Below are 561,522 nucleotides of genomic sequence, written 5' to 3'. Positions count from 1 at the left end.
GGAAGGTGCGAACACCAGCTCTTTCACACTGCCGCAGGATATGGTAAAGATAAAGGAAATGACGTAAATCAATAGGATCTGCTCTTTCCAAGATACGTAGCTATATGAATAGGCCGGTGTGCATCAAAGAAACAAGATACACCTCAACCAAAAGTTTTGCCAGCACAAAGATGACTGCATCAGCCAAGAGTCCAGTGGCTTGATATGGGGGCATAGATGGTACAAGCCACTATATTCTCAAGATTTTGGTTTTCTTTGAGATCAGAATGCGGTTGCCTTCCAAATCCTGCCAGCCACCCTCTGAGGGAGGGCCCCAGCTTGGTCACCCTGGTGGGGGGTAGGAGAAAGGGCAGGGCCATACTGCACTGACTGGCAGCCCAAGGGGCAAGCTTAAATTCTAAAGCCTACCCTCTAGCCAACGTTTCCCACAAAGACCACCCTACCCCCATTTAATTAAAAAACACCCTACTCTCTGCAGAGTCCCAGAGGCACCTCTTTTTGTGAAATCCCTGACATTCCTGTAGGCTCTGGGGCAGGGAGTGACCCCTCACCCCTGGGTAGAATCTAATAAGAACTTCCCAGTAGAGGTACTGGGCACCCAGGTGGCAGAAGAGGGGTCTAAAATATATGTACTTCTTCCTGCTCTCTGACCAATCACCTGTACCCTTTGCTCTTTAAACTCAGGCAGCAGGAAATTCTACTGATAGATTTGTAAATGATTAGTGGAATAGAAAATGAGAAGGTGGCATCCTGCGTTATAATCCCCACATCACCACTTACTACATGTGTAATTTAGGACAAGTAACTCATTTCTTTGAGGCTCGGTTTACCCATCTGTTAAATGGGATAATAGCAGTACTTGCCTCGTAGGGTCATTGTGAGGATTACCTGAGATGATGCCTGTAGGAACTCCAGCATACCATCTGTGTTTCCTATGGTTATTATATTACTTCTAAAGTCAGAATTAAGGACCTCAAGGCTAGGCATGGTGGCTTATGCCTGTAATCCCAGCACTTTGGGAAGCCGAGGTGGGGGTGGATCACCTGAGGTCAGGAGTTCGAGACCAGCCTGGCCAATATGGCAAAATCCTGTCTCTACTAAAAATACAAAAATTAGCTAGGTGTGGTGGTGGGTGCCTGTAATCCCAGCTACTTAGGAGGCTGAGGCAGGAGAATCATTTGAACCTGGGAGGCAGAGGTTGCATTGAGCCAAGATCTCACCATTGTACTCCAAGCTGGGTGACCGAGCAAGACTCTGTCTCAAAAAAAAAAAAGAAAGAAAAAGAGAATTAAGGACCCCAAGTAATCCATCCATTCTCCCTAATCTATTTAGGAAGACTCATTTTCTGTTGGCCAATTAATTGGATGCACTTAAGCACCTAGTATGTATTAGCTACCACATACTAGCGGGCTCGGGAATGAAACTTAATTTTCCTCCAAGAATGGAGAATTCAAGCTGTGAGAGAAACTAAGATACGTGAAGTTCTTAAGGAACATGTAAACAGTAAACTGCAATCCTGACAGTCAATGCCGTTCTAATTCAGAGAATGGGGACAGCAGGACAGTCTGGAAGGGCCAGATAAGGCCTCAGAGGGGAGGCAGCACCAAGGCGGGCCCTCACAAGGCAAGATGAGTTCACAGCAGAAGAGGAGAGGGAGACAGAACTGGGGGCAAGGGTGGGTGAGAGGGAAGGGAGACCCATGTGAGCATGGGCAATTTGGGAGCCCAGGTGGGTCTGGACCTGGTGCATGGTCTGGGGGCTAAGCCACAGACCACCCTTCTTGTATCTTTCCTACTCTCAGGGATCTCTAGGAGTAACATGCCATGGAGTCTTTTAGTCACTTGTTCCACTAATAATTATCCTTCCTATGAGAACTTTTGTCACTAATACATTTTTATGGCATGTAAGAGGGAGGAGCTGCTATCAGATAAGCTTTGAGTCAATCTAGACCATTGCAAAAAAAGCGACATAGAGTGGCAACCATTGACTTCAGCCACCCTGCATCTAGCCCCCTTTGTCCTGCGACGAGAACTCTGATCATTTCTGGGGAAACACCCCTTCATTGCTTTCAGTCCATGAAGTTTTGGGGATGCGAATGACTCCACACCCACGGCAAGGATGGGCACAATACCCACATTGGTTCTATGAGATTGAGCCTGAGATTCTAGCTAGAACTAGAAAGGGAAGCACCTGTTCTTGTACGGCGCTGTGCTAGTAGGATGTCAGCTGGGAGCTGCTGCAGCCCTCTGGCCATTGCAATGGGCAGGTCTTCCTGGAAACATAAGGACACAGGGGAGGCAAAGCCAAGCATCATCTAGGCCCCTGGATCTTACTATACCAAAACCTTGCTTTTTCAGGCACATGAGTTAAAAAAAAAAAAATCCTCTTTTTGCCTAAGTCTCTTCAAACTGGGTTTCAGTCCATGGTTACTAAATGAATTCTGACTTATTCAAGCAATTACTTTGTTCCTACCAGAATTTTGTTGGTTGCTTCTTAGCATGGGTATTTGTAGTCCATAGCCCAGGGGCAGATTGCCTCCAGGATAACAGTTTGTGTGTGGAAGTGATAGTGGCATCTATCCATATCCCTAAATGGATATAGGTACATGTGATATGCGGAGGCATTAGAGGGGAGACCGAGGCTGCAAAATCTGTTTCTCCTCTTTGTCTCTGAAGTCTGCGTACAGAGCAATTTCCCCCAAACCCCTGATTTTATTCCTCTTGTTTTCAACCAGAGAAAGGAGTTCCTGGATCTGTTACGTATATTTTACAGGGCTCTAAGCAATCAGGAAGAGATGGGAAAGGGAGGTGTTGGGGAAAAAGAGGCTCTGCATGTCCCATTTTTGTTTTTTTCCTTTTTGCCAACAACAAAGAATCAGCTGGCATCCTTTTATTTTCTATTTCATGCAGTGCTTTTTAAAATGAAGCATTAAGTCTACTGTAATGGGATTTGTCTAATGATTTCCTGGTAAACGTCTTCTTGGATCTCAGCAAAGATAATTCACTTAGTAGGAACCACTTCCTGCTTCCCCACTGAGAACTAGACCTACCCCGTTCTTGCTGGGAGTAAATTGACTTTGAATGAGAGAAGGCAGTACAGGAATATTTCACTCTAGCATTCATCACATAGACTCAAGCTTGCCACAGACCCAGATCAGGGAGGAGAAAAGGAAGGGGTGGGTGAGGGAGAACGTTCATGCTGAGCACAAGCATGAAGTCAAGCAGAAAGTCTGTAGCAATCTGAGCCCTTTGCAGAAACAGATGCACTCACCTCTTTGCCTTGGCTCTGGGGTGCTTTCTTTCTGGGGCAGTGACAGCTTCTGCAATGTCCACACTGTTCTACCAGGACGGCTGCAGGCAGGCTGCTGCAGGAGGAAGGGAGTTCCCATTCACCATCAGAAGGGAGTGTCCTCCCAGAAAAGGAGGCGATGCCCTGATTCCCCTGGAGCGAAGGCTGTTGGATCCACTTGTCCTCTCTCTCCCGCTCCCTTTCTGGTATGAATGGAGCTCAGAGGAACCCCATGAGAAGAGCTGAGTGAAACCACACACCATACCCACCCTGCTAGTAGGTTGGCCTCCCAGCCTTGGGGATCCTAGAGAGGAAGGTAGCGGAGTGGGTCATGAGGCACTTGGGTCCCTACAAGTGCAGCTGACACTGGTATGCCCACAGAAAGGCCAAGGACAAGCACTGTGTATTTATTTCTCCCCCTCTCATGTGATCTTATTTTTGGACTGGACACAAAAGCTATTTGGGGGCTGGACAGCTGCCAGGTGAAAGGACAATGATCTCATCCGAGTTCTCTCCATTCCTCTCTGTGCACTAGTCCCTGTTACCTTTCCCAATATGAGGCAGAAGGGAGTGGGTTTTGCTCCGAGCCTTACTTTCAGTACATCCAAGCAATGTGTCCAACTTAACATTTTTCTTCAATTCTGCTACCCTTTGAGGTTTCTCAGAGGATCAGTGTAATGAAGGAAGTCCTTACTTTTATGTCTGATGCAGGTGTTTCTGAGTCTGGTGGTCGTGTTGTACAGTCATCATACACACTATTTTAGATGCAAAGATCTTCTAATCAACACCAGGATGGGAGCCCCCACACTGGAAGGCAGGTGTGGGCAACGCCACAGAGCTAGGCTCTCAATGTGTTGATTCTGCCTTCTGCCCTGGCTGTTTCTGCCTGTGGCTCCTAGGCTTGTAAAACTTGCGACATTGAAACAGCTCGATTTTTCGCCTCTGATCCTTCCTCTTCAGACATGAATGGAAAGTTTTGAAAATGTCATGCCTGGCAAGATGCCAATTCAATATCATCCTCTTCACCATTATCACTGTTATTTGCTAGGATCTTTCTTGCTGAATGTCCTTAATTTGCAGAGTACTTCTGCATTCTCGCATTTAATCCTTACAACACCCCTGCCAGGTGGGTAAGATCGCTCCTATTTGATATCCAGGGAAGCTGAGGTTTGGAAAGGCTCCTCACCTAACCTTTGGAGAGGGTAGAGTGGGATGGGAACTCCCCACTGTCTGAGCTCTTGGCCACTTTGCCCTACTGTCTCCTGAAGATGTGAATTGTTGACATTTCACTGTTGTTTTCACTTCATAGGAGGGAAAACAAAACCCTTGGGCTTGATTCAGACCCACAACTTCAATCCTTGATTTCTGTCCCAAATCCAGTTATTGAAGGGGTGAGAAAATGAGGTTTTCATCTGTTTACAGTCCCAGGCCCTGATTCTAGGTACAGGACGGAGTCTCTGGCCACCATGCTCGTTGGAGCCATTTTCCTGTGAATAATTCACCACGCAAACACACACACCAGAGAGGACTGGGCTGGGTGGCCCAGGCTGGGTTCCCACCGTATCCAAGCTGGACTGCACTTTCCACTACCCTGAGAAAGAGACAGAGAGATTGAGCCAACAGCTTGTCCAACACTGCCCTCTGCAGGTCACTAGGTTGCATTACCCCAGATGGAGGTCTTCAAGGCTTTCCAAAGAGGCGGGCCACACCAAGGATTATTTTTAGAGAATCAGTTTCCAGGTTCTTCATTTCTGCAGCTACTCTTTCCTAAACCTGGTTTGCACGTGTGTGTGTTCATAATCCTTCCCCAACTGTATGAAAGGAAACCATACCTGTCACTTTTCACAAATCTTACTAAGGTGACATTGCCCCAAGTATAAAAATCTCAAAGTCCCCAAACTAGGAACTTCCTTTAATACTTTAATTCAGCCTCTTTTAATGATTAATTAGGTATTTTTTAATTTAACCACTTTGCTTTTCCTCCCTTGAATATTGAGGGACAGAACTGTGGAAGCAAATCAAAGAGAATATTAGAAATAATAACAGATTAAGGCCGGGCGTGGTGGCTCACACCTGTAATCCCAGCACTTTGGGAGGCCGAGGCGGGTGGATCACGAGGTCATGAGATCGAGACCATCCTGGCTAACACGATAAAACCCCATCTCTACTAAAAAAAAAATACAAAAAATTAGCTGGGCGTGGTGGCGGGTGCCTGTAGTCCCAGCTTCTTGGGAGGCTGAGGCAGGAGAATGGCATGAACCCAGGAGACAGAGCTTGCAATGAGCTGAGATCATGCCACTGCACTCCAGCCTGGGTGACAGAGCAAAACTCAGTCTAAAAAAAAAAAAAAAAGAAATAACAGATTAATAGGTACACTTAAAGAATGATGTCACAGTTTAAATTTTTTTTTTTTTTTTTTTTTTTTTAGACAGAGTCTTGCTCTGTTGCCCAGGCTGGAGTGCAATAGTGCAATCTTGGCTCACTGCAGCCTCTGCCTCCCAGGTTCAAGAGATTCTCCTGCCTCAGCCTCCCGGGTAGCTGGGATTACAGGCACCTGCCACCATGCCCAGCTAATTTTTGTATTTTTAGTAGAGATGGGGTTTCTACTAAATCATGTTGGCCAGGCTGGTCTCAAACTCCTGACCTCAGGTGATCCACCCACCTTGGCCTCCCAAAGTGCTGGGATTACAGGCATGAGCCACCGCACCCAGCCCACAGTTAATTTTTGAATTCCAACTTTACAATATATTAGAAATTTAGCTCTTGAAACCATATAAACTTAATGATGAAAATTAACATAAATGTTTAAATGTGGGTATTTGTAACATTGTTTTTCAAAATTGTTTTAGAAGGTACAAGAACAATTTGTGAAGTCTGCTGTACCGTTGGGCTGGCTATTGCTGACTGATAATAGGATGCCATCTATCCATCCATTCATCCAGCCATTCCTCAGATACCCATTGAGCACCTACTGTGTGCGAGGCCTTGTTTTAGGTGCTAGAAATAAAAATAGTGAGCAAAAAATGGCATGTTCCATGGCAAATTCTTAGTGATGTCCTCCTCTAGGAAGATGAGAGAGGGAAACAGATTATGGATACACTTTTAATAATTAATCCAACAAATGTAAGAATTCAACACTGATAAGCACTAAGTGTTCTGTGCAGGAAACGTGTGAGGGGAAAGAAAAGGCACACACAGTACTTTTGGATCCCATGTAAATAGCAATGCAGATATAATAAGCAAATGATAGAATAAGTAAATTGCAGTGGGAAGGGAAGAAGGATATATATATATATATTTATACTCACCAGACTATGGAGGATTCATCACCAGGCCAGGAGGCAATAGCCTGGGCTCCAGAGTCAGCCACTTGTCTGTGCACAGACGAGGAGAGGCCTGTGAAGCTTCGCACAGTCTGGGACCCTAGCTCTTGTGTAACGAGTTGTTTGGCATGAGGCCCAGTCACGAGGGCCCTTCGCAACTGGGCTCAAGCAACACAAAAACGTCAACTTGTTTTTGTGATCGCGTGTTGTTTTTCAATAACTAACGTATAGGAGTAGATGGAAATGGAGATTTCTCCGAAACAGTGCTGGATGAACGCCGCAAGGGACTCACACAACCTGTTCCGGGACTTAGTGACCATTGTTTGTGTCCACGTTCAGTTGAATTCAAATTTAGTATTTTTTTTCCTCCACACCAAGGAGGGATATTCGGTAATTAGAGAATGAATAATGGAGATTAACAATGTATAATGAGGATTGACCTAGTTGATGGGGGAGGCATCAGGGAAGATAGCCCTGGAGGAAAGAAATCCAAACCAAAAATAAGGTATCCAAGAATCTCTATGAAAAAACTGTGAAGACCCAGGGAAAAAAGGTCACCATAACATGAGAGGATCAGGGAGAAGTAGGATCAACCTTTTTAGAGTTAGTTGGGGTTTTGTTTGTTTGTTTTGTTTGAGATGGAGTCTTACTCTGTCACCCAGGCTGGAGTGCAGTGGTGCGATCTCGGCTCACTGCAACCTCTGCCTCCTGGGTTCAAGCAATTCTCCTGCCTCAGCCTCCCCGGTAGCTGGGATTACAGGCCTGGCACACAGTAGGTGCTCAATAGGCATTTGAGGAATTGGTGGATAAATGGATGGATAGATGACTGGGTTTACAGGTGCCACCATGCCCAGCTCATTTTTTTGTATTTTTAATAGAGACGGGGTTTCTCTATGTTGGTCAGGCTGGCCTCGAACTCCTGACCTCAAATGATCCGCTGGCCTCAGCCTCCTAAAGTGCTGGGATTACAGGCATTAGCCACCGTGCCCAGCCTAGAGTTAGTTGTTTTCATAAAGGGCCTTTGCCCTTAGTCAACTTCAACCCGTATTATAAATCAGTGGTTCTCAATCAGGAGTGTTTTTTCTCCCCGGGGATATTTAGCAGTTTCTGCAGACATTGTTAGTTGTTGCATCTGGGGTTGTTCTAGTGGCATCTAGTGAGTAGAGGTCAGGGATGTTGGTAAACTTTCTACAATGCTCAGGACAGCTCCCCATAACAAAGAATTATCTGGCCCCAACAGTCCATAGTGCTGAGGTTGAAAAATCCTATTATAAATGGGGGCGGGGCAGGCCTGACAAGCGTCTATAGTGGATGTGGATTCAGTTGTTGATTCATTCACGCATTCAGCAAATACTTACTGAGTGCCCACTATGTTTGAAACACCATTCTGGGCATAGTTGAAGCCCAGCAGTCACCCATTAACCAAAAATTAGTACCTCAAATAGCTGGCCTGGTTGTGTTTCTTTGTTACCCAGCTTAAAATTTTTACCATTAGAATGGTGGCAAAGCTGGTCTTATTGCCTGCAGAAAGAAGATGTTGAAATGCTTGGATAGTATTTGCAAGGTTGGTCACTGAAGAATTGTTTGCAATTGTGGAAACAACCTAAGTGTCAACAGAACGGTTGCCTAACTGTGATACAGTGGTACTATGGCATACTAAGCTGCCAATAAAAAACAAAGTCAACTCTCTTTTTTTTTTTTTTTTTTGAGATGGAGTCTCTCTCTGTCACCCAGGCTGGAGTGCAGTGGCACGATCTTGGCTCACTGCAAGCTCCACCTCCCGGGTTCAATTGATTCTCCTGCCTCAGCCTCCGGAGTAGCTGGGACTACAGGTGCCTGCCACCACGCCTGGCTAATTTTTTTTTTTATTTTTAGTGGAGACGGGGTTTCACCGTGTTAGCCAGGATGGTCTTGATCTCCTGACCTTGTGATCTGCCTGCCTCGGCCTCCCAAAGTGCTGGGATTCCAGGCATGAGCCACCACGCCTGGCCAAGAAAGGCAAATCTCTTTGTAGTAACATGGAAAACAACCATGGATATATTATCAACTGGAATTTTTTTCAGAATTGCAGGTAGAATATGATTGATGCAATGTGTGTTTTTTTAAATTAGTGTGTGTGTGTGTGTGTATGTGTGTGTGTGTTTGCATGTGCATGCAGTTGCTGGAGAAATTCTCACCAAATTCTTTTTAAAAAAAAAAACAAAAACACAAGGAAACAAACAAAAAACGGAGTCTCGCTCTGTCGCCCAGGCTGGAGTGCTGTGGCGTGATCTCGGCTCACTGCAAGCTCCGCCTCCCAGGTTCACGCCATTCTCCTGCGTCAGCCTCCTGAGTAGCTGGGATTACAGGCACCCGCCACCACGCCCGGCTAATTTTTTGTATTTTTAGTAGAGATGGGGTTTCACCGTGTTAGCCAGGATGGTCTTGATCTCCTGACCTTGTGATCCACCTGCCTTGGCCTCCTAAAGTGCTAGGATTACAGGTGTGAGCCACCATGCCTGGCCCTCACCAAATTCTTAATAATGTCTACCTCTAGAGAGTGAGAAACAAAAACAAAACCTGTAATGTGTTCATTGGTAGTAGCTCTCTACCTAATTCCACCCTTTCACACTGATCAGCTTCTTCCTGGTTCATCTCCGTTCTTATCAGTAGTCAAGTCAGTCACCAACTTCTGGAGATCCTTCAACTTGTAGGATATATCCAGTAAATATCCAATATTTACTGTGAAATCCATGTCCCTTTAAAACTTGCCTCTAGCCAATCTTCATAAGCTCTTCTTGGGAGCTGCTTTCTCTGCCTCAGCCACAATTCCTATGCCCATCTCCCTGGGACATAAGCCAGTGAACTCACCAGGACTGTATTATACCATATTCTTTCAAAACAGGCTCACCTCTGTGCCTGGAAAACAGCCCATCTTTTTTTCTATGTGTATTAATAGAAAAAAGGGTGACACGACTGTGATCATAAATAATCCCCACATCTCAGTGGCTTAAAATAACAAAGGCTCATTTCTCACTCACAGATGGGCATGTCTGTCCATTTGCAGGTGGGTTGGGAAGCTCCATTCTGTATCATCCTCACTCAAGGAACTGGACTGAAGGATTTCTGCTTTTGAGAAGAAAAAAAAAAAAGAAGATATGTTTACTAATACACTAGTAATTATTTCTATTCATATTTTATTGGCCAAAGCGAGTCATATGGGTATACAACATAAAATGAGGTGCAGAATTTCAATCCTATTATTTGCTTGGAAAGTAGAGAGTCATATTTGGAGAACATGAGTTCTATAATTGTTGGATGTAGTAGTCCATGTCCACTAAGTCGAGTTTGCTAATCATGTTTAAATAATCTATATTCTTACTCATGTATCTGTTCACATCTTTCAGTTTTGTCAATCTTAGTTTTATATTTTTGAAGCTATATTATGTGTACAAGTTTTATAATCATTGTACTTTCTCATGAATTAAACTTTTTATCATTATGATAATGCTTTTTGCCTTAAAGTCTACTTTGTCTAATATTAATATAGATAACATTAATATATTTTTGTTAATATTTATATTTTTCCACTCTTTAATTTCAACATTATAATACAAATGTCTTAGGTATGTTTCTTATAAACAGTATGCAGATTTTTATCCAATTCAATCTTTGATTTTAATTGAACTATTTTATTTACATTTAGTGTAATTACTGATATATTTGAATTTAAATATAGCGTGTTATTGTTTTCAATTGTCCCACGTGCTCTCTGTTCTCTTTATCCTCACTTTTTGCCTGCTTTTGGAAAATATTGTTTTTGCTTCCATTGTTTTGGAAGTTGCATATCTTTTTAGTAGTCTTTTAGAGGTTCTCCTATAGATCACAGTATGCGTCTCTAAGTTAGCAAAGGCTAATAGTGTTAATTGGTACTTTCATTTCTTCCTCTAAATACAAGGACCTCAGAACGTTGCAATTCATTTACTTCTTCTCCTGATTTGTATGCACTTTTAATATATTTTAATTTTTTAAATCTTCAGCAGTGTGTTATATTGTTTCATACGGTATAATTTATTTAGATTTCCTCAAATAGACCTTCATGCTGGACCTCATTTCTTTCTGCATCTGTATAACCTATTATTCTTAATCATCTTCCTTCTGCTTAAAGAACATCCTTTAGTATTTGATGCTAGCAAAGAATCCCGAAAATGTCTTAATTGCACTTTTATTAATGAAGGCTATTTTCACTGGACATAGAATTCTAAAGTTGACAGTTACTTTATTTCAGCACTTCAAAGACATTTAAATTCCACTAATTTCTAGTTTCCATTGTTTCTATCAAGAGGTAAGCTAACAGTCTCTTACATTTTTTCAAGTAATGACAGCCGCTTGTAACTTGTTTTTTCCTTTGTCTTCATCTATCTTATTGTGATACACCTAGGTGGGGCTTTTAAAAATTTCTCCTGCTTGCAGCTCCCAGGGTTTCTGAGATTTGTGGCTTGTTGTCTTTAATCAATTTTGGGAATTTTTCAACTATTTTCTCTTCAAATATTGGTGCTGCACCATCTCTTTCTCTTCTCCTTCTGAAATTTTAATTCTCATTTTATCTCCATATCTCTTCCTCTCTGTAGCATTGCTATCCTTTTGTCTCTCCATGTTTCATCCTGATGTTTTCTTCTAATCTACTTTCCAGTTCATCAATTTTCCCTACAGCTGTGTATAATTTTTTTGTTAAACCAAGTAAAGAGCATCCACTGAGCTCTTCGCTTTCGTTAGTACATTTTTAAATTCTAAATTTCTCATTGGTTATTTTTTAAATCTTTTTCACCTTGTTTTAAAGTTTTCAGTCCTCTGCCAAATTTGTTGATATTGTCTTTTATCTCCTTATGTAGTAAGGATAATATGTAGTAAACATAATTAATTTAAAGTATGTATCTGATAAATCCATTAACTGGAGTTCTGTGGGATTGTTTCTACTGTAGTTGTTTCTACTGGATCTCGTGTTTTCTTATTTCTTTATGTGCCTGGTTATTCTCTTGTGTGCTAAAATTATATATGAAAAGTTGTTGGTTGAAGTAATGTAAAACTTATTGTGTTATATTCCTCCTGAGAGTACAGTCATCCCTCAGTATCCACAGCAGGATTTGTTCCAGGACCTACTGCAGATAACAAAATCCATGTAGCTTTCATTCCCACAGTCAGCCCTGTGGAATCCATGGATATAAAATGTTGGCCCTCCATATATAAGTGAATTTGGCATCCTGCAACTACTGTCTTCTATATTTATGTTTGGTTGCAGATGCAGAATTCACCAAAGCCTAATCCAGAGCAAGGCCCTAACTCTCTTCAATTCTATGAAGGCTAAGAGAGCCAAGGAAGCTGTAGAAGAAAAATTGCAGACCAGCAGGGGTTGGTTTATGAAGTTCAAGGAAATAAACCATTTCCATAACATAAAAGTATAAGATGAAGCAGCAAGTGCTGATGTAGAAGCTGCAGCAAGTTATCCAGAAGATCGAGCTGAGATCATGGATGGCGGTGGTTACACTAAACAACAGAGTTCCAGTGTAGACAAAACAGCCTTCTATTGGAATAAGATGCCATCTAGGACTTTCATAGCTAGAGAAGAGTGGGCTGACTATATTTATTTTTAAAATCCATGTATGGGCCGGGTGCGGTGGCTCATGCCTGTAATCCCAGCACTTTGGGAGGCTGAGGCAGGCGGGTCACCTGAGGTCAGGGGTTCGGGACCAGCCTGATCAACATGGTGAAACCCTGTCTCTACTAAAACTACAAAAATTAGCCAGTGTGGTGGCAGGCACCTGTAATCCCAGCTACTCAGGAGGCTGAGTCAGGAGAATTGCTTGGACCTGGGAGGCGGAGGTTGCAGTAAGCCAAGATCGTGCCATTGCACTCCAGCCTGGGTGATAAGAGTGAAATTCTGTCAAAAAACAAACAAACAGGCCAGGAGCAGTGGCTCAAGCCTGTAATCCCAGCACTTTGGGAGGCCGAGACGGGCGGATCACGAGGTCAGGAGATCGAGACCATCCTGGCTAACACGGTGAAAACCTGTCTCTACTAAAAAATACAAAAAACTAGCAGGGCGAGGTGGCGGGCGCCTGTAGTCCCAGCTACTCGGGAGGCTGAGGCAGGAGAATGGCGTAAACCTGGGAGGCGGAGCTTGCAGTGAGCTGAGATCCGGCCACTGCACTCCAGCCTGGGCAACAGAGCGAGACTCCGTCTCCAAAAACAAACAAACAAACAAACAAACAAAAAAACCATGTAAGAATGAGCCATACAGTTCAAACCCATGTTGTTCAAAGGTCGACTGTATTTATATTTGCTTTTGCAAGGTACCTGGGGAGGCAAAGACCTGGGATCACCTTTATCCAATTTGAAGAATTAAGCTAATTGGATCTCAGCTGAGGCCCTACAAAATCTCATCTACTTCTATCCAAGTCATCCAGTCTTTTCTCTTTTTAAAATTTTTTTGGAGATGGGGTCTCACTTTGCTGCCCAAGGCTTGACAACATAGGTCCAGTGGCACAAACATAGGTCACTGCAGCCTTGAACTCTTGGGCTTAAGGGATCTTCCCAAGTAGGTGGGGCTACAAGCACATGCCACCATGCTACCACATTGGGCTAATTTTTTCATTCAGTCTCAAGATGAAGACTTTCAGGGTCCTAGCCTGCCATGGGGGGTTGTATGTCTGCCCTCTCCTTTGGTGAGCACTGGATTCCAACTTGTGTTCATGTGGCCACGCAAAGCTGCCCAGGTTCTGCTTAGTCTCTTCAGTTCTTCTTTTTTTTTTTAATCGAGAGGGAGTCTCGCTCTGCACTCTGTCGCCCAGGCTGGAGTGCAGTGGCATGATCTCGCCTCACTGCAACCTCTGCCTCCTGGGATCCTGGGCGATTCTCCTGCCTCAGCCTACCGAGTAGTTGAGATTATGGGCACCGACCACCACACCTGGCTAATTTTTTTTTTTTTTTTTTTTTTTTTTTTGTATTTTAGTAGAGATGGGGTTTCACCATGTTGGTCAGGCTGGTCAGGCTGGTCTCAAACTCCTAACCTCAAATGATCCGCCTGCCTTGGTCTCCCAATGTGCTGGGATTACAGGTGTGAGCCGCCATGCCTGACCATCTCTCCAGTTCTTAGTTGTCATTCCCAGAAGCAGCAAATGTCCCAAGGGGAAAAGAGGCCCACTTATTGGGCTTGCCTCCTTGAATACCCATCTTTCTCCAGATCTTCGTTGGTGATTCTTCATTATCTTTTTAACTCTGATGTTTTCAAGCAGATCTTATTTTTATTTTTTCCCACTTTTCTAATTGTCTTCAGCAGGACAGTAGGTCTGAATTTAGTCTGCCATTACCAGATGGTAGAAAATAGACAGGTATGCTTCATTTTATTGCAGTTTGCTTTACTACACTTTGCAGATATTATCTTTTTTTACAAATTGGAGGTTCGTGGTAGCCCCGCATTGAGGAAGTCTTTAGGTGCCATTTTTCCAACATCATATACTCACTTTTTGTTTCTGGATCATATTTTGGTAATTCTCACAATATCTCGAACTTTTTCATTATTATTATATTTGTTACAGTAAACTGTGATCAGTGATCTTTGACATTACTCTTATAATCATTCTGGGGTGCCATATACTGTGCTCATATAAGATGGCGAAGTTAATTGCTAAATGTTGTGTGTTCTGACTTCTCCACCAATCAGCCATTCCCCATCTTTCACATTCTTTTCAGGCCTCCTTATTCCCTGAGACACAGCAATATTGAAATTAGGCTAATCAATAACCCTACAATGTCCTCTAAGTGTTCAAGTGAAAGCAAGGGTGGCACATCCCACACTTTAAATCGAAAGTTAGAAATGATTAAGCTCAGTGAGGAATGCATGAGGAAAAGCCAAGACAGGCCAAAATAGAGGCCTCTTGTGCCAAACAGGTAGCCAAGTTGTGAATGGAAAGGAAAAGTTCTTGAAGGAAATTAAAAGCGCTACTCCAGTGAACGAGCAAATGATATGAGAGTAAAACAGCCTTATTGCTGATATGCAGAAAGTTGGAGTGGTCTGGATAAAAGATCAAAGCAGTAACAACCTTCCCTTAAGTTAAAGCCTAATCCAGAGCAAGGCCCTAACTCTCTTCAATTCTATGAAGGCTGAGAGAGGTAAGGAAGCTACAGAAGAAAAATTAGAAGCTAGCAGAGGTTGGTTCATGAAATTTAAGGACATAAGCCATTTCCACAACATAAAGTGCAAGGTGAAGCAGCAAGCACTCATGTAGAAGCTGCAGCAAGTTGTCCAGAAGATCTAGCTAAGATTATGGATGGTGGTGGCTACACTAAACAACAGAATTTCAATGTTCAATCTATCGGAGTAAGATGCCATCTAACACTTTTATAGCTCAAGAGGAGAAAGCAATGCCTGACTTCAATGCTTCAAAGGATAGGCTGACTGTTTTATTAGGGGCTAATGCAACTGGTGGCTTTAAGTTGAAGCCAATTGCTCATTTTCCATACAGAAAATTTAAGGACGCTTACAAATTATGCTAAACCCAGGCCAGGCACAGTGGCTCATGCCTGTAATCCCAGCACTTTGGGAGGTCGAGGCAGGCAGATCACTTGAGCTCAGGAATTTGAGACCGGCCTGGGCAACAGGGTGAAACCCCATCTCTACAAAAAAATACAAAAACTAGCCAGGTGTGGTGAAGTGTGCCTGTAGTCCCAGCTACTCAGGAGGCTGAGGCAGGAGAATTGCCTGAGCCTGGGAGGCCGAGGTTGCAGTGAGTCAAGATCACACCATTGCACTCCAGCCTGGGTGACAGGAGTGAAACCCTGTCTCAAAACAAAGAATTGTGCTAAATCTATTCTGCCTGTGCTCTGTAAATGAAATAACAAAGCCTGAATGACAGCACATCTGTTTGTGGCATGTTTACTGAATATTTTAAGCCCACTGTTGAGACTTACTCCTCCAGGAAAAAAAAGGGATTCCTTTCAAAATATTACTTCTTATTGGCAAATGCATCTAGTCACTCAAAAGCTCTGACAGAGATGTATAAGGAGAGTAATATTTTCATGCTTGTTAACACAGCATCCATTCTGTAGTCCATGGATCAAGAAGTCATTTCCTTTGGGAGGCCGAGACAGGCGGATCACGAGGTCAGGAGATCGAGACCATCCTGGCTAACACGGTGAAACCCCGTCTCTACTAAAAAAAAAAAGACAAAAAACTAGCCGGGCGAGGTGGTGGGCGCCTGTAGTCCCAGCTACTCGGGAGGCGGAGCTTGCAGTGAGCTGAGATCCGGCCACTGCACTCCAGCCTGGGCGACAGAGCGAGACTCCGTCTCAAAAAAAAAAAAAAAAAAAAAAAAAAAAAAAAAGTCGTCATTTCAACTTTCAAGTCCTATTACTTAAGAAATGCATTTTTGAAGGCTATATAGTTGTTACGGATAGTGATTTCTCTGATAGATCTGGGCAAAATCCATTGAAAACCCTCTGGAAAGAATTTACCATTTTAGATGCCCTTAAGAACATTCATGATTCATGGGAGGAGGTCAGAATATCAACATTAGTGGGAGTTTGGAAGAAGTTGATTCTAACCCTCACGGATGACTTAGAGGAGTTCAAGACTTCACTAGAGGAAGTCACTGCAAATGTGCTGGAAACAGAAAGAAAACTAGAATTAGAAGTGGAGCCTGAAGATGTGCCTGAATTGTTTCAATCTTGTAATGGCTAATATTGAGTGTTCACTGACTGGATTGAAGGATGCAAAGTATTGTTCCTGGGTGTGTCTGTGTGAGCTTCCCTAGTTTTGAGGTTTGGGGACTTGGACTGGTTTCCTTGCTCCTCAGCTTGCAGATGGCCTATTGTGGCACTTCACCTTGTGATCGCATGATCAATACTCCTTAGCAAACTCCCTTTCATTTATACATTTATCCTATAAGTTCTGCCTCTCTAGAGAACGCTAATACAAATTTCATGATAAAACTTGAATGAAAGAGGGGCTGCTTCTTACGGATGAGCAAAGAAAGTGATTTCTTGAGATGGACTCTACTCCTGGTAAAGATGCTGTGAACATTGTTGAAATGACAACAAAGGATTTAGAATATTCCATAAACTTAGTTAATAAAGAAGAAGCAGCATTTGAGAGGATTGACTCCACTTTTGAAAGAAGTTCTGCTGTCATTAAATGCTATCAAAAATGGCACAGAGAAAAATTTTGTGAAAGGAAGAGTCCATTGACATGGCAAGCTTCATTACTGTCATTTTTTAATAACTTGCCACAGCTATCTCAAACTTCAGCAACCACCAGTCTGATCAGTCAGTAACCATCAACATCAAGGCAAGTCCTTCCACCAGGAAAAAGATTATAACTCACTGAAGGCTCAGATAATTAGCATTATTTTAGCAGTACTTTTAATTGAGGTATGTACATTTTTAGACATAATGCTGTTGCAGTCTTACTAGACTACAGTATAGTGTCAACAAAACTTTCATATGCACTGGGAACCAAAAATTTGTATGATTCACTTTGTTGCAATACTTGCGTTACCATGGCAGTCTGGAACTAAACTCACAATATCTCCAAGGTACACCTGCAAATGGAGGCAGTGGGCCGGGTATACATGCATATACATGCCTTATGTGAGGGGTGGGCACTGAGGTTAAATAGAAAGCATGAGCCCATTTTTGCCTTGTGGTAATAAGGGCCTCATGTTGCTAAATTTTTCCATTTTTTTCAAAAGAAGTAGGAAAGGAAATGCAGGCTTTTAAAATGTGAAATCCCAATTTTCAATTGTTGGTTCAAAAAAAATTTAACTCTCAACTAGCCAAATAAAATGCCTCAACTAGCCAAATAAAATGCCTCTGGGGTCCATACCCAGCTACCCTATAGGATACTAGTTTAAAATATCTGGACTATAGTCTATGTTGATGGGAGAAGGGGGGTGAAAGTTGGCATTCCCTTGCCATTAACTTCTAGCCTCCCAGTAGTCCAGGCTGCTTTGAATAAACACCAGATCATCATACAAAACATATTTATTTATTTATGAGTTGGGGGTCTTGCTGTATTGCTCAGGCTGGAGTGCAATGGCACAATCATGCACTTAGCAGTTCACTAAGGCCATGAACTGCTGTGCTTAAGTGATCCTCTCACCTCAGCCTCCTGAGTAGCTGGGACTACAGGTGTATGCCACCACACAAGGCTAATTTTAATTTGTTTTTGAGAGACAGAGTCTTGCTGTGTTGCCCAGGCTGGTCTTAAACTCCTGGCCTCAAGCAATCTTCCCACCTTGGCCTCTTCAAAGTACTAGGATTATAGGAGTGAGCCACTATGCTTGATCAAAACACAGTTTTTTTTTTTTTTTTTTTTTTTTTTTTTTTATTATTAACTTTAAGTTGTAGGGTACATGTGCATAACGTTTTTGTTACATATGTATACTTGTGCCATGTTGCTGTGCTGCACCCATCAACTCGTCAATAGGTGGGAACTGAACAAAACACAGTTTTTAAACCAATTTATGTCTTTACTGAAATCTCTTAAAAACGCCAAAGGGTGGAGTTTGGGTTCCATCCATAACACCAACATTTCTGAAGAATCCTCTTCTCTTGTCTCTTTCTCAAGTCCTCCTCATGACCTCTGTATTAGTCCATTCTCACACTGCTATGAAGAACTGACTGAGACTGTGTAATTTATAAAGGAAAGAGGTTTTGATTGACTCACAGTTCCACAGGGGTGGGAAGCCCTCAGGAAACTTTACAGTCATGGAGGAAGGGGAAGCAACCACATCCTTCTTTACATGGTGGCAGGAAGGAGAAGTGCCAAGCAAAGGGGAAAAGATTTTCATAAACCCATCAGGTCTCATGACAACTCACTCGCTATCACAAGAACAGCATGGGGGTGTGTGGAGGAAAAGTTAAATCTTAAATTTGAACTCAATTGAACGTGGACACAAACAATGGTCACCAAGTCCTGGAACAGGTTGCATGAGCCCCTTGAGACATTCTTCCAGAAGGTTTCGGAGAAATCTGTTCCTGTACGTTAGTTATTGAAAAACAACAAACAATTACAAAAACAAGTTGACCTTTTTGTGTTCCTTGAGTCCAGTCATGAAGGGACCTCGTGACTGGGCCTCATGCCAAGTAACTCATTACAAAAAGAGCTAGGGTCCCAGACCATGCCGAAGCTTCATGAGACCTCTCCTCATCTGTTCATGGATGAGTGGCCGACTCCGGAGCCCAGGCTGTTGCTTCTGATCTGGTGATGAATCCTCCATCGTCTGGTGAGTGTGTGTGTATATATATAGTCTATGTTGATGGGAGAAGTGGGGCGAAAGTTGGCATCCCCTTGCCATTAACTTCTAGCCTCCCAGTAGTCCAGGCTCTCTCTTTCTCTCTCTCTCTCTCTCTCTTTCTATGTATATCTTCTCCCTTCTCCCCTTCTCATTGCAATTTGATTATATCATTTGCTTATTATATCTGCATTGCCATTTACATGGAATAAAGGTTGCTTACCCTTAAAGGTATTGTGTGTGTGTCTTTTCTTTTCCCTTTGCGCATCTCCCTCACAGAACAGGGTAACTGCCCCCATGATTCAATTGCCTACCACTACGTCCTTTCCACAACACGTGGGGATTATGAGAACTACAATTCAAGATGAGATTTGGGTGGGGACACAGCCAAACCATATCAACAGCCCAGCTGCTACTTCAGTCCTCCTTAATTTATCTCTTGAATTCTCCCAAACCCAGCTCATCCCTGGCTCATTTCTCTTATTCTCTCTCTTGCCCTCTGATCCATTCTGCTTTCCTTAGTAGGTAACTCCCTGCCTTCTCTTAGGTAGACCCATCAACCTATCCTACCCATGGTACAATTCAGAATTCTTTCTCACATTTTCCCTTATTATGCACAAGAAATACTCCAGGGCCAGGTGCAATGGCTCACGCCTGTAATCCCAGCATTTTGAAGGCTAAGGCAGGAGGATCACTTGAGCCCAAGAATTCAAGGCTGTAGTTAGTTATGATGGCGCCACTGCACTCCAGCCTAGGCGACACAACAAGACACTATCTCAATTAAAAAAAAAAGAAAGAAATAAAAAAGAAAGAAAAGAAAAAAAAGAAAAAGGAAAAAGAAATACTCCAGAACTTGGCTAGTGAAGACTAATTCCTCCTTCACAGGAAGGAAGTCGGGGCAGGGGAAAAAGATGCTGTAAATACTCTAAAATATGTATTTTTTCCTGTTCCATCAGCTATGCCATCTGGGATGGGGTGACGTCTGGATGAGATGTCATTTTAAAGGACATTTCTGGGACACGCTGGCATCAAGGCAAGTTTTCAAGGTGGCTGCCATTTCCTTGTCACTTACCTTCTATGGACAGGACAGAGTCTCCACCCAAACCACCACCCTCCCACAAAAGCGGGAAGGAGAAGGCAGAAGGGAGAGAAATCAGACTTTTCCTGATTTGTCTAATAATAGAAAGTTGGCAGAGCACGTCACAGAATAGAAAGTATTTGATAAAAATAGCATCTGTTCAGCTTGGGACTCGAGCCGGAGCTGCATGGAAATGTAATTTATTCCTTCCTCGAGTATTCCCATTCGAGTATCACAATTCTGGCTTTCTCATTAATGAGAGAAGTTGAAAACGTTGCTTCCTGTGACCAAAATGGCTTTCTTTCCCAAGGGCTGATGGCGGAGGCGGCGACGGCGCAGCTGAGCGGGCGGCCAGCAGGGGGCGCGGCCCCGCCATCCTCACACCCATCCGGGACACGGAGGGGCGGGGCCCCCCCTTACACAGACTGCGAGGGGCGACCCGGGAGAAGGTTTTCCAAACAAGCGGTTTTGCTGACTCTCGGGGCCTAAGAATAACCACTGTATAGTATCATGACGCCGGCGGCTTCAGTAAAAGTCCGGGTAGACAGAGGCTTCCCTGTCGCTCAAGGAGCTCCCAGGGCTTTCTAGGCTTCCCGTTCTCCTCCTGTTTCCCAGGACTCAACGGAGTGCCCCCTGCAGGTCAGGACGGGAACCGACACCTGGCCTTTGTCAAAACGCATTCCAGCGCCCTGTGAATTACTGTCCTCATGCCTGTCACCTCTCCATCTCCAGCTCCTCCCAGCCCTGGCTCCTTAGAGTCCTGCTCTGGGCAAAGTGGCCTTAACAGGAAAGCTGAGCCAAACTAATAATAGTTTGGGTATTGATCAGGCAGCCCCTTTAAATCACCCAGTGTTTTGTTTAATTGCAGAAAAATACACATAACATAAACCTCTCCATTTTAAATGTACGGTTAGTTTAGTGGTGTTAAGTTCATTCACATTCTTGTGCAACTATCCCCACCATCCGTTTCCGGTTCTCTTTTCATCCTCCTAGGTTTAAACTCCACACTTAACTATACAGTAACTTCCCATTCCCCTTCCCCCAGACCTGGCAGCCACCACTCTGCTTTCTGCCTCTGAATTTGACTAGGTACCTCCTATATATGGGATCATACTGTATTTGTCCTTCTGTGGTGGCTCGCTTCACTTAGCATAGTGTCCTCAAGGTTCACCCATGTTGTAGTGTGTGTCAGAATTGCCTTCCTTTTAGGGGTGAATAATACTGTACGTATATGCCACATTTTATTTGTCCATTCATCTGTCAATGGACACCAGGATTGCTTTCACCTTTTTGGCCATTGTGAATAACGCTGCAATGAGCATGGGTGTCCTTTTCGAGATCGTTTTGACCTGTTTGTATTTTAACAGGACACTTTAGGAAGGTAATCCCAACAGAATAGTTCAAGGTCTGAGGAAAGCTGATGGGAACTATTTTAGGAAGAAGCAGATTAATGTCCTTTGCATCAAACCATATCACCTACATAGGGGGCTGCCCCAGGATATATGTTCTGATATCATGCATTTTGTATTTCCTCACTTAAAAGGATAAGAAGTGGTGCCCAGTGGAGGGAAAATGTTTCTGACTGTAAACAGCTTCCAAGCCACTTGGCTCTGGGAATCTTTGATAGCCGTAGATTGTCAGGCAGTGATAGTGGGAAGCCAGAGAGTGATGCAGATATGAGCAGGCTTTGTTGTCAGACCCAGCAAACATGTCTCCCGACATGAGCTTCAAATGTCTTCGTGAGCAGACTCTTCAGGGTCCTTGCTGATTCAGCTTCTATCCGCCCCCCTATGCTTTCCTGTGCCTTCAGCTCTTAATTTTTCCCCCATCACCATTGCAATATGCTCAAGTAGTTAACAAAGCAAATTAATACAGAGAAAGCACAACCCTCCCTTAAGCCCTGCCTCCCTTCAGTTCCCATCCTTCCTCTCTCTCTCCTGCTGTAGCCTATCTTCTTGAAGGAATCATCTTCACTTGCCACTTCCACATCCATACTCCCATTCACTCTTGAACCCGGTGCTCTCCTGGCACTGGATTCTGAAGGTTTCTGATGTGACATCTTGGTTCAAGCTTCTGATGGGAACTCAGCCCCCTGTTCAAGTCAAAAGCACTGCATCCTAAGAAGTCTTCGCACCTTGCTTCAGAGGCAGTTCCTAGAATACCAGGAGATATATGTATATATATATTCTTCCTCATCAAGAGAAGGCCTAACAAGAACTTTTGTAAATCATCTTTCCTGGCAATGGAGTATAGAGGTTAGAGGACCAACTATATCATCATCCACAGTTTGATATGAGCCCCAGCCCTGCCAGTTGCTAGCTGGGTGACTTTGGGCAAGTTACTTAAGTTCTCTGTGCCTTCTTACCCTGCCTCTAACATGGCGATCATCCCAGCACCTACCTCATAGGCCTATTAGGATAAGTAAACAATGCATGTTAAGAGCTGAGCACAGGGCATGGCTCACAGGAAACATTTCATTAGGGTTAACTCGTGACTACTTTTTATTGGCATAATACTTAAAGGTTTTAAAGGTTGACCTTAGTAATTAAGTCTATCTTGATTTTCTTGCCTGTAAAATTTGAATGAACAAATGTGGTAAGACTAAAGGGTTCACTGCAAATTTTCTAGAGAATAATTGGTTCCGTAAGTGATCAGAAACATTTACTAAGGATAACATGAGGAATGACAGGGAGAAACATCACATAGGACTAATGAAAAGGCAGAATCTCTGAATGGAGAAGAACACTCCTGGATATTGTGAGATAAACCAAAAAATGGGAGAGTGTGATTGAACTTGTGCATCAGTGATTAGCATTGGATAGGATTAGCATGCATAAACACAGACTGTTTTTGGAAAACAGCCCCTTGAAAAGCTCTCAGAACTAAAATATGATAATAGTCAACACAGTCTGGCCACCAGATGAGGTATTCTGCTGTTTGATAAATTTTATAAAACTGCAGACCTTATTTTAAACTATGTGGAACTATTCCAAGGACTGATTGCAAAGTACATGAATAGGTATGTGAGTCTGATAAAATAGCTGAAGTAAGGACAGGAATGGAAGGACATTGAAGTAAAATTGGCACGTGTTGTTTCACATCTAAAGGCTGGAAGCCATTTGGGCAGAGGCAGAATCTGGGCTCAGAGTCTAGCCCTGCAGGATCCAGTGTGGCAGCTGCATGTCTCTGGAGCACTGGAAAGGAGGCTACTGCAAATTAGGATCTGCTGTAAAGGTAAGATACACACTAAGTACAAAAACAAGAATGTAAAATATATCAGAGATTTAAAAAATATTGATTACATACCAAAAAGTGTTAGCACAGTAACTCACACATACTAAGCACTCAAGATAGGTAGTCTATTTTTTTCTGTTGTTTAAACACAAACAACTGAGAGCTTATTATATGTCAGTATCCTAGGTAAGGCAATGCTTGAAGATACCCTCACAGTCTGTCAAATGGAAGAGGAAAATAGTCCCACTTTTTAGACAGGTGGTTCTCAAATGGGAGAATTTTGCCTCCCAGGGCCATCTGGTGATGTCTGAGACATATTTAATTATCAAAACCTGGGGGAAGTGGCTACTACTGGCATCAAGTAGGTAGAGGCCAGAGATGCTGCTAAAGTCCTATAATGTGCAGGACAAGCTACCCCCACAACAAAGAATTGCCAGGTCAAAATATCAATCGGGCCCAGGTTGAGACATCCTGCATTAGTGGCTCTTGATCACTTACAGATGTGACTGATTAATAATCAAGCTCAGCAAGTGTGTGGTAGGAGAATTACAAATGTTATCCAAAGAGGCATCTTCTGGCCAGCAACATTGGTGTCACCCAGAATTTACTAGAAGAGCAAATTCTCAGGTCTACCCCAATTCTACTGAGTCAAATCTCTGGGGGTAAAGCCCCTATATCTACAGTTTAACAAGCCTTCAAGGTGATTCTAATACAAGCCAAACTCTGAGAAGTGCCGCTCCACTGCCCCTGTGTCCTGGTTACCAAATCCTGCTCATTCCGGGCCTGAGCGGTAGGTGGCAGTGAATCACAGAACGGTGTTGGAACGGCTGCTAAATCCTGAGAAGGGACTGGCTTGCACCAGATTGGTTGGTGACGGAGCTGGTGACAATTGCTCCAGTGTTCTTACACTAGCCCACAGTTCATGATGCCAGCTTTCTCGTTTCAGGAAAGTTCAGGGAACAAATCCAAACATGGTTCAAAGCCATTCTAAGGTCCCTTCTTAGTCACATGGTGTTTCCAAGGCTTTGAGATTGTTTACTTCTAACTCATGTGTCAAAGGTGTATCCTTCAATAGAGAATTTTGTGAGTATCTGGGTTTAGACTATTCTTCTAAGACACCTTCCCAACCTACAAAATCCCAAAGTCATGAGAACAAATAATTTCTGCGGTCCTTGGACACCTTTTGGGCCAAGTATTTGACGCATCTCACTCTGAGCAGACCCTTGGCCCTTCCTCTACAGTGGACCAGATCGGGCGAATGGTGAACATCCCGTTTCCCTGGATCTTTTGTCAGGCAGATAAAATTCAATGTTTGGCAAACTGTTAAGGCTGAGAGTGAGGTCACTGCAGTTCAGGTAATTTTCTATTTGGGCCACAAGAGGACACCCTCCACTCAGCCATGAGCATCTACAATCTCCATAAAGCTCTGAGGCCGGTTGAATGAGTGCTGGATTATGAAGAGAGAACAGTCGCTAGAAAGGGAGGGGATGTCACTTTCCTTCTAGTAGAGTGGCAGGATGATGTGGCTTTGGATCAGACCTCAGCCCTGAAGTCTAGAGCTAGGTTTCTCAAAAGAGTGGCTGCCCGACCAGCTGTATCCTCATCACCTGGGAAGTTGTTAGAAAAGCACATTCTGGGGTTCCAGCCCAGACCTGCTGAATCTGGAGCTCTGGGCGTGGAGCCCAGCAATCTCTGGTTTAACGAGACCCCTCCCCTCTCAGGTGATTGCCATGTTTACTCCCTCTCGATAACTGCTGCTCTCTCCTCCAGAGCATCTTCCTGGTTGTTCTCTGGGACTTAAAACCATGGTGGTATCTGATCTCATCACACTTCTGCCAGGAGGTGAAATCGAAGAGCCTACAGGTCATTTGCCTGACGACACCTGGGGATTCTGAGGTCAGTCATTCTGCATGAATGTGTGCAGTCCCTGGGCTCAGCCCTGGGCCGAAGGCTCTGAGGGATGTAAGGAGCACTAAATAGTATAAATTTGTCAGCCCTCACAGAGCTTCCAGTCCTCTGTAAAAGGCAGGGTTGCTGCCTAGAAACAGACTAAAGAGGGCCCACACGACATGGTTCTGACAGCATGGGTAAATACAAGGAAGCTGGGAGCCACGCAATGCTGCACACGTCCCCTCCCCAGCTTCCTCTCCCATTCCCTCCCACCCAGCTGCTGTTGCAGGGCCTCCTGCCTTCTTTTTCACTCTCAACAGCACACCCTCAGTTTGCCCTCGTTTTCATTTCCTTTTCCCCTTGTCTCCCATACCTCTTGTCCAATTTCTCCCCATCCCATTCTGGTTTTGTTGTAAATCACAAAATTTCAGGAACAGGCCCAGCAAGGACAGAAGCCCCAAGGGGCAGAGAAAAAGGAGAGAAACTGCATAGATAAGAACAGGCTTCTTTTCAGAGTAAAGACTAAGAAGACACAGCCATACTGTAATAGTAGTTACCCTTGTCCGAAGGGCAGTGCAAGCCTGGAAAAGGGAGACCACCTGTGGGCTAGGGAGTGGGGAAGAAGCTCATTAGGGTGTCTGGACACGAGCTAAACCTTCACAGGGCAGGGGGACTTGGGAAAGCAGAGGGGAGGGAGAGGCCATGCCAGCCCCATAGCGGGGAGGAGCTGGGGTGGGAGGGGGGCAGGGGGCAGCCTGGTGGGGAGGGAGGATGGATGGGGAGTCATAGAAAATGAGGCGAGATGGGTTCCCAGATGGAGGAGGGAGCAGTTAAAGTTTGGTTTTTATGATAGACACACCAAAGAGGTATGAGGAGGTTCTGAGCAGAGGAAAACTGTGTATATTATTATTGTGAAGACTTCATCTCTTGCTGAGGTCATAAACTCAAATGCCTATAGCATGAAGCAGGCCAGGTAAGAAGCAAGAGGGCCTGGAGGGGTCGCGTGAGCTGGAGAGCACATGTACACTCTGAAGTGGGCGGTGATGCACAAATCCCGACAATTATTACCACGGGAAGTAGAAGCTCAGAGTTGCCAAGTCATCCAGTTTTTCAACAGAAGTCGGATCTCTGGATTTCTTTCTCATGATGTAAAGTTTCTTCATTTTTAAATAGGCAGCTCATTGAAAATTAAAAAAATCTGTACACCTTTGGGTGGTAACTTCTGACCTGCGTTTAAAAAAATTGGACCTGGTGGTTTGCACCTCAATATAAAATATTATGACCGTTGTTTCTTCTCAGTTTCCTCCCTCACCCCTTTCTAGCAAATCCATTTATTGTGAACAAAAAATAAGATAACATCCAAGCATGAACAATGTACTGTTTTCAACACTGCACACGAATTATCTCATCCTCACACAACCCTGTAAGATTAGCTACTCCCACTCTATGGATGAGAGAATTGGGTTCAGAGAGGTAAAACAACTTGCTCCAAATCTCACTAGTTTCAAGTGAGGGAGCCAAGACTCAAGCCCAGGTGGTCAGACTACAGGGTCATGCGTTAAGCCTGTGTGTTATATCCTTCCCTGTATTCTTTGGTGACCATATTTCAGTTGTCTTTTTCCCTCTTCCAACTATGACATTTTGAGGTTGTATTTTCCTTCTTGTGTTAAAATATTAGGTTCCCTGTCTTTATTGCCCATGCCCTGGTGCCTGAGGCCTGTGAGTCAGCTGTGCTGGGTCTGGCAAGCATCCATGGAGGACCCGCCATGCGCCGTGCATCGTGGTGGCGCCAGCTGTCCAATTTCATGAAACTCCATTTTAATGAAGGATACTGACAGATAGAAACCAAAATTCCAACCTAATATGGGATATCATGTTGAGACAAAGGCATCTTTGGTATGCACTGCGATCATACAATGGAGTCATAAATGTGGAGGAGGTGTGGGTCAGGGAAGACTTCCTGGGAGAAACGTCCTGAGGGCTAAGTCTCAAAGAACTCTGAGGAACACCAGGTTCAAGAGGCCAGGCATTAGAAGTCAGAGGGGTGCAGAGAAGGTCAGCAGAGTGGTGATAAGGCAGCAAGAAGGAGCCCTGGATGGTAGGGTTGAGCCTACCTGAGACAGCTGATGGATAGGAGGAAGGGACCAGTCAGAGGGGCTGGGGAGTCACAACCTGACATTGTGTATACTGATTCAGTGTCTACACGCTCAGTGCCAGGTCATGGGGAAGACCCCACAGAGAGGGTAAGGCTTGTTGTTCAAGTGGATGGATGAGAGGCTTTACCCCTCATTAGTTGTGGGGCCTTAGGCAGGCTGCTTTGCTTCCGGGAAGCTGGGTTTCCTCACCTGTAAAATGAACTTGAACTTATTCGGCTTAGTGAGTACTGAATAAGAAGATGCTGGTGCCAAGTCTAGCACAATGCCTGACCCCAGCAATCATTCAGACAATGTTTGTGATTACTATCATTTCTGACACTTAGTAAATGTTTGTTGAAGGAGTGAAAGGGAGCAATGGCTTAGGTGACCCCAGCGGCACCCAATGCAGTTGGGAGATCAGATCATCAGCTAAGCTTAAGCCTGGCCCATGATTTCCACTTGTCTTACAAGGACTGGGAAATAGGGGTTACATTAGTTTGAGGGAGACTTCAACTTTAACATAAACTCCAAGTGACGCCATCCAGTCCACCGGAGAAGCAGCGTGCTTCAACAGGCAAGTCTGACCACAGAGATTGCAGCTGAATCAGCTGTAACTCGGAGCTGAGGCTGATAATTTTCTGAGGCTTGTCTGCACGCCTGTGAATCTTGCGTTCCTGTAGGTTACATCATTCTATCCAGGTGCAGACAGTCCTACCGACGGACTACTCCCCGGCAGCTGCAGCAACCTGGCACCTGGCACGGAGGAGCCCATCTGGTGGCAATATGCAGCCACTCAGGACTCGTGCCAGCCACGCCGGCTCCTGGGTGACGGGCAGATACGGCTGCGGCTGCCTTGCTTACTAACCCAAATAGCACAGAGCGGGACAGTCTTCCAGCCAGGTGGGTAGCTCCAGGAGGCCACATTGACCTTGCAGATTCCTACCATACCCAGGAAAAGAAAGAAAAGCTGCGTACAATTCTTACAATCATGCTTGTCATTTCTGTAGTCCTTTTTGTTTAAGGATCTCAGCTGCTGGGGCACGTGCAAGTTTTCCTTCAGTTTCTGTGCCAGCAATAATGTGCCTTGATTTTCAGGCAGTTATAAGTGGCCAGAGAGAAAGAGGACCTTAAAAGTATAAGCCTGGCTTATTTTTTCTGAAATGAGATAATTTCTGCAGCAGTGGGTCCCAAACTCAGCTGTGTGCCGGGTTTTTCTGGGGGATATGACACACACGGGGCTGCCAGTTCTGAATCAGTAGGTGTGTGGCCAGCCCCAAACACCTGCGTTATTAACCAGCTCACAGGGTGGTCCCCTAACTGGCTGCCTCCAATCCCCTGAGGACTTGTTAAAAATGCAGGTCCCTTGGCCATACCCCAGACCCACTATATAGACAGCTCTATCTAGGGTGTGGATGGACGGAGTTTCACTCTTGCCACCCAGGCTGGAGTGCAATGGCATGTTCTCGGCTCACCACAACCTCCACCTCCTGGGTTCAGGCGATTCTTCTGCCTCAGCCTCCAGTGTAGCTGGGATTTCAGGCGCCTGCCACCACGCCTGGCTAATTTTTTTGTATTTTTAGTACAGACGGCGTTTCACGGTGTTGGCCAGGCTGGTATTGAACTCCTGACCTCGTGATCCACCCGCCTCGGCCTCCCAAAGTTTTGGGATTACAGGCGTGAGCCACTGTGCCCGGCCAACGGCTTCCTTTTTAACAGGTGACTTTTGCCACAGGTCCCTCAGCGGCTCTTGAACACAGTCAAGCTTTAGAGCTGCTGCCATTTGTGATTCTGACGCACTGTATTTGACCACTACTCCAGAACAATTATGCTTGAATTTCTGTCCTGCAGACCCTAGATTTTTTTTCCCTGACTCAACTAGACTGTCCTCAGCAGCCAAGAGAAGTGTTGTTGGCCAACATAACACAAAAGAGGCAAAGAAAGTAGAAAAGTGATGTAATCTGAAGCCACATGGAGTCTGAGGCGAAGGAATTGTGATGGAAAACACCAGGGATCCTCACCTTGACTATGACCCAGCTTTGAGAGTTGAAATGGAGTGTGTGAAAAGACACTGGGCAGCTCTTTGGTGAACGGGCTAGTTGGAATTAGTAACCTTCTCCTTGGAGAAGCTTCTGCCACTGCTTGTAGGTTTGCTTGGCTTTCGTTTTTTTTTTTTTTTTTTTTTGAGACAGAGTCTTGCTCTGTCACACAGGCTGGAGTGCAGTGGTGCCATCTCAGCTCACTGCAACCTCTGCCTCCCAGGTTCCAGCGTCCTCCCGCCTCAGCCTCCCAAGTAGCTATGACTACGGGTATGTACCACCATGCCCAGCTAATTTTTGTATTTTTAGTAGAGACAGGATTTTGCCATGTTGGCCAGGCTGGTCTCGAATTCCTGGCTTTAAGTGATCTGCCTGCCTTGACCTCCCAAAGTGCTGGGATTACAGGCATGACGCACTGTGCCTGGCTGGCTTTTGCACTCTTCTGGGCAGTCTTGGGGCAGGGACTGTGTAAGCAGGGAGTTTGGAAACTTGGATCCCAAAGGTCAGAGGCAGAGTCTGACCTCCAAGGGAGAGGAGAGGTGCAGTCTGCGGATCTGGGAAGTGTTTCAGGACAGGCTTTGCTGCCAGCCCCCAGGAGCCTTCCTCCCCTGCGGGAAGCCAGTACAGAGGCATTCTCCAGGAACCCAGCTGGCCAGACAATGCCACTCTGTTCCTGAGGTTGCTGGCACCCAGGCGGTTAACCCAGAAGCCGCCTCTGTGCCCTTTAGGGCAGGCAAGTTTTAAAGCTCTCCTTTCAACTTGGGCCCAACAACATCTTATAGGGTAAGAAGATGCACTTTCCTCCCCCAGGGCGCTGTTTTTCAGTATTCTTTGACACAAGGTCCTCAAGAGGGTATCTTTTCTTCTTCTGCAGCTGATGATCCCTGGGAGAATTTTTTCGTTTCTTTTCTTTTTTCTTTCTTTCTTTTTTTTAGAGATAGGGTCTTTCTCTGTCACCCAGACTGGAGTGCAGTGGCTCAGGCATAGCTTACTGCAGCCTTAAATTCCTGGGTTCAAACCATCCTCCCATCTCAGTCCCCTAAGTAGCTGGGATTACAAGCAAAAGCCACCATACTCGGCCCCTGGGAGAATTTTTACATCTTTAGAAGAATTCTCCTGGGAACTCTTGAGATGAAAATAACACATGTCCACTCAGCACTATAAGCCAGGAACATGCAAAGTGTCTTTCTCCCACCCCATGGTGGCCAGAGATCAAACAGCCATCCCGGAAGGCCAGACACTGGAGACATTTAAAAAAAATTGTTTTAAAATTTATTTTATTATATTTCATATCACGTCAAAATTTAAGACAGCTTTAGGCTGGAGGGCTCACGCCTGTGATCCCAGCACTTTGGGAGGCTAAGATGGGTGGATTGCTTGAGCCTAGGAGTTTGAGACCAGCCTGGACAACATGGCAAAACCTCGCCTCTACAAAAAGCAAAAAAAATTAGCTGGGCGTTGTGGCACATGCCTATAGACCCAGCTACCTGAGAAGCTGAGGTGGAGTGGAAGGATCGCTTGAGCCCAGGAGGTCAAGGCTGCAGTGAGCTGTGTTCATGCCACTGCACTCCAGTCTGGGTGACACAGTGAGACCGTCTCAAAAGACAGCTTTAAAATTGCATACAGTATATCTCAAGAAGAGGAATAACAATAAAGAGAAATAAAGGAAGGGGAACCAATGAAATTAGGTAGAGGTTGATACATGAACTCCTGGCACACTTACTAAAGACAGCACACAGATTTTTTTTTTTTTTTTTTTTTTGAGACGGAGTCTCACTCTGTCATTGAGGCTGGAGTGCAGTGGCATGATCTCGGTTCACTGCAACCTCTGCCTCCTTGGTTCAAGCGATTCTCCTGCCTCAGTCTCCCATGTAGCTGGGACTAGAGGAACGTGGCACCACGCCCAGCTGACTTTTTGTATTTTTGGTAGAGACAGGGTTTTGCCATGTTGCCTAGGCTGGCCTTGAACTCTTGACCTCAGGTGATCTGCCCGCCTCAGCCTCCCAAAGTGCTAGGATTATAGGCGTGAACTACCACACCCAGCCGGTTCTAAGCTTTTTAGCAAGGGAAGAAGTGGTCAGGCTTAAAGATAACCCAAGTGACATCAATTCCTTTACCCTTTCCTTTATTATTTTTTAAATCTATCATTTATTGAGCTTCTACTATGTGCCAGGTACTGTCCGAGGCATGGAGGATACAGCCACAATAAAAATGAAGCCCTTATCTCCATGTAGCTCACTCTCCAGGTGGGAGAGGGAAACAATGTGCAAGTAAACAAGGCCACACATGATAATCATATGTCAGGTGGTGCTAAGTGCTAAATGAAAATGACCACAGCATGCCCAGGGATGGAAAGTGACTGGGGAGAGGTGTGGCCATTTTAGACAGGGGCACTAGGGAAGCCCCCCAGTGACTGGCATTTGGGCAGCAACCTAAAGATGGAGGCGGGGAGCTGCACCAATGTGTGGGAGAAGAGTGTCAGACAGAGGACAGTGTCTGCAAAAACCACAGAGCATGAGAGTCATAGATGTCTGTGGAACTTGCAAAAAGACAGCGTGGCCCAAGCACAGTGAAAGGGGAGGCCCGGAATGGGTAGGAAGTTCACGGCACCCTGGGGATTTGTGCAACATAGCAACCCTGGGGAGGAGATGAGGTCAGGAGGAGAATGAGACTCTTCAGGCCATGGCTATAGGGCAGGAGGCAGTATGATTTCAAGAGACCACTCTGGCCACTGTGTAGAAAACAGGGTGTCAGCAGGGGCGGGGCATTAGTTTGCTGGGGCTGCCATAATAAAATGCCACAGGCTGAGTAGTTTCAACAACAAAGTTATTTTCTTACAGTTGTGGAGGCCAGTCGTTCAAGTAAGATCAAGAGGTTGGCAGGTTACTTTCTGCTGAAGTCTCTTTCCTTGGCTGGCTGCCACCACCTTCTCACTGTGTCCTCACAGAGTCTCTCTGCGTGCACACATCCCTGGTGTCTGGGTGTCCAAATTTCCTCGTCTTATAAGGACACCAGTCAGATTGGATTAAGACTCACCCTAATGACCTCATTTTAACTTAATCACATCTTCAAAACCCTTGTCCCCAAATACAGTCCCATTCTGAGCTACTGAGGGTTAAAGCTTCAAACATGAATTGGAGGGCACACAGTTCGACCTGTAACAGGGCAATGACAGAAGCAGGGAGACCAGTTGCCAGGCTAATGCCATGATCCAGGCAAGAGTGATGGTGGCTTGGACCAGAGTGACAGGTGTGAAAGTGTGAGAAGTGGTCCGATTCTGCAAATATCTTACAGGTGGGATAGGATTCATTGATAGAGTGGATGTAGAATGTAAAGAAAGAGGGAAGACAAGGATGGCTCCAGTTTTTTTTTTGTTTTATTTTGTCATAAGCAACTGGAAACATGGAGTTGACATTTAATGAGATGGAAAAACTATGGGAGGAGCAAATTTAGGGGGGATGCTGAGATCAAGGAGTTCAGTTTGGGACATGCTAAGTTTGAGGTGCCTGTTAGGCATCCGGATGGAAATACCAAGTAGCCAGGAGGAGATAACAAACATTCAGTTTAGGAGAGAGGTCAGGGTTGACTGACATAATCATTTTTTTCTCATTCCTATGGTTTCTTTTTTAATATAAAAATTTTGTTGAGAAATAATTCACATACCATAAATTTTTCTTTCTAAAATGTACAGAGTGGTAGGTTTCAGTATAGTCACGGGATGGATGGTGCAACAATCACCACTATCTAATTTCAGAACATTTCATCACCCCCAAAAGGAATCCCACACCCATTAGTCATTCCCCAGTCCTCTCTCCCCTCAAGCCCTCGATACCATGAAATTGCTTTCTCCCTTACTGATTTGCCTATTATGAACATTTTATAAAAATTGAATCATAAAATACATGGTCTTTCATTTTTGGTTTATTTCACTGAGCATAATGTTTTTGAGGTACACTTATGAGTATCAGTGCTTCATTCATTTTTATGGCTAAATAATATTCTATTGTACAGATTAGCCATGTTTCGTTTGTCCATTCATCAGTCAATGGGCATTTGGGTTGTTCCCACTTTGGGCTGTTATGAATAATGTTGCTATGCACATTCATGTATAAATTTTTGTGTGAACATGTGTTTTCAGTTCTCTCGGGTATACTTAGAAGTGGAATGCTGAGTCATAGGATAACTTTATTTTTAACATTTTCAGGAACTGCCAAACTGTTTTCTAAAACAGCTGTACATTTTACATTCTCACCAGCAATGTATGAAATTTCCAATTTCTCCAGATATTCAGTCATCCTTGTTATTGTCTGTCTTTTTTTTATTATAGCCATCCTAGTGAGGGTGAAGTGGTATCTCATTGTGATTTTGATTTGCATTTCTCTGATGACTAATGATATTGAATATTTTTCGTGTGCTTATTGGCCACTTTTATATCTGCTTTGGAAAAAATGTCTATTCAAATTTGTTGCCTATTTTTTTCACTGGGCTGTTTATCTTTTTATTGTTGAACTGAGAGGTTCTTTATATACTCTGGGTATAAGTCCATGTCTGATATATGACTCACAAATATTTTGTCCTATTCTGTGGATTTTCTTTTCCCTTTCTTAATCATCTTTGGAAGCATAAGAATTTTTCATTTTGATGACCCGACATACAAATTTGAGAGTCATCAGCATATAAATGTTATTTTAAGCCACAAGGCTCCACAAGATCCAATAGAAAGTTAGCTTAATAAGGAATAGAAGTGGGCCAGGAGCTCACGCCAGTAATCCTAGCCTTTGGGAGGCTGAGGTGGGTGGATCATCTGAGGTCAGGAGTTCGAGACCAGCCTGGCCAAAATGGTGAAACCACACCTTTACTAAAAATACAAAAATTAGCCAGACATGGTTGTGGATGCCTGTAGTCCCAGCTACTTGGGAGGCTGAGGCAGGAGAATCGCTTGAACCTGGGAGGTGGAAGTTGCAGTGAGCCAAGATTGCACCACTGCACTCCAGCCTGGGCAACAGAGCGAGACTCTGTCTCAGGGAAAAAAAAAAAAAAAAGAAAGGAATAGAAGTGTCCAAGGACTGAATCCAAGAATGCCCACCATCCAGAGATCCAAGATATGAAAAGAAACCAACTAAGAGGACTGAGGACTCCACTCTCACTTCCTCTTTTCTCTGAGTTTTGGAGTGCCTGTTCCTTTCCAGAGTAGCAACAGAAAATTAAAAACTCGTGTTTGCTTTTTAGGAATTGCAATTCCAACCCTCTCTTTCAATTCTCACCTTCAAGGCCATGCAGGTTCCAAGGGTTTTGCCTGTTCTGATGAGGAGTGCTAGCATGTCAATTCGGGCCCCAAGATGGCATTAAAACCACCAGAGATTGGCTGGGCGCGGTGGCTCATGCCTGTAATCCCAGCACTTTGGGAGGCCGAGGTGGGTGGATCACGAGGTCAGGAGATCGAGACCATCCTGGCTAACACGGTGAAACCCCATCTCTACTAAAAATACAAAAAAAATAATTAGCTGGCCGTGGCGGCAGGTACCTGTGGTCCCAGCTGCTGGGAAGGCTGAGGCAGCAGAATGGTGTGAACCCGGGAGACGGAGCTTGCAGTGAGCCGAGATCGCACTACTGTACTCCAGCCTGGGTGACATAGCAAGACTGTCTCCAAAAAGAAACCACCAGAGATTTATTGGATTTCCTGGCCTTGGAAGATAAGGGGGAAAGGGAGCAGCAGTGGTCAGGGAGAGCCTTCAGACTGCATTATAGCTTTGATGCCTTTGAAAGGAGAGGGAGAAGAAAGGAGGACTGGGTAGGAAGAGCTTCAGGCTGTAGAGCGGTTCTGAGAACATCTTGTCAAGCCCAACTGGGGCCTCAGCACAAAGCTTGCCCACAAAGTTGTCCATGCTGGCCAGAAATGGCTTGGCTCTAGTACTTCTGCCAAACTATCATTGGCTGGGAACAGCTTGGGGAGAATGCTGCTCTAGCATGAACACTGAGGACTGTCTCAAAGATACTGAATCTGGAGACCGTCTGCTAGCTGCAGTCCTTCCAACAGGTTCTTTCTTGAAGCAAGACCTGAGTGCTGCATTCTTATGGCTTCCACAGTCCATCCCTAGTCCTCACAGACCGCTTCTCCATATACACTCAGAAAGCAGCTCCTCCAGAGTTTTCATGAGTTTCTCTTCCTGGTAGGGAAGTTAGAAGGAGATGAAAACTGACTACAGCTTCTATAGCTTCAGTAGATGCAGCGTCTCAGTGCTGCAGGTGATGCCGATCCCCTCCCTGTTCCTAGCCATTTAAAATTCCCCTCACCCTATTATCACCCCTGCAGGTCTTTATAGCTTACCTGGTGATGTGATGTAAACCCTCATTCTTGAGGGGCCTGAGTCTCAGCCTTCTCAACTGGGGTTGCTGTACCTGTCTACATGTCCCCTGGGTTCCACATGCATGCCCTCATGCTTCCATTGTGTACCAGCAGCCCTATATCCTTTTGCTGATCAGGATCAATTACCTCTGCCAAGATGGCAACTCCTTGCCTGCTGTCTCCTAGACACACAGAGTCCAAAGTTCCCTGGCAGCAGTCATAGCTTGTAGTTCAGTGGGACCCTTGCTGTGCCATCTGGCAAGAGTGCACCCTCTCTGAGAAACATGACCTCCAACCCTGCAGAGCCTAGAGTTGTGGGGACAGGAAATACCAAGTCTCTCAATGGGTCATTAGGAATAGTGGTAAGTGGGGACACTCCTGCGTCCATTCCTTGGTTTCCTGATCAATGTATTCATCCTACTGGGGACACAGTGACATTGAGACCTCTGATTTAATGCCTATGACAGATCCTGATGCATGGCACCCATCCTTCAGCTGTGCCTGTAGAAAGCCATTTCCACACACTGCAAGGCCCACTGCATCTAGATGGTGTGCTTCTGAGTGATATGATCAGTGGATCCCATGTTAATGGGCCCATATCTGCACTTCTTTTGCTGTGAAGGGACCCCTGGTTAGATGCTATGTTGGGTAGGACAACAACTGTGGATCATTTATTCCTTAAGCCCCTGAATAATGGTGCTGACTAAGGCTTCATCAGAGGGAAAGGCAAATCCATATCCTGAACAATTCCCTCTATGAGGTTGAACTGATAGCCCTTCTGAGACAGAAAGAGCTCAATGTTGCCAATTTGTCACCAAGTAGCCAGTTGGTTTCCTTCAGGAACAATGCAACATTGGGGGCTATATTAATTTCCTGGGGCTGCCATAACAAAGCAGCACAGACTGGCTGGCTTACACAACAGAAGCGTATTGTCTCACAGTTCTGGAGTCTAGAAGTCCAAGATGAAGGTGTGGCAAGTTTCACAGGGACATGGAGGGAGTATCTGTTCTAGGCTTCTCTCCTTGGCTTGTAGATGGGTATCTTCTCCTTGTGTCTTCACATTGTCTTCTCTTTGTATGTGTCTGTGTCCAATTCTTCTTATAAGGACTCTAGTCATATTGGATTAGAGTCAACCCTAATGAGCTGATTTTAACTTAATGCCCTTTACAGACCCCATCTCCAAATGTGGTCACATTCTGAAGTACTAGAGGTTAGGACTTCAACATATGAATTTTGTGGGGGAACTATACAGCCTAGCAGAGATAGATCCAATACATAGGCAGTTTCAGATACATGATCACTTTGTACCCAATAGCCAAGTGATCTATCAGATCATATATCTGAAACTGCCTATTTATTGGATCAAGTAATAAGCTGGGTGAGCCCAGCAGCACCACATTGTAAGATGGAAATGATACATTTGGAATCAAGTTGCATGAACAGATAGTCCAGCCCCCAGGTCACCTGTCACACTTGCACAAGTGTTTCTACCCCACCTGGTACCTATGCCATGGATCTCAGGGCTGGTCTATGTTGCTTCCAAGTTGAACATTCAAAGGTAGTAGTAGCTAGATCAGCCATGGTAGGTGGGGATCCATGTTGTTTGGCCCATACATGTGTGGGCACCCTCTCTGCTACCAAGGCCACTCCATGCCTGTGCCCACCATGCACATGACATCAGTCTGCTGAATTATTTGTCTTCTTGGTTGTTGAGTACCTCTTCCATGGTGGATGCTTTCTGACAGGCATTAAAATGTGATACAAAAATCCTCACTTTGTACCCATTCCCATATGTGTCTGCCCCAGATCTCCTCATCTCCCAGACCCTAATCTGATGAGCAGGCCACTGGCCTCTGCTCATAAATCTCTATAGTCTCACCTCAAATCACGCAAAGTAGGTGAGAACATGCACCACTTTCCACTCCATCCATTGGGAAGATTTTCCATCTCCATCCATTGTGTTTCAAGATGACTCCTGGGATGTAGCTGGAGTGCAGCTGCCATGCTCTTTTGCGTTTCACCTAACAACCCAAGCCATTCATAAACCAAGCTAGGGCTTCTTTCTCCTCCTCCGGCCCGTGGCACACATTTACCTATGTAACAAACTTGAACATCCTGCACAAGTGCCCTTGAACTTAAAAGTTGGGGAATAAAAAGAACTCCCAGCATGGCATAGGTACCAGTTGGAGTAGAAACACTTGTGCAACTGTGACAGGTGACCTGGGGTCTGGACTACCTGTTCATGCACCTTGACTCCAAATATATCATTTCCATCTTACAATGTGGTGCTGCTTCACTCACCCAGCTGATGACTTGATCCAACAAAACCAGCTCATAATAGGCAGTTTCAGATACATGATCACTTTGTACCCAATGGCCAAGTGATCTATCTCTGCTAGGGCCCAGGAACACATTATGGGTTGTTTCTCCAGTGGCAGAGGCTTGTCTGCTGTGGATAACATGGCCTTGCTCTGGAATCCCGGGACTTCAACATGAGTCTTTCTCTGGGGCTTACAGCAATGTTTCTTTTATCTTGGAGGGGATATTCTGTCAAACCTCTGAACACTGGACCCCTACAAACTTCCCTAAAGTGGCAGGTCCCTGAATCTTCATGGCATCCATCTCGCATGCTGAGGGTACACTTGTCTCACCTAGGCTTCCAGTGTTTAGCCACCTCTTGCTCATCCTGTTGGATCAGCATGACACCATCAATCAGCGTAATGCATTGGTGTGATGTTCTGTGGGACGTCTGGTGAGTTCAGGTCTTTAGGACTGTATCATGACAGAGGGCAGAGAGTTAAGAGAGCACAGAGGCAAAATTATAAATAAATGTTGCCAGTTTCATGATAAAGTGACTTGTTTCTGATCCTCTTTTCTAATTAGAATAGAAAATAACACATTTACTGAATTGATGGCCACATACCTTATATGTACTTTAGAGCTTATTAATCCCCTCTAGCAGAAATCCCACCTCCAGCACAGCAGCTGTGATCAGGGCCATGACTCAGTTGAGCTTGTAGTAGTCTGCAGTCATTCTCCAGGATCCATCTGTTCCCTGCAGGGGCCTGACTGACAAATTAAATAAAGATATGAGAGGGACCATCAGCAATGCATCCCTTAGGTTTTTAATGGTGATGCTAATTGTCTCCATCCTTTTAGGACAAAGTATTTTTTATTTACTGTCTTAGCCAGGAAGGAGCAGGTAGCTTCAGAGGATTCCACTTGACCCTCTCTACTACCATCATTCTTACTTCATAGGCCGAGGAGCCAATGTGGATGCCATACCAACTGCTAAGCTTTTCTATCCCAGTTTTACACTCAGGGACTGGGGAAATGATCATATGGTGGTTTAACAGGTCCAGGAGACCTTCCGTGAACTAGATTTTAGCCATGAGTCCATTCGTATCCTAACATTTGTAAGCCCCCTCTTTAATAAGGGGACTGTGCTCATCCTTTGGGTCTCTGGGCATCAATGTCACTTCACATCTATCTACAAGTGTTTTAAATATCCGGGTATCCCCTTTTCTTAGTGTATAATAAACTGAGTAAATATTCTAGTATATACCTCCCATAGCCTTTCCAGGTCCTTTCTTTTAAGGACTAATTCACTCCTTCAGTCGACTAGTTCTGGATCTGAAAACTGACACTGGTTCAGGAACTGAGTGAGAGTCTGAACTTCATTTATTTATTTATTTATTTATTTATTGAGATAGAGTGTTGCTCTGTCACCCAGGCTGGAGTGCAGTCGCAGGATCTTGGCTCACTACAACCTCTGCCTCCTGGGTTCAAGTGATTCTCCTGCCTCAGCCTCCCGAGTGGCTGGGATTACAGGTGCATGCCACCACGCCCGGCTAATTTTTTATATTTTTGGTAGAGATAGGATTTAGCCATGTTGGCCAGGCCAGTCTTGAACTCCTGACCTTAGGTGATCTGCCCACCTCGGTCTCCCAAAGTGCTGGGTCTCCCAAAGTGGCGTGAGGCACTGCACCCGGCCCCATGATTTCATATTGGGGTAATTTCCCTCAGTCTCCTCCTCCTTCACTCTTGCTTTTTTAGGGGATTGGGGGAGTTATAGATGTTAAGCATCATCTTGTAGGTTGCCCATCTATCTTGCTCCTAGGAGTGCCACGCTCTATCAGTCATTGCCACAACTCCATGAAGCTCTCTTAGCTGCCCCTTCAAACTTGCCAGTCATTATGGTAAAAGCTACCAGAGCTGGCTTCTGATGCTTAATGTACCTGGCCTCTGTTACTTGAGCATGAGGAGACATCCCTGTGGATACTAACCAGCCAAGCCCTGTGACCAGCTCTCTGGCCTGGAGAGGAGAACTACCACTGGACTTCTCCATGGTGATGGTAGCCCTTATAGCCTTGGTTGGTGATGTGTGCTCAGGGGCCTCTCATAGAGCATGATCCTCTGGCCTCACAGAATGTATCCATTCCAGCTTTCTCCCTTCCTTCAACTTCTTTATTTCTTTCTCTACTATCTTTTGGGGTGAATTAGGCATTTCTGTGTTGTTCAGCATGGACCATTACTTTCTCTGAGCTTCTAGGAGCTATTGGGTTTGTCGTTGATTGCTGTGCTAAGTTATTGTTTCCCATAACTTAGTGACTTAAAACAACAGACATACATTATCTCACAGTTTCTGTGGGTCAGATTGGGAATGGTTTAGCTGGATGGTTCTGGCTCAGGGACTCATGAGGTTGTAGTCAAGGTGTCAGTCAAGGCATCATCTGAAGCTTTGATTGGGGCTGTAGGGTCTACTTCCAAAAAGGCGCACTTATATGGCTGGCAGTTGGTGCTGGCTGTCAACTAGGATGCCTCAGTTCTCCATCTGGCCTCCCAACCTCCAGGACCTCTCTTCTCCATGTGGCTTCTCCAGAAAGGTAGCCTGGACTTCTTTATCTGGTGGTTGGGCTGAATAAAGAGGCTAAAGACAAAGGGAGCATACACCTAAAATTTCAATCAATGTAATCATGGAAATGACATCCTGTCACTTCTGCTGTATTCTAGCTATTAGAAGTGGATCCATAAGTTCAGCCTACATTCAGTGGGAAGGGATTAAACAAGGGCATGAATATTAGGAGGCGAGGTCATTGGGACCATTATATTTGAGGCTGCCTACCATAGCTACCTAGCAGTAAGTTTGCCCCCAACTCCGGGGATCTTTAACCAGATGTTAAATCCCATGGCCCAAGAAAGTACCCCCAAGTCAATGAATTATTGCATATTCAGTCCTATGTTATTACTCCTTGATCAAGAACTTTCAAATCTAACCCTTGAAATCCTTCCCTTTCTCCTCTTGATTCATGCTAGCTCATTCTTATTAATCATTGTATAGTCTCTTCTCTCCCTTATCAGGCTCGGCACATCCCGAAATGTAATCCTAGGTATTGGAAAGTGAAGGAAGTTTCTGAGGGGCCAGAGAACCTGTGCTTTGCAGGGAAGAGGTCTCTTTAGCATCAGTCAGCATGGGGAAGTACTCACTTGGGTTACCTCTGCAATCTCTAAGGTGCAGAACCACCTCATGGGGATGTGGATGAAGAGGTTCATCCCCTTGGATATTACTAATAAGAAGCCCAGAGCATCCATCTAGATGTCCCCGTATGTCAGGCGCCAGGTTTTCCAGTTAGGATCTTGCCTTTAGTAAAAATAGGCTAGTCTAGCCTGAGCATTTGAATGTCTTTAGAACTCTACACCTCTAACAATCAAGTCCTGCAGCTGTTCCTCAGCTCTGTTAGCCCTTCCACTGCAGGAAATAAGGGCCTCTTGGCAAATTTCCAAATAAGCCCTCTGGTTTTCACACTTAGCCTTTAACTGTTTGTATAACTGTTTGTTAACCTCAATTTCAGCTGGTAGAGGTGGCTCACACCTGTAATCCCAGCACTTTAGGAGGCCAAGGCAGGCAGATCACGAGGTCAGGAGCTCGAGACTATCCTGGCTAACACGGTGAAACCCTGTCTTTACTAAAAATACAAAAATTAGCTGGGCATGGTGGTGTGCGCCTATAGTCCCAGCTACTCAGGAGGCTGAGGCAGAAGAATTACTTGAACCCGGGAGGCGGAGCTTACAGTGAGCCGAGATCGTGCCACTGCACTCCAGCCTGGCGACAGAGTGAGATTCCGTCCCAAAAAAACAAAGCAAAACAAAACAAAAACAAAAACCTCAGTTTCTTCTCACTCTGGTGGGCTTCAAGAATATTTAGCAAAAAACAGTTAACTCTTCTGTCCCTGTGGACACTGCCTCCCTGTATATCTTTCAGGTGCCTGATTTGTCCCACCTGCAAGGCTCTGCCCTTCCACCAGTAAGCGTCCCCAAGCCACCACCAGTACAGCTTCAGCAATTAGGCTGCCTCCTTGTGCCAGGGACTCTCTGTCTCCCACAGTCTACTTAGGATGGTGTCCTCTTTGCCTCCCTGGCAGTGAGTGAGGCAGTTCCCAAGCCCTATCATTCTGCCTGTTTTCTCCAACCATTCCTGTACTAGTTGGGGTCCTCTAAGAAACAGATGCCAAGGGTGATGACGTGCAAGAGATTTACCTGCAGAAAGGAGAAAGAGCAAGATTAGACAGGGAGAGCCTTCAGACTGTTCTGTAGAACTGCATCTGGTTAAGGAGGCTGAGAATAGGATTCATTAGGAAGAGTTTCAGACTCTGGTGCAGTTCTAAGAACGTTTCAGCCAAACTAATGGAGAGTGCTGAAGCCATGGTTAGAGGGGTCCTGCACTAGAACCCCACCATGTTCAGTCATTGGCTGGAAGCAGCTCTAGGAAGCAGAGCCTGGGCATAAACAATGTGGCAGATCCAGCATGGCTATCAGTCAACTACACACCCCACCCGTCCCCAGCTCCTTAGGGGAGGATATTTGAAAAGACTTTTCTTGGTCTTCCAGTGTGCAAGTGACTGATTGCTGAGAACTCCAACTTCCCTGCTGACTGAGCCTGGTGAGAATGTGCAAATATCCTGAGTCACCAATTGTGTGAGTTTGAGGCCCCCTCTGTCCTGGAAGTTCAACCAAATACCCCTTCTGGGCCTCCCTTTACATGCCCCACACTGGCCCTGGGCACAGGCCTGGTCTCAGGAATGAAAACTGATAGGGCATGGAATTGCGGCAAGGCAGGCAGAGAGAGGGTGGGGCATATATTGCACTTTTAGTGAGCCTCATCTAAGATTTACTGGTCAGGCTTGAAAAATCTGAGACACTGAAGGTCCCAGCAGCCAAATGGGTTCCTCAGGGTTAAGTCCCAAGCCAGAGACTTACATTGTAATTTGAGGGGATCACAGCTGTGTTCCTGCCCTAACTTTGTAGCCTCAACTTCCACCCTTGGAGTCATTGCTTTATCTAGAACACAGTCTCCTCTAGACTCCTATTTTTAAACGATATTCCTCCTCACCCCCCTCCTAATCCTGCCCTCACTTCTCAAGAATGAGATGATGAAATTGCAAATCCTCCCATATGAACTCATTTTCCTGGTCCTTTCCTCAATCCCAGGAATAACCCTGGGTAGGAGGAATGCACCAGGGGGTGCTTACAAGGGGAAGAGCAGATGGGAAGGCAAGCGATCTACTGCAAAATAGGCTGCTTTTCCCCACCAGGAGGGAACAGTTGATTACACATTTTCTGTGTGTGTGGTATTTGGCCATGTTACCTGTTAGTACTCTAGGAAGAGATCTTTGTGTCTTTGGGGTAGGAAAACAACACTCAATGTCTTGCAATGGGTAGGCCAACAAATGGATAAAATCAGGCAATGTCTGTCTCCCTTGCTGCCTCCAGCAGGTGCTGGGGAGAGGGGAGGACATCAGAGTCGGCTTAGCCTACCTACACGCTTTTGTCTTGAAGCTCTTGAGGGTGAAAATGATCCCAGTCCTAAACTGGAGGGAAGCAATACAGTCTTCTCTCACCCTGCAGCTTTGTGGGACAGAACACTGCGCTCAGCCTGGAGAGCAGACGGCTGTGATTGTTCTCTTTGCAGGCAGGCAGTCCTTGCTTGTTTCCAGCTGCAGGACAAAGCTGATGCAGAAAGAGCTAGTCTGGGGATTGGCTTTTGACCAGGAGTTCTTCACAAACCTTCTAGGCAGAGTGGGGAAGAATAGAGGTACGGGTCTCAAGGGGATTGGCCTCCAAAGTGGAGCCCCCCACTACTGCCTCTCACCCTGGATGGACCTGGAGATCTAGCAGTCAAGCATCTCTGGGCCTCAGTTGCCAACTCTGATAGATGATTGATTGATAGATAGATAGATAGATAGATAGATAGATAGATAGATAGATAGATAGATTAGATAGATGATAGATAGTGTCTCTGTCATAGCATTGTTTTAAGATTTAAGGGGGTAAGTTGTGGAGTGCCCAGTCCAGGCCTGGCATTCTAAGTTCTTATCAATGAAAGCTGCCATAAGTGTAGTATTCCTGGGCTGGCTATTGGGCAGCAGATGTGGACTCTTTCCCAAACTCAAAGGTGTCTGAAATGTCCCATGACTTCATTACTTTTAAAAAATGATATGAAGTCCAACTCCCAGCCCCTGTTCTATCAGGCTTCAGGAAACTCCATCTCAGTTATTATTCCAAACCTTCCACCCTCCAGGTTTCGCAGGCTGCCAGACACTGGGAGCTCCATTATTGTTGACTCAGGGGACTAGTGCATGGGCCTTGTCCGGGCTCACCTTGTCGGGTGAGCACCTGAAACCTGAACCTCTGTGCCTCTCAGGGTGCCGGACTCTCATACCTGGCTCTCATGCTTGGTGTCTGCCTTCCTTAGCCCACCTTGAAGCTCTCTGTTCCTCCTCCATTTGCAACTCCCCAGAACCCACATGACTTCAGGGATCTACAAGGAGGTATCTCTAGGACCCATCCTTCACCAACCTGCAGATCTCCCACTGCTTAAAGAAATCCTGTTCCTCCTATTCTCAACCAACCACAGTAAGGCCCCGCATGCTCCAGCCCCTGGGGCCCCAAGCATCTGCTCCTTAGCTTGGTAAGATCTTCACTAAAGAGCGAACGACAGGCTGGCTTCAGACAACTTCTGCTTTTAGCTCTGAATCACAAACTCCCCCAAGGCAGGAAGGTGCTGGGGTGGGAGTAGTAAGAGAGTGAAATATACATTTATTTATTTACTTATTTATTCAAACATCTCTTCTACGTGGCAGGTACCATTCTAGTTCCTGAGGTTCATGACTGAATAAGTTCCCTCTCTAGAGGCTCACTTCCTAGCAGGGGGAGTCAGGTGATAAGTGCATAAACATACAAGGCAATTTTGCCTAAAGTGCTATAAAGAGAAGTTTTAAAATGTAATCCAGGAGAGAATGGGTTGGGAGAATTAACATTTGGTTGGGTGGTGGAGGGCGGTCTCTTTAAGGAGGTGATGTCTGACTGGAGACTCCGCTGCTAGGAAACCAGCCATGCAGATATCTGGGCAGGAACATCCAGGCGGAGGGATCAGCCCCCTCAGTGGGAATGAGCTTGGCCTGTTCTGGAGTCATGAGCAAGGTGGTGGTGCAAGATGAGGCCAGAGAAGTCGCTGGAGGCCAAACCACCCTTTAAGTTGTTTGGATTTTATTTTAAATCCACTAGGAAGCCCACAGGATTTGAAGCAGAATGGTAGCATAATCTGATACTTTTTTTTTGAGACTGCCTCACTCTGTCACCCAGGCTGGAGTGCAGTGGTATGATCTTGGCTCACTGCAGCCTCGATCTCAAGGCTTAAGCCATCCTCCCACCTCGGCCTCCTGAGTAGCTGGGACTAGAAGCATGCACTACCATGCTCTGCTAATTTTTGTATTTTTGTAGAGACGGGGTTTAGCCATGTTTCCCAGGCTGGTCTTGAACTCCTGGGCTCAAGTTAGCCTCGGCCTCTTACAGTGCTAGGATTAGAGGCATGAGCCACTGTGCCCCAACCAATATATATATATATTTTTAATATCAATAGGTTTTTGGGGAACAGGTGGTGTTTGGTTATATAAGTCAGTTCTTTAGTGGTGATTTGTGAGATTTTGGTGCACCCATCACCCGAGCAGTACACACTGAACCCAATTTGTAGTCTTTTACCCCTCACCCCTCTCCCACCCTTTCCCTGGAGTCCCCAAAGTCCACTGAATCATTCTTATGCCTTTGCATCCTCATAGCTTAGCTCCCACTTATGAGTAAGAACATATGATGTTTGGTTTCCCATTCCTGAGTTACTTCACCTAGAATAATGGTCTCCAATTCCATCCAGGTTGCTGTGAATGCCATTATTTTGTTCCTTTTTATGGCTGAGTAGTATTTGATGGTGTAGAGATACCACAATTTCTTTATCCACTCGTTGATTGATGGGCATTTGGGCTGGTTCCATATTTTTGCAACTGCAAATTGTGCTGCCATAAACATGTGTGTACAAGTATCTTTTCTGTATAATGACTACTTTTCCTCTGGGTAGATACCCAGTAGTGGGATTGCTGGATCAAATGGTAGCTCTACTTTGAGTTCTTTAAGGAATCTCCACACTGTTTTCCATAGTGGTTGTACTAATTTACATTCCCACCAGCAGTGTAAAAGTGTTCCCTGTTCACTGTATCCATGCCAACATCTATTATTTTTTGAGTTTTTGATTATGGCCATTCTTGCAGAGATAAGGTGCTGATATGTATTTTTTTTAAAAGGTAACTTTGGCTGATAGGCAGAGAATGGTTTGTGCAGGGGCAAAAGTGGAAGCAGGAGACCTTTGAGAAGCCTCATCATAGCACAGGGGAGACTGTGGTGCCCGTACTACAGTGGGAACAATGCCATTATCCCACCACAGTATATACCACCATGGGTGATATTATTTTAATATTCACACTACTAGATTACCAGAAAAAACAATATGACCTCCTTTATCACTTCTAGTGGGCATTTTAATTACATTCTTTCTTATTTCTCTTTTTATTTAGGAATGAACATATGCAGTTTCCTACTAAGTTATTTTAAATCTTATGCTCTGTCACCATAAAATTAAATTGTATTTCTGAGAAGTGTATTCTTATGATGAGTTCTTTATTTTTCACATTTTCCATTCCCATTTAGTATTTCTGAACCTCATGGTTAGTTCTTCTCCTTATGATGGATAATTTTACAGGTGCACTTAACTAGGCTAAGGGATGCCCAAATCGCTTCTGTGTGTCTGTGAAGGTGTTTCTGGAAGAGACAAGCATTTGAATCTGAGTAAAACAAACTGCCCTCCCCAATATGGGCAGGAACCACCCAGTCTGTTGAGGGCATGAATAGAACAAAAAGTCAGGGGAAGGGCTAATTTTCTCTCTCTCCTCTTGAACTGGGATATCCATCATCTCCTGTCCTCAGACATCAGAGCTCCTGGTTCTTGAGCCTTCAAAATCCAGGATTTATACCAGCAGCACCCATACCTCCCTACCTCCCTTCCTATGCCCTAACCCTGATGTAGACCTTTGGCCTTGGACAGGGAGTTACACTATGAGCTCCCGTGCTTCTCAGGCCTGCGGACCAGACTGAATTACACCACCAGCTTTCCTGGTCCTGCAGTTTACAGACTGCTTATCATAGGACCTGTCACCCTCCATAATCCCCATCATGAGCCAATTCCCAACATCAATTTACTTTATATCTATATGGATCCTTTTTATTCTGTTTCTCTGGAGAACCCTGACTAATATCCCCTTCCTCTTTCTTCTTTTATCTTCTAGTGAGGATTGGATTTGATCGACTTCTGTCTTCATTTTTGAGCCAATTCCTCTTCATAACCTTTGCTGTTTGTCACAAAGAAGGTCATCAAAGGCTAAATAAAGATTTCTACCATAAAAATCAGTCATATTTAGTCATAATCATGTATATCTTAAGCACTTACCATGTGTTAGGCACGAAGCTAAAAGTTTGCCTCATTTACTCCTCAAAATGAAATGGATACTTCTATTGTCCCATTTTACAGAAGAAGAAAAGCTCTGGGAAACTAAGCAAATTTCCTAAGGTCTTATGCTAGAGTGAGTGGCATAGCCAGCTTTCAGGGCCAAGTGTCTGATTCCCAGGTATACTCTTGATTAGCTACCTCATCTATCATTGGCCCAGTGGATGGTTTTTCCAGGCTTGACTAACCCAGTTTGAAAACAGAAGGACATGGAGCTATGTGAGCATAGACCACAGTTGTATTCTTTGCACCTACAGGAAGTAAACAACACACCAATCCAAGTTCTAATGCAAATAAAAGCCTATTTGTTTTCTGAGTCAATCCTTCAGGCATTATCTGTAACAGGTCTGTGGCTCCTCTGCGAAGACTGGGCCTTGATTGAATGTGATGTTGCTGTCAGTCTAGATTTGTGCTTACATATGTGACTGGTCCCCAGACACCATACAACACTTAAATGCAGCCCAGTAATGGTTCCTGACCACCGCACCTCCACTCCAAGAGCACATAGCTGATGCAGCTGCCAAGCTATTTCCTAGGCTAATTACTTTCTTTATTTTCATGCCTGGCCATTGTTAATGACATTTGGCCATCATGCACACAGTAAATAGAATTAGGATGTATTGGAAAAAATATGACTTCTGTATAGAAAGTTGAGAATCCAGAAACTGCCATCTGGATTTTATGTCTTCTTGCACAATAAGACAGCCTCTCAAGGCAGCACATTTTGGGAGTAGCTTGGCAACATTCAGCAGCAGCTTGCTTCCTCTTTCTTTATCCTGCTTGCTCCCAGATGCTGAGTCCTGCTCTGTAGGTTGAGTGGAGCAGGAGATAGGTCTATGGAAGAAAACCCTAAGGCTGTGTCTTTCTTATTCTCTGACTCTGACCACTGCCAGTTCGGTACAGTTCTGTCTATGGGTTTGCTGCCATACTGCTGCTTTTCCCTCTGAAGTTTTAATGAAATTGTCCTAGTAAGTCTGACCCTCTTATTCTGCATAGAGCACCCTTTATTGTTTCATGTATTTTTTGAAGGCTAGTAGAGCTTCCTAAGAAAGGCAGGTCAGGAGATGGTAAACCAAAGCTCTCGTTAAATGCTGGCCATTACTACTACTGCTACTGGTAAAAACCCCAATGTGGAGTTCATCCTTTCTCTGTCTCTTACATCCTTCTTGATGCCTAGAAGAGTGCTGGGTATGCAATAGATATTCCTTATAGATTCTTGGTGGCCTGGCTCTATGCTTCCATTTTACTACCTATAAAATATCCATCAGTGTTTTCCAAGCTTCAGTCATTTCCCCATTATCTTTGCATATTGATTACTATCTGTACAATTATTTTTTTAGTATACTTTTTATTTTATTTTACTTTTTTTAGACAGAGTCTGACTTTGTCACCCAGGCTGGAGTGCAGTGGCATCATCTCAGCTCACTGTAACCTCTGCCTCCCAGGTTCAAGTGATCCTCCTGCCTCTGCCTCCCGAGTAGCTGGGATTACAGGCACACGCCACCACACCCAGCTAATTTTTGTATTTTTAGTAGAGGCGAGGTTTCACTATGTTGGCCAGGCTGGTCTTGAACTCCTGATCTCAAGTGATCCGCCCACCTTGGCCTCCCAAAGCACTAGGATTACAGGCGTGAGCTACCGTGCCTGGCCTTTCTTCAATATACTTTAAATCAACTGATGCTCTTTTAAAAAATTGATTACTTTTGCAATCTATATATTTCATCACTACCACAAACTGGAAACCAGCACCTTGTGCATTAGGTGGAAGGGAATGTTGAAACTTAATTTGTAACTATTAAAAAATAAATGTGTCCTTGTATTATCTAAAAATGTCTATGTCCCCTGTGAAATAGGACACTGAAGTCTGAGCTTTGCTTGAAGGGGGCGGTGGTCAGGGCTGTCAGCATGCATCAGACCTTACGGCTTCATTGTGCTCTGGACACGTCTAACTGCCAGTATCTGCATCTCTGTGCATGAGAGATTTTCTGGGAACCATTGAAGGCCCCTCTGCCTTGGCCTGTAGGCTGCCAGGGAATTAACACCCTAGAAGTAGCTGATGGCTGATGGGAATTGGTGGATAAGTATCCCAGCTCCCCATGCCTCTTGTGGGATACTACTCCCCAGAGTGTCCCTGTGGGGTTAGACTCTCGTCACTTACTATAGTAGCTGGCTGAATAATACATCCTTTTTTGGCTGTCTTCCTTTCTTCTATCACCTCCCAACCCTTAAGCAGTGTCCCTACACTTCCCAAATGAAGGGCTTGCACTTGAATCATTGTTTCCAGGTCTGCTTCTGGGAGAGTCCAAACCAAGTCCGAGGCTGCTTGCAAATCAGGGGTCAGTGGTCATTTTTATACTTACCAGCTAAGGTTTGCATGATGTGTACTTTGGACAACTGTGCATTGACTATGCCAATTTATCAAATGATAAGTGGGAACAGGTGCAACCACACTTTGACAAATATTTCATCCAGGTGACATTTTCCCCACAAAAGAAATGATTTGAAAATATTTTCCAGAAAAAAATTTTAAAACAAAATATAAATAGTTTCCAATAGTAATAGCTCTTTCCAACACACACAAGTAAATATGAGCTATTTTTTATTTGGATAATGTTTTGTTTGGATAATGTCCTCCAGTGAAAGAAAGTCAATATGCTGCAAGCCTGGTAGATATTAGGCTGAAAGCTTGGTTATAAATGCAAATAAAGCTGGGTGCAGTGGCTCATGCCTATAATCCCAACACTTTAGGAGGCCAAGGTAGGCAGATCACCTGAGCCCAGGTGTTCAAGACCAGCTTGGACAACGTGGCAAAACCCCATCTCTACAAAATAATAATAATAATAATAATAATAATAATTTTTAAAAATTAGCTGAGCATGGTGGCACATGCTTGTAGTCCCAGACACTTAGGAAGCTGAGGTGGGAGGATTCCTTGAGTCCAGGAGTTCGAGGCTACAGTGAGCTATGATTGCACCACTACACTCCAGCCTGGGTCACAGAGTGAGACTCTGTCTTTAAAAAAAAAAGAAGAAAAGAAAGAGAGGAGAATGGGTCCTGGATAGGCAGCTAACAACTCTGTCACAGAATAAGGGTCAAGGAAAATTCTTTTGAGGAAGTGACATCTAAGCTAAGACTTAAAAATAAAGAAGAGTTACCTACGCTAACAGTGGGAGACGCATTCTAGGAAGAGGGAAGAGCAATATACGAAGGAGGGAAAGGAGGGGAGGGGAAGAAAGTGCAGCTTCCCAGTTGTGCATCCCATAATAAGCAGCATGAGATGATTCTGGCCCCTTCCTGGCTTTCCATAGAGAGGCACAAGGACTGCTGTCAAATAATAAAAGAATGCCGAGCAGGAATATTAAGTGACTGTTCTCAGAAAGAGAAGATTTTGTATCACCGTTTCTCCATGACTCATCCCTTCCCACATATCTTCAATTTTGAGCATTTAGTCCTTTTTCCACTGGAAGTATGAAATGGTGGTCCCTCTTCCTGCCAAACTCCTCATCAGCTTTGTTTTGGACATTGGCAAGAAGAAATCCTGTTTCCTGTCTTTTGTTTCCTGGCTGTAGCCTCTGGTTCCACCCCCTTCTTGGTCTCACAGTGTCTATTTCCGCCTCAGGCCCCAGAGTTTCTAACAAACCCATAGATCAGTTTTCTCTTCCACAGTTACTAGTTACACAGAATTATCAAAGAGGAAAATAACTTTTCTTCATCCCAGGGGTTTTTTTCCTCCTTGGATCACTTCGTTTTGTTTTTTACTTAGGTTAAGTTCCCAGGCTCTCCTCTGCAAATGCAGGAAGAAATTAGCAGGTGTTGGGGCCTGATTCTTCCCGGGAACATACTGGAGCTGTCCTGGTGTCAGACCAGAAATGATGTAATCAAGTCACTGGCAACAGAATGAAGACAAGGAAAACTCCAGGGTTTATATCTTGGGTGTGGAGCTTGAGATATAATACTATGGCCAGGAGGGGGAGTAAAGTGGGCCTCCTTGCAAAGAACAGCTTTTGAGTTTGCATAATTTTTCCCGTTTCTAGGCTGGTTGACCTTAAGCAAGTTACTTGACCACTTTAAGGTTTGGTTTTTTGATCTGTAAAAAAGGAAATGACAGTACCTACTGATGATGTATCTATCCACTTGACTGGGCTAAGGCATGCCCAACAGCTGGCAGAACATTATTTCTGGGTGTGTCTGTGAGGATATTTCTGGAAGAGATCAGCATTTACATCAGTAGACTGAGGAAAGAAGATTCACCCTCATCGATGTGGGTAGGCATCGTCCAATCTGAATAGAATGACAGGGCAGAGGAAAGGTGAATTTGCTCTATGCTGAAACTGGGACATCCATCTTCTCCTGCTCTTGGACATTAATGCTCTTGGTTCTCAGGCTTTTGGTCTCTGAGACTGACACCAGCAAGCCTCTTCACCCTCCAGCTTCTCTGGCCTTGGGCCTCAGATTCTGAGTTACACTATGAGCTCCTGCTCCTGTTTCTCAGGCCTTTAAACTCAGACTGAATTATAGCACCAGCTTTCCTGGTTCTCCAGCTTGCAGACATCATACTGTAGAACTTCTCATCCTCCGTAATTGCATGAGCCAATTCTATAATAAATCTCCTCATATATCTCTCTATATATCCTATTGGGTCTGTTTCTCTGGAGAACTCTAATAATATATTACCTAATCAAATTGTTGTGAGGATTAAATAAAATGGTATGTGTCATAGTGCCAAATAGCAAGCCCTCAACAAATGGCCATTATCTTTATTACTAGTGGGATTTAGATCATGTGTTTCTTACTAAAATAATAAATAATATTTATTGTTCATTTCAGCTATGAAAAGAAAATATTTGGAAGATCACTGATTCCTTCATGGAAAGGCTGGCTTGGGAATAGATGACATGTCAAAGATTGGCATCAACCTTGAACGCTTCTTCTAGGCTTGAGATACAGATTAAAAAAAAAAAAAAAAAAAAAAACACCTCCCTAGAGTGAGAGCTACTTGGGATTCATGCTATGTCCCAAGGAGTTCTCAGTTTGAGGTCAGCCCCAGCTCTACAACTCACCAGGAGAGTGTGCGAGGATGAGGGAGAGAGAGCCTGCTCTGGTTCTCTTCAGGGTGACAATGACACCTGTTGACAGATGAGAATTCCAGCCAGGAATACAGATTTAGGAATCATGCTTCTCACTCTCATGATGACATAGAAAAGATGCCTCTGAATGTTTCTGCCAGTGTGTTAAAGCTATTCTGATATTGACTAGTTCAGAGCTTTGTCTCTATTCCACTAAACCACTAACTTCTGGAAATTAATTGTAGACCAAGATGAGAGGACTCTGTGTGTGGCTCCATGCGTATGTCTGTTATACATGTCAACTGCATTTATATCTATTCTATATCTGTTAGGAAAGGCTATGCTATGCTGCAAGAAACAGCCCTAAAACCTCAGTGGCTTACAATGACATAAAGTTATTTTGCTCACACTGCATGTCCAGATCAATACCAGCTGTCCCTGGCAAAGAGAAGGGGGACACAGAAAATTGTATTCTAATTCTTATAAGCTACTCCATATTCCGATAGCTTAAACAGATCCTTAGCCACACCTAACATTAGGAAAGAGTTCTCTCGTCAGTGTTAGAATTTTTCTAATTCAGATAGATCTACCTATAGTCAGTGGGATCTAACTGATGTCTTGAACCTTTGAAATTATCTAGCTTGAAACTGTGGCATACTGACCAGTGATCTAGTGAAAACAAGACAGGATAGGGATTTTAAAATGCCTGCTAAGAATCTCTTTTAAGAAAGGAGTGATGTTTCATCTGTTTGCTATGTTTAAAATCAAACCTATTTCATGCTTTATATTTAAGTCTTAAAATGTTTTCAAGGCAGAGATCAGGACAGATGTTTCATTTGTACGTCTGTATCACTTCATTGCCTGGTTCAGATTAATTTTGCTTACAATTTGGAAGTTGATAAAGTAATCCACTTAGTTGAAGGATGACTTCAGGTCACACCTGCCAGTTAAAACACCAGGAACACACTGGACTTTTCAACTGTTTTGAATGAAATGTGCAAGTGAAGCCAGCAGAAATATCACTGTAAGTCACTATTTACTGACTGCCTTGCATGTGCCTGGCACTGGTTTAAGCACATTAAACACATTATCATTTACCATCTTCCCAGCAAGAGACAAGGCTGCTAAGGCTTTGAGAGCTACCATGTTCTGCTCAAGGTCACATAGCTGATACATGTCAAAGTCAAAGTCTAATCTCAGGTTTATCTGAATCCAAAGGTCAAATTCTGAACTAAATAGCAGTGAATGAATGAGACTGACTCCACTGAAGGAACCTCACAGATTTGGACGGAGATTTTGACTATATATGTGCTTATTTGACTGTTTTCCATTTGAGGAACTGAGACAGGAAAAGAGTTCACCCAAGGATATGTTGTGAGTCTTATGTCAACCAAAAATTATCTCTGATTATTATCTCTGAAAATGATAAAATAACATTATGTTCCCAGTCCTTGATGGAGACCTTGATACCTGGATTTGAGCTCTCTGAAAGCTTACTGGCCCTGGAAAAAGTATGACTGGTGCTTGAACCTTTTAGCTTATATTTCCCAATCAGATTTTTTGAAACTTCTGATCCTCATAAACTCAAGCCAAAGCATGACTATGCATAGAAGGTGCAACAGCTCTTCAGGAAGGGAAATCGCTGCCCAGGATTCCACGTTTGAAATCATCCAATGCTATTTAAAGGCTTGGCCAAACTTCAAAGTTGGTTGAATTCACTAGGGGTAACCTGGAATTTCTATTTCCCAAAAAGGGATTTCTTGACACTTTCTCCTAAACTTGTGATGGTCCCTTATTCTGAGGACCCTACAGGATATTCATTGATTCTATAAGCATTTCTTGAGAACTTCCTCTGTGCTAGGCATGTACTGGTAATATTGTGGTGGACAAAACATAGTGTTTGCTCTCAAAGAGCTTATAGTCTAGTCAGGAATATAGAATGTGACATGGGCAATGAGTCCAGTTGTCATTTTTTTTTTTTGAGATGCAATGCCACATTTAATATTCTTTCCAGTGATGCCTTGGACTAAGCAGGTACTTTCAATTTCAGGCAATGGGTCACAGTATAAGGAAGACTTGGGGACAGATAGGGACACACAGGTAATAAGTGATTGGTCATGTTGCACATTAGCCCTATTACTTAACCTCACGGAGCTTCAAGCTTCCCCTCTGTAGAATGAGGATAATAATACTGGCTTTGAAGGGCGCTGTAAGGATTAAATGAGGTCATATGTGTTAAACATCTATCATCGTGCCTGCTTCACAGGAAGTGCCCATAACTGTCAACAGCCAATAAAGATGAGAAATAGTGAGGATTCCAGCAACAATAAGAAAGGGTAAAAACTGTAACAATCAGATGGGTGTAGAAATAAAATAGAGGCTGATGAGAGAAAAGGGTTCAATCACTAAAGCTATTTTCTCTGCAATAGTCACCCCTTAAAATGTGTATTTGGATGCAATTTCCAGCCTTTAAAAAATTCATAAAGAGTCAACTTTTTATTAAATTTGTATGTAAAGGGCAGATATAGCTGAATGCGAGCTGGTTTAAACTGAGCCCAAACTTTTTTCCTTTTTCTTTTTTCTCTTGTCCTTTCCTTCCCTGGGTCCAGAACAATAAGCTTTGTTTAGAGGAAGAGTATTTACCCAAGGCCTGTTTCTACTTAAGATATTTCAGCAGGACAGTGAATAACCTCTTATCCTATTGAGAAATTTTCACTGTCTGGAATTACTGGAACAAAGATGTCATTATTAAAACAAACTTTTGACCTTCTATAGAATGGTCACTTTAGCTACAAGAGAATCATTCACAATGGCTTTATAAGAATGGAAGCTATGACATCATTATTATATACAACACTCTATCAAAGATTTTGATTGTGAGAATCAGTTAGAATTCTTTGGTGGTAAGCAACAGAACTAACTCTGGCTCACTTAAGCAAAAGAAACAATTTATTACAAGGTTATCAGGGTTGCTTACAGATCTGAGGGAAAGGCTGCAAAACCAGGTTTCTGAAAGCACAGGAACCAGGGCAACAGCTTAGGAAGCAGAAACTAACAGATTTTTGGGGTCACCCACACCAGATGAATCAACTTCATTTATTTTGTCTCTGCTTCAGCTCTCTCAGTATTTAATTTCCTGGGAGAGAAAATCTGGTTGGCCAAACTGGGTCTTGGGCCCAGGGGGCAGCCAGGGGGCAGCAGAGCACCTTGACTGACAGTCCTACAAAGCCTTCTTACGGTGGGAGAGGGGCAGGTAGTTCCTCAAGGAAACTGAGGCACGGCCACCCGAAGTGGGATTAGATCATGGGAAGGTATCAGTACTTTCATACTACAGCAAGCTTCTAGGGCAGAGATGTCATGGAGGAATCATCACTTTACTTAAAGGGACAACTGAGGAACTGAATTAAAGTGGTTTGCCCAGGAGCCACAGGTAGTGGCAGAAAGGAAATGTTCTGACCCCCACCAGCCAAATGGGAATTTTCCTTATTCCGTCCAGTCTGCTAAAGCAGTGGTTCAGAGGCTTGGCAGTGCATCAGAATTACCTGTGGAGCTTGTTAAAAATAGAGAAGCTAGGTTTGGCATAGGGCTGCGGCATCTGTATTTTTAATAAGCCTCTCGTCTGATTCTGCTTACAACCAACTTGGAGGCCCACTACGTCATCAAATTTCCATAGGATCTGATATAGGAAAAGAACATTGCAGAATTAAAAATGGGATAAGATATGATACAGTTTGAATATTTGTCCCCTCCAAATCTCATGTTGAAATGTGATCCCCCAATGTTGGAGGTAGGGCCTAGTGGGAAGTGTTTGGGTCACGGAGGCAAATCCCTCATGAATGGCTTGGTGCCCTCCTCGCCGTAATGAGTGAGTTCTCACTCCATAAGTTCATGTGAGAGCTGGTTGTTTAAAAAGCCTGGCACCTCTCCTCCATCTCGCCTGCTTCCTCTCTCACCATATGACTCATCTTCTCTCCTTTCACCTTCCTCCATGAGTAAAATCTTCCTAAAGTCCTGACCAGAAACAAATGCTGATGCCATGCTTTTTGTACAGCCTGCAGAACCATGAGCCAAATAAACTTTTCTTTATAAAGTACACAGTCTTGGGTATTCCTTTATAGCAATGCAAAATGGATGAATGCAATAATTTTAGGGGAAAGGTTTGGGTTTGTTGATAACATTTTTTGAGGTCCAATTTGTGTTAGCTGATTTCATGGTTTGGGGTTTGAGGGAATGTGAGGACAGGGAGAGGTCTTTCCCTGTTTATGACAAGCCTGCACCAAGTGGATCATGCAGGTTAGGCTGTTTCCTAGAAAGCATCTGCCGTTGAGCATATTGAGCCTTGAGCATATTAAGCATTGAGCAAGGAGCAAGGCTGGGACCCCTCTAGGGTGGTCCTGACTATCTACAGTATTAAAGGGGGAGGATCAGATTATATGGGTAGGGTACTCAAGTACCAAGATCTGGAATACAAAAAAGGGTTGGGAAATAGGCCTGAGCTGGCACAAACAGGAAAAGGATCTGTTACCTTTGTCTTGTTTCATCACAGCTGATAAAGACAGGCTAATGCTAAGTCTCTTAACCAACCTGGAGGATGGAGAAGAAGGGAGAGTGCTGTTCTTCTAGGAAGCTACATTCCTCCACTCTTTACCTGGGTATTCCTATCCACCCTTCAGGTCCTTGCCTAAATATTACCTCCGCAGAGAGGCCTTCCTAACACCCTCTTCCCCCAACTCAATCTAAACTAGGGCCCTTCCTGTTCTCTCTGTGGTCATCTGGTCTTTCCCAGAGCCAGATTCACGGACATACAACCTGTAGAGTCATTCTGTACTTAGAAGGACTCTATGCTTGGTTTAATGCTCTGCTGTCACCATCCTGAAATTCTTAATGCTTTTTGAACCAGGGGTCCTCCATTTTCATTTTTCAATGGGTTCTGCAGATTATATAGCTGGTCCTGTTCTTTCCCTTTCTTGAACTTAGCACCTTTAATTGCTATTAAATTAGGTGTTAATAGTCCTAACATCTAGCTCCATACCTCCCACTGTCATACAGGCTTGATAAACATTGCTTAACCTTTTGAAATTATGGTTATTTGACTACTTTTGAGTTACAAAAAGCATATTCATATGATTAAATGTAAACTATTCTGGATGAATGAATAGATGAATTAATGAATGATGGCGGAAAGAAAGATACTTTGGACAAGTGCATTGTTGACCCAATATCCTCTCACCTACTTCCTTTCTAATAGAACCTAAATTATAATCAGGTGTCCATCCCTTCCCCAGTGACTCAGGGGAGGTGACCCAATTCCCAATTCCAAGGTAGATCTTGATTAGCCTACATTTTCTCTTTCTTAAAAATAGTCTTCTCTCTCTGGACATTGTCAGGTTTGAATGTGACTCCCAGGACTACTAAAGTCATCTTGCTATCGGTCTAACAATTAAAACAACCGCGAAAAGTAGCGCCAAGGACATTATATAAAAGCAGTAGCAATATGCATAAATAAAAGCAGTATTCTAGATGGCCCTTGCTATACTCTGAGTTTCTTATTATGTGAGATAATAGGATTTCTGTGTTGTTTCTTCTGGTTTTCTATTGCTATAAAACAGTTACCACAACATGGAGTGGCTTAAAACAGCATCCATATTATTAAATTTCACAATTTTGTAGGGCAGGAAGCCAGGAAGGACTTATTTAGGTAATTCTTCTATTCCATGTATCATTGACTGAGGTTCCTTAGTGGTATTCAGTTGGCTGATGGGCTGGTCTTTAGAGTTCACATATTTGGCACCTTGGCAGTGCTGGCTGGAAGTGTAGGCTCAGCTAGGACCTTTAACACACACACATGACCTCTTCAACATGGCCATCTCAAGGTACTCAGACTTCCTCCCCAGGGTGAGGGGCTTCCAGAGAGAGCATTCCAAGAGACAGGAAGTACAAGCCTCCAGTCTCTTAAGGCCAGAGCCTGGACTGGCACAGCATCACTTCTGTCATATTCTATGGGTCAAAGCAGTCACAAAGTCCATTGAGATTCAAGGGGAGAGGACATCGTTTACCTCTTGATGGGAAAATTATCACTTTATGGCTATTTTAATCCTTCACACTATTTAAGTCAACTGGACACTGATTTTCTGTTATTTATAGGCAAAAGAATTCAAGAATTCCTGAGGAATTCAAGGAACTTAGGGTTCTTTCAAGCTTGGGAAGATATTTCTTCCTGTTCCCCTAACACAGGAGTCTGTACACTTTTTCTGCAAAGGGCTAGATAGTAAATATTTCAGGCTTTACAGGCCACATGGTCTCTTTTGCAACCACTCAACTCTGCCAATGAGGCATGAAAACCAGCCATGGAAAATAAACAAATGAATGAGTATGGTTATATTCCAATAAAAATATTCTTTATGGTCACTGAAATTTGAATTTCACATAATTTTCACACGTCACAAATTGTTTTGTTTTTCATCCATTTAGAAGTGTAAAAATCATTCTTAGCTGTGGGCTGTCCAAAAAAAGAAAAAAAGAAAAAGAAAAGGAAAAAAAAAGCGCAGGCCAGGTCCCTCTGTTATTTCTTGAGCTATATTTTACCAATTCCTACTCTAACATATCAAGCCAGCTTCAGGCTCAGGACCTTTGCATGTGCTGCCTCCCGGAATGTTCTTCTGGGCGGGTCTCCATGTGGTTTGTATATTCTCTTCATTGGGTTTTATCTCAAATATTACCTCTTCAGAATAGTCTTCTCTGATCACTGTATCTAAAATAGTACCCTTACTCAGAAACACATTATCTCCTTGTATTTTCTTTTCTTTTCCTTTTTTTTTTTTTTTTTTTTGAGACAGAGTCTCACCCTGTTGTCCAGGCTGGAGTGCAGAGGCATGATCACAGTTCACCACAACCTCCGCCTCCCGGGTTCAAGTGATTCTCCTGCCTCAGCCTCCTGATTAGCTGGAATTACAGGCACCCACCACTATGCCTGGTTAATTTTTGTATTTTTAGTAGAGATGGGGTTTCACCATGTTGGCCAGGCTGGTCTTGAACTCCTCACCTCAGGTCATCCACCCACCTCAGCCTCCCAAAGTGCTGGGATTACAGGCGTGAGCCACTGTGCCCGGCCTCTCCTTGTATTTTCTTGATAGCATATCTAACTGTCAGAAATTTTGCTCATTTATTTATTTACATATTTGCTGCTTTTTCTCCACCCTCACTAGATTCTAATCTAAATGAAGCAGGGATCATGTCTGTCTTATTTACTTCTGTGAACCCATTATCTAGCACAGTGCCTAGCATGTAATAGATGATCAAGTAAATATTGGTTGAATCAATAATGGTTACAATTCAATTCAGGGCTTGAGAAGAACATAAAAGTCTACTCCATTTATACTGATTGAATGAGAGAAAGATAATGAAAGCAGAGGAAGGAGATCAAGTCATCACCTTTACTCAGAGAAGCTTCTGTCCCTCTGTTATTTCTGTGTGTTTCAGGGAAAGCTGAAGGAAAAATTCTTCTCCTCTTATATAATTTTGAAGATAGCTATTTTTCTCTCTTGGCAGATATGAATGACTTATCATGCCTGTCCAGAGGCAGGGAAAGGAGAAACAATCTTATTTGAGAAGGGAGGATATCACTGCGGTGGTTGTGAAATCGTGTTTGGAAGCTAGATTGCTCTAGACCACTAAGGTATGATTTCACAGAAATTCCCAAGATCCCTGCAGGGGAAATAACAAAGGTCCTGGGTGGCATGGCAACAATAGAGATGACAGAATTGGGAATAACATCAGGCTAAACCTGTCCTGGGAGGCAGGGAGGAAAAGCAGCAGCAAGTACAACATTCGGGACCGAGAGCTTGAGCTTGAACAGAATGTACTGGTGCTGCTGGGTGGCAGCCAGGCCCAACAATTTAGCACTGGGCTTTCTAAGCCTGGGGACAGAAGTGGCTTCCAGCCAGTCCTGCCTCTACTTACTAAAACAAACAGATTGGCAAAGGAGAAAGAGCCTGTTCTAGGTGAATATAATAAACAGGAAGTGTCCATGGGAAGCAGTGAGGTCCACAGTTTAGGCTGTGAGTTCAGTGAATTGAGCTTAGGAACCGAGCACTGACACAGATCACAAAGTAGTGGAGAGTGGGCCTGATACAGAAAGTAACAAGGGGCTGACCTGAAAATGTTGAGCACAGTGTGGAAGGCACAATAGGCTAGCTGGGAAGAAGCATGAACTTGGACACTTGAGTCCCTGTTGGTAGATGAGGCAGAGAAAACAGAGATCAAATGATGTCTATCACCTGGACTTACTGGTTGCAAGTAGTGGAAAAGCTATATATAAAAAAAAAAAATGGACCAAACCTTAAAAAGGGTATTTATAGTATGGCTCACATATTTGAGGAGTATGGCAATATGCTAGCTTTAGAGATGGTCAGAGACAGGATCTCAAAGAATGTCTTCAGTACTTGGTCTCTTTTTCTTCATCTCTCAGTTCATCTTTCCTCTGTGTTCGCTTCATTCTGAGTCTTTCCCCATGATGCCCAGTGGTCCACATCAGCTCCAGGTGTATATCCATGCAGCTTCAAGTTCAACTAAGAGTACTTTTGGCCTGGTTGTTCTAACAAGTCCAAGAATTCTATCTCATTTCTTCTGAGTGGGTCCTAAGCTCATTCCTGAGCCAGTCGCTGGGCCCACGGGTTTGTAGTGTTTCGTTGGTCATCTCTGGGCTGCATGCCCTCGCCTGAAGCCCAGTGGACTCAGCTTTACCAAACTCACTTGGACTAGGAATCAGAGACAAGTGGTTCTTCAAGAAAAACTTGGTACTGTTTATATCAGAATTGGGTATGGTAAGCAAAAACAAATCAAATTAAAACAAATGAAAAATAGATGTTTGCAGCCAGTAATCATCACACTCACATAGAATTGACCAGAAGCCACAATCTCTCTCATCAGTACATGAATGTAATTCTAAATGTTATAACCCAATCTTAGACATTCAGTTGTTTTTACACTGACAAAGCTGCATGCTCTGATTTAAATTAGCTTTAGGGAGTTAACACCAAGAATAGAAAATAATCATCATAAATGAGGAAAAAAAGTATCCAAAATTATTTTAAACAAAAATGCATAACAGCATAAACTTGGAATTAAAATTGGTAACTAGAAATGCAGCTATTGCTCAAATAACCCTTGAATTAGAAGATTAAAAAGCTCTAGAAAAAAGAAATGTTTATATTTTCCATCTAGAGACCTACTTAACTCTTATTTATTTATGTATTTATGACAGAGTCTTGCTCTGTTGCCCAGGCTGGAGTGCAGTGGCATGATCTTGGCTCACTGCAACCTCGGCCTCCTGGGTTCAAGCGATTCTCCTGCCTCAGCCTCCTGAGCAGCTGGGACTACAGGTGTGTGCCACCACGCCTGGCTAATTTTTGTATTTTTAGTAGAGATGGGGTTTCACCATATTGGCTAGGCTAGTCTCCAACTCCTGACCTCGTGATTCACCCGCCTCAGCCTCCCAAAGTGCTGGGATTACAGGCATGAGCCACCGCACCTGGCCTCTTTTTTTATTTTTTATTTTTATTTTGAGATAGGGTCTCACTGTGTCACCCAGGCTGAGAGAAGTAATGTAATCATGGCTCATGCAGCCTTGACCTCCCTGGGCTCAGGTGATCTTCCCACCTCAGTCTCCTGAGTAGCTGGTACTACAGGCACATTCCACCATGCCTGGCTAATTTTTGTATTTTTTTGTAGAGACAGGGCTTCACCATGTTGCCCAGGCTGGTCTCAAACTCCTGGGTTTAAGTAATCTGCTTGCCCTGGCCCTCCAAAGTGCTGGGATTACAGGTATGAGCTACCGCACCTGGCCTTAACTTTCAATTTAGGATTAATTCATGAAGAAATGTTAACATGGGAGAAGGCTCAGAATTTTACAAGCCCTTATGATACCTGACGAAGTGTGGTGGTGTCCTTGGCTCCTATGCCTATCTCACTTTATCCCCATGACACCACCTTTCTGACCACTTCCTTTCTGCCTCCCTTACCCACCCCTGAAGCATTGTGTTTCTGGAGTTTCATCTTTGGTTTCCAGCTCTTCTCTTTTTATATACTCTTGCAGAGTAACTCTTCCTTTACTCTTTTCAACAGGCACCCACTGAGAGCCTCCTTTGTCCCAGGTACTGGGCCAACCATCCTCATAGGTTAACTCCTGAATGTCTGTGTGCCAATGATACCCAACTCTCTGAAGTCTAGATTCTCCCTCCAAATTCACACTTGGAAATTCATGTAGAGTTCCTTTATAGGTAGTTCTTGAATGTTCTTGAATGGATAAATAGAATGCTTCTCCCTAGTGATTCAAGTTTAACATACCTAAAAATGAAATCCTTTTCCTTCCTGATTCTATCTGTACTTGTATTAATACTTGGTAATACCCTCCAGGTTCAAAACTTCAGGATTGTCCTTGCCTCCTCCCTCTAGTCTCCCTAACATCAAATCCCGCTGATTTTTGACTCAGTATTTCTAAGTCTGTCCTCTTATCCCCCATCTTCACTCCTCCTTCCCTAATTCAGACCTGTGTCACCTTTTATTTAAACGCTGGTCTCATTCCCTCCAAGCATATCCATGTATCAATCACATTCCCCTGCTTCAGTGGCTCTCCATTGCCTATTACACTCTTTAATATGCTAAATAAAGTTCCCTGTATCCTGCCCTCTGCTCCACTTCCAGCTTTACCTCTAGAGTGACCTGCCTCGAATGTCTGTAGTTTTCTGCACACCTTACACAGATTCATACCACTGTGGCTTTGTGCATGCTCTACCCTCTGTCTGGAATATACTTCACTCCAAGCTTTAGTTGAGGTGCAGTTCCTCTAGGAGGCCTTGTTGGCACTCTTCAGGCTGAGCTGAGTGCCCTTGCATTGGCTCCCATAGCACACTGGGCATCCTCTCTCATTGCACTCTGAAGTTCAGGTCCTCTGGCTGTCACTCAGACTCCCTTGTGAGTTCCTTGAAGGTGTGGGCATGTCTCGTTCATCCTTGGTTCCCCAGTGCCTAGTCCAGCACCTGAAGCATAGTAAGATTTCAGTAAATGTCTGGGGAGTGAAAGAATAGTTATCATTGTAGATCTATGTTTCTTCTTAAGTGCTTATGATTCTTCTCATAATTATAGGTCTGTCTCTCCTCTTGGTCTTCATAGCTCTCTTCATGTGACAAAGAAACTCCCTAAAATACTAAAAGCTAAAGGAGATTGTTATCTAAGCTTGAGATGGAAGGTGGCCAGCAGAAACTTGGAGGTAATCTAATTTGCATTTTCTGGGCCACAGGATTAATTCTAGAGGCCAAAACCAAATACTACAGAACCTAAAATACATGCTAGTTTGACACAATGGATCAGAAGAATGAATAACAAAAAAATAAGATCCTATTTCTCTAGTTTAAACCATTTATTATAGTCAGTTTTTCTAAGCCTTATCTGGAATTGTCAAACTAATATTTTCTAAATTAATTTTAAATCCATATGGAATGTCAACTAGTCTTTGTACTGCATTTTGAGTATGAAATGAACAAGCACAGTATTCACCCTGCAGAAAGCATTCAGCAAATGGTTATTGACTTTACATTTTCCTATTGGAATACACAGAATATTTCACCAAAACAAAATTATTCATTAATTCATTCAATAAATTTTTTGAGTACTTGTTATGTGTGAGGCACTGTTCTAGGCCCAGGGGATATAGCACTGAACAAAGGACTTTTCTGTCTAAAAAAGCACACTCCCACTCTCTTACCCTGCTGTCATGGGGTTTTCATTCTATTGCGAAGAAAATAACCATAAATCACGCAAAAAGTATACATCACCAACAACCATGATAAGGATTGTGGTGAAAAATAAAACAGGGTAATGGTGTGTGTGTGTGTGTGTGTGTGTGCTATTTTGGATGGGGAAGGTAGGGGAAGCCTATCTGAAAAGATGATATTGCAATAGAGACTTGAAGGAAGAAAAAGAATGTCATGTTAATATCTATGAAAAAAGAATTATAGGCAGAGAAAACAGCAAGTGTAAAGGCTTGAGGGAAGAGAATAGGTATGCCTTATTTGAAGAGTATCAAGAAGGCCAGGTAGCTGGGGCAGAGTGGGCAGAAGGAGAAGGGCAGGACACGAGCTGAGAAGAGTATCTGTGGGTCAGATCATGGTTTTGTTTTTACTCTGGTAAGATGGAAACCACTGGAGGGTTGTGATCAGAGGAGTGATATGCTATCTTCTATGTTCACTCTAAAGGATCACAGCCAGTTGCCTGGACTTGACCACAGGGAGTGGCGGGGGCAGAAATCTAAAGATCAGTTGCAATTATCCAGGTAAAAGATGGAGGCTGTCGCAATAATCCAGGTAAAGAATGTTTGGTGGCTTGAACCAGGGTGGTAGCAGAATAGGTGGAAAAGTAGTCAGGCAATAGGTGTCTGTCGGAGACTCAGTCAAAAAGATTTGCTGATGACTGGGTATGAATTGTGAGGGGGGAAAAGGGTGGCTCTAAGATTTTGTCTTGAACAACTACAAGGATGGATTTAGTGGGGTTTGGGGAGAAAAATCCAGATTTCAGAGGTGAGAGGGAGAGATGTTAATTCTGGTCTCTCTTTAAATTTGAGATGCCTATTCAGATATACAAGTAGAGTGTTGAGCAGTCAATTGTGTACACCTGTTTGAGTTCGGGAGCGAGGTCAAAGCTGGGCTAGATGTTGGAAGTTATTAGTGTGCTGACGGTGTTCAAAGCTATGGAGTATTGAAAGTTGGGGTCACCTAGGAGGTGTGTTTGGATAGAGATTTGAGAACTGGCCTGGAGTATTCTAACATTTAGAGATTGGGAAAATGAGGAAGAATCAGAAAAGGAAACTGAGCAAGAGGGATCAGTGAGATAGAAGGAGACCCAAGAGAAAGTGAGTGGGTGGAGACCTAGAGGCCAAGTGAAGAAAGATTGTTATGCCTGAAGTAAGAAACAACCCACCAAGTTCCCATTTACCCCAGGTCTCAGTGGATGGTGTACTTCCACATCTATGTGTCTGTAAAGATGTTTTTTCTTTATTCTTTTTGGCCTGGGGTTACCCAACTGCCATATATTCCCTTTGTTCCTTCCCCTAGAAACTCTGAGTCCATGTGGTCCAAGACTTCAGTACTGGGCCTGTGTGGTTATGAGTTCATATTTCTCTTTTCCTCTTATGACCGCTATAAGATCAGTTCACCTTTTGTTTACAGTTCTAAGGAGAATTTGAAGCACTGAGCATATACCAGCGTTGTCCATTCATAAAATCACTCATTTATTCATTTGCTGTGTAGTTGCTGGGAATTTGCAACGTGCAGGCACTGTTCTAGAAGCTGATGATATAGCCATGAAGCAGATAGACCCAACATGAGCTTTGCCAACAGGGAACTTATATTTTAGTGAAGTAAGAGGGAATTACTTTCAATTGGGAGGGCAGGGAAGTATCTCTGAAGGGCTAGATTCTGCTGTCTCCAAAGTAACCAGCTCATCTGTTCCTTTTTTAGAATCCTGAATTAAGCCTGTGTTCCCAGTTCCTAGAAACCCTCAAGGTTATTGGTTTCCTCCTCGCTTAATAGAACAATGGAAGAAATCTGCCTCCAATTCTATCTTCACATGAGCAACTATTTATAATTTATAATATTACTCTGAAAATCAGTTCTTTTCAAGTTTTATCTAACACCCACCAGAAGAAACAAAAGATTGTGAAAATGGAATTTGTCAAAGTTCCTTTCCCAACAATATGATGTTATTTAATTTTGCTAACATTTTTTTTGAATACTTACTATATTGCAGACACTGGTCTAAGTAAAGCATTTTATGTGCATCCTATCCTCTCCTCATCACACAGCCCCATGAGGTAGATACTATTATTATTAACCACATTTCACACTCAAAAAAACTGAGGCTTAGAGAGACTAAGTAAATTGTCCAAGGTCACACAGCCATGAAGTGGCAGAGCTGTTGTTAAAACCTATGTCTGTGATGTTTAAGATTTTGCTCTTAGCATTACTTTGAAAGTAACAATATGAGGGCATTTAATGTATTTTTTTGGCCCAATATGATCTGCAGAAACTATGTATTTTAAGTACTACATTTATTTTATTTACTAAATTATTGTCAGATAAGAAACCGAAATAAAAGATTACAGGGTCTAGGATTCCTCCACAATGAACGAGCTTTGGGGTATTTCAGTGACAAATCAGCTTTAATGCAATCAAATTTCATCCTGCAATGAAAGTGTGTTAGTTTGTGGTTTCCAGTTTAAAAACAGCACTATATTGTCTTCTAGAAATATATAAATAGAAATTCAAGAAGTATTTCAATGAATACAGATAAAATTAGTTTTGTAAGAACATCAAATATGTGGGTTTCATTTCTTAGCTCAGTTTAGAAACTATAATTTCAATTTTTTTTAGCAGCTGTGGTAAATTTTGAGATTTGAAAAGTTCATGTAATATAAATCCTCATTCATTAAGCATTTAAATTGTATGCCTAATAATTTACTGTGTACATTACTTCACTTGTTCTTAACTATAACTCTGTAAAATATTATTGTCCTTGATTTACAGATGAAGATATTGAGACTCAATTAAGTAACTTGCTTGAAATTCAAAAACATTAACTGTAGAAGGCAGTAGTTGAACCCAGGGTTCAAAGCCCCATGATCTTTTTATTACATGACTTTATTTCCTATTCAGTCTTCAGAAGATGTTTATCTTATTAGATTATTCTCATTCTCTAAATAAGTGACCTTGGGGAACTATCTTTTTTCCCTGGTATTTTCCCCTGCCTTTAAAACAATGTGATCAAACTGGAAGTTTTTCATGATCTCTCTTAGCCCTAAAGCTCCTTGGTTCTGTAATTCCATGAATAGCCCATTTCAAAGATAATTCTACAGTAATCAGTGGGACTCCTGTTTTTCTCTTTTTTTTTTTTTGAAACAGAAAAGTGAAACTTTTAAATTAGTTTAGTAAGTACATCTACTAGTTTTTTTTCTTTTATAGTCATGGTTATATTATTTGGTCCTTCTTAGTTGCAACATGTTTCCTCACCGTCATTTATAATACCTCTCATCAACAATAACCTGAAGAAATAGATTTGAATTGCTTTCCCTAATTTATAGCTGGAAAACCAGGCTATGCTGGTACCTTAAATTGGCTTTCCTGAGGTCACGGGCACTCAGTACCAAGAAGAATTGGTACCTACGCGTTTGAAATTTCTGGATTTCTGGTCTTTCTCTGTACTTGCTCACTCCTTTCTTTCATTTGGCCCAGTGATGGGCAAACTACAGCCTACAGGCCAATTCCAGCCTACCATCTGTTTTTGTATGGTCCATGAACTAAGAATGATTATCACATTTTAAAATGGTGGGGAAAAAAAGACTATTCTGTGACATAAGAATTATATGAAATCCAAATTTCAGCGTCTATAAATTTTGCTGGAATATAGCTACCACACTGATTCCTTTATGCACTGTTTTTGGCTGGTTTTCTGCCTCAATAGCAGAGTTGAGTAGGTGCAATCAAGACTGTATGGCCTACAAAGCCTAAAAGTTTGTTATAGAAAAAGTTTGCTGACCAACTATACTGATTGCTTACTATTGCTAGGCACTCTGCAAGTCACAGGGAACACGGCAAACTAGACACAGGACTGCCTTGGGCTTAAGAAGCGGTTTCTAAACTTTGGAATAAAAAATAAACAACAAACAAAGTTGGAGGGACATAGAACTTCCAAATATTAATTTTGCCAGTGGGGTTTGTTTGTTTTTTTTGTTTGAGATGGAGTCTTGCTCCATCACCCAGGCTGGAGTGCAATGGCACGATCTTGGCTCACTGCAACCTCTGCTTCCCGGGTTTAAGCAATATTCCGGTCTCAGCTTCCAGAGTAGCTGGGATTACAGGCACCTGCGACCACGCACTAATTTTTTTTTTTGTATTTTTAGTAGACACGGGTCTGGTCTCGAACTCCTGACCTCAGGTGATCTGCCCACCTCAGTTTCCCAAAGTGCTGGGATTACAGGCGTGAGCCACCTGCCTGGCCCCAATGGGTATTTTTTTAAAACACAGCTACTATTTTCACTCATCATTTTATTTATAAAAGGAGTATGTTAATACAAAAAAGTATGTTAATGCCGAATTTGTAGGAAGAATATAATCTCAAAAAGCACTCTTTAAAATGGAATATGTTAAACTTCATGAAAAACTTTACATGGTCATTGCTTTTCTCATTTCATTATGGATCAAAGAAGACATTATAGACCGGCCTGTATCATCAGACCAGCTTTGGGAAGCACAGGAGTAGTTGAGTAGTTCACATTGTTACTTTTCAGGCAAAACAATCTTTAAAAATGTTTAGTTTTTATAGTGATAGAATACTTTAGTTTGAGAATGTAACAGCTAGTAGCTTTTTTTTGAGACTGAATCTCACTCTGTCGCCCAGGCTGGAGCGCAGTGGCACGATCTTGGCTCACTGTAAGCTCTGCCTCCCAGGTTCACGCCATTCTCCTGCCTCAGCCTCCCAAGTAGCTGGGACTACAGGTGCCCACCACCATGCCCAGCTAATTTTTTTGTATGTTTAGTAGAGATGGTGTTTCACCGTGTTAGGCAGGATGGTCTCGATCTGCTGACCTCGTGATCCGCCCGCCTCGGCCTCCCAAAGTGCTGGGATTACAGGCGTGAGCCACTGCGCCCAGTCCACAGCTACTAGCTTTTTAAAGTCAAAAATAGAAATACAGTGATGGGAAATTCAAGGAAAGAAATACGAAGGAAAACAGGGAAGTAAAGAAATCTGCCAATATTCACTCTCCCTCAACAGACATTGCATCCCATTTGCCCTGTGTTTAGATGGAGGATAATCTGTTTTAGCATTGATTTTTCATCCTGGCTTCTCCATAGAAGAAAAGAAGATCAGAATACTTTATCTATTGAAATATTGCCCTCTTCACTGGCACTAAGCCACCTTCAACAAACATATGCACTCACTAAAAACCATAGCATCATCTCAAAACCAGAGCCATCTAAAGAAATGTGAATTCCCATGGATGAAAAGCTCATCCATCAATAAGGATTTGAAGTTGGGAAGTGACAGTTCCCACTTGCTTTAGAAAGTTTGCTAATGCTTCATGACAGACTACCTATTTTGCAATAACTAAAATGACAAAAGACTAGAAATTATTGCTTTATCTTGTATGTCCTTATTCCTGTAGTCTATGTTAGTGTTTATTTCCTGAACGCATTTTTTTTTTTTTTTTTTTTTTTTTTTTTTTTTTTTTTTTTTTTTTTGGAGACAGAGTCTCATTCTGTCACCCAGACTGGAGTGCAGTGGCGTGATTCCAGCTCACTGCAACCTCCGCCTCCCAGGTTCAAGCGATTCTCCTGCCTCAGCCTCCTGAGTAGCTGGGATTACAGGCACGCACCACCACACCCAGCTAATTTTATATTTTTAATAGAGCCGGGATTTCACTATGTTAGCCAGGCTGATCTTGAACTCCTGACCTCAAGTGATCCGCCTGCTGCAGCCTCCCAAAGTGCTGGGATTACAGGTGTGAGCTACCACGCCCTCCTTAATGTATTTTATAGAACACTATGCATGGGATGCAATGTTTGGGGGAAAAACAGGATTCTGTGCTCAAAGAAATACGAGAAATACTTGGTTAAGCAAAATCTCACAGGATTACTTAACACAGGATTTCTCAGGATCTATAATATGCTATTGTCGATTTAAAGCATATACTCATGTATAAGATTTGGAGGCAAGAAAGACAGCAAGGTACATAGGAATGTTTTAGTTTAGGTTATTGAAGTGAACTAATTTATTTGGTCATTTTAGCACGAACAATTATAGAAGAATAGGCCAATTATTTTTATTGACCCAGATAATTCTGGGTCTCAGTTGAAATTGTCTTTGATAGTTTTCTGGTTTTATATTAGCTTTTGAACAGTTTATTTTTATCAATACATTGTCCTTTTTCTTAAATACTTTTCCTCATTTAATACATATTCCTACCCTGTAAATGCAGATATCATCTTTAAATGTTTAAGAAATCATCCTTAAAACTATGGTTTTCTAAAACCTAAGGACCATGGATTAATGCGGCTCCTCAAAATCCAAGAGGAGGTGAAGCAATAGGTTTTATAATTAATGTATTATATCAACTAGAGTAGTGTTTGGCTTTGAGTAACAGGAAACCCCATTAATGTAGCTTAAAGAAATAGGTTGCTTTTTCCTTCTCTATGTGATGAGTAGTCAGGAGGTAGGTACTCTGGAGATGGGTGTTGTGGCTCGTGGGTGTCACCAAGGTACCTGGCTCCCTCTATTTTCCCATCCAGCCATCCTTAGCATGTGGTATTCATCCTCATGACTGTAAGATGGCTGCTGCTGCTCCGTGCATTGCATCCACATTCAAGGCAAAAAGAATAGGGAAGGGAAGTAAGCAGAAGGTGTGTGTCAGCAGTTGTCTCTTTATTAAAAAACAACAACAACACACAAACCTTTCCAAAGCCCCAGCCAATAGACTTCCAAGTGTATCTCAGTGGTCAGAAAAGTGGCACATAGCCACCACCAGCTGTGTGAAAACCTAAGAAATTAAATTCTTTTTTTTTTTGAGACGGAGTCTCGCTCTGTCGCTCAGGCTGGAGTGCAGTGGCCGGATCTCAGCTCACTGCAAGCTCCGCCTCCCGGGTTTACGCCATTCTCCTGCCTCAGCCTCCCGAGTAGCTGGGACTACAGGCGCGCGCCACCTCGCCCGGCTAGTTTTTTGTATTTTTTTTAGTAGAGACGGTGTTTCACCGTGTTAGCCAGGATGGTCTCGATCTCCTGACCTCGTGATCCGCCCATCTCGGCCTCCCAAAGTGCTGGGATTACAGGCTTGAGCCACTGCGCCCGGCCTGAAATTAAATTCTTTAGTTGGGCACATTGGGGTTCTGCTAGAAACGTAACCTAAGTCTGGAGCTAGACTACCTTTTGAGAATCTCAGCTCTGCCACTGGTTAGTTACAGGTGATTCATTTCACTTTCCTCCCCTATAAAGAGAGATAAGATAACAATAGGGTTGCTAAGTATTAATTGAGTTAATACTTTCAAAGTGATTAGAACTGCATCCGGTATATAGTAAATGTTATATAAGCACTTTCAATAAATGAGTAAGGAAAAGAGTAAATATTAGGTAGAAAAGTGGCAAGCATGAAATAAATCATGAAAAGTGAAAATAAAAGTGTTGCTAACATGTAAAACTTGTGTAGAACAAACGTTAGGAATTTCACTAATTTCTTGAGCCAAAGAAAGTTAAATAGGTGCTGCTACCTCCCTTAAGGAACTATGAGCCAGTGACTTTCTGAGGATAGATTTTTCTTTTTTCTTTAAGGAAATTGAGGATTTTATGTCTGTTTCAATCAATTGCTTCTACAGAAATTGTAGGGCCTGTGATTTAAAGCTAAAGCAGATTAGAGGCTTGTATAATTATTGACATATTTGGGACATACCAGCAAAAAAACCTGGAAAATCACATACAGCTCATAATGAGATCGCTCCTCCGTCATTCATATGTGATCTCATCCAATTTTTAGGTGTTTGACTATTATTATTTAACAATGTTTTTAGACATATAAAATGTATTTCTATAGACATTTTATATGGATGTAGTTATTTAAGCCAGATAGATTTGAATTCTAAGCCGAGCTCTATCAGTAACTACATTAGGCATCTTACTTCTCTAAGCTTTAGTTTCCTTATCTGTAAAATGGGGATGGTAGCAGCATCTAATTCTCAGGATTGTAGTAAACATTAAATAAGGAAATGTAATAGAGTGCTTAGCACAGATCCTGTTACACAACAAAAGTTTAATAAATATCAGCATCACTGCCATCATTATTTTATTATTATTATTTTTGAGACAGAGTCTCACTTTGTCACCCAGGCTGGAGTGCAGTGGTGCGATCTTGGCTCACTGCAACCTCCGCCTCCCAGGTTCAAGCGATTCTCCTGCCTCAGCCTCCCGAGTAGCTGGGATTACAGGTGCGTGTCACCAAGCCTGGCTAATTTTTTGTGTTTTTAGTAGAGACCGGTTTTCACCGTGTTAGCCAGGATAGTTTCGATCTCCTGACCTCGTGATCCACCTGCCTTGGCATCCCAAAGTGCTGGGATTATAAGCATGGGATAGGCCACGCCCGGCCCATCATCATTATTTTTTAAAATCAACCTTTAATGAGGTATAATTTACACACAATAAAATGCACCCATGAGTTTTGACAAATGCAATGCCTGTGTAACCACCACCATAACTGAGATATAGAATATTTACATCAACCCTAAATTGTTATTTTAAAATAGGAAAACTGGTATTTCATCTAGTAATAATAAAAAGGAGAAGTCACTGTGCAGCACAAAATATGGTATCAACCATAAAAAAGCATGAGTAAGTGCTAACTAGAATTATGGGACCATGGGAAATGCGGCAGGAGGCGCATTCACTGTGAGGGAGTTGGGGACAGGTCAAATGTACTATACATTATTGCTTCTGCCTCTGCAGCAGCGATCTCTGTTTTTCCTGTTAAATGCACTGTGCTTGTCCTTTGGTGGAACAACTTCTCCCCAATACGTTATGTTTTTGGAGTGGGGCTGTTTCATCCTTGACTCCAGTCTTGTCATTTCTATTGGAATTCTTAGAAAACTCTCTTCCTGCTGATATTGCTGGGTGTAATTTGGAGAAGCTGAGAGAGTCACTGAGACTGAAGCCACCACAGACAAAGGTCAGCTTGAGGGATGGAGAGAGAAACCTGTGCTGTTATCATCTTCTAGATCCCCAGAGGCTTCCTTGAAGCTGGATCTATCCCTGAACTTTTCAGTTACATAAGGACCCATGAATGCTTCATCATGGATCAGATCTGTTCTCAAACTGGTGTTCAGGAACCAATGTGTGACTGGTCCATGCCCACTTCTGATTATATGGGCTCAGAGACAATGTACATGGGAGTGCTTTGCCAGTGGTAAAGTTTCTACAAACGGGAGGTAATTGCATGACAGGTATAAAGTTATTTGGACCATTGGACCATTGAGGTTTAAAGTATACTGATACTGAAAGCAGAATTGTTTGAACTAATTGCTAATTTTAAGGAATTCAGACATTCTTCCAAAGGATTTAGGCCAAATGTTGCCTAAATTGTTTCTCTATTTCATATGAAAGTGATTTCTGCAGCTTAACTGTTCTCTTCTATTTATGTGCATGGTCATAACTGATGTTGTCACATGAGTCCTGTTTCTTTCTTATTAAACATGTGTCCCTCCCATTGATGTTCAGCACCTTTGAAATTCCAGTTGCTGTTCTAAGCTGGGGTTGCTGCATTGAATAACACAAAATCTCTACCCTCATGAGCTGATTTTCTGGGAGGAGAAAGACAACTGTGCCCTCCATGTGCCAGTTTCTGTACTGTTGCATTCTTCTTCTTTTTTTTTTTTTTTTTTTGAGACAGAGTCTCACTCTGTCGCCCAGGCTGGAGTGCAGTGGCGCGATCTCGGCTGACAGCAACCTCAGCCTCCCAAGTTCAAGTGATTCTCCAGTCTCGGCCTCCCAAGTAGCTGGGACTACAGGCATTCACCACCAAGCCCGGCTAATTTTTTTTTGTATTTTTAGTAGAGATGGGGTTTCACCATGTTGGCCAGGCTGGTCTCGAACTCCTGACCTCAAGTAATTTGCCTGCCTCGGCCTCCCAAAAGTGCTGGGATTACAGGCTTGGGCCACCACACCCAGCCTGTACTGCTGTTTCTGATTCTCTCTTTGTAGTAATACTGCTGAAAGTGTGGGAGGTCTTATGTGGAAATTCCAGATTAAATTTATGAGAAATTTACACATTATTCACATATTTACATATTTGTCTGTGAATGGGCATATTAAGTTACATGTTTGTGCCACACAGAATTATTAATATTATCTGGGTAAGCTGGTTCAGGTTACAACTCTAGGCCTCAATTTCTTATCTGAAAAAATGGGAACTATCATAGTGCCAGTCTCACCCTGTAGGGATTACATGCATGTAAATAATTTTTTTTGTCTGTTTTTTGAGACGGAGTCTTGCTCTGTCACCCAGGCTGGAGTGCAGTGGCACGACCTCAGCTCACTGCAAACTCTGCCTCCCAGGCTCAAGCAATTCTTGTGTCTCAGCTTCCTGAGTAGCTGGGATTAAAGGCGTGTACCACTACGACAGCTATAAATGCATGTAAATAATTTACCATAGTGCCTGGCATAAACTGAGAGCTTAACAAATGATAGCTGATATATTATTGTTGTTATTATTATACATATATATTATTTTATACACATTCACCTACTATTCCTCAATGGGATAAAACAAATAATTGTGGATCACATTTTATTTCATTCATTTAACATGTATTGAATGTTACTATTTATGCTAGACCCACTGTGGCAGATTATATTTTTCAGAAATAGCTACGATAATATCTCCCATTCTTATCATTCCCCCATCTAGAGGTACAGTCTAATCTCCTTCCCTTTGAATCTGGGTGGGCTTATGAGTTGCTTGTAGCTAATGAAAGTGGTAGAAGTATGTGACTTCCAAGTGATTCAGGGCAGGCAAGCCCCCAAATTGCAGCTTAGCCCAGGAGGCTTCTTGACTTTGCCCAGAAAAGAATGTAAGGGCAAGCCAGTGGTAAGAGAAAGCAACTTTCATTGAATCAGTGCTGCTTCTTGTGGAACAGGGCTATCCCATAGGGAGTATGCTCAGGGTGGGCAGTGTACAGGGCTGTTGGCAGCTGTACCTATACCTACTTTTAATTATATGCTAATTAAGAGGTGAGTTACTTAGAACTTTCTAGAAAGGAGGCAGCGAGTTTCCAGAACCATATAAGGTAACTTCCAGGCCATTGCCATGGCCCGTTGCAATGGCATTTGTAAACTGTCATGGCAATGGTGGGAGTGTCTCCATGCTAATGAGCAGTGAGGGCAACTAAAAGTGTCTTTCTTCCTTGCCTGCTGGTTTCTGCTGGCTGCTTCAGTGAATCCTGTTTTGACTGAATCCTGGTCTGATCAGTGGGGTTGTGATTGGAAAACAAGTCCTGCAGGCCTCCCACCTCACAAGGCTAGGTCATAAAAGGTGATGCAGCTTTCCCCTTGTGAGCTGTATATGTTCACACACATATGAGGAAGCCTAAACTGGGCCACAGAGAAAGGCCATATGGAGAAACCCTGAGTCTACCTGAAAAGTGGGAGATGCCCAGCTAACCATCCACTCCTCCAGCTCCTGTCACCATCCAACTGCAATCACATGAGAGACCTCAAGCCAAAACCACCCAGTGGTTTCAGCTTCCCCAAATTCCTAACCCACAGAGATTGTGAGAGAAAATAAAATGATTACTGTTGTCTTAAACCATTAACTTTTGGTGTTATTTGTTCTGTATTAATAGATAACCAGAACACCTACCTTTAGGGGCTCAAGATAAAGCCTTAAACAGATTTAGTTTCATAGGGTTTCCATTCTAGATCTTTCTGATCGTTGGCAAGTGAAGAACAATGATTTTTGGTTGTAATTATCTATCAGATAGCTGTCTGGACCTGCTATCAAGTCTAAATTTGTAGATATACTTATTAAACAGATCACATTCATTCATTTATACATTTATTTATTTTATAATATTTTTATAGAGATGGTCGGGGGGGACGGGTCTTGCTATGTTGCCCAAGCTGGTCTTGAACTCTTGACCCCAAGCAACCCTCTCACCTGGCCTCCAAAAACGATGAATTACAGGTGTGAACCACCATGCTCCATTTATGAATTTAATACATCAATTGCTTTCTTAATATAGATGGGACACCTCTGACCCCTCCTGAGTGAAAAATCCATGTTCCCAAGCACCCAGGCCTTCCATTCTATCACAAGGCATGGTTATCGCTTGTTCGCTTCCATCTCTCCTAATACCACCACCAGCTAAATTCATTCTGTTATTCATCTTTGTATTGTTATCATCTAGGCTAGTGCCTGCACATAGCAGACCTATTTAAAAAACCAACCAACCCAAACAAACATGAAGCCCCCACGTAGCTGAAGGAGGGCTGCTGATTCCAAGACATAGAGATAATTTATTCAAGGATAGTCCCTATCCTCCAGGAGTTCACAATTCAGCACTAGACACCCTGTGGGACCCAGCCTGACAAGTGCAACGAGTGAGATGCCAGAATTGAGTCCTGCGGTCGAACAGAGGGACTACAGGGCAATGCACTGGGCGTGGGAGGTGGAGATGGCTCTGGGAAAGGATCATTCATTTATTCCACAAACACTTATCAATCACCATAGCACACATAGCACATAGGAAGCACTCAATATCTGTTATTAAATGCCAGCCACTGTGCTAGGTGCCAGGATGCAACAGCGGACAATAAAATTGCAGGGGCACGTGCCCTCGTGGGGCTTACCGTGTAGCGAAGGATGACAGGCAGTGGACGGAATTATGTAAAATTGTGCTAGATGCAGAGCAGGAAAATAACAGGCGGCTGAAATTCTAGTAAGGATGTGAGCCCCTTCGGCTGAGGGGAGCCGTGGGCGGGTTCTGAGCAGGAGTGGCCGTGAGGGAGACGGACCGTGGGGAGCGGGAAGACTGCAGGCAAGAGCTGGTAATTTTAAGATGCAAATAACATTTTTTTCTGCCTGACTGGAAGAGGAGCGTTTGGTCGCTCGGGATTCTCCCGGGGCAGGGGGCTGCATTTTTAGTGTAAAATCGGTTGCCCAGCAGTGCAGGGCATGTTGTGGTGAACTGCAGCCCTAGTTCCCAGGTTTTTCATGCTTGGCACATCGAGGCTCCTCGGCCCCCAGGACCAGCAGACTCCCCATGCGCGGCTCGGATTCGGGCCGGAGCAGGCGGGCAAGGGTGCTGGAGCGGGTGCACAGCAACGCTCACCCCTGGGTTTCGGGGTCTGCAACGCCGGGCGGGCAATAGGAGGCGGAGTTTGCGCTGCGGACCTAGGCGTTGGCGAGGGCCACGCCCCCAGCCGCAGACCCTGCCTCCAGGCCCCTTTGATTGGATCAAGACCGCGGAAGGGCCGGGCGTCCCCGGGCGGCCCGAGGGTCGGGCAGGGGAGGGTGCGCTGATTGGCCCGGCGGGGATTAAGTCATCGCTAGCAGGTTCGAGCGGCCCAGACGCCGGCGGGGCGGCCGAGGCTGCTGTGAGAGGGCGCTCGAGGCTGCCGAGAGCTAGCTAGCGAAGGAGGCGGGGAGGCGGCGTCTGCACTCGCTGGCCCGCTCGCTCGCTTCCAGGCGCCGCTGCGGGTCGGCGCTGCGTTTCCTGCTCGCGAACCACTCCGTTGCCCGCGCCGGGAGCAGCAGCCCCTCGGCCGGCTCCGGGCTCGGTTCGGGAGTCTTGCGTGCCGGCGGTCACCGCGCGGGGAGCGAGCTAGCGCCACACCTGTGGAGCCGGCGGCCGTCGGAGGAGCCGGTCGGGGTCCTGCCGCGTGCGTGCTCTGGGGAGCGGGCGGCCCGGGTCCCGGGGGAGGCGCGCCCCCGCGGCTGGGCGCCGCGGGCACTATGGGGCTCCCAGCTCTCGAGTTCAGCGACTGCTGCCTCGATAGCCCGCACTTCCGAGAGACGCTCAAGTCGCACGAAGCAGAGCTGGACAAGACCAACAAATTCATCAAGGAGCTCATCAAGGACGGGAAGTCACTCATAACAGCGCTCAAGAGTGAGTGTCCCGAGCCCTGCGGGGACGCGGCCCCGGGGCGGGAGGGACTGGGAGGTGGCGCTCAGCCCGGGTTGCCCGCGCATCCGCCGGGTTTCTGCTCCCGGTACACTGGGGGACCGGTGTCGACGCCTCCGAGGCAGGAAGGATACGTAAAGCGGGCGAACCCGCAACCATCAGATGAAGAGAGAGACCCGTCGCTCCGCCTTTTTGCGTTCGGGGATGGTCGGGAGGTGACCGAGCGCGGGTGGTGCTCTGGGGCACCGCGGGTGGGCGTGCGCGGCACGCAGGTGTCCCCAGGAGTGGGGCCAGAGTGCCCAGCGCGCCGCAGCCTGCGGGCAGATCCCATCGTGTCCACAGCTCCAGCTCCCTTAGGGGCAGAGTTGCTCAGCCTTGGGTGCCCAACCGTGAGAATGGAGCGTGCCCTGCCGAGGGGGCGCTGCCTCCCCTTGGGAAAAGGCGGGTTGTGACTGCTTCGCTCCCTGTACGCAGCTCCAGCCCAGTCAGGCCGCCGGGTTCCCTGGGTGGAATGCTTGGTTTTAGCTTGCGACTCCTTGGAGTATTGGCAGCCAGTAATCTCTAAATCTAGAATCAGTACGTGCGCAGCTTCTGATTCTTGTGTTTAGCAGAAGGTGATAGGGGTGGGAGTAGAGAATCAGAGTGTTCCTTTACTCTAAACTGTGGGCGAGGGTTTAAAAATAGAATGTGCATATCCCAACTCTCTCCCTCTCCTGCTCCCAAGCTCTCCCTTTTACCTCTCCCATTATCCTTGAAAACGTAAAGGTCTGAGAAGGAATGTCCATAGTCCTCAGAAAGAAGTTTAAACGTATTTCAAACATTCTTGGACCTTTTGTAAAACCATTTTTGCGTTTTTTCCTTTTGGTACAAGGGGAGAGATGCAATTTTGCATTCTGCTTCACTTTTGCAGAGCCAAAGAGTTTCTTTTTCTGGCCAAATAAGCGTGCTCTAGGGATGAGTGCTTTGGATTGTGAGAACGTTTTTGGTGCCTTTTCAGTCTCCCCATTTAAAAATAACTCAGTTCATCTTTTAGTTTTAAGAATCAGGAACCACATGAAGGCAGATAGTGGAATTGTCTCTGACTCTCTTACTTTATCTTTTTCTGTGATGGATTTGTTAGTAGGTGATACCTTTCAGCTAAGAAAGGTTGCCTTAGCAGAGTAGAGTCCTAGCTATGAGAATTGTTCCCAAGCCTCTTTAAAGGGCACTTACAAAAGTCAGGTGCCTGAGATGTCATTTTGTCAGCTTGTTGCTTCTAAAAATGAAGAGAGAGACAATGGAATGCCAGGGCAGCTCAGAGTGCCTATCTTTTGGGATGAAATGAACACAGGACTGTGATGTGATGAGGCTTCTTAGAGGCGGATTCTCAGGCTGTGCCTTACCTGAAACATATGAACAGACTCTTCCTTTGTCAATGATCAAGGCCATTCTTGGTTTAGGGGACGTGGGTCCCTGGTTTGGAGTAAGTTGGGGGCCCACTCACAGGTTGGGCCCAGGAATTTTGATTGAACCTCAGGCTGGCTTTATTGGGTTCTCTGCTTCACTCAGCAAACTTTTGGTGTGCTTGTGGTGTATTGGGTACTGCAGTGGGCACTGCAGTGGGCACTGCACTGGGCACTAAGGGTGTAGCAGTGAATATTTTGCTACCCCTGTGCTTACAGAGGTGTACTTCATTCCAGGCACTCTTCACCTATAATTATCTCATGTGCTTAGATTCATTTTGCAAATGAGAAAACAGAGACTGGGGAAAACACTTCCTCTGAGTCACACAGCTCTAGCAGCAGGACTAGAGCTTTTGAATCCACCTGGTTTGAGCCAGTGATGGAGTCCCTGCCAATGCAGAGCTCTTATTTCTGCCCCATCTCACTTGCCCGGAATGGAACCTTTTGCACCAAGCCCTAGGATTTGGACTTGTGTTTTCTATTTTGGCATTGAATCTGAGGAGGGTGCCTTTGGGTGACTGGCAGTTTTCCTACTACTATTTTTTTGAGGGCAAGAATTCTTTGGTAGGAAGGAACATTGCAGTGATAGAGTTGAAGGGTTATTTAAGCTGTCTAATGGAATGGATCAGCCCTGTAATCTGGGGGAAAGACTGATGGGGAACTAGGTGTTCTGTTCTCTCTACATCCAGCTCTATTAATGTATTCTACCACTACTAACTACTTGATCAGGTCAGGTGACCTCTTGAAATAGAGGGTGGAGTCAACCATTGTGTCCTGGATTTCAGACATTCTGGTATCATGAGATGCTTGCTATATTGTGTACTACTATATTAATGTTTGTGTATTATTTTTCTTCAGTCATGTTTATTATGTTTATAAACAGAAGTGTTTTTCCAGTACAACTTAAACATAAATACATAATTATATAAACACTGGGTTTAGATAATCTGTGTTCTCTTATAGCTCTAAACTTTTGTGGCTTTATTTTATAGCCATATTTATTTTATTTTACAGTTATTTTATAACTAGTATTTGCAGCTCTTTGGATTTAGCTTGCTTTTGAGTGTTAATCACAGGCAGTAAAACTGTCCTCTAGGGATTGCCAAAGTTCAGGTAGATCATTGTTACTATTACTTCCACTTTATGAATGAGATGCTGGCAATGGGGATGCAAATTCTTTATAGATCTAGATCCCGTAAAGGAGAAACATGCAGCAGGTGCTTGATTAAGTGAAAATATTGCGAGTTGTTTTTTAGACTCCGAGCCCTGGGTAGCAAAGGCCAGCTAAGATGTTGTATTATCCTCTGAAGTTTTGTAATTCTTTCTCCGTCACAGGCTTTGAAGAACCCATGTGGGCTAGAGGGACAGATAAGGGTGACTGAATATGTCTTGACTTTGTAAAGCAGCAAAGTTTCTTTTGGGGGTAGCCCTGAATGATTATCAGTGATTGTCTTTTCACTGAGTAATACAGCATTGAACAGAGAGGCCAAAAACCTGTTCTTGGTGTGATTCAGTAAGGTAAGTAAGTGGTTCATCCTCTTTGCCTTTTAAAGCAAGAGTAAAAAGGTCAGCATTGAGTTACATGGTTGAAAGCCTGTCACCCTTTTGTACTTGTTAGAATTAAGGATAGGCATTTTGCAATACATAAGCGCTGCTTGAATGGCATAAACTCTCAAAGGATGTTTGATGCCAACCTGCTTTGTTTAGGAGTAATTATGTTACTCAGAAAATCCCAGTGGAACAAATGGATGTGGAGTTGGGTAGCAAAATATTTTCCCCAGATCTTTTGCTTTGTTTCAGTACCTTGTGAATAAAGAAAATCAAAGGCATTTCCTAATTATTTGTAAATGGTGGTAATTGACAGTTTGAATATTACTCATACAAGCATAAATGGCAGTAAATTAAATTCAAACAAAGTTTTGTAGTTTTTATATAACATTGGCTGAAAAAAATCCCTTCATTTTACTCCATTCTGTGTTCTTAGTTGGACTGAATAAATTTGCATCCAGTCTGTAGTTCTCAACTCATTGACTTTGGCTTAAACCCTCCTTCCCTGCACTTAAAATCATTAGTGGATTTTTTTTTTTTTTTTTTTTGTTAGAGCAGTTTTAAATTCACAGAAAAATTGAGTGGAAAGTGTAGAAAGTTCCCACAGAGCGCCTCATACCTGTTCCTTCCAGTTACCCCTATTTCTAACATCCTGCATTAGCATGGTACAGTTGTTACAGTTGATGAACCAATATCAATATAACATTATTAACTAAAGTCCGTAATTTACATTAGGGCTCACTATTCGTGTTGTACATTCTGTGGATTTTGACAAATGTATAATGACATATAACCACTATCATAGTATCATACGGAATAGTTTCACCACCCTAAAAATCCTATGTGCTCCACCTGTTCGTCCCTCCCTCCCCACTAACCCCTGGCAACCACGAATCTTTTTACTGTCTCTCTAGTTTTACCTTTTCCAGAATGTTATACAGTTGGAATTAAACAGTATGTGGCCTTTGTAGATTGGCTTTTTTTTCACTTAGCAGTGTGTACTCAAGGTTATTCATGTCTTCTTATGTCTGGGTAACTCATTTCTTTTTATTGCTGAATAATATTCTGTTGTCTAGATGTGCCATAGTTTATCCTTTCATCTATTGAAGGACATTTTGATCATTTCCAAGTTTTATCAATTATGAATAAAGCTGATATAAACATTTGCATGCAGTTTATATGTGGAAATAAGTTTTTAGCTCATTTGGGTAAATACCAAGTAGTATAATTGCTAGATTATATAGTAATATTAATAGTATGTTTAGTTTTTTTAAGAAACTGTCAAACTGGCTTCCACTGATTGTATTGTTTTACATTATCACCACCAATGAATGAGAGTTCCTGTTGCTCTACATTCTGCTCAGCACTTGGTTTTGTCTGTGTTTTGGATTTTGCCATTCTACTAGATGTGTAGTGGTATCTCATTTAAAACAATTTAGCTATTTCCTTATGACATATGATGTTTGGCATCTTTCCATGTTGCTTACTTGCCATCTGCATATCTTCTTTGGTGAGATGTCTTCAGATCTTTTGCCCATTTTTATTTGGGTTATTTCTTATTGTTGAGGTTTGTTTGTTGTAAAATATACATAACACAACATTTACCACTTTAGTCATTTTTAAGTATATAATTCAGTGGTTTTCGGCATGTTCACCATGTTGTATAATTACTGTCTCTTTCGAGAACATTTTCATAATCACAAACTGGAACTCTGTTCCTATTAAACAATAACTCCCCCCTTTCCCCTCCCCCAACCCTGGTAAACTCTATTCTCCTGTCTCTATGAATTTGCGTATTCTATGTACTTCTTATAAGTGGAATTATACAATATTTGTCATAAATATCTGGCTTATTTCACTTAGCAAAATATTTCCAAGGTTCATCCATGTTAATAGCATGTGTTAGGATTTCATTTCTTTTCATGGCTGAATATCTTGTTGAGTTTTAATTATCAACAGCTATCATTAACAAAGACTATTCTTTCTCTTTTAAAGTCATAAAAATGTATTTTTTGCTTTCCATTTTGTTTCCCTTCAGCGTGATCACTAACACTTGGAATTGACACACCAATTTATCATGGTTGTCTCTCACAAGAACACTGTATTTATATTTATTCCTTTCAAAGCAGTAACTTGCTTCAGGTCAGCATGTTTTTGGGGGAGGTTTTTCATAAAAGCTTTATTGAATTATAATTTACATTCCATAAAATTCACCTTTTAAAATTTTATTTTTTATTGTTTTTATTATTTGTAGAGATGGAGGTTTCACTTTGTTGTTGCCCAGGCTGGTCTCGAACTCCTGGCCTCTGGCGATCCTCCCCTCTTGGCCTCCCAAAGTGCTGGGATTACAGGCATGAACCACGGCTCCTAACCACTCACTTTTCTTAAGTGTATAATTCAGTGGTTTGTAGTTACAGAGTTATGCAACCATCATCCTAGTCCTGTTTTAAAACATTTTTAGCACCCCAAAAAGCTTTCTCATGCTCATTTGCAGGCACTGCATTTTTGCCTGAAGCCTCATACAAGCACTGATCTACTATTTTCTGTCTCTAAAGATTTATCTTCTCTGAAAAATTAAGCTAAATGGAATCATATAATATGTAGTCTTATGCATCTGGCTTCTTTCACTTAGCATGCTGTGTTTGAGGCTCATCGTGTTGTAGCATGTATCAGTAGTTTGTTCCTTTTTATTGCTAGAAAATATTCCATTTTGTAAACCATAAGTTGTTTATCCATTCACCAGCTGATGATTTGGGTAGTTTCCAGTTTTTTGCTCTTATGAATAATGCTGCTATGAATGTTTGCATACGTGTCTTTATGTGTATATATGTTTTCACTTCTAATTTCATTTCTTACCTAGGAGTAGAATTTTGCTGGGTTGTATTGTAAATTTATGTTTAAGTTTAATTTAAACTTATGTTTATTTAAAAAACCTACTATACTGTTTTCCATAACAGAAGCACCGTTTCACATTCCCACCAACAATGAATGAGGATTCTGACTTCTCCACATCCTCGAGAATACTGATTGTTGTCTTTCTTTTTGATTGTAGCCACTCTAGTGGGTGTGAAGTGATACCTCATTGTGTTTTTAATTTGCATTATCCTGATGACCAATGAGGATGAGCACCTTTTCATGAGTTTGTTGATCATTGGTGTATCATCTTTGCTGAAATGTCTATTCAGATTTTTTTTTCCTTTACTTTGTCCCATGAAACTTTTGATGATTAAGTGAACAGCACTTAGTATATTTTCTCCATTTGCCCTCTTTTGGGGACTATTTGTTTCCATGTGCTTCCGTCTTAGATGTATTTAACTGATCAGTTTTCAGGATCTCAGGAGTGAGGAAAGTGGTTCTTATGAGGCTGTGGTTCAGGTTTCTGCTCTTGTTAGGCCAGTGGGCATCACTCTGGGCAGATGCCACAGGCTGGACTTCCTAATTCTGGCCTGCATAAGCTAATGATCCAAGCCCTCTCAATGGACAAAATGAGAACCGGCCAAGGAAGAACCGTTATCACCATTGAGCTACTGGGGAAAGCAAGTTGTGAAGGGGACTTTGTTATCCTGTCAAGGCCATTGCGTTTCTAAAAATTAGCCAGTGGAGTAATACTACCCTAGCAGTCAAAGTAGTTTTTCTAGATTTAAGTTTCTGAGTGAGCCTCGTTTTAACTTTTAAAATTATATATATTTTTTGCCATCAGAGGAAGTTTTGTTCAGCAAATATGGAAACCCTGCTCAACCTTTACCATGTCCTCCAAAGCCCTAGACTATAGAGTAATGGCTTTTTGGATGGAGGTAACCAATGCAGGAGTCATTACTGGGGAGATTGAGTGGGACGTTTGGGGGCCAGTGGTGCGGCCAGTTGTGACTGTAGCAGAATGAAGGCAAATGCACGAAGAGATAGGCCAGGGCCAGGTCATAGGGATCTTGAATTCTAGAAAGGACTTAGGCTTTATTCTAAGTGTGATGGGCAGCCACAGAAGGCTGTGCCATGATCGTACTCATGCTTTAAAAAGATTATGTAGGCAGCTGTGTAGAGACCAAGTGTAGTGGAGCAAGAATGGAGGCAAGATGACCAGTAAGGAAACTGCTGTGATAGGTGAGGTGAGAGAAGATGGCACCGTGGGCTAGGGTGGCAGCATCACAGATGGTGGTCAGAGGCTGGGTATTTTTGGAAGTAGAGCCCACAGGATTTGCTGCACAGCATATGGGCTATGAGAGAAAAGAAAGAAGTCTAGAATGATTCAGATATTTTTGGTCTGAGCAATTATGTGAATGATGGTACTATTTTCTAAACTAGTTTGCTTGGGAAGGATTAGGTTTAGGGGTAAAATTAACAATATGAATGAGTGACCTAATCTTATAGTGCAAGGACAAAATAATATGACATGGGTAGTTGCTGAATACATTCTCATGCAAGCATCAAAGAGTATAGACGTTTACAGTGTAAAAGCACCCCCTTTTCCTAGTTAACAATCGTCGTCAGCAGTTTGGTATGCATTTTTTTGTTGTCCTTTTTCTGTATGTTTTTTTCATAAATGGGATTGTACTGTAAGGATTATTTTGTGTTTTGCTTTTCCAGTTGATCATTTGTCTTGAAGACCTTCCATGTCAGTACATGCATGTAGTGCATTCTTTTTAATGACTACAGAGAGCTTTATGTGGATATGCCATAGGTGGTATTTACTCAGTTTCCTGTTGAAGGATATTTGGATTGTCTCCGTTATTCACTATTAGAAAGCATGCTGCAGTGATTATTTGCACACCTGCTTTTGCATGTGGATTCCAGCATTTCCCTGAGATGGATTCCTTCAAGTGGAATGGTTGCTGACTCCAGTTTTTACAAGCCCTTTGACATCTATTGTTTAGGTCCTTTGCATCCTTGTAGCCGGTTGATAATTTGGTGCTCCTTTGAGTAGTTAGATTGTTTCTGAAGCTTAACCTTTTGGTTAAATCAGAAACATCCTTAACAGACCCTTCTGTTATACACTGACACTGATTCTAAAACAACCAGGGGATGGGGAAAAACAAACAAACAATAAAACGAGTGTGTGTGTATATGTGCCAGGGAGAGAGAGATGACAATTAATTGGATGTGTCCCTACTATGTATAGACGTTTACAGTGTAAAAGCACCCCCTTTTAGTTGGGTGTGTCCAATTAATTGGATGTGTCCCTATTATCAGAAAGCCCGATATGCTTTCTGAGCTGCATGTTCTTACAGGTCAGATGGGAGATGGGATGGGGCTTTGCCCATATCTAACAGTCTATTCTAACCTCCAAGCTCAGGGACCAAGAAAGAAATCGTGTTTATTTACGGTGAGAACAACAGCATTAGCAGCCAGAGGAATTTTTACAAATTATAGTGACTGGGGTTTACACAAACAACTCAGAATGGAGAGAGAAGAAATGATAAGTAAAACAGCTTGGCAGCGTGGGCCACGAGCTGTCATGGCATGTTTGTGTCTGGCTCATTTCACCTTGGTTGGAAGGCACAGAATGCTGCCCTGGGTAAGCTGGAGACTGGGCAGTTTCCTGCTATATTTAGAAAGAGGAGATTCCTGGGGTTAGGGTGAGGGTGTGTGTGTGTGTGTGTGTGTGTGTGTGTGTGTGTGTGTGTGTGTGTGTGTGTGTTTCTTTGCCAGATAGACAAAGGTTTGAGGGGTTTGTGAATTCCGGACCAAACTGTTAACTAGCTGGTTTCTGTGGGCCAAGCCAGTAGCTACTCTTTGACTCTTGCTGCTGCCACACAGCAAAAGCTCAAAAAACTCCTGTTTTATATGGTTTGAAAAGATACCACCGGTAAGTTTCAAAACTCATCTGATCTTGCTGTCAGAGCTGCTTTTAAGTTTACTGCAGTCTAATTTGAACACTTTGAAAATATGAACTGCCTCCTCCTCTGAGACTTCAGACAGATCTCCAAGCTGACTGAGTTGAACTTTGGCTGTTTGTGTGCCAAGGAGACTGTCAAACAGATAGGACCAAAGCCTTAGCAAATTCTTGACTGCGTATCTCATTTTCACACTTGTGGGTTAGGGGTAGACAATGAATGTTAGTTGAACAAGTAAAATAAGGCATTTTTACTTTAACTCATAGCTATGTTTCTTTTTAAAAGGGTTGTCTAAATAGGTAATACCTATAAGTGGTTCACATTTCAAAAGAGAATGTGAGTATCCCTGCAATGCTTCCTGTCTCCTGATCCCCACTTCTTCCTCTGGAGGCATCATTTTATCAGTTTCTTTGGTATTTTTCAGGTGTAATTGATGCATGTGCCAACAAATACACATACACATTATGTGGTAGCATGCCATATGTGCTGTTTTACCCTTTGCTTTTAATATATTAGATATCATTCTACATTGGTACATAGAAAGCTCACTCATTGTTAGATTGCATTGTATTCTATTGTATGAATTAAATATGGTTTATGTAACCATTCCCCTCATAATAAACATTTAGATTATTTCCAACCTTTCACCATTGCAAGTAATGGTGTTGTGAACATCCTGGCACCTCTGGCGTGAGGCACACGGGTGACAAATTGCTAGAAATGAAACTGCTGGACCAAAGGGTGTGTACATTTTTCATTTTAAGAAGTATTTCATAGCAGTGTTTCTGAAAAGTTCTAAGTGAACTGAATTTGATAAACCATGATTTTAGAGTAGGAAGGAAACTCACCATTTTAGACAGTTTATTACAGAATTGTCTCTGTAAATAAAATGATACTTAGAATTTTCTCCATTTTCCCCTTTCCAGTTTGTGTGTATTATTAATTCTGGGATTAAAAGCCACAGCAAAAATCATTCCCCAAACTGAGACAGCTGTACCTAGAAATCAGTTGAATGTAGGATCCGAGAGACCTTGTTTGTGTTCCTAGTGATGGTGCTGTTGAGTTTTTATCTTTGTGCGGCGTGTGCAACATTCAGGAGATTCGGCAGGTGTCGAAGGAGGGCAGTCTTCTGCCTTCTGTGACCGGAGACCATGACTCTGGTCTAGGGGACACCTTGCCTATCATAGAAGCTTCCCTGTGGGCGCTGGAATTCCTGGGAACTGGTGAGGGAGTGGGGAGTTTTGCATGACATCTCTCTCTGGCAGCTTCTCCTGCAGAGCTTAGCACTTTTCCCTGATGGAGGATAGGATCATGCCACGTGTCCTCTGCCATCTCTGTTCCAGCTCCTGTTGATGTAGAAGGCCACTTTGGCCAGGTTCCTGGCATGAAGCAGGCACAGTCCTTGTCTCCTAGATGCTCAGTGTTTTGAGAGGAGGCAGGAAAACGGGCAGCCCACAGCACAAGGGGGTGATTGCTAACAGTTTCAAAGGATCTCTGGGGGAGGGAGCAGAGGCCTGTGGGAAAGGCAACTGAAGGCTTATTAAGCCCAATGGGGCAGTGTGGTCACTAATGATCAGTCACGTAAAGAGTACCTCTGTTATTTTTACCCCACTCTTGCCACCATTTATTTACTTTGAAAAAAGTCTACTCATTACAAAATACATTTATTTCAAAAAGGAGCTTTTGAACCTGCATTCAGAAATGGCAAGTTCGGGCCGGGCGCGGTGGCTCAAGCCTGTAATCCCAGCACTTTGGGAGGCCGAGACGGGTGGATCACGAGGTCAGGAGATAGAGACCATCCTGGCTAACACGGTGAAACCCCGTCTCTACTAAAAAAAAAAATACAAAAAACTAGCTGGGCGAGGTGGCGGGCGCCTGTAGTCCCAGCTACTCGGGAGGCTGAGGCAGGAGAATGGCGTGAACCCTGGAGGCGGAGCTTGCAGTGAGCTGAGATCCGGCCACTGCACTCCAGCCTGGGCGACAGAGCGAGACTCCGTCTCAAAAAAAAAAAAAAAAAAAAAAAAAGAAATGGCAAGTTTGATATGTTTAACTTTTTTTCTAAATATCTTCAAATAGTTATTAAATCATAATCATTACATTGGAAAGTATTTGTCATTGTATTGCCTAAAATAATCCCATATTTCACCGGTGGTATGAGAGTCATTCTCTGCTTAACACTGTCCCAAGGCAGAAGTATGTGAGAGAATGGACACCATCTGTCTATCACGCCCCGGGGGGAGAGGGAGGGGAGTGACGCATTCCTTAGACTTGGTTGCAGGTGTCTGGGGCAGGAGGCTGCATGCTAGGGAATAGAGTCTGCTGAAAATCTGTTTTACTCAGTGGAATCACAATTTGAATATTCAAGTAAACACTGATAAGTTATAGAGTGGAATGCAGAATTCGTGGCTTTTCTTTTTTTTCTTGAGATGGAGTCTTGCTCTGTTGCCCAGGCTGGAGTGCAGTGGTGCGATCTTGGCTCACTGCAACCTCTGCCTCCTGGGTTCAAGCGATTCTCCTGCCCCAGGCTCCTGAGTAGCTGGGACTACAGGCATGTACCGCCACACCCAGCTAATTTTTTGTGTTTTTTTTTTTTTTTTTTAGTAGAGACGGGGTTTCACCGTGTTAGGATGGGCTCAATCTCCTGACCTCGTGATCTGCCCTCCTTGGCCTCCCACAGTGCTGGGATTACAGGCATGAGCCGCTGTGCCTGGCCGATTCATGGCATTTTTGAGAGTAGATGATCAGGTGTGGATGAAGAGAACACATAGTCAGCAGCATAATGCCTGAGGAAGGGGTGACAGAGGAGTTAGGCGTGTCTCCAGCGTTTCCTTCTTAGGCCTTAGGAGGATGGCTGAACTGCATACAGGAGAGGAATCGTGGTGTGTGATGGGGGATAGAGAGTAAAGTAAGGTTTGTCCTTGCTGAGTTCCTACAGGGCATACAGGTGGAGACACTCACGAGGCTGTGGGAAGCACAAGTCTGGAGCTCTGGAGGAAGATGAGGGCTACGGTATAGGTTTGGCTCTCCCCAGGTGGTATTTGAGTCCCTGGGAGTGACTGAATCTGTAAGAGTGAGACCCCTGCAGGGGTTCTCAGCCTCTACTCTCCATTGGAATCACCATGGGGAGCTCAGGACTCACCTTCAGAGATTCTGATATAATTTGATTGGGTGCAATCTGGGTATGGGGTGTTTTAAAAACTCCCCAGGTGATTCTAATGTGCAACAAGGGTGACAAACACCTGGCATGGAGTGAGAGACGAGAGTGGATGCTGAAACCATGGGGAGTGTCCACATTTAGCAGGTGGGTAGCAGGGAGTTGGAGAGGCTTTGATGACTTGATGTTTCTTCCTGGCCAGTTTGGGTGAGGACTTGTTTAGAAGCCTTTGGATTTGACCTTTGGAGCTGAAACTGGAGAAAGCAGCACAGGTGCAAGGGAGGATAATAAGTATCTATTATACCTTACAATATTATTGTGAGGAACAGCTGAGATAATTGTAGATATGGTGCTTAGCAGTGTAAGCAGGCCCGTGGTAAGTGACCTGTTATTGGAATCTGCCATTAAAGTGTCCTTGTTGCAAGATAGTGGTTCTTAAAAGTGAAGGTGTGTAAGAATTCCCCTAATTGCAGATTCCCAGGCTTTACCCAAGAAAATGCTGATGCATGAGCTCTAGGCGGGCCTAGAAATCTGAATTTCCTACACCCGTGCCCCCACTCCCTTCCATCTCACCCCAAGTGATTTGCATGGTGGGAGTCCTTGGACCACACATTAAGTCTAAATAGGTCAGAAGAGATTCTCCATAAATCTAGTCCCCAAATCCTGTTCTCTCTTAATGTGCACAGCTGTGCTCTCCAGCCTCATGTGGGCACATCTCAGATATCTGGAGGATGTTTGCATTACTGCAGGCCTAGGAATGATGCAGGAGTGTTTCAGAAGTGTAAAAGTTCTAGCAGCTTGAGAACATGTCAGCCAGTGTGGCTTCACGCCTGGGATCCAGTTGTTCCGTGAGCTTGGCCTGTGAGCTGGAACCCTTCTGCAGCATTGCCAGCGGATGTGGGGGAACTCCTGAAAGGAAACTTTTGCTCCTGGCAATCACAGGGAAACTGTATTCCCACAGTGAGTCTTGGGTGCTCTTGTCAGGGTTAAAGTCATTTGAGGTCAGAGCCTGTAATTATGTTTCACATTTTTTTTTTCTTTAAAAACATTCAGGAAGCATAATGAGCTAGTTGAGCTGTTGCACAGCTAGGGGAACTCAGGATCTGGGGAGAGGAAGAGAGAGACTGGCTGATGGCTCTGGAGCTGAGGTGCTCTAAACCCAGAGAGGGCTGATCTCCCCCTTCTACCTGGAGGTGCCCCTGGGCAACTCATTTCTGGCAAATACTGCTGGCTCTGTTCTGATCTCAGCTGGTTCTCACCCTGTTAAAGGAGGGCTGGATGACTATGCAGACCACAGTTGCTGCTGGTGTGACCCCAGGGTGTCACCACCAGGAAATTAGTGCTGCTTTCGCTCTGCTGTTTGCTTCTTAAGAAAATCTGTGGGTTGCTTTTCCAAAAATAAGGGTTTCTTGCATTTGTATCTGACTAGTGCACTGAAATGTTTGACACAGACTACCCTGGGCGACTTATCTAGCAGATCATCAGCCACACAACCCCTGCTGTGGACAATATGTCATTGTGGAGGCCAGGGCAGGCACTGGAGATGAGTGCCTTAGCATCTGGAGGCGAGTGCCTCAGCATCTGGAGGCTTCGGCCTCCTGCTGCATCTGTGTCTGCTGGCCAGGCCTTGCTGCAATCTCCCGGCCTTCTGACTGAAGTGCCCTGAGTTCAGTGTGAAAGGTCAGCAGACTACCATGTTGCCAGCTCTGTTTAGAGCAGCAAGGATGGGTCTCTCTCTGGAAAGAAAGCCTGTTTCCTCTTATGTAGCCAGCATGCTTGTAATCGGTTCCCCAGCAGGGAAGCTCTGCTCCATTGCATGGGAAATTAGAGTGGAACTGATAGCTTTTGGCCTCCGTGTCTTTTGGGATATAACTTTGGCTTGCTTCTCATCTCCTCCACCTCTCCTGGCCAGTGCAACCTCATACCATACTGCAAGGAAAAGACACAGCCCAATGGGGCTTGCTTGGGATTTTGTGCTCGAAACTGTACATAATTTGTACATGAAGATGATCACGAGTTGAAGAACTTAAAATTTGCTTGTTTTCCTAAGGAATCTGATCCTTACTGCCCTTAAACTGTCTTTAAGAAAGACAATTTAAGTGTTTTTTGATGGTTAAGCAAGAAACTTGTAAAATGTCAAACTGGAGAAGGATGACTCATATCTCTTAATGTGCCGTCTCAATCAGTCATATTACTGAGCTCCCCAAATGGGCAGCCTGGGGGTAGGCGATGGTAGGCAGAGACCATGGACAATTTTTTCTAAAAACAGCTTTTTTGAGATACAATTCACACCACACAATTTACCCATTTGCAGCGTACAATTCAATGGCTTTTAGTATATGCAGAGGATTTTGCATTCATCTTCACGATTAATATTAGCACGTTTTCATCATTCCCCCAAAGCAATCCTGTACTCCTTAGCTAATATCTGCCATTCTTTCCATCCCTACCTCCAGTCCCTAGGCAACCACTTCCTTAGGATTTTTAACTCATGTCTCCAAGCGTGGGACTCTCCTGTCTGCTTCGTCTCCTGATCTTGTGAAGTCGTATACCCTTTTCCTTCAGTGCATCCAAACAATTTGCAACTCCTCGGAATGCTGCAGTTCTAACACCAGGATGTTCCGACCTGGCACTGTTCTTGCTCTTCACACATTCTTGTCCTCTGACAGATTTACTAGTGCAACCTGACTAATGCACACGCACTGCCAAGGGGGCCTGTAGGCCTCTGGTTTCACACTTCTTTTTTCTTGTCTCTCCCTTGGTGTTGATCTTGCTTTAGAGAGAGTAATTGGAATGAGAGCATGTTATTTCTGCTTGAGAATGGGTACCCCAAATCCAGTAGGTAGATGCATTCCTTTATTTCTACAGAGGAAAAAAATTTCCAGTACTATCCTGATTTGGCTGTTGGCATTTGAGGGTTTCAGCTTTAACCATTTTAGGAACTATTGACAAAAGTAAGTTTTTTATGTGCTGCAATGGTGATGGTTTGGGGGTGTCTCAGGTCTTAACAGGAAAGCCCTTCTTCCTCACTAGCAACCTTGCATTGTTCTAGGAAATTCTAGTCCAAATGTAGAGAATATGTTTTCTACCATCTGTATGTTTTTTTTCTCTCTCTCACATTTGCTTTCCTCCCTTCTTTTTCTTTCCCTTCATCTTTCCCCACCCACCCCCCTCATTTATTCACTGTCTGGCCTTCTTCATCTCTCTCTTGCCTTGCCAAAGGACCAGAGAGGTGACTGATCCCTGGTATCTTTTTTTTTTTTTTTAATAGAGTCTTGTGCTGTCACCCAGTGTAGTAGTACAATCATAGCTCACTGTACCCTCAGACTTCTGGGTGCAAGCAATCCTCCCACCTCAGCCTCCCAAGTAGGTGGAACTGCAAGCTGGTGCCACTATGCCTGGCTAATTAAAAAATATATATTTTTTTTTGGTAGAGTTGGGGGTCTCAGTATGCTGCCCAGGCTTATCTAGAACTCTTGGCCTCAAGTGATCCTCCTGCCTTGGCCTCCCAAAGTGCTGGGATTACAGGTGTAAGCCACTGTGTCTGGCCCTCATACATTTTTTAAAAAGTCAATTTCAAGAGTTGGGGTCTTCCTCTACCACCCAGGCTGGAACGCAGTGGTGTGATCATAGCTAACTGCAGCCTCGGACTCCTGGGCTCAAGTGTTCCTCCCACCTCATTTTCCTGAGTAGCTGGGACTACAGGAGCTTGCTGCCATGCTCAGCTAAGTTTAAAAAAGTGTTTTTAGACATAGGATCTTGCTGTGTTGCTCAGGCTGGTTTCAAATTCCTGGCCTCAAATGATCTTCCTGCCTCAGCCTCCTGAGTAGCTGGGATTCATCCCTGATATCTCAGTTATGGAGAAAACAAAGCCTTTGGTAAATGGAAGTGACCTGAAACAGATTTCTGGAGGTCTATAATTTTTTTTTTTTTTTTGTGAGACGGAGTCTTGTTTTGTTGCCTAGGCTGGAATGCAGTGGCATGATCTTTGCTCACTGCAACCTCCGCCTCCCAGGTTCAAGCAATTCTCCTGCCTCAGCCTCCTGGATAGTTGGGATTACAGGCACATGCCACCACACCCAGCTAATTTTTGTATTTTTAGTGGAGACAGGGTTTCACCATGTTGGCCAGGCTGGTCTCGAACTCTTGACCTCGTGATCTGCCCGCCTTGGCCTCCCAAAGTTCTGGGATTACAGGAGTGAGCCACTGCATCCGGCTCGGAGTTCTATAATTATAGCTAAAATGACTGTCAGATTTGAGGTGTCTAAGATGTTCTGGTTCTACAGAACTCTTAGTTGGACTGTGAGTGGTCTCATCTGGTTAAAAAGCACTGTCTAGGGCTCCCTTTCCTGTTATACTTCCTGTGTTACATTTCAGAGTGAGAGGATGTGCTCAGAACCAGGGTGGGCACAGAACGTCTGGCTCACTGGTTAGCCGCTGTGATGGGTAACATTTAGTGGCTATTTTCTACCTCTCTGATGGGACCTCATGATAGTGTCAAGTGTCCCATTTTTATCGTTGGGGTGGGAGAGCGCCATTAAAATGGTCTTTAACAAAGTAGGTCAATGATTTGTATTTCAAGGAGAGAAATTTGGGGACATGGAATGAGAGCATGTTATTTGGGTTAGTTGAACGGTTCCAGAAATAATTATGTATTTTTAATGCCAATTAGGGACCTAGAAACCTATTTGGGGAGGTCAGGAAACTGGGTATGAGATCTGAGTCTTTGCAGGTGCTCCGTCTAGAATCTCCATGGAGAATGTATTTTGGACATATACAATGAGACCTGGATAAGATAGATGGCTTACATCTCCCTCCCTTGGACAGCCAAGCCTACAGCTGACAAAGCCACTGACAAAGCCACCAACACCTAAGGAGCAGCTTGACCCTTCTGCCTTCCCCTGACTTTCTGTCTGCATAGGTTAGTCATTAAAAGGAAAAAAAGCAATCCAAAAACATGTATTTTTTCTTATATAACATGATTATACAGATAATACATGTTCATTAGAGAAAGTTTAGAAATTATAGATGGATAAAAGAAAATGCAAATTATGCCTATAGTACTGATTAGAGATTGTCATTTTGGTTTTATAGTCTTTTCAACAGTTCATGATCATCCCTATGTATCATTACTCTCTAAGATGGTTTTTAGTGGCTACATAATACTCCAGGTATATTGTGTGAAGACTTTTTGAACTGATGACCTATTTTTGGATGCTTAGGTTGCATCTCTCTCTCTTTTGTCCATGATTATTAACCAATTCTTTTTTTTTTTTTTTTTTTTTTTTTTTTTTAAGATGGAGTGTTACTCTGTTGCCCAGGCTGGAGTACAGTGGCATGATCTCGGCTCACTGCAACCTCTGCCTCCCAGGTTCAAGTGATTCTAGTGCCTCAGCCTCCCCAGTGGCTAGGATTACAGGCGCGTGTCACCATGCCAAGCTAATTTTTGTATTTTTAGTAGAGATGGGGTTTCACCATGTTGGCCAGGCTGGTCTCAGACTCCTTGGCCTTCCAAAGTGCTGGGATTACAGGCACGAGACACCGTGCCTGGCCAATTAATCAGTTCTTTTAAAGCCAGCTCCCATTTCTCTGCTTGCTCCCCCACTCCCACCCCATTTTTTTTGTTGCTGGTTTAGCAGAACCTTGGGGACGAAGAGAAGATACCTTACCAGAGTGTCACAGTATAAAAAATTTCATATGTTGAAAGCATGATTTAAATTTATTTGAACCATACTAATAGTACAGTTGACCCTCGGTATCTGTGGGTTCCTCATCTGGGGATTCAGCCAACCACAAATTGAGAATATTGGGTTGGGAAAAGAGCATCGTTATTGAACATGTTCAGATGTTTTTCCTTGTCATTATTCCCTAAACAATACAGTATGACAACTATTACAGAGCATTTACCTTGTATTAGGAATTATAAGTAATCTTGAGATGATTTAAAGTATATGAGAGGATGTGCTTAGGTTATATGCAAATACTATGCCATTTTATATCAGGGACTTGAGCATCCATAGATACTGGTATCTGTTGGGAGTCCGGACCCAGTGCCCCACAGATACTGAGGGACAACTGCAGTAGAATATCCCCACCACTTAAGTGTTTTCTGTGAGTCAGATGCTTTCGTTAAGTGTTTTACAAACTTTATTTCATTGAACCTTCACAACAGTTTTAATGAGGTATGTACTGCTGTGTTCATTTATAAACTAGCAAACGGAGGCATAGAGAGATTAAGTGTCTCAGACAACTAAAAAGTGCTATTGTCAGAATTTGAACCTTGGTCTAATGCCAACCCTTTTGCTTGGAACTATTGTTAAACTGCTGACTATAAATTGTTAGCCCAGCCCTTAAATCTTCTGTTTTCTTATTTACAAAATGGGGACATGAGTGCTTACTTGGGAACATTGGAAGGGTTAAATGGAGTAGCATGTGCAAAGCAGCAGATACAAAAATGTAGCAGCTATTGCTACTCTAATCATTATTTTCACCTTTTGTGAGATAGTAATAGTATAGACATTTAAAAAAATTGTCTCTCTGCTGTCTCTACATCTGAATCTCTGGCTTGCTCAGTGGAGATAAATCCTCATAATTATATCTAGAAATTAGACTAGACCTCATACTCTGGCCAGTATTATATTGAATTTAATCCAGATGTCTTGGTTGTAAATCTGTCTAGTCACAAGATTCTGCTATCTTTTCTGGACTGTTTGGGATGCTGAGTTATCAAAAATCATTATAAAAACAACGTATCACATGAGTGCCCCTCCCATCCCAACCCATCTCACTACCCAGAGGTGATTACTTAAGAATACTTCTTCGAGTCTAATGTAAGTGTCGTGGTACTTAACAAAAAGTTGCCTTATTTATATAATTGTTTGTGTTAAGGACTGATCTCCATTCTTTCGTCATGAATTATTTCTGTTCTCAGTACTAGAAGTTTACATTTCCTCGCACCCCCACCCATACACGCTCCTGCCACTCAGCAGACTCGAACACTTGGGCAGTTCTGGGGTAAACAACAGCACAAGACACTCTAAAACATATCTAGACTGGGTTATTATGGGATCTAGGACAAGGGAACCCTTCTTTCCTTAGGTATCCAGGACCAGGGTACTCTTTCCTAATCTCTGCTGAATTTCTGAAGTCATTTTAATTATAACAACCCACATAAGAAGCTGATTGCCCTAGAAAGGAATCTAGAACTGGGGACTGGTAGAATTTTGTTTTGAATACAAATAAAGATAAGGTCTTTATTAATCCAGTCAACAAATGTTTATTGTACTCTAGCTGTATGGTAGACATTGTTGTAGTGTTGGGGGGATAGTTTGAACAAGATTAAATTCCAACCTTATGGAGCTTTTATTTCTGTGGGCAGACAAACAAGTAAACAAGTGAACAGGATGCTACTGGATAGTATAAAGTACCATGATGGAAATAAGATAACACTGAGTGATGGATGGTAGAGGGTAGAGGCAACTTTAGATTACATAGTCAGAGAATACTTCTCTGAGTGGCTGAATGACCTTCCATTCTGGGCATATAGTTGGTGACCAGAGTGTTGAAAATTGTGAGGCATCCCTTTATTAAAGCAAAGACTCTGCTGAATAGTATTTTTTCCCATTGTATTTCTCCTTCTATTTTTGTAAGCAGAATGATACTCTTACTCATTGGAATCATGACCACCTAGAACCTTAGTGATCTTGGTAAGACAGAATCCATTTCTTACATGGCAGGCAGACCAATATTTTAGAAGTCATGAACCTTATTCCACTCTTTCTCGTGCAGAATTTCCCAGTGGCTTCCCATGCCATTTGTAATACAATTCTGATACCTGATCATGGTTCGTGTGACCTTGTATGATCAGGCTTCTGCCTACTTTACCTAATGCCTCTCTGACCTTCTGCTTTCTACCTCACTGTGCTTATACTTGGCTGACCTCAGATTCCTCTGATGCTCTGAGCACTTTCCCGCCACCTTCCCTTGCTGTTTTTCTGGAATGCCTTTGCTACAGATTTTTATGTCATCATCTTTTCATCCTTCAACTGTCAGCCAAAGGTCCTCTCAAAGAGTCCTCCTCTGTCCATCTGACCTAAAGTCTCAGGTTGCTGCCCCATCCTTCCCCTTCTATCTCGTTACCCCATTTAATAGTCTTTATGGTACTTCTCATCCTCTAAACTCCCCGCTGCTTGCTGAATAAATGATGTCAAATGTTCCTTCAAAGGGCCCTTCTCAACCACTTGACTTTTTTTCTAGAAGCAACTCTAAGTGTTGATGGCCTCAAGCATCTCTTGGTTCTCCTTAGGTTTTATTTTGCTTTAAAGATTTTTTTTTTTTTTTTTTTTTTTTTTTGAGACAGAATCTCACTTTGTCGCCAGGCTGGAGTGCAGTGGCACGATCTTGGCTCACTGCAACCTCCGCCTCCCGTGTTTAAGCAATTCTCCTGCCTCAGCCTTTTGTCTTGGATAGACCAGGTGTGACTGCTCTGATAGGATGCCATCTGGCTTCCTTTGGGGTAGCCCAAGAAATGATGAGTTAAAAGAAGCAAGAATCAGAACTAAGTGTAGAATAATGCTGTCACCAGCCTCCATCTCCTATCTCGTTCTTTTGCCAGTGTGCTCATTCTTTTTCTCTCTTAGTTCTCTGTTGCTTTACTTTTCTCAAGTAGGGAAAAGGGGAGAGAAATGGAATGTTTCTAAATCTGTGTCAAAAGTAGCACCATGCAGGAGGGCCAGGTCTGCTTGACTGGGCCAGTTGACTTTCGGTGAATTGATGGCTTTCCTAATCTTCACACCTAGAAGAAATGGACTTTTAGCTAACTCTTAAATTGACAAAGCTGTTTGTGAATATGAAACTGCTTTAAAAATAGATATTTTGAATATTAGAGTATATATTCTCCTCCCTACCCCTCGCGTTTAAAGGTGTTAAGTTGACCGGGCATGTTAGCTCATACCTGTAATCCCAGCACTTTGGGAGGCCAAGGCTGGTGGATCACCTGAGGTCAGGAGTTTGTAACCAGCCTAGCCTGACCAATGTGGTGAAACCCCATCTCTACTAAAAACACAAAAATTAGCCAGGCATGGTGTCACACGCCTGTAGTCCTATCTGGGAGACTGAGGGATGAGAATTGCTTGAACCCGGGAGGCGGAGGTTGCAGTGAGCCAAGATCACGCCATTGCACTCCAGCCTTGGCAACAAGAGCAAAACTCCATCTCAAAAAAAAAAAAAAAAAAAAAAAGGTGTTAAGTTTTGACAAATCATTTTAGTTATAGTAGCACAAATGGGAAGGTACACTTTATAAGCCTCCTGATCAATTACAAAAGAGTCATTTTTCACTTTCCTTTAAAATTAAAAAGAAATTTCTCTTGTCTTTGTCCATATTTCAGGCCTCTCGTTGGTCCATATTTCAGGCCTCTCGTACGTTGTTTGCTGACAGCGTTTCTGTGTTGGAACCACATCTCTTGTTCTTCCAGTAGATACCCTCAGGGCATAGTTTCTGCACAGAATTTATCTGAAATCTTTAGTAGTGACCTTTTGCGGGATTTAATATAATATCAGTTCATTTGGATAGTTCCATGTGCATAAATGGGTCTTAACAGGAATTTAGCAAACAAAAGACAGTGCCTCCCATGCAGCTTCTTATTTTTTAGGCTTGCTAAGTAGAATTTAAGCAGAAGAGACTGTCTCTGTCTCTCTCTTGGGCTTTGGTTTCTGTGCTTTTTTGTGGAACACTACCATTCTTAGGTATTTAGAGTGGGTAGGGAGAGAGAAGGAACAGCATCACCTCTTCTCTATTTTTGCTCACACAGATGCCCTGTTTGGCGACATCTAAGCACTAGAGACTTATTGACCCACATTTTTTTTCCTCCTTCTCCTCCAGGGTACTGACTGTGCAGACATCTAGTACCACAGTTACTTCTAAAGTGTGTTGCCAAATGCAGAAATCTCTATCCCCATTGACTTCTCAGTTGGAAATTAGTTCATGACCTAGAGACTGAGAGCACCCTGGCTGTGCTTTCAGAGCGGGAATCCTTGGATGTAGCTGTGGAATGAGCAGCGTTGGAGGATTTGAGAAAATCCTGGACCTGAAATGCAAGCTGGCCTGTGTTTTCCTGATGTGCACGGTGCCTTTTATTGTGCTGATTTCTACTATCTTGATAAATAATAACATTAAAGTTCTTTCTGTGTTCAAAACCTTTTCCTTGTTTTCCTATCAAGCTGTTTTTGAAAGCCTATTTCGTCTGTTTTCAGCAACACTGAGAACTGATGTTCATCGAAAGCAGAAAGGTTGGAGGAACTTTGGCCAGTGTAGGGCAGACAGAAACCCACATGTGTTCCCCTCAGACATCAGGGGCTTTGTCAGCTGCATTCTGCCAGCTTTGTAGAACAGCATGAATCCACTCCTGCCCTCGAGTAGTGGGACCACAAACAGGACATGGTGCATGACCTGGAGGCCTGACATTCGTTCCTCTGCCTGTCCACTGGAATGACCAGGCCGAGGCTGGTTGCCAAGCAACCCTGGACCGAAAAGCAGCAGGATAATTTGCCCACTGATTGTTATATCCCTTTGCTTTTTTTTGGTCTTTCTTTAGAGGCTTGAGGGGTCATAGCTTTGGGTGGGAGGAGATGAAGCATGCTAATTCGAAACATTGATGGTGAGCCTTAGTGTTTTAGTCTCACTGGTCCCAGCTCTAATCCGATCACTTAGTGTTAAATTAGGAGGCCTTAATGTCTCTCTGAGAGCCCTAGAGAGATGGAATAGATGGGGAAAAGAGAGTGGAACCCCTTCAGGTCTCAGTATGGACATAGAGTATTGGTGAGGAGCTTTGCTGACAGTGAAGGCAGTGCTTGTTATCACCATTCTCTCAGTTGGTTTTATTTATTTATTTTTTCTTTTTCTTTTTCTTGTTTTTGAGACAGAGTCTCACTCTATCACCCAAGCTGGAGTGCAGTGGCGTGATCTTGGCTCACTGCAACCTCCACTTCCCGGGTTCAAGTGATTCTTGTGCCTCAGCCTCCCAAGTAGCGGGATTACAGACATGTGTCACCATGCCTAGCTAAGTTTTGTATTTTAAGTAGAGATGGGGTTTCTCCATATTGGCCAGGCTGATCTTGAACTCCTGACCTCAAGTGATCCACCTGCCTCGGCCTCTCAGAATGTTGGGATTACAGGCATGGGCCACCATGCCCAGCCTCAGTTGGTTTTAATAAGTTACATTTGTAGATGTGGTGCTTCTCTTCTGGCCACACCAAACAGGGTGTTTTCCATGGTGAATGAGAGAAGAACCAATCCAAGTGGCTTAAACAGAGAGGGAATTTGTTGTGGTATGTTGCTGGAAAGCCCAGTGATGTTCTAACTGAAGACCTGCCAGACTCTCATGACTCCAGAGGATATCAGCAGGCTCTGGTCTCTGCATCTGTCAACTCCACTCTTCTCTAGGCTGGCGCCATTCTCAGGCAGCCTTTTCCTTCAATTGGTGGGATGACTTGGCTACGATTTTAAATGGAAGCCCTCAGCATGGTTCTCATTGGCTCTTTGTTGAAGCCTGTGCTCATCCTTGAGATAATCCCTGAAGCCAACCTGACTGAACCCCAGAGTAGAGTTGACAGTGGGTGAAATAAGTGTTCTGAGAGTCAGGGAGGGATGATTTCCCAGAGGAATACTGGGGTGCTATAAATACAGAAGGAGGGGGGATAGAGGCCAAGGCAATGCAGTTACTCCACACTGGCATAAGTAAATTGAACACGGTCATCTGTGGAAGAGAAAAGGCCCTGCCTTCCAGATATAGCATGGTTGTTACCCACATTTGAAAATTACTTTGGGCGATCAGGCTGTGGTTTAATAAAGTAACCCTGGAAATTCAAATTTGTAGGGGGAAAAAATCAGATAGTTTCAGAATTTTAGTATTAGGCACCACCAGGATTGGGCAGACGGTGAACACCCTAAGAATAGTGTTTGGGAGTTAAGTGCCTAGAGAGTAGGGGACAGGGATGTCAGGCAGATAGGAGGGAGAGAGGGGACTGCCCCTGTTGGGACAGATGATAAGAAATGAAAACAAAATGATGTATGAGAACTATTAAGTAATGCCACAGAGTTCTGTAATACCTCAGTCAACGATTGATTGTCTTATAGCCCAGCCAGTATGAGAGCTAGTTCTTTATCTTCCAGAGTCTCTTTTTCTTTATGCTATTTACATTTTGGGAAATAAACTACAATTAATAGAACTTGTTGTGAATCTGTTGATGTCTCGTATAATGGATTAGACTACAAAGGTAGGCAAGCTTTTTCTGTAAAGGGCCGGTTAGTAAATTTTTTAGGCTTTGTGCACCACATAGTGTCTCTGTCGTATCATCTTTTTTTTAAAAAAAAAAATTTACAGCCCTTTAATAATGTAAAAACCATTCCTGACTCACAGGTCATACAAACACAAAAGAGCCACATTTTGCCTACCCCCAGAATGGATTTTGGAGTCAGATAGACCTAGGTTCCAGTCTGGCTGTTGCCCATTGACTGTGTGGGCATTTTAATCTCTCAGAAACTCAGTTGCCTCAGTTTTCTCATCTGTAAAGTGAGGCTGATGAAAGTAACCACCTCATAGGGTTATTGTGAGGATTACTCAAAAAGTATTGGCTCTCTGGAATGATATTGTTGACTCTTTACCACCGCACAGCATGCTCTGGGGAAGAAGAGGCCAAGCTGTAATGGTCTTTGTAATCTCAGTTGTTCTTCCTCTTTTGGTGCCTCCTTTTTCTCTGTTCTGGGCAACTCTTCATCAGGTTTTGGGAACTTGGTGCCAATCTCAGTTTCATTTCTGGTGTGTTCAGGAAGTGACCCACATTTTAATCCATATTTGGCAGTAACCAAAATAAATTGGCTTGGTTCATTACCCAAGTGTAGAATATGTACTTGTTTTGCTTCCAGCCCCAAATTCCCTCCTTATCCACTTCTTCATTACATTCCAATTTATCAGCCTATCAAGGCCTCTTATTAAAGCCAGGAGGAGAATTTTTTCCAGTTTGAAAAGAGAGAATGTTAGAATTGTGGAGTTTTGTTTGTTGAACTTGGTAGATGGATGTCAGCAGGTTTGGAAAAGGGGCTGAATTTATCCCCCGAATCTCAGCCCTATTACCTACCACTTTGTACAGGTAAGTTATGATGGAATGGATAGAAATCATGTGACCTCTCAAATCCCCAGGATCCTGAAAGTATCTGCCGTTCTAAAGACTTTCTCAAATGTCACCTCAGCAAGTTCTACCCTGACAGCCTCCCCCATCCCAATTCTCTGCTCTACTTTTTTCTGTAGCACTTACCTTGTTTTAACATGCTGTATAATTTACTTTGTTTACTAAGGTAAGTTTTTCAGTGTGTGTGTGTGTGTGTGTGTGTGTGTGTTTTGATCCGTCTCTGCTACTAGAATGAAAACCCCACAAGGGCAAAGATGTTTGTCATTGTTCATTTCTGTATAACCAGTGCTTATGATGGCATCTGCTGTATAGATAAATATTTGTGGAATTAATGAATAAATGCTTTGATTCTTATATCGGAATGTTTACTACATCCTATTCTCTCTGGCCAAAGAAGACATAAGACTTGGGTTTAAATATTGACTCTGCCACAAATTGCCTCTGTCTTTGAGCAAATTATTTAATCTCTTAGGACCATAGTTCTCTTATCTTTAAAATAACGGGTTAGAGTAAATGATTGCTAAAGTTCTATAGTTCTGTGATTATAATCGCTGGTTAAAAGAGATGATGTACTGCCATTAAAATTCCCACATATATTTCCTAAAAACAGTTTGAATTTCACTGGTGGGCAAAGTGAATCAAGAGTTTCAGAAAAAGTCTTTGGAGGCACCTTCTGCTTTCACTAAAACAGTTCTCAAGTATTACAGTGTAGTTGCTTTCAAGAACATTTCTGCTAGCCCTTTTAGGATAAAGTTCAGACATCTCGATAGGGCTTTCTGAGCCCTGTGGACTCTGGCCCCTGCCAGCTTTTCCAGCCTCACATTGTCTATGTGTGTAAGCTCTCTGCTCCAGTCCTTCTGAATCTGTTTTGATTTTTTTCTAATGGATAATGGGTTTCTCAGCATCAGTCCACTGAGTATTTCTGTTCTTTCTGCCTGGTGTCTCTGGTACCATCCCTGTCCTCCTTTGTTTGGCCAGTGCCTACTGGTTCTTTAGGTCTCAACACACAAGAGGGTGTGGACTTAGGGAGGGATTGACAATGGGGTTCCATTTCCACTGGGAAGCTCTCTAGCTAAAGTGTGGTGTCAGAAACTGTGACTAGCCTGGTTGGCTAGATCATCTGTGCAATAAGAATCCAAAAGTTGTTGGAATTAGATTGCGGAAGGTTTAGGTGGCACAGTGAAGAGTCTTTGTTCAGTGGGCACTGGGAAGTCACTGTAAGTTTTTTGAGTAGCGTAGTGACATAATCAAAATTGTGTGAACTAAATAGCCCAGATCTACCTCAAAGAACATTGAAAATATCATTTCTCTGATCTCTAAAACGTCCTTTGGGAGATAAATGCTAGGTTTCCTGCTTTGTAAATGGGGGAAAAGCTGGGATGCTTGATGATTAAAGGACTGATTTTCAGCATCATAGGAAATCTGTTGATTGATTGAGCCAGTGTTTTTATAATTAGATAGAATTGTGATCTGCAGGATTGATGAATGTTGCAAGTAGCTTTGTTCATTTTTCAAGTGGGCAACAAGATGAATATTTGAGTTTTGAGAAGCTGTCCCTCAAAGGTGACTGACTCATGGATTCTTCAGGAAGCTTTGGCAGAGACTTAGATTCTGCTTAGAAGATAAGTGATGCTTTTGGGAGTGGTCACAAGGTGATTTTTTGTATTATAGCTGTCTGTGCTCACCCTGCGTGGTTGCTTATGTTGTGTTGACTTGGCGAGATCAAAGAACAGGTGGATGCTGATTTTCCCTTCTTGGCTAGTTTAGGAATCAAGAGTTCTCTCACAGCAACCCTTGTCTGTGATTCCATTCTATTTAAACCTTAAGGCAGGTATCTCGGTTTTGCAGCTTCATTAACAAACTGTTTAAAGCTGAGTTTGAAAAGGCAAGTCTTTGGTGGTATGATCGATAATCTCCAAAGACCAGTTCCCACTCTGTTGGAGTGCTTTTCAAACTTTAATGTGCATCCAGATTGCCTGGGGACCTTGTTAAAATGCAGGTTCTGAGGTGGGGCTTGACATTCTGCATTTCTTACAAGCTCCAATTGATGTTGATGCTGCTGAGTTGCCTGTGTTAGACCAAGTTTCCCTTTACTTGACCCTTCTTCTTTTCCCCTATGTCCCAGCCTTTCTCTTTCTTGATGTCTTGGACAGTGGTCCTCATTTAGGGGCTACTAGCGTTTGCCAGCTGGACTCACTGATTAGCTTGTGGCTACCACTATAGCCAGGGTGGTCTTTTCAAAATGAAAATCTGATCACATATGCCACTTCAGTGCTTAGTTGTAATTCACTTAGACACTTAGTTGTCTCCCATTGCTCTTAGAATGGCCGCCTTATTGTGGTCTGGCTTCCTTTGCCTCTCCAGTCGCATCTAACACCATCTCTGCATCTTCCGGTAACAGGACCCTTTTTCTGCCCCCTTTGATGCTCATGTGCCTCCTCTATCACAGGGCCGTGGTACATGCAGTGCCCTCTGATGTAGCATTCCTCCACTTCCCTTCACCTCTTCCTTCTTTTACATCTCAGCTCAAAGGCCACTGCCTCTGGAAGCCACCTGTTTTCCCAGTCTAGTGACCTTCTGTTGTTGGCAGGCTTCTTTGGTGTATAGCTGGGACCAGCATCAGAGAAACACGCTCCGCTCGGTTGGGCCATAGTTGGATATTGTGCTCTGATTGTGCTCTCAAGTGGAGCATTGTGTAGCATTTTAGGAAGTTGTAGATTGCCTAAGCGTTGTCTTTCAAAAGCCACTCTGCCTGGAAGTGTGGTGATGGCGCAAGTACACTTCGTGGTATGTAACAAGAAGAGGAAGAGCCAAGAGTTTCCGCCCAGGACCTATCATGCCATCTAAAGCTGGGTTTGTTTCTGTGTATGCACTTGGTGAACAGTTATATATCCCTTCCCACTTCCCTATGCTTCTCCTTTTTCTACTGGTCTTGTCATTTTATAAATGCAGAAACTATACCCTCAGGGAAGGAACTGACTAGTTCAGGGCTGTAGGATATATGGCTGACCTGAGAAAAGAATCCAGGTCTCATTGTAGCATGGAGCTCCTTCATCCACCAGGCCAGGTTGGTCTGGCATTTGAGTGGTAACCTTGAAGGCCCAGTAGCTGCCTGGCAGCTTTCCTGGGCATGGGAACAGCCCTGTTTAGGTGATGCTGTTCCTTCCCAATCTGGCATACCTTGAAGAGATAACCCTGAATGTGTTCCACATTAAACCTAACAGACATCGCTAATTTGGTCACCTTTTCTGCTTTTACTCTTACTGTAAGAGTAAAGTAATGCTGCAGGTATTCACTCTTATAGCAGTGAATGGTATTAGGAGTAACAAGTGCGGTTTTCTTTTCTTTTTTTTTTTTTTTTGGCATATTGTAATGTATTTTTATTTTCTTTAGAGATTTATGTTTCTGCAGTTTGGTTCTTTCTTACATTTGTTACAACTCAGACTGTAAGATCCCCTTAGATGCTAAGCTCCATAAGGATAGGGTTCATGGCTAGATCCTGAGTAGTATGCATGGTGCCTGGCACATAGTAGCCATTCTACAAATGCTTGTCAAGATGAATGTCTTAATTTGTAATATGGTGAGAAGTTTACCCTCCATCTTTCAACAGTCCTGAGAGTGGATGCTTTGAGGCTGAGAGAATTTGTACCTGTGAATTCCTCAGCAGGATTTATTCCTTGAGCTGTAGGAATGACATATGCCTTAGTTCATTTTGTGCTGCTCTAACAGAATACCACAGACTGGGTAACTTAAAACCAACAGAAATTTATTGGCTCAAAATTCTGGAGGCTGGGAAGTCCAAGAATGAGGGGCCGGTGTCTGGTAAGGACAGGTCTGCTTTCTATGTCATCCCATGTTGGAAGGGCAAAGAGAGGATGAGAGAGGCAAAAGGGAGCCAAACCCATCCGTTTATAAGGAACCCATTCCTCTGATAATAAACTCACTCCCATGATTACAGCATTGATTCATTCATGAGGGCGGAGCCCTCATGGCCTTATCACCTCTTAAAGGTCCTCGCCTCTTTGTACTGTTACAGTGGCAACTACATTTCAAACATGAGTTTTGGAAGGGACATTCAAACTGTAGCAAAATGTAATTGACTTCACAGCTGCTTATTCACATGCTGGAGTCACTGGCCTGATGTAGTGGAACACATAGTGTTAAATGAGCACGTTTGACTCATTGGTACAAATTTAAGTTGGTACCTTGTCCTTGAATGCAGGCTCTGAGAGAGCCATACTTCCCATTTTCTGGCACAATGATCTAGAAAGCAATACCTGCATAATAAGTAACTATAAAAAATCCAGACTAAGTTTCTGAATGGTGAATAACGTTTGCACTAACTTAAAGGCTTCAAGATTGAGCCTTTAAAGGCGAACTGGGGAGGGCTCTAGAGACATGCCGCTTATTCGCTTTCGTTCTTTAGTGACTCATTGGAGTCCTTCCTCCTCCTCTCTCTGTCTCTGTCTCTCTCTCAAACTGCCATCAGAAGGCCAAGGTCTTTTTCTTTGTCTTTTTTTTTTTTTTTTTCCCTCTGAGATGGGATTTCGCTGTTGTCACCCAGGATGGAGTGCAATGGCGTGATCTCAGCTTACTGCAACCTTCGGGTTCAAGCAATTCTCCTGCCTCCTCCTGAGTAGTTGGGATTACAGGCACCTGCCACCACGCCCAGCTAATTTTTATATTTTTAATAGAGACGGGGTTTCACCATGTTGGTCAGGCTGGTCTACAACTCCTGACCTCAGGTGATCCACCCACCTCAGCCTCCCAAAGTGCTGGGATTACAGGCGTGAGCCACCATGCTCAGCCTCGAGGTCTTTAGGTCTTTTTCTTATCTAATTCCATTATTTGTGTGTGCTTTGTTAATAGACCTGCTTATGGTGTCAGTTCAGTAGTTTCCCAGCTTTCCACAACTATTCTTGTGAACCTGGCAGTACATTCTCATGTGCTCACATGTGATTTGATCCCCATAGCTGGAAGGTGTCTGCCTGCAAACTGGAAGGTCTTAGAATCAGGGTGGGAGGAAAACAGAGGCCGTGCCAGAGAGAGATCAAAATGATGCCAGGTTCATTTTTTGTTCCAGTCTAAGAAGGTGCCCAAACCTCTACATTGTGTGGCTTCTGTTCCTCCCTGATGGGGAACATCAGGTCACAGATGGGGCTCTGGGCAAGAGTGTGTGTGTTTGCCTGTACGATTCAGTCATCAGCTTACTGCAGGTGCCGTTTCCTGTTCTTGAGGCATCTTTAACTGCATGATGGTGGCGGTGTGGTTTTAGTTGGTTGGAGCACAGGTCTGATTGCTTTTTATTTCTTTTTAACATTTTTTTCTGGGCATAGCTTTGCCTCTTTCCTCTGGGTTTGAGCTGTGGAATTGCTGCAGGAGCTTTTTGCATTGTGTTTCACACATCATCTTGTTCTCCCTCCTGTCATCTTGAGGTTCACATCTGTACTATTCTAGTACTGCACTGTGGGATAATAAGAGTTATAGTCATAGCGAATAGAAATTGATGGCACTCTACATGCCAGACCTTAAAATCCTGTATGTACTGTCATTCAGTCGTCAGAATTTTATAACGTATAGTGTCACTACTGTGCCACCATGTCTTTTTTTTTTAGATGAGGAAAGACATGAGATCCATGGGAAAGACACTGGATGCCCCTTTTTGGTAAAGACAGACAAACACAGACAAACATGAAAACCCCAAACATCCTTTTGAGAAAAAGAGTGGGTACCTTGCCTGAATCCCTGGCATATTTTCAAGGCTGCCTGCTAAGGTGTAAGATTTAGTAGAGGTTTTTTTTTTTCTTTTTTTCTTTTTCTTTTTCTTTTTTTTTTTTAAGAACTGTTACCAAGGAGATGGATTGCCTTCCAAAGGCAAATATGATGAAGAATTCCCCGCCCCCCCCAGCCCCCGCCTTTGGCTGCTCTTGTGTTCGAAGAATGTCACTGTACCCAACTGTTTTCCTTGCAAGGAATAGGGATGAAAGTGCCTTGTCTTAAACTTTTGTGGTTAGAGAAGCCCACAGCCCTTAGGGAAACATTGCATTTTTAAAAAGATGACTTTAAATCCATGCTGTTGATGCTTATGTCTAGTGCCAGTCATTGGTCTGGGATCTGTGTGCAGAGTTGCCTTCTGTCTGGTGAGACTGGAGTGGGTGTGGGTCAGATTCTGTAACCTCGTAGAGAGAGGCTAAAAACTAGATTGAAAGAAGAACATCAGAGGGGATCTGTTTCCTCTTAAATGCCTGGCAGCTCCAGAGGCCGTGAGAGTTGAGATGAGAGGAACTATTCTGTGGTACCTTTTATATGAATGAGGTATTTGTTTACAACAATATCCAGATAATTTTCTTTTTACAGTGATGGCTACAATTTTGCCCCATCCTGTCATCATCAGTGATGAAGGCTATAAACAGATGTGTGGAAGTTGATGTTTTTCAGATTTCATTTTCATTTTATTCTGAGCATTCTTTAACAGAGCTGTACCCAGTTAGCAGATTTACCTTGTTTAAAGTTTGGTCTCCTTTTATTTTTCTGGTCCTTAATTTTACTGGAAAGATCCATGAGAAGTGAATTTGCTGAAATCTGCCAGTAGATGGAGGAAAGAAAAAGCACAGTAAGTCCTCACTTAACATTGTCGATAGTTCTTGGAAACTGTGGCTTTAAGCAAAATGGTGTACAGTGGGTTCTTGAATAATGTCACTTTGTTCAGCGTAGTTTTTATTGTAATGTTGAAGACAAAAAAATTGGTTTTGTTATATGTTGTTTTGCTTAAAGTTGCAGTTTCCAGGAACCTATTGATGATGTTAAGTGGAGATTCTGTGTAATTGTAATCATCAGTTGAAGTGGCTCTGGAGTGTTTTTGGGATTGAAGTTTCTGAGTTTTATTGACAAAAAAGTAGGCATTGGCAAAATTTTTTTAAACAGCTGTATTGAAATACAATACGCATACTAGGACACTGGAAATTTAGAATTAGCTCAGGGACACTAGAGTAGGCAGTAGACCAAGTCTGGGACTCTGATGAGAGGCCCATTGACATTATTTGTTTGTTTAAATTAGGAGACCCAAACCTGAGTTTGATTTCATCCTCTTCAAGCCTCAGTTTCCTCACTTGTAAAGTAGAGAAAATAGTACTTGGGCCTACCCCGTAGGGCTCATTCAAGGATTCAGTAAGCCTCTAGTCCATATTAAGTGTTTTGGGGCCGTACAGGCCCAACTGAAGTTCCAGTGTGTGGTGGCGGGGAGAGGCCCCTTAATCCAGCCTCATCCAGACTCTCATAAAGTTTGGGAACCTTATCTTTCTGGTTTGCATAGTTTCTTATGGTGAAAGAATGGTTAATTGAACTGAAAGTGCATTGTGTCTTGTGTTTGGGAAATAAAATAGTGATCTGAGATGCCAATTAAATCTAGGGTTGCCAGATAAAATATGGGACACCCAGTAAAATTTGAACTTCAGATACATGATGAAAAAATTTCAGAATAAGTATGTCCCAATATAATTGTAGTTTACCTTAAATTTAACTAGTTGTTTTGCATTTTTATTTGTGAAGTCTGGCACCTCTGATTTCATCTCATTGTTTCCCCATGTGGAATCTTTTGGCTGCCTTTATGGTAGCTAAAAATGAGTTGAGGAATTTCACATAGGATGCAGAGGTATGATTTTATCTGCATCTGCCCCATAGCTCCTGTCCTTTGTTGTTGCTAATAGAAACCTGGCCTTTCACGAAAGGTCCCGTCATCTATTAAAACACTGGTTGCATAGCAGCCAAACATTTTTGTTGAGAAATAAGCCAGACGGAAATCTCTGTGATGACACTTCCTTCAACCTCACGCTATTGCCGAACATGCGACAAGGGGATGTTGGGAATGGAATCATAAGAATCCTCCTGCAGCACGTCAGCAGTTCACCCTGGAGCAGTTAGAGGTCAGCAGGCAGGGACTCTCTGGTGGCATCTGGGGATGTGTTCTCAGGCTTTAATAGTGGGTAGGAAGCCTTATCTGTGGAGGAGTCCAGCAGTGAACATCCCATTCTGCATGCCAAGGGAATGCACAAATAGGGAACACACAAAAACAAAAGAAGTCAAAGTCCTGGTCCTTGATCACTGAGGAATGTATAGTTCCAGAGAGGGATAGGACCAGCAGGTATATACACTACTCTTCCTTTGTGACTTTGTGTCAGCACTGATAGGTGCTTTCCATGCACTGTCATGGTAATCCTTACAGCAGCCCTGTGAACAAGATCCTGTTATTATTCCCATTTTCCACTTGAGGAGACTGAAGCTTAGGCTGTGGGATGGAGCCTGCAGCCTTAAAGTCAGCCTGACCTAAAAGTTCCTGTTCTGTCTTGACTCCTTATCAAATATTGCAAGTATAGGTTGAATCATATGAAATTGCCAGTATGTAACAATTTTGACCTACAAAAAATGACAATTTCATATGGTTCAACTTCATCCAAAGAAGGAGACCCAATATTATATATACACACATATATATTACAAATAACTTGCTATTCTGTAACTATTACATGTAACTTGCCAAGGCTGACTAGGGTGAATGAAATATGTGGACCTAGTTTTGGGCTCACTAGAGATGCTTCTGGGAAGCTAGTTTTCATTCATTCACCCACTCACTCATTGGCTCACTCACTGAATGGAAACTTACTAAATTCTTCCAAGCATATTATTAAGCATAGGTTTGAACAGATTTTTTTTTTTTTTTTTTTTTGAGACCGAGTCTCACTCTGTCTCCCAGGCTGGAGTGCAGTGGCACGATCTTGGCCCACTGCAACCTCCGCCTCCTGGGTTCAAGCAATTCTCGTGCCTCAGGTTCCCGAGTAACTGGGACTACAGGCATGCGCCACCACACCTGTCTAATTTTTGTATTTTTAGTAGAGACGGGGTTTCACGATGTTGCCCAGGCTGGTCTCAAACTTCTGACCTCAGGTGATCCACCTGCCTCGGCTTCCCAAAGTTCTGGGATTACAGGCGTGAGCCACCACACCCAGGCTGAACAGATTTTTTTAAAAAAACTTTTTATTGGACGGGCGTGGTGGCTCACGCTTGTAATCCCAGCACTTTGGGAGGCTGAGGCGGGCGGATCACAAGGTCAGGAGATCGAGACCATCCTGGCTAACACGGTGAAACCCCGTCTCTACTAAAAATACAAAAAATTAGCCAGGCGTGGTGGTGGGCGCCTGTAGTCCCAGCTACTCTGGAGGCTGAGGCAGGAGAATGGTGTGAACCCGGGAGGCAGAACTTGCAGTGAGCCGAGATCGTGCCACTGCACTCCAGCCTCGGCGACAGAGCAAGACTCCGTCTCAAAAAAACAAAACAAAACAAAAAACAACAAAAAAACCCTTTTTATTTCGAAAAATTTTCCTCCTGCTCATTTGTAGTCAATTCTGCTCTCACCACCATATAACCACTAATCTGTGTTTTGTATGTGAGCCATTTCTGGCCATCTTGTATGAATGGAATCATGCAATGTATGGTCGTTTGTGTTTGGCTTCTTAGCATGTTTTTCAGGTCCATTCATGTCGAAGCATGTGTCATGAGCTCATTCCTTTTTATTGCTGAGTAGTATTCCATCGTGTGGCTATACCACATTTTCTTTTTTTCTTTTTCTTTTTTTTTTGAGGCAGAGTTTCACCCTTGTCGCCCAGCCTGGAGTGCAATGGTGCAATCTCGGCTCACTGCAACCTCCGCCTCTTGGGTTCAAGCAATTCTCCTGCCTCAGCCTCACAAGTAGCTGGGATTACAAGCTTGTGCCACCACACCCGGCTAATTTTGTATTTTTGGTAGATACGGGGTTTTGCCATGTTGGTCAGGCTGGTCTTGAACTCCTGACCTCAAGCGAGCCACCCGTCTCAGCCTCCCAAAGTGCTGGGATTATAGGCGTGAGCCACCATGCCTGGCCCACATTTTGTTTTTCTATTCTCCAGTTCATAGACATTTGGATCATTTTTACTTTCTGGCTATTACATATGTTGCTTCTATGAACATTTTTGTATAAGTTTTTGTGCGGATGTATCATTTCTCTTGGGTAAGTAACTAGGATTGCAATTGCTAGGTCATGTGGTAAGTTTCTGTTTTATGTTTAGCAGGTTTTTGAGGAAGGAGAGTGAAAAATGAGTTTAAAAATGAGTAAAAAAGACTCAAAAGTGTGACTGAGGTTTGGAATAGCTAATGAGGCAACTGTAACCTGGAATGAAGTACCAGAACCCAGAAAGATGAGCTGGACAGATTTTTAAATAGGAAGGTTAGAGGGGATCTGGAGTTAGCCAGCGATCCTGCTGCCTCTCCTTCTCTATGAAGCCAGTGTTCCTTTCTTTGCACATTTGGTAGGGCGGGTAAAAGGCTCCTCTTTTCTTTGCTGATTTTGGACACAGGAATTAGAATGGCATTTTTTAACCTTCCAGTGGCAATAGTCCTTAACCGGGAAGTAGCAATGCTCCGCCTTCTAGAGCATCAATTCCCTAATGTGGAAAACCAGTCCCACAGTTTTCTCTGAGAAAAATATGGACAGTATATTATAATGGGTTATTCATAAACCTAAATTTATATAATGCAACGGTGTGTGTCTTATTCTTGGAGTGTATCTTTCTTACTATTTTGGAATAATGAAGACTTTTTTTTTTATTCTTGGAGGTAGGGTCTTGCTCTGTTGCCCAGCCTGGAATGCAGAGGTGCAAAGATGGTTCACTAGAGCCTTGACCTTTTGGGCTCAAGTGATCCTCCTGCTTCAGCCTCCCAAGGAGCTGGGACCACAGGCACGTGCCACCAGGCCCATGTATTTTTTTAATTTTTATTTTTGTAGAGACGGAATCTTGCTATGTTGCTTGGGCTGGTCTTGAAGTTTTGAGCTCAAATTGCCTGGGATTACAGTGCTAGAATTACAGGCCTGAGCCATTGTGTTGGCCATGAAGACTTTTTAATTCAGTGATGTTGATATGTGTTTTTTTTTTTGTTTTGTTTTTTTTTTTTTTGAGACGGAGTCTCGCTCTGTCGCCCAGGTTGGAGATCAGTGGCACAATCTTTGCTCACTGCAAGCTCAACCTCCTGGGTTCACGCCATTCTTCTGCCTCAGCCTCCCAGGTAGCTGGGACTGCAGGCGCCCGCCACCATGCCCAGCTAATTTTTTTTGTATTTTTAGTAGAGACAGGGTTTCACCGTGTTAGCCAGGACGGTCTCGATCTCCTGACCTCGTGATCCTCCCACCTCGGCCTCCCAAAGTGCTGGGATTACAGGCATAAACCACCATGCTCGGCTGATATATGTTTTTTAATGGTTGTACATGGCATAATAAGTTATAGGCAATGAAATGTGTGTGTGTGTGCGTGTGTTTAGTTTAAGTTGGTTTTTGAAATTCCCAAATCTGGGAACTACTGTTCCAAAGAAAGTTTTGGGAAGACATTAGTTGACATGTTTGTATTTTCTCTTCTTCCTTATTTTCTGACATTATTGTGGAGTGTGGGCATCTAGAGTAATGCCTGGATGAGATCACAATGAAAAATGAGTGCAACCAAGAAAAGACAATCCCAGGTGTGTCCCCCCCACTACTTAGACATGTGACTCTGTGTTAATGTATGCAGTTGATGGACACACGTCATCTTAAATCCTTTTGGTAGTACAAAGAAGCCAGAACCAAGTTTAGTTTGGATTTCTTATGCATATTTGGGACTAACCAGCAGTTGACTCTGTTCAAGATAAGCACTTGTTTTCTATGGATATTCTGCTGAGGTTGGAGGCTCTGCACCAACTGCATGTGGTGAGGGCTTTTATAGGAGCTCTGAATCCTAAGTGTGAAGGGAGCCCTCAGGCTTGCTATACTGTGCCCATTCTCAAGGCTGGGGCTAGGGAGAGGGATTTTGCTGTAACATGATCCTACAGTACACATAGGCACGTTCTCCAGTTAATAATGACAACAGTGATGATGGTTGAAATGAAATTAATAGTGAAATTAATGGCATGAAATTAATGACAGTGAAATGCATTGAGCCAACATCATGCTAAATGCTTTCAGGCATGATGCAGTTTGATCCCAGCAACAGTTGTGTTAGATAGGTATGGTTATTCCTTTTTTGTGAGAAGCAACTTAGGGGCAGGAGTGTTTAGTAAGTTGCACACTTACCTTGCCACTGACTGGATGAGAGATGTAGAGCCCATTGCCAGAAGGGGCCAAGCCAGGGTTCAAACCTAACCTGTTCTTTTAAAGCCCTGAGCCTCTCAGGTCAGCAGTTTCTGCACCAAATCTTATTCCCAGAGGCCCAGCGCTTCAGTTCAGCTGTGCTGCTGAGGTCTTGTGTGTGAAAAGGGAGCTGGGAATGGATTCTGTGGGCCATGCTTAGCAAAACCTCCCTGAGGCAGCCCACGGCTCTGGTGTATCCAGCACACTTTATTGCTGCCCGTCTGTCTACAGACGGCTCTATTGATTCAGCCTTGGGAAGTCTTTGCCCCGGCTGCCCTCTTCACCCCTTTTGTTGATACATTCCCAGAATGTTCAAGTTCACACCCATGTTGCACTCCCGGCTCCTGAGCCTGAGGACAGGATGTGAGTGCCTGTGGTGCTCGTGGGTATCAGCGCGAGAGAGATTTGTGCTGAGCTACATGCTGGTGGCTTCCCCCTGGCCTGTGCTTGGGAACTGGGGACTTTACCCGCTGTCTTTATGCAGTTCTTATAGGCCATATTTTAATGCTGCGTCATTTCTTAGAAAGATGGGTTGAAAAGGATAAACTAGAAGCTTCTATCCATTTCTCTTTTATTTTTAAGAATGTTGTATTTTGGCTGGGCGCGGTGGCTCACGCCTGTAATCCCAGCACTTTAGGAAGCCGAGGCAGGAGGATCACAAGGTCAGGAGATTGAAACCATCCTGGCTAACCCTGTGAGACCCCATCTCTACTAAAAATACAAAAAAATTAGCTGGGCATGGTGGCAGGCGCCTCTAGTCCCAGCCACTCGGGAGGCTGAGGCAGGAGAATGGCATGAACCTGGAGGTGGAGCTTGCAGTGAGCTGAGATCGCACCACTGCACTCCAGCCTGGGCAACAGAGCGAGACTCAGTCTCAAAAAAAAAAAAAAAAAAAAAAAAAAAAAAAAAAGTTGTATTTTACGAGCACACTGATCTGAAAGGTGTATTTGCATGTCTTTTCTGCTTGTTAAACTCAGCATAGTTTGAGGTGGGGAAATCCCATTCTTGTAACTGGTGTCAAATTTTGTTTAGTAGTAATTTTTGCTTTCCCTTTTTCCCTTTCCTCCCTTCCTCTTATTTTTTTTTCTCCTCAGTTTAACATTTGCCATAGTTTATACTTAGCAACCTGTGAGATATGTATGGCTAGTGTCACTCATTTTTGGTAACATGGAGTCACCAAGGTACAAAATAACTAAGTGGAGTGTGCAGGGTCTGGCCAGAATTGGATCTAGAAATGTGGTCTTTTGATTGCTAGCCCAGCTGCTTTCCTTGTTATCACTTTGTGGAGCAGGCTGGATGTTGACAATGAGTTCTGACACTGAGTGGAATGGGAGACCCCTCCCAGCTGGTGGTCGAGCTGCTTAGAGCATGGTCTATCTGTTTGGGACCAGGGTTGAGCTCTGAGATGGACCAATCAACCCCACGAAGAAAGAAACCCCTTCTATCACTGTGGAGTGTACCCTAGCGCCTGTCAGCTGCTCTGGAAGTTTTTGCCACCAGAAGAGGGATGCAGAGCATCTTTTCTTACCACAGCTGAACTGAGAACATATGTTTCATCCATATATGGCACCTTACTTATGAAGCTTGTGTCCTTGTCCTTTCTAATACTCTGGCACCTCGCCCATCAGATGGCTGCCCCTTCTTATAAGCTAAGTGCCTGTATGGCTGGCTGTTCTGATTTTAAGTCATGAGCTTTGACTTTTATCAGAAATTTGCAGCTTGGTTTTCAGAGGAGTTAGTTGAGTGCAATTGCATGAAATGGCAGTGTTAAGTTTTATACTGTAGAAATGTTAAACTGGAACTCTGTAAAATATGCGTTTTCAGTGTCTTTTTTGAATGGTTTTGTGTGTTTTATCAGTCATAGGCATTTTTATTACTCAAGTAGTCTGTTCATTGTAGAATGATTAGAAAATACAGATAAGCAAAGAGAGAGAGGAAAAGAAAAGAAAAAAAAATATATCTACTCTAAATAAAAGTTCCCTAAGAGAGAGGACAGGATGTGAAGGACTTTGAGCTTTTTAGAAGAAGGGGTCAGATCAGCTGGTGTTAAGTCTCCACTCCCAGCATCACTCTGTTCTTCCTGTTCTGGACACTAGCAATCAAGACAGAAGTTGGGGTGTCTGAGGATGTCCTGGAGCAAGTCAAGGTGGCTTTTGGTTTGCTGCCCCAGGCAGTGAGCCCCGGTGGTTCAGGGGCCGAAAGTCCTGCAGTTAATCCACCACCTGCAAGGGACGGCTGTGAAAAGAGAAAAATAGTTCTCCTTTGGGGTCCCATTATTTATACAGTTGCTAGCTTTTAAGCAGATAGAGAAAAAATAATCTTGCAGTCATGCTTTCCCTCCTCTTAACTTCTCCCAGCTCTGCTGGAGCCATCCATTCCTTCATGCATCTGTCCATCCATCCATCCATCCATTCACTCATGCATTCATTCATTCATCCACTTACTGGCTCACTTCGTTCATCCATTCAATACCAATCTACTGTGTACCTGTTGAGCGCTAAACATTGTTGCATTTGGTTCTGGGAATGCAGCACGAATAAGATGAGGCCCTTCTGTCATGGATCTTTCATTGGACTGGTGCAGGTTATAGTGCCATTGCTTCCCTTTCAGCCTTACCTTTCTACAGCTGTGGATAAGGGGCCATGAATTTGCGAGTAAAAGTGTTTATCTCTCCCTGGAGCAGACTAGACCCCTAGGCTCTGTCCTAGAGCACAACTCACCCTCAGCCGCCCTGCAACCTGATCATCTCCAACAGGGAAGGTGAGGAGAGGGCAGTATTTGACTGACTGAATTCTTCTCAAAATGATACTTTAGTTTTGTCTGGGAGGGGCAGGGGAGCAGGTCACAGAGGGAGGGGTTCTTGGCTTTATCAGAGAAAGAAGGCCTCATTGTGTGTTGTTGTTGGAACAGGTCCCAGAGACCTCAGTACAATTCTTTGGACAGGGCTGAGCTAAGCTACCATGTATAAAATAATAGTTGAAAGAATAGTGTGGAATTTAGGGTAGTATCAAAGAGAGCTCTGTGTTTCAGCTGTCTCCAGGCAGAGGGCACGACTTCAGCCCTAGGTCAAGTCCTGTTGTTAACTTCATAATATCTTAATGAACATGCCTTTTTGTGTCTATGTCTGTTCCTCTCCCCTCTCCCCCTTTCTCTCTTTTGTATGTAGTCATTTATTAGGGATTTTGATAGAAAATTTAAAACTTAATCTCTGTAAACTCTTCCTTTTGAACTATGGCATACCTGAGTGGACCGGGTAAGTTGCAGGGATGGGGACATTTGACACAGAGACCTTTGGAAGTTCCAGGAAACTAGTATTTCTGAAACTGTAGTCAGTTCTATTATGATTTTTTGCTGCGTTGATGTAACACCTATTTCATTGTTTACCTAATATTGTTCTTTGAGAGTTCTTGTTTTTTTTGAAGGGGCACTCTTTGTTTAATAAAGAACTAGTATAATTTACCCCAAATAGTAAGTAACCATAAGCATTGATAGGTAAACTGTAGTGTTTGTATCCTACATAAAGCGATTTGTGGTATGCAAAGCCATATACATACCACATTTCGGGAAGTTCTGTTGTAGATTGTACCAGCTGTATTCACCATATTCTTGGAGAGTCAGATGAATAAATCTACCCCCTTCCAGTCCTTTCCTCCCATCTCCCTCTCCCACACTAAAGTGAATTGTGGGGCATGACACAAGTTGGAGAGAGGCCCCAGGGAGTGTTCCAGGACTGAGGGAAAGGAGCATTTGTGGCTACTCTGTACCCTGCCAGTGGGAGTAAAAATAGACCTACCTCCTGGGGTTATTGTTAAGTTTCAGTGAGCCAGTGCATACGGACCTTGCCTGTTAGCACAATGCCTGGGCTTCCCCTTTTCCTGATCATCTACAGGCACTGGCCGCTTGAATAACTTCACTCTTTATGCTGGGTACACAGCAGTATTGCCAGCGCTGAAGCAGAAGATGCAGACATTGTGAAATGTGCTGTGGACAACCAAGCTGTCCACGTGCCAAGAGATTTATTTCCCATCTCTTCAGCAAGCTCTCTGCATCCTGGGTGGCATAGAGTAGAAGCTGAGAGTGTGGGCTCTGGACCTTGACAGCATGGGTTCCAATGCTGGCCTGTCCCTTACATGAAGTTGATAAGTACATTATTTTTTCATGTATTCAACACATAAACATTGTGTGCCTACTGTGGGCCAGCCACTGTTCTAGGCTCTAAGGATTTGCTAGTGAACAAACTGAGGGACAGAATCATGCCTTTGCAGAGCTTATATTCTGGCTTTATTTTCATCCCTTAAATGGAAGTAATAATAGACTTACCTCCTGGGGTTATTGTTAAGTTTAAGTGAGCCAATGCATACAGAGCCTGCTTATTAGCACAATGCCTGGCTTGCAGCTATTGCTTAATAAGTGCTAGCTTTTCACTTATGATACTCTTGTGCCCAGCCTTGCACCAGGCTTTGAACCCATTTTCATCATTCCATTCCTGCTTTGGCTTCGGTGGCACCCAACTGAAATATTCTCTCCTTATTTCTTGGCCTCTAAGTAATTCTTAAAACCTCCCAGCCTCTAGGAACTTCTTATGGCTTGCAGCCTCCTCACCTAATCATGGCACTCTAAGAACTAAGAACTCCTGGTCACGCCCTGAAATAAGCTTACTCATCACCTAGCTGCTGTGATGAGTTGGCATTCTCATCTCCCGGATGACGTGTTTTGGAAAGGATCTTTTGTGAAAGGCTCCCCCCGCCGTCTACTGCCTTTTCCCCCCAGTGCTTCCTTTTCGCTTCCTGTAGTATGAGGGTTGTTCAGGCAGACATCCTGACCTTGCAGTTGCTGTAAGGATCTTTTTAACCTAGTTATTTACAGGAAAACTCACTGTAGCATGGTTGGTCTAATAGAGAGGTATTTTTTCATATTTGTAGAGCTGGGGTTTCAATCTTTTGCCCAGGCTAGAGTGCAGTGGTGCAGTCATGGTTCACTGCATCGTTAAACTCCTAGGCTCAAGCAATCCTCCTTTTTTTTCTTTCTTTCTTTTTTTTTTTTTTTTTTTTGACAGAGTCTTGCTCTGTCACCCAGACTGGAGTGCGGTGGCGTAATCTTGGTTCACTGCAACCTCTGCCTCCTTGGGTTCAAGCAATTCTTGTGTCTCAGCCACCCGAGTAGCTGGGATTACAGGTGTGCGCCACCATGCCTGGCTAATTTTTGTATTTTTAGTAGAGATGGGGTTTTGCCATGTTGGCCAGGCTGGTCTTGAACTCCTAGCCTCAAGTGATCCTCCTGCCTCGGCCTCCCAAAGTGCTGGGATTATGGGCATGAGCCACCATGCCCAGCCTCAATCCTCCCTCTTCTGCCTCCTAAGTATCTGGGACTATAGGCACATGCTATCATGTCCAGCTGATTAAAAAAAATTTTTTTAGAGTTGGGGTCTTGCTGTGTTGCCCATGTTGGTCTTAAACTCCTGGGCTCAAGCAGTCCTCCTGCCTCAGCCTCCTGAGTCTTTGGAATTACAGGCATGAGCCACCATGTCTGGCTTCTAAAACAGGGGTATTTATGCTAGGCCTTAGCAACCAATTATCTGTGGGAGTGCTTGACTGCATGTTAATTCTATATAATTTCTTTTTTTTTTTTTTTTTTTTAAGAAGGAGTCTCACTCTGTCACCCAGGCTGGAGTGCAGTGGCGCGATCTCAGCTCACTGCAAGCTCCGCCTCCCAGGTTCACGCCGTTCTCCTGCCTCAGTCTCCAAGTGGCTGGGACTACAGGTGCTCGCCACCATGCCCGGCTAATTTTTTTTTGTAGTTTTTTAGTAGAGATGGGGTTTCACCGTGTTAGCCAGGATGGTCTCGATGTCCTGACCTCGTGATCCACCCGCCTTGGCCTCCCAGAGTGCTGGGATTACAGGTGTGAGCCACCGAATTCTATATAATTTCTAAAGAGAAAAATTCTACCGATCATTTCTGTGTAATTGACATAAGATTTTGTACTGGGTTCCCAGCCTCTGAAAGGCAATACCAGGTCAGTCTCCATTGACTTCAGCACTCAGTGGCCTGATAGGACTTTTGTGCTCGGGCATGCCATATGGTTGTTTCAGAAGGAAACCAGACTGCTCTACCCTTCAAAGAGTGGGAGGGAACTGGGTGACGGGGGTGACTTGGACAGTGTGTGTATGAATCTGCTAGGGCTGCCGTAACAAGGTCCCACAGACAGGGCAGTTTCAATAACAAAAATTGGTGTTCTCCTAATTCTGGAGGCTGGAAGTCAGATCAAGGTGTTGGCAGGGCTCTTTTCTTTCCAAGCCTCTCTCCTTGGCTTGTCTTCTCCCAGTATCTTCACATGGTCTTTTCTCTGCTGTGCCTGTGTCCTAATCTTCTTTTCTTGTAATGTCACCATATTGTATTAGGGCCTGCCCTAATGACCTCATTTCCCGTAATTGACTCTTTAAAGACCCTATTTCCAAATACAGTCCCATTCTAAGGTACTGAGAATGAAGACTTCAACATAGGAATTTTAGGGGCCTCAATTCAGCCCTTGACAGTGTGGTTCAGGAATGCATTTCCAGAATACACCTATGTTACCTAAGCCTTGAGTTCCTCAGGTTGGCCTCTGAGGGCCAGCAGGGAAGACAAGGTCAGCCAGCTTTAGGCTTGGGTGTGGACTTGGTGGCTACCATTACTAGTTTAATAAGATCTTACTGGTGGCTTAGGCCAGTTGACTGTTCCTCAGGAGGGTTGGCCAGGTCTGAAGTAGGTGGACAGTGCTATCCACAAGTAGGTAAGCTTTGCTTATTAATCCTTGTGTCCTGGCTACTTTCAGACAGGAGTTGAGAAAGAAGGAGTAGGAATACTTTGGGGAAGAATTTGTTGATAGTAGAAGTGGGATATTGTCCTTCAGACAAGGCTCAGAAGTTTGTCAAGAGTTGGGAACACCGTGGCTAGAGCCTTCCGGTAATCTGCAACTCCCCTGTTCTTCCTGTTAGATGTGCTGTAAACAGCGACTGCCTTTAAGAGGGGTTTGGAATCTGTTGACTTTGGCTGGGATGTAGCCTAAGGAGATTCATCGGTTTCCAATTCCTGTTCTCTCAGGATATTAAGTATTGCCATGAACTGGAAAATTTTTCTTTATTAAAATTGGAGGAAGAGTTGGAGTGTTTTGAAAGAGACCTGGATCAGGAAGGGAGCTGACACCAGAAGTTCCACTGCATTCCTTCAGAGATGATTTTTATCTTTTTTGCATCGTCAGTGCTCAGTGGCTTAAATCCTCAGTGAAACAAGGTGAGATAAACAAGTAAATAAGATTCTGCAAGTACTGACATGGTAGCTAGCTTGCGAGGCAGTGTAGTATGGTTACTAAGTGTACAGGCTCTGGAGTCCCACTAACCCGCATTCAGGACCTAGCTCTACTGCTCGTTACCTGCGTGACCTTGAGCCAATTATTTAACCTCTCTGGGCTTCAGTTTCCCTATCTGTAAAATGGTAACGATATTGGTACTTATCATACTGGTTGTTGTGACAATCAGATGAGATAATGTGTTAGTACCCTTAGACAATGCTCAACAGTTATAAGCCAGTTGTTAGCCTCTGCTCTTGTTAACAATGTAGGATGATTGAGAGGCTGTTTCCCTAGTCAGTTGGCTGGCTCCTAACTCAAGGATAGAGCAACATCATATTACTTACGGAATTACATGATTTTTATTTTTTAGAGACAGAGTCTTGCTGTGTCGCCCAGGCTGGAGTGCAGTGGCGTGATCTCAGCTCACTGCAACCTCTGCCTCCCAGGTTCAAGGGATTCCCCTGCCTCAGCCTCCCGAGTAGCTGGGATTACAGGCCAGTGCTGTTACGCCCGGCTAATTTTTGTATTTTTAGTAGAGATAAGGTTTCGCTATGTTGGCCAGGCTGGTCTTGAACTCCTGACTTCAGGTGATCTGCATGCCTTGACTTTCCAAAGTGCTGGGATTACCGGTGTGAGCCACCATGCCCGGCCAGAATTACATGATTTTTATGCTTGCTTTTCTGTTTCTATTTTAGCTATGAGAACTCACTTTAATCTTTTTTTAGAGAACAACAGTTACACTGAAGGAGAACATTTCTTTTGAATGGGAAAGAGTATTTTTTAAATTATATTTTGGGGTTTGTTATAAATCTAAGGTTGGTTAGTTTTATTGGTTAAAAAAGTTTGCTAAGTGATGAGGGTCATGGATTCGTATTCACTGCACACATTTATTGAGATGTCCCTGCTACCTTCTGGCACCTTCCCCTGCTTCCTTTACAGTATCCAAACCCACTGGCTGTCAGCCCTGGCCCACCACAGGGCCTTTGCACAGGCTGTCCCCAGGACCTGGAGCACTTTTGCCACTTCCCCTTCTCACCACTTGCAGACTCATTCGAGCCTCACTTTCTCCAGCTAGCCTTCCTGGTCCGTCTGTGCTACTGCTGCTTTTTTCTTCTTATTTTTGTGAGACCAGGTCTCACTCTGTCACCCAGGTTGGAGTGCAGTTCCACAGTCATGGCTCACTGCAGCCTCAACCTCCTGGGCTGAAGTGATCCTCCCACCTCAGCCTCCTGAGTAGCTGGGACCACAGACATGCACCACCATGCTTATGTATTTATTTATTTTTTAATTTTTGTAGAGATGAGTTCCCGATGCGTTGCCTAGGCTGTCTCAAACTCCTGGGCTCAAGCCATCCACCCGCCTGGGCCTTCCAGTGTGTTGGGATTATAGGTATGAACCATGGTGCCCAGCCACTCTGTGCTTCTGTAGGACTCTGATTCTTTCCCTTCTACAGTACAGGGATATTGCTAACTGTACACTCATTTGGGTAAAATTTGATTGAAGTTTGGCTCATCATTAGATGGGAAACCCGTGAGGGTAGGAACCATGTCTTTTTTTGTTTACTATCATATACTGAGCAGCTGAGAGCAACTTGGTGCATGATCGACACTGGATAAATATGTGTTGATGAGTGAGTGGATATCATTTTGATGTAAGGTGTGTGAGGTACAGTGGAGGCTGCAGAGATAAAGCCTGTTCCACCTCTTCCCCGAGGAGCATCTGGTATCATAGAGAACACAAATAGTGCCATAGCAGGAGTACGTGAGTGAAGCCACAATTCACAGGAGGATAGTCACTCTCCATTAGTGGAGAAGCAAAGGCATCTTGTAGGAGATGCCATGTGTGCCCTGGGCCTTGGAGAAAGAGGAGTTGAGTCAGAAGAAATGGGAGGAAGAGACACATGAGATGGAAAGAGCTGTGTGAGCAAAGGCTTGTGAAGTGCAGTGTGGCTTCAGGGAATGGGAGTCACATGGTTTGGCTGGAGTCCAGCCGCCTTGCAGGGAAGCAGTGGGTAGTAAGTTGGAATGTACGTCTCAGCCACATTGTGGCAGGACTCCAGTGCCAAGCAAGGCACTTGGGGTTGGTTTGGAGGAAAAGATAGGGGGGAGGTGTGATCAGTCCTTGAGCAGAGGGGTAGTGTGATCAGCACTGTGCTCAAGAAGATAGTGTCCAGTGTGGTTTGCATGGAGTGTGGAGGCAGGAGCAGTGGGAGGGGGAGCAGGTAGGAGACGAGTGTGGGAAGAAGAGGGCTTAAGGAGAAACCTACGAGTGGGCTGTGTAGCGAGGAGAGAGAGCACATGGATGGGGCTTGGTCACTGACTAGATGCAGGAGCCAGGGTAGAGGGAGGGGACAGGGAGAGTGATGGGATTTTGCATCTTGGGCTTCTGAGACTTTAATGATGCTTTTAAATGAAGGAACATGGAAAACACTCAGCATGGTCCTGGACGTGTGGGAAGTTCAGTAAATGTTAGTTCTCTCCCCAGTGCCAGAAATCAGGAACTCAGGCAGAGAAGCAGGTGGGAGGGGAGGGGGAAGGTGGAGGTGCCGGCACTGTATTCAGGTGATGAGACCCAGCAGCTGGCTGGAACGAGCAGGAGCAGAGTTGGCACGGGACAGCGGCAAGTGCCACCTTCACAGAGTCATTGTTGAAAACAAGGGAGAGAGAAGGGGCTTGGGTAGGACCGGGGGACCATCCCCATTTCAGGGTAAGAGGAGGAAAAGCAGGAGGCAAGGGCAGAACAGTCAGAGATAAAGGGGAAGGGCACCCAGAGGATAGTGCCTTGCAGTCGTGGGTTCATAAGACAGGTCTTCCTGCTGTAGAGGTGAAGGATAAGAGGGCTGTTGGTGCCCTGTGGGTGGGATTGGGTCTGGGGTTGGGCCTCCATTTCAGCCAGCCTTCTTTGTTACTCATGTTCCCTGACCACAGACCTCATCCCCATCCCTAGTGGGGGGATGAGAGGTGGCCATGTAATAAGTACCCACCTCTCATGAGGTGGTATGGACACATCAGCACAACTTCAGTGCTGGCCTCAGTGACTTGCCAGGAGCAGTCATTACATCCATACTTGCATCATACTTGCCAAATTGCACTGTTCGCCCCTACTGCGGAGATGGTGGAGTGGTTGTATCAGCATTATTTTTATAGGACCAGCCATACTAATGTTGAAAAGCTCGGGAGCCTTACTTAAAATTCCTGGACAGAACCTGAAATCTACTTGGAGTTTGGGTAATCAGAGTTTTAGTTGTGATTGATTTGTGAACTTTGACAGGTTTGTTGTCTTCTCTGAGCTTCAGGTTTTGGAAATGAGATATGAATAATAGGGTGTCAGAACAGGTTCTGGGCTTGTAATTAGGTTCTGCTTTCTCTTTCTTAGCATGTCATCCAGTCCTAACACCAGAAATGTAGTTTCTGTTCCAGTATTTGTTAGGAGTTGGGACAGCTTGGGTATTGGCAGGCTTCCGTAGTTCTGCCTGGCCTGGAAGTGTATCTTTCCTTCCACTGTGCCATGTGGGACCACAAAGGAGGATGCCATGTACCAATTATTGTAAAAAAAAAAAAAGTCACTGTGGTTTAACCCTCTGTCTGTGATCTGGGTCCAAGCCAGGCTCCACTGGGCCTTGTTCTGGCCAGCCAAGCCATGCCCTGGTCAGGTGGCACAGCTTCTCCCCCAGCCTCTTACCTCTGCACACCCTTATTTCTTGGTGCTGTGCCCATAGGTGTGGTGTTGCTGGCTGGAGTGAGGGACTAGCACAGGAGACAGGGCTGCTGGAGGGAGGACCTTTTGGTGTCTGCACCATTTGCTGTCACTCAGACAGTAGGTCTACTTGGGGTCTCTGTCCTGTCCTTTAATCAAAAAGCAAGGTAGTGAGATGGCTCAGACTCTGGAGTTTGGATCTTTTATTTATCAGCTACGTCACCTTGGAGATCACTTAGTGTTTCCAAGTCTTCATTTCCTCATGTATAAAGTGAGGAAAATGACATTACCACCTTCATTGGGCTCTCAGGAAAAGCAAACTGAGGTAACAGTTGTAAAGAGCCTGATCCACATGCTAACATACACAGTAACTGTACTCTGTGTTTGTTGTCATTCTTTCCCCACCATTAGCAGGAGGGAGGAGCTCCAGGGACCCTCCTGTTCGCTCCTTCTTGTGGCACCTCTCACCTGGAGTAACGTGGAGGGGACCCACATTAGAATCCCCCTTCCCTGCCCCTATGATAAGGTTCAAGCCCTACTCTCTTTTGAGGTGTGTCTGGGAAGGGTGCTCACCCAACTTCCAGCCTTCCTTCAACTCCACCTGGACATTGGAGCCAGAGCTGTGCAGCACAGTGAGTCTTAGGGGTGATTTGGTTGCAAGGAGAAACTGCCTGCTCAAACCAGCTAAAGAAAAGTTTATTGCTAGGGTGCTGGGATGTCTCTGTACCTACTTTTTCTCTAGGACAGCTGGTGTCTTCTCTTACTTGCCTCTATGGACTGGTTTTCTGCCTCAGCTCGCACACAAGGCAGAAGGAGGCCACCCCAGTCCAATTCAAAAACTCCTCAGCTTGCATGTCCAGCGTCAATTAACAAGCTCCTCTGTGCCCTAATTACAAATTCCCCCGAAGAAAAGCAGATTGACCCCCCATAGGTCAGAGGTCCACCATGGTCCCTGCAGTGGGGAGTCTGGACTGTGGGTGGGTGGGCATGTTTCATCTCACTAATGGGGCAAACAGGTCACAAAAAGGGCACCTGGACAAGTCAGTCACACCCACAGGTGGCATAATTTTCTGGCCTTCTGGCAGGAGGGAAAGCCCTCTCCTCCCATAGCCTACTCTGCCAGGCATATGCAGACTGAGGCTGGTAGGCCTTCTGGAGTTTACCAGAATAGACAGCCTTCCGCATCACAGGCCATGCATGCCTCATAAAATCCCCATGTGGTTCCAGATCTCTGGATTACACAAACCGATGTTTCCTGAACAGGAAGAGTAGTCATATATGATAGGGGAGAGATGATTTTAGGTGTACAGTGACACAATATTTTTTACTGATAATTATATGCTTCATTTGGAAAACTTAACAACTAAGGATCAAACCTACAATTTCACAATCATTACACAGGAAATGTCATTATAGACGTAAGTAATAATGAGTTTCTTATAAAAATTTAAATAGTATGGATTTGATTTTTTTTTTTTAAGTGAAGGTGGGATGATTGAATGATGAAAGTTGAGAAGCCCTGACTGGTGTTGCATACACCAGAGATTCTTACCTGTGAACCCATGGGAAGACTTCAGGAGGCCTGTGAAGCCCTTAAAGTTGTAGACAACGTTTCGAATTTACTTACCTTTCTGCCATCGTTTGTGGAGGAGGGAGAGTGAGTCATTGCTTGGTTTAGAAATTTAGTGTTGGAACTTTCTGAGGGTTATTTATTAAAGATTCCAATTTCCTTCCCCAGAGATTTTGATGTAGCCGTGGAAATGGAACCCACAAATGTGCATTTCACGTGCATTTAGATGACAAGTGCAGGTGGTTCTCAGACCTCACATTGAGGAACACTGCTTATCAAGAGATTTAGGAGACCCCAACGTTGAGAATTCAGTTCTGACCCATCCCAACTTCCTTAGGATTGTTGTGCAGTGGTTAAAACTTTCTTGTCAAGAATTTTTGAGATCTTTGGACAAAAGGTTTCTAGATAAATTTATATCACAGATTATTAAGGGTTTCTTAGGTCGCTCTCTTTTCTCTGATCAGTCATTTTGTTGTTGGGTTTGATCTTTTTAGTCCAAGATGCTTAAAAAAAACCCAAAAAACAAAAAACACCTAAGGCTCATATTGAACATTGCCATCCTGGAGCTGAAGGCTGTGGAATAACTTCAATTCAGTGTTAGAGAGAGACAATCACAAGTGTTTGTGAGCAGCTGTGATGGCCTCCAGCATGGTTCTCAGACAGCAGGTGTGTATCTGTGCAGCAGTGGGATGGGCAGAGCTGGACCTTGCCCCAGACATGCAGAGCAGCAGTTACACTCTTCCGTTTAGGAAACAAAAGCCTTTTCTTTTGCATGATCTCTGATCTCTGCGTGTTCATAAAGGCCATAATAATAAAACATAAGAATGAAACATTTTAAAGCAATTACAGTGTGTCAGGTACATCACGTATGCATTTTCTTATTTTTCCCAGAACATTACGAAGTGGAGTCTATTCTTAATTGCATTTCATAGATGAGGAAACTCAGACTTTGAGGGTAACTAGGTAGGACAGCAAGATGACTAGCCTTCTGCCTCTGCACCTCCACTAGAAATCAAATTACCTGGGAAGGCAGTGCCAGTTGTGGTAGGATTAAGTAGCTTTTGCTCTACTTAGAGCAGACAGGATGCCAGGAATGAGGACTCCTTGAGGTGGAACTCAAGTGGAAGATGAGTAAACTATATCTTAGAGACAGATTACAGAGCTTCTTGATATTCTGTTTTTATTTTCCTTTTATTATTCCCTATCTTTAAGGCATCTTAACTATGTTTCTGTGGACCAAGAGAAGAGAGGGTGAATTACTCACACATGGGCCAAAGTGATCAAAGGGATGCATCTCTCCACTCCACCCCAAGCTAGTTTGGTGTTGGCAGCAGTAATTGGCAGGCTTCCTAAGGTAGAGTGTTTTTTGTTTTTTTTTTTAACTTGGCATTTCATGGACTGCCTTACAGAGGTGGGAGGTTCCTTTGATGGCCCATAGTAGAGTTTGGAAAACTTGCAAGTGCACTCATGCATTTTTCTGGGTAGCAGAGTCCTTGACTTCCATTATAGTCTCAGAGTCATCTGTAACCCTGAACAGGTGCCTTACAGCAAGGGGAATGCTTTATTGCTGGGCCATGGCTGGGAATTATCGTTGCTGGACCAGCAGCATCAGCATTGTCTGGGAATTTGTTAGAAATTCAGAATCTTGGGCCCCATCTGGTACCTGCAGAATTGGAACTGGCATTTTAACAGGATACCCAGGTGATTTATATGTACACATTAAAATTTGAGAAGCACTTGGACTGAGTAACCCTTCCCGTTTGGTGAGTTAATTTCCAGTGCCAACTCTGTGTTGGAGGAATTTTTATTAAGAAAAGCCATGTTTCCTTACAGCTTTGTTTAGAAAGTAGGGTGCCTCTGGTAAGTGTAATAGTTCTCATCTTTGCCCCTTAAGTATTGGTGCTCAGCTGATTATAAATTGAGTCAGATCTAGATAAAGGATTTTTTTACCTATGTAGGTCAATTGACATGAGCTGTTAGGTTGGCCATAAAGGGCTGACCCAGCCCTTTGAGGGAAATAAAAAGTTGGAGATGACAAACTATTAACCTGTTAAACATACTCCAATCCCCCATTAAGCCTTTCTTCTAAGAGTTCATTGGTGGGTTTTAAGGAAATGATTGCACTGGCTTCTCAACTTGTCATGGTTACCTTGGAGCAGTCTTTACTGGTCTCTTTTCTTCTGCTTCTTGCCTTTTGCCTAGAATTGGCCCACTTTCCATCTTTCTATCACACTAAGTTTTTGATGAATCATCAACAGTAGGGCAGTTTAGTCTTACATTTGCCCAGAGTGCTGCCTGATGACTCAGACTCACAGTTAATAAATGCAGCATCTTTCGTTTTGTGATTGTGTGTTTTCTGGTGACATACATGCTGGGTTCTGTTAATCTCGAAAGGGGAAGGCTGTCTTCATTTTGGCGTGCTTTGATCTGGCAGCTTCTCCAGTTAATGCTGAACTTTAGCTCACTGTTGAACATTAACTCTCTGTGGGTGTGTTGGCAAGAGATCTGCAGGGTTGAATCTCAGTATAATTCCTATATAGGAAACAAGTATAATATGGTACTGGAGATACACACACACACACACACACACACACACACACACACACAGTGTTTGTGAACATATTTATCAGATACCATGTATATAACTGACATATATGTATATGTATAATATAAACACACACACGTATATATCTCACCGTGTGGGTGTGTTCACACACACCATACATATATGTATACTCATGTCACAATTAAAGCCCATTATAAATTACAGTAAAGTATTCGAACTGTTGAATTGTGTGTGCTTCTTAGTGGTCTTCATCTGGAACCTTGGACACTATATTGGTTATATGACAGTCTCCCCAGTGGAGGAGTTGTTGAAGGCTAAACCCCATATTATTCTCTTTTATATCCCTAACCTCTAGCCTGGTGCCAGGCACATGGAAGACCAGTCAGTAAATAGTTGCTGAGTGATGGATGAACCATCTAGGGATCAATAACTGTACTGGTTCATCAGTGAGCCCTTATTTATTGAAATATGAATGATGTTGATAATGGCAGCTATCATTTATTGTGTGCTTACCATCAAATAGGCACTTTAAATGCATTTCGTTGTGTAATTCAACAACCTTATTGGGCAAGGGGCATCACTATTCCCGTTTTACAGCTGAGGAAACTTATAAAGTAACTTGGTCAGCGTCATTCAGCTGGTGAGGGTGGAGCTGAGGATTGGACCCTTGGGCCTCTGGCTTGGAAGCTTGTGCTAAACACATGAGCATTTAATTCTCTTCAGGTAAGGGCACTGACCTATAGAAAGCGATAGGAAGCAGCAGGCCATGGCTTCCGCATGGCTCCTCTAACATGATCAGTATATGCAGATTACAAATGTCGGCTACCCCAGTGCCTGGTGCTCCTCCCTTCATTCAGTGTGCCCTTCCCTTCTGTGTGTTTTTTTCTCTTCCTCCTGCAGAAATAAAGCCACAGACATCTGAATGTGTTCCCACTTCTCCCGTTGTCCACCCTAAAGCCTGGCTCTTGGGACTCTGTGACGTTATACACCACTCTTTTTGTTTTTGGAACAAACTGTGTTACTCTGCTGTTTGCTGGTGTTAGTGGCAAACTAATCTCACAGCACTGATCATAAGCAAGTACTATAAGAAAAAAAATCCTGTTTCCTTCCTCAAAGGTGTAGGACCAAGAGTCTGGTTTGAAACATATATTTTTTTTTAGATTTTACTAAAAATCAGTGTCCTGCTGTCTTACTGAAATATGAATGTCACGGTGTGTGTGTTAACAAGTATTTGATGGCAATAATTGCTTTTGACAGATTATAGCTTGCTGATGGCTATTTAAAGGCAGTCTTTCCTTAGGTTACTTCTCTCTACCACTGCTTTGGGTAAAATGATTTGTTCTCTTGTAATGCCTGTCATGACAGAATTTTCACTTTTTAAAAGTGGTCATCTTATTTGTAAACCTGAAAAGATCTTTTCTTTCAGTGGTTTATAGACAAACAGCAAAGCAATGGATGAGTACTGTAAAAGTTTGGCGACGACTTCACTTATTTTTGTGTGTTCCGGGGCTGGATGTGACTCATGCACATTTGGGGACCAGCTCCACAATGGGTTTCACACCATAGTTTTTTGTTTGTGGAACACTCTATGAGTTTCAGTTTGTTTTTGTGTGTGCGTGTGTGGGTTGTGTGTGTGTGTACGTTTGCTGCAGTTTGCCTTCCCATGCTCTGTGTCTTAACAGCTGTGTCCTGGGATGTTCTTGCAATCCAGGTTCTTGAGGATGTGTTGTTGTGTTGTTGCTTGCTGAGTGCAGCTCTTGCTAGTTGCTCTTGCATTGGCCAAAATGGGAATATTAAAAAATCCCCAAGAGCTAAGCATGGAGTAGGAAACATAGTTCCTGAGGGTTGTCCCTATCAAACACCACACCCTGGTCCTCTAAGACAGGACAGAGCTGGAAGTGTGTGGTCCTCAAGGCCTCAGTACTTACTGGTTTAGCTGACATCCCACAGGCAAGGCTGCAGCCCTAGCATCAGCAGCTGTATAAGCTCCAGAGTGGGTGTCCTGGCAGGAGAGCCAGACAGGTGATTTGTTAAATTATTACCTGTGTGCAGCTTCTGGCCTCTGGTGCCAGGCAGCGTGGAGCTTGGCAGGATTAAAAGGAGGTTGATTACACAGCCAGCAAAGGTAGGAGGTGAGACTGCCAGCTGCCACTGTGCTTAACTGTCGAGACACACACAGAAAATGGTCCCTGCAGCTGTGTCTCTGTGGGACTTAACACATAGTGAATGAGAGATCCAAACACAATGCATTGACAATAATAGGATTTCCTAGGTAGCCTTATTAATGGGCAGGGTACCAAGAGTGCCATAGAAGGGGCTAGGTTTTCAGCAAAATGTGCAGGAACTATGCTTTAGGAGTTGGGGAGAATCTGGCAAATGTTGAGTATTTATTGAGGATCATCTGTCCTCTGCTACTTCGGGCAGAGAAGGAGAAAGTAGCCTGGTAACTCTTATTGGGGCAACTAGTGAAAATGGGCCAGCAACTCTTTTCATTCATTATAATTATTCATGTCTCCTATATATAAGAACAAGAGGACCCCTCTACTTCAAGCTTGGAAAGTGGGCTGGGATAAGTAGTAGAGGCAGCTGTGAAGCATACTGTTCTCTTGCTATGCGATCTTGGGGGTAATAACAGTGCCTCCTTTACAGGATAGTTGTAAGGATTTAAACCAGCTTATGTGTTGAAAGTGCTTACAACAATACCTAGCATACAGCACATGCTCTATGTTAGTAATAGTAACTGTTGCTATTGCTACTACTGCCATCCTTATAGAGTAAAGAGGGGTCCTTGTGGAGGAAGAGGGTAGTTGGGAACCAACTCAGGAGGTGGCCACAGGGGACAAAGGCCCCCTTCCATCCACTGCTGGAGGGCTGGAGGTCTTGGTGCCCTTCCTGCTTGAGGTGCACATGGGGATGAGGTTATGGAGATGAGAAGGAGGAGCCTGAAGGCTGGTCTCCTTCTCATTGTCCAGACCAGCAGGGGACCTATGTTAACGGCCTGTCCTTGGGGACTGTCTGGGTGTCACCACCCTGAGCAGCACAGGCTCCTTGATTTAATTTCTTTCCTGCCCACAGGCCACCTGAAGTTCAAAGGGATTTTTTTTTTTCTATTGTAATTCCTTAGTGGGACAATAAATTCCTTCTGGGACATGCAGGACTTTTTTTTGAAAAGCTAAGCTGCCAACACTGACTCAAGGAACAGGCAAGTAATTAAGAGCCAATATTCCGAAGTTATTCTAAAAAGGCCTTTCTGTCCAGTGGAGATTCCACATCAGACAGCAGGAGACTTTTCCTGAGCCAGAAAGTATCATTTATAGGTGTCCTTGGCGGAATCCCTCAGAACACAGTTTTAGAATCTGCCTGTGACAATGTTGCCTTTCCCTTGCTGTGTGCTGGCTTGGGAATTGTGGAATTCTGCACATGATGCATGTGGGTATTTAGTTTCTGGTGGCCGAGGGGAGATGATGAGGAAGCAAAGACAGAAGACCTAGATTTTGTTATCGATTTGCTGGTTGACCCAGGGAAAATTACTCTGTGCTTCATTGATAGAATTAGAACAGCTTTCTGTCTCACAAGAGTGTTAATGACCAGACAGTGTTGAATCTGGGAATTATTTTTCGAGGAGGGGAATATGATATGTGATCAAATTGTCTCTTATATATTTAACAGACTAATGAACTGATGCTTCCTCTGTCGATTATTATCAGAGAACGGGGCTGCTTCCTATGTCAGATTTCCAGATAACTGAAGATTGTCCATACAATTGTCATGGTAGAGTAAGACTCATATCCAGGGGTGGAGGAGGCGCTGTACACAGTTAACTCATTTAACCCCTACCACAATCCCGTCATGTTAGGAATTGTCATACTACCCATTTTGCAGAGCAGGAAATTGAAGTTTAAAGAGGGGTAAGTAATTTTTTCAGAGTTGCCAGGTTCATTCAATTATTGGATAGCCATTTGTTGAATTTCAACTACGTGCTAGCACGAGGGTTATTATCACCACGGTGAGAAGACTAGGCTTGGGCTGTCCGTAGGAGAGTCAGGATTCTTCCCAGGGATGTCTGGCAGGTGACTTGTTGCCACACCATGTTCTCCCTCACAGGATTTTAGTGGTGGGAGGTGCAGGGCCTTCTAGAGACCCCTGAGGTGGGGCGATTCCCTGCGTCCCTGGCCCCATCACCAGGTGCGATCTAGTTCTCAGCACTAAAGCCTAGGTCAGTCTGCTGTCCTCTGTGCCTGTCTCCACCAAGACCTCCTGCCTGCTACTATTTCAAATGCCAAGACTTGAAAACTTTTAAATACTTGATAAAAACCTGGCTTCCAAGTTAGGCATTTCCCTGCTTTTAAAAACAGAGGAAGCTTGAGCAAAAGCCAACATCTTTCTGGATGACTCAGACCTATCATTATGTGCTTCATTGATACAATTTTGAATCTGTATTTTCAGATTTTCATTTTCTTTCTTTGTGTTACTTGTCACCTCACCTGTGGCCACTGAGATTGTCACTAAGTGCCTCTCATTTCCTTTGGGTTGGCTGTTTTTCATCTGCTGTGAATGAGGAAACTGAGCTTCTGTTTTTTTTTTTAACCCTATTTTTTGTCAAATGAAAAGCCGGAAGTTGCTGGGTGAGACCCGGGGAATGAGTCAGTGACTGTGACAGCCACCTCTGGTGTTGGCCTCCATGGTTGGTTGTGGCATGGCCCTGTGTCCTGTGGTCATGGTCTTACTACAACTGTGGCCTCTGCAGGAGAGATCGAGAGCTTGGGCGCAGGAGTCCCCTGGATGTGGGCTCAGGTCCTGGCTCCACTGCATGTTAGTTTGGGAGCTGAGTCAGCTTAATGCCTCCAAGCCAAAGTTGTCTTGGCACAGCAAGCCCTGCATAAATGATGCCCTTTATTATTAGTGGTTGTAGAATTTGTGGTGGTGGTGTTGGAGGTTGAGGTTGGGGCAACATGACCAGTGAGTGTTTAGGTAACTGTGTAGAGTGTAGGTTAAAAGCATGGGCTTTAGGGCCAGGATGACCTGGGGTTTAGTCCTTACCTCCTCATTCACCAGCCAGGTGACAGATAATCAAGGCATACATATAGAGGTCAGTGGCATGGGCTATTGAGTTAATGTGGGAGACTGTTCCTGGCTCTGCTGCTTTACCCTCTGGTGACCCAAGTCTAAAAGCTGCTTTAGGTTTCTCGCCTCCAAAATGAAGATGAAAAAGGACCTACCTGTCAAGATTTTTGGGGGAATTAGCTTAATTAATACATATACCCTTAGTGCTTCAAACAGTGTCTGGCACGTGTAAATGCTCAATAAATGTCAGCTGTTACAGCTAATGATTCTCCTGGCAGCCAGGAAGTGTAGATACTGCTTTTATTTTTCAAATATTGTCGTTTTTGCTGTAGCCCTGTAGCCCTTTTCAACACTTCTTCCTGGTCTTTGTTCCCTTGGCTTTTCTTGGTCTTCCAAGTATTGAAGTAGGACTAGTAGATGGTTCATTCTGGGAATAGTTACGCACGCTATTCAGAGGGAATAGATGCTTTGCTTTGTGAGTTTCCCTGGATCAAGTTTCCTCCATAGGCAGGAACTGTCTCCTTATCGGGCCCTCAGCCTGGACCTCCCTGGGAGCCACTGGCAGATTGTATGAAATAACAACAATACTCAGGGGATGAAGTATCTGTTAAAAATTACGATTGTTGTCCTCTTTGACATCTCCACCCTTTCTTATGGAAAAGATTTTGAGTGCACTGTAGCTGAAAGATTATTCCTACAGTCCGTTCTATACTACTTTTACCTGTGTCGTTTCTCTTCTTTTTTTGATGGGTTTACAGTGTATGCACTACAAAACGAGTCATTATGACTTAAGATTTTTTTATTTCTTTTAAGCCCAACATAGGTGGTAAACTAGAGTCCTTCCTGGTCAATTCTAGAATGGTTGGGAAAATGAAAATTAAAGGAAAAACTTGGAAAAGGAAATTAACAAGCATGTATTATTCTTTTCCCCCTAAGGTTTTTGCCTTCACATGGGGTTGCTTTCATTTTCCTGATAATTAGTTGTAACTAAAATACTGTGTGTCTTTGGAATAATTTAAGAAGAAAGGTTTTGCCCCAATGAGGCATCAACCATGTGCAGGGTACTGGTGATGGACGGTTGCTGTGATTGGGGTAGTTTGGTTCGGCAAGGACTTGTCATGTGGGGGATTGTCTCTATATTTTGAGGGGTTGGCAACTCTTTCCACATGCTCAGGGAGAGTTGCCACCTGGCCCATGTGTAGAGTGGCCCAAATCTGGTTTTTGCCTCCTCTAACAAGACGGGTTGGTGTGCTAGGCGATTCTGACACACACCAGGTCCCCTCATTCCTCCAGCAGCCTGACCCTGTCCTCTGTCCAAATCAGCTAGAAGGCCTGCATATCTGTTTCACCTATTTAAGTGTTTCTGTGTGCTCCTGGTCCTCACTATTGGTGTGTTATTGGAAGTTAGCCACTGTGTTCAAAAGAAAGGCACAGCTTGATTAAATAGGTTAGTAAGTGCTGGTTAGGCATGTGCTTCTGTTGAGTCAGGGAAAGGCTGGTGGTGATAAGGAGAGGAGGCTTTGAAATTTCTGTAACCTTTCTGTCCTCTAGATTTCTGAGGTTGACACTTGGTAGAAGGGAGAGAGAATGCTGTATACCATCATCTTCTCTGCACAGGATGACAAAACGTCTGGGTCACACCTGCCATCACAGCATGATTTTTAACAGTGCCCCCTTTCCCAAAACCGTCTGTTTGGATATGGCCACCCCATGTATGCATCACACAGGTCTCTTTGAAACTTTTGTCAATAGGAATAAACCTCGTTTTCCAATGGCCTTTTCCCCCTTAGTAGATCATAATGAGAGTGAGATCACCTTCTTTTCCACCCAAATTAGCAAGAAAGAACAGTTCTGTGGATGGTTGTTACAATTCTCACCATTAATAACTTCAAAAAGCTACCGATCTGCAGAGCCGAGGGCACTTCACATCACCATTGTGGAGAGGGTGAGGTGCAGTGTGATATAATTGGTGTTTATCTCCGTGGCCTGCTTGCCACGGTGGATTAAAACAAACCAAAAATTTCAAGGCTAATTGGCTAAAATTAGATGTGTAATTAGAGAGAGCAGAAAAGCTAAAGGAAATGAATTTACCCAGTGTCACCTGATCAAGTAGGTAATGGTGAACAAAGAGTGTGTACCCAGGTGTGTCTGGCCGTCTCCAGTGCCCTTTGCTATCCACCATATTGGCCTAATGTTATCAACTCATGACACTGAGGATGGTGTCATTCTCATCATGCAGGGGATGAGCTGATTCAGAGCGTGGTCATTGTTCCCACTGCCGTCTTCCCTCAGCTAGGCAGTGGCAGAGGTTACGTTTAAGCTCAGGCCTTTTTAACCATTGTTACTTTGGGGAGGGCTAAATCGTGGATGTTTTCGACCTGATGAGAATAGTAGGAAGGGGCACTTGGTGTGAGGAAATATTGGTCCAGTGTGAACCTTTTCAAGTTTATTGGTGTGAGTTAAGTCATTTCCCTAGAATGTTGGCCAAGCCTCAGGAACACAGCACGTGGGGATGTTATTCATGTTCAATAAATGTCAAATAGCATCCACAGATTTGTGGGTTTGTAAATCCAATTGAAATGCTATTATTCAGGTTTCTTGCATGCTCGGGATTGCTCGCATTTGTTTTTGAACAGTTCTAATAAAATACCTCATTACTATCAAGTATGGATTAAATACCTGGCTGAGAAAAGTAAGGTGATTTATATATCTTCTAATTGGTGCAATTGAGAGTGACTACGGCAATGATTAAAAATTATTTTGTGGTGATAAGTTGCGGTGGAGGATAGGAAGGGGAAGCGAAGGAGTTTTCCATTTGTGTTACATTTCCACAGGTTTGGGATGTTTCTGAGAGTACATTATGGCAATCAGTCTGTTTTTCCATAGTTGTGATGACCTCTGAGTGAAGACTTGACTTTTAAAATTAATGATCTGATCAATGCACTCTTTAATTAATATAGCTGTGCAGGTGGATTAAAAAAAAACAGTCTTCAAAAAATGTTACCGATAGTATCAGTTTTCACTGGGGCAAATGACCAGACTAGCATGGTTTTGTATATTTTCTCCCAAGCAGTTCCTGTGGCAGAGATAGACAGACAGATACGCACACAGAATATGTAGCCTCTGGGAGTTAAGTTCATCTCTTTGCCATTGTAAATACTTTGACCATTGTGATTAGTCACTCAGCCAGACTGCTCCATATCCCCCTCTCTCAGTTTGTATCATTTTCCTTGATATCTGATTCCACCTACATGCCTCCTCTCAAATCTCCATAGCTACGTCAAAATATGTATGAGAGGTTTGTTTTTTCAGACAGGCAAATATGACCTTGCAGATGAGCTCCTTTCATTATTAAGTTTTACACAAAATGCCCTGAATACAAATTATAATAGCACCTACCCTGTAGGAGTGTTTGTGGGGACTAAAGATGATAATCCATATGAAATTCCGATCACAATGCCTGGCACACACATAGGTACTCAGCCTGTTAGTGTCTGTTTCTTTCTTGCTTTCTGTGGTTCCCTGATTTGCTGTCTCCACCCTGTTGAGCTGGTTCTCTCAAGGGTTCCACTGATCTCAATGGAGCCGGATCTGAATACTCTGTGCTCAGTCATTTGATATCTCTGTACCTCGTTCAGCTGCTGAACACTCTGTCCATCCTGGAAACAGTTCTTCTCCGGGTTTTGTGGCACTGTGTTATTCTTATTTCCCCCCCACCCCTCTGGCCTTTCCTCGTCTCCTTTCCTTTGCTCTTTGGTCTCCTTTTCTCTCCTTGTTGTCCACAGAAGACAATCTCTGAGTTTCTGTGCTCAGTTCATTTAGGTTTTATCAGCTATCTCGTTTACTTCTGTGGATGAAATTCAGATGTTCACCCCTGGCTTGACTTCTAGGTTCCATACATCCATTTCCAACTGCATGCCTAAGTACCTCTGCCTTGATGTCTCGTGTCAGCTCAGATCCAAGATGTCTCAAATGCAAGCCAACCTCCCCTCCCTTCTCCAAAGCATCTCCTCCTCCTCCAAACCCTTCTCCTCCTCCTCCTTCTCTTTCTCTTCCCAACTCCCCACCTCCCACCCACCCCATCCCTGGGTCTTTAGATAGTGAAGCCCTTCTCTCACCACCTACTCCCTTTACCTTAATACTTCGCTGCTTTTTCTATCTCCCATTATCCAGTGGGTAGCAGTTTCTCATGGATTCAACCTTGATGATTCTCCTTGCATCTGCTTTTTCCTTTCTCTCTCTGCTCGTTGCAACATAGCTGTTCCTCCTGCCAGCACCTGCATAGCCGCTTGACTGACTCTTGCAATGGCTTCTTACCTCCTGTGTGTCTCTGTTTGCATCAGATTTACTGCTCCCTCATCACTCCTCCTAAAGCACAGGTTTGGCCATATCATATCCACCCCCAAATCTTCCCTTGGCTCCCTGTTGTCTATTAAACTATGAAGACATACCAAAACTGTACACATGTCCTTTGATATATCCTGTCAGTGGACATAAGGGATGCTGTTGTTCAGATGGTCACAGATAATAGTCTGTTTTTGATGTCAACTTAGTGGTCCACTGGAGAGTGAAGTGTTACCAGTTTCCCTTTAATAAATGCTATGGACTGAATTGTGTCCCCAGCCAAAATTTGTATGTTGAAACCCTAACTTCCAATATAACTGTAATTGGAGATAGGGCCTATAAAGAGGTAATTAAGTACAATTTAATGGGGTATATGGGTGAGGCCCTGATATGATAGGATTAGTGTCCTTATAAAAAGAGGCAGCTGAAGGCACGTGCTCAATCTCTCTCTCTCTCTGCACACATGCACAAAGAAGAGGTCATGTGAGTGCACAGCCGAAAGGCAAGCCAGGAGGAGGGCCTGCAGTAGGACCTGACCTTGCTGGCACCCTCATCTTGTCTTCCAGCCTCCAGCACTGTGAGAAAATAAAGTTCTTTTTCTTATGGCAGCTCAAGCTGACTAATACAAATAACAAACACTTATTGTGGGTCTTTGTGTGCCTGGCACAGGACATCTAAGGAAGTGTGGCCCCTGCCGTTACACAGTTTAGGTAAGTCGCCCTGTCTTTGCCCTGATATCTTGCAGCTTTTGGTCAAAATGTAAGAGCAAGACACTGTGTTAGGCACTGAGTTTACAAAGATAATATCTTAGAAGGAAAGAAAGAGAAATGATTCAGTGGGAGTTGAATCTGCTCAGATGCTCAAGACACGTGTATAGCCGAAATGATGATCTAGGCAAGCAATGTAAGGAATAGATTATAATATTAATTATCTTTCAGCTCCACACAGTTCAACTTTTTTCTAGTTTTTTTACTTAAAAAAATTTTTGATTATAAAAGAAGTGTATAAAAGAAGTGAAAAATACATGTACCGGTAGAACATTTGAAAAGTATAATATGGAAAATTTGTAAAGCAGTAGGATGAAATACACTTATAATCTTACCACAGAGAACTTTTATTTCTTTTTCTTTTTTTTTTTTTGAGATGGAGTTTCACTCTTGTTGCCCAGGCTGGAATGCAATGGCACGATCTCTGCTCGCTGCAGCTTCTGGCTCCGCCTTCTGGGTTCAAGCAATTCTCCTGCCTCAGCATCCTGAGTAGCTGGGACTACAGGCACCCACCACCACGCCCGGCTAATTTTTTATATTTTTAGTAGAGATGGCATTTCACCATGTTGACCAGGCTGGTCTCAAACTCCTGGCCTCAGGTGATCTGCCTGCCTCAGCCTCCCAAAGTGCTGGGATTACAGGCATGAGTCACTGTGCCTGGCCCTTTTATTCCTTTTTTAAAAAATGTTTTTTAAAAAACATGTTCATGTATTTTTAAATGTGTGTGTACTGTTCCTGTTTTACAGATGTAAGATAATTTTCTTACCTCTTAACTTTAAACATTTGGAGTGTTTCCTTTGTAAGTTTTTAAAAACTATTTTAAGAAATATGATGGACATCTTTGTATGTACTTTTTCCCCCGATTTAAAATAATTTCCTTCAAACAGACTCCTTGAAGTGGAATTACTAGGTCAAAGGGCACAGGCATTTTTAAGGGCTTTGGGGACGTCCTACCTACCACTGATAATTTGAATTCTTTCTGTGTGAGCAAGGGTCATGTTTGGCTTTGGCATTGTGGGTGGAGGCCTGGGGACAGTGAGATGAGAATGAGATGTGGCCACTACCCCTACAGAGTCTGTGTAATCTACCAAGAGAGACATACCCAGAAGTGTGGGAGCTTTGAGGACCTTTTACTTTGTAAGTAATTTATATCGTCTTCCTGAAACAACACGAAAATTTCAAACTACCACTTGGAAATATGTTGACCTTGGCATTGGTAAGTTTTCTGGGATTTTGGGTCCTTCTTTATAGACTCATAAGTGGGACAGTCATGCTTTCAGCAAGAAAGAAACATACTGATATTTAATAAGCCATGTTCCATTTTAAACTACATTTGTGTATGTGATATCGGGGTGCTTCTCTGAGGAAATTTTGATTAGTGGACAAAATATTATGAGCTTGATAATTTATTTCCTTTAGCTGCATACCCCTATTTCTCAAAGAGATTCGCCAAGAGGAGGCTTATTTTAAACTATTTAAATGTAAGCTTAGCATGTATCCAGAAAAGTACACAGCTCAGAAGTGCACAGCTTGATAAATTATCACACAGTGAATACACTTATGTAATTGCAACCCAGGCCAAGCAATAAAAATTATTAGCATCCTGGAAAGCTCCATCTCATCTCTAGCCCTTCCCTCCTCTCCTAAGGCCATGGTTCTTCCTGAGTTCCAGCAACCTGGATTTTGCCTCCTGTTGAGTTTAAGATAAGTTTTTAATCATTTTGGAAACTTATTTTAAAAATTAAATTCAAAAGCCCTAGCTCATCCACTTGTATCCCTTATCTATTATGGTATAACAAATCTTTCCAGGCCTTTGAGACCAAAGATGACAATAGTGTTTATTGCTTGTGACTCAGTGGATTGACTGGGTGGTTCTGTTGTTGTCTTCTGGGCTCACTTGTGCAGCTACATTCAGGGGTGGGACCACAGGGCCCCTTCCCATGTGGTCTTTCATCCTGGCCATCTATATGCTATGGCAGCTTCAGGGCAGCTTTCCAAAAGGACAAAGGTGGAAGCTCTGGGCCTCGTGAGGCCTAGGCTTTGGAATTTGCATAACCTCACTTCTGCCACATTCTGTTGGCCAAAACAATTCACAAGGGATCCAATTGTATCACAGAATCCAGAGAGTGGAGAAATTGCCTCCAACTCTGGATGGGAGGAATGGCAAAGTCACGTTGCAAAGGAACATGCATTACAGGTACATGGCCATTAGCAATCTACCATATCACCCAAAGAGTGCTATGATCCTGTGTAGACCAAGTTTATTGTTAGTACAGAACTCGATAATACTGAGGCTCTACTCCACCTGGTTCATGTCTGAACACTGTCAGTTGATAGAGCCAGAATGCCTGGGGCTAGTAGGCGATGTATTGTCTCCATCTGATAGAAGAGGATTCGATCAGAAATAGAGCTTTTAAGGATTGCTTTTCTTTGGTGAATCAAGTTTGATCTGTACTAAATCATTTTCTTTTTCTTGATGTTTCTTTCATTATTTGAAATAGCCTCTGTTTATCTCATGAGTTGATTTGAAGTTAATGCTTTAACAATATGAAACCTTTTCTGGAGTTGGAATGGCTGTTCTTCAAAGCACATTGTACCTTAACCCATCAGAGGTAGAGTTAATGGTATGGAGATGTCTTCTTTTTCTTCTGGCTCTAGACACCCAGTGTAAGAGGGTATTTAGGTGGCCCCATTCATTTAACTCCTGGGTCTTGCATTCTTTATCAAAGTGAAATAGTCAAGGTAACATCAAGTCTATTTGATCTAAGATGAGTCTCTGACTCATCAAAAACATCCAACTGACATATTACCCAGACAGATACTTATAGGGTGGTTAAGTCTCACAATTTATTTGACTTGTCTTTTACCCAGGTGTCTTTTCAGAATGGAGGGAAATGGTGTTTTGGATTTGATTTGGTGATTTGGTAATGATGATAGCAAGGAGTGGGTCCTTTTTATTGAGCATTTTCTATGTTCGTGGAGTTCCCTGAGCTTAGTGCTTTTCACACATTGTCCACAGGGTTTGTGGGGAACGAAATTAGGTAACTCATGGTTAGCACATGATACATAATAAAAGCCCAATAGCGGTTAGCCACCAACACCAAGAGACGGATAATAATAATTTTCATTTAATTGAGCACTTACTGTGATCTAAATTAGATTCTGTTTGTGTTATTAACTTGTACAATCAAATCATCACAAAACCCTCTAAGATTAAGTTTTAGTATTACACCCATTTTATATATTAGGAAATTCAGGTACATAGAGTGGAAATAATTCACAGAGTTAGTAAATGGCAGAGCCAGGATTTAAACCCAGGCCAGGGCATCTGAATCCAGGGCATTGGTACCCTTTCTTGGTTCTTGGGAATGGAATATTCATGTACATTGACTTGGTGTCTAGATTGTTGGAGAGCAAAAGTAAGATATCAACCCACTTCCCTCCTCTAGTGTTTAATTCCATGTCCAGGCATCCTGGGCAGGGGCTCTGAACTGATGATGCCAAGTTGCTGCTTCACTCAGTTAATGATCTCTCTGGGGTTTTGGCTTCTCACTTAATCTATGGTTCATTCTTCCCCTCTGAAGAGAGGAGCTGGCTTCCTTAAAGCCTGACAGCCTGACAGCTTTTTTCCCCGGTGATGAACCAGTCATATAAATCATTTACAACTTACTCTTTAAAGAAATGTTCCTTTTTCCCAATGCCAGAATTCAAGATACTCTGTAAGGCAGGAGCTCAAAGCCCTTTACCTGGGCTAATTAGTCCACCTATGCTAATTAGACCACCTCTTCTCATTTCTCTGTTTAAGGCTTCAAGTAAGAGTCTCCCATGCACTCAGTCTGAAGTAATTGCCATCGTTTTCCTTGGCATCACTGAGTATTTTGAGACATCTCGGGGCCTATGTTTTTACAGAAGTTGTCTCTGGGTTACTTAGAAGAGTAAGGATTGGAGTAGAATTGCAGGGTACCCCAGTTTTAGTCTCCCCACGGAGCAGTTCAAAGGAATTTGAAACTCTGCAAATATAAATAAGACTTTATGGTTCATTTTTTTATTACTACCCTTCCCATTTAGAAAACCCTTGGATCAGATACCATACTAGGCATTTTACAGGTGTTATTTCATGTATTCTTTAAAATAGTTTTATGAGATTGGTATTATCGTACCTACTTTCCAGACGTGGAAACTGAAGGACAATTATGTAACTTGCCTCAGGTCAGGTAGCTAGGAAGTAGCCCAGGTGGTACTGAGATCAGAGCTCAGATTTTTCAGATTTCAAATCCTGTTTTTTCCTGGGTTACTTACCCCATTGATGTGTCTGTCTTTCAGGCACCCTTTAAATCTCTCACAGAACACATTTGGAAACCAAAACAGTTTTTGTCTAAAATTTCTGGAACTTCTGTAGTCAGTACTCTTTCTCCACCTCATCCTCTTTCAATTTTTTCCTCTGAGTTCCTGGGATGAAGTAATGAAGTTTGGAGGCAAGAAGGCCTGGGATTAGGTTCCTTTGTAAGTTACTTGGCAAGAGAAAACAAAAGGGTAGACGTCATGAGAATGTTTCCCGTTGTATCTCTCAGCTCAGTGGAGGATACTCTATTGGAAAGTTCTGTTCTTCCCATGAGAGGAATTAAGGAAGGGAAGAAAGATCTTGGCAAAATTCTGTTTTTTTCACCCTCTCCCTCTGACCAGCCTCAGTGCTTTGTGTTCACTTCTGCTTTCCTCTTCTACCACCCACCCTGGGTTTCTCGTAGTGAACACTTCATTCTAACTTGGTGTCTCGTTGCTCTCAGGTCTCACTTAGCTTCACTTGGAGAGGATAAGAAGGCCTGCCTTTTAGGCTTGCAGTGGCCAGTTGCGCCTGCTTCTCCTGCCTTGTGCCCTGTACTTGCCCTTTGGTACTTTGTGCAGCTGCAGAGCTTAAGAGTAAGCTAGTCCTATCTTTTCTCTACAGTAGAAGATAATTTTGAATGTGAAATCAGTATTGAGTATTTCGTAAGATCCCTGATTCTTCTTGTTCCTTTTTGGGCGTCATGGTTTATGAGATTCTGGATCGGCAGCCTTGATAGAATAGTTACATATTTATACCCCAGCTCGTTCTCTTTTCTTAGGACTAACTCAAGCAATACAGAACAGTTTTACCCCTCACATTGCTTCAGATGGAAGCGGAACAAAAGAATAGTTATTTGTGTACATAGTTTCACAGTAATCAGATCTTTCATTTTTCCCTACAGGGGTATTGGCAGATAGCAATCTGAGTGTTTGCAGGTATGACATGTTGAGGGTAGGCCGGGCACGGTGGCTCATGCCTGTAGTCCTGGCACTTTGAGAAGCCGAGGCAGGTGGATCACCTGAGGTCATGAGATTCTGGATCGGCAGCCTTGATAGAATAGTTACATATTTATACCCCAGCTCGTTCTCTTTTCTTAGGACTAACTCAAGCAATACAGAACAGTTTTACCCCTCACATTGCTTCAGATGGAAGCGGAACAAAAGAATAGTTATTTGTGTACATAGTTTCACAGTAATCAGATCTTTCATTTTTCCCTACAGGGGTATTGGCAGATAGCAATCTGAGTGTTTGCAGGTATGACATGTTGAGGGTAGGCCGGGCACGGTGGCTCATGCCTGTAGTCCTGGCACTTTGAGAAGCTGAGGCAGGTGGATCACCTGAGGTCAGGGGTTTGAGACCAACCTGGCCAACATGGTGAAGCCGTGTCTACTAAAAATATGAAAATTAACCAGGCATGGTGGTGGGCACCTGTAATCCCAGCTACTCGGGAGGCTGAGGCAGGAGAATTGCTTGAACCCAGGAGGTGGAGGTTGCAGTGAGCCGAGATCACGCCACTGCGCTCCAGCTTGGGCAACAGAGTGAGACTCTGTCTTTAAAAAAAAAAAAAAAAAAGTTAAGGGTAAAATACTGGTTGATTGTGTAGTAATGTTTGTATGGTACCTTAACAAGGAAATAGGTTTTGCATTTTTCTTCTTCCTTATAGCCAAGCTTTCATTGTTCTTACCTTTTGAGCGAACAAAGAAATATAAAGGAAGTTAGTTTTATAGTGAGATGGCCAAAGGCATAATGATATACTAATGCAGGTATGAGGTCAGGTAAACCTGGGATAGAATCTAGGTTTAGCCACACTTATTGACTGTGTCACCTCAGACAGGTTGTTGAACTTCTCTGAGTTTTGCTTTTATCATCTTGGACAATAATGCCTACATTTAAAGATAGTTGTGACCATTAAAAATAATTAAATGAATTCATAAGCATCTTGGAGTGTCTTGTATATAGTGGGGCTTAGTACATTATAGTTCTTATTTTGTTTGCTACAAATGCACAGAACAAGCTGGTTTGAGGGACTTGTGTCTAGTAGTCATGTTGCAGGATCAACTTTGGAAAAAGAGACAGCTTTGGAATTATCTAGTCTGAAATTTTCATTATACAGACTAAGAAACAGACTCAGAAAAGTTAAGTGACCATGTCAAAGCTGTAGAACTGGATAGGGACAAAGCTGAGACTAGAACTCATACCACTGACTCTTAGCTTATGGTCTTTTTATGCCATCATGACTTATTTGGTCTGGATATGTATACCAGCATCTCTAGGGCAAGATTTCCTAAAATCACCTGGGAAGGAGTAGTGTTGATATGGTTAAAAAAAGTGCATTCCTGGACTCCATCCTAGATTAATGACTCAAATCTCTGAAGTATAACCAGGGATCTGCATTTTAACAAACATTTCAGACGATTCTTATGTATCTTGTAAGTTTACATTTATTTGGTAATGTAATACAAAATACATTACAAAGTGAGTTTGAGATGAGTTATTTGAGTTCACTGAGTTTGAGTCTCTGTACTTATGCTGTAATTAAGATTTGATTTTCACAGAGTTATCTGAGCACCTTCAGGCACTTAAAGAGTGCCTGGCACATAGCAAGCACTTTACAAGTGTTAGCTATAATAAGCCCATTTAATTGTTATAACAATCCTTTGAAGATTTTTCAATTTCTTTTACAGATACAGGAAGCTAATGTACAGAGCGATCATATAACTTGCCCAAGGTCATCCAGCTAACAACTAACAGAGCCGATACTTGAACTTCTGTGTGTCTGATGCTGAAACCCATGTGGGATAGTAGATTTTTTTCAATTAAATATTGAAAGTTAAAGGATTTTTCTCATTAAAAGAATACCTCTCTGGGTTTGGTTGATATAGTTTGTTGAGACAGGCCTAAGAGAGACCTCATATAGGTAAAATAATCCCTATTCTGGTTTTCAAAACCAAAAAGTTCTGAAATGAGGCTTTCCTGAGAGTGAGCAAGCTGGCAAAAAGAATTTGTTTAAAAGGGAAAGTTTTTATTTTCAGTCTCTGTGCAAATGAAATGGATGGTTAAGGGAGAAAGTGGCAGCTGGCCGAAGAGCTTGACTCAGCTTCTTCAAGTCCAAGGAGCTCAGACACTGGAGTCCTTGGGGAAGTTTTGTGTGCTGTCCAGTTTTGTGTTGTGTTGTGTGTGTGTGTGTGTGTGTGTGTGTGTGTGAGAGAGAGAGAGAGAGAGAGAGAGACAGACAGACAGACAGAGACACTGAGCTAGCCTCTGGAGTCATGCATATTATTTTCCCCATGTTCTTTTGGTTGAGGCAGTTGAAGTGGTTCAGCCAGGTTCGAGGGAGCATAGACCCCGCTGCCTAGTGGAGGAGTGCCTGTGCCTCATTTGTCATTAAGAAGAATATGTGGGATGGGAAGTATGGGTGTGGCTATCTTTGGGAAATAGAATCTGCCACACGTGTTGACTCTCCTCTTGCTGAATAGGTTCATTCAAGGACTGGGTAGTTTATTGAGGTCCTTTATCCTCATAGTCAGTGTGATTTATGGATTTGCAGATGTTAGGCTAAACTTAAACAGTTTTTGGGTGGAACCTGAACTGTGTTTACTCAGAACTATGTAAATATATGATGGGGAGTGTCTGACAAAGCCTTACCTCATCATGGAGGAATAATACATTGGTTATTTTTTTCTTTTAGTAGGGAATAAATCCTTAGTCTTTGTCTAGAATCTTAGGCAGTACATAATTACCATTTGTTGTTGTTGTTTTTGACTATTGTTAAGTAGGGCCTAAAATGTCTTAGGGGTTTGTGAACAAGACAGCCAAGATTCTTCTCTTATAAACCTTCAAGTCATGTGGAAAAGACAGACAGTAAACAAGAAAATGGTTAAGAATTGTAGTTCTACGGTTCCTAGGTAAATGAATGGGGAGGGCCCATGGCAAATGATAGTTGTCATCATCTTATCTGAGCCTAGTTGGTCAGTAGAGGCATCAGAAAAGCCATGTGAGGAGTTCACTTAGCCTCTTCTCTGGGGTCCCCGTGTGTGTACTCCACCCAGAAGCTGAGATGAAATTGTCAGGGAGCAAACATGGACTTGTTCACAGAATCCTAGAATAAAAGCTAGATTAAGCACCCCTTGCATATCTACTCTGCCAGTTCTTTTTCTTGCCTTCCTCCTACAAAGAAAGGTTCAGTAGAGGTAATGTAAGAACATAAAAGGAAGTAGTACTTTCACACAGTAGACAGTTAACATGTGGAATTTATGTGTTTTCCTTGAGATGGAAAGGGTGAAAAGATGGAGATTTCATAAGTTCATGAAAACTAGATCTATAACAGGTTATTTAGGGAAGTTAGTAATATTATGATCTATGTCTCACCATTTAAGGATATCCAGGGACCTCCGCTTGATTTCCTTTCCTCCTCTTACCCCACCCATATAATAAATATTAATTTCTTGGCTTCTTTGTGTCAACCTCGGGGGTCTGGGGATAAAACAGCATTCAGCATTCCTACCTTCATGTAGGCAGACAAAGAAGAAAGCAATGAGACAAAAATTACTGTAAGTCATCAACTAGGAAAGAAACAAATCCTGGGTGATAGAAAAGGACTAATGTCAAATGAAGTGTCAAGATCTGTCCCTGAGGAGGTGACCACAGGTTTCAAGTCTCACAGTGCTAAGCCCAACACCTAGACTGGAAGATATATTAGGCCAAATCCAGGACATCATTGCCATTATGTTTACAGCATAATTGAGGAAAGATGGGATGGGAGCTGAGGATGCAGCGCTTCCTACAGTGTATTGAATCCTTGGAGCCTTCATATTGAATAAGAATCCTTTACCCTAGCTGGAGGTGACTGTTTAGTCACACTGAGTGTGGGCAACCCTGCAAAGCTCCTCAGCTTCTGAACCCCAGGTCTGATGGAAACTGTAGATTTCTTGGCTGTGCTGAAAGCTTGTCCCGTGACTGCAAGGGAGCAGGAGATGTCAGAGGCCTGACTTCATCTTGGCTCCTGTTTTTGTTGGAGGGCAGTTGCTAAGCAACACAGCCCTCTGGCTGGAGCAAAGTAGATGGCTGGCAGAAGAGGGTAGAGGCAAGGAAAGTAGAGTAGTGCCTGAGTCATGTAGAAGGATGACTTCTAGGAACAAAAATCCATAGAGAGATTTTCATTTTCAGAGGGAGGTCCTGTTGCAGAATTTCCCATGTGCATTGTGTCTGCCTCTTCCCACCTCTCTTGTGAGCTCTGCTCTTGGTTTAGGGGTTCGTAGACTTTTGCTCGTTTGGTAAGAGCCATGCAAACCTCCAGGTCTGGTGGTAATTACTGAAGCAAGGTGGCCTGGCATATGAGAGCACATTTTCCCTTGTACAAACCTTTGAGGGGGAAAGGGCCTGTAAATGGGAACATTTGGTTCAGATTATTTTGATTTGTGTTAATGGGTTGGTTCCAAAGTCATGATTTGCTTTGGGAAATCTAATGGAGAACACTTGCAGGGTGTTATATGTTTGCTTTTTTCAAGTGATATTTCCCCTGCATTCTTCTATGGTCACCTTTCCTTATTCTTTAGATACTCCACCAACATTTCAATAATTTTATTGTGTTCTGAAGAGGTGTGTTTCTTGAAATTGTTCTTGAAAATAGAGGAGCATGGAGTGATCTGGGTATATAGTCTGTGGGACAGAAGGTTTGTGGCTGCTTCTTCCATTCCTTCTACCTGTTAATATCCACCTCACCCACACTTTGTGTCATTTATGCACCCGTCTTGTGTGCTTCTAAGCATAGCAGAACCTCTGGTTAGTGCAGTTGATTCTTGGGTTCAGCACCCAGCACAAGACATATTGTGGAGTAGGATAGAATGGAGTAAGTTCATGCCTATGTTTCGGGAAGGACTAGGAGAAAAACATGCCCAGAGTTCCCACGGGTGAAACCCAATAATTGATCTAAAAATGCTTAGTGGTAGAGCATGGGATTGTCACCTACCAGCCCTATGTCCTTGGGCAGTCTGCTTAACATTTCCGAGGCCAATTTCCCATTTGTAAAATGAGAATGGAAATTCCCTTAACATTTCATTTGGAGGATTACAGGAGGTAATATATGCAATAGGCTTAGAACGTAATTGTTTAATAAACGAATGGCAGCTGTTACTGTTAATAATTGTCTTAAGTGTGGAGACGTCAGAGATTATACTAGTGATGGTATATTCTTGTGGGACAAACTCATGAAAATTATCTTCCTTGAAGAATCACATCAGTTAGATGGACTTCTTGTAGGGATGTAGGGGACATGATTCAAAGGTCCTCCAAACCTTTGTTCCCCCATACCCTGGCTTTTTCCTCTGTTGGCATATCTGGCTCAGAAGTGGACCTACCCCACCTTTGGCAACTTCTTATACTTATTTTCTGGGTTGCTTTCTGTGTCTGGAAAAGCTTGCCATGAATATTCCCTACTCCCTGTAATCACCCTGGAGGTTTCCAAGACCTCTTGGCACCTCAGATGATGTTGGATAGTTGGCTCTGGGACCCAGGCATGCTCCCAAGTCTCTCTGGCTGCTCCTGCTATTGCTTCCCAAGCGTGCAGCTGAGGGAAAGAGTGTGATCACTCCTGGGAGCCAAATTGAGGCCTCTGTCTTTCTGACACTGAGTGGAGTTCAGAGATGCAGGGCCATGGGCTCATTCAAGCACCTAATGTGGGGTTCATCCACATAAAGACGGTACCTTTGATTGCTGAGGCATGCTGTTTCACTAGATTGTCATGATTACAATGATGCCTACCATTCATTGAGTGCTTACTCCATGCCAGACATGCCAGGCAAACCCACGTGCTTTGCACATTTTGCCTCCTTTTAATCTCAGTAACATATCTATGGAGTAGTGATGTATAATCCCTGTTTTTCTGGCAAGGAAACTGAGGGCTTTATGGTACCAATACACTTCCTTATAGCGTGTTGTTTTTTTGATGGTTAAAACATTTCTCAGTATGAGTTATATGAAGACATGGGGCAGGGTGGATGTAGTAGAAAAAGCATTGAATTATAAGTCAGGTTCTAACCAATCTCTCATAACCTCTACCTTCTTTCTTTCCACTCTTCCTTTTAGTTTATAAAATCTGGGGCTTGATCTGCAGAAGATGCCTCTGTGATGTGGTGATGAAGAGCCTGAGCTTTGGCCTCACACATTCTTAGGACTGAGTCCTGGCTCTGCCATTTGTTAGTTATGGGGTCTTGGGAAGTGGTGTGCTCCTGAGCCTTGGTTTCCTCATCTGGAGATGATAACTGTCTCCTTCCATTGTTGTGGGGACTAAGTGAGATAATATACAATAAGATACTTGACAAGTGTCATTACATGTGAGCTAAAAATGATTTTTTTTTTTTTTTTGAGACAGAGTCTTGCTCTGTTCCCCAGGCTAGAGTGTAGTGGCATGATCTCAGCTCACTGCAAACTCCACCTCCCGGGTTCGAGCGATTCTCATGTCTCAGCCTTCTGAGTAGCTGGGATTATAGGTACCCGCCACCATGCCTGGCTAATTTTTGTATTTTTAGTAGAGATGGGGTTTCACCATCTTGGCCAGGCTGGTCTCAAACTCCTGACCTCAGCTGATCCGCCTGCCTCGGCCTCCCAAAGTGCTGGGATTACAGGCGTGAGCCACCGTGCCCAGCCTGAGACATTGCTTTATATTAGTCTTTCTTAGACATTCTTGTTTTCCCTGAATGAGTTGGCAGTTTTAAAGCTTTTTTTCTTTTTGTTTTTGAGAGTAGCGTCAAAGACTTTGAAATATGATGAAAGTTCAGGACAATTTCCCAAGAAAATGCCTGTTTACCCAAAATTCATCTTCAATTTCAGAGGGTTCAGGGCCAGGACCTTCTAGAGCTCTTTAAAAACTCCAGAATAAGAACTCCTTTAGGCTGGGTGTGGTGGCTCATGTCTGTAATCTCAGCAGTTTGGGAGGCCAAGGCAGTGGATCATCTGAGGTCAGGAGTTTGAGACCAGCCTGGTCAACATGATGACACCCCGTCAATATAAAAATATAATAATTAGCCGGACCTGGTAGTGGGCTCCTATAATCCCAGCTACTTGGGAGGCTGAGGCAAGAGAATTACTTGAATCTAGGAGGTGGAGGTTGCAGTGAGCCGAGATCACGCCACTGCACTATAGCCGGGGCAACAAAGTAAGACTCCATCTCACAAAAAAAAAAAAAAAAAAAAAATTTACTCTTTTAGTTGATTGTAGGATGGTAGCCCCCCTTTTGCAGGCCATTCTTCACCTGCTGTGTGAAGCCTGCTGAACTTAACTGAGGCTAGCACACGTGGAGGAGCCCTTTGTGAGGACTGGAGGGATGCACTTCCTTTTCCTCTTCTCCTCTGTTCGCTAATGAGCAGCCTCCTGATTTCTTGGCCCCAGTGTTGCTGCCCAGAACAAGCACCAGGAATGTCCTGAGGAGCCACAGCTCTTGAGGGAGGCTGCTAGGAGAGCAGGGAAAATCAGTCTTTCTCTTCCTCGGTTGGGTTATTTCAGGGATGAGAGGAGAGGGAGCAGCAAAGACTCTGGGATTTTAGGAAGAACCCAGCTACTGTGTGTTCTGTACCAGGAACTGTGCCTAGGGGGTTTGCGTTCATTATTTCTCATCCTTAGAAGAATGCTTCCCGGTGGGTATTTGTTATCACCCTGCTTCACAGATGAGGAAGCTGAGACTCAGAGAAGTTAAGAATAGCAAATGTCCAAGGTGGGAGTCAGGTCAGCTCTCTGAAATCATGGAGGTCTTCTGTGCCATGCGGTTCCCTTAGATGGAGTCAGGTCTCTGGGGTAAAGGGTAACTTCACGCCCTTTGCCGATAAAGGAAATGCTTTTCCTTCTGGTGGGCAGATATCCGCAGTTACTGTCTTTGTTATGTGCTCTAGATGGCCTTCTCAGTGCTGAACTGCAGACCCGTGTATTTTTAGAAAAGGAAGAGGCTTCTGTGTGTACTGTTTATGTACAGACACATGTCAGTTTCTGAATACTAAAATCAGCTAAAGCAGCCGAGTGTCAGCTCTGGCTGGTGTCCAGATAACTGGTGGCCCTGTCTTCTGGCTGGCAGGTCCTCACCAGGATGGCTTCAGGGACAGGACTGACCCTTCACATCTTTCTTCTTGATAGACTAAGCTCTGAGTCCCCCCAGAGACCTGCCTGTGCTTCCTCCCCAAGCTCGGCTCCTGGCTTGTCAGCAGTTGGTCAGGCTGCATCCTTTTCTTTTTTTCCGTTTCCCTGCTTGCATTTTCTCCTTCTTTCCTCACGCCCACTTCACTCACATGCCTTTTTTTTCCCCCGTGAGACCAACTGTGTTTTGATTTTTTTGTTGTTATGGTCAAAGAGGAGTATTTTGTGCACCGCAACGAAACTGGCTACCTGAGGTATCCATGTGTGAAAGCCACGCATTGATTTCATGGGAGGGCAGTGTACTGCAGCGTTTGGGTCTCTGTACCACCATTGCCTGCTCACATTTATAGCTGACTCATGTTGAGCTATATGCCAGACGCTGGCTTTGTGTATTACCTGTTGATCCACAGTTACCTGTGTGAGGGTGGTTCTGGTATTACCTCACAGGCCTGAGACCTTTCCAAGGTGACATGGCTGGAGTTGTGCCTGAGCTCAGAGGGGTGCTGAGGTACGTGTGTCGGGTGAGGAGGAGTCACCAGCGCATAGGCGGTATGGTGGGGCATGCCACCTTTGTGCCTGTCTCTTGCTTCCAGGGGAATGTCTTTTGGTGTGGCCCAGGTGAGCCAGAATTTCAGGTCTTTTTGAGGATTAGTCTATTTGACCTTCTCCTCTCTGGCAAAGAGGATTTGGATGGGATTTCCCTTCAGTGGGGATTTTGTCTTAGTGAGGGCTGCAGAACTGGGCCTGCTGCTTCTAGGATGTGCTGTGTCATTCCTACTCACTCCTCTGCTGTGACCACCCCTGTCTCTTCCCCTTTATTCTTCAGAATGAAGACTGCAGCTCACAGGCATTTGGGAGCAAAAGAGACTCACATTTTGTGCTGTCCTGTGAGGATCTATATATAGGATGCTGAGTAACCACTTGTAAGACACTTTGGTATCTTATTTGAGTAGTTTGGCAGATGTCCTTTAGTCTTGTTTTCTCTTTCTTCATTCATTAATTCATTATGTATTGATTAGTATGCTTAAAGCATACATGTCTGTGAATAACTCTCCCTTAAAGGAGGATACCATGGGGGACAGTGAGACCCAAAACCAGTCGGTGTGCTAAGGACTCTTCACGTCTTAGAACAACCTTATGAGGTGGGTAGGAAACTGAAGAAGGGGTCTGTGAAAAGAGGGGTAGCAGGTGGTGATTCATGAAGGGCCCCTTGTGGGGCTGCCAGAGTGAGAATCTCAGCTCTGTTGCTTGCTGTCTGTGCAGCTTGGGCAAATCACTCTGCCTCTGTCACCTTCTGTTTTCTCATCTGTGAAATGGGGATAACAGTGCCTGTCTCATGGGATTTTGAGAGTCAAATGAGACAATGTTTGTGAATTTCACAGCATTTCTCTGATACATGGTAAGATCTCAATAAAAGGTGGCTATTTTAAAAATTACTATTATTAGGTACTGTTATCTCCTTATATAGAACCTGAGCCTTCGGGAAACTGCCTCAGCTTAAGTCACACAGCGAATACAGCAAAGGATGGTGATGTCTTAACTGCCATTAAGTGGCACAAATAGAGTGCCATGAAGAGGCTCAAAGGAGAGAAGCAGCACCTGTGTTGTGTGGGTGGCGGGCAGTGCTGCAGATGGACTAGTGTGGGCCTGGGAAGACTCCATGGATGAGATGGCATTTGGAGGATTGGCCCATCTGGACACCTGGAGGTGGGGAAGTGCAACATTGTTGGTGGAGTGAACATCAGGGTAGAAACTCAGGGTTGAGAATTGGGTTGTGTATGAGCTCAGGCATCCTCTGATTCAGAGCAGAGGTGGGGGTATGTAAGCCCATGAGGGCAGGGGCTGGGCTGGGTTAGTTCTGTGGTAGAAGAGTGCCTACCACCTGGGAGGGGCTCCACACACGGTTGTTTAATCCAATTGAATGACAGTGTCTGGAGGTGGCAAGCTTTAGTTGGTGAAGGGAAGTGACCTGGGAGAAAGCAATTTTGAACTTCAGTTGGAGAAGTTGATTTCTGCCTGCCCACAGTGAGACGTGGAATTCTTTCATTTGTATTGCAAAAGGCTAGCTCTCTCAGCTGCCCGGTATTAAACTGTAAGTTGCTCTAGACACTAGTTTTGCTTTTATCTAGACAGTGAATCTGATACTCTCTGAGCTGTTTGGTCAACATTGCTTATGGTAATAGGAGATTATAGGACTGGGTGGCCATCACTCCCTGGGGTCTTTTAAATTTAAGACCACAGAACCTTGAACCAAACGAAAGCTTGTTTGAAGTAAATATCGTGTGTGGCCCTGTGGTTTTCCCAATCCCGTTTCCCTCCTTTACTCCCTTCCGGTTCTTCCTTGTTTTCTGTGGTCAGATTCTCACCATAGGTGGTTCTCAAGCCTTGGCACATCAGCTGAGCACAGGCGCGCCTCACTTCATCTAACATATGTGTTAGACAAAGGCTGTGTGCACATCATAGTTGTGAAGATGGCGTGGAAGCTGCCGAGGTGAGCACAGTGTGAAAGAATCTTGCCTATAATGAATCCTTAGTGAGGCAAAGGATGGCATTAGTTTTGAACATCTGTACCCTAATTCTGTATATGATTCTTTGCGTGGTTTTTATACGTTAGGTTTTCCTGTAGCAGGCTACAAGATTGGAAGCTCCTTAAGACAGGGGCGTGCTCCCTCACTGTATGTAATCTAGCCATGGCTTGTGGGAATTAACCAGTGGGCATCCGATTCATGGGCCAGGTAGCTCTTTCTTTCCTGCCTACTTGGTTTCTTGGCCTTACTAAGTAATGACAGTCGGAGGACACACATGGGTGTGTTAGAGATCTCTGGAGCAATTAGTTATCTTTGCACTAAATTGGTTTTAAACTAGAGGTAATGATCTGAAATTTACTGGAAGTCTTTTCCATGTTGTTTATTGGTTCTGTGGTGATACCATTCCCAACTCTAACTTAACTTTTTATCAAATGTGTTTATTACCCTCTTCTCTGAGCCACAAACAACACTTTAGAAAGGCATAAAGGGATGGGAGTCAATTTCAGCGGTTTTGAGAAATCATTTGAAAGATTGAAACCATCTCAGGATGATTTTCACTACCTAAAGCAATTCCAGTAGGTTTTCATTGTGAAGTAGATGTGGACTCTTGTTTTCTCACCCTTGGGTAAGACAGGTTCTCACACCAAAAAGACCTAAGACTTCAGAGCAGGGGAGGCACACCTCTTGTCTCTCTCCTCCCAAAGCATTCCCATTTGCATCTGGCTTTTCTTTTAAAAAGACGAACGGTGCTTGAGAAGGTATGTGTGCTTTCAAACATTAGCTGCCATGAGAGTTTTCTAACATTCCTTCTCTGTCTTGAAATTCTCTCCTCCTCCATTGACAGTGTGCTCTCTATGCTTCATCCCCTTCTGAACATCCTTTCTTTGCTCACCTTCTTTGTCCTGTGGGTCTTCTCAAGGTTTCTGCCCTTGCATTCTTCGTCCCCCCAACCAGAAGGTCTGCCTCTCTTTGTCACTAATCTCTCCAGTCCCTGGCTCCTGCCACCACCCACATGAACATGATTCCTAGACTTCTCTCTGGCACCCCAGCCCCTCTCCAGTTCTTTAGTTTCTTGATGTCTGCTGGCGTCTCTAATCTGTATGCATTGCTGGTGCCTCAATCCTGCCATGTTTCTGTCCTTTTTCCTCCAGCCTGCTTCACCTCCCATGCGCCCTGTTTCTGTTAAAGATGCTGTTGCTGTCCCGGTCATCCAGGCACAACCTCTGGACCCACATGTGATTACTTGTTTCACCCAGTTAGTCCCCAAACCCCACGGGTGTTCTTCTGCACACGCTCTTCTCGCCACACCAGCCACTGCTGATTCAGACCCTGGCTACCTCTAAATTCGGCCCCAGACAGAGCCACCTCACTTGGATCTTTCCTTCCCTTCCGCTGTGGAGACTGGGGCTCTGCTCTGCTGCCTCCTGCAGCCTCATGCCCTCATTGTGTTCCCCAGGCCTCTGTAGAGCTCCACCTGCCTGTCGTGCTCTGCCTGTGGCCTGTCTCCTTCTTTTGGCCCTACTGTTTCCCGTGTGTGCAGCCCAGCATCCTGCCTCTGTGCTTTTGTTTAAATTGTCACCTCTTCCCATAGGGCTTATTCTCCCAATCTCTCCTTGGTCAATTCCTTAGTGACCAGTTTAACTACTCCTTCCTTGGAGGAACATCATCCTTTCAATGGGGGCAATTTCTATTCTGACTGATTTCTCATTACAGATGATCTCTCTCTCTGTGGTACTTACTACTTTTTCTTTTTCTTGCAACCAGCGTGAAAAACAACAACAACAACAACACAAAAAAAACAACATTCTGTGTTTTTGAAGCATGGTAGAGTTGTTAAGAGTAAACTTAGGAGTCAGACCTATACTTGCATAGAAACTTTCGAAGTTATTAGCTATATAAGGTGGAAAAGTTTCTTAATATCTCTGAGCCCCCGTCTCTCCATTAAATGGGTATAATGATGCCTTCCTGATTGGGCTCTTGGGAAGATTGAAGGAGGTGGTATAAGTCAATGTCAGACACATAGTGGGTCCTCTATTAGTCATGTTTCTACCCTCCTCTGTTCTCACTAGGCTGCTAACTTCTTGAGTCTGCATGCATTTTAATTTTGTATTATGCAGAGCCCTGTGCCTCATATGTAGCAAATAAGGACTAGCTATTAGCTGGATAGCCAATGAATCTGAAAGGACTTTAAAGAGAAAGGATTTTAAGAGAAGCATTGGTATAGCCAATGCTTCTGCTATGCAAATGTCTACCATTAGAGCAGTGGATAAGCTTGATATGCAGTGTCAATTTGGAGACACGAATAGTTTACAGATTAATCAGGATGGATTTGATGATGAAATAACTTAATTGTTTCACAGATGAGTGGATTTTGTAGTTTTGTTCACATGGGAAATACTTTTTTTTTTTTTTTTTTCCTGAGACAGAGTCTAGCTCTGTTGCCCAGGCTGGAGTGCAGTGGCACTATCTTGGCTTACTGCAACCTCTGCCTCACAGGTTCAAGCGATTCTCCCGCCTCAGCCCCCGAGTAGCTGGGATTACAGGTGTGTGCCACCATGCCCGGCTAATTTTTGTATTTTTAGTAGAGACTGGGTTTTGCCGTGTTGGCCAGGCTGGTCTCGATCTCCTGACCTCAGGTGACCCGCCTGCCTTGGCCTCCCAAAGTGTTGGGATTACAGGCGTGAGCTGCTGTGTGTAGCCGAAGATACATTTTTGACATTAGCTAAGATAACATCAGGCATTAGCTTGTTGGCAAACATTATTCTACCATATCCATGCTTGAGATTGTAATTTTAATAGTTCAGTTCAGTTGTTTTATTGTGAACAGCTTGGCATTTTGCCCCTCATAGGCTCATGCACAAGAACTGAGTTTTACCTTGTAATCAGAAGGTAACTCCCAACGATTTACAGATCCCTGATGGAACTGGTGCTTCCCTGGCAGCTGTGCAGAATTGGTTATAATCCTTTAGGCCCTATGTGGCGGCCCCCTCCCTCCCATTTTACACTGGTCTCCCCACCCCTGCCCTTTCTCCCACGTGCTGGCCTTTAGTTGCTGTGTTTTCTCCAGCCACATGGTCTTGTGCACCTGGTGCTCTTTCGGCATGGCCTTCTCTTCTATCTCATCTTTGCCAGGTTGACTTTATTTCTGCCTATTCGTTTCACACTTTGTCATACAGAGGTCCAGGTTATTCGTGGAGTCTGGGTATTTCCAGGGTTCACTCTACATAGGCACATGGTCCTTCCCCAGTCTTGGAAAGATGATTCATGTTGACTAGAAGATAGAAATTCAGCTGTCCTCTAGCAATAGTTTGGGTTTGCTGACAGTCTCACTCCTTCCAGAACTGGATAAAATAATGATAAGCACTTGTGCTAGAGGGTTGGATAGGTTTTCTGTGAGGAGGCAAGTAATGCTGTGCAGAGGAATGTTAACGAGAAAGGAAAGAGTGAGGTATGCAGCAGCGAGCAAAGCATCAGAGAGGTGGTTTGGGCCGCAGGGGCTCTGAGTGGTCAGAGGTAGTTTAGAAGGGACAGGTCTCAGGTGGGAGTCATTCAGCCTTTGCAGTGTTGTGGGATGCTCACATATGTTAGTGGGTATTGTTGAGGGGACCTCATTGTCCTTGGGGGACATGGAATTGGCCCTCCTCACAGGCATTGCTGAGTTCCTCTTTACTAGTGCAACAGCTGGCTAAGGTCAAAGCCATTCTTGGGAAAGCAAGTCAGCATGGCAGGATCAGCAATCTTAAAACCATCTTTCTAACTCTTACAACATTCAGGGAGACTGTCTTGGAGCAGATTTATTTTATTTTTCCCTAAATGACTAATTATAGCATTCGTGCTATTAATATGGATGCCTATGGCTTGTAACTAGGGATTTCTATCCACATCTCACATGCATTCTCATATGTTGATGCATTTTGGCTGCTTACTGCCTGTGGACTGCCAGCAGTTGGATTGGTTTTCCATGATTTGGTCGAGTGTCTTGGATGGAGACAATGGGAAGCTTCTTTGATCCGGAGGAGGTCTGCATTTCCTTGGAACTCTGTCATCATTACAACATGGTCTCACTCAGTAAGTTGGTGACTTACTTATGTTTTAAAAGACCAACAAAGCAGATTTTACCATGTACAAGCCTTGTGTGTCGCTCAGCCTGCAGTCAGGGATTCGAGCTGCTGTCTCTGCATGTCCCGTTGAAGCACCATGATATTGAGCCTCTCCTTTGGCACAGAGATGTCAGAGTCTCTCTTTTGCAGAGACCTGCTGCTTTGAAACCTTTGACCTCCCTTATTTCTCAAACTTGCCTTCATCAAGCTCCAAAGGTGGAGGAAGAACTGATGGGGGAGGCCAGAGAGTCTATTCAGTAGAGAGCAGCGTCAGCTGAGTCTCAGTTTGGCCCAGAAGAACTACTTAGACTCTGAAGCAGGTTTCTGGGGTGGTTGGTGAGAACTTATCTTTATGGTAGCTTAGATTTTATTTTTTAATTAATTAATTAATTAATTTTTTTTTGAGACAGGGTCTTGTTCTGTTGCCCAGGCTGGAGTACACTGGCACCGCCTTGGCTCACTGCAACCTCTGCCTCCTGGGCTCAAGTGATCCCCCTACCTCTGCCTCCCAAGTAGCAGGGACTACAGGCATGTGCTACCACATCCAGCTAATTTTTGTATTTTTAATTGAGATGAGGTTTCACCATGTTGGCCAGGCTGGTCTCAAACTCCTGACCTCGGGTGATCCACCTGCCTTGGCCTCCCAAAATGCTGGGATTATAGACATGAGCCACTATGTCTGACCTAGCTTAGATTTTATATTGAGGGTTCTAGAGTCAGGCTTCTGGGTTTTCACCTTGGTTCTATCACTTAGTGGCAATTTTTCCTTTGGTAAAAGGGATTTAAACAATAGTATCTACCTCATAGGGATTTGGGGAGAGTTGAATGAATAATATCTTTGAAAGTACTTGGGGGCTAGCACAGAGTAAGCTTTCAAGAAATCATTGTCTATCATGATGTTGAAAATCCTTCAGAGTAGCCTTGACTCCGTGTTCTCAGATGCTGTAGGTCCTTCTCAGCGTGTAGGCAGCGCTTACCTTTTCCACTTGAGTCCACACTGGCAGGAGGCTACAAGCTTCCAGAGAGTTGGGTTATGCGTGTTTCTGTTTGTAGTGTAATGGGAAACACTAATGGACAGTACTAGCCCTTAGTAAATGTTTAATAATTACTTATTGAAGGAACGAATGAAGCTCTGAGCAGGCCAAGAACAACAACGTGGCAGGGTGGTGTGTTTCCTGTCGCGAAGTCATTTTTGTTAGTTTGTGACTACAAGCACCTTCATCATCTTGGAGATCATGAGAGATCATAAATGAGTAACAAAATATTGGGGAAATTATTATGTTTTTAAAAGCTTGTCACACATAAAAACTGCATGTGTTTAATTGCACAATTTGATAAACTTTGTTACCTGTATACATTCACGAAGCCACCCCCACAATACTGGGAGAATTCTTAATGCCTGTCTCTAAAGTGTTTTATCTTTCTGTTGCTGATGAACCACTTCCACCTTGGCTTTGAATATGGCTCCCAGCCTCATAAGGAAGGTAATGGGAATCTGCTGTGTTCCTCTCCACCATATTCCTTTCTAGCTTGCATCTGCAGTCTTACATTCTTGCCACTGAAATTTTCAGTGTTTATAGTATGTATTTGTTGAGTGTCTGTCTCCACTAGGTTGTAGGTTTGGGGGATGAAAGGACTATGTCAGCTTTGTTCAGTGTCTTATTCTCCATACCTCCCACAGTCCCCGAAATAGGAGGTGCTCAATGAAGAGTTCAAGGATGAATGGGTGAGCCTATTGCCAGAATAAATATATGACACTGTTGGGCCTGAGTTGGAAGCAAAGGAAACTTGAGTTGTTCTTGGAGATTAAGTTATTCTTACCTTCAGCATTTTAAAAGGGAAGAAAGATCTCCTAGGATCTGAATTACTTTAACTTCATTACTGATATGAGACCAAGTAGACCCTGGAAATGCAGGGAATCTAACATGGCTTAAGCCAGACCCAAAGATGAGGCATGTCGGGGCATTGTGAGTCCACTGTCATTCTGAGACCCAGCTGCTTTGTAGGAGGTTAAATCTTAATGTTGGGGCCCTGTATTTTTATTTTATTGCAAACTGTTTCTCTACTGTAGGCTGCCATGGAAGGGGGCTTTAATTGGATGTGCTGTTCAAAGGACCCCTTTCACCGCCAGTCCCTTTTTTTTCTTCTTCAGCTTGTGGTATCCTCCCCCTGCCTCCCATCATATATGACAGTGAAGTGTTTAGAGTCAGCTCTGGGTCCCTCAGAGAAATGTCTCTCTTAAGGCACTAGATAAAAGAAGAATCACAAAAATAATAATTAAAAATGATACAACCTGGCAGTGGTGTGTGGTATGCATTTTGGCAAGAGTGAAGTCACCATTTTAGAACATAAATGCTCTCAGTGGTGGAGAAAGACTGGCAAAACAGCCTTTTAAAACCCCCATTATAGAAAGAAAGGGCAGGGTTGGGAAGAGAGAGAGCATATTTGTGTTTGTGAAGCTGTTTTTCTACTAAATGTTTACAGAGGAGGTGGACAAAGCTGAAGTGAGCACTGGGCTGTGGGTGGTGTACCGGACTGACCTGGTCCCTGTTTTCTTGGAGCTGTCCACACTGAGCAAGTGTGATAAGTGTTGGGAGAAACCCAGGAGCTGTGGACACACAGTTGGGGCGAGCCTGGGCCATGTGTGTGAAGCCACACCTTGAAAGGGGTTCCTGGAAGGCCAGGTGGCAGTCGGTTGGTTGTGTTGGTCAGGGTGGGAGAGGCCTTTCGGGCCAAGGAGGATGTATGAGGGTGCCAATCTGAGGACACCTATTTTGGAAGATCGCTGTTTGGCCAGTGGGAGGGTGACTCTTAAGTGAGGCTGAACAGACCACCTACAGTGTCAGAAGAGCAAGGCTTCCTTTTTTCGTTGTGGCAGAACCCCTAGATTTTGGTAACAATATGACTTTAAGGCCCAGGCTCCCCAAGGAAGGAAGCGTATTAGCTTCTTTGGGCTAACATCACAAATTACAGCCAGGCCTCTATATCTGTGGGTTCTGCATCCATGAGTTCAGTCAACTGCGGATGGAGAATATTTACTGCATCCGTACTGAACGTGTACAGACTTTTTTCTTTTTTCTACTCTCTAAGCAATACAGTATAACAACAGTTTACATAGCATTTACATTGTATTAGGTATTGTAAGTAATCTAGAGATGATTTAAAGTATACAGAAGGATGTGCGTAGTATATTATATGCAAATACTATGCCATTTTATATCAGAGACTTGAGCATCCATGGATTTTGTTATCTGTGGGGAGTCCTGGAACTAATCCCCATGGATGCCGAGGGACAACGGTACCATGAACTGGGTGGCATAAAACAACAGAAATGTGTTTTCTCACAGTTCTGGAGGCCAGAAATCCAAAATCAGAGTGTCAACAGGGCCATATTCTTTTGGAAGGCTCTAGGGAAGAATCATTCCCAGCCTCTTCCTGGCCTTCCTTGGTGTTCCTTGGCATGTAGCCGGCCACTTCCGTTTCTCCCTCCATCTTCACAGGGCCTTCTTCCCCGGGTGTGTGTGTGTGTTCTCACCTCTTCTTACGAGGACACCAGTCATTGGATTTAGGACCTATCCTAGTCCTATATGACCTCATTTTAACTAGGTACATCTACAAAGACCCCGTTTCCAAATAAGGTCACATTCTGAGGTTCTGGGTAGACATCAATTTTGAGGGTACTATCCACTACAGGAGGGGATATTGCAGTGGTAGGACCTGTGCTAGGAGGCTTCCTCCAAGTCTTTTCATTCTTCAAGGTTCCTGGGTTGATGGGGGCAGTGAGGCTGCTCAGGGGAGGATGGGCCAGCAGCTGCTAGGATTCCTGTCTCTGGTGAGGGCTCCTGGGTACCGCATTCTTCTCAGGTGCCCAAGAGAAGCTGTGTGACTGAGAGAGGTGGCCCTGCTCATGCATGCCCCTGGCTCAGGGTCACCTCGTCCCTCCTGCAGCAAGGGAAGCATGTCAGGATTTCTTTCTGACTGTCCTAGGAGCACCTTGAGATAGGAGGAAGTGTCCATGAATAAATAGCTAAAATAATTAATGACCCTAGCAAACAATGGCTTAGGGTTTTTCCACAGTTCTTCTCTCCTCTGGGAACAGTTTCCTGCTGCTTTCTTGGAGGTGTGTTGCCAGGGACTTTCCGGGTCTTCGGGACATTGCTTTCCTTTTCTTTCTTGTTTCTCTGCTTTCTCAGGTTTAGTACTATTCGTTTCTTCCATTTCTCTGGTATTAAAATATTACCTGCAGTGTCTTTCTATAACAGTGGTTTTTAAACTTATTGTGCATAGGAATCATCTGGAGAGTTTATTTTAAAAAGGCATATTTCCAGATGTATTTTCCAGAATTTCTGATCTCTTAAGTCGGGGGCAGTTGGATTCAGGTGAAATTCAAAGGCCAATTCAAGAAACACGTCCTCAAAGAGAAAGGGAGAGGAAAAGAAAGAGAGAGTATGCGAGAGACAGAGAGAGAGAGAGTGTGAGAGAGTGTGTGTATGAGAGAGAGAGTGTGTGTGTGTGTGTGTGTGTGTGTGTGTTGCAGGTACGCTTTCCCTCAAGTGATACCTGATGTATTAGAAAGGGTGGTTTTTGTATTGACCTGATGTTAATTGGTATGGTTTTTCACTAGTTTATTTATTTAAAATTCTGGCCTAGAGAGACTCCGTCTCAAAAAAAAAAAAAAAAAACAAAACCAAAAAACAACAACAAAAAAACCTCTGGCCTGGATATGCTGTTTAGATACACACATGCAAATTCTTCTTGTATCATTTGCCTAGAGGGAAAGTGGTTTTAAAATAATATCAGTGGTACCTTGAAAATGTGATAGGCATCTTATTGGCTAGGGAAGAAAGTGAGTGGGGAATGGAAATGGGTGTTTTATGGCTTCAAGACTAAGCCTAGGAGATGGTGTTCTGATTTTTTTGTGTGTCGTGAAGGAATAATGGGATGGCTGTTTTGTCTACGTTTCTGGGACTTAGCTTTCCCTTTTTATAAAAGGGGTATTGTAGGGTTTATCATTCTTCTGACCAAACTCTTAAAAAAGGTTACATTCTTATTTGCTTGCTTATTTATTTATTTAGAAACATTATTGGGGGCTTCTGGCTTGCTAGAATTGTGGATGACTATCCTTTTATGAACAAAACAGTCACGGCTACTGCCTGCCTGGGGTTTATAATGTCATCGGAGCTGTTCACATTAAACAGTCACCAAAATCAAAGGAGATTACCAACTGAAAGGATAGGAAAGGGAATTCTGGGGAGGTATGAGAGTGTACCCCTCGGGTGGATAGGGAATGTGAGGAGGCTGCTTCCCTGAGGAAGTGACCCTTCAAGCAGAATCTAATGGGCTAAAGGGCAGTAACTAGGGGAGAGACAGGGGAGTGTTTCAGGAAGAGGGCACAGGACAAGCACCATGCTTTGTGGCCGGCTGGATTGTGGCACCTTTGAGGTGCAAGTTGGCCAGTGGGGCTGGGTATAGAGTGAGGGCAAGGCCAGTGGGGTGTGCAGACGAGGCAGGTTTTGTAGTCCTTGGTTGGATTTATTTTGAGGGGAATGGGAAGAGTTATAATCAGGGAAGGTATGGAAGGGACCATCAACAAGATCAGGTCTGCCTTTTGAATAGCTTGTTCTGGGCAGTTAAGGGACAAATGGACTGGAAAGCATCGGGAGGGAAGTGGGGAGGCCAATTAGGAGTCCAGGCCAGAGATGATGGTGGCATGGACTCAGGTCTTTCTCAGCGTACCAGTTGGAGGAGAGGAGAGCTAATTGAGGTTGAAAAGCAATCCCAGGGTATTCCTGTGCCCAGGACTGGGTATTTAATCTGTAGGGCTCCTTGTTCAAAAAGCAGACATGAGTACTGTTAAAAGCATTAAAATAGAAAGCTGCTTTCTTTCTTTCCTGGTTTCTTTCTTGACATGTGGTGGTATTTTTAATCTGCCCATGTTCTTCTAAAAAGGAAGAATTAAAAATTTAAATTATTAGTATGAACTCTTCTGTTCGTCTTTATGTTATACAATGCCAATTTTCTATAAGATCATCTGACTTATATGCAGAATCACTAGAATTATACAATCCATATTTCATAGCTCATATGCATTTATTTCATTCTTCCAAGAACAGTGGAAATGTTGCACAAAATCAGTTTTCAGTTTTCTTCTTGATGCATACACATTTTCCCGATGTGCTCCACCTTTGGCTTACGATGTATGAGGAGGGCCTGAAAGGAAAGGAGCTATGGGTTGCCCAGTCTGTCCCTGTCCTAGGTTACCATGGTCAGTGTCAGTGGTTGACTTATCCAGGGAAGTAACATGAGGAAGAAGGCTGTGATAGGGTTCCTGGGCCGTTCATGTTTTGGGTACTATTGTCTTCTTGCATCTGGCAAGTTCTGGTTGAAATCGTAGGTGTAACCCCTCAGGGCTGTCAGTGTTGCCCCTGACTCAGTTGTAGATATAAGACAATTACCTTTCTCTTGCTTTGAGTCTCACTGAGCTCCCACACATGGTGGGTCCACCAGAATTCTGGTGCCACAAGGAGCCCCAGTGGGCCTGCATGACATCTAGGTTGTACCTGTCTTCTCTACGCACACGTATGCTCCACTGTCCCACTGGATCTCACTTGCAAAACACAAGTTCAAAGATAAAGTTATTAAAAATTTCAAGACAGCTACAGCAGAGCATTAAGCCAAGCAGGCCCTTCTGAGCACGGGACCCCATGCGTCTGTACTGGTTGAATGTCCATGAAGCTGCCATGCCTAGACCTCAGGCACTCCCAATTTTCAGCTGCCCTGTGAGCCTGTTTTCTGGATTCACTTGAGTCTGTGTGTCAGGTTTAATATTTGCAGGCTCAGAGAAGATTAGCTGGGCAGAGCCTGTATTGGCAGACGCAGCCTAGGACTGTAGTCCAAGAGTGCTTGGCTCTCCAGCTGCCCCTTCTGTGGGAAGCCTGGTTTCCGGATTGGTTTCTGGGCAGTCGGCACCAGGGCCATTCATCAGCTCCAGGTGCCATGAGCTGGGTTTCTACAAAACAGAAATGTGTTCCCAGTCAGTTGTGTAGGCTTCAGAATAAGGAGACATGATTGAGAACATGTTTTGAGGAAGACTCAGGCTTCGGAATTTGTGATTTTTAAATTGAATTAGGGTGTTTCTTCCTCCCACCCCTGCTGTCACCTAGCTTTCTTCTACCACGAGCATTAATTGCCTGCTTTGGGAACATTTGTAAACCTGCTGTCATGATTTAGAAGATCCGGCTTCTCTGTGGAGCTCCACCTTTGTCATCTGGAGGGGTTCCATTACTGGTGCTTAGTACTAGATGTTCTGAAGGCTTAGGTGATATCAGCTCTCAAACTTCAGCATGCATAAGAACTGCCTGGGAAGCCCAGGCTCCTATGCCACAGCCCTAGAGATTCTGATTGAGGGTGGGCTCCCTGGAAGAGCCTGTTGCAAGTGGTGTTCAGACATGTTTTGAGAACACTCATCTTTGGCCTCTCACATTCTGTGGTGGTCTGCAGTGGCAAGGGGTACTCCTTGCTGGAGCGTGAGTTCTTGCCTGGACTGGAATCCAGGCTGGAGAGGAGACAGTGAAGAGTGGGGAGGCGGGGAGCCTGGGGATTTCGTGGGCATCTCTGAGGAGGGTAAGTGTTTGCCCACTTGGACTACTGTTCTTGGTGCCTGGAACACAGCCTCCCCTGAGGTATAGCAGAAAAGTGACTAATTAAAGAGGGGATAAAAGGAAGTGGAACCAATTTCTGGGAATGTTATTCAGAATGGCTAGGTGCTTTTTTTTTTTTTTCCTTCCAGAAACATTAATTTAATCCAGGGGGAGATGAATGGAGTTTTGTTTTTTAATTGAATTTATTCTGATGCTTAGGAGTTGCCACCTTGCTTCCTGTGGTATTAGTGGCAAGGAGTCGCTGAGCTGTGTCCGGGGATCAGGTGGATTCAGTTTTGATCCTAATTATGCTGCACGGACTGACGGTGAGAAGGAGGGCGAGGAGGAAGTCAAAGTGTTGGGGGCCGGGTGGCTTCATTGTTCCTTCATTTTTACGCAGAAGCAAATCAGCCAGGCATGTTATTTATTATATATATATGTAAATGATTCCAATACCTGTGGTTTATTGAGTGTTTGCTGCCGGCCAGGCCCTGTGTTAAGCACTTCAATGCATCATCTGTCTTCTCACAGGAACCTCAGGAGGCAGGTTTCCCTTTAGTACCTTTTCACATGGGTGGAAATTGAGTACCTTGTAAGTGTGTGAGATGGGATTTTGAACCCTGGGAGTCTGTTAACCACAAATCTAAGCTTATTTGGCTGGACGAAGGCCTCGATTTACTCACCATGCCTTGTTTTTCCCTTGATTATCCTCAAATTCGCTGTTGATGGGAACAGTGCAGGGGTTTCTGATCCTTGTGTATGGCTCTAGGTTCTGCCGTCTGTGACTTGCTGAGTTCACAACTGTTGAATGCTAGTGAAACCCTGCTTCTTTGGGCTTAGTTATGGGTTGGCTTGTTTGTTGTTCCTTTTCTTCTTTTTGTTCTTTGCTAGAGAAAGCGAGAAAGCTCAGGGGTTACAGGGAGGTGACAGACCTTGGCTTCTCTTTTCCTGCTTTTCAAGTGAGGTTCTTGCTTGCCCATATTTGTTCAGGGCACATGTGATTGCACAGACCCTGGAAGAGGCAGGCCTAAGGGTGTGGAAAGACAGTTGTACAACTTATAGATGTTGAGCTTTCCATTCACAGTTCTAACTCCAGTCAGAAAACCTTGGAACAGAAAAATTTGCATCCTGTGATGACCTGTGGAGAAATGAATGTGGCTGGAAATGTATTATCAGCCCTAATGTGTTATTTTGCAATTGTCCTCTTTTTCATTTAAAAGTTTTACAATTATTTTGGTAAATATTTCTGCAGGCTTTTCTGAGCTAGCAGTATTTTCCTTCTGTAATATGCATGAAGAAAGGCATAGAACGAGAATAAAATGGCAGTCTTTTGGTAACTCCCTGGTAGAAGTGGTGGTACTCAGATTTGTAGCTGTTTAACCAAATTCTGGGTTCTGTCTGGGTGCGTGGGCCCTGCCTGTGTGAACCTGGACAGGCAGAGCCGTCCTGCCCAATTTCCTCATCTGCTTGACTTCTCTGGCTCTTTGTCCTGGATTCCATTTATTGGCAAGGCCTTTCCTTTACTTATAAACCTCTTCCAAGAAAGTCTGGTTTTCACTGTAAGTTTACGACCATAAATTTTCAGATGGTGCACGTCACCCTCTTAATCTAATTGAGCCAGCACATCATTGTGAAGACATCATTTCATTTGGGGGGTATTAGTTGCTATGGTTATTTGCTGAGACTAACAGAGTCTGTGTTCTCTCAACTGGATTTTTGGAAACTGCTCTTTGAGAATGACATAGAGGTGTGCCTTGCTGTAGGAATATCCAGTATATAACCTCACCATTAAAAAAACTAAAAGGCACATAAAAGATACTTTGGGAGGGATCTTAGAGCTAGAGAAAGGGGTTGGCTGCTTGATTTTCAAGTGAGGTGTTTTTTTCTTTTTGAGACGGGGTCTCGCTCTGTCATCCAGGCTGGAGTGCAATGGCACGATCTCGGCTCACTGCAAGCCCCACCTCCCAAGTTCAAGCGATTCTCTGGCCTCAGCCTCCTGAGTAGCTGGGATTACAGGCGCCCACCACCACGCCCAGCTAAGTTTTGTATTTTTAGTAGAGATGGGGTTTCACCATGTTGGCCAGGCTGATCTTGAACTCCTGACCTCGTGATCCTCCCGTCTCGGCCTCCCAGAGTGCTGGGATTACAGACGTGAGCCACCGTGCCCGGCCTCAAGTGAGTTCTTTAAGGCTGAGTGTGTCATATGACTTTCCCTAGGTTCACATGTATAGTTGGTGGCTGCACAAGGAGACAGGCCATTTCTGGTTCTTTTTCTAGGTTCTTTTCTATTCCGTCTGCAACAGCTTAAATTCTCTCAAGGAATTTATTCATTCATTCCTCCAATATATATTGAGGTCCCTTATGTTTCAGGCACATGCCAGGAGGATAAAGAAGCTGTGATCTTCGTTCTCAGGGTCTTCAGTGGGAGTCCAAACCCTTGCCTTGGAGGGTGTGGTGCCTGGATCAACACCATTGGCTTCACCTGGGAATTAGAAATGTAGACTCCCAGGCCTGCTGGATCGCATGGGCATTTTGACAGGGTCCTGGGTGATTGGGTGCACCTTAAAGCGTGAGTAGCTGTCTCTGCTGCAGAGGAAAAGGCATTCCAGAAACAAAATCTAAGTCTTGAAGCTCAAGCCAGGATCAACCCTCCTAGCCCCACTGCTGCCCATCTGTGCACCTGCTTGGTGTTGAGCAGAACAGAACTGCTGAAGTATTGAGAGGGGAATACCCTCTCCACCCGCCCTTCCCCACCATTCTTAGGCCTCTGTCTCCACTTACTGCCCCCTACCGGTTTTTCCAGCCAGTGAGTGGGCCTGACTTGTGTGGTCTCCTCTTAATTCACCACCCGCTCTCCTTTCTAGAACCGTGCCTACCTTGGGGGCGAAGCTCAAGTTCTGCCTTCTGAGGAAGCCCAGTACTTCAGGCCTGTGAACGCTGTCAGTCTCTTGTATCTTAAATGTTGTCTTAGCATGCTCATTCTTTTATCTGTTTCATCTGGGGCCGGCCTGCCTCCCCAGGCAGCGGACAGAAAGGATTTGATGATAGCACTGTTTCCCCAGTGCATTTAAAAGGCACGGCTTGAGCTTAATAAACTTCTCAAAAAGAAACCCATACTGCTTTGAGTTCATTTAGTTAAAAAATGGTGTTATTTAGTCCATCGGGGTTTTGCCTTGCCTTTCATCTGCCAGGGGTGAAAGGAAATTGTAAATTTGTAGAAGCATTAGGGGTTTTCTGAGCACTGAAGAAAACCCTTAGGAACTCAGGTGTGTTTTTAGTAGTTCACAAGAATGGGGTTGATCTGGTGACTTGATGAGGCAAAAATTGCTTAATTCTTATGCTAATTAAGATTCTCCTTTGGTTGATTCTCCTTTCTCCAACCTGCTGGTAAACTTCCACTCCACCTCTGCTGTGGGAGGGAAAGCAAGGCAGGGCTGAGGGCATCCCTGTCCTCTGCTCTTCCGGAACACGTTTCTTTCCTATTTTGAATTCCCACAACAGCCCTGCAAGGTACATACTATCCTCATAGTTACATACATGCTTGGAAAGGTTGGGTAATTTGCCAAAGGCCACACAGCGAGGAAGTGAGAGACCGGGGATTTAAGCTGATGTTTGTGCAGCCAATGAGCGTCATACACCTCTGAATTACCTTCCCCTTGCCCCGTGTGTGTGTGTGTGTGTGTGTGTGTGTGTGTGTGATATTTGTACTTGAGCTGCCTGGAATTACCCTCTCTTTTTTGTTCCGTCACTTGATTAGTCCCTCTCAAAATGGGTTTCTTTGTTTTCATTAAGCAAATGTCCACAGTCTTCCTTGAGGGAGTTTTTCCTGTGGTGACCTTCTGCTGTCTTATCATATCTTGGGGCAGCATGTGAATGCAGTTGTTCTAAATACAGTACCTCAGTTCTCTGTGCCAGGGCTGAGCTGGGGCTGGGCCCTTTAGGGGCTGAGTTTTCATCGGAGATCCAATGCTGACTAACTCACTTGACACAGTGGTCATTGATCCAGCAAATGTTTATTAAGGGCCTACTATGTGACTTGCACTGTCATTAAGCCAGTCCTTAATTTCTTCATCTAGAAAAGGTCAAGTGCTTTCACTTAACTCTCAATGTTCTTACGAGGAAAAGCCAATACAGCACTTTGGAAATTCATATGTATTTGTATACATTATTTGCATATAGTTATGTATAATTCAAGATGATGCTATGGATAATTCATAGTGGGCCCTGAACTTGGAGTTTTCAGCACGGAGCAGTTTTGTTTTGAATCCCTTATAACTCTTTCCTTATCTCCTGACGGACCAATGGCCTGTGCACAAATGTCCAAGTTGAGAGGTGTTGCCTGTCATTTAGTTATCCTACAGGGAGAATGCCCGTTGGCTATGGTTGCACATTCTCATAGTGAAGCATGCTGGAGGAGTTACAGAAGGTGTCTCCAATGAAGTTCTGGGCCAGCTCCTTGGTAAAAGGCTTAATTGTTGTTTAATTGATCTTGTTGCTCCTCTGTATAACAATCTAGTTCCCATTTCTTTCTTTCTTTTTTTTTTTGAGATGAAGTCTCGCTCTGTGGCCTGGGCTGGAGTGCAGTGGCGCAATCTGGGCTCACTGCAAGCTCCACCTCCAGGTTCATGCCATTCTCCTGCCTCAACCTCCCGAGTAGCTGGGACTACAGGTGCCCATCACCACGCCCAACTAATTTTTTAAAAAAATTTTTAGTAGAGACGGGGTTTCACCGTGTTAGCCAGGATGGTCTCAATCTCCTGACCTCGTGATCCGCCCGCCTTGGCCTCCCAAAGTGTTGGGATTACAGGCATGAGCCACCGTGCCCGGCCCCAGTTCCCATTTCTTTAAGGGAGTAAGTTCAAATTCCTTAGCTTGGCATTCAGGTTCTTCCATGGTTTGATTCTAACCGGTCTTCCCACTCTGACCTCCTGTCTATCTAAACTTGCTGCTTTTTCTGGGTAGGTTCTGTGTTTCACATCTCCTTGCTCCATGTTTCCACTTCTACAGCATCTTCCCATGACTGCTTCCCTGCCTTGTACCGCTTCCCTTTTCTACATATTCAAATAGTAGTGAACTTTAAGGTTCAGCTCAAATGCTACTCCCTGTTCTTCCTTTTTTTTTTTTTTTGGAAGCCCCAGACTGCTTCCCTGCCTTGCACTGCTTCCCTTTTCTACATATCCAAATGGGAGTGAACTTTAAGGTTCAGCTCAAATGCTACTCCTTGTTCTTCTCTTTTTTCTTTTTTTTGAAGCCCCAATGGCCCTAACTGGAATAATATCCCACTTGCACTTCTGTAGCCATTTTTTGTCTACTCTCTGATTGCCCTAGCACAGTCTACGTTAATTTTGTAGTTTTGTACACACAGATTAGGCCCTTCTAAAAATTGTATTCCCCTTAAGGTATGGAATGTATACACACCATCTTTTCATTTTTTTGGATACATTGATACCAGATTCTCAAATATTTGAGTAAATTAGGCAATATAGTGTAGTAGTTAAGAGTTTTGGAGTCAGAGAGACCAAGTTTCTTACATTACCGCTCATCCCCTGCATGATCTTGCGTACGTTATTTAACCTCTCTGAGCCTCAGTTTCCCCATCTGCAAAGTGGAGGTAATAATATGTACTTGACAGAATGGTTGTGAGGATGGAGGGATTTAAAGTACTTGGTAGGTACATGTTATATAGTAAGTACTCAGTAAGTTAATGTATACAATATATTTAGTTATTTGGATATAGATTAAGGTGAGTTTGGGTAGCCCAAATTATTTTTAAGGGGTGTTTCATCTAAATAGAATTAGAAACCTCATTTTGGAAAGAGGAACACTTCTTTATTTTACTTGATTTCATTTTAAAAATCAACTCCGAAAATTTCATTAGCCTTAGCGCTCTGGTTGGAAAAACAAATTTTCCAGAATCAGTGCTGGTGATGGCCTCATTTAGGAAATGCTGTTTTAGGGAAATGGCCTCAGGAAAAGCACGCAGATGTATGATCAGAACGCACGTTATGTAATGTACCGTGGCTGATGTGGTCGGTGGGCACATCATCTGCCTGGGTGAGATGAGAGGTTTTCTGAATCTGCTCCAGCCAGAGCTGAAAGAACGTGAGAGACACTGTGGTGGTGACTCCATCCCTGTACCCCTCCCACTCCATGTCTCAGGCTTGACTTGCTGTATGAGAGCACAGGCCCTCTGAATGTGTTAGAGCACTTCTTCCCACGTGGAAGCCAGGGCCCCTCTTTCAGTTGCTGAGCGTCCACTGTACATTTCTAGGTGGTTATTTGTTCCTCAGCAGGGCAGGATCTGTCCTCAGCACTGCCTTTAAGTCTGGCCCTGTCATTTCTCCTTGAGTCTTAGCTGTTGTTTAAATTAGCTGCTTGGTCAAGGTGTTTGATATAGTTGATTGCCACCTAGTGGCCACAGATAAGACTGCGTGTCACGGAAACAAGAAAAATGCTATGGAGAATTTTGTTTCATTCTAAGATTTGCACAGGGTGTGTGTGTGTGCGTGTGTGTGTATGTGTTTTGTTTGTTTTTGCTAGTACAATGCCAGGAGTCTGGGCTGTAGAATGGTATTTACAAGGGACTATCACTTGCTTTTCTTATAGTTAAGCACATCGAACTAGGTTAAATGCTACGTACAGACTTGGGGAAATGGGGAGTTGTGGGAAGTGCCTCTCTCCAAGCACAGTTTCTGATTGGATATGTTCTCAGTCTTCCCAGATATGGGGAGAGAGGAAAGACGGGTCTTTGGGGACTCTTCCTTAAACTGTTTTAACTGCAACCTGGGGCTTGTGCTGGGGCTAAGAGAGGACAGTTGGTTGTGGCCAGCATTTGGATTGTGTGTAGCTCATTTCTCCAGCTTCCTTGGTATAGATGAGGTTTTACTTTATGCTCCTGCTGGTGGTGGCTGTCCCTCCAGCTCTGTGGTACTCTTCCTCAAAGGAAGGCAGGTGGTCATATGCTAATAGGAAGCACATTCCCACATATCTATCAGGCTCCAGCCAGACTTACGTAAGTTGGAGAGTTTGTCCTAACTTACCTGCTTTTTTTTTCACTTGTCAAACATAGAGTCGGGAGGTTCACCTTTGATGAAAGCTAATGGACTCGTGGAGTGCTCAATTTCCTCTCTCTCTGTTCTTTCCGCAACACCTGCTCTCAGTCAAGCGGTAGAGTGTTGGAATTTGGGGATAGAGCGGTGATCATGAAGGGATATGATCCTCGTCCTCATAGAATGTACTAGTTGGGGAGGCATTACTTGAAGAGAAGAATTACCTGAACAAATATAAAATTGCTCTGAAGAAAAGATGCATAGTACTCAGAGAGTGAGAAATAGGGGTGGGTTCAGCCTGATTAGATAAGTCAGGGAAGGCTTCCTGGAGGAAAGAACTTTTGGGCCAAGGGCTGCAGGTATGTAGTGGCAGGTAGGAGTTGGGCATGCCCCAGGAACTGGCAGAGGCCGGAGCAGCTGGAGCCCAGAGAGGGGTGTGGGGAGGCCAGACCCTGTAGGGCCTCTGAGGCCTTGGGAGGGACTTTTGTCTTCACCTCCAGCGCTCTGGGAAGCCATCACAGGGCTCATTGCTGGTGTTGACATAATTGGGTGGAGAACTGATGTGACGGACAGAAGTGAATGTGGGGAGGCCAGAGAGGAGGCAGTTGCAGTTATGTAGGCAAATGGAGTGTTTTGTTTAGGGGTTGCTGATAGTGATGAGAAGGAGTGGGCAGAATTGAGACGTGCTTAGGAGACAACATGGGCAGACTTGGGAATGGACATGGCACATGAAGGAGCCTGACGTGTGAGAGGATGACGTGCACTGGTGACTTGTGTGGCAGGGTGAACGGCGGTGCCCTTCATCACACTGGGGATGAGGAAGAGGCCCTCGGCTGGCTCTCTGGGGTGAGGGTGGCAGAGGGTGTTTGAGTAGAGAGAGTTTGGTTTTGAGTGTGTTGAGTTTGACCTAGGAATGGGGGTGTGAGCTAAACCTGAAGTCTCTCTGGGGCTCTTGTCCATGTGTCAGCTCTCTGTCATGGGTCCTCTCTGGGGACTCTCAGGTGTTCCACCAATAAGCCAGCTTGTGTTTCCTTGCCCAGTCACATCAGTACAACAGGTTTTGAGGGACATTGTGTCCAGCCCTGTCCAAGGCACTCTTTGTGCTTCGTGACATGAAGCCATTCATGAATAGTTCCAGAATTATTCCAAATACAAGGTGACGAGGCACAGAGAGTAATTGGCGTCCAGGAAAGGGAGAGATTAACAAGGCCCGGGGACTTTGGTATTCTTATGCTTTAGGCAGCCACAAGGCCAATCCTGTTGCAAGTTCTAACCTCAGTGATGGCCTTTCTGAACTGTAATCTCTTTTTTTTTTTTGAGACGGAGTCTCAGACTGTCACCTGGTCTGGAGTGCAATGGTGCAACCTTGGCTCACCGCAACCTCCGCCTCCCGGGTTCATGCGATTCTCCTGCCTCAGCCTGCCCAAGTAGCTGGGATTACAGGTGCACACCACCACACCCAGGTTTTTTTTTTTATTTTTAGTTTTTAGTAGAGATGTGGTTTCACTGTGTTGGCCAGACTGGTGTCGAACTCCTGACCTCGTGATCCACCCGCCTTGGCCTCCTGGAACTGTAATCACTTTCTAAGTCCAAAGAGAAAGATGTGACTGAGCAGCAAAACATTTCAGGGTAGTTAATACACAATTTTGGTGACTTTGGAGGTCACAAAGGCAATAGAAATACACTGAAAATACAGTTGTAAGGTTACCTGAGTCCATGTTTGTGTGTGCACATGTATGTTAAGTTTTACCCAAGGAGAAAAAGGAAATGGCTTGACTTGTGGTATTACTGGTGCAACTTGTATAAAATTAAGGTAGATTCTAATTTAAAAAAAATTATGGTAAACCTTCTGTGTTAGTGAAAGATGGATCTATTTGGGTTAAATTTTCTTAAATCCGGTGATTAGTATCCGCTGGCATCTCTAAGAAAAGAAGGGCACTTTCCTCTAGTCCCTGAGTGAGCAGGTGGCTTTTGGAGCAGTCTCTCAAGGCCCAAACTTCTAGCTGCTTCCATGTTTCTTAGCCATCTGGTCCCCTCACTCAGAGAAGCACAGCCCTACCTACTCTGGAAAGGAGATACTTGGCCTCCCCAGATGCCGGCAGTTACGACTTCCCTCCACTCTGGCCAGCATTCTGCTTTTCTAGCAACAGATGTTTCTGCAAAGTAAATATTATTGACTCTGCTTGGCTCCTTGCTGTGTCTTGCACTGCCTGTACATGAAACAGCAGGGTTATATGAGGAGGGTGCCACGAAGCTTGGCATGCACCCAGCACCAGTGCCAGCCTCTTCTCTTTTCCCTCTCCTCTTACTGGAATGTGTGTGTTAGATTCCTGTGTGCATCAGAGGGAAAGCTCTTGAAATAAATCTTTGGGCTGTTCCATATCCAAGGTGAAAATCTACAAAAGATACCACCAATCCTACTGGGTTGAAATAGGCAAGAAGCAATGGTTTTTTAGGTAGAAAATTCTCTTTTTAGTGTTGTTTTCATTCTCTCAAGTAACATAGAGGGTTTACCTCAATGGGGTGAAGTGGTATGGTGTTCCCACATACTACAAGGATCTCAGTTCACAGGACTTAAGTCACAGGTCCTCTCCTTAGTGACCTTGTGCTCTTATGTCAGTCCTTTAACTTCTCCGAGCTCCAGACAGTTATTCATGCTTACCTTTCCTGGTTCCTCTTACTGGAGGACTCATATATGAGAAAAGAACAGCCCAGCTATACCTAGAACTGAATCTTGTGATGTGCAAAGTGCCTATAAAGTATGTCTCACTGGATCCTCCCTGCCTAACCCCCAGGCTGACAGCCTCCGTCAGATGAGATAACTGACACTTTATGACTAACCCAGGGTTGGTTACATATCTGATCTATGGTGGAGCTAGAACTTGAACCCAGGAGCTGTGGGATTGGGGTGGGGGCGAGGGGTTGGGGTTGATCAGCCTGTCACCACCACCCCATAGAATGCAAGTGGAGAAGGGAGGTTCTCAAAAACAAGCTTGAGATGCTGTCCCGAAGTCTGGGGAATGGATTCCAAACAAGTAAAAGGACAGCTGTCCACTTTAACTTTACTGAAAAATTCCTCTATCAAGCCTGAGGTGAGTTCCTTTTTCAGGTCCATTCATTAAGATTCTCACTCTACCCAGCTTTCCTCGTTGACCTGAAGCCCAATATTGACTCCATACCAGCAGTCATTACTTAATCATCTATCCGGGGATCGGCCTCTCCCTCAGCTTCATGGGGTCCTCACTGCTTCTCAGGCTTGCACTGTGGCAGGGTGTGCTCTGTGCCAGTGGACAAGGAAATCAGGTCACCATAAGCTAACAGGCCCTGCCCTGGTTCAGCGGGTCCCCCCGTGCAGAAGCTTCACAAAGGCCCCGTTGTGCATGACCAGCCACTCCCTGATCCTCACTGGCAGCTGCCCTCGGCAGTGCGGCTTTTCAGGTGTGTGCTGGGAGCTTTCCCGAGCCTGACTTGCATTTCACCTGTTTCCACTTTGTTGAGGTGATTGAGTTTCTCTTGCTTGTGGGGGAGGCACAGGATTGTCAGGTGGGTAGAAAGGCAAACCTGTGTTACTCTTAGTGCAGACTTTTGTGAGTTCTGATCAGGGAACATTCTGACTAAAATAGGAATGTGCATAACATACCCACATGTGATGCACACACATTTGGGGACTCTAATAGAACATTGTCTTCTACTTTAAAATGTTAGTCTTTCCCTTTTTTCTCGTGTCTGCCTGTGGCCTCCTCCTGCCTTCCTCCCCACGATGTTCTGGCTTTCGGGTGCATCTGTTTCCTTCTTGGTTTGCTTTTTGTGATTTGTGTTTTGAGGGATAGCCTCAGCCTGGGCTGGCCAGTTTTGTGAGATGCCTGGGTCCCCTCCCAACATCTTTTGACATTTTGGTAAGGACCATTCTGTGCAAGTGACTGAATGAGGGGGAGATCAGAGACTGTTGGCTCCTGCGTTCCCCTTCTCCACCCCAAGTGCCTTCTTTTGGTGTAGAGCAGAGCGCTTTGGACAAGCTGCAGCTAGCTCAGGACCGTGTCATCACAGCGTGTGGGAGGGCAGTCCAGGAGTAGGAGCTGCAGCTGCTGTCCATGCAGTAGCCTGAGCCCTGGTCCTGAGAACAGCAGCGCAGCCCACGCCCGGCTCTTCCACTGGCAGCCATTGCTTGGAATGAGCACTGAGGATTGGATTTGTATCCAGTGCCCCTCCACCGCCTCCCACATTTATTCAGCATACACTGAGCAGGATACACTGCCAGGTACACAGAGGAAACAAACCAAACCAAAGAGAAAGATGGAAAACACGATCCCTAACCTCAAGGGACAAATCTGGGAGCTAAGAAAAAGTACTGGGAGTCACGGATGCTTTTATTCTAGTAGGTTATGTTGATCTGTGCAGCCACAATACACCCCCCACCACCCCCCGCCGTAACCCACCCCCCCCCCCGCCCATATCTTATTAAAGCCAGGCCTTGTTGCCGGTTCTGCCTCATGTTTCCCTCCCCTGGGCATTTGGACATAATGCCATTTCCCCTTCAATGAGGGAAACATGTATGAGGGTAATTTGAATGATTAGCCTAATCTGCAGGAAGACTGCACATGGAATTAAGTTAAGCACATTTGTCCTCAGCAGCCAGATCTGCCAGTCCACTTAAAGGTACCTTGGTGGTTTCATACCCTTAAGAGAAGTTGAAGGCTCGGAAGGATCGTTGGCTTTCATTACTATCTTCAGCGAAAGCTTATGATGATGATTTTTTAATGATAAGGGCCCTTGAGAGTTTTTCTTATGGATACTGTGTGGAATGTGTTTTTACCCTAATACAAAACATTGCGGGGGCTTTGTTCTCCTGGTGGTGTTGGATGTGGCCAGCCAGGAAAATTCTGGTGAGCTTTGTCAGGCCAGCAGTCCACTCTGCTCATGAGAAGAGTGGAGAGGGTTGTGAGAACCTGGGCCTCGCCCGTGCTTGAGTCAGAAGAGGAAGGCCAGGTACTATGGGTAGGGCAGTTCCCAGCCCCTCCTTCCAGCCTTCTCCAGGCTCCCTCCCTAGTGAAAGTTTGTGTTGTGAGTAGGACCTAGGGGAAATTATTGTTGAGTCATACGTATGGGGAAAGCTGCACTGACTACTTGGAGGGTCAGTAGCAGAGCAGACCTGCAGGCTGTGGACACTAAGGTTGGCTCTGATCCAAGCTTTCTCCCCAACTTCCTTTGGCAAGTGGATTCCCACATGTCAGATGGAGATAACAAGTTGCCTTTAGGAAGTAGAGATAGAACTTGAATTGTTAAAGCCAATATAACAAAAATATTAACTTCTAGAACAAATCAGTGCTTCATGTTATAACCAAGTGTTGGCTATTTTGAATTTATATTCTTTTGTGCTTTGAAATGGACTCAGGAACAAATTTGCCTCCTAAGATATTCCTAGAAGGACCAATACGGGCAGCAAATCAGAAAGCCAGTTTAATTTTAGTAATTCCTGATTTTTCCTGTCTTTTTCTTGCTAGATTTGTCTTCAGCGAAGCGGAAGTTTGCAGATTCCTTAAATGAATTTAAATTTCAGTGCATAGGAGATGCAGAAACAGATGATGAGATGTGTATAGGTAAGTCATAACTGTGCAGAAGATAAAAATGTTCATTGTTTGTCATAGCCTTCAGTGTCCCAGCAGAGCCTTTTTCCTGGGATAGGAAGTCTCTAAGGTTAGTAAAGAAGGAAGTGCTTAGTGGAAGTGGAGGGCCAGAAATATGTGAGGATCGGGGCTTGGGGCTACTCTGGTCTTCTTGAGTTTTGGGATTGCCTCACCCTCTAGCTTGCAGGAGAGAAAGCTTGAAGTTTTGTGGTGGGACTCTTCTTTCCACCTCCCTTTAGTGATTTTCTGACTGGTGACATTCTTTCCCTCCAACCACAGTACTAAGCTTAGAGCATATGTAGAACACAGGTAGATGAGGGAAAAATTAGATCAGAGGTTGCAAAATGATAGGCTGAGATCAGAACACAGCCCAGTTTTCCTTGGTTCTCATTGTTTAAAATTGAATGACCATACAAATTCAATTCATAATCTAAAATTCCAGTTTTCCAACTTCTTCAAAAAGTTTGAGAATTTGATCTACTGGCCCCCTCTTCTGACCTGGCAGCAGTTGGCTGAGCTATGCATCTGCCACTGCCTTCAGATAGGGAGAGGAGCTCCATGTCGGGTTCTCCTGCGCTGTCTACAGGGAGGTCCCTGCCTCTCCTGTTTCCTTAAAAAGAGGCTGAGGTGGGTTACTGTTTATCGCCACGGTGTGTTGCTTCACTCTTCACCATCACCTGCCTTGATCTGTAGGCAGCTGTAAGCATGGAGGATTTGCAATGTCAAGACACCTTTCTTTGCCAGGGCCTTGTCATTGCACACTGTTCTTCTATGGGCGCCTTGGTTGACTCCATTAAATGGGCAAGAATTGAGAAAGTTTTATTGGATGAATTAATTCTTCAAATGCTTATTGAGTTCCTGTTGCCGTGCAGAACATCAGCATCTGGAGCTGGCACAGGCAATTGGGAGACAGCTGAGGGTGGTGAAAACGCATCCTTGTAACTTGTGAATGTATGGATGCTTTTCCCAACATGGCTTAAGGGTCTCAAGTATCCTCAGGGCCACTGCACATAATGCTTATTGCTTTTGTGAATAGTTTTGGCAAAGATGACCGTTCATGTGTGAGCACCATGCTTCAAGCTGCATTCTATTAATGAGTGGCTTGAGGACTCAGAGAGGAGGAACCCAAAGAGAAGCCAGAGATGTGGCTTCCAATGCCAGCAGCACTGTTTGTTTAGCTCTGGTGCCAAAGAAAAGGCTGGGTTCTGACGCAACGCCATGACAAAGGTTGAGGAGGTCGAATCTGGACAGGAAATCCTTCAACTCCTAAGCGGAACTCTGCCCCTTCCAGCCTGGGGCCTGGAAGCCTGCCAGCATCTCACCAGTCCTGGGTACTCTCAGGAACAGGCAGATCTTTTCCTTGAAGAAATCATTCCCTAGCTAGAGTGCCAGGTGGAATTAACCTGCATTTCTGGGTCATCCTTAATGGTTAATGATTAAAAAGATGAAGGGAGCCTTGGGAAGCAATTGACTTTAGGCATCTGTGTGTGCCAAGGAATTAAAATCCATAACATAATAGCCAGAGCTGGAAAGGCTCCCCAAGACCTGTGACACTCCTTCCGCCTCATGGCCCCTTTCTCTTTTCCAGCAAGATCTTTGCAGGAGTTTGCCACTGTCCTCAGGAATCTTGAAGATGAACGGATACGGATGGTGAGTAGGGCTGGGCTACTCTTGGTCCCAGATAGTATGTTCATGTTGAGGGAGTGAGGGATTGGTTATCAGAGGAACTAAATTCAAATCCAGACTCTGCCATTTGAGTGTTTTGAGCTCTTCAGCAAGCCTCATCTTTGTAGAGTTTGAAGCCTTTTGTAAATATTAAAGGATTACTCTGGTGGATAACTTTAGAACAACGTAGTTAAATGACGTTCTTCTGAAGATTCATTTTAAGGTATTTTCATAAGGTGTATGACTTAAGGGTGGATCTTTTGAATTATTTCACTTTTTTGGGCCTCAGATTCTCTACCAGCAGAATGAGAAAGAAGATGCCTCACTCTGCCCCTCCCCCCATCTTACTGAACATGATCAAGAGCCCTTTGAGCGCAGGGATCACTTCCCTTTTCATTTTTTTTTTTTTGAGACGGAGTCTTGCTCTGTCGCCCAGGCTGGAGTACAGTGCTGTGATCTGGGCTCACTGCAAGCTCCGCCTCCTGGGTTCATGCCATTCTCCTGCCTCAGCCTCCTGAGTAGCTGGGACTACAGGTGCCTGCCACCACACCCAGCTAATTTTTGTATTTTTAGTAGAGACAGGGTTTCACCATGTTAGCCAGGATGGTCTCGATCTCCTGACGTCGTGATCCATCTGCCTCGGCCTCCCAAAGTACTGGGATTACAGGCATGAGCCACCGTGCCCGGCCTTTGCTTTTCATTTTTAAGCACCCAACCCAGTGCCTGCCAGGTAGGAGGGACCCAGTAAACAGGTACTTTGTAATGAAGGTAACTATAAAAAGCTCTTCAAGAGAGGCATTGTCCACATTTAAGAGTCAAATGCTGATCTCCAGGTTCTTAAGAGATATCTTTTGTACTAGAATTTATTGTTCTGGCAGACAGAGAGGGCCTCACTCTGTCACCTAGGCTGGAGTGCAGTGGTGCCATCGTAGCTCACTGTAGCTTCAAACTCCTGGGCTCAAGCGATCCTCCTGCTTCAGTCTCCTGAGTCGCTACAACTATAGGTCTGCACTGCTGTGCCTAGCTAATTTATTTTTGTTTTTTTGTAGAGATGAGGTCTTGCTGTATTACCCAGGCTGATCTCAAACTCCAAACCTTAAGTGATCCTCCTGCCTTGCCTCTCAAAGTGCTGGGATTACAGGCATGAGCCACCGTGCCCAGCCTGTAATTTATTCTGATATAGTTCAGCATTAGCAGATAAGAGATTCCACATCTACAGGAAGTTCCTTTGCATTTTCCTCCATATCCCTAAGATATGAGGAATGAAGTCCCCTGCTGACTTGAAGTCCCCTGCTGCCTGTCCACTGATTTTCCACTAGGAGGGCGTGTCTTCAGGCAGCAATGCTCCAAAGTCCTAGGAAATCTTGCATCAATCAACATTTTCTTCTCTTCCCATGCTAACAGTTGGTAGTTTGAACACTATTCACCAAGACATTATGTAGCCAAGTACTTTACATGCATTTTCTATTTTAACCCTCGTGATGACTCTGGGAAGTGGTATCTGTATTATCGCCATTTTTTAGATGAAGATATTGAGGTTTACAGAGGTTAAGTAACTTGTCACAGATCACACAGTTAATAAGTGGTACAGTCTGGGTTCAAACCCAAGACTGCATTATGTTAAAAAATGTGGGGGCCAGGTAATGGCCTGTAATCCATGGCTCATGCCTGTAATCCCAGCACCTTGGGATGCTGAGGTGAGATAATTGCTTGAGCCTAGGAGTTCAAGACCAGTCTGGAGGCAACATAGACCTCATTTCAACAAAAATTTCTTTTAAGTAGCCTGGCATTGTGGCATATGCTTGTAGTCCCCACCTACTTGGGAGGAGGTAGGAGGATCACTTGTGCCAGGGAGGTCAAGGCTGCAGTGATCTGTGATTGCACCATTGCACTCCAGCCTGGGCAACAGAGCAAGACCCTGTGTCAAAAAAAAAAAAAAAAAAAAAAAAAAAAAAGGAGGCTTCCTTTAAAACTCCAAACAGAGTAGAAGTCTCTTACCTTCTGCCCTACAGAAAGAGCAGTTTCTCTTGATTGCTCACTGCTGGTGCCTGAACCAGAATCAGAAGGGTGGTGGCGGCAGCAGTGGGGGTTGGTGGTGGGTGGAAGCAAGGGAAAGCTTGTGTGTTTGTGCATGTGCTGGTGCCTGAGAAAGGGAAATGATTCTTTTGAGTCTGATTCTTGGCTGAGTTAGTATTTGGGGGTGGGGGTGTGGTAAGCAAATCACTATGAATACCCTGCAGATTGCTATGGCCTGTGGTAAGGGAACAATGACTGGATTATACTTTTCAGCTTGCCTCTGCAATTTTATTATTAATGTCAGTGAATTGAGTTTCTACTGTCTGCATCTGAGTATCTGGCCATTGCAAGCTCCTTCTGTACCTCCTTGCCCTGTGACAACTTCATCAGTTCAGTTAAACTCAGCAAGCAAAGCTGCACCTTCTCTGGGAAGCCTTTCTTGACTTCCTGGGTTATATGGCTACCCTTGGTATTTTCCTAACATCCAGTTCATGCTTCTCATCCTGTGTTACCACATTGTGTCCTGATAAACATTGTACTTGTCTGTGCCCTATAGTAAATATGAGTTCCTCAAGGGCGGAGAATGGGCTTCCATGTCCCCAACATCAGGCAGTGTTGGAACAAGTGGATGTTACACAGTCATAGAATCTTAGACTAAGTGGGACCTTATTCCTCACCATCTGCAATTGCTCATTTGACAGATGAGAAAACAGGTCTTATTAAAGCTGATAGCAAGTAGTAGTATGGCTGGGAGAAGGACTTGGGTATCCTGATTCCCAGGTGAGCAGATGAGCACTTTCATATTATAAGCGGCTACTTAGGACTGCATTCTCAATCATGGATGTCCACTGGATTTAACTTGGGGAGTTTGAAAAATACTGATGTCTTGGACTAAATAAGTCCAGGGATTCTGAGTTAGTTGGAGTGTAGCCTAAACATAGGAATTTTAAAAGCTTTCCAGGTGATTCTCCTGTGTAGTTAAGGTTGAGAATCATTGACTTAGGGGCTTGGCCCACCTTTGTGAGCTTCAGAGACTTGCAGATGGTTTGTGGAGAAGTCTTAAGTGAACTGATTAAGTAACATCAAATAACAATAAAAATAACAAAATCAAACAAATTAACAACACAACACTCTAGGCTTAAATTTCACTCTTCTGAAATAAGAGATCTCCAAATTGAGAAAAAGGCAAATGTGAATAAATTTGGAGACTTGACTTTTTCTGTCCCTTACATCGTTCAGTTAGTTCTTTACTGTGTCCATCTGTGACTTCTGGCATTTACCCGGTTAGTTTCATTGCAGTGGACATGCGTGTGGTTTGGGAAAAATAATGCTTTGTTGCAGTGAGATTCCTGGAATAATTAGTTGAGCAAAGAGTGATAAATGAATGACTTAAAAGGAAAAACTGTAAAATACTGTACTGCCTTAGAAAAGACCATAGAATCTTAGAGCTGGACAGTTCAGCCCACTCGTTTTGCAGATGATGAAATCAGAGCCCAGAGAGGTTAAATGTTTTGCCCATGGTCACACAGTTGGCAGTCAATCAAGAAATAATCCATTCATGCATTTAGTCATTCAAAAATGTTTGAGTGCCCCTTTGTCTCAGCACTCTTCTTTGTTTTGGGGATAGTGGTGGCAAAGTGAGCCTTTACAAGATACTGATGTATATATATGTGTGTGTCTGTGTGTCTGTGTATGTGTGTATGCGTGTGTGTGTGTATAAATGTGTAGTGTGTAGTGGTGAACCAGAACACGCTTGGTAGGGGAGGGAAGTTGAGTTATGTTGGTAATCAGGGAAGCCTCCCTAAAGAGGTGACCTTTAAGCTGAAACCTTAATTACATGAAGGAGCTGTCCCTGTAAGGGTTTGGGAACACAGTGTCTGAAGGAATAGCCAAATGCTATGGCCTTGAAGTGGGACAGGTTTGGTGCATTTGAGGTGCATTGGAGTGCTGGTGGGTTGGAATGCAGGACCTGAGGGGTGAGCCCTGTGAGATGAAGTTGAGAGGCAGCCAGTAGTCAGGAGCTACAGGTGTCCTGGCTCTAGTCTAGTCCTATCTTGGTAGAGCAACACAAAATCAGGCTTGAAAGGTTTTATTTATAACTTGGGTAAATGAATATTTGCAAGAAAATGTCATCTGAAACTTGTAACTTAGACCCCACTCTTTCACCAATTCCTCTCTGCCCCTTCAGATGGTTGCTTACAGTTTTAGAGTTCCTCATTTTTACTTTTAAAGAATCAATATTAATCATGCATGGGAGGAAGATTATCATGTTTTGAAATAATGAGTTTTGATTTGACATGCTATTAGTTCAAGGGTTGTAAACAGTTGACACGTACAACACTGCCTACCCAAGTTTTATCTTAAGACATGGGGAGGCATCTCGTGCTGGAGCTGCGTAATTCTTTACTGATACTGCTTTTGTGTCTTCTTTCCGCTACTCTGTTTTTCTTCACCAGATTGAGAATGCCAGCGAGGTGCTCATCACTCCCTTGGAGAAGTTTCGAAAGGAACAGATCGGGGCTGCCAAGGTGAGAATTTTGCAAGCTTTGGTCTGGATTTTAGGGTGAGAGGTCTGGAAAACATGGCACCTTTTTAAAAAAATCTAAGAATGTCTTCAGAAAATCGAAGCCCACCTTATTCAGAAAATCTTAGGCAGAGAACTCTATGGAGCCCCACTCATCAGTTCTTTATGGGTGACTGAAGTACTACCATCTGAGCTGTCAACCCCGGAGCAGCCATTCTGGTATTTTGTTATCTAATTGTTTTGTACTTGTTCATAAATCATCCAAAGGTATAAACCACACCTCGTTTGTGTTATTATAATAGATAGCTGTGTGCTTAGACAATTGCCTTTATTGGAGAATACATTTGTTTTTGTGGAATTGTATTTTGTGGAGGTCCAGGACTTGCAGCCTAAGCAGGGGTTACAAATTTGTGCCCTGTGGGTACAGGGACTTTCTTTAAAGGGAGGTAGCTGGTACTTAGGTGTAGCTGATTTTTGTTGGGTCTGGAAATGGGCCCTTTGTTGCTGATTCTTTAAATGTTTCAAGACAAACTGAAAAGCCAATTTTATGTGAAATTTCTTGTTGGCAAATAATTTTTAAAATATGTATTACACATTGTGCAGGTCGAAAAATGACATCTGCAGGCCTGCTTCATCCCGGAGATCACTGTTTGTTATCACTGACCTGGAGGGACTGTAACCTAAGCTTGACTAATTCTAGTGTGTTCTTAAGACACTGCAAAGGGAATCCTGTTCCTTTTTAAAAGGTGGATTCTCCAGGGCTCCTTTGCCCTGTAATAAATCACAAGGAGGACCAGGCACAGTGGCTCACACCTGTAATCCCAGCACTTTGGGAGGCTGAGGTGGGCGGATCATGAGGTCAGGAGTTCGAGACCAGCCTGACCAATATGGTGAAACCATGTCTCTACTAAAAGTACAAAAATCATGGTGGTGGGTGCCTGTAGTTCCCAGCTACTCAGGAGGTTGAGGCAGGAGAATCGCTTGAACCCAGAAGGCGGAGGTTGCAGTGAGCTGAGATCTTGCCACTGACTCCAACCTGGGCAACAGATCAAGACTCTGTGTCAAAAAAAAAAAAGAAACTCTAGCCACTTTGACCTTTGGTAGAGTGTTAGAGGCCACCTGCAGGGAAGATGTTTTCACTGGAATCAATGAAAGCAAAAAGATTTCCAACATTTCCTTCCTGTTTTTCTAGACTGTGAGTCAATTCAGCTGCAGTCTCTTATGCCACCTGCAGGGACTTTTGGGCAACACCACCCTCTTACTTTGGATTTTACTTAGTTGCAAAATGAGGTATTCCTTACCCCTACAACACACACACCCCTAAGTGCATCTGCTTTCTGGAAATAGATGTGATTAGGGCCTGCAAAAGATGATGTTTAGTCAGGATCTTTCAGAGGGATGGCTGATCGCAGTTTGAAGGAGGGACCGTGGCAGATTGTCTCTCAGTTTTATAGTAGTACTTTTCTACTTATTTTAGTTTACACATTTATGAGGAAGTGGGAGCTCACTGGTGTTGTATCAGAGATTAAGGAATGTACACTTTGCACGAAGTCTTATTCTACTAAGAATTCATACAGACAGTGAACCAGTCCAGTGATGGCAGATAATGAGCCGTGAGCGAACGCTCCCTCAGTTCCTGGCAGCTCAGGCCCTGCCAGCAGGCCTCCCTTTCTTTTCTTTTTTTTTTTTTGAGACGGAGTCTCGCTCTGTCGCCTAGGCTGGAGCCTCCACACTCTTGAACATGCTTGGCAGTGGCTTCCAGGGGTTATGCAGAGCTTTGAGACCGAGGCAGAGCAGACCTGTCTGTTGAGTCATCTTTTCTTTCTTTTTCTTCTTTTTTTCTTTTCTTTTTTTTTTTTTTTTTGAGATGGAGTCTTGCCCTGTCACCCAGGCTGGAGTGCAGTGGTGCAATCTCAGCTCACTGCAAGCTCCGCGTCCCAGGTTCAAGCGAGTCATCTTTTCAGTAGTTACTTCTCCTTCTGAGCACAGATGCCTCTCACTCTGGCCTCTTTTCTCACTGGCTTGGGGGTTACCATGGTTACCAAGGAGGTGAGGCAAGAGTCTGAGTGAGCTCCCTCTGGTCTTAATACCAGTGATTTTAATGACAGGAGGAGGTACTGTCCCCCGGCGGGGGGGTATAGATGGTGACATATTAGGATAAAAGAATTTAAATAGTCACTCACCAAAGCATGTTTCCCCTCATGCATACTCTATTCTCCCATTCTTTAAACCATAATAATGATCAATTATTAAATAACTTTTGGATGATCATTAAAGAATTGTGATAACATTTGGGTGATTTCTCATCCCTCCCCATTTGTCATTTTTTTCCCCCGGCATAGCCTCCTTTCCAACATTCCACACACACATACATTTATATCATAACATTATGTAAATTTAAGAGAAAACATACATGCAAACAACAGATCTCCTTCTAGGTGACCCTGGGAGCAGTCTCAAGAACATCTCAGAGCCAGCAAGTGCTCTTCAGGTGGTTTTGGTATTGGCCAAGTGGAGGTTCTGAACTCTGCCTGTGCCATGCTAAAATTACTTTTTCCTCCTCCTCCACTCTCTGGTGCTGCTTCGGTTGCCATAACAGCCTGTTGCAGAGTGCACCGTGTTGCAGAGTGCACCGTGTGAAGGCTGCCAGGGAGGAAGATTCTTGGGCATTCTTATGCTAATGTGCTACTCTGGAGTAGGGCACAACCCATGGTGCTTGACATAACCATGGCCCTAAGTTTCTATTTCTGAGTTTGAGGAAATTACTTTTTCCTGTATCAGAGGTACATTAGGAATGCTGGACTCTGGAATAAGTATAATAGACATAAGAGAGTAGTGTAGAGAGTGGGTCTACAGCTAGACTGTCTGAATCCAAATCTCACTTCTGCCATTTGCACGTAGACTTGGGGAGGTTACTGAACCTCTTCATTGCCTGTTTCCTGATCTCTAAAATGGGGGTAATAATAAAACTTGTCTCGTGGAGTTATTATGAAGAAGTGAGCGAACTCTTATCAAATGCTTAAAATGGTGTCTAACATATAGCTACCTGAACACGAGAACAATGTTTGTCATGTAGTCATTCAATGTTAGTGATTATATTGGATACATACAGTTCATTTGTTTAAAAAATATGTGAGAGCCTGCTCTGTGCCAGCACTGTTCTGTGCCCTGATATTTGGTGGAGAACGAGGCAGGTGTGGTTGCCATGCTTATGATGTAGCTGGGGTGAAAGACATTAGACAAAAAGATCTAAATAAATGTATAATTTCCAATTGTAGTAGGTTCTTGGGAGGGTTACCTTCATGGCACAGGGGACATGGAAAGCAGGTATGTTCTTGATAAGAAGGAGGCAGGTTTAGGTGATGAGCTCACCACTGTCACCACCATTGCTGGCATTTATTGAGCACTTTCCATGTGGCAGGCACCCTGCCAAGCACTATATGTGGTTTATTTCATTTAACCCTAGAAATCCTTTGAGGAGGGGGTGTCCTTGTTTTTATTTTATTATATGGTCTTTGAGCTGAAAGAAGAAACCTGAGCAATTATCTAATCATTCTCGATTTATAGTTAAGGATATTGAGTCCTGGAGAGGGATGGTGATTTATTTTCTAGCCAGTCCATATTGAGTTGGGAATAAATTTTAGGATTCTAACTCAATCCTTGACTTAACTACCCCACCGTACACTCGCTGGAAGGTGAAAGCCATCTTGTGTCCTGAGTAATGGACACACTCTCCCATCTTAAGAACATTATCTAAGCTGTAGTACTTTTTTGTCGCAGAGGTCTTATTGCTGTTTTCTCAGAACGGAAATGGCTTCCCTTTCTCCTTATTTTTTTCTCTAACTTTGGGTGTCCTCTTAAACATGGAATGTGGAGGCGCAAGTTGCCAGAATGTCCCAGAATGCCAGTGACTCATGTTCCCTGGCCTTTCCTCACCTCTGGCCAGCTGGACTGTCCTTTTGGCGTTGCTGATAAGGCTGGTGGGAGTGGATACATGTGAGCAGCGTTTGGAATTGGAGCCCCAGTTCAAAGTTGCTGGTTTCACTAATGGAAAAGAATTGCTTAAATCAAGTCTCTTGCCTGTACCCTCCTCAAATTTGAAGGAGTAATGTGTCCTCGGGCTTTTTCTTCATTTGCTGCTAAGTGTTTAATTGTTCTTGTACGTGAGCAGTCTTTTAAGCAAAGCTCAGATTCATGGAAATGGGTATATGTCAGCTAAAATGGATATATGGTTATTCTGCCCACTCTGTGAGTATGTGCCAGATGAGTGGTATTCTGACATGGCGGAGCTTGTCAGGGCTCTGGGCGATGGCTTCTTGGCTCAGAGTGTTCTGCCCCAGGGCATTTGCCCTTGACGGTTCTGCTCTAGAAGGCTCTAGTCTGCTCCTTCTGTATTTAACATGTAGGTCTCAGCTCACATCCCCCTCCCGCAAATGATGCCTTTCCTGGGTGCCCTATCTAAAGAATCTCTGTGACCGCGCCCTGTTTATTTCCTTTGTAGTGCTTGCAACAGTCTATAATTATGCTGATTATTTATTTACTGGTTAATCATGCTTACTAGAACATTTCTACCATGAGGGTTGGGACCATTTTTGTCTTATATTTCTAGTGCCTAAAGTAGAGCCTTACACAGAGTGGTTGCTGATTATGAACTCGTTAAAGGAATAAAGAGATGTTTCTGAGCTTCCTTATTTGGCCAGAAAATATTTTTTCTCTTCTAGGCTTTGGAGTTGCAGAAAAGCATCCCTATGGATTTGGGCTCCACAGGAGTCAAAAGCAGGAATAATGTACCCAATTAGTGAATTTGATCCTGTTTTTTCAGCCCGGTGCCAACCTTCTTCCAGCCTCCTTGTCTGCTCTCCCCACTGGAATGTGGAAGGAAGGCAGACTGCCTATGACAATCTGTCTCAACTGTGGTGGAGAACACGGGCTTTGGAGGCACATTGTCCTGGGCTTCAATCCCAGCTCTGTCACTCTCCATGACTTTTTACAAGTTCACCTCTTTGGGTGCAAGTTTTCTTATCTGTCAAGTGGGAGATAGAAATAGAACCATAGTGACCCAGTGATTCAGTGGTGGGGAGCAGGGATTAATATGCATACTATGGTAATTATTTTTCATTTTGAAGGCAGTAATGCGGCCAATAATTTCTTAAAGAGAAGAAAAAAATAACTGTTACTCCATTACCATAACTCAGGTATTTTCCTATAAGTAAATTCCCACCTCATCTTTGTCCATAGGTGGTAGACACACTGTATGTAGGATGCAGCAAGTTTATATCATGCTATTTCACTTTTCTCTCTTAAGTTTTCCAATGACTAGTTATGCTTATTGGATGTTCCATACTTTATGCCAAACGTTATCCTTGGCAGGATGTTGCTGCTGTTGCTTTTATTTTTGTTTTGCTGGCATAAATGGTGCCATAGTAAACAAATTTGTGTGAAGATACTATTGTCTTTTTGAATTATTCCTCAGCTTAAAGACCTGCATGTGATATTAAGTGTCAAGAGATATTTAGGCTTACATACCAAGAAGTGTTTTTTCAACAGTATTATGGCTGGGTCTAGCCTTAGTCTAGACTTGTCTCATTCAGGCTGTAAGGAGATCTTCCTTCCTTGGTGTTAGCATCATAGGTACCCCCACTGCTGCTACCTCCCAACCCCCAACCCCTGGCCGCCTTCTGGCCTTGAATATCCTTGTGAGTTAGAAAGTAGAAAGTTCTGTTTCACAAAGTTCTTAGAGGGGGAATCTTGGCTTTGCCACCATTAACTATTCATATTTACCTCATTTCTGGTCTTGTACTGGTTGGTGCCTATCTGCTAGACACTCAAACACAGGGGGCTGTTGATGGGTGGCTGCAGGATTTAATGGGCATTACCTGAAAAGTAGGAGCCGAGTCATCATGTGTGATCTTGAGAGATAGAGGCTGCTTTTATTCCTGCAACGTGTTACTCTTTTTCTTTTTCTTTTCTCTTTTTTTTTTGCCAGGAAGCCAAAAAGAAGTATGACAAAGAGACAGAAAAGTATTGTGGCATCTTAGAAAAACACTTGAATTTGTCTTCCAAAAAGAAAGAATCTCAGCTTCAGGAGGTAAGAGGCTTTATTTAGTATCCTGAATAAAGTGTTCACTTTGTACCTGATGCTGTTGATATGTGCTGGTTGCTCTTTGCTAGAAAATCTTAGGGTTAGAAGGGACCTGGGAAGCCAGGGGATTGCTCCTGATCCCTCATCCAATGCCTGATGCCTGGATTGCCTTTGTGTCCTCCCATCCCACTCCACTGTTTGTAGTTTTCCCACCTGTCAAGGTGGAACATGCTGCTGGCTGAGATGACCACCTCCTTGTTGGGCTGCCCTGATCGCTAGATGTCTTCATTTCATACTGACAGTTCTTTTCCTGTTTCTCTCACCCTTGGCCTTAATTCTGCATTCTGTTACTTTACCTTTTGACTTCCTGCCTTTTATCAGTGATTTGAAATGTTAGCATCTCAAACACTTTGGTTATCCTTCCTTAATATTAATTTTTTCATTATTTCAACCAGCACTTGACATTAGTGTACTTTCTTTTCTTTTTTTTAAAAAAACAGTGCTTTATTATCTTGTATATGTTTTCTGCTTTGGTAATGTTGTTTCAAGAAAATACATTCTTAAATTTGCGCTTGATTTTTCTGGATTTGCGTGGTATCTTTTAAAAAGTAGTTCACTTGGAAAGAAAAATGATGGAGCCCTCACAGCCATGGCGCTGTGACCATTTTTATTTAGTTCATGAAGATTGGCATGTTAAGGGAGTTTATGCTTCTTGGAGACAGGGAGTTTCCTAGTAGAACCTCAAATTTGGCTTTAAAAATGTCATTTAACTCAACAGTTTGCTTGACCTCTCTCATGATATTTTTGCCAAAAGAGGCTACTGTGGCTTCCAGGCCAGCCCTTGTTTTTAAATTTTAATTCTTTTTGAGCAGACACCATGCCAGTACTTCTGCTAGGTAAAGGTTATATGAGGACAGTAGAGTCAGAGGTTGAAAGGTTGGAGTAACTCAGGAGATGGTGGAGTTCAGTCCCCTCCCAACCACAATTGGTTACATATCTTGGGATGGGAATGTGGTGTTCTCAGAACTCTTTGCTTTGAAATGAGTATTTAATCCAGTTTTTAGAGTAGTGATGAGTTCCGTTACTTAACAACAGTGACAACTGTAGCAGCCACAAATGTTTATAATGGACTTTGTAGATCAGTTCTTGGCCAGCCAATAAATAGCATTGACTATTGGGTGTGTGCTTTACAAAGTAGAAAATGCTAATTTATCCTTGAAGATCTTGTACCTGAGTAGGGAAAAAGAAGCAAAAGCAGAGGAAGTGCTTCTTGAAGTGGCATAGCTACTCAGGCAAATCTTGTCAAATGGGATTGAAAAACCAAAAAAAAAAAAAAAAAAAAAAAAAAAAAAAAAAATCTTGTTTTCATGGGATATAAAGGCTATCCCAACTTGACATGAGGATATGGGCCCTATCCCAAAGACGCAGATAGTCCATGGTAAATATGGGATTCCATTTAGAATCTGTCTTGATACCCTCACTGTTTAGTTATTCTTCTGGCATCACTTGGCATTTAGGATTTGGAAACTAATTTATATTTAAAGAAAGGCTTTTTGGCTGTGCTTCACAATGACCAGGTTTGACCAGCTCTTCAGTTTCCAAGTAGGCATAAATTATGGATTTGATGGCTATGCATCATTAGTGCAGATATTCAGAGTATTCAGAGTTGAGCAGGTGTGTGATTATTCTAGCACCTACTGAATCTGGGAGGCCCACAGCACACTTACCCTGTGGGCATGGCACTCTCTAGAACAAAGGTACTTCTCTACCAGATCCATTCTCTCCGTGGTCAGACATTGCAGACTTGGTCTGGAATGAGTCCAGCGTTTTCTTTTAGGGCCGTAAATGCCTTCTGAATTACCACAGTGTAGGGACCAGAACACTGGGCTGGCAAAGAGTATACCTTGCCTCAAAACCTTCTCTGCCATATATTTACTCTGTGACCTGGGGCAAATTACTTAGACTCTCTAAGCTTTATTTCCTTTATTCATTAAATACTCATGTCCTACTTATGTTATGCATGAGAAGGCAAATATAACTGCTGCTCAAATATAAATTATTTTATATTTAATATAAAATGTGTAAATATCCTTATGATTGGCCTGTTTGCTCCATTTTCTGTTCTCAAATTGGATGCCACTATTCCGACTTTGACAGTTCTATATTTCAGTGGATGTTTTCCATTATGCTCTTTTATTATAGTCCTTTATGTTCTTGCCTTTGACCTAGTCATACTTTCTAAGTACTTTGAGTGTGAGGATTAGGTTGCGGATCTTGCAGGTTCTGATCTGTTCAGGTAAGTTCTCAGGCATTGCTTTTTAGTCGTACCTGAACTAAATTAAACTGTATAAAAATCTAAGAGTAAAGAGGTAAAGAGATCGAGACCATTCTGGCCAACATGGTGAAACCCCGTCTGTACTAAAAATACAAAAATTAGCTGGGCATGGTGGCAGGTCCTGTAGTCCCAGCTACTCAGGAGGCTGAGGCAGGAGAATTACTTGAACCCAGGAGGCGGAGGTTGCAGTGAGCCGAGATTGCGCCACTTCACTCCAGCCTGGTGACAGAGTGAGTCTCTGTCTCAAAAAAACCAAAAGCCAAAAATCAAAAACAAACAAAAAGAACAGTGATGATATTACTACTGCCACTAACCACATTAGTAGCAACTACAATATAGGGAAACATTTGTTGAATGCATATTTATGGCCCAGGTATGGTGTTAAGCACTTTACATGGAATCTTCTGGAATCCTCACCCTAAGAGGTATAGATGTGGTTATTACTCGGTTTTGCACATGAGGAAACTGAGACTCAGGATAAATAGCTTAGTGGTAGCGAGTCAACCCCAGCACTGGCTGTGTGGCCCTTTCCCTTCACCCAGTTTGCTTTTCTATGTCTCTATCTGGGGAGGGATGCTGACCATTGTTATTTAGTGCCAGTGTCATAACATAGAATTGGAGAGAGGGAAGGACCTTAGTGATCATCCATTTCAACTTTCTGGAATTACACTTGGTGAAGGAACTGGGTTTCTTGCAGAGGTCAGGTGTTTTGCTCAAGGTGTTCAGCTATGTAGTGATCATTTTCTTCACATTTATTAAAAATTCAGCTTTTAGGAACATTGTTGAGCACCTGGTACACCTTTGATGAAACCTTCCACTTTGATTATACAGAGTTGTTCCCTGATTGCAAGCACGGAATGCTTTTAAATTCCAGCCCATCCCTAGATCCCTGGAAGTAGAAACTACAGGCAGTGATGTGGAATGGCACTGCCATCTAGTGGATGATTTAAACAAATGTGTAGTTTTGAATGGTAAAAAAGTTTGCTTCAAAAACAGTAGTCATTCATTCAACAAATACTCATTGGACGCTTCTGCAGCAGTCTGTCCAGGCACTGGGTGTTTTGTAGAAGGTGAAATGAAGGATCTTCTTTCATGGAAATTACTATATAGGAGGAAGTCTCTTTTACAAGAAGCGCAGAATGGTTGATGGGTTTAGACAAGCCAGTAGATTTATAGCTTCTCGAGTGGCAGTCAGGAAAACTGTCTTGAGTGGTCTACAGGGTGGATTGGAATCCTGGCTTATAATTCCATTACAGGGGGCTCAAGGATGTGATGGATTCCGTGGCCCACACCACGCAGGGGCATTGGCAAGAGAAACATAACATTCCACTTGAGATTTCTTCTTCCTTTTCCATTGGGAATGCATTGAGTTATGCATTTGTTCTTAGTTCTGGGTCACTGCCAGGACATGCCTTTGGTGCTGACTGATGGCCACGTGGGGATCAAGTCATTCATTCTCCATGCATCTGTTGAACATTTATTATGGGCCATACACCATTCTGAGCACTGGAGGGGAAAATGAAAAAATTAGATAAGGTCTTTGTTCTCTTGGACTTTATATTCTAGTCGTCTATATACAAGACAAGAAAGGAATAGGCCAGGCACAGTGGCTCATGCCTGTAATCCCAGCACTTTGGGAGGCCAAGGCGGGCAGATCACTTGAGGTCAGGAGTTCAAGACCAGCCTAGCCAACAAGGCGAAACCCTGTTTCTACTGAAAATACAAAAAAATTAGGTGTATGTGGTGGCGCGTGCCTGTAATCCCAGCTACTTGGGAAGCTGAGGCAGGATAATCACTTGAACCCAGGAGGTGGAGTTTGCAGTGAGCTGAGATCATGCCACTCCACTCCAGCCTGGGCAACAGAGTAAGACTCTGTCTCCAGAAAGGAATAGATAAGAGTTTAAATTGGGAGATGAGATAGAGATTTCCTGGTACCCTATTTAAAATAATATAGTCAGTGAAAGCTTCTCCTAAAGAGGTAATATTTAAACCGAGCCCAGAAGGCATGAGCTAATGAAAGGCCACGACAATCTTCTTCAGGCTGTAAGTATGTTGCAAAATCACAATTATTGGGTCGTGAAATAGGGTAGGCTAAAATAGAATAAAAAATATGAGGCCGGGCATGGTGGTTCATGCCTATAATCCCAGCACTTTGGGCGGCCGAGGCGGGTGGATCACCTGAGGTTGGGAATTTGGGACCAGCCTGACCAAGGTGGAGAAATCCCATCTCTACTAAAAATACAAAATTGGTGGTGCATGACTATAATCCCAGCTACTCGGGAAGGCTGAGGCAGGAGAATATCTTGAACCTGGGAGGCGGAGGTTGCAGTGAGCTGTATTCATGCCATTGTACTCCAGCCTGGGCAACAAGAGCGAAACTCCGTCTTAAAAAAAAAAAATATGTAAGTGCATTGCACTTAACCGTTATAAATGTGTGTTTATTGAGTCATAATATAAAAAGTATTTCTTACTGTATGTTGAAGTTAAAATGTGTATTTATCTAGGAGAAGAGGTTTTTGGGCAGAAGGAACACCAGGTGCAAAGGTTGTGGGAAAGAAAGAGGTTTGGAGTGTTAGAGGACAGGAAAGAGACCAGAGTGGCTGGAGCATGGTGACAGTGGGTTAGGTTGGGAGGAGGTGAGGCTGGAGGGTTGGGCAGATTACACAGTGTCTTGCAGACCATGGTAGAGGCCATGGGAAGCCCTCAAAGGGGCCATAAGACCATCTGGTTTAGATTTTAAGGAAAATATTCTGGCTCCTGGGTACAGAGTGAATTGGGACGGGGAGAGAATGAAGACAGAGAGACCAGTTAGGAGAGAAGTGTAGTAGCTCAGAGATGATGTGGCTATTTGAGGGTAGAGCAGGAAGTGAGACCCTTGTGTTCTGAAGTGCCTGGTGACAGCAACCACCGACACGCACAGTACATTTTCTAGTTTTCAAATGGTTTACATCATTTGGTCCATTTTCTCTTGGAAACACTACTCTGAAGCAAGGGCTGATATCTCCATCTTCTAAAGGAGGTCAGTGGCTTGAGCAGGTCTCACCAGCTAGGACATTGTAGAATTGGAGCTTGCACTTGAGCAGCTCTCTGATGTGGGAGTCAATTCTGTGTTCCTCATAGGAATTTCCTTCTGGATCCTTCATCCCTGCCTTTGCAGATTTTCATAATGATTTCTCCTGTTTCCCGCCTCCACTCGCAGTGTCAGTTGGCAAGCCCAGGCAGAGAGAAGCTTTGAGGTGTGTGGAGTGGTCAGGAGTAGATGCATCTCTCCGTGTGAGCGTGTTGGATTTGTGCTACAAGGAGATCAAAGGCTACAGGAACACATGGGGCTTAGCAGCAGGAGCCTGGTTGGAAGGCGTATCAGCCCAGTTGTCTCAGCAGCCACACGATGCAGGGGGTGGTGGTGGTGAGTAGGGTGCAGGACCTTCTGAAACTTGTCTCCAAATACAGATTTATCAGTGCTCAGGTATCTCTTTTCCCTGCTTGGGAGCCTTAGAAAATGCCCCCAGTCTTAGCCTTTCAGATTAGTTTGATCCAGCAGTTACTCAGCAGACTGGCTTTTGAGTATGAGAATGTCCATTGCTGTGGGAGGAAGTTGCTAGTGTGAGAGACCTGAATATATTCTTTCAGGGTGTTTTATAACATCTTGTGTTTTACCAGAGCTTGTGGTTTTCTCTTAATTTACTTACTCGGCTAATGTCTCTTTTCTTTACTACGCTCTAAGTTCCAGGAAGGAAATTTCTTTAGCTCATGATGGTGGAACGGATAGATGATTTGCTAAACTCTTAAGATGTCCAAGTTGCATATTGTATTTGGTATAATGGAAGTAAGGGTCTGTTCCGAGTTTCTTCTGTAGGAATGTTGACAAAGGAACACTCAAAGAAATATGCCTTTGGGAGCTGTGTCTTAGTAAAGGGCATTGTAGAATGGTTTCTGACTGTCATTTCTAAGGAAAACAGTGTTTTGTTTCTTACTAGCAGGATATTCATTTATATTAAAAATATATATTCACTTTAGTGTTTTGCCACTGAAATATGCTTTCAGTTTGATTACCTGCTTTGAAGGATTGAGTTGACACAGACACATTAAGGAAAGGTTTAGAGCTTTATAGTGAGAGTTGAGGTACTTCCCAGCATAGCATCTTGCAACTCCATGCTTGGAGTTTCTCCCTGGGTGCCAGATCCCAGATCAGTGGTTTAATTGTACCCGCTCGTTGGCCTGTCCTGGACACATGCCTGCACAGAGGGAGAAGTGAAATTGAGAGGGAGTGTTGAAATGTCTCTGCTTGTAGTAAACTGTTGTTCTTATCACAAAGAAAGTATTTGGGACTTCCGTGAACATGGCCTTTTCTGAGATTCCCTGCCCTCTGACAGTTTGTTTTGTGCATTAGAAAGGCCTGGATGAGGATGACTCTGCAGGAATTTCTTTTTCACTGTAAGAATCTGTCTCCCATGGAACCCCAGTTGCCCCAGGGTATGGCGAGACAGTGGAGACTGGTGGTTTCAGGATGATCCAAGGGCCTTAGGGGCAGATCCACCAGGACAGAAATCCCAGGTCTGCCTTATACTAGCTGTGTTACCTTAGTCGAATTCCTTAATGTCAGTGGATTATATTTTCTTCCTGTATGTTAGACATACAGATAATATGTCTTTTCTAGGCATGTAGTGAAGATTAAATAATTAAAATTAATGAGAATTAAATAAGGTAATGTAGGTACAGCTATGGCCATGGTTCCTGGCACAAAGTTAGTGCTCAGGTAACCATTATCATTATTCTTATTTCTCTTTTGTTTGTTAGATTTGATTACTTTTAACATGTGACATACTATTTGGGCTAATATGATGTCCGTTTGGCTCACTCGCTTACCTTTTTGGTTGATAGGTAATCATACATACTTATGGGGCATGTATGCTATTTTGATACATTCCTATAAGGTGTAATGATCAAATGAAGGTATTTAGGGTATCTATCACCTCGAACATTTATCATTTCTTTGTGTTGGGAACATTTCATATCTTCTAGCTTTTATGAAATATACACCGTACATCAGTTAACCATAGTCATCCTACTGTGTTATGAAATACTAGAACTTATTCCTTCTATCTAACTGTATTTTTGTACCCATTAAGCAACCTCTCTTCATCCTTCCTACCCCCTCCTTTTTTTTTTTTTTTTTTTGAGACAGTGTCTCGCTCTGTTGCCAGGCTGGAGTGCAGTGGCACGATCTTGGCTCACTGCAACCTCCGCCTCCTGGGTTCAAGTGATTTTCCTGCCTCAGCCTCCCAAGTAGCTGGGATTACAGGTGCGTGCTACCATACCCAGCTAATTTTTTTATTTTTAGTAGAGATGGGGTTTCACCATGTTGGCCAGGCTGGTCTTGAACTCCTGACCTCGTGATCCACCTGCCTCGGCCTCCCAAAGTGCTGGGATTACAGGCATGAACCACCACTCCCAACTCCCACCCCTTTCTTAACCTCTGATAACTATCATTCTACTTTTTACTTCCTTGAGATCCCCTTTTTTAGCACCTACATATGAATGAGAACATGGGATATCAGTTTTTCTGTGCCTTCACTTGACATGAGCTCCAGTTCCATCCATGTTGCTGCAGAATTCCATTCTTTTTCATGGCTGAATAGCAGTCCGTGTGTGTGTATTTATCCATTCATCCGTTGAACACTTAGGTTCACTTCCTATCTTGGCTGTTGTGACTAGTGCTGCAATAAACATGGGGGTACAGGTATCCCTTTGATAGAGTGATTTCCTTTTCTTTGGATAAATACCAAGTAGTGGGATTACTGGATTATATGGTAGTACTATTTTTTGCTTTTTGAGAAATCTCCATACTGTTTTCCATAATAGTTGTACTAATTTACATTCCCACCATCACTTCCCTTTTCTCCCCATCCTTACCAGCATTCGCTACTTTTAATCTTGATCATAGCCATTGTAACTGGGTTCAGATGATATCTCATTTTGGTTTTGACTTTCATTTCCCTGATGATTAGTGATGTTGAGCATTTTTTAATGTACCCTTTGGCCATTTGTATGTCTTCTTTTGAGAAATGTCTGTTCAGATCTTCTGCCCACTTTTTAATGGTATTATTTGTGGTTTTTTTTTTTTTTCTGTTGAGTTGTTTGAGTTCCCTGTATACATTTACCTTTTTAAACCAATAATCTCATTAGAAAGCTTTTTGTTTTGTTTTAAAAAATTATATGTATTTAAGTTGTATAAATGATGTTTCAGTATACTTTTGCATAGTGAAATGGTTACTATAGTTATTCTTCTTCTTCTGTGTAATGCTATTGGATTTGTTTTTGAAAATTATCTCCAGAGATTTTTTTTTTCCTGATCTGCTTTCAGAATGCTATCCTTGGGTAGTGACTTGATTTTTCTCTTAAATTCCATCTTGTTTGTAGGCAGACAGCCAAGTGGACCTGGTCCGGCAGCATTTCTATGAAGTATCCCTGGAATATGTCTTCAAGGTGCAGGAAGTCCAAGAGAGAAAGATGTTTGAGTTTGTGGAGCCCGTAAGTAGATATTCAGGGTTTAATGATGTACCCAAACATTCATTTCTCACTCTTAACTAGTAGTGGATTACAAAATGCTCTAGGTTGTTGATGAAGAGGTTGAGCATCCCTGATGCTGTGCCTTCTGTAAGTATCAGTGCTTTGTCAGCCTGGCTGCCCTGGATTCTTCCCAGCAGCCATTCCTGTACAACACACAGCAATGGAGACAGAGCGTCCAGCAGTCATTCTTTCCTCTAGCTACCCAGTGATGTGCCATATGATTTTCAGGTGGACAGAGTGGAAATGGGAGTCCAGAGGGGAGGAGTTCTTTATCTTGCCATGAAATAGTGATTATACCTTAACTTCCCTCCTCTTTCCCACCCGTCTTCTCTGCCTCAAATAATTCAGATGTAGTAGTCACCCAAAGACATAGTACGTTTCTCTTTTTACTCCGTGGTTCAAAGCCCCTTCTCACCCCATTCAGGTATTAAAATATGCTATATAAAGTTTCTCATATGGATTTCTCACATGGATTTGTTATAAACAGAGCAACATAGAGACTCTGCTGAGTAGACCTTGATGGAATTTGGACTTTTACAGTGTCCCAGTGAACATGAATATTGCATTGTGGGAAAAGCCTGACTTTAGGCCACACCAGCATGGTTGTGGTTTCGTTTGGACGTGGTGCCACTCCACTCTACTGGGTGGGTCACTGGTGTGGAGAATCCACAGCAGGAAGACTTCACGGAAACACCAAAATAGTGTGTGGACCTCAATTTAAAACTCTTGCAGACTGTGGATTTTCCAGCCAAAATGCAGCCTCTGATTTAGACTCAAGCCTGGCATCTCTGTACAAATAAGATTCTCTACCTAGATTTAAGAAAAGATAATTTTCTTTTTTCTTTTGTTTTCTTTGAGACAGAGTCTCGCTCTGTCCCGCAGGCTGGAGTGCAGTGGCGCAGTCTCAGCTCACTGCAGCCTCTGCCTCCCGGGTTCAAGTGATTCTCCTGCCTCAGCCTCCTGAGTAGCTGGGAGTACAGGCACGCATCACCATGCCTGGCTAATTTTTGTATTTTTAGTAGAGACGGGGTTTCACCATGTTGGCCAGAATGGTCTCCATCTCCTGACCTCGTGATCCGCCTCTCTTGGCCTCCCAAAGTGCTGGGATTACAGGTGTGAGCCACTGCGCCTGACCAAGAAAGGATAATTTTCTTAAGCAAATAAGAATAAAACTATAAGAAACTGAAAGAAATGGCCACTCTTTCTAGTAAAGAGTGTTCTATACCCCATGTCTAATTTATAGACTTTTGGGATGTTTTTTAGGCATGTAGACTTGCTGGTGGTTTCATCAAGACTCCAGTTGGTGGCCAGGCACAGTGGCTCATGCCTGTAATCCTAGCACTTTTGGAGGCTGAGGCAGGAAGATCACTTGAGACCAAGAGTTTGAGATCAGCCTGGGCAACTGGGCAACATAGTGAGACTCCATCTTTTTTTTTTTTAAAAAAGATTCCAACTGGCTTTGGAACCTTATGTCTACATCATTTGCTATGCTAGAACTATAATTTCTGGATACCACTCCCAGCTACCTCATTTGGCAGATTCCTTAATGTCGTCAATTACTTCAGTCTCCATATATGAATATTAAAACCTTAGACCCAACTTCCTGTCCAGCAGTGGTTTCAGTCAAGGTCCCAGGTCAAAAATCCCCATCTTTCTGCAGGGTCTGTTAGGTATGAACAGCTGTTGTCAGATAAAGCTGCCTTAATGATTTTCCTGCTTAAAGCACAAGCCCTGGCCTTTCAAGCAGAGGTTTACTGAAGACTTGCTTCCTGTGGTCAGGGCAGGAATTCAAATGCTATCACACAGAATTTGCCTTTAGCATTATTTTATTTGCTTTTGCCAGAATTTCTGGAGAAAAAGAACAGTGCATTTCTAATAACCTTTATATATACTTCGATTAATATTATTCCAAATTTGCTTGCTTTTGATGAGTTTTTTTTTGTAATTGGCCCATCTAGCTTTTTTGAGGTGAGTGTTTTGTTATCCACTTCACTCTCTCAGTAGGTGTACCTAGTGAGTCAGGTATTTTATCTGTTGGCTTTTGCTGAATGGTATCCACAAAACCTCACACAACAATAGATGTTTACTTCTCACACATCTGTGAGGTTCAGCCAGCTTAGGCTGGGCTCAGCTGGATAGCTTTGCTCATCTAAATGGGTTTTCTTCCTCCTCCTCCTTCTCCTTCTTTTGTCTCTTCTCCCCCTCTTCCTTCCTTCTTTTTTGAGAAAAGAAATCTCTAAAGATTTACCATTCCATTTCCTGGCATTCTGTTGTAGTGTGTCCATGTCTTAGGGAGTTTTCACTTTAAGAAGTAGTAGCATCATGGTTAAGGATTCTAGAGCTAGACTCCCTGAATTTAAATCCCAGCCTAGCCATTTACTAGCTATGTGTTCTTGGGCAAGTTATTTCTCTGAGCCTTACTTTCCCCATCTGCAGAATGGGGATAGTAATATCACCCACTTGATAAAGATGTATGAGGATTGACTGAGTGTTTTTCCATGTGGGGTGCTTAGAACAGAACCTGATTAGAACCCAATAAAAAGTTAGCAATTTTTTTTATTTATGAGCAAATGAATGAAGTACTAATATTAACAGGGCCTACCTGTTTTAATATAAACAATCTTGGTAGATCTAAAAGTATGTATTTATTGAGTACCATAGAAAATGCCGAAAACCCAGATGCTGTGGCTGAGGCACTCACAGCCTCACTGGGGGAAGCAAGATGTGTATAGTAGAGAGCTAGCCAAGGTAGCAAGGAGTTCAGTGACAGCTTGGACAGGACGGATGCTATAGATGTGCCAGATGGATTTAAAAGTATAACCATTGCAGTGTGCAGATGTTTTTCAGTTCATACAGTGAGAAACCTGGAGAGCTAATGAAAATAAATTTTCAGTCTCTTGTTAGGACAAAGAGATAATAATAGGGATTTGCCCAAAGTTAAACTAAATGTTGAGAGGCTGGATATAGGATTCACATGTTTGGCCTTTACTTTTCTACAGAAGTTCCTGTCTCTGCACATCAGCTTCTAGGCAGGTCAGTGGCTTCAGGAGCTGGGGATTGGGAGAAGGTACTCCTACAGTGAAAAAGCTACTGATGAGATCAGTGATTCTCAGTGTTAGACATGCACATTCTCAGGCTTCACTCCAGACCTGAAATTTAAGGGAGGGGCCCAGTAGTCTGTAGTTTAGTAAACTTCCAGGTGATTCAGCTGCACATTTCAGTTTGAGCCACTGGCCTAGATTATACAAAGGAAGAACATGAAATAACCATTGATGATATTAACTGAAACCATGTCATGTACCATGCTAAGCGCTTTACCTACAGTATGGCAGTCGAACCTTATAACATCTCTAAGGGTAAAAACTGTTTTTATCCCAATTTTCAGATGAAGAAATAGAAACAAATAAGTTTCTTTACCTGTCCAACATCGTATCTAGTAAATAGCAGAGCTGGAAGGGTCTGATTCTTCATCTCTATGAAATAGCATTTGATTGCTTACAGGTGGAAAGGAAACCAGCAAGAAGTCTATTGAACTAAATTGCTGGGGTGGGTATTCATATTTGAGTTGGTTACAGTCAAGGGAATCTTCCAGTCATGTAAGAGACCTCTATGCAAATTGACTGTGTTCCTTTGTTTCTTGAAAGTAACTTCAAGTACCAGGATATTGTTGACCTTCAGAAAAAGAAACAATTGTAGTGTTCCCAAGGAAGAAAAAAATCAGACTTCTGGGATCTAAATCAGATCTTCTGGGATATATATATATATGTGTGTGTATATATATATGTGTCTGTGTGTGTGTATATATATGTATATGTATGTGTATATTTGCACTGGAAGCCTTAATTTTCTTGTCACAGTACTAAATGTTCCTGAGATTTGGATTGCAGATAATGACATATTGACTCTATGAAGGTGAAGCCACATTCTCTCTGTTCCCTGAGTTTTTATAATTGAAGGTTAGCTAGTGCAGCAGAGAACTCATTCTCCATGTTCATTAGGCACTGCATCCTCTGAGTTTTACATCCTGAATATTTCTTGGTGCTGTGTCTCTTCCTCTCCTTTCCCTCTGCTTCTGTCCCATTGCAGGTCTTCATTCTTTCCTTTGGACTTTGCATTCTGCCCTGGGCCTCCCCCTTCTCCAGTCTGGCCTGGACCAGAGTGCATCTTCTGACACATCAGTCTGATTCTTTCTCTCTCTTTTGCCAAGAATCTCCTGACAGCCCTCCTGTACTAAGCCCATTACATGGATGATCTGAATTAATCTTCACTGAAACTCTGTGCAGTAGTAAAAAATCACTGTTATCCTCCTTTTAAAGATGAGTTAAAGGGAGTTACATGGCTTAGCCCCCTCAGCTTTTCACCACTCTACTGGCTGCTCTTCCCTTTCTTGCCTGTGTGGATGATTCTTGGTAGCTGTATGAGTTTGCTAGGGCTGCTGTAACAAAGTACCACAAATTGGGTATCTTGGAACAACAGAAATCTGTTGCCTCACAGTTCTAAAGCCTAGAAGTCTGAAGTCAAGATTTTGGCCCCAAGATCCTTCTGAAACCTGCAGTGAAAGGGGACACTTCCTTTCCTCCTTCTAGCTTCTCGTGGCTTGTGACCATGTTTGGCATTCCTTGGCTTATAGATGCCTCCCTCCAATCCTTTGTCCTCACATGGCCATGCATGTCTCTGTGTCCACATTTTCACCTTTCTAAGGACACCAGATATGGCATCCTTGTAAAAGTACTAGGACCCACCCTGGTGTCCTCATTTAACTTGAATACCCATGTAAAGACCCCATTTCTAAGTAAAATCACCTTCAGAGGTATTAGGACTTCAACATATCTTTTTTGGGGGTATACAGTTCGACCCAGTAAAGTAGGTCTGTTCTGTGAATGGTGACAATCCAGAACGATGCAGCCAGCATTAACTTGGACAATTAGATTTTTGCTTCTTAAAATGAAAAAAATAAATTATGTTGTCAGCTAGGAAGTAGGAATAGGTTTTGCTTATGGTATTCTTTTAGGATAACAAGGATGGAGAAGGAGGCACAGGGAGGCGGGAAAGATCTTTCCTTTGTCAGGCTGCGATGTTGTGGTTGCTCCGTGGACAGCTGACCCCTCTTATTTGATAACCAGGTGGGACCGCAGCAGGTTCTTCCTCCTAGCGTTTGGGTAGAAGCATTTCTTTGAAGCAGACAGCTCCCCCACCTCTGGAGTCCCGTGGGCTTCATCCTGCCCCCTGAGGAGTGGACTTTGATTTCCCACTTTGTAATGGTTCAGAGGTTCATATAGTGTTGGGGGTAGGGGAGAGAAAAGGTGCTGTGAGGGGAGAAGCAAGGGGGAAGTGGGCCAAAAATAGCAACATGCTAAGGAGTCATTTCCCTTAGTAAAATGGACAATCAAGGCATGAGACCAAAGGAGGAAAAACAAAATAAATATTAGTTAACTTCCTGCCTTTGGGGAGCACTTGCGGGTATGCCCGGGTGGCATCTTGGTGAGCTATTTGAGAATATTTAATTACCCTGAGCAAGAGAGGCTCTGTTTACTGTAAGTGAACGATAAATCATAGTTAATAGGAGGAATGACCTTGGAATTAGCTGCTTATCTTCTGTGTTATTCTCAAGTTAGGGGTGGTATCATGCCTTGGAAAGGCAATGGGGCAGGGCATTTGCACACAGCAGGGAGAGCAGAGATAAGAAGAGGGACAACAGTTTTCATTGTGAATGCTGCCACTAGGTTTGGCAGAGGAGCCTCTTCTCCTCTATTATTGGAGCCATCTAGGAGGAAAGGTATGGGTCTTCCTCTCAACAAAATAATTTTGTATGGAGTAAGCCCAGAGCCTTCGGCCATCTTTGAAGAAAAGCATTCATTTTCAGTCTCTAGTGACTCGATGGGGCTTAACACTCATTCACTGATTTAGTTAGGGGTCTGTATATGGTGCCACCGGATAGTTTTATAGCCAGAGGACCCAGCAATGCCCACTCTTGCACCATCCATGAGAATCTAAGGGGATAGATGAGCCGGGGACAATGGCAATGGGAAGTTAAAGGTTATATTGTCATAATCTGGGTTTTATCTTCACAGTGCCCGGCTCTTCGATTAAACCGGGCTGGCCTGGCCTCTGAGTTTAGGTCCAGTGCTGTATACCTTTGTGCTTACTATTCCTACTGCAAACAAGATGAGAGAGTAGGGGTAGGGTGGGCGGGATGAGATTCCTTTACTGTCACTTATTAGGGCTGCCTCTCAGAAAAGGAGAGTTAGTTAGGTGAAAATAAGTGGGATGGGATTATGTTTAGTAAGTAAAGTAATTTTGTTTTACATAATAAGTAATGTTTAATAAGTAAAAAAATTCATTTAGGAACTGAAAATCTGAAGACCACAATGTAAAATACAGCAAATGTGTCTTGGAATAAGGTGGTATGGCAGGTCAGGGAGGTCAGAGTGGACCCCTCAGAAAATGTGGGTCAGCCTTCAGAAGCCAAAGTGAATGGAATAGTCCCCAAATGCCATGGAGCTGAGCTTGTGATAGAGGTGAGGCGCTGGTCCTTCCTAAATCTTGTTCGGGCTTTTATTATAATCCTTTCTTCAGGTTGAAGTTTGGAAGGGAGGGAAGATGTGTAGAACTTGAGAAGGGGCCAGGAAAGCATAACAACAGTGAGGTTTGGATGTAAGCTCCGAGAGGAAAGACCACAGGAACGTTGTTTATTTAGTTTGGAGAAATGAAGGCTGGCAGGGGCTCAGGGTGGGGACATTAATAGTTTTTAAGTATATGAAGGCATGTGGTGAGCATTGTGGTGAACAGATGTTTTCACCATTCACTAAAGACAAGACTAAACAATGAAATGGGCTTACCTTTTAGCCTGAGGGATTTAATTGAGAATTTAGGGAAACCACCGTAAGTGAAAATGTGGGAACATGGAAATATTTTACCAAAGGAATCCATAGTGTTTACTTTTGAGTAGTTTGGGGAAAGCACAGAAACGCACTTCAGTTGAAGTGTAATCTGGATGATTTTCTTTGATTTGACTTTGCCTGTTAGACTGCAGACTCAGGACACCCCACTTCCTTTTCTCCCTTCCTCTTCTGTGTAATAATCTGATACTACAAATGTACTAGAGGGAAACTGAGTCAGAACCCTGGTCTTTGGTTTCTGAGGAAATGATGTTCTCAGCAGGTGGTGAGGCCCACAGGGCAAGGGCATGGGTGTTGGTGCCAAGGAGACCTGGTTTCAAGTTCTGGCTGCCACTTCCTGTGTGTTTTGGGGCAAGTTTCTTAACCTCTCTGAACCTGCTTCCTCATTATTAAAATGGGGATAACAGTAGTGCTTAGGTCATAGGAGGTTGTGAGTACTCACTCAGGGCATGGAAGGGCATAGTGCCTGGCACACAATTGGTGCTCTTTAAGTGTCAGCCATTATTATTCTCTATTTTAGACTTTCAACCCACTGTTGGGAGCTCAGATACAGCTACATAATACCTCTTTTCAACCTGGTTATGTGACCTTTACCTTTCTTCCTTCATTACAGCTGCTGGCCTTCCTGCAAGGACTCTTCACTTTCTATCACCATGGTTACGAACTGGCCAAGGATTTCGGCGACTTCAAGACACAGTTAACCATTAGCATACAGAATGTGAGTGGGCATAGGGACAGGCTTCCTTTCTCTGGTTAAGGAAAAACAAAATATGGGCCTGATTGCCATAGAAACCATCCAGGTGGCTTGGAATGTAGATGAGGAGGGTGGGTCTTGCTTGGGTTCAGAGGGAAGCTAGGAGCAGGCGTTTCTAGAGTACTTGGTGGTTCTGAGTTAGACCATCATCCTCTTCTCCATTATTTCAAAGCCCTATTTATGTTCTCGGAAGTGCTGCTGCTGATTATGTTTCAAATCTGTAGCATCTGTAGCATCAGAGTCAGGATTTCCTTTGGCAGTGGAAATCCCAGCCCAGCCCAGCCTCCATTCTATGCATCTAGCTGCCTGGCTACATGAGACCATGTGGAGTGTGTGTTCTGGGGATGGGGGTTGGGGACACATGCTGGCCTCCGGCTCAAAGGATGTGCTCTTGTCCAACTCTTGGGAAGGCTGGCAGGAAATCCAAGTCTGTGCTTCACTCCCAGCGTGGTCAGCATTCACAAGTTTTAAACACAGGATCTTTTGGTGCACAGAATCCTGCGTAGGGCTTTTTGGTTAGCAGTTACTGGGGCTTGAGCCCCCTTCTTCACTGTGGAATTGGACCATGTTATTCTTTGTATTTTCTCTGTCTCTAGGTGATCTTGTGTCCATGTGGGGTGTACTGCACGGCTTTTAGAAGCCTGGAGCTTACATAGTTGTCAGTGTTGTCTCAGAGAACAGGAAGTTGCAGAATCTTGGAAAAGGTTTCACAAAGCGTGGCTTCCCCTGAGGCCGGGTTTCTCAGAATGCAGGCTCTGAAATCAAGACTGACATGCAACGGGCTTACTGGAGGTGGGGGCAGTGCTGGTAAAAACACCTGTGACAGAGTGAGGGCACCTGGACTCGCAGAGGGGGAAATAGAGCTGTGATGCAGATGCAGCAGAGGTCTCAGTGCAAGGGAGGCTCTGGAGCTGGGATGATCCTTCACAGTCGCCCTGAATCAAGCAAGGGGGCCAGGCTTTCCACCCCTTCTGCCTTTCCGCTAGCCTTGACTAGTCATTGGGTGCAGGCCGACCTTGAGTGAAGGAACTCCCCTTTTAAAAAGGAGGGACTCATCTGTGAGCCATCAGCAGGCAACATTCCTGGCAGCTGGAGAAATGAACGCCTAGGTCCTTCAGTCATACAGACCCCTAGAGCATCTGAATCAGAATCACCTGGGAGGCTTATGGTAAAACACACTTTTTGGCGTCCAGAGGTGCTACATGGATCTGTAGGAGGGAGGGCTGGGCATTTGCATTTTTCTATAAGATCCTTGGGTGATTTTGATGGTCACTAGAGTTTGAGAGTCATTCTGGTTTAGGACTTGAAGGCCAAAGCATACTTCTTCTAAGGGAGTATTTGGCCAGTTCCTGGAAGGTGGAGTGTCCTTTATCTCATTTTAGATCTAAGGACTCTATTAGGTTGATACTCTGGATTGTTAAAACAGATACTTCGTTTCTTTGATTTGAATAAAATTATTTTCATCCTAGACAAGAAATCGCTTTGAAGGCACTAGATCAGAAGTGGAATCACTGATGAAAAAGATGAAGGAGAATCCCCTTGAGCACAAGACCATCAGTCCCTACACCATGGAGGGATACCTCTACGTGCAGGAGAAACGTGAGTGCTTTGACTAGCAACAGTGTGCGATGTACTCAGGCCTCTTACCTAGAAGGTGGCGGGTGTATCCAGCAGTGCCTGCCTTTCTGCAAATACATGCTTGGATAAACAAGAACAATTTTATAGTTCGTCTTTCCAAAAGGAAAGATGATGTCCACAGAATCTTTGTTTTTCTTTATGAATGGGAATTCCTTTTTTTTTTTTTTTTTTTTTTTGAGACGGAGTCTTGCTCTGTCCCCCAGGCTGGAGCATAGTGGCTGGATCTCAGCTCAATGCAAGCTCCGCCTCCCGGGTTTACGCCATTCTCCTGCCTCAGCCTCCCGAGTAGCTGGGACTATAGGTGCCCGCTGCCACGCCCGGCTAATTTTTGTTTTGGTGTTTTTAGTAGAAACAGGGTTTCACTGTGGTGTCGATCTCCTGACTTTGTGATCCGCCCGCCTCGGCCTCCCAAAGTGCTGGGATTACAGGCGTGAGCCACCACGCCAGGCCTGAATGGGAATTCCTTTGGGAACCTGCAATTCCTTAAGGCTCTGTGGTTGCTCTTCTCTCTCTAGTGTTACTCTTCTCTTGAGGTTCCTATACCCCTAGTCCAGCTTTATATACCATACCCTGAGCACAGTGGCCTTGGAAAGGTCTTGCATACTAGGCCCCTGTTGTCTATCAGCAATGTATCCTTTGGTAGACTTAATACTTGGTGATTCTGTTTTCATTTGACATTGTTTCAGCAAGGCCCACACAATCATGACTTAGGCCCTTTCCCTCTTCTCCTCAACTCATTTCATTCCAACACCTGAATTTTATGAAAAGTAGAAACAAAGGCTCACTTCAAGAGCCGGGAAGAAGGCTGAATGTGGTGGCTCACATCTGTAATCCTGGCACTTTTGGAGGCTGAGGTCGGTGGATTGCTTGATCTCAACAGTTCAAGACTAGCCTGGGCAACATGGTGAAACCCTGTCTCTACAAAAATACAAAAATTAGCCGGGTGTGGTGGTGTGCACCTGTGGTCCCAGCTACTTGGGAGGCTGAGGTGGGAGGATTGCTTACAGGGGTGAACCTGTTGAGGTTTATAAGAGCTCGGGAGGTAGAGGCTGCAGTGAGCTGAGATCGCCACCACTGTACTCCAGCCTGGGTGACAGAGCAAGACCCTGTCTCTGAAAAGAAAAAAAAAAAGAGCCAAGAATACTCATTGCTCTGCCAATAATGTCTAGGAAAAGAATGCCAAGTGCTGCTAACATCGACATTTTAGCGATGACTCACAAGTTCATGCCTTACGGCTGGGGAAAGGCTCTGTGATGGGGCCGTGCCGTTTAGGGTAGCACATTCAGACTGAATTCATGTATGCAATGCTAGGAATGAAAGACAGTGAATGTTTTTTCTTTAATGGGTAATTCTTCTCCTAGTCCTCTACCCTGCTTTCTTGGTAGAGAACATTGATCTTTCCAGATTTTTGCAGGTTTTGTGTTCTTTCATGTCCTCCTCTTGATGTAGAGTTAGGCAGATGTCTTCGTTCCTAATAGCTTCCTGATGGAATAGAATAGAAATACTTGGTTTCACTAATTATTCTATTTAGTAATTACTCAAAAATTTGTTTGGACTTAAGTTTCCTGGGAACAGTGGGGCAGTAGTGGTGTTGGAGGTATTGGCTGTGATGAGGATTACATTCCTTATTCTTACAGGGATCAACGTGTTGAGGTTTATAAGAAATGTAACTAATTTAATTGTGTGTTTCATATATACCTGAATACAAAGTGATTCTCTCTTTGCCCAGTAAGAAGGTCCCTGCAAAAGGTTGTAGGTCTACTTGAAAATATAAAATTTTAGGGGTCTAAAAATATAGTTCAAAGTCTACCATAATACTTAATTTGTTAATATATCATTCACTTACATATATAAAATCAATGTTGCTTTTTTGCACTCTCATATTACACGACACACTTTTATTCAGACACTTCACATGTTCTTTCAACATTAGTGTGTTGATTATCATGAGAACACTTTTTTGTTCCCTAACACAGTCCAGAGCACATGATGGGGATATAGCACTTTTTTTTTAATTTTAAATTTTTTATAACTTGTTATTTTGAAATAATTTCAGACATACAGAAAAGTTGCAAGAATGGTATAAGGAACAACCATAAACCCTTTGCCCAGTGTACCAGTTTTTAACATTTAGCCACAATTATATCATTCCTTCCCTCTCTGTGTGGGTGTGTGAGTATGTGCATCATAGACTCGCACACATACACATCCACACTTTTTTCTGAGTCATTTGAGAATATGGTTCCATATAGCATGCTTCTTCAGTAGTGAGTATTTTCTAAGAATAAAAGTTATTCTTTTTATGTAAACACGTCTGTTAGGTTGGTGCAAGAGTAATTATGGTTTTTGCCATTAAAAGTATGGCTAAAATCACAATGACTCTTGCACCAACCTGATAACAAATTTAACATTGGTACAATATTTAATCTGAACTACCGCCCATGTTCCAATTTTGCCAGTTGTACCAATAATGGCCTTCTAAAGCATTTTGTTGTTCTCCAGTACCGCGTTTAGTTGTCATGACTTTAGTCTCCTTTAATCTGGAACAGTTCTCCAGCTTTTCTTTGTCTTTCATGACATTGACATTTTTGAACAACACAGTCCAGTTCCTTTTTAGTTTTCTTCAGCATGGGTTTATCTGGTGTTTCTTCATGATTAGATCTGGAATGTGCATCCCTGGTCAGATAATCCTACATAAGAGTTCTTCTCCGGGGCCACATCTGGACACATGTGGTGTTGATCTGCCCCTCAGTGGTGATGTAAATTTTGATCACCCAGTCAAGGTATTGTCTGATTTCTCCACTATACAGTCACTATTTTCCCCTTGTAACTAATTAGCAATCTGAAGGTAACACCTTAAGATCATGTAAATATCCTTCTCCTTATCACGCTTTACCTCCATAGATTTAGCATCCATTGACAATCCTTGCCTGAGCTGATCTTTACTATGATGGTTGCAAAATGGTGACTTCTCAGTTCCACCAACCCCCCCACATTTAATAGTTGCCATTCAGTGTACTTATGTAAGGAAGAGTCCTGCTCTTCTTTCTTCCTCCCTCCTTCCTTCCCTCCCTCCCTCTCTCCCTTCCTACTATCTATCTATCCATCATCTGTCCATCCATTTTCCATCTTTCCATTGTCAGTGTGGATTTATGGGTTCCTATTTTGTTCAGGAGGCTATAATTTATCACTATCCTTATTTATCTTGATGCTCAAGTTGTCCAAGATACAGTGCTTTGGGAATCTTTGTGTTGCTCCATTGCTGGAATTTTTTCCCTAGTCCATAAGAATACACTAAGATGGTTTGTATTGTCATTTGTCCTTGATGCCCCAGTGGAAACATTTACTGTATTGTTTTTTAGTTTACTAAATGACATGTAACACTTGCAGTTGGCAGTCATGCCACACCATTAATAATTATTAAATGTCTGCCAGTTCTGCTGTGTGATCTCCATAAGCATCTAAAACTAGTATTGGTTGAAGTCCTTTGCAGGCTGACTAATACCTTCTTCCTGTAATAGTGCTTTGTCATTTCAAGTAATTGGCTGAGCACTGAGTAAAATCAGAGACTAGAACATGACTGCATGGCACCTCCCTCTTGAGGTGACATACTAATCTTGAGGGACATACTCCTTATAGGTTACATCTGGGCATTGATAGTCACTTCCACTCTGCATCTCTGGTGTCTCTGAGGTCTCCTTGTCGGCTTTTCAGATCTTCTTGAGTTCTGCTAAAGTAAGTCTGGGGTTTGGAAGTAGGTCAGAACCCCTGATGTCTGTGCACAGAGTCACAGAGCAGCTGTGTGGGAAGCATGATGTCATCGCAACAGATGGGAATGGTCACAAGCACTTGGAGGAGCCTTTCTGCGTTCTCTCCTCAATCTTCTTACTCCTGTCAGCGAAGAGAGTGGAAACTTCAGTTGGGGCTTGATGATGGGAACGTGGATTAATTTCCCCAGGGAACCTTTACTTCCCTTGTATTTTAAGACCCACTGGATGTAGCAGTAGTGGGAAACAGCCTTCTTTGGTCCCTGGGGGAAATCCCTGGGTTGGTTTCATTTGAGCTTGTGGGATCAGATTTCTGTCTATTCATTCTAGCTGATGTAGAGAATATATTACTCCTAAAATAGTTTAAGGGTAGATGAGCATTATGAATTATGGGTTGTGGTTTTTCCAGCTCATGATGTGTAGCATAGAGTGGAATGTATAGATGTTTTATGGGAAATATTACCTTGCAGGTCACTTTGGAACTTCTTGGGTGAAGCACTACTGTACATATCAACGGGATTCCAAACAAATCACCATGGTACCATTTGACCAAAAGTCAGGAGGAAAAGGGGTGAGTTCATTTTTAAAATTTGGTGCTTGATTTGCTTGGCTAACATATAATGATTATAATGCATGTATAAAGTGACACCTCCAGTGTTACATTTATGTTTCATTATAAATTTAAAATTAATAATTTAAAAAAATTTTATACAGTAGTTTTAGGAAGCCTAAGAGGCTGAAGAATTGCTAAAATAAGATGATTACTCTTAGCTCTAAGTTATATTAGGAACTGCAATAAGAAATATTTTTGTATTTCACATATATACAATGTCAAGCATGTCGAATATTTTTATATGCTAAAAATTATTGGATGACCTCATCCTGTGAAACTGATTCAATCCCACTCCCACTTGACACCTGGAGAGCTGCCGGTGGCAGTATAGATGTCCTGGTTACCTATTGCTGTGTAACAAGTCACCCCAAAACTTAGCAATATTTAAAACAACACCAATCATTTTAGTATTTCTCATCATTTCTGTGGGTCAGGTATTCAGGGGGCGTTTGGATAGGTGGTTCAGGCTTGAGGTTTCTCACAAGGTGCTAAGCAGATGGTAGCTAGAGCTAGAACAAGGAGGGTCTGAAGCAGCTCAAGCTGGCCAGATACAGAGCAGTTCTGTCTGAGAAATTAATCTTTGCTATTCAATGGAAGACAATAGATGTAAGGCCTGTGAATATAAACTGTCTCCTCCTAGGCCTTCTGTGTTTTGTTTGCTATTGTGATATTAGTGGGTGGTTAAGTTTTACCTTATGTAGCTACACTTCTGTTATTTCAACAAACAGGCAAGCTTGCTAATTTCTCCCATTAGTTTAGATAAAAAAGATTGACAGAGGCAGGGGAAACAGAAATCCTAACAGATTCCTAAGTGACAGTAAGAAGAAATCAGGGACAGCAACTTCTGTGTTTCTGGCTATAAAGTAGTGCTATGAGATGAAATTGTCACATTCAGTTGAGCAATGGAATACTACTCAGCAATAAAAAGAAATAAGCCCTTGATATGCACAACAACATGGATGAATAGCAGAGCAATTATGTTAAGTGAAAGAAGCCAGACAAAAAGAGCACATACTGTGTGTAGTTCCATTTATATAAAATTATAGACTATGCAAACTAATGTGTAGTGACAGAAAGCAGATTCAGCAATTGCTTGGGGATGTACTGGGAGGAGGGATGGATTGCCAAGGGATACAAGGAAACTTTTGGGCATGATGGAATTATTTGCTGGCTTGGTCATGGTGATGGTTTCATGGATGTATATGACATCAACATCTATAAATTGTACAGTTCAACATGTACAGCTTATACATTAATTATATGTCAGTAAAGTTGTTAAAATGTATTTATTGAGCAGCTACTGTTTCTAGGATCCAGTTGGGCTCAGGAGACAAGAATAAGCAAAATTTGACCCAGTCTCTGTTCTCAGGGTCCTGTGGTCTAATGGAGAGAGAGACATTATTGTATTCATCACCTATATCAATGCACAGTTTCAGCTATGGTCAGTGCTGTGATGGAGGGAAAGGTACATGGTGCTTTGTGAACACGTACTGGTGATATTTGTTCTGATCTGGGAAGGTTTTCTTGGAGAAGTGATGACCAACCCAAGATCATAGAAGCTCAGAATTGGGAGGAAACCGTCTTCTTCTACTCTTATGAAACCTGCAAATTAAAACAATATCCACACTCGTTTATCTGCCGTGGACTGATGCAGTGCCATCATGATCCACCCATACTAAAGATGTTCGGGTCCAAGTCTAGAATGGTGTACAAATGTAAGCTGCATGAGGCTTTTTCCTGGAAAGGTTTATAGTCACCCTTCCACCGCCCATGGTCATGAGCACTCAGATTTGAGAAGATGAAATGATGGCTCCTGTTTACAGGTCATGTGTGTCCTAGAGAGGAGTAGAGCTCCCATTCTGGCCTCATCTTGATAGTCTGTGTGTTCCCACTAGGGAGAAGATGAATCAGTTACCCTCAAATCCTGCACACGGCGGAAAACAGATTCCATTGAGAAGAGGTTTTGCTTTGATGTGGAAGCAGTGGACAGGTGAGTAGCTAGCATGCTTTTCTCAGGAGCCAATAGAGCTGAATTTCTATATCTTACATTTTCTTTTCAGTCAAAGCTTTCTGCCTTTTTCCCCTTCTCCCCCTCCCTCCTTCCTTTCCTTCTCCATCCCTTCATCTATGTCCAGGGTGCTGGATCCAGGCCATTGCTGGTTTGCGAGAATCATTAGAGCCTGCCTGCCTATCTTTTGGATTCAGCACTGAATCACTGGCTTGGTTTTGTTTTACTTTAATGTTAGTGCTTTCATGCTCAGAAATGTTGTTGTATCTCCAGGAGGTTGAGTAGACTTTTAAAGAAAACTATTTAGCATGATTGTATCAGCTATTTGAAAATTTTTTTTTAACTGAAAAAGTTAGTATAATGATTCAAAAGGCATTGGAATGGAAGAAATTTTTCTCACATAAAAAAACAGCTTTTAGTTACATTTCACCTACCAATGTGTGTGTGTGCCCAGGAAAGACACCAAACCACTTGTGAAATCACAATTTTTTGGAGGGAGAGCCATGTGTTGTATTCCTCAAGATTTATAGTCTCTCATTAAGTTGTACCATTTCGTGGTTTTAAGCTAGTTTGACAACATTCCAATTCTTTGAAACACTTTACTTGGCAACAGGTTAATTTTTTCAATGAAACCCACGTGTTAAGCTTATTTGAGCTGCCTGTTCAAGATCAGGAATGCTAGCACCAAGATCCTTAAATCTCAGCATGATGCTCCGTATAATGCCATTTAATCTCTCTCCTTTGTTAAAAAAACACTATACCATTTCATCAAGCCAGTACTTACCCCTCCCTGGGAAGTTCACCTGTGGCCACCTTTCCCTGGCTCTGTGGCATCCTGAGACTGAGTACTGCCTGGGGTGTGCTCCTTGTGCACTAGCAGGTGTGCACTGCCTTCTTCTGGCAGGTGTCTACTCTGCGCTGGAGGCTGCTAGGGCTGCTGGAGGCCGTTAGGCCTCCCATGGAGAGAGCATGCCCTCTTAGCCTGTATCAGAAGTTCATGGAAACTAACTGCATCTCTTAAGCAATTTAGTCATTACACCTTTGGCTCTGAAGCCAGACAGCCTGGGTTCAAATTTTGACTTTGCTGCTTGGTAGTCGTGTGACTTTGAGCAAGTTACTTAATCTTTTGGAACCTTGATTTTCTCATCTGGAAAATGAAGTTCCCAGGATGGTTATAAGAATTCAAGGAAATAATGCTTGTAAGATGCTTGGCAGAGGGGCAGATAATAAGTGCTCAACAAGTATTAGCTGTTACTCTTTTTTTGCTAACTAGCTTGTCCTGCATGCTCACCAGACATGATATTTGACTTCTAAACACAGAGAAGTACATATCCTTTACTGTGTGTAGAGGTGTGAGAGGGGAAGATAAAGAAGAATAGCATGGGATGGGGTCGGGGGATAGGTTGAATTGGAGTAGCAAAAGGGAATTGCAAACAGCCTTCCCCCAACTAAATTTGGTTATTATTGGTTTTAAACAAATCCTAAACCTTGGTGCTTTAAGCATCTCTTTTCTCTTTTCTAAGCATGTGATTGAAGGGAATTCATATTATTGGCATCCTTGAAGGAGGTTCAGAAGATCTGTTTGCATGGAAGTATAGCCACCTGTGATGCCCGTCAAATGCACGGTTCCTAGAGAGAACCGTCTGCCACAGAGCTGCTTTGAAGAGAGCATGCCTTGTGTTGCAGCGCTCTGTCAGATTGAAAACAAACCCAAATTTGCTTTCTGAAGCCGAATTATTTTTGTGTTTTCATCTTCAGAAGTTTCCTGAGCAGTTATGGAGAGTGGCTTTTTACGCGAGTAAAGCTCACTGTGGCACCTCCGTCTTGTTTCCACCCTTGCCAGCACTTCCTAGCACCTTTCCTCCTTTATGACTCCCACAACAGCTGTGCATGTCCCAATTATAAGCAAAGAGTGAATGTGTCACATTCAGCATACTGAGTGGGCTTGCGAGTCGATTGCTCCTGAGTTTCTGTCCCTGGTTCCCTCTGCATGGCATGGAGGGATTTCGGTCATGGTTCAGATGAGGGTGCTGAGTTTCCTCTTTTTTATTTTTCTTTTTTGAGATGGAGTCTCGCTCTGTCACCCAGGCTGGAGTACAATAGTACGATCTCAGCTCACTGCAACCTCTGCCTCCCAAGTTCAAGTGATTCTCTTGCCTCAGCCTACTGAGTAGCTGGGACTACAGGCATGCACTACCACGCCCGGCTAGTTTTTTTGTATTTTTAGTAGAGACGGAATTTCACCATATTGGCCAGGCTAGTCTTGAACTCCTGACCTCAAGTAATCCACCCACTTTGGCCTCCCAAAGTGCTGGGATTACAGGGATGAGCCACCATGCCTGGCCTGAATCTCCTCTTAATAGACAGGGGGTGAGTAGACTGCCTAGGAAACACCTCCTCTCAGATTTCTATACAGGTCCCAAATATTTAGGTTAGAGTACAGCAGGATTTTCCTCCTTTTTCCTTTTTTGACCTCAGTGCCTTTCTGTTTTTTTCCCTCAGTGTTTAGAAGGGGGCCCAAGTAGAGAAGGAAAAGGCATTTTCATGCGCTGGGTAGCTGCATCCCTGGGAACTCTGCCCAGAATCCTTTTTTCTCGAAGACTACTATACTTTCCTTTTTCACCAGCGTCCCTTAGCAAGGAGGCAATTGCTGCTAGATGCCTTGCTGTCCTGCCTTCCACAGGTTCCCTAGCTCCACCTGCTGGACCGGAGAGGCAGAGGGTCAAAATGCAAGTTTATCACCTGGGAAATGTGGAAGTGAAAGAGGGGATGGTTACATTTAACCGCATAAGGGTTTGAGATACTCCCAGAGTATGTTAAGTGGAGAATACACAAACATTTATGTAGTGACTAGTAATGTTTTCTTCTGATACAAATACATGTTAAAGTGTGAATTATGTGACTTAGAATATGAGATTTTATGGATTTTTAAGATTGAATACATTTATCCTTTATACTTAATGCTGATATATCAAGTTATTTTGTAACAAAAGCTGTAGCCTTTAGGAGGTGATATCCTAGGAGGTCAGTATTGTGAGTTGATTACCCTACATCAACATATTTTACTGTGGTGAAAACCACGTGCACTCAGTTACAGATTCCTGGTGCCTGCCCCATACCCACCCAGTTCAACTTTCTGGGACTGAGACCCTGAAATCCATATTTTCAAGCTTTTTAGTTGTCCTTTATTCTTACTACTACTTGGTATGTTAAATACAATGTGTTTCACAATACAGTTTCATCAGCCCACATGAAAACATTTTCCTAATTCGAAAAATCACAACAAGCAACTATAGCAAAACAAAACAAAACAAATTCAGGCTCCTTTACTAAGGAGCTGAATGCTTACCTGTATGGAGGAGGAGAGTGTCACTACTAGGAAAGGTGATTTCTAGTCTCTGAGACAGATTACTTGACCAGGCAAAAGGCAAAAACAGTCACCAAAATCAAACCCCTGCCTTTTTAAAGGATGTGAAAATGGAGGAGGAGTGAGGCAACTGGTAGTATCAGAGCATTTCCTGTAAGCTGAACACTTTCATCCTTGTTTTGTGTCATCCTCACTACAACCTAGGGAGGTGGGTCCTCCGTTATTCCCATGCTGCTGAGGAATCTGCAGTGTAGAGGGGAGAGGCCGTTTACTCAGGGCTAAGGTGGGATTTGAACTGAGGTTCGCAGGAGCCTGTTCCAGGGCACATTGGTACCTCAAAACTTTGATTTTTTTTTTTTTTTTGAGATGGAGTCTTGCTCTGTTGCCCAGGCCATGGTGCAGTGGCGTGATCTCAGCTCACTGCAACCTCTGCCTCCTGGGTTCAAGCAATTCCCCTGCCTCAGCCTCCTGAGTAGCTGGGATTACAGGCATGCACTGCCACGTCCAGCTAATTTTGTATTTTTAGTAGAGATGGGGTTTCGCCATGTTGGCCAGGCTGGTCTCAAACTACTGACCTCAGGTGATCCATCTGCTTCGGCCTCCCAAAGTGCTGGGATTATAGGCGTGAGCCACCACACCTGGCCCAAACTTCAGATATTTTAGAAACATTTTCCAGTGATGAGCTCAGAGCTGTTGGTGGTTGCGTTTCAGAGACACCGCAGTGTCCAGTTTTCAGGCTGTGAAATCTGGGAAGTGCTATTGGCACCCTGTCAGTTGCATTTGGCATTATAAACTAGAGTGAAACTGTACAGTGTAAAGTACAATGAACTGAAGCAGCAAACTCGCCTCTATTCTTACATCTATTCCTCTGTGACCTTCAGAAAGTCCTCATGTGACTAAATTAAGAGAGGCAATGTGATAGAGCATAGTGACAGGCACATGGCACTGAGTAGGTGTTCCATAATGGTTTTTTTGGTTTCTGTACACCTTTTCTTCCAACTTTTATTTATTTGTTTAGAGGTGGGTGGGATCTCCTCATGTTGCCCAGGCTGGAGTTGAACTCCTGGGATTAAGCAGTCTTCCCACCTCAGCTCCTGAGCAATTGAGAAGATGGGTGCACCACTGTCACTGTCCCTGGCTCCACCTTTTATTTTTAAGGTGACACTCTTTTCTTTTTTTTTTTTTTTTAATAAATCCAGGACGACTAGCATGAGTAGGAGATATCCTAGCAGTAGTATCACTTGTCAGCTAATTGTTTTCATTGTATCACAATACATTGCTGTCAGTTTGTTAATCCTCAAATCTCTGACATGTAAGTCTTACAGAAAACTGTTGTCGTTCTTTGACTGATGAATGAGCTGGAAATCACATTAAGTGTTAATCCAGGTCAATGGGATTTACATCTATGGTTCTTGAACTTTTTATGTCAAGGATCCATTTTATTTTATTTTATTTTTTTATTTTACTTTACTTTACTTTACTTTATTTTATTTTATTTTATTTTATATTTTTGAGACAGAGTCTTGCTCTGTCACCCAGACTGGAGTGCAGTGGTGTGATCTTGGCTCACTGCAACCTCTGCCTCCTGGGTTCAAGCAATTCTCCTACCTCAGCCTCCTGAGTAGCTGGAACACAGGTGTGTGCCACCCCATCTGGCTAATTTTTCTGTTTTTAGTAGAGACAGGGTTTCACCATGTTTACCAGGCTGATATCAATCTCCTGACCTCAGGTGATCCGCCTGCCTCGGCCTCCCAAAGTGCTGGGATTATAGGCGTGAGCCACCGTGCCCAGCCAAGGATCCTTTTTAAAACCAAATACATTTCTAGAACTCTACTTTTAATTCTTATATATCTAAGTTCTTTTACCTTTGATATCTAAAAAGTAGACCTATGCTCTCATCTCTGTGTCCACACCCTTTCGTGTTGGCTTCTACACGATTTCAGAGGCCACATCTCATTTAGTTTCTTTTCTCTAGTGCCTTCCTTTTTTTCAGAACTAGTTTTTGGGGGGAAGTTCAAACCTGAACTACTGAGGACCCTGGGATTACATGGAGCAAATGTTTCACAGACTAATATTAGCTCTTCATATCTCTCCTTTCCCTCAAAAGAATTTCATTGTTCCCAACATTGAAAAGCTGAAGTTAGTAGAAATTCTTTGTATTTCTTCAATCTCAAACCGAAAACTTGCTTGGATCAAGGTATCATGTCAATCCAATCGATATAATGATTCTTTGAAGGTTCCTTCTGATTTCTTTTGAAATTCAGTTTAAAGACTCCAGCATTAAGAATATGACATGGCAGCTGGGCGCAGTGGCTTACGCATGTAATCCCAGCACTTTGGGAGGCAGAGGAGGGCGGATCACAAGGTCAGGAGATCGAGACCATTCTGGCTAACATGGTGAAACCCTGTCTCTACCAAAAATACAAAAAATTAGCCGGGTGTTGTGGCAGGCGCCTGTAGTCCCAGCTACTTGGGAGGCTGAGGCAGGAAAATGGAGTGAACCCGGAAGGTGGAGGTTGCAGTGAGTTGAGATCGTGCCACTGCACTCCAGCCTGTGCAATAGAGTGAACAAAAGAAAAAAAAATTGATATGGTTTTAAATAAATGTAGCTTGTAGTAGTTGTGTTGTACTGCCACAACATGCTCCAAAGGATAATTTTAAAAAATTTCCTAGCAGACGCTTGTTATAAATTGTGTCCCTGCCAAAATCATATGCTGAAGTCCTAATCCCCAGTATCTGAAAATGTGGCCTTATTTGGAGATTACTTTATAGAGAAAATCAAGTTAAAATGAGGTGATTAGGGTGGGCCATAATGCGATGTTACCGTTGTCCTTGTGAAAAGGGGAAATTTGGACCCAGAGATGGACATGTACATGAGAAGATACCATGTTAACATGAAGGCAGAAGTTGAGGTGATGCACCTACAAGCCAAGGAACGCCAAAGATTGGCAGGAGAGCACCAGAAGCTAGGAGAGACGCATGGAGCAGATTCTTCCTCACAGACCTCCGGAGGAACACTTGATCTTGAACTTTTAGCCTCTAGACCTGTGAAGCAATCAATTTCTGTTGATTAAGCCAACCAGTTTGTGGCACTTCGTGACAGCAGCCCCAGGAAATGAACACAGTGTTGAATAGGGAGGGCCTTTCTCAATGAAGCAGCACCCATGTACCCAGCAGCCTTTAAATGGATAACTCAACACCTTCTGCTTGAACACTCCCATTGCCAAGGAACCCCACTTCACAAAGCAGACCATTCACATAAATTACCTTCTTTCTTTATTTTATTTTATTTTTACTTGATGATAGCCTAAGCTTTCATTAGCTTTTTAAAAATCACCCTTTTTTGACTGAGCGTGATGCCTCATGCCTGTAATCCCAGCATTTTGGGAGGCCGAGGCTGGTGGATCATTTGAGCTCAGGAGTTCAAGACCAGCCTGGCCAACGTGGTGAGACCTGTCTTTACTAAAAATACAGAAAAAAATTAGCCGAGCATGGTGGTGGGCACCTGTAATTCCAGCTACTCAGGAGGCTGAGGCAGAAGAATTGCTTGAACCCAGGAGATGGAGGTTGCAGTGAGCTGAGATCGCACCACCACACTCCAGCCTGGGTGACAGAGGGAGACTCCATCTCAGTAAAATAAAATAAAATAAAAATCACTTTTAAAATTCTTTAATAAAGCAGCATTGTTGGGTGCTTTTGTGTTACTTTGCCATAGCACCGGGCATTTGAAGGTTTATAATATATATTGGTTAATTGAATAAAGACTGGATTTATTGTTACAAAACGTGTCAACTCTGTGAGAGGATTTAGTGTAAAATTTCTGGGTTAAAAAATGGGACATGATTTCAAAGCAGCCGTTAGTGGTAGCATGATGTGAATCGGTAGTACTTGCTCATGTCTGTGTTCACTCACTTTGAATAATTAACTCCATCACACAGTGTCTTAAGGAAATTCATGAGCAAATATAGGGAAAGTATTTGTTTAGGCTAAAAAATCATGGTACTAGTCACTTGCCTGCATCCCTGGATTGGTTTATTTTTAAGAAATTTCTCACAGATGTAAGTGACACTTGGATATTTTCTCTCATGTTTTCCAGGAAGGCTCAATCAACCATGTGAAAAATAATAAAACAACTTCTTCTGATTCCCTGAATCAGTGGAGTCTCTTCAGGGGCAGTGTTTACACTGGGAAGAGGAAATGATGACTTTTTTTCTGGGATTAACTGACTCTCACCAATGTCCATACATTTGAAAATGCTGTGTGTGTTAAGTGCCTCTTTCCCAGCACTGGTACTCTCCAGTGGGCAGCAAGGATAGCTTCTTAGAGAGGGCAAGGATATTTAGTGCTAGAGTTGTAGTAAGGGATAAGGCAAGAATCAACTTGTCTTCATGGAGCTCACCTTTGAGTTTGGAATGCTCATATACATTCAAGCAACTAAGGTATAAACACCAGTATGTTGAGTGTTCTGGCAAACCTGAAGGGCCAGAATACTGGGGGGAAATGCAACAAACAGGAGGAGTTTACCCTTCTGTTCTTATAAAGGATGATGGCCTGACTGGAATATGCTGAATTCATTCCCTCCCTCCTTCCTTCCTTATTTTATTGAGCATAACTACATGCTAGAGACTACTGACAGTGGAGATATAAAGTTTACAAATCAATTGGACTTTCTTAACAGATCTCATCTGATTTTCTTTCATACCAATTCCAAAGTCCTTGTTTTGCAAGCTTTCCATGAATAGGTAAAGGGCAGTAGCTATCCACTGATCTAGTCCCAGCCTAGCATTTCACATCCACTGTTAACTCTATTTTCTTCTTCCCAGGTAACCTGCATTTGCACAGTGATGAGTTTTTCTTTATATTGGTTGGTTAGGTGTTTAATTAGGTATGTTTTATATACCTCTGTTCAATTCTAAATGTCTGTCTCAAGTGATTTGCTTCCAGAGGCAGAAAAGCATTTTATGCAGCTTTTAATACAGTAATAGGTGCATATGGTTGTTCAATTTTATTTTTTATGGTGACATAATTTTGAGATGGATTAATTATTTTCTTTGGGGCTATGGTGAACTATTGTGTAAGAGACTAGAGGAGCTTAATCAAGTTAGTTGCTATTTAAACTAAAATTTTAGCAGGTGCCCATGTAACCTGCATTTGTGTACTGGTAGGAAAAAGACCCAGGAAAATTGAAGGTTGGTGAAAGTCAGAATGGTGGAGGCCAGAAAGATTTTTGAAAGATGTGAAGAATCTACTGGAACCCTCAGCACCCTCATTTCAAATATGTTTGTATGGCAGGCTGCATGATGCAGGTAAAAAAAATAAGAGCATTCCTAAATTTGAATTTGGGATCTGTTCCTTACTAGCTGTGTGACTCTGGGTAAGTGGTTTAACCACATCTGTAAGATGGGGTGAATTATCACTACATTGCAGGATTTTTTCTGAAGGTGGAACACACTAATATTCCCCTCTGATGGAGTCCTATGTCTGAAAACATGGCTGTTGAATTTTTTTCTATGCCCTAAACCCTGGGACTCTATTGTTGTGATGGTGAACCTTAGCTTTGGTGGATATTCCTGTGAGCCTGCTTTTTGTCTTAATGGTGCTCTTTTCCTGTAGTGTCATAAGTTTTCAAGTTATCTATAAGCTGAGAGGAAATACAGGTGCATTCAGGGTATATGTGCAAAGGGCCTACTAGGGTAAGATTACATTTTCAAACTGTTTATGTGATAACCTCTTATTGATACATACTTCATATAAAAGATAAAGTTTTATGCCCTCTCTTTCCAATTTGTGGCCTCAAGAAGAAACTATATTAATTTTAAATTAAAATAATATTGTTTCTTCTAGCTTAGTAAGTGGTGTTTGTGCATGCATTTGTGTGTCTTTGTGAAATTGTGTGACTGTGAATTATGTGTTTTCCAAAAAAGATCATCTTATGTAACACTTTGTTTCAACATTCAACCTCTAGATGGCAGTTTTGTGTATGTATTAGTAACTATTAGAAGGTGCAGTTGAAAATTAGCTGTCCTATCTACACCTTGTATACGTTGACAGAAGACTGTGTGTGTGTATGTGTGTTTTCTGTAGAAAAAAAAAAATCATGTGAGTATTATTCCTTAAAGGAAGAAGAGTCTCCTAAATGACTCATTCTTTCTCTAGAAATTCCTTCCTCCCACCCTTTCATCACAAATTGTTCATACCCATTTTCTTGCAAAAACAAACATGCTCAGTTAGTTGGGCCTCTGTTTAAACGTTACCCTTTACCTGACTCTTTGAACTAAAGTGCCAGGCTCTTTGCTTTAGGAATGGCTTGTTTAGGATGGTGCAGAAAAGATGAGTGATTTCACTGTCCTATGTGTGCTGAGAACCTGGCAGTCCTACTTTTCCCTCCTGGTGCAATGTGCCTTTATCTTTTGCAACACATGAATCCATTTTTCCTGGTTTCAAACTTCCCCTCCCTCCCCTTCTCACCCCTTGTTTGAAATAATATTTGATTTTGCCTTCCTGCTGGTCGGATTAGAGTGCTGGTCTCAATGCCATTGACATTTCAGGCAGGAAATGGCGTTTTCCTTCCTCAGAGGGTATTATATGACTCTGACTTCCATGACTTGAGTTGGGGGAAGATACCATAGTTTCTGAATTGCTTTTTGGCTGTTCTGTAAAATAAGTTACTGGAGAAGTTCTTAGAATCTTAGAATTCATGTAGTTTGAACTTGTCATTGAGTTTTTTTTTTTTTCTTTCAATTAAATGAGAGCATGCCTGTTTGCTGTTTGATTCTGGTTTAACACAGAATGAGATATGGTGGTTAATGGACTTGATTGGGAGGGTGATTGAGGCAACCGTATTTTTATTCTTTAGTCTGCATGATGAAATATGGAGTTTCATTGGTTGAGTATACCAGTTTATTTACCAATTTTTAAATATAAGATGAGTTTGTCTTTTTAAAATCAAAACCAAAAATTACCTATTTCATAATTCTGGATAGAAGAAACAATTCAACCAATACATTCCACTTATGTACATTTCTGTTGATTGTGAGATAGAATAGTAAAAATGAAAAAAAAATACATGAAACAGAAGCTATATTTTCATAGTTTGTTATCAATAGTAGTAATAGGTATTTGCATTCTCCTTGAGTCTCATTCATCCCATCAGTGAATAATGCCTTGTCCTTGTGCAGTGTGTGAACATTTGCTTGCTTCTATGTCCCTGATGCCCAGCATCATGACTAGCACATAATAGGCACTCAGTCAATATCTGTTGCATTTAAGAGCCATGCAATTTAATATGCCAAAGATGTCTTTGGGCTTCCCGATGTTTTACGACTTCCATCTCTCATAAAAATATAAGAACTTATCTGATGTGGTTGGTGATACCTACTTTTTAGACTGTTATTATTGCTATGATCCTAATTGTTTTAGGAACATTCCTCTAAAAATACCAAGGTTGCAGGCTTTAATAGGTTATGATTCATTCATTTATTAGGATCAGTTCCTTCCTTCCTTTTCTTTCTTTTCTTTCCCTCCCTCCCTCCCTCCCTCCCTCCCTCCCTCCCTCCCTTCCTTCCTTCCTTCCTTCCTTCCTTCCTTCCTTCCTTCCTTCCTTCCTTCCTTCCTCCTCTCTTTCTCTCTCTCTCTCTCTCTCTCTCCCCCCTCCCCTCCCCTCCACTCCCCCCCTCCCCTCCTCTGCTCTCCTCTTTCTTGAGTCTTGCTCTGCACCCAGGCTGGAGTGCAGTGGTGTGATCTCTACTCACTGCAAGCTCTGCCTCCCAGGTTCATGCCATTCTCCTGCCTCAGTCTCCCAAGTAGCTGGGACTACAGGCGCCTGCTACTGCACCTGGCTACCTTTTTTTTTTTTTTTTTGTATTTTTAGTAGAGATGGGGTTTCAGCATGTTAGCCAGGATAGTCTCGATCTCCTGACCTCATGATCCACCTGCCTCTGCCTCCCAAAGTGCTGGGAGGATCAGATCGTTTCTAAATAATTGATTAGAAACTACTTCCAAAAACTTCTTAGAGGGTTAACCCTTGCTTCCTCCCTCCCTCCCTCTCTCCAACTCTCCTTCCCTCCTTCCTTTCTTTCTTCCTCCCCTTAAGGTGCTGGTCTTCCTGGATCCCAGGACATGTATGCTACCTGCACAGGGGAGCAGTGCAACATTGTCCTTGAAGTTTGGGCTTTGCTCTAGATTCAGGCACACCTGGGTTCAAGTGCAGGCTTTGGCACTTACTAGTGGTGTGACATTATGCAAGTAACTTATGTGAGTCTCAGTCTTTTCACTTTTAAAAAGAGAAATAATGGTAGTGTCTACTTCATACAATTATTGTGAAGAATGAATGATAATACAAGTAAAGTCCTTAGCACAGTGGTTAGCACATAATAAACACTCAGTGAATCTGCCTGTGGTTTGGGGGCTGCCAGTTGCAGCACCTTCTGGTTTCTTACTTTCTCTGTCTCTCACCTGTACCACACCCAGATTATCATGGCATATTATGAATTCTTCTCATGCACAAAGACCTTGCAGAAGGACCCCAATGGTTTATTACATCAGAGCACACATAGTAGTGCAGATTCATACATTCTGTCTCCAAATAGTAGATTATCGTTGCCTTCCAGTGATGCCACTGGGTCCTTGAGTATTGGAAGAAAAAAGGAAGTCGCTCAAGTTCCTCCTTTGTGGATAACCTGGAGATACTCTCCTGAGTTTGACTGTAAGGTGAATCAAGAATATAGACAGGCATCCTTCATTGTTGGTATTAATGCATGAGGTGGATGTCTTTATAACATGCAATGATGACCTGGGTTGGAGCTCAGATAGATTCAGAGAAAGACAGACACAGACAACAGAAGTTGCAAACTGGTGGTCCACAGACATGCGTGGTTTGGCTTGAATAGTGTTTGAGGCAACATCTTAAAACTGGAAAAATCTTTAATTGCTGATCATGCCTTCCCACATGCCAGCTGCCGGTTGAGCTGAATGACAGATACTTCCTTTAGGTGGGGTGTGTGCTGTCTGTTCTGCCATAGTCCCCACCATGCCCTGTTGCCCACCTCCCCCATGAAGACAAGTGACAGGTTTTTGCTTTGCACTAGCATTGTTGTTTTTCCCCCAGAGGGGAGATAATTCTTTGTTCTTTGTTTCTATCTGAAAGTAAAACTGAAAAAGAAAAAAACCAAGAGCAACATAAGACCAAGCCTGTTTTCCTTGGATTAAAGAATTTCTTATCCAGTTTCCCTCATTTTGCTTACTTACCTAGTCTCTGCAGACATTTGGATCTGTAATCTCATAAACAGACATGGAAAAAGTGTCATTCTCCAATATTATTCTGTAGGGCTTTGGCCATATCTTTGTGTAAATGAAGCTCTTCTGAACCAGAACCATTACATTGTCCAGGAACTATTAGGAATTCATTTTCCCAGTAGCACTTCAGAAACAAAGGACCACTTCCCCTCCCTGGCACTTGCAAAACTCTTCTTGCAAGTAGATGGCAGCTCATGCTCCCTTCCTTATCATTCCCCTTTGTCTTCCTATATAAGTGTAGTGGGCAGGTTTCAGACACAGGCTTTGAGATTGTGTGTTCCTGTGGGCGCCTCAGCTCGTCTTCTTTGAATTTGACCCTTAAATATACAGTAGTGTGGATGGAAGTTGGGGAATGAACTCTTGCCAACAGAAGATTTGTAGTCTTATGAATGAATAAACCCTAGATCTTTGTAGGTTGATTTAGAAGGAACGGTACTGGTAAATTCTGAGTGTTTTTGTTTCAGTGGGGTGGAGTTAGTAATAGCTTTTCCTTGTCCAATAGGAAGTGGGTAAATTGCCAAACCACTGAGATCACTATTGTTGACTCAGATTCAGGAATAAGATTAGAGTAGGAAAGCTGTCGAGTAACCCTGGAATCGGGGCTGGTTGTGATTCTGTTTGCTCTTGGCTGGTGAGCAGGCTATGAGTTGATATAGCCAGTGGTCCCAGGATCCTGAATGTGTTGCTAAACCATATATTTCTTTCCATGGGCTGTTTTTGGGGGCCAGGGTTGGAGGAAATATGGTGTTGGGTAGCAACTTGCCCTGTGGTAGATGGAGAGCTATTTTCTCCATGGCTCCTACAGTGTGAGAGGTGAGGTGCCAGCTTAGAGAAAATTCCAGATCCTTGTTCATGATTCTCAAGCAGATCCAGATATAGCACTAAGGACATATTCAGAGTGAAAAGGAAGTGCTGTATTTTAAGTGGATTCTCAGGGTTGAGCTCTACAGAGGATTTTTAAGTCATTTGCTCCTTCTCTCATCTGGCGGGTGGAGGGAGCTCCTTGACAGATTTTTTAGAATTTGCCAAAGACCCCTTCTCTGTTCTTGTTAGTTATCAGATGTTAATTTTAAAAGGGAGTGGCAGGCCGCTTTGTTGCGTTACTCAGGAGGAAAAAGGAAATGGCCATTATGTCAGCGCAGGTGTGTCCCTTCAGCCCTCAGCCCTGTGTGCTTTGTGGTAGAGGCATGAATTTCAGTGCTGTATATGAGCATGTTGGGAGTGGGAATCACACACGTCATTAGCACCTGTGGGTTGTTTCTTTTCCTTTTGAAACTATACACACCTGCCCTTCTGCAGCGGTAATTTTAACCCTACCCCATATTTACCATCCTGTTCCCGTTCACCCCACCTCTACCTGCCCCTGTGATTACAACTAATTTTTGGAGCATTCACCGTGTGCCTGACACTTTGAAATGCCGCACACACTTCTCATGTAACCTTCCCAGCATGCACTGAGGTGTAATCGTGATAACGCTGGGAGACAAGTAATTGAACTGCTCTATACTACTGTTCTTTAAAACATAGGTAATAAGAGTAGCACAGAATAGTTCAGTTGCTAGTCTGCCATGGTTATACATCTAGGAAGCACTAGAATCAGAATAACTAGTGAGCCTAAGTTATTGATGAGAAGTCATAGCTCTTGGGTATTTAAAACAATTTTTACTGAGGTGTAATCACAGTAAAATGCATGAATCCAAAGTCTGTATTTTAATAACTTTTTATACACACACAACTGTGTAACCACCCAGATGAAGATATAGAATGTTTCTGTCACTCCAGGAGATACCCTTGTGCCGCTTTTCAGTTGTTGCCCATATCTCTTTTTCAAAAAAAAAAAAAAAAAAATCGCTCTTCTGACTTCTGTTGCCATAGATGAATTTTGCAAGTATTTGAACATCATAGAAGTGGAGTCACACAGTCACATAATCTTTTGTGTCTGGCTTCTTTCCCTCATCGTTATATCTCTGAGATTCATTCATGTTGTTGCATGTAGCAGTGGTTGATTCTTTTAAAAAAAATTGTTGTATGGTGTCCCATTGTTCAAATATACAACAGTTTATCCATTTATCAATGAGTATTTGTTGTTATTTTTGCAATTTTTGGCTATTCTAAATAAAACTGCAGGTATTCTTGAATGTACCTTTTGGTGGACATATGTACTCAATTCTCTTGAGTATATATGTAGAGGTATAATTGCTAGGTCATAGGGCAGGTGCATGTTTAGTTCTAGCAGATATTGCTAAAGTAGTTCCATCAACTTATTCTCCCACCAGCGATGTATGAGAGTCCCAGTTACTCTATATTTTTTGCCAGTACTGGTTATTGGTGGCCTTTTAATGCCCTCTATTCAGGAGGGTGCTTGTTATATCTCATTGTGGTTTTAATCACATTTCCCTGATAAGTAATCAGTTTGGGCTCTGTTTCTTAGCCTTATTGGCCATTTGGATGTCCTCTTTTATGAAGTGCTTATTCAAGTATTTATTGTATTGGGTGATTCATTTTTTCTTATTTATTTTTAGGCATTCTTTACATATTCTGGATATGAGTTTTGTAGGAGATAGATATTACAAATATCTTCTCTCACTCTGGTTTGACTTTTTTTAAAATAAAAGTAATAAGTAATTAAATTCATCTTTCGATGAGTGTAAGTTCTTCATTTTGGTGAAGTCCAATTTTTCAATATGTTTTCTTTATGATTATGACTTTTTGTGTTCTTTTTTAAGAAAAGCTAATTGCCTTTCCATCTCTTGAGTATTTTTTAAGGCAGATAAAACATGGAGGTCCACTGCTATAGAAAGTAAGCCCCAGTTACTCTGGATGCTGTTGGATTCTTGTTTTGGATTAGCTGTTCGCCTAGAGTAGTGTTGTAAGCCCTCATATTTATGAAGCACGTTAGGTTTTTACAGAGCTCTTTATCATTCAATCTTATTTAATCCCATACAGGAGCTCACTAAGGCACTTGCAGAAGTGCGTGGCTGATTTTGACACCAGAGGACTTGGGTGGTCAATATGAGCTTTCTGGGGGCTGTGGTGCCATCACATTTGCCATGGCATTATGCACAAGAGTTAAGGGTTGGAATGCTTGTGTTCACATCCTGGCTCTGTATCTTGGCAGCTCTGTGATTGTGGACAAGATACTTAACCTCTCTGAGCCTTGGTTTTCTCATCTGCTAAAGGAGAGTAATAAGAATATACTTTTCTCATGATGTAGCTGTGAAGATTAGGTGAATTAATTTATATACAGTGCTTAGCACAGCAACTGGCACATACTGCTGGGTTATACTTACTACTGTTCTTTTATTGTACTGAGTCTAATAGGCTCACAATTCTTTGTAGAGGTAAAAAGAGCTCTGATCATTTACTCCATTTCTCTTTCATTGTTTTATATGTTCCCTTCCTCATTCCATATTATCCTCCTACTTTTTTTATTTTGAGATGGAGTCTCGCCCTGTCGCCAGGCTGGAGTGCAGTGGCGTGATCTCGGCTCACTGCAACCTCCACCTCCCGGGTTCAAGCGATTCTCCTGCCTCAGCCTCCCGAGTAACTGGGACTACAGGCATGTGCCACCATGCCCAGCTAATTTTTGTATTTTTTAGTAGAGATGGGGTTTCACTGTGTTGGTCAGGATTGTCTTGATCTCTTGACCTCGTGATCCACCCATATCGGCCTCCCAAAGTGCTGGGATTACAGGCGTTGGCCACTGCGCCCCACCTATCCTCCTATTTTTAATCTCTCTCTCCTCTGTCTCCCCAGCCCTGCCCATTTTTTTGCTGTGAAGAACCACATGCATTTCAAACATGAACTAAATTGACATCCTGTAAGAGCAGGTCTCAAAGTATGCTAGTTTATAGGGACTGACCTGCAAAGTGGAGGGTCATTGAGGGTTTTGCTTGTTTTATTTTGTTTTGAGAGATAGTTATTAGTAGGGCATGAGGAAGGTAAATATGGAAAGAAAGTTACGGTTTTACTCCAGAATAAAGATAGTTCACCCTTTTTACCTTTGTTCTTGGAAATTCACATGCAAGACATGTGCATCCGTCCCCTACCCCACTCCCCCTGCAAAAGGGAACAAGACTACATGTGGAAAAGAACTTGTATTTTGATATTTCTTCTTGGAATGAAAACAAATCCTGTTGACTTTCCTGGTTACCAAGGCCGAGTGGCGCACCCTTCACAGCCTCTGAGGTTGTCGAACTTCCTCTTTGTGGCTCGGGATGGAAATCTCACACTGTGTGCCATGAAGTTGATGTAATATCTGTGAGCCCCTGAGACCGTGGTATGCAGACAGCTCTTGTGATCTCACTGTTTGCTGGTGGGCCACTAGCAGGAAACGAACTAGAGACATGTTGGCTCCTTGACCTCACTGCAGAAAGGAGGGTAACTTTGCACTCTAGGGCAAGGGGAACAGGAAGGAAAAGAGTGGGGATGGAGTGGACAGCCCAGGGTGTGGGCCTCAAACTTAACTCTGCACCAAGATCACCTGGGGAGTTGGTTAAAATCCAAGTTCCCAGGCACAGCCCAGTTCAGATTGAGTGGAGTGGGGTTGGGCTGGAGTCTCCATGTTAAGGGAATGTCTGATTCTGAAGCAGGTGGTACAGAAGCAGCACCTGCAGCAACACTGAAAGACCCAGAACCGGGGACTTGAGAGTTCTTCAATAGACAGTAGCTGCAGAGGCTTTTTGTTTCAAAGCTATTAAGATGTCGTACTTGGTCTTTAGAGAAAGGTGGAAGGGTAGAATCAGTCCATCGTGCCCTCAAGCCACAGAGTCAGTTCTGTGGAGCCACCACTGTCAGCTGTCTGCAGATACCCACTGACTCTGGCACACTGAATGGGCTGATGGTGGGAAGTGGGCACTTGGTTGGGTCTGAGAATGAGAATTTCTGAGAAGAGGAGGGAGAGTCCTGGAAGGTGCTCATGGAGAGACGAGTTATTCCATCCTCTGAGTTATCTTTGTATTATGGTGCCAGTCCCAGTGTGACCTTCATGGGAATGACCATCCTCTTGGGATCAGTGTTCCACCGTCATCAACACGCCCGCCTGTCTAGCTGCCCACCCCTCCTCTCACCCACACACACCCCCACTCCCCTTTCTGTCTCTTGCTTGTTCTCTCACTCCCTTCTCTTGCTTGTTTGCATGCTTTCCCTCTCTCTCTGTCTCTCTCGACCCCACACACGTTTATACCCTCACACATTCACACCCCTACCCCATGCCCCTTGTATCCCCAACCCATCTGTATTTACATGCCCACAGCTCTAAAGTTTTTTTTAAGGGGATGTTGAGGGATGATTAATGAAAAGAATCAAATGTGACTTTTAAATTATGTTAAACAAATAGGTTTAGCATGTTCATTGGAACTATAGCTATAAGCCAGAAGCGGAGATGATGGGCGGGTGAGAATGAGCAAGCTTGGGTGCTTATGGGGCCCAGGCTTGTGCTGCTAAGGGTGTTGCTCAGCCTGTGTAGTTTTCATACCGTATTGTCGTATGATCATTCGCAGTGTTTGTGCACTCAGACAGGAATCAGACTTTAGTTCTTGCTCAGTGGACTTCTTCCTCCTTTTTAGGCTGTCTCAAATTTTAAAGAGGATGGTTTTTAACTAGCAATTCTTAACTTTTTGAGGGTTGCAGTTCTCTCTGAGAATTTGACGGACAATTTGAATTGTTTCTACAGAAAAATCCACATACATTTGAGGGAGAGGAGGAGGTGGTTTGGGGACACTCTGGGATTTATCTTCACCCTAAATGAATAACTCTTGCTTTAATGAGCGTAGAGGGCTTTCTCCCAAGGTCGTTTTTATCTCACAGTCTCTTTTTCTTGTGGAGTACCATTTGTGATGGGAACTGAACAAAACCCATTTGATACTGTGTGCATGTCTTCTGGAGGGCTTGTGCTCAGGTTTAGGGAGCAAGCCGATTTCGGTGAGTGAAATGATCTCATGCATGTAAAGCACTTAGCACCTGACATGATTAAGTATTCATTTTTTAAAAAGATTGTGCACATTTAATCATAACTACCAAGATGATGACCACCGTAAAACTCCTCCATGTCTGAAGCAATTTAGAAGCAGTGGACTAGATATTAGGAGACAAGCATGCCTCTAGCTTGGATGTTTTCTCCTCTTTTTTGTCTTGAGTCCAGTAATTCCATTCACTTCCACAAACATTTATTGCATTTCTACTGTGAGTATCATACTCTGTTAAGCATTCTGAGGTCTCGAAATGAATAAGATTTCAAGGAATTGAACAGTGTCTAAAGGAACCACTTAACTCCTCTATGTCCCTTACGTGTAAAATAGGGTCATATCTTCTGTGTTTCTGCCTCTCTGAGGGAGATGGGCTGACTGAGAGGAATTTGGGCCATCTTTTCTGAGACTAGAAGGTGGCTTAGTAAAGCCGAGGGTTGTACCCCTCTTTGTGTCGTTAACCCTAGCAACCACGGACTCTTTTGAGTGGATGTTTAAGATTCGCCTTCACCAATCTCTGTACATGTGGCACTGGTTTCATATCCATGTCCCTCCTTTCTCTGCAGGCCAGGGGTTATCACCATGCAAGCGTTGTCGGAAGAGGACCGGAGGCTCTGGATGGAAGCCATGGATGGCCGGGAACCTGTAAGTAACAATTCAGGGAAGTACAGCAAGAATGAAGGCCCTGAGTTGTTTGTTGCTTCCCTAGTGCAGTGATTTTTGCTGTTGTTCTAAAGCCTTGGGTTCTTGAAACCAATGTACTAGAGGTGGTTTTTTATTCCTAGGTTTATGTTTGTGAATATTGATATTGCTTCTGTATAGATATAGTTCTTGAGCTTTGACCTCTCTGTCCTAAGGCATGTCTTCTGCATAGAATTACACCAGAACTCCCATCTTTTATCACTGACTTCTGGTTCAGCCTCCCGTAGTAACTTACCTCCCCTTATAAGCAGTGGGACATTATCAGGGTGGATGGAGGGAGGTGAGCCTGGTAATATGATCCCTGCTGCTATTTCAGCAATGCTGGCCTCAGCTGGGTGATGTAATCTCATAGTTGTTCCGCATCTTGTGACGTGTAAAATCCGTAAGAGCCCTGGAATCATTGTAGTCGTCTTATCTTAGTTCCAAGGATCTCAACTCTATTAGTCAGCAAATCTCAAGGTTGCAGAAATTGTAAGAGTACAGCCTAACCATGTGCCACCAACAAAAGAGAAAAAGAATCTACAATGCCAGAGGGCCAATAATTGATGCTTACACCAAAGGGAGGAAATGTGTGCAAGGAAGAAGTAGGCCATGGGCTCCATTGACTATAGAACTCTTTGCATCAAGCTGGATAATGCCAGCTGATTTGTGTGTCTCTTTCTCAGCTTACCTTGGTGAGGTGGTCTGGCAACATAGTTATGTACCTTTCTACTCAGCCATATTTTATACAAACTTGCGATGCAGTCAACTAAGCATAAAGAAATAGCTAGTATTGTATGACATTTAATAATATACAGAGCAAGGTCTCTTAAAGATTTAAATAAATAATGATTTAGACACAGTTTGCTAAACTATAATTAAGCATTGTTTAATCTTAATTCTTCTCCTGGGCTAAAATATAAGATAGCTCTGATTGTCTCTGAATACGTTGTTACCCATAGGAACCCTCAAAACCAGATACACATTTCTACCTTTGAGGCTTTATGGGCATAATAGCTGCTTGATGTCAAAGGCCTTTGAAAGAAGCTTCCCAAGTAGATCTTTTTGCTAGCATTATCTACTATTTATTGAGCACACTTTTTTTGCATGTTAGGCACAGGACTGAGCACATTACATCTCTTAACCTGTTTATTTCTCTTAGCACTTAATGAAATAAGTTCTGTGATTCCATTTTATAGATGAGGAAACTGAGGCTTAGACAGGTTAAATAACTTGCCCCAAGTCGCACAGATAGTAAATGGCTGTATTAGTAGGGTAAAGGCTAGGTTGCTATAACAGAGAGACTCCGAAGTACAGTGGTTTATGTAAGATAGATAAGTGTATTTCTCTCTTAGAGCCGAGAAGGGAGGAGTCCATGTCTAGTAGGGTCATTCTGCTATCCTCAGCCCACGGCTTCCCACATTGCTCCAGTCATTGCCATTTTCCAGCCAGAAAATGAGGATTAAAGCATTTTGAAGGACCCAGAAGATGCACATGACACTTCCATTGGCTCAAACATAATGGTACAGCCACATCTACCTGCAGAGCAGGCTGGGAAACCTAGGCTGTACATAGGCAGTCATGGGCCCTGCCAGGACCCTGGGCGTGTTGTTATTTCAGAGAAGAAGAGGAGAAAGGATACTGTGAATAGTTGGCAGTCTCCATCCTAGTGGCAAAGCTAGAATTTGACCCATGTCTAATCCTAGACATACTCAGTTTTCATCTTTAATGGAGGTAAAATTTCAAATTGCCTTCTAAGAATTCTCAGTTCATTTTTACAGTACTTTCACTCCCTCCCTGGAATGATTCTTCAACTCAGAGGGAAGGAAATGCCCAGGAAGAACAATCCTGTATGGCATTCTCTTCTTGGTATGGGCAAAAAAAGCCAAATTACAACAACAACAAAACCCCAAACCCACTACCATCTCTCCCCCTGCCCCGGATAAGCTGGAGTTCCAAAACTGCCTCACCAATTAATTCCATTTTAAGCCTCCCCATCCTCTCCCCCCACCACTTAGATATTTGTTCTCTGTGTATAATTGGTCTTCTTACTAACCACTTCAGTTTTCCTGTAGATTAACATCTGGCCTCTGCAGATGGAAAGTGTGCTGTTGAAAGAAACATCTTCTTGCTCCGGAATGTACAAATTAAAACAAGTTTAAACACAAAATAATTTTGTTTCTAAACATAATATAAAATTATTTCCTCACAGGAACATATAGCTTGCACTGAAAACCACACTTCTGTGTGCTTTTTAGTTTCCTAAAGAGGGAGATAAATATAGACAAATGATGTCTGTGTAATTGACAGTAATACTAGGCTTAATTTTGTCTCCCGTTGCTGAAAGCCTCTAGGGGACATTACTAGAGATACATGGCCAGTAGACAATTAGCAGCTCCAGCTTTAATCACCATCTCCCTAATTAGTTAAATCTGTCCCTGTGGGAGCTTTGGATTTCTCTAGTTAGCTCTTTCTCTAGTCGGTGTTAGTGTGGTTGCCTTACTTCAGGGAGATGTTAACAGTGGCAACTATCTTCTGTTTTATACTTCTATCTCAGTTGTTCTTTGATGGATTATTTGGTGTTGGTGGGTTTTTTTTGTTTTGTTTTATTTTGTTTTTTTGGAGGGGATTACTTTTAGTTTCTATTCTTTTGTTCTTTCATTGTCCAATAATACCTTAGGATGGTTGGTTGAAAAACAAAGAAAAGCTAAATGAGCCCCAAATCAGTTGATTTTGAAACATTTCATTTTTAAATGTTAAATTTAGTTTTGGCATTAAATCATACTTTTTTTTTTTTAATACACAGTCATATCTTAGTCTAAAGAAATGTTGAATGTCTTTATGGTGTTGATGGGCGTATAATAGAGGAAGAAATTAGAATTGTCTTCCTACAATAAGCGTTATGGATTTTATGTAGTACATTTGAATTAAAATTTGAATTATTTTAATTCAAATGTAGGAAACTCAATTCAAACTTGAGGAAAAGCTGGACTTACTGGGTTACATAACTGAAAAATACTGGAGTCTAATAGTCTGTGGCTCATCCGAATCCGGGAACTTACGTAATATTTGGAGTTGGTTTCCTCTTTTGTATTGGCTTCATTTTCCAACATGTTCTTTTCATAGAGTGGTGAGATGCTTCCTTACTATTCATTCCAAGCTTACGTCTTCTTATTAAAAACAGGGGGCAGTAACCTTTTTCTGTAATGGGCCAGATAGTATTTTAGGCTTTGTGGGCCATGTGGTCGCATTTGCAGCTACTAACTTTGCTGCTGTGGCTAAAAAGCTGCCATGAACAATATGTAAATGAATAGGTATAGCCTTGTTTCAGTAAAACTTTATTTACAGGGCCGGGCGTGGTGGCTCAAGCCTGTAATCCCAGCACTTTGGGAGGCCGAGGTGGGCGGATCACGACGTCAGGAGATCGAGACCATCCTGGCTAACCCGGTGAAACCCCGTCTCTACTAAAAAATACAAAAACACTAGCTGGGCGAGGTGGCGGGCGCCTGTAGTCCCAGCTGCTCGGGAGGCTGAGGCAGGAGAATGGCGTGAACCTGGGAGGCGGAGCTTGCAGTTAGCTGAGATCTGGCCACTGCACTCCAGCCTGGGCGACAGAGCGAGACTCCATCTCAAAAAAAAAAAAAACTTTATTTACAAAAACAGATGGCTGGCTTGATTTGGGTCATGGGCCATACATAGTTCGTTGATCCCTGATCTGTAAGTCTAGTGGAAAGAGAGCTTTTATCTAATCATTCCAAAAACGTTCTTTATTTGGATTTTATTAGTTATTATTTGGATTTTATTGGTCCAGAGGCTAGGATGGATGAATTGACCAGAACTTACTCATGTGCCTGTTGCACTGGAACTGTATAAATGGTGGCGGAAGGTCGTCTTCCTCTGAGAGAAAAAGCATTGTTATATGAGGGAAGGAGGTAGACTCTAGTCAAGAAAAGCAACTTACTCTACTTACTCTCATATGTATGTTCCTTTAAACTTTATGTTCAGAAAACTTCCTCTTTGATACTTGGCCAAGGGTGGAAATGCCAAGTTTACTGCTAACATCATAATTGGGGTAAAAGACTAAATGCTTTCCCCCTAAGACTAGGAACAAGTTGAGGGTGTTTGCTCTTACCACTCTTACCACTCTTACTCAGCAGAGGACTGGAAGTCCTAACCGGTGCAGTAGGGCAAGAAAGTAATATAACAGGCATACAGATTGGAAAGAAAGGTATACAACTGCCCCCACTTTCAGATAACACAATTGTCTATGTAGAAAATCGAGGAATGCACACACCCACCCACACACACACACCCCTTCTATAATTAGTAGGTGAGTTCAGCAAGGTCACAGGATACAAGATAGACACATACACAAAATCAATCATATTTCTATAGATTAGCCATAATCATATGGTGATCAAAGTTAAAAGCATAACACCATTGATAGTCTCCCCAAAAATGAAGTGACTACGTATAAATCTAATTAAACATGTAGAAGACCTGCATGTTGGAAATTACAAACTGCTGATGAAAGAAATGAAAGAGGATCTAAGTAAATGGAGAGACATTAATGGATTGGAAAAAATCAACATAGTAAAGATGTCAGTTCTCCCCAAAATGATTATAGGTTTAATGCAATTCCTATTAGAATCACAGCAAGATTTCTTATAGATACAGACAAACTTGTTCTAAAATTTATATATAAAGGCACAGAAACCAAAATAGATAAAACAATTTTAAAAAGGAAGAATGAATTCTAAGTAGTCTCTGTACCCTATTTTAAGACTTTCTTTTTAGTGACAGTAATCAAGACTGTGGTATTGACAGAGGGATAGACACATAGATCAATGGAACAGAATAAAGAACCCAGAAATAGACGCACACAAATATGCCCAATTGATTTTTGACAGAGGTGCAAAAGCAGTTCAACGGAGGAAGGATAGCTTTTTTGAGAAATGGTGCTTTTTAAAACAAAACATCCATAGGCAAACAAACAAACAAACAAAAAAAAACCTTGACTTAAACCTCATGTCTTATACAAAATTTAATTCAGAATGGATGATAGATTTAAATGTAAAATGTAACACTTTAAAACTTTTAGAAGAATGTGTGGAATCTAGGACTAGATGAAGAGTTTTTAGATGCAATGCTGAAAACATACACAACCTATAAAAAAATGGATAAAATTTTCTTCATCAAAATTAAAAACTTTTGCTTTGTGTGTTTTTTTTTTTTTTTGAGACGGAGTCTCGCTCTGTCGCCCAGGCTGGAGTGCAGTGGCCGGATCTCAGCTCACTGCAAGCTCCGCCTCCTGGGTTCACACCATTCTCCTGCCTCAGCCTCCCAAGTAGCTGGGACTACAGGCGCCCGCCACCTCGCCCAGCTAATTTTTTTGTATTTTTAGTAGAGACGGGGTTTCACCGTGTTAGCCAGCATGGTCTCGATCTCCTGACGTCGTGGTCCGCCCATCTCGGCCTCCCAAAGTGCTGGGATTACAGGCTTGAGCCACCGCGCCGGCCTGCTTTGTGTGTTAAAGACCCTGTTAAGAGGATGAAAAGGCAGGCTACAGAATGGTAGAAAATATTTGCAAAAACATATATCTGATAAGGAACTTATTTACATCTAGTTCTTTTTAGATCTAGGATTAAATAAATAAATAAATAAATACTCTCAAAACTTAACAGCTAAAGAGAAACAGTCCAATTAGAAAAAGGCAAAAGACACAAGGAGACATTTTACCAAAGAAGATATGGCGAATAAACACACGAAAAGATGTTCAATATCATTAGCCATTAGGGAAATGCAATCTAAAACCACTATGAACTATCACCTTCCAGAATGACTAAAATCAAAAGTAGTGAAAATACTGAATGCTGGCAAGGATGCAGAGAAGCTGGATCTTCTGTACATTGCTGGTGGGAATGTAAAATGAAACAACCATGCTGGCAAGTCACTTGGCAGTTTCTAAAACTAAATATTGCAGTTGCTCTATGACACAGCAATTGCTCTGGGGCATTTAATCCAGAGAAATGAAAACTTCTGTTCACACAAAAACCTATATGCATAAACCTCCCTCTTAGCAGCTTTGGTCATAACAGCTCGAAACAGGAAGTACTACAGATATCCTTTAATGGGTGAATGGTTAAACAAACTGGTACATCCATGCAATAGAATACTGTTCGGCAATGGAAAGAAGTGAACTATTGGTACACAACAACCGGGTGCATCTTAGGAGCATTATGCTAAATGAAAAAGGCCAGTCTCAAAAACGCATATATAATACATGCTTTAATTTTGTAACATTTTTGAAGTTACAGTTTTAGAAATGGAGAATGGAATAGTGATTTCTAGGGTATAGGGGCATTGGAAGCAGGAAGCAACTGTAAAGCGAGTAGCACAAGGAAGCCTTTGGTGGTGATGAAACAGTTCTTTGTTTTGATCTTGGTGGTTAGTTATATGAAATCATATTAAAGTGGTTATGAGAAACTACACTAAAGTATATGTGTATACTTCTGTACAATCCTACATACACACACATGAATGCAAGTCAAAACTGTTGGAGTATGAACAAAGTGTATAGTCTAGTTAACAATATTGTGCTAATGACAGTTTTCTGGTTTTGATGCTATGTTATAGTTTTAAGAGCTGGTATCATTGGATTATGGGGAGAAGTAGGGCAAAGGATTCATAGGACACTACTATTTTTATAATGATATGAAATTATAACTTTAAAAAACAAAGTTAGCTAGTCAGATAAAAATTTGAAATGATTCTGCTGGATTTTTTCACTTTCTGTTAAATCTGGGTTGACACACAATAGGGTCACTGTTGCAACTGCATAAGCTTTTGTTTTACTTTTGTGTGGCCATTGTCTAAGGCTTGGGAACAGATGACTTTTCATATTAAGTTGGACATGGAAACCTTAGTTCAAACTGCATGAATATCACAACTCAGGAAAATTTTAGAGACAGCAGATTTTCTTTTGAGAGTTTCTAATAACTAAAGTTGTCTCTCCTTTTCTCGTTGCATATTGCTGGTAAGCGTATTTGCTAAAAGTAGAATAGAATCACTATCAGTCCATCATCATTGCCAACATATACACACCCAACCCGAAGTATTTAATATCCCTCTACTATGGAAAAGAGGGCTCAGGAAGCCCATGGGACTAGGGGTGATCCAGAGCTTCAGGGCTTATGTAGCCTCTTAAAACTGCCTTTCCGTATATCCCCTTAGCTGTGATTAGTGGTGTCTTTCTGGAACTGCTTATAGCACCTCCTTATTTTAGATGTATTAGTCCTCCTTCACATTTCAAGGATTCTTTAGTTAAATTAAATATTTCTCCACTTTGAGCTGGTACTTGAATTTCTTTTGACAGCCACAAGTTTTGAACGTTGGCAGATGCTAGAATTATGTGGAATTAGATTAAAAAGGTAAGAAATAGATACTTTAGCGTCAGCAATTGTGTGTAAGTCTGTGTATTAGGAAATCACCACTCTTGTAGGTCAAAAATAGCCAGATATTGGCAATTTCTTATGGCTCGATCTCATAGCTGTGGAGCAGGAAGAAGCAAGCCCACGCGTAAGTCAATATCATACCCTTATTTATGGAAGAGGGAACGCTGCCTAAAAAAGGCTGGTAATTGGTTGATCTCGGATAGATAATTCAGGTCTCTTAGCTTCCAGTTCTGCGCTATTTTTGCTGCAACACACAAAAAATTGCTGCTGAATTATTAGGAAGTCACAGTTGAATGGCATCAACCTTTCCTTTTTAAGTAGAGTTACTCTGCTGTGGCTACTGCAATGGACGAAGGGAAAAGAAGGAAGAGGCTAAGGAAAAACCACTCCTCTAATAAAAGACAATGTTGCTTCCTTCTGCTCACCTCCATTTTAAAAATATCTTCTGTTTTCGTCTTTGTGGACTTTGGGGCTGAACAAAATATGTCTTCTCTCACCTTTCTCTACCGTGTCCAAGCTCTAACTCCCTAGTCCTTCTAGAACTCCTGGAATAAATGGGCAGTTGCATTGCATTTTATGCTCCGCATCTACTAGCTGAAAGAGTGAGCTGTGAAAAGTGTTTAAAGGAAAAAATAAGACTGATTACTGTTAAGATGAGATCTCAGGATTAGAAGCAGAATGTTATGGTGGTTAAGAATGTGCACTCACGCAGCCCAAGTTTAAATCCTACTCTACTGCTTACTGGCACTCTCAAATTAGAAAATGATAGTCTCTCTGAGCAGGTTTCCTCCCCAGCAAATTGTGATAATAATAACTCCTACCTCATAAGATTGTTTTGTAAGGATCAACATAAATGTAAATGCCTATACATGGCAAAGTGATCATTTAAAGCTAGTTCTTACTGTTGTCTTTTTGGAGAGGAAGGTAGATACTGGGATACCTGGGTTCTGTTTCTAGCTCTGTTTTTAAATTACTTGTTTCACTTAGACAGCTCAAGTCACCTTGTGCCAGTTCACCAGAGTGCCGGGCAGGGACTGCTTTCAATAGTATGGAAAATGTGATTCCATTTAGCAGTCAGTGTGAACTTTCAGGATATGACTGGAGGAGAAGGAAGTGATCGTTAGCATCCTTTGCTGTGATGCATCCCAGGCCTGGCAGTTCATAATCCTGTTGCATGCTAACCTCAGCTCACCAGTCTGCTGCTGACACTTGCGTTTTTCTTTGTTTGTTAAAATAAGTGATTGAAAAAGTATGGATAGTTAAGAAGGTATCGGGTGAGCTTGCTAGGCTGTAGTGTGACGATGCAGGCCTTACTCCTTTCTGAGCTTTCTTTTTATTTGTTTAATTTTGTTTAATGTTTAGGTTCAGGGGTACATGTGCAGGTTTGTTATGTAGGTAAACTTGTGTCATGGGGTTTTGTTGTACAGGTTATTTTGTCACCCAGGTACTAAGCCTCATACCCAATAATTATTTTTCCTCATCCTCTCCCTCCTCCTGCCCTCCACTCTCAAGTAGGCTCAGTATGTCCATGTGTTCTCATCATTTAGCTTCCACTTATAAGTGAGAACATGGGGTATTTGATTTCTGTTCCTGTGTTAGTTTGCTAAGGATAATGGCCTCTAGCTCCATTTGTGTTCCCACAGGGGCATGATCTCATTCTTTTTTTATGGCTGCATAGTATTCCGTGGTGTATATTTACCGCATTTTCTTTATCCAGCCTACCATTGATGGGCATTTAGGTTTATTCCATGTCTTTGCTATTGTGAATAGTGCTGCAGTGAACATATGCATGCATATGTCTTTATGGTAAAAGAATTTGGCCGGGCGCAGTGACTCACGCCTGTAATCCCAGCACTTTGGGAGGCTGAGGCAGGTGGATCATGAGGTCAGGAGATCGTGACCATCCTGGCTAACATGGTGAAACCCCGTCTCTACTAAAGATACAAAAATTAGCCAGGTATGGTGGCGGGCACCTGTAGTCCCAGCTACTTGGGAGGCTGAGGCAGGAGAATGTCGTGAATCCAGGAGACGGAGCTTGGAGTGAGCCAAGATCGCGCCACTGCACTCTAGCCTGGGTGACAGAGCAAGACACTGTCTCAAAAAAAAAAAAAAAGAATTTATATTCCATTGGGTATATACCCAATGGGATTGCTAGGTCGAATGGTAGTTCTGTTTTAAGTTCTTTGAGGAATTGCATTACTGCTTTCCACAATGGTTGAACTAATTTACACTCCCATCTGCAGTGTAAATTGTGTTCTCTTTTCTCCACAACCTCACCAGCATCTGTTATTTTTTGACTTTTTAGTAATAGCCATTCTGACTGGTATGAGATGGTATCTCATTGTAGTTTTGATTTGCCTTTCTCTAATGATCAGTGATATAGTGAGCTTTCTTTTTAATATCACATACTGTGAATGGGTGAAGAATCTGAAAGTGAAATCCCAAGTGTGGTTTCTGTTTCCCCATCTCCCATGCGCACCCACCCCTGATGGCTAGGAAATTACATTTTACCCCTCATATTATTTTGTTTGTGTGTCTTTTCCTCTAACTGGATCTAGAAGCCAGTTGCAAGCTTCATTTTTGTGTCATGTGAGTGCTTTTATTTAGGTGGACTTCATAATAGGTGCATATGATATCACATCAATGCGCTGAAGTCTTAAATTTAATAATACTCATTTATGTCCTTGTTCCCTTTGGTTAGATTATTCAGAAGAACAATTTCTCATGAAAATTAGGAAATATTTAATTAACCAACCTGGGTTACAAGGTTGGAAAAAAGAGAAAGAGGTCAGGTAAAATTGTTTTATGTTAGAGAGTTGATGAAATTTTCTAAGAAATGGAAATTTTGATAACCAGATAATTTTTGCTTGAGCCTTATGACTTATATATGTTGGTGGCACTTACTCAGGTCTTAGACATTCTTCTTTCAATATTGAGCAAATATATTTAGATTGTCCAGCAATCACTTTGATAGGTAGTAAAGATATTAAGATGAGGATGGGTCACATTAATAGAAACTTCTTTTTTTTTTTTTTTTCCTGTACTTTCACCATTGCTCAGCACAGCAGCTGGCAGAGAAAGCATTCAGCAACTATTTGTTAAACAACTAGAGTCAAAACTAAAGGGAAGGGTGAAGGATGACCAAAATTGTTTCCTGGGGAATTGACTTGCCTTCGTTACCTGAGACCTGAATTCCTTGATTTTATGGTTCATCTTGACACGTATTTACCTACTTGTACCAGAATTTAGCTTAGAGATTACATTTTTTGTGCATGGATACATTTGGCAATCAGGTAAAGCATTTAGATACTTTCTCAGAATAATGCTTTTACATGTATAAAATAAAATGCATGGTTACAAAGGAAAAAATTATATAGAAATATAGTTATCAAAGTATTAAAAACATTTATGGTGGAATAAACATGAAATAAGATATCTGGGCAGGTGTGATAACTTCTATAAATGATATTTTGGGCTGTCTGCCTATATAGTAATGCTACGTGGATTTCTACTGGTGACAAAGTCACAGGTACTTCTGTGGTGTGTTGCCTGCATTCATATTTGAAGGAAACAATACATTTAGAAATTAATGAAAATAAAAGTTTTTTTGTTCCTGCTCTCTAAGTTCATGGACTCCCTGTATCCTCTCTCTAGACCCCACTTCTTCATTTCTTTGCAAATGTATTTAGAGACTCTTCCTTTGAAGCTCTTAACTCAGCCAGGAATTATACACTGATTACTGGGAATATTTGATTAATATCTGTCCGCCTGCTGGATTGTGATTGTGGTGGGTTTTTGTTGTTGTTGTTTTTGGAGACAGAGTCTCACTCTGTTGCCCAGGTTGGAGTGCAGTGGTGGGGTCTCAGCTCACTACAACCTCTGCCTCCCAGGTTCAAGCAATTCTCCTGCCTCAGCCTCTCGAGTAGCTGGTATTAAAAGCATGTGCCACCATACCTGGCTAATCTTCTTTTGTATATTTAGTAGAGACGAGGTTTCACCATGTTGACCAGGCTGGTCCCAAACTCCTGGCCTCAAGTGATCCACCCGCCTCGGCCTCCCAAAGTTCTGAGATTATAGGCGTGAGCCACTGCACCTGTCCTGGATTGTGATAGGAACATGTGCGTTGTTTGTTTTTTTGTTTGTCTTTGTGGCTTTGGCACATAGTGTCTGGCACACAGTAGGCGTTCACTAAATATTTGTCAAACAAATCATTAGATAAACCTAAGGAATATTAAAGTATGGCTGGCTTGGCATGACTTCCTACCTGAGACTGGTTCCTGAAGATTCCCTGCTGTCTTATTCCATTCAGGCTGCTATCACAAAATACTGTAAACTGGGTAGTGTAGAAATACATATTTATTTCTTACAGTTTTGGAGTCTAGGAAATCCAAGATCAAGGCACCATCAGATTTGGTGTCTAGTTAGGGCCTATTTTCTGATTCATAGATGGCACCTTTTATCTTTGTCCTCACACAGTGGAAGGGGCAGGGCAGCTCTCTGGAGCTTCTTTCATGAGGGTGCCCATCCCATTCATGAGGGCTCTGCTGTCATGACTTAATCACCCCCTAAGGCCCTACTTCTTGATACCTTCACATTAGTGATTAGGTTTGCAACACGTGAATTTTTTGTGGGGGAGGCACACACATTTAGACCATAGTGCCCACCTACCTTTAAGGATGTTCAGAAATCCCCTGTTCATTATTCTCACTTCTTTATTAATCTATCAGTTCTAAATATAGCACAAAGGCCCCTTTGATTGTCTTAGCATTTTTTGCAAGCCTCAGATCATTGTTGATTTTATCTTCATACCACTACCTTTATAGGCTTGAGCACCTCTTATTTTAATTTTGATTACATGTACTTCTTTAATCTTTTGCCATTATTTTTGTCTGTATTAGCTTAACCTTTGGGGAATAGGATTAGTTGTGATACTTTTTGAACCTTTACTTCTTAATTTACTTGAATTTTTCATAGCGCATGTTAATTTTGTTATTAAATAAAAATCCTACTGGTGGGAGTCCCTGTGAGTCTCATTTGTTCTTTAGCCATCTAAAGAATGACTTTTTCTTTGTCATTGGCATGAGTTGCAATTACATAGTCATGCCTGGGTTTGTAGAGCCTCCCATCCTCAGCTCTAATGTGAGGGAGAAGTCCCTCTCTAGAGTTACAAGTGTAGTGTAATTCCCTCCAGAGCGTCTCCTGTGTGTTTACTCCTATACATGGATATCTAGAAATAAACCCTTCTGTTTTGTAGCATTTTTGACATAATAATAGCTTTAGTAATAGATTATTAGACCTTTAGACTTTTACATTTAGGTTGTTTTCAGCTTTTGATGACATCATTATGAACAATGGCTTGGAAGTCCTTGTATGAACTTCACTGTTTACTATTTTGAACATTTTTCTAGGATACGTATCAAGTGGAATTGCTAGGTTGAATGGTATGCACATTTAATATTCCAGTAGATAGTGCCAATAGATAGCCCCACAAAAAAGCACCAAATTGTGATCCTCCCAGTCACTTATGAGGGTGCCCATTTTCTCCACACCTTTGCCACTTCTGCATGTGATAAGTCTGTATGTGTATGTATATGTGTGTGTGTGTCAACCTGAGAGTGGAAAATTGTATCTTGTTTTCATTTGCATTTCTCAGATTACTAATGAGATTGACAATCTTTTCTCACGTTTATTGGCCACTTATAGTTCTCCTTCTTTATACAAAAATGTATGTAAGGTACTTAGAACAGTGTCTGGCACATGATTCATGCCATGTAAAGTAGTAGTATTCCTTGTTTGAGTTTCTGGCCTTGGGATTATACCCGTTGTTTTACTCAGTTCTGCTTCCAAAATGCCAAGGTACAAACCTAATTTTCTGTTGTGCTCTTTCCTTAACTGATTAGGATTCTCCCCCTTTATCCTGGCTGGTGTATCCTATTTTTTAGCAACTCTCCCACTGTTGTTTAGGTTTGGAGCAGTGAGTAACAAAGGGTGTTGCAGTGAAATGTATACTCCTAACCTTTCACCTGGGCTGTCCTCCTCATTCACCAGGCCGTGTGATCTGACAGGGAACCCATGGATCCTCTGCATCTCTCTGACAACAGCCAGCAACTTGTTGTATTTCCCTCAGTGCTACCAAGTTCTTTCTAACTCCCAAGTAGGAATTACCCCACCCCATCTCAAGGAGCCACAGGAGCTGCCATGTCTAACCAATGCAAGAGTTCTCAGCTTAGGAAAGCTCCCTGAGGGATATGGGTCTCTGCCTGACTGACGTGTGTGCTCTTTCAGCCTTTCTACCTGTGCTTCTGTCTCAGAGAAGAGATAGAAGATGCCTGCCACTCTCTATACCTTTTCTTTTCTAAAGTCACTGTTCTGCCTGCTCTCTATTTGTTAACGCTACACACAATTTTATATTTTCTGGAAGTTCCTTCCTCCATTTTTGTGGCCTAGGTTAACTACTGCCCAGTCTCCTCTGAGGAGGTTGGTGTGAGGGAGGCCGCAACGTTGAAGGTTTCTATCACCAGTTGGTTGCTCGTTTGATTCAGAATTAAGTCCCAATTAAGAGTTCTCTAGTTTTTTCCTCCATCTGGAAGATGATATTTTGGCAAGTCAAGAATTTATCAGAGGCTCTGCTTGTGTGTGTGTGTTTACATTAGCTCATTAAAAGTTTTTCTCAAACTTTTTATCTTGAAATAATTTCTGACATAAAAATGTTACAAAAATATTACAAAGAATTCCAGAATGCTTTCCGCCCAGCAAACCTAAATGTTAGTGTCTTACATAACCACAGTACAATTATCAGACCTGAAAATTCACACTGATACAATATTATTATCTATTTTACAAACCTTAAATTTTGCCAGTTATCTCACTAATATATATATTTTTCTGATCCAGTGTCTTATCCAGGATCACACATTGCAATTAGTTGGCACATCTCCTTAGTCTCATTTAACCTGGGACAGTTAGAGGCTTGGCTTTTTAAAGGAACATCGCCACCAGCTGATGTCCAGATAGTTGAACATCAGGACAGCATCCTATCTCTGTTCCCATCTTGGAGTGTATCTAGGGACTGTTGTCACTATCCTCCCTTCATCTAGGTAATAATTCATACATTTCCATAATCAAACCACTATGTTTCTCTCTCTGCATCTTCTAAAGCCTCTCTGACATATATTCAATCTCAGGTTTGTAGATTTCCTTATAATACATCTTTTGCTTTTGAACATTGTGTCTGCTACCCCATCTACTCATGTCATATATTTTTCCTTATGCAGTTTGTTATCTATGTTGTAGTTGTTGGTTTAAAGACATTTGAGCCATAATCTGATCTTACTAGACATTCCGAGGTGTGACCTCTCACCCCCAGCAACAGCCCCAGTTACATTGACCCTCTCTCGGATATTGGGCAGTGATTCGTGGGAGTGGAGATTATGGTTGGATTAGCTTCAACTATTTTTTTTTCTTTGTGGGAAAGGCAGTTTGCAAAAGAAAGATCTTATAAGAGTGACTTTGTTCCTTTGAAGAATGATGGAGCTGGCTTTTATGTCAATTTCTGCAGCTTTTTCTTGTTCTTTAAAAACCAGAAAGTGGTAATATTTGCTAGTGATCAAATCAAAGATGATATTTAAAAACACATGTTGACAGGAGGACCTAGAGGCATTATGAGTATTAGCAAGTCTGCAAATTAGGTTGTTTGCTTTGTAGTGAGGTGTGAAACAAGATAAGCATTTTTGAAAATGTCTTTGGATTTGCTGAACTGGGCTCAAATGTGGTCAAATTGAGAGAGCTTATGATGCCAGTTTTACTGCATTCTTTTTGTGTTCCCCAAAATCCTGCCCCATGACCTTTACCAGAACAAGTAAACACATCCTAAAAACAAAGTTATTTTCTAGTATGGTTTTAAAAATCTTCCCTTTTGGTTATTTGGAAAACAGTGCAAACGTGCGGTCTAGTGGTTATGGCCAAAGGCAGAGCAGAGGGATTGCGGCCCTAGCCAGCCCCAGCCAGCTGCCATTGCTCCCACGCACTGTGTGGTCTTGACCCAATGCCCAGAAAAGCAAGGTTCCCCACTTTCTACTTCTTTATTTTTAAAAGTTAAAAAAAAAAAAAAGAGAGAGAGAGAGAGGGAGAGATGGGGTGGAGGGAAAAACTAAGCTGCGATTCCTCTCAGGTTAGAAATATGTCCTCTTGCAATTGATCATTGCTAGTTAGTTTGTTTTCACTATAAATCTAAAAAGAGCTTTATCTCAGCCACACTAAGGAAATCATCAACATTCTTGGGGTAAATTGATGTGGATTTTTTGTTTGTTCGTTTGGAGGGAGGGAGGGATGGTGGTGCTGCTGCCTAGCATTGAGATATACTGGACTACTTTTTAACTTAATCTCTTCTTATTGCTACTTTGTGGAGATGAATGTCATCTTTCTCCTACAGTACTTGTTGGCTATGCAAGGCATTTTGGATGGATACCAATGACCGTCTTCGGCAATTTCTCCACCTAGTTCTTACCTCTATGTGTTGTCATGCCAGGGAGATGCTGACCTGCTGAGGGCAGGGATTGATCATGTCTGTTATAACCTTAAAATTATCTATTAGGGTGCTTAGTAGAGTGCTGTGAAACATAATAAGCACTTGTTACTCACTGAATTAACTTGGAGGCAATACATTGAGTGGTGTTCTGTTATCTAGCCTATACTCAAGTTGATTTGTTGAATGTCTTGGGTTTTGGTCATTATTGGGCCACTCTGAACAGAGATCCATGAAGACGAGGATCTTGACTTTCTTATTGTTCACTATAATCACAGCACCTAGAACAGCCCCTGGCCAAGATCATTGAGTATACTGATTGAGAATCCATGTTCAATAAATATTTATTGTTAAACTAGGTGCAGTGGCGTGCGCCTGGAATCTCAGCTACTCGGGAGGGTGAAGGGGGTGGATCACTTGAGCCCAGGAGTTTGAGGCTGTAGTGTGCTGTGATTGCACCTGTGAATGGCCACTGCACTCCAGCCTGGGCAACATAATGATACCTTGTGTCTTAAACAAAAATTTTTTTTTTGAATGAATGGATTTAAAAAAGAGAGAACCCGGCTGGGCGCGGTGGCTGACGCCTGTAATCCCAGCACTTTGGGAGGCCGAGGCGGGTAGATCACGAGGTCAGGAGATCGAGACCATCCTGGCTAACATGGTGAAACCCCGTCTCTGCTAAAAATGCAAAAAATTAGCTGGGCGTGGTGGCGGGAGCCTGTAGTCCCAGCTACTCGGGAGGCTGAGACAGGAGAATGGCGTGAACCCAGGAGGTGGAGCTTGCAGTGAGCTGAGATCGCGCCACTGCACTCCAGCCTGGGCGATGAGCAAGACTCCATCTCAAAAAAAAAAGAGAGAACCCAAGAGCATGTTTCTCTTTTTAGACATGGGCTTCGAACTTAGTACCTTCACTTTCATGTGATTCAGGATGCCTTCTCCATTTCTTAGTAATTTTTAGTATATGGCAGAAACCATATACTAAATGCCACACCAGAGAAAGTCTCGGGTCAGAAGGCTTATTAGAGCCCAAGATTCAGGAATTGGTTGAGAAGTTTGTAATACTGTCTCTAGCATCAGCAGTAAAATTAGGATGGGTGTGCATGTGTGTATATATGAATATGTGTGCATATATGAATATGTATATATATGAGGATATATGACTATACGTACTTGTGTGTATTAAATATATATATATAAAAATATATTTTAATTTCTTGTCATTTGCTGGCTTTCTTTGAATTTATGAAAAATATATCATTGTGCCCAGAGCTCTGGTTCCTGGTGGTTGTGTTACCATGTTGTAAAAGCAAGTGTGACCACCAGCATCCCTGTGGCCATGCTGAAGAAGCTACGAATTGATAGATAACAATTGATTTTAGTCAGCCTTCCATTTCCTGAAACAATTCCTATACTTTCCTTAGCTCTTTTTTATTTTTATTTTTAGAATGTTAGAAGCAAACGTTAGAAGGGGATATAAAACAAGAAAACAAAATAATAATACTTTAAAAATCTTAGCACTTAAAATTTGAGGGAAACATGATTCTGAAATTCAGGTCAGTTTCATTAATTTTGTGTCCATATGGTAAGAGAACACTAAACAGGTGGGGTGCGGTGACTCATGCCTATAATCCTAGCACTATGGGAGGCCTAGGCGGATGGATCACCTGAGGTTAGGAGTTTGAGACCAGCCTGGACAACATGGTGAAATCCCGTCTCTACTAAAAATACAAAAAATAGCCGGGCATGGTGGCGGGTGCCTGTAATCCCAGCTACTTGGGAGCCTGAGGCAGGAGAATCCCTTGAACGCGGGGGGTGGAGGTTGCAGTGAGCCAAGATCGCGCCATTGCACTCCAGCCTGGGTGAAAGAGCCAGACTCCGTCTAAAAAAGAAAAGTACATTGAACAAGCGCAGAAATGTCCTGCCGAAGTTTTATAGTTTAATTTCCAGAGAGAGAGTTGAGAATAGTAGCAAACACTACTGTCCAGTCTTTGCTGCAAAGGATTCAGAGGCCAAGTGATGAATATGTTCCTCTCTATGAACAGGCTCAGGACCCGAGCTGTATCACTTACCAGTTCCAGTAAGCCTTCATTTTTGCCACTGTCATCTCTCTAACCCTAAAATCCAATCATTATGAGTATTGTCCTTTTGCTATTCTTTGGTTAGGGCCAATATTAATGCATCAGAATCAGTGTTGGGAGGTTCAGATCAATTTTACCCAGAAGGCAGGCTGTTTCCTTGGATAGGTATCAGTCAGTATCTTTTCTTTGGCTCAAGACTTTTCAGCACAATGTTCTAAATTCCAACTACCATGGAGTTGACTTTGTCTATTTATTCATCAGAATCAAAGGAGGATTGGTACAAGCAGACGAAATAGACACAAAGGGCAAGTTTGGAGGCAGAGTGGGAGGGAGGTAGCTGGAATGTAAATGAGTCAACTGATTTGGTGAGCAGGGCTTCTCACTCTAGGATCCATGGATCAATATGGACAGGGGCGTAGTGGGTCGTGTCTGTGAACCCTCTGCAGTGGCATACAGGGTGTTGGAATATGGACATGCTAAGGAGAAAAGTTCATAGCATTTATTAATTTGTCAAAGGGCCCTGTGACCTACTGCCGATAAGTGAAACTGTGGACCAGGTCATTTCTTGAGAATAAGTATTTGGAGGAGGTTGCTCTGTTCTTAATATCCAGAAAAGTAATGGCACATTGTCTCTCCTGGGCCCACTTGTGAGCTGAAGAGGACTTTGGAAGGTCTCACAGCTGAGTGCATCTTTCTGACGTCTGCCTGCATTTTGATCTTGCCCAGAGATAAAATACAACCTTGTTTCTTTCACAGATGAGTTTACAGAGATAACAAACTTTTAAGTATGGGTAGGGTGTGTGTGTCTATCTGTCTGTGTGTGTGTGTGTGTGTGTGTATCTGTGTGTGTAGTCCGGAAGTGAATGGGGAGGGGCAGGACAGGCAGAAAACTGGAGGCGGAGAGAGAGGCAACCCACGTGTATTTGAGGGATGTCTTCAGTCTCACCATGGGGTTTCCATGTTGGATTAAAACTGATCATATTTACTTCATTTTGATTAGCATATGTATTTTCCTTTTTGTGACTGCAAAATTAACAGTTAAACTAGTGGTGGAATTTTTTTCTTAAGTTTTTGGGATAGATTCTAAAAGTTTTACTTGAAAGAAAGAGAAGTAGAATCAATGCTGCATTTTCTTTCTCCTAAACAACCCTATTCATTTCTTTTTCTATTCCTGGTTCATACAAAAAATCCTTAAGGTGATCCTTTTTTTGCTGCATTTGTTTTTTGTTTGGTTCCACTATTGTTATCAAAATGCCGCATTTCCTACAGTGACACCTAATTTGAGTTATTGACCCAGAAAGTCAACCTCAAGGTTATAAGAAGGTCTATGAATCTGCCCTTGTTTTAAACTTATCTCAGGCTGAATTATGATGGAGACCTATTTAGATTAGAGAGGGCCCCTCCCAAGTAAATACAGACCACAAAGATGACTACATGAGTTACAGGAATAAAGAAAACTGTTCAGGAATGTGGAATGGGTCCCATGGAAGGCTAGCATCTGTTAGGAGAGCCCATCTTGCTTGCAAACCAAGTTATTCCTGTGGTACGTTACCTGTGAAGTGGATTCTAGGTTGGTAGGTCTTTGAGAAGTGGGAATAAGACCTTTCCCTTTCCCTTTCTCTTTCTCTTTCCCTTTCCCTTCCCCTTCTCCTTCTCTTTCTGAGACAGTCGCACTTTGTTGCCCAGGCTGGAGTGCAGTGGTGCGATCTCGGCTCACTGCAACCTCCACCCCTCAGGTTCAAGCGATTGTCCTGCTTCAGCCTCCTGAGTAGCTGAGATTACAGGCATGCACCACCATGACCAGCTAATTTTTGTATTTTTAGTAGAGATAGGGTCTCACCATGTTGGCCAGGCTGATCTCCAACTCCTGACCTCAAGTGATCCACCCACCTCGACCTCCCAAAGTGCTGGGATTACAGACATGAGCACACACCTGGCCATACTTTTTCTTAAAATGGTAATTGTTTTAGGGACCTTCGAGGAAGGCTGGAAATGTAAAAAGAGAAAAGAGGAAGCACCAACATTTAATGCTCATTTAGGCCTCTGTGTATTATTTGGAGTAGCAGAAGGAGGATTACTTTGGGATTTGGATTGGGATCTAATCTAGTCAGACTTTAGGCCATTTAGCTAACTTTCAGGGCTTGATTACAGTCAGGGTGGTAGTATGTCTGTCTTGAGGATCATATCACCCCTTAAGTGTCCTTCCAGCTCTGAGATGTGAGTCTAAGTCTTCTGACTAAATAACCAGCCACGACCTGGCCATTCAGAATAGAGGAAGGCCCTATCTCAGGGAGTCCCCAGGCTGCTGTGGCTGTTCATTCAGAAAGCTTTTCTGCACCTTCCAGATGGGAGGTGAACAGACCATGAGAGGAATACCTGAATTGGAGGTATGGCATGTGGTTACCATCACAACTTCCACCAACTGGGTGGGTTACAATAACAGAAATGTATTCTCTCAGTATTGGAGGCCAGAAGTCCTGAACCAAGGTGTTGGCAGGGCCATGCTCCCTCCAGGGGTTCCTCACCTCTTCCAATTTCTGGTTGCTCCATGCATCCCTTGGCTTGTGGCTGCGTCATTCCAGTTTCTGCCTCTATCTTCATGTGACTACTTCTCTTTGGCTGCTCTTCTGTCTCTAGTAAGGACATTTGCCATTGGGTTTATGGCCCACTCAGGTAATGCAGGATTATCTTATCTCCAGATCCTTAGTTACATGTTTTTCCAAATAAGGTCACATTCACAGATTCTGGGGCTGAGGACATGGACCTGTCCTTTTTTGGGCCACCATTCGACCCACTGGAGCAAGAGACTTTTCTTTCTTGGTCTCTCATTTTATGGGTGTCATATGCCATCTTTGCTGCCACATTTTGGCAGTGAAAGATGCCTCTAACTGGGGAGGTTTCTCTTCTGGGAGTGTTTATTTTGTTTCTTTTTCTGTTGTCTGAGTCAGAGGTCTTCTCATCTATTTTGGTGTTTGCCTAGGGATGACTTTCTCATTCCCCCTCAACATCTTATGTGCCATAGTATGTCTGCAAACAGAGGAAAGCCTTTGATGCCTTGGTGGAGGTGATAAGGTGGAGTGCTGGGGCACTGGTGATAGAAGAGTGCAAAGTTATTTTTTAAAAATGGACCTGACAGTTCTGTGGATCATTTTTTCAGTTATTCAAAGGTACCTACTCTTTGGGAGACCAGTCATCCCATTACCACTGGCAATTGGCTGTTACTGTATATATTTTTTAGCATCCCAGCTGTACTTTTTTTTTTTTTTTTTTCCTTTTTTGAGACGGTGTCTCACTCTGTCACCCAGGCTGGAGTGCAGTGGCGCCATCTCAGCTCACTGCAACCTCCGCCTCCCGGGTTCAAGCAATTCTTTGCCCCAACCTCCTGAGTAGCTGGGATTACAGGCGCCCTTCACTATGCCCGGCTAATTTTTTTTTTGTATTTTTAGTAGAGACGGGGTTTCACCATCTTGGCCAGGATGGTCTTGAACTCCTGACCTTGTGATCCGCCGGCCACGGCCTCCCAAAGTGCTGGGATTACAGGCGTGAGTCACCATGCCCAGTTCCAACTGTACTTTTTTGCGTTAAGATGATTGTAGCCACAATGTCATGGAGAGGATGTAACTTATAACACCTTGCACTAGCTAGTCCATGTAAGTTGTTCTGTGGTTTAGCTTGACAAAATGAACGCCCACACCAACCAGGATTACCCTCACTGGATTCCCACTACCGCTCTTATTCTTGACATACAAGGGAAGGTGAGCTGCTCTTCAGAATTTCGAGCCTCTGAAATTTAATTCAGTGAATATTTATTGGGTATAAACTCTGTACCAGCCACTGTATAGGTGCTGAGAGAGTCAACAAGCAAACAGATTGGCCACCTGCACTTATGCCATAAAATAGTTTCCTTTTTCCTTCTCGTGTGCCTTTTTCTAGCCCTGTACGCTGCAGTGCTTGGTTATCTTAAACTGAAAAACTTTTCATTTTTAAAACTTTGATGCAAAAAGTCTTTGAGCTCTAGATATATACAGATGTGGTCCATCATAGCTGGAGTACCATTTCTCCTGGGTTTGTAGCTTTCAACAGTCTAGTTCAAGCACCTGCTTGTTTCACCACCTCCTTCCTTTCTAATAGGCTCTTCAAGTCCTGACCCTGCAGAACACTGCCTGTTACGCTGGTTCAGTATTTTGGGACTTGCCAAAATTAAGGCAGCCTGTCCTGTATGGACAAGACTGTCCTTTTATTTTTTTTTAATTTAGTGAAGTAAAACTTATGGAGTGCCAGTTGACAAGAGACCAACCAAAATAATTTTCCCGTGTCCCCTGTTTTCTTTTAGATGTAGTCACTTGGTATTACCTCTGTCTGAAGGTAGGTCTCTCCACCATCTGCCTGAGGTAGGGGCACAGAGCTGTCTCAGTTTGGCGCTTAAGAGGACTTCCCACAGAACCTTGGTTGACATTGCCCATTTGGGGTGGGGTGCTAGAACCACATTCTTCAGACTTGGGTCTCTGTTGGTATCTGATCATAATTTTCTTGTCTCCTTTGGACCACCAAAGGACAAGTTTCCCCATTTTAAAATACATGATACATGGCAAGCAAGTATGCTGTCTGAGCAAAGGTGTTTTTGAGTGAGAGCTGTACAAATATTCCGTGTTCTAACCCCAGAGCCCATCTCTGGGAAAGGGCATCCAGACTTTGGGGACTGTTGTTAAATACCACCAGGCAAGCATCAAGATCTGTTTGTCTCATTCGTTCCATAAAATATAAGAATGTTAGGTCCCATATATGGTATTTCCTAATTTTTTGTAATATTCACTCAATGTAGAGCCCACATCAGGTTATGCTTACTTTCTCTGCTCCTGTGGTCAGAATTTTATCTGAGCCTACATCTACCCTCTTGGCTCCTCGTAGAGTCCCTTTGTTCTTGTAACTGAAAATTCCCAAGGCTACCTGTACTCTGTGTTATAAATAAATATGGTTTCTAACAAGTTGATGAATTACACTTCCCACACAACCTCACCTCTTCTGGAGTCATTCAGTTGGTCCTGTTTTCTCTCCAGCTCTGTTTTCTGTGTCTCTAAGAACACTCAGGTTCCTTGTTAGTCCACACTCCCTGGCTTCTCATCCAGGATCTCTATACCCTCCCCTCTGGGGATCTTGCCAGTTCCCTCACCCAGAACAGTAACATTTTCAGGTGGTGTATTTTTTGGCACACAGTAGCACGCAGTACATGTTGAATAAGCATATGAAACTTGACTAGTGTCCAGTGGTGATATGACATCAACTCAAATGTGTTTCAGGTGTTCTGATGCCCAGCTGACTAGATCTAGCCCTGTGTCCTTATGGAGACACTGCAGTATCTAAGGGTTTTTGTTTAGGAACGTGCAGTATACCTTTTACCGAGATATTTGGCGTAGGGCCAGTTCCTGTAATGGTTAAATGTTATTAATTCAAAGGCTTATCATCAATTTAATAATCACTTTTGAGGAGCAAGAAGGAAACATCTTGTTAAAGATAAAGAAGGATTATAAAATGCATTCTGGGCTGGGTTAGGTGGCTCATGCCTGTAATCCCAACATTTTGGGAGGCTGAGGCAGGAGGATCACTTGAGCCCAGGAGTTCAAGACCAACTTGGGCAACATAGTGAGACCTCTCCCCCCACCCCCCCCCCACACCCGTCTCCATGCACGTGCACACACACACACACACTGTCTCTGCACACACACACACACACACAAGCTTGGTGTGTTGGCATGTGCCTTAGTCTCAGCTACTCTGGAGGCTGAGGTGGGAGGATTGCTTGAGTTCGAGAGGTTGAGGCTGCAGTGGGCCATGATCATGCCACTGCACTCCAGACTGGGCGACAGTGAGACCCTGTCTCAAAAAAAAAAAATTTTTTTTTTAAACCCCGCAAAACAAAACAAAGAAGATGCATTCTGATTGCAGAAAAAGAGGTGTTTGAGAATCGAGGAAATATGGTACATAGAAATTCCTGGTGAGGTGCGGTGACGGGCCTAGACGACTGACTATGAAAATTATGTATACAGGAAGTTTTTGATAGAAATAGTATTATCAGAGACCCCGTCAAAAATCCAGTGAATACTATGGACTTTAAGAAATTTGGCACAACACTTATGGGGATTTATGGATCCTCTGAATCTACCCATATCACAAACCTCGCGCCTCAATCAATGTAGAAGAGCATGTCCTTATTTGACACTGTTGGAAAGCTCTCCAAGAAATGACTGAGGAAGAAATATGTGCTGTTTTGTATCAGGAACCTTGTTTAGATTATTAATACCAAAAGGTTCTTTAGGCCTTTAATAGGGAAAATAGAAATAGACGAATGACTGGTTCCAGATGTTAGTCTTGTTGTGGCCTCTTTGGCCAGGGTGCATCTCATGCTGTCTCCATGTTGCACCCCCAGAGTGAGTCTTGTGAAACTTTTTGCTTACTTGGCTTTACTCCCTCAGAATGCCAGAATCTCGGCTGCAGCAATGAGTAGAGTCCAGCCAGCCTGGTATTTCTTTAGAGCAATCTCCGGAGGGCTTCTTTTACTTAGGACTCTTGAAGACAACAGGGAATTATTTGAGAATACTCAAAGCCATGTTGTATAATGAAACCAGGCATGGTATTAAGCATAATTGTGGACATAGGCATCCTTGTTTATGTATGTTTTCATTATCTGAGTCCCTGAAGTTATGATTAATCAAAAATATTAACTGATGACTGACCATTAATAAAATTAATCACAGCTCAAATAGTCCTTGCTGCTTAATACTTTTATTTATTTTAGAACATCTTGTCTGTGTCCTGGTCTGTCTCTGAATGACAGATAAATAATCAGAAGCATGCCAGGCATAGTGGCTCATGCCTGTAATCCCAGCACTTTGTGAGGCTGAGATGGGAGGATCACTTGAGCCCAGGAATTCAAGACCAGACTGGGCAACACAGCAAGAACTGGTCTCTACTAAAAATTTTAAAAATTAGCCAAGTGTGGTGGTCCATGCCTGTAGTCCCAGCTACTCGGGAAGCTGGGGTGGGAGGATTGCTTGAACTCAGGAGTTCGAGGCTGCAGTGAGCTATGATTGTACCACTTCACTCCAGCCTGGGTGACAGAGTGAGAGCCTGTCTCAAACAAAACAAAACAAAACAAAAAAGCAGGGCAAACAGAAATTGTAAATCATACAAGAGATCTGTGACTTTATGAAATCTATGAACATGGTATTGGAGACCTGTATTAGTTCATTTTTACACTGTTGATAAAGACATACTTGAGACTGGGCAATTTACAAAAGAAAGAGGTTTAATTGGACTTACATTTCCATGTGGCTAGGGAAGTCCTCACAATCACGGTGAAGGGTGAAAGGCACTTCTTACATGATGGTGGCATGAGAGAATGAAGAGAAAGTAAAAGCAGAAACCCCTGATAAACCCATCAAATCTCATGAGACTTACTCACTATCATAAGAATAACATGGGAAATACCAGCCCCCATGATTCAGTTATCTCCCCCTGGTGCCTCCCACAACATGTGGGAATTCTGGGACATACAATTCAACTTGAGATTTGGGTGGGGACACAGCCAAACCGTATCAAGACCTCTTGAATTGTGTACGTTGTTGTCATAGACAAAGGAGGATCTGGCATATTAGAGCACTTAATGAAGAGAAAACACATCAGTTGATGACTTGATGGGCACTTGAAAAGAGTGATTTGAATCAAAAGAATAAGAATGGATTTGGGGAAAATTGATGAGGCTCTCAATTGCTTTTGCAAGAATGCTAATCTTTTTGATGGTGCTGTAATAAAGCCAAACTTAAAGGCTATCTCACAGCATTATCATACAATCTTGTAGAAAAAATTGTATCTGTCATCAGCACTTGTCTTTATGATTTTGTGCACAGTTGAAATAAGAACATAAATCTTACTTAAATATAAGGTTACCTTATTTTGATTATTATGTTATTTTTCAAAATAAAGTTCCATTTAGCTCCCTGCCTTCCCTCCAAGACCATCATTGGACCGTAAGATATCGGTCCTCATGTTAGGGGATTCACTTTGTGGCTCGTCTTTGTACCATTGGTAATAAGACCTTCCTTCCTATACACTACATATGCATAATAGGCAGTGGGTTTGATATAGAGTTTTAGATCCTGCTCCCTATGGAGAACCCTCTAATCTAGTTTGATCTAGATTTCCGTGCTGCACTGTTTTTATTCTCTGCTACCCTGTGCCAGGAAGCCTCTTCTTGCATTGCAGTGCACGCTGCTTTTTATAGAAAGTGCTCCTGCACTCTATGCCACGACCCAGAGTTCAGCTTAAGTACAGAGAATTTAGCAGTTGAATGGGAAGGAAAACTTGTGCCTATCAAAACACTGCAAGCAGTGCTCTCTCTTTTTCTCTCTCTTACCCCTTCCAGTTCCTCCCACTTTCATGCATTGCCTTTTGCACATGCTCAGGCTCTCAATCTGCAAACGTACTTGAACTGTAGCATAAGCCTTTGAGAGATGCTGCAGATAGCTTTTCTAGAGAGATTTTTGTTTCATAATGCTTCACTTAAGAATGACATGCAACTTTAACATAACTTGAACACATTTGAAATAACAAAGGGGAATGTGTGTAAAGACCTTTCTTTCTATTTGTTTTAAAATAAAAATTAGTAGTGAAAAAACTGAAAGGACAGATATGAAAAATTTGAACAGAGGCCCCCAAACTTATGTGGTCATTTTTGTCAAGGAGCATCTTTTGAGCTTTAAGTCATGTGTTTAGATAAATCATTTCCCTTCCCCCGTTTCTCCTCCCGCCGGTTTGGCACCCAGATTGTGTTTTAAACAAATTTTAGGATTGTGTTAACTCAGCTTTTATGCAAAGATGATCTATGTAAACTGCCTAAATATTTATTTAATTGCAAGATCGAAAAGCCTCTGAGATGGTATTGTAACCAAAGCTAAAGATAAATGCAGCAATCATATGTTGAATATATTTAAGATCAGTGTAAGCAGATTCTGGTCAGGCACAATGGCTCACGCCTGTAATCCTGACACTTTGGGAGGCCAAGGCAGGAGGATCGCTTGAATCCTGGAGTTTGAGACCAGCCTGGGCAACATAAGTAGACCCCATCTTTACAAAAAATAAAACAAATTAACTGGTGGCACGTGCCTGTAGTGCTAGCTACTTGGGAGACTGAAGCAGGAGATGGCTTGAGCCCAGGAGGTTGAGGCTGCAGTGAGCTGTGATCGTACCACTGCACTCCAGCCTGAGCTACAGAGCAAGACCCTGTCTTGAAAAACAAAACAGTATAAGTAGATTCCTTTTTCAGCAACCTTCCTTTTGTGACTTTGAGATACAGGTATGCTAATTAGCTGGGAAAAATGAGTGTCATTAGCAAATTTAAAATAGGTCGGGTGCAGCGGCTCACACCTATAATCCCAGTGCTTTGTGAGGCCAGGGCCGGAGGATCACTTGAAGCCAGGAGTTTGAGGCCAGCCTGGATGACATGGTGAGACCCTGTCTCTTAGAAAAAAAAAAGAAGAAAAGGAAAAAAAAAAAAAAGAAAAGAAAATATATAGAGGAAAATGTGCATATTTGTTTTTAGTTGTTTTCTAATGTAATAAGGAATTACTGAACTTAGAGACTATCACAGCTGGAAAAGACCTTAATAGTCATCTTGAGCATTTCTCTCATTTATAGAAAAAAGGCCCAGAGAAAGAAAATTCATTTTTGTGAATCACATAAGTGGCTGGTAGCACAGTCTGAACCCGGAACTGCTGGCCCCTAATTTTATGCTCCATTATGTCATGCTATTATGTGGACATTTGTATGAATAATAGAGCAAAAGCCTATTCATTTATTTTATCATTCTTTGTCAGACTTACTAGACACTCACTTCACCAAGTATATTAGTTTTCTATCAGTGTAACCAGCCACCACAAAATGATTTGCTTAAAACAATCTCCATTTATGAGTTCATAGTTCTGAAGCTCAGAAATCTGGCATGGTGTGTCTGTGTCCTCTGCTCAGGCTAGAAATCAAGGTGTTGCCTGGCTGTGCTTTCACCTGGACTTGGGGCCCTTTTCCAAACACATGCCTGGGATTAGCAGATTGGGTTTCTTGTGGTTGTAGGACTTGAGTCCACAGATTCTTGCTGGCTTTCAGCCAGGACCCCCTCCCAGCCTCTGGAGGCAGCGCCATGTTCCTCCTCTTGAGGCTTCTCCATGTTCAAGCCAATGCCAGCATGTTGAATCCACCCTATGCCTCACATCACTCTGACTTATTTAGCTACCAGCCAGAGAAAACTTCCTGTTTTTAAAGAGCTCATGTGATTCAATTAAGCCCATCTGGATATCTCTGTATTTTAAGGTCTACTGACATGGGATTTTAATTATATCTACAAAACCCATTCACAGTAGTACCTAGATTAGTGTTTGATTGAATAACCACAGGATGGAAACCTCAGGGGAGCCATTTTTAGAATTCTGCCAGCCACATGTCTGGTGTCCAAACTTTGGACACACCCTACCATGTGTGACACTGTTGTGAACCTAGAAATAAAGATGGGAAAAGGCAACTATATGGGATTGGTCTGTTTTTGTATTCCAAGGGCTCAGTAATAGAAATGGCCTCTAGGCAGCAATGACTATCACAAAACCCATGTGCTTGGTCAAATAGAAAAGAGAGTCATGGCCTGATGGCCATAACTGAAGCTGTTTCACCCAAATAAGGCAGCTAGGACAACCTGATATAGCAAGAAGTGTTTGCTGGTAGCAGCAGCAGAAGAAAGTATACTATAAAAGCACAGTGATCTGGGTTTACATACTTCTGTCCTCATCCTGATGACAGAGCACCAAATAGTAATCATGAGCCTAAATTGACAAAAGAAGTTAAGTTCTATATACTCAGTCTAAGAGGAGAAAATCTATAAGCAGTTCTTTCTTATCCATGGATTCACTTTCCATAGTTACCTATTAAATTAACTGCAGTCCCAAAATATTAAATGAAAAATTCCAGAAATAAACAATTCATAAGTTTTTAATTGTACATCATTCTGAGTAGCATGATGAAATCACCCAGAGCATGAATCATCCCTTTGTCTAGTGCTATCTACCCGTTAGTCACCTAGTAGCCATCTGGGTTATCAGATCAAACAAACAGCAGATACAGGGTTTAGTACTATCTGAGGTTGCAGGCATCTACTGGAGTCTTGGGAGGTTTCTCTTGTTATAAGGAGAGACTACTGTAATGTGAAAGAAATTCCCATTGAAAAATGGTTTAAAGTTTAGTACCTAAAAAGGCTAAGCTTAACTTATTGAGAAAAGTAGTTCACTTTAGTGAAACCCCAGTGGCTTCTCATTACCTTGAATACATCTCAGACCTCGGGTGTGATCAGAAAGGCAGTCCCATTGACCATTTTTCTATGCCAGCATGCCAAGCCATTTCCCACCCTGGGACTTTTGCTCATGCTGTTCTGCTAGTCACAGTGTTCTTCTTCAGTTTTTCACGTGCCTCTTGCCATAGCTCACTCTTTCTTCTTCAGATCTCAACTTATAGGTAACCTTCTCAGGGCTTTCCTGATTACCTGATTTTATAAAATTACCACTTGCTTCTTCCCCACCTCTAGAACCTTCTATCAAATCACCTGCTTATCTTCTGTACAGCCTACTATGTTTCCTTGTTTATAATTTCTCTCTCCTTTAGAGTGACACTCCTTGGATTAGACCTTATCTAACCCACCTTTGTCTCTCCCATGTCTAGATCAGAGCCAGACACATAGTAGACAGCCATTGTTTGTTGGAGATTTAAAAACGGGATCCATGCTGGGCATGGTGGCTTATGCCTGTAATCCCGGCACTTTGGGATTGCTTGAGCCCAGGAGTTCCAGACTAGCCTGGGCAATGTGGTGAAACCCCATCTCTACAAAAAATACAAAAAACTAGCTGAGCATGGTGGTATGCACCTGCAGTTCCAGCTACTTGGGAAACTGAGGTGGGAGGATTGATTGAGGCTAGGAAGTCGAGGGTTCATTGAGTTGTGATGGGGCTACTGCATTCTACCTTGAGTGACAAAACAAGACCCTGTCTCAGAAAAACAAAAGGGGGGTCCAGAGAGTTTAAAAATCCCATCGTCACAAAGGAAAATCATGGCGTAATAGGGAGTAGCACTCAGTTTAAGGGAAATATCAGCCTGTCACCTGACCTATAGGTATTCCTGGCTATGAATTTGGTGACTGGCATAAGAATGGCTTAATGACTAGCCCTCATGCAATTAATCATAGCAAGAGATAACGGCTAGCCTCCTGTGCCCTTGATATTTTTAGCCATTCTCCCACAAGGAGTTATGTTGAAAATATTCAACTTTTAGAATCTTTTTTTTTTTTTTTGAGATGGAGTCTCACTCTGTCACCCGGGCTGGAGTGCAGTGGCCGGATCTCAGCTCACTACAAGCTCCGCCTCCTGGGTTTATGCCATTCTCCTGCCTCAGCCTCCCGAGTAGCTGGGTCTACAGGTGCCCACCACCTCCCCCGGCTAGTTTTTTGTATTTTTTAGTAGAGACAAGGTTTCACCGTGTTAGCCAGGATGGTCTTGATCTCCTGACCTCGTGATCCACCCGTCTCGGCCTCCCAAAGTGCTGGGATTACAGGCTTGAGCCACTGCGCCCGGCCAACTTTTAGAATTCTTGTCTTTGTTAAATAAAATTAAATACGTGTTCATCTTTTAATGTCCCATTTGAAGTGTTTTTTAGTTCTTCTCACTCTGTTCATATTTTTTCTGCTTGCAAATTCTCTTTTAAATTTGTTATTTTCATTTTCAGCATCTGTCAGACAAAAATGATGACAGATCCATTTCCTGGTAAAAATTACACATCTTTTGAATGGTGTTCCAAACCCTCAGCATTCCCAGGTTTGTTTAAAATACCATTGACCCTTTGAGATACTGCTGTGTTTGGTACTGAGACTGAGTTAATGAGATACTTCAAAGATTTTAAGCAAAGCGGGAGAAAAGCGAGTGGCGAAAAAATAGACGATGGAATTTTTTCCAAAATAAAACTCCCTCAGCGCCTGTCTTCTACAGATTATACCAGATATTTCACACTCTACTGAAATTTAAATGAGGGTTATTTAATTTGGGCAACTCCATGTGAATTTTACCTTGACAAATTTGAATTTGTGCTTTCAGGTTTTTGTTTGTTTTGCCTTTTTTGCATCCTTTAACCTCAGTTCAACTCTCAGCCAGGAGTTGTCTTGAGTAAGCAGGAATTCACTATGTACTCTTTGGGTGGGGTTGCTTTGGTTTTTAACAAATATAAAAGAATAGGGGAAAATAACAAGAACTAAAAGAGTAGGAAAAGCCAACACCCTTTGTGTCCCGTTTCTAGATCATTTCATTGTTGAATAATAATATGATAACTGATACAGGGCGTTTTTATAGTCTTAATCTTTTCCCAGGTTATAGGCTGCCAACCAGAAATCCATAAGAATTTTCCTTGACTAACAGGCCTGAATGGTGAAAGGTTTTTTTTTGTTATTTGCTTGTTTATTTTAAATGTCTGATTGATAAAGCTACCTATGTACAAAGCTTTGCTTCTACTTGAGTGTGAGATAAGTAACCTGAACCCCCAAACAGATGAGCCACATGAACTGTGGGTAGAACAGAGGGTGGGCAAAACTTTTTCCACACTTACAGAGGTGGCTTAACTCTTGTTTGTTTGTTTTTTTTAGTTTTATTTTAAGTTCAGGGGTACCTGTGCAGCTTTGTTACACAGGTAAACTCATGTCTTGGGAGTTTGTTATACAGATTATTTTGTCACCTAGGTACTAAGCCTAGTACCCAATAGTTATTTTTTCTGATCCTCTCCCTTCTCCCACTCTCCAATCTCAAGTGGGCCCCAGTGTCTGTTGTTACCCTCTTTGCGTTCATGAGTTCTCATCATTTAGCTCCCACTTGTAAGTAAAAAATTGCAGTATTTGTTTTTCTGTTTCTGCATTAGTTTGCTAAGGGTAATGACCTCCAGCTCCATCCATCTTCCCACAGAAGACATGATCTCATTCCTTTTTATGGCTGTGTAGTATTCCATGGTATATATGTGCCACATTTTCTTTGTCCAATCTGTCATTGATGGGCATTTAGGTTGATTACATGACTTTGCTATTGTGAATAGTGCTGCAGTGAACATATGTGTGCATGTGCCTTTATGGTAGAATGATATATATTCTTTTGGGTGTATACCCAGTAATGGGATTCCCGGACCAAATGCTAGTTCTGTTTATAGCTGTTTGAGGAGTTGCCATACCGTTTTCCACAATGGTTGAACTAATTTACATTCCCACAATATAAGCATTTTCTTTTCTCCACAACCTTACCAGCATATCTTATTTTTTTACTTTTAATAACAGGAAGGCTTAACTCTTTTTATTTATTTATTTATTTTTTAGGTTTTAGGGTTTTTTATTTTTATTTTATTATACTTTAAGTTCTAGGGTACATGTGCACAATGTGCAGGTTCTTTACATATGTATATAAGTGCCGTGTTGGTGTGCTGCACCCATTAACTCATCATTTATGTTAGGTATATCTCCTAATGCTATCCCTCCCCCCTCTCCCCACCCCACGACAGGCCCCGGTGTGTGATGTTCCTCATCCTGTGTCCAAGTGTTCTCATTGTTCATTTCCCACTTATGAGTGAGAACATGCAGGTTTGGTTTTTTATCCTTGCCATAGTTTGCTGAGAATGATGGTTTCCAGCTTCATCCATGTCCCTACAAAGGACATGAACTCATCCTTTTTTATGGCTGCATAGTATTCCATGGTGCATATGTGCCACATTTTCTTAATCCAGTCTATCACTGGTGGACATTTGGGTTGGTTCCAAGTCTTTGCTATTGTGAATAGTGCCGCAATAAACATACATGTGCATGTGTCTTTATAGCAGCATGATTTATAATCCTTTGGGTATATACCCAGTAATGGGATGGCTGGGTCAAATGGTATTTCTAGTTCTAGATCCTTGAGGAATTGCCACACTGTCTTCTACAATGGTTGGACTAGTTTACAGTCCCACCAACAGTGTAAAAGTGTTCCTATTTCTCCACATCCTCTCCAGCACCTGTTGTTTCCTGATTTTTTAATGATTGCCATCCTAACTGGTGTGAGATGGTATCTCATTGTGGTTTTGATTTGCATTTCTCTGATGGCCAGTGATGATGAGCATTTTTTCATGTATCTGTTGGCTGCATAAATGTCTTCTTTTGAGAAGTGTCTGTTCATATCCTTTGCCCACTTTTTGATGGGGTTGTTTCTTTTTTTCTTGTAAATTTGTTTAAGTTCTTTGTCAATTCTGAATATTAGGCCTTTGTCAGATGAGTAGATTGCAAAAATTTTCTCCCATTCTGTAGGTTGCCTGTTGACTCCGATGGTAGTTTCTTTTGCTGTGCAGAAGCTCTTTAGTTTAATTAGATCCCATTTGTCAGTTTTGGCTTTTGTTGCCATTGCTTTTGGTGTTTTGGACATGAAGTCCTTGCCTATGCCTATGTCCTGAATGGTATTGCCTAGGTTTTCTTCTAGGGTTCTTATGGTTTTAGGTCTAACATGTAAGTCTCTAATCCATCTTGAATTAATTTTTGTCTAAGGTATAAGGAAGGGATCCAGTTTCAGCTTTCTATATATGGCTAGCCAGTTTTCCCAGCACCATTTATTAAATAGGGAATCCTTCTCCCATTTCTTGTTTTTGTCAGGTTTGTCAAAGATCAGATGGTTGTGGATATGTGGTATTATTTCTGAGGGCTCTGTTCTGTTCCATTGGTCTACATCTCTGTTTTGGTACCAGTACCATGCTGTTTTGGTTACTGTAGCCTTGTAGTATAGTTTGAAGTCAGGTAGTGTGATGCCTCCAGCTTTGTTCTTTTGTCTTAGGATTGTCTTGGCAATGCGGGCTCTTTTTTGGTTCCGTATGAACTTAAAATTAGTTTTTTCCAATTCTGTGAAGAAAGTCATTGGTAGCTTAATGGGGATGGCATTGAATCTATAAATTTCCTTGGGCAGTACGGCCATTTTCGTGATACTGATTCTTCCTATCCATGAGCATGGAATGTTCTTCCATTTGTTTGTGTCCTCTTTTATTTCACTGAGCAGTGGTTTATAGTTCTCCTTGAAGAAGTCCTTGACATCCCTTGTAAGTTGAATTCCTAGGTATTTTATTCTCTTTGAAGCAATTGTGAATGGGATTTCACTCATGATTTTGCTCTCTGTTTGTCTGTTATTGGTGTATGAGAATGCTTGTGATTTTTGCACATTGATTTTGTATCCTGAGACTTTGCTGAAGTTACTTATCAGCTTAAGGAGATTTTGGGCTGAGACGATGGGGTTTTCTAAATATACAATCATGTCTTTTGCAAACAGGGACAATTTGACTTCCTCTTTTCCTAATTGAATACGCTTTATTGCTTTCTTTTGCCCGATTGCCCTGGCCAGAACTTCCAACACTATGTTAAATAGGAGTGGTGAGAGAGGGCATCCCTGTCTTGTGCCAGTTTTCAAAGGGAATGCTTCCAGTTTTTGCCCATTCAGTATGATACTGGCTGTGGGTTTGTCATACATAGCTCTTATTATTTTGAGATATGTCCCATCAATACCTAATTTATTGAGAGTTTTTAGCATGAATTTTGTCAAAGGCCATTTCTGCATCTATTGAGATAATCATTTGGTTTTTGTCTTTGTTTCTGTTTGTATGCTGGATTACATTTATTGATTTGCGTATGGTGAACCAGCCTTGCATCCCAGACATGAAGCCCACTTGACCATGGTGGATAAGCTTTTTGATGTGCTGCTGGATTCGGTTTGCCAGTATTTTATTGAGAATTTTTGCATTGATGTTAATCAGGGATACTGGTCTAAAATTCTCGTTTTGTTTTGTCTCTGCCAGGCTTTGGTATCAGGATGATACTGGCCTCATAAAATGAGTTAGAGAGGATTCCCTCTTTTTCTGTTGATTGGAATTGTTTCAGAAGGAATGGTACCAGCTCCTCTTTGTACCTCTGGTAGAATTCGGCTGTGAATCCATCTGGTAGGAAGGCTTAACTCTTAATACCTAATCACTTTACTTACAAAACAAATTAGGAGTAAAATAACAACATGTCAAAATTATTACTAAATCTCAGATCTCTGCCTAAATATCCCCTGCACCTTCTCAGAAAAAAGGTGATTACTCCTGATTACTCTGTTTTATAAAATTAGCACTTCGCCTCTTCCTAACTTCTAGAACCTTCTATCAAATCACCTGCTTATCTTCTGTGCTGCCCACTATGTTTTCTTGTTTATAATTTCTCTCTCTCCTTTAGAATGGCATTCCTTGAATTAGAGGATCTCTGTACCTATTTTATTAGAATATCTGCAATATTTTTTATAGATCATCAGAAATTTAATGGAGTGGAAAACTGAAAGGTGAAGTGTTCTGAGTCATTAATGATTAAAAAGCAACCAGAATTGAAGATAAAGCAAAGTTAAGTTATAATGATTTTTTAAATGGACATAAGGATCAGTGGGAAATCAAGATAAAGCGAAGCTGAAATTATAGTATTTTGATGGACTTAATGTGTCTAGTTTTAAATGTTTTGTTTTGACTGACAGAACTGAAATGCTAGACTGTCTGTTTCTATATAGGATACCTGGCAACTGAAATAAGACATATGATATTAAAATATAGCCTTATACCCTGAGGGATATAACAGTTATGTTGAGAAGATGAAGACATAAAAAAGATAAGCATGAAATATAAGTAGGCTTAATGCAGTTTCCCAAACTTTAGTTTCCCCCCTACCCCCCTTTCAGTTTTGATCATATCCCTGTAACATTTGTTCTATTTAGTAAATTCTTTTCTTTGATTTGATTCACTTTCTTTATTTCAAAATATCCTTTTAAAAAATAAGTGCTTATCTTACTACCTACATCAGTATCACTTGCTGTATAAGGAAACCCTAAAAATAAATAAAATGGCAATGAAACTATATCGTTAAGTTCTAGCTAGATACTTTGACTCCTAAAGCCACTGAGCTTATGCCCTGCTTTTCTCTGTTTAAAAAAAAACACAAAAAACAACAACTACAACAAAACCGATGTTAAGAACTGTTAAGTGTTGGAGACATGCTAATATCAAGTGGGGACTTCTTTTAGGCTATCTCACCAAGTTTAAAAAAGACTGGGAAGGGAGTATCTTTCTCAGGTCGTGACACACAACTTGAGATGCATTTCTGGATCACCCAAAATTATCTCGTGCATGGTAACCTGGGTCCCATACTTGGGCAATCCAGGCTCAGTAGGATGCTGCTGAGACCCAGCCACAGTGATTTTGTTGGTCTCGGGTACTGGGAGTAGAGGGGAGTTTTTGAAAGCCATCCGGTGTAAATAGTTGGAGCATTGTGTTTTCAAGGGCCTGTAAAAATTTTTAGTTTAATCTTTAACAGCTGGTTCTAAAATAAACCTTTTGTTTTCTCTCTCCTGCTCCTTTTCCCCTTGCATTTTGGGCAGTTTGGTTTCTATTTTCAGTGGTTTGCTTTGTAGCATGCAGAATGGGAATGATTCTGTAAGGTTGGGATGGCGGAGAAAAGAGTACAGAAGAGAGTCAAATATTGACACACATACTTCTCTTTCTGTTTGTAAGGTCTCAGCTGAGATGTCACATATAGGAAAACTGTCCTAATTGCATTTATGACATACTATAGGAGAGGGCATGCACACATACACAGACAGCTCTCAGGTATCTGTGTGGATGACTTTTGGCCTATTTGGAATTCCGTGACTGATTTCCTTCTGCTCCCCAATAGGGTTCAAATTTGTATTTTTTTTTTTCAATTTTCCAGAGTACTTTGACATACCTGATCTCATTTTATCTACATCTCTTTTGTTGGCCTGTGAAATGCAATTAAGAATACAACTATTCTGTAAAAATATGTGTAAATTTTTGGCCTCCTAATTGCAAACCGAATGATTTTGGTTATGCTCAGCATTATTTCCTTCCACGAGTATGAATAATAAAGTGTTGCTTGTAGGTGCATTTAATTGTTAAAACCCTTTAGAACAGCCATATGGCAATGAAAAACTTTATTGTTTATTTAATAGCTTTTGGTCTAATAATCTGATTGCTGGAAAAATGTATTCCAAGTCTGTAATTGAGAAGAAGAAAGATAAAGATTCTATATAGGAAAATCATTCATTAATGAGTTATCTTTTTTCAGATTTTTTATTTTACTTTAAATTCTGGGATACATGTACAGAACGTGCAGGTTTTTACACAGGTATACATGTAATGAGTTATCTTTCAAAAGTATAATAATCTGTGTTTTAGCCAACAGGACAATAAGTAAACTATGGTATGACAACTCTCTGAATGCTTGTATTGCTATTACAACCATAAATACTGAATGCAGAAAAATGCTTAGCCAATAAATGAAAAATATATGAGGATGTATGCATGTTATTATCATAACTCTTTGTGTGTATATAGCGCATATTGTACATATGTATATGATACCACACATAGACACCACACGCTCACTCATACATACATACGGAAACCCACAAAAGATACAGGAAAATAAAACAGCTGCTGTTAGGTTAGGATGGCAAATTAAAAAAAAAATTGTTATTCTTAATGTTCTTTCAGTGCTGTAATGTTCTTACTGGGAGTAAGATTCAGGACAGGGAAAACAGAAAGATAAAAATTGACCATGTATGTGTAAAAACAAGTGCCAGTAAGACAAAGTGAACTCTAGTTGTATGGAGAAGTCAGATACATGTGAATGTTTACAGAGCCATTCAGTGTCAAGCGATTAGAAGGTGTGTGTGGCGTCAGTTTAACTTTTGATGATGTGGTGACCTCCCAGCTTCAGTTACCCACACTGACCTAGCACCTATCACAATGCTTGGCTTGTTATTGTCATCACTAAGGATGGATGAAATCAGTGGATGGTTTTCTAAGAACACAAATCCGAATTAGAATTTAAGAGGCTGGGCACGGTTGGCCTCACTTCACAGGCCAACAGAAGGCATGTAATCCCAGCACTTTGGGAAGCCGAGGTGGGTGGATCATGAGGTCAGGAGATTGAGATCATCCTGGCTCACATGGTGAAACCCTGTCTCTACAAAAAATACATCAATATATTCTATTGATGTGCCAATCTAGGCACTTAGATGATAGAATAATAAGGTAAGATAGGCTAGGATGGGAAACACTAATTAGAACCAGAAGCATTTAGTTGGATAAATAGAAGGAAGGAAAGAACCCAGTTAGAGAACAGAGGATCTGCAAGGCTGGGGAAGTAGCATTCTCTTGGGTATGAAAGTAGGAAAGGGTGGTGCACGGATGTGGATGATGGCACCTGGGAGGTGGGTAAACGAATAAAATCAGTGATGAGCAAGAGTTTGCTAGAAGTTCCTGAAGCCTCTGGAGAGGTGGTCCTTGCTACTATTAAAGGAATTGTTCAAAGAAGGGCCAGAAAACCCTTGGATCAGGCTTGTATTCAGCAGTGTTTTTAGATGAGGCTCCTTGCTCGCAGGTAATATATCTGGAACAGCTTTACCTCTTGCTTCTCCTCCTCCTCCTCCTCCTCCTCCTCCTCCACCACCACCATCACCACCGTCATCATCCCTTTTAGTATTAGCTCATTTAATCCTCATAACAACTCTATGAGGTAGGTCGTATTTCCCTCAGTTTACAGTTTTGGAAACTGAGATACAGAGAGATTAAGTATTTTACCTAAATTCACACAGCTAATAAACAGAGGAAAAATTTGAACCCAGACCATCTGGTATGAGAGTCAGTGCTCTTCTCCATTGTTACACTGTACAGTTGCCTCTAGGTAAGTAATGATCATTTTCTTATTAAAAATAAAGACCTATAGCTTCTCAGCCTGTCCTCTCTCAAAAAATTACATTAGGATCGCTGGATTGTTTTTGTGTGATATATTTCGAAACATTTTACACATACAAATATTATATATGCTCACTCCCAAAATGCAAATAATATGGAAGTAGTATGAAGAAGATAAGAACGATTACCCTCATTTCTCCCTTTAAGGGATGACCACAGGTAATTTTTAGTGACTATCCTTTCAGTCATCTCTGGATGTGTATATACTTACCTGCATAGGATTGCACTTCTTTTATTATTTTATACATATATCTTTACATACATATGTATTGTGCACATGTATATACATGTATCGATGGAATTGTGCTTCACATGTTCGTTTGCTTTTTGTAGTCTTTGTATCATTGTCACTGAGATCCAACCGTGTTAATGAGTTTAGTTGTATATCACTGGAGCTCTTTGATTTGTCTTTGTGTATCCCTTCCCTGACAAACTGCTGGTGCATAATAGATGCTCAATAAATATTTGTTTAATGAATTGTGTTGATTCCATTATCTTATGCCACAATGTTTAAGTAGTCATTTTTTTTTTTTTTTTTGAGACGGAATCTTGCTCTGTCGCCCAGGCTGGAGTGCAGTGGCACGATCTTGGCTCTCTGCAAGCTCCGCCTCCCGGGTTTACGCCATTCTCCTGCCTCAGCCTCCCGAGTAGCTGGGACTACAGGCACCCGCCACCTCGCCTGGCTAGTTTTTTGTATTTTTTAGTAGAGACGGGGTTTCACTGTGTTAGCCAGGATGGTCTCGATCTCCTGACCTCGTGATCCACCTGTCTCAGCCTCCCAAAGTGTAAGTAGTCATTTTTTATTTTACTCATTTATTTATTCATTTTGGGACAGGGTCTTACTCTGTCACCCAGACTGGAGTGCAGTGGCACAATCATAGCTCATTGTATCCTTGACCTCCCAGGCTCAAGTGATCCTCCTACCTCAGCCTCCCAATTAGCTAGGACCACAGGTGTGCACCACCATGCCCAGCTATTTTTTTTTGTTGTTATTTATAGAAATGAGATCTTGCCTTGTGGCCCAGGCTTGTCTTGAACTCCTGTGCTCAAGCAGTCTGCCCACCTCAACCTACCAAAGTGCTGGGATTACAGGTGTGAGCCACCATGCCTGACCAAGTAGTCATTTTTTAAATGAACGTTTAGTTTGTTTCCTGTTCTCCACTACTATAAAAAATGCCATTTCCTCATTTCAGGAAGGCTGGCCATTTTGTGATGAGACCTTTACAGTTTGGCAGGCTCTTGGCAGGATGAAGATGAAGCTGTTTTCTCTGCATCTGGCCAGGTATTTGCTGGCTGCCATTGATCAGTCCCGGTGGAGACAATGACTCTTGGGAAATTATTTCCTCCTACATCAGAGGCCAGATTTAAACAAACAAAGCTTGATTTTAGGTTGGCCTGCTCCTTAGAGACTCTTTGTCTTTGGTGGGTAGAAGACCTCCAGTTGGATTGTGTTTTCCATGAATAATGTTCGTTTAACTGAATTAGCAGGAGAAGAGCAATGAAATACTAGAAATGCTTATTGTACCCTTTAGAGTAGTGCTGCTTAACCTTTCTGGAATCTCAGAGCCCTTTGAGAATGGCTCTAGGACTAAGCTGTGGGTCCTCTGCTTAGAGAAGTGCACATGGGCATTCAGCATATCACGGCCCCTGAAGATGAGGAGTATGGGTTGAGGACCTCTGTTCTTAGGGGAACTGTTGCCTGTGCTTGCCTTCCCTTCATGCATAGTCTCTTTGCTCTTTTCCTGTGACAGTGTTTTGGTGACACTGCTCTGGAAACTTCAGTGGCTTGTTGTTGTTGTTGTTCTTGATATTTTTGAGGTTGGGGATGTATGTAAAGAATTAACAAGTGGATTGCATCTTGGTAGGCAGAAAGGAAGAATACAACATTTTATTTTCTGCCAGTGTGTATAAACAGCCCACACCAGGGACTTTTTGTAGATACTGTTAGTCATGTTAAGCAGATGAACAGGGTGCATATAAAGTGTTTGCTGAACATGAGAGTTGGTTGTAGGAAAATTCCCACTGAGCCCAGTGCTGCACACGTATTCAGCACTCGTGAACCAGGCTTTCTGCTAGATTACAGGGATAGAAAGATAATAAATCCGAGTTTCTGCCCTTTAAGGGCTTATGCTCTAGGAGAGGGTAATGGACATGAAATGAAATAAATGGAGTATAGTTTTATTAGTGAGCATGGTTTGTTTCCAAAGGCCAGAAACTGGCTCAAGGAAAAAAGAGAATTTTTTGGTTCATGTATCTGAAAATTCCAGAAGTAGCCTTTGAGTCTTTCTGTTTTCCTCTCTGTCGGCTTCATCTTTAGGTTACATGTTTGTGTGTGACCCACCAGCCATCCACTTCTGGGGGCTCCAACCTCATATCACCCTTAACAGTCAGCAGTCCTGGCAAGAAGACATACTTCTTCCCCTGTTGTTCCAATAGAAGTCTAGGAGTTGGGTCACATACCCATTCCTAAGCCAGTCATTGGGGCCAGGAAGAGGGCAGATAGAATATGCTGATTGGCCAGGGTGTAACAGATGGGGGAGCCACCTGGGCTGTCATTTGGGGAGGAATGGTTCTCAGAGGGAGAATCAGGGTAGTGTTACCAGAAGTGGGAATGGATGTAGGGCAAATAGAAACAAGGACCACTACAGCAGTAATCTACTAATAGAAGTTTCTGTAAGATATGGGTGGACAAGGGAGAGGATGTGACGGTCACTCTAGAAAAGGCTTTCTGGAGAAGGTGATGCCTAACCAAGTTTCTAATGAATGAGTCAAGGAATCAAAGACTAAAATAGCCATCTTTCAAGACACAGGATTCTTTCATATGAAACTTTTAAAAGTGTGATTGTGTGTGTTTAAATTCTGGTTTCAATCCCATTTTGGTAAAATTTAAGATTCTACAAATTATTTAGGTGGCATTGGAGGTTTGAGTTTAAGTGAATATGAAGACTGAGATACAAATTTGAAAATAATTTTTTTTTCAGAGATGTCCATTATAATGATACTTAATATGGTGGGTCTGTGTATTTGGTACGTATTCTAAGTAGGAGGAAAATAACCTAAGTTATAACTGTTTCTCCTTATCACCGATCATTTGTAAGGGACTGTGCTAAGTACAGTACTATAAACCCTTGGTGTGTTGGTGGGGCAAAATAATGATGGTTAAAAGTAAATAAAACTAGCATGCTTTTGAAGAGAGTGAAATTGTAGGAGAAGGAAAGCATCTATATCTTGGAAGGTTCCAGATGCCTGGAACTTGACAGTAGCCATTGGGAGACTGCTACCCGCTTTCTGGTCAGGTGTTTTCTTGTTTCACTGAAGCCCTGGATTAGCTGCTATCTCCTCGGCTGGGGAGGCCCCAGGGTGTCACTAATTAGCAGCACTGCAGGAAGTTTGAGCAGGGTTAATCATATCTTTAAGTGAAATCTTCTGGTAGTGCTAGAGTCTTTTCTGTACCTGCCCTTTTTTTTTTTTTTTTTTTTGGAAACTGAGGCTGATGACACCTTTTGAGTACTTACTGTATACCATTCTTTCTGCCAAGAATGTCTCATGTATTGTTTCTTGGTCCTATGAAGGTAGGCACAATTATTATCCCTGTTTTGCATTTGAGGAAACTGAAAGCTTAAAGAGGCCATACCCTCAACTTTTTCAGTTTAGCACCAAGCTAATCTGAGAGTGCTTGAAAGCTTCTCTGATGAGCCCAGAGAAAGACAAGAGGAAGCTGACATTAAGGATGAGGTTGATTTCATTTCCTATGTGATACACAGGATTTAAGATACAGTTGTGGGCCAGGCGCGGTAGCTCATGCCTATAATCCCAGCATTTTGGGAGGTCGAGGCGGGCAGATCAGTTGAGGTCAGGAGTCCGAGACCAGCCTGGCCAATATGGTGAAACTCCATCTCTACTAAAAATACAAAAATTAGCCAGGCGTGGTGGCACATGCCTGTTATCCCAGCTACTCGGGAGGCTGAGGCAGGAGAATTGCTTGAACCTGGGAAGTGGAGGTTGCAGTGAGCCGAAATTGTGCCACTGCACTCCAGCCTGGCGACAGAGCGAGACTCCATCTCAAAAAAAAAAAAAAAAAAAAAAAAAAAAAAAAAAAAGGTACAGTTTTGAGGTTACTTGATGAAGAGGAGCAAGTCAGAAGCAGTGAGGGGTGACTGCTGGCTGGCCTTCATCATGGGAAGGCCTGCTCTCCCTCTGTTTCCCTTGCCAGGCCATTTAAGATGCTACTTTGCTCAGAAACCAGTTGCTGTCTGCACATTTTCTTCTAATATTTGAGTAAAAGGAAATTCATCTGAATAGGGAACTTGGAGCCAACAATAGGGGACTGCCTTAAAAGACTGTTATCTCTTTGGGGGGCCTTTTTTTGTTTTTTAATGAAGTCTTAATCCCAAACCTTTGTTTTGTATTCCTTATTTTTTAAAATAACTTTTATTGTGTGTGTTTAAGGCATACAACATGATTGTAAGATACATATATATAGTAAAGCAGTTACTGTAGTGAGACAGATTAACACAGCCATCATCTCACATAGTTAGCCATTCTCCACCCCCCAAGAGCAGCTGTAATCTCATTTAGCGGAAATCCTGAATGCAATACACATTATTAACTGTAGTCTTCCTATTGTATGTTAGATCTTTAGAGTCGTTCATCCTATATATTTGTTACTTTGTATCCTTTGACTTCTACACCTCATCATTTCCTCTCCACTACCCCAAACCTGGTAATCACTATTTTGTTTTCTATCTCTGTATATTTGACCTTTATTCTTTTTTTTCAGATTTTACATATAATTGAGATCATGCAACATTGTATTATTTTAATTTTTTCTGTGATGTTTTTAAAGTGGTAAATATTTCTGTGTATTGGAAATAAGGTTCTCTCAACAAATTTTTATTTTATACCATATTTTATTAAATTTTAGTTGTTAATAAGGATTGATTTGGGGTTGTTTTAGAGTAGCAATTCCCCCTAGTCCAGTTAACTGAGAGTTAACTGCAGGATGAAAACGGACCCTGACAGCTCAGAGTGGACTAGAACAAATGCTAGACCTACAGGTAAGGATGTTTGTTGCAGCGTTTAGTGGAAAAGCTAAGATAGATAGAAGAGAAAGTTAAAAAGGCATTGCTCAAAATAGCTTACTAGTATGGGACTGACTCTTTCCATTATGTGTACCCATACCGTGGAGTCCTGTGCAGCATTTTCTACGTGATGCAGGTCTGTGTGTCCTGTTAAGAAAAGCACTGTGACAGTAGCGACATCCAAAACTTCTTGAATAATGTGATCTCATTTGAGTAAATAAAAGGATGTTTATGAAGTCTGTGCAAATGCCTTTCCTCGTATATGAATAATTTCTAGAGATGATACTCAAAAACCATTGACATGTTCGGGGAGCGAGGATAGAGAATTTTAACTTTCAATTTTTAAATTTTTCTGTATAGTTTGATTTTACTCCATGCACTCGTTTTATTTCAAAAATAACAGTCCTAAAAGTAACACTTATTGGTTATGAATGAAAGAGAAATTTCAGTAATAAAATCCAGTTAAATTCCATAATTAAAATAAATCCATGGTGTGGTTTTAAGTAGCTAGGTCTGTTGCATATCTTAAGACCTAGGACATTTCTTTTCTCTCCCTCCTCCCAGGCTTTATGACACTATAGTTATTTATTTCATAGATGTTCAAAAGTAGGTCAGCAAGACAACCAGAAAAAGACTCTCCTTTGGTTTCGGGAGAGTTGGGCGGGAGGCCGCTAGCAGAGGACATAGGTTGGCTTCCTTGATCTTCCTCTGCCTTTTTGTGTTTGTTGCTGGTTTCTAACCATTTTCCTCCCTTTTCCCACATACATTTTGAAGATTATTTTAGACTGGGCAGTGTCCTAACATTTTTAGCTTTTGCCTTCTGTGTTTTTACAGCATGTTTTTAGAGTCTGTTTATTTTCTTAGTGTCTATTTGATCAGTTCCTTTAAATTTTGTATCTAGTGCTTTATTGCTTCTTATCCTGCTTGCTTCTGCTATAGTTTAGTGTGCATCTGACTTTGGTCATTCCCTTGCTATCCTGTTCCATTTATTCCTTTTATCTTTGTACTTCAGTGTTTTTTTTTTTTTTTCCTTTAAATATCTGAATAATTCAGTGTCTCCAACCTAAATAGCCAGTGAAACTTTTCTTGACCTCCCTGGTTACAGTGGCTGAAATGATACAAGCAACCATCAGGCAGGAAGGGCTCTGGTTCTCAATGCTGTATTACTGTTCTGACAGCTAAACCCTGGCAGGATGATGCCTACAGGCTCCTAATATGGAGCATGAATGTTTGGAAATATTGGAAAATTAGAGGCAAGGGCCCTCTTTACATGGGCTTTTCATGGGAATAGATGAATTCATATACAAATATTGCTTGATGTTTTATTTTAAGAGGCAGTAACTTTACAAACTGATGAAATGTTTACAATGTGTTTTTTCTGAACATTAACTCATGTAAAGTGTTTGTGGTTCTCATGACTCCCATCATTGGTGGATGAGGAAGCGGAGCCTCCTCCACGTTCAGGCCTTCTGACTGCAGGGCTCCCACCTGAGCTTTTCCTTCCATCCTCGCTTGTCTTCACATCAGTACTACTGAAAGTATTTGGCAAGCTGAGCTTCAGGAAAGTGATACATCTTTGGAAATATTTTTTCCTCCTCAACTATTTAGCATCACTAATAGTTTCCCCTTTTGTTCCTTTCGCCCTCCCTCCCTCAGGCCTTGTTATTTTTCAAGACCTTCCATTCCATTTTGCTAGCCTCCCTTGTTCTACATACATACCTCCCTTCTCATTCTTTTCATTCCATCTGAAGAGTGGGAAATGGCTTTTTGCATTAATCCTGCCTTGCTTTTCCTGTAAGATCTAGCAAAAAACTTCCCTCTTCCCAGAAGTCTTACCTGACATGGTACATCCAACTTCAATCATTTCAAATCTCCATTTGCTCTCCCCATACAGTTCTGAAAGATTCTATCTTACATATGGGGTGGTTGTGGAGGGGAGGCAGGTTGGTAATGGAAATGGTGGTAGACTGAGCGAGGAGATGTGGTATCTGCTGCCCTTGTGCTGCTAAACGGCATGGTCTTGGAAAAGCTGCTCACCCCCTCTAGGCCTGTGGTTCTGCAGCTTTAATATTAAAGGAGTAGGACTAGAGAACTGCTTCTAGAGTGGTGATTTTCAAATTATGTTTCAAGAATCTTTGGGACTCTACAGTTGCTGAGGTGAAAGAAACCTTTCTCCCTGCTGCTTCCAGAGCTGTCCTGCTTTCGTCTTGCTGGTGTACTTGGGTTTCACATTCAATTTTTATCTGTCTGTCTATTTTTGATAAGATATATTCTGTACTGATAGTTTCAAAACCATCAGATTAAATGACCTGAATATGGTTGTTGTTTCTTACACACAATTAGCTACTTAATAAATAGTTTTAATTCAACTTAGCTTTGATTCTTTTTTTTTTGAGATGGAGTCTCACTCTGTCGCCCAGGCTGGAGTGCAGTGGCTGGATCTCAGCTCACTGCGAGCTCCGCCTCCCAGGTTCAAGTGATTCTCCTGCCTCAGCCTCCCGAGTAGCTGGGACAACAGGCGCCCACCACCTTGTCCGGCTAGTTTTTTGTATTTTTTAGTAGACACGGGGTTTCACTGTGTCAGCCAGGATGGTCTCGATCTCCTGACCTCGTGATCCGCCCGTCTCGGCCTCCCAAAGTGCTGGGATTACAGGCTTGAGCCACCGCGCCCGGCCTCAGCTTTGATTCTTTAGCAAACTATAAAGATGATCCCTGAAAGGTTAGTCTTAGCTTTGTTCTTTAGATGTTTCTTGTGTGCATCATCTCCCAATCGACAGTCAATAAACTTCATCATTCCCAGTACCTAAGATTGCAGTGTGTATCTTAGGTGTAAGTGTATTATTACCCAGGGTCCCTGAGATTCCTTACTAAAGGATTGTATAGGATAAAAGTATCCACTCTTTGTGTCCCGGGTTGCCTGGAGAGTATTAAGAAAGCATAATAAAATTGGTCGAGGTGTACCATACATGTATTTATCTTACATGAATTCAACTATAAGCGTTCTGCAAATAACAAGAATATAATGTGGCCTCTGAACACCAGTTGACTGCTTTGTCTGGTGCTCAGCTGAAGAAACCACCGTATGGAGGAAAAACTCTCTGTGGAACTTAGTGACAGGCAGTACAGTACCGTTTAAGCAAAGCAAAGTATATTATGCCATATTCCCTGGCTTAAGGGCTTTTCAAGATAAATTCTCACTCTATCTGGATTTTGCCTTAAATGTTAGCTGTAGAACCTAACACCCAAGTAAAGATGTGATAACATCATATTCTGTTTCACTTCATTGGAAGCTCTTTCCCATGAAGGATTCTACAGATTTTTAATACATGGTGATGCTTCCATAAAGTACTCCTTTAAAGCATTTGAAAGAACCTTTTTGAAATAGGAATATGAAACCATTTAAAAAGCACCTCTCTTAAGGAGATTAAGTTTATGAAGTGAATAAGTGAACTCATGTCATGCTAGCAGCCTGTGTAGAGGATCTTCTGCTTCTGAGGGGCAGGGGTTATCGGCTAAGGAAGGACAGATCCTCTTGATCCCTATTTGGCCCTTTTGCTAACCCTGAAAGTAGCCCAAGAGCAAGGCCTCTGAAATGCTAGGACGTTTGACCCAATCTTTATTACTACATTTTTGTATAGTCTTGATGAAGTCGTTAACGTCCATACATGATAAATGTATCCATCCAATCTAAATTCAGGGAATAAAAGCCCACCTAAGTAAGACTGTGTATTGAAAAAATGCAACGTTCATAAGATATCCTGTTGGGAAAAGATATTTTTTTACACGCCAAAAATATAAATTGAGACTTTTCTAAACTAGATTGGAAAGACAGTTCTGTAGAGACATCTGGTTCCCTGTAGGTGGAATTTCAACTCTTAAAAGTGAGCATATCAACTTAAATAGTACGTGAACTAGAGAATTTAGATTTTGAACCTGCTGGTTCAAACTTTTCTGTGTTTGCCGTCATTCTCAGGTAGGTTCTTCTCATCATGTCAAAGATAGGCCCGTGGAGACCAGGAGAAGCTCCTGGTGTGTACCCTACCCACTTGCACGGAAGAGTACACTTCTGTGGTGATAGTTCCAGCAAAAGTCCCGGGGCAGGCTTTTTCAATGGCCTGGACGAGGTTCTGTATTCATCCCTGAAGTGGTCACTGTGACTGAGGCCACTCCTGAGTCATATGCGAGCCCTGGGGTTAGCTCCACCCAACCACACAGACAGAACTGAGGGAAGGAGTACACTAAAGGAAAATTGAGAAGTTTTAGTTAGAAAGTGGGGATGGATTCTGGGCAGGCAGAAAGAACAGATGTTCCTCATAATGAGCAATTGCAAAGGCTCATACAAGACAAGTTTCAGAGGGGCTATTGATGGTGTGGGTAAAGAAAATTATATAAAAGTAACACCTCAACCCGCAGCTCTTCCTTGAGATTATGGTTCCTTTTATTTCGCAATTTGTGGCATTGCTGGGCCAATGAAGAGAACTTCAAACAGATATTCCACATTCTTTTATTGGCACACAGAGAGCCATCAATTAACCTTACTTAAAAAAAAAAAAAAAAAAGCACTGGAAGAATCCTGTTTTGAAATCTTGATTTACTTTAAAAGCACATAGATGGTTGTTGACAGATTTTTGTTGGTCCTGGGGCTGCCACAGGTCAGCCAGGTGTTTTCTTCCCCCTGTGGGATACAGATATTTGGACATTTGCCTCTGGTCTTTGCGTTGAACCCAGCAGTTTCCTGGGTGAGGAGGCAACTTTGTGTGCTTAGCTTCTTCCAAAGCAGCTGTCTCCAGAAGTTGCTAGCCGTCTCCTGGTTAGGAAAGAAGATGGAAGGTGGTAGGGAGAGGAAGCAAAAACATTTCACACTGCCTCCCCAAAGACAGATCTGTTATCCTGCCTTGACCACAGAAATTCACGGAGGAAGTCAGTGAGTCAGAGATGCGCCAGGGTGTAAGTTGTCAGCATAGTTCAGCGAGCTCTGGTATCTTGTGTTTCTCTGCTCGCACCACTACTGCTTTCCTTCCTGGCTACTTTCACCAGCATGAAGACATTGGAGCAGCACCTTGAAAGGTTTCATCAGCCCATGGCCGGGATGGTTGACAGATCACCTGCAAAGCCATGGGAAAAGGACCTGGTTCCTCTTGACTCCTCTGACTTATTTTCAGTGATTCCGACATCTTGAAAATATTTTCTATTTCACTCCTAGGTTCTTGTAGACCTTCCCGCAATGAATGAGCACATTCAGTCTTAAATTTTTTTTTTCTACATTAACTGGTGTGGGGTCAGATCACTTCTCCTTGGGTCTTAACTGTATTCAGAGGGGCTTAGGGTTTGCCCCAAGCCTCAAAGGCCATCAGTGGTAGGTCATGGTCAAAGCATATCCTCTTTTCTCAGTAGCACTGTTGGCTTAAATTCATTCTCCACTTCAACTCTCTTTCTCTTGGGTGATGAGGAGGTATGAGATAATGTGTGAGAAATCCTTGGCCGTCTCTGGAGAGAGGGGCACTGTGTATGTACCTGTGTCCCCATCCAGAAAATACGTCGCCAGGGTTGGCTGGTGCTACTGTCATCATTGACATAACCAATCTGAAACTGGAAACCAAAGCACCAGTATAGAATGGTGGCCAAGAGGGTGGTCTGGTTTCAGACAACCTGGGTTGAATTCAGGCCCCATCCCTGACTACTTAGAATAATTTTATGCCCCAGATTCTTACCCATTAAATGGAGATGATTTTAACACTGACTTCATAGAGTTCTCAGTGCAATTGAATGAGATAATCCATTGAAATCAATTGGCATGATACTTTCCACCTTTTGAACACCCTATAAATGTTATTATTATCTTAATCCTGGAGCTTTACGTCAAGAAAGGAGTTTGCCTTTTTTTTTTTTTTTTTTTGGTAAAAATGGAAATTTTTCAAGATAAAAAGTTGGGGGAAAATATAAAGAAGCATAATAGATGATATAATGACCAGTCGTGTCTCACCAGTCAGCTTCATCAGATCTCGACACTTTACCACATTTATTTTTGAAAAAGGAATTAAAGCCTTGCTGATTCACATCCTCTGATAAAGCAGTGCTAGGGCAAAGGAAAAAGGAGGCGGAACCGTTGAAAACAAAAGTGACTTAAGTCACTTAATGAAATGCAGTGTGTGGACTTGGGTTGGGACCTGATTTAACCAAAGCAATTATACAAAGACCTTTTTGAGGCCTTTATGGAAATCTCAATGTGGGCTGCCTATCAGACGATATCAAGGAATTATTAATTTTGCTAGGTTTGATAATACCGTGGTGAAGATGAAAAAAATAAAACATTATTAGCTTAAAGAAGATAGGAATTTGTAGAAGAGGAATTTGTCTTTTTAATGTTTCTACTTTCTGCCTCCTTAATAAATAACAGTGTTACCTTGACAGTTTCATCTAGGCGTTGTTTCTCCCCTCTCTACATCATCCCCCAACTCTACTGAATTTTGAGGTCCCAGCTGGTGTCAGAGTTTTGCTCTGCAATTGCTTTTTTTCTGCCTGAGGCTGTGTGTCCAGTTGGAGTGAGTCTGCTCAGAAAGTGGATTCTTCCGCCTTGGGAACCCTGTGCATCCAGAGACTATGACACATCTTCCTTTGGACTCAATGTTTCACTTGGGATCTGGCAAACATAGATGTATCTCTTGAGAGCTAGGAGTGCCACCACCTATGGGGCCACATCAATCCCCGCAGAAGAAAACAGCAGGAACAGGCTGATGGGTTGTGAAATATTTTTAAAATTTCTTCCATACACAATCAAGGAAAAAGGAAAATGCAGCAGCGGAGGCCCCAGCTTCTGTTCTGGCTGTATTGTTTGCCTTCCAGACAAAGAGGTATGTGCGTGTGAATTAAGGGAAAAGTGTCCCACTGTGAGCCCAATCCCAGAAGATAATTCCATATGAAATTTATTATCTGCAGGCATTGTTGTGGGCGTGCAAGAAGGGAGGGCGGAGTGTGGGAGGTGGGCAGGCAGCACTTCCTGCCTACTGTAAATCCCTGGCCAGCAACTGGAAGCTCTGGAGTGAGGCATTCAGAGAGGAATGTCACCTGAGGTGGATCATGCTGTGTTGTCACTTTCAAGCCAAATTTATAAATATTTGACCACCAACCAGATCAAGATGTAGAACATTTCCAACATCCCAGAAGGTTCCCTAGTGCACTCAGTCAATACCTCCCTCGCTCCCCTTCTCCCTCCAGGCAACCACTCTTCCGACTTCTGTTGCCATTGATTAGTTTCCCTGTTTTTGGTGCTTCATGTAAATGGAAACATATACCATCTACTCTTTGTGTGTGACTTCTTTCATCCAGTATAATACCTGTGAGACTCATCCATACTTCCATCTAGCAGTAGTTTGTTCTTATTGTTGTAGAAAGCATTTCGTTGTAGAGAACATAACACTATTCATTCTTTGATTGAACAATGGATTGTTGGTAACTTTGAGCTCTTGTGCGTAAAGCCTCTAGGAACCTTTTTAAAAAATTTTCTTATTTTATTTATTTATTTGTTTATTTATTTTGAGATGGAGTCTCGCTTAGTCAGCCAGGCTGGAGTGCAGTAGCGCGATCTAGGCTCACTGCAACCTCCGTTTCCTGGGTTTAAGCAGTTCTCCTACCTCAGCCTCCCGAGTAGCTGGGATTACAGGTGCCCACCACCACGCCCAGGTAATTTTTGCATTTTTAGTAGAGACAGCCTGTTGGCCAGGTTGGTCTCGAACTCCTGACCTTGGGCGAGCTGCCCGCCTCGGCCTCCCAAAGTGCTGGGATTACAGGTGTGAGCCACCGTGCCTGGCCTGGAATGTTCTGCTACAGGTGTTTTGAGGCCATAAGTACTCATCTCTTGAGTATATTCCTGGGAGTGGGATTGTTGGATCATAAGGGACACAATTCTTTACCTTAGTAAATATTGCCACATAGTCCTGCAAAGAAGTTGTACCCATTTTCATACCCACCAGCAATATGTGAGGGTTTCAGTTGTTCCATGCCCTCACCTATGCTTGGAATTATCCATCCTTTTAGTTGTATCCATTCTAGGGCATGTGTGTATATTGTAGTAGTAGTTGTCATTGTCATTGTAGTGTCTCACTTGGCGTTTATTTGTATTTCCTGGGTGAGTAATGATGTTTGGATATCTTTTGAGAAATACCAGTACCATCTTTTGGCCATGTTTTCATTGCAAATGTATCCTTATTATGAAGGTGACTATGAACACCAAAAGTCATCATGGAAAGAAAAATGCAGATAGAGAGGCTGCATGTGGCAGCAGTATCAGCTGGTTAGTGATAAAGAACATAGGCATTGCTGCCCGACAGCAGGAGTTCAAGTCCCAGCCTTGCTACCCACTAGTGTGGTGTGAATTCACTTTCTAATCTTATTTCCTTAACTGTAAAATGGGGTTAATAACAGTGCCTATATCACCAGTGTGCTGGGAGGATTCAATGAGACATGCATCCCTAACATACCTCTCTTCAAAGCAACTTGGGCCACATGAACAGAGCATTAACAACACACAAACACAAAATGTAGTCTAAATACCCTAGTGGTCTTTTCTTGAGCCATGCAGGCACCTACCTCTGCCTCCCTACTTTCAGAAGTGATAAGGCCATGAGCTACCCTCATGATTCGGTTTCCTAAATCTGTAAAGTCTGCTATATTAGCTAGGGTGCAAGTTAGTATTTGGAAAGTTTTTTGAAGGCCTGAGTGTGCTCTTGATAGTCATTATTATTATGAGCAGCAGGTTGGCTCCTTTCCTGCAGAGCAGAATTATCTTCAATCAAGTGACCTTTCTGTATACTTTCTACTTTAAAGGATTAATTGCTGCTTCCTTCCTGTCTCCCCCTTCACTTCTCCAGAACTCTCGGCCCAAAACCAAACTGGAGTTGCTTTTGTCCCTGAGTGGTACCGTGGTACCACCACACCCACAGCCTGGCTCAGAACGAATTCAGCACCCATTCCTTGCTTTTTAAACCTCAGAAGTTCCTGACTCAGTGAAAGGTTCACATTTTCCTATCCTCTTCTCTGCCTGCACTTTACTCTGTAATTTGTTGACATAGAAAATGCCTCGTGCAGACTTTCATTGCATTAGTCCACTTGGAAGTCTTTTCTCCATTCCATTTGACCTCAGGCTGCTTTTTTTGCTGCTGCTGCATGTAAGCTAGACTGATCCAGCTCACCTTATGCTGCTTTTGAAGGCTGAAAAGCCCTGTGACCAGAAGTTTAGCAGGCTGTTCAGACAGTGGACTGATGCCTTGATCTAAGTCCGTTTCCTGCCTCACACACTCTTCCCCATCCCCCAAGGCAAAGGTGGAAAACCCAGCAAGTTACATAAGTTGTTGGAGCAGTCCAGATGGCTGGCTGCTGGCCCAGGCAAACTCAGCTTTGGAGCACTTGGGGATGCCTGCACTGGCAATGAAACATGGGCTCATTTTTAATGAGAACAATAATTTTGTTCAGCTGTATGAATCCCAGTAGTGGAGTGAAATCAGGGCTGTGATCCCCTAAACATGGCTGCTGGCTTCCCTCTGGGGCAGAACAGGGGATGCCTTGTACTGGGAGGGTGTCTTGTCCTACTGTCTGGACTTTACTAAACAGGAAGGAGTGGGCAGGGCTGCAGAACAGGAATTACACCATTGTACAGCCTGGCAGTCCTGTGGAATTGGCTGGATAGTGAAAGGAAGGAATCTGAAAAGGAAGGGAAGGATCTCACCACCCAGTGTGAGCCAATTCCAGCCTCGCTATTTTATCTGCCCAGCGACTGATCTTAGCCTTTTGTTGTATATCTGTCTTCTTCAGAGGTTTTGAAATGGTATGCATTCCTTAGCTTTGAGGCACCATGTGGCTGCAGTTAGTCAGACTAGCTCCAAATCACAAACTTGGATTGTTGAACCTGTTGTTTCTGGAGTGGGAGGAAGATGGACCAAAAATTGACGTGAGACCCTGGGATCTTCTGCCCAGGTGGCCAGGGGTATGGCTCATAGGATGGTCATCTCTAGGTCTGACTTTCCCTGTGTGTTGTCCTGATGTGACCAGGAAGCAGCTGTCCAAGTTACCTGTCCACCACTGATAGCATGTGCAGCCTTGCATCTGGGGTTGGTGGTTATTTTGTGTAGGTGACCTGGGATTGCTGTGCTTGCCCAGCCCACCACAAGGGGTTGCCCTTTGTTGGCTGGTAGCGTGGAGGAGGACAGGTCCCCTGACTGCCGGCTACTCCAGTGCATCTGAAATGGAGACACCTGTTTGTCTGTGATCTCTGAGCCTTATCTTCCCTTGCTACCCCATGGTGAATTAGACCTGAAGATGCTATGCTGGTTCTTTTTTTTGAGATGGAGTCTCACTCTGTCACCTGACTAGAGTACAGTGGCGCGATCTCTGCTCATTGCAACCTCCACCTCCTGGGTTCAAGCGACCCTCCTGCTTCAGTCTCTGGAATTAGAGGCATGCACCACCACACCCGGCTAATTTTGTATTTTTAATAGAGTCAGGGTTCCACCGTGTTGGCCAGGCTGGTCTCGAACTCCTGACCTCAAGTGATCTGCCCTCCTCAGCTTCTCAAAGTGCTGGGATTACAGGCGTGAACCTCCACGACCAGCCTGGTCCTTTGTTTCTGTCGTTTTCAAAATGGTCTGAGAAATAGGAAAAAATCCCAAAGTCTACAGAAAATAGATATAAAGGTACAGAAAAGAGAGAATGCAGATTTTCATGCATTTTTACGTCGAAAAAATAAACTGTATTTTTTGATTGAAAGAGTAACATAGAGTAACAGAGTAGAAAATGTGGAAAATAACTAAAAAGATGAAGAGGAAGATGAATATCACTCATCTTAGAAAACAGTGGTTAATTTGTGATGTTTGTGTTTTCAACTCTTTTCTATCATTATGCATATATCTAGACACACATCTATTCATATATAAACAAAACGTGCATCCCTTTCCACGTATTGTACTTTAGGATTTTCATTTAATTTTTTATATTTTCTCATATCTGTCAGTTTAGCAGTGAGTTTTGCTGCAAATAACTGACAATCAAACAATGGCTTAAAATAAGTTTTAGGCATTAATATATATGATAGGCCACGTGGGACAAATAGGGTGGCTCTGTGAAGCCATCAAAGACCCAGCTTCATAGCGTCTTTCCACTCCTCCTTAGGGTGAGGAGGATCCTTTAGGATGTAGGCTTTTGTCTTCCTTGTGGGCTGCTACACCTCCTGGCCTCACATCTGTGGTTCAGTCAGGGAGAAGGAAGGCGGGAAGAGGAAGGAGTGGTGTCTGTGTCAGCGAAACAAAGGTTTGCCAGAAATCCCCTGTATATATCCACTTGTGTCTCATTGGCCAGAACTGTGTCATATTCCTAAGAGGAATGTGTGTTTTCAGCTGGGTAAAATCTTGCTCCCACATATCAAGGGTCTGATTAAGGAAAAAAAGAGAATCAGACATTTTACAGTCCATTAGCAGAAGCTGTCACACTTACTTCTAACTATTATTCTACAACCAGAAGTGTTGAGTGACTTAGAAACTCCTTTGATGAAAGAAGAAATAATATTAAGAAAATTGTGAACACTTTCCTCAGAGAAATATATAATTTGTAACATTTTGTGTATAAGACAGATCTGTGCATTCACCTCTCAGTGGGCTACTATCCATGATTCTTTTCTTAGCATAATGCATAGAAGTAGATTTGCTTGATGAACACATACAGTCACACACCGTATAAAGACATTTCACTCAACGACAGACCACATGTACCACTGTGGTCCCATAAGATTATAATGGAGCTAAAAAATTCCTGTCTCTTAGTCTGTTGTAGCCGTCATATTCCTGCAACACATCATTCGTGTGTTTGTGGTGATGCTGGTGTAAACAAACCTACCACGCTCTCAGTCATACAAAAGTAGAGCACATGCAATACTTGATGATAAATGACTGTATTACTGGTTTATGTATTTACTGCACTCTACTTTTGATCATTAAAGTGTACCCCTTCCACTTATTTAAAAAAAAAAAAGCTGTGAGACAGCGTGAAACCAGACCTTCAGGTAGTATTCCAGAAGAACGCATTGTTATCGTCGGTGACAGCTCTATGTGTGTTATTGCCCCTGAAGAGCTTCCAGTGGGACAAGATGTGGAGGTGGAAGACAGTGATGTGGATGATCCTGACCCTGTGTAGGCCTAGGCTAATGTTTGTGTTCGTGTCTTGGTTTTTAACAACAACAGCTTAGAAAGTAAAACAATAATAAAAAATAGAAAAAAGCTTGTTGAATAAGAAAAACAATACTTTTGTGCAGCTGTAAAATGTGTTTGTGTTTTAAGCTAAATGTTATTACAAGAATCAAAAAGTTAAAAAAAATCAAAAAGTTTGTAAAGTTACAGTAAACTAAGATTAATGTATTATTGAAGAAGAACACTTTTAGTAACTTTAGTGGAGGCTAAGTGTCCAGTGTTTCTGAAGTCTACAGTACTGTGCAGTAATGTCTCAGGCCTTCACATTCACTCATTGACTCTCCCAGAGCAACTTCCAGTCCTGTAAGCTCCATGCATGGTAAGCACTTTATACAGGAATACCACTTTTTATCTTTATCTTTTTTTTTTTTAAGTTCTAGGGTACATGTGCACAACACGCAGTTTTTTACATATGTATACATGTGCCATGTTGGTGTGCTGTACCCAGTAACTCATCATTTACATTAGGTGTATCTCCTAATGCTCTCCCTCCCCAGCCTGCCCACCCCACAACAGGCCCCAGTGTGTGATGTTCCCCACCCTGTGGCCAAGCGTTCTCATTGTTCAGTTCCCACTTATGAGTGAGAACATGCGGTGTTTGGTTTTCTGTCCTTGAGATAGTTTGCTGAGAATGATGCTTTCCAGCTTCATCCATGTCCCTACAAAGGACATGAACTCATCCTTTTTTATGGCTGCATAGTATTCCATGGTGTATATGTGCCATATTTTCTTAATCCAGTCTATCATTGATGGATATTTGGGTTGGTTCCAAGTCTGCTATTGTGAATAGTGCCTCAATAAATATACATGTGCATGTGTCTTTATAGCAGCATGATTTATAATCCTTTGGGATTATCCAGTAATGGAATTGCTGGGTCAAATGGTATTTCTAGTTCTAGATCCTTGAGGAATCGCCACACCGTTTTCCACAATGGTTGAACTAGTTTACAGTCCCACTAGCAGTGTAAAAGTGTTCCTATTTCTCCACATCATCTCCAGCACCTGTTGTTTCCTGACTTTTTAATGATGGCTATTGGTGTGAGATGGTGTCTCACTGTGGTTTTGATTTGCATATTTCTGATGGCCAGTGATGATGAGCGTTTTTTCATGTGTCTGTTGGCTGCATAAATGTCTTCTTTTGAGAAGTGTCTGTTCATATCCTTTGCCCACTTTTTTGATGGGGTTGTTTAATTTTTGTCTTGGAAACTTGTTTAAGTTCTTTGTAGATTCTGGATATTAGCCCTTTGTCAGATGGGTAGAGTGTAAAAATTTTCTCCCATTCTGTAGGTTGCCTGTTAACTCTGATGGTAGTTTCTTTTGCTGTGCAGAAGCTCTTTAGCTTAATTGGATCCCATTTGTCAATTTTGGCTTTTGTTGCCATTGCTTTTGGTGTTTTAGACATGAAGTCCTTGCCCATGCCTATGTCCTGAATGGTATTGCCTAGGTTTTCTTCTAGGGTTTTTATAGTTTTAGGTCTAACATGTAAGTCTCTAATCTATGTTGAATTAATTTTTGTCTAAGGTGTAAGGAAGGGATCCAGTTTCAGCTTTCTACATATGGCTAGCCAGTTTTCCCAGCACCGTTTGTTAAATAGGGAATTCTTTCCCCATTTCTTGTTTTTGTCAGATTTGTCAAAGATCAGATGGTTATAGATGTGTGGTATTATGCTGAGGGCTCTGTTCTGTTCCATTGATCTATATCTCTGTTTTGGTACCAGTACCACGCTGTTATGGTTACTGTGGCCTTGTAATATAATTTGCAGTCAGGTAGTGTGATGCCTCTAGCTTTGTTCTTTTGGCTTAGGATTGTCTTGGCAATGCGGGCTCTTTTTTGGTTCCATATGAACTTTAAAGTAGTTTTTTTCCAATTCTGTGAAAAAAGTCATTGGTAGCTTGATGGGGATGGCGTTGAATCTATAAATACCTTGGACAGTAGGGCTATTTTCACAATATTGATTCTTCCTATCCATGGGCATGGAATGTTCTTCCATTTGTTTGTGTCCTCTTGTATTTCATTGAGCAGTGGTTTGTAGTTCTCCTTGAAGAGGTCCTTGACATCCCTTGTAAGTTGGATTCCTAGGTATTTTATTCTCTTTGAAGCAATTGTGAATGGGAGTTCACTCATGATTTGGCTCTCTGTCTGTTACTGGTGTATAAGAATGCTTGTGATTTTTTGCACATTGATTTTGTATCCTGAGACTTTGCTGAAGTTGCCTATCAGCTTAAGGAGACTTTGGGCTGAGACGATGGGGTTTTCTTTTTTTTTTTTTTTTGAGACAGAGTCTCGCTCTGTCACCCAGGCTGGAGTGCAGTGGCCAGATCTCAGCTCACTGCAAGCTCTGCCTCCTGGGTTCATGCCATTCTCCTGTCTCAGCCTCCCGAGTAGCTGGGACTACAGGCACCTGCCACCTCGCCCGGCTAGTTTTTTGTATTTTTTAGTAGAGACGGGGTTTCACCATGTTAGCCAGGATGGTCTCGATCTCCTGACCTCGTGATCCGCCCGTCTCAGCCTCCCAAAGTGCTGGGATTACAGGCTTGAGCCACCGCGCCCGGCCGACGATGGGGTTTTCTAGATACACGATCATGTCATCTGCAAACAGGGACAATTTGACTTCCTCTTTTCCTAATTGAATACTCTTTATTTCTTTCTCTTGCCTGATTGCCCTGGCCAGAACTTCCAACACTATGTTGAATAGGAGTGGTGAGAGAGGGCATCCCTATTTTGTGCCAGTTTTCAAAGGGAATGCTTCCAGTTATTGCCCATTCAGTATGATATTGACTGTGGGTTTGTCATGCATAGCTCTTACTATTTTGAGATATGTCCCATCAATACCTACTTTATTGAGAGTTTTTAGCATGAAGGCTGTTGAATTTTTCAAAGGCCTTTTCTGCATCTATTGAGATAATCATGTGGTTTTTGTCTTTGGTTCTGTTTGTATGCTGGATTACATTTATTGATTTGCGTATGGTGAACCAGCCTTGCATCCCAGGGATGAAGCCAGCTTGATCATGTTGGATAAGCTTTTTGATGTGCTGCTGGATTGGGTTTGCCAGTATTTTATTGACGATTTTTTTTTGCATCAGTATTCATCAGGGATATTGGTCTAAAATTCTCTTGTTTTGTTGTGTCTCTGCCAGGCTTTGGTAACAGGATGATGCTGGCCTCATAAAATGAGTTAGGGAGGATTCCCTCTTTTTCTATTGATTGGAATAGTTTCAGAGGGAATGGTACCAGCTCCTCTTTGTACCTCTAGTAGGATTTGACTGTGAATCCGTCTGGTCCTAAACTTTTTTTGGTTGGTAGGCTATTAATTATTGCCTCAGTTTCAGAGCCTGTTTTTGTTCTATTCAGAGATTCAACTTCTTCCTGGTTTAGTCTTGGGAGGGTGTGTGTGTCCAGGAATGTATCCATTTCTTCTAGATTTTCTAGTTTATTTGTGCAGAGGTGTTTATAGTATTCTCTGCTGGTAGTTTATATTTCTGTGGGGTTGGTGGTGATATCCCCTTTATCATTTTTTATTGCGTCTATTTGATTCTTCTCCCTTTTCTTCTTTATTAGTCTTGCTAGCAGTCTATCAATTTTGTTGATCTTTTCAAAAAACCAGCTCCTGGATTCATTGATTTTTTTGAAGGGTTTTTTGTGTCTCTATCTCCTTCAGTTCTGCTGTGATCTTAGTTATTTCTTGCCTTCTGCTAGCTTTCGAATGTGTTTGCTCTTGCTTCTCTAGTTCTTTTAATTGTGATGTTAGGGTATCAATTTTAGATCTTTCCTGCTTTCTCTTGTGGGCATTTAGTGCTATAAATTTTCCTCTGTGCACTGCTTTAAATGTGTCCCAGAGGTTCTGGTATGTTGTGTCTTCATTCTCATTGGTTTCAAAGAACATCTTTATTTCTGCCTTCATTTCGTTATGTACCCAGTCGTCATTCAGGAGCAGGTTGTTCAGTTTCCAAGTAGTTGACTGGTTTTGAGTGAGTTTCTTAATCCTGAGTTCTAGTTTGATTGCACTGTGGTCTGAGAGACAGTTTGTTATAATTTCTGTTCTTTCACATTTGCTGAGGAGTGCTTTACTTCCAACTATGTGGTCAATTTTGGAATAAGTGTGATGTGTTGCTGAGAAGAATGTATATTCTGTTGATTTGGGGTGGAGAGTTCTGTAGATGTCTGTTAGGTCCACTTGGTGCAGAGCTGAGTTCAATTCCTGGATACCCTTGTTAACTTTCTGTCTCGTTGATCTGTCTAAGGTTGACAGTGGGGTGTTGAAGTCTCCCATTATTATTGTGTGGGAGTCTAAGTCTCTTTGTAGGTCTCTACGGACTTGCTTTATGAATCTGGGTGCTCCTGTGTTGGGTGCATATATATTTAGGATAGTTAGCTCTTCTCGTTGAATTGATCCCTTTACCATTATGTAATGGCCTTCTTTGTCTCTTTTGATCTGTGTTTGTTTAAAGTCTGTTTTATCAGAGACTAGGATTGCAACTCCTGCTTTTTTTTCCATTTGTTTGGTAGATCTTCCTCCATCCCTTTATTTTGAGCCTGTGTGTGTCTCTGCATGTGAGATGGATCTCCTGAATACAGCATACTGATGGGCCTTGACTCTATCCAATTTGCCATTCTGTGTCTTTTAATTGGAGCATTTAGCCCATTTACATTTAAGGTTAATACTGTTATGTGTGAATTTGATCATGTCATTATGTTGTTAGCTGGTTATTTTGCTCGTTAGATGATGCAGTTTCTTCCTAGCATCAATGGTCTTTACAATTTGACATGTTTTTTAGTGGCTGGTACTGGTTGTTCCTTTCCATGTTTAGTGCTTCCTTCAGGAACTCTTGTAAGGCAGGCCTGGTAGTGACAAAATCTCTCAGCATTTGCTTGTCTGTAAAGGATTTTATTTCTCCTTCACTTATGAAGCTTAGTTTGGCTGGATATGAAATTCTGGGTTGAAAATTCTTTTCTTTAAGAATGTTGAATATTGGGCCCCACTCTCTTCTGGCCTGTAGAGTTTCTGCCAAGAGATCCGCTGTTAGTCTGATGGGCTTCCCTTTGTAGGTAACCTGACCTTTCTCTCTGGCTGCCTTTAGCATTTTTCCCTTCATTTCAACTTTGGTGAATCTGACACTTACGTGTCTTGGAGTTGTTGCTCTTCTTGAGGATTATCTTTGTGGCGTTCTCTGTATTTCCTGAATTTGAATGTTGGCCTGCCTTGCTAGGTTGGGGAAGGATATTATTATTATTATTCTCCTGCATAATATCCTGAAGAATGTTTTCCAACTTGGTTCCATTCTCCCCGTCACTTTCAGATACACCAATCAGATGTAGATTTTGTCTTTTCACATAGTCCCATATTTTTTGGAGGCTTTGTTCATTTCTTTTTACTCTTTTTTCTCTAAACTTCTCACTTCATTTCATTCATTTGATCTTCAATCACTGATACCCTTTCTTCCACTTGATCAAATTGGCTACTGAAGCTTGTGCATGCATCATGTAGTTCTCATGCCATAGTTTTCAGCTCCATCAGGTCACTTAAGGTCTTCTCTATGCTGTTTATTCTAGTTAGCCATTCATCTAATCTTTTATCAAGGTTTTTAGCTTCTTTGCGATGGGTTCGAACATCCTCCTTTAGCTTGGAGAAGTTTGTTACCAATTGTCTGAAGCCTTCTTCCCTCAACTTGTCAGAATCATTCTCCGTCCAGCTTCGTTCCATCGCTGGTGAGGAGCTGCATTCCTTTGGAGGAGAAGAGGCGCTCTGATTTTTAGAATTTTCAGCTTTTCTGCTCTGGTTTCTCCCCATCTTTGTGGTTTTATCTACCTTTGGTCTTTGATGATGGTGACATACAGATGGGGTTTTGGTGTGGATGTCCTTTCTGTTTGTTAGTTTTTCCTTCTAACAGTCAGTGCCCTCAGCTGCAGGTCTGTTGGGTTTTGCTGGAGGTCCACTCCAGACCCTGTTTGCCTGGGTGTCACCAGTGGAGGCTGCAGAACAGCAAATATTGCAGAACGGCAAATGTTGCTGCCTGATCCTTCCTCTGCAAACTTCATCTCAAAGGGCACCTGGCTGTATGAGGTGTCAGTCGGCCTCTACTGGGAGGTGTCTCCAATTAGGCTACTCGTGGGTAAGGGACCCACTTGAGCAGGCAGTCTGTCCGTTCTCAGATCTCAAACTGTGTGCTGGGAGAACCACTACTCTCTTCAAAGCTGTCAGACAAGGACATTTAAGTCTGCAGAACTTTCTGCTGCCTTTTGTTCAGCTGTGCCCTGCCCCCAGTGATGGAGTCTAAAGAGGCAGGCAGGCCTCCTTGTGCTGCAGTGGGCTCCACGCAGTTTGAACTTCCCGGCCACTTTGTTTACTTACTCAAGCCTCAGCAGTGGCTGACCCCCGTCCCCCACCCTTGCTGCTGCCTTGCAGTTCAATCTCAGACTGCTATGCTAGTGGTGAGTGAGGCTCCATGGGCTTGGGACCCTCCGAGCCGGGCATGGGATATAATCTCCTGGTGTGCCGTTTGCTAAGACAGTTGGAAAAGCTCAGTGTTATGGTGGGAGTGTCCCGATTTTCCAGGTACCATCTGTCACAGCTTCCCTTGGCTAGGAAAGGGAATTCCCCGACCCCTTGCACTTCCCAGGTGAGGCGATGCCCTGCCCTGCTTTGGCTCACACTCCGTGGGCTGCACCCACTGTCTGACAAGCCCCAACTGAGATGAACCCGGTACCTCAGTTGGAAATGCAGAAATCACCCATCTTCTGTGTCGCTCATGCTGGGAGCTGTAAACTGGAGCTGTTCCTATTCGGCCATCTTGGAACCTCCCCCACTTTTTATCTTTATACCATATTTTGACTGTACCTTTTCTATGTTTAGATATGCTTAGATACACAAATACTATTGTGTGTCAGTTGCCTACAGTATTCAGTATGGTAACATGCTGTATAGGTTTATAGCCTAGGAACAATAATAGGCTACACCATATGGCCTAGTTGTGTAGTAGGCTATACCATCTAGGTTTGTGTAAATGCACTCTATAATGTTTGTAGGTAAAAAAATTGCCTAACAATGCATTTCTCAGAACATATCCCTGTCATTAAGTGATGCATGACGATATATTGATCTTTGATGCTTGCTCTTCATGAAGACTGTGCTAATTTATACTTCCATGAGTTGCACATGGGAATATCCATTTCCCTGAGCCTGCATCTATACTAGTTGCTACCAAAGTTTTAGAAAATTCTTAACTTTTTCAAAAAGTAATACGTATTATCATTGTTGTAATTAGGATATTTTTTGTTTTTGAATATTCCCTTTGTTTATTGAATTCTCGTTCTCCTTTTGCAAATAGTTTATCCTTTGTCTATTTTTTTTCTATTGGCGTATTTGCCTTTGAGTGTTAAGAACTCTTTCTGTATTGAGGCTGTGAGCTACTTTATGCATTCTATCTTTGTTTGAATGGATTCCCATTATAAGATAAATATTACCTGACATTTGTTTTGGCATCAAAATATAATGTAAGGTGAAGACCTTGATTTTGTTCCTCCAAATGGTTTTTATTGTCTTAACACTGTTGAATAATTAACTATTTCACAACTGATTTGAAAGGCTCCAAGATGATTTAAGAAGTGCAGTAGTGACTTTTTTTTTTGAGACGGAGTCTCGCTCTGTCACCCAGGCTGGAGTGCAGTGGCATGATCTCCACTCACTGCAACCTCCCAGGTTCACGCCATTCTCCTGCATCAGCCTCCGGAGTAGCTGGGACTACAGGTACCTGCCACCACGCCCAGCTAATTTTTGTATTTTTAGTAGAGACGGGGTTTCACCATGTTAGCCAGGATGGTCTCAATCTCCTGACCTCGTGATCTACCCGCCTTGGCCTCCCAAAGTGCTGGGATTACAGGCGTGAGCCACCGCACCTGGCTAGTAGGGTGATTTTTTTTTTTTAAAGCACATAGGGTATGCAAAGATCAGCTGCCATACAGAAATCATATTAATTGTCATCCAAGACATTGTTATTTTTGTAGCTGACACTACTGGGTTCTGTGCCTAGCCTGATGCTGACTGCTTAACCTTCTTGGGGTGAGCACAATTGTAAGTGAGCAATTTAATACTTAAAATGCTGCTAGTCAGATGGCAGTTTGCTCTTTCCATATTTGAAGAGCTTCCTGAGTCCTAAGTTCATTTTGTTTTGTTTTGTTTTGAGATGGGAGTCTCACTCTGTCACCCAGACTGGAGTGCAGTGATGTGATCTCGGCTCACTGCAACCTCTGTCTCCCGGATTCAAGCAATTCTCCTGCTTTAACCTCCCGAGTAGCTGGGTTACATGTGCCCACCACCATGCCTGGGTAATATTTTGTTTTTAATAGAGATGGGGTTTCACCATGTTGGCCAGGCTGGTCTCGAATTCCTGACCTCAGGTGATCTTCATACTTTGGTCTCCCAAAGTGCTGGGATTATAAGTGTGAGCCACCATGCCCGGTCCTAAATTCATTTTTAATTACAAACTACTTTGATTGGATTGTTGATTTTTTTTTTCTTTTTTTTCTTTTTTTTTTTTGAGATAGGGCCTCACTCTGTCACCCAGACTGGAGTGCCATGGCATCATGATCACAGCATATTGCAACCTCAGCCTCCTGGGGGCAAGCTATCCTACTGCTTCAGCCTTCCTCCTGAGTAGCTAGGACTACAGGTGTATGCCACCATGCCCAGCTAATTTCTTTTTCTTTTCTTTTGCTTTTTCTTTTTTTTTTTTAAGTAGAGGCTAGGACTCACTATGTTGCCCAGGTTGGTCTCAAATTCCTGGGCTCAAGTGATCCCCCGGCCTCACTTCCCAAAGTGCTGGAATTATAGGCAAGAGCCACTTTTTAAAGTTAATGTAAACTGAATCTAAGATGTGCATTGATGACATTTTAGATGGCCTTGGTTCCTCATGGCATTCATCCAGTGTTTATTAAATGCCTTCTATGTGCAAGGCCCTCCGGTCTACCAGGATAAATTTGTCACCTTGCATTTATTTCAGAGTGAAAAAGATCAGTGTGAGGTGTGAACATAGTGCTATCGAAATAGAGCAGTGATTTTAGACTGAGGGAGTTGAAGGCAGCTTCATAGAGGAGCACATATAGGTAGCGCGTTGAAGGATGTTCACAGGCAGAGATGGATAGAAGGGCTTCTTTGTCAAGAAATGTGGCAATCAGATTCTTAGACAGAAAGCATGGGACAGATGAGGAAACAGCTAGTAGTTGCATGTAGATGGTCATGAGGTTTGGGAAAGGAAAGTAGAAAAGTAAGGTAGGAAATATTGGGGCCAGCTTGTCAGAGGCCTCATGTAGAAATCTGGACATTATGCTGTTAAGGGATGATGTGACCATAAAGGATTTGAGAAGTGATTTCAGAGCTGTGGCCACATGAAGGATATACAGTCTATGGGAAGGCAGAGAGTAAACCACTGTGAAGGCATTCCAAGCAGGAGGTGCTGAACTCCCAAGTGGAACTGTTGGGATGGAAGAGAAATATACGATCATGCTGGAAGCAGAATCCAGTTATTATCACCTGATTAGATGTGGGAGTGAAAAGGCAGGACTTTAAGATCTTAGGTCTGGCCACTGAGATAAAAGTGATGCCATTAACCAAGATAATGATTATTAGCTGCTGTTTACTGAGCATTTACTCTGTGCTGGGCATGGTGCCAGCTGCTCTGCTGCTGCTACCTTCTACTTTATGTGGTATGCTCTCCATTTTATAGGTGGGGTAATGAGGCACAGAGAAATGTCACAGTGAGAAAATAACAGTTGCTAGATGAAAATAGGTTTGACAAAAACAAAAAATGGGGAAAGGATTCCCTATTTAATAAATGGTGTTGGAAAAACTGGCTAGCCATATGCAGAAAACTGAAACTTACACCTTATACAAAAATTAACTCCAGATGGATTAAAGACTTAAATGTAAGACTTAAAACAATAAAAACCCTAGAAGAAAACCTAGGCAATACCATTCAGGACATAGGCATGGGCAAAAACTTCATGACTAAAACACCAAAAACAATTACAGCAAAAACCAAAATTGACAAATGGGATCTAATTAAACTAAAGAGCTCCTCCACAGCCAAAGAAACTATTATTAGAGTGAACAGGCAACCTACAGAATGGGAGAAAATTTTGCAATCCATCCATCTGACAAAGGGCTAGTATCTAGAGTCTACAAGGAACTTAAACAAATTTACAAGAAAAAAACAACCCCATCAAAAAGTGGACGAAGGATATTAACAGATGCTTTTCAAAAGAAAACAAAATTTATGCAGCCAACAAACATAAAAAAAACCCCAAAAACTCATCATCACCGGTCATTAGAGAAATGCAAATCAAAACCACAATGAGATACCATCTCATACCAGTTAGAATGACAATGATTAAAAAGTCAGGAAATAACAGATGCTGGAGAGGATGTGGAGAAATAGGAACAATTTTACACTGTTGGTGGGAGTGTAAATTAGTTCAACCATTGTGGAAGACTGTGTGGTGATTCCTCAAGGATCTAGAACCAGAAATACCATTCGACCCAGCAATCCCATGACTGGGTGTATACCCAAAGGATTATAAATCATTCTACTGTAAAGACACCTGCACAAGTATGTTTATTGAGGCACTATTCACAATAGCAAAGACTTGGAACCAATCCAAATGCCCATCAATGATAGACTGGATGAAGGAAATATGGCACATATACACCATGGAATACTTTGCAGCCGTAAAAATGAATGAGTTCATGTCCTTTGCAGGGACATGGATGAAACTGGAAACCACCATTCTCAGCAAACTATCGCAAGGACAGAAAACCAAACACCGCATGTTCTTACTCATAAATTGTGTTCTCATAACTCCCACTCCCATAAATGAGAGTTGAACAACAAGAACACATGGGCACAGGGAAGGAATATCACACACCAGGGCCTATTGGGGGGTGGGGAGCAAGGGGAGGGATAGCATTGGGAGAAATACCTAATGTAGATGATGGGTTGATGGGTGCAGCAAACCAACATGGCACATATATACCTATGTAACAAACCTGCACTTTCTGCACTTGTACCCCAGAACTTAAAGTATAATAAAAAAGAAAAAAGAAAATAGGTTTGTGGCTGGGTGCAGTGGCTCACGCCTGTAATTCCAGCACTTTGAAAAAGGCCGAGGTGGGTGGATCATCTGTCAGGAGTTTGAGACCAGCCTGATCAACATGGTGAAACTCCATCTCTACTAAAAATACAAAAAAAATTAGCAGAATTTGGTGGCATGTGACTGTAATCTCAACTACTCAAGAGGCTGAGGCAGGAGAATTGCTTGAAGCTGGAAGGTGGAGGTTGCAGTGAGCCAAGATTGTGCCACTGCACTCCAGCCTGGGTGACAGAGCAAGACTCTGTCTCAAAGAAAAAAAAAAAAAAAAGAAAGAAAGAAAATAGATTTTTTTTGTGTGTGTGTGTATGTGTTTCTGTTCAATGGCCTTGCCATCAACTAACTAAAAACAAGTACTAATTTCGTGGCTTGTTCACAGGTCTTAAGGTGTTATCCCTCCTATTGTCTTGAGAAACCCTTCTTGGTGGTTGTAGGAGGGATAGGTGCTAGATTTGAGGTTAGGGGAAATTCCCAGATGAAGATGGCCAGCAAGCAGTTAGAAATGGAGGTTTGCTCCTAAGAAGACTGGAGGGGGGTTGGGGTTCCAGATTTAGAGGTGGGGCACCATCTGCATGGAGGCATTGTTGCAGCTATGGTAATGGATGAAATTTCTAATTGTGGCATATAGAAAGAGAGAGAGAGAGATAAGTAAAGAGATCCAAGGAGGAGCTTAGGGAATTTTTAGAGTAGGCTATGGAACTTTCATAATGTACTGCTGGTGGGAGTGTTAATTAGTACAACCATCCAAAACCTGGTAAAGTTGAATATACACATATCGTACAACAGACTGTTGAAACTACTCAACTCTATTGTAGCACAAAAACAGCTATGGTCAAGTGAATGAACATAGCTGTTTTCCAAAAAACTTTATATATATGCATTTACATATATTCATATATGTATATTGTATATATGTATGTGTATATATACATACACACATATCCTCATTATTCATGGATTCCATATTTGTGAATTCATCTACTCACCAAAATTTATTTGTAACCTGAAGTCAATACTTGCAGAGTTTTCACAATTGTTTGTAGGCATGTGTAGAGTGGTGAAAGGTTTTGATCATCCACTGTGCTTGTTCACAGCTGGTGTTGCACAGGCCCTACTCTACCTTCTTGTTTCAGCTCTCATATTGTAAACAAATATCCTTTTCCTTTTTCTTTTCTTGTTCTTTTTTGGGGAGTTTGGGGGACAGGGTTTTGCTTTGTCACCCAGGCTGGAGGGCAGTGGCTCCATCATAGCTCACTGCAGCCTCGATCTCCTGGGCTCAAGTGATCCTCCTGCCTCATCCCCCCAAGTAGCGGGGACTACAGGTGCATGCCACCATGCCTGGCTGATTTTTTTTTTTTTTTTTAGTAGAGGCAAGGTGAGGTCTCACCATGTTGCCCAGGCTGATCTCAAACTCCTGATCCCAAGCAGTCCTCCTGCCTTGCCTCCTGAAGTGCTGGGATTAGAGATTTAGAGATGTGAGATACTGCACCTAGCCCAATAAATGTCCTTTTCACACTCTATTTAGTGCTACTTTTTTTTTTTTTTTTTTTTTTTTTTTTTTTTTTTCATTTTGTGGTTTCTTGTGGTGATTTAGCTAAAGTGGTCCCCAAATGTAATGCTGATATCCTGTCTAAGTGAAAGAAGGTTGTGATGTGCCTTGTGACATAATGTGAAAATACTTGTGAGATGAGCTTTGTTCAAGCATAAAGTATAATGCAGGTGGATATGAGCTCAGTGAAAACAATTCAGCAACGTAAATTGAATAAGGTGATGTCTTTGGACAGAAACATACATAAAATAGGGTTCTATATTGATTGGTTGATGAGAATGTTGGAACCAGAGGCTTGCAGGAACCTGTTTCTCCTAGAAGCAATGGTTTAGTGTTTGCTAATTAAGTGTTTGTTGCTATTTTATAAAATGTGACTCCTGCAAGTAACAAAAATTGACTCTATATGTATGTGTGTATATACGCACTTATATAGATTTTATGTTTATATTTATGATTATATGTGTATGTTTATATATTCCTTTTATGTTAAGATTAGTATGGGGTACAGGAACCTGTGGAGAGCTGTGGAGCAGGGCTGGGTAGTAGGGCCAAGGAGAGGTGGACATTTAAAGGACACAGGTGGTCAACTATATCAAGCATGATAGGAAAGGACCCAGAAACAGCCTTTGGATTTGTATGTTCATCTGCCGTGCTCTCAAGACAGACACCCCCTAATCTCTCCCATCCTGGGGAGGGGACCCCACTGGACTTAGTCTACTCGGTTGCCCTGGCTGCTGGTTGTGCTTGTAAGTGTATGTTGGTTGCTCAGGTCCGGTGTGCTTGGGTTCTCTCTAGAGAAGAAGCTAGAGAGGCTTGGCTAGGCACTTTGAGCTTTTGATGTGAACATACTAAACCTGTTTCATCCAGGTCAACTTTAAACCACATTGTTCAGTAAGCATTGTTCAGTGAGCTATGATCGAGCCACTGCCCTCCAGCCTGGGTGACACAGTAAGACCCTGTCTCCCCACCCCCTAAAAAAGCAACAACAACAACAAAAAAGGAAAATGAGAAGGACATTTGTTTACAGTATGCAAACTGAAACAAGACGACAGAGTATCGCCTGTGCAACACCAGACAGCGAGCTAGTCTGATCAGCAGCTTTCCAACCTGCTATCCCTTTCCTTTCCAGTTCTTACTCCCTCCAACATTTGTGGGATCTTATTCCTAGTCAACTGTCAGCAAATCCCAATTTTGCTGTTTGCTAGTAAGATTTGAGATGTTACCATCCTAATGTATGTATGAAATTTTTAAAGTGCATAGAGAGCCCTTCAGGACCTAAAGGAGTTCATTCTTGATGGTGAAATATTAAAAATCATAAGTATAAGAGTATGGAATTTCAAAGCTGGCTTATTTCAGGCCCCCCTTTTGGTGTGCTAGAAATTAAGATACAGGGAGAGGAAGAGGTTTGATCAGGGTCCCACAATAAGGCAGTGACTGATTAGGGCCACTATACTTGTTGGCGCCCAGGGCCCCCTGCCCATTCAAATCATAGCTTATAGATCGCCATGTAGTCAGGCGAGTCCCCTGAAAATTAACCTTGAGCATATAGATCTCTACAGTGCTCAGCACACTTACCTGCTTGTCCTTTTAGCTGAGCAGGTAGGAGGAAGATCTCAGTTTTATTAATATAGTGAGGGTTCCCAAAGGATGTATGAATCAATTCTATAATATGAGAACTTTTTTGGGGTAAGGAGAAGGAGAAGGTGGGTGAGACGGGTTAAGGCTACTTGTTCCTAAATTTATATTTAAAATCATTGAGTTTCAAATCTGGGTTATGACTCAGAAGCACCTCTAAATAATGTTTGTAAACTAAGGTAACTAGGGGGATTAATTCAAGGTGAATTTTTATTTCTAGCCACTGTAGAGGTTAAAAAATATCAAGGTAGGTTATAGACATAACAGCTAAAACTATAAGGCCTCCAGAAGAAAACACGGGGCAAAATCTTTGCGATCTGGGATTGGCAGAAGTTATTTAGTAGGACATAGAAAGTGATAGCCCTACAAAAACATGAAAAAAAATTGACTTGATTTAAATTAAAAACCAGTGCTTATCAAAAGACACTGTTAAGAAATCAACTGGCAAGCTGCAGAATAAGAGGACATATTTGCAAACCATATATCTGACAAAGGACATATCCAGAATGTATGGAGAACCCATAAAACTCAATAATAAAAAGAAGAGCCTAACTAAAAGATAGACAAAAGACTTGAAGAGGTGCCTCACAAAAGAAGATGGCCCAATACGTACATGAAAAAGTATATATCATCGATCATCAGAAAAATGCAATTTGTGACTGTAATAAGATACTACTGCGCATACCCATCAGAACAGCTAAAAGGAAAAGATTGACAACACAATTAAAAGACTGGCAAGTGCTGGTGAGGATGTGAAGCAACCCAAACTCTCATACATTATTGATGGGGGTGTAAGTAAAATGGCACAACTACTGTGGACAAAGGCTTGGAAGTTTTTTGTTTAATAACAAATAAGAAACTCTACTGTAGAATCCAGCAGTTCCACTCCTAGGCATTTACCCAAGAGAAGTGAAAACACATGTCTTCAATAAGATTTGTACAAAAACCTTTGGACCAGCTTTATGATAGTCACAGACAGGGAACCACCTAGGTGTCCATGAACAAAGGAATCAATAAAACTATGGTATATTCAAACATTAAATTTCAACTCAGAAGTGAAAAGGACTGAAAGTATTGGTGCAGACCACAACACGGATGAATCTTAAAAATTTTATGCTGAGTGCAATCCCATTACTGGGTATATACCCAAAGGATTATAAATCATATAAATCATTCTACTATAAAGATACATGCACACGTATGTTTATTGCAGCACTATTTACAATAGCAAAGACTTGGAACCAATTCAAATGCCCATCAATGATAGACTGGATAAAGAAAATAGGGCACATATACACCATGGAATACTATGCAGCCATAACAAGAATGAGTTCATGTCCTTTGCCGGGATGTGGGTAAAGCTGGAAGCCATCATTCTCAGCAAACTAACACAGGAACAGAAAACCAAACACTACATGTTCTCACTCATAAGTGGGAGTTGAACAATGAGAACACATGGGCACAGGGAGGGGAACATCACACACCGGGGCCTGTTGGGGGATGAGGGGCAAAGGGAGGGAGAGCATTAGGAAAAATACCTAATGCTTGCGGGGCTTAAAACCTAGGTGATGGGTGGTAGGTGCAGCAAACCAGCATGGCACATATACCTCTGTAACAAACCTGCACATTCTGCACATGTATCCCAGAACTTAAAGTAAAAAAAGAAAACAACGTATGCTGAGTGAAACAGATTGGCTATAAAAGAATATATATGATGTAAGTCTGTTTGTTCAGTGATCTAGAATATGCAAAACTAATTAGGGGTACAAAACAAAACAGGACAGTGGTTGCCGGTGCATGGGATGTGTGAGGGGTGGGAGTAAGATGGAAGGAGGTCTGAGGGAACTATCTGAGATGATAGAGATGTTTCTATCTTGATAGAGGTTTAGCTTACATGAGTATATGAAATTGTCACAATTCATGTTTGACACACTTAAGAACTGTATATTTTGTTGTATGTACATTTTACATTTAAAAATGGGCAACTATTGAACTTTAGATGATATGTGTTCTGAAATGTTTAAAAGTAATGATATCTGCAACTCCTTTTAAAATTTATTAAAAACCAGGATGGACTAATGGAAGATAGATGGCTAGATATGTGATAAGGCAAATATAGCAAAATATGAACAACCATAGAATAGAGGTGATGGGTATATGCGTGTTTACTGTCTCTTCTTTCATCTTTTCTGTATGTTTGAGAATTTTTGTAAAGGTATGTGGGTTGGGAGTAAATGTGCTGTTCTGGCTGGCCTAAGTCATACTATTCCTGGAGTCGGAAGTGGAGTGGATTCTGCCTGCGATGGAGGTGGGGGACCCATACAGAGCACAGAATTCTAGAAACTACAGTTCCATTTTAGAAACCTCATTCTGCTCCTTGGGAGTTGTAGGAGAATACTGAGGTTCTCCATGTGGTCACAGTGCTGGGGACACCCTTTCCTGCCAGCTCTAAGCAACAGAACAAAAGAGTGACTATTCTCAGAATCTCTTGTTGCATACATACGAGTTGGCATCAAGATTATTTCTAGGCCGGGCGCGGTGGCTCAAGCCTGTAATCCCAGTACTTTGGGAGGCCGAGGCGGGTGGATCACGAAGTCAGGAGATCGAGACCATCCTGGCTAACATGGTGAAACCCCGTCTCTACTAAAAATACAAAAAACTAGCCGGGCGTGGTGGCGGGCGCCTGTAGTCCCAGCTACTCGGAGGCTGAGGCAGGAGAATGGCGTAAACCTGGGAGGCGGAGCTTGCAGTGAGCCGAGATCGCGCCACTGCACTCCAGCCTGGGAGACACAGCGAGACTCCGTCTCAAAAAAAAAAAAAAAAAAAAAAAAAGATTATTTCTAGATTTGGGGTAGGAAACTCAGCTTCGAGTCATAGATCTAGAAATGCAGTCCTCTGAGCTCACAGCTGTCTGTGGCAAGGGAACAAGTCACCTTTCCCTGTGTCTGTGTTGCATAACATAACATTCACCTTCTGCCTCTCCAAGGGGCATTGTGGGGATGAAGGAGATCATGAACGTGCTTTGAGTTTGTCTGACTGCATCAGCCTCAAGTTACAATGTAGATAGCTCTGCATGCCAGTGCCTGGAACCTCCTGGAAGGAGGGACTGGAGGTTGAAAGGAGCAGCGTGGTGCGCTGACTCACTTTCTGGCCGTGGTTTCTCCTGGACTGGGCCCCACTTGGGCAGCAGAAGAGCCTTATGAGCTCCTACTTTGATGTCCTGCATACCATCCTGAGGAATTTCTCATTTGCAGTTTTCTAAAGCACAAAAGAGCAAGGTTCTCTCTTCTGCTAACAGAGATGTGTAACTATTTCCAAAAACACTGGATTGGGGGTTGGGGAGGGGAGCACATAAAGACATTCTCTGTTTAATATTTCGGTTTCTTTTGGGGGGATGGGAGGTAGTCTCTCCTCTCACCGTGAAAATGGCATGCTGACAGATGAGTGGGTTCACATCCACTTTTTAATGTTGCATCAGCGTGAAGCCAGGAAGTGCTAGAGCCGTAAGAGACTCCTCACACTGCGACCTGGCCACATCCTACATACATGTCAGCTTGCACACTATCTACTGAACTGTCATGCACTTGATAGCAAATGAGCTTGTGCCCTTTCTGCTGTCTTTAAAGATTTCCTGAAATACTTTTCTGACTTGTACGTTACTTAGATTTCTTTCTTCCTCTGTTGCATCCAGTTTTTGTTTATGTTGGCTGTGACTCCAATCTTTGGTTGAGAGTTAGGGAAGTTGCTTATAAAGGTTTTCAGGATTGCTGAATATGAAATGCAAGGAAATTGCATAACATTGCAGCGTTTCCTCCTCTTGTTGCTTGCTTGTTACCCAAAATACAGTAGTTCCTTCTAGAAGCTTGAAGAAATTTGGCAGATCCTATCCTCTGATGGTCTATTGTGGTCTAGAGAGTCAGTGTTATCCTGATTTGAGGTTGAATTTTTCTTAAGGTCAAACAACAAAGCTTCCTGAATTATAACTATGGCAACAGTGTTTATGTAACACGCAAATCAAAGTCACGGGGTAGGGGAGGAGAAGCACTCACAACAATCAGTGTTAATAACCCCAGAACAGTTAGCCTGCGCCTAATTCACCAGGACCAAACACAAGTTAAAATAAATGGCCTACTCCTTCACTGGTTGCTGGGGTGTAACCTACCACCTACATGCTCCAGGAGGAGCTGTTTCACCTTTTCTCTTGAAACTATTTCAGCTTAATTTGAAATTTCTCGCAGAGAAGTGCAGTAAGTGCCAGTGACACTCAAAATGTGAAAGCATTGCTATAAGGATAATTTGCTCATCAAGGTCATTATGACCTGCCTCAGACCTGCAGAGAAAGACCCAGACGAAGGAATGCGCATCTGTAAGCCCCTTGTCGTTTAATCAGGAATAATTTCTTGGACACTGAATATATGCAAACACTTAGATGCCACATAGATCACTTCCCCTAAACCCTGCCCCATAGAAATGTAAAACTGACCTTGATTGGAGATTGGAAATGATGAGAATGAAAAATTGTATTTGGAGGTATTAAATTCTGTAGAATACAGACTGTAGGAGCAGTAAGAGATCAAAGAAACGAGAGATTAAGGTTGTCTGCAGCCATCAAGTAAGTTAGGAAATACTTGTGGAGTAAGGAAAAGGGAAATAACGTTTTTGAGCACCTCCGGTCACTGTGATGACTATTTTAAATTCCGTTAATACTCTCATAAGTATTATTTCTTAGCTCTACTTTGCAATGAGAAAGCAGACTCAGAAATGTTAAATGATCGTCTAAGGGCCCATAGCTCAAAAGCGGTAGAACCAGGTGACAAAATAAAAACTTCATCCAAATTAAATGTAAAGGAGTTTAATTGAGCTATGAACAATTTGTGAATCGGGCAGCCCCCAGAATCACAGCAGATTCAGACAGACTCCAGGGATGCCTCGTGGTCATAACAAATTTATAGACAAAAAATAATAATAATAATAAGTGACGTACAGAAATCAGAAGTAAGTACAGAAACAACTGGATTGGTTACAGCTTGGTGTTTGCCTTATTTGAACATAGTTTGAACACTCACTCACCAGTGTATAAGTGGTTGAGGTATGGCTGCTGGGATTGGCCAAGACTCAGCTATTGTTTCAGGTGTCTACCTATTAAGTTAGGTTACGGTTAGTCCACAAGGACTCAAATATAGGAGTATGGAGTACTTCTCTAGCCATATTTAGTTTGCTTTAACACAGGCCTTAATGCCAAGTTTCCAAAGCCCACAGCATCCAACCCTTGACTCTACTTCATCCAAATCTATTTCTCCCTGTTTTGGAATCTGTCCAGGGCCTATACCAGTGAAAGGGTTAGGCTAATGATGATTAAACCCCAAATGCAGCTAAATTAATCAGCCCAGGAATGCCTGGGCTACCTGCTAGACAGAAGGGGCTTAGGTCTGTGTGTAAGAGGATGCTGGGTCAGTCTCCTGCTTTAGTGGACCATGAAGAGCTCCTATCAGTTATTTAGATTCAGCTGAAATCTGCCTTCCTGGGGACTCCACCCTGACCTTCATCTCTGTTCAGCCCAATAAGATTTCCCCTTCTTCACATCACTGCCCTTTGAGAATCTGAAGACTGGTATTTTGATGTTTTGAAGGCTTCTCTTCTCCAACCAACACTGTGGTTTAGGGAAACACATCTTGTGGAGCAAGTGAGCAGAGCCAGAGAGTGGAGCCAACAAGAACCAGGAGATAGCCAATGTCAAGGTCTAGGTGAGAAGGCAAAGACAATTTGACCTTGGGCAATAGAAAAAGAAGTGGGGATGAGGAATAGGTTCAAGATTTATGATAGTAATAGAAATGATACAACTTGGAACCGATTGGATTTGTGAGGTAGAAGGAATGGGAAATTCAAGGATGACAGCACAGTTTCTTGTTCAACTCTGTTGCACTTTTTTCTCCTTCACGCTAGAGTTCCCTATAAAGCACAAGTAGGACAGCCCTTGTCTGCAAGCAACAGAAACAACTACAAAATAAAAAGGATGTTATTGATATACTATGGAAAGAGCAGGGATGAGCTTCTGATATGTTAAGATAAAAGGACTCAAATGATACCATCAGAATCCCATGTCCCTTCATTCATGGCTCTGCATTCCTTTGTTTGACCTTTTCTGCTCAAGGCTTTGCCTGTGTGGTAGCCGAAGTTGGCCTCAAAAGCTTCAGGTATGCATCCTGTTTTCCTAGCAACACAAGGCCTCATTTCCAATAGTTGTGATAAAAAGTGAGTGAGTGTCATTGGCTGAGTTTGGCTTGGGCCAATGACATGTGCCGTAGGATGCATAGTCTGGATCACATGCAACAAACCTGAAGATGGAATTGGGACCAGCCCCACCCAAATCATATGGACTTGCCTTGGCAGGGAGGTGGATCCCCAAGGAAAATGAGGGTGGTTTCCCTGGAAAAAGAGGGGCATGGATGTTGAACAGTACTAATCACAGGTGTCCAGAGCACTTTTCCCCCCCCAGTGTTACTGAGGAATAATACAAAGAGATAACTTGCTTATATCCACAAGGTACAAAGCAGCAGGCAGTGCTTGAACTAATGGAAAAGAAAGTTTATTTTTCTATTTGTCATCATTGTTGTAATTACGTTTTGAACAGCAAGCAGCAATTTTTATTCACCAGCAAGAAAGCTTCAGGGGCTGTTAAAAGACTCTGTCTTTTGGATGGCTGTAGGAGCACAGCCATTTGGTCACTTTTTACTGGGCCATTTTCTAAGAGACTGCCTAGTCTTGAGATGCCTCTGATTGTGTAGGGGAAGGCACTCGGCACCAATAGGTACAGAACCCCTTCCTTAGCCCTTATTTCAGAACTCCCCAGTGGTACCATGGGCTCCAAAACTATTAGCAGCATTCGTTGTCACCTGGTGGATGTAGACCTAACACACAGGGGCGGAACATAGAAAATAAATGGCGATGTGAGGGATTTTGATAGCCTTGAGTTAAGCCAAATAAGATATATCTGTATCCTGTTGTCTCCTAGGAAAGCCTGAATTGTCTATTTCCATTCCCTTGTAAGAAAGTTTCATAGAGAATTTGCCAGGTGATGGGGGAACAAAACAGTCACCTGGACACCTGAGCACACATCTAGCTTGCCTTTTCTGTCTGGCCAATGCATTGTCCTCACCAACTCCACCTTTACTGGTTTTTTTTTTTTTTTTTTTTTTTTTTCAATTGCAGTTTCTCTCTTACTCTATTTATCCAGTCAGTACTTTCTGAGTGGCTGGCTATGTGCCAGTTACTGAACCCCCTTTATGTATAATTCTACAGGGTAAGAGCAAGGTCTTGACACTGGTTCAGGAATCAGTCATTGGGAAGTGCCATCAACTATATTTTTATTGGTTTCACATTTGAGGGAGCCTCCCTAAGACAGCAAGTGCAACAGTGGTAGCAGTGGAAAGGGAAAGCCTGACAGAGTATTGCCAGCTGAGAAACAGAAAAGTTGCAACAACCATGTTATTTTTGCTCCACTGAGCATGTTTCACCACTCAGACCATAGTGATGAGAGCCACATTTCTCATGGGAGGAGGAGGAGGAAGAACCAATAGCTGGCTCCCAAGCTCTGACCCCTTGAGTTGATACACATCCTTATTTACTCCGGGCTATTCATGCTTCAGATTCAAACAATTCCTTCTCAAAAGCTTTTCCAAATGTGGCCAGTGGCCCATGGGTGAAAAGAGAAGTCCGGATCTAGAAAAATCATGTCCATTATTGGGTTTCATGGGTGGCATTCCACAGACTAAGGGTGTCTTACTAGTAACTTCTCAGGGGTGCTATCAAAAGTTCCTAAGACTGGGCACAGTGGCTCATGCCTGTAATCCTAGCACTTTGGGAGGCCGAGGCGGGTGGATTGCCCGAGCTCAGGAGTTTGACACCAGCCTGGGCGACACGGTGAAACCCCATCTCTACTAAAGTACAAAAAATTAGCCAGGCGTGGCCTGTAGTCCCAGCTGCTCAGGTGGCAGGAGAATCACTTGAACCCAGGAGGTAGAAGTTGCAGTGAGCCGAGATCGCACCACTGCACTCCAGCCATGGTTGACAGAGCAAGACTCTTTCTCAAAAAAAAAAAAAAAAAAAAAAAAAAAGTTCCTAAATTTAGCCTGTGTTAGTGTTTGCCGAACATTCTAATATGGTGCTCAACTGAGAAACCTGCCACACAGTCTTTGGCAACCCTGGCCAGTTCTCTCTGTATGTGCTGATAGGTTTTAGGAGGGATGTTTTTTGGGCATCCTAAAATGTCTCAAGCTGGTTGTGGTTTTTAATTACTGCCACACTTGTATTAATTGGAAGTTTGTAGAATTCCTGTTATGCTTAAATTGGGTGGAAATTTTGTTATTACATAATGGTTGCATTGTTGCCATTTTAATTACTGCTTAGCCTCTTTTGAGTTCTTTGTTAATTGGCAGGCTATTTTTCCTCTGGAAAGCAGGACTGGGTGGAGAAGCTGTATGAAGTCGTGGTTGAGTACAGACTCTGGTCTACTGTGCTCTGCCTAAATCAAATCCTGGCTCTGTAATTTGCTAGTATGTAACCTTTGGAAAGTTAATTAACCCATGTGATGCTATGAAATAGAAGCAGGTGTAGTACCCCATAGACTTGAGGATGAAATAAAATCATTCATTTAAATGCTTAGTATGGTGCTTGGCACATAATTGATAGTGAAAAAGTGGTTGGTGGCAGGTGGCTATTTTTATGTTTGATTGCTATTTTAAAAAAGATTAAGAACCATTGATCTAAAAGTTGACCTTAGATTGTCTCCTTTCCTTTCCCTTCATCTATTAGTTTCAGTTGGTTATATTACATTGCCAACAAGACCAATGCCACAGGGTCCCTCAAATGACATTTCCCATCCTTAGCCATTTATCCCGTAGGGGATACATTTCCATCACCAGAAAAGGCTTTTATTTATTTATTTATTTTTGCTTTTTAAACACAGTGGGAAGAGAAGGAAGGAGGAAAATAACAGTGATGATGATGAAAGTTAATCCTTATAAAATGTTCAATAGGCCATAGAATTTACATTCAGTGCTGTGTTGAATATTGTATATCTGTGATTCCATTTAATTATTACAACAATCCTAAGAGGTGGAGAGTGTTAGTATCCTTTTTCAGATGGCAAGACTGAGGTCTGGGGTGATAACTGATGCGCATGTTAGCCAACAAATAGTAAAGTTGGACTTTGAACCTAAGCAGTAGATTACTACAAGTTTGTCACCACTGACAGAAACAATGCAAAAGAACAAGCTCTTTTGACTCTAGTGATGGACTCATTTTGTCACACAGAGGGGATGAGATGATATTCGACGGTGTAGAACCAGCCTGTTCACTGTTTTAAGATGTTGACACATTGCCCCATTCAGTGTGTCTACACATTGGTACATCAGGGGAGCATCCAGGTGGGAGGAGATTAGATATCCCAGGCTACTTGGAGTAGACCTCAGGGGATCATAGGGTTTGGATGTGCATTTAGGTAAAGATGGTGCGGTTTAGAGAGGAGCATCAGTTTTAAACAAATTTACTTATGAACCTATTTTTCCAGCATTTTTATTTTGTCCAGATTTTGATCCAAAGTGTGGTATGGCTGAACTCTAACGCAGCTGTGTGTGAAAGGGAAAAGTTCCATTGTTTTGTCAAATTTTTGCTTTACTTATGTCTTTAATTTCTACATTTGAAAAACAAGCCTCTCTGCTTTCTCAGTACGGCTTGGATAATGGTAATAAAGGTACTCATAGAAAAATTCTGGGAATCCAAATGACTCTGTGTATTCTCTGTTAATTCTGTAGGGACATGTAAACTGAATTGGCTCAGCGGTGAACAGAATTTACTGCAAAATCACATCGTGGTGCAGAGGAAGCATATGAAGGCTTTCCTCGCCCTCCTTTGATTTATTAAATTGTACTTTCATTGCAGCTTCTGGGTAAGGACTCAGAATTGCAGTGCCCTGTGATTTGTATCAAAGAGCTACTCTCCACCCCTGGTGTTTATCATCAGGATCAAACCCTGTGGTTCAGAGAGAATATGAAGTGTTGCTTCTACACTAGATGCCAGCTGGTTGCATGGATTCGTGGTAAATACTCCAGGCTAGAATCAGAAGGCTGTTCCCAGTTTCATTTTCTTTCTGACTCAGAGCAAGTTCTTCCTTCTGTGATTCACCTGTCCAGCTGCCCACAACATCTCACCTTTATCATCATCATCTTCATCATCGTCATCGTCATCGTCATTGTCGTCATCATCACAATGACTTATTGATCATGTGGTTAGTGGTTAAGTGCTTGGTGTCTGGAGACAGACCGTGGGAGTTCCTGTCTGGACTCTGCCCATTTCCAGCTGTCTGACCTTGGCCATGTGACCTAACTTCTCTAATGCCTCAGTTTTCTCATCTCTGTGACAGGAATAATTAGGCTGGTATGAGAACCGAATAAGACAGTGCACACAGAATGCTTGGCATGGTGTCTGGCACATAGCAGGGCTTTTGTCATCATCATCATTACTAATTTCTATCTGTCGTAATTATTCTTTAATGACTCTTAGATAGTTCCTGATAAGATAAAGTAAACACATGTAATTTCTCTTTTCCAGAAGCATATACTTGAAAATAGATACTTGTAGGCATGGATCTTTAACAAATCTTCATATACAACGGTCGGTAGAAACTAGACTATACCTACATCAAAGTATGTAAACCCAAAGGAGACAATGTTCCCAGGTTTTAGAGTACTCTAGCTAAGCAGAACAGATAGAGGTTAGCTGAAGCTGAGTTGTCGAAGGTGCGTTAACTGTTTCAGTCTTCTGAGGAGCCATAAATCAGGGCATTGTTCAGTGCCCGTTGTCCGCTTGGGTTGCTCCTGGAGAGTTGGGTTCTATTCTATTAAGATAGATACTCTAAAGAGGCTTACCTGAAAGCATATAAATTTGAGATTGCTAATCATAAGACAAAGCTATGGTCAAAGTGACCTTTCAGGACATTGCTCTTGCCTCTGAACCTCAGTCTGATGCTAGTGGGCAGCTATGAGATCTGTAGAAGAAGGATAACCCAGAGCAGACCGACCATTTCTAAAGGGTGAATTAGATGCTGTTGGCTTCTGTCAGTATAGAAGGTATTTATGAGCCATAATACCAACCAGTGGAGGGGCTTGGTAGTGATATACATTTGCCACTGCCTAGAAAGGTAAAAGGGAATTATTGGAACATCCTTTAGAGGCAAGATAGAATAGTACATCACTGACCAGCTCTGTGTCCTTACACAAACTGTGTAACCACTCTGGGTCTCAGGTTCCATATCTCTAAAATGTGAATAATTCTAGACCTCATCCATATGGTGGTTGCAAGGATTAGACGTTGCCATGTGTGGCACTTGGTAAGTGCTAGGTAAACAAAACCATTCCTGCTTAGTGCTGTGACTGAGCCAGCATCTGGTTGCTTCCCCACCCTGGGCCTTCTTTGTTGGGCCCTGTAGTCACAAAGTCCTGGTAAGCAGGATTTGTTGGCTTCATTTCAAAACTCATTCTCCTTGGCTCATTAACCCAAACCAGACAGAGATTAACGGCCTGGCCTCAGAGGAGCAGGTGGGTACATGTTTCTGGTGCCTTTGGCTCATTGATTATACTTCTCCAATTCAGGGATTGCTTGGGTGTTCCAGGAAGGGATCTCCTGAGACCCAGGAAACATTGAAAGACAGTAATTTGGCACAAATTCATCCTAATTAAGGAGGGCTGGAAGTCCTGCATTTTACTATTCCTTCTGGATTTTGCCAGCTATAAATAGAAGCAAGTTTCCCTTGGATAGAATGTTTGAATTTACTGGGAGAAATGCAGGGATCAAGGATGGCTGAAAAAAAATACTTGCCAAAGTGTGGTCTTCTCTACTGTACTTCCCTTGCCCAACTTTCCAAGGTTAGTGAATGCCAGTCACCATGGATCTCTGGTCCTAGCTATTACACTGTGACCCATTTCACTCACAGGTCACAAGGCTATGCAGGATCGGATCGCTGCCCCTCTGCCCTATCCTCATCTCCTACCCCTCTCTGCATTGCACTGATTGCCAACCACACTGGCCTTCTTCCTTCAAATGCAATGACTTTTCACCTTCTAAGGACTGGTACTTTTTGTTGGCACTGGCCCCACATCTTCCCAAGGAGGTGCCCCTCATCGGTCAGGCCTGGCGCAAAGGTCACCTCTTCCGAGAAGCATTTCCTCACCTAAAGTCCACAATACACCCCCGCTTTTTTTTATTTTAACTTTCTCCAATGTACTTATCAATATTTGAAGTAATCATATTTGTGCATCTGCTTATTTCTGTTTTCTTCACTAATTGGAAAGTTTTATGAGAGCAGAGATTACAGATGTCTAGTTCATCTGTATCCCCAGTACCTGGAACATTGCCTGACCATTATAAGCACACAGTAAATATTTGTTAAATGCATGGATAAGTAAACGAATCACGAGCAACATGGGAAATTACTATTTAGGAGGTCTTCAAACTTTTCAAAGCTGCTATGCCCTTGTTCAACAGCCACATGAGTAAAATGGATAAAAGCCAAGGGAGGGGTCATTTGCTTTCACCCTCTCTCCAACCCCTTTGGCAGTCCTTGTTTGTGCAGGTGCTGTGGGGCTCGATTTGGAAACCATGGTCTAGCTCAAGTTCATTTATATAGATGATAAAGATGCTGCTGAGGGAGAATGGGCCACTGTGTTTCCTCTTTTAAGTAGAAATTACACAACCTCTATGTCAGCCTCCACCTAGACTTGGTGGTGACTTTTGCCCTCCCCTTAGATTCCTTGAATGTTAAGCATTTCTTTTCTCAGTAGTAGAGTCCAGAGCACTTGCATTGTGTTGTGCTGTTTCATTGTATTTCTTTGGCACAATCTCATTTGATGTTCACAGCATCTCTGGCTGAGTCAGTCAGGAAAACCTATCATCGCCCACATTTTATAGATGAAGAAATTAAAGTTCAGCAAGATGAAGTTACCGATGGGGAAGCCCAGGCCAGGATCAAAATCCTTTGACTCCTTATCTCTCGAACTTTTAGGTATATGCATTGATGCCTTTTTATTCATTAGACAATCCTCTTTAAGTACAGAAACCTCTTCCCTTTTTCCTAATCTTTCTGACCTTTAATAAGTGGCCTGGTAGCTTTAGTTTTCCTTAGAAAACTAATAATAAAATAGGGTGATTTGTTATATTTAGAGCTTGATAATTCAAAGACCTTCTTGAGTGACTCCCTCATTTTACAGATGAGGCAATAGATGCCCAGAGAGGCTAAGAGACCCAATGACACAAAGCAGCTAAAGGGCCAAGTGGGACCTCTTGACCAGCCATTCTCCGTCATATTTCTTAAGTAAAAAATCCCTTTCTGGATTTAATGGTTCTTTTCAGAGGTGGTTGTCTTGGTTTCTTTAGGGGTTAAATAAGTGGTTCTCAACAGAGAGTGGCCATTAGAATCACTGGAGGGAGATATATATAAAATTATATATAAAATATATATAATAATTATATATAATATATATAATATAATATATAATTATATATATTATGATCAGGTTCACCTTATACCTTTCTATACCTACAGAACCTTAATAACCAAAGAAGGGCTTGGGTTCTATGATTTTTTTTCTTTACTTAATTAATTTATTTATTTTAGATAGAGTCTTGCTCTGTTGCCCAGGCTGGAGTGCAGTGGCATGATCTCGGTTCACTACAAGCTCCACTTCCTGGTTCATGCCGTTCTCCTGCCTCAGCCTCGCGAGTTGCTGGGACTACAGGCGCCTGCCACCACGAGTGGCTAATGTTTTGTGTTTTTTAGTAGAGACGGAGTTTAACCATGTTAGCCAAGACAGTCTTGATCTCCTGATCTCATGATCCACCCCCCTTGGCCTCCCAAAGTGCTGGGATTACAGGTGTGAGCCACTGCTCCCAGCCAATTTTTTTCTTTTCTAAAGTAGAGGTTTCATCTTATTTAATTATGACAGCATATCAGGGACGGGCAAACTGTGATCCACAGACCAAATCCAGCCCACCACCTTCTTTTGTAGAGCCCATAAGCCAAGCATCATGTTTACAAACAAACATCTACAATCGACTTTATAAGGAATACTAACTTTGAGCACCAATTAAGCTAAATATCAACCTCTCTTAAAAAAAAAATTCTTCTGATTAGTAGGCTTACATTTCAGAAAATCATACTCAAATATTATTAGATTCTCAATTTTGTCAAAAAATTTATGAAAATGTGCTTTCTATCTTGTTGTAGAAGTAGCTACATAATGTCATTGATTTTGCCTCTTGGCTCACAAAGCGTAAAATGTTAACATCTGACCCTTTGCAAGAAAAACTTGCTGACCCTTGCAGTATGTCCTTGTCTCTTTTATATTGGGCATTTTCTTTTTCTTTATTGGGGTACTTTCCCTTTTTATGATTTCTATTATTTAAGGGGTTTCTATGGAAAATATATATTCTCCTTATAACATTCAAATTTCTAGAAGTACGCAGAGTAAAAAGTAACAGTTCCCACTCCCCAGTATTAACAGTCAACGTTTCTGATGTAAAGGTCCTGACTTTGCCACTAACTAGCTGTGAGACATTAGTTAACCCCTCTAGGCTTCATATTCTCCATCTGTGAAACAGTGATAATAACAGCTCCTGCCCAACAGAATTGTCATGTTGATTATTTCAGATCGTTCATGTGAAATGCTTAGCACATTGCCTGGTACGCAGTTCATGCTTAACGATTTGTAACTAATTTTAATTTTTTTCTCTTTTCTCTTTATGTACGCATATACATTTACTTGCTTTCTTGAAAAGAGGGAATTTTTTTTTTTACACAATAAAGTTGCACAGATGATTCTGATGCACACACACTTAAGAACAGCTAAAGTAAATACTGAGAAGTAGATAATTATTGAATGGGTTCATATTTGGGAGCCAGAAATTACTTTCTACTTCATGGTGCAAACTAGGGAAAATGAGGAAGATAATGGTTTTCTACAGTGAACCTATAGGGTGGTATAAAATGCACACAAGTGAATTTTCATTTTTATTTTCCAGGTCTACAACTCGAACAAAGACAGCCAGAGTGAAGGGAGTAAGTATGATGCTTGGGTAACCTACAGCCAGGGTTGGGAGTGGGCTTTGAGAAGTTGCTACTCCAGGCGCGAACCACCAGGCGGTGCTGTGGGCATGTTGGGTTGGCCCCAGTTCCCGAGTGCAGTGGGACATGTCTCCACCCCAACTTTCCACCGGTGACTCCAGAGGGACGGTAAGTAAGCCTGGCTGGCAAGGCTGTAGTGACGCCTTGCATTGAAATAATGTGTCACACTTTACAAAGCATTCTTGTGTACATTATCTCCTTTAATCGTAGGTCTTAAGACTATAGCTCATCACCACTTAAAAGTTACTTAATACAGTAGTACTCAACTCCCCGAGAGCCTTATCCTGTGGGAAAGCCAAAGTTGCTTTTGCCTCCAGCATGGTCTCGCTCAGAGGACTGGATAGGCAATAACTATGTTAGGTGATTTCTTAGTAACTCTGTTTTCTTCGTGGTCTGTTGGGGGAGGAAAGAATGGAGATGAATTCTATGGTAACATTCTTCTCTGCTGGAAGTGTCCCTGGGCAGCCTCTGTAGACCATAGTGCATTTGCCCTGCTGCTGCCTGTAAGCACTCTAGTTAATCATGATTTCCAAGGGTACCTGTAACCTTGTAAAGGCAACGGGATTAAAATGAACCTGCTACTGGTACAATGTTCGGGCTGATTATCTCCTTGGCGTATGGGAGAAAAAACAAAATCCTTCCAGGTTGCTGCAAGAGTACAAAGGAAATCCTGTCACCTTGCTTTGTAAAACCCACTTGAGAAAAAATTTAAAGGTAGCCCCACTGTGAATTCCAGTTGTGTTAGGAAAATCAGTAGCACAGTGCCTCTCCACGTGGACCAAAGGATGAAGTGTTTTTTTTTTTTTTTTTTTTTTTTGTGAAAGTCATTATAGGACAGAGAATTTTTCCCCCTTTCTTTCTCTTCAAAATATAAGTTTTACGCGGGAGTTTTATATAAAATGTTAAGTAATTTGGAATGTCTGCTGTGGGTAGGTTGAGAGGCCTTTTTTGAGAGGAAAAAAAATGTTCCCCCTCACCTCCAAAAAAAAAAAAAAAAATGAACAAGGGAAAAATTTCAAGTAAATATGCAAGGAAACAAAGACGTAATTCCACCCTACCCCACTCCCAATTAGGTAAGATTGTTTTAGAGCGCCTGAAGTCAACTCTGGCTAACTGAGGCAAAAACAACAGTAACAATAATGAAGGAATATGTAAGGCTGTATGGTAGCTTGTAGTAAGGTCGGAGGAGCTGAAAAGCGAGGCTTGAGAACAGGCGAGTTCTGGAGACCCAGGAACCCGATGAGAAAGGGTCTTCTGGATAATACGATAAAGCTCTAAACTGTTTGTAGTCCTTGCCTCACCTTTCTGAAGATTGAAATTCCCAGGCATCAAGTTGGTCTAACTTGGGTCCACCCAGGGGAAAACTGTACACTTTGATTGAAAGTTTTAAGACTGCTGCAAAAAATGGGAGTAGGGTAGTTTCCCAGAGGGAAATCAGGGAAGCCATCAGGACCAGAGGGGATGGATGCCAAGCAGGCTACACTAACAGATACTCACACCTGGCCCCTCCTGGGACACACTGTAATAAAGTACCCAAAAGTGGTGGGGGAGGAGAGGCATATGAATGGAGACCTCCACCCACACTGGCCAGAATTTTACTTGTAACTTGTGACCTTATGAACTTACATCTCTCTATTTGAGATAACTCCCAATAGATTTGAAAGACAACCATGGTTCTAGTAGTGGGCATCCCAACTGGTTCTGATATTTCTTAAGGCATTTTGAGAATATGCTTTGGAAACCTGAAAAAAGTGACCACCCTCTAACCCCCCAATGGCTTGTCCTAAAGAAATCATTAGAGTGCAAAGATAGTTTGTACTTATTTGTACAAATAAGTTTGTTGGGGCATTGGTGAAAATAGCAAAGAATGAGAAACAATCTAAATACCAAATAGGGAGCTGGCTAAATCAATTAAGGAGTGATACACAGCCTTTACAAAGAACCAGAGAGGGCTGGGTATATTTGCTGAAATTGTGTTGATAGTATGTTAATGATTGATATTATAAAAAACTAGGCTATAGAACAACATACCTAATAACATGCATTACTTGACCTCCCTCGAGAAAAGAATAAGACAGACAATTTTATTTTTGAAAATACAAGCAGTTGTGACATTTTGCTTTTGGCATCTCGTTATTCACAGAGCAAAGAGAGTTGCTTGTCTTGGGTATCTAATGATTCTTCCATCATTACCCTTTCATCTAGCACATAGGAGATAAAAAGATGGATTAAAAAAATTGGTCACTTTTGCCAGTGCAGTGGCTCACGCATGTGATCCCAGCACTTTGGGAGGCCGAGGCAGGTGGATCACAAGGTCAGGAGTTCGAGACCAGCCTGGCCAACATGGTGAAACCCCGTGTCTGCTAAAAATATAAAAATTAGCCGGGCATGGTGGCACACGCTTGTAATCCCAGCTACTCAGGAAGCTGAGGCAGGAGAATCGCTTGAACCTGAGAGGCAGAGGTTTCAGTGAGCCAAGATTATGCCACTGCACTCCAGGGTGGGCAATAGAGTAAGACTCCATCTCAAAAAAAAAAAAAAAAAAAATATATATATATATATATATATATGCGCCACTTTTTCAGGAGTCATTTAAATAGGAATTTTTTTTTTTTAGGGTATTGATTGATTTCCAAGCTGGCAAACCAGTGTAATGGTCTGGTTTAGTGCTTCCTCACCCTTTTTTGGACCCTTTCCCACATGGTGCAGGTTCTTAGCTTCCCCTCCTTGCTGGGGTTGTTGTACTGTATCTCTTGATTGCAGTAATTTGCAATGTAATCCAAACCCATAGGGCTCAGCTACCACAGGTGGCGCTAATGCTCTGGGTCTTGATTGTTCTGCCACACTCCTTCTGTTATATCACGATCTAAAGATATAAAGCCAATCTGATATGAATTTAAGAGTGAGGCATTGCTCTTCTTAACCAGATTCCAAATGTCTAGAGTCCAAATTCCAAATGTCCAGCATTTTCCTTTCTAGGAAATGTTTTGGTGGGAATTTCAATGCAAACATTTTATCACAGAGCCAGCATGTTTTGAAGGAGCAGATAGCAAAAGGGAATTTCTGAATTCGATGCTTTCATCTTGAAGTTTCTCTCAGGGCATACGGTGCCTGTGGAGTATAAGACAGGGCCACAAGTAATGTCTGTCAGCTGCTGGTATTTTCCAAATGACCCAGTTGCCAGGGATAGGATGGCAGCTGATAAATATATGTACGTTTCTTTGCAGAGCCTTTTCTTCTCCTCTTTTCTATTCTCTGTTTGGATCTCAGGTTTAGAGAGTTGAATTCATCACACTCCCCTGTTCATGGCACAGTATCAGCACAGGTTTCTTGATTCATTCATTCTTTCCTTTTGTTTCGTTTTATTTATTCATTCCCTTTTAGTTCTTTTTTCTAAAATGTGTGTCTTTTATCTTCCTGTGTTCTTAATAAATGGTGTGAGTTAATAAATGTTCTGTGTCTTGTTTTATTTCTTATTTTGTGCCCTCATCATTGTGTTAGGAGCCTTTCGTATTCCTCTGTGTCCTTTTATGCTGTGGCTTCTGATTACTGCATAATTTGTGGTACACAGCACTTTGTATCTGTTTTTGTAGAGATGTACTCCATCTCCTCATGCCTCCAACTCCTCATCACCACTCACACCACCACAGTGTACATCTTTGTATATGTCTTCCTGTGTGAGAATTCCTCTGGGATACACCCACCCAAAGCATTGCTGGCCAAAGGCTATGCATAGACTTCATTTAAGCACTCTCCTGTATTGTTCTCCAGAGTGGTTGATCTGCATTCCCAGCAACCCAATGTGCAAATTTCTCCATTCCTGCCAACTCTTACCAGTATTCAGCTCTCTAATTTTTTGCCAGTCTGATAGGTGTAAAATGATAGCTCATTATTGTTTTAATTTGCATTTCTCTGGTAATTAATGAATTTGAGCACCTATTCATATGCCTGTTAGTTTACTGGGTTTTCTCTTCTGTTAATTGCCTATTCATGTCCTTTGCCCATTTTTCTATTTCAGTTACCATCTTTTCTTTTTGATATGTAAAAAGTTCCTACTGATACTAGATACTAATCCCTTGTTGGATTTAGCCAGTTTAAATATATTCTCATCTTATCATCTGTCTCTTAATTCGTGGTATCCTTCTTTGACTATAAAGTCTTTAAAGCCTTTTTATATATTCAAATCATCTCTTTTTTGCCTTCTGGTTTATGATTTTCAAGTTGTATTTTGGAGAAGGCCTTTATGACCCATGTCACAAAGATGTGTACCTATGTTTTCTTTTATTGGCTTTATGAGTGTGTCTTTCACATTTAAGTTTCGAATCCAGCTGATTTCCACCATGTTATGAGATGTTCCATGAAGATCCATTCTTATTTTTATCCACGGGAAGTGTTAGTTTTCCTGTTAATATCTACTAAGCTACCTATTCTTCCCTTGATTGATTTGTAGTGCCGGTGTTCTTGCATTTTAGGTTTGCATATTTTAGTTCTGTCTCTGAGCCCTTTATTCAGGTTTTTTGTGTAGCTGTTTTTGTCCCAATACCTCTCTGTTTTTAATAATAACTTTGAGGCAACTCTTAATATCCACTTATTTAAGTCTCCTCTATTCAATCTCCTTTTTGAGGTTTGACTTGGGTATTTATGAGTCTTTATCCTTCAGTATAAATTCTAGAATAAGTTTAAGAAGTTTCTCCCAAAATAAAATTTTTCTTTGGGATTGCATTAAATCATACAGATTATTTGGAGGATGTTGACACCTTTGTAATATTAAGTCATGTCTTCCAAGGGCTTTGAATGTCTTTCCATTTATTCAGACCACCAGCGTTTTTTATTAGAATTTTCTTTTTCTGCCTAGAGATCATGTGTGCTCCTGGTCAAGTTAATCCCTAGATACTAAATTTAAAAACCAATATTTTATTTTTGCCAACCCTGCTACCTGTGGGGACCCTTCCTGGGTTTGCTTCTAGAATGTCAGGAATCTGTATCAGTGACACCAGATTCTCTAATGGGTCAAACTCTTACCTAATAGAGAAGGGAAGGAGAAAAGGGAGGTATAGGTAATAAAGAAGAAGAAAGTATGATTTTGTTCTTCTTAAGCTTTTTTTTTTTTTTTGAGGAAGTGATCACTGCCAGTGTCAGTCACCTAGTCATCTGATACCTGTCATTCATTCGCCCCTTTCATTATTACAGAGAACAAGACTGCCCTGGGCAAGAACCGTTTTTCCCATCTCACCCCCTGCAGCCCCGTTGTCTTTTTGTCTTTTTGCTGTTCCCTACCTTTGGGTACAAGATAGGGAATGTCTTTAGGGAGTTATAAGATTTACTCCCCAAAGACTATGAGAATTCGTTCATTTTTCTTTGTAATGAGTCCAGGTTGGAAGCAGGACGAGAGGCCTGTTCTCAGCCCAGGCTGCTATTGTCCTGCTGTCCCACCTGAGAGAAGGTTAGAAAGCTGAGAACTTGTCAGAGAGAACACACCAGTCCAGTGCAAGGGAGTAAGAGAAGAGCAGGCTCTCATAGTGTGAGTTGGTCTTTTCCAAGTTTGACGTTTTAAATTACAAATGTCACTGCCTATTTAACTCTAAAAAGATTAGCTTGTTTACAGGAATGCTGCCCTCCCACTGCTTCTCCAACTGCTTGAAGGCTGAAGTCTGACAGATTGAGGCAGAGAGGGCTCAGTCTCCTAATCTAGACTTTACAGTGCCACTTTCCTCGATGTGGGTATTAACTCAGATTCCATAGGTTAATCGGGTTATGTTGAAAGGAATATGCTGAAGTTGCTGCAGGCGTGCCTTCTCTTGCACGTCAGGACCTGGCTCAGCGCTGGCCATCTGGCTTTTCAAAATGGCATTGTGTGGTTCACTCCACTTCTCACTCTTGTTCAACATTTTCCTGTTACTCCCACCTGGATCTTGTGCTGGATGAAACCGCGGGAGTCTAGGCTTCCTGTAGCTCTTCCTTCAGTGAATGCCTCTAGAAGTTCTTGGACTCCTGGCTTCACGTGATCCTCCCATCTCAGCCTCTCAAAGTGCTGGGATCAGAGGCATGAGCCGCCATGCCCAGCCTTCTGGGCGTTCCTAAGGGCAGGTGGCAGTGAGATATGTGAGTACTGAGAGGTAAGGACACTCATAACTAGAACACATGTCTGTCTCTACCTTTAAAGCTCATGTGATCTGCTGTGGAGGTTCAGACCACAGGGAAACAATAGACAGGTGGCCGAGTTACATCGTGTGGGTGTACGTTATATTCATACCATCTACAGAAGTGCCCAGGGTGCAGACTACATGCCCAGAGCTCATGGATTTGAGAGTGGGCTCAGAGTGGGATTCCATCTTGGTTAAAAACACGTAAAAAATGGAAATTTCCTCCTTTCTCTCCTCCCCAGAAGAAGAAAATATAACACTTCCTCTTTGCTTCCAAGTCTTAATCCTTTCTTTCCTTCCGGTTTGTTTTTAATCTAGTGTTTTTATAAGAATCGTTTGTATTTGAATAAAAATGCTGAAGAACTCACTGTAGTTTGCCAATTTGTCATTCACACTGGGAGGTGGGGAGAAGAGCAGTGATTAAAGAAGGAAATAGGAACTCATCGTAGAATATTACAGAAATACAGCAAAATATTTTGAAACATTCAGTCAGAACTCATTGATAATATTATTCCCAGAGATATTTCCTTCTTACCTTTTTTAAATGATGTCTTGTATGTATTTTGTTAATGTTGGGATGAATTTTAGTTTAACTGGCGTTACATTGAATATGCTTGTTGTATTCTGCTTTAAAAAATTGCAGACGTTTTCTGATGTCATGAAATGTTTAGAAGTATCATCTGTCAGGATTGTTTAATATTCTGTCATAGGACTATATCTTAATATGTTGAACCATTTACCATTGTTAGACTGTTCTTTCCAGGTTTTTGGTATTATGAACAACATTGGCCTATGTTATTCATAATAGCTTCAAAAGTTGTTAAATTCACCAGCTATTGGTCTTGTACATTAGCCTTTGTACATATCTCAGATCATTCTCTTTGGGTAGATTCGGCCACATGGATTAGAGAGAGAGTTTGCATGGAGGATTAATGTGTGGCTGGTGTAGAATAGCATCCTGGGTGTAGAACATGGGACAGGTGCTGCGCCTCTCTAAGCTTCCATTTCCTCTTCTGTAAAATGGAGATAATAATACCCCTACTTCATAAATTGATTGTGAGGATGAAAGTTCAGCACATTAATATCTGCACATTAGTTGGTAAGTGCCTAATTACTCTTGATTATTACTCTTATCTTCTGGCCAGGCCAGTTACTCCCACTACAAAAGGAAAAGCCCACTGGAAAGTTAAAGCCAGCTGGATTGGTAGCACTGCTCTTAAAGGGAGGAAGACAACCTGCTACTGTTTCTCAGTCTTGGTGCTTTATGAGTGTTCATTTAATCCTCTTTCCTGTATATCTCAAAGTGGGGTATGCACACCACTGGTGGTACTCAGGGTCATTTGAGAGAGTATATTTTAAATTACCATTTAGATTTCTATATTTATTTTAATGTTTATTGCGGGAAACATAAGTACTTTTAAATCCCCTAATTTTATTTTATTTTATTTCATTTTTTATTTTATTTATTTTTTTGAGACCCCTGTCACCCAGGCTGGAGTGCAGTGGTGTGATCTCGGCTCACTGCAACCCCCGCCTCCAGGGCTCAGGCAATTCTCCTGCCTCAGCCTCCCTAGTAGCTGGGATTACAGGTGCCCGCCACTGCGCCTGGCTGATTTTTTTTATTTTTAGTAGAGATGGGGTTTCACCATGTTGGCCAGGCTGGTCTTGAACTCCCGACCTCAGGTGATCCACCTGGCTCATCCTCCCAACATGTTGGGATTACAGGCATGAGCCACTGCACCCGGCCAATCCCCTGATTTTATAAATGTTATTGCTTAGCACAGGGGTCCACTTCCTTAGTAAAGGGCCGGATAGTAAATATTTTTATTTTTATAGGACTATTCAACTCTGCTATGGTAGTGTGAAAGCAGTCATAGACAATATGGAAATGAGCAGATGTGGGTGTTTTCCAGTAGAACTTTGTTTACAAAACAGGCAATGGTGAATTTGGCCCAGGGACTGTAGTTTATTAACCCTTAGCTTAACACAAGGTTAAGTTTTTAAAATTAGTCTAAATAGGATGGCATGAAGTTTTGACAGGGAGCATGAAAGTGTCACATGATGGGCTGCCATTTGCACAAATGCTGTTCACGACAACTGAGTTTTTAAAGGAGCTCACAGGCTTAAAGAGGTCAAGGGAGCACAGCTGAGAAGTAGCGAAGCTCATACTCAAACCCTAGCCTGCGTGATCACCAGGGTCATTTTTTTCTGGTGACTCTTCATATGCTTGAAATCTTTCCGTTCTGCCGTCCTGTTCATATGTGGTCCACCCAGAGGGGCTGGAAGGAATTTCATCATCTGACTCCAACATCTAACCCCTCTAGTTCTTTGTGGCCGAGGGGCCATCCCATATTCCTTCCTAGTGCACCACCTCATTGGAGCCCTCGGTGATTCCTCAAACACCTGTGCACAGTGCTGGGTGCACAAGGGTCACACATTTCACTGACTGGCTTCCCCAGGGTCAGACCCTTAGCCTGGCCCACCACTCTCTCACAGGGATTTGGCAACACAACATAATGCTTTATATGTTGTTTCTGTACATCCACTCATCCTTCTTTGGGCCTTCATTCAGAGCAAACTCCCTGATGGTGTTATATTCAGATTTGCCTTGTTTTATGAGGACAAGATTGAGGACCAGGAGAGGAGATGGGGAGGGACATCATTACCATTGCTCTGTTTCCCGTTGTTGTGCCTCTGATTGTACATTTCCTTCATCTCTGTGCTTTAGCTTCCCTTGATCTGTAAAACAGAAAAGGAGATTTAGGCTTGAAAACTGTAGGGAAAGCCTTGATGGGATCGCCTGGGCCACTATTTTTAAAAGGCTTCTAAAGCCTTCAGCCATTACCAAAAATCCACCGTCTCATGAAAGCAGCAGAGGGCAGAAAAGAGGATTTTTTTTTCTTTTGCTTCTAGTCACCTTTGGCCTTTTGCTGTTAGAACACCCACAGTTGAGAGGCAGGAGGAGGCAGCCACCGGTAACCAGGATCCTTTTGGGATCAGAGCCATCCAGAGGCTGCCAGGTCTCTACTGGTCGGTGGCTTATAAATAGAACATTTCCCCTTTTAAACCTGAGAAGGCTGGAAGGCATTAATGGGCACAGTGGCCTGGCCTCCTGTGCACTGGCCCACGAGGCAGTCAGCTGAGTGCAGCATCCCCTCCAGCTTTCTCTCCAGGCCTGCCAGGTCTGAGCTGATAGAGGACAGACACTCTCCCTCCCTCCCTCGCCTGCATTCCTTCCAGCCCTCCTCCCCACATCCTTTTTCTTTCCTCTTTCTCCCCTCTCCTGTGCATGCAGTTTCCGTGGCCACCACTTTCATCTTCTGAGCCACAGTCAGGCGAGGTGGTATAATTCTAGCTCTCCCTAGGTGCTGACTTTCTACACCTCACTTTCCATTATGAGTTGCCTGTGCAACACAGTTGCTGTGGTGCATTGAGCTTGAATTATATTTAGTTGAGCTGTAATACCCCAGCTCTAGAATAGCCCTGGCTCGGAGGGCAGGGGGCTGGAGAGAGCAGAAGGGGCAGGAACAGCTTGTTTTTGCAGAAATTTTATTTTTTGGGTTCCCAGCTATTTTGTTTGATGAGACCCTGGCCCCCAAAGCTAGGACTGGTGGTGGTACTCCTTGGACTTGCCTGGATAGTCAGAAGCCTTTCTGCTTGTCCTAAAAGACACTTAACAAATCCACCCTCTCTCTCAGCTAGCTTTAGACTGGCAGATGCAGCCAGTGTATGCCTTTGCCATGGCCTAATATTCCCCTTTCCCTCAGTGACGTGGGCTCTGTACTGACAGCAGGCTGCAGCCTGAGCAGGTGTGAGCCACCCGTTGGCATCCCAGTTTGGGCTTCAGCCAAGAGACAGTGAGCAGGCCCCTAGCTACATCTTTAACCCCTAAAGCCCAGTGCAAGGGGTTATTGAGACAGAAACTAAAAGATTTCCCCCACTGCCACCGAGTACAGGCTTCCAGTTATTGTGGTTAATGTTTATTGAGTACATACTGTGAAGTGGGCAACATGTTCACTGCTTGATATACATGATGTCATTTGATCCTCCTAAGAATCCTATGAGCTAAATGCTATTATTGACCCCATTTACAGATGTGAAAACTGAGACTTCGTTCTGAGGGCAAACTTGGTCACTCCCTGCACTGATCAGAGTTGTCAGAGCCTGCAGCTCACATTCAGCATGTAAGACTGAGCAGAGGGTAGAGTAGTGCTTAGAAGTGTTAGCTCTGGAGTACTCCACACGTGGTTTGAAATCCCAGCCTCAGGAATTACTGAGTGTGTGATTTTGAGAAATTAATTTCTCCAGGCCTCAGTTTCTTTGTCTGAAGGTGGGAATAGTTTTAATAAGTAAGTCTTGGGTTTTTTTGGAAGAATAGATGAGATGAGGATGGACATCCTTTGCCCAGTGGTGCCTGGTATTATCAGCAATGATTAAATGTTGCCCTTTATTCTTCTTATTACCAATAATGTCATCATTATCCAAAGCCAGAACCCACTTATATAAAAGCATGGCTCTGTATGGTCTCTTTAAAGTTCCTCCAGGCATTGCCTTATTTGATTTTCGCAACACCTGCCTCTTATGTGAGGGGAATGGGTCAGAGAGATGAAGTATGCACAACTTACACAGGCAGTTTGTGGAGACACCAGGGCTCAAATCTTAGGCCTTTGATTCTGAATGCCCTCTCTTTCCCTGCCCTTCCCTGCCTCAGAGTTTGCTGTGACCAACAAATTGTTCTTAGAGCATTTCGAGGTAAGAGGACAGATAGGTAAAGGCAGGAAAGTGACCTTGATGGGCAGAGGCAGTTGGTTCTCTGTTTGAAACACTTCCACCCTCAGAAAGCTGGGGATGATCTCTTTCGGTTGAGAAATCAGTGCAAAACCACCGGGCCTCAAGGCAGAAGGGAATTGAGGCCACTGTGTAATTCATTCTCAGGATGTCCAGATCCCCATGTAGGAGACAAATGGTCCTGATTAAGCTGGTCGGTGTTACTGCAGTATGCATTAAGCCTTGCTCTTTCGCTGCTATTCTGATTTGGAATTTTAAGGTGGACTAGGAGATTGCAGAAGCAGAAACCCACAAAGAAACACTCCTTCCATGCCAGGCAGAAGTATAGTCCTCAGCTTGTGCTGTGCAAGAACCCACGTGCTGTCACCTTGGAGGCCTGTCTTTTGCCAAGAATTGGAACAGTCTTTAGAGCCTCCCTTAACTATGGCTGAGAGCTTGTAGGTTTATTCCCATCCAGGCAAAGATTTTTGTTTCTGTTCCTGCTACCTATTTTACTTTACTGTATGTCTCTTTCAGCTTATTTTTCTGTGTGTTTGTTTTCAAGAAACAATGAAAAAAAAAAGATGCCTTTGTATCTGGTAGGCTAGGGAGAAAATTCTGGCTAGCAGTATTCTTGCTTTGAGGTCAGGGTTGAATGAAATCTCTGTCAAACCTGTTTGTCTCATGCTTCCAACTGCAGGGGCCCTGAACTCTAGAAGGTACCAGTATATGCAGCCACCTGTCACTATTCGAGGCTCCTGGAACGTGGGGACTCTTGGCCTGTCGGCTCCTGGTGTTTCAGCTGGTGAAAACATGGATTGTATTTATTCTTTCAGGAAATATTTATTGAGATTAGTCATGAACAGGGCAGATTGTCTCTGCTCTCATGGAGCATGTACAATGAAAAGAAATTGACAACAAAGAGTAAGCAAGTAGACAAAGGTATAATTTCTGGTAGGGATGAGTACTCTGCAAAAATAAGGACCGGTGGATAGAGGATAAGGGAGAGGGGAGCGATTTTAGATACCTGGAGCAAGAAAGGTCTCTCTAAAGAGGTGACATTTGGGAAGAAACCTGAACAAAGGGAGGGAGGGAAGCGTGTCAAGAGTGGGTAAATGGGTGTTGTTGATGGAGTGAACAACATGTGCAGAGACCCTGAGGTGACATGAGCTACTTGTGTCTAGGAATATCAGGAAGGACAGTGGTGCCCGGATGGAAGGAGGCCCCTGGGGTGAGTGGTCAGGTAGGATGGGGCTAGACCATGTGAGGTCAGGAGATAAGACTGCATTCTTAGTGTGAAGAGAAGTTACTGGAGAGTTGTGATCAGGTGCATGACATGAGCTGACGTATGTTTTTAAAAGATGACTTTGGCTACTGGTGGGGAATAAACTGTGCGAGGGTGGAGGGGAGAAATTGAAGCAGTTGGGAGTCTGCTGCAGGCAGTCCAGGCAGAGGATGATGGCAGCTTGGATCAAGGTATTAGCAATGGATATGAAGAGTAGTTAGATTCTGGATATGTTTTTAAGTTATTAGTGACAGGATTGGCTAATGGATTGGATGTGGTGTGTGAATTGGATATAGGGTGTGAGAGAAAGCAAAGATCAAGGATAACCTTACTGGAACAGAATATCTTACAGGTAGAATATGGTCCTCTCCCATCTCATTCTTTCAGCCAGGTTGAACATAGTGCCTGTTCTGGGACACATTAGGACTTGAGCTCCCCAATTTATTATTTCTGTCACCTTCATGATTTTTTTTTTGAGATGGAGTCTCACTCTGTCACCCAGGCTAGAATGCAGTCGTACAATCTCGGCTCACTGCAACCTTTACCTTCCTGATTCAAGCAATTCTCCTGCCTCAGCCTCCCAAGCAGTTGGGATTACAGGCACCTGCACCACGCCCAGCTTTTTTTTTTTTTTTTTTTTTTTTTTTTAAGAGACAGGGTTTCACCATGTTGGCCAGGTGAAACCCTGTCTCTTTTTTTTTTTTTTTTTTTTTTTTTTACCTCAGTTTATTTTAAAAAGAAATATATTATGCTATGTGTGATAAATCAGTAGATTTCTAATATTCATTAAAATAAATGTATAACTGAGAAATGTTTGTGAACCTCTTGGAATCATCCCATATACCAAAGTGGCACAATCCAGCATTCCATATCAAGATGCATAGCACTGGCAAATAGTTGTTGTCCAACAGGGAATGTGGTATAGATACTGGCAATTGACTAAATTAAGTCATTTTTGTTTGTTTTTGGTGGTAATCATTTTAGTTGCTTAGTATATACTACAGTGTTTTTCCAAGTGGGGTTCTCACATGTACTGATGGATAATTGCCGGGAGAGGGCTCAGAATCTGCATTTCTACAAGTGCACTCTTGTTCACTGGAGTTGAGAGCTGCTACTGGAATAGAAATGGCAGGATCCACAAAACTTGATCCCCAGCCCGAAGTTCCTTTCTGACTATCTCCAGCAGAAAGCAAAGAGTAGAAGAGGATGAGCCCAAGAGTCAGACTGAGTTAAATAAAATCTTGGTTCCACTACTCACTAAGGCTATAATCTTACAGAAATTCCTTAACCTGCCAAAGCATAGGTTTCCTATCTACAAAATAGGGATGATGATGATGGTGATGATAAGCAAATGATGCACCTGTAGCTCAGAGCAATGTAGTCTGTGCTCAGAAAGTGTTAGCCACGGTTATCATTGCTGTTGTTACCACTTAACATGAGTCTGGCTTTCCTCATCATAAAAACTTAGCAGAGATATTGGGAAAATCAAATAAACTATAGTTTATTAATTTATTTTATAAACTGTAATGTATTATCCCTCATTACACTCATTAGTGTGAAAACATAGTAGTTATGAGTAAGAAGAGTAGCAAGACTTACCCCATGGGATTATCATAAAGATAACATGAACTTGAATATGAGAAGTATTTCATCAACTGGAAGGTTTTTCATTCAAACATGAGGATATAGTAACATTCTAATATTTGGTAATAGTAGGTAATATTGGTAATGATTATTTATTGAATACCAAGTAAATCCCAGTTGCTATACATTTCGTTTGACCCTCATAGCATCCTGTTGGGTTACCCCCATTATACAAGTGAGGAAGGTAAGCCTCAAAAAGGTGAAGCTAAGGTCATATCCAGCCAGAGGTGGCTGAGGCAGGGTTCTCATCCAAGTCTGTCTGGCTTTATAGCTCATTCAGTTTCCACTACATACACTTCTGTCTGTGTGACTTTAGTTAATATTAAAGTTAGTTCATGCTCCCTGAACATACCAGCCAGGGAGCAGAGAATAGTCTGGTGTAGGGCACAGGAGACAGTGGAGTGGGATGGTGCATGGGGGTCCTTGGAGTGCTGATCTGGGATTAAAAATTGGCTGTGGGTAACCCCCACAGTAGAGAATGCACACCTGGATAATTAAGAATCAGTTGGCCACCTTTCCTAGGCCCCACTGAAGCTTCTGAGAGCTGCCACCATGAGGACAGTTCTCCAGGGGCCACAGCCCAGGGAGCCCTGGCAACCCTGGGGCTTCACATGATTAGGGGAAACACGCAAGCCCTTCTGGTCTTCCTCTGTGTGTGTGAAAATTGAAAATTATTCTTCAGGTGGAATTTACGTTCATTTCAATGTGGGTGGTTTTCTCAATGGCTTTTAAGGGTGCTGAAATTGATTAAATTCAGAATGAGGGAGACCAACCAGACTCTATAAAGAGCAAATCACATTGGAAAATTGAGTAAATTTCTGTGGTGAGAACATGCCCCTGAAGTGGTCTGCTCACAGCACCTCGACAATTTCCTGTATCCATCCATCCATCCGTGTTAGAAATCCTTTACTTCTCAGTTTCTTTGTATTTGTTTTTGTTTTTTGAGAGGCAGGTTGCTCTTAATCTCTGTTAAGGCACTCTGTTGCTCAGGCTGCAGTGCAGTGGCACGATCATAGCTCATTGTAACCTCGACCTCGTGGGCTCAAGCCATCATCCTGCCTCAGCTTCTTGAGTAGCTAGGGCCACAGGTTTATGCCACCATGCCCAGCAAATTTTTTTTAACCTTTTTGTGGAGATGAGGGTCTCACCATGTTGCCCAGGCTGGTGTCAAACCCCTGGCCTCAGACGATCTTCTCGCCTCATCCTCCCGAAGTGCTGAGATTACAGTCGAGAGCCAGGGTGCTCAACCTCAATCCTCTTGTTTTTATGCATAACCTACAGTGCTTCCAGCAAATTTCCATTTCTCCAACAAAAAAGGTTTGGTTCTGTGTTTTTCTTTTTAATCAAAGGAAAATTGAATCAGTTTCCTGGGGAAAAAATTCAGACTAGGAAAAACCTGTTGAATACCAGCTTTAGGGACAGTAACTCTTTCTAGTTCATGCTGAGGCTAATTCAGTAGATTAGCTCCTCTCCTTTGGATGAGGATTTCTCTCCCCAGGGTTTGGTTAGAATTCCAGGGATGCAGGTGTGGGGTAGTTTGGGGACATGTCCTAGTGTGCTGTTTTTATAGACTATATATATGTGTCCATCAGTCGACTTATAGTATAGAAAGTTTTCTTCTATTCAGATTGGGTGATTTGGCCACTTCTTGCCAAATTTCTTGGTTTTCTGAATACTGAAGGTTGGAGTTGAGCAACAGCAGGTCAGTGATTTTCAGAAGAGGGGCTCTTGAGCCTGAGGAGTCAGATCTTATGGGTAGCATGAAGCTCTAGCAGAGAATACTTGTGTTTTCCAGGGGCTCTCTTGACCCTCAGGCCTCAGGCCCCTCTTGACCCTCATTTAGATGGCCAAGTTAGTGTAATATGGAGAAGCCCTCCTCTCGGCCCCAGCTTCACACCACATGCAGCTCAATGTTTTTGGTGATAATCATTTTAATTGCTTAGTATATACTACAGTATTTTTCCAAGTGGGGTTCTCACATGTACTGATGGACAATTGCCAGGAGAGGGCCCAGAATCTGCATTTCTACAAGTGCACTCTTGTTCACTGGAGTTGAGAGCTGCTACTGGAATAGAAATGGCAGGATCCACAAAACTTGATCCCCAGCCCGAAGTTCCTTTCTGACTATCTCCAGCAGAAAGCAAAGAGTAGAAGAGGATGAGCCCAAGAGTCAGACTGAGTTAAATAAAATCTTGGTTCCACTACTCACTAACGCCTTGATGGACAAAATGTAAAAGGTCTAAAAGTGTCCAGGAAAACCTAAACTTGCTTTCGTCTCCTATGTTTCATGGCTTGGCTTGTGCCACTTTTGTTCTTCCTTTCTCTTGGACCCAGTGGCATGCCTGTATTGATACAGGAAGGAAGGAAGTGGTTAGATCAGCCTATTCATTTCTTTATTTAACCTTTATATCATCACACAAAAAAATGAGAAAGCGGAGGACCAAAGGTTAAAAGGACTCATCTACTCTCATAGGGTTTATATCAGTTGAAATTGAAAGGTCATTTTGACGCACTGCCCCTCGGCCAGCTCTCTCTACCATTCATTCACTAATTTACCTATTCGTGTATCCAAAATGAAAAATGACATGCGCATGCACACACTTCCAGTTCATATCCAGCGCTATAGCTGATGGTGAAAGAGAGCTGTAGTAGCCAGTGAAGTAAATATACCTGGACCGTCGCCCTCATGAATATGTATTCTAGTTTGGTAGACATTTTTCACAGAATCCCACATATCAATGTAAACTTGCAGTGGTGCATCATAGTCTGAGAGAGGCTGATGGTCCTGTATCCGAGTGCACAATTGGAGCTTTAACCTAGGTGGGAAGGTCTGGGTGAGTTTCTTGAAGAAGGGACACTTGAGGGCAATGTGAGTTGGGAGCCAAAGGACTCCCATGCGAAATCCACAGTCTGTGGTGGGAAGAAAGCATGGTCAGTTGAATGTTCTTGAAAGACAGCCAGTGTGGCTAGGTGCTCAGAGCTGGGGCAGTGGCCCCTAAAGAAGCTGGAGGGCCAGGCAGGGCTCAGTCACACAGAGCTTTGTGAACAAGTAAGGATTGGGGTTATTCTCCCAAGGGCAGTGAGGTGCTGCAGGGAGGTGATATGCTCTGATTTTGTCAAGACCGTGGGGGCTGCAATGCAGAGGGCAGACAGGAACAAGAAGTGTAAGAAGACCAGCTAGCAGGTTAATGCAGTCATCCTGGCAGCAGATGATTGAGGTGGGGACCAGGGTGGTGACGGTGATGATGGAGAAACTTGGACAAAATTGAGGGGCATTAGAAGATACAATTGAGGCCGGGCACGGTGGCTCAAGCCTGTAATCCCAGCACTTTGGGAGGCCGAGACGGGTGGATCACGAGGTCAGGAGATCGAGACCATCCTGGCTAACCTGGTAAAACCCCGTCTCTACTAAAAAAAATACAAAAAACTAGCCGGGCGAGGTGGCGGGCGCTTGTAGTCCCAGCTACTCGGGAGGCTGAGGCAGGAGAATGGCGTAAACCCGGGAGGCGGAGCTTGCAGTGAGCTGAGATCCGGCCACGGCACTCCAGCCTGGGCCACAGAGCGAGACTCCGTCTCAAAAAAAAAAAAAAAAAAAAAAAAAAAAAAGAAGATACAATTGAGGGACTTGGTGATAATTTGGATATAGGAGGTAGGAGGTAGGAGTGGTGCCCAGGGTGATACTTGTGATTTTGTTATAATTTTCCCACCACCTATACACCTCATTTTTTTTTTTTTTTTTTTTAATACCTGGGAAGAGCCAGGGAAAAGTATCTCAGGTGAGGTCCCAAAAGCTTCAGGGCATGATGGTGACCTTATGGTTGTATAGCAGTGGCAGTTATGCTAAAATCCATGTCTGTCTCCCTGGCCCACCAGCCTCCTCCTTTTATTTATTTTTATTTTTTCAGATAGAGTCTTGCCCAGGCTGGAGTGCAGTGGCGCAATCTCGGCTCACTGCAATCTCTGCCTCTTGGGTTCAAGCGATTCAAGCCTCCACCTTTTAGACAAGAAAATAATTTGATTATACCTTATAGTGTATGATTATACCTTATAGTCGTTCTTTTAATCCTTTGCAGTAAGACAGCTAGTCTCCGGATGTCACCTGCCTCCCTCCTCCAGGGGTTCATATCCTAGGCATGGTAGCCCAAGGCATCCTCTTCCCGCTTCTGTGGTTTTCCCTAAGATTCTTCAAGGTTACTGAGCATAAACCCACCTCTCCTGGGGTCACATGTTCTCCAGAGAACTTTGAAAAAATGGGCTTTGCCACCCTAGCGTGCTTCTTTGTCTGAAAGGAGACAAGGTTTCAAAATTTGAAATGAAAGTTAAGAGGATGGCACATTTCTAACCTGGGAGGCCAACCTGGATATTTGGTGCAGGCTCTGCCGGGATTCATGATGAGACAACTGTTTGGGCGGCCTCGTGTGTACACTGAGCAGAGCTGAACCTGAGGCTGAGGGAGGGAAGTAAACCAGCCGAAGCCTCAACTGCAGGATGGTGGATGTCGGGCCTGGGAGCCACAGGTCCTGCGACAACTCATCGCAAGTCAAATTAAGGGACTAATGCAAGCCTAGTAGATATTTAATGAGAGATTATTGCTGGAGATTATAAGGATACAGAAATTGCTAATAAATCCCTGACCTTTTCTGAGCCTTGGCTCAGTGAAAGAGCTGAATCACCTGCTTGAGGGGATTAAGGACAGCCGCCTCCATCTGGCGGGTCACTCAGACTTTTTTTGTCATTAGCAAATGCGGCTTGGTAGTGATAGTGTTCTAAACCTTTTAGTGGGAATTTGCTTTTCAGACTAGGAGATCTCAATTAACTTAGATTATATCCCTGCTGGGCAGAGATCAGGACTAATGATCTGGTTATGTGTGCACTATAGTCCCTATCACATTATGGTACTTGGTCCTTGATAAATAATAAAACAGTTGTTAATTATTAGTAATCTAATCATGATGTCAGCAGGGAACTCAAGTTGATGAGAGGAGAAATCAAGCTCTGTGTGTGTGTTTGTGTGCATGCATGTACATGTGTGTTTGTGAAAGAGAAGAGACAGAGATGGGGTCCCCAGGCAGTGGGCAGTGTGATCATTTACACTAGTTCCAGTTTAGAGGTTTAAAGCAGTGGTTGCTAACCTGTATTTCTTGAATTCCTTGTTGGGGAAACTGTTGTTTGAAAGAGATTCCATTTCTTAACACAGTGTTATCTGTTTATAGACTATAAATAATTATCATCAGTATGCAATTTTAATACATTAGAGGCTAACAGAGTTATCTTGAGCTCATAATGTTTGACTTTGCAATATGTAAATATTGTATCCATTTGAACTTAGACAACTAAGATAAACTGAGAAACACTGGATTACACGTATCATATGTAAGACCTTTATGTATAACATCTGTGTAAGAGTTATTCCAAGAAAAGGAGTTTGCTGGTTTAAAACAAATTGGAGAATCTCTAACATTGGGAAAACCGAAGGAGGAACATTTATTCAGAGATTGAATGTGGGGTGTTCCCTTTGCCGTTTCCCAAAAGAAGTAATTGTAATAGTGGGTAAATTTGTGATTATTTTCTGGATGTATTTGGAAGGGTCCATTTTATTCTTTTCCATTAAATATTATTTACCTAGAAAAGGATCCACTTCCTACAGTGCCACAAAAAAAGGTTCAAGAACTGATTTGCCTCTAGAGGGTTATGTCCAGTAATTGGGCTGATGGCTTTACATGCTTGTACATTTTGACCACTGGGGTCATCACTGTCAGATGCTAGGTTATTTTCAATTTTTCAAAACTTTTATTGATGTTCAGAAGGTAAAGAAATAGCCTTTGTCTGGGGCAGAAGTTCGTCGATGCCTAGAATAAGACCATGTTCACAAGCCTACTCTTAAAACATCCAAGTTGAGAATCCATATCTGCAGCTCCCCATAGCACTGTGTGAAATGACAATTCTTTCTCTCCCAGACTTCTTCGATTCTCATTCCTATGAAAAGATGATCTTAAGCGCCTCTCAAAAGAAGAACTAAAAGGCTTCACCAGACTAATAAATCGTAGTTATAAACATTTTGGAAAACTCCTTTAGCACAAAAAGTAATTCCCCATCTGACAAATGCTATCCGGTAGGCTCTATTGTGACTACTGTATAAAGGAATGAAAATCCTCCCTGCACATGAAAAGATTCCCAACATTATTAGTCATTAGGGAAATAAAAATCAAAACCACAATGAGATACCTCTTGACACCCACTAGGATGGCTATAATAAAAAAGACAATAACAAATGTTGGCAAGGATTAGGAGAAATTGGAACCCTCATACAATGCTGGTGGGAATGAAAACTGGTGCAGCTGCTTACAAAACAGTTTGGCAGTTCCTCAAAAAGTTAAGCATAGAGTCATTCTGTGACCCAGCGATGCCACTCTTAGGTGTATCTCAAGAGAAGTGAAAATACCAATTCACACAAAGACTTGTACACAGGTGTTCATAGTAACGTTATTCACAACAGCAAAAAAGTGGAAATAGCCCAAATATCTATCGGCCGATGAATGGATAAATAAAACGTGATATATCTGGACCATGGAATATTATTTAACCATAAAAAGAAATGAAGTACTGATGCTACAACATGGCTAAGGCTTGAAAACATTATGTTAAGTAGAAGGAGCTAGACATAAAAGACCACATAGTGTATGATTCCCATTTATGTGATGTATTCAGAATAGGCAAATCCATAGAAAAGGAATTCTCCCCACAGCTGGGAGAAGGGAAGAAATGGCTAATGTGTATGGGTGTTTGGGGTAGGGAGGAGGGCAAAAATGTTCTGGAGTTAGATAATAGTGATTAATATACAGCTTTGTAAATACTCTAGAAATTGCTGAATCATACACTTAAAATGGGTAAACTTATGGTATATGAATTATATACCAATAAAGCTGTTATTTTTTTTAAATCCTTCCCTGGATTCCAGCAGGTATTTGGCTTCTGTATTATAGGTTGTTACTAAATTTGAAAAATGCCTGCTGCATGAGTTAATTGAGTTTTATTTGAAAGAATTATTTTGATTTGACTTTCAGCCTGTAATCAGAAATCTTGAGATGACACAATGTGCAGAGCAAATACTCTATTTATACTGGGAAAAACAAGGGGATTGAGTTAATAGGCTCCTTACCATTTTAAGGGAATAAAAAGAATGATTTGTATGGCAAGTAATCTGCAGGGAGAAAAACATTGTTTTTCTGTTTCTTTTCTGGTATTTTACTTACTATCCTGGAGGCTGAGTGTGTTTGTAATAAGCATCACTAAGCAATAACTGTACACGTAAGTATAGGAACTATTAATATTTCAGTTTGGGAAGAGTTGTTTTAGGAATTAGCATTCTTTTTTAGTTTGATTTTGGGAATTCTTAGGGATTGAAAACATGTTTTAAAATCTTCAGCACAACTGACAATTGCAGAAATGTGGAACCAGCCCAAATGCCTATCAGTTAACAAGCAGATAAAGAAACTGTGATATATATATATGATGGATTACTACTCAGCCATAAAAAGGAATAATTAATAGCATTCGCTGCTACCTGTATGAGATTGGAGACTCTTATTCGAAGTAAAGTAACTCAGGAATGGAAAATCAAACATTGTATATTCTCACTCATAAGTGGGAGCTAAGCCATGAGGACGCAAAGGCATCAGAATGACACAATGGACTTTGGGGACACGGGGGAAAGGGTGGGAATGGGGTAAGGAACAAAGACTACAAATAGGGTGCTATGTATACTGCTTGGGTGATAGGTGCATCAAAATCTCACAAGTCACCACTAAAGAACTTACCCATGTAGGCCGGGCGTGGTGGCTCATTCCTGTAATCCCAGCACTATGGGAGGCCGAGGCCAGTGGATCACCTCAGGTCGGGAGTTAAAGACCAGCCTGGCCAACATGGTAAAACTCCATCTCTACTACAAATACAAAACTTAGCTGGATGTGATGGTGGGTGCCTGTAATCCCAGCTACTAGAGAGGCTGAAGCAGGAGACTCGCTTGAACCCAGGAGGCGAAGGTTGCAGTGAGCCAAGGTCATGCCACTGCACTCTAGCTTGGGCGATAGAGTAAGACCTTGTCTCAAAAAAAAAAAAAAAAAAAAAAAAAAATACCCATATAACCAAATACCACCTGTTCTCCAATAACCTATGGAAATAAAAAAACAAAAATAAAAAAGTAAAATATTCATCTTATCTAAATTTACCCCTATATGCTAAGAATTAAAGAAAGATTCAATTTGGATTAGATCCGAGATGAGTTCAGGTTCTGCTCACTTCTCATGTATTACAAGTTTATTACTTTCCCTGAGATGACCACAAATCATCTATAAATACTTGCTTTTCTACTTTCTGCCATTTTGTTTTCCACTCTGACCATTACGTGGTAGAATGTCTTGTCCCACTGTCCTAAGAAGGTCAAAGATGAACCCATTCTTAAAGATTATCACTGGGTCACCAAAACATGGGGGTGAATTTTAGGGAATTTCCAGCCTTGTTGTCATGTTAGAAGTTTCCAGCCTTGTCTGGTTCTCTTCTGTGGAAGAAGCTGCTGCTGTTGATCATTTATTTTCTGAGCGAGAACCCTGTTGCCACTTGCTCATTTCCCCCTGGAGGATGGCCCCACTGCCTTCATGCTGCTTCCTTAGGTAGTGTCTTTGTTCTTGGCTGTTTTAATTTTCCTCTGAATCATTTTTCTTCTTTTTTTTCTTTTTCTATTTTTCCTTTCTTCTAGTCACCTGAGCAGAATTATACTAAACTCAGGGCCACATTTAAGGCAGTTTGATGGTATGGGCTCTAGAGCAGTTCTCCATGTATTGGCTCTGCATCTTTGGTCAAGATATTTAGTTTTACCAAGCCTCAGTTTCTTCATCTGTAATATGGGCTGATGATAATGTCAGTGTGGAGGACTTACTGGGATCAAGTGAGATAATCTATTTTAAGCACTTACCCAACATTTATAGAGCACTTAATTTGTGCTTTTTGAAGGAGACCGTAATTAGTTCTACAGCTTCTGTTAATAGCAAAACAATGTAAAGGTACCTATCACCCTATGCCGCAGTTTCTTCACCTATAAATTGAAGATAATTTTACAGGTTACTACAACTTGAGGTTACTATGAGAACTAAATGAGATAATACATGCAAAGCACTTAAAACCATACCTAGCATATGGAAAGCTCTCAATGCCAGCTATTATTATGATGATGTTATTCCTGTACTGTTATTGGGAAACATTAAAAGGATGTGTGACCACAGCATGCGATTGATTCATCCTGGATTGGTTAAGCCCTATCCTGAGGTTGATTTCCATGGCTAGCAACTTAACTGCCCTTCTCTTGCACTTTCAGCTGCGCAGTTGGACAGCATTGGCTTCAGCATAATCAGGAAATGCATCCATGCTGTGGAAACCAGAGGTAAAGTAGTTTAACAGATGGCATTGTTCTCATAGAAGGTCATGCATCTGGTGAGGAGTCAGACCTGCTACCTGCTGTTTCCTGACTTTAAGTGACTCATTAGCTCCCCAAGTGCCATTGTCAGTGGATTTCCACAAGTTCTGTTCGTCTCAAGCAGGAGGTCCTAACTGATTTTGTGTCACCAACTTCTTTGGCTGATCAGAAGAATGCGTTAAATATCTAAAATACATAGGATTATAGAAACCAGTTACTGGAATTCAGTTTTAAAAATATTAAAAAACACAGGGTATCATGATATATGTGTTTCTTTGTTAACAGTTTGTAAGCGACAGTGGTGGGTCTGATAACCGACATAATTTGGGAGCAGTGATATTTCAAGATATCCATAATAATTGTAATGTGTTATGGAAATGCCTGTGATTTCTGACCAAGTTGCAGGTACTGCTAATGCTCCTGTGATTTGTTGCTTCCATCCGTAAAGGAAGGAAATGCTTAATGTCAGTTGTAGGTTAGTGAAGATAAAGATGTAATTGTTTTCCTGTCTAAGTTCATAGACACCCTGAATTTTCTCTGGCAGACATCTTGGGGTCTGTGAACCCAAGATGTCCTTGGGAGCTAGTCCCTGGGGACCACCCAGGTAGAGAGAAGATCAGTGTTCACACTGATCTTTCCCAGGTCTGTGGGAGCAGACATTAAGATCAAGGAAGCTGGTTCATCCTGATGGTCTCCATCCCTTCTTCAGAGACTGCCACAAAGGAGATTCCTCAATCCCAGCAGTTTGGAGCTTTGAGTTTGCTGGTGTGTTGTACCACTGAGAAAAGCTATTAACCATGTTTCCACTGGATTTGATTTGAACCATTGTCAGAGATGTGAATCTCATTTACTCTATAGCCTCTTAGCCTACCAGCCCTTTTTAAGTAGTGGAAAGAAATTCTCTCTTTTAAAGCAGGAATCATAACTCTTACCAGTTGAGAAATGCATAGTTTTTTTTCATAAGGACTGTGAGGCATTAAGTAAAGGGAAGAGAGAGATTTTAAAAACCTACCCTTATGTATACTGTCAAAAGATATTTTTTCCAAAACAGTTGTAACGTATGGAAACATTTTTTAAAATGTTCAGTTATTTCTCCTGTACCTCCCTTAAACAAAGACTTAAGGCGGCAGCTTGTAAAGGTAAGATATATCCAGAGAATATAAAGTAGAAGTAGGTGACATTTCTGGGAATTGGCCTTGAGGAAATAAGGATATGGGCCAGATTGAGCAATAAGGATGTTTATACAGTGGCGATGTTAAGGTACAAAATTGTGAACTGGCCAAATGTCTAAAAAATGGGTTAAATCAACAATAGTATGTCTGTGTAGTAAAAAACTGAATCACTAACAATGCAATGGAAATACATGTTTTGACATACGGCTTTTTTTTTTTTTTTTTTTTTAAGACAGAGTCTCGTTCTGTTCCCAGGCTGGAGTGCAGTGACGTCATCTCGGCTCACTGCAACCTCCGACTCCCTGGTTCAAAGGATTCTCCTGCCTCAGCCTCCTGAGTAGCTGGGATTACAGGCACACGCCACCACGCCCAGCTAAGTTTTTATATTTTTAGTGGAGACAGGGTTTCACCATGTTGGCCAGGATGGTCTTGATCTCCTGACCTTGTGATCTGCCCACCTCGGTCTCCCAAAGTGCTGGGATTACAGACATACAGCATTTTAAAAAATATTTATAATATGTGAAAAATGCACGTTACAAAGCAGCTGCTCAGTATGAGCCCGTTCTGGGAGCAGTGGGGAGAGGAGCAGTCGTATTGTACAGGTTTCATTGTGTTCTCAGTGGCTCTCTGCTGATTTTTACTGTCTTACTTTGACTCATCTATTTACCTTACCTGTAGTTTCTAAATTTTTTTGAAGTGTTCATTACTAAGGTAATTTTTCTTTTTTCTTTTTTCTTTTGAGACAAAGTCTTGCTCTGTTGCTTAGGCTGGAGTGTAGTGGCTCAATCTCCACTCACTGCAACCTTGGCCTCCCAGATTCAAACCATTCTCCTAACTCAGCCTCCTGAGTAACTGGCATTACAGGTGCCCGCCACCATGCCCTGCTGGTTTTACCATGTTGGCCAGGCTGGTCTTGAACTCCTGACCTCAAGTGATCTGCCTGCCTTGGCCTCCCAAAGTGCTGGCGTTACAGGCATGAGCCACTGTGCACAGCCTAATTTTCAACAGAGGTTTTAATTTTTTTTTTTAAATTTTAAAAGAAAAGACCGAGAATAAAATGTACAGAGTTTAAAGGTAGAGGCGCAAAAATGGAGCCAAAAGCGAATCTAAAAAAAAATCTCTTTTCCCCAGTAAAGTTCATATGCTTGCTTGAGCTGGGCCACCTGTTCATCTCTCAGATTTTAGCAGCCAAAATCAAGAAAGAAACCTAATCATTTAAAACTGTTCACAGAGTCTGCAGTAAATGCAAACTGGTAGCTCAGGAGGACAAATTTTTCTGATGTAAAACTACAAAATAAATACAATAAGTAGGGGAAGAGGTATACAAGTTCCTCTTCCTCCTCTAAAATGAAAATGGAAATGATGTATTTTAACTTCTAAGAAAGTCTTCATTGAGCACAAAGAAGATATAAGGACAGTATGAGTTAGGTGCCATTTTAGCATAAATAGTTGAAAAAAGTGGGTTATCTCCCTATTGCAGTGTGTGTATGTGAGTACGTATTTATGGTGACCAGAGATGAACAGACTTTCCATACTCTCTGGGATTTGACAATTGTCCAGCGGGAGGTGGGATTGTGTAAAGTTGCAGAAAAGCACAAGGATAGAAGTAGAGACGCTTAACTTAAGACTTTTCAAGCTCCCGAGCTGACATGTTACTGAATCAAGTTTCTGACACTGAGTAACTTGGGACCCATCACTTAGGTTTTGACCAGGGCCTCCTAGTCCATGAATCATCCAGAATGATGTACATGAGTTTACAGGTCCTCTTTAGCTGTAAAATCCTATCATTCCAGACCACTTCTTTTTTTATTCGTTAGTTCCATGTCTACATAGGTATTGTTGAAAGTACTGCAGAGTTGGTCCTTTCCTGAATTTCTTCTGAAAGATTGTGTTTTGGCCCCTAAGTATTTTATACTGATCTTGATGGAGTATAAACTCAGTGTTTTGTTTATTATTGTGTACCATAGACTGATCCAGGGGCTGAGGATATAATGGTGAACAGGACACAATTACTGTTTACATTCTATTGAGAATGTAACAGAAAAAAACAAGTAAAGAATCAAATAAAAAAGATAATTTCAGATATTGTTAACTGCTATAAAGAAAGAAATCAGGGTAAGGGAATGACCAGTGGTATTGATTGTGGGTTGCATTAGATTGAAGCGGTTGCATTGAAGCTGAGATCTGAATGATGAAAAGCTCTGGGAGAAGAGCAGTCCTGGTAGAGGAAACAGCTGTAGCAAAGGCTATGAGGTGGTGCCATGAGCTTGGCACATTGAGGTGACAGGAAGGCCACTGTGTGGAGCAGAATGCATGTGGTCATTGATGCAATCAGAGGTAGTCAGTGCTCAATAGTATAGGCCTTATAGGCCATCCCAAGTAGTTTTGGTTATGGTCTAAATGCAATGGGAAGCTACTGGAGGGTTTTAAGAGAAGAGGTGATATGAACTAATTTGCACTTTAGATAGTTCACTTTGGCTACTGGTTGAAGAATGGACATCAGAGGAATAAAATAGGAAGCTGGAGCTCTGCTACTTGAGAGGGGTCAGGTATGATGGGCCTGGGACTAACAGAAGAAAAATTGTTTCAAGTCACCTGGTCTAAATTGCCTTCTTTTGTAGGTGGTACAGTGGTGATCTAATCCATGTATTTAAATGAACAGAAACACTGAAGTGGATTGGTTTTTGATTCTTTGTTTAGATGTTTAATTTAAAAGTAAACCCTTACTAGTCTAATTGTACAGTTGAATGAAATAAAGGTGGTCTTTTTTTGATGAAGAATATTTATATTATAAATGACTGGATCTTCTAATTTCTCAGTCTTGGCTAACATTCCTTAAAATTAAAAACGGTCTTACACTTCAATATTTTTATTTTATATGTAAAAATAGATTATAAAGTGTCTTTTTCTGTTTTATGGATTTTTAATCATGTCATTTTTGGCATTTTAATTTTAAAAACTGGTTAAATATGACATATTTAAAAGTGTACATTTTGCGTCTTTTAGAACTCTTCAGATGCTGCCTTTGGCAAGAGAAAAGGAAAGTTGCTTTCGCCTCTGATGACTGAACTAACATGAGGGCTGAAGTGTGCAGCACATCCGTGAAATCCTAGACAGCTGTACCAAATCCCACTCCTTTGCTAAGAGCTGAGCTGAGTGACAGGGGACTTTAATTAGAGCAGCTTTTAGGAGGACTGAGAAAATGAAAAAAAAAAAGTACACTTGGCTGGATTGGCCTGATTTGTGTTCTGACGTGTCTCTAATTAAATCATCACTGTTTCTTTCCTCAGGGATCAACGAGCAAGGGCTGTATCGAATTGTGGGGGTCAACTCCAGAGTGCAGAAGTTGCTGAGTGTCCTGATGGGTGAGTGCGGCAGTGGCTCTGCTAGGCCGGTCCCTGGGTGGGGGGCCCACTCTGAGAAGTCACCAGGTCCGTGAGTAGATACAGTCTGTGGCAAAGGAATCAGGGTATCCATGAGCTGTCACCCAGAAGTCAGCTGCCTCATCAGTCAGTTGTCATGGCTTCAGGCGCTGCTGGGAAAGGTTCTGAGTAGGACTGGACAAAATAAAAAATGCCAGGGCCCAGACACCACACCCTCTCTGTCTGTAGGTTCAGCGCTTCTGGTCCAAGTGGTACTTGTCACTCACGTGACCACCACACCCTACTCTGTCTTTAATAGCTCATGACTCCCTCCATTCTCTTTTGGGGCAGGTATTTAGTGGGACACACCCACTGCCCAAGGAAAGGCATCATTCTGGGCTCCAGAGGACCTCAGAGTTCATGTTCCTGATACTGAGCAGGTGTCATGTAACTCTCAGATAAAATGTATATAAGCAGATAAATCTTCTGATCCTCTTCTAGATTTCAACTGAATACTTGTCACTTGAGCAGCAGAACCCCGTTTGCCACTGGCTGATACAAATATAAAACCACTGACTCCAAATGTGCAGTATTTGAATCAAAAGCCCATGAGTCCATGAGCCAAATTTGCTTAGGCTGCAGATTTCCTGTATTTTTAGATATGAGTGCAGCCAGCCTCCATGAGTCACATGGATCTAAATGGCAAACAGATCAGATTTCACAGAGGCTGTTATTCCTCCCCATGGAAGCCCTAGCTTGTAGAGATGGACTATCACTTGGGGTACCCAGCTCAGTGTTTTGGACAGGGACAGTTCTTGTGTTAGCATTTGTAATTTATTTTGCCATCCCACTTTCTGAAAATAGCTTTCTTATGTAAAGAAATCTCTTCTGTCATGTTGGCCAGAATGACTGTCTTCACCTCTTTTAGAATCATTCACTTCTTGTAACCAAAACCCTATTGTATTGCTAATTAGTGTGAGATCTGTTGTTTGAAACTATGATTATTTGTGAGGTACTCTAGCAACGAGTATCTGGGTTTTTTTTTGTTGTTTAAGATTTGATATATGGTTAGTTTTTATAAAAATTAAACTTTTCATTTTGAGATAATTGTAGATTTACATGCGGCTGTAAGAAATAATATAGAGATCCTGCGTACCACTTACCCAGTCTTCTCTAAAGGTGTAACATCTTGCAAAACACAATTTTAATATCACAACCAAAGTATGGGCATTAATTTAGTCAAGAGGCAGAACATTTCCATCACTAAAAGGATTCCTTGTGATGTTGTACAAGCACGTACCTCACTTCCCACCTTGCACCCTGTGTCTGACCCCTGGCAATCAGTAATCTATTCCCTATTTCTATAATTTTGTCATTTCAAGATTATTATTTAAATGGAATTATACAATACAGAACGTTTTGGGATTGGCATTGTTTTTCAATCAGTGTAATTTTCTCAAGGTTTGTTTTTGCTGTTCCATGTATTAATAGTTCTTTTTTATTGCTGAGTAATATTCCATTGTATGGATATACTGCACTTTGTTGAACCATTCATTTATTGAAGGGCATCTGAGTTGTTTCCAGTTTGGGGCAATTATGATAAAGCTTCTGTAAATTTTCATATATAGTTCCTGTGTGAGTGTATATTTGTTCCTCTGGGATAAATGTCTGAGTGTGCAGTTGCTGCGTTGTATGGTGATAGGCTTGATTTTTGAGAAATACTAATATAAAGAAGAATTAAGAGTCTAGTATCTGTCAATCCTTAGTTTTTCATTTCTGACCAGAGCTGCAAACATTTGCGGGGTGTCTGATATTTAGAACAGATGTCAGGTACTAGAGATTAAACTTTAGAAAGAGCTGTTTCTTTTCTGTAAGGAGTCCTGATAGGGTGAAATATCTGTGTGTATGAAAGCTGTAATGTAAAGTATGATATTCGTGCTTAATATGTGCCGGTTCTAGAAGATTGAGTAGTGTAGTGAAGGAGAGAGTAGAAGAATAATTCCAATTCAGGAAGTATTCTGAACAAAGGGTCTACGGTGGCTACAGCAAAGGGTATTGATTCTATGATTATTATTTTAATATTTCTGAAAGACAGGCCAGGCGCAGTGGCTCACGCCTGTAATCCCAGCACTTTGGGAGGCCAAGGCGGGCAGATCACGAGGTCAGGAGATCGAGACCATCCTGACTAACACGGTGAAACCCCATCTCTACTAAAAATACAAAAAATTAGCTGGGAGTGGTGGCAGGCACCTGTAGTCCCTGCTGCTCTGGAGGCTGAGGCAGGAGAATGGCGTGAACCCGGGAGGCAGAGCTGGCAGTGAACCAAGATCACGACACTGCACTCCAGCCTGGGTGACAGAGTGAGGCTCCATCTAAAAAAAAAAAAAAATTCTGAAAGACTTTCTTGAGGCTGGGACAGGAGAGTTTTAAAGTTGAATAGCTAAGGTGGTCTCTTTTGTTGAGGAACTTGAATATTGAGGCAAAGTGTTTGGAGTTTTTTCTATAGGAAGTAAGAAACTATTAAAAGTTCTAAATGGTGGGATTATATCCATTATGATGCTTTTACACACAAAAGTGTCAAGAAGACAATTCAGAATACTTTACAAGGAAAAAAAAGCATTTATTTGCTCACATAACTGGTGAATCCAAGACAGAAACATGGCAGAGTCAGGGATGCCAATGATGTCTTTACTTTTGCTAGATCCTTTGCCCCTTCTTTCTTCTGGCTTCTCATGTTCTCTGACCTCTTTTGGGCTTGGTGTGGCTTTGTTCTCCGAGGGAGTGTACCAGACAGGTTCAGCCTCTGCAGTCCTTGGAGCCTGTGGTCACTGAGAAGAGAGTGCCTTTCTTGGCCGTGTTGGCAGAAGGCTCCAGTGAGGACTTTGCTTGGCCAGTATGTGGCCATTCACATGATTCGTTTCTCAATCTCAGACCAGTCACATGGCCCACAGCAGATGGCCTGGATCCTCTGCCTGTGTTGGGGGATATGGGGGATGGGGTGGAGGGTTGGGGTGGGGACGGGGTTAGTCCCTGAAACCCAGTGGACTGAACAGGATTATTGATGGGATGATGGAGGAGTGCTTTCCTGAAATAATGGCTGCGGGTAGCTTTTTTTAAAAAAGTCTATCTAATGCAGATGTAACAATATCAGATTCTAGCATTAGGAGCATAATCTTGGCTACAATGTGGAGCATGTATTCGATTATGGAAAGACATGGAGGCGGAAGATGGTTGTAATAGATTAGGTAAGGCAAACCCTATCAAAGACTGAACCAGGTGCTCTGAAGTCAGGAAAAAAGGACAGACTCAAAATGAGTATAGAGAGAGAATCAACAGGACTTTTAACCAACTTGATATGGGGGAACAGAAGGGGCAGAGAGATTTCAAAGATGACAGATTATTATGTAAGATGACACTAATGAAAAGAAATATGACATTTTAGACTGCTTTGCTAATCTAAAAAAGAACCACTTTAGCTCAGTTGTGTTAAGCAAAAGAGTGGTTATGAAAGGATCTTGTTTTTATCACTTTTCTTAGTGGCCTTCACACAAGATATTTGTCTTGTTCTCTTCCTTGGTTTTCCTGGGGATAGAGAAAATAATCATGAACATTTGAGAAATGTCATGAAAAAGTAATAACTAGCAGCTGAAAGTCACGAGGGCAGCTGCCTCTGCCAGGAGGACATTACAGATAGACTGGAATCTAATCTGAGATCCAACCAGAGCTGCGAGATGACCACAGTGCAACATCCAATTGAAAGTTGAGAATGGTATACATGATTCTCCCTAGCAGTTAAGTAAGTTTGAATACAAAAAAAAAAAAAAAGTAAGTTTGAATCTCTCAGTTACAGAATCACCAGGACTCCAGACCTGAAGGAGGAGCTTCATCTTCTCTTTTGTGAACACGCCCTCAACTTCATCAATTCTTGGTACTCGTAGTGTCTGGGCTAGCCAAGAGTATAAAATAAACATGGCACCCGTGCTCCAAAACCTTCCCCTGAGATGGCTGGGCTGAGTGAACCTTTCATTAACTATTTCTTTATTATAAATTCATTGGATGCTTATTATGTGCCAGGTACTGTGTAAGATTTGGTTTATCTGTCCAGGGCTCTCAAAAGTGGAGTAGTATGTTTTGGTTATTGAAAATATGGCTGGTCAGGCATGGTGGCTCACGCCTATAATCCCAGTACTTTGGGAGCTGAGGCAGGTGGATTACCTGAGGTCAGGAGGTCGAGAGCAGCCTGGCTAACATGGTGAAACACCATCTCTACTAAAAATACAAAAATTAGGCTGGGCGTGGTAGCTCACACCTATAATCCCAGCACTTTGGGAGGTCAAGGCAAGTGGATCACCTGAAGTCAGGAGTTCTAGACCAGCCTCACCAACATGGTGAAACCCTTTCTCTACCAAAAATACAAAAAAAAAAAAAAAAAAATTAGTCAGGTGTGGTGGCGCATGCCTATACTCCCAGCTACTCAGGAGGCTGAGGCAGGAGAACATCCTGAATCCGGGAGGCAGAGGTTGCAGTGAGCCAGGACTGCTCCATTGCACTCCAGCCTGGGCAACAAGAACGAAACCCCATCCCAAAAAATAAAAAATAAAAAAATTAGCCAGGTATGGTGATGTGCACCTGTAGCCCCACTACTCAGGAGGCTAAGGCAGGAGAATCCCTTGAACCCAGAAGGCAGAGGTTGCAGTGAGCCAAGATTGCACCACTGAACTGCCAGCCTGGATGACAGAGCAAGACTCCATCTCAAAAAGAAAAAAAAAAAAAAAAAAAAAAAAAAAAAAAGGCTGAGAATTAAGTAAAACCAGAGACTTTTTTGGATTACTTGGAGTTTATTTTTTGCACTCTTAATACATTGGAGGACTTTGGGTTGGAAGAGGACTATAAGAGCCAGCGCTTTGAGAATGTCTTCTTTGTACTGATCAGGATTCCTTAAGAAAGCTTGCTAAAATTCCTCATAGCAAGTGCAGTGTGGCTTTGTACTAGTGTCCTACCAAGAGCTACACTTGATCCCTTCCTCCTAGCAACAGAAGTCATTAGTCTTTGGAGAGTGAAAAGGACTCTCAAAGACTTGCAGATTCCTAGAAATAGAATACCTTCTGTGTGTCTGGGGGATTTCCCCCCTGAATATTAAGTAAAGATAAATCTTTCCAAATTTTACCCTAACTTTTTTGTCTATACTATTTAATATATTAATCAGCTATATACTTGTTCAGTGTATGTCTGTCTCTCTTCCTGTCTCTCAGTACATATTTTAAATAAATTTTTTCCTAATGAAAAGTTATGAGTGGTCATTGTGAAAGTTTGGAGGAATACAAAAAGTAGAAGAAAATAACAGTTCTATAGACTAGAGTTAACCTTTATTAACTGTTTTGTCATATGACATCAAAATGTTATATTATTACATTTTAAATTTAGTATGGTATAATATACTATAATAAATATAGCAGTATGTTTACAAAATTAAACTCACTGTGCAGATATTACAGGTTTTATTCATGTAACACTATAGAGTGTCTCTTGTCACATGTCATTCAAGTTCTTCTAGAGTATGATTTTCTTAGGCACATATAGCATAGATGCTCTATAACTTTTTAATCAGTCCCCTGTTCTTGGATACATGGGCTAATTGCAATTCTTCATCATTCTAGAAAGCACTCAGGTAAACATCCCTATGGAGGCAGGACAGAGGGTAAACATCCCCATTGAGGCAGCAGAGATTAAGAGCATGCATTTTGAGATTAGATAAGTTGCAGTTCCACTGCTTATTTCTTTGACGTAGACAAATGATTCACACTGGTCTAGTCATCTATTTCCGCATCTGTAATAATGGCTCCTGCCTCCATAGTAATGTGAGGATGGAATGAAAAGATGCCTGTGGGTTGCTGAGTCCAGAGCCTTCTCATGTTAAATATAAAATGTTAGCTGTTATAATTTTTATACGCATCTTTAATTATTTCCTCTGGACTTATTTTAAGATGTTGAATTGCTGGGTCAAGGTATGTACATGTTTTCAAGGCTCTTAGTTGATATTCCCAAGTTTGTAGTTAGCAAAGTCTGAGGAGAATATCCTATACCCCACATCTTTGCCATGCTGTGTATTGCTGTTTTGCATATAAATTATAAACATTTTTAAAAGTACATTTTTAAATTTAATTTTGCATTTCTGTAATTTTGGGTGAGGTTGTACTGTTTACATGTTTATTGCTGATTTATACTACTTTTGTTGAATTGCCTGTTTGTATTCTTAGCCTGTTTTTCTATTGGTATGTTCTTCTCTTTCTTTGAAAAAATTTTTTTGTTTTATTTTTAATATTATTATTATTTTTCCTGTTCTGTCGCCCACGCTGGAGTGCAGTGGCTTAGTGTTGGCTCACAGCAACCCCTGCCTCCCAGGTTCAAGTGATTCTAATGCTTCAGCCTCCTGAGTAGCTGGGATTATAGGTGCATGCCACCACGCCAGGTTAACTTTTGTATCTTTTTAGTAGATTCCAGGTTTCACCATGTTGGCCAGGCTAGTCTCGAACTCCTGACCTCAAGTGATCCACCCGCCTTGGCCTCCCAAAGTGCTGGGATTATAAGGCGTGAGCCACCGCACCTGGCAGTGTGTTCTTCTTTTGATTACAAGACCCTTTTAGATCTATAGGCTATATTTTCAATATGTTTTTTCAGATTATTATTTGTCTTAAACTTTATGGTGCATTTGTTTTTGTTGTCTTATGAATATTTTATTGAGATGGGGGTCTCACTCTTTCACCCAGGTGGGAATGCAGTGGTGTTATATTGGCTGACTGCAACCTCCACCTCCTAGGTTCAAGTGATTCTTGTGCCTCAGCTACCTGAGTAGTTGGGACTACAGGTAGTCCACCATGCCCAGCTAATTTTTGTATTTTTAGTAGAGATGGGGTTTCATCATGTTGCCCAGGCTGGCCTCAAACTCTTGAGCTCAAGGGATCTGCCCCCCTTGGCCTCCCAAAGTGTTGGGATTGCAGGTGCGAGACACCATGCCTGGCTATTTTAAATTTTTATGATATCCAGTCTGTTATCTTTTTTCTAAACAAATTGTGCCATAAAAGACCTTCCCCAGGCCAGGCGCGGTGGCTCACACCTGTAATCCCAGCACTTTGGGAGGCCGAGGAGGGTGCACCACAAGGTCAGGAGTTTGAGACCAGCCTGGCCAACATGGTGAAACCCCATCTCTACTAAAAATACAAAAATTAGCCGGGCATGGTGGTGCACATCTGTAGTCCCAGCTACTCAGGAGGCTGAGGCAGGAGAATCGCTTGAACCTGGGAGGCAGAGGTTGCAGTGAGCTGAGTCGTGCCGTTGCTCTCCAGCCTGGGTAACAGAATGAGACTCTGTCTCAAAAACAAACAAACAAACAAACAAAACCCCTTACCCAATCTAGAATGACAAAAACCTTAATTTCCCTTAAAATCTGTCATGCAAAATGGAAACTCTCCTTTTTTCTCTAATACTTGTCCAGTTGACTGGTATCCATATAATGAGTCATTTTCCCCTTTCCACTACTTTTATATATCACCATGTAATCATTCTTTTATACATATTGAGGGCCATTGAAGGAGTTTGTATACATATTTTTCTAAAGGCAAACAAATCTCTTTACTGTTTGTTTTTCTGTAATTCTCAGTATTTTAAACACACCGACATTTTTCACCTTTTTAATGTTTAATTTTTCTCCCGATTCTTTACATTCTAGCAAAAATTCTCAAACTTGTCCCCCATCTCAGTGTTACTCATTTAAAATTGTTGGGTCGACTGTGATTATTATTTTGCTGTTTACAATGCATATTTTAACTTTTTGTAATTGGATTTTCCAGTGTCTTTATTATCTTATTTAACTCCTTTTATTTCTACTTTTCATCTGTAATCTTTATTATTTCGGTCTATTTCTTGTTTTATGTTGTTGTCTTAGTTTCTGGCATCCATATTTTTTGAATTTTATTTATGTGACAGAGCAGGTGCTGTCTGAATTATTTTTCAGAGTGCTTTGATCTCTGTATTTTTTGCCAACAAATATTTTATAGGAGTTTATATCTTCTGTTTAATCAAACCTTTGCTTTTAAACTCACTGTGGAGATTCTCCTTGTTCTGCTATTTTCCTGAATGCTATTAGAATCATTATCTTGCATGATGATTGGAGGGCTATTGTACATGATTTGAGCCAACTTTCTGGCATTCTTAAAGCTTTCATTTAGTGGACCTCTAAGCCTGCATTGATTTTTCCTGGTTTTGCTATTTGGTCATGGTCCTGGGAGAAGCCAAGTTTACTCCTGGGTAATCTGAAGCGTGCTGTGGTTCTTCCCTCATGGCTGTCATGTTTCTTCTAGGGCTCTCCTGAATTCACTTGCCTTGATATAAAAGGACTCCTCTCCACTTCTGCTCTGCAGTCTGATTTCATTGCCTGGATTATAATCTCATGACAGCTCTGGGTACCCCAGAAAGTAGCCCCCAGTAGTGTGTGTGCTGGAGTGGGGTTGGGGGGTTGCAGCATAGCCTTTTCCCCACACCCCCGGGTGGCTTGGGCTAAGTTTTTGGTGGGCAGAGGGCCACCACCTATCACGTTGTTTCCCTAGCTGAGTTTTCCTCAGGCCTTCATCTGAGCTTTGCCTAGTGGATATCCTGGTGGCAGGAGAATGTTGACTGAGAGCCTAATTTTCTGTGCTATTAAAAATTTGTGTTCCTTTTGTGTATGTGTTTTTACCATGATGGTAAAGGGCTGCAAATTCAGCATCACTATTTTTCTCATCCTGTAACCTTTTTTGTTCTTCTCTTTTTTTTTTGAAACCACATTTAAAGCAAACTTAGTAAAACAGAGAACACAACGAAGGTATTATAGAGCAGTGCTGTAAAGCACAGAATTATAGTAGCATGCTTCCCCCACTTACCTCAGACCCAGCCGTGAACTATCCTCCCTTACTCTGGGACCTTGAATGTCTGCATTTCTTTTTTCTATGCCCTTTATTTCCCGTGTCTTTCCACAGAGTGGCATAAATAAAAGCAATCAACAACTTCTTTCTGAAGAAATCAAAATGCTTTATGATGATTTCTAAGACCTAAAGGTTTGCATAGGATTGAGTGGAAACAGCTCAGACTTTGAAGACTGTAGACTGCTGGAGTAGGGGAACCATGGGAAGAGCAAACGTCCAATTTTGCCTACCAGTAAAGGGGAGCAGACCAAGGATGACAGGACCAGAAGATGATAGACTACTTGGATAGAGGATTGATCATTCTGGGAGCTAGCAATACGGCTACTAATCACTATCCTGAGTCCCCAAAGAAGAGACACACAGATGGAAACTCACCTCCTCCTCTGCTCCAGCCACCATAACCTTTGCCTGTTGGGATGCTTCAGGCAGGCCCTCATAAGACTGGGGCTTGAGCCAGTAAGAGCTTTCGGATCTCAAAACAGAAGGGACTGTTAGAGATAGGATATACACATAAAAAAACTGGCATTAGCAGTTGCCTCTACATTTTCACGTATATGTCTTTTTTTCTTTGAATTCTTAACATGTGCATATATTACTTTCTCACTTAAAGAGAGAAAAACATTAATTTGCATACAGTATAATGTAGTATTAGGAAATTTAAGTGTACATAGGTAACTTTCCTAATGATTTCCTCCAAAATATCCTTCATTTTGTCTGCAGCACAGTGATAGACTAGATGACTCTTGGGACTGATCCAAGTGTGACATTTCTAAGATGTTCTCCCCTTATAACCACTGCTTCCAGTCTGTGTGTTCTAGTTTTCTGAATTCATGTGATAGTAGGTTCAGGAGGAAATAACATTCATTCTGCTTTCCCCACATGATGCCTTTAGTACACTGGATTGCTCCTCTAGTTTCGATCTGTTTTCCTGAGCAGCAGTGGTCAAGGGACATGGTGGAGAGAAAGGTACTGAGTTCTAAAGAAGAGTGTAAATGGTGTCTCTGCAGCATATTCAGATGCCATCAGGAAGCTTCTGTATGTGAGGGGAGCATCAGGAGGGAGGTGTGGAAATCAGCAGCACTTTCTGAAAATGGTGTAGCTTGGGAGGCTGTATTCAACTTAGTTTGGATTTTAAATGAATTAAAATGGATGTGCTTGAGTTATGAGCCTTGCCTCATCAGTGCTATAAAAAGCCCTTTAGCCGGGCTGTAATTTGACTCTCCTCTCTAATGTTACGCAATATTCCTATGGTTACAGAGCCCGAATAAGTGGAAGCTAATCATTAGTTTGCTAAATGTGGTTCATGGAACAGTTCACAACTCCCAGACTTGCCAACTGCTGCTTGTTCAGTTTCATGTTCACTCTTCTTGGGTAGAAGTTGGTTTCTTCCTTAGAAAAATGTACAGTAACATTTGTCTCACATCCAGGAACCATGCAGGATGGCAGCTCTCCATGTGTCTTAGGATGGGGAGGGAAAGAGGTCATGCAAAGCAGAGGTTTTTGATACATACTCTTCTGCAGGAAAAAGCCATTCAGGGAGTGCAAGATGACAAAGACACGAATTGAAGTGGCAGACATTTTGGATACTGGGAAAATCACATTTTGTGAACTCCTCAGAAATTTGCTGTGACAGGACTCTATGGAATTTACTGTTCTGTGGCCCCAGAAATAAAATTGTGCTCTTTAGGTTCTTCCTTGTTTGTTTCATGTGACAAGAAAGACTTCATTTTATTGCTCATGGTCACCTGCAAACATCATACAGGTATTGTGCCTTTGAGAGCCACACGTTTCATGAGCTGGGGGCCCTTTCCTCTCTCATAACCCAGTGTGTGTCAGGGGAACACACGGAGAGCAGCAGATACCACTTGGATTTGTGCCCCTACCTGGTGATGATAGGCTAAATCCTGAGGCCATTCATGAGTATTTGGCCTCTTTCTATTTGGATGAAAGTGGTTTCTTTCCCAGTAAATAGAAAATGTCTTGTGCCCACCTGCGACTTACTTTTTTCCAGCTGAAAGACTGTTGGCCCTGCAGGAGGAACAGCTTTCTTCATTGATATCCCAGAATTATTCTTGGAGACTGTTCAGAAAGATGCAGTCTGGTGGCTGCCTCCCTTTACCTGGTGCATCATTTAGATCTCTTTGCATCGTAAAAAGACGAAAACCTGACCTCATCTGGCTTAAGGGGAAAAAGGAATTTACTGGCTCATGTGGTAAGAAGGAGAGGCAAATACAAGGGTTCAGGATCCACCATTTCTGCTTATCTCATCTCTGGATTTGTCGGACTTTCAGGCTCTGTGTGGTGGCACCTGGCAGTTACATAACCTCCCAGTGCAAGCCTAGCAAACAGCAAATATCTGTTCCTAACTCCTGGAGAGTTACTCTGATTGGGCAGGCTTAGGTCTTGGGCCATCCCTCATCCAGTCATTAAGTCCAGAGAGATGATCTACTTTTGGCCAGTCTGTCCTGAATCCCATTTTCCACCCCTGGAAAAAGTAGGAAAAAGGTTGCTCTCCTACTCAAAATGAGGTGCTATGCAGGGAAAAAAAAAAAAAAAAAAAAAAGGACTGGGAGCTGGCGGGCAAAGAACTAGTCTTTAGCTAGTATGAGGGAGCTGGATTCTCTGTCCTGTGCCCTGAAAAAGACTCTGTGACCCTCCCACCGGTACGTGTATGACCTGGCCTGCCTCACCAGGGACAGGGTGGAGATCTGTGAAGCAATTACACTCCCTAACCCCTGCCTCTTCTTCTCATCTCCTTGTGTGCCACTCAGGAAGATTACAGGAATTACCTCTTCTGATCTTTTATCGTACATGCTTGTTTAAAATATACTGATTTGTTTAAAAGTCCATGCAAGAAGAGACAAAAGAAATTGTCAGAGCTGATAGTTATGGTGGTTCTCATTGCACATTTGAACTTAAAGCAATTTTTTAAAAAATACAAAAGTAATGGAATAAAATGATACCACAGTCCACCACTTTAACCCAACCACTAATTTAGAGTATTTCCTTTCAGCCTTGTTCATATAAAAAGTTCATAGAGAAAGTTTCTCACAAACATATCTTTTTTTTTTATTTGACATTATATAATGCAGGCATTTTCCATGTTACTTTACAGTCATTGTTGTCATATAAATCAGCGAGGTAATATTCCATCAGGTAGACATACTGTAATTCACTTAATCATTCTTCTATCATTGGACATTTAGGTTGTCTCCTTTTTTTTTTTTTTCTGCTTTTACAAAGAAGAGTGTATGCTGAGCATATCTGGGGTCTGTAACTTTTCTCCTGCGTTATCTTATTTTCTGAGGATAGACTGTGAGAAATGGGATTACTGGTTCAAAGGGTGTAAACATTTTTAAGACTTTGATACATATTACCAAATTGCTTCTCAAAACTGTTGCATTTATCTCTCCTGCTGCCAGCAGGATAGGAGAGGATCAGTTTCACTACATTCTTGCCAGCAATAGATACTGGGATTTTTACACATTTTCCTAATTTAATAGGTTAAAAAATTCTCGTCGTGTTTTACTTTGCATTTCTCTAGTTACTAGCAAGATTGGATGCCTTTATGTGTGCTTATTTATTAGTTCCATTTTATGCTGTGCTTTATGTATTGTCTCTTCTTCATTTTAGACCCCAAGACTGCTTCTGAGACAGAAACAGATATCTGTGCTGAATGGGAGATAAAGACCATCACTAGTGCTCTGAAGACCTACCTAAGGTAGGGACTTTCCATTTGCAAGGCAGAGTGCCAGCTAGTTATCATGCAATCAGGAAGAAAGCAGTTTTATTTTCAGACTCCGGAGAGCTGTCGGGTGGGTGTTTGAGATGTGGAAACAGCTTCTGTGTGGGTGCGTTTAGCTCAGTTGGTCAAACCAATTGTAAATCATCCATAGTTGATGGGTTGCCTTTGTGCGATGACACCATGAGTGATTTAGGAAACTTTGTTCTATATGAGAAGTATTGTGATAATTAGCCTTGAACAGACCCTACAATGGGGTCTTCCCCAAAGTCCCTGAATAATCTGTTAAGAACACAAGGAATCATGAATCATATTCAGTTAAGAATGCATGATTACATACCCCATGTATTTTGATAGTTTCATACTTTACACAGAGTACACTGCTGACAGTGGTTCTTAAAAATGAGAACGTAATGGAACTCCTTTTTGACTCCTTCCCTTAGATTGGACAATATTATCTCCCTGGAGATACTATTTTCCTTGTATCATTTGTAAATGATATTACTGAACCCTCTTTATACCTCCTTTCATTATTAAAGGTTGGGTTATTGACCAGCTGCCTGCATCTTAGTTTCATGAATAAACCAAAGTATTTATGCTGGACTTGAAAGACAGGAATACCATAGTTCTTCTTACAGAAAAAGGTGGGTCCTAGTCTTTTTTTTTTTTTTTTGAGACGGAGTCTTGCTCTGTTGCCCAGGCTGGAGTGCAGTGGCCAGATCTCAGCTCACTGCAAGCTCCGCCTCCCGGGTTTACGCCATTCTCCTGCCTCAGCCTCCCGAGTAGCTGGGACTACAGGCACCCACAACCATGCCCGGCTAGTTTTTTGTATTTTTTTTTTAGTAGAGACGGGGTTTCACAGTGTTAGCCAGGATGGTCTCGATCTCCTGACCTTGTGATCCGCCCGTCTCGGCCTCCCAAAGTGCTGGGATTACAGACTTGAGCCACCGTGCCCGGCCGGGACCTAGTCTTAAAAGGAGAGGAGAATGGTCATCAGAAATAGCATAAGTCTTTGTGCAGATTTTTTGAAGATGCAGTTGGCTGGAAAGCAAAGGAAGGAGGCCACAGAAAAGGAATTGCTGTTGTAGATTTTATTGGCTATTGGGTAATTAGAGTCAAGAGTAAGACATAATGTGTTAACTAAAACTAGGAGTCGAATTAAGGGACCCAGTGAGAATAAAATCTGAGCCAAGAATAATGTATAGTCCTATCGAGAAGTTTCTTATTTGAACTATCAGAAAAAAACTCAAGTTTATGGTTAAACATACTCATACCCTAGTAGGTAAAATTTGTTTATATCATACATAATGTTAGGGGTTCTAGCCCTTTAGAATTCTGGAGCAATATTCCATAGGGAATTCACCACCAAAACACCTACAAAAGTCTTTTATAGTGTTTGTAGATGAATTGATTCTAACAACAAGCCTCTGGGAAGATCAAGAATTGCAAATATGTAGTTAGTTGCGTGTTTCTCAGACACATCTTAAAATGCTATTGTTGATAGGTGAGTCACTGACTGAAAAGGAAATCTCTTATTTTGTGTTAGACTCTTGCATTAGCACTATTTTAGTGTTGACAATGAAACATAGTTGTATCTATTCCTCTGAAAAAGAGAGAGAATAAAAATTTTGGATGAAATCTCTGAACTCTTGCAATAGGGAAACTGCATTGTTACTGTTTCCCTGTGATCTTTGTCTTTGAGAAATGTAATACAGTTTGTCAGTCTCTAGGCTGCTATTTAGAGAAAATATGATTATTCTTATTATTAAGCTGATTGGCCTGTCTCCTTTCACTCCAGAATGCTTCCAGGACCACTCATGATGTACCAGTTTCAAAGAAGTTTCATCAAAGCAGCAAGTAAGTCTTTTTTGTCTCAGTTTTAGGGGGAAGGGAATAGATTTTTCTATTTCAAAGAAGAGTCAGTATCCCAAAATAAACATTACCTAACCCTTCATATTCTGCATGTAAACTGGCCACATAACATACTCATGAGATTCTAACACAGAATAAAAATGAAACCAAATAGGGATTGCTAAGGGCCTTTCTACCACATTGAAATTACAGCAGGAGAGAGAATCTTCAGAAGTCTTTTTTTTTTTTTTTTTTTTTTTTTTTTTTTTTGTTTAGGGGAGGAGGATGTTGGAGGGATAGAGAAAAACAAGTTTGCCTTTCTAGTTTTGATTATTGGAGTTCTAACTTCTTAGGTTTTTTCCAGCCTTTGAGTAGCATTTTGCAGAATGAATCAGACATTGCACATTACCTAAATTGAGCATTGGAAATGTTTCCCTGAATATGACACCATTTATATAACTTCACAGTCCTCTTTTCCATTATATCTTCCACTTACAGCTTCTGATCATTCTTCAGCTATATCATCCAGGTCCCTGGTGTCATATTACTGGTATTAAAATACATAGGGATTAGGTGCAAGCTACTCTAAGTATACTGGAATCTCTGGCTACATGGGTCAGGCCTCTTGTAAAGAGGCAGAAAGATTCTGTATCAGATTTAAATCCAGCATGAATCTTCACAGTATTATTATGTCGATAACTTGTGCCTCTCCTGGGTTCCTTTCAGCCTTTAAAATATATTTACTCTGGTAGCTACTACTGGCCTAATTTAGTAGTACCTAATGTTCTGGTGTCCTTATCTACTCATAGTTGTCCCCTTAAAACAGGAAGGAGAAAGCTAGGAGCAAAGATGGTGTTTATGTCATTTCTTTCTAGAGAAATTACAAACCCATAGCGACCATTCTCTACTTAAACCTCACATCAGTTCTATAAATAGGTGTGATGAACACCATCAATCTATTTGCCAGAGTAACAAAGCCACTTACCCAGGTTCAACCAAGAGAATGTGACAAGCCGTGATTTAGGTTACAAGTTGGCAGAAAGACTTGAATATTTTGTCTGCCATTACTTTCTTTCTAGCAGGCTGGTTGTCATACGTGACTTGAGGATACTGGACATTTTCCTTTGATTTCTTTGATGCCGTCTTGAGATGTTATTTTGATATTTGAAACCCTTGCAATGTTATTCATGTAAGATTTGTTTATCACTTTACAAGTGCATAAAGTTCCTTACTTCCTTGAAATGAAGTCTTCCCTTTAGGGAGCCAGCTACTCCTGAGTTTGTTCTCAGGAGCAGCTCTGGGTGTGCAGTTGACTGGCTCCGTTTCATCACATCATCACCTTGGTTTGGATTTTTTGATGACGGTTTTTTTTGGCAACCCTGTTCCAGAAAGCACCATTAAAAGGACTTCCAGATCTAGTCATGCTGGCCATGCAGTATGCACACAAGACAAGATTGTAAATCTTTGAGAAATCCTTCGTCTGTTAGTGCCCATCCTTTGGTTTCCCTTGATTTTTCATTCTTAAAGTTGTTTAGCTGTGACACTGATAAAATATTATCTCCCTCCTTCCTTTGCAGAACTGGAGAACCAGGAGTCTCGGGTCTCTGAAATCCACAGCCTTGTTCATCGGCTCCCAGAAAAAAATCGGCAGATGTTACAGCTGCTCATGAACCACTTGGCGAAGTAGGTTTAAGACCAATTACTAGCCCTTTTCTTACCCCTGAAAGTTCTTATCTTAGCAGTGAAGCTGATCTCAGTTCTGCTTTTGTTTCTCTCTCCCACTATTGCATCAGGTATGCTGGAGGCTTAGGAAAGAAATGTGTGAAATGTTAATTGCAGTGGAGAACAGCAGCAAATGCCAGATGGCCTTCCCAGAGGATGCTGGGGAAGTGCTCATTTCATCCAGGCCACGAAGCCGAGTTTTCAGGGGGATTTTGCCTGTGATGATCAAGGGCAAACTGGAGTGTGTTGTCCATGATACCAGGTTGCCACACAGAATTTTGTGGGATTATAAGTTCTTATGCTCATCAAGAACAAACAAAAATATGTTATGGGTTTACAGAATTTGGGTCTTCAGTAAGGAGGCCTGGATTCTAGAGCTGACTCTGTTATTAACCTGCTGCTTAACCAGCCCTGAACAAACCAGTGAACTTTCTATTCCTTAGTTTCCCCATTCTGTCTAATGTGGATAATAGACTCCCCTTTTTCGGCAAGGATCATTGATTTTTGAAGTTACATGCATTAAAGCCTTTGAAGAAGTATAAAGAGTAAAGGAATTGTTTTCAGCAAATACTCGCTTGTCCTCTGAGATAATCAAAGCATTCAGTCGGGACCTGATTTTCTGCTAGGAGCATTTACAGTCTTGGAATGGTTTTGAATATTTGTGTATTTACTGTTCCTTGACCCGTTTACAAGTGGCATTTCTGACTTCCCGTGCTGCATTCATCACTACTTGTGTGTGTGTTCTAACCTTCCATTGACTTTGGTGGTATGTTCTTGATTGCAGACTGGAGCAAAAGAAAAGAATGAGAGCATAACAGTTAACCTAAATTATTAAACCCTACATTCTACTGAACTGACATGTTATAAATTTGGCCTTTATAGTCCACACTTTGCTATGCCATTAGGGTATTTCTTTGGGATAAGTTGATATTCTTCTGAGTGAGATTGTAATGGTTAGTTTTCATCTTTCTGTCAAGCACTTGATATTGCCTTTGGAAAAAAGATATATCTTCATGATATATATCATGAAGATTTCAACCATGTCCTCATTTCCATCAAGAAGCAAGAGTATTTTGTGTGTTGTTGGAAAGCAATTTGGCAAAGCCACGGTTGCTCCATTATTGACCAATTTTTTTTTCTTGGCTTCCCATATCAGAGCTGCTTGTTCAGGAGTACTTAGGAAGCATAGCAGATAACATGCAAGTTTCCAGGATAATGCCCTAAAGGTGTCAAAGAATCCTGATGAAGCATGTTTAAAATAATGGGAACTGGGCTTTAAAAAGTAACTCCAGATGCTCTGAGATGACAGTTTAGTACCGGTTCCACACAACCTAGAGTCAGGCGTTTGTTAAGCAGAGAAGCTGGTTTAGATCTTAGTTGCAAAACTTTGCACACTTGAAGGATAAACACCAAGACACAGGAGGTTCCAGGTGCACCCTCCAGCCTAGTATGTGTGGGGAAGCTCATGACTGCTTCATGGCCATTGGGTCTTAAAGAGGCCTTCAGGCCTGCGGAAAGCAGCTGGAGAAGGGTTAGGAAACATCTGAAAGCCACGGGCCTTTTCAAGCTGTGCAATTGGAAGGAGCTTAACTGAACCGAGAGAGACCAAAAGTGAAGGGTGACCCAGCAGAGCCAGTGTTGCATTTCTCCTACTTTTAAATTTCCTTTAGGATTGTTAGGAGTCTTTAAAGAAGAAGAAAAAAAGATTTAAAAAACAAAACCAAACCCTTAAGGTAGGTCTTGAACAGTTGAACTTGTTCATCTCCTGGTTGGATGACTCACTTTCTCTTCCTTTTTCCACTCTTTCCCCCTTCAATCCCATTACATTCAGTCCATCCTTGTTACTAACCTAAGAGTTATAAACTGGAATTTGCAAATCACAGTTGTGACCTTGACACTTTTTTGTTTTTTTGGCCTTCTAACCAATTTAAAGCAATTTTCTTGCTGGAGTTGTTTACTTCATAGCATTTCTTGAGCATTATGTCTTATCTTTGAAACTTGAGAATGATTTTCTATGGTTTTATGGCATTTCTTGTTCATTTAATTATCAAGAAATCTACCTATAGACAAGCTCTCATGCTGTAATGTGAGTTGGTTAGAGCTAGTATTAGACTATAGCAGACTTAAATTCTTAGTGTGCTGTGTTCTTGGTCTCCCAAGCCTCTATATTTAAAATGTCCCTGTGGAGAAGGATATGAATGAGCAGTGTTGAATCCAGTAGAGTATTTATTTAGGTCTGAAAGAATTCTTTGGCATCCAGAGGAGTTCTAAGATTCCACTTAAACTTTATATTCTCATTTACAGCACTGTCCTTATTTTAAAATCAAGCAGTAAGGGAAAGTTAACTTGGGACAAGAAGTTTGTCTAATTCCAGTTTTCTCAGGTTTGGACTTACCCTAGGCTACGCCTGAGCTATTGTTCCTCTGGGCTACTTACTTAATGGTCAGCTTCCTTCCTAAGTTTTGGTTTCAGGGCTGATTCTGCTGGAAAACTGGTGTTTACTTCTCTCATTACCTACTGTTTGCCTTGTGCATCTCAGAATTCTGGTTCAAAGGCAAGACATTTTGTATTGTATATTTTTTAAAGTACTCTTTTGAAACATTTTCCAAAATTGATTTCCCTTAGCCACAGAGGGAGAATTAAGGCATTTTTTTATTAAATCCCAGCTAAAAATTCATTCAGAGGCGGGGAAAAAGTCTTGGGTTGGGGGAAGGATAAAAACTCCAAACCTCTAAAGCAAATGATCACCAGGGCACATCCAAATCATAGAGATGTTGGATTTGTTTCAGACCTCAGAGGGAACATAAAAATTATAGGCAACCATGCACATATTTTTGTAGTTTCAGCTTAAATCTACTATGATAATTAGATGTTTTCTGTTTGGATCTTGGAATCTAGTATACAGTCTGGAGTCATGTGCCTCAAAGGATGGTTAGAATCACCCGGGGTGCTTGTTTACATTGACATTTCTGGGCTCTGTGGGTCTACTCAGTCAGGCTCTCTGCCTGGGAATCTGCATTTCTGACTTATTTCCCAGGTAATTATTATGTGAACAGTGATCTAAGAACTACTGGCTCAGAGAATGGGCCATACGCAAGGATTTTCTAGGAGAGAGAAATGGTATTGAGAGGAATATGGATTGGGATGTAGGTGAATATTAGAAAGAAGAAGCTCAAAGCAGTGAATTCAAAAGGGAGATTTTATTGTCATGATTAAATTAGCTTTTAAAAATCCAGTTTTGACTTTCCAAGTCTTTGCAGTTTGACTTTGCATTGAGTTTTCAACAAATGTTTTTGTTTTAAAATCATGCAAAAGGCATTTTTACTTAAGAAAAAAAATCATTCCCAGCTAGCTGTGGATCCTTGTGCCAATTTTTCTACCTCTTTGAGCCTCAGTTTTCTTTCTCCTCCATTTGTATAATTCTGTTATTTTTATCAGGTGGAGCAGGACACAAGAAAAATATCCCACTCTTATAATCGTAAGAGGAAATAAGAGTAGATGAGTAAAAAAGACTAATTTCATGGTAATTTCCTAATGTTTACATATTATGGCTCCAAGTATGTTGTATATCCCCACACATACCATTCGTAGTGGCTCATGTGGATTTATTACAGTGTATGCAGTGAGGAAGGATTTCAAAGAACCCTTCATACATCAGGAGTAGATATTAAAAATACCTTTTCACAGCTGATTTTCCCAAAATACTTATTGAGAAATAAACCTTAGTCTCTTTCCTTTTTTGGAGCAACTGTTCCTTTGTTGTGGGGGTGTTGGAGAGGCAGAAGACTGTTTTGCTTCCCCAGAGAGATATGGTATCATTTAGGATGCTTTGGGCTGCAAGAAACAGAAGATCCAATTCAAAATGGCTTAAACAATAAGGAGATCTGTTGTGTCATGACACAGAATCTGTCCTGAGAGTTGGTTAGTTTCTCAGCTCATGAAGGACTCAAGCTATTTCCATGTTCCTGCTCAATCAGCATCTTGTGTTGGCTAGCTCCTTGCAGAGTCCCAGCGTACTGCATTGTGTCCTTGCATGTCAGTGCTTGTCCAGAAGCAGAAAAGGCATTATTTCTTCTCTGAGTCCCTTTTTAAGAGCTAGGATGATACTTTTCCCAGACATCCTCCAGCACACTTTATGTCACATCTCATTGGTCCAGAGCAGTCACTGGAGAGCACCATGATTATTTTCCATCCAACAGGATTTATCTGAGCCACTTGTGGGAGGATTGGATATCAGAATAAAGGCAGAGCTTTGACAGAATAAAGACAGCCCACGGTGTCTGCGGCAAGTAGTCTTGGTAAATCTCATTCATCAGAGAGTATTAAGTCTCTTGCATGGTGTACTAACACAATCAAGATATATGGGACAAAAAGACCAATTTTGGGAGGAGAGATGAGTACATCTGCAATGTGGGCACATAGGCCCTAAATTACAAGATTTTAGGGGGTGGGAGGTAAGAGAGGGTAATAAAGAGGGCAAAATTGACTTTACTCCATTACCACTTGCTGATTCCCTATTTGTTCTTTTCATTACCCAATTTTCTAATGTTTATTTTGATCATCTGTTATATGTTGTGACTTTCCAAAATGGACAAAATTCTGTAGATCACTGGGATTATAAAGGAATATTGTGGGGAAAATACTTGGCATACAAGTGAGACCTTATCAAAATATGTAGACTCTGTTGGCAGAAGTTACCAAGGATTGAGCACATTGTAGCTAGGGTTTTTTTTTTGTTGTTGTTCCTGTGACTTGAGTCTGAGTACTTCCAGGCATCCCTGCAAATCAAAAAGGATGTATTCATATTTCTTTAATGATCTAGAAACAGTGAATTGGGTTCATGTACAAATGCTTGTGGTTATTAAAAAAAAAAAAAAAGTCTTGCCAGGCATTGGCACCAAGGAGGATGAGCCCTAGCGGTTCAGTAGCATTCCTTGCAGTTCTTAAGAAGGGTTCAAAATAAAAGGAAGTGAACATTAAGACAACATAAACACGTTGTCTTTATGTTCTAATACTCTAATATTTCTTCTTTCTCCATCCCGTCTAGAAGATAAGATTTAACTCACCGATGAACTGTTAAACATGAGAAGAACTAGTTATTCCTTTGCCATCAAGACTAGTCCAAATAAAATAGCCGTAGAATTTTACAAAACACATTTAAAGAAAACAGTATTTTGAGATAATGGCTTTCTAAGATGGAAAGCTCCTGTGAGTTTCTCTGGCTGCCTTCCCTCAGCCATACACCTTGGCTCTGGAACCTTTGTTCTCTCTAGTAACCACTGAATACCGCAGTGCTGCCAGTGCAGGATTGCTTGGCCGCTGGGCCACTGGTGGTATGGCCTGATACCCCCACGCAGCCACATTGACCCCATTCTCCAGTCCCATCAGGCTTTTTCCTCGCTGACTCCCACCAGGAACTCGGAGTTCTAGTGATTCCAACCCTTTTCTATCTCTTGAATCTGTCTACTTTTCTGTGTCTTCATCAGTACTCCTGTAGTCCAAGCTGCCATTGTGTCTTTCCCAGTCTGCTTGCGAAGGCCTCCTCCCTGTTGCTCTGGCTGGTGGAGCTCTGGCTCCCCTCCAGTCCACAGAGTGCATGCTGTGCTTCCAGGGAACTTTGAAAACTGCAAATCTCAGCATGTGATTCCCCTGCTTAAAAAAAACTTCAAAGGCAGCTTCCCCATTGCTCTTAAGATAAAACCCTGGAAATGGCCTCCAAAGCCCTGTCTGGATCAGACGTTTCTGGAATTTGCAGTTTCATCTTGTGTCTGTTTCTCATGATCACCATCCTGTCCCTACTGCATGGCACACAGTAGACACTCATGAATATTTGTTGGGCAAATGCATGAAGAGTCTCTTGACCGCTTCTCAAATACCCACCTCCCTGCTCCATCTTTTTACCTTTTGCAATTCATTTTCTCCTGTCTGGAGTGGCCCCTCCCCAGCCTCTGCCTGCCAAAGGCTACCTCATTCTTCTAACTTCAGCTCAAATGTCACTGCCAACAAGAATCCTTCCTGCCACAAGTGCCCTCTTGCTTTCCTGAGCTTCCACAGCCTTTGCTTGTTCCTCTCTTTTAGCATGTATCACATTCCACCTGGTGGGACAGTTTGCCCAGGTGTGTCTCTCTCCCTCCTGTGACATCTTAAGCTCCCAGGGGATAGGCAGTCTGTCTCCCTTGTCTTTGTTTCTTACCTAGAAGTTGCAAATGAAGCCCATGGCCAGAGCAGCCCACACATGTGTTTGGTGGTGTTGGTGTCCTACACAGTACTGTTTTGAAACTTTGAACAGGTTTCCAACATCTTTAAAGGGGGCGATTTTACTTGAAAAATTTGTATCTCCCTGCTAACAGTTGACTGGGGCTGAGTAGAAGCCACACCCTATCCCCCAGGGTGTGCGTTCTCCAGTTTGCCTTAGTTCCTAACAGTCCCTGTGGTCTCTTGCTCCCGGCCTATTTCTTTCAGGTCTCCTACCTGCCTGGCCGTGTTGTAGGCATTTGGGTTTTCAATCCTTGCCTACCTATTGGCTTATGCCAAAAGAGGAGCTCGATATTTGGTGAATCACATAAAGGAGCAAGCAGAAATGGGCTAAGGGAGTTACTTCCTTGACTGGCTCTTTTTTTTTTTTTTTTTTTTTCTTTCCTGAAAGTTTTATTATTTCTGATAGATGGGAGGTCCGTGAAAGAAGTGAGTGATACCGCTTCCCGGCCTATTTATGGGTATGGAGCAGGAAGAAGAGTGCATTTTTTTTAAAGGCTAAGAATGGGATTCTCAAAGGACCTTCTCCAGCTATTTTTGGCAGAGTCAAAGGAAAATCTATTTAAAGGGACATTGCGCAGAGCACAACGACATATTTTAAAGCAAACAGGCAACTTAGCACTTTAAATTAATGGAAATGCAGAGGGAGAAATTAGAGCTCAGCATTATTTAGCCTCACCGCCAGACCTTTGCTTACTTTCAACCCAAGAATTTCTCCGTTCTGTGGCTTCGTAGCGTTTAGAGATAGGAGAAAGAAAGATATCAGTTCAGTTTAAACTTTTTGCCTTGAAAACCCCAACAAAATTTCTGAATTCAAGGAACTAAATCTTTCCCATCACACGTAACGCCCATTCTGAAAGGGGAAATGCTTGACTTCAAGCTGTTAATGTTCAGCAGTCTTAGAGCTCCTTTGATTTGGGTCTCTTGTTTGTTTTGAGTTGTTCCAGTTATGTTTGCATTTATTTTCTCAATAAATTTCCTGTTTTCTGATTCATCTCTTCCTTTTCTGAGTCCACGGAATCCCCTCCCAAATTAAGGGAGGAGTGGGAGGAAGACACTCTGTTTTTCTTTCTTTCTTGGTGCCGCCTTTCATTTCGGGAGTATTATAAAAGTGAGAGTGTCAGAAAACATGAAGATGACTCAGTTTCTTCCTTGCTAATCCTTAGCAGAGCTTAGAATTCTTATACATTGGCCTTGGGAGCATGTTCTTCATGAAATGCCTCTCTTTTTGGCTGAGTGGTGGTGGATAAATTGATTCACTCACACTGTTTTGGGTACTGGAGTCCTCTCTTGCTGCATCCTCTTTGAATTGCGTTATGAGTGTTATCTGTGATACTTATGTTCTTATATTGACTGGTTTCTCACCAGCTCTTCAGAACAATTGTGGCTCAAATGTGGCAGCTGGCAGACTTCTACGGATATGAAGTTAATCTGTAGGACACAAGAGCACAGTGGTTAAGAGAGAACATTCTGTAGCCAAACTGCCTGATTTTGATCTCATCTCTTATGTAACCTTGCATTTGAATTATTTCTCTATACCTGAGTTTCCTCATCTGAAAAAGATGATAATAATCGTATCAGAAAGTTTTAACTTAGCACATCAGGTTTTCTTGGCTTCTCCTGTTTGTATTGCAGCCACCACTGAGATGACCACTTCTGTGTGGGTTCCGCCACCCTTCCTGCAAGGGCAGCCTGGTAGCCTGGAGCCTCATGCCCGCGTTTCTTACCTCCCACCCTAGGGAGGCGTGACACAAAATGACATTCACACACAGATACGCTGGGACAAGGGGAAGTTAAAACACTCTGAGGGGAAAACCTTTGGTCAGTGGGAGAAGGGAGCTGAGTATCCCAGAAGCAGTTGTTAAACAGCCTCTTTGAAGATGGTCTCAAGAGATTGAGCAATTGTGTTAGTGCTTGAACCAGGTGGGGTCTAGCTTCTCTTCTCTGCCTCATTCCCCCAAGAATCCCCTGGTAAAGTAGTGTCAGGTAAGCCTTTATGTACTCATGCACCACATAACAACGTGTCTATCAACAATGAACCATGTATATAGCAGTGGTCCCTTAACATTATATTATGTTTTTACTCTACCTTTTCTATGTTTAACTATGGTTAGATGCACAAATACTTCGCATTGTGTCACAGTTGCCTACAGTATTCAGTACAAACATGCTGTGCAGGTTTGTAGCCGAGGAGCAATAGGCTATACCATAGAGCCTAGGTGTGCAGCAGGCTCGACCATCTATCTGGGTTTGTGCAAATGCACTCTGTGATGTTCACATAGCAATGAAATCGCCTAACAACATATTTCTCAGCATATCGCCATTGTTAAGCAATGCGTGACTGTACTTCAAGTCTCTTCCTTCTGGAAAACCTAAAGTAATACAATAATAGTGCCCACCCTTTTAGAGTTGTGCAGATTAAATTAATCTACACAAAGTTCTTAGAAGAGTGCCTGGCATGTAGTATCCCTTCCATAAATGTTAATTTCTACAATCTGTTAGAGAAATCAGGGAGTGGGATAAAGAACATGATAGAGCTGGCTTCAGGGTATGGGAAATTGGAGCAATTGTTAAAACCAAAATAAGTTGTCCTTGCTGACTAGATGAGGCTTTCTTCATAGTTTTGTTATTGGCAAGCAAAACCCTTAGGGCTGGATGCTGAAAACATAGCACACACAGCTCTTGTCCACTTGGGAGATTTCTGTGTGTGCATGTGTTTGTTTTTGCCTTGCTTGTGGTTTCTTGGCAGTTTGTGTGCATTTGGCCCAACGGGCTGAGCATCTCTCCTTTCCTAGCAAAAGATGAGCCAGCACAGGGCCAGCTGGGAGAAAGAGCTGTTCATATCTGGTTTCAGGTCCTACCTTATTGCAAGTCTCACACTTCCCTGTGAATATCAAGGCTCTTCATGATTCAAATGCTCTGTGGAGTGGTGCACCTGTTTGAAGGAACAAGCTGTGTGGGGCTGATTTCCATGGAGGTTACCTCCCCCTCCCCCTCCCCTGCCCTCTCCCCTCCCACTTCTGCTTCTTGGTGTCGCAAGGCTGATTTCATCTCCGAAGCAGCTGTCTTTGCTAGAGTGTAATAACTGTTAATTTCCTGGAGGGGGATGGCACGTTGTATCATGAAGACTCATCTTTGTCTGCATGGTCTGGAAATTTCCACTCATCTTTGTGATCTTTGAGATGTTTCTCTTTGTGGGAGAGTCTGACTTTCCTTCTGTTTTACTCAGTTTGCCCTCTCAGATGCCATGCCCAGGTTAAACATGACCATCCACTGTGAAAACGGCCCCCTTGACCTTCCAGTTTCCCCCGGGAGCAGTCTTCACATGGATTTCCTTCCCCGAGTTACTGAAATCTGTTTGAAGTATTAATCTATACTCTAAAGAAGGTCATGCCTATATTCAGCTTCATTCTGTCTTGGTAGATATTTTTTCACTTTTGCAGTTTCACTCAAAGAAAGGGCTTGAAGAAAAGTTCAGGGGGTTTGAATTTTGGTATCCGTCTTTTCTGCTTCCACACATGCACAGGAATGTTTTTCTTCCAGCAGTTTAGCATCCTGATTTATTTCGTGTTTCCAATTTGGTATTATAAGTCACTATTCTTGATTCTCTTCAGTAGGCGGTAGAGGAACCCAAAATGTTGGGTCTTGTTGGTATATTGCAAGCAGGTCTTGCTATGTACTTGGTGGTGCCTAGAATTGGGTAGAATAGGATCACTATTTTATTAAAGTCAGATATTCCATGAGAAAATGGGGGCACTCTAGGCCTCAAAAAACAGTTTGTATATTAGTTCTTTGGCTGTAAGCAGCATATGTCAACTGTGGCTAATTTAAAAAATAAAAACAGGGCCCAAGAGCAGTGGCGCACGCCTGTAATTCTAGCACTTGGGGAGGCCAAGGCAGGCAGATCACTTGAGGCCAGGAGTTCGATACCAGCCTGGTCAACATGGTGAAACCCCATCTCTACTAAAAATACAAAAATTACCCGGGTGTGGTGGCACTTACCTGTAGTCCCAGCTACTTGGGAGGCTGAGGTACGACGATCGCTTGAGCCCAGGGAGGCAGAGGTTGCAGTGAGCCAAGACTGTGCCACTACACTTTAGCCTGGGTGAGAGAGAAAGACCCTGTCTCAAAAAATAAAAAATAAATAAAAGGAATAAAGTTTATTGAAAGGCTCCTGGGTCAATCACGTAATGGAAAGTAGAACTGAACCATCAGACATCGCAAAGCAACCTCAGGGGCCCTTGTGGTACCTGGCATCCTACTACGTTTCCCTAGGCCATTTCTTCTTCTCTTCTAGATGATCATCTCAGATGTTGCTTTTCATTCCACAGAGAAAATAGATACAATCAGAAGAGAACTTCTACAAGCCACCACCACAATATCCACACCTGTACCCATGTTTCTACCATCTCTCCTGTGTGACAGGGGAACCCAATGCTCCTACCTAAAGGCATTCCCTTCCTGGGACACTAGAGCCGATTGATTCCCTGTTGGAACTGTAAGGACTTGGGTGCTTCAGTAGTTTCTCCCTCTGTCTTCTATGTCATTAACTTTTCTGTCTCTACTAAATCTTTCCCATCAGCACATAAGCATGTTGTAATTTCTGTAGTCCTTTGAAATGTAAAAAAGGAAAAAGCAACAACTACAAATAATCTTTCTCAATCCCATATCCCCTTCTAGGTACTATTCCATTTTTCTGTTCTCTTCCTAGAAGAACTCAAATAGTTGTCTGTGCTTGCTGTTCCCAAATCCTCTCTTCCCACTCATTCTTTCTTGAACCTCAGGCTTTTATGCACACTAGTCCACTGAAATGCCTCATAACAGTATTGCTGATGACTTCAGGTTGCTGAATCAATTTCAGTCTTCCCTTTCTTAATTGTTCTGAAGGATTTAACACAGATTCCCACTCTCTCCTCCTTGATAAGCTTTCTTCACTTGGCTTCCAGGACACCATACTCTCCTGGTTTTCCCCCTGCCTCCTTGACTTCTGCTTCTCAGTCCTGTTTGCTGTGCCCCAGCACTCTGTCCTTCAGGCCTCAGACCTCATCTCCCCTCCTGCCGTCCTCTCTCCTCCCCAGTGAGGTCTTCCTCGATTGTTTTAAGATTGCAATCTCCAGCCCTTTCATTCCCTACCTACTAGAATTGCTTAATTTTTTTCCATAACACATGTCAGTATCTAATATACTATATATTTGATTTGTTTACTCGTTGTTTTCTTCTCCCTGAAATGTAAGCTCCACAAGGTTGGCAACTGCTGTCTGCTCTATATTACTGTAGCCTTAGCAACTGGATCAGTGCCTTGCACATAGTAAGAGGTACTCAATAAATATTTGTTGAATAAATGAATGAATGGAAAATATCCGGGTAACTCATGGGTAGCCCTTTTCAGGCACTACCTTTACGATGTCTCAGTTCCAACTGTCCTTGTCCTCTTGTGAAACTACTGCAGGTTAACATTTCTAGTAAAGAGAATTGTAATGGTCTCTCCTGAGTAAGGTCCCCACATCTGTGGTAAGGCGCTAGTTGGGGACTCACCTGTCTTTCTTGGTAGGACCACATGTAATGGGAGAAAGACATTCAACTGGAAATTTGCCAAGGAAAAATTGGATGCCATCATTCAAAAGATACCAAACAAGTAAAAATGTCAGCTGTTTATAGGAGTCGTGCTTGCTGAAATTCAGTTTTTTGCCTTAGAGAATTCCTGTTTTATATTAGAAGTTTCAGGTCTTGGTACAAATTTTAACTCTGTGATGGATCTTGTAAGTGCCTCAATAGCCCTATTATCCATCATTATGTGGAAGATAAGACTCATTATGTGGAAGATAAGACCATCATCATAATAAATACAAAACAACAAACAGCATTCAGATATTTTCCTAATACTTGGTTACACAGCTTGGTTCCCCAGAAGCTTGATTCTGTTTTTGCAGGAACTAGGTCTTCCCAAAGGCCTGGCCTCCCTTCACTGCATGTCTTCATATGTCCCCTGGGCCCAGAATTGTCTCCAGTGGTGTTTGGTGGAGTGCCAGTGGTAGCTTCTTGGTTCACCAGTCCTCAGAATCCAGTGAATTTAAACCTCTTTCTTTTAAGTCACCAGGCAAATGGGGGGTTCCCATGTCAAATATGCTGCTCAGCCTAGCTGGTTGGTCAGGTTTTCTTGTCCTCTGTATTAAAAGATAATCTTGCCATTTTGCTACTTTAAGAACTACATTTCCCTTCATAATAGAGCTGCCACTGAAACTGCTTTGCCTGCTACCTAGTTATGAGCTTCCCTTCCAAATGTTGTCTGTCCTGCAAGGTCATTCTCCCCAGCCCTAGCCAGATTGTTAATGAAGTGAAGAACACTGGCAAACATGTAGATCATCCCTTCTTTGTTATGTTATTAATGTATAGTGACTCTTGACATAAATAGGCACATACCTAGGCATAAATTTAACCAAGGAGATTGAAAACCTCTACAAGAGAAACTACAAAACACTGATGACAGAAATTGAAGAGAATACAAACAGATGGAAAGACACCCCATGCTCATGGATCAGAATAATTAACATTATTAAAATGACAGTACTACCTAAGCAATCTACAGATTCATTGCAATCCCTATAAAAATACCAAGGACAAGCCAGGTGAAGTGGCTTATGCCTATAATCCCAGCACTTTGGGAGGCCAAGATGGATGGATTACCTGAGGTCAGGAGTTTGAGACCAGCCTGGATAACATGGTGAAACCCCGTTTCTACCAAAAATACAAAAATTAGCCGGGCATGGTGGTGTGCACCTGTAGTCCCAGCTACTCTTGGGAGGCTGAGAGGCAGGAGAATCACTTAAACTGGGGAGGCGGAGGTTGCAGTGAGCCAAGATTGTGCCACTGCACTCCAGCCTGGGCAACAGAGCAAGACTATATCTCAGGAAAAAAAAAAAAACATTCTTCACAGAAATAGAAATAAAAAGTCCTAAAACTTATATGGGACCACAGAAGACCGTGAATAGCAAAAGCAGTCCTGAGAAAGAACAAAGCTAGAGGTATCACACTACCCGACCTCAAAATATACCACAAAGCTGTAGTAACCAAAGTAGCATGGTACTGGCATAAAAGCAGGCCCATAGACTAATGGAACAGAATAGAGAACCCATAGATTAATCTGCTTATCTCCAGCCAGTTTATTTTTGACAAAGGTGCCAAGAATACTTACTGGGGAAAGGATAATCTCTTCAATAAATGGTACTGGGAAAACTGGATAATCCACATACAGAAGAATGAAGCTAGACCACCACCTCTCACTCTGTACAAAAATCAACTCAAAATGGATCAAAGTCCTCAATGTAGGACCCAAAACAATGAAACTACCAGAAGAAAACATAGGGGAAATGCTTCAGGACATTTTTCTGGGAAAAGATTTTATGAATAACACCTTAAAAGCACAATCAATAGAAGCAAAAATAAATGTGGGCCAGGTGCAGTGGCTCGTGCCTGTAATCCCAGCACTTTGGGAGGCTGGGGTGGGCGGATTGCCTGAGGTCAGGGGTTCAAGACCAGTCTGGCCAATGTGGTGAAACCCCATCACTACTGAAAATACAAAAAAATTAGCCAGGCATGGTGGCATGCCTGTAACCCCAGCCACTCAGGAGACTGAGGCAGGGGAATTGCTTGAACCAGGGAGGTGGAGATTGCAGTGCACTGAGATCACTCCACTGCACTCCAACCTGGGTGACAGAACAAGACTCCATCTCAAAAAACAAACAAACAAACAAATGTGATGTCAGAGTCCCATTGTTAAAAGTCTTCTACACAACAAAGGAAACAATGAAGAGAATGAAAAGAACACCTACAGAATGAAAGAAAATGTTTCCAAACTACTCATCTGATCTATAATATACAAGGAACTCAAACACCTCAACAGGAAAAAAAAAATCCCAATACAAAATGGGCAAGTGATCTGAACAGGCATTTCTCAAAAGAAGACAGATGGCCATTTTCACGATATTGATTCTTCCTATCCATGAGCGTGGTATGTTCTTCCATTTGTTTGTGTCCTCTTTTATTTCACTGAGCAGTGGTTTGTAGTTCTCCTTGAAGAGGTCCTTTACCTCCCTTGTAAGTTGGATTCCTAGGTATTTTATTCCCTTTGAAGCAATTGTGAATGGAAGTTCATTCATGGTTTGGCTCTCTGTTTGTCTATTACTGGTGTATAAGAATGCTTGTGATTTTTGCACATTAATTTTGTATCCTGAGACTTTGCTGAAGTTGCTTATCAGCTTAAGGAGATTTTGGGCTGAGACAATGGGGTTTTCTAAATATACAATCATGTCATCTGCAAAGAGGGACAATTTGACTTCTTCTTTTCCTAACTGAATACCCTTGATTTCTTTCTCTTGTCTGATTGCCCTAGCCAGAACTTCCAACACTATGTTGAATAGGAGTGGTGAGAGAGGGCATCCCTGTCTTGTGCCAGTTTTCAAAGGGAATTTTTCCAGTTTTTGCCCATTCAGTATGATATTAGCTGTGGGTTTGTCATAAATAGCCCTTATTATTTTGAGGTACGTTCCATCAATACCGAATTTATTGAGCGTTTTTAGCATGAAGGGCTGTTGAATTTTGTCAAAAGCCTTTTCTGCATCTATTGAGATAATCATGTGGTTCTTGTCTTTGGTTCTGTTTATATGCTGGATTATGTTTATTGATTTGCGAATGTTGAACCAGCCATACTGCCCAAGGTTATTTATAGATTCAATGCCATCCCCATCAAGCTACCAATGAGTTTCTTCACAGAGTTGGAAAAAACTGCTTTAAAGTTCATATGGAACCAAAAAAGAGCCCGCATCTCCAAGACAATCCTAAGTCAAAAGAACAAAGCTGGAAGCATCACGCTACCTGACTTCAAACTATACTACAAGGCTATAGTAACCAAAACAGCATGGTACTGGTACCAAAACAGAGATATAGACCAATGGAACAGAACAGAGTCCTCAGAAATAATACCACACATCTACAGCCATCTGATCTTTGACAAACCTGAGAGAAACAAGAAATGGGGAAAGGATTCCCTATTTAATAAATGGTGCTGGGAAAATTGGTTAGCCATAAGTAGAAAGCTGAAACTGGATCCTTTCCTTACTCCTTATACGAAAATTAATTCAAGATGGATTAGAGACTTAAATGTTAGACCTAATACCATAAAAACCCTAGAGGAAAACCTAGGTAGTACCATTCAGGACATAGGCATGGGCAAAGACTTCATGTCTAAAACACCAAAAGCAACGGCAGCAAAAGCCAAAATTGACAAATGGGATCTCATTAAACTAAAGAGCTTCTGCACAGCAAAAGAAACTACCATCAGAGTGAACAGGCAACCTACAGAATGGGAGAAAATTTTTGCAATCTACTCATCTGACAAAGGGCTAATATCCAGAACCTACAAAGAACTCAAACAAATTTACAAGAAAAAAACAACCCCATCAAAAAGCGGGCAAAGGATATGAACAGACATTTCTCAAAAGAAGACATTCATACAGCCAACAGACACATGAAAAAATGCTCATCGTCACTGGCCATCAGAGAAATGCAAATCAAAACCACAATGAGATACCATCTCACACCAGTTAGAATGGCGATCATTAAAAAGTCAGGAAACAACAGATGCTGGAGAGGATGTGGAGAAATAGGAACACTTTTACACTGTTGATGGGATTGTAAACTAGTTCGACCATTATGGAAAACAGTATGGCGATTCCTCAAGGATCTAGAACTAGATGTACCATATGACCCAGCCATCCCATTACTGGGTATACACCCAAAGGATTATAAATCATGTTGCTATAAAGACACATGCACACGTATGTTTATTGCGGCACTATTTACAATAGCAAAGACTTGGAATCAACCCAAATGTCCATCAGTGACAGACTGGATTAAGAAAATGTGGCACAAATACACCATGGAATACTATGCAGCCATCAAAAAGGATGAGTTTGTGTCCTTTGTAGGGACATGGATGCAGCTGGAAACCATCATTCTTAGCAAACTATCACAAGAACAGAAAACCAAACACCGCATGTTCTCACTCATAGGTGGGAACTGAACAATGAGATCACTTGGACTTGGGAAGGGGAACATCACACACCGGGGCCTATCATGGGAAGGGGGGGAGGGGGGAGGGGGAGGGATTGCATTGGGAGTTATACCTGATGCAAATGACGAGTTGATGGGTGCTGACAAGTTGATGGGTGCAGCACAGCAACATGGCACAAGTATACATATGTAACAAACCTGCACGTTATGCACATGTACCCTAGAACTTAAAGTGTAATAATAATTAAAAAAAAAAAAAAGAATAAAATGCACACTTACAAAACAAAACAAAACAAAAAAAAGACAGATGGCCAGCAAATATATGAAAACATGTTCAGTGACACTAATCATCAGGAAAATGAAAATTAAAACCACAGCAAAGTATCATCTCACTGTAGGATGACTGTTATCAGAAAGGCAAAAAAATAAATGCTGGAGAGAATGCAGAGAAAAGGAGGGTCTTATACACTATTGGTGGGAATGTTTTCCATAGTACAGCCACTGTGGAAAACAGTATGGAGGTTTCTTTTAAAACTAAAAATATAACAACAACATGATCCAGCAGTCCCACTACTGGAAACTTATTCAAAGGAAAGGAAATCATTATATTGAAGAGACATCTGCATACTAATGTTTATTGCACCACTATTCATGATAACCAAAATATGATATCAACCTACGTGTCCCGCAGCAGATGAATGGATAATATGTGGTACTTATATATACACAATGGGATACTATTCAGCCATAAAAAAGTGAAATCCTGTCATTTGCAGCAACATGGATGGAACAGAAGAACATTATACTAAGTGAAGAAACAAAGTTAAATATTGCATGCTCTCACTCATGTGGAAACTAAAAAAGGTTGATCTCATAGAAGTGAAAAGTAGAAGGGAATACATAGAAGTAAAAAGTGAAAAAAGAAGTTACTAGAGACTGGTAAGAGTAGGGGGAAGGGAGGATAGGGAAGGATTTGTTAAAGGATATAAAATTACAGCTAGATAGGAGAAATATAGTCTAGTGTTTTATACTACTCTAGGATGACTATAAATAGTTTCAAATAGCCAGTAGGAGGATATTGAACGTTAACAATGAATGTTTGAGGTGATGGATGTGCTGATTACTCTGGTCTGATCACCATACGTTATGTGTATCAGAACATCACTATGTACCCCATGAATATATACAATTATAATTTGTCCATTAAAAAATAAAATTTAAAGAAGAAATTGTTTTAGTCATGGTTAAATCTGATCTTAGCTGAAGCTTAAGGCAAACCTTATACAAATATCTTGATGCTTTTTGCTCCTTCTAATTTAGCTCCTCCTTAGGGGATGAGGAGAATCCAACTGAATTCCTAATAAACTAATCCGTAAAGGACCCAGAATAGTGCCTCATTTTTAAAAAAAGTTTAACGATAAGTTCCAAAGTGAAGCACCTTCAGTAGCAAAAATTGTAAGTTACATGCCAGTTACTATTAAGGAAGCTGTCCTTGTATCCTTGTGTTCTTTGGGATTTGACAACTTGTTGAAAACTATACTCTCTAGTGATATTGATAAAGTTGGGAGCATCTCTGAGTAAGCTGGCTCAGAGAGAGCCAGACTGAGGTAAAGGAATGGGTCAACCCAGCTGGCATCATTCATTTCACCATGTATTAATATATTAAGTAATTACTATGGAAAAGGTACTGACTTATCTATGAGGCTAATTATTTATTTCCATTAGGGGATGGTAGGGGAGAGCACTGGCCCAGCAGGCAAGAGGTTCTAATCCTGGTTTTAACTCATTTTATGTATGATCTTAGGCTAATGTACCAGGCCTTCAGTTTCTTCATCTACAAAATGAAAGGGATTATTTTTGTATTTAAAAAGTATGTACACACACTGCAGTCAAGGAAAACTGTCTAGAAGGGTAGCCATCAGTATCTTAACTTGGGTTTTCTTCTCCTGGCTTCTTTATTTTTGGATTTTTATGAAATAATCGTGTGTGCTATTTAAAAAGTTATAATTATTTTTTAATGAGAGGAGCAGACTCTGTGACTCTGAGCTCGCTTTAACTTCGAAGACATCTATGATTTTATACAGTGGGACTGGGCAGGACAGGACAGTCAATCCTTGGTTATTCGGAGACAGAATCGCTTTTGTCTGCTTTTGCTCCCTGACTTTTGTCTGCTTTTTGCTTATTTGCATTTTTACTGGAGAGTGGGCAGCAGAGAGAAAGAATACATTTTAGCAATGTAGAAATGGTGGTAAAACTTTTTATCTTGAAAAGGTTTTTGTGGCTTTTCTTTTTTCATTTTAACTAGTATTGTAATGACTTTTAAGTATACCAATTTTTTTCTGACTTCCTTAGATATTAGTTAATTAGTGACCTTTCCTGTTATATAGAACTGGTTTAAAATAAAAGAAAAATAACAACAAACTGCATTATTTTGTGTGTGTGTGTGTGTGTGTGTGTGTGTGTTTCTGAATTGTTTTTGTCCTATTTACAGGTACTGTAAGGATCCACTGACTTTTCATCCATTATAGAACTATCTGTTCTCTTTTACTTCTACTTCTTCTATATCAGTCTGTCTGGCATCCTGGCCTTTTTCCATCAATCTCTCTGCCCAGATCTGCTAGAGAAGGGGTTGGAACCCTCCATTGCTGGTTCTTGTATGACCTATAAGCTAAGAATTTTTTTTTTAACATTTTAAAATAATTGAGGAAAAAATCAGAAGAAGAGTAATATTTCATGACACATGAACATTATATAGAAGTCAAATCTCAGGGTTCATAAAGTTTTATTGGAACAGAGCCACGCTCATTTGTTTATGTATTGTCTGTGGCAGCCTTTGAGCTAGGATGGCAGGTTGAGAAGTTGCAAGAGAAACCACATGGCCTGTAAAAGCTAAATATTTACTCTCTCGTCCTTTAGAGAAGGTCTGCCAGAACTCCTATACTTGAGATTCCTTTTCCATTGGGTGTCTCAGACCTAAGACATGTTTGGACTTGCTAACTCATTCAGCAGCTGTTTTATCACATGCCTACAGCATGCCAGACGCACTGCTAGACACAGGTATCCAAAGATGAACATGACACTTTCTCTGTTAGGAGGGAGAAGCTCACAGCCTAGAGGGTAGCATGGGCCTGTCCACAGGTGAACTACACTCCAGCTCTGTGTGTTGGTGCCAAGGTGTGAGATAGGTCCTGGGGAAGCTCAGGAGGAGGACTGTGACTGCCTGGGAGGTGGGAAGAGAAGTGGTTATCATTAGATAATGGATAGCAAAGCCTGGATAGCCTAAAGCTGCGTGTTTTCTGTGCTGGTTACTTTTTAATGATAACTCTAGAATTGTTCCATTAAAGTTAATTGTTACCTAGAACAAGAGTTGTCATAGTTTTAACAAGTGTGCCTTTAACATTTCAATTGCACGTGAAAAATATTCCTGTATTAGAGGGTCAACATTTTACAGAGCTGTGTAAGTAAATATTGTATATAGTGATTTTAGTTTCTTATCAAAATATAAAATTTTATTTTAAGAGTTGCTGTTGGCAAAGGGGAATAGACTTTTAGGTTAAAATAGCAATTTTCATTTGCTTTTAAGTTTTTGAGTTTTTAAAAAAATGTTTCTCAGAACATTTAACAGAGGCTTAACTATAATACCATACTAGGGACGTTTGGTTTTTGTATAGAAATGAGATTGCTGGGCCTCATTCAAGATTTCCTGAATTATAATGGTGGGGGTAGGCATGGCATGCAGGGATTTCCATTTTTAATAAACTCCCAAGTGATTCCTATCTACACTAAAGTTTGGGAACTACTGCTAAGGATCATATTGATTAAATGTGCATTTTTAAAGTTGTTATTAACTTTTTAATAGTTATGTTATGTTTTTGTTTTTTGTTTTTGAGGCAAGACCTTGCTCTGTCGCCCAGGCTGGAGTGCAGTGGCGCGATCTGAGCTAACTGCAACCTCTGCCTCCCGGGCTCCGGAGATCCTCCCACCTCAGCCTCCCAAGTAGCTGGGACTATAGGAGCATGCCACCACGCCCAGCTAATTTTTGTATTTTTTTGTAGAGATGGGGTTTCACCATGTTGCCCAGGCTAGTTTCAAACTCCTGGGCTCAAACAGTCCAGCCACCTCATCCTTCCAAAGTGCTGGGATTATAGGCTTGAGCCTGTGCCTGGCGTTGTTTTTGTTTTTGTTTGCAGACAAGCTCTCACTCTGTCACCCAGGCTGGAGTACAGTGGTGCAATTACAGGTTGCTGCAGCCTGGACCTCCTGGGCTAAGGTGATCCTCAGCCTCCCGAGTAACTAGGACTACAGATGTGTGCCACCAGACCTGGCTAATTTTTTTCTTTTTTGAAAAGTCAGTCTCATTATGTTGCTCAGGCTGGTCTCGAAGTCCTGGCCTCAAACTATCCTCCCACCTCAGCCTCTCAAAATGCTGGGATTACAAGAATAAGCCTCCATGCTTGAGCTTTTCTGTCATCTCTATCAGCCCCTGAAGTATACTGCACTTTTTAAATTTCTCTACAATGTAAAGGAATCCTGATTATCCAAAAGATGCACAGTCTCCCTCTTCTCCTTTTTTTTTTTTTTATTTTGAAAAAGAGCCAAATGCACAAACAATAATTTGGAGCATCCATATTTGTATGTTTTGCTATAATTTGTCATGTATATGTTTATACATATATGCATATTTATGTAACAGCTAACATTTGTCAGTTTGTTCCTTCTCCCCAAATGTTAACATTGGCATCCTCTTTTGGCACACCTGTTCAATTCCCTTAACCCTCCAATGGAAAGCATTAACATGAATTTTAGCATATACCCTTTCGAACTATGTTTTGGTACTTTAAAAGGGATTATTTTGTGTGTCCAAATGTAGACATCTGGTATTTGTATATGTGTTGTAATTTTCATAAATGGTATCAGGGTATACTCTAATTTTTCAGCTTGGGGTTTTTGCTCAATTTTATTTTTTTGAGGTAAAAATTATCTCTTTACATGCTCTGTAAATATGCCACACGTTATTTATCCCTTTCCCCGTGTTCCTAAGTGCACTGATAGGTGCTTAGAGTTGTTTCTAGGTTTTTACCGTTATAAGCAATGCTGCAGTGAACATCCTTTTGCACATGTGTGAGTTTTAGTGAGATGCATACCTACCTAGGAATGGAATTGCATAGTTTTTCTAGATATTGCCACATTGTTCTCTGTCATGACTGAATTGGCGTATATGCCTGATAACACTTTTCATTTTGGATCGATGGCTAGATACGGATACAGAATACTGTGGATGGCACTTAATGTGTCCCAGGCAGTGCTCTAAGTTCTGTGAATGCCTCAGGTATGTGGGCGCCAGTAATTACCATTTATCTTGAACTGTAAAAGAGTGGAGCAGGTTAGCTAAGCTACAGGTCTTGGAGTGGAGGCTGGTGGAATTGTGTTCCAGGCCAAGAATTGGAACAGCTTGGCTAAAGACATAGAATATCAGGGAAGAAAAAGAACCCCGGAACTGAAGAATTAAATATCTTCATAGGATTACAGACGGGCTGATGTTGAACCACCCAGAGATCTAACATAGAAAACCCCAGCACCAGTTCTTCTCATTGTCCTCACTGGGGCTTTGGCAGGTCCTGCTTATGATAAAATGTAAAGGCTCTTAACCCTCTGCCACAAGCCTCCCTAAAAAGAGCTCTACCACCTCAGAAGCCAAGCAGCAGCAGACAGAACTCATAAAAGGCTCACTGTAGATGACTAGGGCTCCTGGCTTAAGCAGGTTGCCGTGGCTATGGGGTGCCACCATTTCTGGCTTGCACAGATGACAGGGCGCTGCCAGCATCTTTGTGGAAGTCTCTCTTGGGGATGGGTCTGAAGTGTCTGACTGTTGTGAGCAATTCCTAAAAGTAAACTGTGCAATCAAAGAGAAGTCTGTCTTTCTAACCTTGGGTCTACATAGCTGTTTGGACCACCTAGAGGGTTCGAAGGCCAAGAGTGGGGTGGGGCTGTAGCTGTTGGTGCCTAGGCTCTTCTTTTCTGGGATGCAGACTCAGCATATCTCCCCTCCCCCAACCCTGGTTTCCAGGAATCTCCTTAAGCCCCTGATTGCCTCTCACCTTTGCTGCCAGCCTCTAAAGGCCAGTTCATCTCTGCGTGCCCTCTTCTATATTCTACCACCATTGAAATGAACAAACTGCTGTATTTTCTCACCTTCTGTGAATGGACAGGAAGAAGGGAGGAAGTAAGGAAGATAGCAGGCTAGTCAACAAGAAAGAAAAACTTTAACAAAGGTTAGGTTCCTGAATTACCCAGACAATCATGTTATGCTAACTCAGTGAAAAGTGAAGTTTCACTGCAGGGAAAGTAAGTCACGACACCAAAATGATGTGTTAGCAGGGCTGGGCCTAGGGCGAGGCAGAGGAGATACCTGGGTGCAAAATTGAAGGAGACAATAACCTGCAACCATCCCGTGAGTGAGCGAGGGCCTCTTTAAATGTTGTAGCCTGGGTGTGTCTCCTGCCTAACTCTAGTCCTGCCCCTGCTGGATTGCAATTCCGATTTTGTGTGTGTGGTTTTTTTTTGGTCAGTATCCAGACCTGAGTGCGATCCTTTTATTCCCTCAGCTGTGGACAATGATGGACCATGCTGGAGAAGAGATTGATTCCGTCTGTTTTTAGTTTGCCATCTCAGACTACATCTGGAATTTTATAGCAGTCAGTAGGGAAAAAAAAGGTTTTCAGATATAGTATTTTGTTTTAGAGAAAACTTTTCAGGAATGTGTCTTGCTGGTAAGCAGAGACAATTGAAAATTGCTTCTCTCCTATTAACATCAATAATTTAAGCCTGTCCTAGAACTTAAATTATAATTGAGGCAAGAGGCAGATATTCACACATATTCATTGAAAGTTGGTCTGTGTACAACTGTGGCAGAATAAGACAGGTGGGTTTGATTGGCCTAAGAGGTAGAAAAATCAACTTTAGAGACTTTCTTAGCATCTGAGCTCTTTGGGTTCTTAAGTACTTTCTTGATGGCTGACTAGTGAAACAGGTGGTTATGGTGGCATCACTAAACATACATGGCATTTTTATTTCAAGACACCAATCTTCCAGTCATGCACCCGATATCTTGATTGTGCTCTGCAAATGCAGAGTAATTTCCAGCTGGATCAGTAAAGAATGATACTGGCTGTGGAAAAAGTGCTAGGATTATTACTTTATCTTATCACACATTTAACTTTTCCTTTGTTTTCACATAACTAGTCTGCAGAAGACCTGTCTCTCTCTCCTTTAACTTGTGCTCTCTTGGGAGTGCTTACAAGCTTTGTCATGTCTGAGTGCAAAGTCAGTTTGGAAACAGTAGAGGAATGGGAGGGCACAAAGGATCTATAGAGTTGGACGACCAAACAAGTTAGGTGGAGGAAGCCTGTGAAACATTTTTTTCTCTATCTTCATCTACTGTGAAGTGAGCTCTTTCTCCTTTGGAGACTGCTAGAGCAGGAACCTCCCCATCTTTTTCCTTCTCTGTTTCCAGTGTCCTCTGTGTGTCTATAAACACCTTTGTTACCAGGCTAAGATTCTTTGGTCTTTGTAGTCACCATGGGAGAAAGGCAGGAAGCTCCGTTTGCCTTTCCAGAGTTAACCGTGCTGTGCAGCTAATTTGATTATTACATTTAACTGAAAAAACTTGCAGGGTCTGCCAGACAGAGGACAACCAGCCTGGTATTGTCGGCCCCATACAAACCCTTCTCACTGCCAGACTGGATTAAATGAACATGTTTTTAAACATTTACCTTGTTCAGGTCTTGGAGCAAGCACTTGCTTCATCTCAGTGATTCCTTGGGATATTGTTATGTGTACATTAGGCCTATTTTGCCTTTGGACTCATTTCCCTACAGCCTTAGCATGGTAACATTGGTGGAAATTGATCCAGTGGTGCAGTGTGCCTAGGGAAAGTGAGCTTGTTTGACAGAAGCTTTGCAGGGCCTAGGTAGAGTCTAGAGATAGACGAGATGCAGAATTCCCCTGGTGCCCAAAACCTAGGCTCATGTTGCCTCACATGGTCTTCTCCCTCTTTAAAAGACCAAGCCAGCTGTCCCATAGCTCCAGAGCATCTGGATGGGGAGGATCTCCTGGGGAGCCTCAGGAGTGTGACCTAACTCTGGATAATGGGGGACCTTACGCTACTCAAACACAAGGTCAGATGGCCACTCTAGTAGGTGAGTCCTGGTCACTGCTTTGCCTGTAAGATGGGAGTTGACCTTTATATGTAGGACTGCTAGGAGCCTTTCACATATTCATTCTTCAAATCTGGGGATGCCTATTATATACCAAGTGCTATTCTAGGCATGGGGATATAGCCAGTGCCCGAGGCAGAGTCCCTGCTGTCTGTCCTAGAGCTTAAATTTAAATTGAGGCAAGAGGCAGATATTTGCACATATTCATTGAGCACGTACTCTGGATTTATGACCTGTGAATACAGTGGTAAATTTTTTTAAAAAATAGAAGTATAGACTAAATCCATTATAAAGATAATTTCAGGTGGTGGTAAGTGCCCTCAGGTAAGGGTAAGCCCAAGTATTGAGGATGAACAAGGAGCTGTGTTAGAGCAAGTGGTCTGGGAAGGCTCTCTGAGGAGGTAGCATTTAAGCCATGACCTGAATGAAGTGAGAGAGTAAAGCCATGTGAAGAGGTAGAGGAAGGTTCTTCCAGGAAGAGGGAACAGCAAGGGCAAAAACCCTGGGAAAGGCACCTGTTTGGTGTGGAAACACCCTGGGCGTGGTCAAGGAACAATAAGGTCTGTGTGGTACAAGCTGAGTTTGCAGAGCTAAGCAGGGGCCAGACCAGGTGGTAGCTTGGGGACCTCAGAAAGAAGTTTGAATTCCATTCTAATTGTAGTGGGGAGCCACTGTTCTGAGGGTGTGAATGGCACAATCTGTGGTGGGAGTGTTTCTTTTCCCAAGGACACCCAGTTGCTCTATGGAGAATGAGCCGAACAGGGGCAAGTGTGGTGGTGGGGAGGCTGCTGCAGTAGTGCAGATGAAAGACACTGGGGCCTGGACTAGGGCAGTAGTGGTGGAAATGCTGAGCAGTATATTTCGGATATATTTTTAAAGGTAGGGCCAACAGGATTAACCAATGAGCTAGATGCGATGTGTGTGGGGAAGGGGGATAAAGGATGACTCCTGGGTTTTTGGCCTTCAATGGGGGAGAAATGGAGGTCTTGTCTTGTTTTATTGCTGTGGTGGAGTGGGTGGGTGTTGGGGTAAAGACATCAAAAGTTCTATTGAGAGCTCTCAGCATACAGATTCTTCCTTCTTGTGTATCAGCCGTGGGACTGATGAGATCACTGAGGGCAGGTCTGTGGATAGAGGAGGAGAGGAGCCAGGACAGATTCCTGGGGCTCTACAGCATTTAGAAGTGGGAAGAGGAGGGTCTGGCAGTGAAGACAGGAAGGAACAGCCTGGGATCAGAGCAGAGCCTTTGGCTATATTCTAGTCAGGACTCACACTCTAGAGAATAAAATCAAACTCTGGAAGACTAAGCCCACTTTTTGGGGAATAAATTACCTGGTTGATTTAAGACAATGCCCTGTTTTCCATTGATGTAATTGGCACAGTGTTGAAGAGTGGAAGCCCTGGAGTCAAACAAACCTGAGTTCAAATTCCATTTACAGCACTTACCGGCTGGGGGACCTCCAGGAAATTACCTACCATCTGAGGATGGTGAAAACAGGTGTCCTTGTTTATAAAATGGGAAGAATCATAGGATCCATCTCAGAGTCAGTGTTGTCAAGACTGAGTTGATGCATGCAAAGTGCATATCCAGTTTCTGGCATGGAGTAAGGGCTTAAAAATGGTAGCTTCTACCTTAGTAACTCTTTCTCTGGATCTGTTGCTGGGGACATTTGAGAGTTTGGAATACTGTATTTTCTACTTTGCATTTTTGGGTCTTCCTTTGCTGTTTATAACTTCTGTTTAGTATCTGTTGCTGGCTCTCAGCTTAGTGATAATGCCCTGATTGCTTCAGCCTTGACACTTGCCGCAGCTCCCAAGACAATAATTATGTCACCCTGGAAGTGTTAGGAGAAATTCTTCTAGGATGAATGAATTGAGCTTTCTCTCTGGACTGTCACAAGAATATGGAGTTGTGTTTACTGTTCCCATCCAGAAAGAAATGCTCTCATCACTATCTGTCCCTGCTCAGAAGTCAGGAGGAATAACAATTTATGCCCAAGAATTTATGAGGAACATAAAAAAATCATAAAATTACTTTGAATTTGTTGAAAACCTGTTATATGTCAGGTGCTTTAGATATCTGGTATCTACTATCATTGCAGAAGTCCCCAAAAGCAAAAATTGGGATTTTTAATTTACAGAGAACACTGAGATTCAGAGTTACATACCTTGCCCAAAGTCACACTGCTCCCAAGTTTCAAAGTCAAGAATTGTATTCATGTTTCTGGCTGAGTCTTGAGCCTATTTTGTTCTCACTATACTGTAGCCGCAAATAAGCATAATTACAGATCTGAAACCAAGATGATGGGAGTTGTATATAGCTCACTTTAGACATACCTCTCCTTCTGATGTATTGTATTTCTCTTTGACTTTCATAAAATAAGATTATTCCTTTTCAAATCACAAAAGCCTAACTGATGTTTTCCCATGGCTTCTGTTTAAAAGAGTTTTCCTTTTCTACAGAACTTCACAGGTTTTTTAGTTTAAAAATGAAGGGAAAAGGTTGATGTAGCTCATTTTTATTTTGGTATTCATAGCTAAATATAATATCCCTTAAGCAAAGGTTATCACTGTAGAGTGTACATTTTGCTGGACCACATTGATAAGTTAGAGCTACCAAGAATCTCAGTATAAGTCAGCAGTTGAAGTATAAGTCAGCAGTTGAAGGCAGTCTCTATGTACCTTGGGGAAGCTAGAGCTAGAGGCTTTTTCTTCTTCTTTTTCCTTTTTCTTTTTTCCATTAGCCACAGGTGTCATTGTTTCCTAGATATGAGCTAGTTTACATTATTAAGCCGTGGATCACTTCCTCTGGAAACTGGTTTACCATGCAGTTATGCTCCTAAAATTCCAGCTTTATTTCTGCTCAAGCATACACCTCAGTAACTGGCATAATGATCAGTTTTACTCCTGCCAAATTTATCTTTGTCGCATTTTCTCCCCCTTCGCTCCACTCAGACATACCTTGTGAGATGGGAGAGCAAGTCTTATTTCTCTGAATATCCCCAGCATCCAGTCTGTTGACCACATCATAAGAGCACAGTAAATATTTTTTGAGTTGAGAAGAATTTCCTGTTTATGCTTTTTTACTTCTTTTTGTTGTTGTTTTGAGATGGAGTTTCGTTCTTTTTGCCCAGGCTGGAGTGCAGGGACATGATCTCGGCTCAATGCAACCTCCGCCTCCTGGGTTGAAGTGATTCTCCTGCCTCAGCCTTCCGAGTAGCTGGGATTACAGGCACCTGCCACCACATCTGGCTAATTTTTGTATTTTTAGTAGATAGGGTTTCACCATGTTGCCCAGGCTGGTCTCGAACTCCTGACCTCAGGTGATCCATCTTCCTCTGCCTCCCAAAATGCTGGGATTATAGGTGTGAGCCACTGTACCCAGCTGCTTTTTTATTTCTTAACTCAGATTCAATATATCTTTATCCCATCTTATGTCTCGGACTTATCCCTCTGATAAGAAAACCTTGAGATACTTTATTTGCAAAGGTTGAATTTCAAGTCATTATATTACATGTCATAAAGATTAAGGCATGATTTTAGAGCAAACAATGTTCTTCAAGATAAGAGGAGACACTCTTTAGTTCTTTCCACTTTAAAGTATGTGCAGGCTCTCACCATCCACGTCATTGACTTTTATATGATGCCACCAGCCCATCCGGATGCATTCAAAGTGTGGTCAAAACTATAATTGAATGGGAATTTAACAACCTGAAAAAGACTCTGCCTTAATGACCTGACTGTAGGGGACTGATTAATTTTCAGGAAGATTTGGGATCATAACTGTGGTCACAGTATTCCCTGCCATTAAAACTTAATCCTACTTTAAAAAATTAAAAAATAAGTTTTTCACTATATGCTATTAAAATAGAAAAAAGAGAACAAGAACAAGACAGATTTAGCTGTCTGTGCCCAGCCATGAGCTCCAGATTCTCATCACCCTGTGCTGATTGATTTGCAATGGCTCATAGAAATGAATTTGGAATGCATGGAAAAGCTGCTCACCCTCTTTTTGTTCCCTTGAGCGGAATGCATGGGGTGCTTATGGGAAATCTGGCAGTAGAGCAGGGGAAGGTTTATGGCCTGAGTTACCACAGATTTGGAGGGAGGCGTGTTTTTAACCAAAAGGCAGCCCTGCCCTTTTCACTGCCCTACTTACAGGGAAGTCTGCCCTCTCCAGCATGGCATACAAAGACATCTTGTGATCTGGACACTGCTTCCTCTCCAGCCTCGCCTGTCTCTACTCCATGCCAAAGGCTCGCTGCTTTGAGAATAACCAACTGCTTGTAGGGCCCACAGTCATACCTCTTTGCCTTTGCTTATGCCAACATCTCCGTTAGAAATGCTTTCTCAGCTGGGCATGGTGGCTCATGCCTGTAATCCTCACACTTTGGGGAGGCCGAGGCTGACAGATCATGTGGTCAGGAGATGAAGACCATCCTGGCCAACATGGTGAAACCCCGTCTCTACTAAAAAATACAAAAATTAGCTGGGCGTGGTGGCGCGTGCCTGTAATCCCAGCTACTCGGGAGGCTGAGGCAGGAGAATCACTTGAACCAGGGAGTTGGAGGTTACAGTGAGCCGAGATCACATCACTGCACTCCAGCCTGGGCAACAGAGCGAGACTGTCTCACAAAAAAAGAAATCCTTTCTGCACGGGTAGAGTTTCCTCTGCCTCTCCCCGTGCATTGTGCAAGTTGTGGTCTGAGCCCCTGAAACTCTCGATTCACTTGTTTTTCTTCCTCTCTGTTAGAGGACAAGCTTCTTGATGAGAGGCCCCAGTGTCTATCACGTCATTTTTCCCACTCGGCCTGGCCTGCAGTAGGTGCTTCATAGAACATCCTCTGGTGGCAGATAGTAAGGGAGACATTCACCAGTTAGTCTCAAATACATATGTGATGAAAAACCGAGGCAGAGCTTAGGGTTTCTAATTTGGGGGTAGGGGAGGTGGGTAATGTAAAGAAATTGAGAAATTAATTGAGAAAAGAGGGGGACAGGAGGGAAGAGATTTCCAGTTAATGGCATGTGTGAAGGCAAGCAGAGTCATAGGAGTACAGAGAGGAAACGGCCAACGTGCAGATTAGCTTAGGAGAACTAGACAGAGGCAATAAGGTAACTGCATATGATGGTGAATTTTTAAGCCAGATAATTAGTCTGAGTTTTATAATTGGACAGGCAACACTGAAAGTCAGAGCTGATCCTGTTCATGCTGTCCCTGTCCCAGACTTTGAGGGTAGTGGCGGCAGATGCAGAGCACTCCACAGCATTGGTTCTGCTAAACCAAGTGTTTATCCATCTGGTTGGATTTGAGTGAGTGCCAAAAGTTAGCTGAGGATTCTCAGCCCTGAAGTGGCTGTGGGTACGAGGAAGGAAACAAACCTTCCTAACCAAAAGAATGTCCTGAATTTCAAACTCATTGGAAACCATCTTGGTTGCTCAGATTGTCTTTTTAAAAAATGGTTTCTCATAATATTTAAATAATTTTAGCTACATTTTCCCTATTATGCAAGGAAAGGTTTGACACCCTATGCCAGCACACTTGGTTGGGTTCCTGAAGAGATGAGAAAGTAAGAAGTTGCTTCAAAGAGCTGTAAATTGGGAAATAAACTTGGGTCCCTGAAGTGATGAGGTTGGGTCCCTGAAGTGATGAGAAAGTAAGAAATTACTTCAAAGAGCCATAAATTCTAATCCCAGGTTCCTTTCACCTTGGACATTCTAGTCTTAAGAGTGAAATGCGCACTGCTTTAGGGTTTATTAGCTGGAGATTGAGCCAATCTGTCTTGTATCAATCAAGATGTTTCCTGTCTTTTTTAGCACTTTAGGCTGCTGGTGAGATGCTTTGGCTATAAATTTTCTTGCCCAGCCTAAGGCCACATCTTGAGTCTTCCCTCTCGCTCAGGGGTCTTATTACCACAGACCTAATTTCAGTCGATACGGAGTGGGGGACTCTGGCCATGACTGGTTCTTCCATCGCTGAGATATCCGTGAATGCCTGGAGCCACATTACAGTTTTGGATCCTCCCCGCCTACCCCTTACCTCCACTGACTCAAATATTTATGGATATCACCCCATTTGGTGATCCAGAGTGTAGTCACTACCTCTTTAAGAGTCCAGACTTCTCTGCTAATGTGGACCCTCTGAGGCATCAAAACATTAAATATGATTCCTTACATGCATTCACATTAAGGTGTTGTAAGCCTGCCCTGTTTTCTCACACTGTGGGGAGCCAGAGCTGTTGCCACTTGTGCTATAAGAACTTGGTTCTTTCATTGGAATTAAAGGAATTTGCCCTTCAGCAACTATAAAAGGATGAGTATCTAACTGTTGTGTTTGTTTGGAAAGCAGTTTAGTGCCAGAAAGGCATGCCTAATAGAGTTCAGGAGACTGTAGTCCCTCCTAACCCTTTTGTTTACTCATGGCCAAATTTAGTATTTCCCAGCCCCTAACATCTGGCACTGTGCTCTCCATACCCTCTCCATTCCTTCTTTGAGTTCTTCAGACATGCCCTCCTCTCTCTGACCCTAGGGCTTTTGTCTGTTACCTATGCCAGAATACTCCTCCCTCATCTAATTAACCCTGGCTCATTTTTTTTCTTTTTTTTTTTTTTTTTTTAAGACAGAGTTTTGCTCTTGTTGCCCAGGCTGGAGTGCAGTGGTGCGATCTTGGCTCACCAAGCACAACCTCCGCCTCCCATGTTCAAGTGATTCTTCTCCCTCAGCCTCCCGAGTAGCTGGGATTACAGGCATGTGCCACCATGCCTGGCTAATTTTGTATTTTTAGTAGAGACGGGGTTTCTCCATGTTGGTCATGCTGGTCTCGAACTCCCGACCTCATGTGATCTGCCCGCCTCAGCCTCCCAAAGTGCTGGGATTAGAGGCATGAGCCACCGTGCCTGGCCTTATCCTGGCCCATTCTTTAGAAGAGTGAGTCCTTCTCTAAACATGAATCACCTGGGAAGTTTGTTAAAATGCAGATTCTTCTGTAGGTCTGGAAGGGGCCTGGGATCTGGCATTTCTAAAAGGTCTCACATAAAGCTGGTGCTACTGTTCCTCGTGGAATCCTTCCCCAGCCCTCAGTTAAGTCAAAAGTTCCCCATTTTGTGTGCTTCTGAGATTGTATATCCATCCTTCATAGGGCATTCTTCACAATTGCGTATTTCCTTTTGCTTGCGCCATTTTCTGATTAATGTTCATCATTTACACTAAACTGTAAGCCCTATGTGTGCAAGGACTACCTGTGATCTTTGCTCACCTTTTTGTTTTCAGAACTTGTTATAGTATGACATAAATGGTTGTACTATATATGTACTAGGATATACAAGTAAGTAGATGATGGTTGTATTGGCTGTTGACAGAATGGTTAAATATGTTGTTCTGAGATGCCATGATGATCATAAAACTCAGGGGTTTGGGCGAAATTGTAAAAAAAAAAAATTTGTCATGTCTTTATTATTTCCAAGGAAAGCACCTCCTGGAACATTTAAATTTCGTGTGAAACAGAACCCAAGATAATCTTAGATTGAAAAAAACTCATGATAAAGTTGTAAATAAAGTTTCAGTGCCACAAAAGGAATAGCACTCGAATATAAAATTGTCTTTTTAATTCTCAGCAAGTCAAGTTACTTCTATAGAAGGGTGTGCCCTTACAGATGGAACAATGGTGAGCACACACTTTGACAAGGGAGGGGAAATGGTTCTTATCCCTGATGCACGTGGTCCCTGCTGCTGTGTCATTCCCCTATTGGCTAGGGTTAGACCACACAAGCGAAACTAATTCCGATTGGCTGATTTAAAGAGAGTGACGGGGTGAGTGGTTTGGCTGGAAAAATGGTTATGACAGAGCAGATAATCGGAATGAGTCAGGGTGGACCTGGTTGAAAAAGGCTGCTTTACGAGGAAGTTAAGTTTAAAAATAAAAGGCAAATAATTGAACATACTGATGTACTGATTCTTTGAAAATAAATTTAGAACTTTAACAATCCCTCCTCTTGCATTTCCTTACAGCTTTCTTTTTAAACTTTTTAACATGTCTTGGCTTAGCTATTTTGCTAGATTTTCCCAAAGAAGAAGCTTCTCTGGATAAGGTGGAGGATAGTTAAGGGAGGTTTTAGTAAGTGCCATTTTTATGAGCCTCTACGCCAACCCACGGATGCATGGTGTGACACAGCACCTGACAAGAATAAGTACACCCATTATGGCTATGAGGGAAGTAAGAATTGAGGCTGTTATTCTTTTCCATTTACCAAACTACTTTCTAGTCATTCTGTAAAGGGATCATTTACCCCTGAGTTTTTGGCTAACTCATTGGACAGAGCAGTCAGACCTTGTAATGCCTTTGTTATACTTCTATCAGGGATGGTGTTGTTTGGGATGAAGGTACAATATTGAGTTTTAATCATGATGCAAACTCTTCCTCTTTTTGCTACTATCATGTCTGACGTTATCCTGTTTTCCCAAGCCATCTGGCTAGTAGCCCCTAATTGCTTAGCTATTCCTTTAACAACATCTCTAGTGTAGTTAATAAATCACTGTTGGTTGTAATAGATGTAGTTTATCCAATCTACATTTTAATTAATGTCACCCACCAACATATTGACTCAAATTCTGCAGCTGTTTTATTTCCGGCTTGAAATTGTTCTGGTATTCCCCATGGGACTCTAATTGTGTCTATACAGACGTGAGAGTTGAAAGACCCATAAGGGCCTTCTCTCGCTTTATGATGTCTTATTTTTTTCTTTTTCTGGTTGATGAAATGCCAGGGTGAAAGGGATAGCCAATTGGACTAAAGCATAAGTGCTACTCCAGTTGTTTGGCAGAGTGTCCAGTAAAGGTCTATCACAATACCACTACACATCCGTTTGGGGATGAACAAGGGCTGACTGATTGATAAGCTCTTGAAAATTCTTAAGCTCACTGCATCCTTTCAGGTCTCCAAGGAACACTAAGTTTCCTCCCTGTCGTGAGAGACATGAAGTGAACTTAGTGTTGGAAGACGGAAGCTGGATGGCCCTCAGGGGTTGACCCACAGGGTGCTGGACTGTGGAATATAGCAGAGAGGGAGCGTGACATGACTTGTTACTCCAGGCTGTAGAATTCTGGAAAACAGCTACCATGCAGCCCATGCCCGGTCGACTGGAGGACCACCCTAATGGAAAGTAGACAGTCTAGGCCGCTGGCCTGCTGTGCGCACAAGCATAACAATTGCTTTTGTTTAACATGCGGATGGAATATTTGATCCATTCCAACGAGGCATTTGCATCTTGGTATCCTGTCTTAATTGCCAAAGTTTGTTTTAAGTCTTTAACTTCTACAATAGCCATCTTGGTCTTGTCGTTAGATAGAGCAATTGTTCCATTGTGAGCTGTTTTGGAAGAAGGCTTAGAGGAAGGTGCAGGTGGTAGGGATCAAAGAAACACATTTCAAATAATCTAATAGGGTCTGTCCCTGAAACCTCAGCCCCCATACCATAAAACCATCTTAAAGAAGGTAACAGGCTTAGAAAAGGGGAAGAACTTTGAGGGTTTGAGATAATAACCTGTATAGAATTACACTGGGTTAGCTGACAGTTGGGGGGGTAGCGGGGAGGGCTGTTCCTCTAGTAAAATGAATGTATGGTTTTAGGAAATTGCAAAAACCGGTTGGGACAGTCCATTCTTGCTCTTTAGTGGTCCACAGAACATTGGACCAAGTACGTCATAAAAGCTTTACATTGGGGAGCAAGCTTCCTGGTTGACACTGGGTTCTTTACCGAAATCTCCCCGGATTAAATGGTCCAAATTCACTAATGCCCAATCTGAGGAGAGTCAGGAGGCACAGAGGTAATTTTTTCTGAAGTACAGAGCTGTCTCTCACTTGGCAAGTCCCCACAGGGTATAATAAGGCAAGCATTAAATGCAGTCGTTTGAGGCAAAATTGACTTGGTTATGTTAATAACTAGATGGTCAGCAATAGAGTAAAGAAGACAGAGTAATAGAATAGATGAAAGGAGTTAAATTTTTCTTAGCCTTAGATAATAGGGTTTTCCCCTGGACTGTGGCCCACGACTCTGGAGGGGGCGGCGCTTTCTTGACTCAGGTGTGATGAGTCCATCCCCTTTCTGCTGTGTGAACAGCAGTCTTGGTGGTCAGCAGCACAAGGTAGGGTCCTTCCCAGGCTGGCTCAAATTTTCCTTCTTTCCACCCTTTGATGAGAACGTGATCCTCAGGCTGGTGCTGGTTTACCGGAAATTCTAGGGGTGGAACCTGTATTAAAAGATTTTTAGTTTTAAGGGAAAGGAAAGTGGACTTTATAGTCCTTAGTGCCTTTTTACTGATAAATTTCCTTTAGCACCTATTTTTATTAGTTTTTAGACCAAAGAAAGCCAAACATCATTTTATATTTGACAATGCTTCCTGTATGATTTTTATATCAGATAAGCTAAATTTTACCTTTATATTAGTGTGTTATTAATGTTAAACTCAATTTTAATAAAACCTTGTAGATGTAGTTATCCAATTATAACGTCTGACCATAAGGTAAGACTTTTGTAGACTCTTTTTAATCTTTTATAATTTTTGTTAAAGAGCAGGTTAGTACTTTAAGAAAAACCTATTGTGCTTTTATTTTAATGTCCAGTTTACAGAAAACCTGGATGATACCCCTTTAACTTTAGCCAATATGTTTACACAAATAATTTCCTTTACAATTAATGTTTCAAAACTTGCTTAAGCTTTTAAAACAAAATGTATTTTTTAACCTTTTAATGTAGGTAAACCACATTCTTATGCCTCCATATAATCCTTTTACCAAAGGTTTATTTTACTTTCCTTATACATCTTGCACATAAACTGTTTCTGCAATAGTTTTACATTCAAGAGGCCTAATTACTTTTAAATTATACAACATTTCTTGCACAAATTCCCATTTACAACTTTTTTTTTTTCCACTTTTACAGACAATTCTTCAACATGCCTCAACTTTCTGACTTGTTGCAAACATCCCTTTCTTTAAAAACCAGTTAATTTATTTTAGGACAAGAATTTACCATATATCATTCTTTTTACATAAGTTCTCCTCCCCCCATTTTTTTTCTCAAAAATGATGACCATTCTTTTCCAAAGCGAACTTCCTTCATGTCTGTGGACTAAACTGTCTAAGGCCACAAGATTTGAAGTTAGGATAATACACATTATACTGTTAACTTTTAGCAAACTTTACTTTTGTTGAAAACCTTGTAAGTTTAGGATTTCAATTATTCTTTGCTCGTTCAGTCCATATTAACTGAGACCATAAGACCTCGTTCAGTCCATATTAACTTAGAATTGGTATAGATGGCTCTTTCTTGATTCTGTAAGTACTTTAAGGCTTGGCTGAGTGCAAACAGCTCCCACGTTTGAGCAGACCAATTATTAGACAATTTTCCTAATTCTGCTTCTTCAAGAGTTTCCTTATCACTTACTGAGTACCCGTTGTTTCTTTTTCCCTCAATCACGTGGGAGGAACCATCTGTTGTCCTGTCCTGAAGGGAGTTCCTCCTAGGTCTGGTTGGACCTTTGTATGGTAATTAAGATTTAGATCCCCTGTTAGGAAACCTGCTGGGTTAAGGGAATTTTCAGTGGTTAATGTTAAATCATCTTTTTCTAACAGAATAGCCTTATACTTTAAGGTTCTTAAGTCAGTAAGCTACCTTTTTGCTTTTTTTTTTCCGGACTTAGGATAGTTCTGATCTGATAAGGTGTGCTCACAATGAGGTTTCCTCTAAAAGTTATTTTTCTACTTTCTTCTGTTAGCAAAACACTTGCCGCTACAGACTGAATGCATCTGGGCCATCTGCGGGTTACAGGGCTAAGGATTTTTGATAGGAAGGCTACCGGTTGTCAGTGGCCTCAGTGTTTTCAGGCCTTGTTTACACTGACAAGGTGGTATTGGAGGGTTATAGGGTCAGGAGAAGACCTTCAATTATCAATTATAGGTTTTAAATTTACCCTGGCTTTTAAAGGAATAGGGTACACTATTTTCTCTGTACTACTTCTATGTCTCTCTCTCTTTGACTTTCTCTTTCTCTCTCTCTTTGACTCCCTCTTTGTCTCTTCCTCTCCCTCTCTGCCTCTCTTTCTCTCTCTCTCTCTTTCTTTCCTCTCTTTGTCTCCCTCTCTCTCCCTGTCTCCTCTCTGCTGATCTTTCCCTGCCTCTGCCAGCCACTTATGCTGCTGTTCTCCCTTCTCCTTCCCCTTCCCCTAGGGGAGGGACCGGTGGGAGTGGAGCTACTCTTTCTTCCCCTGAGAAGAAAGGAGAGGAGGTTCTGAATATTTTTCTTACCACTGGAGATTTGTGTGAGGTTCAACCCCGCACCATGGGGATTTCTCACCTCTTTTTGAGGTTCAACTCCCTGCTCATGGGGATTGCTCACCTCTTTTTGAGGTTCAACCCCTCTATGGGGATTTCTCATCCTTGTTGAGGTTCAACCCCCCCATGGGGATTCCTCACCGCTTCTCGAGGTTCAACCCCCACCCCCTCATGGGGATTTCTTACCTCTTTTTAACCTCCAAGACATCCTGACTAAGGAATACTTCACCGCCCCCTGTGGCTTTCTTTCCCTAATCCCAACTAAGGAATGCTTTACCGCCCCTGTGGTTTCTTTCTCCTTGGTATGTCCTAACCAAGGAATGCTTTACCGTGCCACATCTTTTTCCTTAGTTGGACCACCAAAGAAATACCTTACCGGCTCCCGTGGGTTCTCCTTCCTTGCTCTGTGCACAGAGTCGTTGACGCAGTATGTGAAGATCCTTTAAGCTAGGTTGCTGGCCAGTTTCTTTTTTTCCGCGATGCTGAGAGTTCAGGTTATTCCTCGCATTGGGTGGGTCTTGATTTCTCACCCCTGAGGCCACCGCAGGGGTGCACCTGCTCAGGAGAGAGAACCAGAGAACCATTCGCCCCTGGAGGGGAATGTAATCCCAGACGAGCCCCCAATTGTTATGTCTAAAGTTTCAGTGCCACAAAAAGAATAACACTCGAATATAAAATTTTCGTTTTAATTCTCAGCAAGTCAAGATACTTCTATATAGAAGAGTGCACCCTTACAGATGGAACAATGGTGAGCACACACTTGGACAAGGGAGGGGAAGGGGTTCTTATCCCAGATGCATGTGGCTCCTGCTGCTGTGTCATTCTCCTATTGGCTAGGGTTAGACCGCACAGGCTAAACTAATTCCGATTGGCTAATTTAAAGAGAGTTATGGGGTGAGTGGTTTGGGGGGAAAAATGGCTATGACAGAGCAGGTAATCAGAATGAGTTAGGGTGGAGTAGGTAATCGGAATGAGTCAGGGTGAAGCAGGTAATTGGAATGAGTCAGTGTGGAGTAGGTAATCAGAATGAGTCAGGGTGGAGCAGGTAATCTGAATGAGTCAGGGTGGAGTAGGTAATCGAAAAAGGTTGCTTTTAGAGGAAGTTAAGTTTAAAAGTAGAAGGCAAAGAATTGAATATACTGACATATTGATTATTTGAAAAGAAATTTAGAGCTTATGTCTGACAATAAATAGACTCATGTCTCTTGGTTTTAATTCCGTGAAAGGAAATTGTGCCGTATTACGTGGACTTTTGACTTGTGGGGTCTAAGATAATATATTGTTACATATATACATTCATTTTAGATATATTCATATATTCATATATTACTATATAATATATAACATACGTATATAAGCACATATATACACAGTCACATAAAATTTTTTTATTGAGGTAAAGTTCACATAACATAAATTAATCATTTTAAAGTAGACAATTCAATGGAATTTAGTACATTGACAGTATTATGCAACCATTCCCTCTAAGTGAAAACATTTTCATTATTCCCAAATGAAACCCTGTTCAAGATACTATATTCTTAACTCAGCAGTTCTAAAACTTTTTGGTCTCAGCACCTCTTTATGCTCTTAAAATTTATTAAGGACTTCAGCCTTTGTCTATGTGGATTCCATCTGTTGATGTTTTACAGTATTAGAAATTAAAAGTAAAACAATTTTAAAACTTTATGAATTTATTAAGTGACATTTTATATTTTTGTACATCTCCTTAATGTCTGACTTAATGGAAGATGACTGGATAAATTGTATCTTCTTCTTTGTTTTTCAGGCTGGAGTGTTGTGGTGCAATCTCGGCTCACTGCAACCTCTGCCTCCCAGCTGGGTTCAAGCAGTTGTCATGCCTCAGCCTCCCAGGTAGCTGGGACTACAGGTACCTGCCACCACGCCCAGCTAATTTTTGTATTTTTGGTAGAGATGGGGTTTCACTGTGTTGGCCAGGCTGATCTCAAACTCCTGACCTCAGGTGATCCACCTGCCTCAGCCTCCCAGAGTGCTGGGATTATAGGCATGAGCCACCGCTCCAGGCCTCATATCTTCTTCACTCAATCTATTGTCATACAAAAATCAGTCCTAACATATACATATAGTCGGAAAAGGAAGAAAGATTTTTAGTAGCCTTTTCAGATAATTTTGGATATTCTTTTTTTAAAAATCTACCAACATTCAACAAGTGGTAATTTTTTAAAAAAATTATTGCAGTGTGAAAAAATAAAATCATATTAGTGAATTGTGCACATGCAGTTGCATTAAGATCTATTGATCTACCTTGTACTTTGAGTGGATCTTTTACTTATGCTTAATTTTTTTTTAGCATACATTGCTCATTTAGAAAGTATTAGTTAACTAAGTTATGCAGATCTTCCAATGCAAAAACACATTTCATCATATAATATCAAAAAATTGCGTTTGTTAATATCACCACTTATTTAAAAAAGTCTTTAAGTATTGGGAAGTTGTCATGCTCATGGTGCAGATCCAGATTTTCTAAAATTATGCCTTTTTGCTTGAAAGCATGAATTTTATCATTGCAACAAATATTACTGTTTTCCTTAAAGCAGACACTCACTTGGTTCATTTCTGAGAAAGTGTCTGCCAGACACCCCAGTGTCAGTAACCGTATTTTGTCTGTCAGTTATTCTTTTACGTTTACACGGTGTTTCATGAAAAAAGAGGTTAGTTCAGTTTGTATCTCAATCACACAACTGCTTTCCCTCAAGTCAATTTCAGTATGCAGCAGAGGTGCTTTATGCACTTTCTCTCCTTCATTATTATATAAAAAGTGTGCTAAAGGGTCAGGATTAAATAAAATTAGTAATTTTACTCATTTATCTAGTAAAGCTAGGCTTTTTTTTTTTTTTTAACCTGTGAGTGTGTAACAGTGAAGAATACAATGACTGTTGGTATGACTTGGTACCACTGTCTAGATTCATGCTAAGGCATCACAGTTCAACTGACCGTGTTTTTGTATCTCATGGAACCGCTGAAGGGTCTTGGAAACCTCCCTGTAGTTAATGGACCAACAGTTAGAGAACCACTGTCCTAGAGAAAATAAAAATCACAAAATAGCTTTGTATGGCCTAAAGAACATAATATCCTCATTCTAGCCACCTCTTAAAAGAAGCCGGGCTGGGCGCAGTGGCTCGCGCCTGTAATCCCAGCACTTTGGGAGGCCAAGACAGGTGGATCACCTGAGGTCAGGAGTTCGAGACCAGCCTGGCCAACATGGTGAAACCTCGTCTCTACTAAAAATACAAAAATTAGCCGGGCATGGTGGTGCGTGCCTGTAATCCGGGGCAGGGAAGGGGTGGCGGGGCACTGAGGCAGGAGGACTTCTTGAACCTGGGAGGCAGAGGTTGCAGTGAGCCGAGGTTGTGCTACTGTACTCTGCACTCCAGCCTGGGCAACAGAGAGAGACTCTGTCTCAAAAAGAAAAACAAAACAAAACAAAACAAAAGGAGGATATCTGACTGTAAAGTACAAATCAGAGGGAAATTCCCTGTGAGTATATTAAGGCAAATTTACCTAATTCTATAGAAGTAGTCATTTATCTTCCTGAGAATTTGACAAATTCTATCAAAGCAGAGCTAAATTGAAAATTTCCCTATGCAACCTACTGACATCTAAGATGTTTTAATTCAGATATCTCTGACATAATTCATTAGGTGACAGTGTTCAGTGGGACATATTTTGTATTGGTTGTAAAAGTCTGGAGTTTTTTTAAAATGAATTATTTGTAGAATTCCAGTGTTTAAAAAGTTGTAGTTCTGCCTTGGAATCTTCTCAGAATTCCATAAAGTTCAGAAGAACTCTTCCTTTATAATAGCACTGCCTCAATTTTGTTCTACTTGAGAACCTAATTAAATAATTTGGAGTTTCAAGCTGAGCATTCTCATTTTAAGCCTCCTTTATATTCTTGTTCTACAGCTGTGCTTGACATATTTGACCAAAGTTCTAATGTTATGGTTCAGACCATATATTCTTTAATATTTACATTGGATAGCATAACTGTTAAATGGTATTTTAAAAAGCCAATTTCTTCTAAGCATACAATTTCCACAATGTCATTTTAATAATAACATAATTTTTAATAAAAATTAAATGCTGTTATATTTTTTACAAATATGTTACTCTTAATGGTGAATTCAAGTTTGACTTAAAACCAGCTTTTGGGAATAATTAGTATGGGAGGTTTAATTGACAGTAAGGTCAGTGTGAAACAACAGATTGATCAATCTACCCTGAAAAGCTAGTGTAATTTTAGTTTACATTAGCTGAATTATTTTATCTAGAAAAGAGAAAGAACAATTCTTTATAATATTAGCAACAGTGGTAGACGTCATAGGAAAACAATATTCAGCCCATAATATTGCAAAGAGAAAAAAACATGAAGATTGGATTTGAATCATGGATCTGTTCCTTCTTAGCTAGGTGACAACCTTGAACAAAGTATTCAATTCCTCCAAGCCTCAGTTTTTTCATCTTTCAAATTGGAGTAATAACTTCTTCCTCATAGGTACTGAATTTAGTAGTATAACACATATTAAGAAATTAACACATTGCCTTAAACTTGATAGACACTCAATAAATAGGGTTAGTGTTAAAGTATAACTTTAAAAATATTTTTTTAAACATGACTTTGTAAAAGTATAGAATGAACATGTCAAAGGTCTATAAGGCTACCAGTAGAAACAGAAAGTGGCTTCAAACGAGGATAGCAGAGCTTGTTTATATGTCCAGTGAAAGACACAATGCTGAAAAAAGATCACAGAGTTAGATTTAAAGCTGGTTAATGTTCTGTAGGGCAATAAAACCTCAACTTTGGAGATTATCTTTTCTGCTGGACAGAAATTATTTGCATCTCTACCAGACAAAAATAATTTGCAAATGTACCAATTTTAACTCAGTTTGATATCTGTCTTTGCAGAATCTGAGTCTTCATTCATAGTAAATAGCATAAGTTAAGCCAAGGTTACATATCCCTAAAAAATTATATTCCCAGAAAGTAAGGACCTAAGCTGACAACATAGCTGCCCTGGGCAGGTGGGGGTCACAGGTAGAGGAATATAGAATTGCTAGTGTTGGTTAACTTGGATTTCAAAACCGTGTGAGAATGAAGGTGAGACATGGGGACTACTTGGGGGGTGGAAGTAATTGGAACTGAGACCCTACCTTAATCAGGGATCCTTGATAGGCCTCACCATCATTGAAAGGATGGACGAGATAAAAAAATCTACTTTCTAGCATAGGGATTCAATAGGGAATTTATTTTTCTATCTCAGCCTGGCATCTGTAAGGAAATCTGTAACCACATTCAAATTCATTTTCACAATGTCACTCAGTGATACCTTTTGTATACTCACTCTGTGTACATATAACCTGTGTTATTTAGGATTTCCATAAGTGAAGTTCCTCTGCTGGTAAGTCCAAAATTATAAACACACAAGGAAGTAATCCACCATTAGCTAGAGTCAGTGGAAGCAATGTGGAGGAATATCAAAACCCAAGAACTTCAAGAGTAAAATCATAATAGAAAAATTCCATTGAGGCCATAAAATAGTTATGTTTCAAAAATAAAAATAATAATAAGGGATTAAAACCAAAAGAATAGGCATATTTGAAAGAACCAATTAGAAGGTACAGAAATTTTTAAAAATCATTGAAATTAAAAACCTAGCTAATGCAATAAATATCAGACTAACCAAAGTTGATACAAGACTGAGCAAACAGGAAAATAACTTCAGGCAGTGGCCGGAATGCAGTCCGGGGAAATAATGAAACAGAAAACACTTGAAGATACATGAAAGGCAGTATGAGAAGGTCCAAAATTTGGCTATGGGAGCTCCAGGTGAGACTAGAGCAAATGAGAAGAGGTCATATTTGAAGAGAATGGCTGAGAATTTTCTAAAATTGAGAGATGTGAAATATCAGGTTCAGTATCACAGCCGCTTCTGAAAAGAAAAATAAAGGTAAATAAGTCCACACAAATCCTCATCCTAGAGAAGCTGCAGGATACTTCTTGTATACACAAAGGGAAAATCCATAAAGAACAACCCTTGAATAATAAGTAAGAGCCAAACAGCCATGCCCACATTGTATGGGAAATAGTGAAGGAACATCCAATCCCTAGCGTCATCCTTGGCACCGTAAATCCTGGTAGCACTAGCAAGTTAAATGATGCAGGCTTTCTTCTCTGCTGTGAAAGTGGTTTTGCACTGACATCCCTTAAATGTGGGATTTACAACTGGACATTGTTTCTTGTACTTACATTATCACCTCTGATTTTCGGCTTCATCAGCTCCCGTGGTGTGAATTTAGGAAGCTTAGCTTCCTTTCTTCCAGTTTTAGGTTTTGGACATAAAACCCAAGTAGTCACTGCTTGGCAGTCTCCTTCGGGACTCTGCTGGCTTTGTGGGTAGGAAATGAAGTATGTTTACCTTAGGCATGTACTTGATTTTCCTAAGCTGCTCCTTTGCTTCTTCTTTCTAGTGTGAATGGGTACATGTATCTCCATTTTCTGAACTCAAATAGAGGCCATGGGTGATGGCTTATGCCTGTAATCCCAGCACTTTGGGAGGCCAACGCAGGAGGATCACTTGAGGTCAAGAGTTCGCGACCAGCCTGGACAACATGGTGAAACCTAGTCTCTACTAAAAAAATTGAAAAACTAGCTGAGTGTGGTGACATGTGCATGTAATTTCAGCTACTTGGGAGGCTGAAACAGGAGAATGGCTTGAACCCGCAGGTGGAGGTTGCAGTGAACGGAGATTGCGCCAGTGCACTCCAGCCTGGCAACAAAGCAAGACTCTGTCTCAAAAAAACAAAAACAAAAACAAAAACAAGCAAACAAACAAAAACCAAAGAGGTCTGAAGCTATTCTTCACTTGAGAAGCATCACTGGGAATGTGTCGTATGCCAGAACACGTCTCCCTTGAATCATTGCAAAGGAGTTAGGAGGGAATGAGAATGAGTCTGGCAGGAGGGATGCCTTTTTAGAGATGAGAACAAAACAGAAAATTACTCTGGTTCGAGTGTATCATGTCTCTTTCTCATAATTTTTTGTTTCACTTTCAGTGCTGGGGACCAACAGGTCTCTTGATGTAGGATTGTGGCCCCATACACCACCCTTCTATTTCTGCCCAGGGAGTGGCCCTTAAATGTATCTTTCCTGGGACTTCAAACCATCCTCACTCTTCCCTTTGGTTTTTATTAACAAAAGGTGATTGTTTTCTCAGCCCTTTGGGGTGACTCCTTTTCATCAGGTTTCACCATTTCTGATTTTTTCCCCTCTCCTTTCCTTAGCATCTAACCAGGCAGTGCTTTGGTGTTTGTCAGATATAATGCCCTTCAGATAATGGCTTTCTTTAATTACTTTTCCCTTCTTTTTTTTTTTTTTTTTTTTTAATTTCTCTGAACCAAACACACACACTGTTGCCTTCAGCAATTGCTTCCTACCTGCCTGTCTCTGGGAACTGGATTAATTTTTTTGTCATTGCTTAATGGAAATGTCCACATTTCAATTTCTGCTGTGTGTTCTACACAAAATTTAACTGGACAAGACAGGGAGAGAAGCTGGAGGAAAGTTCGTCAAATGACATAAAAGCTTTTTTTTTCCCCCCCGTAATGGCTTGGAGCATGCCTTCCCTAAGAGGGGGGAAGCAGCTACTATGGCAACGGGTTCTATTTTCCCGAGGGGCTGTGGTGGCGCTGGTAGAAATGGAGTCTGGAGAACATAGAACAATAGCCAGGAGCGCCAGGAGTCTGCAGCGTGTTTTTTTGTAGTAATTACTAGCATTTTTCATGATTCAAAACTATGTTAAATGGGAGTGGGTAGGTTGGCTGTGGTTTTGTTTCTGAGTGATATAGACAGCAGGACCATGAGTAAGGGACCCTCTCGACATCTGACAGAGAACCCGTACAGTGGGTGCCTGGCTGGGGAGACTGCTGTGTTCCAGCCCAGATATCCCTCCCTCTTCTCTTCACTTCCTGCCTTCCAGGCCTGGGGCTCCCTCCTGATAAACTTCAGTCTGTTCCACTAGCAAGTACCAGAGTGTGAATCTTCCCTGGCAGATCTTTCTAGAAATGCCACCTTCATTTCTTTCAGAGGTTTGTCTTCATTAAAGACCTCAGTGTCGGCCCCAAACATGCAGAAAAGGGGTGCTTATTTGACTCTCCTAGAACAAGTTCTTACCAGAGGGATTTCTTCTTCCTCCCCTAACTCAGAATGCTGATCCTAATAAAGCTTGAGCAACAGTGCTTGGTTCTGCTAATCACTGACTTCCCTGCTGGACCCATGCCGGTCACACAATTAAAAGTTGGCGTTTGGGACTTTGTGGCCGGGTTACACCCCGTCCCTGTTGCATCGCCCATCCGGGCTCTAGGGGGACAGAGGCTCTTTCATCACACAGCTCATGAAATACCAGAGCAGAAAGCTTGCTTTCTTACCAAGGCGTTCTTCACTAATAATGTTCTCTGCATATACTGCAATCCTGCCTCTTTGAAACTTCTGTTTAAATTTGTTCTCCTCCTCCTTCTCCTTATCGTTGCGCTTTGTACAGCCCTTAATAATTTTCAGTACTTTTTTCACCTCCCTTCCTTGCTTTGTCCTCACAACATCCCAGTGCCTGTATGAAATAGACCAGGGAGGAGGCAGCACAATCCATTTTTGGTCTCTGTGGCAGCCACAAATGTTTATGTAATGCCTCCCAAGTGCCATAGTGGAGTCCGGTGGAGTCTGCCCAGCTTCACAGGAGGGATCTGACGTCTCCATACTATTTTTCTTCCCCATGAAAATTTGTGAAAGATATATGGATTATAAACACAAGGATACCTTAATACGTGTAGAGCTCTATTGTTTAAAATGTAGAACTGAGGTGCCATCCTTGCCTGGTATGTCTTCTTCTTTACCCGTTCTTTTGATCTGCTTTGCTGGAGACTAATTATTGTGTCTGGGACCTTAAAAGTCACTGGATCAGTAGACGTGGGAAAAAGTTCAATATCATTACCCTTCAAAGAAATGAAACTTTAAAAAGTCAGGAAACAACAGATGCTGGAGAGGATGTGGAGAAATAGGAACGATTTTACATTGTTGGGGGGGGGGGTGTAAATTAGTTCAACCATTGTGGAAGACAGTGTGGCAATTCTTCAAGGATCTAGATCTAGAAATACCATTTGACCCAGCAATCCCATTACTGGGTATATACCCAAAGGATTATAAATCATTCTACTGTGAAGACACATGCACATATATGTTTATTGCAGCACTGTTTACAATAGCAAAGACTTGGAACCAACCCAAATTCCCATGAATATTAGACTGGATTAAAAAAATGTGGCACATATACACCATGGAATACTGTGCAGCCATAAAAAAGAATAAGTTCATGTCCTTTGCAGGGACATGGATTAAGGGAAGCCATCATTCTCAGCAAACTACCACAGGAACAGAAAATTAAACACCGCATGTTCTCACTCATAAGTGGGAGTTGAACAGTGAGAACATATGGGCACAGGGAGAACCACAGCGCACACTGGGGCCTAACTAGGGGTAGGAGGGAAAGGGGAGGGATAACATTAGGAGAAATACCTAATGTAGATGATGGGTTGAGGGATGCAGCAAACCACCATGGCACGTGTGTATCTGTGTAAGAAGCCTGCACATTCTGCACAGGTATCCCAGCACTTAAAGTATAAGAAATATATATATATATATACACACACACAATGGAATATTATTCAGCCTTAGTAAAGGAGATCCTGCTATTTGTTACAACATGGATAGACCTAGAGAAAAAAAAAAAAAGAGAGAAATGAAACTCAAGATAAAAGCTTTCAAAATAGCAATACCTTATTTTGGTGCTAGTGAAGGCACCAAAAGAAAAAATAAAGGTCCTAGGGAAATGGGCACATTAAAATTTTCTAGGTGGGAATATAAATTGACATAGATCTCATGGGTAACAGTTTGGTAATATCTATTAAAAATATTTATGCTGGCTGGGCACGGTGGCTCATGCCTGTAATCCCAGCACTTTGGGAAGCCGAGGCAGGTGGATCATTTGAGGTCAGGAGTTCGAGACCAGCTTGGCCAACATGGTGAAACCCCATCTCTACTAAAAATACAAAAATCAGGCTGCAGGTAATGGCATGCGCCTGTAACCCCAGCTACTTGGGAGGCAGAGGCAGGAGAATTGCTTGAGCCTGGGAGGCTGAGGTTGCAGTGAGCTGAGATCACACCACTGAACTCCAGTCGGGGTGAGAGAGTGAGCACCTCTCTCAAAAAAACAAAACAAAAAAGCATGCCCTTTCATCCAGAAACTCCGTTTCTGTGAATTTATTCTACGGAAAGAAAGATATATGCACATATTTGTGTACAAAGAGATTCACTGCAATATTAGTGGAAACAATAAAATATTGGAAATAATCTGACTGTCCAATAATGGGAGATTTCTAAATTATGGAATACCCATACAGTGAAAAACACTGTGCCACTGTAATGATGTTGAGCGAGACAATGAATGGTACTTGAAAAGTTCATAGTAATGCAGTAAAAAGCAACTAATAAAACTAGGTGTCTGCAGTGTGATTCCAACTTGATTTAAAATATGAGTATGTGTGTGTCTGAAAAAAACATAGAATGTAACATGTATACCTTAAGACACTGAATAACATTTAGTTATTTCTGGTTGGTGGAATCACTGGTGATTTTTATTTTCTTTGTGCTTTTTATCAGTTATTCCACTGTAAATACTTTCACTTATAAGAAAATAAAAGACAAAACATGTAATTTTTCCCCCTAACAATAGCACTGAAAGAAAGAGTAAAGGGTAAGCTATTTAAAAATAGGCCTAATTGACCCAGTGTGGTGGCTCACACCTGTAATCCCAGCACTTTGGGAGGCCAAGGTGGGTGGATCACCTGAGGTTGGGAGTTTGAGACCAGCTCGACCATGGAGAAACCCTGTCTCTACTAAAAATACAAAAAATTAGCTAGGCGTGGTGGTGCATGCCTGTAATCCCAGCTACTCAGGAGGCTGAGGCAGGAGAATCGCTTGAACCCGGGAGGTAAAGGTTCCAGTGGGCTGAGATTGCACCGTTGCACTCCAGCCTGGGCAACAAGAGCGAAACTTCTCAAAAATGAATAAAAAAATAAAAATAAAAATAGGCCTAACCTAAAGACCAATCTAACATTAGCTAATGTCATTAAATGATTCTGTCTTAAGGAAGATGGAAGCATTTTATTGCATAAGTTTTCTTCTGTATGTGGGAATCATATGTGGGTGTGTATATGTTTAAGGGGTATCCATCCAGGTAGACATTTGTGTGTGGACATGTGTGTACAGGTATGTCAGTACATGTATCATAGCCTTGGTACAGGTCTCATAGCCTTGTAGCACTGTGGTCCTGGTGGGAGTGGCATCTATCTGCATGTCTGAAAATGCTGTGCGTGCATTCTGCTGATCACCAAGTTTCATGGCTGTAGGCATCCTCTCTTCAATGCGTCAGAAGTCTGAAGAACATGTAGCTGCACTGGGGTGTTATGGGAAAGTAACGTGCAGGATTTATTAACTCATTTCTCGAAGCCACTCACTGTTTTTAAGTACCAAGTTTTATTTTCCATTGCCAAATAGAGAAGAGACTTTTTTTGGTGAGTACGAGTGATTTTCTTTTTTTGTAATTTTTATAGTGAACTCTCTGAGTCCTGACTTTTCTTAGAGTAGCAGGACTCCCTGAACCATGTTTCTTCCTCTCCTCACAAGTTTACCAAGCCCAAAGGGTCTTTTTAAAGGGTGACTTTTTCTTTTGTTGTTTGTTTTGTTTCCTATCCTTGCTTAATGATTACTTAGCTCTTTATATAATCCAGCTAAATGCTGGTACATAGCAACAGGATGGTGGTGTGGCTTTCTCCTTGATGTAAATTTCTGGAAGGTGGCCTTCTGTATGGAAGACTGAGCAGTGGGATCTATTAGCGACGTATTTTTGGGAGGAGCTGCTTCCTAAATGGGTTGAGGCTGCAGAGATGGGCAGGAGGAGCAGCCAGAAGCCACAGGGTGTTCACATCATTGTGCGGGTAACCACATGGTGGCAACGATTGCAGGGCTTCCAGTTGTACTCAGCAGCTGTTGACATAGACTTCAGAATTCCCATGGAAAAGGAAGTGAACTCCTTTGGAATATAATGCATTGGAGTCTTTTTTTTTTTTTTTTTGAGACAGAGTCTCAATCTGTCACCCAGGCTGGAGTGCAGTGGTGCAACGTTGGCTCACTGCAACCTCCGCCTCCTGGGTTCAAGCGATTCTCCTGCCTCAGCCTCCCAAGTACCTGGGACTACAGGCACGCACCACCACGCCCAGGTAATTTTTGTATTTTTAGTAGAGATGGGGTTTCTCCATGTTGGTCAGGCTGGTCTCGAACTCCTGACCTCAGGTGATCCACCCACCTCAGCCTCCCAAAGTGCTGGGATTACAGGCGTGAGCCACCACACCCGGCCTGGGCTTCATTTTAAAGAGGTCTCAGTCAGGCATCGCTGATGCTTGTGGTTGAAGATGCAACTTATTATTGCCTAGGTGTTTGAGGGTGTGATTTGTCATCTGCCTCTATGCTGTAGACTTTTAGACTGTGCCGTTCGATTATTGGTTCAGCTCATAGGTCTCTTCCCCAGAGAGACCTTCCTGGCCTACCTAAGTTGGTCCTCTTCACCAGGTTTCGTCATATACCTCTGTTTGATTTCTTCATGGCACTTCTGCAATCTGACATTTTTACTGATGTATCTATGTGTTATCTGCCATCCCAGTTGGAATGAAAGCAGGGATCTTGTCAGTCTGGTTGACTTCTGTATCCTAGTGCCAAGAACCGTGCATGGCATCTGATAGGTGTTCAGTCGGTATTGGGTATGAGCATACTTGGTGTGTTTAGGAACAGACAGAAGGCCAGGGTAGTTGGAGCTCTGTGAGCAAGGGCATGGTGGTATGACATGAGGTTGGAGGGGTCGGTAGGCAGGGACTGGATCGTAGAGGCCACAGTGAAGTGTTTGGATTTGCTCGAGGATCTGATATTCATTAAGTGGTTTCGTCTCTGTAGATTTATACACTATCCAGATTGGTCTGCTAAAATCAGTTACTGACAGCTTTTCTGCTGGGAATTGTGCATCATTCTGTCCTTGAAGTGCCACTGTAGCCTACATTGTATTTCTTCTCCCTATCTCAGCTGCCATCAGCTTGGCCTTCTTCACCCACCTTTTCTGTTGAGCCAGGCAAAGCAAGATGACAGCAACTAAGGTGTCAGGCTGAGATGCCTGCACAATAGAAAGCGTTTTAGAACTTTGTCTCTAAACACTTTGACTTCCCCTTTGAAAAATATCTGTTTAAGTTTGGGCTTTGTGAATGACTCTTGCTGAGAGTGTGAATGTTGGGTGGATCAGGGACCCAGATCTCAACTTCACTCTGAATCGTTGGTGTCTTTGTTACCAGATACGATCTTCTTTTCTCTGCCTAATGATAGTTGGTTTGCTCCCTTGGATCTCTGGTTTCTGTTGTCAACGCTGTATTTTAAAATGTGCTTTCATGGTAGCAGAATTCAATGAGTTTCCAGCTTTGTGCCACCTTTGAGGAGGATAAATCAGGTTTTGCTTTGCATATGTGGAAGTAAGAAGTTTATTGGCATCATTCCCTGACAAATCTATTTTTGTGATTAAGGCAATAAATATAACAGAAGGGTTTGTGTGTTTGCTCGTATCCTCACATGTACCACTATGCATAAACACTGTTATTTTGTATGGATGAATAAATAAGAGGAGCAGTTGTTTTCCTTAGGCTTGAACTTACATTGAAGTTTTAGGAGATAATGATTTAGTGCAGCAAGGAGCTAGGAGGTGTTGCCACAGAGTTTCAGGAGGAGAGGGATACAAAGGTGTAATCCATTCAGATTTTATGGATTGTGAAGATTTGTATTCTTTTTTTAGTGGATTCCATTCATTAGTGTTAGACAAATAAACATATGGAATGTTGATGTGCTATACCGGTAATCTTCATGGATGTTAGAGATCTAGGATGTTTTTCGCCTTTCACTGTATGAACTGACCTCCAGAACTTTGCCGTGGAGTCTCAGCTCTTGTACATGAAGAGCATACACTTTTCTGGACACCATACATTACTGTTATTTTTCTCTCTTCTAATCGGATATCCAAACATAATCTAAAAATACCATGACAGGACATGTAGGTTTGTCAGTTCCAGTCACTTTAATAGATTGGCCCTTAAAATAAAACTCATGTTTTCAACTTCAGTCTCCCAATTTTTTTTTCAGACTCATGGCAGGGAATGTAATTTTCTGTTTGTGTTTTGGGGTGAAAGTACATTCCATTTCAAAAATATGCCAGTCACATGAGTTATTTCCCTCATTTAAAAAAATCCCCACAAAAGGAGATAGGTTACCCAGGGTGCGTATTTCGTGAGTGTATGCTTCTCTCTGTATCAATCTGTCCATCTCTCTGTAACATTTCCCATGAACCCATCTGTGGATTTGGAATCTTGATCTTTCCAGAAAGGATTATGGTCATGTCCATAGAAGCTGCAATGAGATTTACATCTCTTGGGAAGGGACAAGCTCCCAGCGCTGGATCCCAGAGTCACTGTTCCTGTTGGAGCTAAGCCACATGGCTAAGGGCCAGTCCCTTAACCTTTGATTTAGCTCCTTTTGCCCCTGTCCTTTCATCTGTAAAATGGTGCTTGTAATGTGGATCTAGTTTCAGAAGAATGCTCTTTATTTTAATTAATTAAAGATTGTTACGAAGGTGAAATTCAATGGACTCTACAAATGTTCATATTGGTGCCATTCATGGGTGGCTGTTAGCTGGGTAGCAAGTAACTCGCACCTAGAAGCTCTTACCTGCTCTAGGCCCCAGTTCAGGTTTGGCTAAGATTCTGTTCTTCCACCAGGCTTCCCAGTAGAGGTCTCCAGCACAGTGACCAAGAGGAAAATGGGAAACAATTGCAGAAACCTATGAGGTTAACATGGGTATTTAGGCACAAAGGCACAGGGCGTGACACATTTTAATTAAATATGAACAGTATTGTGTTCTGGTTTGTACACATCTTGAGTTCTCTTATTGGGTTTTATGCCAGCTTGTAAAGTTCTTACCTCTTTTTGGTTTTTGTTTGTTTTTATTTTTTTTTTAGACAGCATCTTGCTCTCACCCAGGCTGGAGTGCAGTGGTGCGATTTCAGCTCACTGCAACCTCCATCTCCTGGGTTCAAGCCATTCTTATGCCTCAGCTTCCTGAGTAGCTGGCACTACAGGTGCACCACATTTTGTATTTTTAGTAGAGATGGGGTTTTGTCATGTTGGCCAGACTGGTCTCAAACTCCTGGCCTCAAATGATCTGCCCACCTGAGCCTCCCAAAATGCTGGGATTACAGGCGTGAGAGGCCGCACCCAGCCATATCTCTCTCTCTTTGAATGTTAAGCAATCTATGGAGTTTCAGCATTTAAGTCTTAGTTGAGGCCTTTCTGAGTCTACAGAGAGGATGACTAATACTGTGTTACCCGTCTGATCAGAATTTTCTAATTGCTTTTCATCTCACTCAGTGAAGAACGAAGCTTTTACAGTGACCTGCAAAGTTTTCCAGGATTTGCCACCCCCAAGTCCATTACGTCTCTGATTTTTCCTGATACTTGGCCCCTTGCTCTCTGGGCTCCAGGTACCCTGGCATTACCAGCATGCCACACAGGTACTTACCCCAAGGTGTTTGTACCTGCTGTTTCCTCTGCCTGTAGCTCTCTTCCCAGATGTCCTCATGGCTTGTCAAGACATGCTTTCTCCATGAGCCTTCCTAGACCAGCAGTCTAAAGCTACAGACCTTTCCTCTATACTCCCCAGCCCTTTCATGCTGGCTGTTTCACCATACCGCCATCTATTTTCTTTGCTTATAAAACCCGACCTACTCCAAAAGAATGTACGCTTCTCTAAATCAGGAAACTGGAGGAGTCTGTCTTGTTCACCAGTATATCTCCAGCACTTAAAGCAGTCCCTGACACACAGTGGGTGCTAAAAAATTGTTGGTAATTGAAAAATAGATGTTACCGTTTTGGCCTCTGTGCTGGGTCACCTTGCACTTTCTTCCTTGGGTGGAAAGTCCCAAAGCAATGTCTCCATGGCTTGCTTGACTTTGGGACAATGCTGGCTTAAAGGTGATAGGTTGGGTGGTTGAAGGAAATGTCACCAACAACAGGAACCAGCATTTGCAGCACTTGGTGACACCAGGCTGGCATACACATGTGCAACTTTTACACCTCCTCTATTTACCCTCTGGCACCTTTTTCTAGATGTGAGAACTAATCAATAAATCAATGATAATGAATATGAAAGCATTTTTATGAACTATAAAATGCTTTGCAAATGTTAATTACATTGGACTTTAGAATGAATTGTTATGTAATTCAAAATAGTTAAGTAATTTTCCAGGAAGAAAGGCTTTCTGAGTCAGCTTCTCTGCACGTCTTTTTATATGTGAATGCTGCTCTTCCCCATCTGCGCCCTATGGACTGGGACCAAGAATACAGCTACGAGCTGAAGCCTAAACTGTCCAGGATGAGATAGGTGAAAGCTAATCAGTTAACGCCTGGGTCTAAGGAATGTGTTTTCCCTGTGCATAAGACTTCTCAAATCCCAGGTAGCTGAGACAGTGTAGGGCAAATAAAATGCAGGTTGGTCTGTTTAATCTCTAAATAACTAATTTTGGAAAACTTAGGCAGCTTACAGCAAAAGTATCATTCTTGTTGGGTTCTAGTAATTCCCATGACCCAGATTAGTTTATTTACCAATAGAAAAGCTTAGGGATTTTATACTGTTGGTGAACATGGATGAACCTAATAGTCTTGTTTGCTTTCAAATTATCCTTGTAAAAATAATCAGGTTCTTCTTTGCCCCATGATCTCCTTAAGGTTAGGCCATGTAGAGAAGAAGAGAAGCAAATGAGATAAAATGGCAGGATATACATATTGTCTCTCTCTCTCTCTCTCTGTCTCTCTGTCTCTCTCTCTCTCTCTCTCTCTCTCTCTCTCTCTCTGTGTCTCTCTCTATCTCTATCTCTATCTCTGCCTCATACTAGAGCATTTAAGAACAGTAGCTCTGAAATCAGACTGCAGACTTTTTGGTCTCAAATTCTAGATGTGTGACCCTAGACAGATTTCTGAATTTGTCTGAGCCCCAGCCTCTCCATTTGGGATAGTAATGGAATTTCCCTCCTCGGGTTACTTTAAAGATCACATGAGGTAATTGATGGAGTGGTTATCCCTGGCTCACAGTAAGTGCTCAGTTCATGTTAGTTGTGTTACTGTTGATGGAAATCCTAGTAATAATCAAAGACAGGCAGGAAGTAAAGCAATTTCAGAAATGGATAAAGAAAAGGAGAGATAGGAGACACCGTCTTAGAGAGCTATTAAATGTACTGAAAGGATCCTAGTATAGTAGTGTGAGCTCATGCTGTATTATACAATGCATATTAGATAATGCATGTAATAATTATTAGAGCTTGTAAATATTTTTTGACTGCTATACCTTCCAGATTGACCAGGAAGAGATGCCTAGTGCATGATATGTTGTCTGTGTCAGGATGAGCTGCTGTAGCCAACCACGCCCCGCACTGCCCCCAGCTTGGCAAAGGCTCTAAGACAGCATGACATGTTTAACCCAGGCACCTAGTGCAGCTGAGCCTTGACACACTTAGAAGAAGGTGGCCTCCCAAAGCATCCACGTGTTCTTTTGTTTTCCATTTAACACATGATATGCAAACTCCTAGGCACTGGCATGTGGCAGTGAGAGAGGCTGATGACATCCCTGTCCTCTTGGAGCTCTGCTAAGTAGGGGAGACAGAAAATGTCAATTCCATGAATGGTAGTGATATATTTATAATTCAATAAGTACCAGGAAAGAGAATTGAAGAATTAGAATTATAGTAAGGGATCTGACCTAGAGTGAGGTGTCCAGAAAGACCAGTTTGAGGAAGAGTGGCAAGGAGGACAGAGCCAAGTCAAGAGGGAGAGGGACTACAGAGTGGCCCAGGAATGGGGATCAGCATTAGGAAGGAAGGAACTGAGGCCTAAAGAGAATTTTAGCTCAGAGTTGGAAGAGTACAGGGACTGGGTAGAGGAGGGCCCTGAGAGGTCAGCTGGATCCTGTAGGTCCTTTGCCAAGGATTTTCTTTAAAAAATATATATTTTTGTTGTTATTGTAAAGTACATATAATGTAAACTCTACTACCTTGACTATTTTTAAGTGTACAGTTCAGTGGTGGTGTACAATCACCAACACCATCCATCTCCATAACTAATCTTGTAAAACTGAAACTCTATATCCATTAAACAAAAGCTCCTGATTCCCCTTTCATCCAGCCCCTGGCAACCACCATTCTACTTTTCAACTCTGTGCGTTTGACTACTCTAAGTACCTCATATCAGTAGAATCACACAACATTTGTCTGTCTGTGACTGACTTATTTCACCTAACGCAATATTCCCAAGATTCATCCATGTCGTAGTATATGCTAGAATTTCCTTCCTCTTTAAGGCTGAATAATATTCTGTTGTTTGTATGTAACACATTTTGCTTATCCATTCATCCATCAATAGACATTTGGGTTCTTCTGCATTTTAACTATTGTGAATAATACTGCAATAAAAATGGGTGTATAAATACTTCTTTGAGACCCCACTTTCAATTATTTTACGCATATACCCTGAAGTGAAATTGCTGGATCATACGGTAATTGAGTCTAATTTTTTGAGGAGCTACCATACTGGATGCTAAAGAGTTTCAAGTTGAAATTTAGAACAGTCAGAAGCCTTTGGTAGATTTTAAATAGGGAATGGAGTTGAATTAGAGAAGACTAGTGGAAATAGAGCTAGTTACACACTCAGATTTTAGAATACCTCTGCATTAGATTGCAAGCGATATGCAAAGAGGTATCTTGTCTTTTTAAAAATTTCCCCAAATCCCTTTTCCTTTTCTCTAAACCATTTTCAATACCAAGTGGGCCTCTGTTAGTGGGGGTTAAAGTGGGCCTAAGTAATACTGAGCTGTAGTTAACATCTCAGCAGCTTTGTTTACCCATCTGAAATGTAGCCAGCAGAGAACACTTTGCTAGTTATTCACAGAGCTTTGACATCCTTGAATGAAAGCAGTTCAGCCTGGATGAATACATGTATGGCCATAATTATCTCCTTTTTGGACTACAGAACCCATTTGGGCTATTTTTCCCTCTTTTTTTTTTTCTTTTAATTTCTCCTCTCTCAATCTTACAGTGCTCACTCTTTCATTATTAGGAACCAGCTCTGACTGTGCCAGCCAGCTATAAATGGAATGCCATCATATTTGAGAGTAGTTCATCATTTTCATAATTTTGTCAAGTGTCCACTGTAAGAAGGAGGAAGAAACAGTGTTTAGTCCAGTATCACTCCCATAGGCATAAGTGCTCTCCTTCTCTTTTTTGTTTTTACTTCTTCCAATTTAGTGATTTGTGAAGTGAATGAGGGAGAGGCCCACTTTTTCCTATTATAACCACGGATTTTTTCCCCTACAGTGACTTCATTTTGGGTTGAATTTTCTGAGGAAGAAGAATGCCTTTTTAGCGTAGGTTGGACTTGCCCTGGTGGTGTGGGAGCAGGAGAAAGCTGGGGTTGGGAGTATGGACTCTGCAGACTTCATTCCCCTCCTGGCTTTGCCCTTCATTAGCTGTGTAACCTCGAGTCAATTACTTACCTTCTCAGTGCTTCTCTTTCCTCATTTGTAAAGTGATAATGATAGTGGTACCTGCCTGCCTCAGACGGTTCTCCCGTTAGGAGGCACTGTGTAGAGGTACCCACCGTGAGCACTCAATTAATTATTCCAAGCTTCCTGTCTGGCTGCTCACTAGATAACCATTCCCAGGAAGATGTTAAATGTGGTTGGTGAGCCAGGCCTCAGTCAGTACACAGAGCAATTTATCTGACACCCTCATTCTGGTGCCACCACTGGGGCAGTCCAGCAACCTGTGTCCATGGCCCTGACGGGTGTTCTCGACAGAGGCCTCCTCAGTGCTGTTTGCAGCAGTCCTGCCTCACCGAGTCCGGGTAGTATCCAGGCAACACAGAGTCTGACTTGGTAGAAAACATGCCGTGAGTGGCGGTGGGGATTCCCTCCACCATCCCCTGTTATATACTAAGGATGGAGTTGAGGCTGGTGAAAAGAACCAAATTAACAACCCTGGAAACCAAACTTGTCTGGTTAGCCACAAAACAGTGTTGTTCCAGCAGCTTCATTTCCAGCTAATCCTCTTCAGCCCTAGAGCTTGGAGCTTCCCTGAGAGGGTAGTAGAGAGGAGGGTGATATTGACTGCAGCTTAGGTACCCACCCACTTACCTATAATATTTTCAGAATTGGTCATCTCAGGCCTACCCCAGCACCTGCCTGTGTTCTGCAGAAGATGCACTCTAAGGTCATGATCCAGTCCCTAGTCCTAAGGTATTTGTGAACAGGGGAGCAGCTGGTGTAGAAATGTCCCATGGGATTGACCATGACATATCTCTCAGAGGAGAGAGCTCGGTTTGGCCTCCAGTGGTCAGTGGAGTGCTCAGAACTGTTCTTTGGAGGGTGGTGGGCTTTATATGGTGGGGGAGAACTTGCCAGGCAGGCTAGGGGCATGATGTTGTTGGTGTCATGAAGGGAGAGTGAGTTTGGTGGCTTTGCTTTGGCTCCATGTGAGGCTTTCAGCCTGTTGTACCGGAAGTGCTTATAGGGAAGTGATAGAAAATAAGTGCAATGGCCAGGTGTAGTGGCTCACGCCTGTAGTCCCAGCACTTGGGAGGCCGAGGCGGGTGGATCACCTGAGGTCAGGAGTTCGAGACCAACCTGGCCAATATGATGAAACTCCGTCTCTGCTAAAAATACAAAAGTTAGCAAGGTGTGGTGGTACGCACCTGTAATCCCAGCTACTCTGGAGGCTGAGGTAGGAGAATTGTTTGAACCTGGGAGGCGGAGGTTGCAGTGAGCTGAGATCACGGCATTGCGCTCCAGCATGGTCAACAAGAGTGAAACTTCGTCTCAAAAAACAACAACAACAACAACAAAAGAAAGAAAAGAAGCACTGTTATGATTTCAGGTTTTCTATAGATTCAAAGTATTTCATAATTTTTTTTACACAAAAGAATGAAAAGAGGAGAAATACAAATAGGTAGGGTATAGAAGTCTTTGAAATATAAGTGGAGAAGATGCAACCTCTTGCCCCAAGCAGAAGCAGGCCACTAGGGGTTCCTGGACAGGATACCAAGTGAAACTACCAACTAACAATGTGGCTTTAAATTGGCACTTGCTGCTGCTGCTACCACTTTCGTCAGAACTACCTCGACAGCCACCATGACAAGAGCAGATGTCATTTATTAAGTCATTATTTCATGCCAAGGGATTTACTTGCAGAATCATACTTAATCAGCCTTTCAAGTTTACAAGCTACAAGCTACAATACGTAGCTTGCCCCAGTTTTATATGTGAGGGAACAGGGTTAGAGAGGCCAGGTGACTTGCCTGCTGCCATCCAGCTGGTAATGTCCGTCTGACTCCAACTACTGTGCTATGATCTCCCTTAGCTTTATTGTCCAGGCTTGCAAATTGGAGAGAATGTTTGCACTTTATACCTCTATAGCAGTGTTTCTCAAATAGTAGTTCATGGCATATAAGTGGCTCATGAAAACAATGTATTGGATAAACATAGAATCGAATAGGATAGGATAGGAATAGAAAATATCAGAATGTGTCATACTTACTATGCCTGAAAACTTTTGTTTCTGATATGGTGTAGGGGTGTGTGCCTGTCTGTTTATGTATGTGTGTATTGCTTGGTAAAATATACTTCCTACCTTGGGTCATTGTCGGAAAGTTTGAGCGCTACTGTTGTAGAGTTATTATGTAGGTCAGATAAACATAAAAAGTTGTAGAACTTTTTAAAAAAGTCTAAAACGCTCTGTAAGCCTAAGTTCCTGTTTAATATTGGATGCTGAAGCAAACAAGTAAGGGATGGGGTGGGTAAGTGGGATGGGCTGTTGCTCCACCCCTCCAACCCATGGCACACTGCAAATCTGTCACTACATTGTATCCAGTGGAGCCAGTACTCCTCTTTGATATTTTTCAACACAGCACTCTAGGCCTCAAGATGAAACTTATCTGCAACCCCTACAATAAGCTTATGTATTGTTGGAATACTTTAGGACCAGTCTGGTGTTTTAAAGTACTACTTAGCACTTATAGAGCTCTGGCTCTTGTTTAAACTCTAGGAAAACAGTTGTGATCCCTTTGACAACCTGGGGGTCTCTGCCTTACAAGCCCCACAAGGGTTGGCTACTGTCTATGCCCATCATAATGCTCCCTCTGCCACCCTCCTCACCACCATCTTTATCTGGAAGTGATTTACCTCCTTCTGCCTCTCAAAGGATATCAGACCAAAACAGCATCTCCATCTATTTCCCCTTAAAGCAAAGGTGGCAAGAGTCCCCTCTGCCAAGGCCATGTCCATGGAACATGCTCTTTCCTCATTGATTCCAGTTCATGTGGGAACTGCCTGGAACATGGGGTACATATACCTCCCCACCCCCAACAACTGCCCTAAAGTCATGCCCCTCAGGAGATCCACTGCTTCTCAGTGGATGCAGCCATTCTGATGATCACAGAAGAAATCTCCCAAGTGAATGTCACATGCAAAACTTTTTCTCTGCAGCATCCAGAGGAAGCCTATAGAATTGGCAGTTCTTTCAAAAGACATTATAGCCCATGGACGTAGGGATCTGAAAGGCATGCGTCACAGACTCCTTCACTGCAGTGTGAAGTGTACAAGAAACTTCCCTGTGTAGATTTTAAGTCAAGACTCAACATGACATTCTGAGCCGTGTGAGGAGGAACTCAGACAGCTCAATTTAAAAAAACAGCAGGTTCTCTGTGTTTTATAGACCTTGCTAATGAACGAGTCCCGTGGCCCCTGCTGGACCGGCTCCCCAGTGCTCTGCCAGCCTGTTTCTCACACATCTGTAAATTCATCCAGCTATAATGGATGGCTGGTGCCTGCAGAGGCTGAGGTCTAGGCCTTTCTGTCCGGGATACATAGAGATCTCAAGCCATTAATAATTCATTCTGGAGTAATGAACATAGCTGTACCAAGTTGTGAGCAGTAATAATCAAGTGACAGATCAATTTATTACTTCAGTGTGCCGAAAGATAATGGTCATTAATAATGAAAGGTGTAACTACGCCCTCCCCCCCAAAAAAAGTTTCCTAAGACTTGGATCAATATGTCTTTTAAGTTCTAAAATAACATGGATCATTAAAAGGGAAATGAATTATGCTGGGTAACCTCAAGCTTATTTATATTCAGAGTTGCTAATCCAGAATTACAATATCTTTTTTCCAAATGCCTTTGGGCACTGGGGCCTGCAAATCAGAGTAATTATTACTCATTAATTAAGTCTAAGAAGTGGAACTAGCTCAATACTTTAAAAAGGGAGGTTGGGGGATAGTTGAGATACATTCCCCAAAAATCATCAACAATAATTTGAAGTTTAATGAGTAAGTAGCTGGGTTGGGAATAATTGTTTTAGGCCTACTCAGAAACTCCCCTCATCTTTTAATGCCTCAGTGAATGCTCATTATGCATCTCCTGTGCCAAGCAGTGTGCTCAGCACTGGTGCTACCAAATGACATACCATACTTCCTCTTCTCAGGCCTTGGTAGGGATGACAACACTGTGTAATAAATGCAGGAACAGGCCAACACGTCTGCCTTTTTTGGGAATAGAAGATTGGAGAAAGGTGAGAGGAAGGTACAGAAAGGAATGGGCCATTTGAGCTGAGCCTTGCATATTAGCAGCTTGCCAAGCAAAGAAAGCAGCAAAAGAACATTCCAGGCAGAGGAATGATAGGGACAAAGGCAGAGAGGTATGGAAGTGGAATGAGAGTGAAAAGTGGATTAGTATGATAATTACCACATATCCCATGCATTATCACATTTAATCTGTACAACATTCACATGAAGTAGGTATGTTATTCACCTAACCTCTTCTTTTTTTTAAAGATGAGGAACCCAAAGCTTAGAAATATTGAGTCACTCTGCCCAGGGACCAAGAGCTGGGAAGTGGCACAGGAAGGCTTAGCGGTGATTTGAGGAAAGGTATGCTGTTTTATAAGAGTTCAGACTTTGTGTTAAAAATAGTCGGGTAGGCCAGGCACAGTGGCTCATGCCTACAATCCCAGCACTTGGGGAGGCCAAGCTGGGAGGGTCACTTGAGACTAGGAGTTCAAGACCAGCCTAGGCAACGTAGCAAGACTCTGTCTCTACAGAAAAATTTAAAAACTATCCAGGTGTGGTGGTGGTAGCTACTCAGGAGGCTGAGGCAGGAAGACCTCTTGAGCCCAGGAGTGTGAGGGTACAGTGAACTATGATCATGCCACTGCACTCCAGCCTGGATGACAGAGAAAGGCCTTGTTTGTTTAAAAAAAAAAAAAAAAAAAAAGAAGAAAGAAAGAAAAACAGTGGGGCCCATGACAGGTTTACAGTCATCATGATCAGAACAATTAAACAATGGCATTGCTAACCATTCACATATGCCATGCTGTTGTGTTCTCGCCAGGGGAGGTTTGAGAGCTGAGTTTTAGGTGGAGCTGCTGATAGCAGGGAGGATAAGGCTGAAGTTAGAGGTTCTTGGGTCAGGAACCCTAGTTAGGAGGCTGTTGCTTTAGTCAGATGTAGTGTGGAGAAGCCTGACAGAGAAAAATGATTGTCGTCTAAACCATGTTATTTTTCTACTGGTCTACAATTTGAAGATACTTTCATAAAAAAAAAATAGCTTGTTGATTCACTTGCACACGGGACTTTTGTGACAAGAGGGTAAGTTTAATGACTTAGCTCTTTTGGGAGGGGAAGTATAAGGACTTAGAATTCCCTTCCCACACAGAGGAGCTGATGTTGAAAGTAGTGATGTTAAAAGCAGCTTGTAAATATACATACTTGCCGATTGACTGATGCACAGAACCAAAGTTTCTCCCCCTTGCCAGGTCAGAATTTGACTATCTGCATTAATCGTCAGACTGGAAATGTGATGTGATTCTGGGTAGAATGGAAAACATAAGTAAAACCAGGAGACTCGGCAAGAACTAAGAAAATGTTTATAAAATATTCTTTATGTGGACCAGAAACAGGCCAGTCTGCCTGCTGCAGGTGTTGCTTAGCAATCAAAAAGCAAATCCTCTTTCTAACTGGCCTGTGCCACAGTTAAAGTTTCATAAACCTAACCATGCTCTGCCCACCTTTAGAGGAGAAAGTTAAACTCTTAGCCCTAAAAAAATTATAGAAAAATACACATCTGCTAATAAAATTGGTTGATACAGTATTTCAATAAAGACTCAGTTTAAAAACCAGCACTTAAGGCAGTATAATCTCTTTTCTTCCTTAAAAAAAAAAAAATGTATACCAGAGAAACAGTGAGAAACACTGCAGGCATTTATAGAATTGTGTGAAAAAGTACTCCATATAAATAGCACTAAATGCTAGGGAGGTAGGTCTGTGCAAACTGCCTATCTCTACCCAATTTGTCTCTAGTTTCAAGTTAGTAATGAATAGCTTCCTTCTTGTAACAGGTGATTTAGGAGAGTTCTTGATATTTTCTCAACAAAACCGAATGGCATTAACTTTTAACTTATTTGTTGCCAGTAGATGATTTATATGTTTTTATACATGGGGCCAGCAAGTGAACAATTGAGTTTTATTGCTGTGTCCTGGTGGCCTGCGTATGGTGTTCAGATACATCTTTTGAGTAGTTGTTTATTCAAAAATATGCCTATGTCTTTAGCAAATTACTCAGACCTAGCAACTGTTGACCCTGTGTGTTTGTTAGACTTTGAGTATGTGACAATATAAACACAGCCATATAGATGAATATACACTAGTGCATTTTTATTTCTGTTTATGCCACATTTCACTTAATGTGCACCACATTTCACTTAATGTGAGCCACATGTTTAATCTGATCAGCCTTTAATACTTTACATCTAAAGTGCAGAATTTCCTTACTTGGTTTTAAATATCCAGATCTGCCCGTTTAAAAAATTATGTCTATTTTGTGCTTATGTTTGCAAATGTATTAAAGCCATCAAGTGGTTTTCCATTTGCCATGGAGAAAAATGCTAATGATCGCAGTTTAAGCAGCTGCCAAGTACATAAATTGTAATTAAGAGGGATTAGCAGTTACCTGGACTTGCAAAACAGGGATTCAGATGTTCAAAGGTTAGTAATTTGGCAGATAGTTGCTTTGGTTGGTTGGTTGTTCTAGGCAAAATGGAAATGATAAAGAGTGTCATATCCTGAAATAGCAAATTAACCTGGATGCTGGAGATTTCTGAAATGTGGTAGATTTTCTGACTCCTGTGGCATCTGATGATGTCCCAAGTTCTGGCTCCTACAGATGAGGAGTCTGTAGATAGGAAGATAGGAAGGGTACAGGGAGGTTGGTATCTCTGTGTACACAATTTCTCTCACTGGTACCTTTTCTTTTCCTTCCTTCCAGTGTTGCTAACAACCACAAGCAGAATTTGATGACGGTGGCAAACCTTGGCGTAGTGTTTGGACCCACTCTGCTGAGGCCTCAGGAAGAAACAGTAGCCGCCATCATGGACATCAAATTTCAGAACATTGTCATTGAGATCCTAATCGAAAACCATGAAAAGGTAATATGTAATTGATCACTTGCAGTGAAGAATGTACTTGGGGGGAAGCTGCATTGGAATTGACCTTCAGAGTTGACTCAGATTTGCATTGCCATCGCTCTTACACTGTCACGATGATGAAGTTGCTGGTGCTGGTAATGATGGTGGTGATGGTGGTGATGATAACGTAAGGGTGGTGGTAAAGGTGTCAACCGTGGTAGTTACAACGACAACAGCAGTGGTTATGGTGGCGGCAGTGGTGGGTAAAATTGATTGAGCATTCTGTGCCAGGAACTGTGTTAAATACTTTATATATATATTGTTATTTTATCCTCACAACAATTCAATGAAGGAAGTACTCTTATGAGCCTCGTTTTGGAAACACCTTTTGCCCATTTCTTACTTGATTGTTTTCTTACGAATTTTATGAGTTTTTTAAATTTAGGGATATTGAACTTTCTTCACTTGTGTTGCAAATATTTTTACCTATAGTTTGCCTTTCAATTTTATAAATGGGGTTGTATTTTTTATACAGTTTGTGTGCGTGTGTTTTTATGGTCTGTCTTTTCTTTTGGGGAATTGGGGTTCCTAGTCTTTCTGTTGAAGGTTTTCCTCATCCCCCAATTTGAAGAATGTTCATGCAGAGCTGCCCTTATGAAACTGGGGAGGGGACATAAAGCTTCAGTCCTCTGACCCACTTCATTGCTCTTACACACACATCCCTATGAAGCTTCTCAGAACTTGTGCAGGGTTCCCTAAAGCACCATTTGGCAGCAACAAATCTGGAATCTAATAAAAAATGCTGTTCCTCTTAAATAAAAACTTTGCCTAGAATGGCAAATTAATCATGCACAGTAACTCCAGAATCTGACCATGCCTCACCACCTACACTGATAATGTTGTAAGCCACCACTACGTCTTGTCTGACTATTTACAAGAGCCTCCTAATTTGTTTCTTTCTTCTACCCTTGGCCTGTCAATTCTGGTATCAGTCACCAGAATGAGACTTTTTAAAATGTTAAGTCAGATAGTATCAGTTGTCTGCTAAGAACCATCCAGTGGCTTCCCATTTCATACATTCGCCCACATAGTCTCTGTCCTCTTACTGTTACTATCTGATCTCATCTCCTGCATCTCTCCTATAGCCATCTTGTTTCTGCCTTGCCGTTTCTTGGACACCTCAGGCACATTCTTACTTCAGGCCTTCGCAGTTGCTGTTCCCAGTGGCTGGAACACTGTTCTTCCGTAAAACCACATGGCATATTTCCTCACTTCCTTCAAGTGTACTAAGTGAATCCTACCTGGATCTCTCTGTTTGAAATTACAATCCCAACCTCCACCATTCCCTTTTCCTTTTATTCCATGTTGTCTATTTTCATATATCAAAAGACAAAATCACAACAAGTTTAAAGATATTAGCTGACTTTTATTTGAGATTCTAGAATTGGGCAGTACCTCATTCTGTAAAATAGAATGAGTGTTCCAGTAAGCCGAGCAGAGGAGGTTGGCTTTATAGACAGAAAAGGGCTAAAGAAGAGAACAAAAAGCAGATTGTTTTAAAGTTACTTTCCTTGTAAAAGTTAAAGCAGAGGGGACTTCCTTATGTGCTGACTAAAACTGGCCTGCCTGGGGATTTGCCTGTTATCTCTCCCCTCATTTATTGGAAGGTCAGACAAACAACTTATTTTTGGTCTGACGGCGAAGAACTTCAGCAGGAGTGACTGCATTTTGGTTTGGTCTCTTGAGCCTAGGGCAGGAGCTCAGTCCAAACCAATGGCCTCCTGTAAATTTTATTTAACGCATGGGACTTCACAAATTATAGAGCATATAATAAAATTTTCTTAATGATTTGTTCCATTGGCTTTCCGACCTCTCCAAGCATGTGTGCTTCAGGAAAGCAGGGACATTGTGTTTTGTTCCTCGGTAGGCGCTAGTACATTGGTTTTGGGTGAATGTGGCAGCCAGTGTCCAACATGGCTCCCAGCGATTCTGTCCACCAGTCTTCATTCCCTTGTGTAGCCCCCTCCACCTCTGAATAGAGCTAGCCTATGTGATCAATAGAATATTGCCAAAGCCATGGTATATGACTTCTGAGAACAGTACATGTACGTTACTCTGGGAAGGTCGTCCTTCATATTCATAGGGTTTGCTGTCTTTGTGAAAGCAACTGGAATAAGCCATCTTGACTCCTTTTTCAGTGTAGCTTCAGGCCTAGCCCAGTATAAAGCAAGGAAATATTCCCTCAGTCTTTTTTGGAAGTCTATGGTGTTCACCTCACAGCAATTCTAAGCATCCATGGCTATGCGCTGGCCTCTGGCTTTCTGGCGATAATACTTTGTATAAACTCCCTGCCAATAGAACTTAACTTTAGCCATCAAATCCAGAGCAATTTTATGTCCTCAGAAGGATGTTGTCAGAGACTTACTCTTTAAAATCCATAGTGTTGGCCAGGCACGATGGTTCACACCCGTAATCCCAGTGTTTTGGGAGGCTAAGGTGGGAGGATCATTTGAAGCCAAGAGTTTGAGACCAGCCTGGGCAAAATAGCAAGACCTCCATCTCAACAAAAAATAAAAATGAAAAATCAGCTGGATGCGCTGGCACATACCTATAGCCCTAGCTATGAGAGGTTGAGGTGGGAGAATCACTTAAGCTCAGGAGTTCAAGGTTACAGTGAGCTATGATTGCACCACTGCACTCCAACCTGGGTGACAATGAGATCCTGCATCTAAAATAAATAAATAAAATGTTTTAAAACATAAAAATTCATAGTACATAAGGTCTTCGTTAATATTTACCAAGCATTTCCTTAGTCTTGGCTTTAATTTTCTATAATAGAAACATCCACAGACACACACACACACACACACACACACACACACACAAATGTCTAGGGGTGACTATTCTTCTGTCTAGTCTTTAGTGTCAAAAGTTAGACAAAATCCTGAAACCCCACTTGAAGAAATGCTTTCCAGCAGCACCTTTTCATATGAAACAAGCTTGCTTGAAACAAGCCCCACTGCAGGGCTCAAGTATATATCCCCCTTAGCGACTGGCATAGTATTCTCTCATGTTAACATTTTATATAAGGTATTTACTTTGTGCTTCGGAATAATCATTAGGAGGGCTCTAGGAATAAATGGAGCATGATGCTGAAAAGAAGGTGTGGAAACCCAGGCATCTAGCCATTGGAGCCACTCCATTGACAGAGAGATGGAGAGAGCCATAAGATGCCTGTTTTAATTTTCTATTGCTATGTAGCAAATCATCTCCAAACCTAGTGACTTAAAATAGCAATTATTTTATTACTCTCAATTCTGTGAGTCAGAAATTTGGGAAGGGCTCATGTGTGCCCCTTGTGGTATCAGCTGGGGTGGTTTGACTGGGACTGGAGGGTCCAAGGTGTCCTCACTCCACACAACTGGGACTTTGGTACTAGCTGTGGACCAGAATGTCTTGATCCTCCTCCACAAGACCCCCCTGTCTCCAGGTGCTGTCCCATCATTCAGGAGTCCAGCTCCAACTTCCAAGAGAGTAAACACAGAAACAGCAAGCGCTGTTTAAGGCTTAGGCCTGGAACAAAGTATCATTTCTGTCATATTCTGTTGGCCAAAGCAAGTCACAAGTCCAGCCAGATTCAAGGCGGGGGGAGCGAGAAGCCGCCTCTGGGTGGGAGGAACAATGTGTGCACACAGGCGTGGGAGGATTGTTGACCGTTATCTTTGCAGGGGATCTACGGTACCCAGCAAGTTTGCATTTAGTTCCCTTTAGGAATGACTCTACTTTCTTATCAGCGGCTTGTGCTGAGCTTGGGTAGCAACCCAGTGTTTTTATGGAGAGTGCTTTTCCACCTCTTCTCTGCATTGCCACTTTTTATTCAACCAGGGGCCTCAGGCGTCTGGTGGTAGTGACAATTTTAGCCCTTAAATGCCCTTTGTGAGCCTGGGTGTGGAGAACCAACTCATAAATATCTAAAATTGGAAAAACATTTTTAAGATTGGCATTAAAGAAAACAGAAAGAGAAGTGGGTAATTCAGTTTCTTTAACCTGGTAAAACACCTCTTTTTCAATAGAAGGTAAGAGACCTCTGTGTTCTAACTAGCTAAGGCATACAATCTTTTCTCTCTTTGCCTGCGTGTCTTTCTCTTGTTTTCCAAGGGTTAACACTAGACATTCAGCCGAGGGTTAATAGTGAACATGATCTCCTTTATTTTGTCACTCACATCCACACGCCCTCAAGATAGTACCTGCAAGTCTAGAAACACCCTCTCCCCACAACCCAGAGAATCCATCTATGTCTTCTTCCTGGGAACCATAGTGATGCGTTTCACACACAACTTGAGTTTGGTCAGATAGAACGCACTAGCGACCTGCTTACCCTGTCACAGTGGTCCAGAACCTCTGTCCTCCACCTCTCTCACAGACCTGGGAGGGAGGCAGTGTTTGGCACAGTTCTGGGAAATAAATATGCTACATTAGGAGGAGACAGAGAGGAAACAGCTACGAGATATGATATTATGTTTGGGGGCTCATGGAATTTTTTTTTCTATGTTGGTGATACATGCTGACTGTTTACTCAATTAAAATGAATGAATCCTTTAAATGAATACAGTCCAGAAATAATAATGATGATGATAGTAATAGCTAACTTTTACTTACAGCTTATTGTTTACAAGATATTGTGCTAAGCAGCTTTATATCCATCATTCAATTTTCACAGCAACCCTATAAGGTTAATATTTTTAGCTCTGTTTTTACAAATTATAAGCCTGAAGCGCAGACACTTTAAGAAGCGGCTGATTAGGAGAGGAACAGGGGTTGAACTTAGTACTACTCTCAGAACCCAAGCTTTCAAAATCTACTCTAGTTAATCTCTGTTCAATGCAGTAAACATTTATTGAATATCTACCATTGGCCAAAGATAAGTAGAATAGGTTTTTCAAAGCACCCCCATTTTATCAAGATAGAACTAACTGTCATACAGTGTGTTAAATGACCTCCAGTAAGATGAATAAAGTGTTATGGCATCACTGAGGAGAAATAATTTAATTCTAATGGCATTGGGCTCTGACAGATCAATAGAAGTTTTCTAGGCAGAGAAAGAGTAGAGATAGGAGGGACAGCCACTCAGAGGAGCAGCATTAATCAAGTTGTTTGTATTAAATTACATGGTTATGAAAGACTGTGGGTTGTTTGTTAGCAAGTAGTGGGTGATGATGCCAGAGAGCTGGATTCAGTCCATTTGCTAAGGGTCCTGAAAGCTATAGGAAAAGGTTTTGAACTGACTTCTGAAAACTGGGAGCTCTCAGAGGTTTCCAAGTAGAGGCTAAAATGATTATGTCAGCACTTTAGAAAGACATCCCTGGAAGCTGAACCAAATAGTACTTTGCTTGCTGACATCAAAATCACACATTAAATAAATAGCAACACAATAGAGTTAACCATACTGTTCTAAACCTGCAGCTCAGATAGTGTCACCTTTGACCTACAGGCTTTGCTTGGAGGGTAGAGAGAGATTCTTAATTTGTTTCTTTTGCCAGACTTCCTAAGGGGAAATACTAGCTCATAGCATCATTTCCTATTAATGATCCATATGCTGGACTCTCTTTGAATTATATGAGAACTAAAGAGTAGATTTGATGGTATAGCTCTTTTTACCTACAGTCAAGTTTCAGAGTTGAAAGCTCAGATGGCAAAGATTTTGGCTCCTCCCACGCTATGTTAAGGTAGCAGTCAGTTATGCAAAATTACCATTTCCGTATGAACAGAATCTTTTCCCCAAACTCATACCTTATCACACTGAGTCTTAAAACTAAAGTAGGCAAAAACTTAAGGTTATGGTAAAAGCAACCAATATTTTTATGCTTCTAGCTAAGATTTTCAAACAAACAAAATATTGAATGCTGTCATGGTCCAAGATCTCAAAGCCCAGAAATTATATTTCTTACAAGGTTTTCCCTTTACCTAGTGTTTTAAAGGCTTACTTGCTAATGACGATGACAATTTTAGATGTTTAAGAAGGCGAACCTTATCAAGAAAACAAACTGCTTGCCTTTCATAGTTTTGGTTCAACATGAAATTTCAGGCTACTTTGTGTGTGTGTGTGTGTGTGTGTGTCCCCTTGCTGTTAAATTCCAACACATAATAGTAGGATTGCACTTGTTCTGTAACAGTCCATGCTGTTTCTTGTGGCTGTGGCACTCGAAAGGGTTTCTGTACATGGAGCAGGATGTATGTGTGTGCATGTGTTATGTGCTACAGGCTTTTGTCAGCATTGCCTCTTTTGATGCCTATTAATGTTTGACAAAGTAAGTTATAATAATTCCTTTCCCAGTCCATCAGTTAGCTTTGGAAGAGGTGAGAGTGTTGATACTTGAGCTGTTAATTCTCAGAAATCCCCAAAGATCAGTGCCCCTTTTTAATGTGTTAACTTTTAACCTCAGATGTCAAGGAGAGGAGCTAGTAATCATGGATGACCCTGCTTGACAACTGGACTAAGGACTAAATCCTAAGCAACCTCGCATTCCCGGTCAAATGCTATTGGCTTATAATGTAGTTAGCTCAATTTGAGTTGATTTGGGCCACCAATGTGCCTCGATCTGCTTTTACCAAAATATTGGTAACGTTGAAATCCATTGCACTAGTTCTGGACTTGGTGCACAAAATGTGCATCCATTAATAAAATATAGTTGGTTTGGCAACTGACAGGTATTTAGAAGTCGCGTTTTATTTCTTTGCTATTTCAAACAGTTGTTGATATGCGAAATTAATAAAAAGGTATCCCTGGATGCCTCACTGCGTTGAGATAGTCGTTGGTACTCTTGCCTACTCAGGAAGCTACTCTTGTCCCGTGGTCACAGCTTTTGTAGTTTGTTCATCGATTTTTATTTTTAAATTTTTTGTTGACTTTCCTTCCAATGGTTCTTGCTTGTACTCTTTTTGTTCCTCTCCTTGTTAGGGTTCAGAAACAAGCTAGATTTATTTGTGTGTTAGGTTAGAATGCTTCTGCCACCAGGCTATTTTCTTTTTTTAGTGGTAAGTGCTGTGTAAGGTACTCTTCGTTAATGTGATAAGGTAGGTTGTGCATTTGAACACATGTATTTCCCCCAATAAATCCCAGATAAACCAGTAATTGTTTGAATTGTGAAGCTCCTTTAGTATTACTCAAATAAAGGTGGAGATTGTTGTTGTGTTTTCATCTATCCATCTTTGTCAGCAAAGAGAACAGGAAATAGAATCTTTCTGGAGATATGGAAAATCACAGCTCTCCATGGATTACCCAGGCTGTCTATATATACCCTCAGTTACTAAATGTAATTGGTTCCTTTTGAGAGATTTTTAATACAGCTCCCCAAACTACTTTCTAAATTGTTGATCCCTCTGCCAAAATGCTGATATCAACAGGGCATAGGACTTCCAACTGTCCTTAAAAAACCTCTGCAGCTACAGCCTCTGAATTTGGCTTCTTAACAGTTACAATAAATAAGCCCTGCTAAGACTTGCCTGGCTTCCACTGTGAAGGTGCTGGGTTTATGGGTTCTCCTGAACCATGCAATCCTCTGCTGCATTGTCTGTCATGAGAAGGAGCGAGCTGTGCTCAACAGTGGTAGGTCTACATTCCTAATGCGTCAAACAAACCAATCCCACATTACTATGGGCCCTGGTGCATTTGTGTCTCTAGAACATGCTCAGTCTCATTTCTCATATAAACCTTTCTGTTTTGTGTTGTAATCCCCAGGCCTCTGCTGTTGATTTATTGTCTCAGAGCTACTTTGCAGTTATAGACTAGGAGCTCTTCATCATGACCTACTTTCCCTCCCATAAAAATCACAGCACATAATAAAGAGTACACTACACACATTACAGGGAGACTCCTAATCCTTTTAAATTGCAGGCGCATGTGACAGATGGGATTGAAGAAGGTCTAAAAATGTGTATGTGACATGGATAAGAACAAATTCCACAAGTGTCAATGCTCTGCAATATCAAGATGGGCCAGAGGGGGATCAGTGAAATTTAAATTTTGTAGACAGTGCAAGGGAATAAGAACAGGAAATTCTGCCATTGCTGTAAGCAGTTAAGATCAATGTTTTGCAAAGAACAGTAATTAAATTTACACTTATAAATTAAATCCTCATGTCCTGACTGCAAATAATCCATTGTTGAATCTCCAGTTATTTCCCTTCTTGTATGTCTCCTTTTTTATTGACTACAGTAATATCTTCTGAATACTGAATGTCAAACTGTATTAGGCGCTTCAGTCCTCACCACAGTCCTAGGACTTTTTACAGATAAGGTCTCTGAAGGTCAGAGAGTTTTATAATTTGCCCAAGGTCACAGAGCTAGTAAGTGACTAAAATCAGATTTGCCAGACTCCAAAACTTACATCTTCCCATTTTGTCTTCTGTCTCTCAAATTAATGGTAGCTATAAAGACCACAAGTGCTTAAGACCCAGACAGTCAAGCCATCTAGGTCCCAGTCCAGCTGGACTCCTTCTCTGTGTGACCTTGGACAAATCAGTGAATCTCAGGGAGTCTCAGTTTTCTCATCTCAAGAGGGCAAGAATAATAGTACCTCCCTTACAGGGTTATTATGAGTAAAATAATCCATGTAAATGACTTAGCATGATAAGTGCTCAAATTCTGTGTTCTTATTGTCATTTATACCGTCACCATCTCATGCCTACTCTTTGCTACATACTGCACTGAGCATTTTATGTGTATTATCTTTTCAGTAGCTCTGTAAGGCAGATATTAGATCCCCACTTGCACAAGGGAAACAGACACAGAAGGGTTAATTATCTTGACTGAGATTATGTAGCTAGTAGGTAGCAAAGTCAGGATTTGAACTCTAGTCCATCTAGCTCCAAAGCCTGTTTCATTTGTACCCGTATGATGATCTTAAGATCCTTTCCTGTATTTGATGTGATGATAGGCAGTGATGTCAGCGTCAGTGATGGTGAGGTCCATGTAGCTGTAGGTGCTGCCGCCTACTGAATGAGAAGCAGAACCAGGATCAGCCCAGGTCTGTCTGACTGCGGAGGCCAAACCACCCCTGAGCACTGTTACTCGCAGCTTAAGGCGAAGCAGTAACTTGGTATTTATGGATCTGCTAATTCCACTTACAGGAAGCTTGAAATTGGGGATACTTGGAAGAGTTACCCAGAGTTCTATTTTTGCTTTACAATTTTATTCCTCAGTTGCTTCCAGAAGGCTTACAGTCTTCCTTACTTTTATCTCTAAGACATTCCTGACTAAGTCGGAATTAGTTTGTGAGTTTGGACAGTATTAACAGGGCACTTGGGGCAGAAAATAAATCTCCCCCTTTTGTGTTAATTTGGAAAGTCTCTATGAAATGAGTAGATTGTTCCAGCCACATGGTAGAGCTCCATAAATCCATGGCTCATAGGTTATATGAGCTCCTGCTTCCGTCATTCAGCAGGCTCATTTGCACAGTGATTCTTCTCCGCAGACTGAAGAAAACTTCATTTGATTCTCTTGAAATCATCCCTTCCAAAATGAAATAGGATTGGAATAACCAACAAAGTTGTGAATAATTCAGATTCTCATTAGAATCCCAACTCGAGCTTTCAGCATAGAGGCAAACCCGTGGCCAGACAGTCAACAGGCTTTTTAAACAATTTGCATGTGTTCAAGTGTCAGAGTTAAATAAACAACAGTCACTTGGGGAATGATTTTCCAGAGTCATTAATGAAAGTTTGTGTCGTCTGCTCTGACTTGATCTAATTTGCAAAGGCACCCTGTACCTTGGAAGAACGTGTAATAGTAATTATGATAATCACATGTCTGGCACTGGACATTTTGCTGTGTGCTTCCTTGCACATTATCTCATTTGATCCTGAGAATAGCCCTATCAGCGGTCTTCAGGAGTCTGGGCCTGGCTCACAATGAGACCCAGGGAACTGGCCCCTGGGACTATGGCTCTTGCCCATGGCAAAAATCTCCTTGCAGAGCTGATTCTCTTATGCTTGAATAACTTAATTATTTTAGAGGAAACAGCTGATGAGCAGAGTGGAATTCTCCCTCATTTGTTCTCGTGTCTCTTCCTGCTCTGCTGTATATAAATATTATCTTGGAAGCAATTTTTCACACATCTGTCTAAAGCCATGGTCCTTCCTCACAAGTTACTCTTCTTTGTTTCTCCAGCATTTACTACAGTTCTCAGGAAATAGTAAAAGCTCGCATTTTTGTTGACAGTTGAAATCGAAGTCCATGTTAATTTTGCTCCCATTGTAATTGGGTGAGGATCTCATTTTCAATAACTCATTAGAAAAAAAGAGACAAAATTGGGAGGCCAGAGGCAAAGCAGGATGTGAGGGAAAATAATGAGAACCAGGCCTATCACTAACTCGGAATTCATTTTCAAATGCCCTTAGCTAGGGATTGCTGAAGGTGCTGTAACCGAGGCCAGAGGCAGAAAGGTGCTAGAAGACATTGTTAGGTTGAAACTCATCCTTGTATGTTTGGGACAACAGCTTTTGTAGTGAAGATTGCCTGGAGATTAGCCAAATGAATGGCTGCTGCAGCCCTGGGACTTCACTCCCGGTCACTCTCCTACTTAGTTGTGTGGCAGGGCAGGCAATCTCTCATTGTGAGATAACCATCCAACTTGCTATGCTGTTGGCCTCCAGCTTAGAGATGCATCATGGGATGCATCTGCCTAGCACAGTGCCTGGCAGGTGCAAAACTCATACTTAGTAGCCATTTTTAAATGTCAATGATAATGGTACACAGTGAGGTTGTCACCTGAGGATGACCAAATAAAGAGTAGGAGAAAGCTTCTTAGAGGTTGCAGTCCTTGAGCTTTTCTTTCTGTTGTTGAGGCTCAGTAGGAGACTGGAGATGTTTGTAGCACTGGTAAACTTGTTTTTGGGTTTCCAGCTGGTCGGGAAGTTAGGAGTTTTTTCTTGCTTTTACTTTGTTTCCTTCTCTTCTTATTCCCTTGCCCCAGTTGAACTCAGCTACGTGTAGTGATTCAGTTTATCTTGTTGAAAATTTTCAGTCCTCTAGGGAAAATATGATACTGCTGTTTTCAGACAGCTGTGTTTAGGAGTGAGACTGATTTAACCAGCTGGCTGGCATCATTGGAGCCCGAGGACCCGCCAACCCATGGAGAGCAGCTGTTTGGGCTGAAATTCTTATAATTCTTATGATTTTGTTTCCTACATATCAGCTTTTGAGTTGTGTTTTTAAATGCACACAGAAAAGGAGAGAGAACCATGAGAAAGACTGATGTGTCTAGGGCCACTCATGGGTGAAAAGTGGCCCTAGACACATCAGAGACTGTTAGGAAGGAGAAAACTCAGGAGGGAGGAGACCAACTTCAAAGAGTAAGAGATGGTAATGAATGGATCCATAAATTTTGATTTTTCAATATATAGTGGGGATGTTATGCAGCCATTAAGGATCATGTCTGAAGATTTTTTTAATGAGGAAATACTGTATAATGTTAGATGAAATGTATGTGATACAAACAGAATAAAGAATATAATTTCAATGATGAAAAGTGTGTGTTAACATCAACTGGGATAATTCATATAAAGCATTTAACTTAGTGCCTGGTGTGACAAGGACTCAGTAAACCATAGCTACAGGAAGGCAGACTCTCTAACCACAGAACATGTTTGCCTCCTTCACTGTTATACCCAGAGTGCCTACTGTAAAGGAGATACTTAAAAGGTGTGTGTTGATTGAATGAATGAGCATCAGTATTATTGTATGCATTTAAAAAGGAATCTGGGGGAAAAAACTGTTATTTTCTGAAATTGTATCTACAATTGTGGCTACTGAACCTCCCTGAGACTTAGTTCTTCATTATAAAATGCTGAGGACATTACCTGTTGCTCAGGATTGCTGAGAACTGAGTGGGCTACATGAAAAGAACACAGTATGATGACTGGTACCTAAGGGAGTCTGCAGTAAGTGGCGGCTACTATAATCATGGTAAGCACCATGTAAGTATTAGCTATTATAATTATTAAAGTCTGCCATACTTTTATCTGTAGAAATAAAGATGAGAGTTATCATGATTTCTGTCTATCATTTTTTAGCATAAACTTTTAGAAGAATAAAATTCCCTCTTCCAAAAAAAAGCTTATAACTAAATAAGACCTAAATGCTTACAGTGGTTATCTCTAAGTGGTAGAATCGGGATAATTTTTTGTTTTCTTCTGGAGACTTTTCTGCATTTTTCAAATTGTCCATAGTACGTGTGTGTGTGTGTTTGTATGTATGCGTGTGATACTTTTATCAAGATAAACGAGGAAAAGCTCAGCATCACAGATAACGTGGAACTGCTGAACTAGAAAAGGATGCTGTAGCTGAGGACAGCTGATGAGGATTGGGAAATGGTGCCCTGCCCTGGGGCCCTTCATGAAATGTTATTTAAATCCATGTTTCACAGTTTAAGAAAGTTACGAAGTAATTGTTAAGAACTTAGAACCAATGAAGAAAGATAGAGGAATTTTTGATTCATTGGTTCTGGACAAAGGTAGTCAAAAACTTCAAGTGCTGTTAACAGACAGTGGCTTCTACTGAGCACAGCTGCTTTCTGTTTCCCTGGAGAGAACAATGAAAAGCCGCTCAGTGGAAATTGTGGCAGAAGAGGTTAGAAATGGAAGTGGGTGGTTATCAAACTCTGGGATAAGCTTCCAAACGAAAATGTTTAATGCCATTTCCTAGAAGTGTTTAAAATGAAGTCTTGAGCAACTGCCAGTGGTCTTCTCAGATGTTTTCTTGCTGATTCCAAGACACTGCCAAGCTTTCCGTTGTACTGCTTCAGGCCTGTTTTCTTCCCAGTTCACAGATGTGAGTAACCTTGTTGTGAAACTTTGTTTGCAGATATTTAACACCGTGCCCGATATGCCTCTCACCAATGCCCAGCTGCACCTGTCTCGGAAGAAGAGCAGTGACTCCAAGCCCCCGTCCTGCAGCGAGAGGCCCCTGACGCTCTTCCACACCGTTCAGTCAACAGAGAAACGTGAGTCTCTGCTGCGTGGGGCCAGCGTGGCATTCAGGGACATCCCATGCTACCTGCCGCGGCTCAGGGTGGACACTTCCAGCTCTTCTCTGTGTACTGCTGGCTTTTTGTGTCCTTGAAGACTGTATCATTGTGCCCTCCCAGGTGCCTTTGCTGAGTAACCCTGATAGGACGGGAGAATGAAAGGGAAGGGCTGCCACTGAGGATTCTCTTTCCAGATCTCCTGTGAACAAACAGCTGAGTCTCTTTTCCTCCTGCTCCGACACAATAAGAGCTGAGCTCAGGCACTGCTTCTTCAGCTCCCCTTTTGTTAGCAATTCCCGTAGAGCCAGTGTGCTTTCCTTTTCTCAGTTGTAATGAAATACCCATTAGTGTGAGTCACATGCCCTACTAGAATGTGACTCTGTGAGGGTGGCACCTTGTTCAGCTTGATGTTTTACTCCACCTCTCATGGTGCCTGGCATGGAGTCGACACCTAAAAATATTTGAAATTCATTAGTGAATTAATTAGGGAACAATACCCCACTTGTTCCAAATACCAGCGTGTTATCGCCACAATTATATCACATCTGTTTTTCATCTCAGGATTTCTGAGTTCTTTGCAATGATCAGGTACTGACCCCTAAAATATACAGTATTGTTTCAGCCTTTGCTCTGAGAGCGCCTCCGTTTGCTCATCCCTTGAAGAGGAGAGGCTTCATATCTGGATTGTTATCTTTCTTCTTGTCACAAAAAAAGGTGGTTATTTAATCCCCTTGTATTTCTAAAGTAATGGCCTTCCTTACCATAACTCCTAAAAGCAAACCTTCCCCATCCCAAAACTCTTACTGCACTTAAAGATGTCATTGAATCTCATCATGTGGCTGTACCTTGCTATATTTAGTATCATTCGGGTTGTTTCAAATATTTTGCTTTTATAAGTAAAGCTACTATTAACATCCTTGTAACGAAATCTGCTCTTATTTCATGAACATTTCTTTAGATAAATTCTTAGAAGAATTTCTAGGTCAGCAGATATACAAGGTTTCAGGACTTTGACCCTGTCCTGGGATTGGCTTTCCTTCTCACAGTGGCCTGTGTTCCTTTTAAATATATCTGGCTGGGGTCACTCTCAGTGTGGTCTGCACGTGGCCTGGGCCCCTGCGAGTGTACCAGGGAACACTTGGAACAGAACTGGCCTCACTCACACCTGCTGAATGAATGAGGCATCAGGCTATGGGGTAATGTGCTTCTCAGGTTTCCAGGACAGCCACGGTCACCTAATGTTTTGTACTAATCAGTGTACGGTGTAGATTAGGAGAGGCTAGACAGTATTGGTAAATTCCCCTAAGCTTAAAATAGTGCTGGGTATGTAGTTAGACTGAAGCAGCAGCAGCGTTGGAACAGGCTTTAAAGCATTGTCTGGGAGCTCATAAGAATGACGATGGAGATCAGGAGAAAATCAACTAGATCTTTGTCCAAGATTAATTTTATCACACAAGGCAAAGGATGAAAGTTAAGGATGTGTGAAAGCAGGACTGTCTCAGCTGCAGAGCAAGCTGCTCTGTCCATGTCTGCAGATGGTAGACAGGGGATGCAAAAGGGGAAGAGAGTGAACAATAGGGCCTTTCTCTTAATGTTAGGAAATGCTCCCTGGAAACACGACCGGTGCATACAGGTAGGCTCAGATATTTGTAGGGAGTCTATCTTTCCCTCCTTTCTCAGAGAGTAAACATTATAACTGCAAGTCTGTGTGTTCTTTAATTGCAATTTATGTATGTGTCTGTGTGTATATATTGGTTTGTTTTAGAGACCCCTTTTTTTCTGGGAAGCTAGTATACTATACAAACCGGCATGAAGGGCACCCTGTGGGGGGCCAGTGGGAGAGTTGACTGAGGAAGACTGAGCTAGGAGCTGGGAGGTTGTGCTGGGACCTGCCCCCTCCCAGGTTGTAATCCAGCCACCCATCACTGTTGGGTGAGCAGATGATAATGCACTGTGAAGTTTTCACACAATTCACCTTTCCCTTTGTCTGGTCTATGGACAAAGACAGAAAACTTTTTCCCAGCACTTTGCTGAATTTACTCTTTGGCATTAAAGTACAGGTAACGATTATGCAAATATAATTTGTGAAAAAAAGTATGTATTTCCATATAACAGTGATTTCAGTTTGAGGCCTCCTGATACACTTCGCTCAGTGCTTAAACACCAGTCATGTACATAACCTCTCATTCACCATTTGTGCTACAGCCACATAGCTCATGTGGCTCACTGTGACTTATTTAATATACTTCTTTAAGTTAACGTTAAGGCAACTCACTTCTTTCCCTGGCTTCATCCTGGTACATAAGATCTCTAAAAACATGACTTCGATGATCTCACTGTATTATTCTCTAATATATGTTAAAATAAATATGTAACCATTAAGATGGAAAGTGGTCATCCATATCCCACCTTAGAATTATTTTGTGTACCACTTGTGGAATGCATACCACCGTTTGGAATCCACAAACTGGCTTTTAATTTTGACTGACTTCCATCCTTCCTCTTAATTTAAGTACACAAACTCAAGTTCCTTTTGTCCACTCAACTAGAATTGGGTTCAGATATTGTCAGTGGGCTGTGGACACTTGCCGTTCATGTCAGTTTCCTGCTGCGCCCTTTCAGTTCATAGTGACACCTCTCCTGGTTTGATGCCACCTTACCTTTCTTCAGGTTCTTGCCACAGAGCAGATGCCCGGTTGGAGGGATGTGCTGTGAGGGCACACATGCACCCATAGGCACCTGCACATGCGCCCTCCCACATACCTCACCTCTACCTTCACACTTGCCCTGCGATCGTTTTCAGAACCTCATTTCTTTTGATAAGTCTGTCCACCTGATCTCTTTTGAGTCCAGTCATTCTCCTTTTTCTCTTCATTGATGCACTTGCAAGTTAATGTTTATTTGGCATTCCATTTGTCAGTACTCTTTCCAGTTTCCCAGTTGAAATGCTTAATGGGGCTGAGGCTTCCAGAATAGCTCACTTAGGTATTTCCCTCCAAGAGACTCCAGGTGTTGTTGGCAGCATACATTTTTCTCCCAACCTCTCTGCAGTGTCCTTATTCTGTGCGGAAGTTGGAGCCCATTGTTTCCTCTTAGAGGTGAATCTTGGCCTCGAATTGTCATTTGCCTCTTTCTTCCTGGAGAAGCAGCTCTTCAGGCTCAGGCCTCTGCCTTTGCACCTGTACTTCAGGCTCATGGTCTGGGATATTAGATGATGCTCATAGATGTGTTTCTTATTATCCAGAAGGGGTTTTTCCTTCAGTGTAAGTAGACCAGGTGTGTGTCCAGGTCCCTGCCTGCGACTCTCTCTCTTTAATCTATGGGTATTAGTATAGTCTTCTCTAGGTGGTTTTTTGTTTTGTTTTGTTTTCCTTTTCCTAAACGTAAAGCTGTCATCTATTCTCAGGATGAAGAGCTTGATGGTTTCTCATGCTCTGTGCTGGGCAGGGACTTAGATCAGTTATAAGACAGCAAGTGGCTCCTCATATCATAGGCAATGTGTGATGGAAATGGGGCTAGGAGTGAAATGGGACCAGCCTCTGAAATTAAAACTTTGTGGACAAAAGGAAAGGGAATGATGGGGAAATGCAGGATTTAGAAAGCATCATAGCAACAAATACAAACCATCCGGAAACCACTGAATATTTTAGTGAAGAAGGAACTAGATATCAAAGTTATCTGTAGACAGTCAAGGAATGTTTTCTGAAAGGAGTTTTGAGAAAGATACAAAATGATGTGAAGATCCCATTCTGGTCCAATAGACAGGAAAGGTGGTCTGTGATGGGAGAGTCTCTCTGTGCGTAGCAGGGGGTAGCTGTTGTCTGTAGAACTGCGGAGAGAACTGTAGAAAGGTAATTTAGCCAAACTGAACCTGGAAGACATTTTCCCTAGAAATTGATTTTTTGCTTGTCTGTGTTTAATATCTATGACTATATAACTTACCAGGTGGTTTCTTGTGTTGGACGTTGTGCACCACAACATCCCAATTAATCTTTAAAATTATATGACACAGGTACTGTCCCTATTTTGCAGTTGAAAGGAAATAAAATTTACATTAAATAGTGTACACTCAGGATTACACAGCAACAATGTAGATTTGAATCCTGTCATTCTACCTCAAAGTGACACTGTTAACCAATCGTTATTTTGCTGTCAAATTGTGGGATGGTTCGACAGGAGATGCGTTCCATTAGGGTTAGCTGTTGTGACCTAGTCTGCACACTCATCCTTATCTCCAAGGGAAAGTGTTTCCAGTTCCACTTAAGAACCTGGAGTTCAAAGTTTCATTAAGCTGGGCGTCTGCCCGTAAAATGCTGAGGGGCTGGGGTGGAAGTACAAATGGATACATTCGGTAAAGAACTTTCAGGCCAAACTAAATTTGAACCTCGCCTAATAATAACAATAAAAATAAAAATAATTATAGCTCTACTTATGAGCCTGCAAACCTCATTGTCTCGTGTCATCCCCACAATTAATAATCCTGTGAGGTAGGTTCTTATATCCAAATTTTACAGACAAGTAAACTGAGGTCGAGATGTTAAGCAGTTACACTGTTAGCAAATGGCAGAGAAGGGGTTTGTACCTAGGTAGTCTTCCTTCCCTATACTTTGTCATCTCCAAAAGAGTGCCTTTGTCAGTTCTTGAGCTACCAAAGTGAAAACCTTGCTAGCCTGAGTTACAGAAGCAATGAAAGCCATCTGTTCCAGCTTCCAGGGCTACATGGGGGCAGCTGAACCATACTGAATGGGTTCCTCAACATGCGTCCTGGCAGGCTGCAGCCACATGACAGTCTCCCCTCCAAATCTAGCACCAACTACACAGAGAGCGATACGTGTTGAACGGTAGCTTTAATATACTCGGCCAAGCCACTCAGGCTCATTTGCAATCACCTTCGAACAGATGGAACGAGGTTTTTCAACTGTGCTGCCAAATGAATGGCAGCAAAGGAGATTACTGTTTAATCTCCAAGTTTCCACACAGATACATCATCCAGCAGAGACTGTACTGGTACATCTAGGTGAAAGGTACTGACACACAAGCTGTACTTTTTCTGGACAACTGTAGAAGGGGGAGCCAGAAGGATTGAAGGGAGCCAGCAACAAGGTCTTGTACCTTATAGATTTCTTCCAAGAGGTTGCAAGGTGGCACTTAGGATTTATTCTGTCCCAAATTTTTAGCATTTATACCAAGATGTTGAAATGCGTTTCTTGGAACGGAGGTTCATAGACTTGAGTGTGCATTCGAATCTTGTAGGGAGCTTGTTAAAAATACAGATGCTTGGTCTCCTACCAAGGATATTCTGAGTCAGGAGGTCTTGGCTGGGGCTCAAGCATCTATATATTTAAAGCACCCTAGTGATGCCAATGCTAACTCAATTTAGAGAAGTACTGGCTTGGGAAGGTGGGGACAGTCAGGGTGGCTTGTCTTCTGTCATTAGCAGGACATCTCTTTGAATCACTGTTGGGGTTTGGAGCACTCTGGCATGGTGGATGAAAACAGAGGCTCTGCAGTCAGACTGAGACTGAGCTGTTTTAATGTCATCTCTATCACCTACCACTCTGAGACCTGGAATATGTTACTTTCCTTTTCTGAGCCTCCGTTTTCTCATCTGTAAAATCTATCACTAGTAATAGCTTCCTTGGAGGATAATTGCCATGATTAAGTGAGCCAGTATATATAAAGTACTTGACGCTGGGCCTAGACCATAGTAAGCACCTAATAAATGTTAGCTACAATTATGATGATTATCATCAGGCTATAGTTTTACCTTACAACTGACTAAGGAAATATACGCCTCTTTGGAGCCTGCAGATGCAAAGGGGAGGCCCATATGTGAGGGAAATGCAGAGTCCCCCCGGCCCCTGAAAGAGCCTGTTTGATGCTTGAGTGCAAAAACATCAGCAGCCTAGGACATGTTGTACAGTGTCGGTGGAAGTGGGGGTGGGGGCAGGAGGGGATTCTTGGGCCTTGTTTTACATGGATCATGTTAACTAGCTGCTGAGATTATAGCTCTGAATGATTTTTTTAGTTCTGTTAATTCATCCTGGACCCTCTCCCAGACAGGCCCAGTGAGAGGTTGAGAATTCAGCTTATGTATTTCTCATGTGTGTCTTCCTTGTTGAAACATGACTGGGAATTCATACTATTCAAAGGCTTACGTAATGCCTTTCTCTGAGCAGTCAAAGCTGTAGCATGTGCCCTTTCTCAGGTTGCCTTTGCAGATCCCGGGTGCCCTGGGCACACCTGTTTGCTTTGGAAGATGACATGTTTATTCACATGGATTCCTATTGTCACACGGGCTGCAGAAGGTGTGTAATGTGTTTCTTGGGTCAATTATGTGTAATTACTACACGTGACTGAAAACCATGTTGATAATATGGCCATTAAAAAATGATGCTGTGGAAAGCTCGTGGCAGGAAAAAAGTTCCAGCTAGACCCATTAAATGAAAACAAGCACATTCTAGACGCATGCTTTTGGCACTATCACCAAGTGAACAAAGCAGATACCATTAAGTATGATGTGAGTCTGCTTTGTTAAAAGCATGACACACGTCTCTCTGTGTGTGTGTATATGTATATATTCCTCTGTGTAGCAGAACAATTGGACTTTTACACACCAAAATGAATACAGCTGGAGGGTGGCCCATGCAGGATATTTGTGTGCAGATGCAAATGCTTTTCTATACTTTCTAAGTTGGAGAGAAATGCATATTTCTTATATATTCACTTGTTTTTAAGTTATTAAAAACAAAACTCCCTAATCATACCTTTCATGTACTATCTCAAACCCATTTTGCAGTGAGTCGTGGTATAAAAGTAAGTAAACGTGTAGTTTCCTTCTTTCTAATGAGCAAGAATATAAGCCATCAGTACGTGGACTCCCTCAGATCCCAGTCAACTGTAGATTAACAGGAAAGCAACTTTTCCTGAAAGCAAGTTCTCACGTAGAAAAGAGGGCTGTCTTGTGAGTAATAGAGTGTCCATTTAACTCTGATCATTCAACCCCCTATTCAACATTCATCAGAGGCCCATTCCTCCCTTGTGGTTTCTGAAATGGTGTTTTAGGGCCAGTCTTTCTCATTGTGCCTCCATGTCTCTTTCCTGTGAATCAGTGCAATCCCAGGCCAGCCACAGTGACTTCCCCATTCTCTCACGAAATTCAGTTTTATTGGCATTTTTTCCCTTTGCAAACAAAAGGGTTATTACAGGTGATATAGGGAAAGAGTCAGTCTGTCCACCCAGAACCATAATCAGAAGTCGTTTTGCTGAAGATCATCTGTCAAAGTTTTAATATCATCTTTCATGTACTATGATCAAAACAATGGATTGACTCTACTTTTCACTTTTTTTTTTTTTTTTTTTGAGACAGAGTCTTGCTCTGTTGCCCAGGCTGTGGAGTGCAGTGGGGCGATCTTGGCTCACTGCAACCTTTGCCTCCTGGGTTCAAGTGATTCTCCTGCTTCAGCCTCCCAAGTAGCTGGGACTACAGGTGCCCGCCACCACACCTGGCTAATTTTTGTACTTTTAGTAGACATGGGGTTTCTCCATATTGGCCAGGCTGGTCTCGAACTCCTGACCTTGTGATCCGCCTGTCTCAGCCTCCCAAAGTGGTGGGATTATAGGTGTGAGTCACCGCGCCCAGCCTACTTTTCAACTCAATGTGTAGAGTCTGTCATCACCCAAACTCCTTTTTAAGATTTTTTTTTAAAAATTGCCCAAACTGTTTTTATATACCCAAACTTATTACACAGACTGCTTTCTAAGATTATTTTTATCATAGGGACTGAGGCTGCTGGGTCAGCCTGAAATGAGACCACCTCAGATTTTAGTGTGGCTTGGCATGTCACTATTATCAGGAGCAAGAGCTACAGGGGGTAAAAATTGCTTTGGAAAATCTGATTCTAAACTTCCCATGTACTTGGGTATTTCCCAGAGATGGTAAACTCAGAAATTGCTGTACACTCATCATTTTTTATTGCAAAATTCATTAAGCTGCCGTGCTATTATCATCCCATCTTGTCAAGATGATACATTACAGACTTCATTGCAAAACTTTAACAAGCAGGAGAAAGTACACCTCTCTCCTGACCACAGCACAGGAAAGCCTCTGGGTATTTTGTGTTTGCCTTCCTATTTTTTTATATAAATCTCCTTGTCTTTGTAAAACTTCGCGCTGTCTGGTAACTCCCTTTTCTTCTTGTTTGATCATGTGGAGAGTCCGTTCCCTCCTTTTGGCTCTATGAGGCATCCTGAGAGGCTGTTAAAGAACAGTCCTCTTGCCTCTTCTTTTTGCCCTTTACTCTTAGGCACCATGGAAAGTTGGGATATTAGCCTGTATTCTGACAGAGTCCCATGCATGGTGGGAAACCTCCCGCAAATGTTTCATATTTACCCTCCAGCTCTGTGTATTCAGTGAGCCAGACCTGTTCGGGCCTGCCAAGACGTGTGAATTTGGCTTGGCTCTGTGAGTGCTTTCCTGGCCTCGCCTCTGGGTTCTGTGATAAACAGAGCTCCTGCCTCCCGTGTGTGATGGGGTTGCCATTAGAGTGGGTCGGAGTCACTTGGTAAATATGGAAAGTGAAGTCGCTCAGCTCCCAGATTTCCATGGCAACCCCCAGAACAAGTACAATATCACCAAAATTATTCTGCGGCTTTCCTTTTTTAGTTGCAGTGATTTGGTTGCATACTCATGTTTTTCCGTTCCTGATTTGTACAAAAAACAAAAACTCTGCCCACTGTCATCAGTACTTTGGTTTCAAGGACATTCATGGTCCCTGTCTAAAGCACCTGAAAAATTCAGTCACACAAAACTACCTCTTTCTGTTACAGCAGCATAAATTTTTGACTGTGTATTATTCCCTTATATTTAATATTTATCTTATAACCATTCACGGAGCCTTAGTGTCAGTGACCCGTGGGCGAGGCACCAGGAATGGATGGCTAATGTTGACCTCACCAGCCACATTAATGGATGCCGTGTGGCCAGACAGCATGTCCCTGCCCTCAGGTAGTTTGCATCCTTAAGGACCAAGTTCACATCCAGTTTGTCACTCCTTATAGAACGTATGTTTGTGAAAGCACTGCCAATGCATGCTTACCATTATTTGGGGATTTATTTTATCATTTTCTTGTTGCTGGGGTCTTGTTTTCTGTGACTGATACAAAGACAGATTCTTGTTGACAAACATGTTTGAGGTGGGCAAGCATTCTCACTGACTTCAACCAGTTTAGGCATACTTCTGAGTTGTGGGCATTCTTTCCTTTTTGTCATGGTCCTCTATGATCTTGTTGACTTGACTCATAACTAGCTGTTTTTCTTTTGAAGCCCACTAGCCTATAATTTTTTTCCTTCAGCAACATAATTGCCATCAGTCCTTCTTATACCTTCTATGAGGATACCAGAGCTGGATTGAATCATCAGTGACTCAGGGAAGTCTAGCTATGTTATTTGAAGGATTTGCTTAATTTTTATTTTTATTTTTTAAAGTGTCTTCTAGGCTGCCTGTTCTTGTGCGCTTCTGTCAGGAGCAGTACTCATTTGCCTAGCTGATGAAAAATGCTCCTATTTTGAGTGACATTACTGAATATTATTATTATTATTATTATTATTTAAAGGAGGCAGAATCTTGCTCTGTCACCTAGGCTGGTGTGCTGTGTCACCATCATACCTCACCACAGCCTTGAACTCCCAGGCTGAAGCAATTCTCCTGCCTCAGCCTCCCAAGTACGTGGGACCACAGGTGTGTACCACCAGGCCTGGCTAATTTTTCACTTTTTTTTTGTAGAGATGGGGGTCTCACTATGTTTACCAGGTTGATTTCAAAATCTTGGCCTCAAGTGATCCTCCCACCTTGGCCTCTGAAGGCGATGGGATTGCAGGCATGAACCGCCATGCTTGGCTCATTTTCTCCTTATTTCCTAATTGACTCCAAATGCTTTAAAATTTGTCTTGGTATAGTTTGCTATAACCACTAAAACATTTGACTGGCCATTGATCTTATTCTCCACCCTTTCCCTGGAATAATCCTCACCTGCCTACTCACCCTCAGTAAAGATTGTCAGCCTTTCAGCTTAGATCCTCTACCTAGATGTTCTCAGTCTCATGATGTATTGTCTACAGATGACGAGACCTTTCTTCTACAAAATTGTAGTCGTTTTATAGTCAGGCAGTGCCAGGTTTCTGGGTTTTCTTGTCATTTGTCCCAGCAAGGGATACCAATAAAGAGTTGGCCTCTTAGGATGCATATTTGGCCCTCTTGGCTGTAAAACTATGAAGCCTTATGATACATTTTTATACCCTCCTTTACTAATGGATAGTAAGGGAGAAAAATAATCTCCTGCTAACATTTTAGAAAGACGAATATACTTTTAGCAAGATACTGTTTTTAGTTTGTAGAATGATAATCCTCTCCTGGAAAAGTAAATATAATCACAGGAGAAATGTGAGCGATAGTTACGCTCTTCTGTTTCCTGAGAATTCTGTCACGCAAACTTGGCCCTTTAAGCTTCTCAAAATCAAGTTAATAAAACTGTTCCTCTGTCCTGTCCTGTGAAGCAGTAAATGTCTCCAGTTGAAGCCCGGGGAACCGTCCTCACTCTCTTTCTTTATATGGTAGTCTCGAGCTCCTCACGGTCTTTTGGGCATCTTTGTATGCGTGTTTTGTAAAAAGGAAAATCTTACTGATACTGCTTCATACTGATAAATGGCACATCCAATCTCTCAGTGATCCCCTTATTATGTAATCTTAGTGTTGTTTTTCTTTCTGGTAGGAAGTTCCCATTTACAGGCCCTGTTAGTCCTCCTACATCTTGGCTCAGTGTAACTCTTTTGGCTTCTCTTTGTTGTCGTTTTTGTTCAAAAATGAAGCTCTTAAAATATGAACAGTTCTAAATCTCAGACATCAGTTCAATCTACTTTTTCCAAATCTACTTTGAGTTCAGTAGTCAGGAGGTAGCCTTATAGGGTTTTTCTCTCTCCTGTGGGGCTTTATGCAGGGCATTAAGGATTTGCTAAGATATCAGGGTATTGGGGTGAGTGTGTATGTATTTAGTGTGAGGCTTACTGTAAAATCACTTCATAAGCATACTTTATTTTTACAGACATGACTCGTGCAAAAGGAAAAGTATTTTTATGACACATCATCCTCTTAGTTGCCTAAAGAGACCTGAGTTCAAATGTTGCCCTTTAAATTATCATACCAGTGACTCTAGACTATCCTGTGAGGGACAAATTGTAACATACCCCTGACTCACTGCAAAAAGGTCCAGGATTAGCCTAGATATTATGTTTAAGTGAATTAATTGCCAGAAGTATCAGTTGATTTTAGTATGTTATATCTGTAATCAATAGAGGACAAGAATCACATTCCACATCTATAATATTTTGCCACAGCAATGATGGGTGCCTGTACCATTTAGCTAAATTATCTCCAAAAATTGTGTTTTCCATTCATGATTCCAAGTTTTTAAAGATGGGAAGAACATAAAGTTCTGTTCTTTGAGCGGTATTCTGAAGTTTACAAGATACATTCCTGCCTGTGATCCCACTTGATCCTCATGACAGTTCCACAAGCTGTGAAAGGCAGTTCTTGTTCTCCCCATTTTATAGATTGTTAACCAGGAATCCAAGATCAAGTAGAAATTGCCGGAGGTCACATAGCCAGTCAGGGCTTGAAGAGAACTCAGCTTTTCTGTCTCTTGGCTTGGCAATATTCTCCAAGCGTGAATATGACTGCTGGGACTATGGACTCAGGTATTTTGTTGTTGTTTATAGGCAAACCATTCTGCAGCCCAGTACAGAGTGATTTATCAAAGAATTCACTTGAAGTTAAACACCAAGTACATGGAGCTAGAGGCAACCCGAAAGACATGTCTGAGAAAGGGTCAGGAATTTAGACTGTTGGAGTCATAAGGACATTGGTGGCTGAATAGTAGATCTTCTCTGGTGAGGCTCTATGGAATTGGAGGTGGGACATGGCCTGATGAATTAGAGCAATATTAGAGACAGGAGTTTTAGAATGAAAGGTGAGTGTCACAGAAGCCAAGGGGATCTGGGTGAATGTGAGGGGGTCTATGAAGGCTTTTCTCTAGTCTGGCAATCTGCCAGTCAAAAGAAGATGCAATTTATGGTGCCATGGTAGGGCCACTTTTAGAAAAAATCCTGGCTTATATTAAAGGGGAGATATATCCTGTTACAACGAGGAAGGGGGTTTGCTTTAAAATTTCGAGTCACCTGTTCCCCCTTGACTCTTCCTTTCCCACTTTTAATTCTTAACCTTTTCTATGTTGTTTCTTAAGCTTCCCTGGGATCACAGATCTTGATCCAGTCTTATTCTTTATAAATGTTTGTGCATGTAGCAATAGACTGTCGCTATGCAATAATAGTAATATGGGACTTGTGACTTTTTCCCCCCAGAGGAACAAAGGAACAGCATCATCAACTCCAGTTTGGAATCTGTCTCATCAAATCCAAACAGCATCCTTAATTCCAGCAGCAGCTTACAGCCCAACATGAACTCCAGTGACCCAGACCTGGCTGTGGTCAAACCCACCCGGCCCAACTCACTGTAAGTATGATGTCCAGCTGCCTACCCCACAAGGACTTTGGTCAGCCATTCCACCTAGAATTTGCTATCTGGCTCCATCTGACTTCGGACCATTGTCCCCTGAACATTATTTAAACCTCCTCCCTAAACTGGGAGCTCAGCTGGCTTGTTGTGGGTTTTTCAAGCATCATCATCTCAGAGGGAGTCGTTATTCTTAACATACTGCTTCTTAGCCTTGGTGATTTTTGATTTACCGTCCTGCTGAGATGGCTTTGGTGATAGCTATTGCCTGTGCTGGCTGCTGGGCATGAAAAGCAATTTCTGTAAGTTTTACAAACATCCAGGGGCTGTAGCAGCTCTGTGGCCGAGTTTGTTTCACTCATCCATGTTGTCTCGGTTTCCCTCCCCACTGACTATGTTGGAAATGTTCAGTGCCGCCTCCGTGTCCGTTTCCATAAGGAAGAGGCTCCAGGAGCCCTTTGTGTCTTCACATCCTCAAACCTTAGCATGACTATGACTTCTTAACAGATACTATTAAAGAGAAGAACCCTTTTTGCTTTATTTTTGGGCATTGAGCACCCATAGTCAGGACAATTAGTTTGGGGGCTGGTTGTCTAGCCCTCCACAGAAACTAGATCTACTCTGCTAGGATCAGACAGTTCTCCCTCATGGTTTCAACCCACATTGCTTCGCATGCTTCTTTAGACCATCCCATAAATCTTGTCAACTAGCGCCTTTGCAGAAAGAATGTGAGGCCATGACCAGAACAGTTGGACTCTCAGGCTACAGTTATGTAAGACTCAGGAAAAACAGAGATGATTTTGCCTTTCTCTAAGTGAAAATAGATTGAGGTTCAGCCACAGACTGTCTTCAGGGCGGTTGTTTCACATGGGGAGACACTAGCAAGGCGGTGAGATGCTAGGATGTCAGTAACCTTTTACTGCTCCTCCGCATGCCATAGTTTCATGGCAGTACCCTGTCATTCAATCGCTATGAGATATTTACAAATCTGCAAAATGAGTCTGATAATGCCTTAGAAGACACTAAGGGCTATTAAATACTTGGGAGGAGAGATGACTCCAAAATGGACGTAAGAGGTACATAATAAAAATGTTACTATACTGTGGGATGAAATCGTAAACTGAGAATATCAGGTCTTTTTAGTTGTTGGCAGCTTTAAATCATACTGATGTTCAGGAAGTTTAATTATTTGCCCGTTGAGTGGTAAATCGCATGTTCCTTCACCAAGAAGTGGACCAGTGCCTCAGGACCTCAAAATAATTGAATTTGTTCAGCTTATGGGCAGTGAGTCTCTTCTGGTTCTCCATGGCTGGGCTTGCCTAGGGAGCCTCCCTGCCTTGAGGTTTGGCCTTCTTAGGTGCTCCTATACCCGCTTTCCTGGACTTTAGGGAGATTCTATTTTCTTTACTTTTTTTTTCTTCAGTTGGTTTAATTTTCTGTACCTAGCAGTTGCTAAAGTTATTTCTTGCTGTGTATGAGCAAGGTTGAATTTCTAGCCCAAGTTGCTTAACATCCCCTGATTTTAGCCAGCCGCTACCAGTGAGTGGTCTGTAATTTTTTTTTTTTTTTCAGTGGCTGGTAGCTGTGAGCCCCTGAGTCACTGCTGAGTACAGTGTGTACAAAGAGGTTGCTTAAGCAGCTAAGTGGAAAAGGGGGGTGTGTCTTTTAAACAGGTCCTGAGGAGAAGGCTTGGGATTTTTTATTTTTTAGGTGTCTAGATACGATTTTTTTTTTTTTTTTTTTCCATAACATCCTAGGAATCGCTCTGCCTACTTCACACCACCCAGAGGGACTGTTCCCTGCCTGGTACAGATCTGGGGGGCTTTTCTAGGGAAGGGAGGGTGATAACAGGAATGGTTCTACTTGTTTGTCTCTGGAGGAGGATTAGAAAAGGAAGTGTGGGTGTGCCTCCAACAAGACCACTGTCCTTCCAAGCCGAGTGAGTCGCTGATCGATACCTTTGAGTCTTGAGGTCAGGGAAGGTTGTTCCCCGAGGTAGAAGCAGTACCCGCACCAGCACTGATACCAGCGTCTGCCATGGCCCTGAGTGAGAGCCATGCCAAAGTCCCCCATAAGCTCTGCAGGCAGGCTCACAGCCACTTCTCAAACCCAAGGCAGTGAGGTGATTTTCCTGGGTTCCTGTCTCCCTGGTATTTTCTGCCTGGGATTTGCTGGTGTGGATCATGCATGGCTGTTAGGCAGTCCTAACAAATGGACCCACAGTACTTTCCCTGAGCAAATTGATTCTGAGAAATCTGTCGGCACACAGATGTGCCATGGTAACAATCACTTGAGACCACTTGGGTCTCAGCCCCTGGTGTGGACCCTTTTGTTCCCGCCATCATTGTTCGGTTGGAAGTGTCCAGAGCTCCTCCAGTGGGAACACTTAATGATGCAGATGAAAATGAGGAACATAGGTGAGCTGGGAGGATTACCATTAGCTTGACTATTAAATAGGCATGAGGTACGGAACCAGCCACCATGAAGCTATCTGTTCTTTTTATTTCACTCCTTTATTTCACTATTTTTTGTAATGACTGGGATATCATTATGACCAGATAGAAAAATAGCGAAAGAAACATGTTTATAACTCATAATACAGTGGTACCTCTGATGATACATTTTGCAGTATTATTAATCTTCCCTAATTCTCCAAGGATATCAGGGCGCTCTTATTTACATGAATGTAATGCTAAATCAGACATCAAAATTAGAGATGCCATCATTCTACCTGTGCCAGGGCAAGGCTGCTGGGTTTAAATCTTTGGCAGGTCCTCAGCTTGACTCCTGAAGTAGCCATCTCTCCTGAAGAACAAAGGACAATTGGTAAGTCAGGACCAAAGTCCAGCTAGTCTGAAATTGTTAACAACTGTGGCTGAACCTATTTTATGCCCAGACCCATGCATGCCAAGCTACCTGGGGCAAACCAGAAAAAGAGGGTTCCTGTCTTCCCCAAGAGTTCACAGTCTAGCTAAGGAAGAAAGGCAGTGGCATATGGCAGTGCTAATAGGGACTTACAAGTCATAGTGTGTTTAGATTTCAGCCACTATTACCTGAGTATCTGCTGAGTGCACACACCAGGTCGAAGTAGTGGGAAAGGTCTGGTAGATGGAGTGTGAGGTGGGCATTAGGAAAAACTTAGGTGGATGGATGAAGAGCATTCCAGGTAAGAGGGAGGAAGGAGGCAGAGATTATCTAGAATGGATAAATGCATTCTGCAGACATGTATATTAGGGGAGAGGGGAGCTGTAATTCCTCCGGTACCACTACTACCAAAAAAAAAGACTTGAATGAACCTTTAAAATCAGGAGACTTCACATAAAATTCAGATTTCATGCTGGAACAATTGGACATCCACATGCACAAAAATGAATCCAGATACAGACATCATACCTTTCACAGAAACTAATTCCAAATGGACCATAGGTCTAAATGTAAAATGCAAAACTGTAAAACTTCTAGAAGATAACAGGAGAAAACCTAGGTGGCCTTGGATATAATTATGACTTACTAGATACAACATTCAAAGTATAATCTGTGAGATAAAAGCTTGTTAAGTTGGACTTTGTTTAAACTAAAAACTTCTGCTCTGTGAAAGACACTCAAGAGAATGAAAAGACAAGCCACACACTAGGAGAAAATATTTGCAAAACACGTATCTGATAAAGGATCAGTATCCAAAATATACAAAGAACTTTTAAAATTCAATAATAGGTAAACAAAGAACCCAATTAAAATATGAGCAAAAAATATGAACAGATACCTAATCAAAAAGGACATACAGGTATCAAGTAAGCATAAAAAATATGATTCACTTCTTATGTCTTCAGGGAAATACAAATAAAAACAACAGTGAGATACCACTACACACCTATGAGAATGGCCAAAATTCCAGAACACTGACAACATCGGATGCTGGCAAGGATGTGGAGCAGTGGGAACTCTCACTCATTGCTGGTGGGAATACAAAGTGATACAGCCATTTTTGGAAGACAGTTTGGTGGTTTTTCACAAAACCAAACATATTCTAAGCATACAATCCAGCAATCATGCTCTTTGGTATTCACCCAAATGAGTTGAAATTTATGTCTACACAAAAACCTGCACATGGATTTTGTTAGTAGCTTTATTTATAATTGCCAAAACTTGGGAAGCAACCAAGATGTCTATCAGCACATGAAAATGGATAAACAAACTATGGTGCACGCAGACAATGCTATAGTATTCAATGATTTTTAAAAATGAACTCTCCAGCCATGAAAAGACATGGGGGAACTTTTAATGCGTATTGCTAAGTAAAAGAAGTCAGCCTGGCAGGGCGCAGTGGCTCACACCTGTAATCCCAGCACTTTGGGAGGCCAAGGCAGGCAGATCACTTGAGGTCAGGAGTTTGAGACCAGCCTGGACAACATGGTGAAACCCCATCTCTACTAAAAATGCAAAAAAAAAAAAAAAAAAATTAGCTGGGCGTGGTGGTGTGGGCCTGTAGTCCCAGGCTCAGGAGGCTGAGGCAGGAGAATGGGTTGAACCTGGGAGGCAGAGGTTGCGGTGAGCTGAGATCACGCCACCACACTCCAGCCTGGGCTACAGAGCAAGACTCCATCTCAAAAAAACAAGAAATCAATCTGAGAAGACTACAATATGATATAATACCAACTATATGGCTTTCCGGAAAATGCAAAATTACGGAATCAATAAAAAGATCAATGGTCGCCAGGGATTCTGGGGAGAGGAACAGGGATGAATATTTGGAGCACAGGGCATTGTTTTCACGGTGAGACTATTCTGTGTGATGCTCAAATGGGATATACACAAGACATTATGCATTTGTCAAAACCCATAGAACACAAAGACTGAATGCTAATGTAAACTATGGCCTTTAAGTTAATAATAATGAACCAATATAAATATTGGTTCATGAGTTGTAACCAGTGTATTGCGTTAATGCAAGATGTTAATAATTAAGGAAACTCAGAATGTAGAAATAGAGAGGGTATGTGTAAAACTTTCATGCAATTTTTCTGTAAACCCAAAACTGCTCTAAAAAATAGAGTCTATTAATATATCTTTTTAAATCCAGATTTCCAGCTTCTTTTGAAATTTCAGAAGAGGTGGCTATACTAAACCTGTGTGGAACTTGGGAGCAGATGATGCTCTCTGGTCTCTATTATCTCGCAGCTGGCCTGCTTCACTTTTATACCTAATGCCTGTAGGCCCATAGTCAATTAAAAATGGCCACAGAATCTTTGGAATCCCTCCCATTAAGAGCTAGAGCCCTTGAATCTAGGCTGGCCTTTACCCTTTGACTTATTTTGGCCAATAGAATGTGGAGGAAGTGACATCATGTGCCTTCCCGAGCCCAGGCCACAATGCCTCACAGCTTTCTCTCTCATCCTCTTGGAACCCAGTCACCATGTGAAGAAGCCTGTTGTAGCCTCCTTAAAGATGACAGATTACGGGAGAGAGAAGCCCAGCTATCTCTCTCAGCCCAGCTCAGTATCAGGACCACCAACCAGTTGAATGCAGCTCACCTGGGTGAATCAGGCAAGACCAGCCAAAAGCTTCCCAGACAACCTACAGGTTCATGATAAATATCACATTGTGGTTGTGGGAACCCAGTGAGTTTAGGGTGGTTTCATATGCAGTGATAGTAAACTGATACAAGGCCTGTGAGTTTGTGACCTTGGAGTCATAGGCAGCTGTCTTGGGATGGGGCTGAGCTGTCTGCATGCATAGAAAGGTATGGAAGGGTCTCACTATAGCATAGTGCAGCATGGAGACTGGCCTCTCAGTTTTCAGAATCTTCTTGGAAAGAAAACAACTCGTAACTGAGATTCTAAGAAATTTAAGAAACAAAATGTATGGCTAATGGCAGAGGCAAACAAGAAAGGTGGCTCAAACATTGGAATGGAAAGCAGGAAACCCTAGGTTTTAGTTCTGGCATCAACATTGCCTGGCTGATGATACCAGTCCCTGGACCTGAGCGTGCCCACCACCACCACCTTCCACTCTCTGGTGGAGGAAGTGGGGCTTATCTACCTCCAAGGGTGAGGGTCGTTCAATGGGTGCTTACCGAGGGCTGCAGAAACAAATCATCCTCTCCTTCCACGATGACCAGTGGGGCATCATGCCAACTCCCTTCTGGGAGAGAGTGATTTTAAAGGAGGAAGTAAACAAATGCTGAGAAAGAAGTCAGGGGACGCCCCACCAGGGACATAACATGCTGCAGTAATTTCCCCAAATTAGAAACGACTAGGTGAATGCCCTCTTTAGACCACAAAGATTGAAAGATTGAAAGAAAACTAGGAAGGCTGGGATGATTAGCGCAATGATGGAACCCAACCTTGGAGTTCTCTCTGCCTAAGTGGTCCCCACCCCTAAAAAATAACTAACTGCTCAGTAGCCTCATAAATAAAACTAATTTTTTCTCGTCCTTCCCCCTTAACACACCCTCTCATGCATTTCCAAGTTATTTCTGGTGACCTAAAAGACACGCATGCCAAACGCCTGCAGATTCTGCCAGAGTCAACCTTCCTCTCCTGTCTCAGTGGCCAGAGAACAGTCCCTGGAATTCAAAGGATAAACAAGGCCTGCGTCCAGACAGAGTTGTTTCTCTGAAACATTGCTGGCTTCTGAGTTTGATTCAGCTGCTCTCTGATGAAATTCAGGGAAAACTTGCTTTCAGAGATATCTCTCAGATTTTACGTATCTTCAGCTTAGCTGGTCAGCATTCATTCCACAAATATCAATTGAACTCCTACCGTGGGCCTGGTGGTGTTCTGAGTGCTGAAGGTACAGTGATTTAAAAATATTAAGAAAAAAAAAAGAGTTTCTGCTTTCATGGATTTTATATTCTAGTGGAGACAGGAGATAAATCAGTGTTTAACACAGTATATCACACAGTATATTGAGAAGTCCCAGGGAGAAAGCTAATGGAGAATCAAGGAGATAGGGATTTGAAGGGGAAGGAGGCAAGTGACGTTAGCTCTCTGTACCTCAATTTTCTCATCTGTAAAATAGTGTGATCATAACTTCCTCAAATAAAGTGGCATGAAAATTAAGTAAGATCGTCTTTTATTTACATATTTTAGTACTGTGTATGGCAATTATTAGTATTATTTTGGAGGGCTACCCCTACACACTATCCTTACATTTTCTCCAGTCCCTCAGCCATGGTATGTATTTTTCCTGTGCAGAGAAATGTCCCCGGCTGTCCCACTCACCTTCCCCCACCAGCCTCCTACCTTGAATCTGAGACTGGAGCTATAACTCAGTCCAGGCTGTAAGTTATCATTGAAGAGGAGGAAGGAACTTCTGCTGTAGAGGCAAGTGTTACCCCTCCTTAAAGCAAGACCAGCTAGGGTAGACACGCCACGCCCTGTTCCTGGAAGATTTGGAAACCTCTAAATCCCACAGGGTACCTGTTAAGTTGTGTGCATAGCTATTATTTATTGAGACCAAATGCATGGCAAAATGAATAATATGCATTAGACAAGTGATAATTAATGACATCTTTTTTTAAAAAAGGCAATTTTACCATCCCCATGCTATTTTATGCCAAAGGGTTACACCCAAACAGGCAGCTATGATTTTACTAGAATTGTCTCTATTTGTCATCCTTTGGAATGTGGGGCTTTGAAAGAGGAAGTTTTCCTCTGTGGCTGGATCAGCTTTTTGTGGGGAAGGATATTTCCTTTTAGATTGAGGATTCTGTTTCTCACCCACCTCCAGGCAGAAAAGGTCTCTTCAGACCGGTTTGCCTGAAAACTCGGTGACATTCCTCACCTTTGGAAATAACCTGAACGCCTCATTGTTCTCAAGAGGATTCATTTGCCTCTCCTTGCTCCCCACAGTGCCCTTGGTGATTCCAGCTTACTTACTCGTTCATTGTTGTTTCTTAGACATGCCAGATACCCTCCCTCTGTCACCTCAGGCTCCTGGGCTGTGGAAGCCACAGCTCCGCCCCGTAACTAGGCCACGTTCCCTTGACATTTTCAGTTTGTTACTGGTGTGACCCATTTTCTGAGTGGCTTCATGTCCGCTTTTCCCTTTCCCTAAGCAAGATCTCACTCATTAATCAGGAGCCCAGCTGGGCTTCCCTTGGTTGAGGGTGGAGATTCCTGCCTCCATCCAATTTTTATTAGATAAATGGGTTTGGTTATTAGTGGTGGTTCTTCTTTTTTAAAATATAAAAATTGCTTGAGACAGCCCTCACACTTGGTGAGCCAGCAGGATTTCTTTCCCAAGCACCAGGGACCCTTTGGTGACACTTGGATCACTACGGCCTGTCAGCAGAGGGGGTATGGGAGGAGGTAGGGGCAGGGCGCTGTCTGAATGCCTAGCCACATCCCTGTTTTCCAGCAGAGTGGAAATCACAAATGGAAAAATGTTTTCCTTTACACATATTGTTCTGTTCTTTTCTCCTGTACAAGCTAAAATCATAGAAAGGGTCTGTATTTTTTCTTTAAACTTATAAATCTTGCTAAATAACCTAAAACAGTTTCCAAAAATTGCCCCGATGTACAGTACATGCTTAAAGTCTTGGGGTTTAATTAAAGGTATGAATGACTGAATTTGATTTTGAATTTAGCTGCCCTCGTATGCCTTATGACACTGTATTTTATTTGTGTAAGTTTAGGCATTTTAAATCTCAAATTTTTGGTAGACTATATGGGAAGGAAATACGCTTAAGATTTTGCATGGCTTTTCAGCATTGTTATGCCTGTGAGGGAACTTTGAAGGAACTCTAAAGTGTTATTTTTCTTATTTAGGATTAGAATTGTTTCTACCTCTGTGTATTTAATCTGAGGGATCTTATTCATAGATTCAGATTCTAAATTGGGTAAATTAAAAGTACATTAGAGTTCAAGTACTGCTTTTGAAACCTTTTTTAGTCAATCTGGAAAGCAGATGCTTACTTAGCTAGGAAAGCATTCCTAGTTGGAAACAGCCTTAGAATCTTGTTTTTAACTCCTTCTCTGCATTAGCGATCTGGAGAGCCATGCAGGATCTACCGTAGGCTTCATTTGGTCTCTATTACACTGGTCTTCCAAGGCAGACTCTTAGTTCCTGTGCACTGGTTCTCGGAGTGTGGTCCTGGGACCAGCATCATTGGCGTTACCTGGGAGCCTGTTAGATCTACAGAATCTCAGGCCCCACCCCAGACCTACAGGATCAGCATATTCTAGAAGGAAGGCCCTGTAATCTGTGTTTTACCAAACCCTGCAGATGATTCTGATACATGCTCAAGTCTGAGAGCCATAGTGCATAGTGATCTAGTGCGTTAAGCTCATGGACTTCCACCAGAATAAAATCAGGACTTACCTCAGTGTAGAGCTCTCAGGGCCAAGCCTGTGTCATCACCAGCACCCTCTGATTGTCTGTGCAGTGATGACAGCACTGGGGCTTAACTGAGCTCTGCCTGTGGCCTTTGGGATCAGTCACAGCTTATACGGCTGAAGAGGGATGGGTTTGCTTTTCACAGGAACCTATTAGCTCACCAGTGCTGCACTTTCAATCTCCCCCAAAAAACCTGGTCAGCTGCTTCGCAAATGCGTGCCTGTTGGTTACAAATCAAGACAGGGTGGATGCATCAATTAAGCCAGTAGATATTTTTATTGTTTATCTATGGTGTGTGTAACATGAAAAGATCAAGATGCTGGTATTGATAGAAAAATAGCTCCCAGGCTATGTGATACTGAAGGTGATGGATGAGCATCAACGTGGACAGATTACAGATGTCTAAATCAGCATTTCCCAGACTGGTACAGGAAGGGAAGGGGGCAAGAGCTGCATTGGACTAAGTTCAACAGATTCTTTTTTTTCTTTTTTTCTCGAGACGGAGTCTCACTCTCTCATCCAGGCTGGAGGTCAGTGGTGTGATCTCAGCCCACTGCAACCTCCACATCCTGGGTTCAAGCAGTTCTCCCACCTCAGCCTCCCAAGTAGCTCTGACTACAGGTGCACACCACCATATCCAGCTAATTTTTGTATGTTTTGGTAGAGACAGGGTTTCACCATGTTAGCCAGGCTGGTCTTGAACTCCTGACCTCAAGTGATCCACCTGCCTCAGCCTCCCAAAGTGCTGGGACTATAGGCATGAGCCACCATGCCTGGCCAGATCAACCAATTATTGACTAGAGAACTTCTGGGCCTTTAATATGTCCATCATGAAAGGACATCTGTTATGGTACATTTCCTAAATACATTGACCATAGTACATGATTTCTACAGCACTTCTCTTAAGCCTCTTGAAACAGCATTCCATGGTTTAGAAAATGCTATTCTAAATCAACACTCTACTTTTGAGGGCGGAAATGTATTTCTCATAATGGATGGCATTATTATGGTAAAGATCCTTCCAGAGAACAGAGATTTTGTTTATATGTAAGTGTATGGCCACAAATAACTTTCTGAAGACTGAAATGGGTTATAGGTTTATATCATGTGAAAAGCATTGGTAAGCTTGAGAATCTGGGGCAGAGCAAAGCCTCTGTGGCCTGATTGTGGATCTACCAGGGTCAAGCCTCAGCTCTGCCATTTCCTAACTGTGTAAACTTGGGAAAGTTATTTGCTATCTCTGAGCTAAACCTCTTCGGTGAAATGGTAATAATAATAATAATAATACCTACTTTTAAGGTTATAAGATAATGCCTTCCTCATACTTAGTAAATGGCCTCGTTCAGAGTATCAGTCAATAAAACCAATCAATAAAAATTGGTTTCTACTATTGTTTTTATTCCTTCTTATTATTTGCTCTCACACTGCCCCCACTACCAATGAACAAACCCCTAGTATTGATTTCTTCCCATGATGGCAGCAGATGGACACTCAATATTTATTTTTGTTTATTTGTTTGATCCTGATGTAACATAAAGCAACACAGATTAAAAGCATTGATATAATTTTAAAAATGAATTAAAATACCCCAAATTAAATTAACTATAAATAATAAAATACACTGAAATCAATAGAAGTGCTCCTCTTCCAAGACAGGCATCAAAGAGCGTTGGTAAAAGCCCCCTGCCCTATTGTTCCTCCGTTGGGTGGAGCCAACTGGAAACTACACTAATTAGACTAGAAACCAATTGCAATCTCAACTTTCCACTAGGGAAGAATTTAGCCTTAGGAATTCCTTTCCAGCCTAGGACTGTGTGTTGATTTGACTGTCATTATGGCACAAAGGAAAAGAACTTCTGAAAAAATAATTATCTGGAAATGTAGCATCTTAGTCGTTCACTGCCTTTGCACTATCAAATTCTCTTCTAGTGTCTATCACCTTCCTTCACAAGGAAGCAGTGGAGTTCTGAGACATTGCTTTAATGTTCCTTCTAATATTCTTTACAAAGTGAAGGCAGCTGGTGATGGGGCTATTCCCTGGCTGTTGTCAAAAATACCCAGAAAAGGGATAAAATAGCTGCATTACAGACTACCCTATTACCTCTTGTTGCCCTATACAGGAGAAGTCTTGTCTTCAGAGAAAACCAAGATGTTATTGTCCACAAACAAATAAAGACAAAGGTATTCATCCAAGGATGACGTATTATGATCCTAAGAAGAAACTTTGGTGCATTTGAAATAATGTAACTCAAGGAGGGTTTATTTACCAAAGAGTTGGTGCCGAGAAATCACAAGAGATAGTACAGTAAGTCAGGGCTAGCAGCTGCTGCCCAGTCACCACCCTTAGCTAAGAGGACGTGAGAGGAAAGTGGTACAGGATCCCAGAAGGATATACGAGTTGGTGCCTTGACAGGAGCAGTGACCTTTGGTCAAGGGACACAGCCAGACCTTTCAGAAATGGAATAAATGCCTTGGCCCTCTCCTTCCCCCGCTAGTCTAAAGAGCTCCCCATTGGTGAACCCAACAGGAAGCCAGAGATTGCAAAAGCCCTGTTGAAGAAATCCGTGCTGGTTAGATCCCAGAGAAGAGATCAGGGTTAAGATTGTGTCTGGAGAGGCAAATGAATGATGTCCAAAGAGTGGAAACAGCAGGAATAGCTATCAATAAAGGACGGCCTAAATAAATGGTAGAGTTGAGTACTATCCAGTACAACAGAGGAATTAGGTAGTTCTGTATGTGCTGGTCTAGAGCTACCTTCAAAGTCACATTAAGGGGGAAAAAGAGGTGTAGGACAGTGTGCAGCTGTGACTGTCAGTCCAGACGGCACGTTAGCACCACCTGGGGAGCCTAAAATAAAAAATACCAACACCTAGGCCCCTTCCCTGGAGCCTCAGAGTTAATTGATCTGATGTAGGGTCTAAGTTGTGGTGTGTTTCTTAAGCCTCCCAAGTGATTTTGATATGCAGCTAGATTTGAAAACCATCAGTGTACATTATATGATAGTATTTTATATAAGAATCCAGGGATATAGACACACATGGGTAGGTGTAATATCTGTAATATTTCTGGGAAGATACAGGGGAATAAATCCGTGTGGTTTTCCCTGAAGGAGGCAGATGGGATGGTGATCTGTGGCAGAAGGAACACTGACTTTTCATTTTAACACTACCCTCTTGTAGTGTGGGATTATTTTTTTTAACATGTGCATGCATTGACTGTTTAGCTTCAAAAACTCAGAAATACGTTTGCTTAGTTTTGAAATGACCATCCATTCATTCTCTTAAAGCTTTGGAACACATCTTTGTGAGAAAAAATTTTTCTTTTTTTTCTTTTTTTTTTTTTTTTGAGACGGAGTCTTGCTCTGTCGCCCAGGCTGGAGTGCAGTGGCGCTATCTCGGCTCACTGCAAGCTCTGTCTCCTGGGTTCACGCCACTCTCCTGCCTCAGCCTCCTGAATAGCTGGGACTATAGGCACCTACCACCATGCCTGGCTAATTTTTTCTATTTTTAGTACAGACAGCGTTTCACCATGTTAGCCAGGATGGTCTCGATCTCCTGACCTCGTGATCCGCCTGCCTCGGCCTCCCAAAGTGCTGGGATTACAGGCATGAGCCACCACACCTGGCCAAGATTTTTCTTTTTAACTTTAAAATTTTTTGTATTACCTCAATAGCTAGGAATGTAAATGAGATGCTATTTGACAGAAGAGTAAGGTCTTTACTGAGAAGTTGTTGCTTTGGGTGTGTTTTTTTCTTTCTTTCTTTCTTTCTTTTTTTCTTTTTAGACAGGGTCTCACTTTGTTTCCCAGGCTCAGTGCAGTGGTGCAATCACAGCTCACTGCAGCCTCAACCTCCTAGGCTCAAGCGATCCTCCCACCTCAGCTCCTGAGTAGCTGGATAGTCCTAGGCATGTGCCACCATACCCAGCTAATTTTTTATTTTTTGTAGAGTTGGGGTCTTGCTATGTTGTCCAGGCTAGTCCCCTGGATGCAAGAGATCCTCCCACTTCAGCATCCCAAAGTGCTGGGATTACAGGTGTGAGTAATCATGCCTGGGCTGGTATGTTTTAAGTGGAAATGAAATTAAGGCCATTGGTTATTGGTCATTGAATCATTCCGTCAATGGCCAAATGGCTCCCTCTCTCCAGGCTGGCCTAGCCCAGGGCTCCATGTCGGTTTAGTAAGTGTTAACTCTTGGCACAGCAGAGGAAATCATATATGGAGTTAATTGAGCTGTCACTCAGGGAGCTGAGTAGAACCAGTTAGACCCCTGCCTCTGGGCTATTTCAGATTTCTTTCTTTCTTTTTTTTTTTGAGATGGAGTCTCTCACCCTGTTGCTCAGGCTGTAGTGCAATGGTGCAATCTCAACTCACTGCAACCTCCACCTTTTCGTTTCAAGCGTTTCTCATGCCTCAGCCTCATGAGTAGCTGGGATTACAGGTGCGTGGCACCACACCCAGCTAATTTTTGCATTTTTAGCAGAGACGGGGTTTTACCATGTTGGCCAGGCTGGTATCAAACTCCTGACCTCAGGTGATCCACCCATCTTGGCCTCCCAAAGTGCAAGGATTACAGGCATGAGCCACTGCATCCGGCCTCAGATTTCTTATTAAAATTAGGGAGCCCTAACTTAAGAATCCAGAAAGTCAATTTAACATTGAGCAGCTACTCATGAACTCCTCCTCCAACCCCCAACCAACATTGTGAAATGTAAGTAGTTCAATTATGGTGAGCTATATATAGTTCTTTCACCTGATCGTCATCTGTCATTCTCCATCTGCTATCTACCCAATTTCCTTTGAAAGCTCCATTTTAAAGCAGAATATATAATGGAAAAACCTTAACTCCTGACCTTTATGGAGATATACTAGAGTTACTCAATAATAATTAGCAGTTGCTCTGGTAACCTCAGACTTACTGCTTAAATCACCTGTATTTTTCACCATCCCCTGCCTGCAGGACAATAAGATCACCGGCTTTGTGCTAATGAAAATGGGGACATTTTAGTAATTTTATAATCCTTTTCAGCTTCTATTGTAAGGGTAGAAGTGATATTGTTTGTGATTATGCTCACTAAAAAGAGGCTTTTTGTTTTGTTTTTTAGTTACCAAAGCAGTGAGATAGAAATCATTCTGGGTTTTGAGCAAATTGGAAAGCCCTGTGCAGTCTATTTTGTTTACCACTGTACTGAAAACCTTTGAAAACTTAAGTAGGTGAAACTTGCAGACTGTAATGTAAGGATGATGGCCCTGAGATAGAAAAGGAGAATGAAATTGGCAAGTCTATCATATCAGACGTCACAGACAAAGATGAGTAAAGCCCTCTAACTCCAGCACTTTGACTTGCACAATGCTGCTGGAAGGTTGGTAAATCCAAAGCTGAAGCACAAGAGAGATTTCTTCAAATGAATGTGTTGGCTTCTGCTCTGTCTCGGGGGAAGCCTGCATCCCCTCCGTAGCATCCATGTACTGTGCCTTACGGCATAGACCTCATGGTAAGAGCTCCATATAATTCGCTGCTTCTTCTGGAGGAGAAACACTCTACTCCCAAACACACACACACACACACACACACACACACACACACACACACACGCGCGCGCAATCCCCTTTCCCATTTTTCCCTTGATCCTTTGGGTGGAAGTAGAATTAGAGGACATATGTCCTTAGTCATCCCATAACAGCACTTACAATGTTCAGTTATCACACAGTGAAAATAAACTGGCAAGAAATCAGAAATCAGGAAATGGAGTCATGAGAATCCTGGACATACTAATCCAAAAGAGACAAGAGCTACATGTTAGTGATGGCCACAGCCAAGGTAATCTCATCCCAGAGAGCAGTCAGACTCTGCACTATCCCAAGAGAAGACTACAAACATTTCATATGAGGAAATGAACACCCACCAATTGCCCTTACTCCCCGCTTTCCCCTTTAGCCTCAATGGAACACAAACTTATTTTCATCTAATATTTCCCTTTGGAGTATGGCACTGCCTGTTGAATATTTGCTACTGTAGCCTAACTGCACTCTGGAGCACTCACTAATATCGACCAGAATCGACCAGCTCTGACAGACATTCCCTTCCCAGTCAATGAGCAAACACTTACTGAACACTTACTATTTAAAACACTATTCCAGGGTGCAGTGGCCCACACCTGTAATCTCAGCACTTCAGGAAGATCACTTGAGCCCAGGAGTTTAAGACCAGCCTGGACAACATGACATACCATCTCTACAAAAAAAAAAAAAAAAAAAAAAGTTAGCTGAGTGTGGTGGTGCGCGCCCGTGGTCCCATCTACTTGGGAGGCTGAGGGGAGGATTGTTTGAGTTCAAAAGGTCAAGGCTGCCATGAGCTGTGATTGCACCACTGCACTCCAGCCTGGGTGACACAGTAAGACCCCATCTTAAGAAAAAGACACTATTCTAGGCACTGTGAAAAAGACTAAAATATACTCTCCTTGCTGCTGCTCAGACGAGGGAGATCAGATCTACATATGTAGGGGATCATTGCTGCCAATGCAAGATACATTTTAAGTAGTAAGTGAGCAGTTGGGTCATTTACTCAAAAATATTTATGGTTGAATGAAGTATCTTTGCAATTGTAGGCAGGGTTTCCAATAATTTCCCTAGTTCGTTTTCTAGATCTGCTTTGAAGTGTATTAATTTCCTTATCTGCCTTGGTCTTGCTGCTGTGAGTTGGGTAGAAGGAGTTCTAGGCATGTTTTTTTTTTCTTTTTTGGAGATGGAGTCTCACTCTGTCACCCAGGCTGGAGTGCAATGGCGCGATCTCAGCTCACTGCAACCTCTGCCTCCCGGGTTCAAGCGATTCTTCTGCCTCAACCTCCTGAGTAGCTGGGATTACAGAGTTGTACAACCACACCCAGCTAATTTTTTTTTTTTTTAGTAGAGACGGGGTTTCGCCATGTTGGCCAGGCTGGTCTCAAACTCCTGACCTCAGGTGATCCATCTACCTCAGCCTCCCAAAGTGCTGGGATTAAAAGGCATGAGTCACCATGCCTGGTCGGAGTTCTAGTTTTATGATCCAACTTTTTTCTCCTGTTCTCCGGGAGGCTTCCTACCTCTCAGATGCTACCAAGCTATGTCCCAATTTATTTATTTATTTATTTATTTATTTATTTATTTATTTATTTATTTTTGCCCACTAGGCCTCTGTGGCTCTAATGTTTTAGATTTCAAGAAAACTTAAAATTTGGACTGTAAGAATGACATAGAAAGGAAAAAATATCACAGAGAATGAAAAGCTGCAATTTGATCATTTGCGTGTGTTGCATTTTTGAAGTCCTCCCCACCCCATTGCAACAAGAGACTTTATCCTTAGATTGTATTTGTTCTTTTTTTTTTTTTTTTTTATCCCAAAGAACTAGCAGTTTACTGATATTTGTAGTGGCAAAAATTTGTAACAATTTCTTATATAATGCACTATATCAAATATCCTATTAAAATAAAATTTAATTCATATCTTGAAGGATTGTTTTCTGACCTTATATGGAAAAGGAAAGTTTTGAGAATCAGTAGTTCTTTAAACCTTGAATCAATGTAACCAGGAAAAAATAAGTGAAGAGAGACTATGCCTTGCCATGGGTCAGGGGAAGTTTTACTATCAAATTTTCATGCAATACCCAAATCTGTGTATAGGTATGAGGGCTCTCTTTTCTGGTTCTTTGTCTATAAGGAAATTCTAAATTAAATTTCCTCTTCCTTACAAGCCAGTTGTTAAGTTATTAAGTTCTGCCTTTAATTTCAGCGTGAATCAATTAGGTTAGATGCTCGCAAGCAAGCACCCTGGGTCATCATTTCAAAGAATGAGACTCTTTTTGCTGTATTTTTCTTTGCATCTGTGGCTGATTTTTCTGTTCTGCTAGCAGCTCTTCTTCCACTTGCAGGAGTTTATTCTTTTCACTTGTATGCCAACTCCAGTGGCAATACAAAGGGAGGGTTAATAAAACCTGTGTTGAGTTGATATTTTGACTATAGTAGCTCTGAATTGGAGCATAGAGAGCGCTATTAGCCATAACCCTGAGTGTTCCTGTTGAAACCCAGAGCCAGCTTTCTGCCTTAGTCATCATTTTTGGTTCACCTTGTGTAAGCAAGTTCCCAGTGTAACCCAATGGCCTTGGCACATCTCAGGAAGAATTAGATCTCCATGTGCAAAAATGTTCAACAGAAACCTAAGACCCTTATCTAGAATCTGAATATATAATCAGTGTGTCGGGCCCCCAAACAGAAGAGCAATGTGATGTCATGTAGAACCCTATTTGCATGCTGCCACAGCCCTATACTTTGCTTTACTTCAGATTCATATAGAAATCCATGAATTTGTAGTAAGTAAGAGAAAGAAAGCACCATGTCTGCTCAGCAGAGCTGGCCCGTGTGCCGAACTAGGAAGATGGCTCCTTTCCTCTGGAGAGGATATGATCTTTTCAAGGCTGCTTTTTTACACATCACCATGGGGCTGGCCTGGCTGCAGGCTGAAGGTGTGAATCCTGAGTGTGGATCTGTGCAAAGCTGGGGGTAGAATCAGGACCCCAGGGGCCCTGCACTGGTTTGGCTGAGTGGAACATACAGGTTGGGGTTTTTGGAGGCTGGATGGGGAAGAGGGAGGAGAGATGAGGGTGTTGTCAGTGAGGGAGGAACTTTGGGCAACAGAAATAGCTAAAAGGAAGTTTAATGGAGTTTCTCGTACACGATGCATGATGTGAATCCTCCTCCATGTCATCCCATGCGGGCTTCAGTAAGAACCACTCCCTCATTCTTCAGTCTTCCACAGTATTAAGAGCTTGGGTTCTGGGGGAAGATTTACTGAGAGTTCACGTCCCAACTTTATTAGTTGTTTTACAATGAACACTTCCTTTTTAAAATTTATTTTAGATTCAGGAAGTACATGTGCAGGTTTGTTATGTGGATATATTGTGTGATGTTATGAGGACTGGGCTTCTAATGTACCCATAACCCAATAATGAACATTGTACCCAATGGGTAATTCTTCAATCGTCACCCCATTGGCCCTCCCCACTTTTGGAATCCCCAGTGTCTGTCATTTCTATCTTTATGTCCATGATGTGTATTTTTTATTCCCTGCTTATAAGTAAAAACATATAGCGTTTTATTTTTTATTTCTGAGTACAATGAACAGTTCCTTGCCCTCTATAAGCCTCATCTGTTAAATGGGAATAATAATAGTATCTACCTCCTAGGGTTGTTAGGATGAAATGAAATAGTTCATGTAGAGCTCTTTGCATGGCTTCTGGCTCATAATCGGGGCTCAGTAAAAGTTACGTGCCGTAATTATGGTCATCGTTGCTCTTTTAACAGTCACTGGGTATTTGGAATGTGTTTGGAGGGTTGTACTGAGGTGCAGAGTCCTGCTTTGTGATGGGCACAAGGTAAGAAGGGAGGCTGCTCTCCGGGTTCCAGTCATATCTCAGTTAAAGAATAACACACGCCTTCCCCTAACTCATCTAGAACAACCTCATGTACATAGCTGGCAGTGAACACAAAAGCTCTCTGAGTAGCTGGAAGAGCCCACAATTTCATCAGCTCTTTAGACCTGTTGGACATCCTCAGGTCAGGGTGACGGAGGGAGTATGAGCAGGAAGCCCAGGCCAGGAATCCAGGAGAGGCTGCTTAGGGCTTTGGGGTCCATGCAGAGCAGGAACTGTAAGAAGGTGGAGCCACTTGGAGGAAGGCGAGGAGCAGAATGAATTGGAGTGGCTCTTTTGGCTCCACATGACCACCATTTAGTTACTTGGTGTGTTGGCCTCTCTCCACCCAATTGCTGCTTCTCAGTGCTCCCCTCTGGCTTTTTCTTTCCCACCATTCTGTGCCTGGGCCTTACTCTCCCTCACAGCTTCTGCTTCCTTATAGCTTTGGATTGCCATGACCCCCAGCAGCCTCAGTGCTCTCATAGCCTCATTCTCCTTAGAATTTCACCTGCTTCTTTGCTGGAATCTGTGCTACCCAGCCCTGAGGGAAAGCATCTATGCACTGGAGACCTTGAGGCAGGGGATTGTACAGTTTAATCATCTGTAGCCACAGGGAACTGGTTTATACAACCTTTCAGCAGGAACTGAAGGTAGAGCACGTTTCAAGATTGCCAAGTCCAGGACATACCTTTTGCAGACAATTAAAACAAACTTGGCTCCTTGGCTTTCCACCATTCAGTATTTTGGAAGTAACACTCATAGCACAAAAGGTAGTTACATTCACAGAATAGAAAGTTAATAATTGCTGCTGAGGCAAAGTACAGAAGAACTTTTTCTGAAGTCATAAAAACTGTAATAATACAAAGGTCTGGATAAAGAACTAGCTACCCTTCACACCCAGCAGCTTCTTTGGTCACAACTGTATGACAGCATGAGACAGTAATTGATTTTTATAATTCTCTTGCCTCAATTAAGTAAATTGCATCTGATATATTCTGTCTTTGAAGGTAGAAAAATGTGTGCCATGTTTTAGAAAGGTTTCCATTAGTTGACCTGGTGCGGTGGTTCACGCTTGTAATCCTAGCATGTTGGGAGGCCAAGGTGGGTGGATCACTTGAGGTCAGGAGTTTGAGACCAGCCTGGCCAGCATTGTGAAACCTCATCTCTACTAAAAAAATATACAAATTAGCTGGGCCTGGTGGCACACGCCTGTAATCTCAGCTACTCAGGAGGCTGAGATGTGAGAATTGCTTGAACCCAGGGGGAAGAGGTTGCAGTGAGCTGAGAGCACACCACTACACTCCAGCCTGCATGACAGAGCGAGACTCCGTCTTTAATTTAAAAAAAAAAAAAAAAAAAAAAAGAAAAAGCCGTTGTTTGTAGTAAGAATAGAGGCACTCAAATGATTAAATTTCATTTGTTTGTAGAGTTGTTCATCAATGATGTAGATTGTGTACCACAATTCGTTAGGACCTAGAGATGGTAATAGTATGGGGGTAATCTCATGACTAAGCCAGGCCAACCGTAATATTTTCATGGATTTTTTTGTTTTGTTTTAACTGGAGCTGGGTTAAGAATCTGTCTTGCCTACCAGGATGTCCAGCAGCCATGTTCCCCATCACATGGAGAAAGTCCAGCGGCAGCCATTCCAATGTGCAAAAGAAACTGACGAGAGACAGTGGAAGCAACACTTCAGAGAGGGCTTTCTGTGCCCCATTTTTTGAGCTTTTTTAACTCTCTCTGCCATTCAATAGATTTTTCTGAATGTCTTCAGTATGTAAGCACATTAAAGATGAGTTAGAGGGGGATCGTGCCCTTCACGATGAGAAATAACAGAAACATTAAATACCTGTATTGAGTGGTCTAGGTGCTACAGGATAAGGTGCTGCTGGAATTCCTAGGCAAGAGAGATGACTTTGAACTGGGATGATCAAGGAAGTCTTTGTGATCAAATTGGCACTGGAACATGCATCTTGAGGATAGGTTGGATTTCGACAGGAAACAGTGGGGAAAGGCTCAGAGGCAGGATCATACTGGGCACATGTGGGGAACTGCTCATAGTTAACTTTGAACATATGCTTCTCATCTGTAATATTACCATTGTTTTGTTTTCTTGTGTCAATATGCTTTTTACCTCTTTAGACACTAAAGCTGGGGAAGCCTAGTAATGTTGTTTTCCCATTCCAGAATTCCATGCTAGCTGGATCCCGATGGAACATCTTCTGTCCATTTGTTTCATGTAATTGACTTGCCTGAGACGTTCCCTATTTTCATCACAGTTTTGCTTCATAGTCAAATAGACCTCACCATCTGGAATTCTTCTTCTTTTTTTTTTTTTTTTTTTGTTGCTCAAATTTTCTTCCACAAAAGGCCTGTTTTCGTTTCTAAGTGTCACACAAGATCCTACGACATTCTGCATCATCCTCTTTGCTTTGGGTTTTATAATGTTAAAAAACCAACAAAACAGGTTCAAAAATAAGCTGTATTCCTCTTCTGTGTTGCAACCCAATACTAAGCACATCAGACAAATTCTGACACCTTCAGCTTTTAGCAAAGGCTGTTTGGTTGCCTTGGAGTTAGGCTATGTCTCTAAGAGACTAGCTCTGGGCTCTGAGAGGGTAAAGCAACTCAGAAACAATCAGGATAGACCAGATTCATGGTGGGATTAATAAGGAGAGGATATAAATAGTGATCACATAGACTTACAGAAAATTCCTGCTTATTTTTACTCCTTACACAGAGTTGTTTTGTTTAGCCTTCACTTACTATGCTAACCCTGCTAAAGTACATGTAGTATTTATTTTCATTTGGATGGGTAGCATCCATTCTCTTTCTCAAACTGTAAGTGAACTGTGGAAACTGCATCCCAGACATTCAGTGGTGATAGTCTGACACATTGTCACAGAGTACCATGCACTACTAAAGTGACTGTTGGGGCCTTTTCTTTTGCAATGTTTGCATTTCTCTCAATCCAGGGCCTCTCTGGGCTCTAACAGGAGCTATTCCTGTCTTCCTCTCATTTCTGGAAACTGAACACTGGTGTAAATTTCCCTAATGTGACATCTTTTACATGTACAGACAGTTATATTCAATACCCTGTGTGTCAGCTTGAGCAGATTTACCTATCAGTGTTCTTGGTTGCAAGTAACAGAAAACCTAGCCCAACTAAGCTAGACTAAAATGGAACTTACTGGTTTTCCAGTGTGTAGGAACATTTGTATTCGGGCATGGCTGGGTCTAGGGGCATGGGTGTTGCCATCACAACCGAGCTCTTGCCGTCTCTCAGCTCAGCTTTCCTCTTTGCTAACTCTCCTTAGATAAGCTCTTTCCTTTTGATTGCAGGGTGGTTACCACCAGTTGGACTTACTTTTTTAAAAAGCCCAAGCCCAGCAGAAAAGAAAGAGAGAAGCTCTTTTTCTCAGCACTTTGAAATACAGACTGGGCCTAATTTTTGTTGGTCCACATTGAGTCCCATCCCTATCCCTTAACCAATCTTTGTGGCCAGGGATGTAAGTGAGGCTCTGCAGGGCTAGGCCTGAATCGCCTGTTCGCCCTTGACTGGGTGGGAGGGGAGAACAACACCCAAGGCACATGGGCTCTGCAGATGGAGAAGGGGTGGTCCTCCGAGAAGAGAGCCACAGATTCACTACACTGGACCTTTCTTATGTGGACTTAGTGAAAGATTTGGTGACTTTACACTCCAGGATCCAAATTTATGCTGCTTTCATTCCCCTCAATAGTGTCTTAGATGTTCTCTGAAAATATCCCCTTTTTTCAGTCCAAATGCTTCTTGCATAATTTACTTTATTCCTAGTTAACTGACTGCCTCCTTTAAGAATAATGTATTTTATAGTTTTTTAAAAATGAAGAAAATATTATCTTCCTAATTGGCCCTGGGCATAGTTGATTCATTTAAAAAACAAATTTCTGGGAAAAGGCTTTCATTATCAGTGCCCATTAGAGGTCATTAGAGAACATATGGCAAACACCGGTGTGCTGGGGTTGGCCTCCATTCATTTTAATGACAGTGTTGTCAAGAGTGCATCTTAGACTGTGATTAAGCAGAAGAAAAAGAATCTGAAAAGGACTGGCCCCTTGTCTTCTGTGAGAGCCATGAACATGCAAAAACAGTGGTTCAGCAGCTCTGAGAGCTGCTCAGACACAGGCCACTGCATGGTGGCATCTTTTGGTGGCCTGCCAGACACAGTGGGACAGCTAGTATCCACCTCACGAGCTTTGTGAAAGTCTCCAACTTGTGGTGACATTGTCCAAAACCTATGAGTTTGGATAAGAACTATTTCTTCTGCCAGGAATCACATTGAGCGGCTGGAAAATTCCACCTCAGTTTGATCTTCCAGTGTCTGGTTCATACCTGAGAACAAATTTTGCTCTCAAAGGTTAAAATGAAGTCTCCATGAGCTATGGTGTTGATAATAGCGCTGATGACAATGATAACTCACATTAATGAAGCCCCAGTGTCCCAGGCACTTTACGTGTGTACTTATTTAATCAACATAATGCCGCAGGTACTGTTGTACTGCCCATTTTACACATGAGGCACAGAGAGGTCACCTAACTTACCTGAGGGTAGAGGTGGGATTTGAACCCAGGCAGTCAGGTTCTAGTACTGCGCCACCCACAACCACTATGCTCTGTTGCTTCTGTGGGCAATGGTTGGGTATTGGCAAGCTACTAAAGCTGGGTGTGTTGGGAAAGAGACTGTAGCAGCCCAGTTATATTTCTTCTTTTTCTTGCCCTCCATTCTCTGGTATCCTTCAAGTGTCAGATGCTGGGGGAGTCTGGGGAGATAACAAGAGCATGGGAGAACAGGAAACAGAGAATGAGTACCTAAAAACAGAGGTCAGCAGGCCAGCATTTAAGAGAAAAAGAAAGGGGAAAAAAGAGCAGGAGATCCTTGAAAGCAGCTATAATAAAGGACAGAGAATATAAAGAATAAAAATGGACTCCAAGGAGGAAAAAGAATGGGAGGAATGTTTATTGACCATCTGCTGTTGCCAGGCACTAGCCTAGGGCTTTTCCATGTGTTATCTAATCTTAGAACCCAGTTAGATGAACAACCACTGTCAATATTCCCATTTTACAGATGGGGAAACTGGGTTTCAGGGGGATAAAGTGACTTCCCCAAGATCACAGAACTGGAAAGCAGCAGTTTGAGCTGAGGCCTGTGTGACCCTCATCCATCGTCTTGAGGGCTAGTCCCTCATTCCTGGCCGTGGTTTGTAGCCCTAGATGAAAGCTGCACTTGAGATCTTGAGATTTGGCAGATACTTGGCGATCATACTCCAAGGAATATAGCCATTCCTTTGCTGGAAGGCAGTTGCTGTGTACTTGCATCACAGGGAGGAGAGGGGAGGGGAGGGGAATAAAGTTTTATGGGACACCTCATACTTCCCAAGTTTCAAACTTTTATCAAGCCAACTCTTTAAACTTTAAATATATTGCCAGAGGTACTGTCTCTTCCTTAAGCATTCCATAGCTCTTCAATCTCAGGTAAGCTATTTTTCCCCCATATTTGTGAGCTTTCCTCCTACATTTGCCCATTTCTGCCATTAAAAACAAAACTAAAAACTTTCCCTCAAAAGCTGACCATCTGCTTGTCACTACACTTTCTTCCAAATTGAAGAGGTGGTAGCAGGATGTTTGCAAGCCCAGTATTTATCTCTGGCGTAGGCACAATCCCAGCATCTACTGATTGCGTTTCCCATTTACTGTTAGTTTTGCAATTTGGGAATTGAACTTCCTCTTCATTTTTTTTGTTTCCTTCCTTTTATTTCTTAGAATCCAGGTTTCATTGTCCCCCTAAGGGCTAGACTGGTTTCAATAGATTTATTAAGTGATGGCTTTACAGCGTGGGTGTTATGTCCATCTCAAAATCTGTGCAGGCAACCATCACATACACACTTGTCTCCTATTGCCAGCTAAAACTGAGGCAGCATTTTCAAGAGTGCCAAGCCTTTACTAAGTGCAGGCATTTGTTTGTTATTTCAAGTCTTTGTATGCTGACAAATTCTGTTCACGTATGTGTGTGTTTAGAGCACAGTTGGGTGACAATGTGCCAGGTATCTGGTGACAACTGTCCTGTAAGCATGGTTGATAACCAAACAAAATCCGGGAATGTGAGGCTTGTTACTCTTTCAAAAAAAAAAAATACATGTACGGTTGAGTAAAATGAGAATAAAAAATAACAGATTAACAAAGGCTGAGAGAGGAAGAGAGTAATTCATCATAAAACTGTCCTGAGCCACCTAGCAGCCATGACAAAGAAGGGAAAAAATATAATGGGATGTATAGTTCAATTGTCTGTTCAAAAAAAGCATTCTAGTTCATCAAGAGCTGTAAGTTATAATATTAATTTTTCGTGTGAGTCTTATATTAATGATTTTCAATAGCTCAATAGACAATATCTTCCAAAGCAGTTTCATGCAAAAAATAAATGAGGCCCTCTATATAGAGCTGTTACTCCCATTGGTTTTGATTAAATACAGAGTCTGATGTTAAGCTGAAGTATTGAAAGGTTGTTTTTACTATGGTGCAACAAGGAGAACAACCTGGAGAAAGCATGTTTGCTGGTGATCGGCCTGGTGACAGAATGATAGATGGAAGACAGGATCCCTCTTAGAGGATCCCAGTTGTCTTGGCCATGCTTTTGATAGACGCTACATGACATGTATTCTAAATTGAGGTCTGTGGGAATATAAATACCCGAAGCGCAGATACCCATATTGTTGGCTGAAAGAAGATGCCAGAGGCATAGATCATGTTTTATTGAGGCCAACTGGAATCCTTGTCTCCATAGGGTTCATATGAGTTCAGCAAGCAGTTACCATGTCTACAGCATGCCAAGATAGTGTTGGGAAGATAGTATTCTGTGTATGTGAGACCTGCACCCAGGTCCCTTTAAGGTGGCATGACAGTGCTGTGATGGAGACAGACTCAGGACGCAGTGGCACCCAGGGGAGGGACACTGAGCTTCACCCTCTGGGCTGCATCTTGGTCAGTGAGTAAAAGTTACCCATGGGAAGATGGGGGACATTGCAAGCAAATGGAACTGCGCAAGCACAAACAAGGAGAAAAAAATAAGGAGTGCCCTTGAACTCTTTGACCTCAACTGATCCTCCCGCCTCAGTCTTCCAAATCACAGGGATTACGAGCATGAGCCACTGCACCCGGCTCATACTGCATGCCCGAGAAGTAACAAACCATTCTGCAGGAGCCTTGAGGGCCTAGAGGGAGTGGAGTCAGGACAGCAGATAATCACCACAGGCCAGCATTTTTGAGAGATGTATTTTTAGGCAGAGCCAAGATGTTTCTCCAAAAATGAAGTGCCTCTGCTTTGCTTTATTAATAAGAGTCAACATTTCTGAATTCAGGCACTTCGCCTCGCAATTTACATAGACATTGCTTTTCTTAATCCTTACAGTCACTTCTCAGAGGTAGGTATTATTTTCCCATTTTTACCAGTAGCAGCCTCGGAAAGGTTAAGTAACTTGCCTGAAGTCCACAAAGTCTAACTCCAGAGACTTCCCCACCTCACCATTTGGGAGCTTTTTTGTCCAAAGCCTCTGAATATCCTAAATCAGAGTTCAAGTAGAATTGGAGTTCTGAGTCATGCTGTTTGTAAGGGAGAGGTGACCTTGACCTAGACTGCACCCTAGGCTTCCCTATACCTAAAAAATGTACCCTGAAGATGATTTTTCTTTGGTGAAGGCTGTTAGACATTGAGGCTGGTCTGCCCACCAAGATGAATTTGGTTTTGGCAAAACTAAGTAGTTCCTCTTCCCAGGATTCAGTTGCTGTTTGAGGGCAGCATCAAAGCACAGAAGTGTTGTATCTTCCTGTGTGTAACAGCAAGAAGGGTAACATCTATTTCTTCCAATAGCCTCTCCACGTTGTTTAGAAATCAGTATTTCTTAAAAGGAGGATGGCAGCAGGTAGATCAAAATGTCAATATTTGTTCAGGGCCTCTTCTGTTATATCCAGCTCAGAGATTCTGTCCCATTCAAAATAAAAGATAGGAAACAATCTATTGTTCATTGTTAAGAATCTGGTTGGGTATGTTGTTGTACATCTCCACAATGGCATGCTACATAGCCACTAAGAAAAAATGAGGAGGCAACTTTTCAGGTAATGATGGAGTAATCTCCAGGAGATGCCATTAAGGAAAACAGGCAGGGTTCAGAACGGTGTGAATAACTGGTGGTTATTTGTTTTTAAAGGGAAGAGGGGTGTGAAATCACACACATACATCCACCCACACCAGCTTGCAAGTTTATTTAGTATCTCTGGAGAAAATATGAGAAACTCATACTAATGGTTACTTCTGGAGAGGGAAGGAAGAGTTATTTTTCCTATCCACCCTTTTATACTGATACCCTTTTATACTGTCTGGAAGTTTTATCAACTGATACAATAGCCATTCCAAGCAATAGATTAATATAAAAATGAAAGAGAGAAAATGCCCCATCCCCCAAATAAGTTGAAACTTCATATAATTTATTTATAGATATATACCTCTATCCTGTGGTTGTGAATTATCCATCATAGGAGTATTTTAAATTTGTAGTATATAAGCAGGCAACTTTTTAGCAATATGGGATTACCTAGGATCATAGGTAATTGGAACCCTCAGGCAAATACTTGCTGATACGCTCTGAGTTTCTAAACAAGTGAGCTAGAAAGTCCTGTATTGAACTTCTAAGCCTCATACCTGGCAGGGACAGATAAGTACACACGGGCAGGTTCTTTGATATGTTTCCAAGTCCATTATGAGAGATAAGCAAGCTTAAGTGTACATGTGTGATTTAACTACGTTTCAAATTTGATATGGAGCTACAGGAAGGATGCCAGAGAGAACCTGTGTGCTCCGAACATGTCTGTGGCTCTAGCTCTTTAAAAGACGTTCTTTTCCCCACATTAAAGGAGCCCAAATGTTCCCTTTCCTATATAAGGCTGTTTAACTGACCTAAGGGCTGACTCTTACTTTTTGGTGCTTCACAGATGACTAAATGGTGGTATTATTTTAACCAGTAAAAATTCAGAAATCTAGGGTCAGGCTTGTAGCTGGCAGAGCTTGGAAACAGTTAATGATTGAAAGGACTCATCAGCATCTTGAAAGGCAGCTCTTGAGAAGCTTAAGCAAAATGCTTCGGGGCCCCTGCAGATAGAGGACTGGGGCACTCTGCGGTGACAGTGAAGGAAAATGTGTTTGATACCATCTTGTCACAGAGAAAGGCTATCTGTCATACCTCAACTGAGCGTGAGGTTTTCTTTTGTAAGTAAGATATTTTCAGAATCAGAAATGTTTTAGAAAAAAGACTGCTTTTCTTAACCAAATTTGCAGTGTCTAAAAAAATGATACACTTTTTTTTTTTTTTTTAAATGAAGAATGATGGATACCAAAATGTAAGAGATTTCTAATAGACAGCCCATCTCAGTTGGTACAGACTTCAACACCTGGTCCGGAAATTTTATACTATTGGGCATATGTGGGGTGTGGGAATTACTGTTTGTTTTGTATTTCTGCAAAAGCAGGTTTAAGTTTCTTTCTGATTCTTATTTAGGTTTGAGAGAGAACTGCCATAAAAAGGTTTTTGTTTTTAGCCAATTTTGACTTTTTCCCTTAATTTTTAAATTTCCTCATCTGAAATATGGCACAATAGGCCAGGCACAGTGGCTCACGCCTGTAATCCCAGCACTTTGGGAGGCTGAAGCAGGTGGATCAACTGAGGTCAGGAGTTCAAGACCAGCCTGGCCAACATGATGAAACCCCTTCTCTACTAAAAATGCAAAAATTAGCTGGGCGTGGTGGCACGCGCCTGTAATCCCAGCTACTCAGGAGGCCGAGGCGTGAGAATTGCTTGAACCCAGGAGGCGGAGGTTGCAGTGAGCCGAGATTGCACCACTGCACGCCAGCCTGGGTGACAGAGTGAGACTGTGCCTAAAAAAATTAAATAAATAAATAAATGAAATATGACACATGACCATGGAACAGAATTGTCTTTATGAGATTTGTGTCTTCTCTTAGCCAGAGATTAGCCAAGCATTTGTTCCTTAAAAATGAAAAGTCATGATGCCTGTGTAGTGAGCCATCTGCTGCTCAGTAGACTGCATAAGAGACTTGCCAGCCAAGTCTGCTTTTATATTTATGAACTGACATTCACTTCTTAGATGGTAGGAATTAATACAGTGGGACTCTACTTTGAAAGTAAGTTTCTCGTGGGAAATTACCTGCAGGCTTGGCAAGTGAGCCCTTTGGGCAGAATAGTGACTCCCAAGCACCATAGCGTGTTTGTTTTCGAGAGCTTTTGTGTCCCTCCTCTGGTTCTTCTTCCTGGGAGCACCACTTCCTTGCTCATATACATTGAAGTAAAAGTCCTTTCACCACTGAATGTAAAGAGCCAGCCTAGGGGCTGGGCACGGTGGCTCAAGCCTGCCCAGACTTACTCTTGACTCTAATTACCCAATAGCCAATAAAATCTACATCAGCAATTCCTTTTCTGTGGCCTCCTTCCTTTGCTTTCCAGCCAATTGCATCTTCAAAAAATCCGCACAAAGACTTATGCTATTTCTGATGACCATTCTCCTCTCCTTTTAAGACTAGATCCCGGCCGGGCGCGGTGGCTCAAGTCTGTAATCCCAGCACTTTGGGAGGCCAAGACGGGCGGATCACGAGGTCAGGAGATTGAGACCATCCTGGCTAACACGGTGAAACCACGTCTCTACTAAAAAAAAAAAATACAAAAAACTAGCCGGGCGAGGTGGCGGGCGCCTGTAGTCCCAGCTACTCGGGAGGCTGAAGCAGGAGAATGGCGTAAACCCGGGAGACGGAGCTTGCAGTGAGCTGAGATCCGGCCACTGCACTCCAGCCTGGGCAACAGAGCAAGGCTCCGTCTCAAAAAAAAAAAAAATAAAAGAGCCAGCCTAAAAATGAGAAATTAATTTACCTTAGCCCCAGGGTAGCTTAGAGACAGCTTTTAAATTTTGATGTTAAAAAGCACTTGGAAAGACAGTTCATTTTGGAGCCTGAGGAAGGAACTACTTTAGTTAGGGGTTTAACATAAACCTAAGTAGCAGACCATTAGGCGGAGGTCTAGATTTGGCATTGAAACTTAAATTTCAATACTATAATGTAAATTTCCACCACAAAAAAGACTCAGGTGTCTGATTTTCATCATTATGTAATTTTCAGCTTATAATCTCAGAATCCATAAATGCCTTTAGGATCTACTTTGCAAAGAGAATTATGTATTGCAAGGAGCCATGGAAAGTATATAACTAGTTCGGTGGAAAGCAAAGCTGTGAGTGACATCTAATTAGGCTACAGTATCAATGTGTTTTGGCTCTGGCACTCATCTGTTATTACTTTGAACAAGCCATTTGACCTTTATATTATATGTAGGGACCATACCTCTTCATTTGCCTGTTAGTTCTGTTGCCCTGGTATAAATTTATTTGTGGCTTTCTGCTTCAATGTGCTGGTTTGGGTGATAAATTATATCATCACTCATATACCATCTAGAATAAATGATAACACCTCATCATATTAGTTTCCCAAGTGTCTTTTTCACTAAATTGATCATCTGTGGACCAAGGATCATCTAGTTGGCGTCTCAGAACAGTGTTTGGCTTTTGTTTGCTATGTAGTGCTTGTCATATGAAGGAATCGGTTCATCAGGCTGCATCACGAGCCTGTAGGATTTGGATCCATGAAACGTATGTGAGATCACCAAGCATGATGCTCCCCAGTGAAAACAGGATTCATCGAATGCCAAGACACTCAGTCATGGTTGATTACCAGACCACAGAAAACCTGGCAGAGCTGGCATGTCAATAGCAGACATGTATATGTATTTGATATGCATGCTCACCCATAGCTGCCTTGGAGACAAGGTGCCGTCGGCAGACCAGAAGTTGGGAAAAATTTCTGATAGGCTTAGGATCTGGATGGCACTGTTGTCAAGAATAACAATAATACTACGAAATATATTTATAGCGCTTTCAGTTTTCAGAGCCACTTGAAACAGTTTTCAGAGTGTTTCATTTGGTTTTGGCACTAACCCAAATCATAACACTTGGCATACTGTATTATAGTTGCCCATTTTCTTCTCTGATTCCTGCTCTAAGCTGTAACGTGGGTCAGGCCCACATCTGTTTCTTGTTCACTGTTGTTTCCCCAGCACTTGATGGTGCTCTTTGCGGGTATGTGATAAATACAATGGAAAGCATGACGACTGCAGGGCAACTATCTCCTACATTTTCTAAATGAGGGACACTGAGGCTGAGAGGGCATGAGTGGCCTATTCAAATCTGTGTGGCAGTCTTTTTTTTTTTTTTTTTTTTTTTTAACAGCATCTCACTCTGTCACCTGGCCTGAAGTGCAGTGGCATCATCTTCACTCACTGCAACCTCCACTTCCCAGGCTCAAATGATTCACCTGCCTCAGCCTCCCAAGTAGCTGGGATTACAGGCATGTGCCACCATGCCCAGCTAATTTTTGTATTTTCAGTAGAGATGGCATTTCACTATGTTGGCCAGGCTGGTCTCAAACTCCTGACCTCAAGTGATCTCACCTCAGCCTTCCAAAGTCCTGGGATTACAGGCGTGAGCCACCGCACGCAGCCTGTGCGGCAGTCTTAACCCGTAAGCTCCTGTTAAACCTGGACCTCTGGATTCGAAGTTCAGTGCTCTTTCTGTTGAATCAGTACCCAGAAGAAGCAGCATTGTGTTCATTGTATGAGGGTGACAACTTTGCAAGAAACATAGAAAAATGGGAGACCGCAGTTCCCTCTACATGGGATTTTCTCCCTCTACCTATACTTGCTAACATCTGCTGTTTCTTTTAGGATCCACTGAGACCTCTTCCAGGGAGCCTTCCCTGCTGCCCTGCCCCTTGACTGGCTTAGGTGCCACTATGCAGCGCTACTACAATAGCCAGTGCTCGTTTCTGTCATTGTACTTAACAACAGCTGCTGCTACTCATGCGGGCTCCCTTGGGGCCAGACACTGAGCTGAGGGCTTCACATTTCCCCACAATTGCTCTAGGAGGGAGGCTGTTAATACTTCATTTTTCAAGTGGGAAACTGAGGTTCAGCAAAGCCGTCTAACTTGCACAAGGTCACCTAGCTTGTAAGTGGTTGACGTAGAAATCATCTGACTCCAGACTGCCGAGCCCACCACACCCCATTTAACTAAATACATGATTTTTTTTTTTTTTTCCGAGGAGTCTTGCTCTATCACTCAGGCTGGAGTGCAGTGGCACAGTCTCGGCTCACTGCAACTTCCACCTCCCGGGTTCAAGCAATTCTCCTGCCTCAGTCTCACAAGTAGCTGGGATTACAGGCACCTGCCACCACACCTGGCTAATTTTTATATTTTTAGTAGAGATGGGGTTTCACCGTGTTGGCCAGGCTGGTGTTGAACTCATGACCTTGGTGATCCACCTGCCTCGGCCTCCCAAAGTGCTGAGATTATAGGCGTGAGCCACCACGCCCGGCCATTTATCATGTATCATGATAAATACATGATTATCAGCCATTTATATACCAGCTTTCCCTCACTGGACTGTACACTCCTCAAAGGCTGGGATGAGGGCTTATTCCTCTTCAGCATCTGGTACCTTTCCTGGCACCAAGGCAGCACTTACTAAATACTTGTTGGGTGTATGAGCAAGAGAGGCAGTAAAGAGAGCTGTGGGAGCCCAAGTGAAAACAGGGAGTGCATCAGCTTCTTGGACCAGCCTGGGACCTCCTGGGGTGCGTTGCTTTTCATGACTGTGGCTTTCTGCTCTGCTGGCTGTGATCACTGCTCCTGCACGCTGCCCTTACTGCTCAGAACAGACACTGTGAGCTATGCCTGGAGGCTCATGGCCCTGGGGCATCTTCCCCACACCTGGGGCTTGGCTCCCTAGGAGAGAAGTAGAATTTTTAGCTGCAAGCCATTGGGTGGCCACTCCATAAGACATCTGGAAGGAGGAAACTGTGGAGGGTTTCTTGGGCCTTTTCTTGTCTAAAGTAATTTGCTCCCTTTTATTTCCCATTTTAAAAATCTGGAGTTATTTCTAATATTTGGTAATTCCATACTTCATTTGTTATTGTGGGAAAAGTCCTGTGCTGATTTTTTTTCATCCCTACTCTTAAAACTAAATATAGGAATGCCTCATGTCAGCCTCCATTTTGTCCCCACCCAACCCACTGACACTGCCTCTCATCAAGGTCACCATGACCTCCCTGTCAAACCTCATGACCCCTTTCACGCCTTGTTTTACTTGATTTTAGGCAACAGTGGTCATTGTCAACAGCCCCGTTGGTTTAAAACCCTCAATTTGCTTTTGTCTTTGATGGCACCACACTCTTGAAGTTTTTGGATATCTCTCTGTCTCAAAGGAGCCTCCTTTGAAGGATCCTTTCCCCTTAAAAGCTCTTATTTCAGAGAGTCAGATTTTAAATTATCTCTTTTTTTTGTTTGTTTGTTTTTAGTTTTTTGAGATGGAGTCTTGCTCTGTTGCCCAGGCTGGAGTGTAGTGGTGCGATCTTGGCTCACTGCAACCTCTGCCTCCTGGGTTCAAGCAATTATCCTGTCTCAGTCTCCCAAGATACTGGGACTACAGGTGTACACCACCACACCCAGCTAATTTTTGTATTTTTAGTAGTGGTGGGGTTTCACCATGTTGGCCAGGATGGTCTCGATCTCTTGACCTCGTGATCTGCCCACATCGGCCTCTCAAAGTGCTGGGATTACAGGCGTAAGCCATCTTAAATTCTCTTCTTAACTCCAATTGATCTTGTCCCTTTCTATAGTTCCATTTATCAGCAACATGTGTGTTGGTCCATTTTCTCACTGCTGTAAAGAAATACCTGAGACTGGGTGATTTATAAAGGAAAGAGGTTTAATTGACTCACAGTTCTGCATGGCTGGGGAGGCCTCAGGAAACTTACAATCATGGCAGAATGGGAAGAGACATGTCTTATATGGCAGCAGGCTAAAGAAGCGTGAGGAGCGAAGAGGGAAGAGCCCCTTATAAAACCATCAGATCTCGTGAGAACTCACTCAGTATCACAAGAACAGCATGGAGGGTTCACCCCCATGATCCAATCTCCTCCTACCAGTCTCTCCCTAGACATGTGGGGATTACAATTCAAGATGAGATTTGGGTGGGGACACAGCCAAACCATATTAATGCCAAAAACTATATCTCAGATCTCCTACCTGTTCTTTAGACCCATCTACCCAAATGTCTGCCAAACCAGTTGCCTGTTATGCATGAATGGTTCCCCTTCCTACCCTGCACCCACACCTGTGTGTCTCCCTATTTCCATGAATTCCATCTGGTGCATGGAAACCTGGCCAACTTCCTTTACTCATCACTGACTTCTCATCAATGATAAAGACCTGTTGATTCGGGGGGGCGGAGCAAGATGGCCGAATAGGAACAGCTCCAGTCTCCAACTCCCAGCGCGAGCGACACAGAAGACCGGTGATTTCTGCATTTTCAACTGAGGTACTGGGTTCATCTCACTGGGGAGTGCCGGACGATCGGTGCTGGTCAGTTGCTGCAGCCCGACCAGCGAGAGCTGAAGCAGGGCGAGGCATTGCCTCACCTGGGAAGCGCAAGGGGGAAGGGAATCCCTTTTCCTAGCCAGGGGAACTGAGACACACAACACCTGGAAAATCGGGTAACTCCCACCCCAATACTGCGCTTTAAGCAAACAGGCACACCAGGAGATCATATCCCACGCCTGGCCGGGAGGGTCCCACACCCACGGAGCCTCCCTCATTGCTAGCACAGCAGTCTGTGATCTACCGGCAAGGCAGCAGCAAGGCTGGGGGAGGGGCGCCCGCCATTGCCGAGGCTTAAGTAGGTAAACATAGCCGCTGGGAAGCTCGAACTGGGTGGAGCTCACAGCAGCTCAAGGAAACCTGCCTGTCTCTGTAGACTCCACCTCTGGGGACAGGGCACAACTATACAACAACAAAAGCAGCAGAAAACTCTGCAGACGCAAACGACTCTGTCTGACAGCTTTGAAGAGAGCAGTGGATCTCCCAACACGGAGGTTGAGATCTGAGAAGGGACAGACTCCCTGCTCAAGTGGGTCCCTGACCCCTGAGCAGCCTAACTGGGAGACATCCCCCACTAGGGGCAGTCTGATACCCCACACCTCACAGGGTGGAGTACACCCCCTGAGAGGAAGCTTCCAAAGCAAGAATCAGATAGGTACACTCGCTGTTCAGAAATATTCTATCTTCTGCAGCCTCTGCTGCTGATACCCAGGCAAACAGGTCTGGAGTGGACCTCAAGCAATCTCCAACAGACCTACAGCTGAGGGTCCTGACTGTTAGAAGGAAAACTATCAAACAGGAAGGATACCTACACCAAAACCCCATCAGTACATCACCATCATCAAAGACCAGAGGCAGATAAAACCACAAAGATGGGGAAAAAGCAGGGCAGAAAAGCTGGAAATTCAAAAAATAAGAGCGCATCTCCCCCGGCAAAGGAGCGCAGCTCATCGCCAGCAACGGATCAAAGCTGGACGGAGAATGACTTTGACGAGATGAGAGAAGAAGGCTTCAGTCCATCAAATTTCTCAGAGCTAAAGGAGGAATTACGTACCCAGCGCAAAGAAACTAAAAATCTTGAAAAAAAAGTGGAAGAATTGATGGCTAGAGTAATTAATGCAGAGAAGGTCCTAAACGAAATGAAAGAGATGAAAACCATGACACGAGAAATACGTGACAAATGCACAAGCTTCAGTAACCGACTCGATCAACTGGAAGAAAGAGTATCTGCGATTGAGGATCAAATGAATGAAATGAAGCGAGAAGAGAAACCAAAAGAAAAAAGAAGAAAAAGAAATGAACAAAGCCTGCAAGAAGTATGGGATTATGTAAAAAGACCAAATCTACGTCTGATTGGGGTGCCTGAAAGTGAGGGGGAAGATGGAACCAAGTTGGAAAACACTCTTCAGGATATCATCCAGGAGAACTTCCCCAACCTAGTAGGGCAGGCCAACATTCAAATCCAGGAAATACAGAGAACGCCACAAAGATACTCCTCGAGAAGAGCAACTCCAAGACACATAATTGCCAGATTCACCAAAGTTGAAATGAAGGAAAAAATCTTAAGGGCAGCCAGAGAGAAAGGTCGGGTTACCCACAAAGGGAAGCCCATCAGACTAACAGCAGATCTCTCGGCAGAAACTCTCCAAGCCAGAAGAGAGTGGGGGCCAATATTCAACATTCTTAAAGAAAAGAATTTTAAACCCAGAATTTCATATCCAGCCAAACTAAGTTTCATAAGTGAAGGAGAAATAAAATCCTTTACAGATAAGCAAATGCTTAGAGATTTTGTCACCACTAGGCCTGCCTTACAAGAGATCCTGAAGGAAGCACTAAACATGGAAAGGAACAACCGGTACCAGCCATTGCAAAAACATGCCAAAATGTAAAGACCATCGAGGCTAGGAAGAAACTGCATCAACTAATGACCAAAATAACCAGTTAATATCATAATGGCAGGATCAAGTTCACACATAACAATCTTAACCTTAAATGTAAATGGACTAAATGCTCCAATTAAAAGACACAGACTGGCAAACTGGATAAAGAGTCAAGACCCATCAGTCTGCTGTATTCAGGAGACCCATCTCACACGCAGAGACATACATAGGCTCAAAAAAGGGATGGAGGAAGATTTACCAAGCAAATGGAGAACAAAAAAAAGCGGGGGTTGCTATACTAGTCTCTGATAAAACAGACTTTAAACCATCAAAGATCAAAAGAGACAAAGAAGGCCATTACATAATGGTAAAGGGATCAATTCAACAGGAAGAGCTAACTATCCTAAATATATATGCACCCAATACAGGAGCACCCAGATTCATAAAGCAAGTCCTTAGAGACTTACAAAGAGACTTAGACTCCCATACAATAATAATGGGAGACTTCAACACTCCACTGTCAACATTAGACAGATCAACGAGACAGAAAGTTAACAAGGATATCCAGGAATTGAACTCATCTCTGCAGCAAGCAGACCTAATAGACATCTACAGAACTCTCCACCCCAAATCAACAGAATATACATTCTTCTCAGCACCACATCGTACTTACTCCGAAATTGACCACGTAATTGGAAGTAAAGCACTCCTCAGCAAATGTACAAGAACAGAAATTATAACAAACTGTCTCTCAGACCACAGTGCAATCAAACTAGAACTCAGGACTAAGAAACTCAATCAAAACCGCTCAACTACATGGAAACTGAACAACCTGCTCCTGAATGACTACTGGGTACATAACGAAATGAAGGCAGAAATAAAGATGTTCTTTGAAACCAATGAGAACAAAGATACAACATACCAGAATCTCTGGGACACATTTAAAGCAGTGTGTAGAGGGAAATTTATAGCACTAAATGCCCACAAGAGAAAGCAGGAAAGATCTAAAATTGACACTCTAACATCACAATTAAAAGAGCTAGAGAAGCAAGAGCAAACACATTCGAAAGCTAGCAGAAGGCAAGAAATAACTAAGATCAGAGCAGAACTGAAGGAGATAGACACACAAAAAACTCTCCAAAAAATCAATGAATCTAGGAGTTGGTTTTTTGAAAAGATCAACAAAATTGACAGACCACTAGCCAGACTAATAAAGAAGAAAAGAGAGAAGAATCAAATCTACGCAATTAAAAATGATAAAGGGGATATCACCACCGACCCCACAGAAATACAAACTACCATCAGAGAATACTATAAACACCTCTACGCAAAAAAACTGGAAAATCTAGAAGAAATGGATAATTTCCTGGACACTTACACTCTTCCAAGACTAAACCAGGAAGAAGTTGAATCCCTGAATAGACCAATAGCAGGCTCTGAAATTGAGGCAATAATTAATAGCCTACCAACCAAAAAAAGTCCAGGACCAGATGGATTCACAGCTGAATTCTACCAGAGGTACAAGGAGGAGTTGGTACCATTCCTTCTGAAACTATTCCAATCAATAGAAAAAGAGGGAATCCTCCCTAACTCATTTTATGAGGCCAACATCATTCTGATACCAAAGCCTGGCAGAGACACAACAAAAAAAGAGAATTTTAGACCAATATCCCTGATGAACATCGATGCAAAAATCCTCAATAAAATACTGGCAAACCGGGTTCAGCAACACATCAAAAAGCTTATCCACCATGATCAAGTGGGCTTCATCCCTGGGATGCAAGGCTGGTTCAACATTCGCAAATCAATAAACATAATCCAGCATATAAACAGAACCAAAGACAAGAACCACATGATTATCTCAATAGATGCAAAAAAGGCTTTTGACAAAATTCAACAGCCCTTCATGCTAAAAACGCTCAATAAATTCGGTATTGATGGAACGTACCTCAAAATAATAAGAGCTATCTATGACAAACCCACAGCCAATATCATACTGAATGGGCAAAAACTGGAAAAATTCCCTTTGAAAACTGGCACAAGACAGGGATGCCCTCTCTCACCACTCCTATTCAACATAGTGTTGGAAGTTCTGGCTAGGGCAATTAGGCAAGAGAAAGAAATCAAGGGTATTCAGTTAGGAAAAGAAGAAGTCAAATTGTCCCTCTTTGCAGATGACATGATTGTATATTTAGAAAACCCCATTGTCTCAGCCCAAAATCTCCTTAAGCTGATAAGCAATTTCAGCAAAGTCTCAGGATACAAAATTAATGTGCAAAAATCACAAGCATTCTTATACACCAGTAACAGACAAACAGAGAGCCAAATCAGGAATGAACTTCCATTCACAATTGCTTCAAAGAGAATAAAATACCTAGGAATCCAACTTACAAGGGATGTAAAGGACCTCTTCAAGGAGAACTACAAACCACTGCTCAGTGAAATCAAAGAGGACACAAACAAATGGAAGAACATACCATGCTCATGGATAGGAAGAATCAATATCGTGAAAATGGCCATACTGCCCAAGGTTATTTATAGATTCAATGCCATCCCCATCAAGCTACCAATGAGTTTCTTCACGGAATTGGAAAAAACTGCTTTAAAGTTCATATGGAACCAAAAAAGAGCCCGCATCTCCAAGACAATCCTAAGTCAAAAGAACAAAGCTGGAGGCATCACGCTACCTGACTTCAAACTATACTACAAGGCTACAGTAACCAAAACAGCATGGTACTGGTACCAAAACAGAGATATAGACCAATGGAACAGAACAGAGTCCTCAGAAATAATACCACACATCTACAGCCATCTGATCTTTGACAAACCTGAGAGAAACAAGAAATGGGGAAAGGATTCCCTATTTAATAAATGGTGCTGGGAAAATTGGCTAGCCGTAAGTAGAAAGCTGAAACTGGATCCTTTCCTTACTCCTTATACGAAAATTAATTCAAGATGGATTAGAGACTTAAATGTTAGACCTAATACCATAAAAATCCTAGAGGAAAACCTAGGTAGTACCATTCAGGACATAGGCATGGGCAAAGACTTCATGTCTAAAACACCAAAAGCAACGGCAGCAAAAGCCAAAATTGACAAATGGGATCTCATTAAACTAAAGAGCTTCTGCACAGCAAAAGAAACTACCATCAGAGTGAACAGGCAACCTACAGAATGGGAGAAAATTTTTGCAATCTACTCATCTGACAAAGGGCTAATATCCAGAACCTACAAAGAACTCAAACAAATTTACAAGAAAAAAACAAACAACCCCATCAAAAAGTGGGCAAAGGATATGAACAGACATTTCTCAAAAGAAGACATTCATACAGCCAACAGACACATGAAAAAATGCTCATCATCACTGGCCATCAGAGAAATGCAAATCAAAACCACAATGAGATACCATCTCACACCAGTTAGAATGGCGATCATTAAAAAGTCAGGAAACAACAGGTGCTGGAGAGGATGTGGAGAAATAGGAACACTTTTACACTGTTGGTGGGATTGTAAACTAGTTCAACCATTATGGAAAACAGTATGGCGATTCCTCAAGGATCTAGAACTAGATGTACCATATGACCCAGCCATCCCATTACTGGGTATATACCCAAAGGATTATAAATTATGCTGCTATAAAGACACATGCACACGTATGTTTATTGCGGCACTATTCACAATAGCAAAGACTTGGAATCAACCCAAATGTCCATCAGTGACAGATTGGATTAAGAAAATGTGGCACATATACACCATGGAATACTATGCAGCCATCAAAAAGGATGAGTTTGTGTCCTTTGTAGGGACATGGATGCAGCTGGAAACCATCATTCTTAGCAAACTATCACAAGAACAGAAAACCAAACACCGCATGTTCTCACTCATAGGTGGGAACTGAACAATGAGATCACTTGGACTCAGGAAGGGGAACATCACACACCGGGGCCTATCATGGGGAGGGGGGAGGGGGGAGGGGGGAGGGATTGCATTGGGAGTTATACCTGATGTAAATGACGAGTTGATGGGTGCAGCACACCAACAAGGCACAAGTATACATATGTAACAAACCTGCACGTTATGCACATGTACCCTACAACTTAAAGTATAATAATAATAAATAAATTTAAAAAAAAAAAAAAAAAAAACAACTATTTACACTGCAAAAAAAAAAAAAAAAAAAAAAAAAAAAAGACCTGTTGATTCTGTTCTCACAGCAGCCTACCAGTCACTATCCCCACTGCCACCACCCCAGCCCAAGCCTTGCCAATCTGGCCTTCCTGACCCTTTTGACTGGCTCATTCTCTATACTGAAACCTGTGGGATTGTTCTAACATGCAAGCTTGAACACAGCACTCTCCTGCACAAAAGTATTTGATGGCCCCCATGGATACGATATACTCCTGAATCTTTTTATTAACTGGGAGGCCTGGGTGACCTACTCTGGCTTGTCACTGAAGCCTCTATTTAGACTCTCTACTTTGACCTTACTGTACTTGTTTCACTTCCTCTACCTTGCCCTGTTTCCTCTCACCTCTGGGGTACAGTGTATTCTTAAACATCCTTGCTTCAGAAAGCCTTTCCTGCTTCCCCCTCCTCACACCTTCCTCTTCCACGCTCCCTAGACTGGGTGGGATAACTCTCAAGTGTTAGGGAAGCATCATCCCTAGTGGGGCACTTATCAGTGTGTTGTCATCACCTAGTTATTTGTCTCATTCTCTGTGGGCCAAACCTGTCTTCTCAATTGTATCTCCTCAGTGCCAAGCACAGTGACTGAAACATAGTGACAAACATTTATTTTTACATGACATGAATGAGTAAACAAATGAAATTACACTGGAAGAGATTTCTGGATAATTCATTTTGCAAAAAGAGGAACTTTAGCCCCCCACTTTGGAGATGCCAGTATCTTTGAGATGTTAAGGATTTTTTGTTTTGTTTTTGTTTTTTAATTCTGTAAATACATTACAGGTTTTGTAATGCCTCCGATTCGGGAATTTGTTTAAAACTCCCCAGTGGCTTAGAGCTGCACATAGAGTAAAATCTAAACTGTTTCTCATGGCCTACATGGTCAGCCATTGTTTACCTGACTTAACTAACCTCTCTGACCTCTCCTGACACGGTTGCCTCCCTGGCTTGTATGCTCCTGTGCTTATTCTTGTCCCCGTACAAAGCACATCTGTTCTTGCTGTGAGGCCTTAGCAACACCTGCTCCTGCTGCCTCAGAAGGTTCTTCCCTGATCCTTACACGCTGTAGCCTGCCCTGACCCTTCTGTCCCCACACCCATCGCTGTCTACCACAATACTCTGTGTTATTTCCCTAATGGTAGTAAGAGTTGACAAATCTTACTACTCTTACTACTGTTAACTCATCTCAGCTACTATTCTGGAGGAACACAAAGCACTTGGTTTTGGTGCTAACCCGCTGGGAGTTGGCCTTATCCTGAACAGTTGCAAAACTCACCCACAGTTCATCATCTGCTGGAGAGCAGCTTGCAGACGATGAACTGAGAAACTCCATTGCTGGAGAGCAGCTTGCAGATGATGAACTGGGAAACTCCGTCACAGTTTCCCTCTGAAATGTTCTTGCCCGGTAATTCACTTGTTTGTCTCTCCTCATGACACTAAGCTCCATGAGAGTAAGGCCGGTCCTATCTTGTGTATCACAGGATTCTCAGCACTTAGGATAAGGCCTGACTCTGATGCTTCCTAAATATTTGTTAAGTGAATCCATTTTAGTTTAGAAAATAATAAAACTTGGTTTGTTGATAAGCTACAAACTCCTTTACCTGAAGCCTGTCATTAAGATGGAAGATGCACAAGATCATTTATTATCTACCCTAGCTAATTGGCCTAGGAGATAATTCACATAACAATTGATTTTTTATATACTCATAGCCCTGAAATTTCCAGGCTATAAAGACAAAGCCCTTGCTCTATGTGTGTGGTGGTCTGGCCATGCCAGTTCTCTTAAGTAAATAGTCACTCTGTCTTCATCCACCCTATTCTCAAAATCAAGCCCTATGTAAATAGTCATCTCCATAAATCCTGTCAAGAAAATTAATTTTTAGGGTATAGTCATTGATTTTATCATAGTCCTCCTAATCCTATGTGACACAGATCCTTTGGAAAGTTGGTGCTGCCAGGTGGTAAGAGTCCCAACAGGCCCTGTGGTTCTCTGGCTTTGTTGACTGTCTGAATGCAACGCGATGGCAACAGGTTAGCTACATTGATTTTAGGGTTATTCTCCTTATGCCTCATGCAAATGAAAAGTGGCAAAAAACAAAACAAAACCCTTTTCCTTTCCTAGATAAGACCTGTAGGGGAATTTTGGCTGTTCTTGGTGGCAGTATAATCTCACAAAAGATGTATAAACACAGTGCTTTTCCAAATATTTACAGAGCTGAGGGGCAAGAGGTGGGTTGGCATAGGGCCAGATTAAAATGTCCTGGAAGGTTTTCTGTGATTCCTCAGAACACCCAATTCATACACATGGTCTCCTCGCCTGTGAAATGGGGCTAATGGTAGAACTCGCCTGCTGATCTTGTTGTGGGGATTGAGGAGATGATGAGAGCCGTGTGCTCCGTGACCTGCCTGGTAATGTGCCTTCAGTAAATGTTAACTCTTAGTACTGTTAGCTCATCTCAGCTACTATTCTGGAAGAACACAAAGCTTGTGGCTTTGGTGCTAACCCACCGGGAGTTGGCCTTATCCTGAACAGTTGCAAAACTCACCCACAGTCCATCATCTGCCGGGGTGCAGCTTGCAGAATGAGTCGGCTTCAGGCAACTCATTTCTTGAGCTCTTCCCTGCCCACACGTACTGTGAGTTGCCAAGAAAGTAGCAGCTGCATTCACCAGTGGAAATTCCCCTGGGGCCCCCTCGGAGGCCACCCCTACCTCTGGTTATGGGCGAAGGCGTACCGGGGAATGGCTTCCTCCACCAACTCCTTAGTGTCCGATGTAGGTCTCTAACTACCAGTGTGAGTCCTGTGGCTCCTCAGCAGTGTCTCTGCACCTGTCTCTGTCATCCTCCTAAGCAGGCGGAGATGCTGATGGGGAATATAGTAGAAGGCACTTGGGGCAGGACTCCATTTTCTTAAGTTTCAGTAGAAGTTTGGATAACCTGTAGTTTTTAAAGATTGATGCTCCTGCCTTCTTTCCTCTCCTTATGGTAACCACATGGTTTGAAGTTCCCTTTGCCCCTGTTCGGAAACTCTGACCCTTGAATAAAGGGGTAAGGTATTTAGATTCTGAAAGTTTCATGGGGGAAAGGGGTTAAGGGAAAGCAGCATATGTGTGCAAATGCTGACAGTCTGAATATTACATTATCTATTTCAACAAATAAACCTTGGACCAGATCAGGCTACCCAATACAGAGACAACATTGATCTTTCAGGAGGGATTTGCCAAGTCCGAAATGCCAGCTGTCCCTTCCTGCCCATTGGGGGTAGAGAATGCCTCTTTTGGACTAGCTGAAATACTCATTACAAATATTCAGGCCTCCCTCTAACCTGAATTAATGTATTATTGCTTATCCTTTTGTCTCTCCCTTAAAAACGTGTATAAGGAGCATTCCTTGGTGATTCCATGAGGGTTATGGAGGTACATTTTACCTGCCTGAGTATCTCCAGCATCATAGCTGGAGGTGCCGTGGGTGGGGGTCTGTGTGCCTGTGTGTGCGCAGCATGTGTGTGTCTATAAAAGCTCATTCATTCCCTTGCTGTAATTCAGTGTTCAGACTCAGCTTGCTGACTGATGGACTGGAGGAAGCCAGTAATTCTTAATTCAGGAGAAGAGGCTAAGGGAGAACAAATCTACCCTCCTGCCTCTCATCAGCCCCCTTGTTCTGAAACACTGCAGTGGTTCAGAGAAGTCTCCTCTTAGAGCTTTCGTTTCTTTTGGAGGGATGGTTTGAACCTAGACTGGATCTGCCCCATTTTTGCCTTGGCAGTCTTGATGGACAGAAGCAACAAAATCCATATACTCAAGAGACTGAAAAAGGGGAGAGGAGGGAAGGAGTGTGAGGCCAAATTGCCCCACTGGGGATGGGATTATAAAGGAGTGAGACCTTTCTGTCAATACATGTTGTAAGCCTTATGGTGGGCTTACTGCACCCCTAGTATTTATCAGAAGGAATTAATGAGAGATCTGTGCAACAGTGAATGGATTTTTACCCCTGTATTATTTACAATAGTAAGAGAAATAATTTAAATGTCCAACAATACTGATGGTTGTGTAGTTATTACACAGCCATGAACTACAATGCAGCTACTGAAAATTATATTGCTGATAACTGTTTATTGATATGGGGATATTATAGAACAGAACTACTTTGTCGAAGAAAACAGAATGAAAAAGTGTGTAAATTATGGTGTCATTTGAATGCATGAGATGAAATATGTATGGATGCATATATACGCAAAGAAAGGTTGTAAAATAGTCACTAACATGTTAACTGTGGTATCTGGATTAGGAGTATTGATAAGTTTGGTTTGGTTTTGTCTTTTGCTTATTGTTTTTTAACAATAAGTATGAAGTCTTTTTATAGCTAGAAACAACAAAGTTTCTTTCTGTATTAAGAAAAAATTTCTGCACTAAAAATATATGTTATGGGGTGTCCCTCCTTTTTTTCTTTTACCAAAAACAAAGGAAGTAGGAAGAAAGTAAGCTGGCTTTGGATATTTGAATTAAGCAGAGCCCTGGAATCCTCCGTGTTTATTTTTGCTTTTCCAAAAGCAAATTTTTCCAAAAGCAAAAAATGGCTGTGCACACCCTAAGGCTATTTATTTCCTTCCTTAACTCCACTACTTTATCCGATTCAGCAAATATCAATCCTTGCCCTTCTGTCAAGGGAGCACTTTCTGTTTACTAGACATGGTGCCCACCTCTTGATGTATGTTAACTCCTGCAGTCCACACAAACACCCTTTAGGGTAACTTTTACCCTCGTTTTCAAAAGAGGGGAGTGAGGCAGAGTTGTCACAAGGCTGGCAAGCAGAGGAGTGAAGCTTCCCAACCACACTCTGCCTCCACTGCCCCTCCCTTGCTCTTCCCACTTGACCTTGCATCCCCGGTGCGAAGTTTCTCACTGAATGTCCTCTAGGCCTGTCTTCCTAAAGGAGCCATCCCGTTTAAAGAGCCAGGATTTAGCTTCTTTGCAGAGATTAGGGCAGGGAGAGGAGAAGTAAGAAGTTAAGAGGCCATGGCTCAGAAGGAAAAGGAGGGAGGAAAGCTATTGCAATGGCCCACCTGCCACCCTCAAGAAAGTCAGCCATTCTCAGAAGCCTAACATTCAAGGATCCAGTCCAGCCTACCTTGTCCAGCTTAGGAATGGGGACTGTTTGTCACTCACCTTGTGGATATTATAATATCACCTTGTAGAGTATTATAAGAATGAGCAGCGCCATCTCTGGCAGCATTTGTATGAAACGTATGTGATGTTGCTTTTAAGAACATGGAGTCCAAGGATAAAGCCCACCCCAAGGAGGAAGTACTGCCCTGTGACTCTGTGTCCCTTTCCTCTAACCCCCTCACGACTCCATCTCCACGTGGGGCTTCTAAGAAGCCATCCACAGCAGTGCCTAGGGACTCAGACTCCTCACTGTGCCACCATCAGTATGAGTGTGGAGTGGGAAGTAGTGACTCTTCCCCATCTTCCCAGGCCTATTTGCTGCAACATCAAGCCTCTCTTACTCTTGAGCAAACCAATGGAGAAACAGACATCTCCTGTTTTCCTGCCCTGAAAGAAGATTCTGGGGCTTACTGAAGTTTCATAAATGAGCCGGAGCTCAGGATTGACACCTCCACGTGAACATGAAATTTTGAGCTTTGGGCACAGGTAATTTGATACCTGTGGACCTATTTGCCACTGGTGACACAACCTGAGCACCTACGAACTTGTCTCTGTACATTTTCCGTTGGGGAGCTTTGCTGTGCAGACACAGTGACAAGGCTGTGCTAAGAGGGGAAGTAATCCTAGAATGAAAGCTCTAGAACCTGAGATGTAGTACTTTTTCTCTCTTTCCATTTGTTTGCATGATGGTGCAATTCTGTCTTCATTTTCACTTCTGTGTGGATCAGTGCCTTAGGATTTAGAGATGGTACAAATACTGAGTCCTTAAATCTACTCTTCATTTTAAAATAAAAGCAGGATTTTTTCAGGACAAGCCAAGCATATTCTAATTATAACAGCTACCATTTAGTAAACATTTACTATATCCAGGCTTTAATATACTAATGTATATTGTATATATTATCTCCTTTAATTATCACCAATCCTATGAAGTGTAGGTATTATTAATGATCCCCATTTTGTAGGCAAAGAAAATGAGGGACACAGAAGCTAAGTTGCCCAGGGTGACACAGCTAATAAGTGGCAGAGCCAGTAATTGAAGGCTGTCTGACCCTAAACTCCTGCACGTAGCTGTTAATTCAGTATTCTTAAGGATATTGTTTTCTTTTAGAAGTCTGCTTATCAAGTGTGACAAGTTTCCTCTGAAAACAGATAACCCATGAAACTACTGAGAAGCTTCCAAGCTAATTTTTCTTCTTTTCTATTTAATGTATATTTATGCGATCATGGAATGGGATTTCACCTGTTTCAACAGCTTCCAGGGCAATTTAAGCAAATTTTCTGGAAGTCTGTTTGGTTTGTGTCAGGCCTTTCCTGGTCCCTTGTGTCTGTCGGGTTTGTGTAGGAGTCGTGTGGGAGCTTTTTTCGGAGCCATCCGCCTTGTGGAAGCCGCACAGGCAAGGCCAGAGGAGAACAGTGGCACAGGTATTCAGAAAAGCCCGGCTTCCGATGTCAGTTTGCCTGAGGTCAGGCCAAGCACCACCACTTTCTGGCTCTTAGCAAATTACTTAATCCCTCCAACCTGCAGCTTACCCTTATGCAAAATCAGGGCTGCCCTTGCAGGACTGTTGTGACGAGTCAGTGACAGGGGAACGTTCAGCCCTACCTGGCATGTCGTAAGTGCACTCTATCCATTGGGAGCTGTAATTTTAGAAGCAGGACTTCGTGTTGTTGCTACGTCTTGCTTCAGCAGAGAGAAACATTTTGCTCTTGACACTGATTCTCCTTTCTCAGCTGTAAGGAGGCCACAGTCCCCTTGATTTTGAACCCAAAAATGGAAAATGAGAGCACTCCATCTCACAGGACACGAGGGACTGATCAGTCCTCGTGTCTGATCCCTCCCTTCTCAGAATCCCTACAGTTCTTTTGACCAAATCTCTGATTAGCAGTTAAAGTTTATTAATTCAGTGGATAAGAAGCTTACACATATTTCCAGAGCCAAAAATAATAATAAAATCCATGCAAACAAATAAAAGGTCTTAGAGGAACAAAGTAATCACAATGGTGTTTTGCTACTAAGTACAACACCTGGGGCATTCACACTTCCCAGTCATGTTCAGAGCTGATGTACAGCACAATGGGAACCAAGATCAGTGGTTCCCACCTCTGGTTGCTCATCAGAACCACAAGACCAGAGCAGGAATAGTGTTTTGAAAGTATAGCTTTTTAGGCCCCAACCCTGCCATACTCATTCAATTTCTTGCTAATGTGAGGACCTGCCATTTTGTAAAGTACATTAGATTTTCTTTCATTTTTGTAATTTGCTAAATTGTCATTTGTAATAGTCCTTCCCGGAGAGGAGTCTCCTTTCTCTCCTATAGTTTTCTGGGAGAATGACAGAAAGTTGGAGTAAATGTAAAATGCCGTTTTGTCACGATAAGGCTGGGTGACAATACTGGAAGAAGGAAGAGCTGACAGAGACATGCTGTGGGGTTTTGGGGATGACATTGTGGAAAGTTTACCCTCACTAACATTTCAGGTGGATATTTTTGAAAGTGTAGACTGATGATTTCTGAAGGGAACTGAATGAGCTTGTAACACTGTGACCGTGAATACTGTTGCAAGTGAATTAACATAAATATACTGACAAAAAGGGAGTAGAACTTTAGAACTGTTACATCTCAGGTAGTGAAAGTGAGGGTAACCTAGAAAAAGGAGGTGTAATAACTGTAGTATCGAACAGTGTGCTGCGTCCCGCAGATAGCTAGAGATGTGTCAGGTTACACAGAGGAAGAGAAGTTCCTAGGCTGTTTGTTTGGAGCTTGCGTAGTTCCCCTTTTCCAAAATGGAACAAGCAATATACTTTTTTAAGGGTGCACAGAGACTTCATTGAAAAGGCAAGCATTTGTTTCCCTAAACAGAGTGACTTTTTAGCTTTACCAAGAAACAATTTCATGCAGGAAAAGTATGTTTTGCTGTTATCAGCTGCTACTGGGAATTCTGCTATAGACAGGCCAATGTTTACTACTGATATTCTTTCCACAGTTCTTTCAAAATAGGACCCTTTCCATTAAGTTCACATAGTATTCTGGGAAAAGGCTCTGTGATTAGGCAAAGAGACTGTGAAGGAGCTTAGGCAGAAATGGGGGTTAGCTTTGTTTTAATCCCAAATATTTAACCATAAAAAAAGATGCACTGGGGCTTAAGACAGTGAGCCGTCAGCAGTCTACTTTGTTGAGATCTCAGCTCAGATGTCACCCAAAAGAAGTTGCCCTAGCCACAGAATCCAAATTACACCCAGACACCCTCCCCACCCAGGCACCTGCTTTCACACTGCCTTGATTTTGGTTGATTTCATAGCTCTTAATACCATCTAAAATTATCTTCTTTGGTTGTTTACGAGTTTATTTTTGGCTTTACACACTCATAAGTAGTATTTCCCAAATTTTTTCCATTACAATAATAATTTAAATGTTATCCGAAAAAATATTTGGGGCATGTACTTTCAATATGTGTTTGTTTTTATTTACTTAATTATAAAGTATATACCTGTCTTAGTAATTGCTATATTACACACATTAGAAAACATAAAAAATATAAATGTTATAAGAATCAGATATTTAAAATGCCAGTAGGAGCTTTGATATTTTTCTCCTCCACCAGCCTGTGTTCTCCCCCACCCTGTGTTCTCCCCCACCCTACCTTGAAGCTTACTGAACTTGAATGTAAGCTGCCTGAGAGCAGAGGCCTTGCTGGGCTTGTTTCCTGCTGTGCTTCCAGTGCCTACAACTGTGCCTAGCATGTAATAGGTGATAAGTAAATATTTGATTATTAAATATTTATTGTTGAGTAGTAAACAAGGCTAAGGCACAATTCACTCTTCCAGGCTCCTAATAGCCAAGGTTTTACTACATCTTTGGAGGACAGAAGGAGGGGGAAAAACAAAAAAATCATTACAGTAAATCCTTATTCAGCACATATTGTATTAGGAAGGCAATCCTTATTCAGCACATATTGTATTAGGAAGGCATGCCTTCCTAATACAATATGTGCTGAATAAGGATTTACTGTAATGATTCAAATCCTTCACCAACGAGGTAATTACAGCTTCCTTGGTAAGAGCAGAGCTCAGGCAGACAGACAGGTGGTTTCTAGTTTCTTTTATAACAGATGGCACAAATGGACCAGCTTCTGAAGCTTTTTGAGGAAATTTGCTCATAAACAGTTTTAAATATTTTTCTTTTATATCTTCCAACACATGCTTCTTAAAGTAAAAATGCTTCAGTAGATTGCAGGCAAGGGCACATATTATGAATAGTGCTGCATGGGGCAGGGTGCTTGCAGTTTGCCTGAGTAGCAGGTGCAGCATGTCAGGAACATAAGAGGGAGGCTCCGTGCGCCATGGTGGCTAGATACACATTGAATTTTCCAAGTGCTTAAGGAAATAACAAAGCTGTCAACCAAGAATTTTATGATCAGCAAAACTGTTCTTCTAAAATGAAAATGAAATAAGGACATTCCCAGACAATTACTAGAAGAAAGCATAGGAGAAAATGTTTAGGTTAGGCAAATATTTCTTAGATTTAACACCAAAAGCACAATTAAAAAAAAAAATTAACAAATTGAACTTGATCAAAATTAAAACTGTTTGCCCTTCAAAAGACACCACTGAAAAAATGAGAGGGCAAGCCATACACTGGGAAAATATATTTGCAAATATTATCACTAATAAAGAACTTGTATCCAGAATCTATGCAGAAATCTTACTACTCAATAAGAACATCATGTCCATAGAATGGGACAGAATTCAGTAATAAACATAAATTGACTACTTATACATGCCAGAACATGGGTGAACTTCAAAAAACATTATGCCAAATGAAATAAGTCACACACAAAAGACCACACAATATGCAATTCCACTTTTATGAAATATCCAGAAAAGGCAGCTCTCTAGAGTTAGAATGCAGATCAGTGGTTGCCTGTGGCTGAGAATGGGAGAAGGGCTTAACTGCAAATGGCAGGAAGGACCTTTTGGGGTGGTGGTGACATTATAAAACTGAATATGAATGATGCTTGCACAGCTCTATCAATGTTCTAAAAGTTGTACACTTAAGACAGATAAATTTCATGGTATATAAATTATACCTCAATACAGCTGTTTTAAACTCTCCCAGGAGTACAAAGCATTCCTTTAATGTTGATAATTGTTTTTATTATTCTGTAGGTAGTGTATACAAATGATACCAAAATTAAGAGAGAGAAACGTTAAATGACTGTGCACACCTTGCTTGAGTGGACAAATATGCTTTTCATTCATTAAATTAGCTCTTCCAAAAAATTAAATAGATCTTGGGAAAATATATGCCACACTTTTACAAGAGGGTAAAAAAGGGTTAGTGGCCAAGAACAGAAATTTCCAAAATGTGAGCTGTGTGGCACTGAGATAGCTGAAATAGCTTTCAATGGTGCTTGGATGAACTTTCTTCTATATACTACTAATAAAGAGATGTTATTTACAATGGACTAAAGTAGACATTTGTTAAGGAGATCAATCTAAAGAAAATATTAAGAAAATATTATCTATTAAAATTACATGTGATACACAGATGTGACAAACATAAAGAAGCTGGGGCATGCATGACTGAGGTTGGGCACCACCACCCAGTAGCCAGGAGCAAGAACAATGCCAGTGGGTGGCTGAGAATGAATACTGAAACACAGGCATTCATCCAAGTTTATGCCCAACGTGCCTGTCTCCCTCCCCACCAGAAATGAAATGTCTGAATCTCCACTTCCATCGTATTTGTCAGGCCTAACTGTCTTAGGCAAGCCGGCAAGTGGCCGTATGTGGAGCTGTCATGACAACACCAGAATGAGAGCTGTACCATTTTATGACATCAGATAATTCTGACTCAGAAATGTCTACCTTCCCTGTCTGCCAGCAGTCTTACCGTTGGTTTCTGGTAGATCCATTTCCTTTCTTTTAACTATTTACTTGATCCTGTGGAGTCTTTCTTTAAAATACAGTCTTTAGATATTGTCAGTTCCAAGCATTCACAGTGTGCAAGAGATAAAAGAGGGATAAGACAACTGCAATTCAATGTAGCATCAAGACCTGAAGAAAAACACAGCCCTTGAAGATTCCAAGGAGAAAGATCTAACTCACTGGAGAAAGATCAAACTCATTGTGATATCAAAGAAGCCTGAGCAAGGAGGTCACATTTGAAATGGGCTTTGAATGGCAGGTGAGCGGTGGTTATGGGAAAGGGAAAGGCATTTCATGTGGGAACAGCAGCATCAGCAAGAACATGGAGATGCAAAAGCTTAAAGCACACTCAAGGCACAAGTAAAACCATTTGACTAGAACAGGGGTAGGCAAACCAAGGCCCACAGGCCACATCCATCCAGGTGCCTGTTTGTTCTATGGCTTGTGAGAAAAGACTGTTTTTCCATTGTTACATTTTAAATGGTTATATAAGTACCTCAATAATATTCTCAGTTTTGCCTCTTGGTCTGCAATGTCTAAACTATTTATTTGATGGCCCCTTAAGAAAAAGTTTGCCGACCTGGAGAGCCCTGGGGACTTTGAAGGCAAGTAATGAGTACTGAGAGGGGAGTTGGGGCTCTGTTGTGAACGGCCTTGAAATGAGGAAACCCAGCTAGCTTAAGGGAAAGAAATGGAAGTCATAAACTGACATTTTGGGAAGTCTCACGGTGGATCTAACGCTCAGCACGTTTGGATTTAAGAGCCCAAATTATTATTTTGCTTGGCTCTTCTTCCCTCTTTTTTTTCATTTTAACTTCATTTGCGGACAGATGTTTGCCATGTAATATGAAAAAAGATCTCTGGTCACCCTAAGCCAATACATTTCATTGTTGGATCCAGAAAGAAGAGCATTCATATGCAGTAGGCTCTCCTTATTCACAGTTTTGCCTTCCTTGGTTTCAGTTACTTATGGTCAACGACTGTCTGAAAATATTAAATGAAAAATTACAAAAATAAATAATTTGTAAGTTTTAAACTGCGTAGCATTCCAAGTAGCATGATGAAGTCTTGCTACCCAGGACAGGAATCATCCCTTTGCCCAACATGTCCACACTGTGGACACTAGCCACACTTTAGTTGCTTATTAGCTACCTCAGCTATCAGATTGACTCCAGGTATTACAGTGTTTGTTTTCTTTTTTTTTCTTTTTTTCTTTTTTCTGAGACAGAGTCTCGCTCTGTCACCCAGGCTAGAGTGCAGTGGCAAGATCTCGGCTCACTGCAACCTCCGCCTCCCAGGTTCAAGTGATTCTCCTGCCTTAGCCTCCTGAATAGCTGGGATCACAGGTATATGCCACCACACCCGGCTAATTTTTGTATTTTTAGTAAAGACAGGGTTTCACCATGTTGACCAGGCTGGTCTTGAACTCCTGACCTCAGGTGATCCACCCACCTTGGCCTCCCAAAGTGCTGGGATTACAGGCGTGAACCACCACGCCAGGCCTACAGTGCTTATTTTCAAATAATCTTTACTTAACAGTGGCCCCAAAGTCCAAGAATGGTAATGCTGGCAATTTGCATATGCTAAAGAGAAGCCGTAAAGTGCTTCCTGTAAGTGCAAAGGTGAAAGTTACTGACTTAAGGAAGGAAAAATATATGCTGAGGCTGTTAAGATTTGTGGTACAGTAAGATATTTTGAGAGATTACATTCACATAATTTTCATTATATTGTTTTAATTGTTTTATTATTGTAGTTGTTCATCTCTTATTGTGCCTACATGTATAAATTCAACTTTACCATAGATATATACATATAAAAAACATAGTATATACATAGTTCGCTACTATCCCCGGTTTCAGGCATCCACTGAGCATCTTGGAACATAACCACCAAGGATAAGGGGGACTACTTTATTAGACTCCACAGATGAAGAAGGGTTCAATGCATGTGATCCAGGCCTGCCCCTGCAGTGAAATCAGTGGGACACTGGACCCACCTGGGTCACTTAGGATGGAAAAGAACTTCTCCAAATGAACCGGAAGAAGGGGAATGCAAAAATTCTAGAATAAACTGTAACTACTATTCCAGTCTGCCAGAGTAAGGAATTTATTCTACATTCGTTAAGTAACGAGAAGTTTATGAGCAGGAAAATGCTCTTCATTCAACAACATTCAACAAATATTTGTTAAGCTATGTCTTTAGCAGGTGTATGTACTTACAGTGCACAGTAGGATGGACTGGAATGGTAAAAGGTAAAGAAAACAGGCTGAAGATTCTTGTAACAGTCTAGGTGAGAAGGCCTTTATCCTGTGAGCAATGGGGAAGCATTGAAATGTTTTAAGCAGAGAAATGATGTGATCATCAGATTTGAATTTTGAAATGTTCACCAAGAATAGTTCTCTTAAGTTAAGCATTTATGTATAAAACCTTTTTGCACTGTAAGTTAACTCATAGATTATCCAGAGTGCATTTGGATCCACCTCAGATTTGAAAAAAAATAGAAATTATAATTTTGTGAGATCAGAATTGTGTTTTGCCATGTCTGTTTTTCATTGACTTCTCTGTAGATATTTGGTTTTGAAGTACAATAACTAGAAGAGAATATAAAAATGATTTTTCTTCAGTTTGTTTTTATTCACAGATGGTAAAACTGTTTTTCTCCAGTGGAAAGGGTGAGTTTGCTGGAAAATCATTTAAAGTTTTTTTCCAGTCAAGTCAATAAGCTCTTCAGAACCAAATGAACAAGGGGTAAAAATCACCGTGAAGCCTAGTAAGATTACATTCCTCCACGGCAGCCTGCGCCAGCCATTGTGGAGGGCCAGCGGGAACACAGGGAGAATGTCAGGTTTGTGAATGGTCACGCTAAAGGAGCAGGGCCAGGTGTGGAAGATATAAATGGAGTAAAGAAGAAGCTTGAATAGATTAAAATCAGATCAGAGACAATTTTCCACATGTTTAGACGACTAAATAAGCACCAGAATTAGAGGGAAGTCTGCTATTCACTTGGAGGGAAAGAAAAAGACTTGGAGACTTTCAGCCTTTTCATCCAAGTTTATCTCTCTGCCTCATCTGCTTTCATAGTATCCGGACCAAGGTTTGTGCATTTGCAAGAGTTTAACTTAATCATCCTGGACATTGTCCTTAGCCGAAGTGCTGCTTCTATTGCTGAAAAGTCCTGAACATAGTGAAATATTGTAGGCTCCTTACTCAAGGAATCTCCTCTCTCCAGGGTTACCCGTGAGCTGAAATGCCTTGGGCTACTGCTGCTAATTTTAGATACTCCTTTGTTTTCAGCAGTGGACATTTAGATTCTTATTAAATCTTTTTCCTCCCCCTAGTCCAAACAGGAACTATTCCCTGAAAGTAAACCATATAGGAAAGTATGCCAGAGAGCCAATGCCTCTCAGCCTGTGTTGTTAACATGTTGTACAGCTTACTCAGAATGCTACATCAGAGGCATCCTCCTTGATGTCCCCCTACCCCGGGTAAAAGGAAGAGACCACTGATTTACTGTAATAAGTTTACCAAAATAAAAAAGTCTCTAAAAGAGTCAACATAATTTCTGAGTGCAGTAGGCAGAGAAACAATACAAGTTGGGAGCTGCCAACTGTATTGTGCAACCTAAACCATGGATTGGTGCAACAAAGGCTGAACTATCACTTTGCCTCTATTAAACATCCTTATTCTATGAAGTGAAAGTCGCAGTTTGGGTGGCTGGGGAGAATTGTTTTTTTTTTTTGTAATATTTATTAAATTGTGGTTATAAAAGTAACATGTTAATTGCAAAAATATGTTTTAAAAACACAAAAACTTCATGTATGGGGACAGGGGGTCTAGGGGAACTCTGTACTTTCTGCTCAGTTTTGCTGTGAACCTCTAGCTACTCTAAAAAAATAAAGCTATTTCAAAGTTACCTTTAATCTCATCACCCAGAGAATGCTGCTAATATGTTAAGGTATTTACTATCCATATGTTTTAAGATAGATTTGAACATGTATTAAAAAGTACATGAAATATAAATGTACATCTTCACAAATTGTTATTTAGCAAACACCCCCTAAATAATACTAAATTATTATTTAGTAACTACCCCCCGACACCCGGTTAAGAACTGCAACCTTGCTGGTGTCCACATCTCTTGCTTTCTCCTCCCTCATCACAGTCTTCTTCTTCCCTACAAGGGTAATGTCTAATCTCATGTTTATGGGAATCAATTAGTTTTTATTTATATTTTTACCTCATAAATACATTATTATGTTATTCATGGTAGTCATGTTCTGTAAAGTCACTGCAAACATGGAATTACTGAATACTAAGCCGTTGCATGGAGGAGAAATACAGAGTGAGCTTTCTGCAAGCCCCTGGTCACACATTTTCATCACCTGATCAATACATCACCCTGTTTTTTGTGTATTTCTACTTAAAGACGCCTTATTTAATATTACTATTGATTTATTAACATTGAACTTAGGACCAGCAGCACCATTAACTCATGCCTGGAGCTCATCTGACATACACATTTTCTCTGTAAGGCACATCACAACCTTCTTGTGCTTAGGAACACTTGACAGTGCTTCAGCTGTATGCTTAGGGGCCATTTTAAATGGCAAAATCACCATCGAAGAACACAAAAACGTGGTACTAGGTAGACTTTGAACAGACACTTGTTTACAGTATGAAAGCTGAAACAAGGCAGAGCTTTGTTTCAAAAAAGTATTGATTTTGAGGTTACAGATACATTTTAGCAAGTAGGTGAATTTGCTAATAAGGAATATGGAAATAATGAGGATAGACTGTATATATGCCTATATGCAGTATTTTATTTTTTTGAGTTCAACTTCGTTTGCTCAACCATATTTAAGTAATTTATGTTGCTGTAGTTCATTTTCATTGCTGTAGAGTACACTATTGTATTAATACACGAGAATTATTTTTTCATTCTACTTTTTCTGAAATTTTGAATTTCCAGTCTCTGCTTTTACAAATAATTTGCTATACACATTCTAATACACGTCTTCCAGTGTACACATAACACACCTTTCCCTAGGGTGTATGTCTAGCAATGGAACTACTGGGTCTGAGAGAATAATATCTTCACCTTTGATAGATAATGCTACCCTATTTTTGAAAATGATAGTAGCAATTTACACCCCTCCTGCAGCAAAAAATGAATTACGGATGTACCTCATCCTCATAAACCTCTGGTATTTTCAGCATTTTGATGTTAACTATTTAGTCGTTCTGGCGGGTGTGCAGTAACGTCTCACTGTGGTTTTAATCTGCATTTCCTGCAGTGCAGAAAGGTTGAGTGCCTTTTCTTTTGGATTTTCTCTTTTAATATCCCTATTCAGGTTTCTTGCTCATTTTCCACTTGGTTGTCTTTACTCACCAGTAGGAAATCTTTACATAGTCTGGTTATAAACCCTTTGCTCATTTGTATGTTGTAGGCTGCCTTTTTACTCTTTTAATATTGTTTTTGATATGCCCTCTCTATGCCCTATTGGATAAATTCCAACCTCTGTTTGGGAACCTTCAGTTTCTGGAGTTATTTCTTCTAAAATCTTTATTGTTTGCCTTTGGCATTTAGGTCTATAATCCATCTGGGACACATTTGTTATGTATGGTGTGAGGTAGGGGATTGTGTCATTTTTTTCCCATAGAGATATCCAGTTATTCTAGCACCATGTATAAAAGAGCACTTTCCACTAGTAGTATAAAATAGTATAGGCCCATGATAAATTCCAAACAGTATAAATAAAAAAGTGAATGTACAGTCCGTATCTGTACATTCAGTTCCACACTCTCAACCCCCTGAGACAGTCATAGTTTCTTGCTTACAGATTTTAAGAATCATGTTTAAACATCTCTAGCATTTAAACAGTGGCTTTAGATTATACCCCAGAACAATGAAAGATTGGATGTAGTAGCACTATTGCTTTCCTTTTATTTTTATGTTACTTGAGTGAATTTGTTTTGGCAAGCACAATATCTTCATTATGTAGAGAAAGGCAATTGTACTGCATTCAATTTAAGAGTTATATGCCTAGTAAGGAAGTATTGGGATTTCTTAGCAACTATTCATATCTTTTGAAATAGCAAATGTTACCATATGAACACTTCATAATGCCCCCAAAATGCTTTAGTGTTTTTTAAAATATGAATTCATAAATTGTGAAATTTTTTAGTTGAGAGAAAGTAAATAATTTTTATTCTGGGAAGTTCTGTTGTGCCTGAAATGTGGTATTGGAAGAGATTGAGAGGCTACACTTAGGTTCAACAGGAAAGAATATTAAGCTCAATAAGTATTGTGAGCCATGGTGCACAATAGAAGCATTCTGCCCATTTAACCTTTCTGGCCCTTTCCCTTGAGGTTTTTCTGTACAATGAGCAGTTGAACTAGGACTGTTGTCCAGGTGTCTTTGTTTCCAATCTGGAATTTTTCCCTCTACCTCATATTTCTGTATTATTCAATGAGAAAAGATTCAGATTATTGACTTGGGGAACATTAAGGATGATGTATGTGCTATTCCAAAATCTTGAATTTTGTTTAAATCATGGAATTACTTGCCATTCCTACTCACCCCATCTAAGTTTAAAGTTTATTTAAAACTTCATAAATTATTTTATTCATGTAAATAATTTCAACTTTTGGATTCAGGGAATACATGTACAGGTTTGTTCCATGGGCATATTGTGTGATGCTGGGGTTTGGGGTATGAATGATCCCATCTCCCAGGTGGTAGCCACAGTACCCAATAGTTTAACAAAATTTTTTTTAAGCAAGAAAACAGAATCACTGCATTGTAAACTAGTCAAGCTATTTTTAAAGCAAATTATTGAAGAAGTATTTTAAAATGCAATTCCCTATTATTGTTAAGACCTTAAGGGGATTTCACTAGTTTCATTAAAATAAGAAACAGAACTCTGTCATTTTTTAAATAAAAATGCATGTTAAATTATATTAGATGAGGGGAAATAATCGGTGCAAAGACATCTGCACCTGAGTAATAGAAAAGAACATGGAACAGTCAAGCTCAGGGACATGTGGATTTTTTCTGCTCATAAAGTTGTGAAGTATATACTGAAAATCCAGGAGGTTAGGACTTATACAGGATTTCTGTGTTGTAAAAGCTTGAGTGGACACACATAAGGAATATATATCTTCAAATTTTCAACAGATAAAAACTGGTTTTGTGTCATTTGGTCTGGTTTACCACTAGCCAATTTACCACTATTCTTTTTGGCTCTATTTTCTTGGCTAAAGTTTGATTTCCCTCTACCTTAAGTCAAACCATAAAGGGATATTTTCCAAGGAAGAAGAATTCAGTGAAATGGGATTAGGTTAGATAGGACATTTTAGATTTTCATGGAATTGTATTCTCTTTTTCATCATAGGGAAAATTAAAGCCGCCCCCTGTTACTTAAATAGCACCATCCCCAGTTAACAGTCTAACCCGGAAGGGGAACTGACAGCATTAAGATGAGCCCTGGGCCGGTGATCCAAGGCTCAGCCCAGGCCTGAGACATATGATTGGGGACCTGGACTGCAGATCATCAGCCACTGCCTGGCAGAGGCGTGCAAATGCCAATTTTGCTGCTTCTCCATAGTCTGACACTGCAGAGACTCTTAGTGCAAGACTCTCAGGCCCTTCCTTGTGTGCCTCATCCCTCCTACTTCATCCTTGTTTTGAAAGTCCTACACTAAGCTACAAATCCACTACTCTCTTTTCCTTTGGGAGCAGCCATACCTTTCAACTAGGGGGTCTCATGTCTCCAGGTTGTGGGTATCTGTCTGTCTATCCATCTGCTTGTCTTCTTCCCCATACGACCGTCTTGTCAAAATGCCCTTTGGAAAATTAAACATTGCTTCCATGTGGAAACAACACAGGCAGGGAATTGTATTCATTCATATATCACTGAAAATATCAGGAAAGTAAAGAGTCCAAGGTAACCTCTGAACACTGAAAAAATGTCCATCTAATTTTTTTCTAATGATCATGCCTAATGGTGGTGGTGTCATGGTGAGAAGGAATTCTCAATGTTGGTGGAAATGCACAGCAGTAGAACCTTTCTGGAAAGCTATTGGCATGGTATATCAAGACCTTTAAAAGAAACTCCTAGCCTTTGACCCACTAATTTTACTTTCAGGAATTTATGCTAAGGACACAATTGAGACACTGGCAGGGATCCTCTACAAAGATGTGAGTTGCAATATTATTTATAATAGCTAAAGGGGGATAGGAGTCTGAATGTACACAATAAGAAAATGGTTACATAAATCAGAGTATACCATACAATAGAACACCTGTAGCCATTTTTAAAATATGTTATCAAAGGCTATATAATGGCATTGGAAAATGCCTTATTAAGTGGAAAAAAAGCAGGGTATTAACTACATGTGTAGTATGATTCTCCAAAAAAAGCGAGGACAAATATGCCAAAGTGTTAACAGTGATTATATGTATGATTGTATTTCTTTTCTTCTTTATTTTTGGTATTTTCCAATTTTCTACAAGGCCGTCGGTAATTTTCATTATTAGAATTTTGAAAGATTAACTTCCTTCTTCACGGCCAGCTTACTCCTCCAGTAATAGAACATTTCATCTTGTCGTAGCTCTACTACTGTGGTGTGGAGACCAGAGAGGGTCTGCCACATCCCTTGTCACACTGGGAGCCTGCCTGGGCAGCCCTGCCACAGTACGGCAGGCATTCCCTGGCTGGTCCAGCAGACGTTCCATCATTCAAGTGAGTCACCATAGAAGGGTGTCAAGCTGATGATATTGCTACACACTGTACTTGAACTATCAGCCACAACCCAGTATGCTGCCAAACCTTTTAGCCTTATCTTCCTAAACCGTTATTCTTTCACTGTCCAGTGAATTTCAGAGAGACTGACTGGGACTGTCTGACTCCTTTTGAGGACACTGTGGACCAGCAAACTAAAGTGGATGTAAGCCTACCAGTTGAATCCAAACCAGACCAGGAAATGTTCCTTCCATGCTAAAGTATATGCCATGTTGTTGCTGTCATTGGGCCCAGATGTGGGGGCCTGGCAGGAACCCAGGAATATTTAGGGGCACTGGGTATTCAGCTCAATACACCCATCTGGACTCTGAGGGTTGTAGGAATGCCTTTAGGAGTCGTCTGCTAGAATTGTAGTTATAAAATCATTTTATCCTCTTTTTAATTGTTTGTTATCCTTGGCTTCATTAGTGGGAAAGGGGTTGCAAATTTGATATTGGAGGTTTCAGAGCCAGGAGTGAAATTGACCATTTTGAAATTTGTCTGTTTTGTTTTGGGTTTGATGAGAGGCTGGAGGGAGCAAGATTTTTATTTTATTTATTTATTTATTTTGTCTGCCATTGTCATTTTTAAGTAACCTACAGCCAGACACTTCTGTAGTGAAAGGAGAATTTAAGGTTCTACAGAGTCCTGGATAATAACCATCCCTGTGCATCTTATATCTCACATATGTGTTTGTTCTATGAGTATGAGAATGTGTAGTCATACACCTTTAGTTTTGCATCAGAACCAAAATACAATGTGCTCTTTATTTCTTGGAGGAGTGTTCGTCTGTTTACAGTCCTTCTGTTGCAATAGGCATCATTGTGGTACATAAAAATGTGCAGTAGTATTGTTGATAGGTTTATTGCCATGACTCTAAAGTACAAATAAACAAAAGGCATAATTTATTTAGTCATTTAAAAAATCACAGAAGTGAAGAGTTCTGTAGATGTTGATTAGGTCTGCTTGGTCCATTGCTGAGTCCAAGTTCTGAATATCCTTGTTAATTTTCTGTCTTGATCTGTCTAATGTTGACAGTGGAGTGTTAAAGTTTCCCGCTATTATTGTGTGGTAGTATAAGTTTCTTTGTAAGTCTCTAAGAACTTGCTTTATGAATCTGGGTGCTCCTGTATTAGGTGCATATATATTTAGGATAGTTAGCTCTTCTTGTTGCATTAAGTTAGCTCTTCTTTTTGCATTGATCCCTTTACCATTATTTAATGTACTTCTTTGTCTTTTTTGATCTTTGTTGGTTTAAAGTGTTTTATCAGAGACTAGGATTGCAATCCTGCTTTTTTATTTTTTATTTTTATTTTTTGCTTTCCAATTGCCATTCACAATTGCTACAAAGAGAATAAAATACCTAGGAATACAACTTGCAAGGGTTGTGAAGGATCTCTTCAAGGAGAACTACAGACCGTTGCTCAAGGAAATAAGACAAGGACACAAACAAATGGAAAAACATTCCATGCTCATGGATAGGAAGAATCAATATCATGAAAATGGCCATACTGCCCAAAGTAATTTATAGATTCAATGCTATCCCCATCAAGCTACCATTGACTTTCTTCATAGAATTAGAAAAAACTACTTTAAATTTCATATGGAACCAAAAAAGAGCCCATATAGCCAGGACAATCCTAAGCAAAAAGATCAAAGCTGGAGGGAACACGCTACCTGACATCAAACTATATTACAAGGCTCCAGTAACCAAAACAGCATGGTACTGATACTAAAACGGATATATAGACCAATGGAACAGAACAGAGGCTTCAGAAATAACGCCACACATCTACAACCATCTGATCTCTGACAAACCTGACAAAAGCAATGGGGAAAGGATTTCCTGTTTAATAAATTGGCTGGCCGTATGCAGAAAACTGAAACTGGACCCCTTCCTTACATCTTATACAAAAATTAGCTCAAGATGGATTAAAGACTTAAACGTAAGACCTAAAGCTGTAAAAACCCAAAAAACAACCTAGGCAATACCATTCAGGACATTGGCATGGTCAAAGACTTCATTACTAAAACACCAAAAGCAATGGCAACAAAAACCAAGATTGACAAATGTGATCCAATTAAACTAAAAAGCTTCTGCACAGCAGAAGAAACTGTCATCAGAGTGAACAGGCAACCTACAGAATAGGAGAAAATATTTGCAATCTGTCTGTCTGACAAAGGGCTAATATCCAGAATCTATGAGGAACTTAAACAAATTTACAAGAAAAAAAAAAACCATCAAGAAGCGGGTGAATTATATGAACATATACTTCTCAAAAGAAGACATTTATGTGGCCAGAAAACATATGAAAAAAACGCTCATCATCACTGGTCATTAGAGAAATGCAAATCAAAACCACAGTGAGATACCATCTCATGCCAGTTAGAATGGCGATCATTAAAAAGTCAGAAAACAACAGATGCTGGAGAGAAATGTGGAGAAATAGGAAGCTTTTACACTGTGGCTGGGGGTGCAAATTGGTTCAACCATTGTGGAAGACAGTGTGGTGATTTTTCAAGGATCTAGAACCAGACATACCATTTGGCCCAGCAATCCCACTACTGGATATATACCCAAAGGATTATAAATCATTCTACTATAAAGACACATGCACATGTATGTTTATTGCAGCACTAGTCACAATAGCAAAGACTTGGAACCAACCCAAATATCCATCAATGATAGACTGGATAAAGAAAATGTGGCACATATACACTATGGAATACTATACAGCCATAAAAAGGGATGTGTTCATGTCCTTTGCAGGGACATGGGTGAAGCTGGAAACCATCATTCTCAGCAAACTAACACGGGAACAGAAAACCAAACACCGCATGTTCTCACTCCTAAGTGGGAGTTGAACAATGAGAAAACATGGACACAGGGAGGGGAACATCACACACCAGGGCCTGTCAGGGGGTAGGGGGCTAGGGGAGGGATAGCATTAGGAGAAATACCTAATGTAGATGACAGGTTGATGGGTGCAGCAAACCACCATGGCACTTGTATATCTGTGTAAGAAACCTGCACATTCTGCACATGTATCCCAGAACTTTAATTTTAAAAAATCACAGAAGTACTATGGAGTATGCATTTTATTATTATACCAATTCAAACATAGTGGTAATAAATGTTAAAAAGTGGTCACTTAATACCAAATGTTACTGCTATGGCTAAACCATAAACAAACAAATGAAATTCTGAAATTCTGTTGTTAAAAATTACATTTGAGGCCAGGCACGGTGGCTCATGCCTGTAATCCCAGCACTTTGGGAGGCCAAGGTGGGTGGAACACCTGAGGTCAGGAGTTCACGACCAGCCTGACCAACATAGTGAAACCCTGTCTCTACTAAAAATACAAAAAATTAGCCAGGCATGGTGGCGGGGATCTATAATCCCAGCTACTTGGGAGGCTGAGTCAGGAGAATAGCTTGAACCTAGGAGGCAGAGGCTGCAGTGAGCCAAGATCGCACCATTGCACTCCAGCCTGGGCGACAAGAGCAAAACTCTGTCTCCAAAAAAAAAAAAAAAAAAAAAAAATTGCAGTTGATACTATGATAATCAACATGGAGATTGAGGAGTAAGTTATTATAATAGTTACGAATATCCTGCATTCCAGCCGCACCCCCAGATAATTTCAGCCATGTACTTCTGGCCAAGAACCACTTAGATATCTGAGGATGTGAAAACCATTTAGAACCCACATTGTGTTCACAGAATATGTTCCCAACTATGCCATTAGCCAAAGGCATAATTCTTGGTACAGATGGAATAGGAAGCTGGAGGTGTTTCCTACTTATTAAAGTCATTAAAAAAAAAAAAAAGTTGGAAGGACTTTTTAATTGTCCTGTGGTAACCACTGACCAAAAGAACACATTGGTAAAAGCCCCTGGGTCTGGGCTGTTCTCTTGAACCTCCAAATTGTCCCTGGTTCTGCTTGGGTTCCTGGACTGGGTTGTGGTTTGAAAGTTGTTGCCAGGCTTTGCCTACTAGGTCATTGTCTGGTGGGGCGGGGTTGTGTTGAGAGGACTGAGAAAGTGAGGTCTCTCTGAGTAGCAGAAACTGTGGAAGAAAATGGGGACTGCACAGTAGAAAGAAGTTGACACTTTTCCTAGGACTTGAGACAGAATCAAGGGGGAGCCAGGTATTAAGCTAATAATAGCTTAGCCCTCAGCTGATCGATCTTACTGTCTTACATTACTATGGTTTTTAAATCTGTTGCTTCTTGTCAAATATATTTTAAGCTCTTGAGGTCAAGGGACCTTGGCAAATATCATTTATTGTCTTGAATATACTAAGTGCTCAATGACTAGCTTTTGCTGGATTCACAAAAAAAAAAGTTTTAAAGAGTCATACTCTTTACATTTTATTTCTTCTCTTATATGAATTCCATCTGCTATATGAATCTGCCAGAGCGAACACTGGAGGCAGGATTGGGGATTTTGTTGGAATTTAGAATATGTTGAGTCTTATTGTGATTCTCTATCACTGTATTGTCATTTTCCCATGCAAATAGGGGAGGGATCTAAAGGAAACACATAATCAGTGGTTAAGAAGAATTCTAATGCTGTGACTGAGTCTGTAAAGAAGCTTGGCACAGGCTAGAGGAACAGGACAAGTCCTGCTATCTCAGAGGGAGTACACTGGCTGCAGGAGCCCTGGCCTTAGAATCAGCAGATGAGGTTTGAACCTCAGCTCTGTTACTTATAGGCTGGGTATCCTTAGGGAAGCCTCAGCTTAGCCCGGGTTTCCACATCTGTGAAATGGGAATTATAGCAGTACCTGTTTGTGGGCTTTTCGGGTGTGTAAATGAGATTCATTAGTTTATTCAATAATGATTTGTTAAATATAATACCTACAGACACTATTTTAGACGTTGGATATATAGCAGTAAGCAAAACAAAAGCCTCTGCCTCATGGAATTTATATTCCAAAAATATACATAATTAAATTTAATAAAGTGTTTATCAGTCACATTAGTTTGAGCCTCTCTGATGAACTCACGCTGTGGTTTTTGCTGTTATTTGTCTATAGGAGTTACAACAGTAAGTAATTAGGGCTACTATTGGGTGTCATGTTTGAATTGGTATAACCCCAGGGAAGTCCCAGTAAGTAGGACATTTGTGTGTGCCTGCTAAATTGCAGTATGCTTAGAAAGTCTGTTCCCCTTGAACTGGATTTCTGTCATTTTTGCCCCCATGAAGTGCTTAGTTCAAACAGTCCAGCAGTCTGCTGAGATTCAAGGGTGGCAAGTGGTGGTGTGGCTGAACTGGTTTCTCTCAGTCATTGGTGTTTGCCCTATTTGTGATGTATGATTTCACAGAGTTGTGAAGGTGCTTGTGTCATTTGTGGAAATAAGTCCAAGGGCTAACACAACCAATTAAAATCCACAAGCCACATTTCAGTGAGTAATTTCAACCTTTCCTCTCCAAACTTTTCATTAGCCACCCGTCAAAGAACAAAAAGAACAAATTGAAGGTTCAGTTCATTTTTTTCGTTGCCTTCCCTCTGGGGCTTTTCCTTTGAGTATCGTAATGCCCAAATTCCACGAAAGGAGAAAGGGCAAGCCTGGGCAGCAAACCTCAGAGGAACCGCATTCTGCTGGTAATTGCATACCGTCTCCCAAGAGGTATATCTGTATTCACCTCCATCGGCTATTGCCTTCTTCATGCAGTACTTCAGGTCTCCAGTGGCACACAGCCCATCTAGTTAAAAATGCAAACAGGAAATTATTCTCTCACTGAATGGCCTTTGTGGCCCAGAAGAAAAAAAAAAAATGGTTATTTCTGCTGAGACATAACCTGAAAAACACTCTCACAAGAGTGGAAGCTGAAGGCTCACTATAAGCTAGCCCTGCCTCAGAACAAGGCTGGTGATAGCGTGTGTATGTGGGAGCTCATGTGCTTGGGCTCAGGGCATTTGTCACCAATGGACATGATTGAAGAAGCTTCTATCACCTGAAAAGCAGTTGTTCTGCTGGGCAAAGCTCGTTTATACTCCGAGGAATTACAGAGCAGACGTTACTTGGATGCGGAGGTTTGGTCTGGAGGACTGTGACATGACCCTGACAGCACGTCCCTGGGTTTCGGTGCTCCTCTGCTCTGCCCAGCTTTCCGTCATCTGGCCTCCCATGACCTCCTGTGCTCCCATTGTGGTTTCCCTGTGTGCTGACAAGTTTTCTGGTTGTTATGTCTTGCAGCCCCCCGAATCCAAGCCCAACTTCACCCCTCTCGCCATCTTGGCCCATGTTCTCGGCGCCATCCAGCCCTATGCCCACCTCATCCACGTCCAGCGACTCCTCCCCCGTCAGGTCTGTTGCAGGGTTTGTTTGGTTTTCTGTTGCTGCCGTTGTTCTCTCATTGGCTTGGTCCTCTCTTCATGCAGTGTTCAGCCTCCTCGTCAACTTTGTTCCCTGCCATCCAAACCTGCACTTGCTTTTTGACAGGCCAGAAGAAGCGGTACGTGAAGACTCCAGGTAAAATCTCGGATGATGACCAATCTGTTCCCGTTTATCCAAAGCTGGCCAGGGACAACAGGGGGCTGCCTCTGCTCTCCTGTGGTTCCATCCTAAGAGACCAGAGCTAAAAGGGACCATTTGCATGAACCAGCATGGCATTTTTCACACCCTTTTTAACCCTGACTCAAGTTTCTGAACTAATCTCTCTGGTGCCTAGAGTTAGGGGAAGGAGCACCTCCTGAATCAGACTCTGGTTTTGACGGCTCTCTCAATTTCATGTGCTCGCTGTGCTTTGGTGTAAGATAACATAAGCAGGAACAGTGTTGAGACACGTGCCAACCTTTTCTTCTCTCCTTTTCATCAGGTAGCACCAGGCAACATTTATTTGCAGGGTTGGGCTTCCCTGAGCAGTGACACCGAGTCACTTAGACCAGATCCAGTGTGGGAGAGCCAAATAGAACACAGAATAAAAACTTGAGAGACGAAGCGATTTCTCTTAAATTGCTCATGGCTTATGCCTCCTTGTCCCCCATATACTCCCAGAACCATCCATGCTCCCAGCCTGCTTCTGTCTCTGTGTGTCATGAAGCCTGAGCTGTCCTGGGAACAGGCACTACCTCTCTCTGAGGGAGAGCAGCTTGACCTAGTTCCTCTTCTCAGGGCCATGCTGTAGTTTTCCCTGCTTTTGTGACTTCCGCACTTAAGTTATTTGCTCTTGTGCTCTTTGGGAAAAAAAGAGCTCTTTACAACCAGGAAAAGAATGAATAGGGATCCTGCAGAATTCCTATGCTGTGAAACTCCTGAACATGCTTCTCTCTCACGCTTTGTCTCGGCTTTCAGACAACCAGATAGTAGAGCCCAGTTTTAAGCATCAGAAGCGTTTTGGGCTTTGGGAGTATTTTCTCTTCTGTCTTTTTCTCCAAAGGGTGGATCCAGCAGAGAGGCTTAAATAATTGGTCAAGCCGAGTTTCACTTTTAGAAGAAAAGAAAACCCCATGCTATTTATATAGATACAGATACATATATTACTTTATTCCCCACTAGGCACTTACACATCTATCATTTCGTTCTATCCTCATGTGAGAATGAGAAGAGAAATGGCCTGAAATCTATTGTGGAAAAAGAAAACTAAAGCACAGTGAGGTGACTTGGACACAATGACATGACTAAATGAGAGCCAGTCCAGAATTCAGGACTTCTCCCCCTCAGCTCAGCACTCTTTCCTCCAAACACATGGGTAACCCCAGCTTTGAGTTTCCATGCAGCTCCCAGCCCAGAGCCTGGCTTGCTCTTTTAGGTTTTATACAGCTTTCTACCTGGCTTTGTCCCGGATGATGGGAAGGAGCTTTTCAATAAATTCTTTTTTTTCTCACTCTATAAATAAGGGAAATTTTCAGATCATGTCTTCCTGACATTCTAGTGATTTCCTAATCATTCCTTGGACATCTTCTGGGCACTTTGGGAGACATTAACTTTTTAAGATACCAGAAATAGCATGGATTATTCTCATTAGATCATGCGGACCTGAACCAGAGGAAACTAAGTGACCACAGACAAGTCAGCTTCCAAAATGCCTCACTCACTCATTAGAGAAACTTGGGCTTTAGGAGAATGTAGTTCCTTCATTTTTATCAAAATGGAGTAAAAATCTTCAAAATATTGGCCCTTTGGACAAAATGGGTTAAGAGACTCGAGAGTGGCATCACTCAGCTAAAATCCTAAAATGTCCTCTCTGCCTTGATGCTACTCACGTTTTTGTGACTCTGAGCTTTGGGGCCCTGTTTCTTGTCAAGCATCTTTACCTCTTCACTCGTTTTCATCTCCCCAAATATTTCCAGACTCTTTTTCCTTCCTACCTCTTCCTACCTCCCAGAGTATTTCCAGATTGACAGAGGGCAGTGGCAATAGAATCTGCCCATCTTGTGTGTCTGGGGTCACGATCAGTCAGTACCTCCTCCCTTGGCCATTGTTAGAATAGCACCATTTGGACACCCGTTAGGAAGCTGCCCTCTTGAAATAGTCAAGGCAGGCAGGGCGCAGTGGCTCACACCTGTAATCCCAGCACTTCAGGAGGCTGAGGTGGGGAGATCACCCGAGGTTAGGAGTTCAAGACCAACCTGGACAACATGGAGAAACCCCATCTCTACTAATTAGTAAAGTACAAAAATTAGCCAGGCATGGTGGCAGGCGCCTGTAATCCCAGCTACTCAGGAGGATTGCTGGAACCTGGGAGGCACAGGTTGCAGTGAGCCAAGATCGCGCCATTGCATTCCAGCCTGGGTGACAGAGCTAGACTCCATCTCAAAAAAAAAAAAAAAAAAAAAAAAAAAAAGTCAAGGCAGAGTTGGGCTAAGTATGTGTGCCCAGGGGAGCACAGATAGCAACATTGCTGGGGAGCTAGCTCATCAGAGGAACAGAGAGGGCCAAAATCTGTACACTGCAGTGTATAGCAAAGAGGTGGTGGTATACACCCATTATTCAGGTCCATTGAGGCCTCTCCCCCAAATCCACTTCCAGAGCATGAAGCTTCAGATTTCCTTCCCTGAGCAAAGCCTTTAAAAGTAAATATTGAATTAGACCTAATCAGTGGTCCCATGGACTTCTGAATGATATCTCCTTTGGAAATTGCTTCCTGTCTGTATTAGTCAGTTTTCATGCTGCTGATGAAAACATACCCAAGACTGGGAAGAGAAAGATGTTTAACAGACTTACAGTTCCACATGGCTGGGGAGGCCTCACAATCATGGCAGAAGGCAAGGAGGAGGAAGTCCTGTCTTTCATGGATGGCAGCAGGCAAAAAGAGAGTTTGTGTAGGGAAGCTCCCATTTTTGAGGCCATCAGATCTCATGAGACCCAATCACTATTACGAGAACAGTACAGGGAAGACCATCCCCAACGATTCAGTCATCTCCACCAAGTCTCTCCCACAACACGGGAATTATGGGAGCTACAAGATGAGATTCAGGTGGGAATGCAGAGCCAAACCATATCACTGTCCCCTCTTCAAATCATTTATAGACTTTGTTTGTTCAAAGTCAGGAATGAAGATGCCTTTTGCAGCACAGTAGAGAAAGGGTGCTGGAGACGAATTATCTCCGTATTTCCCTTTTCTTTCACTTGCTCACCCCTCCCCCATAAAAGCCCACAGCCCCAAACCCATAACTTGCATTTGCACAGGAGTCCCTGGAAATTATGCCTAAATGATCAACCCTTTGCCACCTGCCAGTCTAGCTGGTCCCACCTCCCTGTAGTGCCATATGATGGAGAATGGGTCATCATTTTGCAAGGTTTGCAAGGGCATTTGAGGGAAACTCCTGTGTGTGCTTTCCAGGCCTTGTGCCATACTCAGAGGCGAAAATTAAAAGGGAACTAGCAGGAGGATCCAAACTTGTTCATGCCTTTAAAGGCCCAGCTGAAGTCTGAAGGGCAGTGTGACAGGAGCAGCCAAAAACTGCTCCAGGCTCTCTGTAGCCAGTTTTGAGATGCACTGTGGAGAACAGGAAGCCAAAGAACCAATGATGCCTGGTGGAGATTTTTTATTTTTTTTCAATCAGAGCCAAAGCCTACAAACACAATCTTTCTGCCAACAGGATTTGTCTGTTTTGGTAGGAACCCTACCTAAAGCAAACTGCTTAAAGGCCTTTGAGAAGGAGTTACGGGACACTTGAGTTGTTGAGCTGACAAGCTTTTAAGAAGATAAGACTTTTTGGGTAGGGTTGCCAGATTTAGCAAATAAAATAAAAATACAGCATACCCAGTTAAATTTTAATGGTAGATAAACAACAAAAATTTTTTCATATACATATGTCCCATGCAATATTTGGGGCATAATGTATACTAAAGAAATATTTATTGTTTAATCTGCCATCCAAATTTAACTAGGTGTCCTGTATTTTATCTGGCAACTCTACCCATTCCTACTCCTTGGGCAATACAAATGGCCCCCTTTAAAAGCACCTCTTCTATCATTTCTCCCATTTTTGTGCCTATCCTATGGCAGTAGAGGGAGATCTCAAGGGAAAATTCCTCCCATAGACTATTGGCTACTTATCAACTTGAGGAAAAAACAAGGCCCTTTCTTGGCTTGCTTATTTATTTATTTACTTACATTTTTTTTGAGACAGGGTCTCACTTGACTAGAGTGCAGTGGTGCAATCTCTGCTCATTGTGGCCTCAACCTCCTGGGCTCAACCAGTCCTCCTGCCTCAGCCTCCCAAGTAACCTGGACTCCACACGTGTCCCATCATGCCTGGCTAATTTTTAAAATTTTTTTGTAGAGATGGAGGTGTCTACAGTCTGGTCTTAAATTCCTGGGCTCAAGCAATCCTCCCACTTCCCAAAGTGCTAGGATTACAGGCATGTGCCACAGCACCTAGTCTGTTATTTTTTAATGTATTATGTTATTGCCACTTCATTATTCAATTTCACAAACCTAATATCAATGGAATGTTACTCCTTTTAAATGATAATCTTGGACACCCGGACCATTCCCTTTTATTTCTGCCTGCCAAATACCCCTGCTGGTTTCCCGACTTGCCCCTGTTTTGTCCCATTATCCTTATTTAGTGAGATTATAAGTAATGTTCGCAAAAATCCAGTCAGAGGAGCTTTTCCTCAGATGCTGTTTCCCTTACTTTTAGTCTCCCTTCCCTGGTCTCTTTGCTTTTTACCCACCTGTTCTGCCCTGCCCAGGACCTGCTCTGCCCTGTCATCAAGAGGCAGAAATATTGCCTCAAAACCTGGTCTCTGAGACCCCGGCTAATGTGAACTAGATTCTCCTTTCACCTTCAATGTCATAACAGGCTCCATTTGCCTGTCAGTATAGTCTTCTATCTGTTTTAGCACTTTTCACAGCCAAGTCACTCCTCCTCTCTGCTTCCCAGCTTCTCAAAAAAAAAAAAAAAAAAAAAAGCCTCCTATGTTCCTCCCTGGAAAGTTGCACATAGGATATTTGGTCCTTGCTGGCCAACACAGACTTGGTTTTCTTTGGCTCACAGACTGTGCCCCTTGTCCTGAACTTTATTCTTTCATCATAATTAGCCAGGAAGAGCTGTTTTCCTGTTGAAGCTGATGAATACTAAGGACTCTTCTTTCCTTCATTCCCAGGGGTCCCACTTCATTTTCTCCTGCTTTCCCAATATTTTCCCACCTGGCCATCATCTCTTGGTTCCTAGAAAACCAGAGGGAACAACAGTAAACTATGGCCCAGCAATAAATTCGAGATAACCATTTACTTGGATCAGCCTGCACAACGGAGACCATGTGGCTCACAAAGTTTAAAATATTTACCACCTGGCCCTTTGCGGAAAAAGGTTGCCACCCTCTGCTCTAGAACAGTGGCTCTCGACCCTCATTTCATATTGGAATTACTTGGAGAGCTTTTTTAAAATACTGATGCTCAGCCGGGTGTGGTGGCTCATGCCTGTAATCCCAGCACTTTGGGAGGCAGAGGCAGGTGGATCACGAGGTCAGGAGATTGAGACCATCCTGGCTAACACGGTGAAACCCTGTGTCTACTGAAAATACAAAAAATTACCTGGGGGTGGTGGTGGGCGCCTGTAGTCCCAGCTACTCGGGAGGCTGAGACAAGAGAATGGCGTGAACCCGGGAGGCGGAGCTTGCAGTGAATCAAGATGGTGTCACTGCACTCCAGCCTGGGCGACAGAGTGAGATTCCATCTCAAAAAAAAAAAAACGATGCCTATATAATATCTGCACATCTGGGTAGAACCCAGGCATCTGCATTTTCTAAATGTTCCCCAGGTGATTCAGATGCACAGTGAGAGTGATTGTAAACACTCATTGGACATGAGAAAAGCAAAAACAAAACAAACAAACAAAACGCCTCGTGTCCCCTCTCCCTTCTTCCTCCTCCCCACACTCCCCATACAGGTGCGCGTGTGGGCTTGTGCACACACATGTGTAATTGCCCTCATGCACCTTGTCTATTCCCTCCCCTGGGGGGTGGAGAGCTCCAGCTCTGGAATCCTGCCTCACCAGCAAGACCCAGCCTGGTAAGAAATCAGGAACATCTGGGAGAGCTCATGTCCGCCCGTGGCCTGGAACTGAAACTTGGCTTTGCTGGAATTTCTCCTTTTTGACTCACTGAGCATTGCCAGCTTTCAACAGGGTCTGTTGGGAGCGTGTTCCCCAGAGCAGCTTGGAACTTCTTTCCTGCCCCTGCTTCCCTCCCCTCCCACAAGGCACTCCCACTCCAAAAATGGGGCCCAGCCTGCCCTCCCGCTGTTTGGCTGTTGTAACTCCCAGGTAGAGTTTTAACATGGCACAAGGTGACCCCACAAGAAGTGTAGTTTCTTGAAGCTTATGGCTTTTCTCTGAATATTTCTCATTTTTCTCCTGTGACCTTTGCAGCTTTCCCACCTCATGTCTTGCCATCTGGCTGCCTTGCCAGGCACTTCCCACGAGAGGGTACTAGGTAGTTTACAGGGAAAGGGAAGAAGGGAGATTAAATATCTGGGGCTTTCTAAGGGTTTTTTCAAAAATGTTAAATAAACTCCTGTTTTCACACAGCACACCGTTCCGGAAGGCGAAAGCCTTGTATGCCTGCAAAGCTGAACATGACTCAGAACTTTCGTTCACAGCAGGCACGGTCTTCGATAATGGTGAGTTTCTCATCCCCTCACAAAGATATGGGCGGGGGGCGGGGGCAAGGGGAGCACATAAATAACTGGCATTTTCAAAGCTCCTCCCTAGGGAAAATCTCAATACAATGGGTAAGAAAAAAAAGCGTGTGTGTGTGTGTGTGTGTGTGTGTGTGTGTGTGTGTGTGTGTGTGTGTTGGTTTCTGTGTCTTTTCCCAAAATAAAAGAGCAGCAGCAGGACTTCCGGAGACATTGTGAAGAGTGAACTAGTGTAATCAGCTCCGCGTTGAGTTGTTACCACTGTGAATGAGATTGTGCCTGCAAAAGACCCAGCCCAGGACCTGAAAGTGGCTTTAAGAGATCATACGCATCACATGTTTAAAATGGTACTCAACGCGTATTAAGCATTCAATAAGTTAATATTTTTATTATTAAAACCATCGTCATCATTGTATCCATCTTCAAAAAAGGCCCTGATGCTCTCATAGTTTACAGTGACAATTTTTCCTCACTTTTGTCTGAGCAGTGGGTGCCGCACCTGACTCTGGGGTCCTGGCTGTATCTGTAAACACATTCCAGGCCAGAGCAGAGATGGGTTCCTGGGGACCAGCCCTTGACTGTACTCACGTCCACAGGGGCTGCCATTGTGTGTGCCCAGCCGCTGCATTCAGCATAGCAGAGATACCCATCAGGTACAGGTAGACAAAAGGGGGAACAAGGCACAGAGCATGGGGGTTTCCCAGGTCACACTCAACCCTTGGCCTTCTGGGTCAGCAGAAGGAGGAGGGATTACCCCAGAACTGCATGTGGGTGTCTGGGTCTGCATTCCCTTTTATCGCTCTCAAAGCCTCAAGCACTGTCCTTAAACCTTTGCTCCATTAACTTTCATCTGGGCCCTTTATAAATCAAAGTGCACAAACAGCCAGCCCAGCCACCTCTCCTGTTCATAGCTGGTGCTTGCAGGCCCCAGCAGACTGCAGGTGCAGTGCAGATGCAACAGGGCTGCTGAAGGCTGTCCAAAGCCATTTTACTGGTGAGTGTCCCCCACACAGGCCCAGGCGGCGGAGTCCTCGCCCTGCCGTAACACGACACGGCTCTTACAGAAGACAAACCAGAATGGGCTGCGTTGCTTGGGCTTCTGCTCCCTGCTTTGTCAGCAGGGAAGGGGCTTCTGCCTGTAGAAGAGCAGGATTTGAGAGATTACTACACTGACAGGTGAATCCAGGGCTTAAAGGTCTGTCCTCTAAGTCCCAATTCACTGCTCACATGGGCAAGGGATCATCATGTTCCTATCAGCCATTCCCTCTGACAACACAAAGGACTCCTGATCTCAGGGGCAGAATTGTTTTAAACTAGCAAAAGTTATGTATATGCTTCTATCTTCTTTGTGATTCCTTTTGGTGAGTGCAGCCTTCTTCCATTTTTTAACGGTTTATTAAGATAACCGTACCACCTACAATTTACCCATTTAAAATGTACAATTCAATGGTTTTTAGTATATTCAGAGTTGTGCAACCATCACCGCTATATAATTCCAGAATATTTTCCTCACCCCCAAAAGAAACCCCATACCTTTTAGCAGTCACGCCCCGCTTACCACAACCCATTTCCATCCAGCCCAAGGCAACCACTCTTCTACTTTGTCTCTCTATATTTGCCTGCTCTGGACATTTCATACAAATGGAATTATACAGCATGTGATCTTTGAAACTGGATTCTTCAGTTTGCATAATGTTCAAGTTCATCCACATTGTAGCGTGTCAGAACCGTATTCCTTTTAATGTGTGATGGTATGGACATAGCACAGTTCATGTAAGCTCATTCCTCAGTAGATGGGCACGTTGTTTCCACTTTTTGGCTGTTTGAACAATGCTGCTGTGAACATGTGTGTAGGTTTTTGTGAGGGCGCAGGTTTCCAGTTCTCTTGGGGATACACCTATGAGTGGGATTGCAGGGCCATATGAATTCTGTGTTTAAGTGTCTGAGGAAACGCCAAACTGTTACACGAAGAAGTTGCACCATTTTACCATTTTATGTTCCTACCTTCTTTCATTTTTAAGTCTTTCTGCGGTAGCTTAAACAGTTAAGCATAAAGGGGGGAAAAAAAGAAGAGAAGAGAAGCCTGGGTGATTGTTAACTCCCAAGTCCTTTTTTTCCCCCAGCAGAGTGTCCTTCAGCATCCACAGCCATCTTCACTGCCACACCGAAGCCCCGGGCGCCTCCACCTCTCACCTGGGCGCTTCCACTGGCCGCCCAACACATCTTCTCACTTCTGCTCTTGCTGCCATGACCCCCTCTTTACAGAGCAACGAGAGTGATCTTTGAAAAATGGAAATGACATTAAAGCCCTTCAGTGGCCTCCCATTGCTCTGAGAATTACTTACAAGGCCCTACAGGGCCCGGTCCCTGCCCCTCTGACCTCTCGCCCTCACTTGACATACTATAGCGTCATAGACCTTCATGTTCTCAAGTAAGGTCAGCAAACTATGACCTGCCGGTCAAATCCAACCCGCCACCTGCCACCTAACAATTCTGTAAGTGCTCCCGCCTACAGCGTGGTAATCATCAGAAATCCTATAGGTATTGACAGATGAGAGCAGGAGGGAAGTTTGGTTGAATGAGTAAGAGGCCTTACCCAAGCCTTCCTGTGGGCTCTAGGAGTCATGGCAGAGTTTGCTGACACTGGTTTGTTTTTAACCAGCCTTGCCAGTGACCTTTCAAATTCCCTGAGGAGCAAAAGGCCAAATTAAACGTGAAAGAAAACACCTCTCAGTGTTGACTGAGTTGCAGTAGAAAATGGACCTGACGAAATGTTAGTACACTTTCTCAGTTGGGTTAACTGAAAATATGTTATTAGGTCTTCTTTCCAGAGGAAAATGCTTACGTAGACCCTCTTCCTCCCCACCCCATCACCTCTACCGGAGAAAATGAGGCATTACAGAACACTGTTATTCTGCCTGGCGGGGGGCGGGGGGGGCGTCTTTTTCCTTGTTCCATTTCTTGTTAGTTTACCACTGGGGATATTAGGTAAAGGCTATTTAATTTGTATGCTGTGTAGCTGTCAGATTAAATCATCCAACCAATCAGAAGAAAGTGCACGTGTGTGTGTGTGTGTGTGTGTGTGTGTGTGTGTCTTTGTGTGTGTGTCAGGATTAAGAAGAATGAATAAGGAAGAGGAAAAGGGAGGGGCCCGTGGAGGGAAAGTCTGTTGTTTCGTAATGATTAATCTCAAAGCCTTTGGATTCCAGGGGCCCCTACTGTGACTCCGGAGTGGCTGCTGCTGTCAGCTCATGGACTTTGTGCAGTGGGAAATGGATGTGCAATACCTAGAAATAATTCCAGTGTCAGCTCTGGCCAATCTACTGGGAAACTGTCCATTTTAACAAGAGCACCTCAGACAGTAACTGGAAAGAGAAATAGCTCCTATTCTCAGGAACGTTAGTCATCTTGAAGCAACATGATTCGTGATACCTGGAAAATGCACATGGCAGTCACTAAAATTGGGTTCTAGGGATACTTTTAACAAGATCTGAGAGGAGATGGATCCATTCATTCCCATGGTACCTGACACAGCACTACTACACAGCAGGCCTGTCCCAAGTTTCCTTTGCTGATGGAGAACATCCTCACGGGGGAGCCCCCAAGCTGCCTAGGAAATGGGCTAACAGGAGAGCACTCAGGGATCTCCTTCAGCTTCTCCAGCCATCTTCGCTGCCACGCCCAAGCCCAGGCCACCTCCACCTCTCACCTGGGCGCTTCCACTGGCCGCCTGACACATCTTGTTGCTGGCTTCCACTCTTGCTCCCATAACCCCTTCTTCACATAGCAGCAAGAGTCATCTTTGAAAATGAAAATCACATCATGTTATTTCCTGCTTAAAATCTATCAGTGGCCTCCCACTGCTCTGAGAATGACTTACAAGGCCCCCCAGGGCCCAGTTCCTACCCCTCTGACCTCCTCTCACCCTCACTTGACATCCTGCAGCTTCGCAGGCCTTCTTTATGTTCTCAAGTAAGAGCAGCAAACTATGACCTGCCAGTCAAATCCAACCCGCCACCTGTTTTTGTAAATAAAGCTTGACTGGAACACAGACACTCATGCCTTTGTGTCTGCGTGTTATCTGTGGCACTAATGGCAGAGTTAAGGAGAGAGACACACTGACCGTGAGGCTCTTTAGGAAACACAGGCCCACCACTGTTCTAAAATCCCTCCCAGCCTTTTCCCATTGCAGGGCCGCTGCGCTTGCACTACCCACTGCTCTAGTCTTTCTCCTTTCGCCACTCCCTAAAATTATGTGCTTGCTTATTGCTTGATTGTCCCGCCCAGCAAAATCTTGTCTGCTTGTTCTGTGCTATGTGCAAGGACCTAGCATGGTGTCTAGCATGTGGTAGGTGTTCAGTAAACATTTTTAAATGAGTAAATGTATTTTAATTACCCAGGGGTCTGCACCTCTTTTAGTTAAGACTTCTTTTGGGGACAGTCAGCCATTAGAGACCTTAGTCACACACTTGCTCCCTGTCCATGGTGAGCGAAGGAGGGCAGAAGGCATGAGTTGTATGCGCAGGGGTGTATGGTGTACACAGGGGTAGAGCTGAGAGAAAGTGGTTGGCAGGAAGCACACCTGTGTCCCCAGAAGCTTGTATTTGTTACATGCTTGCTGGGCTGAAGAGCCCCTCAGGCAGCTTGCGGCAACACCTTTTGTGTTTGTATAGCATCTCGGACACTGGTGCAGTTCGGTGTTGCACATTGGCGCCATTCAGCCCAACAAGCGCTTAGCATCTTTGATGTTCAGAGCATTGGGCTAGGCAACAGCAGTAGTAGTTAAGATGACAGACTCTGGGATCAGATGTCCTGGGCTCTGATTCATTTTCATCGTCTACCAGCTATTAATATTTAGTTTTGGCCAAGATGCTTAACTTTTCTCAGCCACAGTTTTTCATCAGTAAAGTGAGGATAATAGCAGAACCAACTCCATAGTCATTCTGAAGATGAAAGGAGGAAATGCAGGTGTGATGCGCGTATTCGCAAAAGGTCTGCCGCCTGGCATGTGCTCAACATGTTATCTTCCTTATCAGCATGGCTCACACTCTCTGGTTAAACAGAGGCCTGATGTAGTGGGAAGGGGGTTGGTCTCTGGAATCAAACAAGCTGAGTTTAAATTTTGGTTCTAGTATTGTGACTATGCACAAATTATTTTACCTCTCTGAGCCTTAATTTTCTCATCTGCAAAATATGGATAATAATAATATAAGCTAGGATCCTGAGAATCAAATGAATCAATATGTCTAAAACTCCAAGCACACGGCAGCTTCATAACATATCTAAGTGTTAGCTTGTATCATTATAATTCACGAGGCAGAAGGGAATTACTGAAGGTTGTTGAGCCAGGAAGTGCTATAATCCAAACCAAAACGCACTGAAAAACTAGATAGAGAAGCAAAGCTTAGCACATTTGAACAGCATATTAATAGGATGCATGCATACTATGTGGGATGTACTATGAGCATTTTAGGAGTCTGGAAGAGGAGGGTGCGGGTAGAAGGGATTCCATGGTAATATTTACGAAGGAAGTGGGGCTTCAGGTAAGCCTTAACGTGGAAACAGAAGACAGCAGAAAGAAAGGGGGCACTGGTGCTGCCTCCCTCCTCCGTTAGTAAATGACAGTTTGAATTTTAACTCGGAGGCATTTGGGCACAGAAAAGTTATAGCTCCTAACTTCCTGTGAGCTAGTGAAAATACAGGTTCCTGCATCCCCTTCCCAGAGATTCTGCTTTAATTGATTTGCCATGGGTCCCAGGAATGTGCGGTTTGAATAAGCATCCTGAGGGTTCTGAAGCACATGGTCTGGCATATGCTTTAGTAAACCCTGGCTTGAAGGCTCAGTGAGTCAGCAGTCCGACCCAAAGGCTGTGTTATCTCCTGCCATCCCCTGTGACCTACCTTTTGGCCTCCAGTTTGGAGGGCCTGTCTTGTCCCCTCTAATTCTTCCCTTAGCCCCCAAATTGCATTGTAAATGTTTTCACCCCAGTACCTGTGCTGTGGTTGAACAGCTGGCCAGGAAAAGGAGAAAGATCTGAAGGAGATGGACTCAGTGCATCTGGTAGAGTAACAACTCAACTTGGAGCTTTGCTGTAAAGCAGGAGGGCCTGGCTTTTGTTTTTGTTTTGTCAGTTTGGTTGCTTTATTCTTTCTAGGTTTTTATTTTGGAGAATGGCTTTGATTTGTTAATTTTATTCTGAACAGTTGATTTTTCCTGAAGCTCAGGTGGGTGGTAAGGGCCGTCTGGTTTTACTAGGTCTTTACTAGGAGGGGGTCTTGCTGAGCAGTCCCGATCCAGGATCTCCTACTGACTAGCCGGTACTGAGCATTTGCTCTGTGCCTGGCTCTGTGCCGAGTGCTTTATCCACACCAGCTCCTTACATATTTGCAAGAACCAACTAAAGGGAAGAGGGGCTTGTCACCAGTATGAAGTGCAGAAACTGAAGTGATCTTGGAAGCTTTGGTTGGGTGGATGGGCAGAGGGCAGGGGTATTTGGGTGTTCTTTAAGAGTGGCATGGAAGACCTTTGGTAATTGGAGAGGCCAGGTTGCTTTTAATTTGTGTCTTCTTCCAAGGCACTTCTCTCCCAGACTCTGTCTTGTGTGGGTTGTCATGAACCCAAAGTATCCTTGCTGTTTATCCCTCAGGCTTAGTGATCTGAAATTGGCCAACTTTGGAGGCCAATGAATAGATGTTTAACCTTGTCTTTTCCTAAGGAGGCACTCAAGGTGTACCCAAAGTTGACTGGCACTGATCTTCTGGAAGATTCTTTTGCTGTCTCCCATTTGCCTCCTTTGGTTTCTGTTCTTGCGTCTTTCCCTACAAACTGAAACTAGAATTCTGTAGCAGTGTCGGAGCGGAAATGCTTTTCTAAAACAAGCTCAGGAAGTCATTTAATTAGCCCAGGAAGGGAATAGGGGAAAATCTATTCTCTCCAAATAATCTTGGAAAATTGGAGCTTTCCTAACACATTAAGAGTAAATGCCCTGCCTCACTGCAGAGTGATCTGTATATCTTCAGTTGACAAGCATGAACATCCCCCACCTCTTAGTCCCATGATTCCTTCTCTCTTCCTTCCTGCTATTGACTACTTTGCAGACTCAGCTGGATTTTAGATAATCTTTATAATATCACAATGGTTTCCATGGAGATGGATCATGATGTCACAAAAGTAGATACACATTTTTGGATACTGAAAAATCAAAGGGCAATAGAGGCAGGAATAGAAGAATTTTTAAGCTGGTATATAGAGGAGGGGGAAATCTAGAGAACAGGAAAGAAAACTAAGAAAGAGTGTGAGTGAAACAGAGAAATGGCTATTCAAAGGCTATTCAAAATCACAACCACCAAAAAAAAAAAAAAAAAAAAACCCAGAAAATTTGCAAGGAAATTAGAAGCAGGGGGTAAGGATTTGAAGGAAAGTAAGATGATGATGAGAAGCTGGATTGATTGAGACAGGGTCTTGCTCTGTTGCCCAGGCTGGAGTGCAGTGGTGCAATCACGGCTCAGTGCAGCCTCGACCTGCCGAGCCCAAGCAATCCTCCCACCTCGGCACTCCCCCTCCTCCAAGTAGCTGTGACTACAGACATGCTCCATCAAACATGGCTAGTTTTTATATATTTTGTAGAGGTGAAGTTTTGCCATGTTGCCCAGGCTGTTCTCAAACTCCTGGGCTGAAGCAATCCACCTGCCTCAGCCTCCCAAGGTACTGGGATTACAGGCGTGAACCACCAGGCCCAGCCTCTAGATGCTGGATATCTTTAGAGACTAGTTCTTAGTCTTCTGTGGGTACTGCACTGAGTACATAGTTGATACTGGGCAGGCCGGTGGGTGAGTACGTGGGAGGAAGGAAGGAAGGAAAGGATGAAAAGGAAGGAAGAAAGGAAGGATACATACATGTATGGATGGACCAGGTCAATTGTTGCCCTCTAACCTACATAGTAGGAATCTGTCACTTCTTTGTAGTTTAAACCAGGAGCTTCAGAAAATCTATGAAATCCCTAAAATTGTATGCAAAATGTTGAATGTCTGTGACTGTTTCCTTTTTCATTGTGAAGAAAGTTTTCAGGACAGCTTTCATCAAAAGGCTTATATCCCACAAAAGGTTCAGAACCTCTAAACTTCTAGAATGATGTAACTTAATAAGTGATTGTACTCATTGCTCAAGCTTCCTTCACACACACACACACACACACACACACACACACACACACACACCCCCCACACACACATATCTGCCACCTGCTCTATCTGTAACACCATCTATTCTCGCTTTCTCTCCCCTTCCTGTACAGTTCACCCATCTCAGGAGCCTGGCTGGTTGGAGGGGACTCTGAACGGAAAGACTGGCCTCATCCCTGAGAATTACGTGGAGTTCCTCTAACCGTGGGCCCCAGCAGAACTGCTGAGCTTTACATGGTATCCATGACAACTGCTGATTCCAGTGTCGTAGGCCATTTCTCTCTGCCACTGAGAAATGCAGCGTGACTGACTCTGTTGCTACCTGTCAACATGAATGTTTCTGTGAGCTCTGATGTCACTCATCTCCATGATCATCTCAGCCAACACTCGTCAATACTGCAAGAAAAGAAGTCAATCAGCAGAGGAGACCATTTGCTTTTGATAACTAAGAGGAAGACTTGCAAAGCCATTTTCTCATGAGTACCCTAAATAGGGGGCACTCATTTTGTTTCAACAGTCCGAACGCCCAACCTTCAGAAAGAGGAAGTCAGATAGAAGTAGTCCCCGAGAGCACACTGCGTAGCTAAGTCTGCTGGGGCTGGGTGAAGAAATTGGCGCTGAGATCCAGGCTGGATCCATTGCTTTTGTTTACAGTAGGCACTCTCTCTACCCCACCTCTCAGTACTTGAGACTTAAAGTGCTACAGGCAGCTGAGTCTGTTTGCATGCAGGATGAAGAGGGTTAAAGCACTGTTTATATAAGATCCAATCTCTCACCATCTCTAAAGCAGCCGTTGGCCCATCATCAGTGAGATATAGTCCAGTCTTCTCATGCACGGGAACACACACACCCTGCGTTTCTCCCTCCCCGGCTAGGAACCTCTCTGCCACCAAGGGCTGCCATCCATCGCCTAGTAACCACGGCAACCCAACCTACTCTAAAACCAAACCCAAAAAAATAAAATAAAATAACACATCCTCTTTGCATGACACATTTTTTCTCTCCCCTTTTTGGTATACTTTTATTGAATGGTTTTCTAACAACTTGAAGCACATGATCAAGGAATTAGGGTGGTCTACTTGAGGCAGACGGGATAGTAGCTGAGAACTGTTCCCCTTCTGATGAATTTCAGCAGCATCGGGATATATTTGGAGCACACCTTAGTAATCTCTTGAGATTAAATTACATAGTCTTAATATTTCCGTTCCTCCATGCAACTGATGTTTGTTTTTTAAAGGGTAAGATGCTGCCTCCCAATGGGTGACACCATCTGACTGGTTTCCCCATGTCTTCCTGTTCACCCATCCCTGCTCCCACCCTTGCCTGCCTCTAACCCACCACTGGCCAGCCCCCTTGCCCTGCTCTGGGCTGCTGGACACTGGTGCTGTGGTGGTTTTCAAGGTTAATTCCTAGGCTTACCGTATGGCCTATTTTAAAAGGACATCTATATTCACTGCCACTCCGAAAAAGGGAATTATTTCTCAGTCTTTTGAGGCATGAGACTAATATAGGCCATTGTGATTCAGAAAGAAACCCAAGGTTGGAGGGTGGGATGGGTACCCTCTGAAAAAGGGAATTTGCTGGTGAAAAGAGGCTGGATCTTGTGGAAGACTGCCTTGGATGGGGAAGTTCTGCCTGGACATTTCAAATTCACTTGGCCTTCAAACAACAGAGTCATCCATATCTTCCACATGTGAATGTCATTGCAAGGGTGACTCTAGACAAACTACAAACCGATGGACGGTCAGGCTCCCCAGGAGCCCCTTGGATGGCAGCATTGCTTCAGAGTGTTTCCTGTTTCTGGAATTCCTTGTTAGGGAACTTCAAAGAAGAAAAGAAAAACTTGAATTGTGTGGAATTACTGTATCTTTTACTTTTTTTTTGAAAAGATAAACTTGTAAATAGAATGATTTGAAATACTATATGGCAAAGTTTTATATTTGATATTCTTTAAGCTAGTTGCTCACACGCTTAGTCTTCAGTTGCTGAAGAAGTATGTTTAGGAGGGAGAGAGGGGCGGCAAAGCTGAAGAGAGTCAAGGTCACTGTCCCCGCTTCGGCCTGAAGGAAAGAGAAGACATTCCTATGGCCTTGCTCTCTGCTGTCCCGTTAGTGGGCATGATACATCAGTGGTGTTCAGTCTTTATGTGTTTCTGAGCATCCCTTGGGCTTTGGATTTGGAGATGGGAAGAGCATCTCCAGGCAATGAGTTTTTCAAAGAATGCCTACTTAGTAGTAAGATGAAGCTCAGGATTTAAATAAGTGGGGTCAGGCATTTGATTTTTTGTCTTTCTTCTCAGGTGTATTTCTTGGTACCCCCAAGATATCAGGACAGAAAGAGATGAGTCAATTGCTGTGTTCTTTACTTCTTTTTCTCCACATCTTCTGAGACTTCAGAAATGTGGACAAGCTAGTTTTCAAATTTTGTGTGCGTCTGTAAGTTCTTAAAAACCCAGCTTCTTAGAATGTTCAGTTTTCAATGTGCTGCTGCTTTCCTTTTTCTTAAACATTTTAAAACTCTTCCCTTTCACCTCCAATTCCCTATGATCCCAAAGGAAGAGGAAGACTCCAGGAGGGATGTAGATTGTGCCATCATAGCTTTACAGGTGGTTTTAAAGTTAACAGGGGTTTGTCATGGCAATTCACTACTCAATTTATCAGCTCAAGGATTATATGACTCTTTTCCAGGAACTCACCCAAGAGCAAGCTAGACACTACCATCGAATCAGGGAATAAGAATTAAGAATGGACAGGACCAAGATAGAACTCGAGAAAGCCATTGGAGAAAACTCGAGAAGAAAGGGAGTATACTAATAGGTTACATCTGTGGACTTGAGGACAAGAAGACCTTGGGAAATGGGGGCCTCAGGGGATGTGCATTCACCTACTATTGTGTTTCCCAAAGAGAGACCAACATCATGCTTTTAACACATACAATGGGGTTTTTTATTTGTGTTTTTGTTTGTTTGATTTTTGAGACAGAGTCTCGCTCTGTGGCCCAGGCTGGAGTGCAGTGGTGCAATCTTGGCTCACTGCAACCTCCACCTCCCAGGTTCAAGTGATTCTCCTGCCTCAGCCTCCCAAGAAGCTGGGACTACAGGCATGAGCCATCACACCCAGCTAGTTTTTTGTATTTTTAGTAGAGACGGGGTTTTGCCATGTTGGCCAGGCTGATCTCGAAGTCCTGACCTCAAGTGGTCTGCCCGCCTCTGTTCCCCAAAGTGCTGGGATTCCAGGTGTGAGCCACCATGGCCGACCACATTTGATGTTTGAAGTTGTAATCTGTCCCATCATAAACTTACCTGGAGCTCCTGTGGAGGAACAGAAGGCCAAGGTCCTTGCTTTGGGAGTGCCTCACAAAGCATCCCTGTAGACACATGGCCCCAGCTTCACTGCTTGGAAGCATGTCTCTCCCTCCTGAGTTGGCTCTGATTTGAAACCAGGAGAAACAGAGCTGCTGCCAATGGGATCTTTTAGGTAACCCCCTCTCCAGCTTCCATGTGTCTGTGCAGTGCCCATGAGTTGCTGCCAGTGGGATCTCTTAGGTACCCCCTCCCCAGCTTCCCTGTGGCTGTGTAGTGTCCATGACAGATGGCTGCCAATGGGATCTTTTAGGTAACCCCTCCCCAGCTTCCCTGTGTCTGTGTGGTGCCCTTGACAGATGGCTGCTGTGTTTCCCTTTGCGCAGCCAGGCTCCCCTCCTTCCTATTAGCTACAAAACTGGATAAACTTCAGAATATGAGCCAACGAGTAGGAAGGAACTTGAAGACTAAAAGATTTTACTCTCTCCCCATCCATGCCCCCTACCTCTGACTCTGTGTGAACAGGAAACTTTAGGCCAGATGAGGAGAATGAATTGGTTATCAGAGTGGAAGACCATGGCCCAGGATCCCTGAGCTTCCCCAGTAGCCTCCAGTTTGCTTTGTAAGACCCAGGAATCACTTAGCCATAGCCTGAATCTTTTAGGGGTATTAAGGGCAGCCTCTCACTCTCCCTTCAGGTTACTAACAAAATATCATAGTTAAAGAATGCCATGCCAGGAGAAGATAGCTGGTTTCAAATCCCTGCCCCCAGGCAAGTAAAACCCTGACTTGCTCAAGACAGAAGATCTTCTCTCCTGTTTTTCAAAATAATCGTATATAGGGATGGACCCTGTGCAGTGTGGCCTGCCTTGGTGTCCTAGAATTGGAGCCAGTCTTTCGCTTAATGTCCAAAGTATTTCTACGGCCAATATGTGTTTTCTTATGTCAGACCAAACTGTCTTTTTGAACATCAGTTCATTTCCTTTCGCCAAGTGCTTTTCGGACAGAGAGGCAAAGAGAATGAACAATCAAGTATTGACAGACTGGCATTAGCAGGACAGAGCCATACTAGTGACAAGGGCATTCCAAGGCACTTGCCCAGAGCTACAGAGTTGGGTGTGCCCTACCTGTGGCTCAAAGGGAGGGCCTTCTATCCCCTAAGTTTCTATTGCCTGAGAATGGCAACTGCTGTCTCACTAAAAGCTCTGTCTTGACTACAGAGGCTCCAAAAGCATTCACAGGTGAAGGGGAGGAAGACAGAAAGAAGAAGCCAAAGATAACCTGATCCCTGCCTGTCCATTGGCACCTGTCGTCCTCTGGCTTCTGCTCCCAAAAGCAAGTCTGGACGACTGAGTTTTGTGGACATGGCGCTCCCAGAATTTGCCCAAGTACTGAATGTTTTGTGAGCAACCATATTCCCCAAGTAGGTAGCCAGCACTGCAGAAAGCAAACAGCCTGTTAGCTACCTGACTTTAAGAGGAATGACCTAGGTGTTCTGCCAAGGGAGTTATCTGTCATCTCTGGCAAACTTGACAATCATCACTTACCTCGACAACCCTGCCCCACATCCCTTTATAAAGTCAGCAGGATGTCCTCTCACCCACCCTGTGCTGGTGTCTAAAAAATTTATCTTGTCATGCTCAAATGTGTTTGGCAGCCACACTGATCGGCTGGGTGCTGAACCACCGCTCTGTAATTGTAGCATCAAAATGACAACAGCAGCAGAGCGGCAAATCTTGCCCAGCCCCACAGCATGCCTGAGACAAGACTCCAACAAGTAATAATTAACTTTTTTCTCCTGCCGCCTACAGTACCTGTCTAACTAAAGAGCTTCCCAAAGTGGAGGGAAAGACCATAGAGAGAATCCAGGTGTTATTCAGAGTCAGTCCTTGCTGAAATGTGGTCTTCCAGTGGAAGCACCTGTATTCTTGGGAGGAAAAAGTGCTAGATGCAAAGTAACACCAGGACCAGAGAGAAAGAGGAAGGTGAACTATCCTAAGGAGCTTTGGATACTTTTTTAGAAGGATAAATATTGTGCTTACTGAGGAGAAAAAAAAAAAACCAATCACAGAAAAATTTCACAGCTAATATTTTTACAAAAGTTGTGCCGGACATTACAAAACGTCTCTCAAGGTGGAATGCTTTAGAGAACAAAGGCTTAGCACAGGCCCAGACCCTTGTGTGGGTATGACATGATGTGACATGTACATGTCAAAATTCGCTTTAGTATAGTCAGAACCAGAGTACTGATAAACAAAATGTTAGTTACCTGAAGCAGTCCTGGAGAGGCTAAGACATCCTATACTGTTGTACATCAACCATTTCTACAAAGTTATCCAGACACCTAAAAGCAGCTTTCTTGGTTATCCAGATCCAGTTTCTTGGTTATGCCAGAATCAGCCTTGTATCTGACAATGCACATCTGTTGATTTTAAAGTATATTTGTGTGTGTGTATATACAGCACATATTTACATCTATGAAGACACAGACACTCATAGAGACCCACATGAGCTGCCACTTGCTGAGCCTTTACAGCCTTTAAGACTTGGAGGTTGAGAATTAGAGACAGAAGAGAGGCTGTTGATGGCCTATTAAAATGATCAAAGATGTAAATTCAGTGCCATTTAAAAACTGTTCATACTTATCAAATGATTATCTGCAGCTACATTCTTTGTTAACTTATTTAAAGTCATGTTGCAAAAAAGGTCAAACCCATGAATGCTTAGTAGCTAAGGCTAGTGTTCAGAAGCACTCTAAAAGACATTTTGTCCACATTTTGGAAAAGAAAATATTTGCATGTTTAATCATAATTTAGACTACCTTTGAGTATACTGTAAAGTGCTGTGTGATATAATATCAATAAAGTACTTATTAAATGGCACTTTAATCTTTTCTTTTAAAATAACGCACTGTTCTAAACTTCAGTATTGACTATTGACTGGTGCATAGAATCCAATGCTGTAATTAGAAAGTAATCTGTGACTAGAATAGACCTTTGTCCCTGTTAGTAGCCCTGTTGCCATGTTCAGGCTTTTAAAAAATGTGCTTTTGTGTCACAAAATACATCTATAAAGAAAATACAATTTCTGTTCAGAGCCTCTGAAACTTGGCTTTCTTACATTTGGTTGGTTTATGTGACAATCCCTATGAAATGAGTGGACGTGTGATTTTTGAATTAAATGTCTTTTCCATTTGGTGGTATTTTCTTGAGTTTCTGATAGAGTTTGACTCAATACATACTTTAATATGTCTTCAAATAAGCATATATAGATGATGATCAAAGGTCACGAGTCTTGGCTCCTGCAGTTTTTGGTGACAACCACAGTGCTGATTTCTGATGAGCTCTGAGAAGCTTTGCTTTCCATTTAGGAAGAGGTCAGATGCTAGGAAACTTGAGAATTTGCTCATCAGGCATAGTAAACAATTGAGCCGGAAGAGTCACAGTCCACTTTACATTTCTAACTTTCTTCCATTAGAATACATATTGTTTTATTCTTCCTAAATTTGACTTTCTAATCACCTGTTTTCTGGAACCTCATGAATGCAAGGATGGAGTCATCAGAGCCAGAACACAGGCAATGCCCTCGGCACAGCTGGCTTGTAAATCAGTTGTTGAGAGCTTGTCGCGCACTGTCCCAGGCCAACCCAGATCACTGAGTCTTCGCATTCATCACGTCCCTTCCAGATACATTCTGAGTGGCAGCCTGGGACTTCCTCCGCAAGCACAGAGGGCTCCCCGACATGCTCAGCGGAGGGGGCATGGGGAAGCCAGCGCTCTGGGGACTGAGGGTGAGGCTTCTGGCTTCAGAAGCTTGCCCTGGGGGAGGAGGAAGGGATGTGAAGCTCCTTTGGTCCTGGTTCTAAGGGGAGGGGGGCTATTTAAATGCATGGGTCACACATGAGCTGTCTACTTGTCCTCATTTGCCACTTACGGCCCTGGTTTACCCCTGTGAACAGCACAGGCTGGCAGCAGCTGCTGCCCTCACTGAGCTGACAGCCTCCTCTGGAAAACTCCCCCAGCACCCAAAGCCTCCCACATGTGTGGGTCATCCTGTAACTAGGCAAGGCTTTCTGAGTATGGCGTACATCTATGTCTGATCCTTCATGGAGAGAAGGAAATACGTGGTGTGTATTTTATCTTTGTCCTTGGCCTTTCCAGTAGATTTCCCAGTTACTTCAACTTTCATGCCTTCCTAGCAGAAGGTTTTAATTTCGTTTTGCTTTTAGCAGCCACTCAGAGCAGAGCGCAAACTGTCACGTCCTGTGGTTTTAAGCTTGGTGTTTTTCACTCAGTTCTGACGGCATGATTAGTCCTAAGAGCACCTGGGTTAGAAGTGGATTTGATTGACAGTTGAAATTAGGTAAATGTTAGAGAGTGAGTGTGATGAGAGATTTTCTCAGACCCCAAACATGCTTGCTCATGAGAATTAAGTCGTGGCTCTAATTTCTTATTTTCTCAGTTCTTTCTCAACCTGCACTCAGATACCACACTTCTCTCCTACCTGAATGTGTCAATGTCATTGGCTTGGCCTGCTTTTAATAGCACCAAGCTAAGCTGCCACTAATTAACTATGCGGGGTTAGTCAGTATTGGCTGACTGCAGCCTGCACAGCAGCCAAGGGAGGCTCTAACCTCCATGGTAACTGCTCGGGGTGGGTGAGGTTCCTCACATGGAAGAGCTTTGAATAACCATTGGCAGGGAAGGGGCATGCCCATGCCGGGGTGCATACTTCAGAAAGCCACCCTGCAGTACCCAGTCAACATCAGACAGTGAGGACCAAAGCCAGAGGTTTTAAGTTGAAATGATCAACACGGAGACCCTCTGTATCCCACAGCACTTAGCAACTCCTGTCACACTGTAAATCTGTCACGTCTCTTATGTCATTGGCCCCATGAAGCCTGCTGCAACTTCCTATTAGCTGAAACCCAGGTAGCTTTGATGCCTTCCCCAGGCCAACCAGCAAATTAGTAAAAACGTGAGTCCACGGGTTCTTTCTTTGGGTACCAAATCGCATCTTACCCTCCAGGTCTTGTGCCCACCGTAAACTTGTAATATGTATTCTGACACTGTGACTGGATGCCCTTTTGGGATTTGGAGGTGGGGGTAGGTTATTGGAAAGAATTATTAACTGTTTTTCTACCTTTTCTGAACCTTCATGACAAAGAAAAAGAGTAGTCATGCTTGCCTTAGCTGTGATGAGCAAGTTGAAATTATGGCAGTAGAGGGTGGCCATCTTTCTGTTCCGCCTTTTCTCCCATCACACCATCACACCATTTTTCTCCCTCACGTACTTTCTACCTATAATTAATTCATGACTTGTCATCAAATGTTTGAGGCCCATCTTGCTCTTAATAAACAGCTCAGTTAGGACAGAGACCAGGTCTTGTTCACCTCTGCCCGGTACCCAGCCTGGGGCTGGCACTCAGCAGGGGCTCATAGCCCCTGGGTGGGCTGACCAAGGGGACAAAAATGTGGGAAAAGCACTGCGCTAGAAAGCAGCTCCTCCTTCCTGTTTTACTCTACAGTTACGGCTGGAAGAAAGAAACTGCATGTTATTAGACGTGGGTACTTGAACACAGGGTAACTTTGTGACCCTTGGCAAAAGGCACCGTTTGCTCACATACTGGGATTGGAGCTCGTGGGAGGAAGACCTCCCACCCTCCACTCAGGCACACACAGCCACATTCTTTCCCAGCCTCCTTGGCTGGTGCTGGGCACAAGAAACCAGCTGGAGAAACAGCTGACCAAGAGCCAGAGACCCTGTGCTGTCAACTGGGTTACTTCCGGGTTGTTTCATGAACCTCGTGTGAAACGGGCCTGCCTTCAAGCAAAACCACATCACAATCACCCCCAAACATAAAAAAAATATTCCTTGTAAAGTCCCTTCACGGAAATTCCACACTGTCCCACAGGAGTTTGGTCTGGTATCTAACACTCTCACTGAGGGAATTCTTTGGTTCTGACTGAAGTTTCCCATGTGGCAGCTTAAGTCCATTTCCGTTCTGTTTTTCCTTACAGTGGGGAGCAACTGGCCATGGCCCATTGAGAGCAATCACCCTCGATTTTTTATGCTTCCATTCAGCAATCACTTATTGACCACCTCTTCCATGCCGGAGCTGCTACAACCAGGAAGTGTAAGACATGATCTCTGTCCTCAGGAAACTCAAAATTGGCTTCTGCCATAGGGAAATATACAAGGAACAGCGTTTGCCATGTGGTGTGACCATACTAGCAGTGCGTGGCAGGTAGTGTGATGCGATGAGGAAGAGGGATCCTTTCTACTGGGAAATAGGAACCAGAGAAAGTTTCACAGAAGAGGTGGCATTCAAGATGGACCTTGAAAGATAGAGAAGAGTTTCCCACTTAGGCAAATGGAGAAATGTCCCAAGCAGAAGGACAGCAAGGATCAAGAATGAGGTGGGGGGGAGAGAAAAATGGGGAAGGTGGGAGTGGGGAGAAAGAGCAGAGAGAGAGAGAGGTGGCTAGTGGTTAGGTATGATTTCAATGTGACTGAAACATGAGAAGGTAGAGCTTTCTGGAGAATTGAAAACTCTAGTCACCCTCACCCACCCCCCATCTTAGCCTTTAGGCTCTGTTTTCTCTCAATGACTGACAATATTAGCTAACATTTTGCTAGGTACCTAACACTGTACTATATTGAATCCTCAAGACATTTGAATGAAGTTCTATAATCATCTATAATTATAGATGAGAAAACTGAGGATCAGGGAGGTCACACGAGCCAGGTGGCAGTGAACTGAAAGTTCAAACATAGGTCTGTCTGCTTCTACAGCCCATATGTCCTTTTTTTTTTTTTGAGATAGAGTCTCACTCTGTTGCCCAGGCTGGAGTACAGTGGTGTAATCCCAGCTCACGGCAGCCTCTGCCTCGTGGGTTCCAGCAATTCTCCTGCCTCAACCTCCCAAGTAGTCGGCATTACAGGTGCAAGCCACCACGCCCAGCTAATTTTTTTTTTTTTTTTTTTGTAGAGATAGTGTTTCAACATGTTGGCCAGGCTGGTCTCGAACTCCTGACCTCAGGCAATCCACCTGCCTCGGCCTCCCAATGTGCTGAGATCATATGACCTTTTAAAACTTCCAAATTTATTTATAGATACACACACGTGATTTACACAAATGCATAAACATAATCACATCACACGTGATCATTTTAAAATTTCGTGGCAGTTTTTCCTTCTGGTTTTGATATGGTTCTTCCATCCTCCCCACATCAGCCTCCTCCCTCTGCAGAACCAATGTCAACAACCTCATTTTGCCCTTCTCAGCAGTGAGCCCTTCAGAAAGCACAGTCTCTGGCACACACTCCACCTTGGTTTTACAGTGGCAGGAATAAGAGCAGGAAATGTTTGGATTAAAAACTTTCTTTCCTCCTAGGAGCCCTCTGCTTACTCATCTTGGGTGAATAATTCCCCATTTCTTGAGCTCTGTGCAGATACTCCTCATTCCCTGGGCAGCCCCAGACACTCCAGCTGCAAGTGATGGCCAGTCCCTTCGTCCTTGGGGACGTGGCATGGAGGCAGCCCCCGCAGAGGGCCAAGTCGTGCTTTGCTGGCTGGAAGTATGTAATGTGAAATTTTAAAAAAACTTAACAATTTGAAAATGGCTCCTTTCTCCACCCTGATCCAGCTGCTGACAACAGACCTTCAGGCTCTTACGGAATTGCCAGGGAAATCCCATGAGCACGTGTCGTCTTCTGGGAGAACCAGTGTGTTTCTAACCCGATCTGCTAATGCTTAAAAATAGATCATTTTCATGGCATTTGAACCCCCTCTTGAGCCTAATGAGATTTAAAGAAGTCAGAGGTAGCAGAGAGAACATGAAGACTCAAAGCGGATGATAGGTGAGTATCTGTAGGGCACAGGAATAGTGGGAGTCAACTAAGGTGGGCTTATAGAGCAAGACCCTCACCCAAGTCTCCTACATTCCCTGAAGGGGGCTAAACGGTTGCATGTTAAGAGGCCAGTGATGAAGTCTGTCTCGTTGATGGAGCACTTCCATGCTATGGGCATTGAACCAATTGCTGTACATTAGTCTCGTTTAATTCTCCAATCAGCTCTATGAAATAGGTGCTGTTGTTACCCTATTTTGTAGATGAAGAAGCCAAATATTAGATTGGGCAACTTGTTCAAAGTCACAGAGTTAATAAATAACAGAGCAGAGAATCAACCCCAGTGGGCTGACTCCAGAGCTTAATGCTTAACTCCCATACTCTTAATTCCCATACTGTTCTAACTCTGGGAATGGTCTCAGAAGCTCCACCCCCCAAACGTCCTTCACTTCTTTCACCCCAAGGCAATATCTTTTGTTTTGTCTGCTTGGCATCCAGTACCCCTCTTTCTGGTAGCAGCACCTCTGTTTTCCTTTGGGGAGCCACCCTGCCCCTCCCCTCACCTCAGGTTCCATGGGTTTGGGTGAGCTGGCATCAACCCGCGATCCAACCATGACACTGTGACCCTGCTCTGGCCTATGAGATCATCACATCTACCCAGCCAAAGTGATTGATTGATTCAGGAATGGGCACAGGGCCTAATTAAGTCCCCAGTGCCAGGGCTTTGTCCTGGAGAACGGTATACAGGACACAGCAGAGGAATTCATCATATCGGGAAAGAATAGTAAGTGCTCTTTCCCCCAGCCTCAATGTCTCCTCAGCATGAACACTGTCTGCCACTTGTCTTCGTTTGAAGTCCCAGTATAAAGGCCCCCATACTTTATGTTGACTATTTCCTGAGATTTTAATAGTGTACCTCGTAGAAAAGTTGTTTCATACAGCAAGCAGAAGATGTGAAATATTCATTGCAATATAAAATGGACAAACACTGTCCCACTTTGATCAATCCTGGAATGATTTCACTAAAAGAAAAATCTAGGTCAGGTGCCGTGGCTCACACCTGTAATCCCAACACTTGGGAGGCTGAGATGGGAGTACTGCTTGAGCTTAAGCGTTTGAGACCAGCCTGGGCAAGATGGCGAGACCTCCATCTCTGCCAAAAAAAAATTAAAAATTAGCTAAGCACAGTGGCACATGCCTGTAGTCCCAGCTACTTGAGAAGCTGAGGCAGGAGTATCCCTTGAGCCCAGGAAGTCGAGGACACAGTGAGCCGTGATCATGCCATTGCACTCCAGCTAAGCTACAAAGTGAGACAGTCTAAAAAAAAAAAAATTAAGAATAATAGAAAGAAAAGACTTTATGCCTTCCTCCACTCTGGAAGCAAAGCTTATTTTAAAATCCTGACTTTCGTTCTTCATTCTGGGCCAGGAGAAGCCATGACTGGATGTCATAAGAATAGGGAGGAATCGTGTCATACAGAGGCCTCTGCAAATACTTTCCCAAGCACAGTTGATTCAAGTCGTCACTTGATGATTTGGCGCATCCAGGGGTGCATCAGTGTTGAGACATTTCACCCTGGAATTCTTACAAAGGACCCCTCAGTCAGTTGTAATAAAGAATGGCAATACATCATGCCCAGATCATGACATGGAATTGAATGGCATAAAGTGATCCTCAGTTCAGAAAGATGTTCACACACCTTGGGGGCCGCACCCAAACCTGTTCAACCATCCCACAAGCATGAGTCTGAGACACTCTGTGGGTACCCAGTTCAGACCTTCACCTTCACTGGGGTGGGGCAGCATCGTTGGAGGCCCTGAAAGGGGGTGGGTGTATCTAATCAGACTTAGATACCCTGCTGCTGCTCTTCCTCCATGCTGTGCTCACATTTTCCTTGTTTCAAGGACTGCCAGATAAAGGGATTTCAAATCTTTTTTCTTTCTTTTTTTTTTTTGATACGAAGTCTTGCTCTGTTTCCCAGGCTGAAGTGCAATGGCATGATCTCGGCTCACTGCAACCTCTGTCTCCCAGGTCCCAGTTCAAGCAATTCTCCTGCCTCAGCCTCCTGAGGAGCTGGAATTACAGGCATGCACCACCACACCTGAATAATTTTTGTATTTGTAGTAGAGACGGGTTTTCACCATGTTGGTCAGGCTGGTCTCAAACTCCTGATCTCATGATCCACCTGCCTCGGCCTCCCAAAGTGCTGGAATTACAGGCATGAGCCACCGCTTCCAGCCAGGGATTTCAAATCTTACAGGAACACCTCCACTGGCAAGGAGGGCACTCCTGGCCCTCAATAGATAATACATTCACTTAAGTACAGCATTTCAAAATGTTCAAGGGATTTTTTTCTGCTCCAAATTTTCACCATGGCACATCTCTGATCAAAAAATTTCAGAAGCTCCATGTGGCCTGGAAAGGAAGGAAGGGGGGAATGAAAGACGAAAAAAAAAAAAAAAAAAAAAGAGAGAGAGAATCCTTGCTCCTTAGCATAGCAATCAAGGTTTTTCCCGATATGGCCCCAACCTCTTCTCCAATGCGCCTGCATGCAACTTATGTCCCAGAAGCACTGACTCTTCATCATGTTACAACTGTCTGAACCAACATCCATCTGTCCATTCATTCATTCTATATTTATTGGGTCCTGACTTGTGTCCACACCCAAGACTTGGAGCTGTCTCCCACTTGTGTTCCCGAGGTTAACTCGGGCTTACATGCCCTCCACTTCTCTCACCACAAGGGAATATCTGTTGTTTTTGCCTGTGTAGCATCTCTTACTCTTTCTTCTGGTAACAGCATCTGTTTTCCTTCACGGAGGCCCCCCCTACTCCTCTCAGATCCCATGGGTTTAGGTGGCAACAACGGTTTATTTATGAACCCCGTCTGGCCTATGAGATCATCAAATCCACTGAACTAGAGTGATTGGTTAATTCAGGAATGAACCTAAGACCTAATTAAGTCCAGGGAGAATCAGTATTCTAGATTTTTTAGATAGGTAGTGGTGAGAGACTTGGTCTGCTAGATTTGGAGCATGAAGACTGCTGGTGGCTATCTTGTCCCCTCAGTGAAGGAGGCTGCCTGAGAGCTGGATGACTTAAGAGCAGTGCCGAGAGAGACAAAGAATAGCAGCACCCATACCATGGGGCCAGATGCACCTGATCTTTTCCACTACATCAGCCAATAAATTCGCATTTTGCTCAAAGCAATCTGCATTGGGTTCTTTCACTTAAAATAGAAATCCTGAGCTCTAGATAAACTCAGGGGTGATTTCTGCACAGCCCTCTGTCCCACTTGATTGTCTACTCCTTTGTGAGGCGCCAGAGAACCTGACATCAAGTGTGATTCTGTAGGATCTTGAGGTAATCACCCCTCTTCTCTGAGTATCAGTTTCCTCATCTTTAAAACGGACATAAGAACACTTCCCTTCTAAGGCTGTGTGGATTAAATGACATCTATTCATGTGCTGTATAAAGTTCATTGCCTTTAAGTCAATAATATAGTATCACAATATGGATTGTTTTTTGTCAATTTGTGGAAGGAGTTGGCAATATCTAGATGTTTTCTAAATTGTTGCAGAGCCATTACTACATTCAGCCTGCCAGTCTTGGGCATCACCTGGGGCTCTATGGGTTCTGCCCATTACCCCTGTAAAGGACAACCCTACATATTAGGTGTCATCCATTTCTCCCCACTTGCTTCCTTGGCCATGGTCAAAAGGTCTACTTGTGACACGAGTAGACACGTGATAGGGTCTGGATCTGCATCCCTGCCCAAATTTCACATTGAACTGTAATCCCCAATGTTGGAGGAGGGGCCTCATAGGAGGTAATTAGATCATGGGGGTGGAATTCTCATGAATGGGTTAGCATCATCCCCCCTTGGTCTGTATAGTGAGTGAGTTCTCATGAGATCTGGTTGTTTAAAAACATGTAGCACCTCCTGTCTCTCTCCCTTCTCCTGTTCTGGCCTTGTCAGATGTGCCTGCTTCTCCCTCACCTTCCGCCATGATTGAAAGTTTCCTAAGACCTCCCAAGCAGCCATCATGCTTCCTATACAGCCTGTGGAACCGTGAGCTAATTAAACCTCTTTTCTTTATAAATTACTCAGTCTCAGGTATTTATTTACAGCAGTGCAAGAATTAATACAACACCCAAGCCAGAGGCTGTCAAAATGCCAGTGGTCTGGTTTAAACACACGATGCAGGCCAATCAGATTGTTGCTCCTGTGAGTTTGACCTTTGCGGGAAGCTGTCCTTAGAGATGGGTGCATGAGATGAGAGCTCCTGATGTCCAGCTAGGACTGGTGGTCATGTTGCACTGGATACAAGTTTAAGACACGAAGAGACCTATCTGCAGAGGCAACAGATTGGTGCACAAAGAAAAGACCAGAACCAGAGAAAGCAAAAAGCTGCCTCAGTCCTGAACAGCTATTTTCCTAGAAGGGCTAGGTTCTGTGCTCTGTTTTAGGATCCCAGATGATCCCTGTATCCTTACAATTAACACCTCATTGTATATGGGTGGATTTGAGTGACTTCTCTTCCTTACAACCAGAAAGCCCTGTAGTAGTGTATTCTCATGTTGCTAATACAGACATACCCAAGACTGGATAATTTACAAAGGAAGGAGGTTTAATGGTTTAACTCACAGTTCCACATGGCTGGGGAGGCCTCACAATCATGGCAGAAGGCAACAAGGAGCAAGTCACATCTTACATAGACAGTGGCAGGCACAAAGACAATTTGTGTGGGGGAACTCCTCTTTATAAAATCATCAGATCTCATGAGACTTATTCACTATCATGAGAATAGCATGAGAAAGACCTGCTCCCATGATTCAATTACCTCCCACTGGGACCCTCCCATGACATGTGGGAATTGTGGGAGCTACAACTAAAGATGAGGTTTGGGCGAGGACACAGCCAAACCATACCAAGCCCTCTCTAGAGCCATAATAGGTCCCAAATGGCAATGGGGAAAGCCAGAGGTTCTGGCAGCCCAAGGTCAGGTAGTGAAACAGTTTTCAGCCTCTGGGCTTTCTACCCTTAGTCTGGAGCTCCAGAACTGGGGCGCCCACCCTGAGGTTTCACACCAGGAGAGAGATGGAGTGCAGATCTTGTGCCCCCTCCCTTTCCTGCTAGGGTTGGGAAAAACAGGTTTAGAAAGTTGCAGGAGTTGGGCTGGCCACTAATTTCCACAAACTACCTTCATGTCTTACTGTTGTTAATATTAGCTATTGCTCTTAAAACACACGCACATAGCAATGGTGTTGCAGGGAAAGCCAAATAGAAATGACAGCTTTCTACTCCCTCTGCTCACTTGAAGCTCTTTCCTTTGATAATACCTGGAACGGTTTTCTATTAAGAGCAAACCGGAGGGCCCTGAGGACTGTGAACAATCTCAAGCCCTCTGCCACATTGTTTCTCTCAAATGCCAGAGGGAAAAGGTTGAAAATCTTGAGAGGCAGGGACAGTGATTTTTCTCTCCTTGGAGGCTTAAGCTGACCATGTGGCACTGGCCCCATTCATCTGCTGTGTGGCAGAGTAAATTCTGCTGCTTCTCTGCCCCGTCCCTGTGGTAGCCCCAGCTGAGGCTGATGAATCTTATACTTAAAACTGGCTCATCTCAGGTCACCAGAGCCAGCTTGAAACTGGCTATGGTGGGAGTTATTTATACCACCAAAATCACCAAGTGCTACAAATCAGCCCTCCACCTCCACCCCCACCCGCACCCCATCCAGTTTTTAAACACCTCCTAGCGCACCACTGCCTAGTCTACTTGAGTGTTAATATGATAGATAACACCTGAACTTGGCTCCATACAGCCTAGGCTGGCTTCAGCCTAAGTGAGGGTAGACACGTGGGAACGGGGGTGGGGTGGGTGTAGAACTAGAGAGGCGCAAAGTCACCTTGCCCAAGCGCAGGCAGTACTCTGCCCTGTGAATCAACAGCTGGGTTTTGTTTATTTGCCCTGGTTTTCACCAGATCTAGAAAAAGGAGTTGGTTCCCCATCTCCCTCAAACAGGCTTCTTAAAACTTTCTTAGAGCTGCCAAGACCTCCGTACAGGTCCCGTGCGTCAGAGTACTTAGTGATGCATTCTCTCTGCTGCTCCATTTGCTGCAGGAAGGCGGCGGGAGCTCAATGAGATGGAAGCCACCACAGGCTCATTCTCCCAGGTCAGTGGAACGGTCACTAACCAGTCCAGGTCTGGCTGCCTCACTTGGGGACCACAGAATTACTCTTTCCCTTGGTAACTGCTGAGGGCAAGAGGCCCAGAGGTTGGCATTGCCAGTATACAGCCCCCCAGGAACCAAGCTTGGTCAGAGTCCCCAGCACCTCCGAGCTCCCTTAGTGACTGACCTTTAGCGTCCTCTGGGAAGTTTATTGAAACCAAAGATTCTGACTTGGTGTATGTGGCATGAGGCCCCAAATTCTGCGTGTGTCTGTGTGCACGCGCACGTGTGATGAGAGCTCACTATCTCGCTATGTTGTCTGTGCTGGCCTTGACCATATTCTGTGTTTTTAATGACACTTGGGATGATTGTGAGTCTGGTGACCCTCAAAACTCATTTTAGGGTCAAATCCAAACATGAGTGATGCGTTAATAGACACATTTCTTTCTTTTCTTTTTTTTTTTTTTTTTTTAAATATTGAGGTTTTCTGGGTTCTCTCTATGCTGTTGTTAGCAACTTTCCTTGTGCCACAGATGTGTGAATGAGAAGCTTCTTCACAGTGTCATGATTAACACAAGCATAATATGAAAAAATCCATATTTAGTAAATCATAAATTAGTTGATAGCTATATGATGAAAGACCTCACCAAACTTTGCCTTTAAATACTGGAATGAACTCACTCACTTTAAAATATTAGATTTTCAGTAACCCAATTGCCAGACACTATTTCAAGAACACAAGGATTCTGCCAGGATCTAAATCAACACACCTTCCTAACTTTAGTGCTGATTAGAGTCAGGGTAGCTTTTGGCCAAAGCAGAAACCGTTACAAATACAGGCTGTCAGTGACAAAGCCACGGTTTCTCCTTCACCTCCTCTGTCCTGAATAGAATTGAGTAAGTGACAAAAAGGAATAGAGCCTTAAGTATCCCATCTGCAAAAGAAAAAATATCTTAAAGGGCCAATGGGTTCTGGAAAAAAGCATGAGATTTCAAGTGGGCCTTTGAATTCTCATCATAGCTTTTCTGACAGGTTATTTATCCCGTCTGAGTCTTTCTCATTTTAAAATGGGGCAGGGAGGTGCCGGGCGTGGTGGCTCACACCTGTAATCCCAACACTTTGGGAGGCCAACGCGGGTGTATCACTTGAGGTCAGGAGTTCGAGACCAGCCTAATTAACATAGGAAACCCCATCTCTACTAAAAAATATGAAAAAATTAGCCAGGCGTGGTGGCACGCACCTGTAATTCCAGCTACTCATGTGGCTGAGGCAGGAGAATCACTTGAACCTGGCAGGCGGAAGTTGCAATGAGCTCAGATTGTACCACTGCACTCCAGTCTGGGCAACAGAGGGAGACTCTGTCTCACCAAAAAAAAAAAAAAAAAAAAAAAAAAAAAAGGTGTGTGTGGATGGGGAGAGGAGATAATTCCTGTGTGGCAGAAACATCAAGAGGGATCCCCACCTCATAGAGTTGTTTTGAGAATTGAATGATTAAAATTTGATCCCTAATGAATTAAATGAAACAATTGTGTCTGGCAAACATTTGGGACAATTGAGCATCAAAATAAATATAGTAAAGAGTTCCAACAGACATGAGTGATGCTTTGATAGACACATTTCTTTTTTTATTAAATATTGAGGTTTTCTGAATAAAGTAAGAATTCATGAGTCCAAGCTGATATAAATAAATAAAGCATACAAGAAAATTCTTCCTTATGGTTGAAAGCAACTAATAACTGTAGAAGGAATGGCAGAATTAGAATATCACCATCTGGCAACCATAATAATAAGTATTTGAGTCATGGAGAATCATCAATGAATGATTCACTTAGGATATTTACACAGTTTCAAAGTGTCTCTTCACAAGAGACTTACTAATCACGAGGGATAAAACAGTAGCTGTACGGTAGGGAAGCCTAACAGACACCAACTTTAAATGGGACTAACTGACAGCGTGTCCCTCCTATGAGGCATTGAGAAGAACTGAAAAATTCCTGGAAAAGAAAAACAAAAACATATAACCTGAATCTCACCCAATGGAGGGGCAAGACCCTGAACTGAGGAAAGACCCAACTGAGGGGCATTCGACAAGATAACTGGGCTGTTCACTTCAAATATGTCAACGCCATGGAATAAAAAAATTCGGAAACTATTCTAGATGTCTGTGGACATGACAAGCAAATGCAACACATAACTTTGGTTTTCTTTGGCTAGAAAGGACATTATAGGAACAATTGGCAAAATCTGAGGTAGGATTATAGACTAGATAATTGTATTCCATCAATGTTAGCATTGCAGTTTAGATAATCGCACTGTGGTTTAGAGAGGCAGAATTTTTAGGCAGGCTTTTAGGAAATATGCATAACTATTTAAGGGAATAGGGCATCAGGTCTCCAATTCACTCTTACATGGTAAAAGAAAAAATTTAAAGAGAGATAGATGATAGATAAGGCAAATGTAGTAAAATGCTAACTTTTGGGGTATCTGGGTAAAGATTGTTCAGGAATTCTTCACTATTTTAGCAGCTTTTTTGTAGGTCTGATGTTGTGTTTTTAAAATGTATTCAGTACATACTGAGACCTGCTGTTTTATCTTAATGATGATAATACAACATTGAGTCTATTGTAAGGAGTTTAGAAGCCAAAAAGAAAGCAAATATAAAACCAATACAGGATTTGCTAGAGGGAAGTTTGGGGTTTTATAGTGCAAAATTTGTAACTGGCCACCAACCTTCCCTCATTCACCTTGATTTAGGTCCTCTTGGTGGCTCTGCTCCCACGACTGGGGACTAATGTGGAAGGTGTGATCTTATAGGAAGCGCAGGCTTTATGAAGTGTGTCCTCTGTAAGGTGGAAGCCAGTGTGCTTCACTCTGATGTTGTTTCTTAGGCTCATGCCTGGAAGGTACTGCAGGATACCGGATACTGGGTCTACCTTCCAGCCCCAGAGGACACTGTGAAAAGTCATCTCAGGCTAAAGGCTTCATCCTGGCCCTGTTTCTGTCTATTTGGAGGACATAAATATAAGAGAGTACTTTTGGTGGTACAAAGCGCCATCCACAGTCTCAGACACGTGCTGGTGGAGCCTGTGGCTAAGAGGGCAGCCTCTGGAATCAGATGGGCTGCTTCCAAATCCCAGACATGCCACTTACCCCCCGGTAGGCGATTGGGGGGAGGTCATTTAACCTGTCTGCCCTCCACTTTCTGCATCCATAAAATGGGGATAATAACTGTAATACAGAGTGAACTAATAGGATTGGTGTTCAGTAAATGAAACAGTGCAAATGACACAGGCTTTGTGCTCATGCATCCCAAAGTATCTTCAAGTATAAAATAATGCTATCATGCTATCCTGAAATTACCTAAAATCAGAGCAATTGTATTAGAATTTGCTGTAACTTCTCTCATTCCCCTTGACCTGTCCTGGCCAGCTTATCTTCTGATGGCACAAATCACCAATTGCTTTTAGTGTCGATTTTCTCTTGGTGGCAGTTCCTACTGGGCTTCTGGGGTAAGGGGCTGGCTCCTCTCCTACCTCAAGATTCTAATTTGCTAGGAACCTCGGAGCTCCTCAGATTTCTGTGCTTCTGCAGGAATTCATCCTGCTTGAGACGCTCACCTGACAAACATGTGGTTGAAGATGGAATTTCAATGTTAGGCCCCAGAGCTGTGGAAGGTATTTTCAGTTTGGCCTTCTTGCCAGGCACACTTGAGCCTGCACAAATTCTGTTCCCCACGCAGAGACAGGGAAAGAAAGCTGCCTTGCTGTTAGGACTGTAAGACTACACCCAGGATCTCAGAACAGCACTTCCCCCACCAATCTGTCCACGGTGGCCTTAGCCAAACCCGGGGAATGGAGGCTTAACAGGAATGTGTCATAAGAAAAATATTCCATTAGAGTTTTCTCTCCCAGATTCCACGCCCACATTTCTGCCTGCCTGTTGGACATCTCCAGTTAGATGACCCACAGGCATGTCCTTACCAAAACAACATGCCCAAAACGACACTTCACTCTCTCTTCCTGTCTTAGGTAGTGTCACAAGCCAACTTAAAAGCCTGGAAATCCTCCTCCCACATCTCACCCCTACTGCTAGGAGGTCTTTTCCATTGCAAATCCCAAATGGCTCAGATCCTATTCTTCCTCTTCGTGCCGCACATATTGACGTTCAGGGCTTCAAGATCTCTCGCCTGGATTATTTCAGCAGCCTCCTAATGAGTCTCTCTTCTAGCTCCTGACTCTGGCTCCTCTCCATGTTAAGAGCAAAGTCACCCCAAAGCAGGAAATGGGATTACTCTCCTACCATGATGAAGCCTGTGTTGCCTCTCCCAATGACTCAGGGATGGAGTGTGGACTCTTGAGTTGCCATGTAAGGACCCAGCCCATTTCCCCTGCTTCATCTCGCCCTGAACGCCCTTCCCTCCAGCATCCCAAACTGCTCATGGGTTCCCCAACTCCTCCGTAGGCATTTGCTGGTGAGTCCTTGAACAAGATCTTCCCTCTGTCTGGACCTTCTCTTCTCCCCCTTTTTTAACCTGGAAGTTTCCTACTTAGCCTTCAAATTCAGCTCAAAAGTCACCTTCTCTGGAAAGGAAGTCTCCCTATGCCCTCTTCTTTCCTCCCAGAGCATGTTTTCAGTGCCTTTTGCATCATAATGTATTAGTTCATCTTGTGGTTGTTGGTTTATATATTTACACTAAATGCTTTTCAAGATCAGGGATTCTGCCCTGTTGACTTTTGTACTCCCAGGTGGACATGGTGTTTCTTCAGGAAAGGGTGCTTGGGTGGGTGTGTATATAATGCACCAATAGTGCCACAGAGCAGCCCTGATATGGTTTGACTGTGTCCCAACCCAAATCTCATTTTGAACTGTAGCTCCCATAATCCCCACATGTTGTGGGAGGGACCCAGTGGGAGGTAATTGAATCATGGGGGCAGGTTTTTGCAGGTTTTCCCCATGTTGTTCTTGTGATCGTGAATACGTCTCAGGAGATCTGACGGTTTTATAAATGGGAGTTCCCCTGCACATGCTGTCTTGCCTGAAGCCGTGTAAGATGTGCCTTTGCTCCTTCTTCACCTTCTGCGTGATTGTGAGGCCTCCCTAGCCATGTAAAACTGTGAGTGCATTAGAACTCTTTTTCCTTATAAATTACCCAGTCTCTGGTATGTCTGTATTAGCAGTGCAAGAATGGACTAATACAAGCCCTGTACACTAGAAGCATTGCCCTTTGCTGTAGCTTCATAATTCTGCCTAAGTACTAGAAGGTTGATGCTATGAAAGGTGGCATTCAAGGCTCCAAATTCACCTTTATCTCAAACTTCTTTCAATAGAACTTGTCTCCCTTCTTTACCTGCCTTCCTTATCCCCTTTCTCAGCAGATCTCTGAGAGGATGTCTCTCAGTCATTAAAAAAAAAAAAAAAATTTATTCTGTATTTACCGGCTACAGAAATTTACTTTCCTGTGGAATCAGAGAGACAACTGATCTTGTTAAAAGGCTCTAGCTATAATCCCTTAGAGAGGGGATCCACTGAGTAGAAAACTGTCAACAGAATAAAATGCTGACACTTTAGGTGTCCATTTCCACACCCAGCCATGTTTACATATGATATTTAGAACCAGGATTCAACTGACCCTGGCACTCAACAGCCTTCGTTCTAATTTCTTCCATGTTGAGTTTTGTTCCAAGTTTCTGACCGTTTTTACTTTGGAAGGTGGCCAGGGTCCTGGGGTGGCCACGGTCATGCCAAGTCTCAGTGCCCCCTCCACTTCAGGGGCTTAGATTGCTGCTTGGAATGCGTGCGTTCTGGCAGGTGCAGTGCATGCAGGGGTCAGACCCCTATGGTTTGATGAGATAAGAGCCTCCTGCACAGAATCTCATTTTTTCTCCATCTGCACCGCCATTTGGGCCTCGGGCCTCATGACTCACACAGTGGCTATCCATCTGCCCATTTACTCCAGAAAGAGAAAAGGACTTCTTCGCACACAGTGAGTCATCGCATCACATTTCAGAGCCACCTGCCTGACTCATAGACTATAGCAGAGCTCTGTA

The 561,522-nt window shown here is 42.5% G+C and overlaps 1 protein-coding gene and 3 long non-coding RNA genes across 11 annotated transcripts in view; 3 read left to right on the top strand and 1 right to left on the bottom strand.

The window, feature by feature from the left end:
• The window catches only part of LOC126957264 (uncharacterized), a 325,970-nt gene extending 304,850 nt beyond the window's left edge, over positions 1-21,120 (top strand). Inside the window, exons 4-5 of the long non-coding RNA XR_007726701.1 lie at positions 19,837-19,926; positions 20,269-21,120. This is a non-coding gene — a long non-coding RNA (uncharacterized LOC126957264). The remainder of the gene's footprint in view (positions 1-19,836; positions 19,927-20,268) is intronic.
• Positions 21,121-77,706: 56,586 nt separating this feature from the next.
• Positions 77,707-544,655, top strand: ARHGAP26 (Rho GTPase activating protein 26). Of its 8 annotated transcripts, XM_050794911.1 has the most exons (24): positions 77,707-78,240; positions 181,193-181,288; positions 182,904-182,965; positions 187,453-187,524; positions 193,507-193,608; positions 202,358-202,468; positions 210,020-210,124; positions 211,630-211,759; positions 216,036-216,136; positions 218,074-218,168; positions 237,380-237,458; positions 323,173-323,209; positions 346,485-346,550; positions 351,046-351,120; positions 363,708-363,795; positions 365,615-365,673; positions 367,245-367,350; positions 430,841-431,000; positions 443,841-443,979; positions 456,419-456,569; positions 523,074-523,184; positions 523,320-523,349; positions 529,862-529,953; positions 533,181-535,971. In XM_050794911.1, exons 1-24 carry the CDS (start codon positions 78,087-78,089, stop codon positions 533,372-533,374), a joined length of 2,415 nt encoding a protein of 804 aa, XP_050650868.1. In that variant the 5' UTR covers positions 77,707-78,086; the 3' UTR covers positions 533,375-535,971. The 8 variants fall into 8 exon arrangements, with proteins under 8 accessions (XP_050650868.1, XP_050650870.1, XP_050650867.1 ...); XM_050794913.1 differs by lacking the exons at positions 523,320-523,349; positions 533,181-535,971 and adding an exon at positions 538,266-544,655; XM_050794910.1 differs by lacking the exon at positions 533,181-535,971 and adding an exon at positions 538,266-544,655 and having other exon boundaries at positions 523,074-523,349.
• On the bottom strand, positions 447,776-463,888 carry LOC126957270 (uncharacterized). Its single transcript, XR_007726708.1, has 3 exons — positions 463,814-463,888; positions 459,301-459,374; positions 447,776-447,844 (listed from the first exon to the last, which is right to left on the bottom strand). It is a non-coding gene; the product is annotated as an uncharacterized LOC126957270 (long non-coding RNA).
• LOC126957266 (uncharacterized) lies at positions 498,038-519,405 on the top strand. The gene is made up of 2 exons (XR_007726703.1): positions 498,038-508,345; positions 509,946-519,405. It is a non-coding gene; the product is annotated as an uncharacterized LOC126957266 (long non-coding RNA).
• Positions 544,656-561,522: the final 16,867 nt, after the last annotated feature.

This window comes from Macaca thibetana, chromosome 6 (genome assembly GCF_024542745.1).
Source record: "Macaca thibetana thibetana isolate TM-01 chromosome 6, ASM2454274v1, whole genome shotgun sequence".
Classification (NCBI taxonomy): Eukaryota; Metazoa; Chordata; class Mammalia; order Primates; family Cercopithecidae; genus Macaca; species Macaca thibetana.
The sequence above is the reverse complement of the archived record's forward strand: the minus strand, read 5'-3'. Positions and strand labels throughout refer to the sequence as shown.

Bases quoted from the DNA above. Each gene is read 5' to 3' on its own strand.
- ARHGAP26 (XM_050794909.1), top strand. From the start codon at position 78,087: ATGGGGCTCCCAGCTCTCGAGTTCAGCGACTGCTGCCTCGATAGCCCG. The intron at 78,241-181,192 runs GTGAGTGTCCCG...TTTTCTTGCTAG, and splicing joins ACTCATAACAGCGCTCAAGA to ATTTGTCTTCAGCGAAGCGG. The intron at 351,121-363,707 runs GTGAGTGCGGCA...TCTTCATTTTAG, and splicing joins GTTGCTGAGTGTCCTGATGG to ACCCCAAGACTGCTTCTGAG.